Source organism: Erinaceus europaeus, chromosome 11 (genome assembly GCF_950295315.1).
Source record: "Erinaceus europaeus chromosome 11, mEriEur2.1, whole genome shotgun sequence".
Classification (NCBI taxonomy): domain Eukaryota; kingdom Metazoa; phylum Chordata; class Mammalia; order Eulipotyphla; family Erinaceidae; genus Erinaceus; species Erinaceus europaeus.
This window is the reverse complement of record NC_080172.1, coordinates 57237715-57814430: the sequence shown is the minus strand read 5'-3', so window position 1 is coordinate 57814430 and position 576716 is coordinate 57237715. Positions and strand designations below refer to the sequence as shown.

Here is a 576716-nt window from a genome sequence, read left to right as displayed (position 1 = left end):
GCTCTTTATTTATTTTGGTTATTAGCCTCTTGTCTGATGAATGGCATGTAAAGATCTTCTCCCATTCTGTGAGGGGTCTCTTGGTTTGGGTAGTAGTTTCCTTTGCTGTGCAGAAGCTTTTTAGTTTGATGTAGTCCCGTAGGTTTATACTTGCTTTAGTCTTCTTTGTAATTGGATTTGTTTCATTGAAGATGTCTTTAAAATGTATGCAGAAAAGAGTTCTCCAATATTTTCATCTAAGTATGAAAGTTAGTTTGTGATAGTTTGTGGTCTAACACCCAAGTCCTTGATCCACTTGGAATTTACTTTTGTATTTGGTGAAATATAGTGGTTCAGTTTCATTCTTCTGCATGTTTCAACCCATTGTTTCCAATACCATTTGTTGAAGAGACTCTGCTTTCCACATTTAGTAGTCTGGGCACCTTTGTCAAAGATTAGATGTCCATAGGTGTGCAGGCTCACTTCTGGGCTCTCAATTCTATTCTACTTGTCAGTGTGTCTATTCATACTCCAGTACCAAGCAGTTTTGATGGCAGTGGCTCTATACTACAGTTTGAGATCTGAGAGTGTGATGCCTCCAGTTCTGTTCTTTCTTCTCAAGATTGTTTTAGCAATTCTAGGTCTTTTCTGGTTTCAGATAAACATTTGTAGTATGTATTCTATTCTCCTAAAAATGTGGTTTGGGTCTTCATGGGGATAGCATTAAATTTGTATATGGCTCTAGGTAGTATATTCATTTTGATGATCTTAATTCTTCCAACCCATGAACATCGAATATCTTTTCACTTCTTTGTGTCTTTTTCAATTTTCTTGAGTAGTGATTCATAATTTTCAGTATACAAATCTTTCACTTTTTAAGTTAGGCTTATCCCTAGATGTTTTATTATTTTTGTTGCTATAGTAAAAGGAATTGATTTCTGGATTTCAACTTCTTCTACCTTAGTGTTTGCACAGAGGATTGACACTGACTTTTGAATGTTAATTTTGTAGCCTGACACCTTAACTGTATTTCCTGATGATTTCCAAAAGCTTCTTGCTGGATTCCTTAGGTTTTTCTATGTATATACTATCATGTCATCTGCAAATAGGGAGAGTTTGACTTCTTTTCCAATCTGTATGCCTTGAATTCCTTGCTCCTGCCTGATTGCTATGGCAAGAACTTCCAACACTATATTGAATAGTAATGGTGATAGTGGGCAGCCCTGTCTAGTACCTGATCTTAGGGAAAATGCTTTCAGTTTTCACCACTGAGTATGATGTTGGCTGTAGGTTTGCTATATATAGACTCCACTATCTTCAGGAATTTTCCATCTATCCCCATTTTTGTAGCGTTTTGATCATAAAGGGATGTTGTATTTTGTCAAAGGCTTTCTCTGCATATATTGATATGACCATGTGGTTTTTGTTGTTGCTTTTATTGATGTGGTGGATCATGTTGATTGGTTTATGTATATTAAACCAACCTTGCATCCCTGGGATAAAGCCCACTTAGTCATGATGAACACTCTTTTTAATATACTGCTATATCTGGTTGGCTAGAATTTTGATAAAAATTTTTGCATGTATGTTCATCAGACATATTGGTCTGTAGTTTTCTTTTTTGGTTGTGTCCCTGTATGCTTTTGGTATCAGAGTGATGTTGGCTTCATAGAAGCTGGCAGGGAGTATTCCAGTGTCTTCAATCTTCTGGAAGACTTTTAAAGTAGAGGTATTAGTTCTTCTTTGATGGTTTTTTAGAATTCATTTGTAAAACCATCTGGTCCAGGACTTTTATTGTTGGGAAGATTTTTGATAAATGTTTCAATTTCATTAGCTGTGATGGGCCTGTTCATGTTATCTCTTCCTCTTTACTTAGTTTTGGTAGTTTGTAGGTATCTAGGAAATTGTTCATCTTCCAGGTTCTCTAGCTTGGTGGCACATAGTTGTTCATAGAAGCCTCGCATGATATATTGAACTTCTGCAGTGTCTGTTGTGATATCTACTCTTTCATTTGCCATCCAAGTTATTTAGGTCTTCTCTCTTTTTTGTTTTGTGAGTCTGTCTAAAGGTTTGTCAATTTTGTTCACTCTTTTGAAGAACCAACATTTACTTTTCTTGATCTTTTGTATGGTTTTCTTATTTTCAATGTTATTGATTTCTGCCCTAACTTTAGTGATTTCTGTCCTTCTGGTTGCTTTAGGGTTCCTTTGTTCTTCTTCTTCTTCTTCTAGGTCTTTAAGATGTGCAATCAGGCTGTTTATTTGTGCTTTTTCTTGTTTCCTAATGTGTGCTTGTATGGCTATGAACAAGTTCCTTCTCAGTACTGCCTTGGCTATGTCCCAAATATTTTGATAGCTTGTGTCTTCATTTTCATTGAACTCTCAAAACTTTTTGATTTCTTCCTTGATTTCCTCTTTTACCCAGTAGTTTGGGTTGCATTGGATCGACCTTCCTGTGGTGCATCCCGTGAGTACCCATTCATTGGGGAAACTGACGATCCTTCCTAGCCGACTGAATCTACATGGATCCCAGTCATTTTCAAAGCCAGCAACAAGCAGCTCCTGACAGCTTTGCTGTTGACTGGCTATGGAAGAAGGGCAAACGCTAGAAGAAGAACCCAGTAGTTGTTAAGTACTGTACTGTTGGGCTTCCACATTTTGGGACTGTTACTAATCTTTTGTTGGTTGTTAAGTGGCAGTTGAATTCCACTGTGGTCTGAGAAGATGCTTGGGATGATTTCAATGCTCTTGAATTTTCTGATGCTGTCTCTGTGGCCTAACATATGGTCTATCCTTCCTTGAGAATGAATCGTGTGGTCTTGAGTAGAATGTGTATTCCAGTTTCTTGGGATGAACAACTCTGAAAATGTCCAATAGTTCTAGTTTATCTATCTCCTCATTTAGCTCCCTTATGTCTTTATTGATTTTCTGCCTGGATGATCTATCAAGTTGAGAGAGTGAGGTGTTGAAGTCCCCTACTATGGCTGTGTTTCTGTTGCTGTAGCTCTTTCAGTAGATGTTGGATGTACTTAGATGGCTTCTCATTGAGTGCATAGTTGTTAATAGTTGCTATGTCCTCTTGATTGACTGATCCTCTGAGCATTAAGTAGTGTCCATCCCAATCTTTTTTAATTTTATTTATTTTAAATCTGTCATGTCAAATATGAGAATTGCTGTTCTTCTCTTTTTAGTGGGCCATTGTCTTGTATGATAGTTTTCCATCCTTTCACTTTGAGTCTGTGTTTGTCTTGTTGAATTAGGTGGGTTTCCTGTAGACAGCATATTGTTGGGTTGTGTTTTCTGATCCATCTTCCTACTCTGTGCCTTTTAATAGGTGAAATGAGGTATTGACATTTATTGATATCAAAGATTGATGATATTTTAACACTATTTTGTAGATTTTTAGAGTGTTCTGATATAGGGCATATTTGTGGTGGTCTGACTCTTCCTAGGAGACCTGTCAGAACTTTTTTCAGGGCAGGCTTGGTGATAGTTGATTGTTTCAACTGTTGCTTGTATGGAAGTTTTGATGCCTCCCCCTAGTCTGAATGACAGTCTAGCAGGATACAGTAGTCTTGTTTGAAAGCCTTTCTCATTGAGCACTCAATAGATATCTTGCCATTCTCTTCTGGCCTGTAGTGTTTGTGTGGAGAAATCTGCTACTAATCTGCTGCTCTGGGTGTGGGCAATGTGTGAAAATGTGCCCCTCTTATCAATGTCTTTTCAATGTTTCCATTTTATAAATAAATAAACAGATAAATAAATAAATAAAGGGATTGTGGTCCATACACCTAGAGGGGTAGATATTAGGGGAAGATGACCAGAGGGCTCTGAACTCTAATTCCATTATGACCCCAGAGATAGAAGAAGAAAGAAAGAAGGACACTGAAATGGAATTGGCATATTGCACCCAAGTAAAAGACTCTGGGGTGGGTGGGTGGGGAGAATACAGGTCCATGAAGGATGATAAATGACATAGTGGGGGTTGTATTGTTAAATGGGAAACTGGGGAATGTTATGCATGTACAAACTATTGTATTTACTGTTGAATGTAAAACATTAATTCCCCAATAAAGAAATAAATTAAAAAAGAAAGAAGGACACTATTAAGTAGTAATAGATATAGGTGTGACTTAGAAAGAAAGAAATAATGCAGTACCATAGGAAAAAAATGAGCAAATATATATAAATATATACAGATATAGAAATAATAGTCAACCCATCTATATCTGTGATCTTGGGAGAACTACTGTAGTTTCCAATAAAAGGAATGAGGACACAGAACTCTGGTGTTGGGAAAGGTGTGGAATTATACCTCTATTATCTTATAATTTTCCTTTTAAAAATATTTATTTATTTATTCCCTTTTGTTGTCCTTGTTGCTTTATTGTTATTGTTACTGATGTCATTGTTGTTGGCTAGGACACAGAGAAATGGAGAGAGGAGGGAAAGATAGAGAGGGGGAGAGAAAAATAGACACCTGCAGACCTGCTTCCCCACTTGTGAAGTGACTCCCCTACAGGTCGGGAGCCAGAGCCTCGAACCCTTACGCAGGTTTTTGAGCTTTGCACCCCCTTATTACCTTATAATTTTATAAATCAGTATTAAATCACCAGTAAATTTTTTTAAAGAGTGAGCACATAAGAAAAATCTTTCATTAGTCAACTATTTTTAGTTACAACACCAACAGAAAAAAAACATTAGGTTGCCAAAAAAATCATGATGTACTTTTCTATGTTTGCCTATGCAAAAATATATCATGACTTTTCTGAAAGCCAATAGCTGTTTATTGGGTTTCTTTGACATAAAGAATTTCTCTTCAAAAGATACATTGAAGACAATGAAAAGATATATCCTAAGAGGTTGTATAACAGAGTACTTGATTTGGTAGTATAAAGTCCCAGGCGTGAACACTACCAGTACTTATGTTAGAATAATGCAGGAAAATGTCTGCTTTGCCATGGACATCTGGTGACCAAGAAATTTTTCACTCCGATGATTATTCTTGAAACTTTTATTTATTCCATTATTTTATAGGATTTTCCCAGAAATCATTTATAATTGGATGTACTCCTGAATCTATTTTTTATATTAAAAAAAAAACTGCTTGGGGGGCCGGTTGGTGGCACACCTGGTTAAGTGTAAACATTACAGTGCACAAAGGACCTGGGTTCAAGGCCCTGATTTCTACCTGCAGGGGGAAAGCTTCACAAGTGGTGAGGCAGGTCTGTAGATGTCTATCTGTCTTTCTTCCCCTCTCTCCCCCTTTCCTCTCAATTTCTGGCTGTCTCTATCCAATACATAAAGATAATTTAAAAATTAAGAAAGAAATAAAAAGCTTGCTTACACACTTTTTCCCATTACAACTGTTTTGTTTGTTTTGTTGAGGGGTGGAGGGAACAAGTTGAGGAGGGGGAAGGAACTTTTATTTATTGTGTTTCCAAATTCCATCCTTTCAGCATACCCTTTTAAATTTAGTCCTTTCTTCCAGTTATACTATGTACTATATATTTGAAAAAATCTCTCTCTTGTTCATTATAAGTAAATATTTCCAAGTTAATAAGAAGACAAGATACAGAGTGGGGGGAGGTATTTGTAAATATCATATCTGAACTAATGCTTTATCTAGAGCACGCAACAACTAACAAAAAGGAAAAATATTGGCAAAAATTTTGAACAGGCACTTCATCATAGGAAATACACAGGTAGAAGATTTAAAATGTAAAAATGTACTTAAGAGTACCTAGTATTAGAGAAATGCAAATAAAAACAATTAAGTATCATTGTTCTATTAGGATGGTTAATTTTTTTTAATTCAACCAAAAGAAATATTTGTGAAAATGGGAAGGAACTGAAACTCTCATATGCTGGTGACTCAAACGTAAACTGGGACAAGTTTGGTAAACATTTTGACAGTTTCTTAAAGATTTAACTATATGACTATACATCGTCCAGTTATGACACTTCTAGGTATTTCCTTAAGAGTAATGAAAGCATGTGTCCATCAAAGTCTTGTATAAAAATATTGATAATATCACTGTCTGCAGTAAAAAAAAAAAAAAAAAAAACAGAAACTGTGGAAATGTGGTATGCAACTTGGCAGTACAAAAGTACAAACTATTAATGCACAAAACAGTGTGGATGAATCTTAAAATAATCGTGCTGAGTAAGGAACCATGAAACAAAAAGGTATATGGTGTGTGTATGATTTCATTTGATTTTACAAAATGCAAACTATCACATAGCAACAGAGTAGATCAGTGGCTGCCTACTACCAAGCAAGAGGTAGAGAACCACAGAACAGATTATTTACAAAGATTTTTGGGGAGTATTATTTAGCTGTAATCACTAACTTGGTTGCAGGGATATGCCAAAAAGTTTAATAACTTCAGTAGGCACAATCTATTGCTTGTTTGTCATTTACATTTCCATAAAACTGTGAAACAAAACTCAAATGCAGCAAAAGGCTTTAATTTGTTCATTTAAATATCTTATCACCTTTCCTTTAAATTTAATTTCTTTTTTACCAAATCACTTTATTGGGGGAAATAATGATTTATAAGACTATTATTGTCATATGAATACAATTTCTTACCTCCCTATGACAGGTATTTAAATTTAATTGTGAATCATAATTTGGTGATAAAAGTTAATACCTACTGGATGATTTCACTCATATGGAGGGTTTAAGAGGCATAGCAAGGGAAAAAGACAGGATGAAATGTAGCTAAACTCAGGCCCTGGCAGTAGTACACCAGGTTGAGCACACATATTCCTTCTTTCAAGGACACAGGTCAAGCCCCCAGTCTCTAACTATGGGGGAAATGTTCATGAGTGGAGAAGCAGTACTACAGGAATCTCTCTCTCTCTCTCTCTCTCTCTCTCACACACACACACACACACACACACACACACACACACTTTCTTCCTTCTCTCTCAATTTCTCTCTGCCTCAATTAAAAAAAAAAAAAAGGAAAACTGACCAGCAGGAATAGTGGAGTAATCTTGCAGGAACCTGTGAGACAACACAGAGAATTCTCAGATTTCAAAGTTTGAAGAGCCAGTAGTGATTCCCTCCATTTCATATTTGATTCAATAATCCCAGATAACCTAACAGTTCCACAGGGCTTTAGCATTTGTCCTACAATCACTGGGCATACTACCGCATTAGGTTACAGGGCTTCAGATATCTTTGGAGGATGGTCAAGGGTGAAGAAAAGTGCCCCCTGAGGATTGGAATATCCTGGGAAAATGTCTAAAGTCTAATCTTCAGATTTCTACCTCTGTTGCTCTCCCCTCCATCACTAAACCAATGGGTCATTTATTACTCCACATTTGTTGAAGTTCGGGCATTTTATACATATGAACCTCAAAACTGAACTTCACTTTGTTGGATTTACTCATTCTCATGCTCTATTAAACAATAAAATTAGTCTCTCTATGACTACTTTTGGCTACCCTCATTATTTCCTAATTTTTTAATTAAGGTATGTATTGTATAAAGACAGAGAGGAGAGAGGGGAAACAACGAGGAAGAGAGAAAGAGAGGCACCTGCAGCACTGTTTCACCACTTCTGAAGCTTTCCTTCTGAAGATGGAGACTGGAGCTTTGAACGAAGGCCCTTGTGCATAGCATGTGCCCTACTGGATGCACCACTGCCCAGCCCCTTTTCTAGTCCTTTAACCCCACTCTCCCACCTCTCCCTTCTCTCAACCTGAAATAACCTGGCTTTCTCTTTCAGATTATTTTCCTACATTGCTTTTGCCTAGCTAGATCACATCCATCTCCCTTTAGTAACTGCTCTCGGTCATTTGGGGTAAACTCCTTCTGGTTGGTGTATGAACTTGTCTCTAGTTGATAGGTTTTGCTCATTTTCTTGACATTTGTTTGTTCCTGCTTTCAAATCATTAGCAAAGATGTTAAATGAAACCAGACTTGACCTTGTTCTCTGGGGAAGTGTCTTCAGAGTCCCCCACCCACACCACCCTCTCTGGAGCTGTTTCTGGGTATTTATGATTATATTTCATTTATGATCTTGTTGCCAATTGTTGAGTCCAATCTGAACTGGCCTTAGAGTACAAATGGCATGGAAGACTGAGTTAAACCTTTTACCCAAGTTCCAAATCCCTTACTAAAGACCCAGCCTTGTCTTGTTTTTCTCCTCTACTGAGTCTCTTAAATTCACTTCTTTCCATAAATCCTTTGTGACTTTATCTTTTCCAGATGCTGATGGATTTTCACTGTTAACATCTGTTTTATTATGACTATCCAATTTGCTAGCCAGTAATGTCCACAATTAGTTTTCTTTTTTGTACAGTGACACCATATTTATGAACTCCACTCATGCTCTGCTCTTGACTTGCTGGGGTTCAGTTCCTGCATGGTTCCACCATTCCCTGTGTCATTTTACTTTATTTTTTTACTTTTTCTTTCTATTTGATAGAGAATGAGAGATAGAAAAATAGAGTGGGTGATAGAGAAACGAAGAGGAAAAGTGATACCTGCTATACTGCTCCACCACTCATGGAGTTTTTCCCCTGCCAGCAGCACAATTTGTAATAGCCAGTTCCTGGAAGCAACCCAGGTATCCAACAACAGATGAGTGGCTGATCAAGTTGTGGCATATATACACAATAGAATGATGATTTCACCATTTTCAGTCCCTCTTGGAAGGAGCTTGAAGAAATTATGTTAAGTGAGATAAGTCAGAATCATAAGGATGAATATGGGATGATCTCACCCAAAAGCAGAAGTTGAAAAACAATATCAGAAGAGAAAACACAAGTAGAACCCGAACTGAGTTGGTGTACTGTACCGAAGTTAAAGACTCTGGGGAGTTTGGCGGTAGCACAGTGGGTTAAGTGCACGTGGTGAAAAGTGCAAGAACCAGTGTAAGGATCCCAGTTCGAGCCCCTGGCTCCCCACCTGCAGGGGAGTCACTTCACAGGTGGTGAAGCAGGTCTGCAGGTGTCTATCATTCTCTCCTCCTCTCTGTCTTCCCCTTCTCTCCCCATTTCTCTCTGTCCTATCCAACAACAATGACAGCAATAATAACTACAACAATAAAACAACAAGGGTAACAGAAGGGAATAAATAATTAAATAAATATTTTTTAAAAAGACTCTGGTGTGTGTGGGGGGGAAGCATTCAGGTACTGGAACAGGATGACAGAGAACCTAGTGGGGGTTGTATTGTTATGTGGAAATGTTATGCATGTACAAACTATTGTATTTACTATTGACTGTAAAACATTAATTGCCCCAATAAAAATGTTTTAAAAAGAAAAGTTATATTCAATTATATTTATCAAGAAACAATGTCATTAGCTTTACATCAATAGATAATAGATGCTTGCCATTTAATATTCAAAAGGTACATAGTGGGAAGTAGGTTTCCTCATTCCCACATCTGTCATATGATATCAAAGTTACTGTTTCCGTGGATACAACACTGTAAACAATCTCCTTTGGACATTTCTAGAGATGTGCCAAATGCCTTACAAAAGCGTGTTTTATAAATCATTTACTTTAAAAAAAAAAAAAGTCTGGATTTTACTAAGAAAGTTCCAATGATCTGGAAAATTTACTTAGGTGGAATTGCTTATTTCCCAACAGTGCAGGCAGGGTGCAATAAGCATTACTAAGCATAAATTTAATTTTCCCCCATATTTTCCAGTTTCTTGTGATAGAGGAATATTGTAGAATCTAGAGAATCAGAAAGGAGATCAGGTCTTCCCTTTGCAGAGATGAGAAGGTTCTTTTACCCATGATTTTTCTTCTCAACTCTATTCCTTCAGGCTACATGTAATTCTACTGTGTGCAAAGGCAAAACAATTAGGGGGAAAGGCAGGACTTTGGGGACACAGTAAAATACAAAGAATAAGACACAGCTCATTTCCATAAAGGACTTGTAGTTTTAGTTTATATGAAAATATATTTATTAGACTTCAGGAGGTGGGTCTACAGAGCAGCAGCTGTGTTTCTCTTCTCACCTCTCCCATTCAACTAGGAATACCAAAGAGACCACCTGGGACCACAAGACAGGACTAGAACAACTTCAGGAACCCATCAAACCACCAGTGAGTACAAACACATGTGGCTCATGGACAGAGAGGATCCTAGGGAGAGATTAAGTGGCAGTACAACAGTTTACCAGTTGAAACACCACCTCCAGTCTATTTCACCAACAAAAATATGGCTGAAGGGAGGAAAGGACTCCCATAAGACTCACCAAATTCAACTGTGAGTCTCCATTGTTACTGTCCTCAGAATCTGGAGCAGTGGCAGGGAGGCCCTGTGCTGACACCAGGGGACAGAGAACTAACCAGGAAACTCAGGAAATGATCCATACCTTGGTGGCCTACAGTAGGGCTGTGAGAGTCTCTTTGCATAACCACTGGATTATCTCTTCAATACCATGCTTTATGTATTTGTCAGGAGTGAGGGATTAAGCTAATAAGCCTACTTATACTTTAAAAGCCCTCAGTCTCTCATAGCCTACAGGGAAAAAAAAGAACAAAAGAGGATTTTAAGCCACTGTGCTCCAACTCAGGGATTAAAATAATATCAAAACAACTGTCAATTTACACAACTGTGAACCTTTTAATTACCTTACTTAGACACAAGTCAATCCAGGCAAGAGTGATCACTAACAGAAAAAGTACTGAGAGAGGGACCTCATAACATACTATATAAAATCGTTAAACCAACAAGAAGAAATATTAGAGAGATTAATCAGGACAAGACTCCAGCTAAACCCCCCCCAAAGGGTGAAGCACAAAATAATGAGGTCAACATCCAAACACTAGTGAAGGAAATAATCACAGGAATGAGTAAATAGATTGAAAGAATTGTCACTTGAAATGCAGAAACAACAAATGAGACTCTGGAAGAAAACACTAATTACCTCAAGGTTACTAGAGAGCTGAAAGCTTAAATAGCTGAGCTAAGAACACAACTACCTGAACAAGCTAAAACAGTATTAGAACAGGGTAACAAAAAAGATGAACTCCAGAAAACAGTAGAGGGCAGAGAGAATAGAATCAATGAGGCTGAAGACAGAATTAGCAAGATCAAGGATGAATTAGAGACAACTAAAAAAGAAGTAAGAAATCTCAAAAAGAGATTAAGAGCTACAAGAAACAACAACATAGGTATATGGGATGACTTCATAAGAAATAATATATGTCCTATAGTAGGTTTACCAGAGGAAGAAAGAGAGGGAGGGGAATAAAGCATTCTCAAGGACATAATAGCTGAGAACTTCTCTAGTCTAGACAACATAAAAGACATAAAAGTTCAAGAAGCACAGAGGGTCCCAAAGAGAATTAACTCAGACTTAAAGACACAAAAACACATATATTTATAATGAAAAGGAATAAAAATAAAGAAAGGAACCTGAAGGCTGCAAGAGAAAAATAAAGAGTCACCTAGAGAGGAAAACCCATAAGATTAGCATCAGATTCTAAACACAAACACTATAGGCCAGAAGAAAATGGCAAGATATCTATTGAGTACGCAATGAGAAAGCCTTTCAACTAAGACTACTGTATCTTCCTAGACTGTCATTCAGACTAGGGGGAGGCATAAAAACCTCCATATAAGCAACAGTTGAAAGAATAAACTATCACCAAGCCTTCCCTGAAAGAAGTTCTGAAAGGTCTCCTATGAACACTCAGACCACCAAAAATATGCCCTATTTCACAACACTCTAAAAAATCTACAAGAATGGTGTTAAAATATCTTCAATCGTTGACATAAATATTAATGGCCTAAATTCACCTATTAAAAGGCACAGAGTAGGAAGATGGATCAGAAAACACAACCCAACAATATGCTGTCTACAGGAAACCCACCTAACTCAACAAGACAAACACAGACTCAAAGTGAAAGGATGGAAAACTATCATACAAGACAATGACCCACAAAAAAGGGTAGAACAGCTATTGTCATATCTGACATAATAGACTTTAAAATAAATAATATTTTAAAAGATTGGAATGGACACTACTTAATGCTCAGTGGATCAGTCAATCAAGAGGACTTAACAATTATTAACATCTATGCACTCAATGAGAAGCCATCTAAGTACATCCGACATCTACTGAAAGAGCTATAGAAATATATTAACAGAAACACAGCCATAGTAGGGGACTTCAACACACCACACTCTCAACTTGATACATCATCCAGGCAGAAAATCAATAAAGAAATGAAGGAGCTAAATGAGGAGATAGATAAACTAGAACTATTGGGCATTTTCAGAGCCATTCATCCCAAGAAACTGGAATACACATTCTACTCAAGACCACATGATTCATTCTCAAGGAAGGATAGACCATATGTTAGGCCACAGAGACAGCATCAGCAAATTCAAGAGCATTAAAATCATCCCAAACATCTTCTCTGACCACAGTGGAATTCAATTAACACTTAACAATCAACAAAAGATTAGTAACAGTCCCAAACTGTGGAAACTCAACAGTATACTATTTAACAACTACTGGGTCAAAGAGGAAATCAAGGAAGAAATCAAAAAGTTTTGAGACTTCAATGAAAATGAAGACACAAGCTATCAAAATATTTGGGACACAGTTAAGGCAGTACTGAGAGGGAAGTTCATAGCCATACAAGCACACATTAGGAAACAAGAAAAAGCACAAATAAACAGCCTGATTGCATACCTTAAAGACCTAGAAGAAGAACAAAGGAACCCTAAAGCAACCAGAAGGACAGAAATCACTAAAGTTAGGGCAGAAATAAATAAAATTGAATATAAGAAAACCATACAAAAGATCAACAAAAGTAAATGTTGGTTCTTCAAAAGAGTGTCAAAATTGGCAAAACTTTAGCCAGACTCACAATACAAAAAAGTGAGAAGACCCCAAAAAAATGGATAGTAAATGAAAAAGGAAATGTCACAACAGACACTGCTGAAATTCAGCATATCATGTGAGCATTCTAAGAACAACTATATGCCACCAAGCTAGAGAACCTGGAAGAAATGAACAATTTCCTAGATACCTACAAACTTCCAAAACTAAGTAAAGAGGAACTATATAACATGAACAGGCCCAACACAGATAATGAAATTGAAACAGTTATCAAAAACCTCCCCAAAAATAAAAGTCCTGGACCAGATGGTTTTACAAATGAATTCTAAAAAACCATCAAAGAAGAACTAATACCTCTGCTTTAAAAGTCTTCCAGAAGATTGAAGACACTAGAATACTCCCTGCCAGCTTCTATGAAGCCAACATCACTCTGATACCAAAATCAGACAGGGACACAACCAAAAAAGAAAACTACAGACCAATATGTCTGATGAACATACATGCGAAAATACTGAACAAAATTCTAGTCAACCAGATACAGCAGTATATTAAAAAGATTGTTCTTCATGACCAGTGGGGTTTGTCCCAGGTATGCATGGTTGGTTTAATATTCGTAAATCAAACAACTTGATCCACCATATCAATAAAAGCAACAACAAAAACCACATAGTCATATCAGTAGATGCAGAGAAAGCCTTTGACAAAATACAACATCCCTTTATGATCAAAACACTACAAACAATGGGAATAGATGGATAATTCCTGAAGATAGTGGAGTCTATATATAGCAAACCTACAGCCAACATCATACTCAGTGGTGAAAACTGGAAGCATTTCCCCTCACATCAGGTACTAGACAGGGATGCCCACTATCACCATTACTATTCAACATAGTGTTGGAAGTTCTTGCCATAGCAATCAGGCAGGAACAAGGAATTCAAGGCATACAGATTGGAAGAGAAGAAGTCAAACTCTCCCTATTTGCAGATGACATGATAGTAAACATAGGAAAACCTAAGGAAACCAGCAAGAAGCTTTTGGAAATTATCAGGCAAGTAAGGTGTCAGGCTACAAAATTAAAATTATCATGCAGTAAGGTGTCAGGCTACAAAATTAACATTCAAACGTCAGTGTCATTCCTCTATACAAACACTGAGTTAGAAGAAGTAAAAATCCAGAAATCAATTCTTTTTACTATAACAACAAAAACAATAAAATATCTAGGAATAAACCTAAGGAATGAAGTGAAGGACTTGTATACTGAAAATTATGAGTCTCTCCTCAAGGAAAATGAAAAAGACACAAAGAAGTGGAAAGATATTTGGTGTTCATGTGCTGGAAGAATCAACATCATCAAAATGAATATACTACCCAAAGCCATATACAAATTTAATGCTATCCCCATCAGGATCACAACCACATTTTAAAAATTTTTTGTAATATTTATTTATATCCTTTTGTTGCCCTTCTTTTTTTATTGATGTATTTATTGTTGTTGTTGCTATTAATGTTGCTGTTCTTGGGTAGGACAGAGAGAAATAGAGAAAGAAGGGAAGATGAGAGGGGGAGAGAAAGATGGACACCTGAATACCTGCTTCACCGCCTATGAAGTGACTCCTCTGCAGGTGAGGAACCAGGGATTCGAACCAGGATCCTTCTGCCAGTCCTTGTGCTTTGTGCCACTTGCGCTTAACCCGCTGCACTGCCACCCGACTCCCCCAACCACATTTTGTAGGAGAATAGAACATATGCTACAAATGTTTATCTGAAACCAGAAAAGACCTAGAATTGCAAAACAATCTTGAGAAGAAAGAACAGAACAGGAGGCATCACACTCCCAGATCTCAATTCTATTATAGGGCCATTATGAACAAAAATTCTTGGTACTGGAACATGAATAGACACACTGATCAGTGGAATAGAATTAAGAGCCCAAATCTAAGCCCCCACACCTATGGACATCTAATCTTTGAAAAAGGGGCCCAGACTACTAAATGGGGAAATGGGTTGAAACATGTAGAAGAATGAAACTGAACCACTACATTTCACCAAATACAAAAGTATTTGAAGTGAAGTACCACTTCACTCCTGTGAGAATGTCATACATCAGAAAAGGTAACAGCAGCAAATGTGTATATATATATATATATTACTCAGATATAAAAAATGGTGACTTCACTGTTTTCAGCCAATCTTGGATGGACCTTGAAAAAATCATGTTAAGTGAAATAAGTCAGAAACAGAAGGATGAATATGAGATGATCTCACTCTCAGGCAGAAGTTGAAAAATAAGATCAGAAGAGAAAACACAAGTAGAACCTGAACTGGAATTGGCATATTGCACCAAAGTAAAAGACTTCTGGGGTGGGTGTGTGGGGAGAATACAGATTCAAAAAGGATGACAGAGGACCTAGTTGGGGTTTTATTGTTATATGGAAAACTGGGAAAAGTTATGCATCTATAAACTATTGTATTTACTGTTGAATGTAAAACATTAATTCTCCAATAAAGACATTTTTTAAAAAATGTAAATTCCAAGTGGATCAAGGACTTGGATGTTATACCAGAAACAATCAGATACTTAGAGGAAAATATTGGCAGAATTCTTTTCCGCATACATTTGAAAGACATCTTCAATGAAACGAAGACTAAGGCAAGTATAAACCTACGGGACTACATCAAACTAAAAAGCTTCTACACAGCAAAAGAAACTACTACCTAAACCAAGAGACCCCTCACAGAATAGGAGAAGATCTTTGCATGCCATACATCAGACAAGAGGTTAATAAGCAACATATATAAAGAGCTTGCCAAACTCAACAACAAGAAAACAAATAACCCCATCCAAAAATGGGCAGGGGACATGGTCAGAATATTCACCACAGAAGAGTTCCAAAAGGCTGAGAAACATATGAAAAAATGCTCCAAGTCTTTGATTGTCAGAGAAATGCAAATAAAGACAACAATGAGATACCACTTCACTCCTGTGAGAATGTCATACATCAGAAAAGGTAACAGCAGCGAATGTTGACCAGGTTGTGAGGTTAAAGGAACCCTCCTGCACTGCTAGTGGGAATGTAAATTGGTCCAACCCCTATGAAGAACAGTCTGGAGAACTCTCAGAAGGCTAGAAATGGACCTACCCTATGATCCTGCAATTTCTTTCCTGGGGATATATCCTAAGGAACCCAACACACCCATCCAAAAAGATCTGTGTACACATATGTTCTTAGCAGCACAATTTGTACTAGCCAAAACCTGGAAGCAGCCCATCCAACAACAGATGAGTGGCTGATCAAGTTGTGATATATATATATATATATATATATATATATATATATATATATTTATCAGCTATAAAAAATGGTGACTTAACCGTTTTCAGCCAATCTTGGATGGACCTTGAAAAATTCATGTTAAGTGAAATAAATCAGAAACAGAAGGATGAATATGAGATGATCACACTCTCAGGCGGAAACTGAAAAACAAGATCAGAAGAGAAAACACAAGTAGAACCTGAACTAGAATTGGCATATTGCACCAAAGTAAAAGACTCTGGAGTGGTTGGGTGGGTAGGAGAATACAAGTCCAAAAAGGATGACAGAGGACCTAGTGGGGGTTGTATTGTTTTATGGAAAACTGGGAAATGTTATGCATGTACATCTATTGTATTTACTGTCGAATATAAAACATTTATTCCTCTATAAAGAAATAAAAGTAAATAAATAAACAAAACAGTTATTTACTCATTGTGGGGGTGGGGAGCTGCTTGGCTCTGACATATGTCAGCACCAGGGTGTTTTATGCATGCCATTCTATATATCACTACTGTACTCTCTCCTTGGTTCTGCAATTTAATTTTAAGAGGAGGGAAGGCATGTAAACATAGCTAAAATATAAAGTATAATTTTTGACTAAAAGAGTATTTAGAATTCTGTGAGAGGAATGGTAACTTGAAGCAGAAAGGATCCAGGAAAGTTTCATGAAAGAAGGACTACCTGAGGCAATTCTGGGAGCGGAGGGGAAGCAGCACTTCCATAGAACAGACAGCAGACAATGTCACAGGTACAAGGAGGGAAGAGAGAACAAATATACAGCAGCTAAAAAAGTTGTGGGCAAAACTGTTAATGGGAGGATGTTGTGGGGTCTGCGCACTCACTTTCCTGAAGCATCTCAAGCTTGTTCAGAGTCTGGTATCAACTGTATGAGCAATAATCCTAGAGACCCGTGGGTGTCTTTAGGAGGGAACAGTGATTATGTACAATTATGTGGGGGAAAGCCTACCTAGTTATTTGGAGAAGCCAATGTCTTTTCTAACTTGACTCCAACAAATCTGTTCTTTAGGTTTATTTGCCGGCCTAGTATGCCTGGGCCGTGAGTCTAGTTAAGATGCCTTGTTTTCCTGGAACTATTCCTTGTTTTCTGTGGAAGTTCTTGGAGGAATATGCCTAGAATGTTCCCAGAAAGCCAGGTCATCAGCAAACTCTGGTTTGGGTTAGTTCATGGCTGTCTCACTTTCCCAATGCTGAATCCCTGAAGTGTCCAGAGCTGGGGGAAGGGGATAATGCCAGAAAGTGAACTTTCCTGGAAGGGGGTTCACATTTTCTGACATAGTCCCTTCCAAAATTTCCCAGGGGGTAAGAATGGCCTGAGACCATGTGTTTGACATTTCCCTCTGGCAGAGAACCACAAGAGCTTTCATGTACAAGATGGACTGGATTAATGAGGGAGACAGGCAAATTCATTTGTTTTAGACTGGAGGGTTGCTTTCATAGGTATTGGGGTTCATTTTTCATTTTCACTTAGTCTACCACTGCCTAGCCCCAAACAGAGAGGGTATAAGAAAAGCATTAGCCTTAATGAAAACAAAAATAAGGCTTTTTTTTTGCATAGTTTGGCTTATATATTTACTTATTTATTGGTTCAAAAGACATAGATATTGTCCTCCCGAGAATAAATCTGGAATCACCCAGGTGAAATTTCTATTCTATGAAGAATTCCCAATATCCTGAACATGTGACTAGATTTAAGTCCTATGGACAGAGACCAAAACTGACTCATTTATCACTCATTTTAGTGTCAGGTTCAAGGTAGGCTCTGTGAACATGTAATGAATGAAATCTAGTGTTTCATGAAAGTTTCCAGAGACTGAGAGTTTGGTCTCTTCCAAGGTAGTTTACCCTACATCTTTAAATATTCTTTTCCATGAGGAAACTATTTTAAAATGGATAAATCAATGTGTAAATATCTGGATAGACAATTCCATAAAGATGTCATGCAGATGGCCTACAGACTTGTGAAAAAATGTTCCTCACCACTTATCATTAGAGAAATGCAAACTAAAACCACAATTCTCACACCATTGGGAATGGTTTACATCAACAAAACAGGAAGTAACAACTGTTGGTGAGGACATGGAGAAAAAGGAACTCTGGTACACTGTTGGTGGCAATGTAAATCCTCTCCACTTCCTTGAATAATAGTATGGAGAGGGTGTGGTGTAGAGAGCATAATGGTTATGCAGAGACTCTCATGTTTGAGGCTCTAAAGACTCAGGTTCAGTTCCCCATCCCACCCAAAGTCAGGACAGAGAAACAGCTCAGGTAAAAAAACAAAACCAAACAAACAAAACATCAAGAAGCCTTAAAAACAAATAATAATGAAAACACCTTATAGTTATAGCACTACCACTCCTAGGCACATAACCAAAGGACATAAAAGCACTAATTTTTTTTCTTTTTTTTTAATTTCTTTATTGGGGAATTAATGTTTTACATTCAACAATAAATACAATAGTTTGTACATGCATAACATTCCCCAGTTTCCCATATAACAATACAACCCTCACTAGGTCCTCTATCATCCTTCATGGACCTGTATTCTCCCCACCCACCCACCCCAGAGTCTTTTACTTCGGTGCGATATGCCAATTCCATTTCAGGTTCTACTTGCACTATTTTGATAAGCTTTATGCACCTCTATGTTCATAGTTACACTATTCATATAAGCAATATAAGGAAGCAACTTAAATGCTCACTAACAGATGACTAAATAAAGAAGTTGTGGCATATATATTCAGTAGAATACTACTCTGAGACTTATTTATTTTTCAACTCTAATATCCTTTATTAAGAAATTGTTGATTCACAAACTTTTTGGTGTCACAAAGTTACATTTTAGTCTGCAGTTAAAAATTATTAAATTAGGGAGTCTGGAGGTAGCGCAGTGGGTTAAATGCAGGTGGCGTAAAGTGCAAAGATGGGAGTAAGGATCCCGGTTTGAGCCCTTGGCTCCCCACCTGCAGGGGAGTCACTTCACAGGCGGTGAAGCATGTCTGCAGGTGTGTGTCTTTCTCTCCCCCTCTCTGTCTTCCCCTCCTCTCTCCATTTCTCTCTGTCCTATCCAACAATAATAACAACAATAATAACTATAACAATAAAACAACAAGGGCAACAAAAGGGAAAATAAATAAAATTTAAAAAAAACATGAAAAAAATTATTAAATTAAATTTAAAAGATGATATTTATCATTTGGGACAAAATGGTTGGAATTGGAAGTGACTATGTGAGATAAGTAAAGAGATGAAAAATAATGGAGGTTGGGTGATAGCGCAAAGTGCCAGGACAGGTGTAAGGATTCCGGTTCGAGCCCCTGGCTCCTCACCTGCAGGGGGGATGCTTCACAAGCAGTGAATCAGGTCTGCAAGTGTCTATCTTTCTCTCTCCCTCTCTGTCTTCCCCTCCTCTCTCCATTTCTTTCTGTCCTATTCAACAACAATGACATCAACAACAACAATAATAATAACCACAACAAGGGCAACAAAAGGGGGAAAAGTAGCTACCAGGAGCAATGGATTTGTGATGCAGACACCAAGCCCCAGCAATAATCCTGGAGGCAACAACAACAACAACAACAACAAAATAATAAAGAAACTTGCCCCAAATGGTAATGAAATAGTCTCTTACTTAGACTTTGTGAGAACTATGGTGGTTGAGGAAGGGGAAATAGCACTTTAGTGAGTTACACACACATATTGGGTATGAAACTATACCTGTAGCAGCAACAAATTCTGGAAAGGTTGTGGGGAGAAAGGAACACTCCTGCACTGCTGGTAGGAATGTCAGTTGGTCCAATCCTGTAGAGAACAGTCTGGAGAACTTTCAGAAGGCTAGAAATGGACCTACTTAATGACCCTGCAATTCCTCTCCTGGGGATATATCCTAAGGAACCAAACACACTCATCCAAAAAGATTTGTGTATACCTATGTTCATAGCAGCAAAATTTGTAATAGCCAAATCCTTGAAGCAACCCAGGTGTCCAACAACAGATGAGTGGCTGATAAAGTTGTGGTATATATACACAATGGAATACTACTCAGCTATTAAAAATAGTTATTTCACCATTTTCAGCCCATCTTGAATGGAACTTGAAGAAATCATGTTAAGTGAAGTTGTCAGAAACAGAAGAATGAATATGGCATGATTTCACTCATAGGCAGAAGTTGAAAAACAAGGTCAGAAGAGAAAACACGAAGCAGAACTTGGACTGGAGTTGGTGTATTGCACCAAAGTAAAAGACACTTGTGTGGGTATGGGGGAGAGTTCAGGTCCTGGAATAGGATGGCAGAGGACCTAGTGGATGCCCACCAGGATTTGCACTATTGTGTACTGTTTTGTGGAAAGTTGAGAAATGTTATGCATGTACAAACTATTGTACTTATTGTTGACTGTAAAATATTAGTTCCCCAATAAAGAAATTTAAAAAAAGAAACTATACCTGTAAAGTTTTATATTTTGTCAACTACTATTAAGTCTATAATAATAATAATAGTAATAATAATATCATAAGCCTTACAGACTATGCTCTATTTTTCCTTTGTGATGTGGTAACTTTTCATAAGGTATGTACATAATCTTAGTAACTAGTATTGTCCCTCTTTCAAATCTAAACCTAAAAATTAATGTTTTTGTGCCAAATTCAGGTTGCACTGTACAATAATTTCTATGTTAAAAATAACACAATTTGTAATAGCCAAAACCTGGAAATAACCCAGGTGTTCAACAACAGATAAATGGCTGAGACAGTTGTGGTGCATATATACATAACGGAATACTACTCAGCTATTAAGAGTAGTATTCATGGTCAGAGCCAAAATGGTGACTTGGAAACACCTAGCATGAGCTCCAAAAAAAAGCAGCTGCTTACAATCTGGAATTCTCTGGAGAGGGTAAGATATCTGGGGCATCTGTGAAAGGGTGAATAAGGGATGGTCAGGGTAACACTGAAAAAGAGTCCTATAATCCACTCTTGGGCTGGCAAACAGAGGCAAAACAGATAAAGAAAGGAAAATCTTTGGCTTCATATTTCTGAACTCACCTTCCCCTCCCCCCACCTCAGAACCAGTCCCACTGGCTGGCCAGCTGCTCTTAGCAGGCTTCCTGCAGAGTTATTTTCTTTAACAAGATTCCTGGCTCTACAGGGGTGCCATTCCATACATTTTCTTTTACTTTTCCTTCTCTGTCTCTCTCTCTCTCTTTCTCTTTTAGGTGGCTGGAGCTCTATTTGAGTGACAAAATACCTGACCAATCAAAGCCTCAGCCCTGCCTGGGAAAGACTTCCTGGAGCTGGCTTTTTTTTTTTTCTTTCATATTTCTTATAATTGGTTGTCTTTGCTTAGGCTACATGCAGCCAATCTGGAGCAGTTCAAGCTTCTGACTTACTGTTAGGGTTTTTTACTCTATATTATTTTATTATTACTATGATTATGTGTGTATGTCCCTTTTCCCCCCTCTTCAGGTTGACCAAAATTAACTGCTTTTGCTTTTTCCATTGATAGGTGACTGGGTGTCCTATCCATTGTGAGAGGAACTGCTTTCTCTCTTCCTCTTCCCTCCACCCTCCTTTTTCTCTCCTCCTAGCTAATTCAAACAAACAAACAAACCCTAAAACAAAACAAAACAAAAAAAACCTCTTTCCTTTCACTGCTCTCTTTTGTTCTTTCTTCTTCTTTTTTCCCTACTTTTGCTTTCTGAATTCACTGACACTCATTTGTGAATTATTTTGTGGAAGATATCTGACTCAGAGTGAACTCTGTGTTTGTGTCTCTCTTTTCTACCTTTATTTCTTCTACTGCTATCCCTAGAATTTGTAGTGGACAGTAGATTTGCATAAGTTTTTACTCTTGCTTTCCCTTTTTTACTTTATCTTTATTTATTTATTTATTTATTTATTTTGTTTTGTTTGCTATTTTTTCTTGTACAGCAGGTGTTGTTTGACTAACTGGTATTGGTTGAACTGCATCAATCCTTGCTTCATTTGCTATTGCTGTAATTTCTGAGGTTTGTGACTGCATTTTTAAAAAGTCTTTAGTATAGCATGGCTAGTACTCAAAACACAACTGAAGAATGACAGAACAGAAGAATACAAACCACATCAATAAACAAATTGGTTAAATGAAGAGCAAATAAAACTGCTACCACAATGAATCAGGACAGGAACCCAGAAGAAACTCCAAATCAGTCAAAAGTAACCATAGATTTAAAAAAGTATGCAAGAAGGGACACAACCAAAAAAGAAAACTACAGATCAATATCTCTGATGAACATAGATGCTAAAATATTGAACAAAATTCTAGCTAACTGGATACAACAGTATATTAAAAAGATTGTGCATCATGACCAAGTGGGGTTTATCCCAGACATGCAAGGTTGGTTTAATATACGTAAATCAATCAATGTGATCCACCACATCAATAAAAGCAAGACCAAAAACCATATGGTCATATCAATTGATGCAGAGAAAGCCTTTGACAAAATACAACATCCATTTATGATCAAAACACTACAAAGAATGGGAATAGATGGAAAATTCCTAAAGATAGTAGAGTCTATATATAGCAAACCTACAGTCAACATCATACTCAATGGTGAAAAACTGGAAACATTTCCCCTCAGATCAGGTACTAGACAGGGCTACCCACTATCACCATTACTATTCAACATAGTGTTGGAAGTTCTTGCCATAGCAATCATGCAGGAGCAAGGAATTAAAGGCATACAGATTGGAGGAGAAGAAGTCAAACTCTCCCTATTTGCAGATGACATGATAGTATACACAGAAAAACCTAAGGAATCCAGCAAGAAGCTTTTGGAAATCATAAGGAAATACAGTTAAGGTGTCAGGCTACAAAATTAACATTCAAAAGTCAGTGGCATTCCTCTATGCAAACACTAAGCTAGAAGAAATTGAAATCCAGAAATCAATTCCTTTTACTACAGCAACGAAAACAATAAAATACCTAGGAATAAACCTAACCAAAGAAGTGAAATACTTGTACACTGAAAATTATGAGTCATGACTCAAAGAAATTGAAAAAGACACAAAGAAGTGGAAAGATAGTCCATGTTTATGGGTTGGAAGAATTAACATCATCAAAATGAATATACTACCCAGAGCCATCTACAAATTTAATGCTATCCCCATCAAGATCCCAAGCACCTTTTTTAGGAGAATAGAACAAATGCTACAAATGTTTATCTGGATCCAGAAAAGACCTAGAATTGCCAAAACGATCTTGAGAAAAAAGAACAGAACTAGAGGCATCACACTCCCAGATCTCAAATTATATTATAGAGCCATTGTCATCAAAACTGGTTGGTACTGGAACATGAATAGGCACACTGACCAGTGGAATAGAATTGAGAGCCCAGAAGTGAGCCCCTATGGCTCACCTATGGACATCTAATCCTCGACAAAGGTGCCCGGACTACTAAGAAAGCAGAGTCTCTTCAACAAATGGTATTGGAAACAATGGGTTGAAACATGCAGAAGAATGAAAGTGAACCACTGTATTTCACCAAATACAAAAGTAAATTCCAAGTGGATCAAGGACTTGGGTGTTAGACCAGAAATTATCAGGTCCTTAGAGGAAAATATTGGCAGAACTCTTTTCTGCATAAGTTTTAAAGACATCTTCAATGAAATGAATCCAATTACAGAGAAGACTAAGGCAAGTATAAACCTATGGGACTACATCAAATTAAAAAGCTTCTGCACAGCCAAAGAAACCACTACCCAAACCAAGAGACCCTTCACAAAATGGGAGAAGATCTTTACATGCCATACATTGGACAATAGTTTAATAACCAACATATATAAAGAGCTTGCCAAACTCAACAATAAGACAACAAATAACCCCATCCAAAAATTGGGGGAGGACATAGACAGAATATTCACCACAGAAGAGATCCAAAAGGCCTAGAAACACATGAAAAAAATTTCCAAGTCTTTGATTGTCAGAGAAATGCAAAGACAACAATGAGATACCACTTCAGTCCTTTGAGAATGTCATACATCAGAAAAGGTAACAGCAGCAAATGCTGGAGAGGGTGTGGGGTCAAAGGAACCCTCCTACACTTCTGGTGGGAATGTAAATTGGTCCAACCTCTGTGGAGAGCAGTCTGGAGAACTCTCAGAAGGCTAGAAATGGACCTACCCTATGATCCTGCAATTCCTTTCCTGGGGATATATCCTAAGGAACCCAACACACCAAGATCTGTTGTTTTCGACGGGTTATGTTGTTTTCTCTGGGCTGGCTTTATGGGCACGTAACAGACAACCAGGGACTCATGGTTGAGCTGTAGGCAGTATCTCTTTATTCATGCAGGACGCAGCACAATCTAAGACGAGCTAAGTTAAACTCAAAGTACAGTACTGTAAAACTCACAATGCTGTCTTTATATATACTTGCCAAGTAAGGTGGAAAAAGGATGTGACATAGAGAGGGTGGAGAGAAAAGTGACTGGTGAAAATCAGAGTGTGACAAAGAGGGGGCAGATTAGGCGAGAATCCTATCACTGAACCACAAATGCCCTGGAGGGAGGGTGGAACTTGTTAACAGTGGTTATGTAAATAGAATGAAGTGGTTATGTAAATAGAATAGTGTTAAGCAGGGGGGATTTAAACCAAATGAAACAGAAGGGGTCTCCTGCATACCAACAAAGATCTGTGTACATATATGTTCTTGGCAGTACAATTTGTAATAGCCAAAACCTGGAAGCAACCCAGGTGTCCAACAACAGATGAGTTGCTGAGCAATTTGTGGTATATATATATACACAATAGAATACTACCCAGCTATAAAAAATGGTGACTTCACCGTTTTCAGCCGATCTTGGATGGACCTTGAAAAATTCATGTTAAGTGAAATAAGTCAGAAAGAGAAGGATGAATAAGTCAGAAAGAGAAGGATGAATATGGGATGATCTCACTCTCAGGCAGAAGTTGAAAAACAAGATCAGAAGAAAAAAAAAAAAAACACAAGTAGAACCTAAAATGGAATTGTCGTATTGCACCAAAGTAAAAGACTCTGGGGTGGGGGTGGATGGGTGGGGAGAATACAGATCCAAGAAGGATGACAGAGGACCTAGTGGGGATTGTATTGTTATATGGGAAACTGGGGAATGTTACGCACGTACGAACTATTGTATTTATTATTGAATGTAAAACATTAATTCCCCAATAAAGAAATAAAAAAAGAATAAAAGTATGCAAGCAATAGTAAACCTAATAATCACAGAAATGAAGACAACTATGGAGGAAAGGGCTATCAGAATTAAGGAAACAACAGATGAGACCCTCAAGGAAAATGCTAGGTACTTCGAGGTAGAGAAATGAAAACTGAAATAGCTGAGCTAAAAGGCCAATTAGCAGAACAAGCTAGTACTATAACTTAACTGAAGAAACAAGCTGAGGGGAAGGAAAGTAGATTAACAGAAGCAGAAAACAAAATTAGCCAGACAGAGGATGCACTAGAGAAAAATAAGAAAGAGGTAAAAGAGCTCAAAAAGAGATTGAGAGACACTGAAAACAACAACAGAGACATATGGGATGATTTCAAAAGAAGTAACATTTGTATAATTTGCTTACCAGAGGGAGAAAGAGAGAGAGGGGAAGTAAACATCCTAAAGGAAATAATAGAAGAAAACTTCACAGACCTAAAAAAACAGAAAGCACATTAAGATTCAAGAGGCCCAGAGAGTCAAGCTCTCACTATTTGCAGATAATATGATAGTATACATAGAAAAACCTAAATAATCTAGCAGAAAACTACTGGAAGTTATTAGTCAATATAGCAAGGTGTCAGGCTACAAAATCAATGTACAAAAATCAGTGGCATTTCTTTATGCAAACACTAAATCCAAAGAAAAGGATATCCAGAAATCACTCCCACTCACTGTTGCAGCAAAATCAATAAAATACCTAGGAATAAAGCTGTCCAAAGAAGTGAAAGAGTTGTATACTGAAAACTATAAGTCACTACTCAAGGAAATATAAAATACCAAGAAATGGAAAGATACTACATGCTCATGGATTGGAAGAATAAATATCATCAAAATGAATATTCTCCCCAGAGCCATATACAAATTTAATGTGATACCAATCAAAGTTCCATCAAACTTCTTTAAGAGAACATAATAAAAATTACAATTATTTATATGGAACCAGAAAACACCTAGAATCTCCAAATCTATCTTGAGGAAAAGAAACAGAAATGGAGGTATCACACTCCCAGATCTCACACTATATTAGAAGACCATCATGATCAAGACAGCCTGGTACTGGACCAAAAATAGGCACAAAAACCAGTGTAACACAATTGAAAGCCCAGAACTAAACCCTCACACCTATGGACATCTCATCTTTGATAGTGGAGTCCAAAGTATTAAATGCAGGAAGGAGGCCCTCTTCAATAAATGGTGCTGGGAAAACTGGGTTGAAACATGCCGAAGAATGAAACCGAATCACTTTGTATCACAAGAAATAAAAGTCAACTCCAGATGGATCAAGGACCTGAAACTATCAAATTCTTAGAGGAAAACATCAGTGGAACACTTTCCCACCTAAACCTCAAGGACATCTTTGATGACACAAACCCAACTGCAAGGAAGACAAAAACAGAAACATATCAATGGGACTACATCAAATTGGAAAGCTTCTGCACAGCCTAAGAAACCATCATACAAACAAAGAGACTCCTCACAGTATGGGAGAATATCTTCACATGCCATTCATCAGACAAGAGATTAATAACCAAAATATATAAAGAGCTCAGCAAACTTAACACCAATAAAGCAAATGACCCCATCCAAAAATGGGCCGAGTATATGAACAGAACATTCACTACAGAAGAGATCCAAAAGGCTACCAAACACATGAAAAATTGCTCTAGGTCGCTGATTGTCAAAGAAATGCAAATAAAGAAAACATTGAGATACCACCTTACCCCTGTGAAAATGGCATACATCAAAAAGGACAGCAGCAACAAATGCTGGAGAGGCTGCGGGGACAGAGGAACCCTTCTGCACTCCTGATGGGAATGTAAAGTGGTCCAGCCTCTGTGGAGAGCAGTCTGGAGAACTCTCACAAGGCTAGACATGGACCTTCCATATGACCCAGTAATCCCTCTCCTAGGGATATACCCTGAGGACTCCATAATACCAAACCAAACAGAAATGAGTAGGGGGGCCAGGTGGTGGTGCACCTGGTTAAGCACACACATCACAGTGCACAAGGACCCAGGTTCAAGCCCCTGGCCCTCACCTGCAGGGGGAAAGCTTCACAAGTGGTGAAGCAGGCTGAAGGTGTCTCTCTGTCTCTGTCTCTTTCTATCACCCCCTCAATTTTTCTCTGTCTCTATCCAGTAATAAATAAATAAATAAAAAGAAATTTATACACCTATGTTCATAGCAGCACAATTCGTAATAGCTAAAACCTAGAAGCAAACCAGGTGCTCAACAACAGAGTGGCTATGAAAGTTGTAGTCTATATACACAATGGAATACTACGCAGCTATGAAAAACAATGAATCCATCTTCTCTGACCCATCTTGGATGGAGCTAAAAGGAATTATGTTAAGTGAGCTAAGTCAGAAAGGTAAAAGTAAGTATGGGATGATACCACTCATAAATGAAAGTTGAGAAAGAAGAATAGAAAGGGAAACTCAGAACAAGAATTGATTGAATTTGGAGTAGGGCACCAAAGTAAAAACCCTGGGTTGAGGGTGAGAGTGGATATTCAGCTTCACAGGGCAGGGGAGGGGCGGCAGGGATGGGATACAGTCTTTTGGTGGTGGGAACGGTGTTTATGTACACTCCTATCAATTTGTAGTCATATAAATCACTATTTAATTAATATGAGAGGGGAAAATTTGATTGAATGTCTCAAACTTTTTAAATCACAGACTGAGTCTTTTTAATACATAGGCTGAGTCTTTGATATGTTAACTCTCTTAAAAGCTTAGAACAGACAGAACAGAAGCAACCAGTGGCACAGCTATATGCAAATAATGTCAAATGACATAAATTATGATGATGTTTTGTATGTTACAGAAAATCCTAACAAAAGGATTTTTCAAAGTTAACCCAAGTGCCAATTAATTTGATTATAGTAATAACTATCTATTGCCTTCTTAAACCCTAAGGCAGCAGGATCCTCCCGCTTCTTCTTTAGAACCTATATTTCCCCCAGTCCTGGAAACTCTAGGGTGGGGCTCCCTTTTCTGCATGCTTCTCTAAATTCATACCAAATGATACTCCATCTGCCAATCCCAACATAATCAACACAAGGTGTACTATCTCAGCATGCTTCACTTTAGACTGTGTCCAGAGACGTCAGGCAAGGAATGTCAACCCTTCACCCTCATTATTCGAGTGAGACCTTTCCTTTCATAGTATTCTCAAATTTCCATTTCAGGAGGTTCACTTCCTTAACAAAATCCCAAAACCTAAATATAGACCAGGTCCCATGAGAGAGAGCATATGTTCACAAGTATCTATAAATTAGGGCAAAATATATACCTGAAAGCAAAAATACACAATAGTCTGTAGTTAGTCAGTATGAAATTCCTAATGAAATGGTGTCTACTTAGATTTAGATACCCTCCTCACCTACTTCCTATTACAGTTCTCTCACTCACCCCAAAGCTAACCTCATCAAAGCAAGGACTACAAAAGTTGAATAAGGGCAAGAGACTGGCATACTTTAAGAATGACTCTTTATGGCAGGGGTTGATCGCGTAATGGTTATGCAAAGAGACTCTCATGCCTGAGGCTCCAAAGTCCCAGGTTCAATCCCCTGCACCACCATAAGCCAGAGCTGAGCAGTGCTCTGGTAAAAAAAAAAAAAAAAAAAAGAATGACTCTTTAGTCAGTATCAGGCCAGCCCATCAGCTGGGGCCTGATTTGAGGAGTCCTGAGGTTCCCAAACAGACATGATGGCCTTAGACCTTGAAGAAATCCCTCTCTCCATTGTTATTGGTCATTCCTATCAGGAACAATACAATAGACCCCTTTGTGGGCCCGCATAGGACCTTGCCCTCAACTTGGATCAACAATAGTAGAGAATGTTTCATCCTCCAAAGGGAGGCTGGACAATACACTCTATGCTCCACTTGAGGAAGATGAATGTTCCTACTTATGACCACAGAATGTGAGCTCAGATCTACAGGGATGCAGAGGTCACATAGGCTCCTAAGCTAAATGTGGGCCCCAGATCACATCAAATCGATGGGGTTTACAGTCAACAATATTTATACATCTTTTCCATATTTGGGAGCTACTCTCTTCCCTGATGCAGCTTTCTGGTCCTTCTGCCAGGCGTGACATCACCTCCCCAGACAATAATTAGGATGCACTTGCATATCAGATTTCAAGCTCAGGCAAAAAAAACAAAAAACAAAAAACAAACAAACAAAAAAAAAACACTAGTATAGCCACAGGCCCTTTGGAGTACAACTAAAATATGTCTACTAGCCATCTACAAAATGGAGGGCCCCCCAACTCTTCATCTGCACTATTCCAACCTTTAGGTCCATGATTGGTCAACAATTTGTTTGGCTTTGTATGTTAACTCTCTTGTCAACCACCATGTTCCAGATGCTAGCATGATGCTGACCAGACTTCCCTGGACAGACAACCCCACCAATACGTCCTGAAGCCCTGCTTCCACAGAGCCCTTCCCCACTAGGGAAAGAGAAAGACAAGCTGGGAGTATGGCTGGACCTGTCAATGCCCATGTTCAGCAGGGAAGCAATTACAGAAGCCAGACCTTCCACCTTCTGCATCCTATAATGACCTTGGGTCCATACTCCCAGTGAGTTAAAGAATAGGAAAGCTATCAGGGGAGGGGATGGGATATAGAATTCTGGTGGTTGGAACTGTGTGAAGTTGTACCCTTCTTATCCCATGGTTTAGTAATGTTTCCTTTTTATAAATAAAAAGTTAAATAAAAAAAGACAATCAACTTAGCAACTGGAGATTAGCAACTGGAGGATTTAGTACTGGGAAAGAAAAAGAGTACATTTTCCTAGAAATAGGTGGAGGAGATGGAGGTTAAAAGGAGAATCAAGGGAACAATGTCCTTCAAATATAAAGTATGGTGAAGTTGTCAACAATGAAAAGGATCCTGGGCAGTTAGAGGAGGCTGAGAAGAGCTGACAACAGCTGCCATGGTAATTTGAGAGGCACTCAACTGGGGATGGAAAAGTAATTAGTGCCTGGTTCTGTGGGCCATGCAAATACCTACATAACCCACATTTGTGGTCTTTTCAATCAGCATTGTTAAAGAGCAAACCTAACAGATCAACACTTTATTGGTCTCATCATTTCCTAAGAAAATGATCTACAAAACAAGGTTGAAATGCCCAGGGAACCATCTAAGAAATGTTTGTTTCTGGAATTATGAATACTGATACTCTGCATATCTGTGTGTGTACTTAGATGATAAGTAGATACAAAGGCAGAGAGATAAATAGGACTATGAGGAATTGGACATGTCCTCTGCAAGAGAGTCCCAGGAAACACTGTGGTGCAGTGCAATTGATGTCTGATGCCTGAACAGAGGCAGGCAGACCCCAGTAAAAAGCAGATGACATCCCAGCTCAAAGAAAGAGGCAGGGGAAAAAAATGGAAGGATATTCCTCCCTCTACTCATGCCTTTTGCTATTTTCTGGCTGTCAGTGGATTGGATGCCAGTTCCTTACAGAGAACAATCTACTTTTCTGAGTCTGTGGACTCAGACGCTAACTTCTTCTAGAAACACCCACATAGGCACACCCACAAACAAATTTTATTCTGGGTACTGCAGAACCCACTCAAGCTCACACATAAAGATAATTATCCTAAAGCCACCCCTACTCAACATGGGACCCATACACCTCCCTTTAAATATAATATCAAGTCTGCAAATAAAGACAACAGCAAGGTCATCATTTCACCTTATCTGATACAATTATCCTGCATACAATCCAAAATACACTTACTCTCTCTCCAGAAGAGAGAGATAGAGTACTGAGTGAGGGTTACTCTTCTCCTTGATGTATTGTAACTTAATTACCAAGATTTAAAATGAATGTGTAGTATAAGGGAACAAGAAACAGAAAGAAAACAAAGAGTTACATATGCAAGACACACAAACACATATATACTATCTAGTGTTTGTTTCAGACTACCAATAGGGTTGATCTTAGCTAGGCTGGCCCTAGTGGTTATTATGATTTCAGAATACACCTCAGCAAGAAACCATGAAGTAAATATGAAGAACAAGACTAACTAGAGGCCATAGGAAGTAGACATCATGCCCAAGACCACTGAATAAAGTCACAAGTAGAGAGGAATCTCTGACTCAGGGCTCAGTTGTCCATTACTAGGGTTTCAAAGATGGAATGACTAATATTTCACAAGTGTACTCTTTACTGGCTAATTTGAAGCCTAAGAGAAGAAGTTAAAGTACCAGGAAGGGGTAAGCAGGATCATGCATGTGGTCCATTACTTAGGCTGCTCAAGGAAACTTCATGGGTGATTCCTTATGTACTGGGTTGTTGGAAAAGTCATGATGCTTTTTTGCATAAATAAAATTTTTTTAAAAAGAAAAATACATCACCACATTTTGGACAACCCAATAATTGGGTTTGTTTGTTTGTTTGTTTTTTGCCTGCAGGGTTATCACTGGGGCTCTGTGCCAGCACTAAAAATCCACTGCTCTTGGCAGCCATTTTTCATTTCATTTTATTGGGTAGGACAGAGAGAAATTGAGAGAGGAAGGGGAGAGAGAGAGAGATACCTGAATATCTGCTTCACTGCGTGTGAGGCCACTCCCCTTCAGGTGGGGAGCCAGGGGCTTGAAGTGGAATCCTTGCTTGAGTCCTTCCACTTTATATGTTGTGTGCTTAAACCAGAGTGCCACCACCTGACATCCCCACCCCAGTAGTTGCTTAGTAGTTACTGTGTCATACTGCTGACAATTTTTATTCCAAATAGATGCCTTGGGAATCTTAAAGGGATTCCTTAGCAACCAGAAACTTAATGTCAGGCACTTAAATTAAAGTAAAAAAAAAAAAAAGCTTAATGTTGGACATTAACATGTTTGTATGGATACATATATATGTACATATGTATATATAAATACATATATATACACATATATGGCAGCAACATGGGCATCCACTCACCAAGGTCAACCTGGCTATAGCTACCACTGATTAACATGCCAGCAGCAGAAACCAATACTGAGCCCCCAACATCATCCTTAGGGTTACTGACCAGCTATCTAGTGGCACATCTTTAATACATACATAGTCCTGACTGTATCCCTTAAAGATGGAGACATGTTCTGAGAAACATTCAGATGAATTTATTGTTGTGCTGACGAGATAGAGTATCACTACACAAATGTAGATTGTATAGCCAGTTACACACCTAGGCTATATGGTCTTGTCTATTGGGGGCACTATCTATATATGTACTTTGTGGGGAACTGAAATATTAAGTGATGTGTGACCATTTCATGTAACACACACACACACACACACACACACAGGGGGAAAAAATGTCAGTGGTCCAGGAGGTGGCACAGTGGATAAAGCACTGACTCTCAAGCATGAAGCCCTGAGTTCAAACCCTGACAGCACATGTACCAGAGTGATGTCTGGTTCTTTCTCTCTTCCTATCTTTCTCATGAATAAATGAAATACTTTTTTTTTAAAAGTCAGAAATATTTATAATTACAGCCATAATTTTAGCAGCCAGTCATATAGTTATCACTGGTGTTTATTACTATCTTTTTTCACTACCTATTCTATATTTCCTTTGTCTTCAGCAAGTAACTCAATTTTTTCTTTCCTGGTAAAATAACCCAAACCTTCATTCTTGAAGTCTGGATGCTCTACCGGTTGAGTTGTTTTCCCAGCCTAATAAAACACATTTTCTTTATCTATTTATATAGTGGATTTCTGGTGCTTCTATATCAACATTACCAGGATATGAACATGAGAGAGTAGTTATTTATTTAAGGTAGTAATTTCATTCCTAACGAATATACACAAGTGGAGTTAGTGAATCATATGGCAGCTCTGAAACAGTATCTTGACCACTTGTCCCCTTAACCATTAAACTAAGCACAAAAGCTACATCTGGTATTTCCCAAGAGCCATGCACATCATGTGATGAATTTTTGTGCATCCTTATTGGATGTTCCCCCAACAAATTACAGGCCACCTGCATGTCATTAATCCTTTAAGAGTGAGGAGCTAACTCTCTTGGAGAACCAAAAGAGAGGCAGGCAGTGGCACACCTGCTTAAGCACACACATTATAGTGTGCAAGGATCTGGGTATAAGCCCCTGGTCCCCACCTATAGGGAGGAAGCTTCATGAGTAGTGAAGCAGAGCTGCAGGTCTCATTCTCTCTCTCTATCTCACCCTCCTCTCTCAATTTCTCTCTGTCTCTATCCAATAATAAATAAACAAATTTTGAGAGAGAGAGAGAGAGAGAGAACACCACAGGTAGACTTTTCAACCAGTCTATACTGTCTTCTTATAGGCTCACCTTTTCTCCTTTCCAACATAAGCACCAGTAAGGCTCTTTTATGTCCTTCCTCTGCCTCCTTATGAGCATTAGTTCCCCCAAAACCTTGTCAGGGTATAGGCTTACTTCTTGCTAAGTTTTAATCTTTTTTAAAAGTTTTATTTGAGAGAGAGAGAGAGAGAGAGAGAGAGAGAGAGAGAGAGAGAGAGGAGAGAGACCAACTAGATCACTGCTCAGCTCTAGGTTATGGGGTTCTGGGAATTGAACATGGGATCCTAGAGCCTCAGGCATGAAAATTGCTTACATAACCATTATACTATCTTGGCATTCCTTTTTGTTAATTTTTATTACATCAGAGGTAAAGGACCTGATTCAATAACAGTCTTATTTTTCAAATTTTTGAGGGGTTTCCATGTTGATTTCAATAAAGGCTGTACAATTTACATTTTTGTCAACATTGCAGTTTCCCTTTCTCCACATCCTCACTCACATGTGTTATCACTTGACTTTTATTCCAGTAAGTTTGATAATGTAGACAAAATGGATAAATTCCTAGACCTTAAAACTGATGTTAGAAGAGATCACTTTAATAATCAGTCTTATAAAATGGAACCACTATTTAAAACCATTCCCATAAAAATAATGTAAGCTTACAATTTTGTTCTGAGAAAGGAAACTTCAACAGAGCTGTTCTTTGTCCACAAGTAGAGTTCAATATAATAATTCTGTCAAGTATTTTCAAGTTTATTGATTCCAGACAGTTAAAGCCAGTATCACAACTAATTTGGAACTCAGCAAAATTATTCTAAAATATACACACTAAGAGGAAAAAGATATCCCTAGTTTCATCTGCTCTATTTGTATCTTTGGGTTCCTGATTAGTTAACAATTTGTCCTGCTTTATATTTTAACACTTTTCAGCCACTAAGTTATAGATGCTACCATGATGCCAACCTGACTCTCCTAGACATACAACCTTATCAATGTGTCCTGGAACTCTACCTCCCCAGAGCCCCTACCCTACTAGGGAAAGATAGAAACAGGCTGGAGGTATGGATCGACCTGTGTTATCAGAAAATCCATGTCCAGTGGAGAAGCAATTACAGAAACCAGACCTTCCACTTTCTGCACCCTATAAAGAAATTTGGTCCATACACCCAGTAGAATAAGGAATAAGGGAGCTTCCAAAAGAAGAGATGGGATACAGAACTGGTTGTGGGAACTGTATGGAATTGTGCCCCTGTTATCTTAAAATCTTATTAATCACTACTAAATCACCAGTAAGTTTTTAATCACTAAAATAAAAAAAAAAATAGAAAAGGGATAAAGAAAAAGAATACACCTGAGTCATTGACCTATTATAAAGCATAGACATTGTTGATTACTAGATAAAGATAGACATGAACCTGTGCTTATGACAGTGAATATGTAGCAAAAATAGCATCACAAATCACTGTCATGCTGGTAAAATAGTTCACCTTGGAAGGTGCTTGCTTTGCCAAGAACACTATGCAAGTCATTTCATTCAAGAGCACCATTGCATTGTGGTTTCCACTACGGTATTGTAGTATTTTTCCTGTCTCCTTCTCACTCTCTAGCTGAAAAAACAACTCACATTTGTCCTTCTAGTTGTGGCTTATCTTACTTAACATGATTCCTTCAAGCTCCATCCGAGATGAAATGAAGGAGATGATGTCATCATAATTTTAACAGCTAGGTAGTATTCAGTTGTGCACACATAGCACAACTTTCTTAGCCACTTATCTGTCATTGCACATTTGGATTGCACTTGAAGGAAGGAAGGAAAAAAAGAAGAAATGAAGGAAGGAAGGGAGAGAGGAAGAAGGAAAGATAGAAAGAGAGAGAGAGAGAGGAGTAGAACATCGCCTGGTAATAAATCTTTTGGATTTAGCAAAAAATTCTGTAGTAAAATTAGTGGTTTTGATCTTTTATTTTGTGTAACAAAGAAAATAATACTTCAAAACAAGGATTTTAAAAAGTCATCACAGAACAGTGAAGCCCTGGTGACCTTATAGCACCTTATACAAGAGAGAGGGAGGGAGACTATCTTAAGCATGACAAAACAAACAAAAACAAAAAATGATACATAAAAATCAAAATTTTCTCTTAATCAAAAGACAATGAAAAGAAAGTGGAAACACAAATCACACTTTATGGGAGTGAAGAACTTAATTACTTTGAAAAAAATATTTTGACTCTTCTTAATAGTTTAATGTTTATTTATTCTGTGGTCTAGTAATTCCACTCTGCTTTTGTGTACTAGGAGATAAGAACATGCATCACAGCATTGTTTATAAGAGCAAAAGCCTGACAGCCATCCAAGTGTCCTATTCTAGTTATTCTCAGTGGTGGAGCAAACATAGCTTAGAGATAAGTGGTTTAAAATGATGACCACATAATCCTGAAAATTGGACAGAGTTTAGAAGAGACAATACACCTCTCATCATCAAAAGTCAGCTGGGGAAATAGTGGGGATTGTTCCAGTCTCTGAAGGGAGGCTGGGTCATCCTGCCCTGCCACTTGAGAAAGACATCCTGAAATGAGTGCAGCCTGCAATGTGCCCAGCTGTGACCATGAAGTTCAAGCTCAGACCAATAGGGACTCAGAGGTTACACAGGCTCCTGTATATATATGCCCTGAATCAGGTGGATGAAGTAAACAATGAATTTTATTCATAGTTTTTTTTTTCAAGAATGGGCAGAAGACCTCAACCAGTGTGTCTTGGAACCTCAGAGCCCTGCCCCACTAGGGAAAGAGTGGAGCAGGCTAGGGGTATGGATCCACCTGGCAACACCTATGTGCAGTGGAGAAGCAATTACAGAAGCCAGAACACCCATCTTCTGTACCCCAAAAGATAATTTTGGTCCATACTCCCAGTGGGGAAGAAATGATAAGGGGAAGATGGCCAGAGGACTCAGAACTCCAACTCTATCAGGAGTAATCAAGCACATGGCCAGTCCATCCAAGAAGCTTTCAGGAAGACCCTCCCCTCAAGGTATCATCTCCTAAGGGCTCAGACCTGATTTTACCCTGGATCCCTTATACCCTACCGCTTGTATAGCACCTTATACAAGTGACATTACCTTATATAGTAACATTTTTCAAGCCAGGGATGTCCTTTGTAAATTCTCTGCCATCCTCACTGTAGTATGTGAATAAATGTAAACATCCATGGTGTCTGTGGCCTCTGCCTTAGTCCACTCTAAGTTGTTCCAGGTGTATGTATGGGATGTCTCCTTAGGAATTTCAGTATGTTCCTGGCAAGGAAGAAATGTCAGGTAAACACAGTCAGAATGACATGACCTGAGAACATTACTGCATTGTGGCCTCCTTGGGTAAACTTAAGCAGGTTGAGTCAGCAGAGATGAGGCTTCTGGAGTTGAGATAAGAAATATATGTGTGTGTGTGTGTGTGTGTGTGTGTGTGTGTGTGTGTGTGTGTGTGTGTATGAGAGAGAGAGAGAGAAAGGAGAAAAGAGGGGGGAGTAAGAGAGAGAAAGAGAGATTCAAAGTCTACAAATCTCTGTGGATAAGTCTAGGTTAAATGAGGACATAAATGGGACCCAGGGGTACAGGTCTCCCATCTGGCTGGAATGTGGAGTAGACTGTGCAGAGCTTGTGTGCTAGGAATAAATCCCTGGGGGTTTAGCATGGGAGAGGAGGAGGAAGTTAGGGCACCTAGGAAAAATCTGATGAACAAACAAATCTATGATAAAGGATCTAGCTTGATCTGAGTCCTTCCACCAGAGATATTTCACATAGATCACCTTAAGACCCAAGTCAGGAATTCCAGATGCTTGTGGGGCCCAAGGTAGAAAGACAGCATGTTAATATGTGTGCTTAACTGTGTGCACCACCACCCACCCCCCAACCCCATTTGTTCTTTAAGAGAAGATAGGCATGAATTAAAAATGGTAGGACTTGTGTGAAGTACTTGCTGATCGAAAAGTCCGAAGGGTATTATTATTCAATATCAGTTTGAATGGGAGCACAAATACACTCTCTCCCTAGACCCCTGTCTCTTTATGCAGACCCCAAAAGTGAAGTAAGAGTTTGCATATTGAATGGCAGAACAACAAATCTAGAAAGACCTTGACAAGATAAAATGATGACAGATTAAAATTAAAGACCAACCTCAACTTAAGTTGAAAACGTACTTGAAAAAAAAAAACATTATTTTGAGGAACAGATGAACTAACTAATCAAAAGATGTAAAGAGGCAGTCAGAGGAAGAAGAAATGAATATTCCCTCCAAGTTCAACATGAGGAGTTGGCCTCCCAGGGGTACTGAGGGAAATAAAAGACTCATACTTTATTTTGCAAGTGGTTAGAACACATCTAAAGTTGAGGACCAATTATGGGCCCCATTTTAAGAGGGGCATTGATCAACTGAAGAAAAGCCTTGGAAGGCAAGTTGACTGTGTACAAGTCACAGCAGAAACAGTAAGAAGGATTTTAGGAAAGCTTTGTAATGTGTGAAGTTACCTTTCCAATATTTTCCTTGCTATTATATGGAAAAAGCATTAGACTTACTTAAGCTCTAAGACTTTACTTGGTTTGGTACAGAGAGACAGAGAAAAGAGAGAGCAGAGAACTTTCTACAAAACCACATAAACCCTGAATAGCTACTTCTCACAGAAGTGTGTTCCCATAACTGGAAGTGATCAAACAGTTCTGGGTGTTTTAGGGAGAATTCCACCAGTGGGTGGAAGGTTTCACTAGATGATGGTCAAGATCTTTACCAGCTGCTAAGGTTCAGGGATTTATGTCCACTCCTTAATAAATGCTACTGAAATGATATTAGAGAAACACTATGTGGTTATCAGTTGAGCCCAGGAATCCATCTTAAAAGCACAATTGCTTCTAGGGTTAGCAAATTGAAAACAATTATCATATAATCCTAACCTAATTTATCAAACATTGGCAATATAATGAATTCAAAAATCTGGAAGGAAAGAAAAAGAAGTAAAAAATACTTTATTTTTATTAACAAAACATGATCATAATAACTGAAGGAATTTTTATGGCAGGAAGAGAAGTCATCCTTGCCCTATTGTCTTAAAACAAATTCCAGTTGTATAGTTCCCATATTTGTCCCTCTGCATAGTGAGACTTCTTTACTTTCATTATTATTTTTTTCCACAAAGCAGTGGTCAGAAATAATTTGACTAGAGAAGGTTAGGGGATTAACTTTAGCATCAGCAGTCAGGCTCTAGGCATAAGGGGAGTGCTAAATGCATAGAAGTAAAAGAAACGCTGAAGCAGAGAAGAAACGGTTAGCAAAGGCACACAAATGGTGCAAAGCAGGAGGTTTTGGAGTGATGATTCTTTTTTTGCTGGGTCCTGTCTTAGCCAGGCACAAAGGGTGCTACCTAGAGGCCAGAGGTGGAGATGGGTAGGTGGGAGTGACTCATCTGGGAAAGCAGACACATTACCATGTACCAGGACCCAGGGGCTATCCCTGTCCTTTACCTTGCAAAGGGGAAGCTTCATGAGGGATAGAGCAGTGTTGCCGGTTGCTCTCCTCTCTATCTCTCTCTCTCACTCTATTTCTCTCTGTCTTCTAACCTCTATAAAAAAAAAAAAATCACCAACAGGAACAATCATATCTTTGAGGTACTGAGTTCCAACCATAGAATAGGTGGCAGAAGGAAAGAAAAACATAGAGAGAGAAAGAAATAGGAGGAAAGGAAGGAAAGAAGGAAAGAATGAAGGAAGGAAGAAAGAAGGAAGGAATAAAGGAAGGAAGGAAGGAAGGAAGGAAGGAAGGAAGGAAGGAAGGAAGGAAGGAGGAAGGAAGATAGAAAGAAAAAAAAGGAAGGAAGGAAGGAAAGAAGAAAGGGAAGAAAGAAAGAAAGAAAGAAAGAGGGTGCTGGTGGTGGTGCACCTGGTTAGGTGTACATAATACTAAGCTCAAAGACCCATGCAAAGATCCAGGTTCAAGCCCCCAGTAACTGGTGAAGCAAGTCTTCAGGTGTCTATCTTTATCTCTCCCTATCTTCCCCTTCCTCTCTAAATTTCTCTCTGTCCTATCCAGTTTAAAAAAAAAAAAGGAAAAATGTCCACCTGAAGCAGTGGATTCACTGAGCCCCAGCAATAACCCTGGAGGCAGGAAGGAAGGAAGGAAGGGAAGAAGGAAGGAAAGAAGAAAGGAAGGGAGGGAGGAAGGAAATAAATTGCTTCTTCCTCAGACAGAAATCTAAGGAGGAAATACTGTCCACTCTTGCTGCCTCTGTTATCTTTGCACACTCTTTACTGCCCTACCTCCTGGGTCTTTGTTTTTGTTTTTATTTTACAGCTGAGCCAGCCACGCCTCCTCTTATAGCAATGTGATCAGACACATTTCCCGATTCCAGATGTCACTGGCCACAGTGGAGCATGTCTCATGGAAAGCATAAAACTGAGTGTAAACCCCAAATTAAAAGTTTTCCCTTTCTGAGAACTGGGACAGGAGTCTCAATATCTCTCTTGCCAATCTCAATTGAATGCTATGTGGGGTCAAGAAAACGTCTTACACTTCAGTCATCTATTGATCTTGGTTGTGTAAGAATAATGTAGTGTCCACTACATTATTAGGAATGTTATTGGGGGCTCCAAACATAATGTTGGGGGGTTGGGTTCATTCTCATTCATTACAAGGGGCTGGTGATTGAGAGACAATAAACCTTCTAGAAAGGCAACAAGAAGGCACTTTGGAAATTTCTAATTACTTTATAATAGTGAAATTCATCAGTGTGGTAATCAGCCTGTGGGAAGGTCATCTCACACTAGGATTAAGTGAAACCATAGTCCATGTCAGGGGCATTAACAGGAAGAAAGAACAGAGTCATGATGGTCTAAGCCCAGGAATCTGCTCTCCCAGGCAGCATCTGATCTGTCCCTGCAATGCTAGAATTATGGTAGTGTCTAACACCAACCATGTACATATATGTATAATATATATATGTATATGTATATATATATATATAGTGGAGAGACATATATATGTATATACATTATACATATATATGTATACAGTATATACATATATAGTAGTGGAGAGACAGCATAGTGTTTATTCAAAAGAATTTCATGCCTAGGGCATTGAGGTCTCAGGTTCCAATTCCCAGCACCATCTTCTGCTATATCTGAGTACTGCCATGATATCTCTCTCTCTCTAGCTCTCCCTTTATCTATCTATCTATTTATCTATCTATCTATCTCTCATTAACATAGAATAAAACATTTAAAGAAAATAAAGAGCAGTCTTCTCTCCCAGGTCAACTAGAAATACAAAAGGAGACCACCTAGGACTGCAACAAGACAGGACTAGAACGACTTTAGGAAGCCAACAAATCACTGGTGAGTGCAAACACATGAGGCTCATGGACAGAGGAGCCTAGGGAGAGACTAAGAGGCTGGTAACAGTCTGGCAGTTTACCAGTTGAGACACCACCTCCAGTCTGTTTCACCAACAAAAAGAAAGCTGAAGGGAGGAGAGGACTCTGCTAAGACTCACCAAAGAGACCTGTGAGTTTCTATTGCTACTGCCTTTAGAATCTGGAGCAGCAGGAGTGGGGGAGGCCCTGTGCTGACACCAGGGGATGGAGAACTAACCATGAAACTCAGAAGAAGATCTATACCTCGGTGGACTAGCAGTGGGGCTATGAGAATCTCTTTGCAAAACCACTGGATTATCTCTGCCCCACCCTGCTTTATCTCTTGGTCAGGAGTCAGTGATTAAGCTAAGAAGCCTACTTATAGCTTAAAAGCCCTCAGGCTCCCATAGCCTACAGGGAAGAAAAAAAGAGGCTTTTAAGCACTGAGCTCCAAATCAGGGATTAAAATACTATTGAAACAACTGGCAACTTCCACAATTGTGAACCTTTTAATTACCTTACTTAGACACAAGTCAATCCAGGCAAGAGTGATCAGTAATTGGAAAGGTACTGAGAGAGGGAACTCATCACATAATATATAAAATGGTTAAACCAACAACAAGAAATATTGGAGAAATGAACCAGAACAAGGGTCCAGCTAAAAGCCCCCCAAATGGTGAAGCACAAAATAATGAGGTCAACACCCAAACACTAGTTAAGGAAATAATCATAGGAGTGAGTAAAGAGTTAGAAAGAATTGTCATCAGAAGTGTGGAAACAACAAATGAGACTCTGGAAGAAAACATTAATTATCTTAAGGTTATTAGAGAGCTGAAAGCTGAAATAGCTGAGCTAAGAACACAACTACCTGAACAAGCTAAAACAGTATCAGAACAGGGTAACAAAATAGATGAACTCCAGAAAACAGTAGAGGGCAGAGAGAATAGAATCAATGAGGCTGAAGACAGAATTAGCAAGACTGAGGAGGAATTAGAGACAACTAAAAAAGAAGTAAGAGATCTCAAAAAGAGATTAAGAGATGCTGAAAACAACAACAGAGACCTATGGGATGACTTCAAAAGAAATAATATATGCATTATTGGCTTACCAGAGGAAGAAAGACAGGGAGGGAAACAAAGCATTCTCCAGGACATAATAGCTGAGAACTTCTCTAGTCTAGACAACATCAAAGACATAAAGGTTCAAGAAGCCCAGAGGGTCCCAAAAAAATTAACCCAGACTTAAAGATACCAAGACACATCATATTTAGAATGGAAAGTAATAAGGATAAAGAAAAGATTCTGAAGGCTGCAAGAGAAAAACAAAGAGTCACCTAGAGAGGAAAACCCATAAGATTAGCAGCAGACTTCTAAACACAAACACTACAGGCCAGAAGAGAATGGCAAGATATCTATCGAGTGCTCAGTGAGAAAGGCTTTCAACCAAGAACACTGTATCCTGCTAGACTGTCATTCAAAGTAGATCAAGGCATAAAAACCTCCATATAAGCAACAGTTGAAAGAATCAACTATCACCAATGCTGCCCTGAAAGGAGTTCTGAAAGGTCTCCTATAAATAGTCAGAGCACCATAAATACGCCCTATATCACAACACTTTAAAAATCTACAAGAATAGTGTTAAAATATCATTAGTCTTTGAGATCAATAAATGTTAATGCCTCATTTCACCTATTAAGAGGCACAGAGTGGGAAGACGGATCAGAAAACACAACCCAACAATATGCTGTCTACAGGAAACCCACCTAACTCAACAGACAAACACAGACTCAAAGTGAAAGGATGGAAAACTATCATACAAGACAATGCCCCACAAAAAAGGGCAGGAACAGCAATTCTCATATCTGACATGACAGATTTAAAATAAATAAAATTTAAAAAGATTGGGATGGACAGTACTTACTGCGCAGAGGATGAGTCAATCAAGAGGACTTGACAATTATTAACACCTATGCACCCAATGAGAAGCCATCTAAATACATCCAACATCTACTGAAAGAGCTATAGCAATATATTAACAGAAACACAGTCATAGTAGGGAACTTCAACATCTGACTCTCTCAGCTTGACAGGTCATCCAGGCAGAAAATCAATAAAGACATGAAGAAGCTAAATGAGGAGAGAGATAAACTAGAACTATTGGACATTTTCAGAGTCATTCACCCCAAGAAACTAGAATACACATTCTACTTAAGTCCATATGACTCATTCTCAAGGATAGACCATATGTTAGGCCACAAAGACAGCATCAGCAAATTCAAGAGCATTGAAATCATCCCAAGCATCACCTCAGACCACAGTGAAATTCAACTAAAACTTAACAATCAACAGAAGATTAGTAATAGTCTCAAAAAATGGAAGCTCAACAGTACATTACTACATAACTACTGGGTAAAAGAGGAACTAAAGGAAGAAATCAAAAAGTTTTGAGAGTTCAATGAAAATGAAGACACAAGCCATCAAAATATTTGGGACATAGCCAAGGCAGTACTGAGAAGGAACTTGTTCATAGCCATACAAGCACACATTAGGAAACAAGAAAAAGCACAAATAAACAGCCTGATTGTATATCTTAAAGACCTAGAAGAAGAACAAAGGAACCCTAAAGCAACCAGGACAGAAATCACTAAAGTTAGGGCAGAAATCAATAACATTGAAAATAACAAAACCATATAAGAGACCAACAAAATAAATGTTGGTTCTTCAAAAGAGTGAACAGAATTGACAAACCTTAAGCCAGACTCACAAAACAAAAAAGAGAGAAGACCCAAATAAATCGGATAATAAATGAAAGAGGAGATATCACAACAGACACTGCTGAAATTCAACATATCATGTAAGCATTCTATGAACAACTATATGCCACCAAGCTAGAGAACCTGGAAGAAAAGGACAATTTCCTAGATACCTACCAACTTCAAAATTAAGTAAAGAGGAACTAGATAACATAAACAGGCCCAACACAGAAAATGAAATTGAAACAGTTATCAAAAAATTTACCAACAATAAAAGTCCTGGACCAGATGGTTTTACAAATGAATTCTACAAAACCTTCAAAAAAGAACTAATACCTCCACTTTAAAAGTTTTCCAGAAGATTGAAGACACTGGAATACTCTCTTCCAGCTTCTATGAAGCCAGCATCACTCTGATACCAAAATCAGACAGGGACACAACCAAAAAAGAAAACTACTGACCAATATCTCTGATGAACATAGATGCGAAAATATTGAACAAAATTCTAGCCAACCAGATACAGCAGTATATTCAAAAGATTGTTCTTCATGACCAAGTGGGGTTTATCCCAGGTATGCATGGTTGGTTTAATGTACGTAAATCAATCAACATGATCCATCACAATAATAAAAGCAACAACAAAAACCACATGGTCATATCAATATATGCAGAGAAAGCCTTTGACAAAATACAACATCCCTTTATGATCAAAACACTACAAAAAATGGGAATAGATGGAAAATTCCTGAAGATAGTAGAGTCTATATACAGCAAACCTACAACCAACATCATACTCAGTGGTGAAAACTGGAAGCATTTTCCCTCAGATCAGGTACTAGACAGGGCTGCCCACTATCACCATTACTATTCAACATAGTGTTGGAAGTTCTTGCCATAGCAATCAGACAGGAGCAAGGAATTCAAGGCATACAGATTGGAAGAGAAGAAGTCAAACTCTCCCTATTTGCAGATGACATGATAGTATATACATAGAAAAACCTAAGGAATCCAGCAAGAAGCTTTTGGAAATCATCAGGAAATACAGTTAAGGTGTCAGGCTATAAAATTAACATTCAAAAGTCGTTGGCATTCCTCTATGCAAACACAAAGTTAGAAGAAATTGAAATCCAGAAATCAATTCCTTTTACTATAGCAAAAAAAAAAATGAAATAAAATATCTAAAAGTAAACCTAACCAAAGAAGTGAAAGACCTGTATATTGAAAATTATAAAATTTCAATTTAAAGGAAACTGAAAAAGGCACAAAGAAGTGAAAATATATTCCATGTTCATGGGTTGAAAGAATTAACATCATCAAAATGAATATATTACCCAGAGCCATCTACAAATTCAATGCTATCCCCATCAAGACCCCAAGCACATTTTTAGGAGAATAGAACAAATGCTACAAATTTAATGCTATCCCCATCAAGATCCCAAGCACATTTTTTAGGAGAATAGAACAAATGCTACAAATATTTATCTAGAACCAGAAAAGATCTAGAATTGCCAAAGCAATCTTGAGAAGAAAGAACAGAATTGGAGGCATCACATTCCCAGATCTCAAATTGTAGTGTAGGGCCACTGCCATCAAAACTGCTTGGTACTGGAACACGAATAGACACACTTACCAGTGGAATAGAATTGAGAGCCCAGAAGTGAGCCCCACACCTATGGACATCTAATCTTCGACAAAGGTGCATAGACTATTAAATGGGGATAGCAGAGTCTCTTCAACAATGGTGTTGGAAACAATGGGTTGGAACATGCAGAAGAATGAAACTGAACCACTGTATTTCACCAAATACAAAAGTAAATTCCAAGTGGACCAAGGACTTGGATGTTAGACCAGAAACTATCATATACTTAGACGAAAATATGGGCAGAACTCTTTTCTGCATACATTTTAAAGACATCTTCAATGAAACAAATCCAATTACAAAGAATACTAAAGCAAGTATAAACTTATGGGACTACATCAAACTAAAAAGCTTCTGCACCACAAAAGAAACTACTACTCAAGCCAAGAGACCCCTCACAGAATGGGAGAAGATCTTTACATGCCATACATCAGACAAGAAGCTAATAACCAAAATTTTTTTAAAAGCCTGCCAAACTCAACAATAAGACAACAAATAACCCCATCCAAAAATGGGCAGGGGACATGGACAGAATATTTACCACAGAAGAGATCTAAAACGCCTAGAAACACACGAAAAAAAAATGCTCCAAGTCTCTGATTGTCAGAGAAATGCAAATAAAGACAATAATGAAATGCCACTTCACTCCTGTGAGAATGTCATACATCAGAAAAGGTAACAGAAGCAAATGTTGACCAGGTTGTGGGATCAATGGAACCCTCCTGCACTGCTCGTGGGAATGTAAATTGGTCCAACCTCTGTGGAGAGCAGTCTGGAGAACTCTCAGAAGGCTAGAAATGGACCTTCCCTATGATCCTGCAATTCCCCTCCTGGGGATATATCCTAAGGAACCCAACACACCCATCCAAAAAGATCTGTGTACACATATGTTCTTGGCAGCACAATTTGTAATAGCCAAAACCTGGAAGCAACCCAGGTGTCCAACAACAGATCAGTGGCTGAGCAATTTGTAGTATATATATACACAATAGAATACTACCCAGCTATAAAAAATGGTGACTTTACCCTTTTCAGCCGATCTTGGATGGACCTTGAAAAATTCATATTAAGTCAAATAAGCCAAAAACAGAAGGATGAATATGGGATGATCTCACTCTCAGGCCGAAGTTGAAAAACAAGATCAGAAAAGACAACACAAGTAGAACCTGAACTGGAATTGGCACATTGCATCAAAGTAAAACAATTCTGGGGTAGGTCGGTGGGGGGCAGAATACAGGTCCAAAAAGGATGACAGAGGACCTCTTGGGGATTTTATTGTTATATGGAAAACTGGGAAATGTTGCATGTACAAACTATTGTATTTACTGCCAAATGTAAAACATTAATTCCCCAATAAAGAAATTTTAAAAAAAAGAATAGAAAAGAAAGAGCAGGTGCCAGTAGTGCAGCAGGTTAAGTGCAAATAGCGCAAAGCACAAGGACCTGAATAAGGGTCCCAGGTCGAGACCCTGGCATCTGCAGGGGAGTTGCTTCACAAGCAGTGAGGCAGGTCTTCCAGGTGTCTAGCTTGCCCCCTGCAGGTGGGGCCCAAGTGTTTGAGCCCGGGTCCTTATGCAGTGTAATGTGTGCTTAACCAGTCAATTTCTTTCTGTATCTAAAATAAGTCAGATAATTTTAAAAGAAATTAAAAAGATAGTTGACTTGGAGAAGAACAGATAAATATCACCCCCCCTCTTTTCCTCATCCTCTAAATGAACATACTAACATTATCTAATTTAGAGGACCAAAGTGAGAATTAATTGAAATAATCTCTGTGAATTTCTTACGATAATTAATGCATCTATTTCTTACTCTCCCCCCTCCAATTATTGTCACATGGACACAAATCAAAGGATGTAGAGAAAGCCCCACAAAAAGCCCAGACCTCATGCTTTGAACCTACTCCAAGCTTATGTGTGAATTCTGCTATTGGAGATTGCTTTGAAATAATTGTGATATTGTCTGGATACAGAACAAAAGTATACTGTTGCCTGTCATTTGTATCACAAGGAGAATGAACAGGCTCATCTTCCTGCATTTTTCTTCATTTTAACAGAGTACTTTCATGTACATTAACATGTTTGGATTTCACATAGTCCTGGAAGAGTAAAAGTAGGTAAAGATTGTTTTCTTCATTTTACAAAGGGAAAAAATGAATCAGAACATCTAAATCATTCCACAATAGGAGTCTGGACCATATCAAGTGTTTATTATAACAGAAAAGTGTTTCCCCAAGAGTGGTCCTTGGGTGCCCCTTGCTCTAAAATGTGCCAAAAATGCAGATTCCTGGGTCATATCCACCTGAGAGTTGCTGAATTAAAATGGCTAGATGGGGACTTGGGAACCTGTGTTTTTAAGGGAATTAATGTAATTTTGATATCATAGTTTTAAAAAGTATTGCTGGGGGCCAGGTGGTGGTGCACCTGGTTGAGGGCACATGTTACAATGTTCAATGACCTGGGTTTGAATCCCTGGTGCCCACCTGCAGGGGGAAAGCATCACAAGTGGAGAAGCAGTGCTACAGGTGTCTCTCTGTTTCTCTGCCTCTCTATCTCCTCTCTTTAAATTTCTAGCTGTCTCTATCCAATAAATAAATAAAGACAAAAAATGAAAATAAAATAAAGATAATAAAAAATTTAAAAATAAACAAATAGGGAGTCGGGCTGTAGCGCAGCGGGTTAAGCGCAGGTGGCGCAAAGCACAAGGACCGGCATAAGGATCCCGGTTTGAACCCCGGCTCCCCACCTGCAGGGGAGTCGCTTCACAGGCGGTGAAGCAGGTCTGCAGGTGTCTATCTTTCTCTCCTCCTCTCCGTCTTCCCCTCCTCTCTCCATTTCTTTCTGTCCTATCCAACAACGACGACAACAACAATAATAACTGCAACAATAAAACAACAAGGGCAACAAAAGGGAATAAATAAATAAAATAAATATTAAAAAAAATAAAATAAAATAAAAATAAAAATAAACAAATAAATAAAAATTATTGCTGTAGTTTACACCAGTGGTTCTCAACCCTGGATAAATATCTAGATCACCTGTAGGATATAATAAAATGCCCTCAATCATACCAGGGTCCCATACTCCAGAATTCTGAGACAGTAGGCTCAGAATTCTGAGACAGTAGGCTCAGGGTAGATCTCAAGTACACATGGCACAAAGCGCAAAGACCAGCATAAGAATCCCAGTTAGAGCCCCACAGCTCCCCACCTGCAGGTGAGTTGCTTCACAGGCGGTAAAGTAGGTCTGCAGGTGTCTATCTTTCTCTCCACTTCTCTGTCTTCCCCCTCTTCTCTCCATTTCTCTCTGTCCTATCCAACAATGACAACATCAATAACAACAACAAAAAAAAAAAACCAAAAAAAAAAAAATAAAAAAATAAAATAAAATAAAAAAAAAATAACAACAACAAGGGCAACAAAAGGGAATAAATAAATATTTTTTAAATAAATATTTTAAAAAGAAGCTCTGTTACTCTGTTGGTAAAAATGTAAACTGCTGCAGTCCCTTTGGACAATAGTGTGGGGAGTCCTTAAGCACATAAAAATAGAAAAAACTTTATGATCCTATAATACCATTTCTACACATATAACCAAAAGACCTAAACACATTAATTCAAAGAGACATATGCACCCCCTCCCACTCTTTATTCACAATTGCCAAGGAGTGGAAACAAGCTAAATGCCCATAAACAGATAACTGGATAAAGAAGTTATGGGATATATATTTAATGGAATACTACTCTATAATTTAAAAAGATGAAATTGGGACAAAATATATGGAACTGGATGTGATTTAGCTTAATGAAGTAGGAAAGTAAAAGACAACTGCTGGATAATTTCACTCATATGTGGGATATAGAAAATTGAAACATGTGAACTTGAAAAAAAAGAAAGAAAGAAAAAGTAACCAAATGGACTCTAAGTCTTTATAGTAACTATGGAGGTTATTATTGGAGGGAAGGTGGCAGAACTTTGGTGATGGGTGAGGTATGAAACTATACCCCTACTCCTGCAATTTTATGATCTTGTAAACCATTATTAAGTAACTAATAACAAAATAAATGAACAAAATTTAAAGGCTATCATTTTTGGAATGGTGACATTGAACTACATCGATGGTTCTAGGCACCAGGTGGTGGCACACTTAGTTGAGTGCACATATTATCATGCTCAAGGACTTGGGTTCAAGCCCCCAGTCCTCCCGCCTGCTTCATGTGGTGAAACAGTGCTGCAAGTGTCTCTCTTTCTCTTTCTGTCTCCATCTTCCCCTTCCATCTCAGTACCTCTTTCACTTTTAAAATAAATGAATAACTAAACAAATAAAATATTGAATCAATCGTTCTAAAACTTGCACATTAAAATGACTTACAGAGACTACATCTCAGACCAATGAAGTAAACATCACTAGGGATTGAATTCAGCTATTGGTATTTGTAAAAACTTTTCCAGTGTCCCTAATATGCAGTCATGGCTAAGAACCAATAGGTCAACAAACATTTTCTATAAAGGGCCTGTGAGTAAATACATTTGGTCTTGCAGATCATATGGTTTCTGTCCCAACTAATTGTTGCTGTTGTTATATGAAAGTAGTTACAGACTATATGGAAATAATGGGTGTGCCTGTATTTCAGTAAATGTTTATTTACAAAATTAGATGATGAGCTGGAGTTGGTTATTGTTCATAGTTTGTTGACTTTTGATCTAGATCAATGCTGCTCAAATTATTTGTAGTACAGGATAATTATTTCTTCCTTTCTCTCTCTCTCTTTTTTTTCCTTTTTCCAATTTGTAGTATCTGGACTATTTTACAAAATATAGTGAAAGTAAATGTCTACAAAAACCAAATATAACAAAATATAAGCCCACCAATTATATGATTGAATGTTATAAAATGTCAAATGCTATCAAAATTAATAAACACTTATACTCAATGCCTTTACTTATCTTGAATGAATTGGCAACAAACACCTCAGATTAGAGTAAGCTAAAGACCACAATGCTAATGTACTCCCAAGTGAAAGCTTTCTGGGACTTTGAAATTATACAATAATTAAGACCTGGCATTACTGCTTACTAGCTTAATTAAGACAATTGTTGCCTATTCTGAGCCCAGGATTGTTCAGTAGGTTGGTATGAACTATAATTATGTATTTATACACATACTTATTTATAATACAATATTACTGAGTACCTGCTACCCCAGAAATGACAATGATTTATTCAGACCAGCTAGGGATCTGGAGAGAAGATAATTTCTAACCACACAGACTTGGGTTGAAAATCAGACTCTATCACTTGTGTGACATTGGCTCATTTAATATTACTTAACCTCAGTAACTGAATGTAAAACATATAGATGAGCCTTATGTCACATTTAAAGTTAAGATCAATGTATGTATCAAAAATATGCAAAATATTGACAATAAAATAAGTGCTCAAACTGGCTCACTTAATGATGGCCAATACCAGACTACCCTATCACCTGGGATTTTAGTCAGGGAATCTATAGTATCCTATAGATACTATGAGCTTGAACCTCTAACAGATCCCTCTCTCTGCCATCACTAGTCACATCCAACAGGGGCACCATCAAACTTTTTTGTGGGGTTCTCCAGGACCTCACCTTCACTATAATCTAGCCATGGAATGGACTACCTGCTCTCTGAAGAGAGGCTGGGTCATCTTACTCTGCCACTTGAGGAAGACTAGTCCTGAAATGAGTGCAGCCTAAAATGTTCCTAGCTGTGACCATGGACTGTGAACTCAGACTGACAGGGACTCAGAGGTTATACGGGTTTCTGTGCTAAATATGAATAAAATATAGACCTTGAGTCAGATCAATGCGGTAAACAGTTAACTGGATATACATATACATCATATACATATACATATACATATACATATACATATACATATACATATACATATACATATACATATACATATACATATACATATACATTTAAGAGCTACTCTCTGCCTTAATTTGGCTTTCCAGTTCCATTCTCAATTCTGACACCACCTTCTCATGTTAGCTATCAAACTCAAGAAAAAAAAAATTACTGAAGTCCTGGGCCTATAGGAACATTCCTAAAATAGGCATGCTAACTTATTTCCACCATAAAGTCCCTACTCTCATCTACTCTATTCCTACTCTCTTATTCTTGTTTATTTAACATTTTGTCCTGTTTTATGTATTACCAAAATATTACAGATGCTACTATGATTCTATCCTGACTCCCTTGGATGGATGATCTCATTAATGTGTCCAGGAACCTCACTTTATAAGACCACTACCCCACAACGGCAAGATAGGCTGGGAGTATGAATTGACCTGCCAGTGTCCATGTTCAGTGGAGAATCAATTAAAGAAGCCAGAACTCCCAGCTTCTGAAGCCTCAAAAGAATTTTGGTTTACAGTACCAGATGGGAGAAATGATAAGAGAAGATGACCATAGGGCTTTGAACCCCAGTTCCATGGAGATGCCAAATACTTGTCACCAGGAATCTTGTTTTTATATCATCACTGAAAGGGAAGCAAATATGGAAAACACCAGAGGAAGTCAAGCACTGTTTCACTTATCTGAGAGAGAAGAGGAAAAAATGACACTCAGAAGGAATAATAGGCATAGATGTGACTAAGAAAGGAAGTGAAGGTAGGACTATAAAAGTAAATAAAAGTGGGATATATATGATATATATTGATATATAGCCAACCCATATCTGTGATCTGGGGTAAGCTATTATCTGGGGTAAGCTATTTTCATTGAAGGGGTATGGAGACACAGAAAACTGACAGTGGTGGGCTTATCTGACCCATCTTGGTCAGAGCTAAAAGGAATTATGTTAAGTCAGCTAAGCCAGAAAGATAAAGATGAGTATGGGATGTCCCCACTCATCAACAGAAGTTGAGAAAGAAGAACAGAAAGGGAAAGTAAAAGTAAGATCTGATTAAATCGAGAGCAGGGCACCAAAGTAAAAACCCTATGGTGAAGAGGAGGGTGGCCATTGGTCTTCCCAGAGCAGCGGGGGCAGGGGTGGAGGTAGTTGGGATGGGACACAGTCTTTTGGATGTGGGAATGGTGTTTATGTACACTCCTATTAAAGTGTAGACATATAAACCACTATTTAATTAATATGAGGGGAAAAAATGATCATATGTCTAGAAATTCGTAAAACACAGACTGAGTCTTTTTAATACATAGGCTGTCTTTGATATGTTGATTCTCTCAAAAGCCTAGACCAGGGAGAACAGAAGCAACTGGTAGCACAGCTATACACAAGATGCTGGGTATTATACCCCAAACCCTAACAAAGGGACTTTTCAAAGTTAACCCTACCACCAAATAATGTGATGATAACAATAACTATCCATTGTCTTCTTGAACCCTAAGACAGCAGGAACCTCACATTTCCACTATAGAGCCTATATTTCCCCCAGTCCTGGAACCTTATGGTTGGGCCCACTTTCCTGCATGCTTCTCTCAATTCAAATAAAATAATATTGCATCCGCAGATCACAACCCAATCAACGCAACAAGTGCCACCCCAGCATGCTTCACTTCAGACTGTGTCCAGAGACTTCAGGTGTGGAATGACAACCCTTCAGCTTCATCACTCTGGTGAGACCTTTCCTTTCATAGTATTCTCTAATTCCATTCCAGGTGTTCCACTCCCCAATAAAGTCCCCAAACCTAGATATAGACCAGGTCCCCTGAGATAGAGCAAATGTTCACACGTGCCCATAAACTAGGGAAAATATATATATATACCTGAAAACAGAAGTACACAAGAGCCTGCAGGGAATACACCCCAACACTTCATCTGCACTATTCCAACCTTTAGGTCCATGACTGTTCAACAATTTGTTTGGCTTTGTATGTTAACTCTCTTGTCAGCCACCAGGTTCCGGATGCCAGCACGATGCTGACCAGACTTCCCTGGACAGACGACCCCACTAATGTGTCCTGGAGCTCTGCTTCCCCAGAGACCCACCCTACTAGGGAAAGAGAGAGGCAGACTGGGAGTATGGAACGACCAGTCAATGCCCATGTTCAGTGGGGAAGCAATTACAGAAGCCAGACCTTCCACCTTCTGCAACCCACAATGACCCTGGGTCCATACTCCCAGAGGGATAGAGAATGGGAAAGCTATCAGGGGAGGGGATGGGATGGGATATGGAGATCGGGTGGTGGGAATTGTGTGGAACTGTACCCCTCTTATCCTATGGTTCTGTTAATGTCTCCTTTCTTAAATTAAAAAAAAAATTTTTTTTAAAGAAAGAAAATGAGCACAGAAGGAAGCTCCAAAAAAAAAAAAAGAAAAGAAAACTGGTGGTGGGAACAGTATGGAAGTACACCCCAATTAGCTTATACTTTCACAAATTAATATTAAATAGAACATAAAAAATAAAAATAAAGTTTAAAAGTCCCAAAAAGTGGCAGTTGTGATCAGAGAGATAGTTTATCTCGTAGGACTTGTATCTTGCCATGTGTGTTCCAGGTTTGAGCCCCTATACCACATGGGAGATCCCCTGGCATCAGGCAAAGTTCTAGAGCTATGGTGTTGAGTGCTACTATGTCTTTCTTCCTTGTTTCTCTATCTGAATGAAATGGTGGCTGGGGAGCAGTGGAATCATGCATGCAGCTCTACAAAAGCAAACAAAAAACATGATGGTTTTTTTTTCTCACATAAAACTTTTATAGAGTTCCATTTATATGCCATAAAATCCATACTTTAAAAGTGTGCAACTTGGTCATTGTAGCTGATGAACAATGTTGTACAAAGACAGTCATATATAGTTTGAAAATAGCTTTCGTGGGGGGCTAGACAATGGCTGGTTAAGCACTCACATTACAGTGCTCAAGGACCCAGGTTTAAGCCCCCACTCCTCACCTGAAGGGGGAGAGCTTCATTAGTGGTAAAGTAGGGCTGCAGGTGTCTGTCTCTTTTCCTCTCTATATCCCCTTCCATATCAATTTCTCTCTTTCTCAATCTAATAGTAAATAAATAAAAATATTTTTTAAAAATGCTTTGGTATAGATTGAGAGAAACATGAAGGAAAATGAACCACTTCCCAGAGGCTCCAGGACTGGGAGAAATGTGGGTTTTACAGAAGACGGGTAAGGTTTCTGCTGCCTTAGAGTTTAAGAAAGTAATAGATAGTTATTGTTAAAACCAAGTTATTTGGGAATTTGGTTTACTTTGAAAACCCTATGGTTAGAATTTACTATGCCATATAAGACCTTACCATGATTTATGCTAATTTCAACAAAATCAATGCAACCAATACCACTCCAACATGTTTCATTTCGGACTGTATCCAGACACACCAGGCCTGGGATGTCAACCTTCCAGCTCCATTACTCTGGTGAGACCTTTCTTAGCTCATAGGACTCCTTAATTTCATTTTGAATGGCACATTTCCTAACAAAGCCACAGAACCTAGATATAGACCAGGGTCCATGAGATGGAGCCCATGCACACATGTATCCATAAGTTAGGGGAAATATATATACCTTAAAGTTACAGTGCACAATAGTTTGCAGTGACTTAATAAGTGCAGCAAGCATGTAGAAAGACTCAAAGAAGACACTATAAAGTACTTAATCAAATAGTTTCTACTTAGACCTAGATACCCTCCTCACCTACTTCCTGTTTCACTTCCCTCTATCACCCTAAGTCTAAACTTGTCAGATAAAGGAAGGACTACAAAAGCTGGATAGGGCAAGAGACAGGCACACTTTAATGATGATTCTTTTGGTCACTACCGGGCTACCCCATCATCCAGGGCCCTAGTTAGGGAATCTTAGGATTTCTATATATGATGGGTCTTGACCTCTAATAGATCCCTCTCTCCATCATCACTGGTCCATCTCCATCAGGAACAGCATTATGGACCATCTTGTGAGCTTCTACAAGACCTTGCCCTCAAAGGTGAAACAACAATGGTAGGGACTGCCCCACTCTGTGAAAGGAGGTTAGGTCAACATACTCTGCCACTCAGGAAGACTGGTCCTGAATCAGGTGCAGCCTATAATGTTCTTATCTGTAACCACAGAACTCGAGCTCAGACCTAAAGGGATGCAGAGGTTATACAGGCCCCTGTGCTGAAGATAGGTTGTTGGTATTCTTCTTGTTGGTTTGGCCCCCTTACCCCTACCTCTGAGAGAAATAGTTTGGCCCTTGCTAGTTTCATGCCCCGCTTTCTCCCCGCCCCCTATGCTAAGGACGTCCAGAGTCCAAGCAGCAGCGGCAGAGGGAGAATGATAGGGAAGCACATGGTGTGGTGATTTGCCCATTTGTGAATAAAGACTAAACTGCAGCTTCTCAGCCCAGCCGTGTGTCCTCAAGTCTCTCTCTACCGCCGCGACGCTAGCCCAGCCAGCTGGAGCCCCCAAATTTAACAACAATAGGTCTCAGATCAGATCAATGGTGCCTACAGTTAACAGTATTTATATATCTTCCCCCATACTTAGGAGATACTCCCTTCCTTGATTCAGCTTTCTAGTCCTATCTCCAATTTTGACATTATCCCCCCAGGCACTACCTCTAGCCTACCTGCAAGTTAGCTGTCAGGCTCAGGCAAAAAGTAGTAAAGTCATGGGCTCCCTTGGAATATACCTAAATAGATTTCCTAGATCCTTCCAACATGAAGACCCCAAATTCTCATCTATGAATATGAATACCTATAGGTTCCTGAATATTAAACAATTTTTTTGTTTTATATCTTCATACTTTTCAGCCACTAGATGCTACCATGACTCCAACCTGACTTAGTAAGAAAGAAAGAAAGAAAGAAAGAGAGAGAGAGAGAGAGAAAGGAAGGGAAGAAGAAAGAAAGAAAGAAAGGAAGAAAGAAAGAAAGAAAGAAAGAAAGAAAGAAAGAAAGAAAGAAAGAAAGAAAGAAGAAAGGAGGGAAGGAAGAAAGAGCCGACTAAATTTCCCTGATACAACTGGTTGGTGGTAGCAAAGCTTTCCTAGATCTTTAGAAAGGAATTTGCTCATTTGAGCATTTATTTGTTCATCTAGCAGACTTTTCTTAAGACCTTCCTTTGTAAGCATCCCTGTGTTATGTGTCATGTAACAAAAAGACCATCATTTCTGATCATAAAAAAGAACACCATGCTGGAGACAAGAGTAACAGGTTGTGCCAAATCAGTGCTGAAGCAGTGACAGCAACCCTCTGGGGAGGGTTGGGTCTTTGGTGGGATCTAGAGTGCTAAGGGATCTCTGCCTGTGGTTGAGAAAGACAAGCCTTTGGCAGCAGTTGCTCCCTCTCCCAGCAGGACTGGGTGGAGCTCACTGGCATCTTGTGAAAACACAATGAGAAGGAGATGCCAGAAGAGTTCAGCTGGCGGCTCCAAAGCACTAGGGAGTTGGTTCTCATTGATTTCAAGCCGAGATGACACCTCTCTTCTCAAAGATAACTAGAATAACCCCAGAAAACAGCACAGCTTTCCCCTCCTCCTTGCATATACCCCAGGGTGTCCTTTATGACACATTTTTATCTTCCAAGGCTGCCCTTCACAGCTTCTGCATACTTATTTCTTCATAATGTTGGGTCCTAGAAAAGGACTTAACAGAGTGTGAACACACTGAGGATTTGCCCAGAGTGGAGGATCCTGGTACCTGGTTTTACCCTCTTCTGTAGATGTTCTTGGGAGCATCCTGAGAGACAGGCACTCATGTCAGCAGTCAGGCCTGGCTTTCTCCCCTTCTTGCTTCTCAATTCTTCAACTCGGTGACCTCCTAGTCAACAGAGTAGGTAAAAAACACTAGTCAGACCTTCCCAGAGTCACTGTCAGGGAAATCTCTAAAATGTCACCTGAGTGGAGTTCAGCTCACCTTTGTCTAACACTGGGGCATAAATCAGTGTACAGAGGGGGAACGTGGGGAAGTGACTCTCTGACAATGAGCAGGAGTCTTCTGGCATAAGTGATAGATTTTCAGGCCTCTGTTTTCTCTTCCCTCTCTCCTCAGAAAGGAAATACAGAGGAGATACATATTTTCAGTAAGCAAGAAATACATATTTCCAGTAAGCAAGAATCAGTTTGGAAAATATCTGAGACCTTCTACTGGGGCAGCTCAGGACTAGGTTGCTCAGGATTTGGGTCAATACTCACAACCACATGGAGGAACACCTTGGGTTTCTTTCTTATAAAAAATATGAGCAATGGGATGAGAACAGAAGTATGGCTCTTGTGAGTCTATATCCTACATCTCAGAAATTGCAGATCACATGACCTGAATATTTATGCCATAAGAGTAAAGCATCTGGTCAACAATTTGTCTGGCTTTGTATATTAACTCTCTTTTCAACCACCAGGTTCCAGATGCCAGCATGATGCTGACCAGACTTCCCTAGACAGACAACCCCATCAGTACATCCTGGAGCTCCACTTACCCAGAGCCCTTCCCCACTAGGGAAAGAGAGAGGTAGGCTGGGAGTATGGATCAACCTGCCAATGCCCATGTTCAGTGGGGAATCAATTACAGAAGCCAGACCTTCCACCTTCTCCATCCCACAATGTCCTTGGGCCCATACTCCCAAAGGGTTAAAGAATAGGAAAGCTATCAGGGTAGGAGATAGGATACAGAGTTCTGGTGGTGGGAGTTGTGTGGACGTGTACCCCTCTTATCCTATGGTTTAGTCAATGTTTCCTTTTTCTAAATAAAAAATTTAAATTAAAAAAAGCCCCTGCACCACCATAAGCCAGAGCTAAATAGTGCTCTGGTAAAAGAAAAAAAAAAAAAGAGGATGAAAGGACACTCATTAATAGTAATTGGTGTAGGTGTGACTTAGAGAGGAAGTGAAGGGAGGAAAATGGGCAAAATTGTATATATATATATATACCATTGGTATATATATATATATATATAGTATATATATTGGTATATTGGTATATATATATATATAGGTATATATATATTGGTATATATATAGTATATATATTGGTATATTGGTATATATATATATATATATATAGAGAGAGAGAGAGAGAGAGAGAGAGAAAGTCAACTCATATCATGGTCTGGGAGGTGGTACAGTGGATAAAGCATTGGATTCTCAACCATGAGGTCCTGAGTTCAATACACATGTACCAGAGTGATGTCTGATTCTTTCTCTCTCTCCACCTATCTTTCTCATGAATAAATAAATAAATTATTTATTAAAAAAATAAGTAAAGCATCCACATGGACATCCTGCAAGGAATCACTGACCAGATGTCTGTCATCAAGACATCTCAAACTCCATTCTATGTTGTCCAGTTCTAGACAGAGAGTAGGCCCATAATTCTTATTTCCTGCGAAAAAAATATTTCTTCTCCAGTGGCCAGTCCCTCCCCTGTGATTTGCCTTCATAGTGGATATAGGTGATGCTGCTTACAGAGAAAATGATTCCAGTCTCCATGTCACATCACCATGGTGTAGATCCTGGTCCTCAGCTTTGTCCATTTGGAAAATAAATTATATTAGTTTTCAACAGATAAGCAGGCTAGGGTGGGGGTGATTTTCTTCTGTAAGAGCCTACCTGACCAATTAGATTTATTACTGAAGAACATAAGGTAGGATGGTTGAGACCCCCCCCTTTTCTTTTAGTATGCTCCTAAGGATAATCCTACTTCTGGTGGCAAAACATAAAGCATAGAGTTTCCATGTGGATAGAGTTAGAGCAAAGCTTCCAGAGAACCTGAAAGAACTATCCTCCTACCCACTGGAGACATTTCTGGATAAATGGTGCTAGCTCTCTGCTTCAGAGGGCTCCTATGCCAGTGTGGTACTTGAAAAGCACTGCCTATTTTTTGCAGGTTCACAAGATTCACCCCCTCTCAGCACCCCTATGTGGCTGGCATTACATCAGACAACTGAGCAACTCACGACTGTCTTCACAACCTTATGCTTTCAACTGTTTATGTATTACTCTCTCATATGCAATCACCATGTTTATGTACAAACTGGGGTGAACTGACAGAAGGACTCTAGCCAGCCCAAATCCTGCTCTGTCACCCTAGGGTCAGCAGGAACAAAAAGCCCCCACATACCTATGAGTTGATGTTGCCCATCAGTGGACTATAGCACAGCTGCTAGAAAGCTCTGGCATAGACATGACCTTCTTCACTAGATTTGTAAGTCTTCAGTAGAGATGGTAAGTTCTCTAGTTCTGTCAGAAACATACCTTCTCTTCACATTGAGTCTTGGAGTGTTTTGGTTTTGTTGCAGCAGGCAAGGATTTCTGATCCCACCACCCACTCCCATCTGTACTGCCTTCTATAGATAATACCTTCATATTTTTTCCAGATTCTCTCATCATGACTGATGGCTCCCAGCTGTTTCCTGCTAGGCAGTGTCCTTGACAGAGAACTCCCAGACTCCAGATTTAAGGCCCTTCTTGGGGTGGGGGGAAACTCATAGTCAATGGCATGCTAAGGCAGCACTAAAAGGATGGAAATTCACAAGCTCCTACCTTTCAACCCCGGTAGAGAAAATTCTGAAAACTCATGCCAGCTCCAGAGCTCACTGAAGCATTCTCTAAAGTCTTAGTTACAACTCTATTCAGGACCAGTTTCTCTCATCAGCCAGTTTTCATACATGCACTTATGTAAACACATATAGTAAAACCTCTGTATGTGATTCTTGGTCACCAATTCTACTTCCAGGGAAGCCTAATGAAGCCACACTCTTTGAGGTCTCCTTGGCATTTCACATTCCACATATTAAATGCCCCTTACTATATAATATGACTAGATTTATATAAACACAGAGTAAATTGTTAAAGGTTACCTGATAATGTGAAGCTCAAAGAGGAGCCAGGACTTCAAAAGGACAAAAGTTGCAAAGAAAACTTTGAGCTTCTTGTAAGGAAGAGAAAGAACTCAGAGACTAAAAGGCCATCTGGCCTCTACGTTCACCTCTTTCTTGACCTCACATCCTACATCCATTACATGATCAGTTGATCGATCACCTGATTTGTTTGCTTAGACTCTGGCTCTACATTTCTATTCCTCAAAGACACACGTCAAAAGTGCATGCATGCATCAAAGTCTCTGAAAAGACTTGCTAAACATACATTGCTGGGACCCACCTCCAGAATTTCTCTTTCATTAGCTCAAATGTGTGGTTCCTAGAACTTACATTTTTATCAAGCTCCAGAAGACATAGATGCCTATCCTCTCTCTCTTGACTCCATATTTTAACAGCTACAACTCTAATAGTACCTAAGGATTCATTGTTCTCTCAGGTGGAAGAAGGACTATGCCATGAGTTACAATGTAGCATTATGACTGCTAATCTATTTCTGTCTGTTTAGCAAGGAACCCTCTGTTAAGGAAAAATATTCCCTGCCCTGTTGAGGCCTATCTAATAAAGCTAATCTTACGTGGAAAATGAGACCATTTTTCTCCCCCAGAGAGACTATAATTATCATAATCGAAATGAACTTGGATTTATGATGAGCTGTTCAGAATAAGAAAAGTAAGGGAGGGAAGAGATTGTCTTTGGGAATCTTTCTAGAAGACTCTGGCCACCTAAACTTGATCAGGATGCTGATAATGTCAAATCTGTGTCTCACCTCAGTCCCTAGGATCTTAGGGAAATGGCCTTCCAAGGCCTGCTCAGTGCCAATGAAAGTTATCTATGTGGGGCTATACTGCTGGAAGCACTCTCCCTTCTTTGGCCTGGAGCCTCACCACCCAGTGTGTTTTTACTGGACATCTTGGAGGTTTGAGAGCCCAGGCGTCAGGGCACTTCCTTCTTCAGCCTCTGGTGTCTGGGATGCTGAGTCCAATCCTGCCAGTTCCCATGCACGCCTCCAGGCTATGACGTAGCCCTGCTGGCTGGAAGGAGGTAGCCTGACCCTGTTTCACCAAGGATTTGGCCGGACAATGCCCTGGAACTAGCCTCTGGAAGTACTTGGGCACTGTGTGGGATCAAGGAAATCTTCAAATAACTCTCTCCAGTTTTCCCAAAGGCAATTTACCCATCTTTAAGGCATCTGAGAATCTCAGGACTCCAGGAAGACTCCAGAGATCCACCAATCCTGCTCTTTTTCTTTAATGATCATAACATTCTATTCATAAACACAATGATTACAGTTTACAGTTTGTTAAGTTCACAGAGTATTTCCATATATATTGTTCCTTTCCTTTGCCTGCTACATTGACTCTTTCAGAAAGTTCTGCTGTCTACTTGGAGATGCTGTCCTTTATTATTTTTTTTTTCTTTCTTTTTGGCCAGAGCACTTATTGTCCAGCTCTAGCTATTGGTGCTGGAGATGGAATCCATTACCTCTGGGATGGAAATACTATGCATGACCCCTGAGATATCTGCTTGGTCCTACATCCCTAAGATTGACCATCTCTCTCCATCTGTGCTACACCATAGCCAGTATTACCTTTTGGAGGCCCCAACCTCCAAACAGATTGCTTCTTGTATACTCACTCTTTGCTCCTCCACCATCCATTTTTCACATAACAAGTATGATTATTCACTACAAATTTAAACTGGTAGTGACTGCACATTCTGCATGCACTAAATGACACTGAGATGCCTATGCTAGCGTAGTCTACATTATGTGAATTTCAACCTCCATTGAAAATGTGTGCATGTGGTATGTTGATGAATCAGAGTGCGCCATATCCTGGCACAAAACCTCTGGTGGTTTCCTACTGCATTTAGAATCCAATTCAATCTCTTTTCCTTGAGAATACAAGACTTGCAGCCTGGGAAGTGGTACAGTTGAAAATTGTTAGAGCCTCAGGCATGAGATCCTGACCTTGAACTTCACATTACACAGGTACATGCATATGCTGGAGTGATGCTCTGGCTCTCTCTCTCATTAATAGGTAAGCAAATATATATATATATATATATATATATATATATATATATATATTACTAGACCTCCCTGACACAGTCATGCAACTTCACCTCCTTCATCTACCACTTTTTATCTTTTATCTTACCTGCTCTGTTATCAGATATTAACTCTACTCAGGCTCATTGATGTATTACTAACTAAACTTGGCAGTCTCTTGTTTGTAATATGATCCACTCAATCAGAAGGTACTTCTTTTGGCTGTTATAAGTACCCTATTTCATATCTTCTTCATGTCACCACCTGATGGTGTATTATTCACTTACTTATCCTTACTCTTACCCTGTGGGAATATTAGTTTCCTAAGATCTTATCAACCTTGTAACATTGTATTCCCAAAGGTTAGAGCAGTGCCTGACTCATAGGTATATTACATAGGGTTCTGCAGAGAAACAGAACCAACAGAACATGCCAATATACAAAGAAAGAAATTTACTATAAGGAATTGTCTCACATGATTATGGAGATTGGCAAATCCAAGTTCTGCAGTGGATGCTGGGAGGCTGGAGATTCACCTAAACTAATGAGGCTGGTGAAGTCTGAAGTCTGTCAGCTGGAAGAGTCCTTCCTATGCAAGGAGGCTTATCTTTTTGTTCAATCCAGGTTTTGCACTGATTAAAGAAGAACTACCACATTATAGAGGATACTCTTTTTACTCAGAATTCACCAATTAAAATGTTAATCCCATCCAAAAAATTGTCATCTACATTGGTACATAATATTATATCATGGTGGGCATTCTGGTCTGCAGATTGAATTATCTACTTTGATCATGGTAAATATTCTGATATGGGGATCAGTTTAGAGGTTTCACTGGGGAAAAGAAATTCACTGATTTGTTTAAGAACATACAGAAAAAAAGAAAGGAAGGAAGAAAGAGGAGGAAGAAGAGGAGAAGGAAAAGGAGAAGAAGAATAGAAAAAGAACAGAAAATGAAAAGAACATACAGTTAAGTGGTAAAGAAAGACAAGGTCAAATTTACTCTTCCACATCAGAATTTAGATCTTGCTTTATGTGTGTTATGCCAAATCACATTATACCCAGAGAATTAAATAGCTCTAGCTCTTCTCTCTACTAATTCTTCCTTATGTCTACAAAAGTAATTCTTCTAGAACATTGGGCTAGAAGCCAGACTCTTCTGCTAATAGCATAACGGTTATGCAAGACTATCATGCCTAAGGTTCTGAAGTCCCAGGTTCAATCTGATCCCATGTACTACCATAAGCCAGAGCTTGTTGGTATGCATGAGACCCCTTCTGTTTCATTTGGTTTAAATCCCCCCTGCTTAACACTATTCTATTTACATAACCACTTCATTCTATTTACATAACCACTGTTAACAGGTTCCACCCTCCCTCGGCATTTGTGGTTCAGTCATAGGATTCTCGCCTGCTCCACCCCCTCCTTGTCACACCCTGATCCCTTCTTTGTCACACCCTGATTTTCACCAGTCACTTTTCTCTCCACCCTCTCTATATCACATCCTGTTTCCACCCTACTTGGAGAGTATAAAAACAGCTGCTCTTCTGATTAAAGACACTTGGAAATTGCTTTCCGGCTCCGAGAGTTCCAGAGTGTATCTCCTGCGGAAGTTGGTGCAGCACGAGTTCCTGATCCCTCTCCCACACAGCAGCCTAGATCAGCTCCAGTTGAGTTCTCTCCAACCCAGAGAGCACTAGCTCGGGAAGAAGTACCCTCAGGCTATCCCGGCACTAAGTGATACATTTTCATTGTCAAGATGACACTGACCTTAGCATTCTTTTCTCTCTGCCTCTGATTGTTGGTATGCATGAGACCCCTTCTGTTTCATTTGGTTTAAATCCCCCCTGCTTAACACTATTCTATTTACATAACCACTTCATTCTATTTACATAACCACTGTTAACAAGTTCCACCCTCCCTCCAGGGCATTTGTGGTTCAGTGATAGGATTCTCGCCTAATCTGCCCCCTCTTTGTCACACTCTGATTTTCACCAGTCACTTTTCTCTCCACCCTCTCTATGTCACATCCTGTTTCCACCCTACTTGGGAAGTATATATAAAGACAGCATTGTGAGTTTTAGAGTACTGTACTTTGAGTTTAACTTAGCTCGTCTTAGATTGTGTTGCGTCCTGCATGAATAAAGAGATACTGCCTACAGCTCAACCATGAGTCCCTGGTCGTCTGTTACCCGCCTGTGTCCATGAAGCCAGCCCGGCGAAAACAACCTAACCCATCGAAAACGACAAGAGCTGAGCAATGTTCTGGAAAAAAAAAAAAGGAGGAGGAGGAGTTTGGGGAAAAGATTGTAGTGCTTTTCTCTGGGAAATTTCTCAATATAATTTTTCTTTGTATGTCTTTTGTCCCATACTTCATTGTTTCCACATGCACCAATAAATAACAAGGAAAAAATGTACGCTTTCACTCTAACTTACTATTAGCTAAAGTCATTAGCATTTATCAAATGCCTCCTGTACATCAGGCAACCCTAGAGCAAAGCAGGCACACTATCTAGGTAAATTATTTATGCTACCCCCTCCCAGCTTTGCCACTATCTCACTTGTGATGTTGGATGGCTGTTTTCTGTACATCTTAGTTTAATCAACTATAAATTCAAAGGCAATATTAATTCGTAAAGGTCCTTCTTTGTTTACCATTTGATATCTCTGAATTGTCACTTCAGAATGTACATATCTGCAAAGGAACAGAGCAAAGCTAGGCTACAAAGGAAAGGTGTCAGGCTAAGTTCTGGGGAGGCGGAGCAGAAAGCAGACATGAATGAGATATGTTCTCCCCCATTGTGGGAGGAGACTCTCCTATAGGGAAGGTCAAGGATGTAGGCCTTCAAGCCAGGAGAACTGGGGGAAGTTTCATGTATGTCAAAGTTTATGATAAGACTTAAAGGATCTTCAGAGGAACTGTGTCCATTCAGAGACAGAGAATTATGCTCAGTGAAGCCAGTAAGGAGATGAAGGACAACTACAGAATGGTTTTACTCATATGTGGAATATAGATAATTGAATATACAAAAGTAAAAAAAATGTCCATCTATTTTGTAATATACAAATGTAAAAAAAATGTCAAGACTGTGGGAGAATTATAGCGTTTATCTATAGGGGTGGAGATGGGGTCATAGACCTCTGGTGACGGGAATGGTGGGGAAAAAGAGAAAGAGAGAGAGAGAGAGAGAGAGAGAGAGAAGCTCTGGGTGACAGTCCTTGCAAAGTTTTGAAGTTAAAGGTAAACTACAAAACAGTAAAGAGATGTGGCTATAAAAAATAAATAAACAAAAAACCTAATAAACAAACAAAAAACAGACTGGCATCATATTATTGTAATTTTGAGATTTAGAGGGAAAGCTGGCATTCTTTATATAACCTAGCTGGGAAGTTAATATGAGGAAAATTATGGATAAGAAGAAATACACATTGAAGTTTAACTTGAGTTCCATAGTCCTACATTCAACCTGAAATTGTGTAACTTGAGTTCCAGTCTCTAATGGAGTAAGTATGGATGAAATAAAGAGAAATAATCTTTTGGATTAACTTGATCAAAAAGCATCTGGAATTAACAAAAAAGAATAAGCAACCACAAATTATTATTGTATGAAATATATTTCTCTGCCTATAGATACATAACGAACTCTGAAACCCAGTCTTTGCACATCAAGTCCATTCTTCTTCAAGTTTCCACAGAAGAATGCCTTTTTTCCAGTTTCATACTGGCACATGTAGCTATTTGGGTAGTAGTCAAGATAATTCTTGTCTCAGGGAGGGAAAGAGTTAAATGACAGAGCAAAATACTCATCCTAGAGCTGACTATGCATCCCCATTTAATTGCTTGCACATTCTTGGTTGCTTTGTAAAAGCTCAACATCAAAAATGCTAGTGTCTCAAAACCCTTAACACTGGTTCCAGTTGAGAAATTCATGAAGCTGACAGCATGGGGAAGCTGAGAGTCTGCATTCCCATTGGTGTTACCACAAATTCACAGGGATTCCTTAGGGATTAACTTCTCCTTAGGACACATGATTAGTTCTCAAATTATAGGCCTGGAGACTTTAATGCAGATTGTAATTCTGGCCCTGCAACTAGTATCATTCTACACCTTAAATTTTTTCTTTGTGCCTTAATTTCTCCATCAGGAAATAGAGGATAATGAAATCTCTTAGTCTTACAGGATTGCTGGGAGAATCAAACACATTTTCATATTTAAGATGATGCTTGGTATATGGTAAAGGACTATACATAATGGCTATTGATTACCTTACCACACTATTTCAGCCTCTTTCCAAAGTTTCTGATGCTCAGTGAAATAAAATGGAGGAGCATAGTTTTTGTAAACACAAATGATTGTGAAGCAGACTTGAGGATGCTCAGAAATGTGAACTTCTACCTCTCTGCCTCTCAAAGTCATGGGTTTGCACCCTGTGATCAGAAATCCCTGGGAAGAAGAGAGAAGCTCCATCAGAATCTTCTTTTTAAGAGAACTTCAGTCATTGTCCATATGGATCTTTCTTCAGGAAAATTCTTGCCCTGGCCCACCATGTAATCTATGTCCATCTGCTTTCTTCTCATTAGTTTGTTTCTGCTTTTTGCTTTGGTTATTTTTTGTTTGTTTGTTTGCTTTGATTATTTTCTTGACATCAGCTTTCCTTTTCTTTCCTGTATATTTTCCAGCTGTGTATAGTGAGAAATAGGTGGAATATACCAAAGTTTACAGCCTGCAAAATTAGTCATGATATCAGTTTCTCTCACAGAACTTGATTAAAAAGAAAAAAAGAACAGGGCCTCTTGGTTTACCCCTTGGCTAACCGTATAGTGAGATGGACTCAGAAGATACAGAGAACATTTATTTCCTCCTCCTGTGTTATTTCCTCATGGCTGAGTTAAGACAGTTAAAAATCTGACTCAGGAGTATCTTTGGGGATGCCTATATATATATATATATATATATATATATATATATATATATATATTAGAAGTCAGTTGAATTCAATGCACTCCTATAGCTGCTCTTCCTGGAAAATCTCTGCAAGGTCATATCCAACTAGAACCATGAACAAGAAAGGGCATACAATGAGAATTACTATGTTGTTTTCTCTCTGGAATAGACTCAAATACAGAGTTTTAGTTTCCTCATATATCCATGTGCAACTGTCATAATATATATCCCAAATACTTATTTGGAAAAAATATTGTCAAACTATAAATCAAGCATCTAGGGAATCAACTCAGTGGACAAAGTACATTCTTTGCATGACTGAGGCCCCAGGTTCAATTCCCATGAAATGGCAGAGCAGTCTTTTTTCTCTCTCACACATACACAAGCCAACAAATCAATCAATAAATCTTCAAAAGTATCCATAAGTGAAGAAAATACTGCTATTTTTGTCCTTAGGTCACCTAGAACAAAAGGCAGAACTAACACTTCTCTGCTGGAATGTGTTTGTTCTCATTCTCTCACAGAAAAAGTGCGATTCTTGAAATAAGAATCTCATGTGTGGAGATGGCCAAATCTCCTGACCTTAATCATTGAACACAATGTTCTAGTCTACTCCAAGTCACCCCATGACATAGCTGCTTGAGGAATCTTGATGTTTCTGCCACTCCATTTCTCTATCTCCCACTTCCAGGTCAGGGGTCAAGCTTTACTAACACTGTAACAGGATGGAATCGTTGACTGAAACACATAGGACTTGGTGGACTGCTTCTGTTGCACTGTGTTCTTTTTAGGAATTTGCCTTGGCAAGGTCCTTGCATTTATTATAGTAGACTTGGGAAGGCAGAGGCCATCCCTTAAGATATGATTCTGGTAAATCATTACAGTATCCAAAGTCAAGAGCTGTTTTTGATTTATAAAGAATGTGATGATGACACTTTCTCAGTTGGATTTTGGGCTTTAAAATTTACAGTTTACCTTCAGCTATATTTTGAATTGATAATAGAAAGCTAGCTATAAAATGAGAATAGGGTAAATAACAAAAAAAAACCTGAGAAGCTGGAGTGCAAACCCTGATCTTCTCATTTTAGAACCTGTGCACTTTCTGCAACACTCTGCTGAGTTGAGGATTAGTAACAAGTAAGACAAGAAGGAAAATAATATTAAACTCGAAAATATAGCACAATATTAAAATTTTCTTGCTAAATTGGAACACATATGCTATCACTTGCCAAAGACAGCCTTCTAGATGAAAATGAATATCCATTCCCCCTATCTTCTTTACAAATTAAGTCAACATTAAATCTCCTCCCTTATAGTTAGACCCTCAGACAGGGCAGGGCACTGACTGTCCTGTTCTTCTTCTTCCTACCATCCCCAACTCCTGGTCATAATGGATGATCTTGTAAAAAATTTCATGACAACATAACAGTATAAAGTTAATGAAAATATAAAGGTGAATGTGATACAATTACCCCCACCAGCAACAAGTAGACTATTTTAAATATTTATTAAAGAGTACATATTTATAACATCATACTAGATCTAAATATAAAAGGCAGGCCTTCTGACTAATGTGAGGTCCTGAGGTGACACTTAGTTCATAAGTGAAAGCATATATGTGAAATACATGTATTGGGTCCAGCACTGTGGATGCTGTGGTTCTCAAAACAGTTTGCCCTACAATAGTGTAGTGTAGTGTCCATACAGAAACTTGACTTTTATCAAAGACTACCTGGAAGGATTATGAAACTCCTCAGAAATACAAATACAAAGAAATACAAAGAAGATATTTGGTAGCAGGGAGCACTTAAAATTTTATTTGCAGAATTGGCAAATAATGGCAAATCTGAAAAATGCAGAGACTGCCCAAGCATCAAATAGCTAGAGACATGACTGCAGCAACAGAAATATTATTGGGTTAGCGTCGCAGGAGAGAGAGATGACCCAGGAACCAAGATTGAGGTGGCAGGCAATTCAAATCTTTATTCATGCAAATGCTCCAGAGTCTGGCGGGAGCACACCTGGTTAAGCCACTTGGCACCAACTGCATGGCTGGCACCCTCCTCCAGGCCAGGACACAGAAGAGCCAAGACAGAAAAGGAAGTGGCTTGACAATACCATACATGGCTAGGAGAGGGGTGGAGAAAGGTGGGAGGGGCTGGAAATGGTAGGGCCCCCACCCCCAGCAACTGTTGCTAGGGTCCAGAGGGCAGAAAGAAGACAGATCAAAGGAATGGAATGGGTGGGGATCTCCCAGGTGAAACAATGATTATGCAGATAGGCCACAGCATCAGGAATGCAGGGTGGAGCAGGGGGAGCTGGCTTAATATTTTATGAGGTTCCTCACAATTTCCCGACTAAAATATAGCTGTTCATTTCTCTGTGCTTTGAAGCTAGACCCTAGAACAACTGCTCACAGTGACAGATAACTCTTAAAATTATTTGCTGTGTTTTAGGAAGGTCACCATTTTTCTACCTGGCCACTAGATCCCATACTATACTGGATCACAAAGCAGATGGTAAAGACCAGCAGGCTGGGAAAGGAACTTGATTTTTTTAAAAAATCCTATAAATCATGCATTAGTCCCCTGGTGATGAACATTGTGCTGAAACAGGGGTGGGTAAACAAGCACTTGGTATAAAGAATTGACTGGTATAGCCACTATAGCTCCAAACAAAACACAATACTGTTGTTATGACTAAGCATAACAACAGGGTATACAACCTACTGATTTGTAATAAATGGTACCTATTTGGACTCTTCTCCACTGGTTCCAGTCTAACTCCTTTGTCAGAAGGTCACTCCTGGCTTTCCTTCCAATAAGACTTCTTTGGCTCTCAGCGATGCATTTTTCTCCATCTCTCTCTTCCTCTGAGTCTTGACATCCTGGTACTTATTTCTATCAGCTAGCATTTAAAGATAGACTGCAGACTACAAAGGGAAAGTCAAAAATAGGCTTGGGGTATGGCTCGACCTACCAATGCCCATGTCCAGCAGATTAGCAATTACAGAAGCCATAACTCCTGCCTTTTGCACATTTACCAGAGGGGTAAATGTTAGGGGAAGATGACGGGGGGGGGGGCACTCAGAAATAGTAGGTATGACTTAGAATGAAAAACTAGGCAGGATCATAAAAATGAGTGTATATATGTTATCATTTCAGATCCCTGAATCTGGAGTGGTGGAGACAGGCACTGCGAGGTGTCCAGTGCAGTAATGCGACCGATCCTGGAGAAGCTGGCGGGAGCCCCCGGGAGAGTTCTTTTCTTTGTGAAGGGCTGGGGAGATAGCATAGTAGTTATGCAAAAAGACTTTCATGCCTGAGCAACCAAGGTCCCAGGTTCAGTCCCCAGCACCAAAATAAGCCAGAGCAATATACCCCCCAATATTCAGTTGGCTAAGGCACCAAACCTCTTTTTCTTAGCTTCCGAGATCAGACGAGATCGGGCGTGTTCAGGGTGGTATGGCCATAGACCCAAACCTCTTTTTCTACAAAAAATTCAAGTCAGATGCCCTGCTAACCATGGGAAACAGATTGTTTGTGTTTCTTTCACAGGAATACTGGGAAAAACCATCTGGACCCCTGAACACTCTGACATCACCCACTAGACGGCATGTCTACAGTGGCACACCCCCCGAAACCCTAGATGTCACCTGATGTGATCTAAAGAACCTGATTCACAGACTCCAAGGACAGAACTTTCTTACTGCCTGTCTGCCCTTCCTGCTTCTGCTTTGTCTGTCACGTTTTGGCAGTTCCAGCTCACTCTCTACAGAAAAGAATGCCAGCCGCTGACCTTCCTCATGCAGCGTTTCATCCCCTGCCATTTCTCCCCCTAGTTGCCTACTTTGGACTGACACTTCTATTGGACTTGCTGGTTTACCCTTTGGACACTTTACACAAATTTACAGCAGCTTCCTTCCCTTCACACTGCCGGCTTTTCAAAGACTGACCCTGAGTAGTTTCATTTCAAAATAGACTTTGCAGACTGTTGCCTTGAGGACTATACTATGCCAAATAGCCCCTCTGCTTGGTGAGCCATGCCCTCCTGCCTACAGGTCCTGCCCTTTGAGGCAGAAAACGCTCCATCATTATGAACCCTTGCCCTCCCCAGAGACAGGGAATGTTCCTTTGTGCACCAAGCCTTCCCTTGACATCACACTGGCTCTTATTGTTCCCCTACTTGTCCCTTTCTGTCTTGTTATATCATTCAGGTTTATGCCCAAGAGGTTTCTGCTCACCCCTACACTACTATTCCTCTGTCACAGATAGAGTCTTTCACAGACATTGAACCATCTTAATGCGATGACTAGACAGAAAGAGTAAGATGTAGAAATATTGTGAGATTGTTGAGCCTGGCAGAGCTTAACCTATGAGATGAGTCCCTACAGGTAAGTCTCTCTCTCTAAAGAGGGGTTGAGTACAGGAGGGACACATGAATCTCACAAGGTTGGTGGTCATTTAAGCCTTCCCTCCCCCACAAAAATGCCCTACATCCTCTCACCTGAGCATGGCATTCCTTAAAAACATTTAAGCCTGCTCCACTCTATATTTCCTTACTGTGTCCATTAGATATAAAGGAAAAGGAGGAGATGTTGGGGAATTATGCAGATGCAGTCTTTGCCATCAGGTTTTGCCACTTCCCGAGATATTCTCACAGTGCCTTTTTCAACCAATCCTGTCCCGACACGTCACTCCTGGTTGTTGCCCTATAAAGCCCTCCCACTTCCGTGCTCTCGCTCTCTCTTGCTGGGTGTAGTAGGAGGGGGACGGCCATTCTTGGCTGGCTCCACATGGCCCGCATTGTCCCACCCCACCCTAAGGTCCCCGTGCGAATAAAAGATTGTGTTCCCTTTCTGCTCCAAACCTTTTTCTGCGTCCCGCCTCCACCACGTGAAGTGACAAATAATGATCTGTGATCTTAGGAGAACTACTGCAGTTTCAAATGAAGGGAATGGGGACACAGAAAACTGGTAGTGGGAAAGGTGTGGAATTATACCCCTGTTATCTTATAATTTTGTAAATCAATATTCATTCACTAATAAGAAATTTAAAAAAAAGAAAGAATGCAGAAAGCAAGACAAGAAACTGTGATTCTCAGAATCATGTGAAAAACAGTGAAATGTAAAGCAAGTTATACATTCAAGCAGCTCTGATTAAATATAAAGTCTCTATATAGACATATATACACACATGATGATATATATTAATATTTATGTCACCATGCAGTAAGTAGATCAAAGATTCTATATTTCTACATGCTTCCAGGCATTCAAACTTCAGATATAGGGCAGTGACCTCAGGAAGGATTGTGTTGTTGTGCGCAGGCTGCAGAGAAGAGAGAGAGAAGGTCCGGAGCGAAGAGGAAACACAAATCTTTATTTGTGCTGGCACCTCAGAGTTAGGTGCTAGAGAAGCAGGTTGGGCCACGTGGAGGTAGTGAAAATGGCCGCCTCAGGCAGTAACCTTTCCTGCATCTGAACACTGGAGTGAAGCGCTGGCAAGAGAGCGAGGTACAGAAGAAGAAAGGCTTTCATAGAAGCAGCTTTCGCAAGAATGGGAAGGGGGAGGAGTAACCATAGCACTCCAGGATAGGATGATAACTCTCGTGAGAATGGGAGGGGGGAGGAGTAACCAAAGCACTCCAAATATCGTGGGGATATAGACAATTTCCTGAGGGCATAACATGGCAGAACAGGCACTCCCAGAATGTCCCAACTCTCACAGGAACTAGTATCCTGAGGGGAAAACATGGCAGATGTGAATGCATCTGCACAATTTCCCAGCATCTCCCCCTTTCCTTTTATCTAATGCCCAGGGCAACAGTGTGTAAAGTCTATGAACTACTCAGGGTCAGTCTATGAAAAACCAGCAACGTGAAGGGAAGGAAGCTGCTGTAAAATTGTCTAAAGTGTCCAAAGGGTATACCAGCAAGTCCGATAGAAGTCTCAGTCTAAAGTAGGAGACTAGGGGGAGAAATGGCAGGGGATGAAATGCTGCATGAGGAAGGTCAGCCTCTGGAATTCTGCTTTTCTGTAGAGAGTGAGCTGGAACCGCCAAAACGTGACAGGTCAAAGCAGAAGCAGGAAAGGAAGACAGGCAGTAAAAAAGTTCTGTCCTTGGAGTCTGTGAATCAGGTTCTTCAGATCACGTCAGGTGACATCTAGGGTTTCGGGGGGTGTGCCACTGTAGTCGTGCCGTCTAGTGGGTGATGTCAGGGTGTGCAGGGGTCCAGATGGTTTTTTCTGGGATTCCTGTGGAAGAAACACAAACAATCTGCTTCTCGTGGTTAGCAGGGCATCTGACTTGAATTTTTTATAGAAAAAGAGGTTTAGTGCCTTATCCAACTGAGTACTGGGGAATGTATCTTTCTTATTCATTTATTATTATATATTCATGGGGGAAAAGAACTTAATTTTTAACAAAGACTCTAAGGTGTACGGAAGTGGGAACTATCATCCCTTTTTTTGTATCTTGCCTTTTGTTGCCCTAGTTGTTTTATTGTTGTAATTATATTGTTGTTATTACTGATATTGTGGTCGTTGGATAGAACAGAGAGAAATGGAGAGAGGAGGGGAAGACAGAGAGAGAGAAAGACACCTGTAGACCTGCTTCACCACCCGTGAAGTGATTCCCCTGCAGGTGAGGAGCTGGGGGCTCTAACTGGGATCCTCAAGCCAGTTCTTGCACTTAGCGCCACCTGCGCTAAACCCGCTGCACCACCGCCTGATTCCCAGGAACTATCTTTTAACATAAACTCTATGGCCATGCCAATAGCAACCTTGAGGGCACATGTGGCTCCCCACATGTCCCCCTGTCTTATATCATGTTTTGATGTTTGGCAGACTTTGTTTTGTGGCAGGATGGACTGTGCCTGTCTTAGGTTGGGGATCAGCCTTCCGTCTTACCCGTCATTGGAACACCTGGTCATTTTTGCCCAGTAGTACCAGGTGCCCTGTCTTAGGTTGACTGGATAGCATTAGTTTCCTCTTACCCGTCATTGGCTAGCCAGCCCTCTACATGGTGGACGTTCTGATGGAGGGGGGCAAATCCTCCACAGCAACTCAATATTCTGCCATGTCCAGCCTATGATAGTGAGTTTGTATAGGTTGCATCTTCATGGCATCAATCTGTTGCCACAAAAGGCCATGAGCTTGTTAAGAATTATAGGACCGTGGTCTGGGAGGTGTCGCAGTGGATAAGGCGTTAGACTCTCAAGTGTGAGATCCCAAGTTCGATCCCTGGCTGCATGTGTACCAGAAAGATATCTGTTCTTTCTTTCTCCTCCTCTCTTTCTCATTAATAAATTAATTAGAATGTTAAAAAAATTATAGGACCTATTGTGAGCAGAAGAAGTAAAACAAACTAGGGTCCTACAACTAAGGGTAGACAGGTAAGGAAGGGGGAATGTATCTATTATATGAAGAGGTGGGATCATATCTCAAGTCTAAGGGAAGCAGTCAGTGGATGTGTGTCGGGCTGAGCTTCACTGATGGGAGACAGATGACCCGGGACTCATGGCTGGGTTGTACACAGTATCTCTTTATTCATGCAGGAAGCAGCACAATCTAAGCCAAGCTAAGCTAAACTCAAAACTACAAACAATCTTGTCCTTATAAATATACTAGCCCAGTAGGGTGGGAACAGGATGCGACGCAGAGAGGGTGGAGAGAAAAGTGACTGGTGAAAATCAGGGTATGATAAGGAGAGGGGGCAGAGCAGGCGAGAATTTCATCACTGAACCACCAATGCCCTGGAGGGAAGGTGGTGCTTGTTAACAGTGGTTATGTAAATAGAATGAAGTGGTTATGTAAATAGAATAGTGTTAAGCAGGGAGGATTAAACCAAATGAAACAGAAGAGGTTTTTTAAAAGCATACCAACAATTTTCTCTTTCTTTTTAACTAATGGCCCTATATATAGTATCAGGATTGTGGGGTGAACAGAAATCTATATCATACAGGCGTTTTCAAAAGAACTGGCATAAGACATGGAAAACAAAATAGGTGAGCAGCAATAACCAGTGTGATGCCAAGGGGAACGTTTCTTGTCTCAAAGGGCAAGGCCAAGCAGGTGAAAGGACATTTCTTGCCTCTGGGAGCACTTCATGCCTCTGGGGGCATCTCTTGCCTCAAAGGGCATTTTCTGCCTCTGTGGGCATAACCTAATAAGGAGGGGGAGTTTTTGGTCTCTGGGGACAGAGCCTGCAGGTGAGGGGACATAGTATATAAAGTCTCAAGGCAATTGGCTGAAGTTAGTCTTTGAGAAACACAGCAGCGTGTACCAGTAAGTCTGATAGAGGTGTCAGTCTAAAGTAGCTGACCACAGAAGAAAATGCCAAGGGATGAAATGCTGTATGTCTGTCTCAATGGGGAATGTCGGCCACCAGAATTCTGCTTTTCTGTAGAGAGTGATCTTTGGAGTCTGTGAATCTGTTTCTTCAGGTCGTGCCAGGTCACATCATTGGTTTCCGGGGGTGTGTTGTAGTCATTCCATCTTGTGGGCAATGTCAGAGAACAGGGGTCCAAATGGATTTTCAGGAATTCCATTTGAGTAGATGTTTTTTCATGTGAAGACTTGACAGCTGAACTTTACTTACTTGTCAAAAAAAACTTGTAGCAGATTAGAAGTTTACTATAATTGATAAACTCCATTATAATTGGAAGTCCTTTCTAGAATGATTTTAAGATTGTTTAAACAGTTTAAAGTCAATAAAATGTGGAAAGGTTGAGATTCCATAAGCTGCGGTGCTAAGTGGCCCTCCCAGCATCCTCCTCACTGAGCCCTGGTTACACCAGCCTTGCTTCTTCCTGTCTCCTTCCTGAGGGCAGTATCCGCCTCTGCTCTGCAGGTACTGGTGGTGACAGCAACTCACCAGTCAGTGCCCATCCTCATGGCACAGGTCAGACTTAGTCCATCCCTGTCAGATGATCAACTTAGTATCAGATAGAAGGGGAGCACTTCTGCCTGTCACATTCACCTCAGGAGCCTTGCCGACAGAAGAGCCAGACGTGGTTCTGGTGGGTGCTCTCTCAGTGGAGAGACAGTCTGTAGAGACCCAGGGCAGCCCCACCCTTCAAGGCTTAGTCTTCCTTGCCTGGTAACCGCCAGGGCACACTCACTGGCAGGACCGTGTCTGAGATCCAGCCCCCGGTGCCATCCATGCTTCTTGTTTATCCAGTAAATGTAAATTCCAGTCAGTTCCATGACACTTTTGTGCCAGTGCAACCTGCCAGCCCCGCTCAACTGAATAGGTGTTTCTCTCTTGGCCCAGTTGCCAGGCGTGACCCCCCCACCCCATGCCTTTCCCCCGTGACCCCTGGAGTATGACCTGCACCTGACATTGAGGGTTCACTCAAGAGGACCAAGTGAGCAAAACTCACAGGGGTCACGCTAAGAGGAGAGTCTCTTGCAGCCCCCTGCTCTCTCAGAATCAATGACTGGGTGGTCCAGAGACAGCTCATCTGGTGAGGTATTATCGGAAGGGCCCGAGGTTCCCAGGTCGATACCAACAACTGCTTGTCCTGTAATGGGACTCTGCCTGTCTCTCCCTTTTTGTCTCATGTGAAACTTGCTATTTTATGTAATAAATTAAATCTGGAAGAAAAAAAAATGTGGAAAGGTAAACAGAAGAACCACGGTAGAAGCCTCAGGCATGAGAATAATTAACATAATCATTGCACTATCTGCCTCACCCATAACTCATACCGTTTCAGGATTAAACGTTTCAGATTTAAGCCAAGACATAAAAAAGAAATCAAAGGAGGGAAAAAAAACAATTTTTTGGATTGTTTCTGGATGTCTCTAGAAATCATGGCTGTGTCCAGGATTTTTTTTTAAGTTAATGTCATACAAAAATTCAGTCATTCAAATCACTCTCTTATGAAACACAACTTGAACCAGATTATGCAGATCTCACCATGTAGTATCAAGAGTCCCCGGAGGGCGTCCTAGTCCAAAAAGCTCTTCAAAATTCTATTTAGGGTGCTTCTGACTGTTCCTGCTGTATTGCTTTAGGCATCTACTTTTAAAAGCGTCTTCTCATGGAAGAAAGAATCTAATCAGGAGAGTAGAACTAACCACGTGTCTCCATTCTTGGGGACTGCCAGGGTACTGGAGAACGCTCCTCAAATTAGAGTAGTCCTTCTCCATGGGAAACATTCGAGAAGAAGTCCAGAAAGCCCCAGTGAAAATCCCCATGCATATCCCAAGGTCTATGATCACGGTCATAAAGAACCAAACTGTGGCCCAGAGCAAAATGTAGTCCTTTTCCTCAGGAAACATGGGAGAGGAAATCCAGAAAGTCCAAGGAGAAATCTCCATGCATCTCCCAAGCTCTATGATCCCAGTCACAAGAAACCAAAGTTCCCGGTCAGGGAACCGAAGTGTGGCCCAGAGTAAAATGTTCTAGAGACAGAGAAACTGTCTCATAATGAAACAGTAGAGGCTTTGGCAAACTCTTCATAAGTAGAAAGGCAACCCATGGTGGATGGGTAGCCAAGTTTACTTATCTGGGAGATGGGCGGGTTAGGTCCCACGTCCGTGCCGGTCTCTGTTTCAGGGCTTATGTCAGTCCCTTGTTCGGGTACCATATATCGGGCTGAGCTTCATTGATGGGAGACAGACGACCCAGGACTCATGGCTGGGTTGTACACAGTATCTCTTTATTCATGCAGGATGCAGCACAATCTAAGCCGAGCTAAGCTAAACTCAAAACTACAAACAATCTTGTCCTTATAAATATACTAGCCCAGTAGGGTGGGAACAGGATGCGACGCAGAGAGGGTGGAGAGAAAAGTGACTGGTGAAAATCAGGGTATGATAAGGAGAGGGGGCAGAGCAGGCGAGAATTTCATCACTGAATCACCAATGCCCTGGAGGGAAGGTGGTGCTTGTTAACAGTGGTTATGTAAATAGAATGAAGTGGTTATGTAAATAGAATAGTGTTAAGCAGAGAGGATTAAACAAAATGAAACAGAAGAGGTTTTTTTAAAAGCATACCAACAGATGTGATGTCCAGGGGAACAGCCATTTGTCTTTGGGGGTATGTTGTTAAAATTCGGAGGCTCCATCTGGCCGGGCTAGCTTCACAGGTGGGTAACAGAGACGACCAGAGACATACGGCTGGGCAGGGAAGCTGTATTTCTTTATTCAGGAACAACGATTTATAAACTAAGACAAACTAATCACCAAACAGAACTCTGCTGCCTCTTTCCCCTGCGGCGCCAAGCACTCTCGAACTCTGGAACTCTGGAACCCTCTCGGAGTTCCTTAGGGTGGGGCCAAGCAGGCCCGCGAAACTAGCAGGACTGATCCAATTTTCTTGGCAGGGGGAGAGCTAGAACAACCCAATGTAAAGCATACAACAGGGGTAGTTAAGGATGTCCGTGGCATGGGTGATGTTATAAAGGGAAACATCTTTAAATTGTTGGCTGACAAAGGCAGGCCTATGGTTGTAAGACAAGATACACCACTTAAGTGTACAAGAATATGTGAATGTTGTTAATTCACATAGGTTGGATATGGAGGAACTTCTTACAGTTTACTACCTTACCATAAGAACAGATGATTTCTCATATGAAGGCTTGATAGCTGTAATCACTTACTTGTGAAAAAAAACAAAACTTGTAACAAGTTAGAGGTTTACTATAATTGATTTTGGACTATAAACAGACTCAGGTTACTTAGAGAGTTAATGCATGTTAGTGACAATGGTTTTAACATTTAGAGTACTCTGAGCAGATGGGTCATACAAAAATTTTTGGTCATTCAACACACTCACAAAACACAACTGGCCAGTCATAACATAAGACATTCAGGGAAGGGGTAGGAGAGAGGGCTCTGTGAGCCAACTTTTGTAGGTTCTTCCATGTCATATTATGGATCCTGGGATGTATCCTGCGGCTAGTCCTCTTGTATTTCTTGTTCTTCAGGGATAACAGTGCCATCATGAGGGTATTATCGGACATGGCAGGCAGGAACCCAGACAGGTTTAGAGTAATTATGTGGGAAAATGCATGCAAAACCTCTTCCCATGGTCAATAGAGGGTCAGGCCCTTTCCAAATTTTATCGAGTGGGTCTCTCCATTTGACCTTAATAGATGGGAGAGTAGATGGTGTTTGCCAGTGAAGAATAATAGGAGGTAAGTCCGAGTTATTGTAAATATTAAAGAGATTTAACGTAGTTAAGGCTTTTGCTAGCTGGATACTGGGGGGGGGTATATTCCTCCTTTATCTTTATTTAATTGAGCCTTAAGGGTTTGATGGTCCCTCTTGACAATGCCTTGTCCCTGTGGATTATAGGGAATGCCTGTGGTCTGAGTAATGTTCCAGAGGGAACAAAAATCTTTAAATTGTTTGCTGGTAAACTCAGGTCCATTGTCAGTTTTCAGTTGAAGAGGTAAGCCCATCACAGCAAAACAGGAGAGCATATAGCTTATAAGCTTTTTAGAGCTTTCTCCTGTCTGAGCTGTTGCCCACATAAATTTAGAAAAGGTATCAATTGAGACACATATTTTTGTTTGCCAAAGTTTGGTATGTGGGTGACATCAATTTGCCAAATAGCATTAGCTTTTAAGCCTCGGGGGTTAACACCAAGAGTCTGAATAGCAGGTGTTTTTATGAGACTTGCACAGGAAGAGCATGTAGCTAGGATATGTTTTAACTGTGGTAAAGGAACATCAGAAAATCGAGCTCGAAGGCCTTTAAGATTAACATGGGTTAGAGAATGGAAATCAGCAGGATCAGAGACAGAGACGAGGAGAGCTCCTGTGGAAGCAAGGCGGTCAGCTGCAGCATTCCCTTCGGACAGGGAACCAGGAAGAGGGCTGTGGGAATGAAGGTGCTGAATATATAGTGGTTGGGTTCGAGAAGAGAGCATAGAGGCGATTTGAATCAAAAGAGGGGAAAGTGGGTTGTCATCAATTTTCACATAAGAACGAGTAAGCCATGGAAGTAAGTTAACAGTGTACACACTGTCAGAAAAAAGGTTGAAGGAGTCTGGTACAGCTTTTAATGCAAGGAAAACAGCATAAAGTTCTTTGTACTGAGGGGAATTCTCAGGAAGCTCAGTAAAGAGAGGTTTAGGAGATTGTTTGTCTGGGTAACATATAAGGGCAGCAGCTCCCTTTTTTCCACCATCAGTGAAGACTGTAGGAGCAGAAGGAATGGGATCTCGAGAGAAAAGTTTAGGTGCTAGTAGAGGCAGAAGAGGTAAAGAAGCTATCAATTTATTGGAAGGAAAATGGTTATCTATTTGTCCTGGAAACCCCATGAAGCTTATGGCAAAGCGGGAATGATGGCGTATGAGCCACTCTATCTGTGAGAGAAAAGGGCAGAATAATTAAATCTGGTTCTTTCCCTAAGACCTGCACAGACCTATTTCTCCCTTGGCGAACCATGAATGCTAACACGCCTATCTCAGTGAGGAGTCTTGGAGTTCCTCCTACTGGCATGTGAAGCCACTCAAGAACCCCATGGTCTTGCCACAATGCCCCTACTACTGTGGGGGTGGAGTTGAAGATTAGAAGGTTTACCGGAGAGGAGGGAGAGAATCAAACAAGGTGCATGTCCTGGAGGGCCTGGTTAACCCTTTCCAGTGCCAAGGAGGCCTCGGGAGTTAACTTACGTTTTGAGGAGGGCTGTTTGTTTCCTTTTAACAGGTCAAACAATGGTTGGAGTCAGCTTGTAGGCAGATAGAGATACTGCCCATGCCAATTTAAATTTCCTAGAAAACTTTGTAAAGAAGCAAGAGTAAGGTTAGAAGGAAAGGTGACATTAGGTTTTAAGGGATGAATTTGCATTAGAGAAATCTCTGAACCTAAAAAAAGATATTGGAGGAATTAGCTGTTTCTTCCCAGAAGCCACATTAAGACCACTTTTCTTTAATGCAGGAATGAGAAAATCACGTAGGGCACAGAGATCTGTATCTGATTTTTCCCATATTAAATATCATCTGTATAATGAAAAACATGAAGGCCCTTATGAATATATGGGAAAAGGGCAGATTTAACAACCTCCTGACAAATTTTAGGACTATTGGCCATACCCTGGGGCAGCACCACCCATTCAAATCTGTCAGCAGGGCTGGCGTTATTAATAGAAGGAACAGAGAAGGCAAAAACGTTTACAATCTTGCGGATGCAAGGGAATAGAGAAAAAACAATCTTGTATATCAATAGCTATGACTGGAATTCCCGTGGGAATTGCAGAAGCAAGAGGCAAACCCCTTTGGGGGGAGACCCAGACCTGCATGGTTTTATTAACCGCACAGAGATCTTGGAGGAGGCGCCATTTTCCCGAGCACTTTTTAATCACAAAGACAGGAGTATTCCATGGGCTTCGAGAGTGACGAATGTGTCCCAAGGACAACTGCTCTCGGACGAGCTCTTTTAAAATTTCTAGTTTATCTCTAGGTAAAGGCCACTGTTCCACCCAGACAGGCTCATTAGAAATCCAGCTTAAGCAGGGTGTTTGGCTACTAACAGTGGCATTTAGTATTGGGGGTGCTGATTAGACCTGGTTTCGCAGGAATGAGTTTTACACTCTGCAGAGGCATCTGTGGATATCCTAACATCAAGACATTCCAGAATATCCCTGCCCAGTAGGTTGCTGCTAATATCAGCTACCAAAGGGTGGAAGTGTCCGGTAGAACCTTCCGGGTCTTCCCACATGAGCGAGTCTCGTGTGCGAAATGATTGGGTCACCCCTCCTACTCCATGTATGTTGGGTCCAGGGATAAGTTCCCAATCTTGGGGGAACCTCTTCTTGCCTTAAAATTGTCTTTGCTGCTCCCTGTGTCAATCAAAAATTTAAAAGGAATATTGCCAATCTTTACTGTCATAGAAGGGTGACCCCGTTCTAAAACAGGAGTGGTTCACAAAATCTCAGGCCCCGAATTTGTACCATTCAGGGGTGAACCATCTTTATGAAATTGGGACCAACAATCTCTCTTCCAATTAAACCCCTTACGACATCTTGGACAAACAGTACGTGGCCTCTGGCTCCCTGACTGAAAGCAGGGTTGCTCTGACTGGAGGCGTGGTCGCTCTAACTGGAGGCGGGGTTTCCCTGACTGGAGGCGTGGTCGCAGCTTATCAGGACATTGGCGAACGCACTGAAAGCAGGCCCCATTGTGATTACGTGGGGTAACTGCATAAACCTGTGTCGTAGCGGGTGCCCCATAATTACCTGATTTAAGTTACTGTGTCACTAAAATCCAATTATCTGGGTGTAGGTGTTTAAGATTAAGGCATGCCTGACGGAATTGTGGTATCATGCCTTCCCAGACAATAGAGCGCAGGAGTAGTGAGCGCACGTCAGGATTATAAACCTTTCTCTCTAAGCTTGTCTTCACCCTTGAGATGAAGCTTGCTAATGATTCATCAGTGCCTTGGTTTCATAAGTGCAGTGGTTTTGGAACTGACTGCAGATTGCTTAGGGTGTTTAAGTCTTAAGCAAATATCCTTTAACTCCCGTATCTCAGCCTCAAGGTCACTTAACCTTTTGGCAGGAGGCCTTGTGCATATCCTGAAAATAGTAAACATAGCCATGAGAACCCACGGTGTAGCAAAAATTAAAGCGTCTCTGAGATTGAAAGCCTGTCCCAGGAGAGGATAGAATGTCTGGGACACCTCCTCATAAAACGGAAAAAATATGATCCAGTAATTCCTCTCCTGGGGTTATACACCAAGGACTCCATAATACCCAACCAAAAAGAATTGTAGCACAATTCATAATAGCTAAAACCTGGAAGCAACCCAGGTGCCCAACAATAGATGAGTGGCTGAGAAAGCTGTGGTATATATACACAATGGAATACTATGCAGCTATCAAGAACAATGAACCCACCTTCTCTGACCCATCTTAGACAGAGATAGAAGAAATTATGGTAAGTGAACTAAGTCATAAAGATAAAGATGAGTATGGGATGATCCCACTCATCAACAGAAGTTGACTAAGAAGATCTGAAAGGGAAACTAAAAGCAGGACCTGATCAAATTGTAAGTAGGGCACCAAAGTAAAAACCCTTTGGTGAGGGGTAGACATGCAGCTTCCTGGGCCAGTGGGGGGTGGGAGTGGGCGGGAGGAATGGGTCACAGTCTTTTGGTGGTGGGAATGGTGTTTATGTACACTCCTAGCAAAATGTAGACATATAAATCAGTATTTAATATGAGAGGGGAAAATCAATTGTAAGTCTCAAAGTTTCTCAAAACACAAACTGAATCTTTTTAATATATAGGCTGTGTATTTGATATGCGGACTCTCTCAAAAGCCTAGACCAAGTAGATTAGAAGCATACAATAGCACAGCTATATACAAGATACTGGGTACTGTACAGCAAACCATAACAAAAGGACTTTTCAAAGTTAACCCAATTACCAAATAATGTGATGATAACATTAACTATCGATTGTCTTTTGGAACCCTAAGACAGCAGGAACCTCACATCTCCACTATAGAGCCCCTAATTCCCCCAGTCCTGGACCCCTTGGATAGGGCCCACTTTCCCATATGTATCTCCCAATCCAAACCAAATAATATTGCATCCGCCGATCACAACCTAACCAACGCAATGACTGCCACCTCAACATGCTTCACCTCAGACTGTGTCCAGAGACTTCACGTGTGGAATGACAACCCTTCAGCTTCATTACTCGGGTGAGACCTTTCCTTTTATAGTACACTCTAATTTCATCTCAGGTAGTTCAATTTCTAACAAAGTCCCATAACCTAGATATACACCAGTTTCTGTGAGAGAGAGCTTATGTTCACACGTATCCATAAACTACTGCAAAATATATACCTGAAAGCAGAAGTACACTAGAGTTTGCAGTGAGTACCCCCCTAACACTTCCTCTCCACTATTCCAAGCTTGGGATCCATGATTGCTCAACAAATTGTTTGGCTTCATATGTTAACTCTCTTTTCAATCACTAGGTTCCAGATGCCACCAGGATGCTGGCCAGGCTTCCCTGGATTGAAGACCCCACCAATGTGTCCTGGAGCTCAGCTTCCCCAGAGACACACCTTACTAGGGAAAGAGAGAGGCAGACTGGGAGTATGGACCAACCAGTCAACGCCCATGTTCAGCGGGGAAGCAATTACAGAAGCCAGACCTTCTACCTTCTGCAACCCTCAACGACCCTGGGTCCATGCTCCCAGAGGGCTAGAGAATGGGAAAGCTATCATGGGAGGGGGTGGGTTATGGAGATTGGGTGGTGGGAATTGTGTGGACTTGTACCCCTCCTACCTTATGTTTTTGTTCATTAATCCTTTCTTAAATAAAAAATTAAAAAAAAAAAGAATGTCTGGGACACCTCCTCATAAAACAGAAAAAAATCCCACAGTGGAGGGAAATGCAGGGCCACAGAGGTGGGCGGATGCCACTTACCTGTGTCTGGGTGGCTTTTCTGGACCTCAGGCCGGGCATGAGTGTGGGACACGTTGAGTGCCAGATGTTGTTGTGCGCGGGCCGTGGAGAAGAGAGAGAGTAGGTCCGGAGCGAAGAGGAAACACAAATCTTTATTTGTGCTGGCACCTCAGAGTTAGGTGCTAGAGAAGCAGGTTGGGCCACGTGGAGGTAGTGAAAATGGCCGCCTCATGCAGTAACCTTTCCTGCATCTGAACACCGGAGTGAAGCGCTGGCAAGAGAGCGAGGTGCAGAAGAAGAAAGGCTTTTATAGGAGCAGCTTTCGCGAGAATGGGAAGGGGGAGGAGTAACCATAGCACTCCAGGATAGGATGATAACTCTCGTGAGAATGGGAGGCGGGAGGAGTAACCAAAGCACTCCAAATATCGTGGGGATATAGACAATGTCCTGAGGGCATAACATGGCGGAACATGCACTGCCAGAATGTCCCAACTCTCACGAGAACTAGTATCCTGAGGGGAAAACATGGCAGATGTGAATGCATCTGCACAATTTCCCAGCAGGATTGAGCACATAAGGTGTTACATTCAGCTGTTAGCACTTTCTCAGGCTCAGTTTAGGAGAACCTCAAGGGCATTCTCAGTTCCACAGTGATGCAAGTAACTGTGGTCAGAGTTAGATACACTTAAAGTAGACTTTTCCCAGACATTTATTTTCTGTCTTTTTTTTAAAGTTTTTATTTATAAAATGGGAACACTGACAAGACCATAGGATAAAAGGGGTACAATTCCACACAATTTCCATCACTGGAACTCTGTATCCCATCCCCTCCCCAATAGCTTTCCTATTCTTTAATCCTCTGGGAGCATGGACCCAGGATCAATGTGGGGTACAGAAGGTGGAAGTTCTGGCTTCTGTAATTGCTTCCCCACTGAACATGGGTATTGACAGGTTGATCCATACTCCCAGCCTATCTCTCTCTTTCCCTAGTGGGGTAGGGATCTGGGGAGGTGGGGCTCCAGGACACATGGTGGGGTTGTCTTCCCTGGGAAGTCCAGTTGGCATCATGGTAGCATCTGGAACCTGGAGGCTGAAAAAGAGTTAAGATAGCAAATTGTTGTCTAATCATGAACCTAAAGGTCAGAATACTGTAGATGAAGATTTGAGGTCTCTGTTGTGGAAAAAGCTAGTAAGTCTATTTTAGGTACATTCCAAGGGGCCCATGACCTAACTAGTTTTTGCCTGTGCCTGAATTCTAATTTGCAGGTGACTTAAGCTATTGTCTGGGGGGAATAGTGTCATAGTTGGAAAAAGGACCAGAAAGCTGGATCAGGAAAGAGAGTAACTCCCAAAGATGGGAAAAGTATAAAAATATTGTAAAACCCATCAAGTTGATTAGGGGCCAATAGTCAGCACAGGATCCTATGTAACCTCTGCATCCCTGTAGGTCTGAGCTCACATTCTGTGGTCACTGCTAGGAACATTCCAGGCCGCACGAATTCCAGGATCCATCATCCTTGGGTGATAGGCAGAGTATGCTATTCAACTTCCCTTCGGAGAATGGAACATTCCCTACCATTGTTGATCCACACTGAGGGCCAGGTCTGATAGGGGCTCACAGAGGGGTCCATTGGGAGCTGTTTTAAATAGAGAAGTCAAGAATGTATAAAAATCCAAAGTAAATGACACTAAGAAGACTACAAAAAGGAGATGTATTTACAGTATGAAGGTTAAAGCAACAAAGCACAGCATCATCTGGTCTCATCTCAATTATCTTCCTGTCCTGAGAAAGAAAACATGGAGCCTCAAGACTTCCAGAGGCAGGGCTACAAGCAGCAGCAGATCTCTTTCTCACCTCTCCTATCCTCTCCTGGATCATCTAGGAATACCAAAGGAGACCTCCTGGGACCGAAACAAGACAGGACTAGAATGACTACAGGAACCCACCAAATCACCGGTGAGTGAAAACATCTGTGACTTGTGACAGAGGAGAGCCTAGGGAGAGGTTAAGTGACTGGCAACAGTCCTGCAGTTTATCAGTTGAGACACCACCTCCAGTCTGCTCCACCAACAAGGGGACAGCTGAAGGGAGGAGAGGACTCCTCGGAGACTCACCAAGTACAACTCTGAGTCTCCATTGCTACTGCCCTCAGAATCTGGAATAGCAGCAGGGAGGGACACCAGTGGACAGAGATCTAACCAGGAAACTCAGGAGTAGACCTCGCATAGCTGTCTCTTTAAATAAGCACTGGATTATCTCTGCCACACGCTGCTTTATCTCTTGGTCAGGAGTCAGTGATTAAGCTAAGAAGCCTACTTACAGTTTAAAAGCCCTCGGGGTCCCATAGCCTACAGGGAAGAATAAAAAAAAAAGGCTTTTAAACCACTGAGCTCCAAATCAGGGATTAAAATACTATTGAAACAACTGTTAACTTCCACCACTGTGAACCCTTTAATTACCTTACTTAGACACAAGTCAATCCAAGCAATAGTGATCAGTAATTTGAAAAGTACTGAGAGAGAGAACTCATAATATATAAAATGGTTAAACCAACAAGAAGAAATATTAGAGAAATGAACCAGGACAAGAGTCCAGCTAAAAGCCCCCCAAAGAGTAAAGCACAAAATAACAAGTTCAACATCCAAACATTAGTTAAGGAAATAATCACAGAAGTGAGTAAAGAATTTGAAAGAATTGTAATCAGAAATACAGGTACAACAAATGAGACTCTGGAAGAAAACACTAATTGTCTCAAGGTTATTAGAGAGCTGAAAGCTGAAATAGCTGAGCTAAGAACACAACTACCTAAACAAGCTAAAACAGTATCAGAACAAGGTAACAAAAAAGATGAACTCCAGAAAACAGTAGAGGGCAGAGAGAATAGAATCAATGAGGCTGAAGACAGAATTAGCAAGATCGAGGAAGAATTAGAGACAACTAAAAAAGAAGTAAGAGATCTCAAAAAGAGATTAAGAGATGCTGAAAACAACAACAGAGACCTATGGGAAGACTTTAAAAGAAACAAAATACGCATTATTGGCATACCAAAGGAAGAAAGAGAGGGAGAGGAAGAAAGCATTCTTCAGGCCATAATAGCTGAAAACTTCTCTAGTCTAGACAACATCAAAGACATAAAGATTCAAGAAGCCCAGAGGGTCCCAAACAGAATTAACCCAGACTTAAAGACACCAAGACACATCATACTTAGAATGGAATGGAATAAGGATAAAGACAGGCTCCTGAAGGCTGCAGGAGAAAAACAAAGAGTCACCTACAGAGGAAAACCCATAAGATTAGCAGCTAACTTCTGCACACAAACACTACAGCTCAGAAGAGAATGGCAAGATATCTATCGAGGGCTCAATGAGAAAGGCTTTCAACCAAGAATATTATATCCTGCTAGACTGTCATTAACACTAGATGGAGGCATCAAAACCTTCTCAGACAAGCAACAGTTGAAAGAATAAACTACCACCAAGCCTGCCCTGAAAGAAGTTCTGAAAGGTCTCCTATAAACAATCAGACCACCATAAATAGGACATATATCAGAGCACTCTAAAACTCTACAAGAATAGCGTTACAATATCTTCAATCTTTGATATCAATAAATGTCAATGGCCTGAATTCACCTATTAAAAGACACAGAGTAGGAAGATGGATCAGAAAATACAACCCAACAATATGCTGTCTACTGGAAACCCACCTAACTCAACAAGAAAAACACAGACTTAAAGTGAAAGGATGGAAAACTATCATACAAAAAAGGGCAGGAACAGCTATTCTCATATCTGACATGATAGACTTTAAAATAGATAAGATTAAAAAAGATTGGGATGGACAGTACTTAATACACAGAGTATCAGTCAATCAAGAGGACTTAACAATTATTAACATCTACGCACCCAATGAGAAGCCATCTAAATACATCAACATCTACTGAAAGAGCTACAGCAATATATTAACAGCAACACAATCATAGGAGGGGACTTAAACACCCTACTCTCTCAACTTGACAGGTCATCCAGGCAGAAAATCAATAAAGACATAAGGGAGCTAAATGAAGAGATAGATAAACTAGAACTATTGGACATTTTCAGAGTCATTCATCCCAAGAAACTGGAATACACATTTTACTCAAATCCACATGGGTCATTCTCAAGGATAGACCATATGTTAGGCCACAAGACAGCATCAGCAAATTCAAGAGCATTGAATTCATCCCAAGAATCTTCTCAGACCACAGTGGAACTAAATTAACACTTAACAATCAACAAAAGATTAGTAAAAGTCCCAAAATGTGGCAGCTCAACAGTACACTTCTTAACAACTTCTGGGTCAAAGAGGAAATCAAGGAAGAAATCAAAATGTTTCGAGAGTTCAATGAAAATGACGACACAAGCTATGAAAATATTCGGGACACAGCTAAGGCAGTACTGAGAGGGAAGTTCATAGCTATAGAAGCACTCATTAGGAAACAAGAAAAAGCACAAATAAACAGCCTGATTGCACATCTTAAAGACCTAGAAGAAGAAGAACAAAGGAACCCTAAAGCAACCAGAAGGACAGAAATAACTAAAGTTAGGGCAGAAATCAGTAACATTGAAAATAAGAAAACCATACAAAAGACCAACAAAAGTAAATGTTGGCTCTTCAAAAGAGTGAACAGAATCGACAAACCTTTATCCAGACTCACAAAACAAAAAAGACAGAAGACCCAAATAAATGGGATACTAAATGAAAGAGAAGATATCACAACAGACACCGCAGAAATTCAATATATCATGTGAGGCTTCTATGAACAACTATATGCCACCAAGCTAGAGAACCTGGAAGAAATGGACGATTTCCTAGATACCTACCAACTTCCAAAACTAAGTAAAGAGGAAGTGGATAACATGAACAGGCCCATCACAGCTAATGAAATTGAAAAGTTATCAAAAATCTCCCCAAAAGTCAAAGTCCTGGACTAGATGGTTTTACAAATGAATTCTACAAAACCTTCAAAGAAGAATTAATGCCTCTACTTTTAATAGTCTTCCAGAAGATTGAAGACACTGGAATACTCCCTTCCAGCTTCTATGAAGCCAACATCACTCTGATACCAAAAGCAGACAGGGACACAACCAAAAAAGAAAACTACAGACCAATATCTCTGATGAACATGGATGCTAAAATATTGAACAAAATTCTAGCTAACTGGATACAGCAGTCTATTAAAAAGATTGTCCATCATGACCAAGTGGGGTTTATCCCAGGCATGCAAGGTTGGTTTAATATACGTAAATCAATGAATGTGATCCACCACATCAACAAAAGCAACAACAAAAACCTCATGGTCATATCAATAGATGCAGAAAAAGCCTTTGACAAAATACAACATCCATTTATGATCAAAACACTACAAAAAATGGGAATAGATGGAAAATTCCTGAAGATAGTGGAGTCTATATATAGCAGACCTACAGCCAACATCATACTCAATGGTGAAAAACTGGAAGCATTTCCCCTCAGATCAGGTACTAGACAGGGCTGCCCACTATCACCATTACTAGTCAACATAGTGTTGGAAGTTCTTGCCATAGCAATCATGCAGGAGCAAGGAATTCAAGGCATACAGATTAGAAGAGAAGTCGTCAAACTCTCCCTATTTGCAGATGACATGATAGTATACACAGAAAAACCTAAGGAATCCAGCAAGAATCTTTTGGAAATCATCAGGCAATACAGTAAGGTGTCAGGCTACAAAATTAACATTCAAAAGTCAGTGGCACACCCCTATGCAAACACTAAGTTAGAAGAAATTGAAATCCAGAAATCAATTCCTTTTACTATAGCAACAAAAACAATAAAATACCTAGGAGTAAACCTAACCAAAGAAGTAAAATACTTGTATACTGAAAATTATGAGTCACTACTCAAGATAATTGAAAAAGATACAACGAAGTGGAAAGATATTCCATGTTCATGGGTTGGAAGAACTAACATCATCAAAATGAATATACTACCCAGAACCATCAACAAATTTAATGCTATCCCCATCAGAATCCCAACCACATTTTTTAGGAGAATAGAACAAATGCTACAAATGTTTATCTGGAATCAGAAAAGACCTAGAATTGCCAAAACAATCTTAAGAAAAAAGAACAGAACTAGAGGCATCACACTCCCAGATCTCAAATTGTATTATAGGGCCACTGTCATCAAAACTGGTTGGTACTGGAACATGAATAGATACACTGACCAGTGGAATAGAATTGAGAGCCCAGAAGTGAGCCCCACACCTATGGACATCTAATCTTCGACAAAGGTGCATAGACTATTAAATGGGGATAGCAGAGTCTCTTCAACAATGGTGTTGGAAACAATGGGTTGAAACATGCAGAAGAATGAAACTGAACCACTGTATTTCACCAAATACAAAAGTAAATTCCAAGTGGATCAAGGACTTGGATGTTAGACCAGAAACTATCAGATCCTTAGAAGAAAATATTGGCAGAACTCTTTTCTGCATCAATTTTAAAGACATCTTCAATGAAATGAATCCAATTACAAAGAAGACTAAAGCAAGTATAAACCTATGGGACTATATCAAATTAAAAAGCTTCTTCACAGCAAAAGAAACCACTACCCAAACCAAGAGATCCCTCACAGAATGGCAGAAGATCTTTACATGCCATACATCGGACAATAGTTTAATAACCAACATATATAAAGAGCTTGCCAAACTCAACAACAAGAAAACAAATAACCCTATCCAAATATGGGGGGAGGACATGGACAGAATATTCACCACAGAAGAGATCCAAAAGGCTGAGACACATGAAAAAATGCTCCAAGTCTCTGATTGTCAGAGAAGTGCAAATAAAGACAACAATGAGATACCACTTCCCTCCTGTGAGAATGTCATACATCAGAAAAGGTAACAGCAGCAAATGCTGGAGAGGGTGTGGGGTCAAGGGAACCCTCCTACACTGCTGGTGGGAATGTCAATTGGTCCAACCTCTGTGGAGAGCAGTCTGGAGAACTCTCAGAAGGCTAGAAATGGACCTACCCTATGATCCTGCAATTCCTTTCCTGGGGATATATCCTAAGGAACCCAAAACACCTCTCCAAAAAGATCTGTGTACACATATATTCTTCGCAGCACAATTTGTAATAGCCAAAACCTGGAAGCTACCCAGGTGTCCAACAACAGATGAGTGGCTGAGCAAGTTGTGGTTTATATACACAATGGAATACTACTCAGCTGTAAAAAATGGTGACTTCAACCGATCTTGGATGGACCTTGAAAAATTCATGTTAAGTGAAATAAGTCAGAAACAGAAGGATGAATATGGCATGATCTCACTCTCAGTCAGAAGTTGAAAAACAAGATCAGAAAAGAAAACACAAGTAGAACCTGAAATGGAATTGTCGTATTCCACCAAAGTAAAAGACTCTGGGGTGGGTGGGTGGACAGAATACAGGTCCAAGAAGGATGACAGAGGACCTGGTGGGGGTTGTATTGTTATATGGGAAACTGGGGAATGTTATGCATGTACAAACTATTGTACTTACTGTTGAATGTAAAACATTAATTCCCCAATAAAGAAATTTTTTTTAAAAGTAAAAACAAAAAACAAAAAAAACAAAAAACATGGAGCCTCTTTGGTGTGATTAAGAGTCATGTATCCAGCAGATTATTTGTGGTTTCCATTCCATTATTCAATAGTTCCCCTAAGAAGGTAAAGGCTTATTCATGTCTATTTTCATTTTGGTATGGTTACCTAGTTGACAGAAAACATTAGGAAAATATTATGAACTAAATGATCACTGAATTGTAACATGTTATGTGTGACAGGTACTTCTCAAATCTTGAAAAAAGGCAAATATAGAAAAAAATAGATTACTGAATACAGCATCATAAGAAGTTGAGAGACAGAAAAAAAAATAGAAGGTGAGGGAGTTGGGCAGTGGCGCAGTGATTTAAGCGCACGTGGTGCACAGCACAAGGGCTAGCATAAGGATGCTGGTTTGAGCCCCGGCCCCTCACCTGTAGGGAAGTCACTTTACAGGCAGTGAAGCAGGTCTCCAGGTGTCTATCTTTCTCTCTTCCTGTCTGTCTTCCCCTCCTATCTCCATTTCTCTCTGTCCTATCCAACAATGATGATATCAATAACAACAACAATTACTATAGCAATAAAACAATAAAGGCAACAAAAGGGAAAAAATAAATATTAAAAAAAAGAAAAAAGTCTGAAAAAAAAGAAGTTGAGAGACATTCACAGATGGCTATTAAACAGAGACAGGAAGTATAAGACAATTCTCAGGAATGAATATTGACCTTTTGAACTCTCCTAAGGTGATGGGAATCAACACTAACCTTTTGAAATCACTTAAGGTGATGGAAAATGTATGTGATTCCTCTGTTTCCTAACCTGCAAAGGAGACATGACTAAAGAGCCAAGCAGTAACACACCTGGTAGAGTGCAAAACCATGCACAAGGACCCAGGTTTGAGCCCTGGCTACAGGTGTTTCTCTTTCCATCCTCTAGTCTATGTCCCCCTCCCCTCTCAATTTCTCTCTGTCTCTATCCAAATAAATAAATTAATCAATGTGGTCTGGGAGGTGGCACAGTGGATAAAGCATTGGATTCTCAAGCATGAGGTCCTGAGTTTGATCCCCGGCAGCACATGTACCAGAGTGGTGTCTGGTTCTTTCTCTCCTCTTATCTTTCTCATGAATAAATAAATTAATTCTTTTTAAAATAATTAATTAAAAAGAAAGATATGGTTGATGTCTAGTCTTTTTGTTTGTTTGTTTCTGGTGAACTTTACCTGAGAATGGTCCCATGAGTAACTTGAACCACTCTCAGTGTTCACGTTTCCTCTGTTTGTACAGAGGCCCAGCTGTCAGAAGAGTAGGAATGTCTAGCCGCTTAGGTTTCCTGGCTCCTGGGTGACTTACTGTTCACCTCCACAGAAAACCATACAAAACTTCTCACCACTTCAGAGCCTTCTCACAGACTATCATGCCTTGTTGGCTTAATATAAGATGATTAGCATCTAACTTCAAGTCCAGTGTTACATCAATAATGAGATATTTTGAGAACTGAAACCTAATCCTTTTATAGTCACATCTCCTGAAAAAGAAAAGAAATCACCACAAGTTGATGTTCAGAAACAAGATTTAAATTGATATCGTTTGTTCACAACAGACTATTATGCAAAGGAGCTCACTTAACTCATAGGTCTTTCTTATGCATATGACTAAATTGTTCCCAATCCTGATAGATGAAGTAGATCTTTTGCTTTAGATCTTACTTCTTTGATACCATAAGCCTAAAAAAGTTTTATTTTTAAAACAAATATCTAAAATAATTATTTTAATTAGATATCATGATTTAGAGCTTACTATATGTCAGGGATTGTTCAAGAAATATTACTCAGTGAACAAAACAGAAGTCTTTGGCTTCAGTCAACCCTACATATGGTAATAAATAGGGGAGTTAAATTGATATGACATTGGCTCTCCAGTTAGAAGGGATGCTGGCCGTAGTCTTAGAATGAGGTGTTAAAGTGACAAGAGGCCTCAAGCTTTTAGTTCCTGTACTGTAGGGGAGGTTCAGTGAATCTGGGGGGAGGACAGAGAAGAAAAGTGCCCTTTGAGGACTCAGTATAGCAACTAGCTCCCAATTCACCTGAAAATATTTCAGTTTTTTAAGTAATTGATGTGACTGAATGTAAGTCTGGTAATACTGCCATGGAGAAATTAAATTCAGAGGCCAGGTGGTGGCACACCTGGTTAAGTGCATGCATGGATGACCATACATAAGGACCCATGCATGTATAAGGTCCCCCGGATCCCACCTGCAGGGAGAAAGCTTGATGAGTGGTGAATCAGTGCATCTCTCTCTCTCTCTCTCTCTCTCTCTCTCTCTCTCTCTCTCCCTTTCTAGCTTCCCTCTCAATTTCTTTCTGTTGTATCAAATAAATAAAGTTTAAATTAAAAAAGAGAAAAATGAAATTAAAGAGAAGGACATGACCCAAATAAGAATAGGGTAACTTGTCCGAGGAATCATGAAAGAAAATGTTTACATTTTTAGGGTGAGTACACAGAACATTGGTGGTGGAGGTGGTGTGGAACTACTCCCTGTAATCTTACAGTCTTGTAATCCACTATTAAAAACAAATAAAAAAGAAAATACTCAGGTTTTAGAATGGAATTTCTTTTAGAGGGAAAATAGTGAACTAAAATAAGAAGAGAGCAGGAGGAGAGTGTAGTAGCTTAATGCTGCCTAAGTTTCTACAAGCAAAAGATTCTGGCTTAAAAAAAAGGTTCAAGCCCCTGGTCCCCACCTGCAGGGGGAAAGCTTCACAGGTGGTGAAGCAGGGCTGCAGGTGTCTCTCTGCCCTTCTCCCTATCTTCCCCTTCCCTCTCAATTTCTGTCTCTATCCAATAATAAATAAATAAATTAAAAAGATTATGGCTTTACTGAATTTTGTGAAAACCAAGTACTTTTTTTTTTTTTAATTGCTACCAGAGTTATCATTGGAGCTCAGTGCTGACACTATGAATCCACCACTCCCAGTGGCTGTTTTTTCCATTTTTTTCCCCTACTTTTTAAATCTGATAGAACAGAGCTAAACTGACAAGGGTGGTCAGGAAGTGATGCAGTGGATAAAGCATTGGACTCTCAGACATGAGGTCCTGAGCTCGATCCCTGGCAACACATGTACCAGAGCGATGTCTGGTTCTTTCTCTCCCACATACTATCTTTTTCATAAATAAATAAAAAGTTAAAAAAATGAGAAAGTAAGAGGGGGAGAGGAAGACATAGGAGAAAGACAGAGGGACACCTGCAGACCTGCTCCACTGCTTGTAAAACTTCCTCTCCTGCAGGTGGGGAGCAGGGGCTTGAACTGGGGTCCTTGTACTTGGTAATAATGTGTGTGCTTAAGCAAGTGTGCCACTGCCTGGCCCCAAAACCAAATACTCTTAATCTTATCATTTACCTGGAGTCAATCATGATCTCAAAGTTTTGATTCAAGTGAGAAGAAATGTAAACAGATGCTGTGGTCTGGGAAGTGGTGCAGTGGATAAAGAATTGAATTCTCAAGCATGAGGTCCCAAGTTTGATTCCTAGCATCACACGTGCCACAGCGATACTCTGGTTCTACCTCTCCTCCTCCTCTAAACTCTCACTGATAAATAGATGAGTTCTTGGGGAAAAAAATCTGTATAAAAGCAAAGAATAAAAATTATTTGAATTTAATAATGTTTGAATACTAATAACCCCCAATCACTGACTTAACAGAAGGCCAAAGGGTTAGAAAGTAAAGTTATAAGTTAATGACAAGAAACAGAATCAGTAAAACACCTTTCCTAAAGTTAATACTAGACTCAAGAGTTTGTTGGTTTTTGGACAGTAAGAACTGAATATTTCCACCACAGCTGTATTTTTTAAAATGTTGCATGTTAGTCTTAACAGGCTGTGGCTTCTCATTTTTCATGTTGTAGCAGCTTGGGTCCAATAAACTTCATTTTTAAAGTAATAATTTTTGAGAAAATGACTTTTAAGGGAGTCAGAAGTAAGAAAAAGTATTCTGGTGAGTTATGAGTAACTGTAAGGAAGAAAACATCTTAGGCACTGTTTAATGCCCTCACAACATAAATTCAGGGAATAAAGAAGAAAACTATCTCCAAATCCTGTTTCCATGCTTATTAAAGACAATTCTTATCTACATTATTCAGAGCAAGGGAAAAGTACTTTCTTTGAGTGGTATGTCAAATACTTAAAGTTTCTCAGTTTAAGACTTGATTTTTCCAGAGAGATGGTCCAGTATTTTGAATTGCTTCTCAAAGGCATCTCTGCCTTAAGTGTAGATTAAGAACTACTAGCATAAAGTTTTTTAAAAAAATCATTCATCTATTTACTCAATAAGCATTTATTCAGGTCTGGATGATTTTACATAGAATAAGTTCAATGAGATTTTTGCTCTCTTGGGAGTTTATATTCTCTGGGTTGGAAGGGTTTATGGAATTTGAGTATAACTCTTGGGTTTATACTAGTATTATAAGCTTGTGCTGGCTATTTGACTCTTTGCAAGTATATTTCCATCTGAAAAAACAAGAGGATTACAACTAAAACAAATTAAATACTTTGCACAAAGAAGATAAGAATGCAATAGGTATTAAGCTTCCTTCACTAGGAGGAAGTAGGTAAGGGTCAGAGGGCAATCACCATTTTGTTTTTTATTGATTAAAAGACTAAGCTACTGTGGCCTGGAAGGGGGAAAGCTTCATGACTGGTGAAGCAGTGCTGCAGGTGTCTCCCTTTCTTCCCTTTTGATTTCTCTTTATATCCATCCAATAAATAAATAATTAAAAAATATTTAATGTGTAAATTTTGGCCTCTAGACATAAAAACATACTGGAATGCAGACAAATACACACATTTTCATCCATATTATCTATGGCTGCTTTCATGACACAGCAATAGAGTTGAATAATATACCATATGGTTTATTTATTTATAGAGACAGAGTGATAGAGAGAGAGACAGTAGAGCACCACCCTAGTTACAAGTGATGCTGGAGATCAAATCTAAGACCTCATGCAGACAAGGCAGGTACTCAATTGCTAAGACATCTCCCCAGTCAGAGAGTGTGTATTAGTCATGGACCCCTTGGAATATATCAAAAATAGACTCCCTAGCTCCTTCTCACATGAAGACCCCTAGTTTCATCTGCTCTATTCCTACCTTTGGGTTCCTGTTTACTAAATTTGTTCTGCTTTATATCTTAGTGCTCTTCAGCCACCAAGTCGCAGACACTACCATGACACCATCCTGACTTCCCTGGGCAGACAGCCTCACCAATATGTTCCAGGACCTCATCTCTCCAGAACCCACTAGAGAAAGATAGAAATAGGCTGGGGATATGGCTAAAGCTGAAAATATCCATGTCCAATGGAGAAGCAATTACAGAAGTCATACTCCATGCTCTGCATCCCATAAAAAGTTGGTCCTTGGGGCTGGGTGGTGGTGCATCTGGTTGAGTGCACATGTTAAGGTGTGCAAGGATCTGGGTTCAAGCCACTGGTTCCTACCTGCAGAGGGAAAGCTTCATAAGTGGTGAACCAGTGTGGTAGAAGTCTGTCTCCCTCTCTATCTCTCTCTGCCCTCTCTATTTTCTGTCTGTCTCTATCCAATACATAGATAAAAATAATTTTAAAAGGAGGAAGAGGAGAAGAGAAAGAAGAGAAAGAGGAAGAAGAAAAGAATTTTGGTTTATAATCCCAGAGGGAAAAATAGGGAAGATTCCAATGGAAGGGATGGGACTGTGTGGAATTGTACCTCTCTTATCCTACAATCTTGTTAACCATTATTAAATCACTAATAAAAAAAACTTAAAAAGCTTAAAATCGGGACGAGTAGGGCGCATGTGTGAGGACCCAGGTGAGATTTCCCCATTCCCACCTGCAAGGGAGAAGTTTCATGATTGCACTGAAACAGTACTGCAGGTGTCTCTCTTTCTTTCTCTCCCTCCCTCTGTATTTATCTCCATGTTTTATCAAAAGATAAAGTGAAGAAAAATAAAATGGTGGGGCCAAGTGGTTGTGCACCTGGTTAAGCACACACACTAGTGTGCAGGCCCCTAGTGCCCACCTGCAGGGGGAAAGCTTCATGAGTGGTGGAGTAGAGCTGCAGGTATCTCTCCGTCTCTCTCCTTTTCCATTTCTCCCTCCCCTCTCACTTTCTCTGTCTCTATGCAATAGTAAATAAGAAAAAAGGCCACCAAAACAGAAGTGGTGGAATTGTACAGATACTGAATGCCAACAATGACAATGGTGGCAAACAGCAATCAAAAAATTCTAAAATAATTACTATATTGAGTACCCCCCCCAACACTTCATCTCCACTATTCCAACCTTTGGGTCCATGATTCTTCCAACAATTTGTTTGGCTTTGTATGCTAACTCTCTTTTCAGCCACCAGGTTCCAGATGCCATCAGGATGCCGGCCAGGCTTCCCTGGATTGAAGACCCCACCAATGTGTCCTGGAGCTCCGCTTCCCCAGAGACCCATCCTACTAGGGAAAGAGAGAGGCAGACTGGGAGTATGGATTGACCAGTCAACACCCATGTTCAACGGGGAAGCAATTACAGAAGTCAGACCTTCCACCTTCTGCAACCCACAATGACCCTGGGTCCATGCTCCCAGAGGGATAGAGAATGGGAAAGCTATTGGGGATGGGATGGGATATGGAGATTGGGTGGCGGGAATTGTACCCCCCCATCCTATGATTTTGTTAATGTCTCCTTTCTTAAATAAAAAAAGTCTAAAAAATAAAATTACTATGTAACCCTTTATCAAAAATTTTAGCTAATCCCTAATTTAAAATATCATTTTTTATTGAAGGAAAAGATTTATCAAGTATATGATACACCTCTTGAGTTAGTGATGTGACGTAATTTAAAATTATAGTCAAGTATATGTGATAATTCTGCAAGGTGGGATACTTGGATCATAATATGTAAGGCAATACTTAGCACTAGTAAGAACCCACCTGGCTTTACTACCTCAGGGCATTAAGAGAGACAGAGAGGAATTCCTCCATTACCATGAGAATATGAGTGCTCTTCCAGGTGAGCTAAGCTCCTTTCTTTTTATTTCATTTTTATTAGTGATTCAACAGTATTTTAACTTTTTAAACATTTATTTATTTATTTACTTGAGAGAGGGGGGGAGAGAGAGAATACAGAGAGAGAAGCAGAGCACTGCTCAGCTCTGGTTTATGATGGTGCTGGGGATTAAAACTAGAACTTCAGAGCCTCAGGCATGAATGTCTTATGCATAACCATTATGCTGTTTTCCCAGCCCTCAATAGCATTTTTCTTCAGATTATTTCCCCCTATAAAATATCTAACTTGCAAGGCTGCTGTAAAGATGTGAGATAATTTATTTAGAATGCTTATCATCCTGTAAATGGCAGCTTTTCTTATTTCATCATTGCTGTGTAGGAGACATTTTTGCAAGATGCACACATAATGAATCTGTGATGGCAACTCAGGAGTCCGAAGGAGGTGGTAATTGAGGGAAAAAAGGATAAACGTGTTCTCTAGTTCTTAAAAACCCAGCAATCAGAGAAAAGCTCCAATTGCCTATCTGGCAGCATATATTATTCTGGAGAAATTCTGCATTCCTGGGGGGAGGGTTGGGGAGGGGGATGAGCAACCAATGTGTTGGCGACTTATCCTAGGTCAGGTCTTCACAGCTGATTGACTGTCGCTGTTTGTATACAAAGTCTGTGCCTTACAGTGAGTTCAGCACATGGAGAAGATGAAGCAATGGTCATGAAGAAACAGGAGAAGCAGCAGTTGGGAGGTAAGTAGAAGTAGGAAGTTTAATTTGTACTTTAGAATTCCACGTTGAGGAAAGAAACTAGGAAGACCAAGGGCAGGGGGAGTGCTATGTTGCTGCTTGGGTCCCTTAGGTTGGGGATCAGAGGAAATTTCTGCAGGTAGATTAGACATTAGGAAAACATGACAGAGGGTATTTCTCATGGTTGCCAAGCTAGGCTTTCTGCCTCATCAGCGAATAAATACTAATGATCTTCCTAGAGTGAGCTGGGTACTATTATGCCCTGTGATGTGATCACAGCTTCTCAAGAGATCTGCACAACCATTTTGTGAAGTAGATATACTTCATATTTATAGATATTAAAGAGGAGGTTTTGAAAGGGTTAAGCAATGTGGCCTGAGAGGTTGTGCAGTGGACAGAGCTGGATATAAGCTTGAGGTCCTGAGTTTGATGTCAGCATGCTCTGGCATACTCTCTCATTAATAAATTAATAATTTTTTGGAGGGGGGAAGGGAGAAAGTACTAGCTCTAAACACAAAGCAAAATTATTAGTAAACAACAGAGTTGGGTTTTTGTTTGATTGATTAGAGAGGCAAAGGAGGGGGGGAGAGGGAGAGAGAGGAGATACCACAGCACTGAATCTTCCTTTAGTGCAGTGGGGCCTGGGCTTGCATCTGGGTTACACACACACATGACAATCAGGGTACTATCAACGTGAGCTATTTTGCCAGCCCCAGACTCAGGATTTGAATTTAGTCTTTTGATATCTATTTCTTCTCTTTCTTCTTCTTCTTAAAGCTTTATTTATTTACTGGATAGAGACAGAGAGAAATTGAAAGGGGATAGAAGATAGAGATGGAGAGAGACAGAAAGACACCTGTAGCACTGCTTCACTGCTTGTGAAACATCCCCTGCTGCAGGTGTGAACCAGGGGCTTGAACCTGATTCTTTGCACAATGTAACATGTGTGCTCACCAGGTGCACCACCACCTAGTTCCTTGACATCTGTTTCATTGCCCTCACAATTCTTCTTCATCTGCTGCCCATAGCTTCTGGCTAAAATGTGAGGATTTGTTAGTGCAACAGATATTTATTGAGACACTGTTCTGCCAGTGAGGACAACCTTGAGAAGAGTCTCAGGAGAGGAACAAAGGACAGCAAAATCCAGGATTTTTACCACAGTGGGGAAGAGGGAGGAGAGTGAGAATAAGGAATGACTGCTGATGGGTATGAGTTTTCCTTTTAGGGTGTTGAAAATGTTCTAAAAGTAGATAGTGACTGTCTACAGGATGGATGGGTATACTAAAAAGCACTGGCTTGCACTTTAAATGAATACATTTTATAGTTTGTGGATTGCATCTCAGTAAAGCTACCAAGATAGAATATTAAAATGAGTATACCAAGGAATGATATGCTGTTGCAGACTAGGATAGAATTATGAATGTTAGAAGACTGTTAAAATGACTATAATCGAGGATTATAATTTGATACTGGCACATGCAACAATTATTATAAAAATAAAATTGAACAACAAAAATCCTAGATATAGTGATTCACCACTGTACCATACGACGACACTGAACTAAAAACAGGGATGTATTCTTGTATTTTTCTCCATGCTTATGTAGTTCCCAATGGGGGTTATGTGAGGCTAGAAATGACATTTGCTAGGATATCTTTTTCCTTATCAACAAGAAAATGTTAGCACCTTTTAGTTCTGATCCTATACTAAGTGCTGCATGAGGGAAATAGTTATGTAATATGTCATACTTGCACTTGTGAAACTAAATCAAACTTTTTTCCCACCAGGGTTATTGCTGTGGCTTGATGCCTACAGTATGAATCTACTGCTCCCAGTGGCCAGTTTTTCCCCTATTTTTATTTTACAGAGAGAAACTGAGAGGGGAGGGGCATAGAGAGAGGTGGACAAAGATAAACACCTGCAGACCTGCTTCACTGCTCTTGAAGTGTCCTTCCTGCAGGTGGGTAGTGGAGGCTGAGACCTTGGGCCTTGCACATGGTGATATGTGTGGCACTACCCGGTCCCCCCAAATCAGTTTTTCTAGGAAGCAGGGTCTGAATGTATAGGGGGGTCTGAATTTTTACTTAGATGGAGACAAGAAAGAGGGTGATCCTAATTTGAAAAGTTCCCACTGATTTGTAATTGAAAAAAAATGGCGTAATCTAATAATTTAGGATAAATTTTGTGCCTTGATCCTATATGACTCAAATGTGAGTAATGCTGGATTCTCTTTCCCTGAATGAAAGCCACAAGAATTAAAAATAAAGCCTTTCAATTTCTTTTCCAGTTTTCAAGAATTTGATGAGCCTAAAGTAAACTACTCACATTGGTAAACACCCCTTAATTAAACCAGTATTTTTTAAATTGCAAAACAGATTTTTAAAGAAAGAAGCAAAAGTCAAGTAAACTGATACTAGGAACTGACATTTTAAAAGCTATTCTAAAAGTCACAGTTTTTATGCTTAGGGAAATGCAGACTGAGTCTGAAATCTGATAACTTTTTAGACTGACCACATAGGATGAAGAGAAATAGTATGAAAAGGATGAAGTCTAGACACTTAGAAGCTTGGATGGGAGATCTAAGTCATTACAAAACAATAAATAAAAACAAAACTGAAAATGTGTATTTACTACACTTAATAAATGAGGCACAAAGCTAACTTTGTAATGCTAACTTTGCTAATGTACCTTTCAAAAGATGGAAAACAAGGTTATTTTCTGGTTGAAAAAAATTTATTCAGTCAACAAATATCCCCTTTTCTGTCGTATGCTTTTAACAACACTTTTCCTTATTTCTATTAATCTAGAATTGAAACATGTCATGATTAAAGTCTGTTAAAGTCAGTGTCTCTCAGCTTTAGAAAATTTGGTTATGGTTCAAGCCCCTGGTCCCCACCTGCAGGAGGAAACTTCACAAGCGGTGAAGCAGGGCTGCAGGTGTCTCTCTGTCTCTTTCCCTCTATCTTTGTCTCCCTTCCCTCTCAATTTCTCTGTGTCTAGCCAATAATGATTAAATAAAAATATATATAAAAAAGAAAATATGGTTATTTCTGCATGCACTTTTGCGGTTATATCTTGCTAATTCACTGACTGAAATTAAGACTTGCCTAAAGTAGGATTTGTTTGGTTTATTTGTTTATTTTCAGGACTAACAGCATTTGTAGACTTTGGTAAAGTTTTTTTTTTTTTCTATAATTGCTCATTTTTAGGGGGTTTCAGACTAAATAAAACAAATGAATAAAAATCTCTTCTCGCCATTTCAAGGTGCTCAAATTCCTTAGTGTGGCATAATTAAGGATAAGGGTGGGGAAAATGATGAGTTCAAATAGTTACAGTGCCAACATCTGCACCTCTCTTTCCAGTTCTTGTTTTTGTCATCATCAGGTCTTCATTTCTCCAGACCGAATTTTTCACAAATAAAGAAACAGAAACACACACAGAGAAGGACTATTGCACCAAAACTTCCACTGTCATTGGGGCCAGGGGCTGACTTGGGCCACATGCATGGCAAAGCAGAAGTCTTCCCAGCAGAGTGATTTCACCAGCTACTTCCCAGTTCCTTTGAAAAGTAAACATTTAACATGTAAAAATAGTCAATGCTCACTGTCAGGTGTATAAGACTTGTGTTTATGGTCTCTAGAATAATACCCCAATATTCATATACTCATTTTCACAGATGAGAAAATAGAAGGAAGGAGATTAAGCAATGTAGCTAAAGTCATGGTACTGATAAATGACAGGACCCCTTAATAACTTGAACTGTTTCAAGTTTTTCTCTTCTTTTTTTGCCACCAGGCTTATTGCTGGGGCTTGGTGCCTGTGTGAATCCATTGCCCTTATTTTTATTTTTTTAATTAATTTTTATTTACTTATTTTCATTTTTTTGCCTCTAGGGTTATTGCTGGGACTTGGTGCCTGCACGACAAACCCACTGCTCCTGGAGGCTATTTTTTTCCCTTTTGTTGCCCTTGTTGTTTATCACTGTGGTTATTATTGTTGTACAGAACAGAAAGAAATCAAGAGAGATGGGGAAGACAGAGACAGGGAGAGATATACACCTGCATACCTGCTTCATTGCCTGTGAAGCAACCCCCTGCAGGTGGAGAGCCAGGGGCTTGAACCGGGATCTTTATGCTGGTCCTTGTGCTTTGCACCATGTACACTTAACTTGCTGTGCCACCACCCAGCCCTTTTCTTTTTTTTTTTTTCCCTTGCTTTCCTTCCTTTTTAAAAAACTTTTATTTATAAAAAGGCAACACTGACAAAAACCATAGGATAAGAGGGGTACAAGTCCACACAATTCCCACCACCAGAATTCCATGTCCCATTCCCTCCCGATAGCTTTCCTATTCTTTATCCCTCTGGGAGTATGGACCCAAAGTCATTGTGGGATGCAGAAGGTCTGGCTTCTGTAATTGCTTCCCGCTGAACGTGGGCATTGACAGGTCGATCCATACTCCTAGCCTGCCTCTCTCTTTCCCTAGTGGGATGGGGTTCTGGAGATTTGGAGCTCCAAGACACATTGGTGGGGTTTTCTGTCCAGGGAAGTCTGGTTGACTAATAATGAACCTAAAGGCTGGAATAGTGCATATGAAGAGTTGGGGAGGGGGGGTGTCTCTGTTTTGTAGATAGCTAGTAGGCATATTTCAGTTATATCCCAAAGGGCCTGTGGCTATACTAGCTTCCCCCCGCCCTCAAGCCTGGAATCTGATATCCAAGTTATTGTCTGGGGAGATGACATCATGGTTGGAAAAGGACCAGAAAGCTGGATCAGGGAAGAGAGTAGCTCCCCAATATGGGAAAGGTGTATAAATATTGTTGACTGTAAACCCCATCTATTTGATGTGATCTGGGGCCCATATTCACCTTAGGAGACTATGTGAGCTTTCTTTCTTTCTTTCTTTCCTTCTTTCTTTCTTTCTTTCCTTTTTCTTTCTTTCTGACCAGCCCCTTTCTTTCTTCCTTTATTCTTTTCTTTTATTATTATTATTTTATTTATTAATAAGAAAGAAAGGAGAGAAAGAACTAGACATCACTCTGGTACATGCGCTGCCAGGGATTGAGCTCAGAACCTCATGCTTGAGGGTCCAATGCGTTATCCACTGTGTTACCTCCTGGACCACACTTTTATTTTTCCTCCCTAAATTAATAGAACAAAAATAATTGGGGGGGGGAGAAGAGAGAAAGAGAGACACCTGTAGCCCTGCTTCACTGCTTGTGAAGACTCCCTTCTGCAGGCTGTGACATAGTAACATGGGCAATATGTACACACAACTGAGTGTACCACCACTCAGCCCCTTCTTTCAGGTCTTAATGTGGATGATAATCACCTGAGGGGCCTTAATAAAGTATAAATCTTGAGTTCATATTTCTGGGGGTGGGACCCAAGAGTCTGCATTTTTAATAGCTCTATGCTCCTTATCATAGAACATGCTTGTAGTGATAAGACCCAGTAATTGGCACCTGAATGTCCCTCTATTGTTTGTTGTAATATATATACACATTTAGTGACAGAAGTTCTGGATAACAGAAGCTCCATGTGTCCTAAGCAATGCCATGGCATTTTGCTCCAAAGCTGTGTGTGCCAAATATCCATTTTTGACATTTGATCTACCTCTAGTAGGACAATTCTTTTAGTACATAATAGTGCATTTCTATTTGGCTATAACGTAGCTTTCCTAATTTTATTTTATTTTATTTATCAGAGCACTGCTCAGCTGTAGCTTATAGTGGTGCAGGGTACTGAACCTGGGGCTTTGGATCCTCAGGCATAAGATTTTCATAATTTTTTAAGTCCAGTACATAGCAGATTGCTTTCATTGTCACAAAAAGTTGAGCACCAATTCTGAGCCTACCATCAGACTACATTCCCCAACTGCCTAGCCTTGCAAGTCATCAGTGTGGCATATGCCACCTTTATATCTGGTATATAAAACACTTCTGTGCATGTCCTCCATGATCTTTCCTCATCCGTCAGTTTGAAATAGAAGGATGCTTGAAAAGTCACACATTGAGGATGAAAGAACACAAAATGGAAGAGACTTAGGCTTCTGAGTTGAGACTAAGAGGACAGCTCTTAGCTCATCAACATCTGCTGAGGTCTTATTTAAGAAATTACTATTGTTTTTAAAGCCATTATGCATTTTTTTTTTTTTTAGTGTTAGAGCAGGTAGCATCACAGTAAGTGTGTGTAGATGCTTACTGTTTACTGATTGAGTCAAATAAATATTGAGGCCTTGCACACTGACTTAGGAACACATTCTTTTTTGTGCTATAAAACAAAATGCTGGGGAAATTAGTTTACAGATAGGAATTTATTTTGTTTTGCAAAAAAAGCATGGTAATTTAAATATAAACCTTATCTCGGTACACTTTTGGCACTTCACAAAGAAGCACTGCTAAAGACTTCTGCTTTCTAAGTGGGATTAAATTACCATATCTAAATCAGCATTTTCTCAGTGTTTACTTGGTTTCTAAAGTGGTGACTGTACTTTTATCATTGAGCAAACCTTTGCTTACAGGACTGTAAGACTGAGTGATTATTACCTTGTTAAATGGCCCCATGGAGGTGCCAAGACCCGTCTCCCACTGCCCATTTCAGCTTCTCTCCCTCTTTCCTCTTACTTTTGTGATTTTAGCATATATCAAAATCTCAAATTGTGTTTTTGTTTGGTTTTGCAAATGTTTCTTTCTTCAACTTTGTTGCAAAAATGAATTTTTATTTAAGAAATGGGTAGTCAATGCAAGTGAATGGCTTTAAATTAAGATCAAACTCCTGCACGCAAATATTCCTATAGCCCCTGAATGATAACTGACAAAATCTGCTGTTCTCAGCATATTTCTCACAGCATATTAACTCTGCCCTCAGAGTTCCTAAACTCTGACCCTCCCCTGTACATGGCTGGACCAATGTTAACTTAAATAAAAATTAAAGATAAATAACAACTAAAGGTCATTTTTGAAGTGAGCAGGAGGAATGTCAAAGTCAAGCAGCTCTTATGAACACAGTTAAACCAAAGTTCTACTTGTGATGGCAAGGTCATTCCATGGAAACTGCTAAGAGTCCAACTTGCCTAAACTGCTGAGGCTTTCAATTCAATATCTGCACAATGAAAGTGGTTAGTGGTCTTCAAGTGTCTGAAAAACAATTTCCTTTCATAACACTTTTTAATACCTATTTTACTATTGGCAATAAAACTCATAGATAATTTATGTGGACAACTGAGAAATGTTATACTTGTACAAACTACTACTGTATTTTACTATTGAATGTAAACCATTAACCTCTCCCCAATAAAGAAAAAAATTAATAGATAACACCTACCTACAATGAAAAAAAAAGTGCTATAATATATGAGAGTTCTAAACTGGAAGTCAATTTTATCCAAACTAGAAGACATACTGAAGTTGTCAAATGCTCTAGATGCCTATAAATTTGGATTTTAAAATGAAAGTGACAAGAGTCTGGGAGGCTGGGCAATTGTGCACCTGGTTAAGTGCACAGGACCTAGGACCCAGGTTCGAGCCCCTGCTCCCCACTTGCAGGGGGATGCTTCAAAAACAGCAAAGCAGGTCTGCAGGTGTCTGTCTCTCCCTTTCTATCTCCCCTTCCCCTCTCAATTTCTCTCTGTCCTGTCAAATAAAAAAGAGAAAAAATGAGGGTCTGGGTGATGGCACACATGGTTAAGTAAGTATACACATTACAGCACACAAAGACCCAGGTTCAAGTCCCCCAGTTTCCACCCTATTTCTGGCTGTCTCTATCCAATAAATAAATAAAGGTAAGAAAAAATTAAGAAAAAAATGGCTACCAGGAGCAATGGATCCGTAGTACCGGCACCGAACCTCAGTGAAATAACTTGAACTAAGTAGGGCTCACAACACAGACTGCTAAAATAGAAAAAAAAAAAAAAATCATAGAACTGGGCCTCATTTATAAATGTGGAGCCAGAACACCATTCTTGCTGCAACATGGAAGGTGGCAAAGAAGGTTATCTTATACTTAAACAAAAATACATGAATGAAGAGGTATGTATTCATGGAATGTAAAGACTCTAAGAGATGGAGAAAAGGTTTGAACAGGAACAGAATCAATTATTTCTGTAACATGATTATCAACATGCATCTGACATATAGGGTAACATAATGGGAACTTTTAAAACCAGTAGTTAACAAAATTCAGTAACAGTCTCACATCAAATGTATTGTAATTACTTTTACAATTTGTGCAAATTGTAAGCAGGGGAACAACTAAATTTATAGAGGTTATCTCTTTTATTTTACATTGCCAACAGGGTTATTGCTTGGGTTTGGTGCTTGTATGATGAACCCACTGCTCCTGTCCACCATTTATTTCTTTTACTTGCTAAGACAGAGAGAATTTTGAGGGTGTGGTGGGAGATAGGGAGAGAGACAGAAAGACAACTGCAGTATTTGCTCCCCCGCAGGTAGGAAGGAGCATGAACCTAGGTCTTTGCATATAGTAACACGCACCCATAACTGCCTGCCCTCACAGACTATCTCTTTTAGTAAATGAATTTCTCTTACAGCTCTCTTCCATTATTTTCTCCTATCACCCAGTTACAGAAAAAAGAAAAGCAAAGGAAAACAAAATAAAACAAAATTAGCTTATGAGTATAGGCTTGTTCATTTTTTCAGAAAATTAAAAAGACTTCGTAAAAACAATTGTAAAGAACAGAAAAAAAAAAAAGAAAACCAACCAAGAATGGTTCAATAGATGCAGAGAAAGCCTTTGACAAAATGCAACATCCATTCATGCTCAAAACACTGCAAAAAATGGGAACAGACGGGAAATTCCTCAAGACAGTGGAATCCATATACAGCAAACCTACAGCCAACATCATACTCAATGGACAGAAGCTGAAAGCATTCCCCCTCAGATCAGGAACTAGACAGGGCTGTCCACTATCACCATTACTCTTCATCATAGTATTGGAAGTTCTTGCCATCAAAATCAGGCTAGAGAAAGAAATCAAAGGAATACAGATTGGAAGGGAAGAAGTCAAGCTCTCACTATTTGCAGATGACATGATAGTATACATAGAAAAACCTAAAGAAACCAGCAGAAAACTACTGGAAGTTATTAGGCAATAGAGCAAGGTGTCAGGCTACAAAATCAATGTACAAAAATCAGTGGCATTTCTTTATGCAAACACTAAATCTGAAGAAGAAGACATCCAGAAATCACTCCCATTCATGGTTGCAGCAAAATCAATAAAATACCTAGGAAAAAAGCTGACCAAAGAAGTGAAAGACTTGTATGCTGAAAACTATGAGCCACTACTTAAGGAAATAGAAACTGATACCAAGAAATGGAAAGACATCCCATGCTCATGGATTGGAAGAATAGATATTATCAAAATGAATATTCTCCCCAGGTTCATATACAAACTTAATGCAATACCCATCAAAGTTCCACCAAGCTACTTTAAGAGAATAGAACAAAAACTACAATCATTTATCTGGAACCAAAAAACACCTAGAATTGCCAAAACCATCTTGAGAAAAAGAAACAGAAATGGAGGCATCACACTCCCAGATCTCAAACTATATTATAAGGCCATCATCATCAAAACAGGCTGGTACTGGAACAAAAAAAGGCACACAGACCAGTGGAACACAATTGAAAGCCCAGAACTAAACCCCCACACCTATGGAAATCTAATCTTAGATAAGGGGACCCAAAGTATAAATGGAAGAAGGAGGCTCTCTTCAATAAATAGTGCTGGGAAAACAGGGTTGAAACATGCAGAAGAATGAAACTGAACCACCTTATCTCACCAGAAACAAAAATCAACTCCAAATGGATCAAGGATGTTAGACCAGAAACTATCAAATACTTAGAGGAAAACAATGGGTGGAACACTTTCCCACCTAAACCTCAAGGACATCTTTGATGATACTAACCCAATTGCAAGGAAGACTAAAGCAGAAACAAACCAGTGGGACTATATCAAATTGAAAAGCTTCTGCACAGCCAAAGAAATCATCACACAAACAGATCCCTCACAGAATGTGAGAGAATTTTCACATGCCATACATCAGACAAGAGACTAATAAACAAAATATATAAAGAGCTCAGCAAACTTAGCACCAAAAAAGCAAATGATCCCGTCCAAAAATGGGCAGAGGATATGAACAAAACATTCACTTCAGAGGAGATCCAAAAGGCTAATAAACATGAAAAAATTGCTCCAGGTCACTGATTGTCAAAGAAATGCAAATAAAGACAACATTGAGATACTACCTCACTCTTGTGAGAATGGCATACATCAAAAAGGACAGCAGCAACAAATGCTGGAGAGGGGACAGAGGAACTCTTCTGCACTGCTGGTGGGAATGTAAATTGGTCCAACCTCTCTGGAGAGCAGTCTGGAGAACTCTCACAAAGGTAGACATGGATGTTCCATATAACCCAGTATTTCCTCTCCTGGGGATATACCCCAAGGATTCCATAATGCCCAGCCAAAAAAAAAAATGTGTACACTTATGTTCATAGCAGCACAATTCATAATAGCTAAAACCTGGAAGCAAACCAGGTGCCCAACAACAGATGAGTGGCTGAGAAAGCTGTGGTATAGATATACAATGGAATACTAAGCAGCTATTAAAAACAATGAACCCATTCTCTGACCCATCTTGGATGGAGCTAGAAGGAATTATGTTAAGTAAGCTAAGTCAGAAAGATAAAGATGAGTATGGGATGATCCCGCTCATCAACAGCAGCTGAGAAAGAAGAACAGAAAGGGAAACTAAAAGCAGGATCTGACTAAATTTAGAGTAGGGCACCAATGTAAAAACCCTGTGGTGAGGGGGAGGGTGGACAATCAGCTTCCCAGGGTGGTGGGGGGTGGGGTGGGTGGGTGTTATGGGACACAGTCTTTTGGTGGTGGGAATGGTGTTTATGTACATTCCTATTAAATTGTAGTCATATAAATCACTATTTAATTAATATGAGGGGAAAAATTGATTGCATTTCTCAAACGTCACAGACTGAATCTTTTTAATACATAGGCTGAGTTTTTGATATGTTGACTCTCTCAAAAGCCTAGACCAGGGAGAACAGAAGCAACCAGTGGTGCAACTATATACAAGATGTTGGGTATTATACAGCAAATCCTAGCAAAGGGAGTTTTCAAAGTTAACCCAATTACCAAATAATGTGATGATAACAATAACTATCCATTGTCTTCTTGAACCCTAAGACAGCAGGAACCTCACATTTCCACTATAGAGCCTATATTTCCCCCAGTCCTGGAACCTTAGGGTAGGGCCCACTTTCCTGCATGCTTCTCTCAATTCATATCAAATAATATGCATCCACTGATTGCAACCTAATTAACGCAACAAGTGCCACCCCAGCATGCTTCATTTCAGACTGTGTCCAGAGACTTCAGGTGTGGAATGACAACCCTTCAGCTTCATTACTCTGGTGAGACTTTTCCTTTCATAGTATTCTCTAATAACATTCCACATGGTTCACTTCCTAACAAAGTCCCCAAACCTAGATATAGACTAGGTCCCCTGAGATAGAGCATATGTTCACACGTGTCCATAAACCAGGGAAAAATATATACCTGAAAGCAGAAGTACGCAAGAGTCTGCAGTGAGTAGCCCCCAATACTTCATCTGCACTATTCCAGCCTTTAGGTCCACAATTGTTCAACAATTTGTTTGGTTTTGTATATTAACTCTCTTTTCAGCCACGAGGTTCCAGATGCCAGCATGATGCCAACCAGACTTCCTTGGACAGACGACCCCACTAATGTGTCTTGGAGCTCTGCTTCCCCAGAGACCCACCCTACTAGGAAAAGAGAGGCAGACTGGGAATATGGACCTACCAGTCAAAGCCCACATTCAGCAGGGAATCAATTACAGAAGCCAGACCTTCCACCTTCTGCAACCCACAATGACCTTGGGATACTCCCAGAGGGATAAAGAATGGGAAAGCTATCAGTGGTGGGGATGGGATATAGAGATCTGGTGGTGGGAATTGTGTGGAGTTGTACCCCTCCTATCCTACAGTTTTGTTAATGTCTCCTTTTCTGAATAAATAAATAAAAAACAAAATAAAAAAAGATATGGAAAAGTATCATTTTCTACTAGAATGATCATACTCAACCTTCTATAAAAATGGGAGATATTTTAATTCTGCAATTTCAAAAATTTGATCCAAATTCTACAGTAATTTTTCCTATCAATACTTTCTAAAGACTCTCAACTAATTAGTCCCTGATTATTATTCTAAACTATAGTAGATGGATACAGCAAAAGCCAATAATATAAGACAACAAACAGTAAAAAGTTGTAAAATATGAAACATTTGATAACTACACTTAAGAATCTTAGCAAAAATTGAGGTTTTGAGAGTTCATTTTTGTTGTGAAGAAACTTGGACATGGCAGCCTGGGAGGTAACACAGTGTGGATAAAGTGTTGAACTCAGAAGCATGAAGTCCAGGATTCAATCTCAAGTATCACATATGCCAGACTGATGTTCTGGTGTGTGTGTGTGTGTGTGTGTGTGTAAAATAAAATAATTATTAAAAGCAGCTAGGCAGGGTTTCATGCCTTGACACATGAGAGGCCCATATTTGAGTATCAGCACCACATAGTGTGGCATATCAGCGGGAGGTTTTGGTATTGAGGTGTCTCTCTCTCTCTCTCTCTCTCTCTCTTTTCATGTATGAATCAAAAAGTCAGCCCACAGTTTGTGGTAGTGAAGTAGTGAAATCACACATGTGCAAGCCCTTGGCTTAGGGGAAGAAAAAGTTAAAACAAACTTGGATATAGATGAGTCAAGGAGATTCTAAGTATATGCTTTAGCAAGAAATGCACTTGTTGGAAAAATTAGGCCTTGCATAATTAATTAATGAACTGATATTTTCGAAGTTGTTTCTTCCTCAATTCAACAAGCACTAGGCATGACCACAGTTTATAAATTAAGGACTTGGTGGTGCTCTGAATTAACATCAGATGCTAGTGGTCATCTCCATCAAATATCCTCTAAAGTATCCTTGAAAATGATATGTGCTATCCAGGCTACCCAATCTTTGGCAAAGCTAGGATTATAGTAAATGCTGTTTATTCAGTTCTCCTTCTAGGACTTAGTACACTGAAATAACTTCATTCTATCATACTTTAGATAGTCATGAAAACAGAAACTTGGTCCCATACAAAATTTAGTTTGAGAAGAGTGGCCTTTACCTTTAGTCCATCTAATTATGAAGTGTTGTTGATATGTATATAGTTATACTATCTTAATATCCCAGGGCATCAGGTGAGCTAGAATCTTACTTAGCATGTCTAGACTCCAGACTGTACTACTGAACACAGTATCAATACAGCAAAGAGACATCCTTTCAAAAATATTGTCTATAGTGCTCGCTTCGGCAGCACATATACTAAAATTGGAACGATACAGAGAAGATTATCATGGCCCCTGCGCAAGGATGACACGCAAAAATATTGTCTATAAGAAACAGTATACAGGGTGCCAGGTGATGGAGCACCTGGTAGAGCATGTGCAAGGACCAGAGTTCAAGCCCCTGGTCTCTACCTGCGGGGGGTGGGGGGTAGCTTCACAAGTGGTAAAGTAGTGCTGCAGGTGTCTCTCTTCCTCATTCCTTATGTCCCACTTCTTTCTCAATTTCTCTGTCTCTATCCAAAATAAATACATAAATAAATAAGAATAAAGTACACACACACAAAAGGAACTATAGAGATAAGTTGGCTTCTACTCAAAAGGTAAAGTAGACTATTATATATAGAAGAAATAACTCTGGTCAGATACCAATGACATGGCAATATCCATGATGGGCTGGAAGTTTGTTCATTGGAAAACACTTCCACCATATTGATGTAAGCAACTTGAAGGGACACTCTTAGCACACTTCCTTAAAAGGGAGTAGCTGTAAGCACCAAAGTAAATTACGTATGACTCTGGGAAGACAGACATACCAAAGGCTCTCTGGCAGTCTTAAAAACTGCCCATTCACTTAAAAGAATATGCAGTCTTTTGAATTTGGATACCAAAGTCCAGCTTTAACAAAGAAAAGTTGGTAAAATTTTATCATTGCTCCTAGTAAAAAGAGATTGCAAATACAACTTAACCATTGACTGGAAAAGATAAAAGGTTACTTTTTGGGTCTTCTCATTCTCTCTCTCTGGCTTAAAGGGTTGAAGGAATACCATTTCAAAGGAAGTACTATTTGACTGGCTGTCTTGGACCTGGTGACCTGAGGAACATCACAGGATGTGCTTCAACATAAAGCAAATTTGTTCAATATATGCAAAATATAAGTGCACTTACCAAAGAAGTGTAAAGCCATTTCTTCAAATATGGAAAAACAAAGAATAGGGTTTGTACACAACTATCACAAAGAGAAGTTGCTTCTTTAACCTCCACTGAAGAATTAATTTGGGCACAGAAGAATGGGAAGCACAGATGCTGAGCCTACTAGAACAGAAGAGTTCAGCTTTTTCCTTCCCTCAACTGGCAACATCCATGATGGGGTGAGGGAGGTGGGTGTAGGAATCAAAAGAACTATTAAGACACCCAGATGGAAATGATAATGGTTTGACCTTAATTCAAGAAGAAACGTTTCAAATGGCTAACAGATGCCTCTTGCTAAAGTGTAGCACTGGGAGAATGAGCAGGCCAGAAGACATTCTGGACAAAGCAGCAAGGAGGTTCTCGAGGTTGGGATTTTGCACTAATACCTCCTGTCCCAAGAAAAGAAAAATCACTTGAAAGGTGCCAAGGACAGCAGGAGATCCCTGTAGCATCTCAAGGTATTTATTATCATTTAGAAACAAGTTGAAGACACTCTGCTATACAAAGTACCCTCACATTTTTCATCCAAAGACAAAGATCCTTTTTAAATGCTATCCTTATGACACCACTGTGAGGTAGGTAGTGTAATTATAAATTTTCTTCATAGATGAGGTAAGGTACAAAAACAGCCTGTGTGCCAAAGGTGGTCTGGAAGTTTGTTCATTGCAAAAACATTTCCACCATATTGATGTAAGCAACTCGAAGGGACACTCCTGGCATACTTCCTTAAAAGGGAGTAGCTGTAAGCACCAAAGTAAATTACAAATGACTCTGGGAAGACAGACATACCCTATAAAGGCTCTCTGGCAGTCTTAAAAACTGCCCATTCACTTAAAAGAATATGCAGTCTTTTGAATGTGGACACCAAATCACTCATGATTATAGGGAGAAGGCTGAAGATTCATAAGAGTATTGATTCCCCCACTCTTCAGAAATGACCAGAGGCGATCTTTACATATCACATAATTCAAAGATCGTTAGTCCTTAAGTCTTCCATAGCCATGACTCTGGAAGTCATCTAAATTTTAACTAGTGACAATTCCCATTTATCATAACCAAATTACCTGTGGAAAGCATTATGGCAGGATCTGAAGCAAACAATGCACCCAGTCAGTATATATTGGTTCTATATATTTTGAGAAAGTCTTAAGTACACAAAGAAAACGTGCAATGTTCAAGAGGTGATGTGAAGAACAGGAGTGGCTCATCTAACCAAGAACCCAGTGTCCTTTCAGGAAACTGAAGATACTCAAAAACTGCTCCCCAATGTCTATTTATAGCCCTCTTAAAAATGAACATTTCCATTTAATACAAATATACAAATTTAAAATAAGTGTGCAGTTCAGAATGGCCTACCATTTTCAGATTGCGTATATGCCAGAAAATATACAGTCAATAAAAAAATACCAGAGAGGTGGGGACAAAAGGCTCTCTGGATCTGTACAGCAAAAATGAGTATCACTTCAGTAGGTAGCAACTCATGGAGAGTATGGTATCCTTGAGAACCAGTAGCACTTAAAGATGGCAGGTCACAAATCTGGTGAGGGAGGATAAGATGTATAATAAGGCCCATTTTCCTGTGGAAAGAAGACAAGACAAGAATATTAAGTAGTAGCTATCAGGAAAGGGGAGGGGATACGGAGGTCTGGTCGTGGGAACTTTGTGGAGTTGTACCCCTCTTATCCTATGGTTTTGTTAGTGTTTCCTTTTTATAAATAAAAATTTTAAAAAAAGAATATTAAGTGGTAAGACCAATTCAAGGGAGTGCTATTCAAAAGAGGAAGCTTCACCAACAGTGGAGTAATGTCATGGTATCTTTCTCTCAGTCTCTGTCTCTCGCCTTCTATGTGGACAAAAAAACAGAGTCAGAGTCAAGTGAGGCAGGAAGCCCCAGCAAAAACTCTGGAGGTGACGGGGGAAAAAAAAAATTGCCTGGTCCTGAGCAACCCCTCAGCCACCAGAGAAACTCTGCTGGTATCAGAGCTGATGTAAAGTGAGCAGAGGTAATCCACATGGTACTTTAACATCACCACTTAGTATTTTCTATTTCAGACACTTTAGCAACACATTTCTTTCATATTAAGACCTCATGTTGTGCCACAAAGCTGGTAACATTCTCACTACTGATGAGGAAGCTGAGATCCATGGGACGAGTAATTCAATTCACCTTAAGTTACCTAGTTAGCAACAAGAAGAGCCTGAATTTTAATCCATATTTATTCTAACTAATAGCCAGATTCCTTTTTGTCACATTGTGTTGCCTGTGTACAAATTTTAACACAGAACTATGAAACAAGACAAATGATCACTGAAGAATTTAATAACTTTAAATGTGTTTTTGGCAGAAATGACTCTTCTCTATGACATGCCTGAGTGGCAAGGCTTGTAACAATTATAGTTCTTAGGGGGTGTGTGCTCAAAATCAAGATGGAGAATTAAATGCCAGTTTTTAATGTCATGTGTAAAAAGCAACAAATAAGTGTGATGGAAAATATCTGACCTGATTTTGGATAACTTTATCTTAATAAAAACCAAGACAGTTAACCTTGTGATGAAAAGACACTAGATTAGATTTATGAGATTTAAGATTAATTCCCCACATTTTTTATTTTCTTTATTTTTATTTTTTAATTTTCATTTATAAAAAGGAAACACAAAAACCATAGGATAAGAAGGGTACAACTCCACACAATTCCCACCACAACTCTGTAATAGAATGTAACAGATTTCCAACCAAACATTTTCACTGTTTCTGGTAACAGTGATAGAAATTTGAAGAAAAAAAAAAAAAAGAAAAAGAAAGAAATTGAAAATTTGTGTGACCAGGTAAACACATTTTTTTTTATTATGTAAAAATGCCAAAGGTCTTTCTTTCTGAAGTAATGTATCTTTTTTTTTTTTCATTTTTATATAGAGTTAAAAGTGATGTTCAGGGAGTCGGGTGGTAGCGCAGAGGGTTAAGCGCACGTGGCACAAAGCACAAGGACTGGGTAAAGAGCCCGGTTCGAGCCCCTGGCTCTCCACCTGCAGAGGAGTCCCTTCACAGGCGGTGAAGCAGGTCTGCAGGTGTCTATCTTTCTCTCTCCTTCTCTATCTCCCCTATCCAACAACAACATCAATAACAATGAAAATAATAACTACAACAACAATAAAAAGACAACAAGGGCAACAAAAGAGAAAATTTAAAAAAAAGTGATGTTCACAGGTTCCTTTTAGTTCTGTAGAACTTACTTTCTCTATTTAAATCACTTGCATTCCAAAAACAGATGCCCACTGAAACTTGCTACCAACAAACACTCATTCATTCATTCATTCATTCATTCATTCATTCATTCACTGATTCATTCTTTCACCAAATAAGTAGCTTTGCAAGGCACAATTGAATATGACAAAGTTAATCCTATTCATTTCATTTTCTTTAATAAATATTTCTAATTTTTCCTATCAAGAGAAAATGTTTCCTTTTAATGTATATCCAAACTCTTGTACTGCCACCTCAATACCTACGGTGTGCTGCAAACTGAATACAATTCTGTTCCTTCTTTGTAAGCCTCCTCCCCTTCCCTGTTCTTTCTTCAACTTTCCCATTTGAGGTGGTGCTAACACCCTCTACCAAGTCTCTCAAAGTAATAACTTCAACAGTTCATCTTAGAAATTCTTTTCTCCTTCGTGCTAAATGCTCAACAAAGTCTTTGAATCTTTATTTCCTAAAATTTCTATTTCTAAATATCTGAAGAATCTTCAAATCCTAGGCTTAACAACTAACTACTATTAGCTCTAGTTTCTTTTCTTCTCTGGCATTCACTAACAGCCTTTTACTTGTCTGTGTGCCAATAGTCTGATCCTTTTCTCTACCATTTCTTTAACCACCTTTCTAAATAAATACAGTGTTGATTTCCCCCTGGTGGAACATTCCCCATGACCACAAAGCCTATGCAATGTAGCACAGCATGTAAAACTCTGTCCCTAGAGATTCTCGCTTTGCCTGGCCCTTCTACATAACCTGAAACCTTCTTACAATAGTTCTCTATTTTTATTCCTTCCTTTAGTTTTTATATGTAGTTGGGATAATACCTCAATTTTAGAAAGCTCTAGAGGAGAGAAATCACTCAATGAGACAAGAGTTAGATGACAGACTTTATCAATTAATTTTGATTAATACTATTAGTAACAAAGACTACAGTTGATATACAAAATATAGCAAAAATCTAAAAAGAAAAACATAAGAAAACTAAAACCAAAAGCACTAAGCTTGAATGTGGTGGTGATAAATAATGACGGTTTGCTTTATATGTCCTTGAGTATATAGGAAATGTGCCTGTCTTAGTCGTTAGGAAAAAAATAAAAATAAAAGCCTTTTGGGCTTCTAAATAATACAGCCCAAATCATATATTTCTACTTTAGGGAAAAAAAATTATAAACCCAGGCATTAGCTTTGAACTGTCATTCTATGCTGTGTATCAAAATATCTTTTAGTGTCCTTCACATTTCCTGTTACTCATTTTAAGTATTAAGAGTGATGCACAGTTCAAAAGAATAACAAGACCATTTCTGCTCTTGCAATTTTCAGCAAATACAAACTGATGTTCTTTTTTTCCTTCCCATATATTCTTTAATCCTTGTATCTATAACATGCAGCTGTTCTAATTACAATCCTCTCTGAAATAGCCAAATATGAAATTTTATTAGCCATTAGGATACATTAAATACTTCGCTCTTCATATTAAAGGGAACAGAAATGACAGCCTGTTAGAAAAATGTTAGAAAATGTGACATAGGATATTTATTTTTCCGTACACTTGTAATAGGGGAGAACAAATAATTTCAGACTTAAAGAAATATTATGGCCAAATTTTTTTGAATTATTTTTTCTTTTTCTTTTAAAAATATTTTTATTTATTTTTGAGAGAGATGCAGAGAGAGAAAGACACATAAGTACCAGAGCACTGCTCAGCTCTGGCTTATGGTGGTGCATGGGACTGAACCTGGGACTTCAGAGCCTCAGGCATGAGAATCTCTTTGCATAACCATTATGCTATCTACCCCTGCTCTTTTTTGAATTATTAAAGTGACACTGTTAATAAATTGAGCTTTAGTGAATTTCAGGGAATATCTTTTGTTAGTGTTTAAGTGGTACATTCATAACTGCATTTGTAATTATATTAATTCTAAAGAATACACAAACATTTAACAAAATGAAACTTTATAGGGTACTTAGTACTTAAGACTAATATTGAAAATGGACACCAGTAGATTCTCCTGACTCTATTTAAGTAGATGAAAAAAGTCATTCAACCTTAATAACTAACAGACTAGACTACGTGAGAGTAAGGTCTTGGTACTTCTTACCCTGGCATCATATTCAAGGACAAAAGGAGGAAAGTCAATCTGTTCTGGTGATATAGCAGAAAACAGCTGGTGAAGACTATCCACGTGATGGATTTTGTCCTTCAGTCCTGAGACAGAAAAGGTGGTAAAGAACCATGTTGATACCTGAATGAATAGAAGAGAAAAACAATTCAAGTCAGAGTGAGAAATACGAACATGACTTTGAAATTTTACACTCAGTGAAAACTGATTTCAAACAACTGAAAAACTGACAAAGAAATCTTGTGATAAACATTGTTTTTCAACATGCAGGCTACAGTTTATCAGTAAGTTATTCAGTCAGTTCAGTTAGTTATAAAGTACATTAAAAACAAGCAAAGGAGGTGGGAATACAAACTGGTACAGCCCCTTTGGAAGAGTATAGAGTTCTTAAACAAATAAAAATGAAGGTGCCTTACGATCCAGCAATACCACTGTTAGGCATTTATCCAGTGGACACTCAAATACTAATTAGAAGAGACATATGCACCCCTAAATTAATAGCTGCATTAGTCACAATAGCAAAAGAGTGGAAGCAGCCTAGATGCCTATCAACAGATGACTGCTAAAGTTATGGCATATATATTCCATGGAATACTATTCTGCAATAATAATTAAAAAAAGATAATTGTGTCCTTCGGGACAAAATGGTGGAACTGGAGGTGATTGTGCTTAGTAAAATAAGAGCTGAAAGACGACTAGAAGGTTTCACTCAAATGTGGCATCTAGAGATCTGATTTACCTAAAATAAACAAACTAGCAACTCCAAACCAAACTGAAGCAAGCAAACTTGTTTGTAAGACTTGTGAGAACTATGCTGGTTTTCTTTGGGACGTTGAAAGGTGGGGATATGGAACTTTGGTGGTGAGTGTGGTATAGAACTATACATTGTAATCTTATAATCTTGTAACAAACTACTAATAACAAATTAAAAATTATTAAGAAACAAGCAGAAGACATATACTAGAGTAATAATTACTAAGGAGTGTGGTTTACTAGGGAGTGTTGAACGGGTGACTTTTGCTTCATGATGTTTCTGTTTCTATCATATGATCTATGTTTTTTTAATCTATATGTTCTTATAAATGTACTGTTGTGATACAATATATGCTTCTCATTTTGGATCATAGTCAAATCACTGCAATATTTGGTAGGAAAAAACGGTTTCACTGAGACTCTGAAAATGGTTACTATTTCCATATATCAAGCTCTTTTCACTGTTTTAAAATGATGCTGAAGATTTTTTCCTCCTATTATGAAACATTTACTTTTCAGTTGATATGTAACATGTAGTCAGTTTTCTTAAATTAATCTTAGTACAATGAGTCCCCACTGCTCATTTCACTTAGAGGTGGGGAGGGAGTTTCACAAGGAGTAAAGGAGAATCTTTTTCTCCCTATCACCTTTCCCTCTCAATTTCTGTCTTTATTAAACAAACAATAAATAGAAAAAAGCAGCTAGTGGGAACAGTGGATCTGTCATGTAGGCACCAAGCCCCAGCAATAACTCTGGTGGCAATAAAAATAAGTAAAAACTAGTCTACAAATTTTGTTTTTTTAAAAAAAAACAATTCTTGAGGGAAAATAATGTTGATATTAACTAGGTAACTAGAATTTAGAAATGTTCATCTATCTAAATTGTCAATTTTATTTACCCTATGCTTATTTACTAATAGTCTGCAGAGTAATTGTATTAGCTGCCATTCCTACTTTTGAAAGAGGAGGTGTGATATGTGACATCTCAAGAAACTGCCATATTATATTGCCCTGGGTTATACTGGTACAAGGTCTCAAATATTAGTATTATCTTCTGTGCTTTCTCCCTTCCCACCTTACAAATCTTATTTGGAGAAAGGGAGAAGCAGGTAGTGGAGGTACTTGGCATTGAAGGATCAAAGCAAGATTCTGTTTTCATTGTTGGATAGGGCAGAGAGAAATGGAGAGAGGAGGGGAAGATGGGGGGGGGGAGGATAGACACCTGCATGTTAGCGAGCATAAATCAAACCACCATCCACTGTAAGGAAGCAAAGATGTTTATTGACGAATTGCAATCCGGGCCGAGATGGTGACTGGTGTTAGTCTACCAAGCTCGGCCCCGAACAGGGCTCAAACAATACAATTTATAGGAATTCAGACTACACTCAGGGAGGGGGAGCACATCACCTTATCAATCTACATCCAATAACAGGCTATAGCAAACACAAGATCCAATCATTTCAAACTTTGCAAAAGCATGATCCATTCAAAGCAAAGCGCGGGCTAGTTTCAAATATAGTAAGATCACACAACCAATAGAATTCAACCAGGCAGGGTCGCCACATCCCCCTACCATCTGCTATGACCACCCATCCGGTGGGCTGCATACCACAAAGTCAGTTCAAAGGTCCTGATAAGGCTTGTCCCCATGTAGGGTCCTTTGAACAATGGGTGGCCTTAACTGATTAGGTCCTGCTTATTCAAGGGGGAAGGGGCAAGGAATTTTACACCTCATACTACAAGCAACTCATACTAAAAGCACTTAACAAACAACTGCATAAAAAGGGAATTTCAAGGCTACTGCCTTTTACACTGCAGACCTGCTTTACCGCCTGTGAATCGACCCCCCCCCCCCCCGGAGGTGGGGAGCCAGGGGCTCGAACTGGGATCTTTCTGCCAGTCCTTGCGCTTTGCGCCACGTGCGTTTAACCCGCTGCGCTACCGCCTGACTCCCAATTTTTTTTTTCACCAGCTCTGGCATATGGTGGTGCCTGGGTCTTGGAGCTGCAGGCATGAGAGTCTCTTTGCATAACCATTATTCTATCTCCCCAGCCTCAAGGCAAGCTAATTTAAAGTCACTGAATTACATATTAAAAGCAGCTTTTATATCACTTAAAAACAGGTGTCTTTTTTCAAAAAATAGATTTGGTTGATACAAACTTCAGCAAACTAGATTAGGGAAAACTCAAGATTAGGAGCTTGACAACCGTTCACCGAGAGGGCTGATAAAACTATTGATAGTAAAGGATTAGAGAGACCATGGAGATTTTACAGATTCTAGAATTTCAGCAACTAAGATTGTAGTCAGAAGAGAGAAGAACCTCAAGGATGTACTTGGGGATACACATATGCAGGGAGTTGAAAATCTACTAGATAACTACTCTGTGCTAAGCAATGCACAGTAGTTGTAGGTGATATAAGATAACAAAGGTCAATCCTCTATAGGGAACTTAGATTCTAGCAGAGAAACTAGATTTTAAACTTAACTACATAAGGGGAAAAATACTAAATGCAATGAATGGTGCAAAGAAAGCCTATTTATATCTGAGAGTCCCTATTTATATCTGAGAAGCTGTTGTGCTTGGTAAAGGTATAATAATAGTTAGAAAATTGGGAATTTTTGTGCTGCTTCATGCCCCCTGTCCCCTAGCTACCTTAACATGCTGCTGTTTAGTCTTGACATCTTTTTTTTTCTTTCTCAGTTCTTTACTTGCCTAATTGTTTTTTGAGAGCTCAGATTAGAATTCCTCTCAGCAAGGTGAAGTCACTTCTTCAATGACTCTCTACCCACTACTAGAAAAAGAATGTCCTGTTATAAGAATGTCCTCCAACACCACCTGTGTACTCGCATTGTATCATTAACATTCTACACTGTACAGTTTCTCTAAACAGATTGTACACTCCCCCGTGTGGGGATTTCTCTTGTTCAATGTCATATTCATTGGGTCAAATTAAAGCCACCCATCCCCCCCCACACAATGATTTATCTATGCGCTAAAAGCTTTAACAAATGGAAAAATAAGAGGTTCTGGACTTAAATTGCTTTCACAGAGGAGACAGACAGACACCTACAGCACTGCTTCACCACTTGTGAAGCTTTCCCCCTGCAGGTGGGGGCCAGAGGATTAAATCTGGGTCCTTCCGCATCCTTGTGCATGTTATAACATGTGTACTCAACCAGGTGTGCGACCACCAGGTCCCTAAAAAGTTTTTAATTGCCCTTCTTGTTTATACAGTTCTATAAAATGTCTCTGGAGTGTGCTGTACCACCCTGATATTACCATATAGGATAGAGGTAGTAAATTCAAAGAGAAAGTTGGATCAGTAAGAATATTGAACCTAGGTATACATATAGTCTTTTTTTTTCTCAATATTTATTTTATTTATTCCCTTTTGTTGCCCTTGTTTTATTGTTGTAGTTATTACTGATGTCGTTATTGTTGGACAGGACAGACAGAAATGGAGAGAGGAGGGGAAGACAGAGGGGGAGAGAAAGACAGACACCTGCAGACCTGCTTCACCACTTGTGAAGCGACTCCCCTGCAGGTGGGGAGCTGGGGGCTTGAACCAGGATCCTTATGCCAGTCCTTGTGGTTAACCCGCTGCGCTACCGCTGACTCCCCACATATAGTCTTTCAAAGAGAAATGATTTCTCTATTGCATTTTCTCCTCTGACCTTGTTTATATTCTTGAAGAATCCCATGATAACTATCTTCCCCTCATTTTAGTATCACACAGTTCAGCTTTTAGTTTTCAATCATTTATAGTAACATAACATACATTCATTTAGGTAAACTTAAATACTTAGTATCTCCCAATTAAAAAAACATGAAAAGTTTGACAAAGAACTACTGTCTTTTATAAGTGCTAGAGTTCACCCAGGTATTTACAAATGCAGAGTCAAGAATAGAGGATAAGAAAGTAATATAGGGGGTGGGGAAGACAGCATAATGGTTATGCAAACAGACTCTCATGCCTGAGGCTCCTAAGTCCCAGGTTCAACTCCCGCACCACCATAAGCCAGAGCTGAGCAATGTTCTGGCGTTTCTCTGTGTTTCTCTCTGCATCTCTCTCTCAAAAAAAAAAAAAAAAAAAACACCAATACAATAAAATAAAAATATTAAAAAAAAGAAAGTAATATAGTAATATAGGTAGTGGTGCATCTGTTAAGCACACATATTATGGTGTACAAGGACCCAGGTTCAAGCCCCTGAACCCTACCTGCAAGGGGAAAGCTTCATATGTGGTGAAGCAGTGCTGTAGGCGTCTGTCTTTTTCTCTCTACCTCCTCCACCCTTCTCAATTTGTCTTTATTCAATAATAAACAATTAATAAAAAAGAAAGTAATATAAAGTAGGAAAAGATAGTTCAAATGCATGTGCTATCCAATTATTCTGGAGTCAGAATCAACAGTGGGTTTAAATTCTATTGATATGCATTCTATTACTAAACTTAAAAGAAGAAAAAGAGTAGTGATTTATATGAGTAGTCAGTTATCACCACTTTGGGTAACATGGCCTGGAAAAGATCTGGAGTATGAAATCAGAACAGTGTGAAGTGACTATTTCATTATCCCTTGATTTCAATTACAAATACTCTATGTACATTTTTTTTTTACTTAGTACAAAAGAATTATGGTTTCACTACACATGGGTTTCATACTTTCAATCCTCTCTTTATTTCCCTACCCCAGAGATATTGGGATGAAATTACATAATGACTTTTATACATCTGGTTTTTAGCCTCCACCCAACCTGCTAGTCATGCTGATTACTATCTGAAGCAATGTCAGTGGTGTTAAGCTTCAGCTCAAACACTAAAACTTCTGGTAATGTCTACCCATCAATATAACAAGGAAGGATAATAATAATTTTTAAATGTTATTTATTTAGGAGAGAGAGAAACTGAAAGGAGAGAGATACCTGCAGCACTGTTTCACCAAATGTGATGCTTCTACCTTGTGGGTAGGGGCCAAGGACTTGAAGCCAGGCCATTCTGTAACATATCTGCTTAATCAGGTGTGCTATCAGCTGGTCCCAGGATAATTACTTACTGACCCCCTATTACGGGAGGCTGTATAGATAAAGCCAGATTTTGGCTAATGGTGTATTCTCTTCTGGTACATGTGAACTTGTGAAACATGGAAGAAAAAGATATTTTTCCTTATTAAACATTTTTATTGTTGAAAATGTTCATTAAAGTGGAAAGTGGCTACAGACAGACTATGACCCACATAGTCAACGACTGCCACCTCTCCAGATTCAAAGGAGGTCTCGAAACTTTACATCAGGCTCAACCTAACACTGTTGACTGGCTATGGAAGAAGGGCAAACGCAAGAAGAAGAAGAAGGAGAAGGAGAAGGAGAAGGAGAAGGAGAAGGAGAAGGAGAAGGAGAAGGAGAAGGAGAAGGAGAAGGAGAAGAAAGTGGAAAGAATTTTACAAGTTATTCACTAACAATTATTGACATTTCTCATATTTTTTTGTGTATCTATCCATTTATAAATCCATCTCACACATTGCTGCATTTCAAGGTCAATTGTGCCATCAGTAAACTTTTATCAAACATGGCATTAATCTGCTTTATTAGAATCTAATGTTCACGTGATCTGTTATCAAATTTAAATAGCTAAAGAGTGCATCAGGCGCTGGATTTGCAGTCAATAGGTCCCAAATTCAATTCCTGATATTGTGCATGCCACAGTGGTATCTGGATTTCCCCCCCCCCCTAGCTCTCTCCTTAATTTACATTTGATGAGATGCATATTTAGGTTGCTTTCACTGCCTAGATAAATGCACACATATAAGCACAGATCTCCTATAAAATAAACATTTCATAGGTAGTTCTCTCAAAAGGCAAAAATTGGGCTTTATTTATCCATGGGTAATTCTGCCTACCCCAGAATCTCATATAAATGAAGTCACACAGTATGACTCTTATGTAAGGCTTCTTTCGCTCAGTATGTTTTTGAGATTCTTCCATGTTGCTGTGTGCAGCAGAGTGCTCTTTTATTGCCAAATAACATTTCATTACATGAATATTTCAGTGGCCCAGAAGGCAGTGCAGTCGGATTCTCCAGCATCATGTCATGAGTTTGATCCTTGATATATTATGCGTCAGAGTGATACTCTACATCTCTATCACCTCCCTCACTCGTTAATTAATAAACAGATTTTTTTAAAAAAAATTCCAGAGCTGATTCATAATACTATTATTAGACATTTGGGATATTTTACTTGTTGGCTACTATGACTAAATCTGCCGTAAACATTCTTGTAGAATTATTTTTAAGTGCCTATGTTTTCATTTCAAGTGAGTAAACACCTAATGGTGGATGGAACTGCTGGGTCACAGTTAGGTATGTGTTTCTTTGGAAGAGATTGTCATGAAACTTTCAGACTTAAAGTTTTTGTCATTAAGATGGCAGTATACTGGTAGCTCATTGTAGGTTTTAAGAAAGGTTTATTGGTAGATCACTGACATACAGTAAGCTGCGCATATTTAAAATATGCAATTTGTTTTTGATATATATATATGTATATATATATATACATATATATATATATAGCCCCAAACCATCACTACAAACAAGAAAGTGATATACTTCATCAGCTCCAAAGGTTCTCAGTGCTCTTCTAACTCCTTCTTCTCAGTGTCTTTGTCACTCTCCTAGCCCATATACAGCTACTGCTCTGCTTTCTATAATTATGTACTAGTTTTTATCCCCTAGAATTTTACATCAATAGATTCATACAGTATGTACTCTCTTCAGTTTGGCTTCTTTTGCTTCATCTACTTGTTCTGAGATTCCGTTGTGTTGTTAAATATCAATGGCTCATTGCTTTTTATTGCTGAGTAGCATTCTATTGTACGGCTATGCCAGAGTTTGGCTCTCAGTTCTCTTAAGGGACACACACCTTGTTTCCAGGTCTTTACCATCACAAATAGAGGTGCTATGAATATCTGCAAACAGATAGATATAGATATATTTTCATTTGTCTGTGTAAATGCCTAAGAGTAGAATGGCTAAGTCATATTGTCGGTCTGCTTCTAATTCTGCTTCTAAGACCCCTTCTGTTTTGATCATCACGTTAGATTTGCTTGCATTGCTTAACACTGTGGTCTATTTACATAATCATTGTTTTGTCTGAGACCCACATTGGTTTAATCCCCACTGGTTAGAGCTCTTTTTCCACTCTGCCCCCTCTCCTAGTCACATCCTGTTTTCCACCATTTAATCCCCACTGGTTCACACACTTTTTCCTTCTCCCCAGCCCCTATCCTACGTACTTCCTCTTCCGACCTGACATTTCTGCCTCAGGAGATATAAAGGACAGGATTTTCTAATGAAGAGAGATTAGATAGATTGCACTGCATTCTCGCTCATCAATAAAGATTGAACTGCGTTTCCAGCTCAGCCATGAGTCCCTGGTCGTCTGTCTCCCGCCCACGAAGCTAGCCCGGCATCATATAGTAGGTATAAATTTAATTTTCAAATAAACTGTTAAATTATGCTCCAAAGTCTTCCAACATTTTATAACCTGGTCAGCATGGATGGAGAATTCCACTTATTCCACACTCTCATCAACATTTGGTTAATGTCAGTCTTTTAAATTACAGGTATAGGTGTAGTAATATCACATTTGGACTATATCAATACTTTCCTGGTAATTATGTTAGACAACTTTTTATGTGTTATTTGCCATCAATATATCTTCACTGATGAAGTATGTGTAGTGTGAGCACCTAACCCAGAGCGCCACCGCCTGGCCCCAGATGAAGCATTTATAAAAGCTTCTGTCCATTTATAAATGAGGTGGTTACCAAATACTGATTTTTTTTGTATTATTTGATATATACAGAAGATAAGCCCTTTATCTGATAAACGTTTTTATAATATTGTTTCTGACTGCAGCTTGTACCTTTTCTTATCTTAGCCATCTTTACAAAGGAGGAAGGTTTCTTTTTTAAAGAAGTTTTTAGATTTTGATGTTCAATTTCTTTTTTTAATTATTTATTTATTTATTCCCTTTTGTTGCCCTTGTTTTACTGTTGTAGTTATTATCAATGTCATCATTGTTGGATAGGACAAAGAGAAATGGAGAGAGGAGGGGAAGACAGAGAGGAGGAGAGAAAGACAGACACCTACAGACCTGCTTCACTGCTTGTGAAGTGACTCCCCTGAAGGTGGGGAGCCAGGGGCTTGAACTGGGATCTTTACGCTGGTCCTTGCGCTTTGTGCCACCTGTGTTTAACCCACTGCGTTACCATCTGACTCCCAAAGTTCAATTTCTTTTATGGATTGTGCTTTTGCTCATGTATCAATGAAATCTTTGCTTTTCTCAAGGTCACAAAACTTTTTCTTCTAGAAAGTTAACAGTTTTACATGTAACATTTTGATCCATTTTCAGATAATTATTATATATACAGCAAGATATGGGTTGAAGTTCTTTTGTTCCACATGGATTCCAATTATTCTAGTATGATTTGCTAAACATATTCTTTCCTACTGACATGACTGAACTCTCATAAATAATCAGTTATACATAAAATGAATGTCAACAGCATGTACCATGCATATTCATTTAGCTGACTGTTCATACATTAGACCTATTCGTTACTTTTTCCATTCTGGCCAGTAAATATTCGCATAAACTTTAATTAGCACACACTGTGTTCTACCAACAGAGGAACCAAAAGGAAATCTACAAACTTTATAATCATTACTATATATGTTTCTCACATTTTTTAAAATGTTGCTGTTGTTGTACCAAGCACATTCAGCTCTGGCTCATGGTGGTGCTGGAGATTAAACCTGGGACCTCTGGTGCACATCAAGCAGGAGAATTTATTGCATAAACTGGTGTGTTACATGCTCCTCTCCCTCAAACTCTTCTGTAATTTTAAAGAAGGATTTGAATGGAAAACTCATTAATTTGGTAAAAACTGAGAAATCTCAAGGTGGAACACTTTCTTATTTGTGTTATTCATTATTTAATTATGAAAGATAAGAATTTTTCACTAATCTTTATTTCCCCACAGTGCTTTAAAATAATGGCTGTTTCGGGAGTCGGGCTGTAGCACAGCGGGTTAAGCGCAGGTGGCGCAAAGCACAAGGACCGGCATAAGGATCCCGGTTCAAACTCCGGCTCCCCACCTGCAGGGGAGTCGCTTCACAGGCGGTGAAGCAGGTCTGCAGGTGTCTATCTTTCTCTCCTCCTCTCTGTCTTCCCCTCCTCTCTCCATTTCTCTCTGTCCTATCCAACAACGACAACAACAATAATAACTACAACAATAAAACAACAAGGGCAACAAAAGGGAATAAATAAATAAAATAAATATAAAAAAATTGTTTAAAAAAATAATGGCTGTTTCTGTTGTTTTTTATATACTTTTCCTAGCCATGGTCTCCCATAGCAACAAAATGTCTCAGTTAATTTTTAAATAGTTTTTTCTTTCTTAGCTTTTACTGAGGAAATGTTGATTTATAAGACTATTGTTTTTAAACTACTTCTTGATCTCTTTGCCTGGTCCCAGGACCCTGTATTTGGTTGTTCTCTTTGTTCTCCATCTGTAATTCTTCTTATTATGCACTCAGAGTTAGAGCTCTCAAATTTATATTCCAATTCACGATTCTCTTCAACTGATGACAGTTGGGAGTCATGGGTGACAAAGTCATTTCTCTCACCCCAATCATCTAATAAATCACTACATTTTAGGCTTTTATGCCTAAACTAAAAATCCTTTCTATATATTCCACTGATATTCATGTTCATTTGTCATTGACATTCATGCCCCCACCCCCCTTTCTTTTTCTGCCTATACAAAAAGTAGGCCAGATTTTGCAAGGTCTTTATAGTAAATAGTTTAAGCTTCTTAAAGTAACACTGCACAAAGTTTTCATTAGTGATACTTAAAGGTACTTGAAGCAATGTCATATTGGAAGCAAGATATAAATATTAGTTTAGGAGGTTATTTTTTCAAGTAAAAGGTAGTAAATTAACTACAGGACAGTAGGAATAAAGACTAGGGTGTGAATTTGGGTAATAGTAAGTCAACAACATTGATGCTTTATAAGAGCTGAAGTAGAAAAAGTCCTGGCTTGTGATTTAGACATGTGGAAGTGGGAAAGAGGACATGAATAGTTTTGTTATTGAAATATACAACGTTGGGGCCTGTAAGATACTAGTGTAAGAATACCAGCAGTTCAACACAGGTTGAGCACAGGCATGATGATCATAATGGTTAGCACTGAGTATTTTGACAATTAGTGATTCAAGCATTTTACATGTACTGACTAGTGCATCCTTTCAATGGCCCTTCAAAGTCAGTACTATTTCCATATTATAGAAGATAAAATCAAAGCATAAGGAGGTTATATAATTTGCCTTATATAGTAAGGCGATTGGGATTAGAATCTAAATTAACTGAAATCACAAACTCTTTTACATATTAGGCTTTATAGCCTTCCCTTGGCATATATTAGGGAACTGCAGAGATGATGGCAAGCCACTGAGACAGAGAAATAAAGTCAGAGAATTTGAATATACTAACATTTAAAGGCTGAACAGAAGAAGAAGACTGCATGTAGAGAAAGGAGACTCATAATGATTTAGTAGATGGAGGAAAAAAAAAAACAAAAAACAAGCAAGATGTTTCAAAGAAGCCAAGACAAAGTGTTTCAAGGAAGAAGAACTTAATGTGTTCAAGACTGGCCAGAAAGTAAGATAAAGATAAGTGAGTGTTGGCCGGAGTTAGTAACACAAATTACTGGTGACTTTGATGTGAAGAACTTTACTGAGTCATAGTGGGATCTGAATCAGACTGGGGTAATTTAGGGTGTATGAAAGATGGAGATGGTAAACATAGTAGAAAATTTGGTTGTAAAGGGGAGGAGACATAGGTGAAGGCTTTAGCATGTTTGAAGTTGGTGAGTTAGGCCCAGAAAAACATGAGATAAGAAAGAGGGAATAAAATATATTATGTAATTGAGTGCAGGCAATGGAATTAAAATGTTTAGATTCAAATCCAGCTTTTGTTATCTATACTTGCTAACCCTGGGAAACATAATCTCTTAAAGCACCAATTTCATTGCCTGTGAACTGGGAATGACATCGCTATGTAGTTCATAGTGAGAGATTTAAATAAGACAATGAGTGGGATGAACCGACATCTATTAACTGTCTAAAAAACATCATTACTGTGGAATTTAGGGTACATGTAGAGGCACTCATTCATTAAAAAGAATACATGTTTATGACAGAAAAAGAAGACATGATGGGCATAGCTAAGTTTCAGGTAGAAAGATTTTTTTTTTTTTAATTTCAATCTACATTTGAGATGATTTTTTTTTTTAATTTTTAGGAGTGTACATAAACACCATTCCCACCACCAAAAGACTGTGTCCCATCCCATCCCACCCCCCTGCCCCATGAAGCTGAAGATCTACCCTCACTCTCAATCCAGGGTTTTTACTTTGGTGCCCTTCTCCAAATTTAGTCAAATCCTGCTTTTAGTTTTTCTGTTATTCTTTCTCAATTTCTGTTTATGAGTGGGATCATCCCATACTCATTTGAGATGATTTTTTATTTACTTTTGCAACCAGGGTTATCTGTAGGGCTCAGTGCTTGCACGACAACTTACTGACTATATATATATATATATCCTCACCCCTTTCTATCTTTCCTGTTAGAGACAGAGAAAAATGGGGTGGGAGGCAAAGAGACAGAGAGAGAGAGAGAGAGAGAGAGAGAGAGAGATATGCAGCAATGTTTTACCACTTGTGAAGCATCCCTTCCTGAAGGTGGGGACCAGGGGCTTGAACTAGGGTTCTGGCTCAAAGTAATGTGTGTGCTCTACCAAGTATGCCACTGCCAGGCCCTGAGATAGGAAGTTCTTTACTGAGGCTTTCTGTGTTCTAGGTTAAGAATAAGGCAAGGTCTGGGGCTGAGAGAGAGTTTATCACATTGAACATGTGCCTGGTCAAGTGTATGGCTCAGGCTAGAAGCAGGGCACTACACTGGAAGTACCATGGCACTAAGAGAATTTCTGGTGCTATGATCTCTCTCTGAAAGAAAAATCCAGCAGGGGTACAGTGAAATCATGCATGTGTCCCAGCTCTGAAAATGAATGGAAAAAAAAAAGGTGAGGCCATCTGTCGTTGTTGATAAGGATAGGACTTGAGGACACAGAATCATGTTGAGTCACTGTTCAGTAAACTAGAAAGGATTTCAAGGAGTGAAAACCTGGTGAGTATGCTGAAGAGCCCAAATTCACAGGGCTCTGTGATATCTCCATCAGTGCTCAGTAATCTGGATGCCAGAATGAAGAAAACAAAATGATGGATTATCTCCAGGTCAGGTAAACATGATGAAAGGGTTAGAGGTGAGAGGTTATTTCAGATACTGACAAGAGTGGCTACAGTGATGATTCACTGGTTTTAGGCTAGACAAGAAAGCAAACAAAAAAGATGCTATTTTCAGGAAAAGTAAAAGAACTATTTCTAGTTAGCATGCAGGGTTAGATATTGGGGTTATTACTGGGAGCATGACAGCTAAGCTCTAGCCATTATATATCTTGCAGGCTAAGATGTAAGTTGTAAAATTAAGCAATTAAGAGTGATGGAGACTAGTAGCTTATGTAAGGGGCTCCTACAGAGATACTGGAGTTACATGGGACCAAAACACTAGAATTATAAATCAAGATCACATTCAAAGGGCAAACAGAGAAATTAGTCATCACTATGGTGGCCATTATATTAAGATTTTAAATACATCTTACTATGCTAGCATGCAGTGTACTTAAGTTTAAGATTTAGCTAAACGGTGAAATACTGTACCTTTGAACGAAATGTTGGATGAACAAAATAAACAGCCTTTAAATTCCTCTTGTACCTGATACAGAATAAAAAGTATAAGTCACTAAAACTAGTCACTAATATGAACAATGAACTCTTGTGTATATAAGTATATATTGAGAGAAAAAACACTGTTAAACACCTCTAGTTTTCATATTGAATCCTCAGTGAAATGTCAAAAATTTGGAGACTACTTCATTACTTATGGTATTTTTTTTTTCAATTTTGTTTTCTTTATGGGGGGGATACGGTATTTCTTTTACAAGTGATAATTAATATACTTCTTGATTGTTATAGTCACCCATGCATAGAAAAAAGTAAATCCATATTTAGCAAAGACACTGGTGCCATTTTTTATAGGATGCTAGGCTCTCTGGTATATATTGTAAATTAATAAACAGAGGGTGGGGGATAAAGCATAGTGGTTATTCAAAAAGACTCATGTCTGAGTTTCCAAAGTCCCAGGCTCAATCCCCTGCACCACCATAATCCAAAGGTGAACAGTGTTCTGGGAAAATAAAATGGTCATTGTCTCAAATGAAATACTGTTTATGAATTCTGATGAGTATACCAACACATTATATAAACAGAAGATAGTATTATAAATGTTTTATTTGCAAAGATTGGTAATGAAACCAGTCCTTTCTCAAGGTATTAATTTTTATAGAGTTGAGGATCTCATGCATGCTCTCCAGGTCCACTGTTCCCAGGTCACCTTTTTACAATGAATTATTAACAAAACAGAGAGAGGAGAGCAAGAACCAGTACATTAGTCTAGCACATGAGATGTAGGGATTGAACTTGGGGCCTCATGTTTGAGTCTATGGTTTATCTGCTGTTTCACCTCCTGGGCTGTGCCCAGGCCACATTTTATTCAGAAGACCAGAGACAGTGAAGTAAAAAGAAGAGACACCACAGAACTGGAGCTTTCCCAGTGCTAATGTAACCCCCATGTGGTGTCAGGGCTTGAACCTGAGGCTGCAAGCATGCAAGGTACATATTCTAGCCAATCAGCTACATCTCCAGCCCCTTTCCAACATTTTTTTGAAGTAGTAAAGCTCATTATGAATTCAGTTAAATGCAAAAGGCAAGTTTAGGAGGGCCTCCGATTATCAAATTATTTAGCTCTTGTTAATAAGAAATCTGTTCCACAAAATATCCTTTCGCAAAATACATAGTAATTTCTGTCTCTGCTTAATATTAAGAAAGTAAAAGGCTATTTCCCCTCCTCAAAACTGGCAAAAGAAAAACAAAAACACAACTAACTTGATATCAACAACATCGTAGAGTTTCTTTAGAAAGTCGGAGTCCAAGTGATTGTATTCGCTGGTCAGTGTGTGAAAATACACTAATACATATTCCTTCACAGCAATGTGATCCATTACATGGATAAAATATAAGAGAGCCTAAAAGAAAAGTAATAAAGGTACAGATAATTCTGTCAGAAGTCTATTTCCAAGAGAGAGGAAATAGCCAAAAGATTAATCTATGCCTAAAACATGGTATACACACACACACACACACACACACACACACACACACACACACACACACACACACGGCAAAACCTCTATTAGCTTTAAAAAGATCTTTTGGAAACATGCAACTTGGTAGTGATTAATAATTCTAATAAATGCTGTAAGACATTAATCTCCCAATAAATAAAAAAATTCTCATAAATGATACAGTACAGTTTTTTTTTTTGTCTTGTTATAAGTAATGGAGAAGAACATTTGTCTCTACACTCTTCAAGTAATTCTTCTTTATATCTGAGAGTTCTTTGGCCTGCCCAAAGATTAAAATCATTAAAAAAAAACTTTCTTGATGTTTAATTGTGCTGCAAGTCTCTTCCTGAGCTTACTGAAAGTATCTGCAGTTCCTACTGAACTAGACTCATGTATCAAGAGTAGCAATAGAAGAATGTGAGTGGTGTCTCATATGGTTTCATTTTCAGAACCAATTTTTTTTTTTTAAGTATCTTTAACTGTGAACTGAGTAGGGAAATGAATGAGTCTTAAGTTAATAAATAACATGAAAAAAATGAAGGTCAGGGAAGATACAAATTAAAATATTACATTCCCTACTATTTACATAATAACACAAACATTGCTTTATACTACTTGACTTTTTAATCGTAATTTTAAGGATGGCAGGGCATTACATTTGTGGATGCACCATACCTACCTGCTAGGAGTTATGTTAGAATTTTGTGTTAGCACCAATGAGTCAGCAAGCAACATGACAGGCCTAGTACTGTCACAATTATTTTGCATCCAAACATCTGCGACCAGGAATCGAAGGGCTTAGCTGGAAGCATTTGCCTACTTTTGCACAATTGCATTTTATCTTTAAATTATGTGCAATTTTTACACTTGAAGGTATATATATTTTTTAGATTAATTCTTTTTTTCATAATTTAAAAAAATTTATTCCCTTTTTGTTGCCCTTGTTTTATTGTTGTAGCTATTATTGTTGTTATTTATGTCACTATTGTTGTATAGGACAGAGAGAAATGTAGAGAGAAGGGGAAGACAGAGAGGAGGAGAAAAAGACAGACACCTGCAGACCTGCTTCAAGGCTTGTGAAGTGACTCCCCTGTAGGTGGGGAGCTGGGGACTCAAACTGGGATCCTTATACCGGTCCTTGCACTTTGTGCCACCTGCCCTTAACCCGCTGTGCTACAGCCCGACTTCCTAAAGTATATTTTTAAAAACATATTTTACTTTTTTTTCTGTTTCATTTATTTTATTTTATTTTACCAGAGCACTGCTCATTTTTGGCTCATGGTAGTGAGGAGATTGAACCCAGGACTATGGAGCTTTAGGCATCAGTCTGTTTGCATAACTATTATGCTACCCCTCACACCTTTATTTATTTCATTTTAATTTGAATTTTTTTATTTATTCCCTTTTGTTGCCCTTGTTGTTTTATTGTTATTGTTATTGATGTTGCTGTTGGACAGGACAGAGAGAAATGGAGAGAGGAGGGGAAGACAGAGAGGAGGAGAGAAAGACACCCGCAGACCTGCTTTACCACCTGTGAAGCGACTCCCCTGCAGGTAGGGAGCTGGGGGCTTGAACCAGGATCCTTAGGGCGGTCCTTGTGCTACCGCCTGACTCCCTATTTATTTTGTTTTTAATGACAAAGAGATACAAAGGAAAAGAGGGGTGTGTGTGTGTGTGTGTGTGTGTGTGTGTGTGTGTACTGGAGAGGAGGAAAGGAGGGATGAAGAAAAGAAGGGAGAGAAAAAAAAAGAGGGGGGGCAGCAGTACATACTGCTCAGCTCTAGTTTATGGTGGTGCTGGGGATCAAACCTGGGACCTCAGAGCTTCAGGCATGAAAGCCTTTTGTATAAAGCATTATGCTATCTCCCCAGTTCAGTACTTTATAAAAAATTTTTTAAAACTGTGGTGAAGAACTATTTATTATCTATTAGTTGATTTATCCTTTGCAAAATTAAATAGTTTTCCTAGGAAAAATAGATGTCCTTGACAATTTCAGGGACTGACTACAGCTACTTGCATAACCTGAATTCCTTACTTAGTACAAATTTCAGGAATGAAAGTACTAGATCAATGAGTGTGACCACTTCCACAATTTATCACTGATGACTAGATTATTATTTTAAAAGTTCTAATTAATTTTGAAGGTGAAAAGAGCTCATTTTAGTAACTCTTTTCTTAAATTAATATTTAGGTTACAATGTTCCTTAATTTGGATTTATCAATTATAACATTTCTTATGAAATTAAGCCTCGTAATTATTTCTGATTTCTCCTTTCAGGTAGACCCTGAGAAGTTATTTTTTTTCTTTTCTCAAGAAAGGTGGAATATGATTGTTAGCTTAATTATAGAGTGACCCCAACCCCAAAACTTGCCAGTTTCGAGTTCAAAATAAAGCAGCTGCACTTTGGTAGATCGTATTTCGGTATCCCAGCGTTTTTGTTTTGCCTACAGGCCAAAACCAGATCCTTCTCTTACTGAAATGATTCATGTCAATTCACAGACCAGGACTGCTACTCCGTCAAAATACTTACTTCTGTTTCATCTCATGTTCTAAACCCAGATTTCCAGTCCATAGCCTACTCATCTTTAAAATAAACATTATTTGTAGACCAGAGTCACTTAGGGCTTACCTTGTCCATATCTATGAGGGTTACAGGAATGTTTCTTCCAACTACCACCATCACTGTGCGACCACAGTTATCAACACCTACAAAAAGAAAATACAATCAACACCCAGACACTATTCCAAGAGCATGTTTTGTCCCGGGCTTTTATCTTAAAAACACATCCCAGGCAAATGTAATAAAATGTAAAATAAAAGACTGAAAAACAGATTTCTTTTACAATGTAGAAAACAATAGTCTCTTTTACTTTCATGAGATTCTGATGGCAGTCCTTACTTTTGAGATAAGGTATTTTAAGTCAGGGACAGCCAAAACTAAGCTTACAAGTCAAAGATCCTTTCAAAAACAGCTTTTGTTTAAACTTACTCTAACTACTAATAATACTGAGATCCAGGAAAAACTAAATGAAATCCAAATCTGAAAATTAAGAAGTAAAGACCTACAACAGAAAAAGTAGTAATATGAAGAAAAAGTAGTAACATAACAATTTTGACCCCTCATTTTTAATTATTTATATAAGGTTTGAATTTTTATAGCAAGTATAGGGTACTTTTGAAATGAAAAATAAATTAAAATCTAAGAAGGGCAAGAAGAAGAAATGAAGCTGGCAAATGTAGAATAGTAAGTTAAAAATTTTTATAGATTGAAATGTTATTTTAAAGATTTGATGATAATCAATAACTATCCTCATTAATGCAAAGAATATATTCATGGATAAAGTGGACAAAACCAGAGAAAAATAAAGCTTCCAATATTAAGCTAAATAAATATTACAATATCCTTCAGCTCACCTGTTTGGTATAAAGCTTTTAAAGAAGCAATATCAGAAAGATCCTCAGATCTTGCTTGACATAACCAGCGATTGTAACTAGAGAAATAACGGATACAAGTGTTATATCAAACACATGTAACTTAAAATCACAAATGAAAATTGTTGGTATCTATCTCTGTTCCTAAAGAACTGATGTTTTACTAAAATAAAGTATATTAGTAGAGTTCATCATTCTATGTAGAATTTCTATTACATATCATTAACAAATACAAATAATTACTGATCAAGGAAGGTGTCTATAATATATGATATTCACCAATTCAACAAATAATCATTGAGTGTTTCCTGAAAATAGGTTTTAAGAGCACTAAAATGAATGGACATGATCACTGTTCCTCATGAGTTTTTCCTTTCAGAAGAAAAATAAATGTTGACTAGGAGAGACAGCATAATGGTTATACAAACAGATTCTCATGCTTAAGGCTCTAAGGCCCCAAGTTCAATTCCCTGTACCACCATAAACCGGAGTGGTTTGGTAAAAAAATAAAATAAAATAGAGTAAAATAGAATAAAATAAAAACTGTTGTTCTTGTTACATGGGCCCATAAAGAATCTAGGTAATTTTGTTATGGGAGCCAAGCACATTTAATGGCTGGTTCACTGAACTTGACTGTTCTGATACTCATATACCAGATCACTGGTACTGTAGAAGGCTTTGGCTATATTTGTTAAACCTACAAAAAATGCTGATCACCACAAAGAGGGGATATGATCGACAAAAAGCTGAGTTAATCTTAGCATTATCTACCAACTAATGGTAGAGTTGATATTTCCTCAGGTTTCCAGATCTCTGCAATGACTAGTACTTCTCTTCCAGTGCATACAGTTTTCTTAAAATTTGAATTGCTATTTATCTGAGTGGGAAAAAAGCTTTCAAAGCAACAAAATGTATGAAAGCAGCTTTATAACCTAGGAGGTGGCAAAATGGATAAAGCTTTGGACCCTCAATTCTGAGATCCCCAGTTTGATTCTCAGAATTTTTATGTGCCAGAGTGATGCTTACTTCCTCCCTTCCATAACACTTTTCCCAGGTAAGATTCTAAGATTCTTGAGACTCTTTCTTTTCTTCCTCCTCTCCTCCTCCCGACATCCCCCTCCCTCATCCATCTTCTCCTTTTTCTTCTTTCTCTTTCCCTCTCCCTCACTCTTTAGCTCAGCTCTTGCTTATCATGGTTGTGTGGGAATTGAATCAGGGACTTTGGAGTATTTTAAAACATGAGAGTTTTATATAAAAACACGAGAGTATTTTTGCATAAGCTTTCTGCTTTCTTCCCCATCTCCCACCCACCCTTTCCATTGGTAAGTAAATGCATCTTAAAATTGAAAGGTTAAGCAACTTAGAAGCATGCAGGCCATATATAACCACATTCCACACATTAAAAAAAAAAAAAAAAAACCAGGAGAAACTTTGACTCGAATCCTATCACTTTCAGTGTAATCTTGGAAAAGCTGTTTCAACTGTATAGATTTCAGTCAGCAATGGTATTTAAGTCAGACACCTCTTAGCTATAAGGTACAATCATACTACTAGAAACTCTCAACAGGAAGACTGTTACATATGTATTATAATCAGCAAGCACAAGATTGCTCATTTCATAGAAACTGTTATTGGTTGTGAAAAGCATACTTAGTTATTGGGCATCTGCATATTTGGAAACTTGCCCACCTATGCAAAGTCAAAGAGAATCTTTGATGTATAAGTCAAAATAATTGCTTTTAATTTTGGTTTAAGAAATAATTTGAAAGTCAAGAACAGACCTATGTTTTTTGTCATTCTCCCTACTCATATATACTATCCCATTTTCACACGGAGTCATTTACATTTAACCTTCAAATGTACTGTTCTTCTTTGACTTTGTTGTTATTACACTTTAGCTAACTTCATAACAAAGCTGAACAGAATAATCTACCAGGCTTGGAGCTACAGTCACCCCCTCCACCCCGCTGTCCATGGTACATCCATGTGATGCTGAGCATAGAAATCTGAGCTCCACATGCTTTACACACCAAGCCATCTCCCAGGCCCTAGCATAATACTTTTTTTTTAAAAAAAAAATTTATTTATTTATTACCTTTTGTTGCCCTTGTTGTTTTGTTGTTGTAGTTATTATTGTTGTTATTGGTGTCATCGTTGTTGGATAGGACAGAGAGAAATGGAGAGAGGAGGGGAAGGCAGAGAGAGGGAGAGAAAGACAGACAGCTGTAGACCTGCTTCACCGCCTGTGAATTGACACCCCTGCAGGTGGGGGAGCCAGGGGCTCCAACTGAGATCCTTAGGCCGCTCCTTGAGCTTTGTGTCACATGCGCTTAACCTGCTGCGCTACCGCCTGACTCCCAGGATAATACGTTTTAAATATCTAATTAACACTAAACAGCATAGGTTCTCGCACAAAACTGTAGCAGGAATCCAGTAACTACTTGTCAATTTCTATATTCATGAGTTCATTTTTCAAAGATGTAGAAGATAAATGCAGTGGCTACCTCATGAAAGGAACTCAGATCTTTGTTGAATGAGACAATTAACATAAATGTTACACAAGAAATTTTGGTACTTGAGACTAAAACCCCATACTGGACTAGATTAAGACCTATACTGGGTGGGGGTAGATAGCATAATGGCTATGCAAAAAGACTCTCATGCTTGAGGCTCCGAAGCCCCAGGTTCAATTCCCCACACCACCATGAGCCAGAACTGAGCTCACTTTCCTGCATGCGTCTCTCAAGTCATACCAACTGATACTGCATCTGCTGATCCCAACTTAATCAATGCAACCAGTACCACCTCAGCATGCTTCACTTTGGACTGTGTCCAGAGACATCAGGTGTGGAATATTAAACTCTTCAGCTTCATTGCTCTGGTGAGACTGTTCCTAGCTCACAGGGCTCCTTAACTCCATATTGAGTGGTGCACTTCTTAACAAAACCTCAAAACCTAGATATAGACCAGGGCATATGTACATGTATCTGTAAGTTAGAGGAAAATATATACCTTAAAGAAAAGTACACAATAATTTGCAATGACTCAAAAAATGAAGAAAGTAGAAAGAACTAAAAAGATACCTTAAAGTACCTAATGAAATAGTTTCTACTTAAATCCAGATATCCTCCTCACCTACCTCCTATTACATGTCCCTCAGTCACTTCAAAGCTAACCTTGTCAGACAAAGTAAGGACTACAAAAGCTGAATAAGGGTAAGAGACAAGCATACTTTAATGATGACTCTTTAGTCACTACCTGGGGCCCTCGTCAGGGAGTCCTGCACAGACATGAGGGGCCTAGACCTCTAACAGATCCCTTGCCACTGTTACTGGTCATCTCCATCAGGGACAACATAATGGACCCCTCTGTAGGCCCCTATAGGATCTTGTCTTCAATGTGGATCAATAATAGTAGGGAATGTTCCATTCTGGGAAGGGAGGTTGGACAACATACTCTACCACTCGTAGATGGTAGGTAGAAGATGGGTCCTGAAATTAGTGCAGCCTGGAATATTCCTAGCTGTGACCACAGAATGTGAGCCCAGACCTACAGGGATGCAGAGGCTACAGAGGCTCCTGTGCTGAACATGGGCCCTAGATCAAACCTGTGGGTTTACAGTCAATAATATTTATATACATTCCCCATATTTGGGAGCCACTCTCTTCCCTGATACAACTTTCTAGCCCTTTTTCCAAATATGACATCATCTCCTCAGACAATAACCTGGGTCCACCTGCATATTAGATGTCAGGCACAGGTAAAAACAAGTAAAGTCTTGGGTACTCTGGAATATACCTAAAACAGACCTAGGTTTTTCCAAACGGAGACCCCAATCTTCATCTGCCTTAAGGTTCATGATTAGTCAACAATTTGTTCTGCTTTAGATCTTAACTCTTTTTCAGCCACCAGGTTCCAGATGATACCATGATGCCAACTGGACTTCCCTGGGCAGACACCCCACCAATGTGCCCTGAAGCCCTACTTCCCCAGACTACTGCCCTACTAGTAAAAGAGAGAGACAGGCAGGGAGTATGGATCGACTTGCCAATACCCATGTTCAGTGGAGAAGCAGTTACAGAAGCCAGACCTTTCACCTTCACCCCATAATGATCCTGGGTCCATACTCCCACAGGGATGAAGAATAGGAAAGCTATCAAGGGAGGGGATTGGATATGAAACTCTGGGGGTAGGTGACGTATGGAAATGTACCCCTCTTATCCTGTGGTCTTGTCAATGTTTCCATTTTATAAAAAAAAAAAAAAAGATTAAGACCTGTACTATATATGTACTTTACTGCACTTTGTATCTACAATTTAAGCAAACTACTCATGCAATAATTAGTTCAGTATTTCTCTCCTCTGCAGTTAAGCTCCAACCAGGCTGAGACTACATCTGTTCTGCAAGTCACTTTAGTGTCATCTTCTCTCACATGACACTTGGCAGATTAGTCATGACTTCAAACCTATTTGTTGATGAATCAGATAAAAATTTTACTATGAAGAGTTAGAGGTAATTGGAACTTAATTCAACCAAGAACACTAATAAAAAAGAATACAAATAGTTGTAAAATAAGTTTAAGGACTTTAAAAGCTCTAGCTTTGAAAAAGTTTTTCTAATTTGTTCTTTCATTTTTGTAAACTTGAATCTTTTGAAACACATCAGTGTATCAACTGGGTCTGGAAATACTGGCAAGTTAGTGAGTGCTATTATAAAAGGAAAGATCTAATAATCCTACAGCTCATGCATATGATTTATAGATTTTTTTCCCCAAAAAAGAGAAAATTTGAAGACTTATAGGGTAAGTATAACTGAAAAACTACTTCTTCAGAGATTTTTTTTAAAAAAAGATCATTTTCTCACCTTGATTAACCAACATAAGCAACAGAAACCCATACTCTGCATGTGTAAATAGAAGTCTGACTTAAGAAAGACTTAGAAAGAATAAGGGAAATAACTACAATCTGCAATCTTAAACACTTAGGACATATCATATGTCAAATATATATATTACATGTTTTTCAAAAATTAGTCATCTATTCTCTAGTATTTAGGTCCTACAACACTTTTGTGACTTAGTTTTTTTTTTTTCCCCCTCTCCCTTCAACCAGGGTTGTAACTGGTGCTTAGTGTCTGCATGACACTACTGCTTTAGGTATACTTTTTCTTTCCTTTTCCTGTAGACAGAGGGTTAAAGACAGAGAAAGAGAAAGGAACAGACAGACAGAGAAGGAGAGACACTAAAGCACTGGTCATGAAGCTTCCCCCTGGAGATGCTTCCATATGGAAACCCCAGGGTTCAAACGCAGGTCCTTATAGTTGGTAACACGTATGCTCCACTGAGTGAGTCATAAAAATTGATACAGATCCGAGAGACTTTCTACTTATTATGTCATTTATATCTACTAGTATTTACTATTAGATTAGATTAAGATTAGATTATTAATTAACTAGATTAAGAATAGATTTTAAATTATTAATTTAAAAGCAATCAAACATATGAGCTTTGTTTTTATGGAAAAATTGTATTAAGAGAAAAGTATTACATTCTTTCACAATTCTGCAAATTTTTAAAATTTCTGTTCAATTCTCATATCTACTTCTGCATTTTATCTACTGCAATATTACATACAAATTGACTCAGGGACGCTCCACTGAACATTTACAACAAAATGAAAACTAAGTCTTAGTAACATTAAGGGGATCTGAGGCCAAATAGTATGATAATCAATACTCCAGACCAAGAAGCATCCAAATTACATCATGAGTTAATCATGATGTGAGAAAAAAATCAAACAAATATAGGTGTCAAAAGCTTCATCTTATGGAGAAGCTCAGTCACCATATTTGAAGGAAAATGTTTGCCAGGTGATTTAGACATGGTTGAGCTTAGAAACCAATGACTGCCATTTCATCATGACTGCCTTTGAAGAAGTTGTTAATTGGTGCCCCCTAGTGTTTAATAATAAGATTCTGTTTTTAAAATAACTGCAAGCTTAGACTGAGAGGGACACAGAGGTTACAGAGGCTCCTGTGCTAAATATGAATAGATTTAGGCCCTAGGTCAGATCAATGGGGTTAACAGCTAATGGTATTTATATACCTTCTTCATATTCTGGAGTTACTCTCCCCTAATCCGGCTTTCTAGTCCTATTCTCAACTCTGACACCATCTTCCCAGATAATACTTTTAGTTCACCTGCATCTTAGCTGTTAAGCTCAGGCAAAAATTACTAAAATCATAGGTCACATGGAACATACCTAATATAGACTTCCTAGTTTCTTTCCACACAAAGACACCTGGATTCATTTGACCTTTGAATTCCTGTTTATTGAACAACTTTACTGCCTTCCAGCCAGCAAGTTGCAGATGCTACCATGACATTATCCTGACTTCCCTGGGCAGACACCCTCACCAATGTGTCCTTGAACCTCACTTCTCCAGAGCCTTACCCAACTAAAGAAATATAGAAACAGGCCTGGAGGTATGGATCTGCCAACATCTTTCCAGTGTAGAAACAATTTCAGAAGCCAGACTTCCCACCTTCTATACCTCATAAAGAATTTGGTTCATACTCCCAGAAAGGGATAAAGAATAGGGGAACTTGGGGGGGGGGGGATTCGGGCAGTAGTGCAGCAGGTTAAGCGCAGGTGGCACAAAGCACAAGGACCTGCGTAAGGATCCCGGTTCGAGCCCCCAGCTCCCCACCTACAGGGGAGTCGCTTCACAGGTAGTGAAGCAGGTCTGTAGGTGTCTATCTTTCTCTCTCCCTCTTTGTCTCCCCCTCCTCTCTCCATTTCTCTCTGTCCTATCCAACAACGATGAAAACAATAACTACAACAATAAAACAATAAGGACAACAAATAAATAAAGGAATAAATAAATAAATAAATTTAAAAAAAGAATAGGGGCACTTACAACGGGAGGGGAAGGGACATGGAACTCTAGTGATGGGAACTGTGTAGTTATATCCCTGTTATCTTACAATCTTTAATTATTATTAAAGGGCTAATAAAAATTTAAAAAAATGAAATCAAAATAAAGTGGAGAACGCCCCACACCTATGGACATCTAATCTTTGATAAGGGGACCCAAAGGATTAAATGGAAAAAGGAGGCTCTCTTCAATAAATGGTGCTGGGAAAACTGGGTTGTAACATGCAGAAGAATGAAATTGAACCACTTTATCTCACCAGAAACAAAAAACAACTCCAAATGGACCAAAGACCTAGATGTCAGACCAGAAACAATCAAATACTTAGAGGAAAACATTGGTAAAACAGTTTCCCACCTACACCTCAAGGACATCTTTGATGAATCAAACCCAATTACAAGGAAGACTAAAGCAGAAACAAAACAATGGGACTACATCAAATTGAAAAGCTTCTGCACAGCCAAAGAAACTATCACACAAACAAAGAGACCCCTCACAGAATGGCAGAAGATCTTCACATGCCATACATCAGACAAGAAACTAATCACCAAAATATATAAAGAGCTCAGCAAACTTAGCACCAAAAAAGCAAATGACCCCATCCAAAAATGGGCAGAGGATATGAACAAAACAATCACTACAGAGGAGATCCAAAAGGCTAACAAACATATGAAAAACTGCTCTAGGTCACTGATTGTCAGAGAAATGTAAATGAAGACAACACTAAGATACCACCTCACTCCTGTAAGAATGGCATACATCAAAAAGGACAGCAGCAACAAATGCTGGAGAGGTTGTGGGGACAGAGGAGCCCTTCTACACTGCTGGTGGGAATGTAAATTGGTACAGCCTCTGTGGAGAGCAGTCTGGAAAACTGTCACAAGGCTAGACATGGACCTTCCATATGATCCAGTAATACCTCTCCTGGGGTTATACCCCAAGGACTCCATAACCCCCAACCAAAAAGAGGTGTGTACTCCTATGTTCATAGCAGCACAATTCATAATAGCTAAAACCTGGAAGCAACCCAGATGCCCAACAATAGATGAGTGGCTGAGAAAGCTGTGGTATATATACACAATGGAATACTATGCAGCTATCAAGAACAATGAACCCACCTTCTCTGACCCATCTTGGACAGAGCTAGAGGGAATTATGTTAAGTGAGCTAAGTCAGAAAGATAAAGATGAGTATGGGATGATCCCACTCATCAACAGAAGTTGAGGAAGAAGATCTGAAAGGGAAACTAAAAGCAGGACCTGACCAAATTGTAAGTAGGGCACCAAAGTAAAAACCCTGTAGTGAGGGGTAGACATGCAGCTTCCTGGGCCAGTGGGGGGTGGTAGTGGGTGGAGGGATGGGTCACAGTCTTTTGGTGGTGGGAATGGTGTTTATGTACACTCCTAGTAAAATGTAGTCATAGAAATCACTAGTTAATTAATATGAGAGGGGGAAAATTAATTGTATGTCTTGAAGGTTTTCAAAACACAAACTGAATCTTTTTAATATATAGGCTGTGTAATTGATATGCAGACTCTCTCAAAAGCCTATACCAAGTAGATTAGAAGCAACCAATAGCACAGCTATATACAAGATACTGGGTACTGTACAGCAAACCCTAACAAAAGGACTTTTCAAAGTTAACCCAATTACCAATTAATGTGATGATAACATTAACTATCGATTGTCTTTTGGAACCCTAAGACAGCAGGAACCTCACATCTCCACTGTAGAGCCTCTACTTCCCCCAGTCCTGGAACCCTTGGATATGGCCCACTTTCCCGTATACCTCTCCCAATCCATATCAAATAATATTGCATCTGCCGATCACAACCTAACCAATGCAACAATGGCCACCTCAACATGCTTCACTTCAGACTGTGTCCAGAGACTTCACGTGTGGAATGACAACCCTTCAGCTTCATTACTCGGGTGAGACCTTTCCTTTCATAGTATACTCTAATTCCATCTCAGGTGGTTCACTTTCTAACAAAGTCACAAAACCTAGATATACACCAGTTTCTGAGAGAGAACATATGTTCACACGTATCCATAAACTACTGCAAAATATATACCTGAAAGCAGAAGTACACTAGAGTTTGCCGTGAGTACCCCCCTAACACTTCCTCTCCACTATTCCAAGCTTTGGGTCCATGATTGCTCAACAATTTGTTTGGCTTCGTATGTTAACTCTCTTCTCAGTCACCAGGTTCCAGATGTCATCAGGATGCCGGCCAGGCTTCCCTGGACTGAAGACCCCACCAATGTGTCCTGGAGCTCTGCTTCCCCAGAGACCCACCCTACTAGGGAAAGAGAGAGACAGACTGGGAGTATGGACCGACCAGTCAACACCCATGTTCAGCGGGGAAGCAATTACAGAAGCCAGACCTTCTACCTTCTGCAACCCTCAATGACCCTGGGTCCATGCTCCCAGAGGGATAGAGAATGGGAAAGCTATCAGGGGAGGGGGTGGGATATGGAGATGGATGGTGGGAATTGTGTGGAGTTGTACCCCACATACCCTATGGTTTTGTTAATTGATCCTTTCTTAAATAAAAAAAAATAAAATAAAATAAAGTGCAGAACGAGGGAGAAACAAAATCCTAACTCTAGATATCACCTGCTCCCATTTTATAGATGGAGATGACAACAATCAGGAATCATTACAATATAGTGTAATAAATTCTGTGCTGAGCTTTAGGTAGATTCTGGATATGGGAGGGGGAAAAACAATACAAAAAGAACCATCTATTATACAGTGGAGAGATAAATTTTCTGGGGTTGTACTTTCTGAGCTAAAAACTGAAAAATGAGTAGGAAGTGGAGAGTGAGAATATCCACTTAAAAGAAAAGGTAAGTATCAAAGGTAAAAGACAAAACTGTATGGAAGAGAACAGTAGTGGCTAATTAAAAGAATTTCAAGTGCTATGCCTAACAAACTCTTCATAACAATACTATGTAACAGTCCCATGAATTGTTACCTTTCAACCAACCCTGTAAGATAATATATCCCTCCTTTCCCTTAAGCAGCTAGCTTTCCAAGGGCTACCCATACTTGGAAAAGCTTATTCAGGGAGTTCCAGTGGTGTAATTGGTTAGCGCATGGTACTTATATGGAAAAGCTTATTCAGAACTGTTCAAAAAACAGTTGAAAGTAATCCCTGGGCTTATGCGGTCTATGGGATAAATCAGGGAATAATACAACTTAACTTTTATAAAATTCTATAGACTTTATGAGCTTTACCACATACTAGCTGTGATCACTGAAAATTACTTAATTTTGAATTTCTTCATCTATAAAATGGAGGGCAATATCCCATCATCTGGGGCCCTAGTCAGGGAATCCTGGGATTCCCACAGAGATAAGATGGGCCTAGACTTCTTCTTCTTCTTCTTCTTTTTTTTTTTTTAATTTCTTTATTGGGGAATTAATGTTTTACATTCAATAGTAAGTACAATAGTTTGTACATGCATAACATTTCCCAGTTTTCTATTTAACAATACAACACCCCCTTGGTCCTCTGTCATCCTTTTTGGACCTGTATTCTCCCCCCCCCATGCACCCAACCCAGAGTATTTTACTGTGCTGCAGTATGCCAATTCCAGTTCAGGTTCTACTTGTGTTTGCTCTTCTGATCCTGTTTTCAATTTCTGCCTGAGAGTGAGATCTCCCATATTTATCCTTCTGTTTCTGACTTATTTCACTTAACATGAATTCTTCAAGGTCCATCCAAGATTGGCTGAAAACGGTGATGTCACCATTTTTTATAGCTGAGTAGTATTCCATTGTGTATATATACCACAACTTGCTCAGCCACTCATCTGTTGTTGGACACCTGGGTTGCTTCCAGGTTTTGGCTATTACAAATTGTGCTACTAAGAACATATGTGTACATAGATCTTTTTGGATGGGTGTGTTGGGTTCCTTAGGATATATCCCTAGGAGAGGAATTGCAGGGTCATAGGGTAGGTCCATTTCTAGCCTTCTGAGAGTTCTCTAGACTGTTCTCCACAGAGGATGGACCAATTTACATTCCCACAAGCAGTGCAGGTGGGTTCCTTTCTCCCCACACCCTCTCCAGCATTTGCTGCTGTTACCTTTTCTGATGTATGACATTCTCACAGGAGTGAAGTGGCATCTCATTATTGTCTTTATTTGCATTTCTCTGACAATCAGAGACATGGAGAATTTTTTTCATGTGCTTCTCAGCCTTTTGGATCTCTTCTGTGGTGAATATTCTGTCCATATCCTTTCCCCATTTTTGGATGGGGTTATTTGTTTTCTTCTGGTTGAGTCTGGCAAGCTCTTTATATATTCTGGTTATTAACCTCTTGTCTGATGTATGGCATGTAAAGATCTTCTCCCATTCTGTGAAGGGTCTCTTGGTTTAGGTAGTGGTTTCTTTGGCTGTGCAGAAGCTTTTTAATTTGATGTAGTCCCATAGGTTTATGCTTGCCTTAGTCTTTGTAATTGGATTTGTTTCATTGAAAATGCCTGTAAAATGTATGCGGAAAAGAGTTCTGCCAATGTTTTCCTCTAAGGATCTGATAGTTTCTGGTCTAACATCCAAGTCCTTGATCCACTTGGAATTTACTTTTGTATTTGGTGAAATATAGTGGCTCAGTTTCATTCTTCTGCATGTTTCAACCCATTATTTCCAACATCATTTGTTGAAGAGACTCTGCTTTCCCCATTTAATAGTCTGGGTACCTCTGTCAAAGATTAGATGTCCACAGGTGTGGGGGCTTAGTTCTGGGCTCTCAATTCAATTCCACTAGTCAGTGTGTCTATTCATGTTCCAGTACCAAGAAGTTTTGATGACATTGTGATGGGCCTAGACTTCTAACTGATCCCTTTCTCTACCACTGATGGTCATCTCTATCAGGAACAGTATGGACCTACTTGTGGGCCTCTACAGGATATTGCCCTCAGTGTGGAACAACATGGTAGGGACTGCCGCGTTCTTCAAAGGTAGGCCGGGTCAACATACTCTGCCACTTAACTAGTCCTGAAATGAGTGCAGCCAAGAATGTTCCTAGCTATGACCACAGAATGGGAGCTCAGACTGACAGGGATGCAGAGGTTACACAGGTTCCTGTGCTGAATATGGGTCCTAGATCAGATTGATGGGACAGACAACTAATGATATTTATATACTTTTCCCTTATTTGGGAGCTGCTCTCTTCCCTGATTCAGCTTTCTGGTCCTATTTCCAATTTTATCACCTTCTATCCAGACAATACCTCTAACCCACCTGTACGTTAGCTGTCAGGCTCAGGCAAAACCTGGAAAAGTCATGGGCCCCTTGGAATATACCTAAATAGATTCCTAGCTATTTTCAAAATGAAGACCCCAATTCTCATCTGCTATATTCTTACCTTTAGGTTCCTGATTATTAAACAATTTGTTCTGCTTTATATCTTAATGTTTTTCAGTCACCAAGTTGCAGATGCTACCATGACACCAACCTGACTTCCCTGGGCAGACAACCTCATCAATGTGTCCCAGAACCTCATCTTTCCAGAGCCCTGGCCCACTAAGGAAAGACAGCAACTGGCTGGGAGTATGAATTGCAATGCCTGTGTCTAGAGGAGAAACAATTACAGAAGACAGACCTTCCACCTTCTGCACCACATAATGTTCCTGGGTCCCTACTCCTAGAGGGATAAAGAATAGGGAAGCTTCCAATGGAGGGGACAGGATACAGAACTCTGGTAGTGGGAATTATGTGGAATTGTACCCCTCTTATCCAAAGGACTAGTCAATCATAATTAAATCAATTTAAAAAATGATGGACAATGTCATCCTTACTGGACTGTCATGAAAACTAATTAGAACGTATTACAGTTATATCATTTTTTAAAAATATTTATTTTCCCTTTTGTTGCCATTGTTGTTTTATTGTTGTAGTTACTATTGTTGTTATTGATGTTGTCGTTGTTGGATAGGACAGAGAGAAATGGAAAAAGGAGGCGAAGACAGAGAGGAGGAAAGAAAGATAGACACCTGCAGATCTGCTTCACCGCTTGTGAAGTGACTCCCCTGCAGGTGGGGAGTCGGGGGCTTGAACCAGGATCCTTACTCTGGTCCTTGTGCTTCATGTCACGTGTGCTTAACCCACTGTGCTACCGCCTGACTCCCGTTATATCATTTAGCAGATGTAAAACCCCTTTTAGTTGTTTCTGTCCTAATAGTTTAAAGAGAAAGAAGACACTTACTTTCTTTGATGTTGCTTCTGCAGGGCTGCCTCTGACAACTGTCCCTGAAGGATCAGTCTTCTTTGTTTATCAATGTCTCCTTCCATTCTAGCAAAAGCATGAGAACCAATGAAGGAGAGATCAACTCCTAAGCCTTCATCCTCTTCTCCTTCTGAGTTATCTGTAACAACGTTAGCAATAAAGAGTTTTATGACAAAACTTGGCAATTAATGCTGTAAATTATGAAGCTGCTGTAGCATTCCAATTAAACTAGGGATATTTTTTAAGAACAAAATTGTAGATTTAGGCACCCAAAGAACTGATATAATGGATACCTGGATATAATCTTTAAGAAGGTCAAAGCAGAATGTGACTGAAAAAAAAGAAGAGGAAAAAAAACAAACCAGAATCAGCTACATTGTGTGTGTATTTAAAGAATAATTATATTACCAGAACTAATAAAAATGAAATGAACAATTGTTCAACTGAACAAACTGTTCTTAAAAAAATAGGAGCAAATGTTTGAGAGCATCTATCTAGAACTATTTAAGGAGAGAAGAGTTGGTTGCTGACATGCAAACTCTCAATCATCTTGACAGGTAGCACCTGAAGAAAAATGGGTGGACTAGGATTCCCCACTGAATAATCCATATTCAATAAGATACGCTTTGGTTCTAATTTAGCATGCTGGTTTTCTATACTGCTCACACCTATCAATTTCAGCATCATCATTCTGGTTCATAAGAGGTATAGTTCTCACTACAAATAAATAAGCTGATTTCCTGACTTATCCAGATTATTTTAAGGTTTATTTAATATTTTTAAGCTTTTAATAAAGAAAAGCAGGGGGTCGGGCAGTGGCGCAACGGGTTAATCACATACAGTATGAAGTGCAAGGACTGGCACAAAGATCCCGGTTTGAGCCCCCAGCTCCCCACCTGTAAGTTCACTTCACAAGTGGTGGAGCACGCCTATAGGTGTCTATCTTCCTCTCTTCCTCTCTAGCTTCCCCTCCCCCTTCAATTGCTCTCCTATCCAATAAAATGAAAAACCAATCAAACAAAAACCAAGCCTCTTAGCCTACATGGAACTTTGCAAGGCAATGTTACCATTAGAAGATCAACATGGTGAACTACCCAACTGAGATTTCCTCACATCTAATTCACTGTTCAAGTTGTGACAACCCTTCTTCTTCTTCTAGCGTTTGCCCTTCTTCCGTAGCCAGTCAACAGGTCAGGTTGAAAGCTGTCAGGAGCTGCTTGTTGCTGGCTTTGAAAGTGACTGGGATCCATGTGGATTCAGTTTACTTACAAGAAACTGCTTGTGGGCAGAAAAGTCTTTTGCATAGCTACTATGCTCTCTTCCCAGCCTGACAACACTTTTAGAAGCCATTGCTGAAGCTGTTTAAAATGATCAGTGGAGATGTCCTTGACTTGTCTCAATAGTGTTCTGCATGAAACTGTGTCTCCTGAGAGTGAAAATGTTGTTATAGTCAGCTCTGAATCTCTATTGCCTGATAACGTGGTATGGGGATCAAACTCAGGTAGGGCCTCGTGAATGTAATACTGTTGTTGTCACCCCTGGTCCAAGTTTTTATTCTTTTCTTTTTATTTATTTTTTTTTACCAGAGCACTGCTCAGCTCTGGCTTATGGTGGTGTGGGAGAATTGAACCTGGGACTTCAGAGTTTCAGACATGAGAGTCTCTTCGCATAACCATTATGCTACCTACCCCACCCTATTCTTTATTTTTAGAGGAGACAGACACCATAGCAGCACTTCACCCATTTTGTTCTCAAGTGGTACAGAGAATTGAATTCAGAGTCTTATGCATGCCAAATATGAGCTACCTGCTGAGTCACCTCCTGGCTTCAAATATTGAGTTGTCAGAAAAGTCAAAAAGCCGTGGTACACTTTTTGCATAGAAAAACAGAAAAGAAAAAAAACAACATTAAAAATATTTAAGTTAGGGGGTTGAGTGGTAGCTCAGTGGGTTAAGCACACATGGCACAAAGCGCAAGGATAGGAACAGGGATCCTGGTTCGAACTGCTGGTTCCGCACCTGTAGGGAGGTCGCTTCTCAAGTGGTGAAGTGGGTCTGCAGGTGTCTTATCTTTCTCTCCCCCTCTCTAGCTTCCCCTCCTCTCTCAATTTCTCTCTGCCCTATTCAACAACAATGACAGCAATGACAACAACAATAACAATAATAATAAACAACGGCAACAAAAAAAAGGGGGAAAATGGCCTCCAGGAGCAGTGGATTCGTAGTGCAGGTACTGAGCCCCAGCAATGACCTTGGAGGCAAAAAATAAAATAAAATAAAATAAAATAAAATTGGTCTTGGTCTTAGTGACACATGAACAGAGAGCTTCTAAAGGTCAAGTTGAACCTTCCATTATTTTACTTTGTGGTGCTCTATCAGTCCTTTTGCTTCCTGAAGGAGGAAATAAGAGAAGAGCTTACCTTCTGGGGCACCGGGTTTTTCACTTATTCTAATCTGCCGCTCAGGTACCACAGGCTCTCCTTCAGCATTTCCAATATCTGCAGGTAGGTATGGCAATGACCGTCTCTCCTCCCTTAGTGACCTTGGGAAGTACAGAGGTAGCAGCTTTTGGTAAGTAGCCTGCATGAGAAAAGGAAGACCTTCTGTGAAAAATAACAAATGAAGCCAGCATCAGCAGTTCTTCGTGCTGTTCAATACACTGTGAAGACAGCTTCTATCAAGAATGGAGCTTTTACTGCTTCTATTATCAGACTAGAAGTTGTCTGGAATTCTCAATCAGTTCTTGTATTAAAGATCATAGCTGCAGAGAACAATCTGGCTTAGTCTAATGTTTTTACTACTTTACTTCTCATAATTAAGCATTTTTGTTGTTTTTATCAATATAGCATTGTCTTACAACATATAAATGTCAGAAATGCATCACTGTAAAATTAATACTTGCAAATGCACCATCACTAAAATTTTATATTTGCTTGTGTTGAATTATGTCCCTTTCCATTATTAGGCTGTTGTGTTTTGTTTTCTACTTAGGAGTCTCTGTTTATATACAAAGATCCATTCATTCATTCATTCATTCATTCATTGTTGTTGCTGGGGCTTTAAACACTCCAGGTTGACTTTTTCAGATAGAAAAAGACAGAGGGGATGGGGGTATAGCATAATGGTTATGCAAAGAGACTTTCATGCCTGAGGCTCTCAAGTCCCAGGTTCAGCTATGCAAGAAAAGAGACCAAGTAACTGTTGTTAAAAGGTAACCAGACCCTAAGCAATGAGAACAGCTCCCACCCCTTAACCTTGTGACCTCTGCATCTGTGAGAATGCCTTCTGCTCTCAGTCCTGCAGTCTCCTATATAAGCTGTACCTTCTTTTTGTTTGGGGCCCCTTTTTTTTTTAGCTTTGGAATCTCAGTGATTCCTGACTAAGAAAACACTCCAACATAATATATTTCAGTTCTTTCTATGCCTATTCCACCCAAATAAGTTTCTGTTATTGACTATCTCATTTCCTTTCTCGCCATAAGCCAGAGCTGAGCAGTGCTCTGGTAAAAATAGAAAAAGAAAAAGACAGAGGGAAAGATGGGAAGGCACCATAGCATGGAAGCTGTCCCAGGTATGGTAGGAGTGGGCTCCAACCTGGGTTGTGTGCATGAGAAAGTAGGTTCACTAACCATGTTATCTTGCTGGCCCATAAACATTTTTAACTTATTTTTAAAAGGTCAGAATACTGTTAGTTAAGCATGATTCCCATCCAGGGAATTCCAAGTGACTGACATAAAAATGGAACTTCTACCATTTTTGCCCTCATCTTTTTCCTTTGCCTTACTAACAGCATTTGTTTTTCAAGCTTCAGCTCAGAAGCTTGCAATATAAGTCTTGTATGTCTCAGGATCCTTTTGACCTAGCTTTAGCTTTAAAAAACAGTTTTTTTTTTAACAGTTCTAATTATTTGTGAAGGGTTTCTATTTCACAACTTATTCTTAGAGGTTTCTCAAAGATAAATTTCACTTAAAGAAAACAGAAAAACACTCATTCTGTTGTATTTCCAAATTGGTTGGTCCACTGAACTCACTCATAAATCCACAAAATCATTCAAAACAATCTATCAGGTTTCATTTTGGGAATCTTTTCTAAAGTCTGGGGGTACCATCTTCATGCAAAGTATATACTTCAGGGTTTGGTCATATATATTCACACAGTTGTGTGATCATTACCATTATTTAATTCTAGGACATTCTTATTACCCCCCCATAAAAAGAAATGTGTACTCACTAGTGAGGCTATTCCTCATTCTTCCTTTCCTTAGCCCTTAGCAGTCACTAATCTACTCTTTATGAACCTGCCTATTCTGAACATTACACAAAAATGGAATATAGTATGGAGACTTTCACTTAGCATATATATATATATATTTTTTTTTTTGGAATTCAATCAGTTTACTAATTATGAAATCTTTTTAAAAAATTATTTATAAAAAGGAAACACAGAGCAGACTATTTTTAAGGTCCATGCTTGTGTTGTAGTTTTCAGCTCTTCATTTGTTTTATCTAACATAATGAGGAACTGCAGATGGTTTCCATCTTGCATGATTTTTATCCTACAAAATTTACTTGACAGAAAGGTTTATTGTGTTTAAATTCTTACTAAGATATCTAAGAAATCTGTTTCCCCACTCTCTCTTTATTTTTCAATAAATTATTCAGAGATGATTTAAAAAAGTTTTTTGGGTCATGATAAATACTGGTGAGTAATTTTTTGAGGAAAAAATTATGAGACTTGGTCTATGTGGTGGTACACCTGGGAGAGCATACATAGCTCAAACTCCCATCCCCACCTATATGTGTGTGTGTGTGGGGGAGCTTCATGAACAGTAAAGTAGTACTGTAGGTGCCGTTTTCTCACCTTCTCTCCTCTTTCCCTCTCAATTTCTATCTATCTCTATCAGCAAAAGGAAGAAAAAGAAAAGAAAGACTGAAAGAAAGAAAGAGGAAGGGATGGAGAAAAAAAAAAAAGGCCACCAGGAGCAATGAATTCATTATGCAGGCTTAACTAAGTCCCAGCAATAACCATGGTGGCAATAAAAGAAAAATAAAATTGAGACTGTTTTCTCTGCTCTCCAGGTCTGTGTTAGACGCCCTATCTTCTGCCATAACACTGTGGTACTCAGTCCTCCCACAGCATCTGCCAGACTGCAGGACATTCTCTGGTTATCTGACCACCTCACTATCAGCCTGCAAATTCCCTAAGATCAAGAGCCACATTGCTCATGTGTATTATTCTACAACAATAACCAAATTTCTAGCTCAGCTGGCTCCTAAACTTCAGATTGATACTCACAAAAGCTTGATATCTGTCCCTGATGTTCCACTGACTCTCATGACTCAACATATTCAAAAAAAGAACCTGTCTTCACCCCTTTCCTCAAGTTAGAATTCCCCACCCCTTCCCTCATGTTTCTACTTGCTGTCTCATTGATGTATCATTAGTCATCACACCAGAATCCCTGGAGTCATCTTTAATTTTCCCTTTGTTTCCTTATATACTTACAACTGCTGACTCCACTAACTTCATTTAATTTTTTTTCTTTTTAATTTCATCACTATCAGTATCCTTGCACAGGTCTTATTTCTAATTTGGAGTACAGTAACCACTGTTGGTACCAGTCTTTCTCCTTTCAATATCAGCTTCTAAGACTGAAACAGAAATCAGGGTGTGGTGAGAGAATGGCTTACATCAACAAGCCAGGAAATGACAGGCTGTGGAGAAAAAGGAGCTCTGCTACACTGACTGTGGGAATGCAAACTGGTGCACTTTGGAAGACAGTATGGAGAGTCCTTAAATAAAAATGGAATTATTTTATGATCCAGCAATATCATTCTTAGGTATTTTATTCAAATGAGACTCAGACACTAATTCAAAGGGACATATGCAGGCCTATATTCATAGCTGCATTATTCAGAACAGTCAAAGATGGAAGCAGCCTAAATGTCCATCAACAGATGACTGACTAAATAAGTTATGGCATATACATTCGTGGAGTAGTACTCTGCAATCAAAAAAAGATGATATTGTGTCCTTTGGGACAAAATGGATGGAACTGGAGGTGATTAAGCTTAGCAAAATAAGAGATGAAAGACAACTACCAGATGGTTTCACTCAATGTGGAATCCAGAGATCTGCTACACACGGATTTGCAAAAATAAATAATAGAAGCAAGCAAACTGTCTCTAAGACTTTTGTGAGGACTATGATGGCTTTCTTTGGGAGGTTGGTAGCTGGATACAGAATTTTGGTGGTGGTTGTGGTGTGGATCTGTATATTGTAAACGTAACAATTTTGTAATCTACTATTAATCACAAAAAGAAAAATCTAAAAATCAGGGTGTAGAAGATAACATAATGGTCATGCAACAGACTCTCTTCCTCCGTCTAACACTCTCCCAACTGAGCTATTATGGCACACAACAGACCCTCTTCCTTGAGGCTCTGAGGCCCCAGGCTCAACCCCCAGCACCACCATAAACCAGAGATTAGCAATGTTCTGGTGTCTCTGTGTCTTTTTTTTCATAAGTGAGTTAATACAATATTTTTTGAAAATAAAACTATGTTTATCTTATTAAAGTGTTTCTATAATACTTCAAAACATAACCATTAAAGTTTTAGTTCCATAGTACGAGGTAAAAGATCTTGAGTGAATCTGACTCTGCCTAACTTTCAGTTTTGCTAATAGTTTCACTACTCACCACTCCAGGACTCATATTTTATGCAATGGAAACAATTCATTTTTACACTGAGTCTTACTTACAGGTCTTTGCTTATGTCCTCAAGACTTTATCTTGCCTCTTCTTTGCAGAAGTTTTTTTCTCCATTACACTTGCTATGGAAAATATTTCCAGAGCTGGGGAGATAGCATAATTGCTATGCAAACAGACTCTGCAACCCGAGGCACAGAAGGTCCTAGTTTTAATCCCCAGCACCACCATAAACCAGAGGTGAGTAAATACTCTGGTAAAAATAGTAATAATAATAATATAAATAAATTCCTAATGCTACACCAGCCTGAAATTATATGTCCTATCATTTCTACTTCTATTAATGTACTTCTCAGAATTATCAGGTCATACCAATAGACAATGAACTTCTTCAAGGCAATGACTTTAACTTGTTCAGTGATGCATTCTCAGTATCTAGCACAGTAAATCTGATATATGCCAAAAAACAAAGTAAATGTGTCCTATTTTTTTTTACAATTTTCATTGAAAAAAATACTATTTTACAAGACTAAATTTTAGATTCTACTATTTTTTAAAAATATTTATTGATTTATTCCCTTTTGTTGCCTTTGTTGTCTTTTTTTACTGTTTATTATTGTTGTTGTTATTGATTTCATTGTTGTTGGATAGGACAGAGAGAAATGGAGAGAGGAGGGGAAGAGAGTGGGAGAAGAGAAAGACAGACATCTACAGACCTGCTTCACCACTTGTGAAGCAACTCCCCTGCAGGTGGGGAGCCGGGGGCAGATTCTACTATTCCTGAGCTAGTTTTTGTTTCCATTCTATATTGCCAAGATCGGGGGAGAGGGAGAGGGAGAGAGAGAGACACAGAGATAAGTGGATACAGTTTCACCATGCAAGGGGCTTCCCCCAGAGCTACAGTGCTCCCCTGTGGAGCTAGAGCTCAAAAAAATGGCCTCATACATGGTAAGTATCTAGTGAGTTATCTTCTGGCTCAGCAATATACACTTTGCATTGAAGAGATATTTCACATGCTTTAACTCATTTGTACTATTATTACTATTACTTTGTCAAAGTATAGGGAGGAGAAAGTAACTTCTTCAATGACATACAACTAAAAATAGCTTAATATGACTAAAAAAGAACTTAATTTTCTTTTCTTTCTTGAATAGAGCACTGCTTAGCTCTGGTTTATGGTGGTGCTGGAGATTGAAATTGGCATCTGAGAGCCTCAGGCATGAAAGTCAAGTTTGCATAACCATTATGCTATGTCCCAGATCCCAAACCCATACTTTTCCATGATGGTTCTAAATTAAATAAAAATATACTAAGGTCACTGCTGAATACAGACTATAAACCTCACAACTTGCTCCCTGTCAGTCACTATGCTAGCCTGTTGCCCATTTCTAAGTCAGTCAAAGACCAAACTTCACAGGTTTGTCTGCCATGCTGTCCAGGCACCCAGATTCTACATTATAAGGTGGAGCCTTCAGAGGCTGTGAAAACTAAATCCACTTTGCAAGATTCGCTGACAACAGTTTAGCAGTGAAAAATGTAGGCACAATACTCCTTGATTTGCTTTTAGTCTCTAATATAGAGTGTTTTTCAACAAATGATGGTAAGCACTACTGCCAAATATACAAACAGATAATCAGAATTTGCTGGCTGGCAATTGAGTAGAGACAAAGGCAACCACAAGTAAAAATAATATTTAAACAATGCAACTTAATTAGCAAAATACCTCCTCAAGTTCAGAGACAGCAAATACTACTTTTTCAATGTTCTCCCCATGAATCTCTAGGAATCTCCTTACAGTGCCTAAGGAAAGAATAGAAAGATCATTCAATAAATAAGAAATTACGTATGTGGAAAAATTCTTCATGTGTTTGAATAGATCAGTCTCCCTTTCACTCATGTGCTTGCTCAGTGACACCGGACCAGGAAAGCCAAATTACCCTGGACAAAAACACCCCTAATTTTCTTTTTTCTGAGCTACTATTCTAAATAAATTTGTTATTTACTGAATAGTCTCCCTGTTTTTCTTACCCCCATTCACCAGAAGGAAATATCCCTAACAGCCAGACTTCTGTTTCATTTTTGTTCTAGCACTATACTCTAAAACAGAAGATATTGACTGTGACCAATTCTCTTAACCAACATATTCTTTTTGTCCCCCTGGGGCTTCTTTCTTTAACCAGAATGACCTCCTGAATAGCACAAGTTTCTTTCCATAAACTTAAGCTACCATTTCAGATGTCCTACTCAGTCCTTTGCCTTTGTCAAAACCCCACCAGCCAACACTGGATTGTCCCCATAATTTCTGTTGTGCTGATTTTACTCTATCAAATGCTTGATAATTAGATGAAACTGTTTCTCAGTTCTTGACAAACTTTAGCCATGCCTATGTTTAGAAGTGCTCCACTTAAAGATATATTTTATTTTAATGAGGGGGGGGGCTAGGTGGTGGTGCACCTAGTTGAGTGCACGTTATAATGAGCAGAAACAAGGGTTCGATCCCATGCTCCCCACCCATGCGGGAAAGCTTTTCAAGGGGCAAAGCAGTGCTGGAGGTGTCTCTCTATCTTTATCCCTTTTCATCATACCCCTTCCCTCTTGATTTCTGGCTGTCTCTATCCAATAAATAAGTAAAGATAATAAGGGGGGATAGGGAGGGAGGGGAGAGAGAAAGAGAGAGAGAAGAGAGAGAGAGAGAAGAGAGAGAGAGAGAAAAGAGAGAGAGAGAGAGAGAAAAGAGAGAGAGAGATAAAAGAGAGAGAGAGAGAGAGAAAGAGGGAGAGACCAGATCACTGCCCAGCTCTAGTGTGTGGTGACGCAAGGGGTCTAAAGCAATGGCTCTGTGGTCTCAGGCATGAAAGTCCAATATACAAATCACTATATTATCTCCACTGCCTGAGATGCCAGGACTTTTAAAATGCTATCTATCTAGCAGGATTCTTTTCTCTATGTGTAATTTTCTTCCTAGGCATATATACATGTTGGGTTATTAGAAAAGGCATGACATGCTTTTTCTATGTTTTTTTTTTTTCCACACAAAAATGTATCATGATTTTTCTGACAACCCAATAGTTTCTTAGGCACTACCCAAATGCTGAAGACTCTGAAGACTTTTTGTTTTTAATATTTTTATTTATTTATTCACTGGATAGAGACAGAGAAATCAGAGAGAAACCTGGAGCCCTGCATCACCTCTTTTTTTTTATATATATATATATATATAAAAAGGAAACATTGACAAAACCATAGGATAAGAGGGTTAAAACTCCACACAATTCCACCACCAGAACTCCATATCCCTTCTCTTCCCTTGATAAGATTTCCTATTCTTTAACCCTCTGGGAATATGGATATGGACCCAAGGTCATTGTGGGATGCAGAAGGTAGAAGGTCTGGCTTCTTTAATTGCTTCCCCACTGAACATGACGTTGACAGGTCCATCCATACTCCCAGCCTGTCTCTCTCTTTCCCTAGTGGGGTGGGGCTCTGGGGAAGCGGAGCTCCAGGACACATTGGTGGGGTTGTCTGTCCAGGGAAGTCTGGTTGGCATCATGCTAGCATCTGGAACCTGGTGGCTGAAAAGAGAGTTAACATATAAAGCCAAACAAATTGTTGACTAATCATGAACCTAAAGGCTGGAATATTGCAGATGAAGAGTTGGGAGGGTGGGGTCTCTGTTTTGTAGATAGCTAGTAAGCATATTTTAGTTATATTCCAAAGGGCCTGTGGCTATACTAGTTCTTCACCTCTTGTGAAGCTTTCCCTTCTACAGGTGGGGACCGGGGACTTAAACCTAGATCATTGAACACTGTAATGTCAACGCTTAACCAGGTGTACCACTGCCTGGCCCCCTCCCAAGACTTTATTCACTTTTTAGGACAAGACTTGACTTCCCTATTGCTTACTGAGATACCTGCCCAGACAACACAAAGATTGAAAACCCAACCTTCATCTTTTCTCTACAAAACTCACTTCTTTATCTGCACTCCCATTTTAGTTACACAGTAATATCCAATCATCACGTGTGCATGAATTTTTTTCTTTAACTTTCTTCACCTCTCCCCTCATCTTGTATTTCCAGTAAGTTATCATGGTTATTATTATTATTATTTTTACATACTTTTTATTGTTGTAGTTATTATTGTTGTTGTTATTTATGTCGTTGTTGGATAGGACAGAGAGAAATGGAGAGAGATGGGGAGATAAAGAAGGAAAGAGAAAGATAGACACCTGCAGACCTGCTTCACTGCCTGTGAAGCGACTCCCCTACAGGTGGGCTGCTTGCACTTTGTGCGGTTATTATTATTTTTTAAGGATTTATTTATTCATGAGCACAAGGAAAAAAGAAAACAGAGAATCAGATCTATATTCTTACATATGCAAAACCAGACTGAATTTAGGACCTCGTGCTTCCAAGTCTAACATTCTAGCTATTGGGCTACTTCCTGGCTCTATCATGTCCTTTAAATTCTGTTGATTCTATTTCTAACATTCATGTCTTCTCTTATTCTAAGGTTCTTAAAAAAATTTCTTTTTTTATTACCTTTATTTATTGGATAGAGATAGTCAGAAATGGAAAGGGGAGAAAGAGATAGAGAGGCACCTGTAGTCCTGCTTCACCGTTCATGAAGCTTTCCCCCTGCAGGTGGGGACCAGGGGCTTGAACCAGGCATTGTAACATGTGCGCTCAACCAGGTGAACCACCACCCGGTCCCTATTCAAAGGTTCTTAATAAGAGGCTTTGGTAATAAGCTCTTGACTGTACTCTTTGTTTCTCACTTTTCCAAGTCTATGTGTTCACTGTTGTCAACCTGAGTCATAGTCTCAGATTACTGTGCTTGATAAACACTTCTAATGTAACTACACATAAGATTAGAGGGGAAAACACCAAGCAGAACTTGGGCTGGAGTTGGTATATTGTACCAAAGTAAAAGACTGTGGGGTGGAGCTGAGAGGGCTCTGGTCCTGGAACATGATGGCAGAGTAGGCCCTAGTGGGGGTTGTATTGTTATGCGGAAAACTGGGAAATGTTATGCATGTACAAACTATTGTATTTTACTCTCAACTGTACACCATTATCCCCCAATAAAGGAAAAAATTTTTAAAATATTTTATTTATTTATTAATGAGAAAGATAGGAGGAGAAAGAACCAGACATAATTATGGCACATGTGCTACCGAGGATTGAACTCAGGCCTCATGCTTGAGAGTCCAAAGCCTTATCACTGCGCCACCTCCTGGACCACCAATAAAGAAATTTTAAAAGAAAAAGAAAAAAAATGTAATTATACTGCTCATAGGCAGAGGTTCAAAGTCCTTCACACTCTGACCTCAACCAATCACTCCATTCACACCTGCCCCTTGATTCTATTACTAATCATTGCTACCACATACTTTATGCTTTAGCAAAGTTGACTTCTTTGCTTGGAACATACCACTATCCTACCTGTTTACAAGGTAAATTGGACTACACTGTCACTCATCCAGTATGATCTCTACTGTGATCATACTGTCTGCTCATTTTCCAAGACCCGCACAATAAGGATTTCCTTTGTAGAGAACTCCATTCTGCTTGTGCTCCTCCTAAAATCTTTTGAACTGTCCTTTATTTGTAAACTCCTCACAATATTATATGGCTAGTCTGAAAGCTTTTTGAAAGACAAGTATATTTTACATACCACTATACGTTAAGAATAAGGAATTCTTCAAATGTGAATAAGGCACCATTCAAAAATAACTAGCAATTTAATTAGCACTTTATCTGGTTAGTTGTATATTGCCTGTTTAGCAGTACATCTCAAGGACCTAATAAAGTAGAAGGATTTGTTGAAGAACTGAATAAATATTCATAATTCCCCTTTGGGTAGACAACAAATTTATTTTCCATTTCTTTTTCTTTCTGCTTTAATCATTTTTAAATAATGAACTTTCAAAAAGAAATTTTATTCTATCCTATTTACTTTGGCACCAAGTTTTAATTTAATGTTCATAAGTAACATTAAATAATATGTAACTGTGGGATTTCCTCTGGAAGACAAGGAGTCAAGTTGATTTCCCTGAGCAGGGATTATTTAAAAATTAACTTTGGCAGCCAGTAAGGCAGCTTTTGTGCTTGAGGTCCTAGGATCAGTCCACAGCACAACATATATTGGAGTGGTGTTCTGGCTCTTCTTTCACTAAACAAATCAAGGAAATGTGGGGGAAACAAGAAAAGCAATTTTTCAAGTAGGAGGATACAAAGGATGATGCTAGGATCCTAGTACTAACATTCCAGATTGTTACTTTAAAAAAATATGTGCACTATTCTTTGTAACCAACCACGATGACATGTGTTCTAACAGGTTAGAATAACAAGTGAGGCATTGTAATTCCCAACCTCCTGAGCACAGTCAGAACGAATACTATTGTCTTTTTTTCTCACCACTTCTCTTGTAGCACAGAACCTAGCTGACAGAAGTCAAAGTTTTGTTGAACAAATAAATAACCTGACAGATTTAAATCAATGTCAGTGCTACTTTAGGCTTTCTGCACACAAACTAAGAAAACAGTAAATAGCCTTGCTACACCTGTCAAGAACATACTATATACGTTTCAAATGAAAATAAATTTAGGTAAGAGTTTAACTGGAAATATTTTAGTAATAAAAACTTAGAATTAATAATAATAAGCAGAATACAAACCATTTATTTCCCAAATATTAAGGCAAGAGTGTAGAGATTAAAAAGGGTCTTAAAGGGCATTTAGTTTCCTTTACAAATGAGGCATGCTTCCTATCATTTCTACAATTGGTTAAGATTTAGTTTCTGCATGTATGTTCCCAGTGGTAAGAAGCTTACTTCAAATATCTTCCTATTATATAAAGGAACCAAATCTTCTTTGTTACTTGGGATTGCCCCTGACTTCTATAGCTAGGGGCCTTTGCTACAATTGTATAAGCATTTGTGAGCTTCCTAAAATGTAAATTTCATTTGCATGTATATTCTTAGGGGGGGGTGAGAGGGTGTAATGAATGATCCACAGCTTTCGGTTTGTTCAGTAGCTCTAAAAATGCAGCTCAAAATAAATCCAGAGTCTCCGCCAATTATTTGAAAATGGGACTCCATTAAAAAAAAAGGGGGACGTTTGGTGGTAGCACACTGGGTTAAGCACACATGGTGCAAAGCGCAAGGACTGGCGTAAGGGTCCGGGTTTGAGCCTCCGGCTCCCCACCTGCAGGGGTGTCACTTCACAGGCAGTGCAGCAGGTCTGCAGGTGTCTATCTTTCTCTCTCCCTCTTCTCCCTCCATTTCTCTCTGTCCTAACCAACAATGATAACAATAATAACCATAACAATGATAAAAAAAAAAAACAGCAAGGGCAACAAAAGAGAATTAAAAAGAAGTCTACTTTAGGAGAAACATCAGTAATGTTTCAAAGTATGTGCATACAGAATTGCTCATACCCCCAGACAAAAGTATAACTATATATACAAAACTCTAGATACAGTCTGAACCATCACGTAATACAGTAAGGTCATGGACGTACTTGAAATAAATCTATTTTCTATATCACAATATATATTTTGGCTTATGATAATCAATCTCAGTATTTTTTATAAAACTTAAATACAAAGTTTTATTGTCAAGTACTACCCACAGAAGCTGTAGTTAAACTACAAAGTATGGCTGGGGAGATAGTTCAGTGGTCGAGTACATGACTTGCATGCACAAGGCCCCTAGGTATCCATCCCTTGCACTATGAAACAAAAATAAAAACTACAAAGTGTTCTATTAGTCTTGTTATTATGAGAGCTGTTTTGATTTTACTGTTACATCCATTAAGATTTTCTGAAAAATTATTCAAACATCCAATTTCTTGGTCATACTTCTTAACTGAGTTTCATGGTCAAATCTAATAGGTAAGTTAAGTCTTCTAAGTCAAATGGATAAAAATATCAACCCAAGAGAATAAATTGAGAACTCTGCAACTTATCAATAAAAAGTTTCCTCCTTGTGCTACAGTCAGATCATCAACAAATCTTCTTTGGCTATGACAAAAGTTTTCAGAATAGGGGTCATGCAATACCTTTAGCCCACCTACATGTTAGCTATATGGCAAAAAGTAGTAACGTCATGGGCCCCTTGGAATATACCTAAAATAGACTTCTTAGCTTTTTCCAAAATGGAGACTCCAAATCTCATCTGCTCTATTCTTACCTTAAGGGTCCTCATTATTACACAATTTGTTCTGCTTTATATTTTAATGCTTGTCAGCCACCAAATTAAAGATGCTACCATGACGCCAACCTGACTTCCCTGGGCAGACGACCTCTCCAATATGTCCTGGAACCTCACTTCCAGAGTCTTACCCCACTAGGGAAAGACAGACACAGGCTAGGGGTAAGGATCGACCTGCCAAAACCCATGTCCAGTGGAGAAGCAATTACAGAAGCCAGACCTTCCACTTTCTGCACCCTATAATGATCTTGGGTCCATACTCCCAGATGGGTAAAGAACAGGAAAGCCTCCAATAGAGGGGATAGGATACAGAACTCTGGTGGTGGGAATTGTACCCCTCATATCCTACAGTGTTGCTGATCATAATTAAATCAATATAAAATAATAATAATAAATAGGGGTCATGGGCCAACAGGATAGCTAATGCAGATAGTGTTCTTGATTTGTCATACACAAGACTCATATTCCATCCTAGCTTCCACTGCACTGGCGGAAGCTTCAGTGTTGTGGTGTCTTTCTCTACAGCCTTTCTATCTGAAATAGTCAGCCTAGAGCACTGAAGCCCCATTGATGACAAAAAACAAAACGGGTCAGAGAGATGGCCCATTGTGTAGGTCATGTGCCTTGTCATGCTCTTGGTCCTGATCTGAGCCCCCAAACCACATGGCAGCACTAGGGGAAGCTCCATTGCTGTAGTGTTACAGTGTCTCTTTCTACCCGGATGAAAAAGTAGCCTAAGAGTGGTAAAATAACACATGTGTAAGGACCCAACTACAAAATAAAAGAAAAATAAAGAACAAATTTGTACACAGCATTACCAATATTATTTATGAAGCTGTATAGCTATAGCAATTTTTGTATCTCCAACATTACTTACGAAGTGCTATGTGTGTTGCATCCTCTAAAGGATAACCTCGCTTTGCAGAATTGATGACACAGAATCCAACAGAAGATACTGACTGCTCTCTGCAAATGGAAAACACAAGGATTGTACTACCAATATGTGCAATACACATGAGAACATGTGACTAATTAAAAAGTTCAGCTCCATTTCTCCTTTCCTACGCCTTCAACAAATTACTATAGTAGTAAGACAAAACACATTATTTAATAACTGCATCAATATATAATTTAATTGTACTATTTGTGAAAAGTATAACAACAGTGGGAATGATAAAATATAACGACAGTGGGAATGGGCGAAAACTTCAAGTCATCCATATAGCTTCTTTTCGAAAAGTTAATTATCTTCAGGGCTCTTTAGGGCTTAGATTTTTTTTTTAAATCCTTCAAAAATTGATTTATATAGGCAGATTTCATTTTAAAACTGGAATTTTCACCATACACGGCATGCTACATCCAGCATATGAGAAAGACGTACTTTGCCAGCTGAAGTACATTTCTGTAGCAGCTGTACAGGGAACTCTCAGCTGCTGTTCGATACCGGCTCTTGTATTTAGGTCCCACTGTGTGAATGATGAATCGGGCAGCCAGGTTGAATCCTTTTGTTAACTTTGCTTCACCTGTCCGGCAACCTGAGAATAATGGAACACTGGTAAAGTTATGAAGGTATCAGGAAAAATTACAACCAAGTAATACATGCAAAAGTACTAAAAACATTAAAAATATTCCACTAGAAATATGGAGTGAAGACATCCTAATATGTTAGAGTACAGGATACCATACCAAGTAGCCTCAGAGACGCCTAGCACAGGCTAGAAATGAGCAGTTCTCTGGTTCTCTATCTCTCATAAAAAAAAAAAAAATCTTTAAAAAGAGTTACTAGAGACCTTAGGGAAATAGTACAGCAGTAGAGCAAGGGACTTATGTGCAGGAGTTTATGAGATTCAGTGCCCAGCAAAGCATAATGTTAGAGATGAGCAGTAGTCTGATTATCTCTCTCAAGTAAGTAAATAATTTTTTAAGATTAAAAATAAAAATTACCATCTTTGAGGTGGGGGAAGTATAGACTGTAAATTTCTGTTCCCAACTTGACAGTGAAGCAGTATAATAGGTATAGAAGTCCAAGTGCTTGCAAAAAATGGGGAAACAATCTGGTCTGTATTAAAAGGCAATGTTAGAGTTAAGACAGACTGCTTTCACCCAAATCTCAACTCTACTTCTTTCTGGCTATGGCACTTTGGGTAAGTGCCTGGAGACTCCCCAGTTCAGTTTCCTATTTAGTGGGGATATAAAGAGTACTCACTTCACAAAAGTAAAATGACAACAGAGTGCACTCATGCATTTGTAGTCACTACTGCAGAACACCAGAAAGGCTCAACACAGTACTTAGGTTGTAATGAGACTAAAAAGAGGACCTTGAGTTAAAAATTTACATAAAAATAGTCCAATTGTAAATAACCACTCCCCCAACCAGCACTGTCAAATGATGAAGTTAGCACTACCATGGTAGCTGGAAGGAGATTTACTCTCAGGAGATGTCAAACTAGAACAATTCTAGACTAGTTTCTAAACTTCAAATTCCAGGCACTGCTGAAAGGAAGACATTTAGTTACAGTGTTATACAAGACAGTGATAATTTATACCTCCAGAAGATGCCTGTCTAGGAAAATAAGAGGCATTACAGATTCAGATAACTGAGGGAAGGCTCCCAGCAAAATGATGAGGGTCCTGCTCCTACTCCAGTAAGAAATAATTCTCAGGGGCCGGGTGGTGGAGCACCTGGTTCGCACCCCTGGTCCCCACCTGCGGGGGGAAAACTTTATAACTTTACAAGTGGAGAAGCAGGGCTGCAGGTGTCTCTCTGTCTCTCTCCCGTTCTATCAACCCCCTCCCTCTTGATTTCTGGCTGTCTGTAGCCAATAAATAAAGATAATAATAATAAAAAAGAAAGAAATAACTCTTGTTATTTCCTATGTACACAAAGTTTTCCATTAGTTTCTCATTCTCAGTTGCTTCCTCTAATTACAACTGACACTCCAGGACCACTAGAAAAAAGAACAATCAAAACAATTTCTTCTTCTTTTTTTTTTCTTTATTGGGGAATTAATATTTTACAATCAACAGTAAGTACAATAGTTTGTACATGCATAACATTCCCCAGTTTCCCAAGCAATTTCTAATAAAAGGGGGACAAAGGGAATACTCAAAAAAGAAAAGAAAAGAAGAAAACAACAACAGACAATGCAGGAAAAGAAAGTAGAAACCAACAAACAAAACCCCAAACCACCAATACCATAATTATTGTTGTAGCAGATACAGTAAGTTTGAATTTTTTTTTTTTTTAACCAGATCATTGGTCAGCTCAGCTCTGGCTTATGGTGGTGTGGAGGATTTGAACCTGGGACTTTGAAGCCTCAGGCTTGAGAGTCTCTTTGCATAACCATTATGCTATGCTATTTACCCAGATATAGTAACTTTGAAACAAAACCAGAGCATCATAAAACAAAAGGGGAGGGGGCTTGAGAGAAAACAGGAAATAGTACTTACATAATTGCTGTAACTAAAGTTCAAGAGAAGAAAGTTAGTCTTTCAGACAATTACAAAGGGGGGGGGCCAGAAAAGATAACAAATGTGAAAGTTGGAGAATTAACCAGAAATTACAACATCTTACAGCATTTCTTCAAAAGAGAAAACAGCTAGTACAGAGGGAAAATAATTATTAAAATAAAACAAAATTTCCAGAACTGAAAGATACTAAAGTCTCTATTCAATTAATTCACATACCCAAATCATAAGACACATCATTGTGAATGAAATTAAAAGAACACCAGAAATAAAGGTGAAGCCACAAGAGAAACCAGGAATATACAATGAATCAAAAATAAGAACAGAAATAGTTCAACTGACCAAAAAGCATCAGACGTACACACCTTTACAGCATGTACCAGAATGGTACTCTGGCTTCTCTTTCCCTCTGCCTCATGTGAAACTGTCTCTTCTTCCCCACCCCCATATCTGCAATAAACTTTTTAAAAAGTAGCAGTGCTTTAAAAAACCTGAGATACACCTTTCAGCCTAGAATTATATCTCCAACTAAGCTACCAATGAAGTGTGTAGGTAGAAGATCTCAATAATTTTGTCTCATTCTATCCCTTTCAGAAATCTCCTGGTGAATTTATTCACAGAAATAAAGGACTACATCCAAGTAAAGAAAGGCATAAAATCTAGAAAATGGGAGGGTCTGATAAAGTTCATAGGAAAAAAAAAAAGATTTCCTGGGTTGATGGTTGAAAGACCTTAACTTTTAGCATAACTAACAGAAGCACAGTAAGTAGTCAGAGAGGATTGAGAGGGAGGGCAAAGTAGTTAGAGGGATCTTATTAAGAAAAGGCGGGTAGTGAAAGATAAACCTTGTCTGTTAATTTTTTTACTGTGGAATTTAAAAGATTAAACTCTCATCCACACCCCACTAGGGCATATAATAGGACATTCATATATTTTTGTCCCCCCTCACCATTTCAAAATTGGTCTGTCACATTTTTTTGTTAAATCAAAATGCAACATTAACAATGTACTGCTAAAAACAATTGCTTACTGCTAATTAGTAAAAAGAATCATGTTTTTGTATATATTTCCTCTTAGGAACTTAATTGATTTGATTATTTCTTGGTATCTGTCACTGGTTTAATCCCAAACTTAAATGTTACTAAAAACACTGGGCACTTAGCCAAAGTGTCATATAGCCAGAAAGTGGTAGACTTGAGATTTAGGTGAAAGCAGACTGTCTTGAATCCAACATTGCCTTTCAGTACCAGTATCTTATTGTTTACCCCATTTTTTCAAGCACTTCTACACCTATTATACTGCTTCACTGTCATTTTAGGAACAGAAATTTATATAGTCCATGCGGGCTTGCTGTGGGTCCCCCTGCCCCCTGGCCAGCTGAAGAGTCAGAGCGGCCCCCAGGGAGTCCCAGGGTAGCTCCACGAGGACAAAGTGCACAGAGAGTCAGGGTAGTCAGCTCTGGGAAAGCCTCAGTGGGACAATTCATTTACTGAAAGGAAAAGCAGGCAAATATAGGCCATAACTCAGGGGGAAGGTTGGGTATCCATTAACCCAAACATAGAGCAACAGAATGCACAGTTATATTTTGACCAACAGACTGTTTGATCATAAGCTTTACAATGTACATTTTTCCAGAGGTAAATTGCAGGTACTTTAGAATAGCAGGGGAGGGGAGAAGGGGAGCAGCTTAGTAATCAGGATGTTTGCTAGCGGTTATAAGGTTAACCACACACAGTGATCCATGGCTTTTAATTAAAAAAGGAAGTGGGGGATGTGGCATGTTTAGAAAGGCGCCCATGTCTGGGGGTCCAGCCGTCATAAATTCCAGTCATAAATTTCAGAGACCGGGGGAACCTGCCCTTGTCTCCACCTAAAGGGAGAGTTGGGAACCCGCTCAGACCTCATGGAAACAATGGCCTGGACTTTATGGGACAGTGGGCCTCACTCTCCAACAACTGCCCTCCTTGCAAAGATAGTAATTTTTATACTTAATTTAAAAAATCCATTTATATATTTGAGATATTGAGATCAGACTATTGCTCAGCTCTAACATTATGTTTTGCTGGGCATTGAACCTCATAAACTCTTGCCACAAGTCCCTTACTCTACCGCTGTACTATCCTACTATTATTATATTGCTACCTATTTCTCCCTTCACCTCATTTAGTTTTTGTGATAAAAATAAGTATTCCAATGTTGGGTGCATATATATTTGCAACTATAACTGTTGGTGATCTCTACATATTGACTAACCTTATGTCTTGTGACCAATTTTGACTTAAAAGTCGTCTATTTTATCTGACTCAAGTGTAACCATTCCAATTCTTTGGTTTCATTTTCATGGACTTTTTTCTACCTGTCCAACACAGTCTATGTCTGTCCTTAAAGAGAGTCTTTTGCAGAAAGCAAATTGTTGTGGTTCGGGAAGTGGTGCAGTGGATAAAGGGTTGGACCCTCAAGCATGGGGTCCTGAGTTCAACCCCCGGCAGCACATGTACCAGAGTGATGTCTGGTCCTTTCTCTCTCTTCCTATCCCTCTCATTAGTAAATAAGTAAATAAATATTTAAAAAAAAAAAAGCAAATTGTTGATTTTTTTCCCCCCAATACACTCAGTTACTCTGTATCTGTATTGGGTAATTTGGGACTTTGATGCTTAGTATAATTATTGGTTAGTAAAGATTTACTGTTGCTATTTTTTTAATAGTTTTTGATCTCAGGGATTTTTTAAAAAAATTTTTAAATTTATTTATTTTCCCTTTTGTTGCCCTTGCTGTTTTTTCATTGTTGTAAGTTATTATTATTGTTGTTGTTATTGATGTCATCATTAGGACAGAGAGAAATGGAGAGAGAAGGGGAAGACAGAGGGGGAGAGAAAGATAGACACCTGCAGACCTGCTTCACTGCCTGTGAAGTGACCTCCCTGCAGGTGGGGAGCTGGGGGCTGGAACCAGGATCCTTATGCCCATCCTTGCGCTTTGCACCACATGCATTTAACCTGCTGCACTACCACCCAACTCCTGATTTCAGGGAATTTTATTTATTCATTTATCAGTTTTTTAAATCATGTTTTTATTACTCAAGGTACATGGATTCAATGAGACATAGTTTCTGTCCTCAAGGAGGTTAAAGTTTAATGAGGACATATCTTCACATAAACAATTTATGAGATTATAATTGTGATACGGTCATAAGAGAAAACTGCTACAGACTGGGAGCATCAACCACAGTGAAAATTACCCTATTTTAAAATAAAAGAAAGAGTGCTCTGAAGAAGAGATATAAGCTAAAGACTTACAAAATAAAGTCCTGAGTGCAGGAATATATGTGAACATGTATGACTTGGTAATGACAGATCAGTTTGGTTTAATTATGCTGAGGGGTGGTATACCTGGTTGAGTGTACATGTTACCATGCACAAGGATCAGTTTCTGTCCTGTCAAAAGGGTGTGTGTGTGTGTGTGTGTGTGTGTGTGTGTGTGTGTGTGTGTGTGTGTATAAAATGGCCACTAGAAACTATGAATTCATCCTGCAGGACCCAAGCCTCAGTGACAACACTGGAGGCAAATAACAACAATGGTGAGATAAAAAAAAAAAAAGGAGATGAGAAAGGGAGTGTGGGATGAGCTTGGAGACAAGTAAAATCTTGCAAGAACTCAAGATTATTGAGCCCTTTCTTATTATTACACACAATAAAATATAAAGTGAGGTCGAGAGATATAGCATAATGGTTATGTACAGGACTTTTATGCATGAGGCTCTAAAATAATCTCAGGTTCAATCCACCAAATCACCATAAGCCAGAGCTAAGTAGTGCTCTGGGGTGTGGTGGGGTGGGGTGGGGTGTGTGGGGTAGGGTGTGTGTGTGTGTGTGTGTGTTTCATTAAAGTAAACAAAGTCAGAATCGAGCAGTGCACCGGTGTGCCTCTCTCATCAATAAAATATAAAAATAAACAAATAAGTAGAATATTAAGACAAAACTAACAATTTTTTAAAAAGCAAATACTCTGTATGTATGGGGAAAATGGATCTAAGAAAAGAAGAATATTTGTAGGAAAACCAGTTATGAGGGAGACTCTGGCTGAAACTCAGAAATAGGATGATGGCAGCACAGGCTAGGATGGCAGTGAGGTTAATAGTGAGTCACGACATATTTAGGGCTTGACGACATATTTAGGGCTTGACAACAGATTTTTCTGTGGGGAGATAAGAATGAGGGAAATGTTAACCAAAAGGATTTCTCTATATGGAGAATATAGAGGCTGATAATACCACTTTACTGAAATAGCAAATACCTTAGGATAAGGACTGTCAAAATGGGTTTCACACATCCTGAACAGGGTTGTTAATGTTTTAAACTTACTGAAATACTTTTATAATACTCTATAAAGATATATATATATATATATATGTATAAAAATTCACTATTGATTGAGGTTATGCAAAAGGCTTTTCTGCTTAAAGTTGTTAAAGTCCCAGGTTCAGTCTCTAGCAGCATCATTAGCCAGAGCTGAGTACTGCTCTAGTTTAAAAACAAACAAACAAACATAAAAAATTGGGTGTATTGCACTAAGGTAAAAGTCTCTGGGGTGGAGGGGGTCAGGTCCTGGAACATGATGGCAAAGGACCTAGTGGGATTATGTTGTTATGTGGAAAACTGGGAAATGTTATGCATGTACAAACTATTGTATTTACTGTCAGCTGTAAAACATTAATCCTCTAATTTAAAAAAAAACAGTATCAATTCATGATTAAAATATTGTAGTTTAGAGGAAGTAGTTATTTTATAATGCTTAGCTATGTAAGAAAAAAAAATCCAGGAAAAAAAAGTGCTACTTAAGATCCAAGTGGCTTCAAGATTGTCATTTTGAAGTTCAACAACAGGACAAAGGCATTTAATAAAGTATCCATGTTCAGCTTCTAAAATATTGTGAGGTTTCCAGAACCTGTTTTTCCAAGGTGTTTTTTTTTTCTATTGTTGGTATGTTGTTTTTACCAATAACAAAACAGCTACATCTCCATAGCTGTCTCACTTAAGTGCAAAACATGCTCCTTTCAAATAAAAAGCATCAAAATAAATGGTTCCTAAGCATCACACACTTTAAAAAATTTACATACCTTTTAATTTCTGGAGTTCTTCCTTCAAATCAGGCCCTGCAAGCATGAAGATACTTTCTGACACAGGATTCTTATCTGTAAGACTTTCATTGCTGGTATTCACAATGGCTGTACAGTTCAGTAATGCTACATCTCCTTTCCTGAAGAAACAAATTAAAAAAGCAATAGATGATGAATAACACGTGGAGAGGAGGTAGATTAGAAAGTCAGTTTTTAATTCTTTCAAAACATTCTATTCTCACTCTATATAATGTTGGCTTTGCTAGCTTATAACCTAAATACTGGAAAAGCAGTTCCTGGTTCAGCAAGATTAATCTTATGGCCTGGGAGATAGCACAGTGAACAGAGTGCTGGACTCTGATATATAAGTTACCAAGTTTGATCCCAGGCATTAAATGTGTCAAATGATGCTCTGGTTCTCTCTCCCCTTTCATTCATAAATCAATCAATCAATAACAAATCTTTTATTAAGCCTAATATTGCACCTCAGATCTTTAATGAAGTTGCTGCAATCATTACACCATAATGTTTAGTGATACTTATTTCTTTACTTCTTTAATATACCTCTATCATTGCAACAAAATGCTTATACAACTGAAAAAGTGATTGGTTTCTAGAGTTTAGAAGTAGCAATATTATTCAGAACAGTGAAAAAGTGGGCAAAAACACGTGTCCATCAACTAATGAGCTGGCAAACTAAATATGGCATAGGCATATGATGAAATATGATTTGGTCTTTAAAAAAAATGAGTCCTAGGGAATCGGGCAGTAGGGCAGTGAGTTAAGCGCAGGTGGCGTAAAGCGCAAGGACCTGCATAAGGATCCTGGTTCAAGTCCCTGGCTCCCCACCTGCAGGGGTGCTGCTTCACAGGTGGTGAAGCAGGTCTGCAGGTGTCTTTCTTTCTCTCACCCTCTGTCTTCCCCTCCATTTCTCTCTTTCCTATCCAACAATGATGGCATTAATAACAACAACAATAATAACTACAACAATAAAACAAGGGCAACAAAGGGAGATAAATAAATATTTAAAAACAAATGAGTTCTGATTCAGATCACAGCATGAATGACCCTGAACACATGGTGTCAAGTCACAACTTATTTCATTTATACTAGGTGTCTAACACAGGCAAATCTACAGAGACTGAAAGTAGATTAGTAGCTGCTTAGAGCTGAAAAATTGGGGAGGGATGGGAAGTAAGTACTGATGTGTAAGGGACTTATGGTTGTTGACTATGCTCTACAGTTGATTGAGACGACTATTGTGAATGAACTGAGATGAATACTCTGCGTATATTGTAAAAACAACTGACAGATGTGATTTAAATCTCTGATTTGGATAATATAGAAACCATATATCAATAGTGCCTTTATTATTAAAAAGGAAATGTACTACTTGTAATGATATAGAACAATCAAACTGTTATGACAGATGAAAGAAGCCACAGTACATGTAAAAACAGAGTACATAATTCTACTTAAGAAAAATTATAGGAAAGCCAAGTATTTGTTGTTTGGGGAGGTAAGGAGCAGCAGGAAGGATCACAAAAGGACACACACACACATTTTACGGGTGATAAATATATTCACTATTTTGACTATAGATTCATATTGTGTATGTGTGTGTGTGTTAGTTACCAAATTATACAATTCAAACGTGCAATTTATTATACATCAATTATACCTTAGGAAAACTGTGCTTGTATAGGCAAAGCAAAATTTCAACAATGCTAGATTTTACAAAAACAGTTTAGAAAAAATTAAGAATTTATTTAAAAAATACTATCATATGATCTAATCAAAGAGTTACCAAAGGATCACTTTTCCATTAATGTGCTTATTATAAAGAAAAGGTGATCTGATGGAATCTTCCTGAACTATTTCAGCTGCAGTATCAGAAGCATTTAATTCATCTTCACATGAGTCGCTCCAGCTTTGTAATGTATCCACATCCACAAACTGAGAAGGCGCACCCAAGGGATCCATGGAATGGGAACTGCAGCTGGTTTTTCCCCAAATTCTTCAGCAATTCAATATTCACTGGAGACTGCATTTAAGAGAAAAGAAATAATTGTTTGAACAGAGAAACACAGATGACATTTTACTTCAATTGGGTCAAAATTTCACCTGTGACATGCTAGTAGTATACTGCAGGATAATAGTCACTTAGACAGTCCATAAAAATCAATACATAAGAAGCATTTGCTAAGTCTTTCTAAAACATTAAGAAAGGGAAACTATTTAAGAACAAATCATTACAAAGTACTATAGCCAAAAAAGTAATCACATGGCCCACAGTTCTACGTGCCAGAAAGAAATACAACTATCTGTTCAACACTGAGTATCTTTTACTGAGCAGGAGTGTGGCGCGTGTGTGCGTGTGTGCGTGTGTGTGTGTGTGTGTGTGTGTGTGTGTGTGTGTGTGTGTTGCTTCAAAAGATACAAAGACAAAAAATGTTACATGAAAGACTTAGAGTCCAATCAAATGACAATGTGGAATAAGATAATGAGAATCATGGCAGTCACACCAAAGAAATGATAAAAGTAAAAAATGTGTGTGGCAATATAGCAAGAAAGAAAAAACAGGAATTGACAATTTATAGGAATAAAGTATAGGAGACACTGCTGTGGTAGGCTAGTTGTATAGCTATGTAAAAATGAGAAGAGCCAGGCATGGGAAGACATAGTGTTAATTAGGGCAGAAATATGACAGGAAATTTAACATGCCATTAAGTTAGCTGTTTCAGTAAAAGGGTACATTCATATGCCCACTAAGTCTCTGTCAGCATCTATTATATGTCTAATACATAACAGATTTTTTTTTAAAAGGCCTAGAAGAAATTATAAGAAAAATTTTAGAAGAATATCATGATTTGTAGTGCCTAGAGATACAGTGCAAAGGCAGAGCAAGTCCCACTGGCCTTATAGAACTAATGCTGCCCAGGGAGCAGATGAGAAGCAAAAAGCTAGCAAGGAGGTACTAAGAGGATGACCACAAGCCATGCATATAATGAGACAAAGAGAGAAATCTGCATAGAGAGCTAAAAAAGTGAGAGTGAGCCCATGAAGCTTCAACCATAATTGCAATAGCAAGTGGAAAGCCAAAAGGTTGAAGCTAGGTCTTCTAGGAAGTACAAGATCTGTCTGACCACAGTAGGATAAGCTAGTAGGTGGCAAGGACGAAAGAGAGGGGGAAGCTAGATGTTTGCAAGTCATGAAAAGATGCCTAGATCTTATTCTAAGTATTAGGGGAATCTTTCAAATTGCAGTAGTAGTAACACTCAAAGGGCCAGGCAGTGGTTATACACCTGGTTAAGTGCATACACTGCAGTACACAGTGACCTGGGCTCAGGCCTCTGGTCCCCGCCTGCAGGGGAAAAGCTTCACAAGTGATGAAGCAGGGCTGCAGGTATCTTTCTTTCTCTTTCCCTACTTTCCCTTCCCCTCTCAATTTCTGTCTCTATTCAATAATAAATAAAGAGATAAAAGATCTTTTAAAATGTAGGAATGTAGAGGGTTGGGCCACAGCGCAGAGGGTTAAGTGCAAATGGTGTGAAGCGCAATACCAGTGTAAGGATCCTGGTTCAAGCCCCTGGCTCCCCACCTGCAGTGGAGTCAACTCACAAGCGGTGAGAAGGTTTGCAGGTGTCTATCCTTCTCTCCCCCTTGGTCTTCCCCTCCTCTCTTAATTTCTCTCTGTCCTATCCAACAACAATGATATCAATAACAACAACAATAATAACCACAACAATAAAACAAAAGGGAAAATAAATATTTAATGAAGAAAATACTTTAAAAAATTAAAAATGTAGGAATGAAAAGAAGTAACATTCGAAAAGGTTACTCTTAGTAAAACTGAAAACAGGCCAGCAGAAAATAAGTGCAGTGATGTAGGTAGGTGAGATGATAAAGGAAGCAGTGAGAAATGACTAGATTTGGAATTTATTTTGAAGTTTCACTCAAGACTTACTAAATGAATATAAATGAATATAAAGGCTGAGGGAAGAACAGCATCACATAGGTCACATAGGCTCCTAAGCTGAATATGGGCCCCAGATCAAATCAAATCGTTGGGGTTTACAGTCGACAATATTTATACATCTTTCCCACATTTGGGAGCTATTCTCTTCCATGATCCAGCTTTCTGGTCCTTTTTCCAACCACACATCATCTCCCCAGACAATAACTTGGATGCACCTGCATATCAGACTTCAGGCTCAGGGAAACAAAACAAAATAAAACACTAGTATAGCCACAGGCCCTTTGGAATATAACTAAAATATGCCTACTAGCTATCTACAAAACAGAGAACCCCCTCCACCCCCAACTCTTCATCTGCAATATTATAGCCTTTAGGTTCATGACTGGTCAACAATTTGCTTGACTTTGTATGTTAACTCTCTTTTTTTTCCAGCCACCAGGTTCCAGATACTAGCATGATGCCAACCAGACTTCCCTGAACAGACAACCCCACCAATGTGTCCTGGAGTTCCACTTCTCCAGAGCCCCGCCCCACTATGGAAAGAGAGAGGCAGGTGGGAGTATGGATGGACCTCTCAATGCCCATGTTCAGAGGGGAAGCAATTACAGAAGCCAGGCCTTCCACCTTCTGCATCCCACAATGACCTTGGGTCCATATCCATACTCCCAGAGGGTTAAAGAATAGGAAAGCTATCAAGGGAGAGAATGGGATACAGAGTTCTGGTAGTGGGAAATGTGTAGAGTTGTACCCCTCTTATCCTATGGTTTAGTCAGTGTTTCCTTTTTATAAAATAAATAAATAAAAATACAATATCTAGATTTCTTACATGAACAACTGAGCAGGTGATAGTGTTATTTATAGAGATAGGGAGACTAGTGTAGGTTGTGGGGTGAAGAGATAATTAGTCTATTTTCCTTAAATGTTTTTGCATGTGCTAAGTTTGAGACACCCATTGTATGGCCAAGTATTTATGTTAAACATGCTGTTGGCTACATGAATCCAGACAAGTAGTTGACTTACAAATTAAAATGTGGTGTCTTAACTACTTGCATAAAGCTAAGGGAACTGGAGGTTATCTAGAAATTAACTGGTGGGGGTGGGGAGAAAGAAGGGCTGAGGTCTAAGCAAAATTTAGAGACTAGAATGAAGATACAAGGTAGAGAAAGACTAACAGGAAAGGAATTAACAGGAATATATGTTGCCCTAAAAGTCAAGTGAAGACTACATTTCAAGAATGCATGCTTAAGGAGGGTGGAAGAGAGCTCATGCAGTGGAGCACTGGGGTTGAGTTCCACCATCATTCTTCTGTATGGGTGTTTTCTTCTCATCTCCCTAAAAAAATAAGAAACTTGGGCAGTAAAGGTCAATCAGCATTATCACATAGGCTCAAAGTCCCGACTCCATTCCCTGGTGTTGCAGGATAGAGGGGGTGGGTGGGAAGGTGGATGAATATCAATATGATTGACTGAGAAAGATTACGGTGGGTGGGGCGGGGGTGGGTGGTGGGAATGGGACATAGTCTTTTGGTGGTGGGAGTGGTGTTTATGTACAATCCTATTAAAGTGTAAACATTATATAAACCACTATTTAATTAATATGAGAGGCAAAAAACTGATGATATGTCTAGAACTTCATAAAACACAGACTGAGTCTTTTTAATACATAGGCTGTCTTTGATATGTTTTCTCCCAAAAGCCTAGACCAGGGAGAACAGAAGCAACTGGCAGCACAGCTATATACAAGATGCTGGGTACTATACCCCAAACCCTACCAAAGGGACTTTCCAAAGTTAACCCTATAACCAAATAATGTGATGATAACAATAACTATCCATTGTCTTCTTGAACCCTAAGACAACAGGAACCTCACATTTCCACTACAGAGCCTATATTTCCCCCAGTCCTGGAACCTTAGGGTGAGGCCCACTTTTCTGCAAGCTGCTCTCAATTCAAATAAAATAATATTGTATCCGCGGTTCGCAACCTAATCAGCACAACGAGTGCCACCCCAGCACGCTGCACTTCAGACTGTTACCACTTCAGGTGTGGAATGACAACCCTTCAGCTTCATCACTCAGGTGAGACCTTTCCTTTCACAGTATTCTCTAATTCCATTCCAGCTGTTCCACTCCCCAATAAAGTCCCCAAACCTAGATATAGTCCAGGTCCCCTGAGATAGAGCATAGGTTCACCCGTGCCCATAAACTAGGGGAAAAATATATACCTGAAAGCAGAAGTACACAAGAGCATGCAGGGAATACCCCCAACACCTCATCTGCACTATTACAGTTTTTAGGTCCATGATTGTTCAACAATTTATTTGGCTTTGTATGTTAACTCTCTTTTCAGCCACCAGGTTCCGGATGTTGACCAGACTTTCCTGGACAGATGACCCCATTAATGTGTACTGGAGTGCCACTTCCTCACAGCCCCACCCTACTAGGGAAAGAGAGAGACAGACTGGGAGTATGGATCGACCAGTCAATGCCCATGTTCAGCGGGGAAGCAATTACAGAAGCCAGACCTTCCACCCTCTGCAATCCACAAGGACCCTGGATCCATACTCCCAGAGAGATAGAGAATGGGAAGGCTATCAGGGGAGGGGGTAGGATGTGGAGACCGGGTTATGGGAATTATGTGGAATTGTACCCTCATTCTATGGTTTTGTTAATGTCTCCTTTCTTAAATAAATTTAAAAAAAGAAAGATTACATAAAGTCAAACACTACTACTACTACTGAAAGGCTGAGTAACAATTAAGAACTGACTGACAAGTTTGTTATGCAAGGCATTACTAGTGATTGAACATGCATGAGAACAGAAAGATGATGAAAAAAATGAAAGCTAACGTGAACTTTGCGCCTGAGAAGACTTTCTGTATGCATGTAATGTTTGTTATTAGAGTCAAGGAGATCATTCACCTAATTCCTTGGTGTTTCATGTCAAAAGACATGGAATTATCTAGAATGAAACAGACCTGGCAAAATAAGCTAGATTCAATACCACCGTAGTATTCTAGATAAAGTTGTATGAAAGGACTATTCTTATTTGATAATATATGAAATAGAGACTAAGTTTTATCTAGAAGTCAGGTGTTCAATTCTTTCAACTGGCCTTCGAAATCTGTTCACAAGTACTCAGATGTGAACTGCACAAACTAAAGAGGACAAATAAAGACTACATTTATTTTCCATGGTTGAACTGTCATGTGCACTGAAATGATACTTTTCAGAAATCAGAATTTTCTTACTTCTAAAATAGGAGTAATAAATTCCTGGGATTACTGTGATTGAATGATATAACAATAGTATTAAAATTGCATATCAGAAGCCCGGGCACAAAGTGAGACATAGCAAAAGTCACCTGACATAATTTTCTCAGAATCACTGTGAAAGCCACCTGTACCACTGATAAGATAAAACTGTCTTTATGTGTGGCAAAGACCAAAATACTCACTGTCACACAGTGGAACAAGCACCAAACAAACCACACACAAACTTCTGAACTAAGAAACCTAATTTGTCTGAATGTTTTCCCTCATAATGACTTCTTAATTCCCAACATTCATTTCCCCTGATTCTGCTCCTATGCAACTGAGGGCTGCAGGGAAAGGGGGTGGGGGTGAACCATGTAACTGTCCTGTTTGCTGCTCACTCAAATACACCATTTCCTATGTCAGTGGGGCCTTCTTTCAATAGCTTCCAAGATGTCCTTCAATGATACCTGCCTGCTGGAGTCAATACCCACGTGTAGCTCACTCCCACAATGAATTGGGCTCACCTATGTGTAACTAGCAGGACATTCTAAAGATGAGTCATACAAAGATATTGTGGCTTCTGTTGTGTTCTCCCTTGAACTGCATGCTTTAGGAAAGTTAGTTCCCATGACTTGAAGATACTGAAGCAGCCCATGGAAAGGATCCCCCCCTTCAAGACACTGAGAAATACAACCAGCATCAGTGCCTACCACGTGACTGAATCACCCTGGGTGGAGATCCTCCAGCTACAATTGGCATTGTTAGTACAACAAAAAACACACAATTAAAAATGTGTGATCAGTGTGGTATACAGAACACCAAGTGGAGCTAATTTAACTTAGAGAAACAGACACTGTCTCTTTCAGAAAGCTTCAGTTAATCTCAGTTAATTTAACTTAGAGAAACAGACACTGTCTCTTTCAGAAAGCCTCAGTTCAGACAAAAAGTAGAATTCTACTCACAAGAGTTAAGGATAAACCTGAGAACCTTAAGGTGGGAGATACTCAATATTTTAAGACACTGAAGGAATCAAGAGAATTGAAGATGGGCTACAGCAGGTGCAGTGAACTACAGGTTACTAGATATTTTGCAAACATGCCTTTTAATCCCAACAGTAATTCTGTAAGGTAGATATACCTTCTATATGAAAGCATTAAAGCCCAGAGGCTCAATTATCAGTTCAAAGCAACGGAACTACTAAGTGTAGTCTGAGATCCAAATTCAATATTATCTGACACTAAAATTTATCCCATTCCCTCCCTCTCTGTCCCATCACATTGCCTCCTTTCTCTTGTTGCTATGAAGAGAAGTCACAGTTGAAATTATTTTAACCATGTTTTTTTAATATTTATTTATTGCCTTTTGTTGCCTTTGTTGTTTTATTGTTGTAGTTATTATTGCTGTTGTTACTGATGTCACTGTTGTTGGGTAGGACAGAGAGAAATGTAGAGAGATGGGGAAGACAGAGGGGGAGAGAAAGACAGAAGCCTTGCAAACCTGATTCACTGCTTGTGAAGGGACTCCCCTGCAGGTGGCTCGAACCGGGATCCTTATACAGGCCTTTGTGCTTTGCACCACCTGTGCTTAACCCGCTGCGCTACCACCCGACTCCCTAGCTGAAATTATTTCAACTTGCCTCCAGCTCCTAGCTGAAATTATTTCAACTTGCCTCCAGCTCTAAATTATCTATCTTCATTCATCCCCATGTGATTTTACGGTGTGTTCAATTATTTTACATTTTTCACATGGCATTTATATGAATATTTTATTACACCTTATTCACTCTCCTATAAGTCAATCAAATAAGATCAACTATATCTTTAAAACTTAGTTGCTCTTAACCTTAGTCCTAGTCTGAAAATACACTCCCATTTCTTCAAAATACTAAACTCTTCTTTCCAGAAAAGTTAAGCACACTCAATGCTTTATGAGAACTCTTGTTTTTCGGCCTTCCTTTCTTCTATTTATTAAGCCTACTGCAATCATGCATCTATCTCTGTAACACTGCTAAAACTGTTCTTTGCCAGTCAACAAATACCCAAATGTTAAGAGCCAGTCAAATCATAACTGCATTTACTGTTGATTATTCCTTCCCTGAAGCTCTTTTATTTCATTGCCAGCACACACTGGGAGACCTATAAATTCAAGCACATCTTTCCAGTAGAATTGGTTGAACCTACTTCCCAAGTCTTAAAAAAGTCACTTTGAGGCACAAGAAACTGGTTGTTAAATGAGTAATAAATAATAGAGCTCTTACTGCAGGACTAAACTTAGTGCCAGTAAATAGAAAGTAACAGATATTTAACAGAGTGAATTCTTTTGTTTCATCTCTAATAATAAAACAAAGACCCTATCCATACTACACATACAATATATGTATATATGTTCATAAATAAGCAGATTCTCAGATTTAGATTTAAAAAACTTTATAAAAGTACACACATGATAAGGGGGATCATCACTAGGGTTCCACTGCTCCAGGCTAACTTTTCAGATAGAAAGACAGAGATAGAGAGACAGGGTGGGGGTGATAGCATAATGGCTATGCAACAAGACTTTCATGCCTGAGGTTCTAAGGCCCCAGGTTCAATCCACCAGTTAGAGCTGAGCAGTGCTCTGGTCTCTTCTCTCTCTCTTTTATATAAAATAAAATGTATTTTAAAGAGGGGGGTACAGAGACACTTCAGTGTAGTGGGGGCCTCTGACCTAGGTCATGCCTATGACAAAGCAATTGCTGTATCCAAGGGAACTATCTTGCCAGCCCAACAAAAATATTTCTAAGTCATGCCAACAGACCAGGTCACTTAAAATCATCATTCAAAACAAACATCCAAAGCAAATGTTCTAAAGGAAAGCTATACATCTTGCCATTTCTGAAGGTAAACTCACGAATCATTCAAATAAGAGAATAAACTTGTGCTCAAATTCAGACTGGAGAAACAGTCACCAGATAGCATGTCTGCACTGCCATGCTCACAAACCCAGATTGGAACCCTAAGTCCCTAAATCAGACACATCATAGACTGATAATGGTGAACTGAATCTGCATGAGACAACACTTTCACTGAACCTCTAAGAATAGAATCTACTTGTCTATAGACTAAAAACTAGCACAGACCTTCCTGGTCTACAATTTATACCTTCAAATGGCTTTCTCATAATCAGATAATACCACGGGTGTCTGGGAGACAGAATCTAGGATGTGCAATTTTTCACTTAAGCACATACTTTTCCCTATATTGCACATCATCTCTAACTGCTATTGATACACACATCCTTCCCCAAACTTTCTGAAATACTTAGTTGCCACAACTTCCCTATCATTCATTCAGCCTACAGTAACGTTGCTTCAAAATACCTATTCTTAGTGCAACATTGTCTATGGTCTCATCGTACCCATTCTTTACAACTGTGTATATTTATATGGGTGGCCAACTTAACTTCATGTTTTAATAACTCAAACGTTTATTGATATCAGACAATGATGACCATTTAAGTCTAATTTCTAGGCTGGCTGCAGAGATCCTCCCTACTCAACAGACAGGGGCAGAGGCTTAATGCTCAGGTATCGCCACGTGCTCGGTCCCCCCCCCCCCTTTTAATTTTCCACAGTTGTGGACATCCCATCTTCCAACTCATTTGTACAGCTCGTGAATCTGAGCCGACTGAAATACGGAAAGAGCAGACTCCTGCCGGGTGACCGAGCCCCTGTGTCTCCATCACCGGCCTAAGAGTCAGCAGCTCGGAGCACTTCCCCCTCCAGCGGTCAGGGAGCGGAAGCACAAAGCCAGACCAATGTCACTCCAGGGACTGCGGGGATCCAGACAGCTCAGCATCCAGGGCGCAGCGCCCACCCAAGCCCCGACTCCAGCTGCTCTGGAGTCTACACCGGGGGGGTCGGGCTGACAGTGACTAGGCTTCCGGGCTCTGAACAGCCGGGCTCCCCGAGACCCTCGCCGACTTGCACGCCCGGGCGCTCCAGTGCCCCTGGGCTGCCTCATGACTCTCTTCTCCCTGACAAGTCGTCCCTGACAGCGTCTCATGGCTGAGAGCCCCGACTCACAGCTGGGGGGAGAAGCAACAGGCTCGCTCCTTCAGAGAAAAGTCAGACTCGCCCTCTGCCCCCGGCCGAGTCCCGTGCGACTGCGGCTAGCCGCGCCCCCGGCCCACTCCGCCCAGTCTTCCCTGCTGGCCTCAGTCCCGCTTCTCACAGCAGTCCCGAAGTCCCATCCGGGCGGCGGGCGAGGAAGTTTAAGCTCCACGGAGAAAGCAGCCCAGCGGCATCCCGGGACACCCCTTGCCAGCAGCGCAGCGAGCGAAGCTAGCGCAAAACCCCCGAGGCTGAAAAGTCAGCAGCTGCCGAAGGTCTGCGCTGCGAAACCCCGGCTTCCGCTCCCGGCCCGCGTGCACCAATCAGAGGCCGGGGCTTGCGTCATTTCCTCCTCGAAGGCAAAAGGAAGGTCGGGCGGAAGAGAAAGCCCGAGCGGACCCGGAAGGGGAGAGTCTGGTGGGCGGGTCCAAGCGGCCCGGAGCCTCGTGGAAGCTAGGGTGAATACTTTGCTTGCACGGCGTCTAATTCCTTATGCTACGGTAGCATCGCCTGCGTTTGACTAGGCCAGCCGGCAGCCTACGTGGTGTCAGCAGCGCTTGAAGCGGGGTGATTGTGAGTAAATCCCAAGGTTGGAAGGGAACCCGGGCGTCAGTGTTCTCCCGGCCTCGGTGCCCGGAGGCTTCTGGGTGTTCGGTGCGGTGCCCGGGGCTGGCGCGTGCTGGGTGCAGCCTCTGATCTCGCGCGCTCCCTGAAGATGCTCCGGAGCTTTGTTCCCTGTGCGGAGTCTTCCACGTTTTCTCTTGACTGAAGGCTCTAACTAGGGATTTCTGGCAGATCTGTTATCTCAAATTCCAGTGTGCATCATCGAAACAACTTTCCCCCTTCTTTGGGCAGTGGTGGTAGAGGGGGAGGACTATGGTTCAAGAGGCAGGGATGATGGGGGCATGGACTGAGGAATCTCCGGTCATCATCTCCCTCCAAAAGCCGTTCTGTGTACTTGAAACGCTAGAGTCCCGCGCCAAGTTAGATGGTAGACAGTATTGAAGCAGTGGAAAGGCCGACGATAATTGGGTTAACCCGGAAGGCAGTGGAGCTCAGAGGACAGCACTCATTAATTAAAATGGGAAGTTTTTATCAGCAGAGATAAGCAGTAGGAAGAAGACAGGGTCGCAGAACAAGAAAGGAAGCCAGATTAGTCTGAGAGGAGGTTATAGGAAAAAGAGGGACCGTTAGGGTGCATTCCTGGAAACTGCAGTTCAACCCATTTTGGTGTTTTGGGGTAGGAACAGTGCATTTGAAAAGACTACTTGGATAATATCACTTTCAACATATTTTGTTTGACAGGACAGAGAGAAATTGAGAGGGAAGAGAGGCCAGGGAGAAAGAGGGATCTGGAGAGAGAGAGACCTGCAGCACACTGCTTCACCATTCTTGAAACTTATCCCATGCAGGTTGTAACCAGGGCCTTGACCTTGTTCATGCCAAAGTGTGTGCTGAACCTGGTGCACTACCACCCAGCACACAATCTGACTTTTTAAATGAAGCACAAATGTGAGATGGTAGGTAGAAAACTGGTACAGGAACCCAGATATAAAAGACCTGGAACAGATAGCAATGAAGAGGAAAAATACAAAGATTTATTTATATGAGGTTCAGGGGAAGGGGGAGAGAACCAAAGCATCACTCTGACACATGTGATGCCAGGCATCAAACTCGAGACCTCATGTTTGTGAGCCCAATGCTTTATCCACTGTGCCACCTCCCAAATTGCTATACTACTGATTTATTCAGAATAATAAAGATTAAGAAACAAATTATATGTTGTTGATCATATGATTCATGTTTTCTAGCTTGGCAGAGCCCAGATATCCTAAAACTGAGTTTTCTTGGTTTGTATATACAGTTGCCTCACCTATGGTATTGGACAATACAACATGGGGCTCACCAAACAGTACCTTCGCTATGTTGCCAGTGCTGTATTTGGCCTTATCGGAAGCCAAAAGGGTAATATTGTCTTTGTGACACTTCGTGGTGAAAAAGGACGTTATGTGGCAGTGCCAGCCTGTGAACATGTTTTCATCTGGGACTTAAGAAAAGGAGAGAAGGTAAGCCAGAAATTAATTAAATTACTATTGACTTATGGGAAGCAGAAGATGAGTTGTGTACGTATCTTTTAAAGAATTTTATTTTATTATCTTTCTTATTTATTGGCTAGAGACAACCAGAAATCAAGTAGGAAGTGGGTAGTAGAAAGGAAGTGAGAGAGACACTTGAAACTGCTTCACCACTCAGCAAACTTTTTGCCCTTGCAGGTACAGGAACAAACAGCAGTGAAGAGGGAAAATACAAAAATTTATTTATGCGAGGTTCCAGGGAAGGGGGGAAAGCATCACTGACTCATGCAATGCCAGGCATCAAAATCATTGTAACATGTGCTCTCAACCAGCCATGCTACCACCCGGCCCCCTCATGCACGTATTTTTTAAATGGGACCATAGAAATATTGATTTTACCTTGTCTGATTACTCTCAAACTTTTTCCTTGATGACATACTAACTGTTTTCTTTTACTCTATTTTGATAACAGATCCTCATTCTTCAGGGGCTTAAACAAGAAGTCACTTGCTTGTGTCCTTCCCCAGATGGGCTGCACTTAGCTGTTGGTTATGAGGATGGGTCCATCCGCATCTTTAGTCTCTTGAGTGGGGAAGGAAATGTAACCTTCAATGGACACAAGGCAGCTATCACCTCACTTAAGTATGATCAGCTAGGAGGCAGGTTGGCTTCTGGGTCCAAGGTAAGATCTTGTTCTATTATTGGAGTTTATTCTGTTAAAGGAACATGAGGCTTATGCAGAAGCATGTAGTTTTCAAGAACTGTTATGTAAAACAGTGTGCTCTTGGTGTACCAAATTGTGTAAATGACAGAAACAAATGTTGAATTGAAAATTTTTATTATTTCTTTTCTTTCCTGTCTTTTTCTCTGTTGTAAAGGCCAGAAACAAAACGAGGAGATATAATTATATGACACTGTGCAAGTACTACCCGCAATATTACCTAGGGAAAAAAGAAAAAATGCTGGCAATGAGAGCTTTTGTAATTCTTGGCCACTGAATGTGATAAAAACACTGACTCTCCTGTACCTCAGGGTCATCAGTTAAAAACTATGACTTGGGGCCTGGGCGATAGTGCAATGGGTTAAGTGCACATGGCACAAAGCACAAGGACCAGCATAAGGATCCCGGTTCAAGCCCTGAGCTCCCCCAGCTCCTGCAGGGGAGATCACTTCACAAGTGGTAAAGCAGGTCTGCAGGTATCTTATCTTTCCCCCTCTCTGTCCTCCTCTCCTTTCTTGATTTCTCTCTGTCCTAACCAACACCAATGACAGCAGTAACAACAATAAACAGCAAGGATAACAAAAGGGAAAAACTAGCCTCCAGGACCAGCAAATTCGGAGTGCAGGCGCCAAGTCCCAGCAATAGCCCTGGAGGCAAAAAATGAATAAAAACTATAATTTACAAATGACTCATTTTTAATAACACTGTGACATAAAAACACTGATCTTTACTGAAGAATATATAAGGGTTGGATAAACAGGGCTCTACATTATGCTTTTGAACAAGAAGACAAAGTATAGGAAAGATGCTAGTGTTTCCTGATTAATTTATGTAGTTAGAACAATTTAGTACTCCAAATATTTTTAGCTACTTTCTTTTTTAGAACATGACCAGTATCTAAAAGCATGTGTAGAAAAACTAATTACTTAGAAAACCAAAGTTTGGGGGTGGGGAAGACAGAGTTTCAAATACTAACATGCATTGTAAAGCTTTAATTTAAAACATGTCATGTTGGTATTGTAGCATTCAAAAATTGATAGGTTGTTATATTGAAATGGAGATTCCACAAATCTACTTTTGTGTCTATTTGAAAGAAGTATAAAGGAAAAGATTGGTTTAAATAGTTAAATTATGACCTGGGGAGACAGCATAAGTGGGTATGAGGCTGTGAGGTCCTCGGTTCAACACCCATACCACTGTAAACCAAAGCTAAGCAATGCAGCTGATCTGTTTAAAATTACAGTGAAGTAAAAGTAAAACACGGGTAGGTATGAACCTGCAATTCAAAAGAGATGCAAGGACTATGACTTTTGATGTAAAAACAAATTCCATTTCATTCCATTGTTTGTCAAGTTGGGCTTTTTCTGGTTTAAAAAAAAAGTTGTTTTTTTTAATTATTTTTTTTTAAATTTTTTATTTAAGAAAGGATTAATGAACAAAACCATAAGGTAGGAGGGGTACAACTCCACACAATTCCCATCACACAGTCTCTATAACCCACCCCCTCCCATGATAGCTTTCCCATTCTCTAGCCCTCTGGGAGCATGGACCCAGGGTCATTGAGGGTTGCAGAAGGTAGAAGGTCTGGCTTCTGTAATTGCTTCCCCGCTGAACATGGGCGTTGACTGGTTGGTCCATACTCCCAGTCTGCCTCTCTCTTTCCCTAGTAAGGTGTGTCTCTGGGGAAGCTGAGCTCCAGGACACATTGGTGGGGTCTTCAATCCAGGGAAGCCTGGCCAGCATCCTGGTGGCATCTGGAACCTGGTGATTGAAAAGAGAGTTAACATACAAAGCCAAACAAATTGTTGAGCAATCATGGATCCCAAGCTTGGAATAGTGGAGAGGAAGTGTTAGGGAGGTACTCACTGCAAACTCTAGTATACTTCTGCTTTCAGGTATATATTTTGCAGTAGTTTATGGATACGTGTGAACATAAGCTCTCTCTCACAGAAACTGGTGTATATCTAGGTTATGGGACATTGTTAGAAAGTGAACCACCTGAGATGAAATTAGAGTGTACTATAAAAGGAAAGGTCTCACCCGAGTAATAGAGCTGAAGGGTTGTCATTCCACACGTGAGGGGTAGACATGCAGCTTTTTAAAATTTTTTAAAATATTTATTCCCTTTTGTTGCCCTTGTTGTTTTATCGTTGTAGTTGTTGTTGTTGGATAGGACAGAGAGAAATGGAGAGAGGAGGGGAAGACAGAGGGGAGGGAGGGAAAGATAGACACCTGCAGACCAGCTTCACCACTTGAAGCGACTCCCCTGTAGGTAGGGAGTCGGGGGCTCGAACCCGGGTCCTTATGCCAGTTCTTGCACTTTGCGTCACATGCACTTAGCCTGCTGGGCTTCCACCCAACTCCCAAGTTTTCTGTTTTATCTCTCTTTAGGACACTGATGTCATTGTGTGGGATGTGATCAATGAAAGTGGCCTGTATCGTTTAAAGGGGCACAAAGATGCCATTACACAAGCACTGTTTCTACGGGAAAAGAATCTTCTAGTTACTAGGTAAGGAAAGAAGTTTAATTCCCATTCATTTCTAGGGGAATTCTTGGGAGAGGGTTTCTCTAAGGTATATGCTTCATTCTCGACTCATTTCTCTGTACTGTACTCAAGCCTGTGTGCTCACTTCCTCTTCTGTTTGTTCTGTTGTCCTCTTTTCTTTCTCTTCTCAAGTAGTGTCATCAGGGTTATTCAGAGCTCACTCTTTTTTCCAATCTGTGATTATCTTACCGTGATAACTTTTCCTTGTTCCTTGACCTTTTAACCCTTTTGTAAAATAAGTTTGTCTAATCCCTAGAAACTGGAGAAAGTAATCTTTAAAGCAGTGGTCAAATATGAATGCCAAGCATTTGGTGTAGCTGTTTTGTAAGGCTTGGGCATTATCACTCCTAAGGAATGGCAGCCAGGAAACTTTATCATTTGAAGAACATAGTAAGGGAGTCGGGCTGTAGCGCAGTGGGTTAAGCGCAGGTGGCGCTAAGCACAAGGACCCGCATAAGGATCCTGGTTCAAGCCCTGGCTCCCCACCTGCAGGGGTGTGGCTTCACAATCGGTGAAACAGGTCTTGCAGGTGTCTATCTTTCTCTCCCTCTCTCTGTCTTCCCCCTCCCCTCTCCATTTCTCTCTGTACTATCCAACAACAATGATAACAATAATAACTACAACAATAAAACAACAAGGGCAAAAAAAGGGAATAAATAAATAAAAATAAATATTTAAAAAAAGAAGAACATAGTAGTAATGACTCAGAAATCATGAACTTCTAAGTGCTGTACCATTTGTGAGTTTGTTCCTGTGGAGCAGGATGCAGGGTGCTAAGTAGAGCTTGTTAAGTTACTGTCAAAGAATGGTTCTACAGGTATGCTAAAATATGCACATATTACTTGGAGAATAGAAAGAAAAAGAAGTAAAGCCACAGGTGGGGTTATATAGGAAACACTTTAAGTTTTTTAAATTTATTTTTTTATTCCCTTTTGTTGCCCTTGTTTTATTGTTGTAGTTACTGTTGTTGTTATTGATGTCATTGTTGTTGGATGGGACAGAGAGAAATGGAGAGTGGAGGGGAAGACAGAGAGGGGGAGAGAAAGACACCTACAGACTGCTTCACTGACCTGCAGGTGGGGAGCTGGGGGCTTGAACTGGGATCCTTAAGCTGGTCCTTGCGCTTTGGGCCATGTGCGCTTAACCTGCTGTGCTACTGCCCGACTCCCAGGAAACACTCAGGTTTCATTTGTTTTTCTAGTTTTGTCATGAAGGAGGGTTATAGTTGACTTGTATTATTATAGAGACAGGCAAGAGGTATTTCAGGTAGAAAGTATAGAGTCCATTGACAGGGAGGTTATGGGCCAAATCATGGAGAATTTGAAAATATTGCTAGAGAACATGATTTTGAGTCTATAGCGAACCTTCAACTAGTGTAAACTTAAAATACTAAGGTTTTCTGTATATGGATATGGTAAGAGAACAGGAATGGACAAAGAGAGCAAAAGAGAAGCTATTAAAGTGAGGCTTAAATTCAGGTTTCCATACAGAAATGATTTGGTAGGAATCAATTAGATACTTAGTAGGGGAGACTTTTTCAGGACATCGAGACAAAGTGAACATGGGAGGCAAGAGGACAGAAGCCTGAGGTGATAGTGTGAAAGAATTCTGATTGTAGAAATGAAAATGATGTGTAGAAGGCCAGATTCTGCATCCTTTTCATTCTGAAGTCAAAATTATTGCTGTTCTTACAGGTGAAACATTTAATTTTTCACCTAAGAATAACCACATGGAGAGTTAGAATTCTTCACTGATTCACAGAAAGTGCAGGGAGAGAATAGTGATGTTACATGTTGTTATATGCGCTGTGTGTCTGTGTGCGTGCGTGTTGGGTTTTCACCTGCTCAATTTCAAGATTCTTCCTAGTGGAAGGTTTGCTTTGTTTTGTATTCTATTTTTTTTAGTGGGAAAGACACCATGGTGAAATGGTGGGACCTGGACACCCAGCACTGCTTCAAAACAATGGTTGGCCACCGAACTGAGGTACTTATAGTATCATGGACCCAGAGATAATGTGGTCCTTTCCTGGCTCTTTGTTTTTCCTGTTCACAGTAGTAATCTTGTGCTTTTTTATAAAATGAAAGGTCTGGGAGAGGGATATAGCATAATGGTTATGCAAAAAGACTTTCATGCCTGAGGCTCTGAGGTCCTAGGTTCAATCCCCAGCACCATTATAAGCCAGAGCTGAACAGTGCTCTAGTATCTGTTTCAATCTCTCTGTCCCTCTTTCAACAAATAAGGTATGTTAAAACAAAGATGGAAGGTCAGTTTGGTGTAAGAAATGCTGGCCACTAGAGCAGGTACAAATGCCATGACAATGCCAAAAAGATAGCCTTCAATAAGTAAATATAAATGTGAGGCCTATCATTTCTATACAGTGTCCCTGTTGCTGTTTTTGTTGTTGTTTGTTTGTTTGTTTTTGCCTCCAGGGTTATCACTAGGGCTCGGTGCCAGCACTACGAATCCACTGCTATTGGAGGCTATTTTTCCCATTTTGTTGCCCTTGTGGTTATTATTATTATTTTTTTAAATAATTTATTTCTTTATTGGGGAATTAATGCTTTACATTCAACAGTAAATACAATAGTTTGTACATGCATAACATTCCCCAGATTCCCACTTAACAATACAACCCACACTATGTCATTCATCATCTTTCATGGACCTGTATTCTCCCCACCAACCCACCCACCCCAGAGTCTTTTACTTTGGTGTAATACTGCAATTCCATTTCAGGTTCGACTTGTGTTTTCTTTTCTAATCTTGTTTTTCAACTTCGGCCTGAGAGTGAGATCATCCCATACTCATCCTTCTGTTTCTGACTTATTTCACTCAACATGATTTTTTCAAGGTCCATCCAAGATCGGCTGGAAACGGTGAAGTCACCATTTTTTACAGCTGAGTAGTATTTCATTGTGTATATATACCACAACTTGCTCAGCCACTCATCTGTTGTTGGACACCTGGGTTGCTTCCAGGTTTTGGCTATTACAAATTGTGCTGCCAAGAACATATGTGTACACAGATCTTTTTGGATGGATGTGTAGGGTTCCTTAGGATATATCCCCAGGAGGGGAATTGCAGGGTCATAGGGTAGGTCCATTTCTAGCCTTCTGAGAGTTCTCCAGACTGTTCTCCACAGAGGTTGGACCAATTGACATTCCCACCAGCAGTGCAGGAGGGTTCCTTTGACCCCACACCCTTTCCAGCATTTGCTGCTGTTACCTTTTCTAATGTATTACATTCTCACAGGAGTGAAGTGATATCTCATTGTTGTCTTGATTTGCATTTTTCTGACAATCAGAAACTTGGAGCATTTTTTCATGTGTTTCTCGGCCTTTTGGATCTCTTCTGTGGTGAATATTCTGTCCAAGTCCTCCCCCCATTTTTAGATGGGGTTATTTGTTGTCTTGTTGAGTCTGGCAAGCTCTTTATATATGTTGGTTATTAAACTCTTATCTGATGTATGGCATGTAAAGATCTTCTCCCATTCTGTGAGGGGTCTCTTGGTTTGGGTAGTGGTTTCTTTTGCTGTGAAGAAGCTTTTTAATTTGATGTAGTCCCATAGGTTTATACTTGCCTTAGTCTTCCTTGTAATTGGATTCGTTTCATTGAAAATGTCTTTAAAATTTATGTGGAAAAAAGTTCTGCCAATATTTTCCTCTAAGTATCTGATAGTTTCTGGTCTAACATCCAAGTCCTTGATCCACTTGGAATTTACTTTTGTATTTGGTGAAATACAATGATTCAGTTTCATTCTTTGCATGTTTCAACCCATTGTTTCCAACACCATTTGTTGAAGAGACTCTGCTTTCCCCATGTAGTAGTCTGGGCCCCTTTGTCAAAGATTAGATGTTCATACGTGTGGGGCCTCATTTCTGGGCTCTCAATTCTATTCCACTGGTCAGTGTGTCTGTTCATTTTCCAGTACCAAGCAGTTTTGATGACAATGGCCCTATAATACAGTTTGAGATCTGGGAGTGTGATGCCTCCGGTTCTGTTCTTTTTTCTCAAGATTGTTTTGGCAATTCTAGGTCTTTTCTGGTTCCAGATAAACATTTGTAGCATTGTTTCTATTCTCCTAAAAAATGTGCTTGGGATCTTGATGGGGATAGCATTAAATTTGTAGATGGCTCTGGGTAATATATTCATTTTGATGATGTTAATTCTTCCAACCCATGAACATGGAATATCTTTCCACTTCTTTGTGTCTTTTTCAATTTTATTGAGTAGTGACTCATAATTTTCAGTATACAAGTCTTTCACTTCTTTGGTTAGGTTTACTCCTAGATATTTTATTGTTTTTGTTGCTATAGAAAAAGGAACTGATTTCTGGATTTCAATTTCTTCTAACTTAGTGTTTGCATAGAGGAATGCCACTGACTTTTGAATGTTAATTTTATAGCCTGACACCTTAACTGTATTGCCTGATGATTTCCAAAAGCTTCTTGCTGGATTCCTTAGGTTTTTCCATGTACACTATCATGTCATCTGCAAATAAGGAGAGTTTGACTTCTTCTTTCCAATCTGTATGCCTTTAATTCCTTGCTCTTGCCTGATTGCTATGGCAAGAACTTCCAACACTATGTTGAATAGTAATGGTGAATAGTAGTGGGCAGCCCTGTCTAGTACCTGATCTGAGGGGAAATGCTTCCAGTTTTTCACCATTGAGTATGATGTTGGCTGTAGGTTTGCTATATATAGACGCCACTATCTACAGGAATTTTCCATCTATTCCCATTTTTTGTAGTGGTTTGATCATAAATGGATGTTGTATTTTGTCAAAGGCTTTCTCTGCATCTATTGATATGACCATGTGGTTTCTGGTCTTGCTTTTGTTGATGTGGTGGATCACATTGATTGATTTACGTATATTAAACCAACCTTGCATGCCTGGGATAAACCCCACTTGTTCATGATGGACAATCTTTTTGATATACTGCTGTATCCGGTTGGCTAGAATTTTGTTCAATATTTTCACATCTATGTTCATCAGAGATATTGGTCTGTAGTTTTCTTTTTTGGTTGTGTCCCTGTCTGCTTTTGGTATCAGGGTGATGTTGGCTTCATAGAAGCTGGCAGGGAATATTCCAGTGTCTTCAATCTTCTGGAAGACTTTTAAAAGTAGAGGTATTAGTTCTTCTTTAAAGGTTTTGTAGAATTCATTTGTAAAACCATCTGGTCCAGGACTTTTATTTTTGGGAAGATTTTTGATAACTGTTTCAATTTCATTAGCTGTGATGGGCCTGTTCATGTTATCCACTTCCTCTTTACTTAGTTTTGGAAGTTGGTAGGTATCTAGGAAATCATTCATTTCTTCCAGGTTCTCTAGCTTGGTGGCATATAGTTGTTCATAGAATCCTCGCATGATATGTTGAATTTCTGCAGTGTCTGTTGTGATATCTCCTCTTTCATTTACTATCCGATTTATTTGGGTCTTCTCCCTTTTTTATTTTGTGAGTCTGGCTAAAGGCTTGTCGATTTTGTTTACTCTTTCGAAGAATCAACATTTACTTTCATTGATCTTTTGTATGGTTTTCCTCTTCTCAATGTTATTTATTTCTGCCCTAACTTTAGTGATTTCTGTCCTTTTGGTTGCTTTAGGATTCCTTTGTTGTTCTTCTTCTAGGTCTTTAAGATGTGTAGCCAGGCTATTTATTTGTGCCTTTTCTTGTTTCCTAATGTGTTCTTGTATAGCTATGAACTTTCCTCTTAGGACTGCTTTAGCTGTGTCCCAAATATTTTGATAGCTTGTGTCTTCATTTTCATTGAACTCTCGAAACATTTTGATTTCTTCCTTGATTTCCTCTTTGACCCAGAAGTTGTTAAGAAGTGTACTGTTGAGCTTCCACATTTTGGGACTGTTACTAATCTTTTGTTGATTGTTAAGTGTTAGTTTAATTCCACTGTGGTCTGAGAAGATGCTTGGGATGATTTCAGTGTTCTTGAATTGGTTGATGCTGTTTTTGTGGCCTGTGTATTCCAGTTTCTTGTGATGAATGACTCTGAAAATGTCCAATAGTTCTAGTTTATCTATCTCTTCATTTAGCTTCCTTATGTATTTACTGATTTTCTTCCTGGATGTTCTGTCAAGTTGAGATAGTGGGGTATTGAAGTCCCCTACTATGATTGTGTTACTGTTAATATATTGCTGTAGCTCTTTCGGTAGAAGTTTGATGTATTTAGATGGCTTCTCATTGGGTGCATAGATATTAATAATTGTTAAGTTTCTTGATTGACTGATCCTCTGAGCATTAAGTAGTGTCCATTCCTATCTTTTTTAATCTTATCTATTTTAAAGTCTATCATGTCAGATATGAGAATAGCTGTTCCTGCCCTTTTTTGTGGGCCATTGGCTTGTATGATAGTTTTCCATCCTTTCACTTTAAGTCTGTGTTTGTCTTGTTGAGTTAGGTGAGTTTCCTGTAGACAACATATTGTTGGGTTGTGTTTTCTGATCCATCTTCCTACTCTGTGTCTTTTAATAGGTGAATTCAGGCCATTGACATTTATTGATATCAAAGATTGAAGATATTTTAATGCCATTCTTGTAGAGTTTTAGAGTGTTTTGATATATGTCCTATTTGTGGTTGTCTGGTTGTTTATAGGAGACCTTTCAGAACTTCTTTCAGGGCAGGCTTGGTGATGGTTGATTCCTTCAACTGTTGCTTGTCTGAGAAGGTTTTGATGCTTCCATCTAGTCTGAATGACAGTCTAGCAGGGTATAGTATTCTTGGCTGAAAGCCTTTCTCATTGAGCACTCGATAGATATCTTGCCATTCTCTTCTGGCCTTTAGTGTTTGTATGGAGAAGTCTGCTGCTAATCTTATGGGTTTTCCTTTGTAGGTGACTCTTTGTTTTTCTCTTGCAGCCTTGAGGATCCTTTCTTTATCCTTATTCCTTTCCATTCTAAGTATGACATGTCTTGGTGTCTTTAGGTCTGGGTTAATTCTGTTTGGGACCCTCTGGGCTTCTTGAATCTTTATGTCTTTGGTGTTGTCTAGACTCGAGAAATTTTCAGCTATTATGGCCTGGAGAATGCTTTCTTCCTCTCCTTCTCTTTCTTCCTCTGGTAAGCCAATAATGCGTATATTGTTTCTTTTGAAGTCATCCCATAGGACTCTGTTGTTGTTTTCAGCATCTCTTAATCTCTTTTTGAGATCTCTTACTCCTTTTTTAGTTGTTTCTAATTCATCCTCAATCTTGCTAATTCTGTCTTCAGCCTCATAGATTCTATTCTCTCTGCCCTCTACTGGAGTTCATCTATTTTGTTGCCCTGCTCTGATACTGTTTTAGCTTGTTCAGCTAGTTGCCTTCTTAGCTCAGCAATTTCAGCTTTCAGCTCTCTAATAACCATGAGATAATTAGAATTTTCTTCCATATTCTCATTTTGTTCCTGCATTTCTGATTACAATTTTTTCAAATTCTTTACTCACTCCTGTTATTATTTCCTTAGCTAATGTTTGGATGTTGAACTCGTTGTTTTGTGCTTCACCCTCTGGAGGACTTTTAGCTGGACTCTTGTCCTGGTTCGAGTCTCCAATATTTTTTCTTGTTGTTTTAGCCATTTTATATATTATGTTATGAGTTCCCTTTATCAGTACTTTTCAAATTATTGATCACTATTGCCTGGATTGACTTGTGTCTAAGTAAGTTAATTAAAGGGTTTACCGTGGTGGAAGTTAACAGTTTTTTCAATCCCTGAGTTGGAGCTCAGTGGTGTAAAAGCCTCTTTTTTTTTTCTTCCCTGTAGGCTATGTGAGCCTGAGGGCTTTTAAACTATCAATAGGCTTCTTAGCTTAATCACTGACTCCTGACCAAGAGATAAAGCAGGGTTTGGCATAGATAATCCAGTAGTTATGCAAAGAGACTTTCACAGCCCCACCACTATGCCACCGAGGTATAGGTCTTCTCCTGAGTTTCCAGTTTAGATCTCTGTCCCCTGGTGTCCCTCCCTGTTGCTGCTCCAGATTCTGAGGGCAGTAGCAATGGAGACTCAGAGTTGCACTTGGTGAGTCTCTGGGGAGTCCTTTCCTCCCTTCAGCTGTCCCCTTGTGGAGCAGACTGGAGGTGGTGTTTCCACTGATAAACTGTTGAACTGTTAGCAGTCACTTAATCTCTCCTTAGGCCCCTCTCTCCTCTCTGTCACCAGCCACGCGTGTTTGTACTCACGGGTGATTTACTGGGTTCCTGTGGTCATTCTAGTCCTGTCTTGTTTCCGTCCGGGTGGTCTCCTTTGGTATTCCTAGTTGATCCGGGAGAGGAGAGGAGAGGAGAGGAGAGGAGAGGAGAGGAGAGGAGAGGAGAGGAGAGGAGAGGAGAGGAGAGGAGAGGAGAGGAGAGGAGAGGAGAGGAGAGGAGAGGAGAGGAGAGGAGAGGAAGCGATCTGCTGCTCGTAGCTCCGTCTCCGGAAGTCGAATTCCTGGATAAGGTTTCTGATACTTTTCACAGTAAGTGACTATTTTGTTCATGAAGAGACTCCACACTGTAATAAGGACAAGAGGCTCTGTGTCCTGTGAATTTCTGCTCAGATGTGGCCTGAGCTGGGACTCCTCCTTCTGAAAAGCAGCCTGAAGTCTGGATTAAGCAGAGAAGCTTCAATGCCTCTCAGGGCCTCTGTGAGTTCTCTGGTTGTTATTGTTGTTACAGCTGTTGTTGGACAGGACAAAGAGAAATAGAGAGAGGAGAGGAAGAGAAAGATAGACACTTGCAGATCTACCTCACCACCTGCAAAGTGAACCCCCTGCAGGTGGGGAGCTGGGGCTCAAACCGGGATCCTTACGCCGGTCGTTGTGCTGCACTACCGCCCAGCCTCCACAGTGTTCATGTTTATGATTGTGTGTGTGGGGTTATGATAGCCTGCGTGTACATATGTGTACAGTTCCTACTATGTAAAACAGTAAATTGCAGCCACAATAAAAGTTACATGAACATAGCCCCTACTCAGGAGATATCTTTACATTTCTGTACCTTCTATCATGCTTTGTTCATACCTGTTTTTCACAAACAGCTGGAATTAATGAAGACGGAGAGGAAACTCAATTCTTTTGATTTAGTTTTAACAAAACTTGCTATTTTCATTGTTTAGTTCTTGGATATTTGAAGCTCAAAAGTAATCCATGGACATTATTGAAGTACCCTGTTTTTATTTATTTTATTGTCTTTGTTTATTGGATAGAGTCAGCCAGAAATCCAGAGGGAAAGGGGTGATAGAGAGGAAGAGAGACACCTGAACCACTGCTTCACCACTCACAAAGCTTTTCCCTAGTGGTGGGGACAGGGTCTCGAGCCTGGGTCCTTGTACATTATAGCATATGTGCTCAACCAGGTTCGCCACTGCCTTGCCCTGTACCCTGTATTTATTAGTCAGAAAGCAAAGAAGTTTCAGCCATAAAATCATCACTGGGATGGATTCTAATTAGGATTTATGCTGAACAACTATTGTCTCAATTTAAGGATAAGAAGTTAAATCAAGAATGCTAGTTATCACTCACATAACATTTTCAGGGGCTGGGAGACAGCTCACATGGTAGAGCTCAAACCTCAAGGACCTGGTTCAAACCCTTGCTCTCCACCTGTTGGGCAGAAGTGTCACAAGCAGTGAAGCAGTGCTGCAGGTGTCCTCCTCTATTTCCCTCTCCCTTCTCAGTCTCTCACAGTCCTAAATCAAATCAATCCATAAATAGATGAAAAATAAAAATTTACTTCTGAAGGTACAATTTCTGTCAGTGCATATTGAAGGGATTGTCTTAGTGATCTTAGGCTTTGAAAATGCCAAGCTTTCTTAACAGTGTACTTAAGACTTTTGAACTGCCATGTCATATATCCCAGAATCTCTTAGTTATTTTCTTGTTTGAATCCTTCTAGGTATGGGGACTGGTTCTAGTGTCAGAGGAAAAGCGACTCATCACTGGAGCTGCCGATAGTGAACTGAGGGCTTGGGACATCGCATATCTGCAAGAGGTAATTACTTCCTCTTGGCAATTGACATGTCGGAGCTGCTTTATGGGCTCGTGGAATTCAGAATGAGATCTAATTATTGAGTACTTCACAAAGTAACAGGAGGAATTCTAGTGGTTCCAGCTGGTTCACATTGGTAACCTACAGTTGCTAAACACCTTTTTCATTATGTACTCTGATGCCCTCATGTATTTGAACTTCAAAGAGGGACTGCTTCAGCCTTATAGCTTCTACTCATATTTGACTTTGGTAATTTTTTTTTTTAGTTTGTTATTGGTTGGAGAGGGAGAGAGGCCAGGTGGTGGCACACCTGGTTAAGGCGCATTACAGTGCAGAAGAATCTGAGTTCAAACCCCTGGTCCCCACCTGCAGGGGGAAAGATTCACAAGTGGTGAAACAGGGCAACAGGTGTCTATGTCTTTCTCACCCTTCCCTCTCAATTTCTGTCTGTCTATCCAATAAAATAAAGATAATAAAAAATAAATAGAGATTTAAAAAAAAAGAGAGAGAGAAGAGAGACACCTGCAGCACTGCTTCACCACTCGTGAAACTTTCCCCCTGTAGGAGGGGACCAGGAACTTGTATCCTTGTGCACTTATCCAAGTGCACCATGGCCCCCAACTTTGGTAATTCTTAAGGTTAATCTCATATTCCAAGACTTGTCTTGATGGACTTTAGATTATCTTACCCTTTGTTCATAAATAAAAATCTACATCGACTTACATACTTATGTGATTTCTAACTTACTCATTTGCAATGATTTCATGTGGAAAATAATATCATCCCTAGGGTTAGTTGACCTTAGGATTTTGTTGTTATAACCAGTAGTCATTTTGGTGGTTTTATCATTATTATTAATTTAGTTTTTTTATTTGTTGGGTAGTGACAGAGAGAAATCAATAGAGAAGGGGGAGATAGAGACGGAGAGAGAAGAGATACACCTGCTTCACTGCTCTCATCACTCATGAAGCTTTCTCTTGCAAGTGGGAACCAAGGGCTTGAACCCAGGTTCATTGTATTGTATCGTATCAGGTGCATTGTAGTATGTATATTCTACCAAGTGTACCACCACTCAGTCCCCACTTTGTTTTTTGTTTTTTTTTAACATGAGAAACAGTTATTGTTTAAAGAAGAAATATACTTACAGGAGAAAATGCCGCCACTGCTTAAATGCCTTTGCAATTATTTTTGTTTTATATATATGTATATGTTTGTATTTGTGTGTCTATATGTATATCTATTAGAGTTATTTATTTCTGTTTATCGTGGCTCCTGGGCCACTGTTCTTGCACTAACTTACTTAGGTATTTATTTTTTAATTCTTTTTATTTCACAGAGAGAGAGAGAGATCACAGCACTGAAGCTTTCATGTGGAGCAGTGATACCCCTATGTGGTTCTGGGACTAAAACCTGAGTCCTCAGGCTTATAAGTCCTGTGCTCCAGTGCTGAGCAATCAGTATCACTTTGGTTTTTATAATTTTTTGTGAAGCTGGGACTTGCACAGGCATAATATCCTTGTTCCTGGGCAACAACATTTCAGTTAGAGAGGGAGAGACACCAGTGCATCAGGGCTTCCCCCAGCATTATGACACTCCCACGTGGAGGACAGTTATTAGAGGTCTATATAGTGAATTGTGTTTTGTTTGTCTTCAATGTAGTCAATTTTTTAGTATTGTTTGAGAACTTCCTCCCATTGAAGAGGTTTGGTGAGAGAGATCACTAAATGGCCACGAGACAATTTACTAAAAGTTGTTGGGATTATGAGTCACCTCTTGAACCCCATTTCTGCTTTTGTTTTCCTACTGTCATGAAACAGATTGCAGACCTAGAAGAACCAGAGCCTAAGAAGGTCAAAGGGTCTTTCCCTGCAGTACAGGAGACACAGGACGATGGCACCTCTGAAGTGGATGAAGCGCCTGAAGATGTAATTTATTTCTGTTTATGTTCAACTGAATTGAAAGAAGAGTGAAAATTATTATCATTTTTGGAAACATTTTCAGAATCTTGTCTTTATAGAGGTTTCATGTAACTTAAGGTTAACCATCCTTTTCCTCTCCCCTCTTCTATAGCGTATCCTTACATGCAGAAAAGTTGGTTCCCTAATGCGAGAAGGAAGGGACAGAGTTGTAAACCTTGTAGTTGACCGGACAGGCAGGATTCTTGCTTGTCATGTGAGTACTGGACTTAGAAGAGAATAACTGACTAGGCTGTTCCCTCTCAAGAGATTCATTCTTTCGTGAATGTTCAATGTAGAGGTAGAAATTTCTCAGACTATGCTGTAAATTCATTATGTGTGCTGTGTGGCTCTATAATCTCTTACCTCCTTTAGCGTAATATAATCACTATTGCTTTTATTATTAGCAATCTTTCATGAAATGTCTACTTTTCTGAGCAATTTAAAAGCATTAACTTACTGTTTAGTCTTCAGAGAAAGTAGTATGAGTAGGAAGCAGTATGTCTGTTTTATAGATAATGCATCCAATCTTGAGAGATTAACTTGACCATGGTTATACAACCAATAAAAGGAATTTTTTAAAAGTTTGTATTGATATTAAGTGACATTTCAAATTGCCTATCTAGATTAACATTAACCTTTACCTTTCTAGGGAACTGATTCTGTGCTAGAAGTATTTTGTATCCTTTCCAAAGAGGAAGTTCAGAAGAAAATGGATAAGAAGGTGAAAAAGGCTAAAAAGAAAGCAAAGTATGTTTTCATAATATTTATTAATAACTGTCTTGTATAGGTCATAATAAGTATGGCTTTCTTAAGGAACTATTTGTTCTATTACTATTAATAAAGAAGATTTGATGGCATACCAGTAGTCCCAGGTTTTCAGTTTCTGTCCTTGGTTATCTATTGCCTCATAGCTGGCATTTTCCTGAGTCTTGAACTTGGTCGTAGAGAACTAGAAAGATTTTTTTTTTTTTTTTGCCACAAGGGTTATCACTGGGGCTCTTAGCATGCAGGACAAATCCACTACTCCTGGTGGCCATTTTTCTCTTCTGTGTTTTTGTTTCTCTTTTTTTCTATCATTATTATATAGGACAGAGAGAAATTGAGAAAGGAAGTGAAGTGACAGTGAAAAAGAGACACTTGCTGTACTGCTTTACTCGCATGAGGCTTTCACCATGCAGGTGGGGTGTAAAGGCTTGAACCTGGGCCCTTGCACATAGTCACATGTACACTCAACTGGGTGTACTGTTGTCCAGGCCCCAAAAGACTACTGTTTTTTTAAAAATAGCTTTGCAGCCCAGGACTCTGGGTAAAGCATGGGACTGTCAAGCAGCTGGTCCTCATTCAGTCTTGGCATCACATGTGCTAGGGTGATGCTTTGGCTCTCTCTCCTCTCATAAACAAAGAAGTATGTCTTTAAATAATAATAATAAAGTTATTGACCAGGTGGCAACTCGCTCAGTATATGCTATGAGCCAGGTGTGAGCCCCCAGCCCCTATATAGTAGTATCTGCAGTGAGGATGCATCATAAGCAATAGACTTGCTTCAGGCATCTGTCTCTTCTCTGACTCTTCTATCTCTCACCCTCTAAAAAGTAAAGTTGACAATAGTCTTTTTCTATTTATTGTTTAAAAAATAGCTTTGAGCTATGTAGGCAATACTGTACAACTTTAATGTTAACAGTCTAATTAGAGGAAAAGTGCTCTGCATAATGCTAATCTTCGGGATTGTGAGAATGATGGATTATATGGTAGTTTGGGGACAACTTAGTCTTGCAAAAAGTCGTTACAACAAAAAAATCACTTTCTTGGTAGCTGGAATGTATCAAGTCTCTGGTTTATTTGACATAGTTGGGTTGCTACATGCCAGCTAATGAATTTTCTAAAAATTCTCAACATTAGACAAGCTTATCAGAAACATTTTATAGAATAGAATTGGAGTTTAGAAGCTAGATCAGATGGTACATTCAGAATCTATTTTATTGATGGTACCTATTAAATAGAACAGTGCTTTTATATTTATGACACTGTAGTTCACACACACAAAAAAACTTCCACATATACTATGTTATTCAGTTTTTATAGCAATGCTTTGTTGCCTTGTGATTTTCCCAGGATCACATGATTTGTTGAACTTAATGACAGAACTTAAATCCAAGTGCTAGCCAAGTTTCTAGGAATGTGATCGAATGATATTTTTCTCCCACTCCAGATTAAATTCCTCCAGTGGAGAAGAGGAAGGTCTTGAAGTCACTGTGGAAATGACTCTGCAAGATGAGATTCAGCGGGTGACAAATATCAAAACTTCTGCTAAAATCAAGTAAGTGAAATGTCTCTGAAGCTCTTAAGGCATTACAGAAATAGTAAGCTCTAATGTTGTATTGGCTCTTTCATGCTGAGTGTTAAACATTCTTTGTGAATTATATATTTTTATACAGTCAGGATGGGGGTACTCTAGGTTCCTGTTACCCTCATCATGGGCCCTCTGATTCATCATCTGCCATTATTTTATTATATAGATGTATTGGCTATTTACTTTTTTCTTTCCTGTTACCCTCATCATGGGCCCTCTGATTCATCATCTGCCATTATTTTATTATATAGATGTATTGGCTATTTACTTTTTTCTTTCCTGCTGCCTATTAAAATATGCATATGCTCTGTCTTTAGACACTCAAAAAAATAAATAAATAAATGCATGCATAAAACCAATACCCATCTTTTAAATCGGGCTTCTCTGATTTAAAAGATGTTACTAGACTACTTCAGAGCACTCATTCTCTACTTCAAAGCACTCATTAGCACAACTCTTTATAGTTATTCAGATGTCATAGATTGAGGGTACAGCAGAATTCTCTTTTAAAGTCTTGTCACTAGGTGCTAGCTAGCATACTTATTTTTCTTGTGCAGATCCTTTGACTTGATCCATTCACCCCAAGGAGAGTTAAAGGCTGTTTTCCTGCTGCAAAATAACTTGGTGGAGTTATATACAATGAATCCATCCACACCTGCTCCTCAGCCTGTCAGGACCAATAGGATCACTATTGGGGGTCACCGCAGTGACGTTCGGACTTTGTCATTCAGCTCAGACAATATTGCTGTCTTATCAGGAGCTGCTGACTCCATCAAAATATGGAACAGGTTTGTAACATGAGATCTTCTCTAGTTTGATCCTAGTGCATTGCACCATGTGCACTCAACCAGGTGTGCCACCACCCAGCCCTCTAGCTTGATCCTAACACTCTTTGGTGGGAGTTACTAGCTTTTTAAGGCTTTAAATGCAAATCTTTGAAAATGTAAATTCAGTTTATTTTGATATTAGGTTGTGGACTTACTATAGAATACAGGAAAGGTAAATGCCTATTGAACTCATGCCCAAAGGTTGTAGCAATATGTGACTTTATAAAAGCACACAAATATTTTGCCTACTCCTTAAATTCAAGTAGGTTGTTAATGCTGCCCAGTATTTTTACTGTATTTGTTTCCTATTCTTTTTATTTATTTATTTTTTAATAAGGGTCTGGAGACAGCTTAACTGGTATGTCATGTGCTTTTGAAAAAATTACCAATTGGGAGTCGGGCGGTAGCACAGTGGGTTAAGCGCACGTGGTGCAAAGCGCAAGGACCGGCGGAAGGATCCCGGTTCGAGCTCCGGCTCCCCACCTGCAGAGGAGTCGCTTCACAGGCGGTGAAGCAGGTCTGCAGGTGTCTATCTTTCTCTCCCCCTCTCTGTCTTTCCCTCCTCTCTCCATTTCTCTCTGTCCTATCCAACAACGATGACATCAATAACAACAATAATAACTACAACAATAAAACAACAAGGGCAACAACAAAGGGAATAAATAAGTAAATATTAAAAATTTAAAAAAAAAGAAATCCTTTAAAAAAATTACCAATTAATTAATTTTGGATAAAGACAGAAAGAAACTGGGGTTGGGGGACTGATAGGGAAGGAGAGAGAGATACCTGCAGCTGTTTCACTATTTGTGAAGCTTCCTTACTGCAGGTGGAGACCAGGGACTTAAATATGGGTCCTCATGCATGGTAACATGTGAGCTCCCACTTGGCCCCTTATTTCCCATTCTTATCATTCCTAGATCATTACGTCATCAAACCTTTTTTCCTATCCTTATACACCTAATAGATGACTTTGCTTCCTAATTTACTGAAAATACAGGATTATCTAGAAAAAATAACTGCTCCCATTATGTCTATCAACATAGATATGCCTGTATCCAGATAAATGTCTTAACTCCAATTATGTCAGTGCTCCTAGCCAGTGTTAACCACAACTTGTTTATGAGATTCTGTCTCCTAGAAATTTCTATCCCTCTCCAACACAGTTGTTTCCTGTTTATTGGATCATTCTTATCAGGATATAAATTTCATATAATATACCCCATCTTAAGTTATAGCCTTCTCATTCTCATATTTCTTTGCCTTCTGTATTTCCTGACTTTTTCTAATATCTTTGCCTCCCACTAGGTTTTATTCTCAACTGTTGGACCAAAGTGGCTCTTAGCAGCTCAACAGTCACCTTTATGTTCTAAATCCAGTGACCAATAAGCTTTATTTGGTGCTATACCCTTGACTTGATATCTTTCTCTTCTTTGAAACACTATCAGGTGGAGAAACTCTTTTGCCTGAGGCTCTAAAGTTCAGTCCCCTGCACCACCATAAGCCAGAGCTGAGCAGTGCTCTGGCTTAAAAAAAAAAAAAAAGAAAAGAAAAAACACTTAACTTTCATTAATTCTTCCTCTTCTGTGTCAGTCTTTACTGGATTGATCCTACAACTCTCTGACCTCTAACTGGTAGAAATACTTTAGAGTGGAGCTTTGAGTCTTTTGTTGTTTGGGCCATATAAAATCTGAGATGGCACATCTAAGTGGTGACATAAGCAAAGGCTCAACACATGAGTCTTAATTTTCTTAGGATGGCTTAGGCTACAGATATAAACTTAAACATCACCAGCGCAGAAAAAGCCAGATGACCATAACTGGATCTGAGCTAAGGTTCAGAATTTGTATTCTTTTTTTTTTTTTTTTTTAAGATTTTATTTATTTATTAATGAGAATCATAGGAGGAGAGAGAAAGAGCCAGATATCACTCTGGTACATGTGCTGCCGGGGATTGAACTCAGGACCTCATGCTTGAAAGTCTGATGCTTTATCCACTGCGCCATCTCCCGGACCACCAGAATTTGTATTCTATCATCATCACTTTGTGGTTCTGTATATGTTGAAACATACATACTGACCTCTAAAATGAGAGCTCATTGGGGTTAGCTCACCTGTTAGGGCACATGCTTTGCTGTGTGTACAGCTTTGTTCATGCTCTGGCACCACATGGGAGTGGCATAGCACTAGGAAAGCATCTCTTTTCAGACTCTTAATCTGAAATAAGAAGGGGGGTGGGCCTGGGAGTAGTAAAAATCATGCATGCATGAGACCCCAGTGAATACAATCTTAACTGTGAATTCTTTATTCCTTTCTCACAGATCTACACTGCAGTGCATTCGCACAATGACCTGTGAATATGCTCTTTGCTCATTCTTTGTGCCTGGTGACAGACAGGTCATCATAGGAACAAAGGTAAAATGAGACTTTCTTAGATTAAGTTATTTGATAAAACTGGACTCCTTTTCTAGCATATTGGAAATGCACTTGTACTGGGTAGTGAAATGGGAAAGTTCATTGACCCTTTCTGTGAGGTTTTTCATTAAGTTTTGTTTCTTTTTAAAAGATCAGGCTAAAGTCCATGAACTTGCTCATCTGGTGAAGCACCCACCTTACTATGTGGGAAGCTCTAGGTTTGAGCTCTGACACTAGATGGAACACCATAACATCAGAGGAAGCTTCACTGACGGTGGGACAGTGCTATTCTCTCTCTCTGAAATTAAATGGGGGGAAAATATTGGCTTGGCATGTTCTTATTGATCCTGAAAGGTAGTTTCTTGTGGATGTTGGGGAACCAATGAAGTTGACAGTCCCGAATGACAGGTCTTTATTATATTGCACCGTTATATAAACTAGCAACCCTACCAGGAATAGCACAACATTTCAGATGATTATATTACATTTACTCAAATAGGTTTGTAGAATTTGGAAAATGGACCTGTTTCCTAAGCAGTTGGCCACATAGTTGCTATTCCATTATGCTGTCTTTTCTAAAGTATGAAGGCATGAACCATGGAGGTTGAAGGTGTTGGTTTTGCATTTCCCTTAGACAGGAAAGCTGCAGATTTATGACTTGGCCTCAGGAAATCTGCTGGAAACAGTTGATGCACACGATGGAGCCTTGTGGTCCTTGTCTCTCTCTCCAGATCAGGTAATTAAACCAGATTTCAAGATGTGGGTTTCATTTCTCTGATTGCATTTCCCATTTCTTTAATTTTTTTCAATTGAACTATCATTGTACTGGAACATCATCATTTTTTTTTTTTACAGGGTGTTACTGCTGCTTAATAATTATTTATCTTAAGCCCATTTTTGGTCTAATATTTAGACTTCATACATGATGGCATCTCCTATACTCGATAATGTGAATAGCAGTCATGAATTTTTTTTTTTTTTTTTTTTGTCAGCTGTTCTTGGTCATTAGCTACATGATTGAGCTTGCTAGCCCTCATTACTCCCCTCCCCCCAGTGGTTTGTGACACTTCTAAAAGAGGTGTTTTTTTTTTAATTTATTTATTTTCCCTTTTGTTGCCCTTGTTTTTTTTCATTGTTATAGTTATTGTTGTTATTGATATCTTTGTTATTAGATAGGAGGGGGAGAGAAAGACACCTGCAGACCTGTTTCACTACTTGTGAATCGACTCCCCTGCAGGTGGGGAGCCGGGGAGGGGGTGGTTTTCGAATCAGGATCCTAAGGCCTGTCCTTTCGCTTTGCGCCACGTGCGCTTAACCCGCTGCGCTACGCCCAACTCCCCTAAAGAGGTATTTTCTTGGGCAACACAGTGCTAAGGATTAAGTAGAATTTGTTGCTCCACTGTGATTTTATTAGGTTGGATCTTTTTTCTTCTTCATTTTATTTGGGAGTTATTATACCATGGTTGTTGACACATCGACATAGTTTCTCATATTCCTGTGGTAGGTGTCTAAAAATCACCTTTCACCCTCCACTTAGAACCTTTTCTATCATCATACAGCAAGGCCCAAGGGCCCCCTTTCAAATTAGTAAATTATATTTCCCTTTGAGAGTCATCCTAGAGAACTGTATGCTTAGCCTAGAAAGGGTGCTGCTGCTCCATTTCAAGGTATCTTTTTTTTTTTTTTTGAGAATACTCTAAGAGATTGTGAGCCATCTATCAGTGTTTTCCTACGGTAATGCAAACCTTCATTTAATTAAAGCCAGTATTTTTGATGAAATGGTATCTAAAGCTTACAGTATGCTTTTTTGGGTCAAAACAAAACATCTGTGAATTTAAATAGTGATCATATTTTATATTTGTAAAGTGTTTTGTCTATTTTGTTAAGTATTGTCATATCCATTATGTCATTTTCCTCCAGCAGCTTTGTAAATTATATATATATATATATATATATATGTCAAAATTCAGTATCCTTATACAGTCATTACAAATCCCTAAAAAAAATACTGAATAGACACTGTGGATCCATTTTTCTGACTCTGTCCTATATATTTTTAGTGGCACAAAAATCAATATGGCACAATTTTTTTTTAATATGGGAAACTGTTCTGAATGTACCAACAACTGTATTTACTGTAAACCACTAATTTCCCCAATTAAAAAAAATAGAATGATAAAATAACAAAGAGTGATATGAAGGAAAGTAATGTGTCTAACATTGTAACACTGAGAATTATTCCAAATATAAATAAATAGAAAAGCTCCACAATGTTCCTTAAGTCTCACTGGTAATGACTGAAAGTATCGCTAGAGCTTAACCTAATTATCATTTGTCTTTATTACTCTGCTAGAAATTCTCAAGTAAGATTGGGAGCACAAATTTTAAGGAAGTTTGCAGTTCTAAAAGAGCAGTGACATGGCTTAAGGCAAAGTTACATCATTCTTAAGTCTGTTGTGTATTTTGATGTCTTCTTAAAGTTCCTGTATATAAACACTTTTTTTATTTATTGGATAGAAACAGTCAGAAATTGAGAGGGAAGGGGGTGATACAGAGACAGAGAGACAACTGCAGCCCAACTTCACCACTCGCAAAGTTTTTTCCCCGAAGGGGCTCAAACCTAGGTCCTTGCACAGGGTAATATGTGCTCAGCTGAGTGTACCATGACCTGTCCCCTGCAGATATTCTTTAATTAGAATGTTCTATTTCAGCGTGGCTTTGTGTCAGGTGGTGCAGACAAATCTGTCAAATTCTGGGATTTTGAGTTGGTAAAAGATGAAAATAGTACACAGAAGAGGTGAGTAGGCATCTTTCTACTTGTATCCATTTATCGACATGAAGCTGGGGAGTAGCATTAGATGACCTTTTGATGTTCATGTTTCTGTTGAGTTTAAGATTTTGGCTGGGTGGGTAGGAGCAATCTTTTACTACATCTGTGAAGCACTCACTTTTTTTTCTTTACTTTTCTTTTTTTGTAATGCTAGACTTTCTGTGAAGCACACCCGAACCTTGCAACTAGATGAAGATGTTCTGAGTGTCAGTTACTCTCCCAATCAAAAGCTGTTGGCTGTGTCTTTGCTGGACTGTACTGTGAAAATTTTCTATGTTGACACTTTAAAGGTATGGCTGGGTTACATGCTTGGTAATATTCTTCTGACCTGAATAATTTCTATTGAGACTGAAAAAAAAAGGCCTTGTGGTCCAGGAGGTGGTGCAGTGAATAAAGCACTGGACACTTAAGCCTGAGGTCTTGAGTTCAATCCCCAGCAGCACATGTACCAGAGTGATGCTCTGGTTCTCTTTCTCTCCTCCTATCTCTCAAATAAATAAATAAATAAATGTTAAAAATAAAGATGGCTTTGACAATACACAACAGTGATAGGTTCTTTTTTTTCCCTAAATATTGTTTATTTATTTGTTCCCTTTTATTGCCCTTGTTTTATTGTTGTTATTGATGTCATCCTTGTTAGATAGGGCAGAGAGAAATGGAAAGAGGTGAGGAAGACAGAGAGGGGGAGAGAAAGACAGACACCTGCAGACCTGCTTCACCGACTGTGAAGCAACCCCCCTGCAGGTGGGGAGCCAGGGGCTCGAACAGAGATACTTTAGCCGGTCCTTGCACTTTGCACCACATGCGCTTAACTTGCTGCGCTACCACCCGACTCCCTCTTTTTTTTTTTTTTAACTGTGTGTAAAAGCATTGTCAGTTTTCTATAGAGTCAAGAGTTCTAAAAGAAACCTTTGCTTTTATAGGTTTTATTTATGGCAATTTTCATGTGTTCAGAAAATTTGTAGATAGAAAACCCAGTCATAGTCATTGGTTGGTGACCTGAGCAGTGATTCAACATTTGGCTGTACATCATGATCCTGTGGTTTGCTTTTAAATTTTGAGATTACTGGCCCCTGTACCCAGAAAGTCAGTAGGACTGGATTAGGTCAGAGGATATGGCTATGAAACAAGTGCCCCAGGGCCTTTCCAGCTAGGAGGTGTGGAGAACTTATTTGTGCTATCTGCATCCCTGGATCCACTCTGCAGTATTGCTGGCAAGTGCAAGCAGGGTCAAAGTTACTTCAGCAACTAATGCTCCTAATATAGTCATTGGATGAGAGAGATAGCATAGTGGTTATGCAAAGAGACGTTCATGCCTGAAGCTCTAAAGTCCCATGTATAGACCAGAGCTGAGCAGTTCCCTGGTACAAGAAAATAAATAACAACAGTAACATATAGTCATAAAGTAATACAGATCAGTATTTAGCATTAAATTTTAGATCTCGATATAATAAATGACATCTGTATTTTTTTTTAAGCTTAAATTGCTTACATTGATTTCTTTTCATATTCAGTTTTTTCTCTCATTGTATGGACACAAACTACCTGTTATATGCATGGATATCTCTTATGTAAGTAAAGTTTAAATAGTATCTCAGTAACAAGTTGCCTTTTCTCAAGCAGACACTTTTCCTAGTTACTGGCTTAATATCATCAGAGTATTTTTTGTTTGTATTTTATAACTCCAGAAGTCAAAAAACTGTACCATATATAAACATGTTTCATAAATATTGTCTGAACTAATTTTCATAACTAATTCTCTGTTTTGGCTACCTCAAATAGTATTTCCTATCTAAAATACTACGGGGGCCAGAAAGGTAAATAGAGCACATACCATCCATGATGAGGCCTTGGGTTTGATCCCCAACACCACAAGTGAGTACCTAAGGCAGAGACCAAAAAACACACAGAACATCTTCATCTAGTTGCAAGGTTTGGGTCTGCTTCACAGAAAGTCTAGCATTACAAAAAAAAAAAAAAAAAAAAGTGAATGCTTCACAAGTGTAGTCAAAAATTCCTCCTACCCATCCAGCCAAAATCTGGAACTCAACAGAAAACATGAACATCAAAACATCTGACTCCGGATGGTGAAGCAATAATTTTGTGTCTTTCTCTCTCTCATAATTAATAAGTATTCTGATTTTATAGCTCACTTTCAAACATAGGAATCCTTTTTTTTTAAGCACCCCATTCTGAAAGATGATATTGGTAAGAAAGATAGAACCAAGCAATGAGCCCATGATCTCGTTATCTTTGAACTGTGATCACTGCATTAACAAACAGTTCGGTGCATCTGTGCTAAAATATTTCTCATTTTCTGTTATGTTGTCACCCATCTGGACTAGATATTCAAATAGGGCAATTAAAAGAAATAGGGGTAGGGAAGACAGGGTAAAAGACCTAGTCATCAGCATTTCTATAGATTTTTTTTTCCCCCAGCCTCATTTTTCCCTTTTCCTCTCATCTCAATTCCCAGGCCAGAAATTAGAGTTTCTTTTACCTGCCTATTTTGTAAAATGTAGTAACCTACATCAAGGCACAAACACTACCTGCAGAAGTTAAAAAAAAAAATCAAACTGTAGGATTCTTTTTAAATGGACCTGCAGATAAAGAAAAGAAATAGGGCATTATTTTTTGGCATTGATTTTAATTGGGATGGGGGGATATTGTTCAATGTTCTGGTTAGCTTTTCAAAGTCAAATGTGTAGTTTTGCAGATAATCAAGCAATGCAGTGTTTGACTTGTCTTTGTCATAGGATGGAGCACTAATAGTTACAGGCTCTGCTGACAGAAATGTGAAAATCTGGGGTCTGGATTTTGGGGACTGCCACAAGTCTCTCTTTGCACATGATGACAGGTCAGTCATTGTCTTTGAACATGTGTGTCCATTTTTCAATAAATTCTGTCAGTCATAAATTAAAAATTTGGAAACAAAAAGGCATACACTTAGCCACTTAAATGCCCATTTTCATGTCAGACTCACTAATGTAAAGTTTTTGAATATTTTAGTGTGATGTACCTAAAATTTGTACCCAAATCTCACCTCTTCTTCACTGCTGGGAAAGATCGGAAGATTAAGCAATGGGATGCCGACAAATTTGAACACATACAAACTCTGGAGGTAACCTCATAGCCTACTTGCTAGCCACTTATAGAACTACTTATATATGATAGCCAGTCAGTCCCCTACAAGACTACGCAGTTAGTGGCAATATATACAGAAGCTATTCTTAACTCTGGGTTTTATCTTTTCTCCCTCAAGGGACACCATCAGGAAATTTGGTGCTTAGCTGTTAGTCCCAATGGAGACTATGTTGTGTCATCATCCCATGACAAATCTCTGAGACTTTGGGAGAGAACAAGGGAACCTCTGATTCTTGAAGATGAAAGAGAGATGGTAAGGATTCCAGTCTTGGTTACAGAAGAACTGATAAGAATCTGGCAGCTGTCCCAGTTGATGTTTTCTTTCTAGTGCAGTCACTCCTCAGTGCAAACCCAAGGAACTTTAGAAGAAATTTTTGAAACCATTGTTAACAATTATAGCAGTAAAGCAGAGACAGATAGCCAATAGGGAATTACAGTCTAAAAGAGAAAACATCATTTCACTGTCTCACTTCATTTCAAAAATAAACATCTTGTTTTTCTTTTTTCCATATAAATTTGTATCTATCTCTTGGCAGCAAAGGGAAGCAGAATATGAAGAAAGTGTGGCCAAAGAAGACCAACCAGCAGTGAGTAAATCTTTGTGACCCTGACATGGTGCCGTGTAAGCCAAAGTGATTACCAGTTATAAGAACCTAGGGCCCGGTTCAAGTTTCCCCTGCAGGGGGAATGTTTCACAAGCAATGAAGCAAGTGCTGCTGCAAGTGTCCCTCTGTCTTTTCCCCTCTCTATATTCCACTCACCTCTCAAATGCTATCTGTTCAGTCATATAAAAATGGGGGGGGGTGTCCACTGGGATTAGTGGATATGAGTGCAGGCACCAAACCCCTATGGTAACTCTGGTGGCAAGAAGAAGAAAAAGAATCGGGTCTGGGGAGAAAGTATAATAGTTAAGTAGAAAGACTGTAATGCCTGAGATTCTAAAGCGCCATGTTCAATCCACAGCATCACCATAAACCAGAGATGAGCAGTGCTCTGGACAAAAAAGGAGAGAGGGGGAGTTGGGCGGCAGTGCAAGTGGGTTAAGCACAGGTGGTGCAAAGCGCAAGGACCAGCTTAATGATCCCGGTTCGTGACCCCAACTCCCCACCTGCAGGGGAGTCACTTCACAAGCGGTGAAGCAAGTGTGCAGGTGTCTATCTTTCTCTCCCTCTCTCTGTCTTCTCCTCTCTCCATTCTCTCTGTCCTATCCAATGACAACGACGACGACATCAGTAATAACTACAATAAAACAACAAGGGCAACAAAAGGAAATGAATAAATATTTAAATAGAAAAAAGGAGAGAGGGAAAGAAGGAGAGAAAGAAAAGAAAAAAGAAGAATCTGTATAGTCCTTTTTGTTCAATTAAATGTCCTGAACAAGAGTTTGTCAAAATTTAGTACTGAGTGATTTTGTCATTTCTACTTAAAAAAAAAAGGAAAAGAAAATATTATATTTATTTGTTTGTTTATTTGCTTATTATTGCTGAAAGAGAGAAAAAGAACCAGAGAATCACTTTGGTGCATGTAGGGCTAGAAATAAAACTTGGGAACTCATGCTTGAAAATACATTTTTCCACTGTGCCACCTCCCAGCCTTTGGCTTTGTTTAATGCAGGCTTCAGAGGATTTTAATTATATAATAGTAAAAAAATCAGAAAACACTTGAGAAACTGAGCATCTTTATACAATTGTGAAGCATGATATTTTATGATCATGCATATAAAATACTAAACTGACCTGGGCAATAGTACATCTGGTTGAATGCATGTGCTGCAATATGAGAGGACCTGGGTTTTAATACCTTGTTTTCCACCTGCAGGGGGAAAGCTTCACAAGGGGTGAAGCAGTGCTGTAGGTATCTGTCCCCCCCTTCCTCTCCTCCCTTCTCAATTTTTCTCTCTATCCAGCAAATAATTAAATATATTTAAAAACCTTAAAAAGTATTAGAATACTTACAAATTCTGACACTGAGTTGTTAATAGCAGCTGATAACATCATGTTATAAAATAGTAGTGCCTGTTCTTTTATGAAATCTAATGTTAAACATTTGGCTTATGAATGATATTGATTAAGGGTCTTTTTCTTGCAGGTTCCAGGGGAGACTCAAGGTGACAATTATTTTACAGGAAAGAAAACTATTGAAACAGTCAAAGCGGTAAGTTGATATAGAATATATTACCCAACTTTTTAGGAAATGTTCCTGTCTACCAAGTAGCCCATTGATCATAAATGTTTGCTTGAGTACACTGATGGACATCATGGCCTCTGGTTTTGCTCCCTTGTAACCTGGGACAGGTGTTGAAACTGAGTATAGTTGCTACAAAGGTAGATTAAAACTCCCACAAGTAAGTAGTCCCCTTTGGGGATTCTGGGAGCTATCGTACTCAAAGCATGCAAGTATAGTATCAGTAGAAGTCAGAACATTTGGTCTCTTCCCATTAAGCTAAATAAAGAAAAACAAGTGATATCTTCAATAGCTCTGGCCCTCTGTTGACATATCTTTATTTTAATGGGTTCAGCTATTTTGTTTGAGAATTTACAGGTCAGGCCTTCCAGCTGCAGTATTCAGGAATGGTGGGGTGTGATGTGACTGACAACTTCAGTCCTTGTCGTCCTTTGTAGGCTGAGCGGATCATGGAGGCTGTTGAGCTATACCGAGAGGAAACTGCAAAAATGAAAGAACACAAAGCCATTTGTAAAGCTGCAGGGAAAGAAGTAAGATGTCCTGTTAAGTTCCTGGGAAACACAAATAGAGACAATTCCTGAGAAGAAAAATATTCAGAACTTTACCTAGATCAGGAAGTGAGATCAATCTAATTGAGTCTCTTCTAGTTCAAATACTACAAGGAATTAGCAGGAGTGTGTTGGAGGATGCATAGAGTGGTCAAGAGGGTAAATTCTGAAAGCTAACAATGTGGTGACAAATGACAACTAAACTCATTGTGATCAGTTCACAACATGTGAAGAACTGAGTTACTACATGTTATTATAGATCCGAAACCAATGTAACATTCTATTTCAAATGTTACTTGATAAGAAATGAAACACATTAAGAAACAAAAGCCAGGTCTTGATATAAAGGGGAAGATAGGAAATTAAAAGTGTTTGTATAGTTATTGTATTCACTAAAAATGTGTTTAGTTTGGGAGGCAGTTTTCTTTCCTTTTTTTTTTTTAATATTTATTCCCTTTTGTTGCCCTTCTTGTTTTATTGTTGTAGTTGTTATTGTTGTCGTTGGATAGGACAGAGAGACGTGGAGACAGGAGGGGAAGACAGAGAGGGGGAGAGAAAGATAGACACCTACAGACCTGCTCCCCCACTTGTGAAGTGACTCCCCTGCAGGTGGGGAGCTGGGGGCTTGAACTGGGATCCTTATGCCAGTCCTTGCGGTTTGCACCACCTGCACTTAACTCGCTGTGTGACTCCCGGGAAGCAGATTTCTAAGTGAAATGTATTGCTTAAACTTATTTGTCAGCACTGCAGAAACTTAAAAATCTGGTTTTAGCCTTATAAAATAGTGTTATCACCCTGCTTATAACTGTTAAAATCTCATTATTTTAATGATTTGATTTAATCATTTCTTAGGTTCCTCTGCCCATTAACCCTATCCTGATGGCTTATGGCAATATCTCTGTGAGTAGACTACCTATTGGTTTACTATTGATTTTTAAAGGGTCATTTTCTTTTTTTTTTTTTTTTTTCCATGAACTTGAAAAAGAAAACAAACAAAAAGAAACAGAAGCAAGCAAACTTTCTTTTTTTTTAAATTTCTTTATTGGAGAATTGGTGTTTTACATTCAACAGTAGATACAATAGTTTATACATGCATAATATTTCTCAGTTTTCCATAGAATAATACAACCCCCACTAGGTCCTCTGTCATCCTTTTTGGACCTGTATTCTCCCACCCACCCACCCCAGAGTCTTTTATTTTGGTGCATTATGCCAATTCCATTTTAGGTTCTACTTGTGTTGTCTCTTCTGATCTTGTTTTTCAACTTCTGCCTGAGAGTGAGATCATCCCATATTCATCCTTCTGTTTCTGACTTATTTTACTTAACATGATTTTTTCAAGGTCCATCCAAGATTGGCTGAAAACGGTGAAGTCACCATTTTTTATAGCTGAGTAGTATTCCATTGTGTGTGTGTGTGTGTGTGTGTGTGTGTGTGTATACCACAACTTGCTCAGCCACTCATCTGTTGTTGGACACCTGGGTTGCTTCCAGGTTTTGGCTATTACAAATTGTGCTGCTAAGAACATATGTGTATACAAATCTTTTTGGATGGGTGTGTTGGGTTCCTTAAGCTATATCCCCAGGAGAGGAATTGCAGGATCATAGGGTAGGTCCATTTCTAGCCTTCTGAGAGTTCTCCAGACTGCTCTCCACAGAGGTTGGACCAATTGACATTCCCACCAGCAGTGCAGGAGGGTTCCTTTGACCCCACAACCTCTCCAGCATTGTTGTTGTTACCTTTCCTGATGTATGACATTCTCACAGGAGTGAAGTGGCATCTTGTTATTGTCTTTATTTGCATTTCTCTGACAATCAGAGACATGGAACATTTTTTTCATGTGCTTCTCAGCCTTTTGGATCTCTTCTGTGGTGAATATTCTGTCCATGTCCTCTCCCTATTTTTGGATGGGGTTATTTGTTTTCTTGTTGTTGAGTTTGGCAAGTTCTTTATATGTTTTGGTTATTGGCCTCTAGTCTGATGTATGGCATGTAAAGATCTCCCATTCTGTGAGGGATCTCTTGGTTTGGGTAGTGGTTTCTTTGGCTGTGCAGAAACTTTAATTTGATGTAGTCCCATAGGTTTATGCTTGTCTTAGTCTTTGTAATTGGATTTGTTTCACTGAAGATGTCATTAAAATATATGTAGAAAAGAGTTCTGCCAGTATTTTCCTCTAAGTATCTGATAGTTTCTGGTCTAACATCCAAGTCTTAAAGGGTAATTTTCAAGGATAAAGGAAGGGAAAAAGATTTGAGCATGGATATTTTAGGAATTTTTCTTTTACCCTCAGGCCAGTAAAATAGCCCTCCTAGATAGCGAACCTATGGTGCCATGCACATGGCCCAGGTTTAAGCCCAACTGTCAATACATAGAGGAAGCTTCTATGCTGTGGTGTGGTATCTTTTCATCTGTCCCTCTGACTCTCTGAAAAAGTTGACCCATGTTGGTTAAGCCCCTGTGACAACAAAATAAAGAAAAATAATCTCTCTTGAATGGTGATGTCTTCCAAAATATTATGTATTTAAAGAGGGCCTTTTTAGTGTACCTTTTAATTCAGCCTCTTTAGTTGGACTTAATTGGCATCTTTCTATTTTCTAGTAGTTGTTTGGCTTTCGATATCTTAAAGCCCTCTGATTTTTTTTGTTTTTTTCCATACCTCACACCTGTATCATTCCATTCCACTCCATTCCACTGCACTCCATTCCAGGTAGAACTACACAGAAGAATAAGAGAAATACATCATGGCACTGCTCTATTATTCATGGAGTATCCCCTTGGTGCCCTGTATGGTGCTCTTATCTATATGAACTGTGAAGGTTTTGGAGGACAAGCTAATATAAGTCAGTCTGCTGAATGAGGAGAGAGAAGAGTGGAGAACATGATTACTGGTCTCTGATCATCAGCTCTGTACTGGCAGGTCTCATTCATCATAATAATGACATCAGTCAGTGTCTCTTTCTTTTAGAGAAATGAAACACTTGACTTAGAGACAGACTGACATAGTTGGGAAGTGGCAGAGCTGGATTATAAAGCCACACCTGATGTACTGTGCAAAACATGCCACTTTAAAGTTCTGTTCTAAAAGGGGAGAGATGAGAACTAGAGTTTCAGAAGAAGGCAACCAAGAGTATCACTGATACAATTGTCCTTCCTTTTTGTAGCCTTCTGCTTATGTGTTGGAGATTTTTAAAGGGATCAAGTCAAGGTGAGTTCCAGTGCTCAAATTATAATTTTCGGTTAATATTTTATCAAATACCACTTGATCATGAAATAGATGGGAACTATAATGGTTACAGCCTTTATAGATTTAACTATGTCAAAATTTTGATGACAAGTAATTCGTGTAATCACTTTGAGGCAGAGCAAGAAGACTCAAAATTTTGAAGGGTAATGAAATAACCTATACTTCATTTGAAATAATAACATTTTAACATGTTTTAACAGTAATAATTTTCCATTGGTTTGTTTTCTACTTACATACAAAATTGAATTCATACTGTATGCAACCGTATGTTCTACTCTTTCACAGAATATCTTCTTAGTATTATGTATTTTTCAAAAGCACAGGTTAATTTTAAAATTCCATTATATAAATAATTATTAGATGCTGCTTCTTTCCTATTATTTAGTCATTTAAAAGAAAAATTAAGACTTAATGTATTTATGACAGAAAGCAAAGAGAGAAAACCAGACCATTATTCTTGCACATATGATAGTGGGGATCAAACTCAGGACCTTATGCTTAAAAGTTCAGTACTTTTTCCACTGAGACACATTATTTTTCTTAAACTTCCTAACCTAAATCGTTGATCAATGGCTGAGTATTCTCTTCATTTTTTTTTTTCTATTTCAAAATAATTTGGCTGGCATGGTGGCACACGCCTGTAATCTCAGCTACTCGGTAGGCTGAGACTGGAGGATCATTTGGCCCCGGAGTTCTGGGCTGTAGTGTGCTATTCTGATCAGGTGTCTGTACTAAGTTTGACATCAACATGGTGACCTCCCGGGAGTGGGGAATAGGGGGGTCACCAGGTTGCCAAAGGAGGGTTGAACCATCAGAGCAGGTCAGAACTCCCATGCTGATCAAAATAATTTTGGTGTCATGGTTAAATTGAAAGATTAAAGAATTAGAGCAGCTATACTGATAGTTGCCAGGGTTTTAAACATTCTTTCTCAGCTTTAGAAATAAAAAAGGTGTTATTGTTTTCATTCTTATTATTAATGAAAGTAAAATGTTAGTGGTTCAGGAGGTGGCACAGTGGGTAAAGCATTGGACTCTCAAGCATGAGGTCCTGAGTTCAGTCCCTGGCAGTACATGTAGCAGAGTAATGTATGGTTATTTCTCTCCTATCTTTCTCATAAATAAATTTTAAAAATTTATTTATGAGCTAGAGAGACACCTGCAGTCCTGTTTACTGCTTGTGAAGCTTCTTCCCTGCAGGTGAGGACCAGGGGCTCAAACCTGGTCTTCAAGCATGATAATATGTGTGCCCAACTGGGTGCACCACCACCTGCCCCCAGGGTTATATTGTTTTAAAGATTTTTTTATATATATAAACTAGTTTATAGATGGGCTTATGCTTCTAATTGAAATCTTTGAAATTTCTAATTGTAATTGAAAGGATACTAGACAAGTAAAACAAGCTAAAACCGCAGTAATAGAAACTGTTTTTTATAACTTGAAACATTCAATCTATATTGCCCCGAACATATTGACTAAATGGTGATTTATAAGATTACAAGTTAATAGAAGTAAATTTTAATACCGTTCCCACCACCCAAGATCTGTGTCCCCATTCCTACCACCCCCACCCCCATGATGGACCTGAAAACCCACCCTCCCCCCAGAGTTTTTCACTTTGATGCAATACTCCAAACCCACCACCACCACAAGCCAGAGCTAAGCAATCCCCTAGTTAAAAACAAAAAAAGAAAAAAGTTACAGGCAGGACTATTGTCCACATGATTGATCACTAAGTAGATTCAAAAGCCCTGAAACAGCCTTATATGTAGAAACCCAATAAAAGGTAGAAGTCATCTAACAATGGGATATTTTTAAAAGACGTAGGAGAAATTGACTTGGGGTTGGGGGAGGATTAGATTGAACAAAAACATATTGAGTAGGTTTAAATATAAACCCACAAGATATGAGAAGAAAGAACCATCTGTATTCAACTTACTCTGAGTGGATAAAAGCTATTCTAGTATAAAAGAAGTTGGAAAAAATAGTACTGAGAACATTTTAAAAAAATTTTTTTAAAGATTTTATTTATTTATGAGAAAGATAGGAGGAGAGAGAACGAACCAGACATCACTCTGGCACATGTGCTGCCAGAGATTGAACTCGGGATCTCATGCTTGAGAGTCCAAAGCTTTATCATTGCGCCACCTCCTGGACCACCATCTAAAAAAAAATTTTTTTTAGATTTATTTATTTATTCCCTTTTGTTGCCCTTGTTATTTTATTGTTGTAGTTATTGTTGTTATTCCTGATGTCGTCGTTGTTGGATAGGAGAGAGAGAGGTGGAGACAGATGGGGGAGAAAAAAGTAGACACCTGCAGACCTGCTTCACCGCTTGTGAAGCTACTCCCCTACAGGTGGGGAGCCGGAGCTTGAACCAGGATCCTTCCGCTGGTCCTTGTGCTTTGCGCCATGTGCAATTAACCTGCTGCGCTACCGCCTGACTCCCCATTTAAATTTTTTATAACTTTAAAATGATGCTTTTAAAAAAAAGTTAAAATGTACCATTAATTTTTTTTTTCTTTTTCAGTGAGCTGGAAGAATCTCTGCTTGTGCTACCTTTCTCTTATGTCCCAGATATTCTTATGCTTCTTAATGAATTCATTCAGCAAGGCTCAGATATAGAACTTCTGTGCCGATGCCTCTTCTTTCTCCTCAGGTAACATCCTTTTTCAAAAAGCATCAGGTTTTCTCAGCATAACTGCTCTACTGGCAGCTTAATTGACACTGTCAACACTTGGGTAGTAATTAATCTGAGGTTTTAGTTTTAGAAAACTGTTAAAGAGGCTGGGATAGAGAATGGGAAAGCTATCAGGGGAGGGGGTGGGATACGGAGTTCTGGTGGTGGGAATTGTGTGGGGTTTTGGCCACTGTTTCCTTTTTATAAAATTAAAAAAAAAAACTGTTAAAGAATTATAGTATGTTGCCTGGAAAATTATTTCTTAGCCTTTGTTACCAATCTTGTTCTTAAAGCAAAGATAGTGATGTAGGTACCTCTTTAAGTAACATCAGCTAATACATGGCTCAGGTCTTCAAGCTGCCTCATGACTTGGTGGCCCTGGTTCTAGTCTGCCAATTTCCTTCGGTTGTCGTTTCATTTTAATTAGTTAGCTTAAGCCAAATGATTTTGTTTTGTCTTCATAACAACATTTCATGGATGATGGATTATTTTCCAGGTCTCATGTGCACAGCACTGAGAAATCTAGTGTTCATATGATTATAATCTTAAATAGGATGGTTGTGCTTGTTTTTTTATCACCAGGGTTATCTCTGGGGCTCAGTGTCTACCCAGTGAATCCATTGCCCCCAGTGGCCTTCTTTCCCGCTCTCTCATCCCACCTCTACACTTTATTTGATGGGAGAGATAGAGAGAGACACCTGCAGACCTGCTTTACCTCTGGTAAAGCTTCCTACTGCAGTAGGGACTGGGATCTCGAACCCAGGTCCTTGTGCATGGCATTGTGTGCACTTAGCCAGGTACACCACTGCCCGGGGACCCCTAATCTGAAGAATTCTTGTTAATATGTAATTGAGAAGAATATAAAGATCTAAACATAGATTTTTTTGTTCCCTTCCATCTATACCTCAATCTAAAACTGCTGTGGCAAAAAGGAATGAAACTAAATTTTGCATTCCTTAAAATGCTGTTATGGTAAAATAAAAACTCATCCGTCAGTACCAAGTAGTTAAACAGGAATATTTAGTGAATTTGGTGACTTGACTGATCGTCATAATTCTTTACCAGCCCCTCCATTTCTTTTATTCTATCTAGTAGTAGTAACATAAGAACAATGATTTATTTTTGTTGCTATGTTTATAATGTTGGGCACATATATAATTCGGGGACTGGGTGGTAGCACAGTGGGTTAGGTGCACGTGGCACAAAGTGCAAGGACCGGTGTAAGGATCCCGGTTCCAGCCGCCGTCTCCACCTTCAGGGGAGTTCTTTCACGAGCAGTGAAGCAGATCTGCAGTTGTCTGTCTTTCTCTCCCCCTCTCTGTCTTCCCCTCCTCTCTCCATTTCTCTCTGTCCTATCCAACAACAATGATAGCAATAACAACAATAATAATAACAACCACAGAGATAAACAACAAGGGCAACAAAAGGGAAAAAATAGCCTCCAGGAGCAGTGGAGGCACTGAGCCCAGCAATAACCCTTGAGGCAAATATATATATATATATATATTTCAGTCAAGATCAGTATGATTACTCCATGACAGAGTTTGATTCCAGTCAAGTGACTCTACTTTTCTAGAGACTTCATTACAAGTTTTAACAAATCTTTGCTACACTAACATTTCTTAGAAGGCTCATTTACTTTACGAACATTCCATAAATCGCCATTGTTAGAATCTGTGGCCACATGATACAGCAAGCTTTGCAGATAGTTCAGTGTTCTGTGGGGTTTAAGAGGGTATTTTTTAAGTCACCACCAGATAGAATGGAATACTAAGGAAGTTTCTTTACAGTTTGGGGTGTTTTTATTGGTTAGATTTGTTTTTGCTTGTTTGTTTTTTTCTGGAAGCATTTTTACACTCCCATCATATACTGAAATCTTTTGGTTTTCTCTTAGGATTCACTTTGGGCAGATCACTAGCAATCAAATGCTTGTGCCAGTGATTGAGAAATTAAAGGAAACAACTATTTCAAAAGTCAGACAAGTTCGGGTAAGTATGCTTGTTCTTTATGTCTTGTTTTGTTTTTATTTATTTTTTATTTAGTATTGAACAGAGACAGAGAGAAATTGAGAGGGATGGGAGAGATAGGGAGAGAGACAGAAAGACACCTGCAGCCCTGCTTCTCCACTCATGAAGCTTTCCTCCTGTGGGTGGGAACCAGGGGCTTGAATATGTGTGCTTGCCCAGGTGTGCCACCCCCTGGCCCCTTTGGGTAATTATCTTTGTAGGGATACAGTGATGAAGGGGAAACCAGCATCTGTGTGATTTAGAGTAACAGAATATGCTGGGCCTTGTCTTCAGCAGTAGTTACCAGGCATTTATCAGTATTTGCAGTAGGGCTTTTATTGGGGTTGGCAGGGATAGGAAAACAAACCAAAAACTCATCAGACCGGGAAGGATGAACATCTGAAAACATTGATTACCCTGACTTAGATATGCTATTAAGTTCACATATGGAACTGAAGTGAGAAAACTTATAACTAATCCTACTTGTCCCTCCCACCCCCAGGATGTCATTGGCTTCAATATGGCAGGTCTTGATTTCCTCAAAAGGGAGTGTGAAGCAAAAAGTGAAGTTATGTTTTTTGCTGATGCTACCAGCCACTTGGAAGAGAAGAAGAGGAAGAGGAAAAAGAGAGAGAAACTAATTTTAACATTGACTTAGAATTGAAATGTGCCGTTTCCTAGCTCTTGTTAAAAAGGACTTCCTAACTAAGCAGTGGCAGATTTTGTATCTTCCTTTAAATAGCCAAATAATGTAAGCTGTTAGGTTGCAGAAGATCTCAGGATATAGTTTCCCAGCTCTGCCTGAGGGATTTCCAATGCGGGATTATGCATTCCATTTTTTGAATAAAAATGCATAATTAGTTTAAAATTCTTTCTGTGTTCAAAAGATCGAGTGTAAGTTGCTTTGGTCAAGGGTTGAACCCTACAAGATTTGCTCAGATAATTGTAGGGAAGCAAAGAATTGTTTTTTATGTACTTTTTTTTTTCGAAGAATTGTTTTAATGGGTATTTTTTTTCCCAAGTGTTGAAATTAATATTTCAAAAGTTATGGCACAAAATTTGTTGGGCAGTTTGACCTCTTACTGAGAGAATCAGGTGCATAATTGATCACCTTTGCATGCCGAGACTTCAGTTTCATGAACTCAAGAAGGGTTAGGAGACAACATAATGATTATGCAAAAAGACTTTCATGCCTTAGGCTTTGAGGTCCCAGGTTCAATCTCTAGCCATGGCTGAGCAGTGCTCTGGTTTCTGTCTCTGTCTTTATCTCCCTATTTAAATAAATTTTAAAAAAACAAAGTAGCTGTAGGTAGTCAAGGAAATTATTTAGGCAGATTTCTAAAATTTGACCTCTTGCAGGTTGCTCTATCTGTATGTAAAAAGATTTTAATTGCCAGTGGTGTATACTTATAAATAAAAGTTTTTACTTAAAGAACAGTTGACCTGAGATTCCTTAGTGGGCTTCTAGGTGATTAATATTGTGTGTGTGTGTACACACGCACACACGGGGTACACTAGGTATTAGGAGGTGAGAATGATTTCAGAAATAAATGTTCACATATTTGGGGGCTTAGGCTTTTCTTTGTGGGAAATGTTTTAACGATTCATTCAGCTTGCTATTACAGTTCTATTCAGATTTGTCTGTGTCTTATTGAATCAGTTTCAGTGGCCTTTCTATGAACTTATTTATTTTTGTGGACGTCACTGTGTTTGACCATTTCCTCCCCAGTTTAACAGCTGTTGTTTTTGCTTCAGGTCTGCTGTCCTAAGCATAACACAATTAACAGGGATATCTGTTGGGCAGAATGAGAGAACAAAGGTAATTTTGGCACTGAGTTCCTGAGGCTAACTTATAAAAAGGCAAGAGAGTAGTTTTCAGAATTGTCCATCTAGAAGTAAATAAACTTCACCACTTTAGTTTGGGATAACTTCTGATAGCCACAGGCTAGTATCTACAAATAAGCCATGCTTTTTCACTCTGGTTTCCAAAGTACAGTTCAAGACCTTTCAGGAGTTCTTTAAGATAGGTCTTAGATATTGCTAAAACAATATGCAGATGTATACTGAATTGAAGAATCCCTAAAAATGAATGAATGCTTGGAACGAATATAAATTTTATTTGGGAATAGGATTTTATGAATTAAGATGAGGTCAGACTAGATTAGGGTGGGCCTGAAACTCAATGGCTGGTACCCTTATAATTAGGTCATTTGACAATAGAGGCAGAGATAGGGACTGGAGTGACATCCACAAACTAAGGTAAACTAAGAGAACCTGTGAAAAAAAGGCTTCCAAAAAGGACCTTCTAACATTTTGGTTTCAGACCTCTGGGTGCCTGAACTGGAGGAGAATATCTGTTGTTTTAAGCCACACAGTCTGGTCATTTGATGTAGTCCCAGGAAATTGATGATAAACTGGTACTAGGAAGTGGGATACTTCTGTAACAAATATCTAAAAATGGAAGTGACTCTGGATTTTGGTAATGGGTAAAGAGTAGAGGAGTTTTGAGATGTATAAAAGAAAAAGACTAGCTAGAAGAGGCTATACAGAAAAATGGACATTAAAAATTCTAATGAGGGCTTGAAAATAATGATATTGAAGGACTTTTTATCATCTTAGAGAACTTTCTGTGTCTAAAGAAAGTAATCATGGATACAGAATTTACAGGAGACTTGGCTTAATTGTGTTCTGATTATCTGAGGTTCCCAAATAAAAGAGTTTCTTGCTGTCAGAGAGGAAAAATAAATTGGGGAAGGAACTGGTCAGCAAAAAAAGAACTAGAACATTGATGATTTGGAACACTTATAGCTCAACCATAATGAAATAGCTAAGGCATGCTTCAGAGAAATGCAGCATACGGCTGGAAAAACCTGCTAGAAAGATTAGACTTGTAACCATGGCACAGTCAGTCATCCCAACAGAAGTTGGAACAGAGATGAGATTATCCAGAAAGCATCTCTGGAGTGAACAATTTCTTTTTCTTTTTTTTTTTTTTTAAGATTTTATTTATTTATTAATGAGAAAGATATGAGGAGAGAGAAAGAATCAGACATCACTCTGGCACATGTGTTGCTGGGAATCGAACTCAGGACCACATGCTTGAGAGTCCAAAGCTTTATCACTGTGCCACCTCCTGGACCACTGGAGTGGCCACTTTCTAAAGGAATACTACCCACAAGAAACTGGACCTTTTCAAGACAGTTTTCTTGACAGAAACACTGTCCATTTGGCTTGAAGGGGACGGAGACAAGACAAAATGAATAGAGGCTGCCAGACTTCTTGGATTCTATATGCAAGAAATGAAATGGGCTACTAAGAGAGTGAAACTCTTAGCCCAGGCTCAGGACTAAAAGGGTAGAGCCAACAAAACAGTCTAAAACTTATGGTTAGTGAAGCATTAGTGAGGCCAGAGGGCAGAACAAGTTGTAATCTTTTTTTCTCAGGCCAAAGTACCTCATAGAATTTACCCTGCTGGGGTTGCAAGCTTGTTTTGGACTACTTTGTTTCATCCACTATCTCTTTTTGGAGTGGGAATGTCTATTCTTATTTGTTTCACTATTATAATCTGGAGACTGACAAGATGTTGCCTTAGCCTTGCAGATCCACAGGTGGAGAAGAAACAAACCAGAAAAACTTTCTTTCCTGATGTAGAAGGTGTTTTAAATGTTTTGAGCTGGAATGTTTAATTTAGAGCTAAAGATGGAATCTGGAAAGACTTGAGAATGTTGGAATGGACCGAGTGTATTTGCATATAGAAGAAAAGTGAGGTATTTTTTTGTTTGTTTGTTTTTTTAAGGTGGTGGAGGGGGTCCTGAAGGTGACTGTACTGAATTTATCGCCACATAATGTATGTTTACTGACTTGCTATTGGGACCTTACTTGTAAATAGGGTCTTTCCAAATAAAATCAATCAACATGAGTTCATTCAATGTTAGGCTATCATCTACATCCTATCAGTGATGCTCTTATAAGGAAAGAGAAGAATACATAGGAAGAATGTCATTTGAGATAGAGGCACTGGTGCATCTTACAATCTTTTAGCAAACTATTAATAACAAAAAAAAATTGAGAAAACATTTGTGAGGGCTAGGGAATTGCTCACATGGTAGAGCACACACGTTGCTATAATAGTTAGAGACAACTAGAAATGTGATCCTTCATTTACTATTTAGTGATCTAAAATATTTTATGTGTAGGGGTAGTGTTTATAAATGTTTATTTTATAGTTACTTATAATAAAATATCTCTAGATTTTAAAAAAATGTTAAGAAATACAAAGGATTCTCTCAACCACCAGAAGTTATGACAGAGATGTAGAATAGATTCTTCTTCAGAGTCTCCAGAAGGAATGAATCCTACTAACCCCTTGATTTTAGTTTTCTGGCCTGAATTACAAGACACAAATACCGAAGTATTTTTTTAAAAACCTACTAAGTGGTTATTCCCCACCTGCAAAGGAAAACAGATGTTAAGTCTGATTCTCATTCTCTCTGTTTCTGTCTCTCATGAGAGAAAGACAGACAGAAAGATACAGAGAAAGAGACCAGAGCACTGTTAAACTCTGGCTTATGGTGGTGCTGGAGACTGAACCCAGGACTTTAGAGCTCAGGCATGAAAATTTTTTTTTTTTGCATAATCATTATGCTGTCTCCTCTACCTATTAAGTCTACTTTGCTCTTGAATGGCTCAGAACAAATGAATTCATAATCTGTTTACAAAGAGAGAGAACAGCACCACAGCATGACAATTTGCTCCTATGTGGTGGGTGCTGGAACTGAAACCAGATTTGGGCAAGGCAGTCTTTCTTCTGTTCATGTGGTGTTTAAGATCAAACTTGGCCCATGTTTGTAAGAAATATACTGCCTATATGAGTTTTAACTTGGTTAGATAGGAACCATGTAAATAAAAGCCCTTGGAATCCTTAATATTCTTTAGGAATACATTTGAGGACTTTTGAGTCCAAGACATTGGAAAACATTGGTTTTCCTGTAAATTTCCCAAGTCCAAAAGGGCATCTAGGGATATTTTTGGAAAATCAGGTCAGTATTGAAAATAGTATTTAAAAGATTGAACTTCACTATTACCCTGTAATAGATTACATTTTTTAAAATATTTATTTATTCCCTTTTGTTGCCCTTGTTTTATTGTTGTAGTTATTGTTGTTGATGTTGTTGGATAGGACAGAGAGAAATGGGGAAGACAGAGGGGGAGAGAAAGATAGATACCTGCAGACCTGCTTCACCGCCTGTGAAGTGACTCCCGTGCAGGTGGGGAACCGGGATCCTTATACTGGCCCTTGCACTTTGCGCCACATGTGCTTAACCCACTGTGCTCCCGCCCGACTCCCAATAGATTATATTTTTAATTCTTCTACTTGTAAGTCTCTGACTTTATTTTCCTTGCTTATAAAGTGGGAAAAAATAACAGCTATCTTATAAGCTATATGAGCATGATAAATGAAACATTTTAAATATGTCATGCATGTAAATATGTATAGATTGCATAGCTATGTAAGGTTTTTTGTTTTTTTTTTTCATTCCACATGGCTAAGTTTTGGTTTGTTGGTTTTTTTGACTGAGAAAAGGGCATGTGGCGAGGGAGAGACCTAAGAAGGTAAATTTGAATGAAATCAGGCAGTCAAATTCCCACTGGTTACTTACCGGACCTAGTGAGGAGTTTTTTGAGACAGGAAGACTCCAAGTGTAGAGGGAGAAATTGTAGAATTCCTCTGGATCATGGGGTTTTCTCTTACATGTGGAAAATCCTTCAGTCTCTTAGCATAATTGCTTCTTGTTACAACAGGTACAATACTCATTAAGGAAGGAATATGGTGACATGACCAAATGATTCTTAGATAAAAATATAGATATTGTAGAATCAGATCTCTACCAGTAATCACCCAATATTAGGTACTTTTCTGTCTAATACAAATCAAAGATTGTCACCCTTATTTCTACAAGTGCATGTTTCCTAATTTTTTTTTTTCTTGGTGTGAAATAGGATAGATCCTGGGAAATGAGCTAGAAATGATCACTTTTAGCAGTGGAAGTAGATAATCTAATAGGGAGTCGGGCGGTAGCGCAGAGGGTTAAGCACATGTGGCGTAAAGCGAAAGGACTGGTGTAAGGATCCCGGTTTGAGCCCCCGGCTCCCCACCTGCAGGGGAGTCGCTTCACAGGTAGTGAAGCAGGTCTGTAGGTGTCTGTCTTTCTCTCCCCCTCTCTGTCTTCCCCTCCTCTCTCCATTTCTCTCTGTCCTATCCAACAACAATAATAACTACAACAATAAAACAACAAGGGCAACAAAAGGGAATACATAGATATTTTTTTTAAAAATCTAATAAAAGTCTATCCCCCACCATCTTTATGTACCTAACAGGTGATTTCTAATCTAAGCAAGGAGATCACAATAGATTAGCATAATGTAAAATTGCTAATTGCTGTGATTAGCAGAGATTCAAGTTTCCTGCATCAGCATTTAGTAACCTGTAGGATGAAGATATAAGAAGACTTGATTTAATTCATAAACATAGTTTCCATTTACTTCCTTTGCATATTATTTGTCCTCCCACCAGAATGGAGACTACATTGGACTGAGATTTCTGTCTCATGTCAAATGCTCTGGTGTTTCCATAACTTTCTCGCTATATCTCTCTCATATAATAAAAGGTTTACAACATAAAAAACTAATAACATTGAAATTAATTTACAATATCTACATATGCACTATACACAAAGGGGAAGACAGTCTTTGTTCTAAGATTTTTGGCTCTGTGGTTTTAAAAATATAATTAATGAGGATAAAAAATATATATAAATGTCATAAGAAAATAGTATTTTGGGGGGCAGGTGATGGCGCACCTGGCTGAGCATATGTGTTACAGAGTGCAAGGACCCAGGTTTGAACCCCTGGCCCCTACCTGCAGGCAGAAAGCTTTGCAAGTGATGAAGCAGGGCTGCAGGTGTCTCTGTCTCTCTCCCTATCAACCCCTTCCCTTTCAATTTCTGCCTGTCTATCCAACAAATAAAGATAATAAAATTTAAAAAAAGAAAATAGTATTTTGGACGTACACTCATGACTATTCAAATCCATCTTTAAAGGATATTTGCTTCCACAGGCAAGAAAAGGACATCATGTTCAGTCATGATCTCAATATTGTGGGAGATATGCACCGACCCCTTGGCACCATCCTCACCAACAGCCATCGCAAATAATTCCACCTTCAGTTCTGTCTGCAAGCCGGCTGCCACCTATAACACAATCTCGTGTTAGGGGGGAACACACATTTGTATTTCAACTTATCTCTGACTTAGGCAAGCTCTTTGAAGACTCTTAAATTTTTTTTTTCATTTAAATATTTGACACTAATAAATGAACAGTGACCAGCATCTAAAAGATTGAATGCATCCTAGTTAGAACTCTTATTAAGTAAATAGGACTCCCAATAAATCATTGGAGGAGAAAACCAGGTACTATGTAGAGGCAAGTACACAGAAACTAAATGCTATTTTACTGGCACCAAAGGCAAATTTCCATAATACCCTTAACTGTACAATTTCTCAAATGTTAGTAATGACTATTGGCATATTTGTAGATAAAGATGCACGTAACCTAAAGTAAATACAAATATAATTATAAATTCACTCTAAGAGACTGGATGAATCCCACAACTGGCTCCTTGGTTTGTGGTATTCCTAATTTAGGAACTGTGACATGACAAAACCAGTAGAGGGAGACAGAATTAAGCACCAAACTGCTTGGACCCGAAAGCTACATATAAGGAGGAAGTTTGTACTGACAAAGAAGAAATCTGATCGGTAATGGAGAAGAAGCAGAATGATGTGCAATGGGCTTTTTTTTTTTTTTCTTGCTTCTTAAAGAGAGCACCAGCCAGGAAAGCCAAAACTGTTGCTTTGTCCCAGCTGTCATTCTAGGAGGTAGATTACAAAGCAGACAGGAGAATGGCTACCAGAAGAAAACACAGCAGAAACTAGCACATGGAAAGCTCTTAGATACAAATGGATTTTCCCCTTTAGTATCCTTTATAATTGATAGAACTTAAAATAAATTTCTCTCAACATATATATATCTTTCCAGCAGTTGTGCTTGGGAAAGGTCTGCACACTGCAGTGTGGCCAACAACTCTGCTTCTGAGACTCAGCCCTCAGTCCACTCAGCACTGGGGATGACAACACTGGGCACAGGAGAACTGGAATCCTGCCATCCCACAGATTACTTGAGCTCTGAGCGTTCATTTAGTGCTGGCAATTCACCCAGCTGAACAGTGGTTAGATTTACATATGGAGACATCTATTGATACATGTTTTTCTTTTGTCTGAGCCAACACTCCTTGTGAAAAAGAAAGAAAAAACAGCATGGTGTGCCCTTCAAAAAATACATGCTGGGTTTTTAGTACCTAGAAAGGTGGATCCAGCAGTGATTTTAGCTTTGGGTATAATTCCTATTGTAAATGAAAAAAAGATGTACTAACTTCCTCCTTGGACAGTTGGAAGGACTCGCTTTGATTTGGAGAGGGTGTGTGTATTGTATTGTTGCAAAAATTCTGAAATGTCCATATAGTACAATGGTGTACTATTTTAGAAAGGTTCTCATCAATTAGTTGGCCTCATTCCAAAATGTATTTTTTTGGACTTAATGTGCATACTCTTACTTACCAAATCATTAGCTGGACAATAACAAAGAAATGATCAATGATCCCCAAGTCCCGTTTTTTTTTTTTCCCTTTTCCTTTTTTACCAGAGCATTGGTCAGCTTTGACTTATAGTGGTACTGGAGATTGAATCTGGGACATTTGGAAATCTTCCCACCCCCACCCCCCCTCTTTTTTTTTTAAAGGGGAGGAAAAGAAAAAGAAGGTACAGAGGATCAATTACTCAACACCACGGCTGAGCTACTTGGTCCTACAGAGAAGTCATCTGACTTTGTACTATGCCACGTCAGCCCATCTGTGTCAGCTGAGGGAAACCAGCTGTGTTAAGGTCTGAGAACACAGTGAAACTGTGCAGCTTATGCCAAAGGCCTGTGAGTCCATTATGAAGGTGCCTATAGCTGCCAGACCTGCCTCATGGCAGTAACCACTCACCCACTTGTCCCTCCACTTACTAAGTTCCTCTTTCCTCACTCATTTTATTTTTTCTTTTTAATAGATTCTTGTTTAAAAGTTTTTTGGGGAGGGCACAGTCTGAGTGGTGGCACACCTGGTTGAGTGCACATGTTGCAATGCACAAGGACCCAGGTTTGAGCTCCTGCTTCCCACCTGCAGGGAGAAAGCTTTGCGAGTGGTAAAGCAGTATTGCAGGTGTCTCTCCATATCTCTCCCTCTCTATCACCCCCTTCTTTCTGAATTTCTGGCTGTCTCTATCCAATAAATAAAGATAAAAAAGTTTGGGGGTTGGCAAGATAGATCCCCGAGATAGTATGCTTGCTTTTTCATGGGCACAATCTAGGTTTGACAACTGATGTGAACTTCAGTCCCTTGCTTGGGACTTACTTTTTTTTTTTTTTTTTAACAGAGCACTGCTTAGCTCTGTGTTATGGTAAGGACTGAACCTCTGACCTTCTCTACCTTAAGCATGATTGTCTTCTGCATAAGCTTTATGCTATATCTTAACTTATATCTCGATCTAGAAAGGATCCATTCCATGGTCATTAGCTGAAGTGGCATCAATCCACACAGTGTACCATAAATCTTTTGCTTATGATACTAGATAAATGAGGTACAGATATGGCTTAAACTGTATAGATAGACAGGCTTAAAATTTTACCAGACACACCTACATATGGGCATACACAGATTTTCGCAATAGACTTACAGGCCCAGGTTTGTAAGTCACTTTCAGTCCTGTGCTGGATGGAGGCTGCTTTACCTTAAACCTGTCAGAGAGAAAACAAACAAATAAATAAATACATATGACAATTTAAACAGATTGAAATAAGTGTCCACCATACTGAAAGACAATAATCAACTGAGATGTTGCAAAATTAGGGAGGCATTAATACGTGTGCAACAGGGGACCCATCAGATCTTTAGGGGAAAAAATAAACAACAACAACAAACAGCTATTCAACCATGAGGAGAATCCGGGAACCATCCCACATCTGGCTGTTTCTGCAGTTTTCATCAGCGTCATACAGGCTGCAACCTGAGTTTCAACTCTTTGTTGTTGAATACTAAGGGAGCTTTGGGACTGTCTGGCTGGTGCATGCAGTTCACCATGGCCCACAGCATAGCCAAAGGCGTGAACACAACTGCTGGCTGCCAGATCATTAGGCTGAAGAATAAAGGCTCTTTTGGAAAGCAGTGGAGCATAGGAGCTGATATTGCTTTGCCCTGGGACTCGGTGTACATACTTGGGGAGAAGGGAAACGGAAATGTTCAGAAAATGTGGAAAGATTTTAAGAACTCCATGCTCACATGCAGTGCCTATTGATCCCGTTTCCTTCCTGTGATTGGTGAGACCTGGAGTGAATCCAAATGCCAACAAGAACCTACCTCCACATGGACCCACAAGCCCTGTTTCCAGCACCATCAGCTCCTCCACCTGCCAGGGTGGCAAAATTTCACAAGTTGCGTGAGAGCTCTCAAAATCCTACACTGGCCAAGCAGGATCTGCATGAGTGAGTTTCATGAGTTTGGGGTCAACTATTTCTTCCCACCCACTAATGAAGAATGGAGGGAGGAAAAGAGAGTGGAATGGGGTGGGGGTGGGGGTTGAGGAGAAAGAATGTCGGGTCTGGTGGTCTGTGTCCCTCATCAGATTGGGTCTGAGAAAGCAGGTAGGATTCTACAGGTTGAGGGGTTGCCTCCACTAGGATGGGACAGTGCTCCAAATGGGGCAACAATTCCACAGCACTTGCTCCTTCCAGTTTATTTCCAATTCTGAGTCCAGAATCATATTCTTATACTCAATACACTTACACTGACACTAACTCTGCAACTGGGATGAATATTCCATTTTCCACTGGGGAAGGAAAACCATACATAATCGACATGAGGAGATTTTGTGACAGGGTGTTGTCTTGGCAGAGTCCCCCTGACCCAGTGGGAAGCAGTGGCATAGCTGTGGGAATAAAACCAGGTGTGCGCCTGTGTGGTGCTGGCGCGAGGAACCAATACTCGGGCGAGCTGAGGCTTAGCCTTGTTCTGGCCTGCAAACCATACAAGTTACACAGTTTTTCCTTTCTAACAATCTGCCTCCAAAGGTTCTGGAATCCTACTGGTTTTGATGTAGAAATGAAAGACTGATACTCTTGCTGTTGAATGCTAGAGAGCATGTATGTACTTCTGGGAGTATAGAATGTAAGAGAAGGAATGTGTTTCTGATTTCAAGTCAGATCTTCAGAGCCAACATGATCCTAGTAATTCAGGTTAATTTCTTTTTCTTTTTTGCCTCAACTGTACAGGGACAGTGTAATTCAAAATCATTTTTATCCCAAAGAGTGCAGCCTGAATGTTAGCTGGTGTTAAAATGGGTGGTAATCTTATCATTTTAATTTAAATAACCTGACAATTCTGTAAATCACTATCAATTACTAATAAAAAAACAAAAATAAAACTGAAATTGGTGGTAGATTGGTGAGGTTTTCAAGTTTTGTGTTTTAGTTTTGGTAAGACAAGCACAATTTCCCCTTCATATTTTGCTAGTGCAGGTCAGGTCTTGAGTTGTCTCCACCAATATATCAATAATGACTAATAGGAGTGCAGAAACTCATTACATAGTTGAGATTTTCTTGGCCAACAGTATCTTGTGGTTAAATGAATAGATGGAGAGGACTGAGTGGTGTGAAGATTGGAGATTCAAAGTGTAATCATAGTTCACATAAAACATCCAGTGCTGTACCCGGTCAAAGACAAGTCATACAAAAGAAGAAAACATGAGCAGACATTTGGTGCCTTCACCTCACCTGCAGAAGTCCACCCCAACATTCTTGAGCTTTACAGTGGTCATGTAGGTGTGCCCTTCTTCAAGCAATCCAAACTTGACCGATGGTGGGAGAAGATGGAATCCAAAAAGGGACTGACTGGTATTGTTAATAGTGGCAGCTGCAATAGAAGAAGTCCTCACTTTTCCTCCAATGGAATCTTGCACCTTTGTATTAAGGAGAAAACAGTGTTAAACTGAATGGTTCCTTTTTGCAGTCCCTGAACAAGAAAAAGTTCTGTAATCAGGAGGAACTAACTCCTTAACTGGGGGGATCAAATTAACCTTTATGGGAGTCGGGCAGTAGCGCAGTGGGTCAAGCGCAGGCGGCGTGAAGTGCAAGGACCAGTGTTAGGGATCCCAGTTCAAGGCCCCGGCTCTCCACCTGCAGGAGGGTCACTTCACAGGTGGTAAAGCAGGTCTGCAGGTGTCCATCTTTCTCTTCTTCTCTCTGTCTTCCCCTCCTCTCTCCATTTCTCTCTGTGCTATCCAACAATGATGACATCAATAACAATAACTACAACAACAATAAAACAAGGGCAACAAAAAGGGAATAAATAAATATTTAAAAAGAATAATATATATTTTTTAAATAACCTTTATGGGTCTCATGCAATTCTTACAACAGTGTTGTAAGGAAGTATTTTAGGTTTTGTTTTAAGAATGGTGAAGCTCAAGTTCAAAGAACTGAAAAATCAAGTGGTAAAAAGTAAGTAGATTTAAACTCAAATCTACCTAATGTTAAAGTGTGTGCTCTTTTCTCTGTTCTGCATCACAATTTAGTTTCCACTATAGTCACCTGAAGGATTTGTTAAGCCACAAATATCTGACTCCATCCCCAGACTTTCTCAACTAGCATATCTAAAATAAGGTTCATGAACCTGTGAAGGATGATAAATGACATAGTGGGGGTTGTATTGTTAAATGGGAAACTGGGGAATGTTATGCATGTACAAACTATTGTATTTACTGTTGAATGTAAAACATTAATTCCCCAATAAAGAAATAATTTTTTTAAAAAAAGGTTCATGAACCTGTATTTATACTAAGTGCTCAGCTGTTGCCAAAGCTTCTCAGTGACCACACTAACCTACTCCCTGTTAGTCTAAGGTGAGAGAGACAGCACCCTGACCTCACCCGGGGCCTTGTTAGAACAGCATATCTCAGACCTCACACCAGACCCAGTGAGTCACAATGTATAATGTTAGATTACCAAGGAAATTCATGGGCACATTAAAGTTTCAGAAACATTATTCTCATAATTCAGTACTGCAGTGAATTCTATGAAAGCAATGAACACACAGTAGCTTGGAAGGCTTTAAGGAGAAGTATCCAAAGGTGATCTACTGACTCAAGGAAGGCTTCAAAACAGAACTGAAGTGGAATGCTAGTCTTAGGAGCTCTGAGAAAGGTAGAGCCCGAGTGCTTTTAAAGAACTAAGACAACGCCACAAAGGCTGAGGTGTGTTATGAGTATGGAACAAGATGAAGGTAGGAAGCAAAGGGGGACATGCTAAGCGATTTGTATTTTATCTGGAGTCATGAGAATGGTGGCCAGTGATTCATTCATTTTTCTTAGCCAGTAGAATGCTGCTTCATGGGGGTCCCCAAAAAGAACTTAGAGGAGTAGCATTTGCTGATACAACTATCAGCAAAATGAGTTGTGGCTCCCAGCACAACTCATTTCAAGATACTAATGGTTTCAGAGCTCTCAGCAGTCTGTGTGAGCACTGCCTTAATTGTCCTGTGAGAACTGAAGGCCTTCATGGTAGGTGACCAGTAGTACATAATGATTGGAGTCCACTTAACCTTGGCAAGAGGTTGAGACTTGGGCTTGGAACTCATCAGGTAGTGAGGCAACCGCACTTTCTCCTTTCTCACGCCTCCTGTAGCATCCTGGAGCAATGACTGGGTCAAAATTTTCACAGGCTCACTACCAGGTTCTGGTTCTGTTAGAAAATTTAAATGATGTCATATGATCATTTTATTCAAGACATTTGAGGGAACACCAGAGCAAGTAAGTTCATAAACTGGGGAAACATCTTTCTTCTTCCTTTACTAAATGGTTTATTTAAAGGAGCAAGATTTTTAAAAAGTCTTTAGATTCAATATTTAAAAGATTTATTTATTACATGAGAGAGAAAAAACAAAGCTGCACCTTGTAAGACAATAAGGAACAAACTAAAGATAATTATGCAAAACTAAATAAAGCAGTAAATAGAACAAATTACCATATGGTTTCACTCATGAAATATGAATAACCAAAGCAAATGTGTTGATAAAATACAACAAAAATGGACTGTGTAGAAAACATGATGGTTACTAGAGAGAATGGGGAAAATGGATGGGGTGGGGGGTCATTTTGAAAGTTAAGGCACTAGAGCTTTCAGGCAGCTTCACTGAGTTATATACAACACATTAAGGTGTGAACCTCCTAAAATCTTATAGAATTGTAAAACAATGAGAAATCAGTATTTTTTAAAAAAATATCCTCCCCATACCCCAATGATTACTGTCTTTAGTGATATAAAGGAAAAGATAGATGTGGAGTGGCATTCCTGTGAGGGACTAGACAGTAGCTATCTTCAGGATTCTTTCTGTTAAATCTAGACGCAATGCAATATGGACTTTGACAGACATCTTAAAATAGGGACAAAAATCTTTGCAAGTTCTTTGGCTTAACTGTTACATTTATGCTTCTAAAAAAAAAGTAGTAGAATACCTATCTTCAGGGTTCTTTCTGTTAAATCTAGATGCAATACAATACAGACTTTGACAGACATCTTAAAATAGGGACAAAAATCTTTGCAAGTTCTTTGGCTCAACTGTTAAACTTATGCTTCTAAAAAAAGGAGTAGAATAATTATAGATAAAGTAATCCAGGGAGTTAAACCCTCATATCAGATGGTATAAACCTGAGCAAAGTTAATGAAATTTTTTTATATATTTATTTTCCCTTTTGTTGCCCTTGTTGTTTAACATTGTTGTGGTTATTATTGTTGTTGTTGTTATTGATGTCATCATTGTTGGATAGGACAGAGAGAAATGGAGAGAGAAGGGGAAGACAAAGAGGGGGAGAGAAAGATAGACACCTGCAGACCTGCTTCACCGCTTGTGAAGCAACTCCCCTGAAGGTGGGGAGCTGAGGGCTTGAACCTTATCCTTATGCCGGTCTTTGCACCACGCACACTTAACCCGCTGCGCCACTGCCCGACTCCTGTTAATGAAAATTTTAAAGATTGAGTCATTTAGTAATGATATGTGGGCTGTTCCAGCAAATGATAAATCCCTGTAAGGGCTCATGAGAGTCCTGATATCTAGCTAGTTGGTCAGCAGCACAGCTCATAGCCTAGGTTTATGATTGGCATCTGAGATGGGAATAGTCTAAGACTAGGTCCTTTTTAGTAGAATCTGCATTAACACTGATGCCAGGACTGAACTCAATTATAAGAAACCCAGGTATCTGACCAGGTAGAATTTCTTGGTATGGGAAGAACCTACATGTATCTGGTCACAGAAATGTTCTGGGTGACTTGTGAGTGTTTCCTAGACAACTACCCATTGTTTCTCAAACCCATCTGTGCATAACATATTGGGTAACTTGTGGGAAAAAAATAGAGATCTTTACTACATGCCAGACAAATCCTGTTTTAGACCTAAACAGGATCAGAATTTCTGAAGACAAGGCTCAGTGTATTTTAATGTAATTATTCTCTTTGGCCATCATCCCCTACATAAGCAATTATCCCAATCACTTGTATCTGTTTGTAATCTTACCTTCTCTGTGTGATGTTTAATATTGCATTTTGTCAGTCTAATGGACACTAATTATTAATTCATACTACTATTACTAATAGCACATACTGACATGGAGTTTATCACATACTAGGAATTCTCTGAGAATTTTAAACATACTTTTCTATCTTTCTTTCTTTTTCTTTTTTTTTTTTTGCTAAGCTACTTCTAAACTCTGATTTATGGTGGTGCTGGAGTAAGAACCTAGGAATGTTGGTGCCTTGGGCATGAAAGACACTTTATGTAACCATTACATGATCTCCTCACAGTCCCAGTGCTGTGGTTTATATCTGAACTCTTTTATATTTTACTTATTTATGTGGTAAAGATAGACATTGAGAGGGAAGAGGGAGATAGAGAGCAAGAGATATAGAGAAATATGCTTGCAACACTGCTTCACCAGTTGTGAAGCTTCACTCAGGACCTTGAGCACTGTATTGTGTGTGCTCAGCCAGGAGTGTCACCACCTGGCCGCTGGATGTACTATTTTTTTTAATTTATGAAAAGGAAACACTGGGGAGTTGGGCAGTAGTGCAGTGGGTTAAGCGCATGTGGTGCAAAGCTCAAGGACTGGGCTTAAGTATCCTGGTTCGAGCCCCTGGCTCCCCACCTTCAGGGGAGTTGCTTCATAGGCAGTGAAGCAGGTCTGCAGGTGTCTGTCTTTCTCTCCCCTTCTCTGTATTCCCCTCCTCTCTCCATTTCTCTCTGTCCTAACAACAACATCAATAACAACAACAATAATAACTACAACAACAATAAAAGACAATAAAAAGGGAAAATAAATAAATAAAAATTTTTAAAAAATTTTAAAAAGGAAATATTGACAAAACCATAGGATAAGAGGATGTACTAATTTTATTGAGCAATCTTGTGATATGTATGCATCCTATTATTCTCCCCCCTTAAATTTTATTTATTTACAGAATAAGAGGAGAGAAGTGAGTGGAGAGATGAGGGAGGGAGGCCGGGAAGGAGGGAGGGAGAGGGAGAGGGAGAGGGGGAGAGAGAGAGAGAACCAGCCAGAGCACAGCTTAGCTTTCATATGTGTCAGCTGAGCTCTGGCATATTGAACCTGCACCTTCTAGAAGCTCATACATGCTAGTTGGTGCTCTTAACATATTCTATTTGCTGCATCTCTCAGCTTTGTGTGTGGCACTTGACCCAATTGGAGAATCCGTAATAGTTCCTTATTTCTGTGCTGAAGTGAACTATATTATTTGTTCATAACTATTATTATTTATAATTTTCTCTCTGAACTTAGCTTCCCTGACAGCTTCCCATTTCTCTGTCTCTTTTCCTTTGAACTCAGCCACAGAACTTGCTTTGCTCAGTAAGTACCACATGTACACACCAAAGAGTGCCAATTCTGAGCAGAGACTGTGAGCAGTAATATTCTTTCTGCTCAGGTCTCTAGAGCTTTTTAAGAACATTTTAATTTATTTATTGAATAGAGAAAGAGAGAAACTGAGAGAGAAAGGGGGAAATAGAGCATGAGAAAGGAAGTACTGCTTTGCTACTCAAGAAGCTTCTCCCTTTGTAGGTGGGGGCCTTAGGGATTGAACCCCAGGCTTTTGAGTACTGTAATGTGTGCACTCAACCAGGTACATCACCATCCAGCCCCTCTCTAGAGCACTGACCCTCTGCCATGAGAACAGCTCCAGGCCATCAAGTCTCCTTTGGGATGGGGCTCTTAAAATATTCCTGGTGGTATTCTGGTGACAGTTTAACTGCCTCTCTGGAAAACATGGTTCTGGTTTAAATAATTCACACTTTTGTAACATTTGCCAGTTTCTTAGACTGACTCAAGCCATCAGCATGACATTGATGAATAGGGTGTTGGGAAGAGTGGAAATCACCAGACCTTAGGCACTGCTATCAACAAATAATACCACTCCAGTGTCTTCCAGTTAGTTTGTTTTCTGTTCCTTCTTTCCTTCAAACTTTTATCACAGTCCTCCTCCTCTTCCTCCTTTTCCTCCCTCTCCCCTTTCTTTTCTTCTCCTCTCCCTTCCTCCTCTTCTCCTCTCTCTCCCTCCTTCTCCTCCACTCTCTCCTCCTCTCCCTTCTTTTTCTTTTCTTTTTTCTTTTGTTCTCTCCCCCCTTTTTTCTAGTATAAAACAATCTCTTCTCTCCTGGCATAGGAAAGTGGTATAATATATTTAGGTGACAAAATAACTCATTAAAAAATTGCCACCAGGATTATTGCTGGAATTCAGTGCCTGTATGATAAATCCACTTCTCCTGCTGGCCAGTCTTTTTTTATTCTTTTAAAACACTTTTTTATTTTAATGCGATAGGACAGAGAGAAATTGAGAGGGGAAGAAGCAATAGGGAGGTAGAAACAGAGAGACCTTAAGTCCTGCTTCACTGTACCTGAAGCTTCCCTCAGCAAGTGGGAGGCAGGGGTTTGAACCCCAGGAACATGGTAATGTGTGTTCAGCTAGTCCCGTAAAACTCATTTTCTAACCCTGATTCAGTCACAGACTTGCTGTATGATTTTAGATGTAACTTAATTTTCTCAAGATATCGATTTTCTCAACATATGGGAATGTTTAGTTTTGTTATAGAGACACACATATGAGTCTGCACTTTTCAAACTATCTTTCTGCTCCCAAATAAACTTATTTTGTCTGTGAAATAATGACTTATGTTTTGTTTCAGGTCAACGAAATATAAAAGTAAGATAATAAAATAAAATAACAAATCTGAAATAAACATATTTGCAATTTCTTTCCTTTATTCTGAGACATGCAGTCATTCTCATTGAGCAACTTTAATGTTCTAAGAAGTCTTACAAAGCTCCATAGCCCCAGGATCTGTGATCCTCTTGAGCATTTTCTGTAACAACCAAGCATACTCTCACTGTACAGGACCAACTACTAGAATTCAAAAAGATAAAACGTTCAGTTCTGAGAAATGATGAGATAACGTTAATGACTGCCCTACCTTCAGTAATTGTCACTGAAGTTTCAGATGGGTTCTGTTTAATGGTCTCTGCAGTATCCAAAAAACTTACTGATTTTGGAAGAGTAAGTACATCCATAAACTCCTTTTCAGAGACAGTTTTTGGCTTGGAGTCTAGAAAATCCAAAACATGTTATAAGGAGGTATTTTGAACAGCAGAGTAATGATTGCTAGTGTTTGTGATCTTTTTCTTTTTAAAGACATTCTTTCAGGGGAAGGGAGATGAGCAGTGGTACACTCAGTTGAGGGCCTAAGTTGAAGGCCCTGGACTCCACCTGTAGTGAAACAGTACTGCAGGTGTCTCTCTTCCTCTCTCACTCCCTCTCCCTCTCCCCTCTCAATTTCGTTCTGTCCTATCTAATGAAAGAAGTGTGTGTGAGGTTAGGGGAAAGAAGAAAAAAAGGCCACCTGGAGCAGTGGATTAGTTGTGCTGGCACCAAGCCTCAGCAATAAACCTGGTGGAAATAAAATAAAATAACTTTATTTCTGTCTTTTGCAGGAGAGAGGAGAAAGAGAAGTCAAGGCATCATTCTGTCACTTTTATGTGGTGGCAGAGGTGACACCCAGGGCCTCATGTAGGTAAGGCAAGCACATCATTGCTGAGTTCATCTCCTCTTCCCTAGATGCTTCTTTTTTATAATGAACAAGATACCCCCCACCCCTAGTCTTCTCATGCTTTTAAAAGAGCTCAAACATTTCCAAAAAATATATTGAGGACTAGGGATGCAAGTGCATTTCAACTTCTACGTGTGCCAGTCCCTGTTGAAAGGTCTTGACTGCCTGACTACTAAAAATCAAACAAGCAAACACCCTTCAGCATCACTACCTTATGTGAAGGGGGAAGAGGGCTGCCATTTTCACTGTCCACCCAGAGTGCAGAAGCCATAAGTAGCTATGGAAGCACCAGTAACTTTTGCTCCTGATTTTCTTCCCCATCACACCATCACACATATAAGTCATTGCTCTCACCTTTCATCTTTCCTCTGCAATTCTGTGATACTTAGATTTTGCTTTGTCCTCTTGTTTGTTTTTGCTCTCTCGGGGTAACTAAATTTCTGCTACAGTACTGTCCAGAAAAAAATTGCTCTATCTGGGCATTTTAACTATACAGTTTGTTTTAAAGGAGCACTAAGTCTCATCTCAACCCCACATTCTTTGACATGCATCTGTGTCTCTTTATTGCCACCAGGGTAATCAATGAGGCTTGGTGCTAGCATTACATATCCACGACTCCTGGTAGCCATTGTTTCTACCTTATTTTTCTTTTCCCTTTCTATTTTATTTGATAGAACAGAGAAAAACTGAAAGGAGAAAAGGATATAGAGTGGAAGAGAGAAATACAAACATCACTAGACCTGCTTCACCACTTGTGAAGCTTCCCTCCTGCAGGTGAGGAGCCCAGGTTCTTGAACATGGTAATTTGTGTGCTCAACCAGATGTGCTGCCTGGCATGCATCTCCTAAAATGATTCTCTCATGTTTCCATACACAATCATTCCACTAAAGAGAATGAACAGTAATACCACCATGCCCTCTAGTATGTAACTCCCTATTCAAACATTCATAATTACTTCAGAATGTCTTCTAGAGGTATTTATTTCAATGCATCACTTGAAGTTTATGTAATATGCATAATTGTAATATATATATATATATATATATGGGAGGGTGGTGGTACACCTGGTAGAGCACATACTTTACTATACATAAAGACCTGAGATGAAGTGTCTGGTCCCTACAGGAGGAAAGCTTCACAAATGTTGAGGTAGTGCTGTAACTATCTCTCTTCTTCTTTTCCTATCTTTCCTTTTCTCTCTCAATTTCTTTCTGTCTTCATCAAAACTAAAATAAAATAGAGTAGAATAAGTTTCCATTTTATTAAAAATATGTTTACTTATGATGGGGAGAAATAGATTGAATGTCACTCTGGCAAATACGATGTTAGGGATCAAACTCAGAAACTCATGCTTCATAGTATAATGCTTCATCCATTGCATCACTTCCTGGGCCACTATATATGGTTTTTAATGCCTTTTAATCTAGAAATACATATATATTCTTGTTGTGTGTGTGTGTGTGTGTGTGTATGTCTATAACCAGGTCACATACATGGCAAAGCAGAGCACTATTAACTACCACATATTTACCATTAAATAGTGATAATTAAAATTTCATCAGTCAAATTTGTAATACACAGATTATCCTAGGTTAGGTTACTATTCCTGATGCAAAAGGAGGTGGTGGGCTAGTTATTTTCTGAGACCACTTTTCAGTATTCTTCAGTTAAGCACTTATTTATTTATTTTTAATATTTTACTTATTTTAATGAGATACAGAAAGACTAGACCACTGCTCAGCTCTGGCTTATGGTTGTGCTGAGGATTAAATTTAGCACCTAGGTCTGATGAAAGTCTTAAGTGAGAAAAAGAGGCATAGATGGCATAACTCATGCATAATTTATTAATTTTTTAATAAATAAATTTTATTATACATTAAATTATGTTAATGAGGAAGATCAGAGAGAAATACAAAAGCAATGCTCAGCTCTGGCTTATGATGGTGGTACACCTGGTAGAGTGCACATGTTACCATTATTGATTACCTGGATTCAATAGGGGAGAAGCTTTATGAGCTGTGGCGCAGTGCTGTGTCTTTCTCTATCCTCTTCCCCTTTATTAATTTCTTTTTTTACATTTATTTATTTATTTATTCCCTTTTGTTGCCCCTGTTTTATTGTTGTAGTTATTCTTATTGTCATCATTGTTGGATAGGACAGAGAGGAATGGAGAGAGGAGGGGAAGACAGAGAGAGGGAAAGAGAGACAGACACCTGCAGACCTGCTTCACTGCTCATGAAGCGACTCCCCTGTAGGTGGGGATCCGGGGGCTTGAACTGGGATCCTTACGGCAGTCCTTGCGCTTTGCGCCACGTGCGCTTAACCTGTTGCGCTACCACCCGACTCCCTATTAATTTCTTTATTGGGGAATTAATGTCTTACAGTCAACAGTACAATAAAATACATGTGTAACAATTGTACATGTCTGTACATGTGTAATATTTCTCAGTTTTCCACATAATAATTCAAATTCCACTAGGTTCTCCTCTGTCTTCCAGGACTTGAACCCTCCCCTTCACCCCAGAGTCTTTTACTTTAGTGCAGTACACCAACTACAGTCCAATTTCAAGAATTTATTAATGTACAGAAATAAGAGATGCCTGAGCACATTACCTGAGTGAAGAAAAGATACATTTTGAACAGCTGTTCTATTTGCATCTTCATCTTTCCTTGTAAAAGGAGGCAGATTTTTTGAAAGAGACTTCAGATGATTAAACTTAAAGAAAAATAAAGACTTATTTTAGACATACAGTGACTGGAAGGGTATTGCCACAAGCATGTGAAGGTGAAAAACAATTGGTAAGCATAATTTTAATGCCCTGAAAACTCAGTTTACACATCTGAAGTGTTTTTTTTTTTTGTTGGTTTGTTTTTGTTTCAAAAACTGATTAACTTCAATTCTATCTTTATTGACTAGTCACAATTGATTTCTTAGGACCCTCTGGTTAATCTGAAGTTTCCATAGAAATATAGCAAGGTCTAAAAATATGAAAATATTCCCTTTGCTTCAGGGTTTCAATGAAGAGCAGATGTTCTCTCAGCTTCCATGGACTTCTAAGAACTCACAAGATGGCTTAGACCTTCTGTTACTACTGTTTTGGCAGCTGATGGGAGAGAGCAATTTAATGGCATAATAGCTTCAAAAAGTTTTTATGAGGTAATTTTCAATATGGAGACTTTCACCCTGAAAAAAGGCTTAAGATAGATGGGAGAGGGGACCAGACAGTGGAACACCCAGATGAGTAGTGGACAAATTACCATGTTCAAGGTACCAGTGGGTTTTGGTGCACCTTTTCCAGTGGCTGTGTTTTCCTTTTCCTTTGATTGAGAGTGAGAAACAGAGAGAGAGGGAGAGATACACCGAAACAGAGAAAAGGAGAGACACCTGCATCCCTGTTGCATTGTTCATAAAGCTTTCTCCCCTACAGGTGGGGTGGTGACCAGGGGCTTGAACCAAGGTTTTACACATGGTAAAATGTGCATTCTATAGGGTACACCATCACTCAGCCCCTATTTTTATTTTTATTTTATTTTATTTTATTTTATTTTATTTTATTTTATTTTATTTTACCAGAGCTCTGCTTGACTCTACCTTCTGGTAGGACTGAGGTTTGAACCTGAACTCTTTGGTGACACAGACATGAAGACCTTTCTATACACCATTATGCCATCTCCCCATCTCTCATATGCTTTTAAGAACAAGGGCTTAAAAGGTATGTTAGTCGATGAGGTTTAGTAGGAAAGAATCAAGCATCAGGAATGCTCAATTAATTAATAATAGATGCATTTTTCAGCATTTAAAGGACTGTTGTTGTTAGTTACATTCAGTTACCTGTGTCTGGTATGACTTGCTCAATTCAGATTTGAAGTAGGGCGATGTTGTTTTGTTCTTAATTTCTAACATAAAATTTTGTATTTCTTCAATGTCCTTCCTGATTGATATATCCATAATGATGAAAAAAAGACATAGACTATTTACAATGCTATTTATTTTTGTTTTATCTTTAAACCCACAGAAAATCATTAACAGTAAAACAGATAAGAATTAAGTTTTGTAGAAATTTTTTAAAAATTAATTTTATACTTTTTCTAAAATCAGTCACATTTCCTACTTCAGAAATCATACCCTAACATAAGAGAAAATGCTGGTAGCAGGTGTCAGTTTGATTTTACAGTTGAATTCAAAGGGTAAAAATCACATGGCTAACATTTATTTAATGTGCTTTATTTTCTGGTGTTTAAATAACAACTAGATTATTCTAATTTACATAATTTAAATAGCAGTGATAACAACAACAAAACCCTAAAATCTGAAATGTGGTTTATGAATAATGTTCTCATATAGTTAAATGAGACAAATCATGATAATCCTGATATTTGTCTTTCAGATACAAGCACCCACTAATGGAGATATGATATGCCAGCAAAAAAAATGTATACAACTTAGTTTCTCAGAGAACTGGACTAGTCAAGTAGATGCAACTGAAGTTACTGGGTTGGAGTCCTGGAAAAACTATAAAGAGGAATATTCCAGCTGGGAAGCTTTCCTTTTGTTTTGGTCTTATCTCTTTGCTTACTTCCAGAAATGTCATTGAAGTCTTAAAAGGAAGGAATGTAAGTTCCCAATGCTATCGTGACATTGTTCTCAAGGACTGCCTACCTCTGGCTGCTCTTAGGAAAAATAAACTTCTTTTATTTAAGTACTCTGATCTGCGAGCTGTCTGTTAACTGTGTCCAAACCCAAAGGTTTTGAAAGGTTAGAAAGGTTTTAAATTTTAAGAAAGGTAGCTAGAAAGGTTTTAAAGTTTTGAAAGGTTAGAAAGGTTTTAAATTTTAAGAAAGGTAGCTAGAAAGGTTTTAAAGTTTTGAAAGGTTAGAAAGGTTTTAAATTTTAAGAAAGTAGCTAGAAAGGTTTTAAAGTTTTCCCTCTGCTGGTGGGGGCCAGGGGCTCAAACACGGGTGTGCTCAGCCAAGTGTGCCACCACCTAGCCCCTTCCCAGTCCATTTTCCAGGTTACTTATACTGCATATGTACGACACACTTCTAATTGAGCATTTCACTTTCTTCTTTAAAACTCTACCTTGCTTTGTCATCAGTTGTTTACACGGAGGTTAAAATTCATCAATGTTTCAAAAAGGTTTTTAATATGAGTGGATGATATAGGTGCATGTACCTAATTCACAGAGTGGTAAAGAGCACATTGGAAAGCCAAAGTCTCCATCCCACATTCCACTACTCTTTTGGGCCTTTCCCCACAGGCAAACAATGTCACCAGTCTCTTGGAAAGCCTTTCAGGGATATTACATAAGGCATTCGATATATTCCAGGCTGACCTTCTACCTAGAGGTCACCTATGAGATTTCAGATCTTATCTCACCACTTTCCCAACACATTCCACAATGTAGCCCAGATATTCTTATTAGAAAGCATATTCATCCTGGGAATCATTCTGGAGTAGAGTCATGCAAATATCTGCGATATTTCCATATACACTGTGACATACTTAATAAATATATCTGGTTTCTTTCTGTAAAGCAAAAGAGCTGGGCTTGGAATCCTTGGATAAGAATGTAAGAAAACCAAAATACATTCCTCATGAGAATTATACAGAATTCTTGATTAAGGTCTAGAATATTTATCAGCATATTAAATTACTAAGTCTAGGGGGGGACCTGAGAGTCTTTTTGCTTAGATATGAGAGAAGATCTACCTATTGATCAAATGGGCTTTCTCAAGAGATGGTGACATTATTGCACAAATGCTGGATGAACTGTAGAAGAGATTCAAATACTAGATGGCAGGACTTCTAACACAACACCAATAAAATTACCTCTGTTGATCTATCTTTTCTTTCCACTTCTTTTTAGTTGCTACTTGCCTATAGGAAAAGAAAGGAAAGTAGGATGTAAAGGGGCCATACTCTCAACTTATAGACATTGAAAGAAAAATCACTAGTGTGTGATGAATTGTTAGCAATATGGGAGAGAAAAGGTGTGAACTCATTGATGCAGTCGCCTATAGTTATGACAACAGTATCTCTCCATTTTCTCAATCATTGCATTCTAAGCACTAATTGGAACACATTTTTGGAACAGCTTACCTTAATTTCCTTTCCAAGTAATTTTTATCAAATGGGTCTGGTGGGTACTCTGGAGCAGCCGCCAAAGATTGTTTGAATAAATCAGATAGGTGGGCTGCAACTATAAGTACATATGTTTAACTTTGATCCTTATTCTTACACAATACACAATCAGTACCCAGTTACTTACCTGAGATATTTTCTTTTCTTTCTTTTTCTTTCTTATTTTTAGATTTTATTTATTTATGAGACAGGAGGAGAGAGAAAGAACCAGACATCACTCTGGCACATGTGCTGCCAGGGATTAAATTTGGGACCTCATGCTTGAGAGTTCAAAGCCTTATCACTGTGCCACCTCCCAGACCACCCTGAGATTTTTTCTCACAGCCTATTTTTAATTTATCAAATGTCTACTAGGAATTCTAAGACCAAGTTGTAGTACAATAGTAACAGACAACTGTTATAAAGTATTCTACTAATGGACACACACCTTAGTCAAAATGTAACAAAACAAATGATACCTCATGTATTTCACATTATTAGGAGAGTCAGTGTCTATGTATCTGAAACTCTTCATAAGGATATAAATGCAATACAATAGTTGATTATTTGGACAGTAATTCAGCAAGAGTGTTGGTTTATTATGTCCTTCCTATGTCTTAGCTATGTTCTAAAGACAAGATGAGGTTGACATAAAAGTAAAAAATCAACCATCACTTTTTTCTCCCAAAAGACAGAAGCTAAAGATCAAGATTTTAAAGAATCTCACAATTTAGACAGAAAAAATTATATTAATAAATATTACAATACAACAGAGAAATGTAGCACCTTGCTATTAAATGTAAGAATGACTGAGAAGTGCATATAAAATTGGTCTTTTCGCACCACAGGAAGAATTTTGGTCCATACCCCCAAAGGGATAAACAACAGAAGTTTCCAATGGAGGAGATGGGACATAGGAACTCTGGTGGTGGGAACTGTATGGAATTACACCCCTATTACAATTATAACCCTCACAATCTTTTAAATCAATATTAAATCACTAATAAAAATAAAACATTAAAATTGTTCTTCTGAAATCTGTAAATATTTTTCAGAAAAAATATTAAATATCATTACCTTCAGTAACATGACTTTTTGTAGTTTCCTCCACCTTGGGGAAAGACTGAAATAAAGACAATTCTTTAATGAGGATGATTGTGTTTCATAGGGCATCCATTTAAATTAGAAGGATCTCCTATGTGCTCAAGTTGACTTTCATGGAAATGATTATGAAATGAATTTGCCATACAAAATGGCAATACAAAATTTGATTTTTAAACATCCCTTTCACTTTAAAAATTTTAAAAATGGAGATCATTATGAGTTGTAGAAATTCTTTTTTTCTAAGATGATATTTGATCATTTGGGACAAAATAGATGGAACTGGAAGTAATTATATGAAACAAGACGCAAGACTTAACTGCTGGATGGTTTCACTCATTTATAGAGTATATGTAACTAATTAGAATGAACTTACAAAAGGAAGTAGCTATCTCTTAGACTTTGTGGAAACTATAATAGCTATCAGAGAGAAGGGGGAAGGTGACATAGGGACTTTGGTGGTGGGTGCAGTGAGTTGTACACAAACATATATGGGTGTGAAATTATATTCTTGCAGTCTTATAATTCTGTAAACCAATGTTAAATGACTAATAATAATTATAATAAAAAGAAATCCCTTTTTTGTTCTCTTTCCTAGATCATTCATAATTTGTTCAACATTACAATAATGTCTGTTTAAGGCAATAAACACTTGTTTATTGTAATGTTACTTAAGGGTTTTTGATATTCTTTTTTATGGATAATCAGTGCATAATTTACTTTATTAACACATACAATAATAACTATTTATTGAATAGTTCCTAAGAGCTTGGGGAAGTGAGCTGAGATATTGAATGGGGAAAGGCATAGTTATTGAAACTTGAAGACGAGCTTACTAAATATATCAGCCTGAGTTACATAGGTTGGGTTGTTGATAAAATCATGACATTTTAAAGTCAAATAGTATGGTGGGTGTGGCAACACATCTCCTCTAAGCTCTACTAATAAAAAATAAAAACCTTTAATTGGGTGTTAATGAATTACAGCACATTTGTCTATACATGTGTGTGGTTTCCAAGTTCTGCATAATAGGTGCCTGCTACATACTTTGTGAGTTAGAAAGAGAGAATGTGGTTTTTGAGTTTCTTTACAATCCAAGGAAGAGTGTAAAGGCATTTGGGAAGTTTAATATATACGGAATCAATTTTTCACAGAGAAAGAAACAATAAAGATGAAGCAAGTGCTTCAGAAAGTGGCAGCAACTGCTATTCCTTGTGAATTTTTCTTGAGAAATCTGATACTGAAATAGTAGTAAGGATAGTGATATAAAGAACATTTTTCTCTCACCATAACTAGCTTGAGAAGATCTGCAGCATTGCCTCTTTCTTCCTCAGTTCTGGAATCTTTAACTGTCATTTTATGTAACTCATCTTCTTTCTTCAGAATATGATTTATATAGTCCTAGGTTATTAAGATAAAATAAATCAATAAAAATGAGAAATAAGGGGTAGGGGAGATAGCATAATGTTATGCAAAGAGACATTCATGCCTGAGGCCCAGATTCAGTTCACATACCACCATAAGCCAAAGCTGAGTAGTGTTCTGGAAAACAAAAACAAACAAACAAACAAACAAACAAAATATAAATGAACACCAACTTCTTCAAGTATTACAAAAGACCAAGAATATATTACCCGTTCTCAACATCCACTGTCAAGCAATCTGGAACACTTTTTCTTTAATAAGTATTTAAGCAAAGAACTGGAAAGTTCAGTAGAAAAGCTTTATGGGTGACAGTATATTAGCATTGTAAGAAGATCTCAGAGAGGCCAAGTTTAGTGCTCCAGAGTCCTCATCAATAAAATGGACAGACTTCTGTTACATGATTTCATGTCCTTTCCAGGGGTGGTCTTTATAATTCTGTCTATAAAAGTTGCTAGGGTCACGCTTTTGTTTCCAAGAGAAATACATTTTACTTTTACTAAAAATATTTGATATGTTTCTATAAACAAGGCACCCCCATTCTTTGCCAGGTGTTGGGCATTCAATCATAAACAAAACACATATGATACTTGTTCAGAGAGAGTTAACCAGAAGGGCTTTCACATTGGGTTCAAATACCTAGTGAGGGGCTCAGCCCAGGGAGATGTTATGATTACATTATTAATTTTACATTTACACATTCTCAGATGATTTACAGAGGTCAACAATCCTTTACTTCCATGGATAAGCATCAGATTGATTTGCAGCTTCACCCTTTCCTAGGGGCCCATAGCTTTTGATACAGTAAGAAAGGAGGAAGACTCTAAACAGCACTCACATATAGAGAAGTTACCAGTCCTCTCAGTGTCTTTGGAGCCTCAGTACTTCCTTTAACTTATGGGAACTATCAAGTGTTTTTGACCTTCCAAGTTTCTACACTTTTGTAGACAGACATTCATACATTGCATTAGATAAATATTGGTAGAGTTACATAATTGCATGTTCCTTGGGAAGCCAAGAGGAGTGATTGCTCTGTTTCAGATTCTTTGGGGTCAGATTGGATTACAATACCTTAAGGGAAACCTGTAGCTTGAGTTTCACTTCATTCTTTATGACCTCATGCTGGATGAACTGGCGGATCTGTAGAACACTGGGGCTCTTGAGTATTGGGCCTGGGGCACTCACTAGCTGTTTGGATCCAATGTTGAGGCCTTTCCATAGTTGAGTGGCAAATGGAGGACCTGGAGTCTTTTTCTGTTGGCAAACAGGTGGAGGGGGGAGGAGGAGGAACAGAATAATTCAGTGTTTGGATTTCCAACAAATTAGTATGTGTTTTACAGAAACCAGTTCACTGGAAACTATGTGTCAGAGAAGACAATGGTAAGGAAAAAATGATTCCAGTTCTTGGAAAGTTTCACAAATACAAGGAAACTGGAAAATGAAGAGCAAGATTTCCGCTTTACATGTTACCCTAAATCTTGGTATTCTAAGATCCTACCTCAGATGTGACACTGCTGAGTATAGGGGCATGCTAAGCAAGGCTGTACCCTCATGCTAGAACGTATTATAAGAAGGTCTTCATGAGTGCAATACAGGATAGAAAATAAAACTGAGTCTAGGCATATTTCTCTAAAGTCTACAAATGCTAAAGCCTTCAAGAATATAACTTCTTAAACCTGTTAACAATTTATATGAGGATGAGAACATGAATACATGGGAGAGACCTAAGATTGGTCCACTGATGGATACCTATGTAGATACAGTGAACTTTTAACAGAAAGTTCTGTACCTCAGCTGAAGGAAATGTGTCCCATGTTCTTGACTGGAGATTAGGAGGAGTAATGGTATCTAATTCTTTCTTCATTAGCCATGGTGATGCTTCACGAAAGGGCCGAAGGACTGTGATGCTCAGAGTGCCTGATTAAAAGAGAATTATCAGAATCATTTCCACCAAAAAAAAAAAAAAAAAAATTCTGAGAAAGTTAAAAGGTATTCAGTAAATTCAACAAACACTTTTTGAGAACTGAGACTCTGATTATTATTATTTTTTTTAAATTTATTTTTATTTTTTAAAATTTTTTATTTAAGAAAGGATTAGTGAACAAAAGCATAAGGTAGGAGGGGTACAACTCCACACAATTCCCAACACCCAATCCCCATAACCCACCCCCTCCCCTGATAGCTTTCCCATTCTCTATCCCTCTGGGAGCATGGACCCAGGGTCGTTGAGGGATGCAGAAGGTAGAAGGTCTGGCTTCTGTAATTGCTTCCCCGCTGAACATGGGCGTTGACTGGTCGGTCCATACACCCAGTCTGCCTCTCTCTTTCCCTAGTAGGGGAGACTCTGATTATTTATTTATTTTTTTTCTTTTTATTTTATTTTATTTTATTTATTTTATTTTTATTTAAGAAAGGATTAATTAACAAAACCATAGGGTAGGAGGGGTACAACTCCACACAATTCCCACCGCCCAATCTCCATATCCCACCCCCTCCCCCGATAGCTTTCCCATTCTCTATCCCTCTGGGAGCATGGACCCAGGGTCATTGAGGGTTGCAGAAGGTAGAAGGTCTGGCTTCTGTAATTGCTTCCTCGCTGAACATGGGCGTTGACTGGTCGGTCCATACTCCCAGTCTGCCTCTCTCTTTCCCTAGTAGGGGAGACTCTGATTATTTTTAAGGACCTTATAACCTAATAAGAAAGGCAAAGTTTTCAGTCACCATAATACCTAGAGATTGTTACTTGGAAGTATTAAATGACACTTCACAATGTTTAAAAAATAGGCCCATTCTGTCAGCTCTACCACTAAATACTTCTTAAGTTCAGTTACTTCTTCCCTGTCCACTGATTCTACCTTAGGTCATCTGCCTTGGAAAGATTCTTATTTTAGTGGAATACCCAGTTAAATACACATATGTCCAAGTGCAAGTACCTGGGTTTGAGCCCCAGCTCCCCACCTTCGGGACAACACTTCAAGAGTGGTGAGGCAGGTCTTCAGGTGTCTATCTTTCTCTCTTCCTCCTCCTCTCTCAATTTCTCTTTGTCCTATCTCATAAAAATAAGGGAAAGGGAGAAAATGGCTACCAGGAGTAGTGGATTTGTATTATCAGTACTGAGCTGCAGTGATAACCCCAGTGGCAAAATAAATAAACAAATCCTTCTTTTGGACTATAACAACAACTAGCTTTTCTGCACATTGCTACTCTGTAAATAAATATTCCCAGTCCCACCAGCAGTCAGGTCATTTTATGTTAGTCAATGATCAAACCCTTTTTTGACTACACATTGCTCTCAGACTAAGACAGAGTCCTTAACATTTTCTCATCCCTGTCTCTACCTGTATCATTCTTCTGCTTCATCTACCTTGACTGTAGACTCTCTTTTCTCTGGTGCTATGACCTTTGTATTCTCTCTCCCAAAGAAAAGCTCTTCCTCCTATCTTAATGAACTTGTAGTTATCCACAGCTCTTGGGTCCAGTGTCTCTAGAGAAACTTGTAGACTATCAGGTTCTTCTGTAAAATGCCTTCATATTCCTTTCTTTCACAGGCCAAATTTATAGTCATGTAATTATTTGTGTGACTTAATTAATACCTATTTCTCTGCTAAAACTACAAGCTAACTCTTAGAGGACAGTGGTTGGCACATAGTGGGTTATCAAGTAGTACTAATTAAATGAGAGACTAGCAAAGGAGTTGGAAATGAATTCTTGTCACATAGTTCTACACATGCATTTCACAATCAGTCAGAGAATGTAACCTTCCATATTCACAAACAGTTATTTTATCACTGAAACATCAAAAGTTACAAACACATAGACTTGAAGACATATTCATAAACCAGACAAAATGCACTGCAATAAACATAGAAAAAAACATATACACAAACCTGCACACAGGTTTGGAACACGAATAATATGCAAGTTTATATCTTTGTTTAACTAAATATATTAGGTGAGTCTTACTTAACATGTATCTATATATTCTAATCACATGATGATTTACTTGAAATTATTAAAAATAATATACATGACCAGTGGATATAACATATCTTATACCTCAGATGACATTCTAATTAACTTGCAGAATGTATTTTTCTTTTCTTATATGAATTCATTAAACTCACCTTCAAATGACAAAAAAAGAAATTATATGAGAAATCTCACTTGACTTGGTTTTTTTCACCAAGATGAATAGAAAACATAAGTAGGAACCCAGGTAGATGCCCAAACAGAGATAAAAATCTATACAAAGTTAGGAGAGGGATTTATACATATAAAGGATTTAAATAGATCAGTGCTCAGAAACAATTTGGTGTGCACATAAATTTTGATAATTGTACAAATAGATTGATAGGGCCAGGCGGAGAATAGATACGTAAAGTGAGTAAGGGTGAAAATGAAGAGAAGATGAAAGAGTGAATTGGAAAAAGAAGGCGAGAGATGATGAGTGGACATAGCAATTCTAGGCACTGTGGATGCTTTACCTGGCTGTTCCTCTACTGGCTCTTGGAGAACTACAGAAGTTGATTCTCCATATGCCAATGAAAGGAATTCTTCTATGTCACTGTCTCGAAGAAATTCCACTCCCGATCCATCGGCACAGATAACAAAAAATCTGAAGAAATAAAAATCTAATCACCTGGAGTGTTCAGTAAAAATGCTTTTCAAACTTGGAATTAAAGTTGAAGTTACCATATCAAGTCATCAACAAAAACATCACCACTATCAACATATTACCTTGGGACATGTTCACCATAGATTTGCAGATGATTTTTCTGAAGGTGAACAGTTGATAAATTGTCATACCCCTTAGTGTTTGCACTTACATCATCTTCAAAATTATTTTCAGGTAACATAGTTGATATGCTACCATCAGCCATAACCTAAGAGATAAAGTGTATAAGTAACTGAAAGGAGAATATCGCAAAGCTTACATTTCTATTCCTTGAAATGTTTGAGACCTATGTGTTGCATCTAAGTCTATAATTATGACCCCATTTGAGAAAGTAGGTAGTATTTTTTAAATGTTTTTTATTACCTTTATTTTTATTGGATAGAGACAGCCAGAAATTGAAAGGAAAGGGGAGATAGAGAGGGAGAGAGACAGAGAGATACCTGCAGCCCTTCTTCACCATTTGTGAAGCTTTCCCTCTGCAGGTGGGGACTGGGGGCTCAAACCCAGTCTTTGTTCACTGTAACATGTGTACTCAACCAGGTGTGCCACCACCTGGGCCCAGTAGGTAATCTTTTGGGTCAGGGTTATTTATTTGCATGTGTGCTCAATCAGGTGCACCAACACCAGACCCTTGGATACTTTAAAAAAAATTTTTTTTTTAATATTTAATTTATTTATTCCCTTTTGTTGCCCTTGTTGTTTTATTGTTGTAGTTATTATTGTTGTTGTCGTTGTTGGATAGGACAGAGAGAAATGGAGAGAGGAGGGGAAAACAGAGAGGAGGAGAGAAAGATAGACACTGCAGACCTGCTTCACCGCCTGTGAAGCGACTCCCCTGCAGGTGGGGAGCCGGGGTTCGAACCGGGATCCTTATGCCGGTCCTTGTGCTTTGCACCACCTGCGCTTAACCCACTGCGCTACAGCCCGACTCCCTGGATACTTATTTTTAAGGTGTAATTCATTACATATGGACTGTATTAACAAAAGTGAAAACCTGGTAGCACATTTCCACTTGTAAACTACATAGAATGTGGACACATTCTGAAAGATAAACTGGAATGTATTCAGAGCAAGGTAACTAGGATAGGAGGGACTGAAAACCTTATACTATAAGGATTAGTTTGAGAAATGTAATTAAAAAACTTGCAAGAGGGTTGAGGAGATAATATAATGGTTACATAAAGACTTTCATGCCTGAGGCATCAAGGTCCCAGGTTCTTCCTATACCACCATAAGCCAAAGTTGAGCAGTCCTCTGGTAATACAACAAACAAACAAACAATAAAAACACAAACAGCAGGTCTGGCAGTAGCACAGAGGGTTAAGCGCATATGGCGCTGAATGCAGGGACTCTTAAGGATCCCAGGTCTACCCCCTGGCTCCCCACCTGCATGAGGGTTGCTTCACAAGCGAAGAAGCTGGCCTGCAGGTGTTTATCTTTCTCTGCCCCTCTCTATCTTCCTCTCTATCCAACAACAAGGACAATAAGGGCAACAAAAATGGGAAAAATGGTCTCTAGGAGCAGTGGATTAGTAGTGCAGGCACCGAGCCCCAGCGATAACTCTGGGGTCCATAAACATACAAACAAACAAATAAACATTTAAAAAATAAAAACACAAATTTGTGAGAAAGAAGCACTCATGCAATTGTTATCTTGGAATACCAAAAGAGGTAATATGAAAAGGGATTATATAGTGGGGCTCCAAACATACAAACATAGAATAAGAACTCATGGACAGATTATAGAGAAAAACTTATTTTGTATCAAAATGAAAAGAAATGTTCTAGGAAATATTACTATCTAGATATGGAATGGATTTCCCTGGAAAGGAGTGTGTTTCTATCTGAAAGATTACTAAAGGGGATGCCTTGGAAGAGCATCAATACCTAGAAGAATGCATGGCCTGGACGATCTATGGTGTTTCAACTGAGAAGGTGTTGGGCTGTAAATTTTGACTGAAATTCAATTACAATCTGAAACTTGCTGCCTGAACACATTCAGTGATAAGTCTTGTTTACTTAGCACACACAAATTGTGTTTGACCAGGACTTTATGGCATGGGTTGTAATAAAAAAAATAATTTCACTAATAACTAGTCAATACGTAAAATTCCACTGTTGGCTAAGGAAAGACAAAAGTAAGTGTGTAAAGCAGAGACTATCATTTTTGGCAAGGGTCACATCATCAATATACTAGAATTTCAAGCTTACAGATATTTGTTACAACCACTCTACTCTGTTATCACATGCAAAAACAGCACTGATATTATGAAAACAAATGAACATAGTTGTGTTCTAAAATAGCTTTGCATAATGACAGTGAAATATGAGTTATCTATCATTTTTATGTGTCATGAAGTATTCTTCACCTCTGAGTTCTTCCAACCATTAAAACATTCGAAAAACTTTTCTCCCATGCACCGATAAAATAAATGATAGTGGCTTGCCAATGCCTCACCTAGAGGCAAAAGGATAGCTGTGGGATTGAAGGAAGGGAAACCGAAGAAAGAAGAATTCTACCTTTCAATGGCTGAGTACTTCTCTAGGCTTTTTTTTTTTTTTTTTTTTTACAAAGGCACTGTTCAACTATGGTTTAGGGTAGTGTTAATGGAAGATTAGGACTAGAGGACCCTAAATCCCAGTTCCACTGGAACCTGGAACTTGTATATCCAGCCACTAAGAAGGAAGAGAATTTGGAAGACAGCCAAGGAAGTCAGGCCCTTTGTTTCCTTACCGAGGGGGAGGAAGAAGGAAGGTATAGATATAGGCATGGTTTAGAAAGTAACAGAAGGTGAGGCCTTAAAAAGTGCATAAAAGAGTCCAGCTTCCTCTTCAACTAATTATTTTGACCAAATGAGCCATGCATCTCTGTGTATGTGTGCTTTTCATTTTCCTAAATAAAAATTTATAATGCCTGAGGCCACAGTCCTCCAAAATTCTTTGGGGGACAAAACCATGGTGAACTAGACACCATGAGGGAGAAAACCTTGTGTCTCCTTTCTCGGCAACAGTGGTGCATAGGTTGAACCTGTGACCTTGGAGCCTCGGGCATGACAGTCTCCTTAGTCTCTTTGGATAGCCATTAAGTTACCCCAGTCTCTGGATTTCCTACTTTCTGTCTTCAGCTCTACTAAAACTCTATGAATGCTTTGCCTACTCACATGCTTACTGCCTATGGATTGCTCTCACTTCTTTACTTAAACACACCATCCTTTTATTGCTCCTTTTTGTTGGCATTATTTTTGTTTAATGACATTTCTTCATTGTATTCTAATTATGTGTTTGACTTCTATCATCCAACCACTGATCTTGCAAATAGTTTGAAAGTACACTTGAGAATCAAAGATACTGACATCTACTACTGTTTGCCTGAAGTACAGGCATTAAGTGAATAACTAATCTGAGGCAATGAAAGCTGAAAAAATAACTACACAGAAATGCTCTGCTGAAATACCTTAAAGCCACAGTCTCTTTCTTGAAATGAATGGTGCACTTTACCTGAAAGGTGTTTCCCTCAGGATCCAGGACCTCACAGACCACGTCTGATGTATGTTTCATGATATACTTGCTAGCTCTTAGTTGCTCCTGTTTTTGGAAAGGATGATACATGTCACTGTTCACTTCATGGTAATAGACAGCTGAGCAATACCTATCAATATGTAGGCATCCCGTGTTTGGAGGTAACACCTGAAAAAGTAACAGAAACAAAGAAATACTTTACTTTTTGTTTAACTTGAGGAACTTGGAAAATAAGTTTAGGAAAAAAAAATTCCATCCACAAACTGTGGAAAGTATTAAATAGGAGCAGGCTTGAGTTTTGGGAAGGTTGTATTTATGATACCCTGAATTCAGTCCCCAGCACCAAAAAAAGTGAATATTTGTTTTCCTTGTCCTCATATTTCATCTACTCTTTTTAGTATATGTCCCAAGTAATTGTATCCTGTTATTGTGAGTATTTAGCTGAGGTAAACATACTTTACCTTCTTAAAAATGCTTGGAGGGACTCAGGTCCAAGCAGGGGATTTCTGTGTAGATTCCCCCCCCCCCCACCCAGGGAGGAAAGTTCATGATTGGTGGTGTAGTGCAGCAGGGATCTTTCACTGTCTTTCCTCCTGTCACTCACCTTCAATTAAAAAAAAAAAAAAAAAGAAAGGCCACTGGGAGAGATAAAGTTGTGCAGGTACCGTTCCCTCAGTGATAATTCTGATGGCAAAGAAAAAAAAGGGGGGGGGGCTTGGGATCTTTTTATGTTCTTGGACAAAAAGTATCTCTGAGAGAGTGGAAAGCTATGAGACAAATACTTGTGGGTTTTCTTTGTCCTAATTCCTCTGATGGTTGACACCATCCTTAAAAAAATCACTTTTGTGTAATTACTTCTGGCTGAGATGTTTTTTGAGATATAGTCATGAGCCATACATTAATTCTTAAAACAGTATACATTTATTCACTGCATTTTACTATACTCAGGAACACATGTAACTATCATTGTTAATTCCCCTTTGCCAAAAGAAAGTCTAATGCTATTAGCAGTCACTCTGCATTACCTGACCCCTAGTCTCAAGCAGCCACTGACTTGCTATCTCTGTGGATTCAGCTATTTGGAACATTTAATATACTGGAGAAGACAGGGAGAAGCAATAAAGGGAAATTGTGTCTGTGGAAACCCATACTTTGCATTTTGTAGACAAAGGGTGTAAGTCAACTAATCTAAGGATAATTCACGAGAGAATGATTTCCAAAGCCCTCAGTGGAATTCTCTTGTTGATACTCTTGTGAGTTACTGCCACTTTAGGCTAATGGAGTGTTAAATAGTTACTTCTGTTTGTGGAAAATGTTGTTTACAAGGAGTGAGCTCAGAGTCAGATTTATATAGGCAGTTATTGTGAGTGGGTGTCTCCTGGGACTAGTCGAGTCAAATAACAGCAATATTAGGAAGGGAGTACCTGTGGGGGTCCTCTAAATCTGTCCTCTTTTAGTGGCTGTTGGTCGTCACTGCTATCATTATATGAGGGTTTTGATTTTCAGGGTTACAACAGGGCATTGGGAAGGATGAGACTACAGCCAGTTAAATTATCATGGGAATGAGGAGTAGAGAGGGTTATGACTTGCAAAAAGATGTTCATGCCTTTGACTCCAAAGCCCAGAATCCAGCTCACAAATACCCTGCCCCCCACTAACATACACACAAAAGCCAGAACTGTGCTCTGGTTAAAAAAAGAGAAAAGAAAAGGAAGGGAAAAGGAAATTACCATTAGCCTTGCTGTTCTTCCTGAGAGTCAGATTTTGTCTCTGTGTTCTCTCTCTCTCTCTCTCTCTCTCTCTTTCTCTCTCCCTACCCCCCCTCCTCTATTTCTTTACATTAAGTGAATGTTTTAACATTTTGGTTGAGTTCTAGAGTTCAGAAAAGACTGATGTTAATCATTTTCCAGTTCTCTAGTTTTTTTCAGGGAGAAGTGAGTTTTCAGAGATCCTTACTTTTCTTCTCTGAAAGTGCTTCCAGGTAGAGTCCTTGCTTCACTAGCCTCAAGAACAGCACAGGAACCCTGGCTAGTTCTGAGGCCTTGCTATGATTTTTAGGCATATTTTAAAGTTAATATTGGTGGTTGCCTAAGTTTCAGCTTTCTCAGTTTCAACAGGTCCTGATTGAAGATGGATGGCCTCTAAAACTTACTAAAAGTTATTCTGAACAGAAAAAAGATAGTGTGTAACTTTGAGAATTAAGATACAGATTAAGATTAACTGAAAAAGTCACGTAGAAATGCCCAAATGGGGAGTTGGGCAGTAGTGTAGTGGGTAAAGCGCACGTGGGGAAAAGTGCAAGAACCAGCAGAAGGATCCTGGCTCGAGCCCTGGCTCCCCACCTGCAGGGGAGTCGCTTCACAAGCGGTGAACCAGGTCAGCAGGTGTCTATCTTTCTCTCCCCATCTTCCCCTCATCTCTCCATTTCTCTCTGTCCTATGTAACAATGATGACATCAATAACAACAACAATAATAACAACAAGGACAACAAGAGAGAAAATAAATAAATATTTTAAAAAATTAAAAAAAAAGAAATGCCCAAATGTTAACAGGAGTTTCCTTTCTTTCTAGAAAGCTAAACTGTACCAAAGTGAGTGGCATTCCTTTATGCAAACACTAAGAAGAAGAAGAAGAAGAAAAAAAATCCAGAAATAAATTCCTTTTACTATAACAACAGAAACAATAAAATATTTAGGAATAAACCTAGCAAAAGATGTAAAAGACTTGTATACTGAAAATTATGACTCACTATTCAAGGAAATAGAAAAAGAAACAAAGAAATGGAAAAATATTCCATGTTCATGGGTTGGGAGAATTAAAATCATTAAAATAGGGGCCGGGCAGTAACACAGCAGGTTAAGCACACGTGGTGCAAAGCGCAAGGATAGGCATAAGGACCCTGGTTCAAGGCCCCGGCTCCCCACCTGCAGAGAGGTCATTTCACAGGTGGTGATGCAGATCTGCAGGTGTCTATCTTTGTCTCCCCCTCTCTGTCTTCCCCTCCTCTCTCCATTTCTCTCTGTCCTATCCAACAACTACACCAATGACAACAATGGTAATGACCACAACAACAATAAAACAACAAGGGCAACAAAGAGGAAAAGGATGGTCTCCAGGAGCAGTGGATTCATGGTGCAGGCACCAAGTCCCATTGATAACCCTGGAGGCAAAAAAAAAAATCATTAAAATGAATATACTACCCAGAGCCATATACAAATTAAATGCAATCCCCATCAAGATCCCAACCAAATATTTTAGGAGAATAGAACAAAAGCTACAAATGTTTATCTGGAACCAGAAAAAAACTTAGACTTGTCAAAAAAATCTTGAGAAGCAACAACAGAACTGGAGGCATAACACTTCCAGATTTCAAACTGTATTATAGGGCCATTGTCATAAAAAATGCTTGGTACTAGAACATGAATAGAAATACTGACTAGTGGAATAGAATTGAGAGCCCAGAAGTAATCCCCCACACCTATGGACATTAGAGAGTTGACAAAGGTGCCTAGACTATTAAATGTGGAAAGGAGAGTCTCTTCAAAAAACGGTGTTGGAAAAATTGGGTTGAGATGTGCAGAAAAATGAAACTGAACCACTACATTTCACCAAAAACAAAAGTAAATTCCAAGTGGATCAAGGACTTGGATGTTAGATGAGAAACTATCAAATACTTAGAGGAAAATATTGGCTGGACTGTTTTCCGCATAAATTTTAAAGATATCTTCAATGAAATGAATCCAATTACAATGAAGACTAAATAAATGTTCCCAGAGGGATAGAGAATGAGAAAGCTATCAGGGGAGGGGGTGGGATATGGAGATTGGATGGTGGGAATTGTGTGGAGTTGTACCCTTGCACACAATTTGTTAATTTATCCTTTCTTAAATAAAAAATAAATTTAAAAATAATAAATAAATAAATAAATAAATAAATGGACCTACAGCAAATTTAAAAGCTTCTGCACGGCAAAAGAAAGCACTATCCAAACAAGAGACCCCTCACAGAATGGGAGAAGATGCCAAACATCAGACAAGAGGCTAATAGCCAAATTATATGAAGAACTCACCAAACTCAACAAGAAAACAAATGACCCCATCTAAAAACGAGGAGAGGACAGGAACAGAATATTCACCACAGAAGAGATCTGAAAGACCAACAAACATATGAAACAATGCTCCAAGTCATTGATTACCAGAGAAATGCAAATAAAGACAACAATGAGATACCGGGAGTTGGGTGGTAGCACAATGGGTTAAGTGCACATGGTGCAAAGTGCAAGGACCGGCATAAAGATCCTGGTTTGAGCCTCTGGATCCCCACCTGCATGGGAATTGCTTCACAGGTGGTGAAGCAGGTCTGCAGTGTCTATCTTTCTCTCCCCCCTCTGTCTTCCCCTCCTCTGTCTATTCCTCTCTGTCCTATCCAACAACGATGACATCAATAACAACAATAATAACTATAACAGCAATAAAAAACAACAACAACAATGAGATACCACTTCGCTCTTGTGAGAATGTCATACATCAGAGAAGATAACAGCAACAAATGCTGGAGAGGTTGTGGGTACAAAGAAACCCTCCTGTGTTGGTATGCATGAGACCCCTTCTGTTTCATTTGGTTTAAATCCCCCCTGCTTAACACTATTTTATTTACATAACCACTGTTAACAAGTTCCACCCTCCCTCCAGGGCATTTGTGGTTCAGTGATAGGATTCTTGCCTAATCTGCCCCCTCTTTGTCACACTCTGATTTTCACCAGTCACTTTTCTCTCCACCCTCTCTATGTCACATCCTGTTTCCACCCTACTTGGGAAGTATATATAAAGACAGCATTGTGAGTTTTAGAGTACTTTACCTTGAGTTTAGCTTAGCTCGTCTTAGATTGTGCTGCGTCCTGCATGAATAAAGAGATACTGCCTACAGCTCAACTATGAGTCCCTGGTCGTCTGTTACCTGCCCGTGAAGCCAGCCCGGTGAAAACAACCTAACCCGTCAAAAACACTCCTGCACTGCTGGTGGGAATGTAAATTGGTCCAACCTCTGTGGAGAGCTGTCTGGGAACTCTCAGAAAGCTAGAAATGGACCTACCTTATGACCCTGCAATCCTCTCCTGGGGATATATCCTAAGGAACCAAACACACCCATCCAAAAATATTTGTGTATACCTATGTTCTTCACAGCACAATTTGTGCTTGAGAGTCCAAATGCTTCATCCACTGTGCCACCTCCCAGACCACCGACAAAGCACGATTTGTAATAGACAATTCCTGGAAGCAACCCAGGTGTCTAACAGCAGCTGAGTGGCTAAGCAAGTTGTTGTATAAATACAAAATAGAGTACTACTCAGCAATTAAGAATGGTTATTTCACTGTTTTTAGCCCATCTTGAATGGAGCGTGAAGAAATCGTGTTAAGTGAAATAACTCAGAATCAGAAGGACGAATATGGGATGATCTCACTCACAGGCAGAATTGTAAAACAAGATCAGAAGAGAAAACACTAAGCAGAATTTGGACTGGAGTTGGTGTATTGCACCCAAGTAAAAGACTCTGGGGGTAGTGAGAGGGAAGGGTTAAGGTCCTGGAACATGATGGCTGAGAACCTAGTGGGGTTTATATTGTTATGTGGAAAATTGGGAAATGTTATGCATGTAAAAACTATTGTATTTACTGTATTCTATAAAATATTAATCCTCTAATAAAGAAAACAATAAAAAGAACCCTGGAGGGAAGAAAAATCACTTAAATTGTTGGCTATATCAGTAGGTATATAGAATCATTATATCCGTCTTATATCTAAAAAAGAAAGAGAGAAAGAAAGAAAGGAAGAAAGAGAGAGAGAAAGAAATAAAAAAAGAAAGAAAGAAAGAGAAAAGGTAGCAGCATCAAGTGTTGGACAGATTGTGAGGATAAAAGAACCCTCCTTCACAGCTGGTGGGAATGTAAATTGGTCCAACCTCTGTGGAGAGCAGTCTAGAGAACTCTCAGAAGGCTAGAAATGGACCTACCTTATGATCCTACAATTCCTCTCTTGGTGAATATATCCTAAGGAACTGAACATACTTATCCACAAATATTTGTGTATACCTATGTTCATAGCAGCATGATTTGTAATAGCCAAAACCTGGATGCAACCCAGGTGTCCAACAGCAGGTGAGTGGTTGAGCAAGCTGTAGTATATATACACAATGGAAGACTACTCAGCTATCAAAAATGGTTATTTCACTGTTTTCAGCCCATCTTGGATGGAGCTTGAAGGAATCATGAAAGCTAACCTGGATTGATGCTTAGAAACTCAGTTTGGCCAACAAATCAACATGCATTTAACTAGAGGTTGCTTTTAAACCTAAAGCCAGTTAGCAAACAGAATTCCCACATAATAATCCTACTTAGAGTTTACCATAAAGTTTGTCTCTTCCAACTGATTTCACACACTGAACGGAGGATGAACCACTCTTCATTAAAAAGTGTTTATGATAATGCTAATAAAGACAAGGACTCTTGCAGTCCTTTTCAGTAGTTTTTTTAAGGCTTATTTAGAGAGAGAGATTTAGTTTATGGTACTATCAGGGATTGAACTTCAGGCATAAAAAATTTTGTGTGCTCTGCACTATATGATGTTGGTCAAATCAGTAGTGTTCTTATAAATGATTAATACATTTCTGTATCTTTTCCCATAAGAATCATTTAGGTTGAATCAAATGAGTTTGGAAGAGCACTCAGAAGCTTGTTCTAGTACACACACACACACACACACACACACACACACACACACACACTTTTCCCAAAGAAGACAATGGGTTTTCTAGGGTAAGGAAACTGGCTTCCATTCTTGAGTCAGGGATAGAGGACAGTTTTGTTTTGTTTTGTTTTGTTTGTTTTTTAGATAGTGACAGGGAGGGAGAGTATGAAAGAGACTACAGTCCTGAAGCTTCCTTCAGTGAGCTGGGGGCCAGGCTTGAATCTGGATAGTGCACATGACAAAGCGTGCACTATCCAAGTAAGCTATTTTGCTAGCCCAAATCTTCTGTGTCTCTTTCTTTCTTTCTTTCTTTCTTTCTTTCTTTCTTTCTTTCTTTCTTCCTTCCTTCCTTCCTTCCTTCCTTCCTTCCTTCCTTTCTTTTTTAAAACTCTTTTTTTATTATCTTTATTTATTGAATAGAAACAGAAATTGAGAGGGAAGGGGGAGGCAGAGAGGAACCTCATGTATCCCAGGGAAGACAGCATAATGGCTGTGCAAACAATTTTCATGCATGAGGCTCCTGTGGTTCTAGGTTCAATCCCCAGAACCGACTCAGTTAAGCCAGAGCTGAACAGTGCTCTGGTCACATTCTCTCTCTCTCTCTCCCTCCCTCTCTCTCTCTCTCTCTCTCTCTCTCTCTCTCTCTATATATATATATATATATATATATATATATATATTTCTCTGTATCTCTCTCATTAAAAGTAAATAAAATATATTTTAAAAGGATATAACAGTCTATACTAGATAAAGAAAGAGTAGATTAACACTATCAGGAGGGATGAGAGGGAACAACCTGCTCCAGCAACTTTCACAGCTATAAATACTTATCATTGAGTACTTTTTCCATCTTCTGGCTCTGAGCTCTTGATATTCTGTGACATTTTTAGGTAGATATAGTCTGTGTTTCTTTTGTCTAGCAAGTGAAAAGACAAAGGCTCAACCTTCCAAGACTAAAGAGACTTCAAGTTGACAATGATAGGGAATGATAATGGTAAGACATTAGGTAGAGTGGGAATGAATGGAGGTTAGAAGGGTGGGAGAGTGAGAACTAGCTTAGAGATGGTAGAATATAAAGCTGATCTGGAAGCTGATTTGGTGGACCAGATACCCATAATGCTTTAACTACCCACAGTGCTGACCACTGAAAGGATACTGACACATAGATTTTGAATCAGAATTTGATTCATGTCTGATTCAAAAATATTAAAGTATTGTAAAGAGGACAGATTTTTTTACCTGTAAAAAGAAGATGAAGAAATCAATAGAGTTTAAGAAATATGTTCTAAGATCAAATGAGACAAGAGAGCACCAACCACCCACATAATAGGAGTACTCCCTGGCCCCAGAGGGTGGGCTTTCTTACCCAAATGGACTTTATCCTTAGTTGTCTTCATTTCATCTTATACCTACCTGGTATGTTCCCTGTGGCTTTGCAATAATAGCGGTCCCATCCCCAAAGGTAGCACAGCAGCTACTGTCCTCACAGTTGGTAATGACTGTGGCATAGTGTGGGTTTTCTATCCGCATGCACTTCACCTGCTTGGTGACAGTCTGAGGATCTTCACCTGCAAGCAAACACAGTGTAGGAAGATCTGACAGGACACTCAGCTTGGGACACACACCTCAGCCTGCAGATTTTTCTGCTGTCTCCTGAGTGTCTGGGTGAGAAGTTTGGACCAACTATGAGAAATACCCAGGGCTAAAGTGTGGACTACCCTTCTTGCCAAGTCAGAATTATCCTTCTAGAATAGCACGTTCTATTTGATGCAGTGTGTGTGTCTAGGGTTCTCACTGCCCTTCTTTTAAAATTTCTTTTTTTTTTTAAGTTTTTTTCTTTTAAAAAAATTTTATAATCTTTATTTATTTATTTATTGGATAGCGACAGCCAGAAATTGTCCCCACTCACAAAGCTTTCCCCCTGCAGGTGGGAACTGGAGGCTCTAACCTGGGTCCTTGTGCATTATAATCATTATCCCTTTTTATTTGTAGGAATTGAGAACCTCTGGGAAAATGCAAGATAGAATTTAAATACTCATATGATCAACACAATCCATACTTAATAATCTCTTATTGTATTGCTTCAAAAATTTTAACAATTATGTAAGAAAAAACTCGAGACAAAGTGAAGTTCATTTTTCATTCTATCTGTGGGTTTATTCCCTGCTCTCACAACCCATTTTTATATTTTAATATGTATCAAGATCAATACACAATTCTTTTTATGCTTTAAATTTACATAGACTACATGTCCCTCTACTTCCTTTGAAACATCTAGTCATCCAGGTTTGTGTATGTGAGCAATTATATGTATATTTTATTATTTCTAACTCCTATATTCCTTCATAAGAATGTGTCACATTTTATTGCTGTTTTGAAGCAGATGGACATTTATTTTCCCAATATTTCAATATTATACTCTGTGTTGTAAGTAGTACCCTCTCATCTGTTTCCTTGTGCAGATGTGTAAGACTGTTTCTCTCTATACCCAAAAGCAAATTAGTGTAGCATATGATATGCACATTTTCAATTAACTACACATTTGAAAATTGCCCTCCCACTGGTTCTTCCAATTCCCACTCTAATTAATGAAAAAATGAAGGCTTCACTTTCCCCTGCTCACTTGTCAATTCTGTTGTGCTTAATTTGCCAATGAAGCATTTAAGGCATTAAACAAATGAACCCTGACAGGAAAGAAAAGAGTCTGGGAATAATCCAAAAATGGGCAAGGGATATGAACAGAATATTCACTACAAAAGAGATCCAAAAGGCTAATAAACACATGAAAAACTGCTACAGGTCACTGATTGCCAGAAAAATGGAAATAAAGACAACATTGAGATACTATCTCACCCCTGTGAGATTGGCATACATCAAAAAGGACAGAAGCAACAAATCCTGGAGAGGCTGTGGGGACAGAGGAGCCCTTCTGCACTGCTGGTGGGAATGTAAACTGGTCCAGCCTCTGTGGAGAGCAGTCTGGAGAACTCTCACAAGGCTAGACATGGGCCTTCCATATGACCCAGTAATCCCTCTCCTAGGGATATACCCCAAGGACTCCATAATACCCAACAAAAAAGAAATGTGTACACCTATGTCCATAGCAGCACAATTTGTAATATCTAAAACCTGGAAGCAACCCAGGTGCCCAACAACAGATGAGTGTCTGAGAAAGTTGTGGTGTATATATATACAATGGAATTCTATGCGGCTATTAAGAACAATGAACCCACCTTCTCTGACCTATCTTGGACGGAGCTAGAAGGAATTATGTTAAGTGAGCTAAATCAGAAAGATAAAGATGAGTATGGGATGATCCCACTCATCAACAGAAGTTGAGAAAGAAGAACAGAAAGGGAAACTAAAAGCAGGATTTGACTGAATTTGTAGTAGGGCACCAAAGTAAAAACCCTGGGTGGAGAGTAAGGGTGGATGTTCAGCTTCACGGGGGGTGGGGCGGGGGTGGGGGAGAGGAGAGGGGGTTAGGGGTGGGACACAGTCTTTTGGTGGCGGAATGGTGTTTATGTACACTCCTATCAATTTGTAGTCATATAAATCACTATTTAATTAATATGAGGGGAAAAATTGATTGTATGTCTCAAACTTTAAAGCACAGACTGAGTCTTTTTAATACATAGGCTGAGTCTTTGATATGTTGACTTTCTTAAAATCTTAGACGAGGGAGAACAGAAGCAACCGGTGGCACAGCTATATGCAAATAATGTCAAAGGACATAACTTATGGTGATGTTTTGTATGATGCAGCAAATTCTAACAAAGGGATATTTCAAAGTTAACCCAATTGCCAAATAATGTGATTATAGTAATAACTATCTATTGCCTTCTTAAACCCTAAGACAGCAGGATCCTCCTGCTTCCTCTTTAGAGCCTATATTTCTCCCAGTCCTGGAACCACTAGGATGAGGTTCAATTTCCTGCATGCTTCTCTCAATTCATACCAAATGATATTGCATCCACTGACCCCAACCTAATCAACGCAAGGAGTACCACCTCAGCATGCTTCACTTCAGACTGTGTCCAAAGATGTCAGGCATGGAATGTCAACTCTTTACCCTCATTACTTGGGTGAGACCTTTCCTTTCATAGTATTCTCAAATTTCATTCCAGGAAGTTCATTTCCTAACAAAATCCCAAAACCTATATATAGACCATGTCCCATGAGAGAGAGCATATGTTCACATGTATCCATAAGTTAGGGCAAAATATATACCTGAAAGCAAAAATACACAATAGTCTGTAGTGAGTCAGTAAAAAAGTTCATAATGAAATAGTGTCTACTTAGACTTAGATACCCTCCTCTCCTACTTCCTATTACAATTCTCTCACTCACTCCAAAGCTAACCTCATCAAAGCAAGGACTGAAAAAGCTGAATAAGGGCAAGAGACTGGCATACTTTAATGATGACTCTTTAGTCATTATCAGGCCACCCCATCAGCTGGGGCCCTATTCGGGGAGTCCTGAGATTCCCAAACAAACATGATGGGCCTAGACCTCAAATAAATCCCTCTCTCCATTGTTATCAGTCATTCCTATCAGGAACAACACAATAGACCCCTTTGTGGACCCCCATAGGACCTTGTCCTCAACTTGGATCAACAATGGTAGAGAATGTTCCATCCTCCAAAGGGAGGCTGGACAATATACTCTATGCTACACCTGAGGAAGATGGGTCGATATTGGGGCATCTTGGAACATTCCTATTTATGACCACAGAATGTGAGCTCAGATCTGAAGAGATGCAGAGGTCACATAGGCTGAATATGGACCCCAGATCACATCAAATTGATGGGGTTTACAGTCAATAATATTTATACCCCTTTCCCATATTTGGGAGCTACTCTCTTCCCTGATCCAGCTTTCTTGTCCTTCTGCCAGCCATGACATCACCTCCCCAGACAATAATTAGGATGCACCTGCATATCAGATTTCAGGCTCAGGCAAAAACCAAACCAAACCAAACCAAAACCAAAACAAACCAAACCAAACCAAAACAAAACAAACCAAAACAAACCAAAACAAAACAAAAAACCATTAGTATAGCCACAAGCCCTTTGGAATATAACTAGAATATGCCTACTAGCTATCTACAAGATGGAGAAACCCCCTCCCCCCAATCTTCATCTGCACTATTCCAGCTTTTATGTCTATGATTGGTCAACAATTTATTTGTCTTTGTATGTTAACTCTCTTATCAACTACCAGGTTCCAGATGCTAGCATGATGCCGATCAGACTTCCCTGGACAGACAACCCCACCAATGTGTCCTGGAGCTCTGCTTCCCCAGAGCCCTTCCCCACTAGGGAAAGAGAAAGACAGGTTGGGATTATGGATCAACCTGTCAATGCCCATGATCAGTCGAGAAGCAATTACAGAAGCCAAACCTTCCACCTTTTGCATCCCACAATGACCTTGGGTCCATACTCCCAGAGGGTTAAAGAATAGAAAAGCTATCAGGGAAGGGGATGGGATACAGAGTTCTGGTGGAGGGAACTGTGTGAAGTTGTACCCCTCTTATCCTATGGTTTAGTCAATGTTTCCTTTCTATAAATAAAAAATCAAATAAAAAAAGAGTCTGGGAATACTTTTTTCAAAAATCTTATTAGATTTAGGTTAGGGAATATGATCAGTGGTTAGATTCTTTGAAGAGCTTCCAGGTAGCCAGAAGCTGCAGCTTGCTTTTTCTCTTACCTCACCTTTTAGGCAACAATAGGTGTATGTTCAGAATTACAGGAGGACCTACCTGAGACTGTTTTATACAAATTAAATTCTTTAAGGATCAGAGGAAACCAGTCTGGTAGTTAATGTCCAAGATGATTGAGAGATGATAATGTTTAACTGCCTCCAATCTATTCTACTATTTTTAGTGGCATAAAAAAAGAAAGAAAGAAAGAAAGAAAGAAAAAAAACAAAAAAAATCAACTGAAAATTACCTATTAGTATGCATCATCAGTCAACTGTTATCACTGTTGTATGGGGCCATGTGGACATGATTAGCAGATGTTATAGCATACAGCATACAGCATACAATGCAACCTCTAAGGGACTTTAGAGAACTTAAGAGATTTAAATAAAGGTCTGGGGAAGCGTTCCTTTTGGTCTCTTGGTCTCCTGCTATCCTGGCTTACTGCTGTCCCCTGCTTCTCCCTTACTTCTCTCAGAATCCACATTTCTTGGAAAATGATGGCTGGAGAATGGACTTGTGGCAGGAAGTTACCCATGCTGTGTGTTATCCCCTTAGGCTTTTAAGTCTCTTCCTCCTTTACCTATTCCATTACTGTGGTTTTTAAGAACCTAATAAATCTGCTGATTTTAAAACCCCCACCAAAAGTGCTATTTATTTATTTATTTTTACTACATCACTCTCTAGTCACTTGAGGGTAAAATTCATAATAAAAGGTTTCACAGACCTACATTGAACTGCACTATTATTTTTTTAAATATTTTATTCATTTATTCATGAGAAAGATAGGAGGAGAAAGAACCAGCTATTACTCTGGTCCATGTGCTGCTGGGGATTGAACTCAGGACCTCATGCTTGAGAGTCCAATGCTTTATCCACTGTGCCACCTCCCAGACCACTGAACTACATTATTATAATTCAGTTATTGTTCTTTTTAATTTATGTGTGTATTTTTATTTTTTATTTGATAGGTCAGAGAAAAATTGAGAGGGGAAGATAGGCAGACACCTGCAACTCTGTTCCACTGATTGTGACACTTCCCTTCTGTAGATGGAGAGCATGGCCTTGAACCCAGGACCTTGTGCATGGCAACATGCGTGTTCAATGAGGTTTTCTACCACCCATGACACTGAGTTTTTAACTTTAAAAAATTTCTCTTGGGAGTCGGGCGGTAGCGTAGTGGTTAAGTGCAGGTGGCACAAAGCACAAGGACCGGCGAGAGGATCCCGGTTCAAGCCCCTGGCTCCCCACCTGCAGGGGAGTCGCTTCACAAGCAGTGAAGCAGGTCTGCAGGTGTCTATCTTTCTCTCCCCCTCTCTGTCTCCCCCTCCTCTCTCCATTTCTCTCTGTCTTATCCAACAATGAAGACATCAACAACAACAACAATAATAACTACAATAATAAAACAACAAGGGCAAAAACAAAGGGAAAAATGAATAAATAAATATTAAAAATTTTTTTTCTCTTAATTAAAAAATTTTCAAAGTATTTGACATACTGTCATATATTTAAAAAAATAAAGCTTACTTGTTTCATTATCATCTGTAGGACTAATAAGAACTTCATAAACTTGATAAAAGGTTGTGATTCTGGTCCCATCAGCATGGTCCACTATTCTGGTGCCATCACTTTTTTCGACAATAATCACTTTGTCTTCTCGAGTTGTCATAACCTAAATATATGAAGGCAAAGCATAATTAATTGGCCTGGTGCAGTAGTTTGCATGCCCATGATACCTTCATAATCTGGTTATTTATTTGAAAAATAAATTTTGTCTCACATATCTATCTTTTTAAAATATTTATTTATTTATTTATTCCCTTTCGTTGCCCTTGTTTTATTGTTGTAGTTATTATCATTGTTGATATTGATGTCGATGTTGTTGGATAGGACAGAGAGAAATGGAGAGAGGAGGAGAAGACAGAGAAGGGAAGAGAAAGATAGACACCTGCAAACCTGCTTCACCGCCTGTGAAGCGACTCCCCTGCAGGTGGGGACCCGGGGGCTTGAACCGGGATCCTTATGCCGGTCCTTGCGTTTTGTGCCAGTTGCCCTTAAACCGCTGCGTTACCGCCCGACTCCCTCACATATCTATCTAACCTTATAACAATCCCAGGAGATAGTCAATGATGTCCCCATTTTGTATTTTGTAACTTTAAAAGTTATAGACAAAGAAATTTCCCCAAGGTTATACAGCAAATGTCAGTGCTGGTGTTGAATAAGGCTGTCTGACTTCAAAACTGATACTCCTTCCATTTTTGCATGTCAGTATGTAAGAATTTAATGTCAGGACTGGTCTGACCCAGGTCTTTCTGGTAAAATGACCTCAGGTCCTGCTGCCTCAGAAGGTATTGATTTTAAGATAAGTATGGCAAGCTGGGGCTGCCCTTCATGCTTTGAGTGTCAACTTTCAGGTCTTGGTCTTATCAGGACATAATTGGGGCTGGGGTGGGTAGAAGGACAGAGATGGTAGTCTAGTCACCTCAACTATAAAATGAAAACAATAGCTTGATGTGTGAAGTAAATGAGTTAGTATTGGGAAAGCACCAAGAATAGGACCTAATACACAATGAGTATTAGTATCATCATCTTCACTATTATTCAGTTAAGATCTAGTATTTAGTCCCTGTTTATACCCAAGTTCTTCGATATTGACACATGCTTCTATAATGGTGATAGATATCAATAAAGGAAGCAACACTACTAATAGGGAAGTATTACACAAGTTTTCACAGTCAGCCAAACAACTGACATCTCATTTGGGTATGTGAGACCCAGGTTTGAGCCTGGCCCCTGCTGCACTAGAAGGAGCTTCAGTGCTTTAGTTTCTCCCTCTCCCTCACCCTCTCCTTTTCTCGCCTCCAGGGTTATTGCTGTGGCTCGGTGCCAGCATTGGTCCTGGCAGCCATTTTTTTCTATTGGATTGGATAGAGAGAAATTGAGAGAGGAAGGGAAGATAGAGAGGGAGAGAGAGAGACACCTGCAGACCTGCTTCACTGTGTGTGAAGTGATCCCTCACCCCTGTAGGTGGGAAGCCAGGGGCTCTGATCAGGATCCTTGTGTGTGTCCCTGAACTTAGTACTATGTGTGCTTAACCCAGTGAACTACCACCCTGCAACCCTCCTTTCTCTTTTTCCATTTCTTTTCAATTTCTCTTTTCCTCTATCCAATAAATTATTTAAATAATAAGTAGAAGTCAGTTTGCCTCTCTGTCTCTCTGGCTGTAGCTAAAACATTCAACAACTTAACAACTGGGAGAAAGTCTAACCTCATCAGATAAAGAACGGACTACAAAATCTGGATAAGGGCAAGAGATTGTTTCATTTAATAATGGCCATTTTGATCACTACCAGACCATTCCATCATCTGGGGCCCTAGACACGATGGGCCAAGACCTCCAATAGATCCCTCTCTCTACCATCACTGGTCACTACCACCAGGAATGTCACCATAAGCCCTCTAGTGGGCCTCTCCAGGACCTTTCCCTCTCTATAAAGCAGTAATGGTAGGTACTGTACCATTCTCCAAAGGGAGTCTGGATCATTCTATTCTGTTGCTCAAGGAAGACTGGTCCTGAAATGAGTGCAGCCTAGAATGTTCCCCGCTGTGACCATGGACTGAACACAGACTGACAGGGACTAGGAGGTTATACAGACTCCTGTGTTAAATATGAATAGACAAGGCCCCAGGTCAGATCGATAAGAAAAGCAGTTAATGGTATTTATATACTTTCTTCAAGTTTAGGAGCTACTCTCCGCCCTAATCCAGTTTTCTATCCCTATTCTTAACTCTGACATCATCTTCTTAGATAATGTTTGTATGTTTCTTTCTTTTTGCCACCAGGGTTATTGCTGGGGGCTCAGTTCTATATGACAAATCCATCACTAGCGTTGGCCATTTTTTACATTTTTTTCTATTTTATTTGTGTATTTATTTTTTGACAGGACAGAGATAAATTGAGGAGGAGGGGAAGATAGGGAGAAAGATGAGACACCTGCAGATCTGCTCTACTGCTTGTGAAGTGCACCTCTGGTAGGTAGGGAGCAGGGGCTCAAAGGAGGATCTTTGAACATGGTGATATGTGTGCTTAACTAGTTGCACCTCTGCCCAACCCCACTAGACAACATTTTTAGTTAACTTCCATGTTAGTTATCAAGCTCTAGCAGAAATTATTAAAGTCATGGACTCCTAGAACATATTTAAAATGGACTTCCTAGCTTCTTTCCAACCTAAGATCCCAGTTCTCATATGCTCTATTCCTACTTTTTGGTTCCAGTTTATTAAACATTTTGTCCTGCTTTATACATTACCACTTTTCAGCCATCAAGTTACAGATGCTATTATGATTCCATCTTGACTTACCTGTGCTGAAGACCTCATCAATGTGTCCTGGAACCTCACCTCCTCAGAGTCCTACCCCACTAGGGAAAGATAGAAACAGGCTGGGGGTATGGATTGACCTGCCAACATCCATGTGGAGTAGAGAATCAATTACAAAATCCAGAACTCTCACCTTCTGCACCCCAGAAAACATTTTGGTCCATAACCCCAGTGGGGGAGAAATGTTAGGGGAAGATGACCAGAGAGCTCTGAACACTAATTCCATCAGGACCCAGAGAGAGAAGAGAAAAAAGGAAGGACATTTAGAAGTAGCAGTAGATGTAGATGTGTCTTAGAAAGGAAGAGAGGGGGAATTGGGTGGTAGTGCAGCGGGTTAAGTGCACGTGGCGCAAAGTGCAAGGACTGGCATAAAGAACCCAGTTCAAGCCCCCAACTCCCCACCTGCAGGGGAGTCGCTTCACAGGCGGTGAAGCAGGTCTGCAGGTGTCTATCTTTCTCTCCCCCTCTCTGTCTTTCCCTCCTCTCTCCATTTCTCTCTGTCCTATCCAACAACAATGACATCAACAATAATAATAACTACAACAATAAAACAAGGGCAACAAAAGGGAATAAGTAAATAATTAAAACATTAATTAAAAACCATAATGTCATACCACTTCACATCTACTAGGATGCTGAGACTATAAATTTCATTTAAAAAAAAAGAAAGGAAGAGAGGGCAGGACCATAGGAAGAAAAGGGCAAATACATATAAATATAGTTACAGAAATAATAGTCAATCCATATCTTTGACATTGGGAGAACTACTGCAGTTCCCAATGGAGGGAATAGGACACAGACTCTGGTGGTGGGAAAGGTGTGGAATTACACACCTGCTATCGTGTAATTTTTTAAATCACTATTAAAAAAAAGTGGATTATCTGAAGTGAGCAGAAAGTTTTTCTGAGATAATATGTATTTTGGTTCTCACAAAACAAACAACTAGTATGGTAAAAGATTACAAAATCATTTCATAAGCAGACTGAAGAAAGGAAAACAGGTATGATTAGATAATGTGATTCATCTCAATAGCAAGCAAACTTTTGTGCTTTTGTCCAGTAGTACAACATGTTTGCTGACAAATGTGGAAGGTTTGTAAACCAGAGCTAAGACATCTAAGGCGTCTTCATCTGCTTTAATTTTAGAGGGTGCTGCAAAGTTCCACCTCCATTACTGAGAATGGAAAGAGCCATGTTTTTTGGTCACCTAAAATTGGTTTCAATTCTTACCCTAGCAGTTTCTGGGTGAGTACCTTTGGTTGCATTTTTGGCTTGTTGAGGCTCTTCTTCCTCATCTGCATGATAACATTCAGTTATGTGAGAACTGAATGAGACTGTGTATTCAGAAAACCCCAAATAGGAAGTCTGGCACATAGAAGGGGAGTCAGGCGGTAGCGCAGTGGGTTAAGTGCACATGGCGTGAAGCACAAGGACTGGTGTAAGGATCCTGGTTGGAGCCCCCCGCTTCTCACCTGCAAGGGAGTCACTTCACAGGCAATGAAGCAGGTCTGCAGGTGTCTATCTTTCTCTCCCCCTCTCTGTCTTCCCCTCCTCTCTCCATTTCTCTCTGTCCTATCTAGCAATGACAACATCAATAATAATAACTATAACAACAACAACAACAACAACAAAAAACCAAGGGAAATAAAAGGGGGGGGGGAAGGTGTTACTGTTCATCCTGTGAGTTTCAATCTCACACCATAAACAATTACTTTTCTTCACACTCATTTGTCACTTATTCTTATGCTATATGTAAGCCTTTTGTCCAAGTTTGTCTGCAGTGTTGAGTTTTTGAGTTGCTAAGTGTGATGATGACCCAATATAAATCAATTTAGGTACAGATACAGAAGTAAGAATAGTCTCTCACTTCTAGAAGTTAAGATATGCACAAACATTTTCAATATAAATATAAGTATGGCACATACTCAATGATATGCATAGAAAATGCATGTGTAGGGACTGGGCAGTGATGTACATGCTTGAACATAACGGCAGGGTGGAAGCTTCACAGGCAGTGGGTGCAGTGCTGTAGATGTCTCTCTATTTTCCCTTCCTCAATTTTTCTTGAACTTACCAAATAAAAATATAAATAAAGATTTTAAAATACTTAAAAAAATTTTTAATTAATTTTTTATTTTTGAGAGAGATGCAGAGAGAGAAAGACACACACAGAGAGAAACATCAGAGCACTTCTCAGCTTTGGCTTATGGTGGTGCTGGGGATTGAACCTGGGACTTAGAGCCTTCTTTTTAAAAGAAAATGCGTTTCTATAACTCCAAATATTTAGCATTTCATAATACCTATGCTGGTCAAATAAATGACACAATGTTTATAGATTTGAAAAGACAGATTCATCTATTCTTCCTCCCATCTCACTCTTTCTATCCACTGCAACTGACCAGTTATAGAACATTTTATAATTTCTGCCAGGCATTCTTCTAAACATTGTTTCAGAACTCTAACAATTTAGAATTTTTTTGCAATGCATACTAGTGTGTCATACCGTTCCATTGACAGGATCTGTGGCCTGGAAGGATAAAAACGGGGCCAAATCTGTTATTCTTTCTAACCCTTTGGTGCCAATCCGATTTCCTTCAGGTGTGGTTGTAAACCAGGTGCCCAAGTGAGTCTCCACATGTGGTACTATTTGAACAGTTTCTGCTGGAGGTTCCTGAATTTCACTCTTTTGTGGCAATAGTGGTTTTTGTTCTGGAGCTTTATGACTTTTTCCTGAGAATGTTCAAGCAAAATCAAGCAAAGAAGCATAACTATAGTATCAATGATATAAACTATTCATTAAGTTTTGCTAAGTTGTGAGATTCACTAGGATTGTGGCACAGAAATTCTAAGTGTTAAGTAAATTTAATTACATTATTTCTCATGAAGGAAAAATGTGGGGCTATATGGGGGCTGGTTGGTGGCGCACCTGGTTGATCAATCATGTTACAGTTCACAGGGGGCTGGGTTCAAGCACCCAGTCCCTACCTGCCGAGGGTGGGGGGTTGGGGGTTGAAAGCTTCACAATGATGGAGCAGTGCTGCAGGTGTCTCTCTCTCCCTATCTCCCCCTACCCTCTTGATTTCTGGCTGTCTCTAGCCAATAAAAATATAATACATTTAAAAAAATATGGGGCTATAAATATCTTATTCTTGGTATTTAAGTCCCAGACAGATTCCTGACATCTTCCTATGAACATGCACATGAAAACACAACTCACTTTTTTTTAATGTTACAATACCTATTGTGGTTGATTTCTGTATACTTTTAAACTTTCCTTTTATTTTCCTGGATTCTAGATTTTGAATTCTATACCACAGTTTTTTTTAACATTTAAAAAATATTTATTTATTCCCTTTTGTTGCCCTTGTTTTATTGTTGTAATTATTATTGTTGTTGTTATTGATATCATTGTTGTTGGCTAGGACAGAGAGAAATGGAGAGAGGAGGGGAAGACGGAGAGGGGAGAGAAAGATAGACACCTGCAGACCTGCTTCACCACTTGTGAAGCAACTCCCCTGCAGGTAGGGAGCTGGGGGCTCAAACCAGGATCCTTACCCAGGTCCTTGTGCTTTGTGCCACGTGCACTTAACCTGCTGTGCTACCGCTCGACTCCCTACACCATAGTTTTTAAAGCCTAAAGTTTCTCTGTATATCAAAATTCCAAACTCCTTTTGATTTATTGTATGTGCTATAGAATTTTATTAGATTTTAAATTTTAATTTTGTTGTCACTGCGACTTCACTACTCTGGATTGACCTTTTCAGGGGTAGACAGAAATAGAGAGATATAAGGAGAGAAGAAAAGATACCATCACATCAATGCTTTCCTCAGTGCAGTAGAAGCTAGGCTTGAACCTGAATAGTGTATATGGGTAATTAGTTACCCTCTAAGGTGGGCTATTTTGATGGTCTTATATTTTAAACATTTAATTCCTCTGATTTTGTAATTATCTCAGTCATAGACTGGAAACACACATCTTCAGTTTGGGGTCTGAATACCTTACTAACCAGGCATATTTTTGGCCTTACATAAGGGGAGAGGACCTATACAACTTAATCACCACATTAATAATCATTCGTGGATACTCCTTTTCATCATCATTCATTTACAAAAGGACAACAAAACTGAAGATAATTTTATTGAACTCTGTAACAAATACTATCTCACTCCTATCAGGATAGGTGTACTTCATTTGTATGCACAATATATATATATATGATTTACCAGAGTTATTATCAAGTCTCAAAGCTAAAATAAAATCAGCTGCTAGTAAAAATAGCACACAGCTGTTAACTCCAGAAAGATAATTCAGATTTAGACTTTTAGGCCATGTTATCTTGACTGAGATACAGACTCAACTGGGGGAACAACAACAAAAAGATATGTCAACCTATGTCTTTCAGTTGCCTAAGATTTCATTTGGACTTATTCAAATTTTAAGAGCATTAAGAGAGAACTAAAAGGCAGATATGTAGATACTATTAATAATGAATTTTAGAGCATCAACATTATAGAAATAATGAGAGCAGATTTGTTCCTCTCCTCTCCTCTCCTCTCCTGGATCAACTAGGAATACCAAAGGAGACCACCTGGGACCGGAACAAGACAGGACTAGAATGACTACAGGAACCCACCAAATCACCAGTGAGTGCAAACACATGTGGCTGGTGACAGAGAGCATCCAAGGGAGAAATTAAGTGGCTGGTAACAGTCTGGCAGTTTATCAGTTGAGACACCACTTCCATTCTGTTCCACCAACAAGGGGAGAGCTGAAGGGAGAAGAGGACTCCTCAGAGACTCACTATATAAGCACACATTAAGAAACAAGAAAAAGCACAAATAAACAGCCTGATTGCACATCTTAAAGACCTAGAAGAAGAAGAACAAAGGAAACCTAAAGCAACCAGAAGGACAGAAATCACTAAAGTTAGGGCAGAAATCAATAACATTGAGAATAAGAAAACCATACAAAAGATCAATAAAAGTAAATGTTTTCTTTGAAAGAGTGAACAAAATTGACAAACTTTTAGCCAGACTCACAAGACAAAAAAAAGGAAGAAGACCCAAATAAATCAGATCATAAATTAAAGAGAAGATATCACAACAGACACCACAGAAATTCAGCATATCATGCGAGGCTTCTATGAACAACTATATACCACCAAGCTAGAGAACCTGGAAAAATGGATGATTTCCTAGATATCTACCAACTTCCAAAACTAAGTAAAGAAGAAGTGGATAACATGAACAGGCTCATCACAGCTAATGAAATTGAAACAATTATAAAAATCTCCCCCAAAATAAAAGTCTGGACCAGGTGGTTTTACAAATGAATTCTTTTTTTTTATTTTTTATTTATTTATTCCCTTTTGTTGCCCTTGTTGTTTTATTGTTGTAGTTATTATTGTTGTTGTCGTTGTTGTTGGACAGGACAGAGAGAAATGGAGAGAGGAGGAGAGAAAGATAGACACCTGCAGACCTGCTTCACTGCCTGTGAAGCAACTCCCCTGCAGGTGGGGAGCCGGGGTCCGAACCGGGATCCGAACCGGAATCCTTATGCTGGTCCTTGAGCTTTGCGCCACCTGCGCTTAACCTGCTGTGCTACAGCTTGACTCCCTTACAAATGAATTCTACAAAACCTTCAAAGAACTAATACCTCTACCTTTAAAAGTCTTCCAGAAGATTGAAGACACTGGAATACTCCCTTCCAGCTTCTATGAAGCCAACATCACTCTGATACCAAAAGCAGACAGGGACACAACCAAAAAAGAAAACTACAGACCAATATCTCTGATGAACATACATGCAAAAATATTGAACAAAATTCTAGCCATCTGGATACAGCAGTATATTAAAAAGATTGTTCATCATGACCAAGTGGAGTTTATCCCAGGCATGCAAGGTTGGTTTAATATACGTAAATCAATCAATGTGATCCACCACATCAACAAAAGCAAGACCAAAAACCACATGATCATATCAATAGATGCAGAGAAAGCCTTTGACAAAATACAACATCCCTTTATGATCAAACCACTACAAAAAATGGGAATAGATGGAAAATTCCTGTAGATAGTGGAGTCTATATATAGCAAACCTACAGCCAACATCATACTCAATGGTGAAAAACTGGAAGCATTTCCCCTCAGATCAGGTACTAGACAGGGCTGCCCACTATCACCATTACTATTCAACATAGTGTTGGATGTTATTGCCATAGCAATCAGGCAAAAGCAAGGAATTCAAGCCATACAGATTGGAAGAGTGTTGGTATGCTTTTGGATTCTGCTTGTGAAGCCTTCTTTTTTTTTTTTTTATCATCACAATGGGTTCACTTTGTGTTGCTTGCAATGTGTTTTGTTTGCATGTCCACTGTTGGCTGGGCACCCCCTTGCCTCCGGGATATTGGTTTGGCCCTTGCTCCCCTGCCTCTGGGACATTTGGTTTAGTCCTCACTGGTTTGCACTTTTTCCTTCTCCCCGCCCCCTATCATATATATTTCCTTTGTTCCTGACTCTTCTACCTCAGGAGGGAGGTAGGAGAGACACAGGACAGAACTGTGTTGTGATTAGGTTGTTGGACTGCATCACCGCTCATGAATAAAGATTGAACTGTGTTCTCAGCTCAGCCATGAGTCTCTGGTCATCTCTGTCTCCCGCTTGTGAAGCTAATCCAGCAAAATGGCACCCGAACAGGGACTAACTCCAATGTGGGACCTAACCCACCCATCCACCAGATAAGTAAAGCCATTTGGCTACCTATCCACTATGGGCTGCAGTTGGTGAGGCAGGTGCAGCACACGGTCCTGCAGCTCTCTCACTCTCCGCATCTTTCTGTGTCACTGCTGGAGCCACCGCCTGACCCATGGGCCGCCATGGGCTGCAGAGTCCATGAGAATGCGGGTACCGCTGCCACCTCCGCGGAGTCACTCTGGGCCACACTTTGGTTCCCTGATGAGGAAACTTTGGCTCCCTGTGGCCGTGATCATGGAGCTTGGGGGATGCGCAGAGACTTCCCCTGGGACTTTCTGGATTACCTCTCACATGTTTCCTGTGAAGAGAGACTACTCTGACTTGGGGAGCATTCTCCATTGCCCTGGTGGTACCCAAAAGTGGAGACACATGGTTGGTTCTGCCCTCCTAATTTGGTTCTTTCTTCTATGGGAAAACGTTTTTAAAAATGGGTGCCTGCAGCAATCCAGCAAAAACCACCAGAAGTACCCTAAATGGAATTTCAAAGAGCTTTTTGGACTTCGACGCCCTCCGGGGACTCATGATGCTACATGGTGAGATCTCGATAATCTGGTTCAAGAAATCCATTTGGACCCCTGTTCTCTGACATTGCCCACAAGATGGCATGACTACAACGCACCCCCGAAACCAATGATGTGACCTGGCACGACCTGAAGAAATAGATTCACAGACTCCAAAGCTCACTCTCTACAGAAAAGCAGAATTCCAGTGGCTGATTTTCTCCATCGAGGCAGATGTACAGCGTTTCATCCCTTGGCATTTATTTCATCCATGGTCATCTACTTTGGACTGAGACTTCTATCGGACTTACTGGTACACCTCTTGGACACACTACACAACTCTACAGCAGCTTCCCTTTATGGTGCTGGGTTTCTCAAAGACTGAGCAGCCAGTTGCCTTGGGACTCTATTGGCCACACACCCCCTCCTTGCTAGGTAATGCCCACAGAGGCAGGAAATGCCCGTTGAGGCATGAAGCACCCCCAGAAGCAAGAGATTCCCACAGAGGCAAGAAATGTCCTTTATCCTGATAGGCCTTTCCCACAGAGGCAAAAAACGCCCCCCTCAGGCCTTCCCTTGGCATCACACTGGTTCTTACTGCTCTCTTACTTGTTGCTCCATGTCTTGTGCCAGTTTTTTGAAAATGCCTGTACGATATAGGTTTCTGTTCACCCCACACTCCTGATACTATGACCATTAGTTAAAAAGAAAGGGGAAATTGTTGGTATGCTTCTGGATTCTGCTTGTGAAGCCTTCTGTTTTTATCATCACATTGGGTTTGCTTTGTGTTGCTTGCAGTGTGTTCTGTTTGCATGTCCACTGTTGGCTGGGCACCCCCCTGCCTCTGGGATATTGGTTTGGCTCTCTCTCCCCCTGCCTCTGGGACATTTGGTTTAGTCCTCTCTGGTTTGCGCTTTTTCCTTCTCCCCATCCCCTATCATATGTATTTCCTTTGTTCCTGACTCTTCTGCCACAGGAGGGAGGTAGGAGAGATACAGGACAGAATTGTGTTGTGATTAGGTTGTTGGATTGCATCACCGCTCATGAATAAAGATTGAACTGCATTCTCATCTCAGCCATGAGTCTCTGGTCGTCTCTGTCTCCCACCCGCGAAGCTAATCCGGCAAAAGAGAAGAATTCAAACTCTCCCTATTTGCAGAAGACATGATAGTATACATAGAAAAACCTAGGAATCCAGCAAGAAGCTTTTGGAAATCATCAGGCAATACAGTTAAGGTGTCAGGCTACAAAATTAACATTCAAAAGTCAGTGGCATTCCTCTATGCAAACACAAAGTTAGAAGAAATTGAAATCCAGAAATCAATTCCTTTTACTATAGCAACTAAAACAATAAAATACCTAGGAGTAAACCTAACCAAAGAAGTGAAAGACTTGTACACTGAAAAATATGAGTCACTACTCAAGAAAATTGAAAAAGACACAAAGAAGTGGAAAGATATTCCATGTTCATGCTTTGGAAGAATTAACGTCATCAAAATGAATATACTACCCAGAGCCATCTATAAATTTAATGCTATCCCCATCAAGATCCCAAGCACATTTTTAGGAGAATAGAACAAATGCTACAAATGTTTATCTGGAACCAAAAAAGACCTAGAATTGCCAAAACAATCTTGAGAAAAAAGAACAGAAACGGAGGCATCAAACTCCCAGATCTCAAACTGTATTATAGGGCCATTGTCATCAAAACTGCTTGGTACTGGAACATGAATAGACACACTGACCAGTGGAATAGAACTGAGAGCCCAGAAATGAGGCCCCACCCTATGGACATCTAATCTTTGTCAAAGGGGCCCAGACTATTAAATGGGGAAAGCAGTGTCTCTTCAATAAATGGTGTTGGAAACAATGGGTTGAAACATGCAGAAGAATGAAACTGAACCACTGTATTTCACCAAATACAAAAGTAAATTCCAAGTGGATCAAGGACTTGGATGTTAGGTCAGAAACTATCAGATACTTAGAGGAAAATATTGGCAGAACTCTTTTCCACATAAATTTTAAAGATATCTTCAATGAAACGAATCCAATTACTAAGAAGACTAAGACAAGTATAAGCCTATGGGACTACATCAAATTAGAAAGCTTCTTCATAGCAAAAGGAACCACTGCCCAAACCAAGAGACCCCTCAAAAAGAAGGGGAGATTTTTACATGCCATATACCAGAGAAGAGTTTAATAACCAGAATATATAAAGAGCTTGCCAAACTCACAACAAGACAACAAATAACCCCATCCAAAAATGGGGAGAGGACATGGACAGAATATTCACCACAGAAGAGATCCAAAAGGCTGATAAACACATGAAAAAAATGCTCCAAGTCTTTGATTATCAGAGAAATGCAAATCAAGACAACAATGAAATGAGATACCACTTCACTCCTGTGAGAATATCATACATTAGAAAAGGTAACAGCAGCAAATGCTGGAGAGGCTGTGGGGTCAAAGGAACCCTCCTCTACTGCTGGTGGGAATGTAAATTGGTCTAACCTGCAATTCCTCTCCTGGGCATATATCCTAAGGAACCCAACATATCCATCCAAAAATATCTGTGTACACATATGTTCTTGGCAGCACAATTTGTAATAGCCAAAACCTGGAAGCAACCCAGGTGTCCAACAACAGATGAGTGGCTGAGCAAGTTGTGGTATATATACACAATGGAATACTACTCAGCTGTAAAAAATGGTGACTTCACTGTTTTCAGCTGATCTTGGATGGACCTCGAAAAATTCATGTTAAGTGTAATAAGTCAGAAACAGAAGGATGAATATGGGATGATCTCACTTTCAGGCAGAAGTTGAAAAACAGATCAGGAAAAAAAAAAACACCAGTAGAAGTTGAAATGGAATTGGCGTATTGCACCAATGTAAAAGACTCTGGGGTGGGTGTGTGGAGAGAATACAGGTCCAAGAAGGATGACAGAGGACCTAGTGGGGGTTGTATTGTTATATGGGAAACTGGGGAATGTTATGCATGTAGAAACTATTGTATTTACTGTTGAATGTAAAACATTTTTCCCCAATAAAGAAATAAATAAAAAGGAAATATTGAAAAAGTGAAAAAAAGGTGTTTACTATATGTTTAGTCAGAATTTGAGAAAGAAGAATAGATAGAAGTGGGTCAGAAATATTATTTGAAGTAATGTAAATTAATAACTTTCTAGAATAAAAAAAGATACAACCCATGGATTCAAAAGCTCAGTGCCTTTTCAGTTACATAAATAAAAAGTAATCCATAGGTCATTAGATATTTTCAAAGCAAAGCAAATTATATTGATGGGGAAATTTTTTTTTGAGGAAGGGGAATAGTCACAAGGTTTACTTAAAATATCAACTGAGACTCAGACAAAGAAATTGTTTTAAAACATCACTCTTACCTTAGAAACAATTACCATATTTTAGACTTAAGCTACAAAGCTCCTATTCTAATTCTGTCCCCTTTCAACAGAAATACAGAAAGCAAGGGGAGTAAGAATTATTGCCAATAAAATATATATTTATCAGTCTTACATCCAGTGAAACTGTCTTTCAGAAATGAAGATAGCATAAAGACATTTTTCAAGAATACCTGTTATACAATTGACAGAAATCTCCAATTAAAAGACAAAAATGCCTTAATTATATTAAAAAATAAACCTATTCTATATATTGTCATTACCTTTCTTTGTGGCGACAATCTCAAAAGGCGTAGTTTCTGACTTTTGCTGAGACACTGGCTCCATTAAGTCAGCGCTATGAGGGCTCCTTAGTGTCACAAGATGAGGACAAACAGAACCTGAGTCAGGACTACTGCTCACAGCACCGTTTGCAAAGAGGATCTGAAGGAAATGCAAAAGCTCAGAATGCTCAGAAATCAGGACAACATAGTTTAGTGACAAACACTGGACCACACTGAAACAGCTTAAAACCAATCCAACGAAATACTGTTTGCAGGATTCAGCAATGAAAGGTAATTTAGAGAAGTGTGGATTAGGAGCTAAGAGGAAACAGCTTAATGATCAGCACAGTAATATTATTTTATGTTTTCCACTTTGCTTCTTTTTCTTTTCTAATTTTTATAGGACCAATTCAAGTTTTATGTTCTCCCCATTTTCACTATTCCCTTATGCAGTTGGAAAATTATCCAATGTATTTCATTTATTCTAATGAAGACTTCAAAGTTTATCACATGCTTGGATGTTTACTTTCAACCAATGTCTCTATTAGGAACAGGATACTAGAAATACATCTATCCATCATCAATATCTATTGTATTCCAATGAACAGAGCACTACTATTAGTGTTGCTAATAATCATTATTTTTCCTCTGGATCTAGTTCTGTAATATACTGTTCGTTATTTTAAAGTCATTCCATTTGCAGACGAGTTTACCTGTGTGGATCCATCCAACATGTATTTGACTACAGTGCCTTGACTGGTGATAACTCTTGATGCCTCTTGCTCTGTTAATGGCAGCATAGACTTGTAGAATTCATAGTGCTTCACCTTCTGGGGGTAGCTCTGTCGAACCATAATGTCCCAAGTGGGATCCTCATTATTAACATGATGATCTTAAAAAAAAAAAAGAAAAGAGGATTTGACTTCCAGAGGCGGAGCTACGAGCAACAGATCGCTTTCTCTCCTCTCCTCTCCTCTCCTCTCCTCTCCTCTCCTCTCCTCTCCTCTCCTCTCCTCTCCTCTCCTCTCCTCTCCCGGATCAACTAGGAATACCAAAGGAGACCACCCGGGACTGAAACAAGACAGGATTAGAATGACCACAGGAACCCAGTAAATCACCAGTAAGTACAAACACGTGTGGCTGGTGACAGAGAGGAGAGAGGGGCCTAAGGAGAGATTAAGTGGCTGCTAACAGTTCAGCAGTTTATCAGTTGAGACACCACCTCCAGTCTGCTCCACCAACAAGGGGACAGCTTAAGGGAGGAGAGGACTCCCCAGAGACTCACCAAGTGCAACTCTGAGTCTCCATTGCTACTACCCTCAGAATATGGAGCAGTGGCAGGGAGGGACACCAGGGGACAGAGATCTAACCGGGAAACTCAGGAGAAGACCTATACCTTGGTGGCATAGCTGAGGGGCTGTGAAAGTCTCTTTGCATAACCACTGGATTATCTCTGCCACACCCTGCTTTATCTCTTGGTCAGGAGTCAGTGATTAAGCTAAGAAGCCTATTGATAGTTTAAAAGCCCTCAGGCTCACATAGCCTACAGGGAAGAAAAAAAAAAGAGGCTTTTAAACCACTGAGCTCCAACTCAGGGATTGAAAAACTGTTAACTTCCACCATGGTAAACCCTTTAATTAACTTACTTAGACACAAGTCAATCCAGGCAATAGTGATCAATAATTTGAAAAGTACTGATAAAGGGAACTCATAACATAATATATAAAATGGTTAAAACAATAAGAAAAAATATTGGAGACTTGAACCAGGACAAGAGTCCAGCTAAAAGTCCTCCAGAGGGTGAAGCACAAAACAATGAGTTCAACATCCAAACATTAGCTAAGGAAATAATAACAGGAGTGAGTAAAGAATTTGAAAAAATTGTAATCAGAAATGCAGGAACAACAAATGAGAATATGGAAGAAAATTCTAATTATCTCATGGTTATTAGAGAGCTGAAAGCTGAAATTGCTGAGCTAAGAAGGCAACTAGCTGAACAAGCTAAAACAGTATCAGAGCAGGGCAACAAAACAGATGAACTCCAGAAAGTAGTAGAGGGCAGAGAGAATAGAATCTATGAGGCTGAAGACAGAATTAGCAAGATTGAGGATGAATTAGAGACAACTAAAAAAGGAGTAAGAGATCTCAAAAAGAGATTAAGAGATGCTGAAAACAACAACAGAGTCCTATGGGATGACTTCAAAAGAAACAATATACACATTATTGGCTTACCAGAGGAAGAAAGAGAAGGAGAGGAAGAAAGCATTCTCCAGGCCATAATAGCTGAAAACTTCCCTAGTCTAGACAACATCAAAGACATAAAGATTCAAGAAGCCCAGAGGGTCCCAAACAGAATTAACCCAGACCTAAAGACACCAAGACATGTCATACTTAGAATGGAAAGGAATAAGGATAAAGAAAGGATCCTCAAGGCTGCAAGAGAAAAACAAAGAGTCACCTACAAAGGAAAGCCCATAAGATTAGCAGCAGACTTCTCCATACAAACACTACAGGCCAGAAGAGAATGGCAAGATATCTATCGAGTGCTCAATGAGAAAGGCTTTCAGCCAAGAATACTATATCCTGCTAGACTGTCATTCAGACTAGATGGAAGCATCAAAACCTTCTCAGACAAGCAACAGTTGAAGGAAGCAACCATCACCAAGCATGCCCTGAAAGAAGTTCTGAAAGGTCTCCTATAAACAACCAGACCACAAATAGGACATATATCAAAACACTCTAAAACTCTACAAGAATGGTGTTAAAATATCTTCAATCTTTGATATCAATAAATGTCAATGGCCTGAATTCACCTATTAAAAGACACAGAGTAGGAAGATGGATCAGAAAACACAACCCAACAATATGTTGTCTATAGGAAACTCACCTAACTCAACAAGACAAACACAGACTTAAAGTGAAAGGATGGAAAACTATCCTACAAGCCAATGGCCCACAAAAAAGGGCAGGAACAGCTATTCTCATATCTGACATGATAGACTTTAAAATAGATAAGATTAAAAAAGATAGGAATGGACACTACTTAATGCTCAGAGGATCAGTCAATCAAGAGGACTTAACAATTATTAACATCTATGCACTCAATGAGAAGCTATCTAAATACATCAAAATTCTACTGAAAGAGCTACAGCAATATATTAACAGTAACACAATCATAGTAGGGGACTTCAACACCCCACTCTCTCAACTTGATAGATCATCCAGGAAGAAAATCAGTAAATACATAATGGAGCTGAATGAAGAGATAGATAAACTAGAACTATTGGACATTTTCAGAGTCATTCATCCCAAGAAACTGGAATACACATTTTACTCAAATCCACATGGGTCATTCTCAAGGATAGACCATATGTTAGACCACAAAGACAGCATCAGCCAATTCAAGAGCATTGAAATCCCAAGCATCTTCTCAGACCACAGTGGAATTAAACTAACACTTAACAATCAACAAAAGATTAGTAACAGTGCCAAAATGTGGCAGCTCAACAGTACACTTCTTAACAACTTCTGGGTCAAAGAGGAAATCAAGGAAGAAATCAAAATGTTTCGAGAGTTCAATGAAAATGAAGACACAAGCTATCAAAATATTTGGGACACAGCTAAAGCAGTCCTAAGAGGGAAGTTCATAGCTATACAAGCACACATTAGGAAAGAAGAAAAAGCACAAATAAACAGCCTGATTACACATCTTAAAGGCCTAGAAGAAGAACAACAAAGGAATCCTAAAGCAACCAGAAGGACAGAAATCACTAAAGTTAGGGCAGAAATAAATAACATTGAGAATAGGAAAACCATGCAAAAGATCAATGAAAGTAAATGTTGGTTCTTCAAAAGAGTAAATGAAGTCGACAAACTTTAGCCAGATTCACAAAACAAAAAAGAGAGAAGACCCAAATAAATCAGATAGTAAATGAAAGAGGAGATATCACAACAAACACCGCAGAAATTAAACATATCATTCGAGGCTTCTATGAACAACTATATGCCACCAAGCTAGAGAACCTGGAAGAAATGGATGATTTCCTAGATACCTACCAACTTCCAAAACTAAGTAAAGAGGAAGTGGATAACATGAACAGGCCCATCACAGCTAATGAAATTGAAACAGTTATCAAAAATCTCCCCCAAAATAAAAGTCCTGGACCAGATAGTTTTACAAATGAATTCTACAAAACCTTTAAAGGAGAACTAATACCTCTACTTTTAAAAGTCTTCCAGAAGATTGAAGACACTGAAATACTCCCTGCCAGCTTCTATGAAGCCAACATCACCCTGATACCAAAAGCAGACAGGGACACAACCAAAAAAGAAAACTAGAGACCAATATCTCTGATGAACATAGATGCGAAAATATTGAACAAAATTCTAGCCAACCGGATACAGCAGTATATAAAAAAGATTGTTCATCATGACCAAGTAGGGTTTATCCCAGGCATGCAAGGTTGGTTTAATATATGTAAATCAATCAATGTGATCCACCACATCAACAAAAGCAAGACCAAAAACCACATGGTCATATCAATAGATGCAGAGAAAGCCTTTGACAAAATACAACATCCCTTTATGATCAAACCACTACAAAAAAATGGGAATAGATGGAAAATTCCTGTAGATAGTAGAGTCTATATATAGCAAACCTACAGCCAACATCATACTCAATGGTGAAAAACTGGAAGCATTTCCCCTCAGATCAGGTATTAGACAGGGCTGCCCACTATCACCATTACTATTCAACATAGTGTTGGAAGTTCTTGCCAAAGCAATTAGGCAGGAGCAAGGAATTCAAGGCATACATATTGGAAGAGAAGAAGTCAAACACTCCTTATTTGCAGATGACATGATAGTATACATGGAAAAACCTAAGGAATCTAGCAAGAAGCTTTTGGAAATCATCAGGCAATACAGTAAGGTGTCAGGCTATAAAATTAACATTCAAAAGTCAGTGGCATTCCTCTATGCAAACACAAAGTTAGAAGAAATTGAAATCCAGAAATCAGTTCCTTTTACTATAGCAACAAAAACAATAAAATATCTAGGAGTAAACCTAGCCAAAGAAGTGAAAGACTTGTATACTGAAAATTATGAGTCACTACTCAAAGAAATTGAAAAAGACACAAAGAAGTGGAAAGATATTCCATGTTCATGGGTTGGAAGAATTAACATCATCAAAATGAATATATTACCCAGAGCCATCTACAAATTTAATGCTATCCCCATCAAGATCCCAAGCACATTTTTTAGGAGAATAGAACAAATGCTACAAATGTTTATCTGGAACCAGAAAAGACCTAGAATTGCCAAAACAATCTTGAGAAAAAAGAACAGAAACGGAGGCATCACACTCCCAGATCTCAAACTGTATTATAGGGTCATTGTCATCAAAACTGCTTGGTACTGGAACATGAATAGACACACTGACCAGTGGAATAGAACTGAGAGCCCAGAAATGAGGCCCCACACCTATGGACATCTAATCTTTGTCAAAGGGGCCCAGACTATTATATGGGGAAAGCAGAGTCTCTTCAACAAATGGTGTTGGAAACAATGGGTTGAAACATGCAGAAGAATGAAACTGAATCACTGTATTTCACCAAATACAAAAGTAAATTCCAAGTGGATCAAGGACTTGGATGTTAGACCACAAACTATCAAATACTTAGAGGAAAATATTGGCAGAACTTTTTTCCGCATAAATTTAAAAGACATTTTCAATGAAACGAATCCAATTACAAAGAAGACTAAGGCAAGTATAAACCTATGGGACTACATCAAATTAAAAAGCTTCTTCACAGCAAAAGAAACTACTACCCAAACCAAGAGACCCCTCACAGAATGGGAGAAGATCTTTACATGCCATACATCAGATAAGAGTTTAATTCTTCTCCTTCTTCTCCTTCTTCTCCTTCTTCTCCTTCTTCTCCTTCTTCTCCTTCTCCTTCTTCTTCTCCTTCTCCTTCTTCTTATCCTTCTACTTCTTCTTCTTCTTCTCCTTCTTCTTCTTCTTCTTCTTCTTCTTCTTCTTCTTCTTCTTCTTCTTCTTCTTCTTCTTCTTCTTCTTCTTCTTCTTCTAGTGTTTGCCATAAGAGTTTAATAACCAACATATATAAAGAGCTTGCCAGACTCAACAACAAGACAACAAATAACCCCATCCAAAAATGGGGGGAGGACTTGGACAGAATATTCACCACAGAAGAGATCCAAAAGGCTGAGAAACACATGAAAAAATGCTCCACGTCTCTGATTGTCAGAGAAATGCAAATAAAGACAACAAGGAGATATCACTTCACTCCTGTGAGAATGTCATATATCAGAAAAGGTAACAGCAGCAAATGCTGGATAGGGTGTGGGGTCAAAGGAACCCTCCTGCACTGCTGGTGGGAATGTCAATTGGTCCAAACTCTGTGGAGAACAGTCTGGAGAACTCACAGAAGGCTAGAAATGGACCTACCCTATGACCCTGCAATTCCTCTCCTGGGCATATATCCTAAGGAACCCAACACATCCATCCAAAAAGATCTGTGTACACATATGTTCTTGGCAGCACAATTTGTAATAGCCAAAACCTGGAAGCAACCCAGGTGTCCAACAACAGATGAGTGGCTGAGCAAGTTGTGGTATATATACACAATGAAATACTACTCAGCTGTAAAAAATGGTGAGTTTTCAGCTGATCTTGTATGGACCTTGAAAAAATCATGTTGAGTGAAATAAGTCAGAAACAGAAGGATGAATATGGGATGATCTCACTCTCAGGCCGAAGTTGAAAAACAAGATTAGAAAAGAAAACACAAGTAGAACCTGAAATGGAATTGGTGTATTGCACCAAAGTAAGACTCTGGGGTGGGTGGGTGGGGAGAATACAGGTCCATGAAAGATGATGAATGACATAGTGGGGGTTGTATTATTAAATGGGAATCTGGGGAATGTTATGCATGTACAAACTATTGTATTTACTGTTGAATGTAAAACATTAATTCCCCAATAAAGAAATAAATTATTTAAAAAAAGAAAAGAAAACAGAAGTAGAACCTGAAATAGAATTGGCATATCTCATCAAAGTAAAAGACTCTGGGTGGGTGGGTGGGGAGAATACAGGTCCAAGAGGATTCAGAGGACCTAGTGGGGGTTGTATTGTTATATGGGAAACTGGGGGATGTTATGCATGTACAAACTATTGTACTTACTATTGAATGTAAAACATTAATTCTCCAATAAAAAAATAGTACAAAAAAAAAAGAAAAGAAAAGTAGGCCATGTTTTGTGGCTGGGATTTTATCTCCTCACTTAATTTTCATTCTTTTATTTTTGTTTTTATTCTGCATAACAGGGAGTTTTCCAAATCATGACAGAGCTTTGAATGTTGGGTTTTTGTTTGTTTGTTTCTGTTTTTGTTTTTACAGTTAAATGTAGCAAATAAGATCATTTATGAGTACATAATAGACTCTTTTTCCATGTGTGAGACAGTCTCTTTAGTGAAGTCTAGGACACTGCAGAACAGTAGAAGGAAGAAAAGATCTGCTTAGCTGTCTCTGATGTTTCCCTCTGTCCTTGTTGGTGCATTTGTCTCCGGTTTGGGTAAGCTCTTGTCCCTAGATATGCAGACCTTCACTTATGTCCTCTGGATTCTCAGAGCCTCACTGGAATTCATTCACTCATATCTTGATCTCCCTAAACTATTCATCATCTTTTAGAAGTCAGAGAACCCTCCCCTTTATCTCAAATGAAATCCAGATTTGTCTCAAGGTTCTACTCTTACCTGACAACTGAGGAGAAATGCACCTTACTAGTTCCCTCCAGATAAAGTACACTGTTGAGAATTTCTGAGACACAGTAGCTACCCAGTTTAAATTACCTGAATGATCAACTCTTCCCAATTTATAATTCAGTTTCTCAGCATTGGTAATATCAGGCTGATAGGAACATATTTTAGAATGGAGGCACTTTATGGTTCCTCTCAAGTCAGAAGAGTAATAATAGTAGCAAAATAAACATTTACTGAGCTACTTATATGGAAAGTGTGTGTGTGTGTGTGTGTGTGTGTGTGTGTGTGTGTTGTATCCAGTCTTCCTCAATAATCCAGAGTTTTCAGATTAGAAAAGGTCATTATCATTATTAGTGTACTGTTTATTATCAATGAGTATATTTAACTGGTATTAAAAGACAATTTTATGGTAATTTAACTATTTTCTTGTATCACTTTATTGGGGGGGTTAATGTTTGTACTACAGTTGTTGATATATGGGAAAATTTTCTCATCTCCCTGTGATAGGTGTCTGTAAAACACTCTCACCATTGTGCACCAAAGTCATCCATCAGCTCTCTCCCTGTCCCCTTCAAGTACATGAAACCCTGACCTCTCCTGGGGATATATCCAAAGGAAACCAAGAAATCTAGGTACACCTATGTTCATGGCAGCACAATGTTTTCCTATAATTTTTTTTTCTACAAGACTTTTTTTTTTTTTTTGTACGACTTCTGCCCTGCTTGACTCTAACTAGCACTCACCTGAAAACTCTTGCCCAATGAAGGTCACCAGGAGTCCACTGGGGCAAGAAACATTTAGCTTTTGGAAAGTGGGACTATGAAGAGGCTCTTGCATGACAGGTTCCAATTCCACTTCTTCCTGTAAGTAGATCAATAGGGAAATAATTGTGGGCCATTTTCTAAATGAGTTAATGAGGTATTTTGAATTATTGAGGAGTTATTGAGAGCTTAGAAAGTAACTTTCCTGAATAAGTGGAACCCACAAAGGAACCTGAAACATGAAACCTCTATAGGCCAGTATTTGGCTGCCTGAAATTCTAGTAAAAGTCAGGAAAGGGACACAGTGGTTTTAGAAAATATTTTTTAAGGGGTAGTAGCTCCTATAAATTCCAAGGAATATTAATGTATTTACACACACACACATGCACACACATACTATATATATGCCCTATAACACACTATTGACATAACTTGTGATTTTTAAACAGTTCACATTGAAAGAGAAGTGGAGTTTGGCAATTCATGTTAAGGTCCATGGTCCATTACCTTTTTTTCTTCTTCTTTTGGTATCTCCTCTTCTCTTATAGATTCTTTAACCTTTTCTTTGCCTTTTGGTTTCACTTTGCTTTTGCCTTGAGGAACCGTCACTACAACAGGAATTACTGTTGGAAGAAGTGCTGATGGAATATCTAACATTGCTTCCAAATTATGGTCTTTCTCTTCTATTAACAGAGAAAGAAGAAACCAAGTCAATAGAGCATTCATATTTAATGTTTGTTAAACAACATTTACATTTCAAATATTTATATAACATGGAAATACTACCTTGCTAAGTGTGATTTATTAGCTGGATAGATATGAGGGATAATATAGCTGATTTGTAAAAAAAAAAAATCAGGGTTACAGAAAATTTGAAGCACTTAGTACATTCATATATACTTTTGAGTCAATATTTCATACATCCATCCCCGCAGATGTATTAAAAACTTTAAAATTCTATGTCATACACATATATGCATGTACTCTCATACATATGAGATGTACATAACATATATTCCCACACTCAGCAAATTAGGGGCATTAACTCAGAACATGTTTATTAAAACGTAAGCATCCTAGGACCAGAGTAAGAATCCTGGTTCAAGCCCCTGGCTCTGCACCTGCAGGGAAGTTGCTTCAAAGAAATGAAGCAGGTCTGCAGGTGACTATCTCTCTCTCCCCCTCTCTGTCTTCCCCTCCTCTCTCCAATTCTCTCTGTCCTATCCAACAATGATGACACCATCAACAACAACAATAATAAGTATAACAAAAAAACAATAAGGGCAACAAAAGGGAAAATAAGTAAAAATTAAAAAAACTTCAATAATTTTTTTTTTAAGTGAGCATCCTGAAAATTGGCAGGTTTTGTTTCTTTCACCTGGGGCCATTCCACTTGATCCATAGTAACTTATTGAGAGGCAGATTCCATTTTCCAAGGTGGCAGAAAAAGATCCAAATTGGCTTATAACTTTATTCTTTGCTCCCAATTGTTCTAAAGACAAAATCAAACCAAAGATATTTCTACATTATTAAAAGGAAATGCTAGCAAAATTCAGTGCAAAGGCTATGCATAGTTGATTTAGCTTCTACTATGTACTTGGGTCTGTTAAAATTAGGGTGTATATACAAAGAAGGGAACATGAGACTCATGTTATAAAGGACTCTAGGTTGAGGTGAAAAGAGGAAATCAACATAGAAAAACCTAAGGAATCCAGCAAGAAGCTCTTGGAAATCATCAGGCAATACAGATAAGGTATCAGGCTACAAAATTAACATTCAAAAGTCAGTGGCATTCCTTTATGCAAACACTAAATTAGAAGAAGTTGAAATCCAGATATCAATTCCTTTTATTATAGCAACAAAAACAATAAAATACCTAGGAGTAAACCTAACTAAGGAATTGAAAGACTGAAAATTATGAGTCACTACTCAAGAAAATTGAAAATGACACAAAGAAGTGGAAAGATAGTCCATGTTCGTAGGTTGGAAGAATTAACATCATCAAAATGAATATACTACCCAGAGCCATATACAAATTTAATGCTATCCCCATCAAGATCCCCACCACACTTTTAGGAGAATAAAACAAATATTACAAATGATTATCTGGAACCAGAAAAGACCTAGAATTGCCAAAACAATCTTGAGAAAAAAGAACAGAACTGGAGACATCACACTCCCAGATCTCAAATTCTATTATAAGGCCATTGTCATCAAAACTGCTTGGTACTGGAACAGACACACTGACCAGTGGAATAAAATTGAAAGCTCAGAAGTAAGCCTCCACACCTATGGACATGTAATCTTTGACAAAGGGGCCCAGACTATTAAATGGGGAAAGCAGAGTCTCTTCAACAAATGGTGTTGGAAACAATGGGTTGAAACATGCAGAAGAATGAAACTGAACCACTATATTTTACCAAACACAAAAGTAAATTCCAAGGACTTTGGAAAAGTAGATCAAGGACTTGGATGTTAGACCAGAAACTATCAGGTACTTAGAGGAAAATATTGACAGACTCTTTTCTTCATAAATTTTAAAGACATCTTCAATGAAACAAATCGAATTACAAAGAAGACCAAGGCAAGCATAAACCTATGGGACTACATCAAACTAAAAAGCTTTTGCACAGCAAAAGAAACCACTACCCAAACCAAGAGACCTCTCACAGAATGGGAGAAGATCTTAACATGTCACACAGCAGACAAGAGGCTAATAACCAGAATATATAAAGAACTTGCAAAACTCAACAACAAGAAAGCAAATAACCCCATCCAAAAATGGGGAGAGGACATGGACACCACAGAAGAGACCCAAAAGGCTGAGAAACACATGAGAAAATGCTCCAAGTCTCTGATTGTCAGAGAAATGCAAATCAAGACAACAATGAGATACCACTTCACTCCTGTGAGAATGTCATACATCAGAAAAGGTAACAGCAGCAAATGTTGGAGAGGGTGTGGGGTCAAAGGAACCCTCCTGCACTGCTGGTGGGAATGTCAATTGGTCCAACCTCTGTGGAGAGCAGTCTGGAGAACTCTCAGAAGGCTAGAAATGGACCTACCCTATGACCCTGCAATTCCTCTCCTGGGTATATAGCCTAAGGAACCCAACACATCCATCCAAAAAGATTTGTATACACATATGTTCTTGGCAGCACAATTTGTAATAGCCAAAACCTGGAAGCAACCCAGGTGTCCAACAACAGATGAGTGGCTGAGCAAGTTGTGGTATATATACACAATGGAATACTACTCAGCTATAAAAAATGGTGTCTTTAGCATTTTCAGCCGATTTTGGATGGACCTTGAAAAATTTATGTTAAGTGAAATAAGTCAGAAACAGAAAGATGAGTATGGGATGATCTCACTCTCAGGCAGAAGTTGAAAAACAAGATCAGAAGAGACAACACAAGTAGAACCTAAAATGGAATTGGCGTATTGCACCAATGTAAAATACTCTGGGGTTGGGGGTGGTGAATACAGGTCCAAAAACGATGATAAAGAACCTAGTAAGGGTTGTATTGTTATATGGAAAACTGGGAAATGTTATGCATGTACAAACTATTGTATTTACTGTTGAATGTAAAACATTAATTCCTCAATAAAGAAATTTAAAAAAAGAGGAAATCAAATGGCTGATGAGATAGTCAAACATAATTATTCATCTGTTAAAATGTCTACAAAGTTATAAATTACAATCATGAATTACGTTTCAATTTCTCCGTATTTTAAAAACATATTCTTAATCCTACTCCCACATTAAAACTCCTTACATTTTAAATTTCTTCCAGTGAAATATAACTTCAAAGCATAGTACATTAAGCATACATGTAAAGAATCAGAAAAATTTTTTTTTATTTCAACTCACCTTTGCTCTACTACAATACAATTAAAATGCAGTGATACTGATTTAAAATGTTCTTACCCATGAAGAGATGATTTCTATATAAAAAAATTCAAATGATTATGGGACAAAAAAATACTTATTGCTGATCACAGTGCAGGGAAATAGTTATCTCTCCATTACTAATAGCTCTATGTAGAAGTAGAAACAATGGGGCAGGGCAGTGGTGTACCTGCTTAAGTGCAATTATCACCATGTGCAAGGACCCAGGTTCTAGTTCCCACTCCCCACCTGCTTTAAGAGTGGCAAACCAGGTCTCCAGGTGTCCATCTTTCTTTCTCCCTTTCTATTTCCCTTTCCAACTTAATTTCTCTATGGTCTGTCAAATAAAATAGAAAGAAAAATGGCTGCCAGGAGAAGCGAATTGGTAGAACCATCGCTGACCCCCAGCTATAACCCTGGTGGGGGGGGGGGAAGAAAGGAAACAATTTGGAGCAACCCATCAAAGATTCCAGTAATCAAAGGAGGAATATTAGTCTAAAAACTTACCAGAAGTGGGTGTGGTATGGAACTATACACTACTCCCACACAATCTTGTATTAATCACAAATAAAAAAATGGAAAAAAATTACCAGAAGGACTGGAAAAATATAGTAGCTCACTTGGATAGTGCACTAGTTTCTCATGTGTGGGTCTCAGCTTGAGCCTGATTCCTAAAACACTGGGAGAAATTTTGGCATTGTGGTCTCGTTTGCTTCCTTTCTGCTTCTTTGTTTCTATTTTAATAAAAATGGCCAGAATATATGCTCAGAAAAATATTTTAAAATGTGTTATGGAATGGATACTGGTTGGTTTTATTTGGTTGTTATTTTTAGAGCACACAAGATATTTTTAAAAAAGCATTTTCTTCAGGAACTTAAAAATATGCTTCCACAATCAAACTAATTTTTATTTAACAACTGTATTTGAAGAGAAAATGGGGACTTTTAAGATTCATATACTTTTTCCAGAAAAAAAAAATGAAAAACTGTTTCAAAATCCAAAGCAAATATTTAAACAGATGGAACTTACAGAGAAGATATGAGACTCAGAATATAAATTTATACAAATTATAGATATTATAGAAGGGGAAAAAACCAGAGGAGAGCAAAATTAAATTAATAAATGAAGTGAAGAAAGAATTGTGTTTCAGATAAGAACTCTTTAACTTCTAGTCTAGGAGTTACCACTGGCAATTGTGATTTATAAAATAAAAAGGAAGATAATCCTTAGTCAAGATTAATCCTTAATCAAGATTAATCCTTAATCAAGATTAATTAATCCTTAATCAAGAATTAAGATTAATCCTTAATCAAGTCTATGAGCCTTAGGCTCATAGACTTGAACCACTAAGAGGGCACATCATCATGTGTCTCATTTGAAAAAACATGATAAAATGAAGTAGGTACTAAATACCCCAAGTTGAGACCTTTATAGAACGGGGAAGAAGAAAGCAAAGGTAAACAATAACCTATATTCCACTTATAAGTAAAGTCATCCTGTAGTTCACTTCCTTACTTACCTTACTAGTTATAATCACTATGCATTTATGCTTGTCAATTACTGTTTTCCAATTTAAAAAATAATGTGATATTGGAAATAACTAAATTTGTCATTCATTAGCAAGATTTAATGAATGTTTTATTGGAACTCTGCTCAGTTCTATCTTATGGTGGTGTTGGGGACAGAGCCTCAGGCATAAAAATTTTTCATATCCATTATGCTATCTCCTTTGCCCTATTACAGATATTATTACTAATTTTCATCTAAAGCATATCATCAACTAATTCACCCCCTTTTGCAAGTATAATCCAAATCATATTGGGCAAGTAGTAGTTAATTTCCTTAGGTGGTATATCCTGGGTGGAGTTGATAGGAAGTGTCATTGTTCATAGTACAGTCAATGAAAATTCCCAGGGCTAAAAACTGGTACTTAGAGATGGCAGGTGACAAATTAGATTGGTGGCTGAGACACATCATTTCCAAATCCAAATTTTAGCAACAAAAAGACTATTAAAAACAACAACAACCCACTTAAAACTCACCAATTTACAACTGTGACTTCTTGAGTCTCCAAGCTGTTGCCCCACAGAGGCTGGAACACAGCAGGTCACAGAACCAGCCTGTGTCTCAGGAAAAAACTTCCCTCCTCCTCTAAGATATATAAACAAGGAAATAGAATACTTTAGCCACAGCACCTCCTGCTGGCATGACAACAAAATTCACACTAAATGATGAAAGAAAAATTATACAGACAGCAATGAGAGAAACCCCAAATGACCAGACAGGCACAGATCTAGAAAAATGATGGAGACAAAATTCAGAAAACTCACAGGAACAACAAAATAGACCCCTTTGTGGGCCCCCATAGTAACCTGCCCTCAACCTGGATCAACAATGATAGAGAATGTTCCATCCTCCGAAAGGAGGATGGACAACATACTCTATGCTTCACCTGAGGAAGATGGGTCGATACTGGGGCAGCTTGGAATGTTCCTACTCATGACCACAGAATGTGAGCTCAGACCTAGAGGGATGTAGAGGTCACACAGGCTCCTAAGTTAATTATGGGCCCCAGATCACATCAAATTGATGGGGTTTACAGTAATATTTACATGCTTTTCCCATATTAGGGAGCTACTCTCTTCCCTGATTCAGCTTTCTGGTCCTCTTCCCAGCCATGACATCATCTCCCCAGACAATAATTAGGATCCACCTGCATATCAGATTTCAGGCTCAGGTAAAAACAACAACAACAATAACAATAATGACAACAAACTCCCCCACTAGTATAGCTACAGGCCCTTTGAAATATAACTAAAATATGCCCACTATCTATCTACAAAATGGAGGACCCCCCAACACTTCATTTGCACTATTCCAGCCTTTAGGACCATGATTGTTCAACAATTTGCTTGGCTTTGTATATTAACTCTCTTTTCAGCCACCAGGTTCCAGATGCTAGCAGGATGTAACCAGACTTCCCTGGACAGACAACCCCACCAATGTGCCTTGGAGCTCCACTTCTCCACAGCCCTTCCCCACTATGGAAAGAGAGAGAGAGGCTGGGAGTATGGATCAACCTGTCAATGCCCATGTTCAGCAGGGAAGCCGTTACAGAAGCCAGACCTTCAACCTTCTGCATCCCACAATGATCCTGGGTCCATACTCCCAGAGGGTTAAAGAATAGGAAAGCTATCAGTGGAGGGATGGTATATGGAGGTATGGTGGTGGGAATTGTGCTAAGCTGTACCCCTCTTATCCTATGGTTTAGTCAATGTTTCCTTTTTATAAATAAAATAATTAAAAAAAAGAATTCAGAAAATTCATTATGAAAAATTCAAGAACTAAGCAGTCATTTTACCAAAGAATTATAAAGTAAAGAAAAAAAAACAAAAAACTCCAAACAGAACTGCAGAACCTAAAGGACACTTTGAATGTGGTTCAGGTTGAAGTAAGAGGCCTCAGACTTAACCAAGTAGAAGAGAGAACACCAACACTAGAAGATATGATCACTACACTCTAAATTCAAAACTCTTGGAGAGGAAAGGTTTAGGAAAAATGAAGTGCTTCTCAACAAAACAGCAGACTCCATCAGAGTTATTGGGATTCTTGAAGAAGAAGAAAGAGAAGTACAGAATAAATTCAAAGAATTTTTAACAGAGAATTTTCCATACCTGATCAATGTTCAAAATATAGAAATCCAAGAATGTGAATGCACACCTAAATTTTTGAATTCAATATGACACACACCAAGACACATTATTGTAAGATTATCCAAAACCAGGGACAAGGAAAAAATACTGCAGACTGTGAAGGACAGGAAGAACATCATATATAAAGGCAAAACCATCAGATTTTTAAATCAGATTTCAAATCACAAACCCTACAGGTCAGGAGGAAGTAAGAGGGGATATTCAAAGTATTAAAAGATAAGAATGGCCAGCCACAAATTCTGTATTATCCTAAGTTAGCCTTCAAATATGAGGGAGAAATAAAGGTTTTTTTTTTTTTTCAAATATTCAGAAACTGAAGGAATTTGCCACTACCAACCCTGTCTTGCAAGAATTTCTGAGAGGAGTCTAACATGAAAAGAAGAGGCAAAGGAATCCCAAGTTTTCATGTGATGATCAGTATTAGAATAGAAATAGGATAACAACAACAGGGAAGACCAGACATAGGAAATGGAAAAGCAAAATAGAGTGACATGGTCCAATGTTGGTAAACCAAGGCCAACTTGAAAAAGACTTGTAGATAGATCTGCAAAAGAAGCAAAAATAACCCAATAAAAAAGTGAGCCAAAGAACTAAGCAGTTTTCTAAAGAGGTACACATAGCCCACAGACACATGAAGAAATGTTCCACTTCACTTATCATTAGATAAATGCAAATTTAAACTACACTGAGATACCATCTCACACCTGAGAGAATAGCTTACATCAACAAGCCAAGAAAGAATAGGTGTTGGAGAGGTTGTGGAGAAAAGGCAACTCTGGTGGTCTAGGAGGTAGTGCAATGGAAAAAACACTGAATTCTTGAGGATGAGGTCCCAAGTTAAATTCAGGTATGTATCAGGTGATGTATGGTTCTTTTTCTCTCTTTTTCTCTCATCCTATCTTCCTACCAAACAAAATCTCTGTCTCTCTCTCCATATATATATGAAAAGGCAACTCTGTTTAACTACCGGTGGGAATGCAAATGGTACAGCCCCTTTGGAAGACTGTATGGAGAGTCCTTAAACAAATAAAAATGGAATTACCTTATGACCCATTTTTAGGCATCTATCCAGTGGAAATTCAAGCACTAATTCTAAGGGACATATGCACTTTTATGTTCATAGCTGCTTTATTCACAATAGGCAAAGAGTGGAAGCAGCCTAAATGCTCATCATCAGATAACTGGCTAAAGAAGTTATGAGACATATATTCCATGGAATACTACTCTGCAATCATGAGAGATGATAGTTTCTTTTGGGACAAAATGGATGGAAGTGGAGGTGATTATGTTTAACAAAATAAGTAAAGAGATGAAAGGCAACTACCAAATGGTTTCACTCATATGTGGAATCTAGAGATCTGATTTACATATACTTGCAAAAAAAATCCAAATGAAGCAGAAGCAAGCAAACTAATACTTGCACTATGGTGGTTATCTTTGTGAGCTGAGAGGGTGGGGTTACAGAACTTTTGTGGTGGGTGTGGTGTAGTGTGGAACTATACATGTAATCTTACAATATTTTAACAAATTATTAATAAATTTTTTTAAAAAATGGGTCAGAATGGACAATAAAGGCTCAGTGTTGTCACATAAAGGCAGTCAGCCTAAGTAGATTCTCCATGACTATTTGACTATTGCAATCAAAAGTTGGCTGCTGAAAGGGCACACAACCACATAAGCAGGCTACTGTGGTTCAATGATGTTTATACCATAGGAGAAATGTCTTTATGCAGAAGTACAGGACATTTAGTTAGCTTCTGGAAAATTCTACATGCTAAGTGCAAGGGGTATATATGCATTTCTGTCAGATGGTTGGGTCTAACACACTATTTTTGAATCAATTCCCACTTGTCACAGGATGCAGCTGCTTACCTATTTTGGGATGTTGTTCCTCAGCTTCTTCTTCATCCTCTTCTTCTGAAGAATATATATATCTGTTTTGATCCTCTTTAATAATTTTCTTAGGGTTTTTTAAATGAACTATAAAACTGTGCTTGTCCTTGTTCACTTTCACTTTGATAAAAGTTGGGCCTGGGAAAACCAGGGGGTAGAAGATGGATTGATGATACCCTAAGTGCCTTGACAAGATATCTAAGTAATATAGCACAGAATTTAAACTCATAATGGGAATACCTAGGGATGTCACTATTTTTATAATAGGATTCCTAAAGAAGACATGGTGAAATCCTAGGGATAAAGAGCCTCAGTGATGCCTTCAGACTTTCTAGTCATATTTCAAATCAAATTACTGAAGAAGCTAGTATATATCTACATTTAACTTTATGATTAGTCACATGGGATGACTTATGTGAGAGGATCTGGAAAATCATAAAGAAAGGTTGTATTTGTATTTAATAAAAAGATAATGTAATTTTGCTTTTTCCTTGCTTTCCCCACCATTTTAATGCTTTATTATTATTTTAAAATTTAAAGATGAGGTAATATTGGTTTCTATCATGATACAGATTTCATATATGGAATTTTATAAATCAACATGTGCTTATATATAAACAACAAACTTAAATTGTTTGCCACCAGTTTCTTCTTCTTTTTTTAAATTTCAGGTTTTTTTTCTTCAGACTGAAACACTGTATTCATTCTGAAATATCTGAAATATATATATATTGAAGGCATATACAAATGCTTATAGGAAGAATAATTAATGAAGTTGGAACATAATATAAAACCTGAGTTCATCCTAAGCAGCATTCAGGTTTTGGAATGCAGAGGCCAATTAGAAAATAAAAAATACTGAAGTGATGGGATCCTTGGAATTGATCTAAAATAGACTTCCTAGCTTCTTCCCTCATAAAGATCCTTGGTTCCATCTGCTCGAGTATTACCTTTAGGTTCTTGGTTATTAAACAATTTGTTCTACTTTATATCTCACTACTTTTCAGCCACCAAGTTGCTGGTGCTACCATGACACCACTCTGACTTACCTGGGCAGAGGACCTCAACAATGTATCCTTTCCTAAAATCTTACCTCCTCAGAGACCTATCCTATTAGAGAAAGATAGAAATAGGCTAGGAGTATGGATCAAGCTGCCAACAACTGTGCTCAGTAAAGAAGCAATTACAGAAGTCAGACCTTCCCCCTCCTGCACACCATAAGGAATTTTGCTCCATATCCTGAGATGGATAAAGAATAGCGAAACTTCCAGTGGAGGGGATGAGATACAGAACTCTGGTGGTGGGAATTATATGGAATTGTACCACTCTTACCCTACAATCTTGTTGATTATTAAATAACCAATAAAAATAAAGAAAAAAAAACAAAATAAAACCTGAGTTTAATACTCATCAAAGTTTTGTAATTTTGAGCTGCACTTATTATTGATTATACATTTAATTTAGAGATGATTCTTAGATTAAACATTAAAAGATATGCTAATGTAAACCAATACACACACCTATACAGCAATAGATTGTCTTATTTTTTTTTAAACAAACCTTATATATCAGCATTCCATTCTATGTGAAGTTATACCACAAGCCACCCATCATTTTTTGTTGTTGTAACTGAGGCTTCAGTGGTCCTGGCTGACTTTTTTTTTCACATAGAAAGACAGAGGCAAAGAGACTGGGAGACAGAGATACCACAGCACCAAAGTTTCCTCCAGTGTGGATTGGGCCAGGCTCAAACCTGGGTCACAGGCATGACAAAGTAGGCATACTACTCTGATAAGCCTGCCAGCCTGCAATCCATTCTTTACATAGTTTAAATAACTTGCAGATCTTTAAAAAAAATCATAAGTGTGACCTTTTGTTTGTCAGGATGCTACTATCTCCCTTGTGCAACAATTTAACACAGGGGACAACATCTACTTATTATAACAACTTCCTTATTAAACTGACTGTTATTAGATGATAAACGAAGAAAGGAGAAATGGAGATAGATTGGTAAGCAAGACAGGGAAGAAGGATAGAAAGAAAGGGTGAGCTGCTGTAATAGCCAGGGAGAGTGTGAGGGTGGAAGGAGCCCATGTGGTTCCTTACTGGGATGCATAATCTGGCAGGCATCAAACATGATCCCCATCACTGCTCACCAATTCCCTACACCTCTTCTAGAGACTACTTCTCTCAACAGTTGGGCAGGCTGTCAAATAGTCAAGGCCCTTGAATCCATGCCAGGGAGCTTTAAAGCACAGAGAAACTACCTGCAGGAGAGAAGCTTCATGAGAGGTAAAGCAGGCTGCAGGTGAGTCTCTCTCCCTCTCCCTCTCCCTCTCCCTCTCCCTCTCCCTCTCCCTCTCCCTCTCACCCCCCCCCTCTCCTCTAGTACTGCTCAGCCCTGGCTTATGTTGGGGCAGGGTATTGAACCAGAGACTTCAGAGCCTCAGACATGAGAGTCTCTTTGTTTAACCATTATGCTACCTGCCCTGAGTTTTTTTCTCTATCCCTTTCTCTTGCCCTATTATTCTCTGTCTCTGTCATACTAAAAAATAAAAAAGAAAAGAAAAATAAACAAAAGGAAAAAATGCTCTACAGGAGTGATGAATTTGTTAAGCAGGTAACCAACCTCAGCAATAACTCTGGTGGAAAATAAATTAATAAATAAGTTTATAAAATAAAAAAAAACACAGAAAAATCCTGCAAGATATCCCTGACAGGTTCCACAGAGCCTAGATCTTCTTTTCTCTGAGGAAGAATTAAGCGTTTACACTAGATATCTTCCATACTCTGTCCTCCTTACTTCATATACTAGACTCCCCGTCTCATTTAAAGGCTTCTGAATCCAGAGGCCATTTCTCTGTAGCTAAAATAACTGGATTTCAGCAGCAGGTACCCAAGCTCTCTGTTCTAAAGCCAATATCAGAAATTTGTCCTAATTCAACAGTATAAGTGTGATTTCTGAGATGTTAATATATGTGAGAGTCCTTTCAATTGATTTAGCTGTTTATTTATTGCATTATTATTTATACTGTCTCTCAATGTTTTTACCAGGTGGAGTGTTAGTATTCATGTCTCCCAGCTAGCCTATGCTACACAGAATTATAAAAAGGTATATGAAGTTTGAAATATTGAATGAATGAATGAACTATAGTGGGCATATTAACTCTTCTCTATCATCAAATGCACAATGCCTTAAGATGATCTGAAATGAGTTAATATACTTCAAGTCACTAACCAGCTGCTTTCAATATTCTTTATTTTGGATAGAAACAGAGAGAAATTGAGAGGGAAAGTATAACTAGCTAGCTAGGTAGCTAGATCTAGATAGATAGATAGACAAACAGACAGATAGATAATAGACTAACCTGCAACCCTGTTTCACCACTTGTGAAGCTTCCTCAGTGCAGGTGGAGGAGGCTGGGGGCTTGAACCTGGATTCATGTGCACTGTAATGTGTGTGCTCAACCATGTGCACCCCAACCCAGCCTCCTCAGCTGCTTTCAGAATGGATATTTGTTGAAAAAGTTTTCTGATCCCAGACTTGCTGATACTTGTTATTAGAAATCCTACTGATAGTTACATTTATATCTATGTTTGCAAAATATATGTTGTCTGCCAAGCATAGTCCTTTGACTAATACTACCATGAGGTCTGTTTTTCAGACTGTGTCCATTACTACAAGAATCTTGCTCTAGGGAGAAGTCTGGATATGTCAGAGATTTTTCTTGCCCACAGGCTAGACTGGTGGTATTACCACATACCCATAACTCTGATGTCTGGCTGCTACCCTGAGGGTCTGGAGATTGTTCATGGTATAACTGAAATAAACTTATTATCTTATGGCATCAAAATAATGTACTTTTAGACAATGACAGTTTTAAGCATATTTACTCTGATGTTTCACGCCTTGAAATGCATTCTGATCTTTATCTATGTAATGTGTAACCAACCACCTGTTATTTGTACCTGGACATTTACTCTTGATATATGTTTCATTAAAAAATACCTTTAATCATCCTGATTCCTTTTTGATGTGATGTATAACTTTACAAATAAACACTCAAGGAAGATCAGGATAGTATCACACACTAGACACTACCTCAGCATAGGATTTCCTGTGTGTGTCCCTCCAGACTTCTTCAGATGAAACTTAAGGGTGACTAAAGTTATTTTCTCTCAACCCTGAGATGTGTTGGTTCTCAGTATCCTGACAACTGGCTGAGGTTCTCTACCCACATATCAGCTGTAGACCTTATTTTCCTTTCCTCTCCTCACCTCTCCTCTCCTTTCCCCTCCTATCCTCTCTTCTCTTCTCCTTTCTTCTCCCCTCTCTACTTCCCTCTCCTCTCCTCTCCTCTCCTCTCCTCTCCTCTCCTCTCCTCTCCTCTCCTCTCCTCTCCTCTCCTCTCCTCTCCTCTCCTCTCCTCTCCCCTCCCCTCCCCTCCCCTCCCCTCCCCTCTCCTCTCCTCTCCTCTCCTCCCTCTACTTCCCTCTCCTTTCCCCTCCCCTCCCCTTCCCTCTCCTCTCCCTTCCCCTCCCCCCTCTCCCCTCCCCTTCCCCTGTCCCCTCCCCTCCTCTTCCCTGACCTCCTCTCCTGTTCTTTCTTCTCCTTCCCATTCATTTCTCTTTTCTTTTCTCTTCATTTCTTTTCTCCCCTCCTCCTTATTGCCACCAGAGTTATCATTGGGGCTCAGTGTCTCCACGATAAACCCACAGCTCTTGGCAGCCATTTCTGTTCCTCCTTCTCCTCCCCTCCTCCTCCCCCTCCCCTTTCCTCCTCCTTCTTTATTTCACAGGATAGGAGAAATTGAGGGTGTATACAGAGGAGAGAAACTGCTTTACTACTTGTGAGGCTTCCTCCCTACAGATGGGGACCAGAGCTTGAACCTGGGTCCTTACACACAGTGACATGTGCACTCTACCAGATGCATCACTCCCCCTCCCCCAAAGAATGTACCTTTTTCAAAGCTTGTCTTTTCTACTTCAATTCGTCCTCCATCTGAAGGATACAGATAATAATTGGACCCTGAAATCTGGATAGGTATATCTCCCATATTGTAACCATGAAACTGGAAGAGAAAACATCATGCTTAGATCTAGAACAGCAATTGAAAAAAGACTTGATTATCAGTGTGAGGTAATTAAGCACTATATAACTTCATTTCTGCTCAGTCATTTGTCATTCACTTTGCAGATTCAGAAGCCAGCAACCACATTACCTTTAGCATCTCCCCTGATGTTCCCATGACAGGCAGACTAAAGGTGATTTATGATGTTAAATTCTGTTCAGTGGATCATCTTCCACATCAACTTTTTCTTTCATTCTCTACTAATCTTTATTTGTTTGTTTAGGAATCAGGGCACCAAGTGGTGGTACACCCAACTGAGTGCTCATGTTGCCATGTACAAGAATTTGGGTTCAAACTCCCAGCCCCCACCTGTAAAGGGGAATCTTTGTGAGCAGTGAAGCAATGCTGCAGGTGTCTCTCTTTCTCTCTTCTGCCCAATTTCACCCTTTCCTCTTGATTTCTCTCTGTGTCTACCCAATAAAACAGATAAATAAATGAATAAATAAGATGAAATGATATCTTAAAACATATTACATACTATATATATACATATATACATATGTGTGTGAATTTATTTTTATTTTTTTAATAGATATTAATGGTGGAGTGCCATTGTGTTCTAACCCTTGAGAACAAATAATTTAGAGTAGTAGTGAGAAAGGACCATTCTCTTCCCATTAGTTTTCTTCACAAAACTATTCAAGGGTAAGATTAGCTAAGAAAACATTTTAGGAAAGTATATGAGAAAGGTAAACGAATGTGCTTCAAAAATCCTATCATGGACCAAGTTGTGTCCACTTTTGACTACTCACATATATAGAAGTGAGTACTACTGTGTCAAATTTCCATCTTCACTTGAGTATTAGGCTTAAAGATACTCAAGAAGAACTGGCCTGGTGGTGTAACCTTGGTGATTTAACTGCTGAGAAATTCCTAGATATCAGAGGGTAGGACACAGGTGTGAGATGGTGCTTACTAAAAGAAAGTAAAGACTTTCTGGGGTGGGGTAAAGCCTGAGTACCTTCCCACAGGACCTGTGTTTCCCAAAGCAATTAGGAATGGACCAGATAAATTTGCCAGGAAATCGATTTTACCGGGTAAGCTTTCTCAGGTTCTGGTTCCTGCAGAATTTCATCTATTAAAGCTCCCGAGAGCTTCATTTGATCTTCTTTAATTTTGTCCTTCACAAGAGACCTTTTCTTGGTCAGCTTGATCTCTTCTTTCTCTACCTTCTCCTTGCCCTTCCTTTTACCGGCTCCACCTTCTTTCTTCTTTTCTGCTTTCTTTTCTTCCTTCAAACGTTCCTCTTCTGCCAAGCGATCTTGTTCTTCTTTCCATGCCTATAGACAGGATAACAGGATTGTGAAAAAAGTTCAAGTTAATGTTCAGATTTTGGAGAATGTTTAATATGATTTTTATAAATATCTCTGACAAATGAACACACAGAACTGAAAATTTGGGGGTCATCTTTGTTTCTTTCACCCAACCTCTGTGTATTAAACTCTGCCAATTCTACTTAGAGATCTCTCTTCATTTCAATTTCTCTTCTCACACTTTGTTAGTTTTCTTTAGTTCAGGTTTTGCTTATCTCTAGCTTAAAACCATTGTATCAACCATTATCCCTTTGCATTGGAGTTAAACCCCTAGTTTAGATAATCAACAAGATTTCTCAGACATATGGTAGACTAGATGGCCAAGGGAACATGAATAGTTTATTTTAAAATTACAGCTATCATGTAAAACCTTCACAGTAATATCTACCAAGACTGGCAGTAAAAGATTTGAGTAAGCAGCAATGCATGAGGGAGGTGAGCACTGAAGGAAGTAGTTTTCTGAGGCTATCTGTCTATACCTAGTAGTTTCAACTTGGAATAGTAGGATTATGGTGACTAGAGACATAATCTGTGAGACTAGTGCAGAGAGAAGCTATTAAAAAATTTAATATTCACTGTGTGAACTAGAAAAAGATCTTCCCCTCAAAAGGGAAATATAAATTCTAGCCTGATTCCTTGACTATGAACTAAAAAGCATGAGGGGAATGTCTATCTATAAGCCTATCCTACATAGATTTTTCTGACTAAAATGTATATTACTTTAAAACTTTGTTCTAAATTAAGTTTTTGGGTTACATTTATGAATGAAAATAAAAAAACAGGAGAAAAATAGGTCAATAGCAAGAACCTGAAGAAATAAACTGAAATTTTCTATGTAAAGACCAAAGATATTGGAATTATCAAACAAAAAATACAAAGTATTTTGATAAGCTTAGATAAATAAAAAGTTTAAGTAAAAAAAATCTATAACCAGTTCCCTGTTACTTTAATATCCCTGTCTTTTCTTTAAAAAATGTTTCTATTGCGGAAATATTATCTTACAAGTCTGTTGCTGTATCTGGAATGTGGTTTCAGACCTCCTCAAAATAGTGCTAGTATACCTCTCTTACCAGCTAAGTACTATCTCCCTTCATAGGACACTGGTCCTCCAGTCCATTCTCAGCTCTTCTCTATCCCCGCCCCTCCTTAGCAACCTTTACGAGGGACACCCACTATGATTCCAACTACATGTGTGGCAGCTGTTTTGCTTGATTCGAACAGCTGGCACCTGTTACAGTTCAGAGCAACTGCTTTATTATCACCATCCAGTTATTTTTTTCTTTTAAACAATTTTAAATTATCTTTACTTATTGGATAGAGACAGAAATTGAGAGGGTAGGGAGAGAGACAGAGAGATAGGGAGAGAGACAGAGAGATATCTGCAATACTGCTTCACCACTTGCAAAGTTTTCCCCCTGCAGGTGGGGACCAGGGCTTGAACCTGGGTCCTTAAACACTGTAATTAGTGCATTATCCAGGTACACCACTACCCCAACCCACCATCCAGTTCTAATTAGGACCCTGCCACCCAGTGCCTCAATGTCCACTACAAACTGAGACCTATACAAACTGTTGGCCCTGACATTCACCAAGAATCAAACATAAAGGGAAGACAAAGTAATTTGCCTATAATGTTGTACCAAGGACAGCAGCTTGAAAAAAAAAACACCCTAGATTCAATAGCACTATATAAACCTCTTGAAGACTTCAAATCTATGGACCTAAAGATATTCACTGAACTTAGGAGGACAATAACACATTCAGAGAAATAATGAGGAAATTCATATTCTCAACAACAGAAATGTTCCATAATAGTAGTCAAAAGAATGAACAATATATTGGCTAAGGCAGAGGGAACACTTGCAGAAAGACAAAAATAAATAAATGAATGAATAAGTAAATAAGAAGACATAAAAGGTCGAAGCAGAGAGTAAGAAGATAAAGTAGAAGTCACTCTTCCAAAACAGCACAAAAGGAAAAAAAAAGTCCACCAAAAGAAAGGAAGATAATATGAGAGAAATTTGAGAACATAAAAAAAAAGGGGGTCAGCAGGTAGTGTAGCGGGTTAAGCGCACATGGCACAAAGTGCAAAGACCGGTGTAAAGATCCAGGTTCGAGCCCCCGGCTCCCCATCTGCAGGGGAGTTGCTTCACAATCAGTGAAGCAGGTCTCCAGGTGTCTATCTTTCTCCCCCTCTCTGTTTTCCCCTCCTCTCTCAATTTCTCTCTGTCCTATCTAACAACAAACGACATCAACAGCAATAATAATAACCACAACAAGATTACAACAACAAGGGCAACAAAAAGGGAACAATAAAATGGCCTCCAGGACCAGTGGATTCATGGTGCAGTCACTGAGCCCCAGCAATAACCCTGGAGGCAAAAAAAAAAAAAAAAAAGAAGCATTCATGTCATAGGGAAAGAAGAAGGTGAAGGAGGAGAGAGAAAGGGATAGAATTCATATTTGAAGAAATTTTAGCTGAGAATTTCTTCCAGGTTAAAAAAGGAGGTAGATATAACTAAGTCTTGATATAACTCCAAGGAAAACGAATTCAAACTTAAGTTCATCAAGACACACAGTGGTTAACACGGCAAAGATCAAGACAAAGTTACACTGTAGAGAAAAGTAGAGTCATCTCTAAGGGAAATCCCATAAGACTATCAGCTGACTTCTTAACAGGATCTCTAAGGGCTACAAAGGCCTGACAAAGTAGATTTAAAATTCTGAATGAAAAATACCCAAGAATAATTTATTTTACCAGATTAACAATTAGGATTTAGTGGAGCATGAACAATTTTTCAGACAAACTCTAGCTGAAAGGATTGATCACCACTAAATTAGAGCTAAAATAAATACTAGAAGATAGGAACAGAGAAAAAGGCAGAAGGAAATAAAAACGAAAGGGACTCATATAAATTAAAATGTAGAATGACCTCACCCAAAGAGGAAGTCGAACAAAGCTAGGAAAATAAGCAAAGTTCAGTTAATACTATGGATTCAGCAGAACTGAGGTTAATGAAGGGTAATTAATCGGAAGGGAGTTGTGGGGGAGATGATGGACCAATTGACTTTCGTGAAGGAATCTCGGTGCTTTGGAAGCAGTACTGGTAGGATTATGCATTTTGAGGAAGTGAGAAATTTTACTACAAAACACCTTTATAGTCTTGTAAACCAAAGTTACCTAAGAAACAAATAAAACTGATATAAGTTTAGCAAATCCCAATTAAAACTATGCAATAAAAATCTAACACCAGAGGAATAAACAGAGTACACCACAGAGATATGTCACTAGATATGACTAGATTTTAGTCATATAAAATTGAATAAGATACAATTTCCCTTAAAGACTTATTTGCAGGAGTCGGGCGATAGCGCAGCAGGTTAAGCGCACATGGCGTAAAGCGCAAGGACCGGGGTAAGGGTCAGGGTTTAAGCCCCGACTCCACACCTGCAGGGGAGTCGCTTCACAGGTGGTGAAGCAGGTCTGTAGGTGTCTTTCTCTCCCATTCTTTGTCTTCCCCTCCTCTCTGCAGTTTTCTCTGTCCTATCCAACAACGACGACATCAATAACAATAACAGCAACAACAATAAAACAACAAGGGCATCAAAAGGGAATAAATATTTAAAAAAGACTTAGAGAGACTGTCCATTAATTATAGATTTAATTATTTTTTAGAGTTTATTTAAAAGACTTCTTCCAGTTATACCACACATTCTCTCCATCTCAAAATAATATTCAATGTGTGAGGACTTGGTGTTATTTGTCTTTCATCAGATTACCTTGAGAGAACCTTCTAAAATGAAAGGGATCTTTTCCTTCTCTTTCTCTTTTTCTGGATCTGCTGTTAGCTCCGTTTTGCTGAAAACCTTGTTACCTATAACCAGAGAAAATTAAGTTTCTTTATATAACATTTATTTATTTATTATTACTAGAGCACTGCTAACTCTAGTTTATGGTGAAGTGGGGGATTGAACCTGGGACTCTGGAGCCTCAGGAATGAGAGTCTCTTTACATAACCATTATACTATCTACCCCCACCTGAAAATTAAGCTTCTCAGTCATTCCCAGAAGTGATTTCCTCACAGGACAAAATGTTTGGGTTCTTGGGGATTTTAAAAGCTATCAAGTTCAAGTTCATTCATTTATCTCTGAATTCTTTTATTTACATATATCTTCAGGGATGAGTAATTGGCTATTTGTGGAGACAAGATAGTATATTCCGTTCTGAGTGTGCAGAGACTTTGAAGCTTCTACTGAAAGCACTTTATTTCCCACCCCCCTCCAGGGTTATCACTTGGGTTCCATGCTAGCACTATGAATCCACTATTCCTAGTGGCCAAGTTTTTCCCCCCATTTTTTTCTATTAGCCAGGACAGAGAGAAATTGAGAGGGGAGTGGGAGATAGAGTAGGAGAGAGAAAGACACCTGCAGATCTGCTTCCTCACTTGTGAATCAAACCCTTGCAAATGGGGAACCACGGCTGGAACGTGGATCCTTGTGATTCATACTGTGTGCTAACTTAGCCTACTGTGTCACCGCCTGCCCCCCCATGAAAGCACTTTTCATCATTGCTTTAGCTCAATCCTACTTTAACGTCTTAAGATTATACAAATCAAATCTATTTTTTATCCATAATGAAGTCATCCTTTGATTATTGCAGCTATTCTATTTTGAAGATTTGCATTTTCCTTCACTTGAGAGGATTCAAGTTAAATTTTATGCAAACCAAGAATATTTTAATACCAAACCCATTATTTTGTGGATTTCTATTGGTAATTAGTTATTAATCTTTGGTGCTGCTTAGAAGCAGATAAAGAAAAGACAGTCACCAGGTTCCAGATGCCATCAGGATGCCAGCCAGTCTTCCCTGGACTGAAGACCCCACCAATGTGTCCTGGAGCTCTGCTTCCCCAGAGACCCACCCTAATAGGGAAAGAGAGAGGCAGACTGGGAGTATGGACCGACCAGTCAATGCCTGCCCATGTTCAGCGGGGAAGCAATTATAGAAGCCAGACCTTCCACCTTCTGCAACCCACAATGACCCTGGGTCCATGCTCCCAGAGGGATAGAGAATGGGAAAGCTATCAGGGGAGGTGGTGGGATATGGAGATTGGGTGGTGGGAATTGTGTGGAGTTGTACCCCTCCTACCCTATGGTTTTATTAATTTATCCTTTCTTAAATAAAAAAAAGAAAAGAGAGTCGTTGTGAAATTTTTCTTGCTATACATGTTTGGTGCTAGATATACTTGTGAGCAAGCAGCCCTGAATCTCCCTCTCTCTTTCATTTTTATTGTTCCATCTATTGTTCTTGATGCACCCTTCTGAGGAGGAAGGCCAAACTGATGATGAGTAGATTATATACAATCATTTTGGTGTATGATGAATAGTTCTTCGTTGACATACTTCATTTTGTTTTAAAATTAAGTTAAGCACAAATTCCTGTGATAATTTATAGATCGTGCAAAACTCTTGTAAATCCTATACCTTTCTTTCTCTTTCTTGTTTCTTTCTCTCTCTTTTTTCAGTGTTGAAACCTCATGCATCCATGATCTACCTTTCATAAACTAACTTTTTTCATTCAGAGACATAGAGAGAAGGAGAGACATGACAGCCACTGAGCTTCCCCTAAAAACCTATCACTTCCATGTGGAGCTAGGACTTGACCTTGGCCATGCGCATGGCAAGGCACTTACCCAACTTAGTGAGTTCTCTTTCCAGTCCTATACCTTTGCACATTTATGAGAAGTCACCCTCAATTTATTTATAAGAAATGTTATAAACCTTAAGTTTATACCCTTTGTGCATATACACAAACCACCAAATATCCTTATTTTCCAGATGAATTATATCATTGCTTCACTTTATCAAATAAGCTTCCTTTATCACTGTTTTCTCCCTTCCCCAGATAATATCAAAACTACAGAAATTAACACAACACAAAACATACATGTAGACCCAACACCCGGTGAAGTCTTTGCCACAGGCATCCAAGAATTCCTTTGTTTCCCATTTATTTTTAGATTCCTACCACCAGTTCATCTCTGGACTTTTCTGTTTACTCTACTACAGAAGGTCTTGCTTTAGCTTCACTTCTGGAATCTATAATTATTCCAAATGCAGACAGTCTCTGATTTTACCACACTTATTGTCAACATATATTAAATATCTGAGCTTATCAATCTCAGAAAATAAAGGCATCTGGCATTTCTATAATATCATATTGGATCCTTAATAGAGAAAATCTTCCAGATCTGTTAGGAACAGGGGTTAATATTTTGATAAATATTTATTATTCTACTCAGGTAATGTACAAATTTACCCTAAATGGAACATAACTATTCTATAGTTTTAGAGAAAGTATAGAATCAAAGCACTTTAAGAACAGTTCATTCTAGTCTTGAAATAGTCAACAGTCTTTGGTAAAATCAAGAAATCAGACGGGTTGGATGGTGGCACACCTGGTTGAGTGCACATGTCACGATGTGCATGGACCTGGGTTCAAGCCCCCTGCTCCCACCTGCAGGGGAAAAGCTTTGTGAGTGGTGAAGCAGGGCTGCAGGTGTCTCTCTGTCTCTCTCCCTCTCTACTTTCCCCTATTCTCTCAATTTCTGGCTGTCTCTATCCAATAAATAAAGATAATAATAAAAAAGCTTTACAAATTAAGAAATCAGATCACATATTTGGATTTCATGTTACTTACTTTTAGATTTTTTAACAGAAAAAATTTTGCTAGTAGAAATTTTGGCATTTGTAGACAATTTCAAATCAAGCTCAGTCTTGGTCTTTCTGAGCTCCTCAGTCATTTTTATTTCCTGATACATAGCTTCTTCTTTTGTGATCCAGTCTTGAATGGTGTTTGCAATAAGTTCTAAATAATTCCTAAAAAAATAAAAAGAGGCAAAGAAGAAAGATGGTAGTTGGGAGCTACTACTTAAAGTCAGTAAAATTCAATTAAATGTACTGGATATGCAAATGAACTTAAAATGAACTAATATTAAATTTTCTATGTAACACATAAACTCAGATATGCATTAGATGTACTTTATACAGCATAGTCAAATGCAAATATCTAGTGAACAATATGAAAATCAAAAGCTCAATTTCATGCACAATGAAAGAAATATAAATTTTAACATGTCACATTATCACCCAGGTCAAGGATTTAAAAGTTAGTACCAAGAGTTGGTGATTGTTTGAAGAAATAGTCACTCTCTGTCTGCTGGAGAGTAATTTCACAGGATAGTAGAAATGATCTCCATTGTCCCCTATCTTACTGATTCACTGGCTCAACTGATACATTCAGTCTTGCTGTAAAATATAAAGACTATCTGTGAATACCAACATTCTAAGTACTCTAACTATAACTGCTGTGCATTCATGCTTCTATTAGCAAGTGGTCGTTGACCAGGAGTCAATTCTATTGTTTTCAAGTCTAGTCATTCTATTTATTATTATTGTTGTTGTTGCTATTGTTCTATTACTATTATTTTTAATTAAATGGTATGTACACTCAACATACAATTGTCCTAAGAAAGCTGTTTCTGAGGAAGTAAGATTGATATTACATTTTAGAGTAAGCTTAGTTATTGTCAGACTAAATTAGAAGCTTTATGTTTTGAAATAAAATATAGCTAAATGGAGTCCACACTCAAGTTGCTTCATAATTTTCTTTAGTACTGGACCCCTTTTAAAGAAAGAAATGGAAAAATATAGAATATGAAGCTTGTATACTCACTATCTTTGTTTAGAAATTTAAAAGACATATCTTACTCTATGTATCCACAAATAAACTCCTGAATTTCCTATCCAAACCCCCTGCCCCTCAAACCCTTATGGAATCCTATCCAGTGATTATTCTAGACTTCATTTGTCTATACTTGCAGTGGTCTATACCTTCAAATACACTGAAGTTATCCTTGATTGTACTTATTTACTTATACTTCTGAATTGTCAGGATATTGAAATGATTTTTAAAAATTTCTTTATTGTGGGATACATTTTTTACAGCTAACAGTAAAATACAATAGTTTGTACATACATAATATTTCCCAGTTTTCCACATAACAATACAATCCCCACTAGGTCCTCCTCTGCCGTCATGTTTCAGGACTTGAACCCTACCCCCCTACCCCAGAGTCTTTTCCTTTGGTGCAGTACACCAACTCCAGTCCAAGTTCTGCTTAGAGTTTTACTTCTGATCTTGTGTTTCAACGTCTATGTGTGAGATCATCCCATATTCATCCTTTGGTTTCTGACTTACCTCACTTAACATGATATCTTTGAGCTCCATCCAAGATGGATTAAAGAAGGTGAATTCACCATGAACCTGAGACTTTGGAGCTTCAGTAGTAAGAGTCTATTTGCATAACCATTATGCCATCTACCCCTGTCCACATTTCTCAGTTTTCCATATAACAATTCAATGCCCCTCTAGGTCATCCTTTGCCATCATGTTCCAGGACCTGAACCCTCTCCCCTTTACCCCAGAGTCTCTTACTTTGATTCAATACAGCAGACTCAGTCCAAGTTCTGCTTTGTATTTATTGTTCAACTTAAAAAAATTTTTTTAAATTTATTTTCCCTTTTGTTGCCCTTGTTTTTTAAAAATTGTTGTAGTTATTGATGTTGTCATTGTTAGAAGGACAGAGAGAAATGGAGAGAGGAAAGGAAGACAAAGAGGGGGAGAGAAAGACACCTACATACCTGCTTCACTGCCTGTGAAGTGACTTCCCTGCAGGTGGGGAGCTGGAGGCTTGAACCGGGATCCTTAAACCAGCCTTGCGCTTTGCGCCATGTGCACTTAAACCGCTGAGCTACTGCCCGACTCCCAACTTTTTTTTTTTATTTGGATTTGTTTCATTGAGGGTGTCTTTAAAAATTTAGATGGAAAAAGAGTTCTGCTATTTTCCTCTACTTATTTCCTCTACTTATTTGATAGTTTCTGGTCTAATATCTAAGGGATGCTGAAATCCCCTACTGTTACCGTACTGCTGTTAATATATTGCTGTAGCCCTTTCAGTAGATGTTTGATGTATTTAGATGGCTTCTCATTGGATGCATAGATAATAATAATAGTTAAGTCCTCTTGATTGACTGATCCTCTGAGCATTAAGTAATGTCCATCCCTATCTTTTAAAATTTTATTTATTTTAAGGTCTATCATGTCAGGTTGAGAATAGCTGTTCCTGCCCCTTTTTGTGGTCCATTGGCTTGTATGATAGTTTTCCATTCTTTCACGTTGAGTCTGTGTTTGTCTTGTTGAGTTAGGTGGGGTTCCTGCAGGTAACATATGCTTGGGTTGTCTTTTCTGATCCAACTTCCTGCTCTGTGCCTTTTAATAGGTGAATTAGGCCACTTACATTTATTAATATTATAGAATGAAGATATTTTCATTTCATTATTTTAAAATTTTAGAGTATTCTGATATATGGCATGTTTATGGTGATGTGGTTTTTTATGGGAGACCTTTCAGAACTTCTTGCAGGGCAGGCTTGGTGATAGTTGATTCCTTCAACTGTTGCTTGTCTGAAAAGGTTTTTATGCCTCCATCTAGTTTGAATGACAGTCTAGTAGGACACAGTAGTCTTGGTTGAAAACCTTTCTCATTGACCACTATATATATCTTGTCATTCTATTCTGGCCTGCAGTGTTTGTGTGGAGAAATCTGCTGCTAATATATAGGTTTTCCTTTGTAGGTGACTGTTTTTCTCTTGCAGCCTTCAGGATCCTTTCTTTATACTTATTCCTTTTCATTCTAAATATTATGTATTTTGGTATCTCTAAATTGGGATTAACTCTGTTTGGGGCCTTCTGAGCCTCAAATCTTTATGTCTTTTATGTTGTCTAGTGTAGGGAAATTGTCAGCTATTATGTCCTGTAGAATGCTTTCTTTTTCTTTTCTTTTTTTTTTCTTGCCTCCAGGGTTATTGCTGGGGCTTGGTGCCTACACTACAAATTCACTGCTCCTGGGAACTTATTTTTCCCTTTTGTTGCCCTTGTTGTTTATTGTTGTTGTCATTGTTTTCCAATAGAACAGAGAGAATTCGAGAGTGGAAGGGAAGACAGAGATGGGGAGAGAAAGATAGACACCTGTAGACCTGCTTTACCGCCTGTGAAATGACCCCCCCCCTGCAGGTGGGGAGCCAGTGGCTTGAACTGGTATCCTTATGCCGGTCCTTGTGCTTTGCACCAAGTGCATTTAACCTGCTGTGCTACTGCCCAGCTTCCTTGTAAAATGATTTCTCCCCCTCCTTCTCTTTCTTCCTCTGGCAAGCCCATAATGCATATGTTCCTTATTTTGAAGTCATTCCACATGTCTCTGCTATTGTTTTCAGTATCTCTTAATCTCTTTTTGAGATCTGTTACTTCTTTCTTAGTTTTCTCTAATTCACCCTCAATCTTGCTAATTCTGTTTTCTGCTTCACTTATTCTATTCTCTTTTCCCTCTGTTGTTTTCTGTAGCTCAGCTATTTTGCTATCCTTTTTCACTATTGTATTAGCTTGTTTAGCTAGTTGTGTTCTTAGCTCCATCTATTTCAGCTTTCAGCTCTCCAATTACCACCAGATAGTGTTTTCTTTTGGCATCTCATTTGCTGTTTTCCCCATTTCTTCTTCTTTTTTTATTAATATATTTCTTTATTGGGAGATTAATGGTACAGTAAACAGTAAAATACAATAGTTTGTACATGCAAATCATTTCCACATAACAATATAACCCCCACTAGGTCCTCATCTGCCATCATGTTCCAGGATCTGAACCCTCCCCCACAGTTTTCCCATTTATGATGTTACTATTTTAAAACTCTTTCCTCACTCCTATGACTAACACCCCAATTAATGTTTGGATCTTGTCCTGAAAATCCTTTGTGGGGGTTATCTGGACTTGTGTCCTGGTTTATTTCCCCAATGTTTCTTCTTGGTTTAACCATTGTATATGGTATGTTATGAGGTCCCTGTGTCAGTACTATTCATCTACTAATCACACCTGCCTAGATTGACTTGTGTCTGATGGCCAGCAGGTGGTGCTATTGTGATCTCTAGGTTTCTCTTGTTTGTATGATCTGCAGGTGGTATGGGGTAGGTGGGAGGTGGTTGCTTTGGGCTGTCTTGTGGTAACAAATGCTCTGTTTTATGTTGTGTCCTTACATTAATTTCAGAAGGCTAAATACCCCCTTGAGATTGAGAGGTTGTAAACCCCTTTCTCTTTTCTTCCAGCACAAGAAAGAACAAACTTTCTTGTGTTTAAACCAAAATGCTGCAGCTCTGCGGGTGCCACCCAGAGGTATGATTTAACTTTGCTGTTCCTTAGCCCACGGCCCCTTTTTCTCCAACCGCATTTGAGCTCTCAACTGAGGCTACAGAACTTTCAGCTGTGAATTATGACTTCAGTTGGGTTTCCTGTTGTATTTATTTGATGTTTTCAGAGGAGAGATGATTCCATCCCTGTTATTCTATGGCCATGCCTCCATGAAGTCTTAAAATGATTTTTAAAAACAATTAAACCCCATGTCCAGTGGAGAAGCAATTACAGAAGCCAGGCCTTCCACCTTGTGCACCCCATAAAGATCTTCTGTTCATGCTCCCAGGGGGTTAAACAATAGGGAACCTTCCAGTGGAGGGGATGAGATATGCAAGTCTGGTGGTGGGAATTGTATGAAATTATACCCCTCTTATCCCACAATCTTGTCAATCATTATTAAATCACTAATAAAAATAATTTAAAAATTTTAGGTGGGTGGGGAGAATACAGGTCCATGAAGGATGATAAATGACATAGTGGGGGTTGTATTGTTAAATGGGAAACTGGGGAATGTTATGCATGTACAAACTACTGTATTTACTGTTGAATGTAAAACATTAATTCCCCAATAAAGAAATAAATTTAAAAAAAGTTTAACATTTCTTTCTTTATTGCTATCAATCAAAAGGTGGTATTATTCTCCCCTCCCTTCTCCTTCCTCTTCACCTTCCATTCCTTTCCCCTTCCCTCTCCTTCCTGTCCCTTTCTCTTCCCTACCTTACCCTTCCCATCCCCCTGTCCTTCCCTTCCTTTCCCTTTCCCCCTTTCCCCTCCCCATCCCCTTCTTCTTCCACTTTCCTCTTCCCTTCCCTTTCTTCCTCTTTTCTTCCTTTGTTTTTTTCACCAGAGTTATTGCTGGGGCTCAGTGCCTGCACTTCAAATCTACTGCTCCTGGGAATCATTTCTTCCCTTTTTTGTTGGTTTATTTGATAGGATAGAGAGAAATTGAGAGGGGCAGTGGAGATAGTGAAGGTGAGTGACAGACAGATACCTGCAGACCGGCTTCACTGATCATGAAGCATCCCCCCTTCAGGTGGGGAGAAAGGGATTTTTTTTATTTTTTATTTATTACCACCAGGGTTATTGCTTGGACTCAGTGTCTGAATAATGACTCCAACACCCCCCATTAAAAAAATAGATACAGAGAGAAATGGATAGGGGGGATACCTGCAGCACTACTTCAATGCTAGTGAAGCTTCCCCCCTTCAGGTAAAGACTGTATATGGCCTGAGAATTTTTTTGGGTAAATCTTTGTTAAAAATATTATCTAACAGTTAAAGTGCACAAAAATGCAGTTAAAATATAATCTCTTGGTAATTTCATGTTTACTCATACTTTCTTCTGAAGATTGCTTTGAATTTTTCTGTGGGTAGTGATTTAAGTATCTACAAAGAGATTTTTTCCCTCTTTCTTTTCAATGCTTAGTGCTTCAAGGTGCTTTTTTTATTTTATTCTCCTGATTTATATCTCTATTAAATGGTGCTTAGAACTGGTAGTAGTGGTCACCTCTGTCTTGTATCTTAGTTTGCAGAACACACATTTTCCATTATGAATGCTACCCTTTCTCCTTTAGAGCTTTTTTTTTTTTTGTACCTGTGTGATTCTATAACATCAAGTTTTCTTTTCGTTTTAGTGTCAGATAGAAACAGAGAGGGTGGGAAAGAGTGAGATAACACACTACTGCTCCCCAGTTTGTGAAGTTTCCCTTGTACATGCTGTCACCATGTGGTTTGGGGGCTGAGACTTGGGTCCTTGCAGGTGGTAAAGTGTGCACATTACAGGCTGAATTATTTCCTAAGCCAACAAATGTATTTCCTGACAGTGTTAAAAGCATCCAGAAGACAATAGGATAAGTTTCTTCCTAATGGTGAGAAGATTTAGCTGTCAATAAGAGCTATATCCTGAGCAAAATTATCTTTCATGAACAAGGTTAAAATGCAACTATGTTTAACAAAGACCCCCACTCTAAAAACTTTTAAAGCCTTTACTTTAGGATGAAGGTAATAGAACAGGAGGCAAAAGCTAATTTACACCAACACGGGGTGTGAAAACAAATAGTAACAGGGGTGGGTAGTAGCACACCTGGTTGAGAGTACACATTACAGTGTGCAAGAACCTGGGGTTCAAGCTCCTGGTTCCCAGCTTCAGGGAAGAAGTTTCACAAGTGGTGAGGCAGTGCTGAAGCTGTCTCTTTTCCTCTCTTCCTCTTTATTTTCCTTTCCCCTTTGATTTCTCTCTGCCTCTATCCAATAAATAAATAAAAATTTAAAAAGGAAAATAAAACAATCATTAAAAAAGAAAACAAATAATAGTAAAACCACATAATCTGTGTAAGTAAAAACATCAAGATATTGAATATTAGATACGAATTAATCAATAAAATTTTAAGATGGCAACAAAATGAGTAAGGGGCTGGGAAGAGAAAATGTCACTGAATCATTAAGATTTTTGCAGTGTCATGGCACTGAGTTCCCCACTTTGAGTCTTCCCACTGCAAGTGGTAGGATCCCAAACCAGCAGGGAGAATGTGATGCTCTTGAATTGCTACTGGGAGTGTTTCAGAGGCAATTTTACTACAGTCTAAATCAATCAAGTGAAATTTAATAGCATCATTGCAAGAAGCAACATTTTCAGGATTATGCCTTCTTCAGTGGGATAGTTTCAATGTTTCTCCCAGAGCTTGGTGAATAGCAGACTTGAGTAGAATTGCAGGTTGGATAGAACCTATGTACTGCACAAAGGATTTCAATGAAGTCAACTACTTAGCTTAAGGTAAGAAACAAAAACCCAGGTAATGAGCTAAGTGACCTAAGAAAACTATCTAAGATGGTTACCTGAATCCAACATTGGAGTGAAGAGCAACATTCCAGTATTCGCAGTGCTGGCGTTGCATATTCATTGGATTATGAAAGACCAATAGTAAAGAATTGTCTTGAGTATGGTAATAAGAATCAACACACCGATATTGCTGATTGGCTTCTTGAAGAACCTGAAAAATCAAAGCACCCTTGCACCTCTTCTTACCAAGGGAAAATGCTTCTGCTATTACACTTCTCTCTTCTGCCCCTCATCTGCATGCTGTCACTCCAGATAAAAGCATAAATAGCAAGCATTTTGTGGAGCATTTCCACAAATGCAAGGCTCCAGGCTTAGAGACATTTTATTCAGTTTTTTTTTCAGTCAAGCCCAGGTGATAATCATGAAGTCAAGTAGTTTTTACATTTCCTATGTCTTCATATAGATCATCTTAATTCATTCTCATTTAAAACCCCAGATAGATAGGTATGATTAATTTTGTATTTCAATATATTAAAATCCTCATTTTGGGGGGGGGCCTCAAGGAGAGTAGACCTCTCTATTCAAAGGCACAGGGCTTGCAAGTTCTGGTACCAGGACTCATACCTGTCTTTCTGCTCTAAATTTCAATATGTTATAATACAGAGAGCTCTCCATCACATCATGCTGCATTACAGAGAAATCAGGTTGTGTTTCGGATTCTTGTTATTTCTACTTGGCTTCAAAAGCTGGCCTTTCTAAAACCTTTTACCCTCAACATGCATTGTAGTCACAGTCACCAGTAGAGGTCACCGGTAGAGGGATACATTGTCCTATTTCCTTGTCATTGTTAATCAGCACTAGAAAATATGTCTTTAGGAAAACAAATTAGATAGCTGTGGGGTTTTATTTTGTTTCCACTTTCAGTATCAAGCTGCTCTAAGTAGTTTTTAGTTCTCTGCTGACTGAATTATCTACAGACACAGAATTATATGTTATGTTAGGAAAGGCTCTCTTTTCTCTCTCTAATTTACTTTTGCTTTTCAATTTTACACTGGTAGCATAACCTTAACATTATGAATAAATAATGCACTTACATCTTCAATCTAGTGCCATATATGAGTGCCTTTATGGAGTGGCATTAAAATTTTTACACCTGACTGGGAGTATGGACCGACCAGTCAACGCCCATGTTCAGCGAGGAAGCAATTACAGAAGCCAGACCTTCTACCTTCTGCAACCCTCAATGACCCTGGGTCCATGCTCCCAGAGAGATAAGAGAATGGGAAAGCTATCAGGGGTGGGGGTGGGTTATGGAGATTGGGTGGCGGGAATTGTGTGGAGTTGTACCCCTCCTACCCTATGGTTTTGTTAATTAATCCTTTCTTTAATAAAAAAAAAATAAAATAAATATTTTTAATATTTATTTATTTATTCCCTTTTTGTTGTCCTTGTTGTTTTATTGTTTTAAAAAAATTTTACACCTGTCTCCTACGAGCCAATAAAAGAAATATATATGTAGTGAATTGCTTTTGCATTTAAAATTTGATATATGGCAAACTATTATTCTGGAGAGAGAGAGATCCAAAGGATTTGCATATGCATTGCTGGTGATAAATCTGGGGCCTCACTTGGGGAAATCATGTTTTCTACCCCACTGAGCCACCCCCTTCCCTGAAAAACTTGTTTATTTCTGATGAATATATACTCTTCCTTCTATGCAAGCTCTGCAGTCTTTGTGTTTTGTATCTACTTTGGCTTCCAGCACATACAGCATACAGTTTCTCAAACTTCTCAGTAGATGGTGAATGCATTTTCATTTATCTTCTTCTCTTTTGTATGAATTAGCCTTTACATTTTACTAATATTGTTGAGTTCACTAATGAATTATTCATTATTTATTTCTTTAAAGTGAATGCCTATTATGTTCCAGACACTGTGTGTGTCCTTGAGAGAATCTAGAGGAACAAAATCAGTGATTTTTTTTCTCTAGTACCTCCATTTTCTCATAGTTATGTAAGAGTAAAGAAAGACATGTATAAGGACATGAAATTAATGGAACATCTGGTGTGTAGATAATTGATTAGAGTGAATGCAGGCTGATGTTAGGAGGATATTGCCATGGAATGTGAGGCAGTTGGATTACAATAGCAGCACTATGGGGCAGGACTGTGATGTCTCTCTTCTCTCTTACCAGATAGAAAAATAAGAGTCTGTTGGGAGTAGTGGAGATGTGGTGGCACAAAGCCCCAGGGAAAAATCCTGGTATAAAAAGTTAGCAACAGTTAAGATGGTGAAGAATTTGAAGATCCATTTTGCAGTTGTAGTTTTAAAGACTTGGAAATGTGTTAAGCAGTGAGAGAAAAGAAAAGACTGAAAGAAGGGGATGACTTTCAGTCTTTTGGTATGAATGACATTTTCTAGATGGATGAAGGGAGAAATATAATATCTTCACAGAAATGAGAGAAGATATTCACTAGGGAATGAATGTAAAGAGGATGATATCAAAAGGTAATGTGAAATTATATTGTCACTTCAGGAAATTAAAATGATAGAAGATATAAAAACTTCAATAGAACTGGTTGAAAGCTGAGCCACATTTTTTTAAAGGACAAAAGGAAAAAAAATTAGAAAGTAGGTCTAAAAGGTATGTCTGAAATTCAGCCCCAGGTATCTAATACCAGAATAACAGGAGTTCCAGAAGGAACGACTAGACAAAATAGAGAAGAGATTATCAAACACATGGTGTTGAAAAACTTTCCAGAATATACAAGCAAGTTTTGGGGTTATAGTAGACTCAGCACAGAAGCTCATCAAGGTGCATCAATAGGAATAGGAGAGCAGTGGAACTTAGGGAGGATAGTGCATGTTTCCTGAGAGAAGAAAAATACAGAGTGCAACAGCTTTTCAGAAATCAGATTTTTTTTTCAATAGTAATAAAGAAAGCGGTAAGACTTTTGAGGTGCCTTTAAACATTTTGAGGGCGAGCACCAGGCAGTGGTGCACCTGGCTGAGCACACACATTACCATGCACAAGGGTCCGGGTTTGAGCCCCCACTTCTTATGTCTAAGGGGAACACTTCATGAGTAGTGAAGACCTTCTGAAGGTGTCTCTATCTCCCTTTATATTTTTCTCTTCTCTCTCTAAATTTTTTGCTGTGCTATCAAATAAAATAGAAAGAAAGAAAGAAAAAACATTGGGGGTAGTGGATTGATAGTGGCAGCACTGAGCCCCAGTGACAATCCTGGTGGTAATTAAAAAAAATTGGAGGGAAAATTATTTTTATCTTAAAATTTTATGTGAAATTAGATTGAGGGAGTCCGAGGTGGTGCACCTGGTTCAGCGCACATAGTGCCAAGCGCAAGGGCCAGCGCAAGAATCTGGGTTTCAGCTCCCAACTCCCCTCCTGCAGGGGAGACCCTTCACAAAGCAGCAAGGCAACTCTGCAGGTATCTTTTTCTCCCTCTCTCTCTGTGCCCTCCTCTTTCAATTTCTCTCTTTCCTATCCAATAAAATGGAAAAAAAATGGCCACCAGGAGCAGTGGATTCATAGTGCAGGCAATGAGCCCCAGCAATAACCCTGGAGGCAAAAAATAAAAATTAAAAAAATCAGTAAAATAAAATCAAATCAGACTAATGTCAAACATAAAGATAAAATAACATTATTCATGACAAACAATAATCAAAAACAAATGCCCACTGGCAGGTGATTAAACCAAGACGATGTGACTTAAGTATATATGGAATACTATTAAGCTATAAATTAGATGAAATCCTGCCATTCACAACAACGTGGATGGATTTGGAGGGGGTATTGTGCTAAAAGAATGTTGCCAGAAGTAAGGAAAACATCATATGAGTTCATACATATTTTGAGGACCAAGAAGTAAAATGAACAAATGAAACAAAACAAAAATATAAGTACTGTAAGGACAGAATAATAGTTCTGGAAGGAAGAAGGTAGAAGGGATGTGGAGTAGGTAGGGCAAAAGAGGTGAGTCGGTGAAAATGGGAAACCAGACTTTTGGTGTGAACATCATGGAGTATATTCAGATGCTGATTTATAAAGCCGCCCATCTAAGGCCTATACAAGGTTATAAACGCATGGTACTTCCAAGGAAGATTTATTTATTTATATTTATTGTTATAATTTTTAGCAGAGCACTGCTCAGCTCTCACTTTAGTGTGGAGAATTAAATTTGAGACTTCAAGTCTTGGACATGAAAGCCTTTTTGAATAATCATTATTCTATCTCCCTTATCCTCAAAGAAGTTTTTTTAATGTAAATTAAAAATGAAGATGTTTTCAAACAAAGAATACCTTAACCATTTTATTGATCATATATTTTTGTTCAGCAAGCTACTGAAAGAGATGATCCCCTACAAAAAGAGAATAATCTATCTAGGAGGGAAGATTTAGGAAACTAAATCTAACTAGAAGAGAAGTAGAGATGTGATCAGGCTGACAGGGGAGATCCCAGGACTGCAGCTGTACAGCAGACCTCAAGGGCAAGCAGGAGTTCAGCGCATATGGGAGCAATATTGTTTAGATAATAAAAGTGATAGAGTACCTGTGAGGTTTGAATGTACTGAGAGGAGATCTACTCTGGTATTTAGGGATGTTCAATGATAAATGCACAGAAAACTCAGTGACTGAATTTTAAAAAAAGGAAAATTAACTTCATAGGAAAGAATAAACAAATAAAATGTTCAGCTGTAAATAAATTTTTTAAAAATATTTATTTATTCCCTTTTGTTGCCCTTGTTTTTTTATTGTTGTAGTTATTATTGTTGTTGTTATTGATGTAGTCGTTGTTGGATAGGACAGAGAGAAATGGAGAGAGACAGTGAGAGGGAGAGAAAGACAGACACCTGCAGACCTGCTTCACCGCCTGTGAAGCGACTCCCCTGCAGGTGGGGAGCCGGTCCTTGGGCTTTGTGCCACCTGCGCTTAACTAGCTGTGCTACCACCCGACTCCCATAAATTAACTTTTTATAGTTGAATATTGATTTATCCAAACATTATAATATAGCTACAAATGTCAAGGAATGGTGGAGAGCAATGCTGGTGGGAGTGTGAGAGTGCATATGACTGAGTTTGACCTGCTCATGCAACTGTATGTGTTTTGCTTTGGGGAGGACAAAACTGTTTGTTTAAGCAGGAGTGGATCATTGACGATGCCCCAAGCTACAATGAACTAAAGTAAGGCCTGCAAAATGACTCTTTTGTACAATGCGTCTGCTGTGTCATGCCTGCAACCCAGGCTCAAGCCTGGCTCCTACTGCACTGGAAGAAGTTTTGGTGCGGGGGTCTCTTTCTCTTTTGTTTATTGATCTCTCTGTTTCTCTGAAAAAATTCATCCCAGAGAGGTGAAGCCCCAGCAATGACAAAAATCAATCAATCAATCATAACTAAATTAAACTAAACTAAATATACATGTTATTTAGAAATAACTTAGTTAACAATAATAAATAAGCCAGGAAAGGTCCTGGAGGATTTTAGCTCTGGAAATCTAGGCTTGCAGTGGGAGGCAGCTATTTTTTTTAATTAATTTTTTTAAAGATAGATTCAGAGAGAGAGAAAGAGAGAGGAAGAGAGAGAGAGAGAGAGAACTAAAATTTCCTTCAATGTGTTAGAGGCTGCGCTCAAACTTGGGTTGTATACATGCCAAAACAGCATACTATCCAAGTGAGCTATTTCACCAGCCCCATAAAAGTAATTTAAAAAAATATCTATTTCATCTATTTATTATACACACACACACACACACACACACACACACACACACACACACACACACACACCATAGCTCTGCTTACAGTGATGCAAAGGATTGATCCTTTGACCTCCAGGCTTCGGGTGTGAAATTATGGTGCACACCCACACCTGGCCCTCATAAAATGCTTCATAGAGATTTTTCTTTTAATTTAAAAAAAAGTATGGATGTAAAGCTTCGATAATTTAAGATTCAAAATTAAAAAGACAGTATAGATTCTTTGAAACAAATTTAAAAAGAAGAAAAGGGGCTAAATTATTGATTACTCATCATTTTGAATAGTGGTAAAGAGCACAAGCTCTGGGTTAGGATTCTTGGGCTCAAATCCTGTTTGCTCACCCATGTCACCTTGCTCAGCATATCGCACAGTTCTCGGTGAATGTTAAAAGATTACAACTTCCACTGACCTGTCCGTTGTATCAGAAATCACTTTGAGAAGTAGAGAAAATTGAGTAACATTGACAGGCAAAATGGAGTGTGTGTGTGTGTGTGTGTGTGTGTGTGTGTGTGTGTGTGTATAGGGGGATGAGGTAAATTTCTAAGTTTCTAAGCTGCACATTTTGCCCCCAAAAATTATGTGCAGCAACCATGTACCTTCCTTTTTTTCTTACAAGACTTTTATAAAAGCATCCTTTTGGAAAGCAGATCTTAAACTCTTTTAGAGATTCCCTAGGCATGCCTAGCTCAGTCTGGAGAGAGAGAGAAAAAAAAGTCATGTTATTGCCAAAACAAATGGGAGTATTGATCTAAACTAGATCCGAAAGTGTGACCTACAAGTGAACTGTGGTGAATCATACCATCACTCTGTCTATCTATCTGACTGTCTCCTAGGAACTCACAGTTCATTTATACCTGAAGCAGAATTTTTGGTTTAAAATGTTCTGTGAAACTCCAGTCTGTCAGATTGCGTTGCTGTGTTCTCTTTATGTCCTCTAACTCTGCTTCCACACTCATCTTCCTGGGTTTCTAAAAAAAAAAAATTTTTTTTTTTTTTTAGGAATACAATCTTAGCTGTAAAGGGAGCCCTTTAGACTCTACCAGCTAACCAGCAAGCACTCCATCTAATTGGGGGGATCTGCATATGTATAAATCCATATGGCAACATTTTAGGAGAATTCCTGCCAGAAAGAGTATGCCTTTGACTTTTTTTTTATGGGCAACATAATCTAAATATTTTTATTGTTAGGTTATACTCTTCTGAGTCCTGTTTGCAATTAGAGGCAGGTTTTCTGAACTCACTTCAAGACAGCATTAGTTCTACAGGGCTGTATGGTCAGCAGGTGTTTGTGAGGTTGCCAAGCCACACTGTCTAGAGAGGAGCATGGAGCCTGGAAGTTTCACTTAAACTGGAGAGTGAAATTAACTCCTTTCTCTCCAGTTGCAGCTGGTCTGGGACTGTCAGAATAATCCCTCTTCTCTGCTATCAGCGCTCGCCTGCTAGCATTCCCTCCTGCCCCTCACCCCTTCTTAGAGTGTTTCTCATTCTGAGTCACGGTTTTCTCAGATCATCTTACTTGTATCTACACTTTTAGGACAATAATTCCTTACCTTTTCAAGATGATCAGCCTTTGTGACCGCTTCATCTTTGATCTCATTGCTCAGGGTCTGCTCTGTAAATCAAAGACACCAACATCCAGTTGTGTTCACTCTTTGTTCTTGCCTGGGCCAGTGCCGGGCCTTTTTATTGCCCACATGATCTATGTTTCTGTGCTGAAAAGGTAATTCCCAAAAGGCATGTTTCATGCCTCCAAAAAGGCATTTGTGTCAATAATTCTGAATCAGGGCCTACCTAGCAAAGTTATACTAAACCCTTTGAAAAGAACCCAGCTTCCTATATGATACACTCCTAAATCACATCAGATTCTCTGCCTTAAGTCTATACCACTCACTTCTAACCAAGTATCTTTACCTTTACAAGCTGCCAGAACTGACTGCTTGAACTATGTCAACTTGTTGGTATATGCCATTTGTCTTGTCATACCAGGACTGTGGCAAGACCTTTTCAAACTTCTGTGGGTGTTATCTTGTGGGTGATAGCTTAGCATCAACCTACTTTCATTTATTAAGGTAAAGTTAATAGGAACATGCAAATTTATAGAGTTTAAGAAAAGTGGCTTAAACAAACAAGGTAATGTGTAGCTGAATTCCACAGCACCATTGAATGGTGACATGGACCAGTATGAGTCATGCATACAAGCTCGCCTTGGATTGAAAATTATACTTGTGGTATTCTTGGTTATGAAACAAGCGGATGTATGAGAAGACAGGGAGCAGATTCATGCTGTTGATTTCTATGTCCATCACCAAGCTCCAGTACTTCCTAAAGTTTATAAGTTCAATAGAAAAAAAAAAGATTTTTGTTAAAAACAAAATAAATTTGAAGTGAATAAATAGACATCTTTCATGGCTCATGTTTTCAGGATTTGTAATCTATTTGTTTAATTCCTGCTTTCTAACAGGGAGAAGCATATGATACAGGTTTTCCTGCTGGCTGAAAGCATGGATTCCCTATGAAAGTCTTCACAAGTCATGGTGACTTGTGAAGGAAGAAGCAATTACCATTAATTTACATGGAAAACTTTACTGTTCCCAGATCCCCCAAATCACCCACCAAATCATACTGACTGACACACAGAAAAAGCAGGTATGATGTGATATACAGCTTCTACACAGTAGCTCTGGGGAAGGCACTTGATGGCATCACCATCCTCAGCATGTGCTCTGCAACCATTACTACAAAACCAACACTGGCTGTAATGTTCACTACTCACCTTTCCTGGTTAAAGTAAAAAAAAAATACCTTCAGTTTTCTTTATGTCAGCTTAGTAAAAACATAAATTGATTTTTTTGTATCTTAAAATCTTTTGAAAGAGTGAATTGGAGTTATAATGAATTTTAGAATAACAGAGGAGTGGTCCAAGAGATTTAATTCAAGTACTGTGTGCCAGAGTGATACTCTGGTTCTTTCTCACAAGTAAAATATCTTTTTAAAAAGAGAAAAACCAGCATTTACTTGTTTAGGTTTATCTTAAATGTAAATCCCCATTTTATTTTATTTTATTTTATTTTATTTTATTTTACTTTCCCCAAATATACCTTGATCATTCAACACATACATAGTAGGAATTCAGTATGTATGCACTGACTTATTGAGTAAGGGAAATTTACATCATATAATGAAATTGGAAATAAATACAGAGAAAGAGAGAGGGAGAGAGAGAGAAAAAGAAAGAAACCCTCCAACAAAGCCTTTTGGGATAAATATTAAATTTAAGTTATTGTGTGACAAAGAGAACTAAGTCTGAGTTTTTAGAGGTAGTCATTAATATTATGTCTTCTAGGGACAGATCAATATTTTCCCTTCTTTCTGGAACATAGCTACTTACATTGCCTAGGGCTAGTGACACTGTGAATGCTCCATTTTGATTCAGGAGGAAACTATAAAGTCAATTATTCTCAGTATTTATATAAATGTACCCACTCAAGAAAGAACTCAGGCCAACTATAACTCTAAATAGACCATGGTGTCCCATGTGTCCATGAAGCAATTGATATGAAATCTGTGGAATAAAAATGGTTCTATTTTGTGGTCTGCCAGATTTCCAGGAGATTTGATATTCCCTCCTCTGTCTAAGGATCCATAAGAATATGTCTCCAGTTCAGCAACTGTGTTTTTTAAAAAGCTGAACATCAGTTATTTTTGTCAAAAGAAAGAACATTCTAAAATGAGTCTGAGATCTTTATAGACTAGTAGAGTAAAAATCATTTTCTCCCTTCTTTCCTTCCTTCCTTCCTTCTATCTTCCTTCCTTCCTTCTTTCCTTCCTTCCTTCCTTCCTTCCTTCCTTTCTTTCTTTCTTTCTTTCTCCCTCTCTCTCTCTCTCTCTTTCTTTCTTTCTTTCTTTCTGATTTTTGCTTTCAACCACATAATCCTTTAATGCTATGATTCAGTAGGTTTTTTTTTTTTTTGACACATCTGGAAATGGATACATTCGCATCCCTTTGAAAAACAGCTTTCCTAATCTGTTTTACTTTAGAGATAACAAGATCCCTCTGCAAAACAGTTACTTTATTAAAAAAACACCCAACAAGCATAAAGGGAACATCTAAACCTATAACCTCGTGATTACTAACTCTCAGGTTTTTCATAAATATCCAATGGGCCCTGTCAAGTTTGAAAATAGTCTCAGATGAAAATCCAGTGTTTGGTTAAGAAATGTACAAATATTCAGCCCTTCATGTTCAGAACCAGAATTTTACATATATTTGATGCAAAGATGGCTATGCAGGAAATACATGAGCATTTTTTATTCTTTACTTTGTTTAAGGAGATTTAAAGTGACTGCTTTGGAAGCATGATTCAGAGGGACATGGAAAATCAAGAACATAAATTTCCTTACATTCAGCAGCCAAAGGGAGGCGCCAAGGCTCAGCTACCCTCCTCTACTCAAATGGGATAGCTCCTTGGGTTACTTGCTGTGGATCAATACACACCACACATCCTGCAGAATCCCTCTGGGCCACAGGCTCAACTCTCAAGGTTGCTCAGCCTTTAGGATGCACATATCAGTATAACATCTCAGCTCTGATGATTCAGAAATTGCTATAATCATCTATTTTACACCAAGAATATAGACACAAGTTTATGTGGTTTGACCACCAGGTGGCAAAAGCTGCTCAAGAAAAACCATGTACCCCTCCTACCCTATGGCTTTGTTAATTTATCCTTTCTTAAATAAAAAAAAATAGTAATAAAAAGAAAACCATATACCAGCCAAGTGAAAGAAGAAAACAGTTGAAAACAACAACAACAAACTCAGATCTTATATCTATCCTGCCTTATTCTACCTCATATGAATGAAAAGTGACTTCTTTGTCATTCATTTCCATTTCTATAGAATGCACTAGTGCCATAAAACCCCAGAGTATATGTGTAGATGCATGTGAATGTGTATGTTAATTTTACTGTTTTTGGTGTGAGTTTGGCTGATAGGAACAAGTATCTATGACAGAGAACCAAGGAATCTACCCTACAGGGGAGGAGTGAAAAGAAGACTCAGATAAGAAAATGAGGATAAGTTATCAACATGAAGAAGAAACCATGTATTTTGGTTTGGAGTTAGTCCTCCACTGGATTCCTGACTTCCAGGCAGTTCAACAAATTGCGTTACCCTCTGACACTTTGTCCTCTTGACTTAGAATTAAGATTGAAGTATCTTCCTCATGGATTTGGTGTTATATAAAGTGTATGTACAATATCAAGGCACATCAGTATGGCCCAACAATATTGAGCAAATGCTATCTCCTTTCCTTTGTCCCTTTTGTCCTTACCCATGTGTTCTACAAACAAGCAAGAATAGTTTTGCTAATCCTACTTCTTTGATGACTTTCTTTTCTACCCCCATCTAGATAAGTTAAATGGTAGGATTTTCACCCTTCAGTCAATATCTATTTAACATCTGATCTCTTGTGCCAGCATGTCAAACATCTTAATGTGAATATTTTCATAACAATTGTTTCCTTATTCAACATTCATGTTGGTCCTGATATAGTTTTTGAGGAGTTATTTTGGGTTTTCTGTCTCTCACTATGTATTTATTTATTTTATTATACAAAGTTACATGTCAATAGGGATTTAAATCCACACCATTCCCACCACCAGAGTTCTGAATCTTCAGTCCACCACAGTTCCCCTAAGGCTGTAGACATGGGCCAACCATCATCTCTACAACTATCTGTCTACATTTGTATATAATCACCCTCTTTTTCTTCCCGATCCAACCCTCTCATCCCCTCCAAGCCACTTATGACAATATTACTATCTCCATGTACCCCTCTCCTTTTCCTCCTCTCTCTCTCTGGGTGCTGATGGAGCTGGAGTTCAGAGCCCTCTTATCCTCTTCCTCTTATCCCTTTTCCCCTACTGGGAGTATGGAGCAAGGTTGTTTTTGGGGTGCAGAAGGTAGGAATTCTGGTTTCTGTAACTGTTTCTCTGCTGAACATGTGCATTGACAAAAAGCCCAAACAAAACAAAAAACACCTCCCAGAGCAGTAGAGTCACGCAGGAACTAAACTCCACTAACCCTGGTGGCTATTTACATATATATTTACATATATATACACACATATACATATATATGAATATATATGTGAAAAATGAAGGTTTTAATTATGTTCACCCTGCTATGTAAATTAGAGTAAGAGTGAATTAAGTAGGGGCTGTGCACTGGCACATCTGGTAGAGTGTACTCATTGTAGCGCACAAAGACCTAGGCAAAACTCCCAGTCTCCACCTGTAGGAGAAAATATCACAAGTGGTGAAGGTTCTGCAGGTGCCTCTCTCTCTGTGTCTCTCCCTGTTCCCCTCTCTCTCTTTTCCCCTATTTCCCTATTTTCTCTCAATTTCTTTCTGTCTCTGTCCAAAATAAAGTAAAAGAGTGGCCTAAGTGGTATTAAGAATATTTTTTAAAACAAGGGTTGACATAATGAAAATCTGCTAAATAACACCTCTCAGTGACAAAGCTTAAACACATAACTTTGACTTTAAACAATTTTTCATTAAACCACAAGGTATTAAAATTTATTATTATTATTATTATTTTTGCAGAACTAGAGTCTCACACATGTGTGATTCCACTACTCTGGGCAGGCCACTTTTTCATTCAGTTAGGGAGACAGAGGGAGAGTGAGGCAGACACCATAGCACTGGAGGTTCCTCAGGTGATATAGTATGCCTTATGTGGTATGAAGACATGGCAAGGCATGCACCCTACTTGGTGATATATATCTCTCTCTGGCCCAAAGTATTAAAACCTAAACAATTCACCTTGAATACTATTTTGGTTGATACATTCAATGATATTGTACACACACACACACACACACACACACACACACACACACACACTTACCCAAAGACTCCATTTGACACTGAGCTCTCAAGCTGACATCTTCATCTGAATACCCGCTACTCTCACTGGGTTTCTTATTATCCAGGCTAGAATGCATTCTATGAACAGCATCAGTTGTATGAAATTCTGAAGGGCCTGTATAGACATCTTGCTGGAGCATTGTCAAGTTCTGGTCCATAAATAATGTTCTGTCTTTTCTTTTAGAAGCTAGTCAGTGGAAAGAGGACTTGTAAGAAAGAATACTAGAAAGACTGACAATCCTCAAATGTAAGAATGCACCCCCTCCTTTTTTTCTTTTTCTTTTGCTCTGCCTGTTCAGGATCCTTACCTCTTTTATCCCTGTCCCTTTCAGCATTCTTCTTAATGATGTGTTTTTGCCTGATGTGCTTAGCAAATCGGGTGGGGTTGTCCCATGGTATGTTGAAGGTCTCAGAATCTGTGTCGTACATCATCTTGGATGGCTTTAGTTTCCCTTCTTTGTCAACCTCAGAGAGTTGCAGGCTCTCAAAGATAAAAATTTTGAAGGCTCGTTCAACTTCATTCCAGCTCAAGGATTCTGTAAGAAAGCAGAACCTGTACTGCTAGGTATGTTGTCACTTCATGAAACTGTACTGACGGATGGGTGACTGGGAACTGCTCACTGGAATGACAAAGGAGTCATCTATAAAAGGTGTTGAGCTAACTTCAAACACAGGCCCCACTATTTTGCAAATAACATTCAAGATGTAACTTATTAAGAATATGATTTGCTGGGGCTCAGTGCCTGCACTACGAATCCACTGCTCCTGGAGGCCATTTTTCCCATTTTTGTTGCCCTTGTTTTTGTTGTTGTCGCGATTATTATTGTTGCCATTGTTGTTATTGGATAGGACAGGGAGAAATCAAGAGAGGAGGGGAAGACAGAGAGAGAGAAAGGCAGACATCTGCAGACCTGCTTCACCGTGAAGTGACCCCCTTGCAGGTGGGTAGACGGGCTTGAACCTGGATCCTGTCCTTGCACTTCGGGCCATGTGCGCTTAACCTGCTGCACTACCGCACAACCCCAAACACATAATTTCTTCAAAAGGTTTCTGTGATTTCAAGGCTGAAAAATTCCACAACGCTCAGTGCCTGTATAACACCAAGACCCCATTCTGCATTATAGTGTTGACTCTTGTTTTTTGTTGTTGTTGTTGTTTTTATATGTATGTGGCTATGTTTTGTTTTGTTTTGAACTGGATCCAGTTTGAGTTTAATAATTGTTGTTAAATAAATACGTAAATAATGAAAAAAAAGAATATGATTTGAAATAGCTTCATAACTTACTCAGTGGCTTATGCCAGATAAATTCACATAGATAACCCAGGGTGCTGTGGATTGGTTAGATATGATTCAAACATTTCTTTTTTGTTTTTCAATGTAAAAATCACCTTTGAAGATGGTTATAACTTGAAAACAGAAACACTACTTACTACTCAGTATCTAATGGACTGTTATCTTCAGAAGGTTTTCTGGTTCTTTAAGGCTCAGGAAAGGTGCTTTTCATCCACTAAGAACTGGTGTTGATGGAGACGATACTTTCCATAACTGCACTTCAAAAGTTATGTTTTTAATGGACTCTATTCATATGTGTATTTATCCTTTTAACTATTTTGAGGATTTATTTGTTAATTAAAGAGGAAGAGAGAGAGAGAGAAAGACAGCACAAACCAGAGCAGCATAGGATTCCTGGGAGTTGAACTTGGAAGCTCATGCTTGAGAGATCAAGGCCCTGCCCATGTGCCACGTCCCAGAAGTATGTATTTATTCATCTCACTGAATCATTCATTTCTGCTTTTTTATTTAGTAGGCTTTCTTATAGGTACCTGAGATTCAAGGGAAGATATGGTACTCTCATTTTAGAAGTTCAAGGTAAAAAAGTTGGAGGTAGACATTAATAAGCATGGTATTAAAGAAGGAAAATGAAATGATTGGGTCAGATCAATTATTTAGTGGCCACTCATACTTTCTCTGTAACACAGCAGAGGACAGCAAAAGGGTACTTGTCTGAAAACAAAACAACATAAAATAAAAAAAGACCAGGGATATTCAGAGGGGAGATATGGAAGATATAAAAGTTGCATAGTTAAGTGGAATTTATTAATTCATTCCACAAGTATTTTAAGAAATGTTTTATTTTAATGAAAGAGATGCAGAAAGACCAGAGCACTGTTCAGCTCTGGCTTATGATGGTGCTGGGGATTGAACCTGGGACCTCAGAGACTCAGGCATAAAAGTCTTTTGCTTAACAAGTATGCTGTCTCCCCAGCCCCACAAATATTTTGAGCATGGGCCAGTTGTAAATGACTATAATTAAGGCTAGGACCACAACAGTGAACAAATCAGTGACTCCTTGATCTTATAGCATATTCATTCTAGTGGTTGGAAGTAAATAGAAGTATAATTTACTATCAGTGACAAGATGAATAAGTTAAAGTGAAGGATTGAAAAGTGACAATTGTTGGGAGGAATATATATATGTATATATGTATATATATATATATATATATATATATATATATATATATATATAACATGATTAGAGAAAAACTCTCTGAACAATCAAGAAAAAGTGTGAAATAAAGTCAGTTTTAGGAAATGATTGTCTATATTATAAAATTACAGTAAATTCTGCAATGAGAATCTGAGTATGCTTAATAATTCTTCTCTTTCCACTATCCTTAAGGAGCATAAAATGACACATGTGGGAGAGTAATTCAAATCAATCAACTTTTAACAACAAGCCACCAGGGGGCTCTCTAACCTTTCCTCTTTGGTAGTATAGGGGTTACTAAGTCGTCCTCAGTGACATCAGCAAGAGGATGTGGGGCTGAGAGGAGGGATATTGAAGAAAGGAGAAAGTAATTTTTGTTGTGGAAACAGTGAAAATAAAGCAGCCAGTGAATCAAATTGAATATTATGTATCATAGAAGCCTACTATCACTAGTATTATTCAAAATACTCAAATTATAGTCAATCAAAATACCTGCCTTAACCTCTAAAAGGGATTTGCATAATCAAAATAATTTTGCAAGGAGGGTTGTAATCTTAATATATGGCCATATCTTCGCATATGACAATAAAGGAATGTACTTACCATTTGTACAAAAGTGCATGAGCTCATGAATTGTAGCTAGACGTTTTGTGCTGTTCCGTGGTGGAGGCAGTGGAAATTCAAGTAATTCCCATAGTGGCAACTTGGACAGCATCTCCTCCTCAATTTGAACTGGGTCAAAATTCTTTTGGTCCTGATGAATAACAACAACATGACATAAGGCATGAAAGCAAGTTGTCAAGTGCCTTATGCATATGGATGAGGCAAAACATGATACCCTAGCTTTCATTATTTGGAAACAGGAGAAATCATAGTAATCAGGGGAGACAAACTGTTAGCATTTTGCTGGAGGTCAAAAAAGCTATGTCTCACTTTGCCAGAGTTTCCTGGTGCACAAAAATGAGCAATTCATGAATAGTGAAAACCTGCCCACATCTCATTTCCTCTCTCATGGAAATCTTGCCTAACTAGGCCTTTCATATTAGCAAGTATTTAAAGCAAGTAATTACAAGGACTTATTGCAAATTCAGTGTAATGATAAACAATTCAATGGTTAATTGCATCTCTACAATTAGGTAAATTTTTGTTGCAAGGGGAATGTCCCCTTACCCATTTCCACTTTTGAAAATCTTTGCAAGGAGGTATCTGTTTTGAACATTACTTTTACGTACCTGAAGTAAAGCTACCCAATTCATATTTCTTCAAATGAATAATTACAAATGCACTTTCCTGCACCAGAAAAACTCAGGTGATTATTACCTTCAGTGCATACTTCTTATGGGCATGAACATCATGATAGTTCAATAGGAGAGGCCCTTTGGGTTGTGAGGCCTTGACGTTATTTTCTTCTTCAGGTAAGAATACTTTATGGAGACTCTAGTCAAATTGGAATAACAATTATTTAAAATGAGGAAACCAATGGTTTTTAAAAAATTATCTTTATTTATTTATTGGATAGAGACAGCCAGAAATCAAGAGGGTATGGGGTAACAGAGAGGGAGAGAGACAGAGAGACACCTGCAAGCAATGCTTCACTATTCGCAAAGATTTCCCCCTGCAGGTGGGGACCGGGGCTTGAACCTGGGTCCTGTGTATTGTAGCATATACACTCAACCAGGTGCACCACCACCCATCCCCTTCCAATGTTTTTAAAGCATGCAAGCTTTTTGTATACATCATGTCATCTGACCTTTTTCTCTTCTTCTGTGAGGCACAGAGAGGGAAGGATGGACACAATGTGAGCTGCAATTCTGTGGTCCAGCCCATTTGCTCTGGGAGGTAGATCCACCAGGCTGGGTGGGACAAGTTCTTCTTCAGTTGCTACAACCTATTGAAATAAATTTTTGGGAGGTACTGATTCAATGATCAGTTCTGTACTAAAATTGCTATTTCCACTGCTTTTAGTAAAAACCTAAGTGGTTTCTCTACATGGAGCACAGTGGTTATGTAAATGTTGTCACCACTGACTACTCACATTCCACCAAAGGAAAATGTTGTATGTGCTGAAGTAGATATGACTTTAATATGTACACTAGAACAGACAATACAAAAATAGTTTAGAACACAGTATGGTAGGAGTTAAAACATTAAGAATATCTTCTTCCTTCTTTCCTTCTTTCCTTCCTCTCTCCCTCCCTCCCTTCCATCCTTCCTTCCTTTCTTTCGCACTCTCTCTTTTTTTTATATTACCACTAGGGGTATTGCTGGGGTTCAGAGATAACACTACAAATCCACTTCCCAAGGGCTATTTTCTCTCTCTCTCTCTCTATCATACTTGATAGGATAGAGAGAAATTGAGAGGGGAGAGGAGAAAGAAAGTGAGAAGTGTAGACATCTGCAGATCTGCTTCACTTCTCATGAAGGGCTTCCCCTGCAAGTGGGGAGCAAGGCCTCAAACCTGGGTCCTTGTGCATGATAATATGTACACTTAGCTAGGTGCACAACTTCCTAGTGCCCAAGAGAATATTTTCTTAAATGATTTTATCTTAAAGCACTCCACATTGTGCTCACACACTTTTGGGCTCAATAAATATTTGTTGAGTGTAAATCATCTCTGTTACCTCTCATACATATTTATGTTTCTTGTTTGCTGCCAGGATTATTGCTGGGACTCAGTAGTTGTACAAGGACTCTACCATTCTCCGCAGCCATTTTTTTTTTCCATTTCATTTTCTTTTTTGACCTGTGATTTATACTCACCAGTGCTCTCAGCTGCCTTTAAAAAAATTTTTATTTTGACAGAGAGTGAAACAGAGAAAGAGAGACACAGAGAAGGAGAAACACCTATCACACTTCTCTGCTTGTGAAGTTTTTCCCCTACAGGTGGGGATTAGGGACTTGACCTGGGTTCTTGCACATGAAAAGTGCACCACTACATGGTCCTACAAATATATGTATTTTAAAAGGGATGTGATAAAAGTGTTGTGTTGTCATGGGACTTAAGTTCAGTTTGCTAGAGAAAAGTCTATGAGGGGCTGTGTGGTGGTGCACTAGGTTGAGCATACATGCTACAGTGCACAAGGGCCCTGGTTCAAGTCCATCGTCCCTACCTACGGGGGGGGGGGAGCTTCAGAAGTGGTGAAACAGGCCTGCAGTATCTTTCTCCTTCCTTCTCTATATCCCCCTTCCACTTCAGTTTCTCTCTGTCCCTATCCAATAAATGAATAAATAAAAAATAAAATAATTTAAAAAAGAGAGTGAGAGAAAGTCTATTTAAAGAATGCCACTTTCTTAGACCAGAGTCATTATTTGGAACTGAATGACAAGTGACATCCTTCATGAAGATGCAGAAGTAAAAGAAATTTGGAGTTAAAAAAATATTATGTTATGCTGGCATGAAGCTCACTTGGATGGTGAGTCTGCTTTGTCATATGCATGATTTTGTTTCAGTCTGACCTCTGCTACACTGAAGGAAGCTTCAGTACAGTTGCCTCACCCTCTGTCTCCTTTTTTCCCCTTCCTCCCTCTACTTCCTATCTAAAAAAACTGCCTCAGAGAGGTGGAGCCCTAGTGATAACACCAACATCAAATCTGAAGAAAAACTCTAAAAAATATTTAGAACTGAATACACTGATAGTATCAGGATAAAGCCAAATAAATATTCAAAGGGAAGTGGTCAGCTTTATGTAAAGAAAATAAATAAATAAATAAACAAACCCCTCCCCAATGAAAATGAATGATCTTTTCAGTTAAAATGAAATAAATAATTACAAAAAAGATGAAAGAATAATATAATGAAGCTAAATGAAGAAATTAAGTAAAGGGGACTTGATCAGTTAAAAAAATGCTGGCCTCTCTAAAAAGATCAACAAAAGGGGACTTGCAGAGTTGGGGCTACAGAGTAGCAGCAGCTGTGCCTCTCTCCTCTCCCCAGTCAACTAGGAATAGCAAAGAAGATCATCTGAGAACACAACAAGAAGATCACATGATTATTCTGGGAACCAGCCAAGTCATGGGAGTGAGTAATTAAGCTAAAAAAAAAATACTTATAGTTGAAAATCCTGCAGGTACCCATATTATACAGGAAAGATAAAAAACATGACTGTTTAACAGCCACCATGCTTCATCTCAAGGATTGAGACAATATTGAAACAACTGTTAATTTCCGCCAATGTGAACGCTTTATGTACCTTACTTAGACATAAGTCAATCCAGGTAAGTGTGATTAGTGAATTGAATAGCACTGAGAGAGGGACCTCATAACACACTATATACAATGGTTAAACCAGGAAGAAACAGAGAAATTCATGACAAAAGCTCAGATAAAATCCCCCAAAAGGTATAAACATATAAGAATGAAGAAAATATCCAAACACTAACTGAGGTATTAGTCATAGGAGAAAGGAAAAATTTTGAGTAATATAATCAGAAATGGGGAAACAACAAATGAGACTGTGAAAGAAAACATTATTTCACGGTAATTAGAGAGCTGAAAGCTGAAATAGCTGAGCTAAGAGCACAACTAGCTAAGCAAGCTAATACAGTATCAGAACAGCATAGCAAAACACCTGAACTACAGAAAACAACACAGGGGAGAGGGAATAGAATAAGTGAGACAGGGGATCGGGCAGTGGCACAGTGGGTTAAATGCATGTGGCACAAAGCACAAGGACCGGCGTGTAAGGATCCCAGTTTCAGCCCCTGTTTCCCCACCTGCAGGGGAGTCGCTTCACAGGCAGTGAAGCAGGTCTGCAGGTGTTTATCTTTCTCTCCCCCTCTCTGTCTTCCCCTCCTCTCTCCATTTCTCTTTGTCCTATCCAACAACTAACAACATCAACAATGGCAATAATAACAAACGCAACGAGGCTACAACAACTAGGGCAACAAAAGGGGGAAAAATGTCCTCCAAGGAGCAGTGGATTCATGGTGCAGGCACCGAGCCCAGCAATAACCCTGGAGGAAAAAAAAAAAAGAATAAGTGAGACAGAAAACAGAATTAGTAAGATTGAGAATGAAGTACAGAAAACTAAGAAAGAAGTAAGAGATCACAAAAAGAGATTAAGAGATACTGAAAAGAACAACAGAGGCATATGGGATGATTTCAAAAGAAGTAATATATGCATTATTGGCTTGCCAGAGGAAGAGGGGGAGGGAAGAAAGCATTATAGAGGACATAATAGCTGAGAACTTCCCTACTCTAGACAACATAAAAGACATAAAGGTTCATGAAGCTCAGAGGGCCCCAAAGAGAATTAACTCAGACTTAAAGACACAAAGACACATCATATTTAGAATAAAAAGGAATAAGGATAAAGAAAGGATCCTTACTATGCAGCTATTAAGAACAATGAACCCACCTTCTCTGACACATCTTGGATGGAGCTGGAAAGAATTACGTTAAGTGAATGAGGTCAGAAAGACAAAGATGAGTATGGGAGGATCCCACTCATAAACAGAAGTTGAGAAAGAATAACAGAAAGGGAAACTCAAAGCAAGATCTGACTAAATTTGTAGTGGGGCACCAAAGTAAAAACCCTGGGTGGAGCGTGAGGGTGGATGTTCAGCTTCACTAGGGGGTGAAGGGGGGGGAGGATGGGAAGGGACACAGTCTTTTGGTGGTGGGAATGGTGTTTATATACACTCCTATTAATTTGTAGTTATATAAATAACTATTTAATTAATATGAGAGGGGAAAATTGATTGAATGCCTCAAACTTTTTTAATGCACAGACCATAGGCTGAGTCTTTGATATGTTGACTCTCTTAAAAAATTAGACCAAGGAGAACAGAATCAGCTGGTGGCATAGCTATATACAAATAATGTCAAAGGACATAAATTATGGTGAAGTTGTGTATGATACAGAAAACCCTAACAAAGGGATTTTTCAAAGTTAATCCAATTGCAAGATAATTTGATTACACAAATAACTATCTATTGCCTTCTTAAATCCTAAAATTTATCTTAAAAGATAGCAGGAACCCCCGTTTCCTGTATAGAGCTTTTTTTAATCCAGTCCTGGAACCTGTAGGGTGGGGCTCACTTTCCTGCATGCTTCTCTCAATTCATACCAAATGATATTGCATCTGCTGATCCCAACCTAATCAATGCAACCAGTACCACCTCAGTATTCTTCATTTCAGACTGTGTCCAGAGACGTCAGGCATGGAATGTCAACTCTTCAGCCTTATTTCTCAGGTGAGATCTTTCCTTTCATAGGATTATCTAATTCCATTCCAGGTAGTTCACTTCCTAACAAAGTCCCAAAACCTAGATATAGACCAGGTCCCATGAGATAGGGCATATGTTAATATGCATCCATAAGTTAGGTCAAAATATATAAGCAAAAGTGCACAATGGTCTGCAGCAAGCAAGTATAAAGACCTAAAAAGACATCATAAAGTTTATAATGAAATAGTTTCTACTTAGACATAGATACATTCCTCACCTACTTCCTATTATACTTCCCTTAATCACTCCAAAGCTAATCTTATCAAAGCAAGGACTACAAAAGCTGAATAAGGACATGAGACTGGCATACTTTAATGATGACTCTTTAGTCACTATTAGGGCACCACATCAACTGGGGCCCTATTTGGGGAGTCCTGAGATTCCCAAACAGACAAGTTGGGCATAGACCTTGAAAAAAACCCCTTTCTCCATTGTTATCAGTCATCTCTATCAGGAACAACACAATAGACCCCTTGTGGGCCCCCATAGGACCTTGTCCTCAACATGGGTCAACAATGGTAGAGAATGTTCCATCCTCCGAAGGGTGGCTGGACAACATACTTTATGCTCCACCTGAGGAATATGGGTCTTGATATTGGGACAGCTTGGAATGTCCCTACTCATGACCAGAGAATCTGAGCTTGGCCCTATAGGGATGCAGAGGTCACATAGGCTACTAAGCTGAATATGGGCCCCATATCAGATCAAATCGATGGGGTTTACAGTCAACAATATTTATACACCGTTCCCATATTTGGGAGCTACTCTCTTCCCTGATCCAGCTTTCTGGTCCTTCTTCCAGCCATGACATCATCTCCCCAGACAATAACTTGGATCCACTTACATATCAGGTTTCAGGCTCAGGGAAAAAAAAAAAAACTAGTATAGTCATGGGCCCTTTGGAATATAACTAAAATATGCCTACTAGCTATCTACAAAACAGAGACCCTCCACTCTTCACCTGCACTATTCCAGCCTTTAGGGTCATGATTAGCCAACAACTTGTTTGGCTTTATATGTTAACTCTCTTTTCAGCCACCAAGTTCCAGATGCTAGCATGATGCCAACCAAACTTCCCTGGACAGACAACCCCACCAATGTGTTCTGAAGCCCTGCTTCCCCAGAGCCCCACCATACTAGGGAAAGAGAAAGGTAGGCTGGGAGTATGGAACGACCTGTCAAAGCCCTTGTTCAGTGGGGAAGCAATTACAGAAGCCAGACCTTCCACCTTCTGCACCCCATAATGACCTTGGGTCCATACTTCCAGAGGGATAAAGAATAGGGAAGCTATCTGGGGAGGGGATGGGATATGGAGTTCTGGTGGTGGGAATTGTGTAGAATTGTACCCCTATTATCCTGTGGTTTTTTCAGTGTTTCCTTTTTATAAATAAAAAAGAAAGAAAGAAAGAAAGAAAGAAAGAAAGGATCCTATAATACCAGTCTCTGAAGGGAGGCTGAGGGTATCCTACCCTGCCACTTGAAAAAAAACTGGTCCTGAAATGAGTGCAGCCTGCAATGTTCCTCAGATGTGACTATGAGCTATAAGCTCAGACCAATAGGGACTTAGAGATTACATAGGCTCTGGCACTAAATATCAATATGCATTTACATATGGGTCCTGGAGCAGGTGGATAGAGGTAAGTAGTTAATTTTAGCCATAATTTTTTTTATGAGAATAGAGTTACTCCCTTCCCTAATCCAACTTTCTAGCCCTTTTCCCCACTCTGACACCATTCTTTCAGACAATATTCTCATCCAACCTCAGGCTAGCTACCAAACTCAGGCAAAACTACTATAGTGGTATGCCCCTAGGAACATGCCTAAAATGGTTCTCCTAGTTTTCTTCTACCCTAAAATCCATAGTCTCATCTGCTGTGATCCTACTCTCTGGTTCCTGTTCATTAACCATCTTGTCTCAACTTAGGTCATGCCACTTTCCAGACACCAGGCTACAGATGCTACCATGACTCCACCTTGACCTTTCTGGGCAGATGACCTCACCAATGTGTCCAGGACCCTCGTATCTCCAGAGATCTGGTCCACTAGGGAAAGATAGAAACAGGCTGGGGGTATGGATCGACCTGTCAATGCCTATGCTCAGCAGAGAAGTAGCTACAGAAGCCAGAACTCCTATCTTTTGCTCCCCATAAACAACCTTGATCCATACTCCCAGCAGGGGAGAAGTGATAAGATGAAGATAAGAGGACTCTGCACTCCAGCTCCATCAGAATCCAGAGAGAGAAGGAAAAGGAGAGGGACATATGGTGGTAGTTATGATGTCATGAGTGGCTTAGAGGTAAAGAGAGGATTGTATCAGAAAAAGAAGGGGTAAGTATGTATAAATGTGGACAGAGAGTTGTAGAGAAGATGGTTGGCCCATGTCTAAAACTTTAGGGGGTGGTGGATTACAGTGGGTGGAGTGAAGATTCAGAACTCTAGTGGTGGGAATGGTGTGGATTCAAACCCCTGTCTACATGTAATTCTGTAACATAAAAATAAAAAATTTAAAAAGAAAGAATCCTGAAGGCTGCAAGAGAAAAAAAATATCCTGAAGGCTTCAAGAAAAAAAGCCACCTACAGTGGAAAACCCATAAGATTAGCAGCAGATTTCTCCACACAAACACTGAAGGCCAGAAGAGAATAGCTAGATACACACACACACACACACACACACACACACACACACACACACACACACACACGGCGCTCAATAAGAAAGGTTTTCAACCAAGACTACTGTGTCCTACTAGACTGTCATTCAAACTAGATGGAGGCATAAAAACCTTCTCAAAGTAAGGATCCCGGTTCGAGTCCCTGTCTCCTCACCTGCAGGGGAGTTGCTCTACAGGTGGTGAAGCAGGTCTGCAGGTGTCTATCTTTCTCTCCCCCTCTGTGTCTTCCCCTCCTCTCTCCATTTCTTTCTGTCCTATCTACCAACAATGACATCCAAAACAACAACAATAATAACTACAACAACAATAAAAAACAAGGGCAATAAAAAGGAAAATAAATTAATAAATTAATTAATCAATTTAAAAACCTTCTCAGACAAGCAACAGTTGAAGGAATCAACTATCACCAAGCCTGCTCTGCAAGACGTTCTGAAAGGTCTCCCATAAAAAGCCACATCACCATAAACATGCCATATATCAGAACACTTTAAAATTTTAAAATGATGAAATGAAAATATCTTCATTCTACAATATCAATAAATGTCAGTGGCCTGATTTCACCTATTAAAAGGCACAAAGCAGGAAGTTGGATGAGAAAACACAACCCAAGCATATGTTACCTGCAGGAATCCCACCTAACTCAACAAGACAAACACAGACTCAATATGAAAGGACGGAAAACTATCATACAAGCCAATGGACCACAAAAAGGGGCAGGAACAGTTATTCTCAGCCTGACACGATAGACCTTAAAATAAATAAAATTTTAAAAGATAGGGATGGACATTACTTAATGCTCACAGGATCAGTCAATCAAGAGGACTTAACTATTATTATTATCTATGCATCCAATGAGAAGCCATCTAAATACATCAAACATCTACTGAAAGGGCTACAGCAATATATTAACAGCAATACAGTCATAGTAGGGGATTTCAGCACTCCTTGGATGTTATACCAGAAACTATCAAGTACTTAAGAGGAAAATATTGGAAGAACTCTTTTCCATCTAAATTTTAAAGGCATCCTCAATTAAACAAATCAAATTACAAAGAAGACTAAGTAAAAAAATAAACCAATGGGACTACATCAAACTGAAAATCTTCTGCACAGCAAAAGAAGCCACCACCTAAACAAAGAGACCTCCCACAGAATGGGAGAAGAGATTTACATGCCATACATCAGACAAGAGGCTAATAACCAAACTATATAAAGAGCTCACCAAACTCGACAACAAGAAAACAAATGATCCCATCCAAAAAATGAAGAGAGGATATGAATAGAATATTAACCAGAGAAGAGATCTAAAAGGCCAACAAACATATGAAACAATGCTCCAAGTCACTGATTGTCAGAGAAATGCAAATAAAGACAATGAGATACCGTTTCAGTCCTGTAGAATGTCATACATCAGAAAAGATAGCAACAACAAATTCTGGAGAGGTTGTGGGGACAAATGAACCCTTCTGCACTGCTTGGGGGAAAGTAAATAGGTCCAACCTGTGTAAAGAGCAGTCTGGAAAGCTCTCAGAAGGCTAGAAATGGACCTACCCTATGACCCTGCAGTTCCTCTCCTGGGGATATAGCCTAAGGAACCAAACAAACCCATCAAAAAAGATTTGTGTATATCTATGTTCATCACAGCACAATTTATAATAGCCAAAACCTGGAAGCAACCCAGGTGTCCAATAACAGATGAGTTGAGCAAGTTGTGGTATATATGCACAATGGAACACTATTTGACTATTAAAAATGGTGAATTCACCTTCTTCACCCTATCTTGGATGGAGCTTGAAGAAATCATGTTAAGTGAGGTAAGTCAGAAACAGAAGGATGAATATGGGATGATCTCATTCATAGACAGAACTTGAAATATAAGATCAGAAGGGAAAACACTAAGCAAAACTTGGAATGGAGTTGGTGCATTGAACCAAAGTAAAAGACTCTGGGGTGGGGGTGAGAGTTCAGGTCCTGGAAGATGGGCAGAGGAGGACCCAGTGGGGGTTGTATTGTTATGTAAAAAATTGGAAAATGTTATACATGTATGAACTAATGTATTTTACTGTTGACTATAAACCATTAATTCTCTAATAAAGAAATAAAAAAATCAACAAAATAAATATTCAATTGGTTGAGCTGTAATCAAGAGAATAAAGGGCACAAACTAACAGCATGTTATAAAAAAGCAACGTTATCAGAGAGAAAGGAAATAATTTTATATATATATACACACACACACACACATACATGAATAGTACAAGAAACTTCGCATCATTCTGAAAACACATAGTGGGCATTTCTTTAAAAATACTGATGACTAGGGCTGAATTGTGGCACACCTAGTTGAGTGCACATGTTCCAATCAATGCACAAGGAGTTGGGTTCAAGCATCCAGTCCCCATTTGTTGAGGGAGAGTTTTGTAAGCAGTGAAGTATTGTTGCAAGTCTGTCATCTGTCTATCTTTCCCTTCTCTCTTGATTTCTGTGTCTATTAAATAAATAAGTATTAAATTATAGTAACAATTAAATTGGCCTTGGAAATAGAGAAATCTACTTATTATCTATAAGTACAAAAGAAATTTGAAAATTAGAGGTCATTAACTCCCTCACCCACCTATCCAACTCTTCTCTCTTTTCCATTAAAACAATAGCTGATGGAGATAGCTTCAAGAATTTATCTACTAAAATTTCAGGGACTGTCATATCACATATCTCAGAACACAGAATAAACAAAAGGGAATGAGGTTGTTAGTGTTAACTTTAGCATTATCTGAAATATTCTAATCTTTGTAAAGGAGAATACCTTCTGATGTTACATGTGCAATATCAAAATGGTTTTAAAAAATGGAAGCAAGGAAAGCATTGGTTCCAGGTTATCCACCCAGGGAAAGAAAAAGCCTCAGAGTATATCCACCTACTTGTTCTAGTATACAGTGCAGTATCAAGGGCACAGAAATGAATTCCTCTGGGATGGGATTCAACAGGTCATTGTAATATCTCATGTCCACTTCAATGCTGGTGATGAGAGCAACTGCAAAATATCAAAATGTCATTTTTCAGTTAAAGATATATTCACAATTTCTTCTGTTAAAATCTCATCCACAAATTCAAACCACAAGCATGCATTAATTAAGGAAGCATATGTAGGTACAGGGTGAAGGGAGAATAGCACAGACAGTCCTTATTCTTTAGAATTCCAACTCAAGCCATAGAGACTCAGGTGAGGGTTCCTATACATGCCTGATGGTGGGGCTTGTGGCTCTTCAGATTGGGGTTTCTTCTTGCCAGAGACTGTAGCAGCAATTTGTGGAGTCTGAAAGAAGATTAAGACATGGTTAAATTCTCCACTTGAAAGATGTGTCCCTTAAGTGCTGTTGGGTAGGACCTCAAAAATCACTGCTTATATTAGGAGGAAATGAAAGGGCTTTAGTTTATGACTAGGCCATACAACCCTGAACACGCCCGATCTCCTCTGAAAGGGCTTGATCTGAGGAAAAAAAAAGATGGAATGGTTACAAACACATTTTTTTAAAATTTATTCATTTATTTATTTGCCACTGGGGTTATGGCTGGGGATTAGTGCCTGCTCAACTCCACCACTCCCAGCAGCCATTTTTTCTTTTCTTTAGATCAAGGTAAGAAATATATACACTGTGAGAGAAACAGAGAGCACAGAGACACCATAGAACTCCTCCACCATTTGTAAAGTTCCCCATTCTTCTCTGCCCATATAGGTATTGGAGGCTTGAACATGGGTCCTCATATTTGGTAATGTGTACACTCTATTGTGTGAGTCACCTCCTGCCCCTTTGCCCCTGGGCCCTGCTTCAGGTTTTGTTAATAGAGGCCACTCAGAAGCTGTCAGGAAAAGGCTGGGGAGATGGAACAGTGAGTCAAACATGTTTGGTTTTTCCTGGGTGATTGATTTAGGATTATGCCACCCCCTTCTTAGAATCCTTTATCACTCAGAGCATATATTCACATGTATCCATAAATTAGGGCAAAATATATTCCTGAAAGCAAAAGTACACAATAGTATGCAGTGAGTCAGTATAAAGCTCCTAATGATCTAATTAGACTTAGACACCCTCCTTACTTCCTTACCTTACTTCCTATTACAATTCTCTCACTCACTCCAAAGCTAACCTTATCAAAGCAAGGACTGCAAAAGCTGAATAAGGGCAAGGGATTGGCATACTTTAATGATGACTCTTTAGTCACTATCAGGCCACCCCATCAGCTGAGGCCCTATTTGGGGAGTCCTGAGATTCCCAAACAGACATGATGGGCCAAGATGTCAAATAAATCCCTCTCTCTATTATTACTGGTCATTTCTATCAGGAACAACAAAATGGACCCCTTTGTGGGCCCCCCATAGGACCTTGCCCTCAACTTGGATCAACAATGGTAGAGAATGTTCCATCCTCTGAGGGGAGGATGGACAACATACTCTATGCTACACCTGAAGAAGATGGGTCAATATTCGGGTAGCTTGGTATGTTCCTACTCATGACCACAGAATGTGAGCTCAGATCTATAAGGATGCAGAGGCCACACAGGCTCCTAAGCTGAATGTGGGCCCCAGACCATATCAAATTGATGGGGTTTACAGTCAACAATATTTATACACTTTTCCCATATTAGGGAGCTACTCTCTTTCCTGATCCAGCTTTCTGTTCCTTTTCCAGCCATGACATCATCTCCCCAGACAATAACTTGGAACCACTTGCATATCAGTACCCCCCAACTCTTCATCTGCCTTTAGGTTCATGATTGTTCAACAATTTGTTTGGCTTTGTATGTTAACTCTCTTCAACCACCAGGTTTCAGATGCTACCATGGTGCCAACCAGACTTCCCTGGACAGACACCACCACCAATGTGTCTTAGAGCTCCACTTCCTCACAGTCCCACCTTACTAGGGAAAGAGAGTGGCAGGCTGGGAGTATGGATCAATCTGTCAATGCCCATGTTCAGCGGGGAAGCAATTACAGAAGCCAGACCTCTTATTCTTTTATCCTATGGTTTTTATCCCCTCTTATCCTATGGTTTTGTCAATGTTTCCTTTTTATAAATAAATAAATAAATAAATAAATAAATCCTTCATCACTTTCCAGATAAAGACCAAACTCTCTAAAATACAGCAACAAAGGACATTTTGCCTCTCACCTTTCTGACTATCTCCCCCCAATAAAGTTGCAGCTACTTTTTCATTTAGAGAATCAGAGAGACCACAGCATTAGAGCTTCCTCTGGCATCATAGGTCCTCCCATATGGTACTGAGGGCTTGACCCTGGGCTGTATGCATGGCCATGTACATATTTTTTCTTTCTCCAGCTCATCCAGCTTTAGTTCAGATTATTGGTTTCCACTTTGAGTGGGAGCACGGAGCTTCTCACCTGTCCTATGATCCAAACCTGTGTTACATATTTTTCTCTGTTCTCCATATCTCTGTACATCTTTGCCTCCTGCTTGAAAATACCATTCTATTCCTTTCCTCTGGAAGTGTGTCCTTCAGATGATTCATATTCAGCCTTTTCACATCTCTGACTCTGCTTGGGAAGGTTTTATCCTGGTTTCTTTGTCCATCTTCACCTATCCATATCAGATTAGGTACCATGTTTTACTGCTTCTACTACAGTGTGATCTGGTTGTGCTCCAGCACTGGTCATGCTGTGCTGATACCAGTTTCATTTGACTGCTAAAAGCTAACCTCAGGGCCAAGCGGTAGTACTTCTGGTAGAACACACAGGTTACCATGCTTGAGGCCCTGGGTTCAAGCCTGTGGTCCCCACCTGCAGGGGAGAAGCCCCATAAGAGGTGGAGTAGTGTTGTAGGTGTCTCTTCTCTGCCTCCCCATTCTCTATCCAAACAGAAAGGAAGAGAAATGGAAGAAAGAAAGAAAGAAAGAAAGAAAGAAAGAAAGAAAGAAAGAAAGAAAGAAAAGAAAGAAATATGTAAAAGCTTAGCTTGGTGAGGCGAAAGGGGAGGAGTCCTGTCCATTGTTGAAAGTTGTTGAGCTGGCACATGTTGGGTGTTAAACACCTTAATTAACGTATCAATATCCTTCTATATTTCAGATGCTATTTACTGAAACATGTGCTGAGGGTTCGCCATCACCTCTGAATGTGGCAGATACTTAGGGAACTTCATAGAGTCCCACTGGGTTGGTGCCTTTAATGTCATAATTCTTAGGAGTCTTACCTTGTTCCCATCCTCACCTACTGAATTCTAGCAGGCCGTGTCACTTTTACACAAGCATTTATGCCATTTCTTCTTCATATGGTTGGTAAACATGAGAGCTTATTGTTCAGTTCCTCATCTGGCCCAGTGTAGACACCTGAGCCCATTCCTACCTCAGCAACCTGCGTGGCTTCTGCAACAGGCTTCTCACTAGATGCATGTGGGACAGTGATAAGCTGCAGGCTTTCCAAGTAGTGCTGGTGCTGCCTTTTCCAATCCAAGCAGTCGTACATTAGACAGGCAATGCCTTCAAAAATGTCAGTGCCCAGCTGCAGCTATATAGGAGAGGACACATGACAAGTAGAATTGGTTTCATAGGGTTTAGGTTTCCAATACTAACTAAATCTATCACAGTTTGCAGTGGGACACATCCATAACCCACTGGGTCCTGGCTATGGGGACCCACTTATTACTGAGTGACACCTTTTTACCTTTCATGTCCATTATGATACAAGCCTACCCCTTTGCAGGCCCTACAGCTGCCTAGTATTTTAAGAGTCTAATGAGTTCTTCTACTGAGTGAAAGACAGGGATTTAGTTGTCTTAGAAATGTGGCCTATGTTCTTGGTATCTTAGTGCTTAAAACAACCTGTTTGGACAGGATGGTATCTTCTGCCCAACACAGGCAACTGATAATTTCTTCTTGACTGTGCAAGAAAAGAACAGTGGAAATTACAGGCTCAGTATTGTGAATCATCCCCTCCCCAATACACATTATATATACACAACCACTTTCTTAAAAAATAAAACATTTATTTAATCTAGGTTTGAGTAATAAATGTCTTTCAGACATCTACTATGGGGAGATGAGAAGTTGCACCTATGTGTCAACAGTTATACTGTAAGACATTAACTCCCATACAGTGGGAGAAAATATTTATTGATGAGTTAGATAGTGGCACATCTAGTAGAGCACACAAGTTGTCATGTGTGAGGACCTGGGTTCAAGTCCCAGTGGTCCTCTCTTACAGGGGAAAGCTTCACAACCAGTAGAGAAGTTTGGCAGGACTCTCTCTTTCATTTTCTTTTCCTCTCTGTCTCGGTCAGGAAAAAAAAAATGACTACCAGGAGCAGTGGGGTTGTTATGCAGGCACTGAGCCCCAGTGATAATCCTGGTGGCAAAAACTAATTATTTACTTAATGAAAGAGAGCCAGAAGGACCAGAGCTCCTTTTTAGGCATCTAGGATTCTGGGGCATTGAAAGTGGGACCTCATACATGCAAGTCCTATGCTCTAACACACTGAACAGTCTCCCTGAATGCTGCAATAAACATTTCTTTATTTTATTTTATTTTTTTCCTTTCCTCTCTTCTTCCCTTTCATCTGTGCTACTGTTGAGGGGAAAAGCCCTCAAGGAATACTGCTTCTAGAATACCCACATCTTTTGTCATCTGGCAAACAAGTTATAGACCAAATGCTTCTATTACCTGGGCTTTCATTTTTCAGAAGTTAAAAAAACACCATTACTAGTATGTCTGTCTGCTTGAAAACAAACTGAAAGCAAATGGTTAATAGACTCAGAGTATGTCTGAGTTAGAGAGGTCAGGCAGAGTGAGGGAGCTTCTTGTAGGGTTGGTGAGTCATAGGCTGGCAGGAGTCCTAGGAAGTGTCTAGCCTGGTCCATCTTCACAGCACACCTAACAGTTGGGGCTCCCTCTTCAGACTCTGAGACCCAGCATTCTCCACTTACACTGTGATTTGGTGGCCCTTTCCCAAAGTCTGGCACAGAAATACACTCCTGCTTTTATTTATAAAAATACAGTAAAACTTTTGCCTGATGATCCCTTAGCTTAACGAGTTAATTCAGTTCTTAAACCAAACAGCAAATCACATGTGAGGAGCCAGAAAGTTATTTCAGCAACCAAGTTCTTGAGATGTTGCAGATGTCTTACAGGAGCCGTTAGCACTTCTTGATGGGCATTTATTTGATGTAAAGCTTTCATTACCTTACTTCAGCAGAAATACAGCCTGCTTATTTGCAGCCAGCAGTACTAATGCTTTCCTTCTTCCAGAGAAGAGGAAGGGCTGGATTGCTCCTGCTTTGGAAAGTCCACTATCAATTTACAGAGATAGATGAACATGCAGCATTGGGTCTCTACACCTTGTGATTACTAGAAGTAGATTCATTACATTTGCATTTCTTTTTTTTAAATTGAGAGTGAGACAGTAAGAAACCAGAGTACCACTTCACCATTTTATGTAGTCCTGGACATCAAACCCATGCTTCGAGGATAGAAGACAAATATTTTATGATTGAGGGACCTCCCTGGTTCCATTCCCATATTTATTAAGTGTTCATAAGTTTAAAATGAAGTGTGATCATGGGTGGGGAAATGGCTCAAATGGTAGCACCTCTCTGACTTTCATGCCTGAGGTTTCTGGTTCAATCCCTGGCACATTTACTACAGTGGTACTCTGGTTTCTCTCTCTCTCTCCTTTCTTCCTCAAGTGAAGCTGTTTCTCTCATATGTACTAAATAAAAACATAACTCATAAAGAAAGTCTTAAAATGAACTTTGATCTTCCAGATGGACATTGGTGGCCTTTTTTTGGGTAACACAGCTCTCTTATTAAACCATCTTTAAAGCTGTCTTTTCTGATTACTGTGAATAGTGAGGCATGCAAACACAAACCATACTTTATGGTCTAGGAATGTCTAGGCTCTGGAAGATGGCAGCAGTTGGACCACATAATAGCCTGGCACAAAGAAGATGTTTATTGAAACTAATATTTCAATGGGACCCGGCAGAAGCACACCTGGCTAAGCACATATGCTACAGTGTGCAAGGACCTGGGTTCAAAACCTTGGTCCCCACCCATAGAGGGGACAGCTTTACAAGTGGTCAAGTAGAGCTGCAAGTCTCTCTCTCTCTCTCTCTTTCTCTCCTTCCCCCACCTCTTTCAGTTTCTCTTTGTCTCTATATAGTAATAAGTAAAATAAAATAGAAAGACATTTAACAAGTAGTTAGTAGATGACTATAAGTGTGACTAGCTGGCCAGCATAATACTAAATGGCTCCTTGGAAAGCAGAATGTTTTCAGCCTTCACCACTCCCACCATGGCCTGATTAGTCATCCTAGATGTTCTGACATCAAGAATGTTCTTTCATAACTAATATTTCAACTGGGCTAAAGTTTTTTTTTTTTAAAAAACACAAAATAATGTTTCTGAACTTTAGAATTTAAATTCTTCCACTCTATATTTTTAAAAAGAGGTAAAAATAGCCACAGCCACTCTTTTAAGAACTGGAGTAATACATCAAACTCCATCCAAGTCTTACTTTGTGGCTGCCCTTTCTGTCCTTGTTTCTTAAGTTTTGCCCTTAAGAAAGATCATCTGGTATTATTAATCTTACTCTTTTTGGCTTATCTCATTTAACATTATTTCTTCAAGCTCCTGGGGGAAGAGGAGAGGAAAGGGATAAGGGCAATGGGGTCCGGGTGCATGATGGTGGAAAAATAATGTTTTGCAAGCACCTTTCATGGAGATATTAGAAATTACATACACACACACACACACACACACACACACACACACACACACATATATATATATATATATATGTATATTTCAAAAAATGTAACCAGCTCGCAATAAAATGATTAAAAATAAAAACAGAAAACAGTAGATGCTGGAGTAGGAAGCAAGATTTTGGGAATAGTACTGGGACTTTTGATGCTAAGGCCTTGAGCCCTGGTATTCATGTCTAGGTAGTGTTAATAGCATGGAATTTATTTTACCTTGCACTCAGTATACTTAAACTTGTACTTGGGGAATAAATGACACATGGAGAAAGAAGCCTTAGAAAAAAGCTGTAAAATGTACTTAATTGGGAGATGGGGTGCCTTAGAGCATTGCTGCAATTGTCTCCTCTCAATTTTGGTTCAGAAATTCCTGTTAAGACTGGGGTCACCTGGGTCCATGCTCCCAGAGGGATAGAGAATGGGAAAGCTATCAGGGGAGGGGGTGGGAAATGGAGATTGGGGTGGTGGGAATTGTGTGGAATTGTATCCCTCCTACCCTATGGTTTTGTTAATTAATCCTTTCTTAAATAAAAAAAAAGACTGGGGTCACTTATGCCATGTAGGGCTAGAAATGTACATAAGGTCTTGATAAAACATGAAGCCTAAACTTGCCCCAAATATACATTTGTAGGTGTGAAATTTAATTAGGCATATATTTTATATTCTTAGAGAAAAACTAGTCCATTGAAGAGAGAGAGCAGAAAAGTGACTTTGACGTAGGATTTCAGGACTCCAGCCTCTTCTCTAAACATAGTTCACATTCATTGGGCATAACTTAGAACTGCAACAGAATGGTATGTAATATTCATAGTACTGCACTACTTGTGCTGCTGGTAACAGCTGATATCTGGAAACACCTTAGTCTAGTGTAATATTCTCCATATAGGATAAGGTACATATTTATTCTTATGAGTGGCAAGGAATCAAGGCTGGGTGGTGGCACACCCAGTAGAACACACCCATTACTATGCGTGAGGACTGAGTTCAAGCCCCCAATTTCCACCTGCCTGGGGAAAAACTTCATGAATGGTGAAGTAATGCTGCAGGTATTTCACTTTCTCCCTCTATAAGCCCTGTGACTTCTGTCTTTATCATAAAAAATGGTATCAGACATAATAGTCCTATTTCTATGCATTGATATTTGATGTCTTATGCTATTAAGTCTTTATAACCCACACTGATCTATTCATTGCTATTTGCTCAACATCTGTCCTTGCTTCAAAGCTTGAATCTGGGCTTCTTTCCTCTGCATTCTCATTTCAGCAAGTGCACAACCATACTGCAGTAACAGTGACTTTTTTTTCCCCCAGCAAGGAGAAACTTTATTAATGTTAATGGGCCACAAAAAGAGTTCCTGCTCTTAAAGAATTCTGGGTCCCAAACAAAGGGAAGATAGCTTATATAGGGGGCGACAGAGCTGAGAGCAGAAAGTGATGCCACAGAGGCAGAGGCTGCAAGGTAATAGGGGGTAGGACTTGTACCCATTGCGCCTTAGTTATTGTTATGGTTACTGTTATATTTTCCTGCATTAACTGTGTCTGGGGAAAACAGTGACCCTGAGAGTGAGAAATGTCTGTGTTTTGACCAGGGCCCTGAACAGCATGTCCCTGGCATAGAAAACTGCTCCCAGATTGGTTCTCACTCTCTTTTCTGAAAGTCACTATTCTCAGTTCCCTATCCACCTCTTCCACCCTGCTAAGTAAGTTCTGTTCCCTTCAGAGCACTCTGGTGTGGTTTCTCCCTGGGACTATACTTTCAATTCAGTTCACAGGATGCTAAAATATATCATTCATAGCCGACTCAGAACTTCCAGGTCCCTGTTCATTGGAATCTAGGGTCAACCAGAAAGACCTGAGATGTTATTTGTAGCCTCTTCCCCAACACTTGTGACAAGCAGCCATTCAGTATTCATTTTTTTAAAAAAGCTTGCATTTAAAATTTTTATTAGTGAACTAATATTGATTTACAAAATTATAACAGTGTTATAATTCTCTACTGTTGCCGCCACCAGAGTTTAATGGCCCCATTCTCTCCACTGGAAACTACAGTAGTTCTCCCAAGGTTGCAGATATGGATTGACTATTTTTTCTATAACTATCTCTCAGTATTCATTTTTAACCATACTTACCTACTCAGAGTTCACCACTTGAAGTGCCTTATCTCCTTTAAATGAACAGATATAGGAGACAATGCTTTTCACATACAAAGTATATCACATAGAACATTACTTCTCTGCTTTGTGATTTTGGTCTTGCCTCCTGTAAGTTTTTCATTAATAAGGATGAATAAATGTTTTCAGAGAATGCTGTGTTTGGCTGGGGTCAAGTCATCCTATTAAGGTATATTCTAGTTCACCAAGATAACTTCATTCATAAGTGAATCTTAAGAAGAAATGGACAGAGAAGGAAAACAAAGTAATATTTACACTGGGTTTGGTGTATTGCACCAAAGCAAAGGGCTCTGGGGAAGGAGAAAAAGGAAGACAGCTGAGGGAGATGACTTTGGGATCTTGGTGCATGGTGGGGGAAAATATTCCAAATTAGGGCTGACAGTGTTGTACAGACAACTATTACAGGGAAATGAGAAGTTGTCTCCATGCCAACAACTGTAAAGTTCATGAACTTTCTAATAAAGTTTTTTTTTAAGACAATTTTGGAAATACAACCAAGAGTCTAGAAAACTAATGTTTTGAGAAGATACTAAAGAAAAAGACAATGTGGCTGATAACTGCGAAGTTCACTATTTTCACAATTAATATATGGTATATTTTATGTTTTTTCTTCTTTTTTACCAGAGCACTGCTCAGCTCTGGTTTATAGTGGTGTGGGGGACTGAACTTGGGACTTTGGGGCCTTAGGCATGAGAGTTTCTTTGCATAATAATTATGCTATTTATCCCTGCCCAATATACTATATATTAAGACCCAGAAGCAGACCAGAATATTGTTGAAGTATGAAACAGTTATATGTTGCCAAATAAAATAATATAGTTTTTAATTTTTTAAATTATTATTTATTTTTCCTTTTGTTACCCTTATTGTTTTTGTTATTGTAGTTATTGTTGTGGTTGATGTCGTCATTGTTGGATAGGACAGAGAGAAATGGAGAGAGAAGGGGAAGACAGAGAGGGGGAGAGGAAGATAGACACCTGCAGACCTGCTTTACCGCTTGTGAAGCAACTCCCCTGCAGGAGGGAAGCCGGGGGCTCCAACCGGGATTCTTACGGTCCTTACACTTTGTGCCATGTGCACTTAACCTGCTGCGCTACCGCCCGTCTCCCAATAACCAGTATTTTTACACGCCTTTATGTCTCATTTTTTTTTGTCATTAGTTCATGTACTAAAGGTTAAAGAATCATTAATCATCACTGCGCATAAAGTGTTATCACGGTCTGGTAGATAAAGGAGCCTAGCACAAAGGTTTGTTCATAGTTGGTGTCCAATATATATCTGTTCAGTGAATTACTGGAGCAAACTGAACTACTGAGTTATAGTTTCAAGCCACCCACACTACTTACTCCTGCTACTAAATGTACTAACCATCATCTCGCTGTCTGACCAGTCAGAAGGGAAGACATTTTCCTTGACAGTATATTCAAGCCGAGCAACATCAAAGAGATTTGTTTCAGGTTTCTCATTATTCAGAATTGGTTCCAAGTACTTCCAGAAAATTTCAAGTTTTTTAGTGGCATTCTCTTTCTTCAGTTTTTCAGCTTCTATATCTAATAATAAGAACAACTATAAAATGAGAGTGTTGAACTTCTTCCTACCTTAAGTGATACTGTGAGTCTTTTGAATTGCCGTAGATTCATAGCATCAGAAAAATGTAAATAAAGAAATAAAACATTGAGAAGTTTCTGGACCGTGGTCTGGGAGGTGGCACAGTGGATAAAGCATTGGGTTCTCAAGCATGAGGTCCCGAGTTCAATCCCTGGCAGCACATGTACCAGAGTGATGTCTGGTTCTTTCTCTCCTCCTATCTTTCTCATTGATAAATAAATAAAACCTTAAAAAAAGTATATGTTTCTGGACCTGGATTATACAACTATGAAATTAGAGAATTTAACATCTGAAATGGATATTAAATATGAGGTTATACTACTCCCTCATTGTTCAGTTGAGTTCCAGGTCACACTTTATGGAATCAGTGTTCCAAGTTTTTCTTACTTTTAGAATGCATCTCATCTCCACATGCTCATTTTTTTTGTTTGTTTTGTTTTGATGGCATTTTTCCCTCAACACAATACTTCTAAGGTCTAGTTTATGGTGGTGCTAAGGATTGAGCCTGGGACCTTTGGTTCTATCCAGATCACATTTTTTTTTTTTAAATCATTTTAATGTTTTTTTTTTTAAATGGAAAATGGGTTAGTTGATCCATTTTCCCCTGCCCCCCATTTTAGGTGGCTATAAACAGTGGCTTAGTATTCAGTTAACTTTTAGTGACATTAAAAATATATAACCTTCTCTGGGCATTTGTGTTCTGATTGTAAAGTAATGACAGTTTTCCATAAAATTACACTCAAAATTTTACCTGAAATATGTATGCCTTTTTCATCTATAATTAAATGAGTTCTACTACTTATATCTCATTACTACATAAAAACAATTTTTCCATGATTTTGTTTTTTTAAGTATTAAATTCTGTCTGTACTGAGAATAAGCGTGAAGTTTACATACTATTATGGCTTTTGATACTATATTACTTTAGGTTGTTAACAATTCTGAGACAGTCAGAAGTAATGGGTAGAAATCTCAACTCTTACTTAAGAGCTACTTCTCATTGAGAATTCTTTTTGGTAAGATAAAAACAGTAAAACATACTTTGTGAGGTTGCTCTACAGACTACATAAATCAACATCATACAAAAATTAGCATGGAATTTTATTCTAAGGCATGTGTCCAATAAATGGTTGCTATTATTCTACCAGTGGGAGAAATTTCTACTGAAAAAAATTGTTAAAATATAGCATGATAAGAATTGGGGGTGTAGCTGCGCATTTTACAAAGCACTCTGCAAATGTTATCATTAGTAAGTAATAAAAAAAAAAACCACAGTATATATGGAGTTGGACTTCTAAGTCATATGGGCTTATGCCACATCTTAGTTATACCAAATAAAGTATATAATTGTTTTTTTAAAGATGTTTATTTATTGTTGCCACTACACCACTCAGAGTTAATTTTTTTAGATAGAAACAGAGACAGTTGGGGGCTGGGTGGTGGCGCACCTGGTTGAGCGCACATGCTACAATGTGCAAGGACCTGGGTTCAAGGCTCTGGTTCCCACCTGCAGGGGGAAAGCTTTGCAAGTGGTGAAGCAGGGCTGCAGGTGTCTCTCTGTCTCTCTATCACCCCCACTCCTCTCGATTTCTATCTCTATCCAATAAAAAAATAAAGATAACAAAAAAGAAATGAAGAAAAAAAAAGAAACAGACAGTTTGAAGGGATAAATACTACAGCAGTGAGTGTTCTCCTGTGCAGTAGAGGCTGGGCTTGAACCTGGATTGTACACATGGTCAAGTAAGTTACTTGCTGGTCATGATTTATTTATTATTATTTATTAATTATTATTATTCATAAGAACACTGCTCAGCCCTGGCCTATGGTGGTGAGTCCCACAAGATAAGGCTTTCTTCTGACTGGGTCCAGGAGATGGCACAGTGGATAAAACATCGGACTCTCAAGCATGAGGTTCTGTGTTCAGTTCCTGGCATTACATGTGCCAGGGTGATGCTCTGGTTCTCTTTCCTTCTCTCTCACAAATAAATAAATTCATTTTTTTTTTCAGAGCAAGTATCTAAGGCTATGTATGGCCTCCCTTGACTCATCTAGAGACTGTGGCATCTGGAAGCACAGATTATTTACAGTTGCTCCACCCAACCCATGGTTTAGGTGGAAATTACAGATTAGACATTTCTGAGAAATGTAGTTAGATAACTACCTTTTTTTTTTCTAGCCCACTGTCTATTGTCTCTGTAGCTACACAGGAGAGCACTTTATTTTCCCAAATGCACAACATCTGGCCAATGCAAGCAGTGTAGACTGCAAATCTAAACCTCGAAAGGATCTAATCATGTACATATTGTATGACTATGTTCTGGTCAGAAACCTGTATTTGCACTTTAAGGATAGTGCAAGAATAAGGAATCAGTACACTAGGTTATGGACTTCATACCTTCTGGTGGAAGAAGAACTTCCTGCTGCTGGCTAATTGTTGCCAGGTGGCTCTGCAGAGGCTCATAATTCTCCGAAGAGATTTTGATTACACTGGTTATGGGGATGCCAAGTTCAGTCATTATTGGTAAGAGCTGAGGGTTGTTGAAGCCCACCACTAGAATGTAATGCTGGGCACCATCATCTGGCTCATCGTCTGGTCAAAATACAATAGAGAAGAGCAGCTGTCATTTTAAAAGAGTCCCCCCCACAACTTACCCACTCCAGTTTGAGGGCTTCTTGCATTCATTATGCATACTTTTAGAGTGCCCCTGGCTCACCAGAAGCTGTCCTGTTGGCTAGAAGGCAGTCAGGTTGACTGGTTTGCATTATTGCTCCATTCCAGCAAGAAGGCTGGGGCCATTTTTACAAAATATTTAATAATTTTTTGCAAATGAGACCTAGGTGTCATAGGAGGATAAACATACATGAGGTCCAAGGTCATGTGTGTTTGGGATTTTTCTGAGAAAATACAAAAGTTAAGGCTGTAAATATGTATATATTTTTGTTCTAATCTCTTTTGAGAAACATCTGGCTTTACTCCTGAATTACGAGTAGCTGCAGCTTTGTGGTATTTTTATAAGTAGAGGTGTTTACAGGAAAGGGAAATATAGGATGGGGACTTGCTCCCCACCAAGGTATTCTATATGCTTATGTCAATCAATGTGAATACTGTCAAGGTTACGTAGTAATTATATCTTTAGGTCATTAAATAAAAAATACATATATGTCATGCAAATTCCTAAATATATTCTCTTCTATTGCTGCCTGGCTACACTGCTTGATTAATGTCAACACACATTTATCTTAGTAAGATTCTGCGGGGTGGGAAAATTAGCTTACTTCACCACTGAAAATATATGGTACACAACAACATTACACTTCCCAGTAAATCTTTAGGATTAGTTTATAAATAGTGCAACAAATGCAACAACTTTTAATCTTTAAGGGATGACTTTTCTTTCTTTTTACCTTATAATTACTACATTATCACAGAGGATACAACTCAGAAGCAGCTAGATGAATGGGGTATATAAGGTAGTATACTGAGGTGGGGAGGAGGGGGCAGGGATTCCATGACTTTTCTGGACACACTCCTCTCAATACATCACAATGTTCATCAGTTGAGAAGCTCCCCAAGAATTTTAGCCAGGACTTCATTACACTTCATTACACTGGCTTAACTGCTTATATCACTGGGCACTGGGGATTCCAGACCCATTCCTCTTCCTAGAGACTAGGGGAGGGGGGCTGAAAGTTCCAGTCTTCTGAAGGGAAGGGAAGGAGCTGGGGAGGGTGACTTGGGGGTACTAGAGCATGACGGTGGAAAAAGGCCCAAGTTGGGGGTGAGAGTATTTGGCATATATTTATCATAGGGAGATGAGTGATTGTACCCTCATCAGTAACTGTAATGTAATTCATCAACCCTCCTTGAAAGAGAAAATAATAAAGAAAGAAAGAATGAATGAAAGAATGAATGAAAGAAAGGAAAAAGGGAAAAAGAAGATCCAGCCTTCTGACCGTGATGTACCTGAGTTTCCACGTAAGTTCAGCTACTTTTTTGAAACTATCTGGGAACTAAGTGATGATTTTCTTTCTCTTGTCACTAAGTTAGTCAGTGGTGATATCATATACACATTACATATCTCTTCTGTAAAATCTAGTGAATTTTGAGCAGAGATCTGTGAGGGACATTAAATTGGCAAACTTAATTGATGAGTTACCATTGCTCTTAGATGCCTATAAAGCCAAAAACAACAGGTAGATTCTTCTGGTTTCAAGGGAAAGTGGTGATTAATTATGCATGACCATACAAGTCAAAATATTTTGGTGTCATTGCTGGACATCTTCATCAGAAACAGCATCGCTGACCTGCTTGTGGGCCTTTCTGGGACAACAAAGGTGTGGTCTGCCCCACTCTCAGAAGGGAGACTGCCAAGTCAACATACTCTGCCACTCAAAGAGGACTAGTCTTGAAATGAGTACAGCCTAGAATGTTCCTAGCTATGACCACAGGATGCAAGCTCAGACTTACAGGGATGCAGAGGTTACACAGGCTCCTGTGCTTAATATAGGCTCCAGATCAGATCGATGGGGGTTATAGTTAATAATATTTATATACTTTCCCCATATTTTGGAGCTACTCTCTGCCCTGACCCAGCTTTCTATTCTTATTTCCAACTCTGACACCATCTCCCCAGATAATACCTTTAGCCCACCTACGTGTTAGCTGTGAAGCTCAGACAAATATTAGTAAAGTCACAGGCCTCTTAGAATATATCTAAAGTAGATTTCCTGGATCCTTCCAACATGAAGACCCTAAATCTCATCTGCTCTATCCTTACCTTTAGGTTCCTGATTATTAAACAATTTTGTTGTGCTTTATATCTTAATCCTTTTCAGCCACTGAGTTGTAGATGCTACCATGACACCAATCTGACTTTCCTGGGCAGACAACCTCACCAGTATGTCCTGGAACCCTGCTTCTCCAGAGCCCTGCTCCACTAGAGAAAGGCAGAAACAGGCTGGGAGTATGGATCAACCTGCCAATGCCCATGTCTCGCACGGAGAAGCAATTACAGAGGCCAGACCTTACACTTTCTGCTCCCCATAACAATCCTAGGTCCATACTCCCAGAAGAATAAAGAATAGGAAAGCTTCCAGTAGAGAGGATGGGATGTGGAACTGTGGTGGTGGTAACTGTGTGGAATTGTACCCTTGTTGATAATAATTAATAGCCTAAAACGGAAGACAGGCCTAGTTTCTTTCTTAGGACAAACTGAGAGTGAGAGAAATTAAGGTCAGGAAGATGTATACTTTGTGTAAATCACAAACAAAAAAAGTCTGATTTGAACACCACTGAATCTTGTTCTTAATAATTATTTCTTTGCCTTATCACTACATGTGCTTTATTTAAATTTTCCCAAACAAGATGGAAAGCTTCTTGGTGGCACAATCAATAAGCTATTTTATTCTTGATTTGCAATATGTGAATGTGTTAATGGAAATGTACACAAGAAGCAAATACTTGTTATATGCATAAATGAGTGACAAATAGAACTGTTTTTCTGTGTGGGTGCCATGATAGTTAGTGTGTGATCTGTGGTTTTGTAAAGTTTGAGAGGTATGAGTTGGGGGATGAAGCAAGCTATGGGAATGACCTTTCAATTGGCTTCACAGGTGTGAAGAAGTGAAAGCACCAGACTCACCAATGTAATACTTGAGGTCATCTTCCTCTCCTCTCCGTTTCAACTGGGTGTTCTTTTTCACTGTGGCGTTTGCCTCAGGCTGGTCCTTTCCCTTTCCTTTGGCAGCCTTGGCACTTGGGGTCTTCTTCTCTTTGGGAGATTTTGCTTTCCCTTTATCTTTTTCTATCTTGAATCTGTCTTCTAGCACCTGAAAAGAGAGGAAATTATTTCTCCAAATGATGAAAGTAGCAATAAATAGCTCTGTATTTCATTCAGTGGTTTACTTGTTTACTTAAAAATTATTCACTCATGATGTTTTAGGAGTAGTAATCTTGGAATAAGCTGAAGCTGTGAAGAGGTGCATATCGACATTGGAACTGGAAAGGTGGGTGCATGGATGCAAGAAAAGTGTTTACACAAAAAATTCCTCAAAGAAAATTCATCCCACTGGGGCAGGTGTGGCAAAACACAAACAAAGAAACAAACAAACATTTAACTGCTGGAAGCTGGGAAGTGGGGTGGGGGGATTGTGATGGCAGAACCTTAAGATTTGTTTTATAGCTTAATTTAGGAAGTCTCTTTTTGACTTTTGACCGAGGTGAGGTTATCCATGGGAAACAAACTAACACAAAACCAAAACCCACTAAATTAAAAGGCAAGAAAGAACCATTCTCTATAAAATCTCTTTGATAAAGTTCTCATGGTACTAGTAGTGTACTGAACGTTTTTTTAAGTTAGTGGATTATTTTGGGAAAGACATTAGCACTAACAGATTATTTTTATTAGAATACTATTTAGAAAAGTTGATGTAATGAATGATCACTATTTGAAACATTCAAAGATGGGATCAACATCAAACATCAGTTGGTGCTGGGATATTGTACAGATGCAGTCACATCTGCCATGTTGTCCCCTCAGGCTACTGCTAGTGCCCGCGAGAGAGTTGGGACATTCTCGGAGTGCCTGTTTCGCCATGTTGTGCCCTCAGGGCATTGTCTATTTCCCCGCGATATTTGGAGTGCTTTGGTCACTCCTCCCCCTTCCCATTCTCACGAGAGTTATTATCCTATCCTGGAGTGCTATGGTTACTCCTCCCCCTTCCCATTCTCGTGAAAGCTGCTCCTATAAAAGCCCTTCTTCCGCACCTCGCTCTCTTGCCAGCACTTCACTTTGGTGCTCATACGCAGGAAAGGTTACTGCGTGAGGCAGCCATTTTCGCTACCTCCACGTGGCCCAACCTGTTTCTCTAGCACCCAACTCTGAGGTGCCAGCGCAAATAAAGATTTGTGTTCCCTCTTTGCTCTGGACCTCCTCTCTCTCTTCTCCGCGGCCCGCACAACAACAAGTTGGCAATGAAAAGCCTTCACACACTGACCTGGGCATGCTAAGGTGTCTTGTATCATGCAAAGACCAAATATTCTCATCATTACTTTATTTTCAACCAGCTGCTGAAATGTTGATTCCAAGAGTCAAAGGCAAAAACTTTGACAGCCAGGAAACACAGGTGAGGCAGGGAATGCTTCTCCCCACTGCAGGTGGCTTCAGAATGTTGAGAGCTGGAGGAAGTGTAGAGATGCTGATGGATTCTCAGTGTCCACCTAGCAGCTGTGCCTCCTCCAGTGGGGAAAGTCTGTTACCCAGCACCTGACTCTCCACAGCAGAGGGGGCCATCAGTGGAAGTTGTAGGTCTCACCCAAAGCATTGGGTAAAGAGAAGTGCAGACTATAAAAAGGCCCCATCATTTCTAGAAAATAAAGAGAAACCTAATGTTTCTCTACAGAGCCTGTACAAGTAGCAAAATTAACACTTTAAGAAACCTGGAGGAAACAGTTTAGTGAATTCATTCCTGAGATGAAAGTGAGGTTGAGGAAGAAAATTTCATGCTGGAAGGGGGAAGAAGGGGAGCACTGGCCTAAGAACATGCCAACCTGTCTTTAAGAGTTTGTAAGGATTATGGTGGTTATTGGTTGGGGCAGTGGGGGGAACAGAACTTTGGTGATGGGTAGAGTGTGGAACTATACCTCTGTTATCTTGTACCCTTGTAAACCATTATTAATTCACTAAGAAAAGGGGGATAGGTGAAAGGGAACAAGAGTACTATCAAAGTTGAGCTAACCAGACTTCACAATGACACAAATGCAATCATTTCACTAACAAAACATCAGAAGAAAAAGAAACTCTGAAAATGTATGAGATGTCATTCATAATCTATTAATTCATTAACTAATTCTGAGTAGTTCTCTGAGCATGAATTTCTGTGCAGTGGAAAGAAACTTAAAGAGTGGCTACAGATGTCACTAATAGCACCCACTATATGGGTGACAGCAGCAAGCATACACAAGGTGAGGTGGAGAGGTATGGACAGTTCCAGCATTTCTTTCTGCAGTAGATTCAAAGATGTGCATAAAACTAGAGCTGACTGGCCTCTTGAGTTATAACTTAATGGATATTAGAGATGAAAAGTATATCAAATAGATACTACTAAAGTTGTAAAGTTACAAATTTTCATAAGTGTTATGAAGAATGAAAACCAATGTATGAATAGACATATAACTGAGGACACCTCTTTATAAGTTGGTGACAGAAAGCTTCTCTCATGGCAAGTGGCATTTAAATGAAGGCAGGCAAGTGATCCATATGATCAAAGATGAAGTTGTATGTATGAAGGCCCTCTAAGTATAGTAGAGATGGGTGTGCTCAAGGATGTGAAGGGAACTGGAGATAGCAGTAGGAAAGTGGGCAAGGGCAAAAGTGGTCCCTGACCAGCTTGGGGAGGGAGAGTCATAACATTTAGAGCTTTGGGTGGTGGGGGGTCAACAAATTCATACTTTATTTAAAATGCAGTAAGAAAATAAAAAATATTTTTTGTTATTGTTCTTAGAGACAGAGAAGTAGAAAGGAAGAGAGAGTGAAGAAGAGAGATGAGAGATGAGAGATGAGAGAGAGAGAGAGAGAGAACCACAGACTCAGAGTTTTCTCCAATGAGGTATGAGCCAGGCACCAATCTTAGTCGTGTATGTGGCAAAGAAGTGCACTATTTAGTAAGCTATTTTGCTGGCCCTGTACTTTATTTCTAATGTCAAATGTATTTTATTTTTAACCATTATGCAATCATGTCGAGCTACCAAGGATCCCTGTTTCTAATATCAGACTTCAAGTGCCTTGACAGATATTCAGTTCTATTATTTGTTAGAATCAAAGCAAAGTAAATGGTAAAAGTCAGTGAAACTGATGGAAAATAGCTATATTTCATTTGATTCTTATAGTTAATAAAGTATCTACATATTTGCATAAGTATATGTGCAAATACATAACTTTGTGTTTTGTATATGATCTATCAAAAAAAGAATGCCTGAAAGACTAAGTGACTAACTCCATTTTTTAAATATAGTTTGTGATAAACTAGATCTTCTGCTACCCTAGCTTTTGTTCAAGGTATTACCTTATGTCATAACAATCTATTTTACTGGTCCCTGGTGCTGAGAAACCAACAGGTGGATTAAAAAAATGTAGCTATCAGATAAGTTTGATAGTACATTCAACATAATTTTAAAATGTTATTTTCACAGAGTTCCTGTATCTTTAACAAGCTAATGCACTGTTAAATTTATTTTTTAAATTTTTATTTATTTATTATTGGACAAAGACAGAGAGAAATTGAGATGTGAGGGGGAGACAGAAAGGAAGAGATACAGAGAGACACCTGCAGACTTTCTCCACCACTTGCAAAGCTTCCCTCTGCAGGTGGGGACCAGAGGCGTGAACCTGGGCTCTTGTGCACTGTAATGTGTGCACTTAACCAGATGCACCACCACCTGGCCCCCTACACTGTCAAATTTCTAAAAGCTATATATTATACACAAAGATTTCCAAGTTTTGTGACCAAAGGTTCCCCCCCCTTTTTTTTAAATGGAGAGCCAGGTCTAAATTGTCTGAGAGCCTACACTGGAAACACAAAGTTATGGGAACACTTTGGGACACATTAACATATTTCTATAAACCTATACTACTGAAAATATTCAAAATATAGGGAATTGTACACTATAAAGTCACTAATTCTGATACCATCTCCTGTCGGTATGCTTCTAAACTCTGCTTCTAAGATCCCTTCTGTTTCATTGGTTTAACCCCCCCTGCTTAACACTGTATTCTATTTACATAACCACTGTTAACTAAGTACCGTGCTGCCTCCAGGGCATTGGTTTAATCCTCACTGTTTTGCACGCTTTTTCCTTCTCCCCACCCCCTATCCTATGTACATCATCCTCTTCGGTCCTGACTCTTCCGCCTCAGGATATATATAAGGACAAGATTGTGATTAGAGATAGCTTAGACTGTGCTGCGTTCCACATGAAAAAAGACTGAACTGCATACCACTCAGCCATGAGTCCCTGGTCGTCTCTCTCTCTCTCCCACCCGCGAAGCTAGCCCAACAATCTCCCCAGAAAATATTACCTGCATGCTAGCTATCAAGCTCAAGCAAAAATTATTGAAGTCATGAGCCCCAAGGAACATACCTAAAAAGACTTCAAGGCTTCTTTCCATCCTAAAATCTCTATTCTCATTTTATCTATTCCTACTTTTTGGTTCCAGTTTATTAAACATTTTGTTCTACTTTATATTTTACTGCCTCTTAGTCACCAAGTTGAAGATGCTACTATGATTCCATCCTGTCTTACCTGGGCAGAAGACCATATAAGTATGCCCTGGGACCTCACCTCTACCCCACACTTATTGTTAGCTGCTATAACTGTAGCTACTTTAAAAATATATTTATTTATTTTGTTTTTATTTTATTGCATAGAGGTTGAGAGAAATTGAGAGAGAAAGGGGAGATAGAAGAGAGAAAGAGAGACATCAGCAGTTCTACTTCACTGCTTGTGAAGCTTTCTCCCCAAAGATGGGAACCAGGGGCTTGAACCCAGGTTTTTATTCATGGTTATGTTTGTGCTCACTCAGTTGGGCTACCACCTGCCCTCTTGTAGCTACTTTTATTGAAAGTTACTGCTCTACTTTAAATGTGCGATTTTTCTGGAAAACGTTTTCATTAATTAAAAAAATAATGATTAAGAAAGTAATTTTCTGTTTTATATATAAGGTAGCCAAGGAATAATGCATTATTTACCCTGAGCTGTTGGACCTTGTTGCTCTTTGTCTCCAATGGCCTTGTTGATAGTATTCTCATTTTGGTAATCCAGCCTCAAAGAATTCCATCCAGTTAGTGAGGCAAGTTATTTCTTCCCTGAAACCACACGGGTCCCACTAGCTTAGTTCCTACGCTTCCTCTGTTTGATTTCTTAAAACAGTTTCTGAATATTTTAACCACAACTGAATCAAAACTAACCAGCCTGTAATTTCCTGGTATGTCCCTATGGCCTTTCATTTAAAACAAAACACACGCCAGGAAAAAAAAAAAAGCAAAAAAAAAAAAGCATTGTATTGGCTGGTTTCCAGTGCTTCAGGGTTTTGTCTGGAGGAAGCTTGAAAATGTTTGTAAAAGTTACCTGTGCTTTCTCTTTGTCTTTCCTGGTGTGCAGGCTCTGGGTTGTTTGTGATTTGGTCATGATACCTTCCTAAGCTGTTTTTTTTTTTTTTAGTATTTATTTATTTTCCCTTTTGTTGCCCTTGTGTTTTTACTATTGTAGTTATTACTGTTGTTGTTATTGATGTCATCATTGTTGGATAGGACAAAGAGAAATGGAGGGAGAAAGGGAAGACAGAGAGGGGGAGAGAAAGACAAACTCCTGCAGACCTGCCTCACCGCCTGTGAAGTGACTCCCCTGCAGGTAAGGAGCCCGGGTCTTGAACCAGGATCCTTATGCTGGTCCTTGTGCTTTGCGCCATGTGTACTTACCCCACTTTGCTACCACCCAACTCTCTCCTGAGCTATTTTAAGGAAAGTTTGCCAGTATTGTCTTCCCATAGTTCTTCTGATTGCTCTCATTAACTTTAGTATATCAAATGTAAAGACAACATATACTAAGTATATAAAGTTACAAATTGAAAGAATTTTGATAGTTATACTTAAAAAAAAAAAACTCCAGTATCAATTTATTGGGGGAATTACAGGATTTTTGTTGTCACAAGGTACATTCCACATCTCCACAAATTCCCCACAATTTCTATTTTATATAAAAAATAACATTAAAATATATCATAGAAAATATGCACTGGCTAATTGAAATCAGAAATTAAAAGCATAATCAGAATATATTTGGAGCCGTTCCTGTGTCAATGTTCTGAACTCAGCTCAGAAGCAAAGCACTGTGCCATAGGCTGAGATTGACTGATCATTTAAATTTTATTTGTATTCTGACATTTCATTTTGTTTTTTTCCACCAGGATTCTCTCTGGGGCTTAGTGCCAGCACGATGAATCCACCTCTCCTGGGGTCCACATTTCTTCATTTCTTTCCCTTTCTTTCTTTCTTTCTTTCTTTCTTTCTTTCTTTCTTTCTTTCTTTCTTTCTTTCTTTCTCTCCTTCCTTCCTTCCTTCCTTCCTTCCTTCCTTCCTTCCTTCCTTCCTTCCTTCCTTTCTATTTTATTTGACTGGACAGAGAGAAATTGAGAAGGAGGGGAGATATGAAGGGAGAAAGAAAGATAGACACCTGCAGACTTGTTTCACCACTTGTGACGTGTCCACCCCTGCAGGTGGGGAGCTGGGGCTTGAACCCAGGTCCATGCACTTAACTGGATGTGCCTCTGCCTGGCCTATTTTTATTTTATTACAAGAGCACTGCTCAGCTCTGGCTAATGGTGGTGTGGGGGACTGAATCTGGGACTTCGAAGCCTCAGGCATGAGAGTCTCTTTGCATAACCATTATGCTATCTCCCTTGCCACTTTATAGCCATTTAGACTGTATGTCTTGATCAAGTCCTGATTATACTTGTTAAGTATTTTGACTCACAGTCGAGAGTTCTTGCTTTCTTTATATTTTAAAGTTTTATTTATTCATTAACCAGAAAGAGAGAGAAGGAAAGGAGAGAGAACCAGTGAATCACTCTGGTATAGGCCAGGGATCAAACTCAGAACCTTTTACATGTAAATTCTTCTCTTTACCACTACACCACTGCTTCAGCTGCAGTGTTTCAGCTTTAAATAAGTATTTGTAGTTAATATATAATATAAAAGTTGTAGTTTAAAAGAAGTACAAATGTGACTATACTATAATATTTAGATAATGGTTAGGTGATAACTGGAATCAGACAGAAACCATGCAAGTTATTCTAACACTACAACAAATATAACAAAAATAAATGTCCAGCATATTATTTTCTCTGTTTGTTAGTTAAGAATAGACAGATACTTCAGTTCTGTGGAAAGATGACCTCACCAGTGTGTCCTGGAACCTTGCCCTTCTATAGCTCTAGCCCACTAGGGAAAGACAGATAGAAATAGGCTGGGGTATGGATCAACCTGCCAACACCCGCGTCCAGCAGAGAAGCAATTATAGAAGCCAGACTCCTACTTTCTGCATCCCAAAAACAATCTTGACCCATACTCTCAGTGGGGGAGAGTGATAGGAGGAAGAGGATAAGAGGGCTCTGAACTCCAGCTCCATTAGCACCCAGAGAAAGGAGGAAAAGGAGAGGGACATTTGGTTGTAGTAATGATGTCATGAGTGAATTGGAGGGGAAGAGAGGACTGGACCTGGAAGAAAAAGAGGGCATTTATGTACAAATGTAGACAGATAGCTGTAAAGATCATGGTTGGCCCATGTCTGCAACCTTAGGAGAACTACAGTGGCTTGTAGTGGGAGAGATTGGGGACTCAGAAGCCTGGTGGTAGGAACATTATGGGAGTGTACATACCCCTGTTGACTTGTAATTTTGTAAATCAATATTAAATCACTAAAAAAAAAGAATAAATGGATAAAGATGGAGTTAAAATACAGGATAGATATTGAGCTGTTAAATAAAAAGGGAATACTCTCAAATTTATGATTAATTTTATGACTTAGACTCAAAATTTCTGAAATGCTAAAATATCTATATGAATACAGGATGTTTTCTTCACAATTTACTTATTTGGAAGCAGTCAAGAAGGTGTTTTCAAATTAGATTTCAACTAGGTACAAGTGTTTTATTTATAAGAGACAGACATTTAGAGATTCACAGTTCTCAAAAATATGCTTGTCCAAGAAATATCTTTCCTTATGTCTTTATTATTATTATTTAAAAAAAAACAATATTAATTAGCCACAAACATTTCTTCAGGGACAGAGCAGAACAGATTAAGTGGCATAAATTGTTACAATTATTGGGCTCTAAAGTGGTGGCATTTTGCCTTACTTGGCAATTGAAACAATTGTATTGACATTTATTTTTAAGGAATAAAATCTGATATGTTAAATATGATAAACTATATAGTGATGCATTACCCTTGTCCCACTGGGGAAAAAGAACAGGGACCTAATTACATGAGTTATTGTTATTTTTTTTGCCTCCAGGGTTATTTCTGGGGCTCTTGCTTACACAAATCCTCTGCCCCTGGAGGACACTTATTTTCCATTTTGTTGCCCTTGTTGTTACCCTTGTTGTTGTTGTTATTAATACTGTTGTCATTGCTGTTGTTGTTATTGGATAGGCTAGAGAGAAATTGAGAGAGGAGGGGAAGACAAAGATGGGGAGAGAAAAACACTTGCAGATCTGCTTTATCACCCGGGAAGCGATCCCCCTGCAGATGGGGAGCCAGGGGATTGAACCGGGATCCTTGCACTTTGCACCATGTGCACTTAACCCACTGCACTACTGCCTGACCTCTCATGAGTTATTTTTGTTCTCCTGAGTATTATTTTTTTCCTGAGCATTTTCTATAAACTGCTGTGGATATTTTTTAGCACTAGTTTTTAAAAATACAATTCTAACAGTTTTCTTTGAATTGTACAGATATAAGCAATGTACTTTACATTTGAAAGGAAACCAGCACATCAATTTCAAGTTGATGATAAAAAGATGAAGAGACAGAATCTCTCCTGCTGGAATCTTAGAACTGAACTCTGGGTTTAGAAAGAGGAAGAATTTGGTAAACCTCCCTTTCGTTGCTTTCATTTTTCTAACCCATAGCATGGTGTCAATTTCACATACTTAATACTTATATTGCTTTCTGCCAGACTCCCTGACTGAGAAGCATTAACCTCAGTTGTTCCAACACCTTGCTGGACAAAAAGGAACATAGATTATACTATTCTCAGTCCCCATAATTCTGCCTTTACCTAGAGTATTTTCTGGACAGTGTCCTATTCCAATCAATTTTTTAAAAATTTATTTATTGGGAAATTAATGTTTTACATTCGACAGTAAATACAATAGTTTGTACATGCATAACATTTCCTAGTTTTCCATATTACAATACTGGTAACAGTCCGGCAGTTTACCGGTTGAGGCACCACCTCCAGTCTGTTTTACCAGCAAAAAGACTGCTGAAGGGAGGAGAAGACTTCCGTAAGACTCACCAAATGCAACTGTGAGTCTCCATTACTGCTGCCCTCAGAGGCTGGAGCAGCAGGGAGAGGCTTTCTGCTGAAACCTGGGGACAGAGAACTAACCAGGAAACTCAGGAGAACTACACCTTGGTGGCCTAGCGGTGGGGCTGTGTGGTGGGAGCCTTTCCATGTTGTTCTCCTGGTGACAACATAGTGAACCTTCAGACTATAAACGGGACTTGTTTAGAAACTCACAGGGCCCAGCAATGCTGCCTGGCTTGGCAGAGAAACTGAATTGGGGATAGAACTTTGGATCCTTGGGGTGTGAGAGTCTCTTTGCATAACCACTGTATTATCTCTCCCCCACCTTGTTTTATCTCTTGGTGAGGAGTGAGGGATTAAACTAAGAAGCCTACTTATAGTTTAAAAGCCCTACAGGGAAGAAAAAGAACAAGAGGATTTTTAAACCACTGTGCTCAAACTCAGGGATTAAAATAATATTGAAACAACTGTCAATTTCCACAACTGTGAACCCTTTAAGTACTTTACTTAGACACAGGTCAATCCAGGCAAGAGTGATCAGTAATTTGAATAGTACTGAGAGAGGTACCTCATAACATACTATATAGAATGGTTAAACCAACAAGAAGAAATATTGGAGAAATGAACCAGGACAAGAGTCCAGCTAAAAGCCCCCCAAAGGTTGAAGCACAAAACAATGAGGCCAACATCCAAACACTAGTGAAGGAAATAATCACAGGAGTGAGTAAAGAGTTTGAAAGAATTGTCATCAGAAATGCAGAAACAACAAATGAGACTCTGGAAGAAAACATTAATTATCTCAAGGTTGTTAGAGAGCTGAAAGCTGAAGTAGCTGAGCTAAGAACATAACTAACTGAACAAGCTAAAACAATGTCAGAACAGGGTAACATAATATATGAACTCCATTCAATTTTTACCAATCTATTTAGCACTACTCAAAATGTTGCATCTCAGAGACTGGGGGCTGGTGTTTTAGTAACTGGAGCTAATGAAGACATTAAATCCAATTATATAATTGTTGGCTCTTAAATGTTTAAAGAGTTCACTTATACATCTATGGCTTTTCTTTATACATCTCTTAAATTCAAGCCCCAGTTGCTTAGGGCTCTTAAAAATTTTCAAATTTATGCTGAGCAAAAGAGGGTAGATACTAGGGGAAAGAGAGAAATAGACTGGGGGTATGGATAAACCAGCCAATGTCCATGTCCAGTGGAGAAGCAATTACAGAAGCCAGACCCCATATAGAATTTTGGTCTATACTTCCAGAGGGATAAAGAATAGGGAAATATCCAGTGGAGGAGATGGGACATGGAACTCTGGTGGTGAGAACTATATGAAGTTATACACCTTTTATCTCTCAATCTTGTTAATCATTATTAAATCACTAATAATTTTTTAAAAACTAGAAAGAATAGCTTATATATGTATATATAAAATAAAACACAAAATATAAAAAGAAACATTTTTATATTATTGCTAGATTTAAAAGCTAACCCTGGCCAGCATGTTCCATTTATTTGATTTTTTTATATATTTATTTATTTTCCCATTTGTTGCCCTTTTTTAAATTGTTGTAGTTATTTTTGTTGCTGTTATTGATGTCGTCATTGTTAGATGGGACAGAAAGAAATGGAGAGAGGAGGGGAAGACAGAGAGGGAGAGAGAAAGCCACCTGCAGACCAGCTTCACCGCCTGTGAAGCGACTCCCCTGCAGGTGGGGAGCCGGGGGCTCGAACCGTGATCCTCACGCTGGTCCTTGCGCTTTGCGCCACATGTGCTTAACCCTCTGCGCTACCGCCCGACTCCCAGCATGTTCCATTTATTGCTACTTAAAATTTGTTTCTCTCCCCATCTCTGTCTTCCCCTCTTTTCTCCATTTCTTTCTGTCCTGTCAACAACAACATCAATAATAACAACAATGATAAAAACAAGGGCAACAAAAGAGGAAAATAAATTAAAAAAATTTATTAACTGAAATTTAAAACTTACAGCTACTACTAACCAATACTGACTTAACATCGGTGGCAAAAAAGTAAATGGAGAGCTTTGAGTACAGTACAGTATATTTGTACTTGCTCTGGGAAACCACATAACATTTAGAAGGTGCAGAAGAGGGGGGATAGCTCAGTGGTAGAGCATTTGACTGCAGTAGAAAGTGCAGGAATTTTCACAGAACTCTATTTTTTGTCATTTAAAGTTCCATATGACATTGGAATTTCAACAGGAAAGAGAATATATTTCTGTGCTAGTTTCCAATTTTCCATCTGACAAATCTCAACTTCTTCGAATATTTCCTAAGGTATAAATCTCCTGTACTTGATCGAAAGAGCTTCAGCAGAAGGGAACTCTAGTGCTCGTATGAGTAGATTTTTTTCTGGGGACGTTCTTTGTCATCCTAATGAGTGCTATATGGGTAGTAGCTTTGAAAAATGTAAAGCCCTCCATTGCAAATATAAGGTGACATCATTATTCTTATTTTCTATAATAGTCCAGTTCAAATAAGAATTCAAAATTTGGAAATATTGGCAAAAAAGCAGAAGTAATTAGTAGTGTCTATTCACTTCCCCTTTCTAATTTACCTCTTATACTTTGGGCATAGAGAAACAAACAAAAAAATTCATTTCTTACACACACTGATGCACATAAAATGCATTACATTTGCATACACAGATTATTTGGTATTCCAAATTATATTTCCAATATTTTGGCATGATTTGGACAGTAAGGAAAATACATTTATTTTGAGCAAAGATGACAGTAAATGGATTTGAACCTGACACCACTTTGTTAAAAGTGTTTTGAAATTCAGATGAAAATCTTTGAAAAATGCACAGATTGAGCCCCATAGTCAAATCAAATGAAAAATCTGCATGTGATGTACAGCATGGGAGTAGAAGTAATGGATCCCCATGGCAATATCTGTATTATTATGGAAGTGCAGGTGTAGCCTGTTATCTTTATAAGCATGCCTATCAAATATCACATAAAATATTTAAGATAGATCATGATTTAGAAGTATTTTAAAAATATTTCCTTCTCCAAATATCCTCTCTACAATTACTGTATTTTACACATATACATCTTTTTAAAATATTTAATTCTCCTGACTCCTTATCTCTTCTCTGGTTTCCTTCTTTGTTACTTGTATACAGACTACCAAAACACACCCTCAGCCACATGCCATATTCCTGCATGAAGGGTATTTATTTTTAATGGGCTTGTCTTTAAGAAAATCTAATTCCTCCATCAGACCTTTTCCCTAAGAAGTCAAGGAGACAACTAAATGTGCTAAGCTATCACTTAATGGCAGGCTCAGGGAGAGAAGTGCCCCTGGAGAAACCTGGAGTCATTTCACTGGCTGTTTGCTCTCTTGAGAAAGCCCATCACCATGTAGTACAATACCTTCTTTTCGTTTTCCCGTCGCTGTTGGTCCTTTGTTTTAATCTGGAGAAGCTGAAATTTCAAGAGTTTCCCTATCAGTGGTAAGGTTAATTGCTCTCCACTGTCCATGATTGCTTTTGCTGCCATTAACACCTGTAAAGAAGCACAGTGGTCAGGAAGGGTGGCATTTTATAACCTTTGACACATCCTGACAATGACGAAGAGATGAAATGTTTTAATGAAAAGGTGACTCATTGCTGGCCCAAATTAGGTAAAGATGCTATAGAGAGGGTCATTCAGCCTCTACTTTAAAGAAATTAGGTTGTCTGAAAATAAATTTCATTTTTCCAGTACTGAAGATGGCTTTCTATGCTTTCCATGAAAGTGCTGAACTCCCAATGGACCAAAAGGGGTCCAAGAGGAACGATGGGCAAGGCTCTGTTTTAGGATGACTGATAAGTCAGTTTTATTCTACACAATTATTAGTTCGGCATAGCCAACAGTTCAAACTGTCAGACTTTGACTTATTAGGATGTTATAAATTAAATGGGCTTTATAATAATGGAAATGACTGTGTTAGTGGTCTTTTTATTTCTCAGCAACCCAACTCAGATGAAAGATAAAAAGCTGCTTGACATGGAGGTGGCATATGAATGTCACTCCTCACCCCTTACAATTGAATGTTGATCCTGTTGGTATGCAGCCTAATTGGGGTGAAATAAGGTTATTGAGTTTTTTTCGGGTGACGACAGCCACTGGGAACATACAGCTGTATTGTCCAGATGTGTGGCACTGACAGCCTGTTTTACGACTGTGCGTTTTACAGCTTGTTTCCCCTAAATTTCACACAACTCTGTAACATCTGGGTCCTTTTCCTTAGAGCCCTATAACCACTTTATTTACTGCAAAAATAAAATAAAATAAAAATAAAACCACGTAAAATCACCCATAAAAAGTTGTTACGTGTTTCTCTTTATTCATGTTGTCTCCCTAATAAAGTTCACCTCTGCCGGAAGTGTTGTCATAGAGGTAATCTAGTCGAAAGTAATTTTTTTTGACTTTTCATTTTTTAAGCATGCCTCAGATTTATTTATAACCTTGGGATGAATTAGGTGTTATGAAAATGTTCTGACATGTTGCTTTTCTCCCCCCTTGGAGCAATTACTCCACTGGGCACATATGGTGTCAATTTCAAACCCTCTGGCTCAGACAATGACGGCGTGTACTGTATCTCATTGAGCTGCCATCTTGTCTGAGGTTCATACCGGCACTTGGTCAGGACTTTCCTGAACCATCTGGTTCCTTATGGCTTCCTACTTTGCCAAGGGAAATAGCTGAAATAAAAGGGGATGGTTGTTTTGTTTCCAATGGCAGAAGGCCCCATGGATTATCAAGTGCCAAAATGTAACTGGACACCCTTAAAGAGCCTGATGGAGCCTCCTAAATTGCAATGCAGAAGGGGAAAGCCAGGGGAAAGATGCCTTCAAATTGCTAATGGCAACACCAAAGTAGCAAACCAAGTGTGGGAAAGCTATCTTGTGTGTAAGGGAATACATTTGTGAAACACAACGTTGTGCTTTTTGAGCTATTCTGGACAGTTTATACACAGTGTAGGGAGAAGGATGAGATGACTATGTTTCTGGGTCAGGAAAACATAAAGGGACACCTACAAAACCTCACTCTCTGGTGATGACCAGGTTTAGGATGGAAGGAACCCTATGGGGATGGGAAGTCATGCCTTTAAGTATAAAAATGCACACTGCCCAATGGCATCTGATCCCCAGGGTAGATGTGTTTGACTTGAAATTGCTTCTCCTCATACCCCCAGTGCCATTTAAACAGTGTGCTGACAGTCAGGCTGTTTCTGTGACATCTGATTCAAAATACGCAAATGTGAACTTTTAAAACTCACTGCAGCTGAGTGTGGGACGTTTTTCTGCGACATAAATATAACAAGAGTGTTGAAGGGGAGTCAGCTCAGAAGAGCAGCAAGGAGTCTCTTTTCCTGATGACCTGTGAAAACAGGATATTTACCTATGTCTGGTGTGGTTTGGAGGAAGCCTGCCTGGCGTCATGGTGATGGATGGGAAATCTCTGGAGCAGTTTTCTGTTCTGTGTCTTTGTGTATCTATGAATGTTACCTCACTGTGTATACATGCTCTCAAAGCACAACATGTCCCAAGAGAAAGGTATTTTTCAGGCCAAACAAACTATTTCTGGCCAAGCTAAATCTGTCTGTGGAAAACAGCCTTTCAAAAGGAAATCTTTCCTCGTGTGAAAGTGGCAAGGGGAGGGTTCCCGGAAGATGGCGGACTGAGAAGCTGCTAGTGGCTTGAGCTCTGACCACATCTTCTGGAAATGGTAGGATTTTCTGCCTTTAGTAGGCCAGTCAATAAATGGTCCTAGTGGTGACACCAAGGAGGTGACTATAAATTAATTTGGGTTGATAATTAGAGTAGAAAAAAAGGGAAAAAAAATTTCTTTCTTTTAAATTATTAAGGACACATCTCCCCCACCCCCATAACCAGTCCCTGGGGACCAGCTCCTAGCAGGCTCCCCTGCTGAGCCTCTTTCTTTCTTTACCAAGAGTCCTGTCCCACCAGGGAGTATCATTCATTCTAAGTCTATACCCTTCTGAAACCTCTGGCCTTTATTCTTTCTAAGTAGCCAACCCCCCCACCTCATATCACATATCTAATTAAATAATTAAAAATAAATAAATAAATAAATTCTTTCCTTTCAATGCTTTTTTATGACTGTTCTTTTTTTTATTATTTAAGAAAGGATTAATTAACAAAACCATAGGGTTGGAGGGGTACAATTCCACACAATTCCCACCACCCAATCTCCATATCCCACCCCCTCCCCTGATAAGCTTTCCCATTCTCTATCCCTCGGGGAGCAAGGACCCAGGGTCATTGTGGGTTGCAGAAGGTAGAAGGCCTGGTTTCTGTAATTGCTTCCCCGCTGAAAATGGGTGTTGACTGGTCGGTCCATACTCCCAGTCTGCCTCTCTCTTTCCCCAGTAGGATGTGTCTCTGGGGAAGTGGAGCTCCAGGGCACATTGGTGGGGTCTTCAGTCCAGGAGAGCCTGGCCGGCATCCTGATGACATCTGGAACCTGGTGATTGAAAACAGAGTTAACATACGAAGCCAAACAAATTGTTGAGCAATCATGGACCCAAAGCTTGGAATAGTGGAGAGGAAGTGTTAGGGGGGTACTCATGGCAAACTCTAGTGTACTTCTGCTTTCAGGTATATATTTTGCAGTAGTTTATGGATATGTGTGAACATATGCTCTCTCTCACAGAAACTGGTGTATATCTAGGATTTGGGACTTTGTTAGAAAGTGAACCACCTGAGATGGAATTAGAGTATACTATGAAAGGAAAGGTCTCACCCGAGTAATGAAGTTGAAGGGTTGTCACTCCACACGTGAAGTCTCTGGAAACAGTCTGAAGTGAAGCATGTTGAGGTGGCAATCGTTGTGTTGGTTAGATTGTGATCGGCAGATGCAACGTTATTTGACATGGATTGGGAGAGGCATATGGGAAAGTGGGCCCTATCTAAGGGTTCCAGGACTGGGGGAAGTAGAGGCTCTATAGTGGAGATGTGAGGTTCCTGCTGTCTTAGGGTTCCAAAAGACAATCGATAGTTAATGTTATCATCACATTAATTGGTAATTGAGTTAACCTTGAAAAGTCCCTTTGTTAGGGTTCGCCATACAATACCCAGTATCTTGTATATAGCTGTGCTATTGGTTGCTTCTGATCTACTTGGTCAGATCTACTTAGGCTTTTGAGAGAGTCTGCATATCAATTACACAGCCTATATATTAAAAAGATTCTGTTTGTGTTTTGAAAACCTTCGAAACATACAATTAATTTCCCCCCTCTCATATTAATTAACTAGTGATTTCTATGACTACATTTTACTAGGAGTGTACATAAACACCATTCCCACCACCAAAAGACTGTGACCCATCCCTCCCATCCACTCCCACCCCCACCCCCCCACTGCCCCAGGAAGCTGCATGTCTACCCCTCACCACAGGGTTTTTACTTTGGTGCCCTGCTTACAATTTGGTCAGGGCCTGCTTTTAGTTTCCCTTTCAGATCTTCTTACTCAACTTCTGTTGATGAGTGGGATCATCCCATACTCATCTTTATCTTTCTGACTTAGCTCACTTAACATAATTCCTTCTAGCTCTGTCCAAGATGGGTCAGAGAAGGTGGGTTCATTGTTCTTGATATCTGCATAGTATTCCATTGTGTATATATACCACAGCTTTCTCAGCCACTCATCTGTTGCTGGGCACCTGGATTGCTTCCAGGTTTTAGCTATTATGAATTGTGCTGCTATGAACATAGGAGTACACACCTCTTTTTGGTTGGGTGTTATGGAGTCCTTGGGGTAAAACCCCAGGAGAGGAATATGGAAGGTCCATGTCTAGCCTTCTGGGAGTTTTCCAGACTGCTCTCCACAGAGGCTGGACCAATTTACATTCCCACCAGCAATGTAAAAGGGTTCCTCTGTCCCCACAACATCTCCAGCCTTTGTTGCTGCTGTCCTTTTTGATGTATGCCATTCTTACATGAGTGAGGTCGTATCTCAGTGTTGTCTTAATTTGCATTTCTCTGACAATCAGTGACCTAGAGCAGTTTTTCATATGTTTGTTAGCCTTTTGGATCTCCTCTGAGGTGAATGTTTTGTTCATATCCTCTGCCCATTTTTGGATGGGGTCATTTGCTTTTTTGGTGCTAAGTTTGCTGAGCTCTTTATATATTTTGGTGATTAGTTTCTTGTTTGATGTATGGCATGTGAAGATCTTCTCCCATTCTGTGAGGGGTCTCTTTGTCTGTTTATAGTTTCTTTGGCTGTGCAGAAGCTTTTCAATTTGATGTAGTCCCACTGGTTTGTTTCTGCTTTAGTCTTCCTTGTAATTGGGTTTGATTCATCAAAGATGTCCTTGAGGTGTAGGTGGGAAAGTGTTGTTTTCGCCGGGTTATGTTGTTTTCCCCGGGCTGGCTTCAAGGGCGGGTAACAGACGACGAGGGACTCATGGCAGAGCTGTAGGCAGTATCTCTTTATTCATGCAGGACGCAGCACAATCTAAGCTGAGCTAAGCTAAACTCAAGTACCCTAAAACTCACAATGCTGTCTTTATATATACTTGTCAAGTAGGGTGGAAACAGGATGTGACATAGAGAGGGTGGAGAGAAAAGTGACTGGTGAAAATCAGAGTGTGACAAGGAGAGGATCAGAGTGTGACAAGGAGAGGGGGTGGAGCTGGCGAGAATTCTATCACTGAACCACTAATGCCCTGGAGGGAGGGTGGTGCTTGTTAACAGTGGTTATGTAAATAGAATGAAGTGGTTATGTAAATAGAATCGTGTTAAGCAGGGGGGATTTAAACCAAATGAAACAGAAGGGGTTTCATGAATACCAACAGGAAAGTGTTTTACCAATGTTTTCCTCTAAGTATTTGACTGTTTCTGGTCTGACATCTAGGTCTTTGATCCATTTGGAGTTGATTTTTGTTTCTGGTGAGATAAAGTGGTTCAATTTCATTCTTCTGCATGTTACAACCCAGTTTTCCCAGCACCATTTATTGAAGAGAGCCTCCTTTTTCCATTTAATACTTTGGGCCCCCTTATCAAAGATTAGATGTCCATAGGTGTGGGGATTTATTTCTGGGCTTTCAATTCTGTTCCACTGGTCTGTGTGCCTATTTTTGTTCCAGTACCATGCTGTTTTGATGATGATGGCTTTATAATATAGTTTAAGGTCTGGGAGTGTGATGCCTCCATTTCTGTTTCTTTTCCTTAAGATGGTTTTGGCAATTCTAGGTATTTTCAGGTTCCAGATAAATGACTGTAGTGTTTGTTCTATTCTCTTAAAGAAGCTTGGTGGAACTTTGATGGGTATTGCATTAAATTTGTATATGGCTCTGGGGAGAATATTCATGATGATATTTATTTGATGATATATTTGATGATATATATATATTTGATATATATTAGAATATTTGATGATATTTATTCTTCCAATCCATGAGCATGGGATATCTTTCCATTTCTTGGTATCAGTTTCTATTTCCTTGAGTAGCGACTCATAGTTTTCAGTATACAAGTCTTTCACTTCTTTGGTCAACTTTATTCCTAGGTATTTGATTGATTTTGCTGAAACAGTAAACGGGAGTGATTCTGGATGTCTTCTTCTTCAGATTTAGTGTTTGCATAAAGAAATGCCACTGATTTTTGTACATTGATTTTGTAGCCTGATACTTGCTATATTGCCTGATAACTTCCAGTAGTTTTCTGCTGGATTCTTTAGGTTTTTCTGTGTATACTATCATATCATCTGCAAATAGTGAGAGCTTGGCTTCTTCCCTTCCAATCTGTATTCCTTTGATTCCTTTCTCTTGCCTGATTCCTATGGCAAGAACTTCCAATACTATGTTGAAAAAAAACGGTGACAGTGGACAGCCCTGTCTAGTCCCTGATCTGAGGGGGAATGCTTTCCGCTTCTGTCCATTGAGTATGATGTTGGCTGTTGGTTTGCTATATATGGATTCCACTATCTTGAGGAATTTCCCATCTATTCCCATTTTTTGTAGAGTTTTGAGCATGAATAGGTGTTGGATTTTGTCAAAGGCTTTCTCTGCATCGATTGAGATAATCATGTGGTTTTTGGCTTTGCTTTTATTGATGTGGTGAATGACATTGATTGACTTACGGATGTTGAACCAGCCTTACATTCCTGGGATGAATCCCACTTGGTGGTGATGAACAATCTTTTTGATATGTTGCTGTATCCGGTTGGCCGATATCTTGTTTGATATTTTGGCATCTATGTTCATCAGATATATTGGTCTGTAGTTTTTCTTTTTTGTTCTGTCCCTATCAGCTTTTGGTATCAGGGTGATGTTGGCTTCATAGAAGGTGGATGGGAGTATTCCTGTTTCTTCAATCTTATGGAAAAGCTTAAGAAGTATGGGTACTAGCTGTTTCCTGAAAGTTTTGTAGAATTCATTTGTGAAGCCATCTGGTCCAGGACTTTTGTTGTTGGGGAGGTTCTTAATAACGGTTTCAATTTCATTGTCTGTGACTGGTGCTTTTAGATTTTGTAGTTCTTCTTGGTTCAGTTTTGGACAGGTATATGCTTCTAGGAATTGTTCCATTTCTTCCAGATTCTCTAGCTTGGTGGCGTATAGTTCTTTCTAGAAGTTTCGCAGGATTCTCTGGATTTCTGTGGTGTCAGTTGTGATATCTCCTCCATCGTTTACAATTCTATTAATTTGAGTCTTCTCTCTCTTTTTTTTTTTTTTTTGGTGAGTCTGTATAGGGGTTTGTCAATTTTGTTTAATCTTTCAAAGAACCAACATTTGGCTTCATTGATCTTTTGTATAGTTCTTTGATTTTCGATGTTGTTTATTTCTGCTCTAACTTTAGTGATTTCTGTCCTTCTGGGTGCTTTAGGGTTCCTTTGTTCCTCTTCCTCTAAGTCTTTGAGGTGTGCAGTAAGGTTGTTCATTTGAGCTTCTCGTTGGTGTTTAATATGTGATTGTATGGCTATAAGTTTCCCTCTCAGTACTGCTCTAGCTGTGTCCCAAATATTTTGATAGGTTGTGTCTTCATATTCATTTGTTTCCAGGAACATTTGAATTTCCTGCTTGAGTGAATCTCTGACACAGTGGTTCTCAAGGAGTGTGTTGTTTAGTTTCCAAATTCTGTGACTTTTAATAATTTTCTGTTTGTTGTTAAATGTTAGTCTTACTCCACTGTGGTCTGAGAAGATACTTGGGATGATTTCAATGTTCTTGAATTTATTGATGCTCTCTTTGTAGCCTAACATGTGGTCTATCGTTGAGTATGTGTTATGTGGATTTGAAAAGAAGGTGTATTCCAGTTTTTGGGGGTGAAGGTCAGCAGCAACAAATGCTAGAGAGGTTGTGGGGACAGAGGAACCCTTTTACATTGCTGGTGGGAATGTAAATTGGTACAGCCTCTGTGGAGAGCAGTCTGGAAAACTCCCAGAAGGCTAGACATGGACCTTCCATATGATCCAGTAATTCCTCTCCTGGGGTTTTACCCCAAGGACTCCATAACACCCAACCAAAAAGAGGTGTGTACTCCTATGTTCATAGCAGCACAATTCATAATAGCTAAAACCTGGAAGCAATCCAGGTGCCCAGCAACAGATGAGTGGCTGAGAAAGCTGTGGTATATATACACAATGGAATACTATGCAGCTATCAAGAACAATGAACCCACCTTCTCTGACCCATCTTGGACAGAGCTAGAAGGAATTATGTTAAGTGAGCTAAGTCAGAAAGATAAAGATGAGTATGGGATGATCCCACTCATCAACAGAAGTTGAGTAAGAAGATCTGAAAGGGAAACTAAAGCAGGCCCTGACCAAATTGTAAGCAGGGCACCAAAGTAAAAATCCTGTGGTGAGGGGTAGACATGCAGCTTCCTGAGGCAGTGGGGGGGTGGGGGTGGGAGTGGATGGGAGGGATGGGTCACAGTCTTTTGGTGGTGGGAATGGTGTTTATGTACACTCCTAGTAAAATGTAGTCATAGAAATCACTAGTTAATTAATATGAGAGGGGGGAAATTAATTGTATGTTTCGAAGGTTTTCAAAACACAAACAGAATCTTTTTAATATATAGGCTGTGTAATTGATATGCAGACTCTCTCAAAAGCCTAGACCAAGTAGATCAGAAGCAACCAATAGCACAGCTATATACAAGATACTGGGTATTGTATGGCGAACCCTAACAAAGGGACTTTTCAAGGTTAACCCAATTACCAATTAATGTGATGATAACATTAACTATCGATTGTCTTTTGGAACCCTAAGACAGCAGGAACCTCACATCTCCACTATAGAGCCTCTACTTCCCCCAGTCCTGGAACCCTTGGATAGGGCCCACTTTCCCATATGCCTCTCCCAATCCATGTCAAATAACGTTGCATCTGCCGATCACAATCTAACCAACACAACGATTGCCACCTCAACATGCTTCACTTCAGACTGTTTCCAGAGACTTCACGTGTGGAGTGACAACCCTTCAACTTCATTACTCGGGTGAGACCTTTCCTTTTTAGTATACTCTAATTCCATCTCAGGTGGTTCACTTTGTAACAAAGTCCCAAAACCTAGATATACACCAGTTTCTGTGAGAGAGAGCATATGTTCACACGTATCCATAAACTACTGCAAAATATGTACCTGAAAGCAGTAGTACACTAGAGTTTGCAGTGAGTGCCCCCCTAACATTTCCTCTCTACTATTCCAAGCTTTGGGTCCATGATTGCTCAACAATTTGTTTGGCTTCGTGTGTTAACTCTCTTTTCAGTCACCAGGTTCCAGATGTCATCAGGATGCTGGCCAGGCTTCCCTGGACTGAAGACCCCACCAATGTGTCCTGGAGCTCCGCTTCCCCAGAGACACATCCTACTGGGGAAAGAGAGATGCAGACTGGGAGTATGGACAGACCAGTCAATGCCCATGTTCAGCAGTGAAGTAATTACAGAAGCCAGACCTTCTACCTTCTGCAACCCACAATGACCCTGGGTCCATGCTCCCAGAGGGATAGAGAATGGGAAAGCTATCAGGGGAGGGGGTGGGATATGGAGATTGGGTGGTTGGTATTATGTGGAGTTTTACCCCTCCTACCTTATGGTTTTAATTAATGGTTAATTAATCCTTAATTAAACCTTAATTATGGTTAATTAATCCTTTCTTAAATAAAAAAAATTTAAAAAAAAGTGGCAAGCGGAGTCCCTGATGACATAGGGAGTATCACTGGAATTCCTGGACACTGTGTCACATGACACATGACACAGCAGGAGTAGTGGCAGAGAAGGCAAGATTGCACTGAGTCGGACAAGTGTATATTTTCTTCTCTTTGACATCCATGGGGTTATCATACAGAGGTAGGTTCAACCTCCTGGAGGTAGATGATCATACATGCAATGACATTATCAATGGCTGAGGAGGCTGAACTCACACATGCCACTTTCTGTATGTCTTCATTTCCACCCAACCCCCTTTTTTGAGGTAGAGGGAGAAAGTGAAAGAGACAATAGCACTGAAGCATCCTTCAATGGGGTGGGAGCCAGGCTTGAACTTGGGTTGTGCACATGGCAAAGCAGTGTACTATCAAGTGAGCTATTTCTGTTTCCTTTGATAGTATGAATTTCTGGTATGAGTAATAATAGTGGAAGTTTTTGATGAATCCAAAATTTGAGACTGAAATGTGTACGGTATGCAGGAGCCATCCTCAGGAAAGGCAGAAAAGGTAAGACTTCTGCAAATTAACTTCCACTGAATTTTTTTTTTCCTTCATGCCATAATTCACAGTTCCACCCAGTCAGAAGCCAGTCATTTGATCTCAGATGAAAAACCAATCTTAGCACCACCTAGATAGCTCACAAACAGAATATACTTGCTTTGTCATGGGTATGACTCAGGTTCAAGGCTGGCCCCAGGTACTGAAGGAAGCTTCAACATTGTAATGTGTTTCTCTCTAGTCTCTTTCTGTCTGAAAAAGGCCTGGAAAAGTGAAGCCTCAGTGGCAGCTGAAAAAAACAAACAGACACACCAAGAACAAAACAAATCTTTAAAGGGTCTTTCTTGGAACAACATGCTTTTGAAAGCCTCCCCCCAAATGATTTAAATAAGCAATTGAGAGGAAATGTGACTTTTTAGATTATATTTCAGATAGGTTTCCTTTCTCTTATTTATTTACTAATCATATCTTCAATCTGAACAGCAGATACTCCATGTTAAATTTTAACATAGCCACCAAACCATTGCCTTTATTTTGGGCCAAGCTTTCTCTACCTTTCCATAGCAATCTTCTTCATAGTATTCACTGAAATCTTTCCTATATTGTTTTGACTTCATCTTAGCTATTAGGAAATAAATGTTTTCACTAACTAGATATGCATGTCTGTTAAACTAAGGATCAATTAGATAGAGAAATGAGAGTGGGTAAGAAATGTCCTTGGAGGAAGGCTCTGCATCCAGCACAAAACCCTTTCAGATGTAATGTTACCTTGATTTTGTTTACAACACCTTGGCAGGCTGAACTGAACACACTGATCACTGGTGCCACAGAGATGACCTTCACCCTTCATCCTCACCAAGAAACTACCTCCTTTTCTATCCCTATACAATTCTTAAACCTCAGCCTGAGAGCAAGTTGGTTGTTGGAAATACTAATCTTCTCAGATCAGTTAACATCTGAATATACCTGTATTCCTCCCACCAATACCTTCCTCTAGAGCAGTGACTTTCAAGTGGCAAGCACTAAACCTGGGCATTTAGTAACAGTATTTTAAGGGTTATGTGTTTCATATCTAGTCAAAATGTCTGTATATATCTATGTTTTTGTATGTACCTGTGTTTAAGTCTATTTCTCTCTTCTCTCTCTCTCTCTCTCTCTCTCTCTCTCAGAAAGCAAGCTGACAAGAGCTATAAAATTGTGGAGAATGAAGGATATAGGAGAAAATGGGAGTGGTGAGTTGATTGGTCCTGAGGAATAATTTAAATTTCAGAACCAGGCAGACAAACATTCCAGAGTAGGTTAAAACCTGGATATGCATCAAGCCAAAATACCAAATAAATGAGACTAGCATGAGTCAGAAACTTAAGAAACAAGTCATATGGACAAATGAGACTTGTTAAAATTGAGAAAAACCATTATCAGGTAAGGGTTGTATGTGTTTGGAAGACTCAGACCTGGTGGTCGGGCCTGCCAGGGAAGGGTGTGCTTAGGGTGGGAGGGCCAGGCCACATTACTGGAGGTGGTCTGTTCTGGAAAAAAAATTCCCCCTCCAGTAATTTAGCTTCTAAGAGTGCAGGAACCCTCATAGTAAAGATATTATTTTGAGGTTAGATGCTCCCCCTCTTAGGTGGTTTATGATTCTAAGCACGCTAAGAAATATTTTCAACTTTCCTCTTTTGGCTCAAAGTCTTAAGTCATCTTTTTTACTTAATGATGTGATCCAACAAAAATATATCAAACAAGTTAAATCTTTTCCTTGCCTGAAGCCCAACCACAGATAGTAGAGCCTTTCCTTTCCTTCATTCACCCTTCTCTCATTGAGGCCTTCCTACACTAGTAGTCAGTACAGCCTCTGCCTGGACACTTAGAATGATTCCACAGATCCCCCATGAAAACCCTCCCCTCCCATCCCCTCTCAGTTTCTTTATGTCCTATCAGGTAATAATAGAAAGGAAAAGAGAAAAAGGAAAAAGAAAAAAATTGCCACCAGAAGTGGTGAATTCATCGTGCCGGCACCAAGCCTCAGCAATAACCTTGGTGGCAATTTAAAAAAAGCTTAAACAATACCAGGAAGATGCACAAGGAAAAGAAAATGCTTCTGCAACATCCTGCACATACCTATTTCTGAAAGTAATCTCTTTTAACTTATTCTTATGTACTGTTTATAAAATTTCCTATACAAAGGAATGTATGCACACATCCTCCCATCTACCCCCTGACACACACAGACACACACACGTCTTTTATGCTTTAATACATGCAAGATAATGCTCTCATATTGTGAAGTAGCTTGCAATTTGTGTTTTACACGTCTAAGATAGTTCTCTATGCTGACATGTATTACTTAGATATTTATTTTTAATTATCTTCATAGCTCTCTGTTGTCTGTTTGCTCATTTCCACTCATGTCTTATCTGAAGGACTTTTTAGTCAAGTTCAGCTTTTATTCTTTCTATGAAATGCAAGAGTATTTTAAATATTCACAGCTACTTTCAAATTGACATCTGAAAGTTAGCATTTTTTAAAAGACTTATTTATGTGTGTGTATGGTGGTGGTGGTGGTGGTGTGTATGTGTGTGGGGATTAGAACATCACTCTGACACATGCAAGGCTGAGAATTAAACCCAGAACCTCATACTTAAGATTCCAACACTTTTGCTGAGGTACTTCCCTGATCACAAGTTAACATTTTTGTTTCCACCTTTATTCTGTGAAGGGTCTGCTCCTTCATTCCTCTCTGGAAGGAAAGCATATTCTATTTGGCACTATCCTCAGAAAATTGTATTAATGTAGAAAATGACTGCATATATTTATTAAATAATAATGAAGTGCTCAGATACAAAGTGTGCTCAAAGTGAAAAATAATGGGAATTTTATGGCTTCCAGGCTAAGATTTCTTATTTATTTCTGGCCACTCAAGAAATTTGTTCTTACACAGGTGAAGATAAAGGTCTATAGGAAAAATTACAAAAATAGTATTTGCTTCTGGCTTCTCTTTGCTACCATTTTCTTTCTTTCTTTCTTTTTTAATATTTATTTTATTTATTTATTCCCTTTGTTGCCCTTGTTGTTTTTTATTGTTGTAGTTATTATTGTTGTTGTTATTGATGTCGTCCTAGAGAGAGGAGAGGAAGACAGAGAGGAGGAGAGAAAGATAGACACCTGAAGACCTGCTTCACCACCTGTGAAGCGACTCCCCTGCAGTTGGGGAGCCGGGGCTCGAACCGGGATCCTTATGCCGGTCCTTGTGCTTTGCGCCACCTGCGCTTAACCTGCTGTGCTACAGCCCAAATCCCCCCCTTTTTTTTCTAAATCAACCCTATTTAAAAGGGGAGGATGTGAACAGTGTTTGTTTATTTATTTATTTATTTATTTTATTTTATTTTATTTGTAAAAAGGAAACACTGATTAAACCATAGGATAAGAGGGGTAAACTCCACACAATTCCCACCACCAGAACTCTGTATTCCATCCCCTCCCCTGATAGCTTTTCTGTTCTTTAATCCTCTCAGAGTATGGATTCAAGGTCATTGTGGGAGGCAGAATGTTGAAGGTCTGGCTTCTGTAATTGCTTCCCCGCTGAACATTCCATACTCCAAGCCTGCCTCTCTCTTTCCCTAGTAGGTGGGGCTCTGGTGTGTGCCTGAGCCTGAAATCTGATATGCAGGTGGATCCTAATTATTGTCTGGAGAGATGATGTAATGGCTGGCAGAAGGGCCAGAAAGCTGGATCAGGGAAGAGAGTAACTCTAAAATATGGGAAAGGTGTATAAATATTGTTGACTGTAAACCCCATCAATTTGATGTGATCTGGGGCCCATATTCAGCTTAGTAGCCTATGTGACCTTTGCACGACTGTAGATCTGAGCTCACATTCTGTGGTCATAAGTAGGAACATTCCAAGCTGCCCCAATATCAACCCATCTTCCTCAGATATTGCATAGAGTATACTGTCCATCCTCTGAAGGGAGGATGGAACACTGTCTACCATTTTTTATCCAAGTTGAGGGCAAGGTCCTATGGGGGGGGGTCACAAAGGGGTCTATTTTGTTGTTCCTGATAGAGATGACTGATAACAATGGAGAGAGGGATTTACTGGAGGTCTAGGTGGATTATGTCTGTTTGGGAATCTCAGGACTCTGAGCTAATGGGTGGCCTAATAGTGACTAAAGAGTCATCATTAAAATATGCCAGTCTCTTGCCCTTATTCAGCTTTTGCAGTTCTTGCTTTGATGAGGTTAGTTTTGGAATGAGTGAGAGAACTATAATAGGAAGTAGGTGAGGAGGGTATCTAAGTCTAAGTAGACACTATTTCATTATGAACTTTATACTGACTTGTGAACAATGTTTTATTAAAGAAGAGATTCAGATGGCCAACAGACATATGGAAAGATGCTAAATTCACTGACTATAAGAGAAATACAATTAAAACAACAATGAGATATCCCATCACACCTGTAAGAATGTCATACATTTGAAGGGACAGAAAGAGGGACCAGGTGTTGGCACAAACTGTAAAGCACAAAAGTCATCATGTGCATCGAACCATGATTGAGCTCTTAGGCTCCACCTGCAGGAGGGAAGTCTCACAAGTGGTAAAGTAGACTGCAATTGTATCTCTCTTTAAATTTTTTTTAGAGTTATCTTTATTTATTTATTGGGTAGAAATAGCCAGAAATCAAGAGGGGAGGGATGATAGAGAGGGAGAGAGACAGAAAGACACCTGCAACACTTTCACCACTGGCAAATCTTTCTCCCTGTAGGTGGGGATCAGAGGTTCAAACCTGGGTTCTTACACGTTGTATCATATATGCCCAACCAGGTGCACCACTACTCGACACCCTACAATTATATATATATATATATACATGTATATATATCTCCGCATGTCTCTCCCTGCTTCTCTCTATCATTTTAAAATTATATATATATATATATATATATATATATATATACACATATATAACAAAAAGAAGGGACTGTGTTCACACTCTCCCCTATAAAAAAACAAAAAGAAACAAACAAAAACCAAAAAGGGACATATGGACATCTAATCTTTGATAAGGGGGCCAAAGTATTAAATGGAAAAAGGAGGCTCTCTTCAATAAATGGTGCTGGGAAAACTGGGTTGTAACATACAGAAGAATGAAATTGAACCACTTTATCTCACCAGAAACAAAAATCAACTCCAAATGGATCAAAGACCTAGATGTCAGACCAGAAACAATCAAATACTTAGAGGAAAACATTGGTAAAACACTTTTCCACCTACACCTCAAGGACATCTTTGATGAATCAAACCCAATTACAAGGAAGACTAAAGCAGAAACAAATAAATGGACTACATCAAATTGAAAAGCTTCTGCACAGCCAAAGAAACTATTAAACAGACAAAGAGACCCCTCACAGAATGGGAGAAGATCTTCACATGCCATACATCAGACAAGAAACTAATCACCAAAATATATAAAGAGCTCAACAAACTTAGCACCAAAAAAGCAAATGACCCCATCCAAAAATGGGCAGAGGATATGAACAAAACATTCACCTCAGAGGAGATCCAAAAGACTAACAAACATATGAAAAACTGCTCTAGGTCACTGATTGTCAGAGAAATGCAAATTAAGACAACACTAAGATACCACCTCACTCCTGTAAGAATGGCATACATCAAAAAGGACAGCAGCAACAAAGGCTGGAGAGGTTGTGGGGACAGAGGAACCCTTTTACATTGCTGGTGGGAATGTAAATTGGTCCAGCCTCTGTGGAGAGCAGTCTGGAAAACTCCCAGAAGGCTAGACATGGACCTTCCATATGATCCAGTAATTCCTCTCCTGGGGTTACTCCATAACACCCAACCAAAAAGAGGTGTGTACTCCTATGTTCATAGCAGCACAATTCATAATAGCTAAAACCTGGAAGCAACCCAGGTGCCCAACAACAGATGAGTGGCTGAGAAAGCTGTGGTATATATACACAATGGAATACTATGCAGCTATCAAGAACAATGAACCCACCTTCTCTGACCCATCTTGGACAGAGCTAGAAGGAATTATGTTAAGTGAGCTAAGTCAGAAAGATAAAGATGAGTATAGGATGATCCCACTCATCAACAGAAGTTGAGTAAGAAGATCTGAAAGGGAAACTAAAAGCAGGACCTGACCAAATTATAAGCAGAGCACCAAAGTAAAAACCCTGTGGTGAGGGGTAGACATGCAGCTTCCTGGGCTAGTGAGGGGGTGGGGGTGGGAGTGGATGGGAGGGATGGGTCACAGTCTTTTGGTGGTGGGAATGGTGTTTATGTACACTCCTAGTAAAATGTAGTCATAGAAATCACTAGTTAATTAATATGAGAGGGAGGAAATTAATTGTATGTCTCGAAGGTTTTCAAAAGACAAACTGAATCTTTTTAATATATAGGCTGTGGGAGTCGGGCTGTAGCGCAGCGGGTTAAGTGCAGGTGGCGCAAAGCGCAAGGACCGGCATAAGGATCCCGGTTCGAGCCCCGGCTCCCCACCTGCAGGGGAGTTGCTTCACAGGGGGTGAAGCAGGTCTGCAGGTATCTATCTTTCTCTCCTCCTCTCTGTCTTCCCCTCCTCTCTCCATTTCTCTCTGTCCTATCCAACAACAACAACAATAAAACAACAAGGGCAACAAAAGGGACTAAATAAATAAAATAAATATTAAAAAAAATAAAAAAATATATAGGCTGTGTAATTGATATGCAGACTCTCTCAAAAGCCTAAGTAGATCTGACCAAGTAGATCAGAAGCAACCAATAGCACAGCTATATACAAGATACTGGGTACTGTACAGCAAACCCTAACAAAAGGACTTTTCAAAGTTAACCCAATTACCAATTAATGTGATGATAACATTAACTATCGATTGTCTTTTGGAACCCTAAGACAGCATGAACCTCACATCTCCACTATAGAGCCTCTACTTCCCCCAGTCCTGGAACCCTTGGATAGGGCCCACTTTCCCATATGCCTCTCCCAATCCATATCAAATAATATTGCATCTGCCGATCACAACCTAACCAACACAATGATTGCCACCTCAACATGCTTCACTTCAGACTGTGTCCAGAGACTTCATGTGTGGAATGACAACCCTTCAGCTTCATTACTCGAGTGAGACCTTTCCTTTCATAGTATACTCTAATTCCATCTCAGGTGGTTCACTTTCTAACAAAGTCCCAAAACCTAGATATACACCAGTTTCTGTGAGAGAGAGTATATGTTCACACATATCCATAAACTACTGCAAAATATGTACCTGAAAGCAGTAGTACACTAGAGTTTGCAGTGAGTATCCCCCTAACACTTCCTCTCCACTATTCCAAGATTTGGGTCCATGATTGCTCAACAATTTGTTTGGCTTCGTGTGTTAACTCTCTTTTCAGTCACCAGATTCCAGATGTCATCAGGATGCTGGCCAGGCTTCCCTGGACTGAAGACCCCACCAATGTGTCCTGGAGCTCCACTTCCCCAGAGACCCATCCTACTGGGGAAAGAGAGAGGCAGACTGGGAGTATGGACCAACCAGTCAATGCCCATGTTCAGCGGGGAAGCAATTACAGAAGCCAGACCTTCTACCTTCTGCAACCCACAATGACCCTGGGTCCATGCTCCCAGAGGGATAGAGAATGGGAAAGCTATCAGGGGAGGGGGTGGGATATGGAGATTGGGTGGTGGGAATTGTGTGGAATTGTACCCCTCCTACCCTATGGTTTTGTTAATTAATCCTTTCTTAAATAAAAAAAAAAAGGATAGAAAAAATAAATTCTGGTGAAAATGCTGGAAGAGAAGAACCCTTCTACACTGCTGGCAGGAATGTAAATAGATTTGGTTACTTTTTCTCTTCTGTTGTATCCCCCTCTGCTGGGAAATTGTGCCAATGCAGTCACATCTGCCATGTTGTCCCCTCAGGCTACTGCTAGTTCCCTGGAGAGTTGGGACATTCTCGGAGTGCCTGTTCAGCCAAGTTGTGCCCTCAGGACATTGTCTATATCCCTGGATATCTGGAGTGCTCTGGTTACTCCCTCCCCCTCCCATTCTCACGAGAGTTATCATCCTATCCTGGAGTGCTATGGTTACTCCTCCCCCTTCCCATTCTCGCGAAAGCTACTCCTATAAAAACCCTTTGTTTTCCGCACCTTGTTCTCTTGCCGGCGCTCCACTCTGGTGTTCAGACGCAGGAAAGGTTACTGCGTGAGGAGGCCATTTTCTCTACCTCCACGTGGCCCAACCTGCTTCTCTAACACCCAACTCTGAGGTGCCAGTGCGAATAAAGATTTGTGTTTCCTCTTCGCTCCGGACCCTCTCTCTCTCTTCTCTGCGGCCCGCGCACTACAACATCTGGCTCTACAACACCCCTCCTCCTTTTAGGTCCGCAGTGCCTTTTTTCTAAATCTCTCCTGCCACAAAATCAGAAAGGATTTACAGTAACTTGGTATCTCACTTTGAATGAAGTTTATTTATACCAGTAGGTTAGCTGTAGTTCAAAATTTTATCCTGGGACAAGGAAATGGTGCACCTGAGCAAGGGCAAGCCTATGGTCCCCACCTACAGGAGTGGGGGAGGGAGGCTTCATAAGCAGTGAAACAGTGCTGTGGTCTCTCTCTCTCTCACTAGCTCCCCCTTCCTTTTAAATTTTTCTCTGTCTCTATTCAATCAATAAATCATATATATACCAACAAAAAATTATCCTGTAATTCGAGTAAGAAAGGTACCAAAGTCTGGTGACATAATTTTTAGACTAAGTAATAGGTGAGGTGTTTTAGCATTTAGGGTGGACAGAATTATACCTTCTAACTTGTGGACTTGTGATATCTTCAGCTAATGATGAAGGGAAATATAATAATTTTGGTCTTTGTGTAGATGTAACATAAGACTTCAGGCCTGGAGTGATAGCAGTCTAGTTTAACTGGTTGCTCCTCAATTTTAACCTTGGGTTAGATCATTCAGGGGAAGGGGAAGTGGAAGCACCCTTTAGATCAGAGGCAAAAGAGGAAAAGACAGGAGAGAATGGGGTCGGGCTGTTGGAGGGCAGGAAAAGGTGAGATAGCCACTCTGTATTGGAATGGTCAAACAAAGGCAAAGGGATCCTACTCTGAGGAGTAAGACCTGTGTGTGTGCATATGTCCAAGTGTGTGTGGGTGTAGGCAGATGGTTTGTGAAAATACATGCACATGCATGTCCATACAACCATGTATCTGTGTGCATGTGAGCATGTGAGCCCAAGAGTTTATGCTGTTGCCTTGAGGGACAATTAAGATGATCATAATAGTAGCTTGGGATGTGGTCCAGTGGGTATAGTTCAATATTTGTGTACATGAGACCCCAGGTTTGATTGGTGCTCTGGTCTCAGTATTTTTCTCTCACTAACACATACATAATTTTTTGAAAGATTATTAGAAGACTTTCAATACCTACAAATACTACTGAGACTGAGCTTGTGGACACTGAATAAGAATCAGTAAAAAAGAGAGTGTTATCATTTTATTGATTTCTAAAAAGTAATATTGCTGGCTACTTACTATTTCTAATTATCCCAAAGAACACAAGGTATTAAGTTTATTATGAATAATGTCAGGTTAGGGAGTCAGGCGGTATCGCAGTGGATTAAGCACAGGTGGTGATAAGCGCAAGGACTGGTATAAGGATCCCAGTTCAAGCCCCTGGCTCCCCACCTTCAGGGGAGTTGCTTCACAAGCGGTGAAGCAGATCTGCAGGTGTCTTATCTTTCTCTCCCCACTCTCTGTCTTTCCTTCCTCTATCCACTTCTCTCTGTCCTATCCAACAACAACAACAACAACATCAATAATAACTACAACAATAAAACAACAAGGGCAACAAAAGGAAATAAATAAAGGAAAAAGAAAAAAAATCCCTCAAAAAATGTTGATTAAAGACCTCTAACTACAAGTATACAAAGCACCATTGTAGTCTAGCCTTCCCAAATACCAGTGGGTAGTTTTGAGAAAGCTGTGTGACATTTTTAAACTGGAGCATTTTCATCAACAACAGGATTTCTCAGTAGTGATACTGTTGACATGTGAAGTAGTTAATTAATTAACTAATTATTATTATTTTTTTACCAGAGCACTGTTCAGCTCTGGCTTATGGTGGTGCAGGGGATTGAACCTGGGACTTTGGAGCCTCAGGCATGAGAGTCTGTTTACATAACCATTATACTATCTACCCTCTGCCCTGAAGTAGTTAATTTTAAAAAATATATATTTTTCTTTCTTTTGACAGGACAGAGAAAAATTGAGAGGGGGTGAGAGAAAGGGAGAGTAATAGAGCAACACCTGTAACCCCACTTCACCCCTCAGGAAGCTTCTCTCCTCAAGCCAGGGTCCTTGCATGTGGTATGTTCAACTGGGTACAACCAACAGCCTGCCTCTGGCAACTTTTTTTTAAAAAAAATATTTATTTAAAACCCTGTAAAAATATTTATTTATTTAAAACCCTGTAAAAACCCTGTGGTGAGGGGTAGATATGCAGCTTCCTGGGCCAGTGGGGGGGTGGGGGTGGGAGTGGGTGGGAGGGATGGGTCACAGTCTTTTGGTGGTGGGAATGGTGTTTATGTACACTCCTAGTAAAATGTAGTCATAGAAATCACTAGTTAATTAATATGAGAGGGGGAAAATTAATTGTATGTCTCGAAGTTTTTCAAAACACAAACTGAATCTTTTTAATATATAGGCTGTGTAATTGATATGCAGACTCTCTCAAAAGCTTAGACCAAGTAGATCAGAAGCAACCAATAGCACAGCTATATACAAGATACTGGGTACTGTACAGAAAACCCTAACAAAAGGACTTTTCAAGGTTAACCCAATTACCAAATAATGTGATGATAACATTAACTATCCATTGTCTTTTGGAACCCTAAGACAGCAGGAACCTCACATCTCCACTATAGAGCCTCTACTTCCCCCAGTCCTGGAACCCTTGGATAGGGCCCACTTTCCCGTATGCCTCTCCCAATCCATATCAAATAATATTGCATCTGCCGATCACAACCTAACCAACACAATGATTGCCACCTCAACATGCTTCACTTCAGACTGTGTCCAGAGACTTCACGTGTGGAGTGACAACCCTTCAACTTCATTACTCGGGTGAGACCTTTCCTTTCATAGTATACTCTAATTCCATCTCAGGTGGTTCACTTTCTAACAAGGTCCCAAAACCTAGATATACACCAGTTTCTGTGAGAGAGAGCATATATTCACACGTATCCATAAACTACTGCAAAATATGTACCTGAAAGCAGTAGTACACTAGAGTTTGCAGTGAGTACCCCCCTAACACTTCCTCTCCACTATTCCAAGCTTTGGGTCCATGATTGCTCAACAATTTGTTTGGCTTCATGTGTTAACTCTCTTTTCAGTCACCAGGTTCCAGATGTCATCAGGATGCCGGCCAGGCTTCCCTGGACTGAAGACCCCACCAATGTGTCCTGGAGCTCCACTTCCCCAGAGACCCACCCTACTGGGGAAAGAGAGAGGCAGACTGGGAGTGTGGACCGACCAGTCAATACCCATATTCAGCGGGGAAGCAATTACAGAAGCCAGACCTTCTACCTTCTGCAACCCACAATGACCCTGGGTCCATGCTCCCAGAGGGATAGAGAATGGGAAAGCTATCAGGGGAGGGGGTGGGATATGGAGATTGGGTGGTGGGAATTGTGTGGAATTGTACCCCTCCTACCCTATGGTTTTGTTAATTAATCCTTTCTTAAATAAAAAATAAAAAATAATGAATTAAAAAATTATTTATTTATTCCCTTTTGTTGCCCTTGTTATTTTATTGTTGTTGTAGTTATTACTGTTCTTGTTATTGATGACATTGTTGTAGTATAGGACATAGAGAAATGGAGAGAGGGGGGGAAGACAGTGAGTTTCTTATACAGTAGAGGATATTTATTGCTTCCCTGACTTCTAACAAGTTACAATAAACAAAGTATCATGTCCCTGTTCAAGAATTACTGATCTACCAGAAGAGAAAACACAAGTAAAACCTGAACTGGAGGTGGTGTATTGCACCAAAGTAAAAGACTCTGGTGTGTGTGTGTGTGGGGGGGGGGGGAGTACAGGTCCTGGAAAAGGATGACAGAAGTTGTATTGTTATGTAGAAAACTGAGAAATGTTATGCATGTACAAACTATTGTATTTACTATCAGCTGCAAAAACATTAATCTCCTAATAAAGAAATTTTGAAAGAGAATTACTGATCCACAAAAAGAAAATCTGAAGAGCGCTGATTTTATAGGACTACAATAAGAAACAGTAGAAATACTGCATGAAGAAGGGTGATGGATATATGCATGGTAAATTATCCCTAATATTAGCTGCAACTGATGCTAACAAGGACAGGACAGGAATTCCTGCAGACTGTACAGCTCAGGTTAGAGGAAAGAGAAAAAGGAAAGGGGTGGGAAAACACTTGGGGAGGCAAGACTGGGGGCTTTTAATTTATTATCAGCTGGTGTTAAGCGTGGCTTCTCATTTCAGTTAATGGTTTTCTGTAATTTGACAAGGATAAATCAAGTTTTATTTAGTTAAAGATGAGAAATGAAAGAACAAGTGAAATGATATATTTTATTATGGCACAGTGCATAATAAGAGGTGGTATAGGAGGGGAGAGTTTGCTACTCTTAATTTCTTTTAAAATGTGAGGTGCAGGGAAAAATATGAGGTGTTCTGGAGCTCCCCATCCTCCTTTCCCTTTTCTTCATTCCTTCTGCCTTTATTGTAAATCAAGTACATTGCAGTGATTATATTACTTGATCCTTTACATGGCAAATCTATCCAACTCACATTCTTTAAGTAATGAATAATTTCCAATGAGGCATAATTGGAAAAACAGCTGGAAATATAAGGCAAGCATGAGAAAAAGCAATGAAGAGAGAGGCAGAAGAGGAAAGGAAAAGAATGGGAATGACTGAAACATATTTCCTCACTTTGGACAGAGGAAAAGAAAATAATCAAGCATTATTAAGTTGTCTATATATAAATTCAAATTTGACAGAAGATATAGACTCCATATAGATCATACTGTCTACCTAATGCAAATGGAACGCTATGAAAGTGCTCAAACCACAGCTTGGTGAGAAGTCTAATGATGATAAATAACTAGAGCAGGTGACTCCTAGATCATTTTCAGCTGTCCATAATTAAACTGGTATCCATCTCTCCACAGTGTCAGGGCTGTAAAATAATTCCACTCATTGGGCCCCTTACATCTGTGCTGAAATGAAATAATATTTGGCAGTAACAAGGAGTCACTGAAACTAAATAAACAAGCCCTTTCAAGACTACATAAAAGCTGGTAACATAATAACATTTGACAGGGATTAAGACCTCTTTGGGGCTGTAAGGAAGTTTCAGAAGCAGCAATAACAAATATATGGAAGGCAGAACAGATCTATGATTTAACAGACTTGTATAATTTGAAATGTGATGAATTTCCCAAAGGAGATGTGCATTTTGAACATCTAATCTGCACATGTCAAAAAAAGCCTAGGAATCTGTTTTAGAAACCTTCCTTGCAATTACTCTTCCAGAGAAGGAAAAGGCAAAGATTTACTAAGGACTGCTTTGGTTTTTATATTTAAACCTGCAAAAGACATAAAGGCATACAGAAAAGGATGTGGTAGTATCTGGAAGATGATATAAAAATTAAGATATGTATTAGCTTCAGGTGTGTATCAGCAACACATGATCCTTTTATTATCACATTAATTTTTGCATGCAAATGGAAGATTATCATTATATTTCCCTTTAATCTCTAGGTGTTCTTACCCTTCTGAAGTCATTCTTGTTTCCTTAAGCTTGTAGTGAGCAATCTTACACTTTTAAGGTATATCTCCTAGAAGATTCAGTTCTCTCATACTACATTTAAAAACTAGTACTTCATATAGGCATAATTATGTCTGCTTTAGGAGGCTGAAAGTCTTTCATTATGTAGTCACTCATTCAATAAATAGGAAATGTATCTTTGGAGTTGTCTATGGTTTGCCCTGAAACTACTTTAAAATGTTTATGTCTGTCTGTCTGTCTGTCTGTCTATCTATCTATCTATTCTTGCCTCCAGTGTTATCGTTGGGGCTCGGTGCCTGCACTACGAATCCACTGCTCCTGTGGCCATTTCTTTTCTTTCTTTCTTTCTTTCTTTCTTTCTTTCTTTCTTTCTTTCTTTCTTTCTTTCTTTTTTTTTTTTTTGATATAGGACAGAGAGTAATTGAGAGGGGAAGGCAAGATAGAGAAGGGGAGAGAAAGATACACACCTGCAGACTTGCTTCACTGCTTGTGAAGCGACCCCCCTGCAGGTGGGGAGCTGGGACCTCCAACTGGGATCAGGATTCTTGCGCGGTTTCTTATGTGCTTAACCCAGTGCACCACCACCCAGCCTTCTAAAATGTTTATTGGTACAATTCCAAAGCCCTAGGATTACACTGCAAGTAAAAGTGGGTTCTCAAAGAAACACACAGATGCTTGTAACTACATGCACTATGGACCAGGTAAGGAATGTAAGCATGTGGCATAGTCTAGTTTATTTAATTTACATCTCTTCCAGGTAGGTATCTTATCACCCCATCTTATGAGTCAGAAGACTGAGGTTTGGTGATCACACAACAAGGAAGGAATAAAGATGATGTTTGAACTGACAGGTTCCAGATGATGGTTCTTACAGCCATATTCTGTGGTTCATAATAGGCTATTTCACTCCTTTGTTGGAGCTTCTAGGCTCAGGCCCTCACCACTCTCCATATTCAGTCCTCCTATTGTTTGGAAAAATATAGAGTTTCTCAGTCCAAAATTTTCAAGTGTAAGTACTTGTGGCACTCTGAATACTTTTGTCCTTACTTGGTGCCTCAACTCTACACTTAAGCAGAGCAAACTCCCTCCCCTGCTCCCAGACCTCACAGGGACCTAGATCCAGAATTCTTAGCTTGATAGCTCTGCACCCCAAAATCAGTCATTTTTATAAGAGGATATATTTTGAGCTAAATATACTTTATAAAACAGGATCATAGGTCTGATCCTCTCATGTCTTCACGGAAACAGGAAATAGAAAAACTCCATGTGCAAGATACCTTCTCTGTACATGAAAAAAAAATTGAAACCATCATTACTGTGGCTGAGAAGCTGACATAGAGACCTCTATGGAAACAGACCTTGTTAAGATCATTCACTTCTTCCTTTAGCTTTCTCATATAGTTAAATTACTTTTCCATATCTGTCCTCTTTGTACAACTTAATATAAAGGCTTGCAGGTCTTCCCACTTCCTTAGGAGACCCTCAATGCTCTATGAGGGTGCCTGTATCACATAAAACTCAAGCTTGTCTATATGGTTTTCTCCTGATGCCCTGCCATTGTTAATTTAATTATCAGGCTCAGCCCAAAAGAACTCAAAGGGGACAGCATAACAATTTATCTCCGCCTCACTCCAAACTTAACCTTAGCAAAGCAAGGACTGCAAAAGATGAATAAGGGCAAGAGACTGGTATACTTTAATGATGCCTCTTTAGTCACTATCAGCCCACCCCATCAGCTGGGGCCCTATTTGGGGAGTCCTGAGAGTCCCAAACAGACATGATGGGCCTAGACCTCAAATGAATCCCTCTCTCCATTGTTACTAGTCATCTCTATCAAGAACAACAAGATGACCCCTTTATGGGCCCCCCATAGGACGTTGCCCTCAACTTGGATCAATGAAAGTAAAGAATGTTCCATCCTCCAAAGGGAGGATGGACAACTTACTCTATGCTATACCTGAGGAAGATGGGTCAATATTGGGGCAGCTTGGAATGTTCCTTCTTATGACCACAGAATGTGAGCTTAGATCTATAGGGATGCAGAGGTCACATAGGCTCCTAAGCTGAATATGGGGCCCAGACCAAATCAAATAGATGGGGTTTACAGTCAACAGTATTCATACACCTTTCCCATATTAGGGAGCTACTCTCTTTCCTGATCCAGCTTTCTGGCCCTTCTGCCAGCCATGACATCATCTCCCCAGACAATAACTTGGATCCACTTGCATATCAGATTTCAGGCTCAGGGAAAAAAAAAACTAGTATAGCCACAGGCCCTTTGGAACATAAATAAAATATGCCTACTAGCTATCTACAAAATGGAGTACCCGCCAACTCTTCATCTGCACTATTCCAGCCTTTAAGTTCATGACTGGTCAACAATTTGTTTGGCTTTGTATGTTAACTCTCTTTTTCAGCCACCAAGTTCCAGATGCTAGCATGATGCCAAACAGACTTCCCTGACAGACAACCCCACCAATGTGTCCTGGAGCTCTGCTTCCCCAGAACCCCACCCCACTAGGGAAAGAGAGAGGCAGAGTGGGAGTATGGATTGACCTGTCAACGCCCATGTTCAGAGGGGAAGCAATTACAGAAGCCAGACCTTCAACCTTCTGTATCCCATAATGACCTTGGGTCCATACTCCCAGAGGAATAAAGAATAGGGAAGGGGATGGGATATGGAATTCTGATGGTGGGAATTGTGTGGAGTTGTACCCCTCTTATCCTATGGTTTTGTCAATGTTTTTTTTTTTTTATAAATAAAAAAAAAGAAATGAAAAATTCGTCCTCATTTCTAAAATAACTAATCAAGGGAAAGATGTTCATTCATTTTTTTTATTGCAGAATAGTATTCCATGGAATATATATCCCACATCTTCTTTAGCCAATTATATGATGATGAGCACTTAGGCTGCTTCCACTCTTTGGTTATTGTGAAGAATGTAATTATGATCATAGGGATGCATCTGTCCCTTCTAATTAGTGCTTGAATGTCCACTGGATAAATGCCCAAGAATGGTATTGCTGGGTCAGAAAGTAGTTCCATTTTTATTTAAGAACTCTCTATGTAGTCTAGGGCATATAGTCCTGCCCTGGAAATATTTTTAATGAGTGCCCTGGTGACTTTGAGGTATACCACTCTGAATAAAACTGACACAAGGGGACAAGAAGAGGACAGAAAGCAAAAGGCTTCCACCCAAAGAGCTTTCTGCATTGACCCTTGGTAGATTTCCTTATCTGAGATTGATCTCCCTGGGTCTTCATTACTTGTTTCCTGACCCTTCTTCATATGTCTGGTGAGCCCATTACTGTAGGTAACTGCTTCAACCAGCAGTCACTCATTTGTATCTCTCTCTTGCAGGACTCTGTTCAGGACCATTAAGATGGTATATTCTATTTTGGCAACCCTTGTAGGAACTCAAATTTGTTGTGCAGTCCTTTAAAGCAAACATTTTCCATTCTGAATTCAGATAATAGAGGGTCTTTTCCCATTATCACATCGAATCTGAAGCTGAAATAACAGTCATTTTACTTTAATGAATTCCATACTCACAGGCAAGCCATAGCCAATAAAATAGGATAGAATGTTCAACCTTAACAGTACTTGCTTATCAAATTGACCAAGATAAAAAAAAAAAAACAAGGCTGAGGAGGGTGTGGTTAAATTGGAACAGTTAACAGGAATGTAAATTGGTGCAAATTATTTTGGGCGCATTCTGACAATATGTGTCAAAAGTTTTAAAAAAGATTTATATACTTTGACTCAGTAATTTAATTTCTTGAGCATTTTCATAAGGAAACAATTAGGGTCATAACTATTGGTAAACACTCTAAACTTAGGAAAAGGGGGTGACTAAATGAATTATTGATTAGAGATATGCTTTATATTATAGAAAAGTTGGATTTGGATTTAGAAAAGAATAACATAGATATGAAAACAATATGATAGAAAATACATATAATCCATTTTTTAAAAAATGCATTTCTGAAAGAAGCAATGTTCTATAGATATTTTTCTTTTTAATTATTTTATTTATTGGACAGGGAAAGAGAGAAATCCAGAGGGAAGGGGAGATAGAGAGGGAGGGAGAAAGAGTGAGACACCTGCAGTCCTGCTTCACTACCTGTGAAGCTTTCCCCCTGCAGGTGAGGGCCAGGGAGTTGAACCTTTATCCTTAGATATTTCTTTTTTACTAGTTTTTAGACTTTGTTCTTTCTCTACTTTCCAAATTTTACACAATGGGCATGTATTGTTTTTGTAAATAAAGTAGCTAACACATTATTTACAATGTAAATACTATACATTAACAGATCATTATTATTTTTTAATGGTTCTTCAATAACACTCTTCCACAGAGCTCTTCCTCTAATGCTGGTTCTAATATCTTCACCTTTCATATTGATGCCTAGCTAGAAACTTCTCAGCAGCACCCATGTCTAAAGGGTAAACTGCATACACCTTAGGAGGGCATGTCTAGTTCTTTGTGATCTGGCCTTCATGCCCCTGTCTAGTTTTGCTTTAGCTGCTCTTTAAACTTGCCCTCCAACTCGCCTACATTTTAGGAATATTCATCATTTGGGGCTCTTCAGTAATGTCTTGCTTTATATCTGTCTGATTTTTCATGAGCTGATTCCTTTATCTAGAATTAACCCCTATACTTCATTGTTCATAAGTTCCCCCACTCACCTGTTAGTAATTTCCCCAAAACTCTTCCCTTAGAAACTTTAGAAAGACTGCACCATGAACTCATTGAATATTTTAAAACTTCTTTGTTATTATAAGGAAATAGATTTTCTCACTACATTGGGATTAACTTTGTGACTGGTACATGGTAAAGGACCACTCAAATCATGCTGAAAGAAGCAATCAGTACATGATTCATCCAAGCCTTCACAAGCACTGTGTAGGTGTCCCTTGTAAAAGGGCATGTCTGTTCAATTTGAAGCCTTAATTTCTTCAGTTGAAATTTCAAAAAAAATATTTCATTATTTTTCTCAAAATAATTAATTATTACCACTAGTGTTATTGTTGGGTATTTGTCACCTGTATGACAAATCCACCACTCCTGAGGTCATTTTTTTCCTCCCCCACCCTTTATTTTTAGGACAGGAAGATACTGAGAGGGGAGAGGGAGATAGAGAGGAAGAGATAAAGAGAGACACCTGCAGCATTTCTTCACTGCTCATGAAGTTTCCCTCCTGCAGGTAGGAAGCCTGGGCTTGAACCTAGGTCACTGCACTCAACTGGGTATGCCACTGTCTGGCCCCCATCAAAAGTCATTATCATTAGTGACTTGATAGTGGTTTATAAAATTATAACTTTTCAGAGTGACAGTTTCATTTCCATATATGTGTGGAACTCACTAACCCCACTACCACAATTCTGTCCCACCCCCTACCCCATAACCACCATAGTAATCACAAAGTCTGAGATATAGTTTGGTTATTATTTTTTCAAGTTCATTTAGTTTAATTATCTACATTGCATGTATGGTGAAGCTATCTGGTAGTTGTCTTTCACCTCTTTACTTCGTTTTTAAAATTAATTATTTTATTTATTTTAATCAGAGCAATGATCAGCTCTGCCTTATGGTGGTATAGGGGATTGAACCCAAGATGTCAGAGCTTTGGGTATGACAGTCTCTTTGCATAATCTCTACCTCCACTATTTATTTCAGTTAACATAATCACCTCCAATTGCATTCATTTATTTTTCCTGAATGATACAATATATTCTCTTTAAGCTACAGAGTAGTATTTAATGAATGTATATCCCATAATTTCTTGATCGCATCATTTTCTAATGGGCATTATGGTTCTTTCTACACTTTGGTTATTTCATAATAGGGGCTCACATATCAAAAAGGGCATGTTGTGATGGGTAGTCTGGGCAGACAGCAAATGAGTCTTCTTGTCAACTCAGTGTTCTCAAAGATGGACAAAGCACTAGTTCACTAATTTAGAAAATGAATGTTTATGGGAAGTGTCTAATATGTCAAAGAGACTTTGTATTTAGAAGAGGATTCAGGAAGGCAAGGAAGACATCACAGTGACTATGTAGACTTTCATGCCTAGGGCTCTGAAGTCTCAGGCTCAATCCCCCACACCCCATGAGCCAGAGAAGACTAGTGCTCTGGTAAACAAAATATCATTTGAGTATTTATCCTTTTTACAGACACTAGTTGTGCTCCACTAATGGGCTAAAACCAATGACCTCACTGTCCTAGTTCACCCTTGAGGATGCATAAGACTAGACACCAAGAGGGGGAAGAATATTAGAACTCACTACTACAATTACCTTATTGTCATCATTTTTTATCCTTATTTTGGAGGATGATTTATGACATTTATAATATGTTTGTATTCTTAAGTATATTTATCTCTCTGCATGCACATACAGTGTAATGTAATTAATGCTCAATCTACCTTATGAAATATGTGATCAAAATGATTTGGGATGTTGGCCTAGGGCCCTGGCAATTTAGTGACAGGTGACAAATAGCCTCTAATGCTAATGTCATCCACTATGAAGTAGCAGGGAGCAGACATAAATAACCATAACCACAGTATAGCACAAGAAGGACTTTGCCCAGGCAAAACTCAAATTCTCCTCAAGCAGATGATACTTGAACTTGGCTGTTTGGCTGAGAATGTGGTATCATAAGCTTAAATTTTACACAATTCTATTTAACTCAATGCATTTTCCACTTACCAAGGGAAGGATATAAAGTGTATAAAAATACTACAATGGCTTCAGATAGATGCACTGGAGTTATAGCCACAATAAAAATCCATTAACTACAGGAAGGGGTGTGTGTGCTTAGTTGTGGAGCAAGGTGGGTGTGCTTTGTTATAGAAAGCCAAGATTCCACAATCACTTTGTTATGTCTGATCTACCCTTACTTTTAATCTACTCTTGAAATATACCTATATTTCAAGGAGCTCCCAATGGTAAGTTCTAACTTAATTACTGCCAAATAATTATCTTTGTTTTTCATACCTATTTGGTTTATTGTTGTAATTTACAACTATTTTCAAATTGATCAATATTATAAGGGAATAACTAATGTAATGACTGATCTTCAAGACTAGAATGTACCCATAGAAGCCTGTGTTTGGCAGTTTATTAAACTGTGACAAGGAAAACACTTCCTTAGTAATATCGAAAGGGAGAAAGACAATATATATGTGGAGAGAGAGAAAGAGAGAGACAGAGAGGAGAGAAAGAATATATATATATGGAGAGAGAGAGAGAGAGAGAGAGGCAATGGAGTTTGCTTTTTTGTTTGGATGAATTGTTCAAGACTAGAATGTACCCATAGAAGCCTGTGTTTGGCAGTTTATTAAACTGTGACAAGGAAAACACTTCCTTAGTAATATCAAAAGGGAGAAAGACAATATATATGTGGAGAGAGAGAAAGAGAGAGACAGAGAGGAGAGAAAGAATATATATATATGGAGAGAGAGAGAGAGAGAGAGGCAATGGAGTTTGCTTTTTTGTTTGGATGAATTGTTAACAGGTTAAATTTTATAGCTTGTTAATGGGTGCAACCATGTCTTGGAGAGCTTAAAATAACTGGATTGGGAAGGCAGACAGCACAGTGGTTACTCAAAAGACTTTCATGTCTAAGGTTCTGAGGTCTGAAGTTCAATTCCCCAGCACTCAGTACCCAGCACCACTATAAGACAGAGATGAACAGTATTCTGGTAAAAACAAAAACAAGTAAGCAAAAATCATCAGAGAAACCTTTAATTTGGGCCCAGAATTCCTGAATTCCAACTTGGATCTCTACCATCATACCTGCAGGCAGTGGGCAGGTCACTTCACCTCAGGCCCCTCATTTTCTTCATAATAATGGTAAGTGTTTGGCTTTATATGTTAACTCTCTTTTCAACCACCAGGTTCCCCATGATGCTACCATGATGCATGCTAACCAGACTTGCCTGGACAGATAACCCCACCAATGTCATGGAGCTCTGATTCCCCAGAACCTCACCCCACAAGGGAAAGAGAGAGGCAGGCTGGGAGTATAGATCGACCTGTCAATGCCCATGTTCAGATGGGAAGCAATTACAGAAGCCAGACCTTCCGCCTTTTGCATCCCACAATGACCTTGGGTCCATACTCCCAGAGGGTTAAAGACTAGAAAAGCTATCAAGGGAGGGAATGGGTTACGGGTTCTGGTGGTGGGAATTGTGTGGAGTTGTACCCTTCTTATCCTATGGTTTTGTCAATGTTTCCTTTTTATAAACAAAACAAAACAAAAAAAAATGGTAAGTGTTAAATGTTTTACAAGGTTGGGGGATCAGACTGAACATTGAGTGTCAAAGGACTTTATGCTCTAAAAAGGAATTTTTCTTTTTAATTGTTCATTCATCTTTTTGGCTTATCTCAGCATGACTCCTTCAAGCTCTCTCCAAGATGGAGATTTGTGGGGTTTTAAAAAAATATTTTTATATATTTCTTACTGAACACATAGACACAGAGAGAAATTGAGGGGGAGGGGAGATAGAAAGGAAAAGAGACAAGAGAGACACCTGTAGCCCTGATTCACCACTCATAAAGCTTTCCCCCTGTAGGTGGGGATCAGGGGGTTTGAATCCGTCTTTGTGCACTGTAATACGTGCTCTTAACCAGGTGTGCCACTACCTGGCCCCCAAAATGGAGACCTGGACTGGGTTTGGTGCACTGCACCAAAGCAAATGACTCTGGGGAAGAAGGACAGGGAGGGTCCTAGAGGGGGAGTCTTTGGGGTCTTGGTTGGGGGTGAGAGTGTTTTTCAGACACCTATCAAGAGGAGATGGCAAACTGTATACATGTATCAAGAAATGTACTGTAAACCATTAGTCTTCCAATTAAATGATAAAAAAAGAGGGGCCAGGTGGTGGCACACCTGGTTGAGCATACATGTTATGCTCAAGGACTCAGATTCAATCCCTCAGACTCCATCTGCAGAGAGGAGCTTCAAGAAAGGTGAAAAAGTGCTGTAAGTGTCTCTCCTGCTCTCTCCTACATCTTCTCCCATCTCTATAAAAAAGAAACAAAGAATAAAAAAATTTAAAAAAGGGTCTTAAATAATGTGAATTATTATAGCCGTTATTATTTGTGTTCTTTTTTAATAGGATCCAGAGTATACCATTACCTGTTTATAGAAAAAATCATCTTCCATTAAACACTGATTCCAAAAGAAATGACTGAATGGATATAGAAGAGCCATGCTGAAATTGCTTCCAGTGACTTGCATCATCATCATCACCAGGAGTTTCAAACCTTGCTAAGCCCCCTCCCCTTCTCCCTTTAAAAAAATGTACATTGCCCCAGGGCCTCACTTTGATCTCGGATAAATAAATGCACACTGTAGAATAATGGATGCAATGGGTTAACATTCTGAAAATGCAGTTTCATTTTATTTAAAACAGGGTTTTATGGACCCTGTGCCTCAACCCAGCAGGCGAGTGTGGGGGCTATTTTTGGACAGGCAGGGTTTCCAGCACCTCTTAAATCACATAACAGGGCAGTTGCCTGCCCCACCTACACACAGGGTGGGACCTGCATGCATAAAACAGGACTCTGGTCCAGGTTAGACCAAAAACTCCTTTCCCCATCTGATGACTAATGCTTGTCTATGCTCTTATACTTGTCTTTGCCATATACAAGTCTTGCCAACCTAATCCATTTTCCTTTTGCTTGCTCCCAAAGAGGAGAGGATGAGGAAGTATGTGTGTGTGTGTGTGTGTGTGTGTGTGTGTGTGTGTGTGTGTGTGTGTGTGTGTGTGTGTGTGTGTGAGTGTGCACATATGCACTCTTCAATTGATAGAAGAATTTCAAAATGAACCACTATAGGAAGCCCCTGACAATGTTCTGTGGATGGTTTTGCACAGGGAATTGAAACAAGTTGGCAGGAAGAAGAATTCTTTCTGCATAATTCAAAGCAGACATTTTACTGGGGGAAAAGCAAATCAGAAATTTGCTGTCAGTCCCTGGAATTTTATTAGTTACAAAAAGTAATATATTATCCCTTTGCATTAAATCCAGATAGGATCTAGCCATTTTTTTTTCTTTACTCAATGATATTTCTAAAATACATCTTTGAGAATGCAATATACAACTGGCTCATCATAAAAGACACAAGACTCAGCAGTGATGGCTTATGTCACACATTAGTAGAATCTGCTCTTCTCTGCAGCTACAGAGACAAATAAAAGGATAATGTTATAAGATTTCAGAATAATGAAAGTAATTAGATGAATCTTCTTTACTTAAAGAAGACCCATCTAATTAAAGATTCCCTGCAGAATGAGTGAGTTTGGGTTGAGTTCATCTTTTTCATATGAATTTTTGTAAAGGAATTAAGATAACAGTAAGCTTACTAAGTTGGGAGTGTTTGGTGAAGTACAGGGCATCTTCTTGGCTGTGCTTGCCATCAGAGTTCTACAGACCTCAAAAATTATGAACATTGCAATCCAAATGACTAAGCAGTTGAATATACATTTAGAAAGCTAAGGATTTACTGAAAAATTTCACCTTATTTAGTTGGACAGTTTTCTTGAGGCACTGGCTTCCTATGTCTCAAAGTACTAAACTTGTAATTATATACAGTCCTATGTCATTTACTAGTAAGAGTGTGTTCTGAGAAATATATCATTGGACAATTTGTCACTGTGTCAATGTCATGGAGTCTCATTATACAAACTCAGATTTTATAGTCTTCTACACACTGAGACTATATAAGAAAGCTTTTTGAGACCACTTACATGCACGTGATCTGTTGTTGACCAAACCATTGTTGAGTGATGCATGGCTGTACACACTAAATGATACAACATAAAATAGTATATAACAGGATACATAACATAACATAACATAACATAACATAACATAACATAACATAACATAACATAACATAACACAATATAACATCACATACCAAACAGTACTTCTTGAAGTCAGGTGCAGAACATCAAATTTTAGTTAACTCATATTATCATGTTACTTAATAGGACTTGAGTTTTTATGAAACAGAAGAATAGCTGCATCTTAATATAAAAATACTGGGGGATCGAACAGTGGTTTATCTGGTTAAGCACACATATCAACATGTGCAAGCCCCTGTTCCCCACCTGCAGAGGAGACACCACTGGTGAGGACGGTCTACAGGTCTCTTTTTCTCTCCCCCTCTATCTCCCCCTCTCCTCTCATTTTCTCTCTGTCCTATCAAAGAAAATAGAAAGGAAAAAATGATCACTGGGAGTAGTGGATTTGTAGTGCTGGCACTGAGCCCCAGAGATAATCCTGGTGGTAAATAATAAAATAAAATAAGTAAAAAAATTAAAAATATCTATCAGATTATCCTATGATTTTGTCAATGTTTCCTTTTTATAAAAAACATATATCAGAAACTCTTATTTAAATTGATGTTTATTGAGTGTTTAATTTACAGAGTAGCTTTTCAACACATTTAAATGAACTCTTGTAGCCAACTTTTCCACAATTAATTTTATGTTACTTTTTTCTTTCTTCCCTTTCAACCAAAGATGAAGAGTGGGAATTTCATAAATAGAGGTCACATTAAAAACATGTGGAAGCATGATAATTGCTACTACACTTCTATTCAAGTTATACTTCCTCTCCTCTAAGGAAACAAGACCTTCTCTATCTCTGTTACACCATAGACTCTTGCTAAGTCTTCTGCCCCTCCCATCTTCCTCTTGCCAAATAGCCTGCCTGGGGACCATTATCCTTTTGGCTGGAATTTGTGAACAATGAATGAGATCAGTTACAGGGCTCAATGAAGAACAGATTCGATTATAACTAGAGATTAAATACACAACTTCTATATCAGACTTGCTAGAAGGGATTAAAAAGTGGTGAAATAGCAGGAAACAAACATATTGCTAACAAAATTACAAACTATGAGCTCCTAATAGCAGAGGACACACCTAATTCAATCTTTTCCCCATTGGACACTCCATAGTAAAAGCAAGTAACTGCTATGTGGACTATTCTAGCCCAGAGTTAGGTGAGAGACTCAAAAAAGCTGAAAATGCAAAAGGGAGATAGGATGAAATATGTTTATTCTACAGCATGGTTTTCTCAGACTTTTAAAATTTTTCTTTATAGCAAAAAATAATTTACACTGTGAACCATATATACAAACATAGTTGCAATTAACTAAACTTCATAAAGCACTGGACTACCATAGTTCTCCAAGTGTGAAAATCACCGTATAAGATATGGAATAAATGAAGGGAAAATGGAAGGGACTAAATTTGCAAGGACCCAGAGAGTATTATGAAGCTCTTATTTTTGAAACTGTACATTATTTTCTGCTTGTAATTTTACCACTAGCTCTTCTTAGTCATTCTTAATAAATTGATTCTTTTAGACAAAACCTTTTTATACTTCCAGGAGGTAAGTGTGTACATTGGGATACTAGGTAAGAGGCCACTGGAGTGTCTGTGGAGATTACAGAGAGCTTCAAGTCCCATTCTGTGGGAAAACCCAGCAGAATGATACAGAAGTGAGGGGAGAGGGAGAGGTTTCCAGGAGTGATTTCAAAGTTCTGTGTAAATATCGCACGCTAACTGATTGCGCCACTGGAACTCCTATTCCAAAGTTCTGACTGGAGACCGTGAGAGAGTATTTACTTCTGTGAAACACTAGTAGGCTATAGGAGTTATACAAATAAAAAAGATTATCAACACAACGATTGCCACCTCAACATGCTTCAGCTCAGACTGTGTCCAGAGATTTCACGTGTGGAATGACAACCCTTCAGCTCATTACTCGGGTGAGACCTTTCCTTTCATAGTATTCTCTAATTCCATCCCAGTTGGTTCACTTTCTAACAAAGTCCCAAAACCTAGATATAGACCAGGTTCTGTGAGAGAGAGCATATGTTCATACTTACCCATAAACTAGTGCAAAATATATACCTGAAAGCAGAAGTACACTAGAGTTTGCAGTGAGTAACCCCCTAAAACTTCCTCTCCACTATTCCAACCTTTGGGTCCATGATTGCTCAACAATTTGTTTGGCTTTGTATGTTAACTCTCTTTTCAGCCACCAGGTTCCAGATGCCATCAGGATGCCGGCCAGGATTCCCTGGACTGAAGACCCCACCAATGTGCCCTGGAGCTCCGCTTCCCTAGAGACCCACCCCACTAGGGAAAGAGAGAGGCAGACTGGGAGTATGGATCGACCAGTCAACATCCATGTTCAGTGGGGAAGCAATTACAGAAGCCAGACCTTAAACCTTCTGCAACCCACAATGAGCCTGGGTCCATGCTCCCAGAGGGATAAGAGAATGGGAAAGCTATTAGGGGAGGAGATGGGATATGGAGATTGGGTGGTGGGAATTGTGTGGAGTTGTACCCTATGGTTTTGTTAATTTATCCTTTCTTAAATAAAAAATAAATAAATAAACAAATAAAAAAGATTATTCAATGGAGTGCTACTCTGCAATCAAAAGAGGTCCTATCACTCAAAAAAAATGGATGGAACTGGAGTGGATTACTCTAAATAAGTCAGAGAGTGGGGAGTCGGGCAGTAAGGACCTGCATAAAGATCCTGGTTCAAGTCCCCAGCTCCCCACCTGCAGGGGAGTCACTTCACAAGCAGTGAAGCAGGTCTGCAAGTGTCTATCTTTCTCTTCCCCTCCTCTCTGCATTTCCCTCTGTCCCTGTCCTATCCAACAATGACAACAACAATAATAACTGTAACAATAAAGCAACAAAAGAGAATAAATAAATATTTAAAAATATATAAGTCAGAGAGTGAAGGTCAACTACTGGATGGTTTCACTCATGTGGAATACAGATGAATAATACAAATGGACTTGCAAAAAAAAAGTGTCAGCTAAACTGTCTTCAGGACTTTTTATAACTATGGTGGTTATGGGGCTGGGGGGCATAGAACTTTGCTGGAGTGTGTGGTTATTTGCACATACCATGTGTGGGTGTCAAACTGTATCCCTATAATCTTAAAATTTTGTAAGATACTATCAGATCACAAATAATAATTGGAAACAATCAGAATCTCTTTTCCTTCCTTCCTTTATCCTTCTTTCCTTTTCTCTCTCCCTCATTCCCTCCTTCCTTCCTGCTTTCATTCCTCTTTTTTCCTCTCTTTTTTAACCAGAGAACGGCTCAGCTCTGGCTTAAAATGGTGCTGGGAATGTTTGACCTTGTAGCCTCAGGCATGAAAGTCTTTGCATAGCCATTATGTTTTAACCCTAGATCCAGAGTTTTTCTTTCTTCTCATAGCCTCTTATCTGTCTTAGAGACACAGCAAATGCAACCTAAATTAAACTGTCCCCACATTGCTCTCCCACAGTGACCTCTGTTTGTCCTCCACTCTCTTCCTTTACCTTCCTCACTCTCTCTGTATATCCTAGGCACACTGGCCTTTTCCATGTCCCCAATAGATCACAATTTTGTCTTTCGGTCTCAGAAAGAATTTTTTGTCCACAATGTTTTCTCTGCTTGCATCTTTCTCCACTGTATTTTTGTATGTTTTTCAGTTTATTTCTGTATAGTCAGTTCAAAGTGTTTCCCCCGTTTTCTTTTGACTTAAAGAAATTATCCCAATTCCTAACTGCCATCTGTATTTGTTTGCTTGTTTAACATTTTGTTTAATGTCTTCCTTCCTCAATCATATGTAAATTCTGTGAGGACAAGGTCTTACATCCGTCTTATTTACCAAGATAAACCCAACCACAGGTTTGGTACATAATAGACACTCAGATGTTCATAAATGCATTGAAACAAAGCATTTCCTAAAATGTAATAATTGAATATCATTTGATCACACGAAGTTGTATACCAACCACAAGTAAGCAAAAGACCCGAATAAGGATCCTGGTTCAAGCCCTGGCTCCCCACCTGCAGGGTTTCGCTTCACAAGCAGTGAAACAGGTCTGCAGGTGTCTGTCTTTCTCTCCCTCTCTCTGTCTTCCCCCTCCCCTCTCCATTTCTCTCTGTCCTATCCAACAACAATGACAACAATAATAACTACAACAATAAAACAACAAGGGCAACAAAAGGGAATAAATAAATAAAAATAAATATTTAAAAAAAAAAAACCTGCGCACACCTAGGGTGTGTCTCCATCTTGAATGGGTGTAACAAAAGGTTAAAAAGATGTTGTTGATATGTAAAAGTCTCAAATTCCTTCTCAATTAGAAACGTTAGATTACGCTATGGTTATTCTAATAATTCTCATGCCTGAGGCCTTTTTCTTTCTATGGTTCATGTTTGCCTTTCCACATTCTATTGTTTGAACTTTAAACAGCCTTAGAATTGTGCTGGAAGTGACTTCAAATTGTGATAGAGTTATCAATTGTGGTAAACTTCTAACCTGCTACAAGTTTTGTTTCACAAGTTGTTGGTACGCTTTTAAAAAACCTCTTCTGTTTCATTTGGTTTAATCCTCCCTGCTTAACACTATTCTATTTACATAACCACTTCATTCTATTTACATAACCGCTGTTAACAAGCACCACCTTCCCTCCAGGGCATTGGTGGTTCAGTGATGGAATTCTCGCCTGCTCCACCCCCTCTCCTTATTATACCCTGATTTTCACCAGTCACTTTTCTCTCCACCCTCTCTGCATCGCATCCTGTTCCTACCCTACTGGGCTAGTATATTTATAGGGACAAGATTGTTTGTAATTTTGAGTTTAGTCTAGCTTGGTATAGATTGTGCTGCATCCTGCATGAATAAAGAGATACTGCGTACAACCCAGCCATGAGTCCCTGGTTGTCTGTCTCCTGTCAATGAAGCTCAGCCTGACAATAAGTAAGTGAATTGCAGCTGTCAAGTTCTCTACAGAAAAGCAGAATTCCGATGGCTGACATTCCCCATCGAGACAGATGTACAACAATTCACCCCCTGGCAATTCTTCGGTGGACATCTGCTTTGGACTTCTATTGGAATCACTGGTACACCTCGGACACTTTGCACAAAACTAGCAGCTTCCCTTATGCTGCTGGGTTTCTCAAAGACTGACAGCAGCCATGCCTTGGGACTCTAGGCCTCACCCTCTCCCCATGCTAGAAAATGCCCATCGAGGCAAGTATGCCCCCTAGAGGCAGGAAATGTTTTTTTTTAAGTTGATAAAATTTTGCCCAGAGGCAAAAAATGGCCCCCTCAGGCCTTCCCTTGGCAGCACACTGGTTCTTGTTACTCGTTTACATGTTTCTCCATGTTTGTGCCAGTTTATTTTTTGAAAATGCCTGTACGATATAGGTTTCTGTTCATCCCACACCCCTGATACTGTGGTCATTTAGTTAAAAACAGAAGGGGGAATTCTTGCTATGTTTCATATTGGTTTGTTCCCCTTCCCCCCAACTCTGAGAGAATTGGTTTGGCCCTTACTAGTTTCGCGCCCCTTTTTCTCCCCACCCCCCTATGCTAAGGACGTCCAGAGTCCCAGGAACACCCGCTGAAGGAGAATGATAGGGAAGCACATGGTGTGGTGATTTGCCTGTTCGTGAATAAAGATTAAACTGCAGCTTCTCAGCCCAGCCGTGTGTCCTCGAGTCTGTCTCTGTCTACTGCCGTGAAGCTAGCCCAGCCTGCTGGCGCCCCCGAACTTTAACAACACTCTTTCTTTCCACATCTTTATACCTGATAAATAGATACTGACTTCCCTCACGTTTCCACCCCTCTATCTCCCCTTTACCACCTCCAAGAAAAGACTGTCATCTCAATTCTATAAATCTATAAATTCTATGAATCTAGTTCTACAAATCTCAACACACACAGTGTGAATTTGACCTTCTAAACTATTTGTAATAGTACATCTTGGTAATGCTAAATCTATCACCTCTGTTGTACAACCAACTTTACTATTGACCCAAACACTGGGGCAGAAAACACTCATCACAGTGGTTCTAAAATGTGATGAAAATTATTTGGTGTTCCATCATCAGTAGGTATACTATCATTGTTTTCATACAAATAGTAGGAAAACTAATAAACATTCTACAAAACTACTGAATGGTTTAAAGTTTCAGTATAATTACTAACAATATTTATATTTAAGAAATGTTAAACCACAACTATTGCCTGAAAAATCTAAACTCTTTTATCATTGCTTATCCAAGTAGAAGGAGGAGAGTCTTTTTAGTCAATAAGTTTCTTAACTTGTCTGACCTCCACTTTCACCCGGAGTGTCCCCTGACAGGTCATTGAGAGGATTAAGTCATTTAAAGTGTCTGAAGAAAACAATACTTGGAATAAATTACTGTGTGTGTTGAATAGTTGCCTGGTACCAAACTTCCTGATATTTGTTAGAAATTCTGATTTTTTTTCTTTGTCTATGACTCCATGCTTTCAAAAACTCGTCTGTTGTTTGTTACCAGGTACATTCCTTTGCTTAAAGGCATGCCTGGTAAGAAAAGCTTCAGGCTCCCCTTTGTTATAACTCCTATTCCAGGGCGGAGGTCTGGAATTTGTTAACTTTTAACTAGCTCACAGACCTAGGACAATACAACATACACATGAACTCTGATATCTGGTACCAACCCTGAGAGTCTGGAGATTGTGCATAGTGGCTGAAGTGTAAGCCCAATATCTCTTAGGGCATCAAAGAAGTTTACCTGACATAACAACATTTAGACAATGGCTCCTGTAGTTAAGTTTTAAACAGCCTTACCTATACTCTAATGTTTTTCCCCCCTGAGAACTGTATCCTGATCTTTATCCATGTGATATATAACTACTTGTTATTTGTGCCTTAACATTTGCTCCTGATGTATATTTTACTCAAAAAACAATGCCCATGTTCAGTGGGGAAGCAATTACAGAAGCCAGACCTTCCACCTTCTGCACCCCAAAAAGATCCTTGTTCCATACTCCATAAAGAAGAGGTTTGCAGTAGGGGGTGGGGGTGTGGAGGGGACAGGGATAGATGGGATAGGGAGTTCTGGTGGTGGGAATTGTGTGGAACTATACCCTTCTTATCCTATGGTCTTGTCTATAGTTCCATTTTATAAATTAAAAAAAAAACATATTCAATCTTCTTGGTTCCTTTTTAATGTGATGCATGGTTTTACTAATAAATACTCTATTGGAGGACTTCCAGGAGGCAAGGTTTATGGAATAGCTGCAATCAGACCTTTGCTCTGCCTGATACAACAAGAGACTGAATTGGATACATAATCCATAGCTAAAAAACATCTACAGTCTCAGGTGGGTGCCAGTGCGCGTGGTTGGGGAAACAGGAGTGAGTTGGAAGACACAGGGACAGTTGAAACGAGCACTTTGGGCAGATGGTACCTATCTTAGACAGTAATACAGTTAGCAGATTCCCCAGAAGAAAAGAAATTGGAGCTTAAAACCTCTCAATCTTTGACTCAGGGTTCTTATTTTTATTATTGTTTGTGAGTATTTGCTTTTGTTTTTTCTCAGTCTGAGTTTAAGACAAAGACAAAACTCTGCCCACAAGATAGCCTAAAACACCCCTCTTTCCTACCACCACAGATGCAATTAAGTGGAAAACAAAGACCACAGCAGCACCACCTGCTGGCTGACAATAACCAACACCACACATGCAAAAGCAATGAGGTAGACAGTTAAACAGCATGCCACATCACACAGAGAGAAGTAAATCAGATGAAATCCAAGAAATTCCAGATGCGGAGAGTCTATCAGAGACAAACTATAGAAAGCTAATGAGAACTCTACAAGAATATAAGCAAGAGTTGAAAGAGCATTTTACTTTGGAATTTCATAAGAAGCTACAAAGTGTGAAAGAAGAACTCAAAGCAGAGTTCACTAAGCACTTAAGCAGCATGGAGGAAAATTTTCAAACAGAACTGCAAGGACTGAAAGACACCTTTAGTGCAGTTCAGTCTCAGGTAGAAAGCTTAGGAAATAGACTCACACATGCAGAAGAAAGAATTTCCAATCTAGAAGACACAATTAGCCCACTCTTTTAATTCAAAGATGAGGGAGATTAGCTTCATTTAGAGAGAATGAGGCTAATCTCTGTGAAATTTCAGACTCCATAAAAAGGTCGAATATATGAGTTATAGGGATTCCTGAGGAAGTCGACCAGGTGAAAGGTCCAGAGGTAATTTTCAGAGAAATTTTAGATGAAAATTTCCCTCACCTAGGCAGTCCTCAGATTATACCTATTTTGGAGGCAGATCAATCACCGAGGCTCACAAATCCAAAATGACCAACACCAGGCACATTACTGTAAAATTACCAATCAATGACAAGGAGAAAAATTTGCAGGCTGCTAGGGGAAGGAAAGAAGTTATATACAAAGGAAGAAAGATCAGACTTTGATCATATTTTCCTTCACAAACCCTAGAGGCAAAGAGAGTGAAATTACATATTTAAGGCACTAAAGGAGAGGGAATTTTAGCCACAAATTTTGTATCCTGCAAAATTATCCATCAAGTATGAGGGAGAAATAAAGGTATTCTCAAACATTCAAAAACTAAAGGAATCACAATCAACCCCACCTTACAAGAAATACTGAATGAAGTCTTACAGGAAAGGAGGAAGCAAAGGAACACACATTCTCAGCGAAGTGAACAGCAGTAGATTAGAAACAAAAATGCAATAAAATAGGAAAGAACAACAAGCAAATAGGAGAGGAAATTAAAAGACAAAGAATCCCTACCAAGTGTTTGTTAATCAAGATCAACTTAAAATGACTTTTCTAGACACACAATGCTAGTTATTACACACATGGTAACCACAAAACAAAACAGGGAACAGAGATTTACAGAAAACACAAGAAAAATCAGTGCGGAATTCACTACAGAAACTCACCCGCACAATAAGTTAGATAGAAACAGATGGGCAAAGACTCAACAATTTAAAATATACTCAAAATAAAAATCAGAATGGACATAAGTAAACCACATATATCAATAATCACCTTAAATGTGAATGGAATAAATTCACCTGTCAAAAGACTCAGAGTAGCTAAATGGATTAAAGAACAGATCTATCCATTATATGTCTTCAGGAAACACACCACCAAAGTAAAGACAAACGGAAACTGAATATAAGAGGTTGGAGCAAGATATTCCAAGCTAATAACACAAAAAAGGGCAGGTACAATTATCCTATTCTCTGATAAAATAGGCTTTCAGGCAAAGAAAGTAATCAGAGATAGAGAAGGACATTACATAATGGTTAAAGGATCAATCCAACAAGAAGATATAACCATCATCAATATATATGCCCCCAACTTAGGAGAACCCAAATATATTAAACAAATACTTACTGAATTCAAGGGAGACATTGATAGCAACACAATAATAGCAGGAGATTTCAACACACCACTCACAGCAAGAGACAGAAGATCTGGACAAAAAAATCAATAGAGAAATAGCGAACTTAGAGGTCCAGGAAGCGGCACAGCGGTAAAGTTTTGGGCTCTCAAGCATGAGGTCCTGAGTTCAATCCCCGGTAGCACATGTGCCAGAGTGATGCCTGGTTCTTTCTCTCTCCTTCTATCTTTATCATAAATAAATAAAATCTTTAAAAAGAATATAGAACTTAAATGAAATGGACCTAATAGATATATACAGAACTTTCCACCCCCAAAGTAACACATTCTTCTCAAGTACACGTGGAATATTTACAAAGATTGACTATATGCTGGACCACAAAGACAGTATAAATAGATATGTACATATTAAAATTATAAAATGCATACTCTCAGACCATGAAGACATGAAACTAGAAATCAACCAAAAGAGGTGAAATAAATTTCACCAAAGCCTGGAGACTAAACAATATGCTGCTGAACAATAAATGTGTCATTGAAGAGATCAAAAAAGAAATTAAGAATTAACTCGATACTAATGTAAATGAAGAAACCAGTTACCAGACCCTATGGGATGCAGCAAAAGCAGTGCTGAGAGGAAAGTTCATAGCAACACTGGCCCACATTAATAAACAGGAGAAATCACTAGTAAACTATCTAACAACTAGAAGTGGAGTAACAAAAAGAACCAATAGTCAGCAGGAGATAGGAAATAGTCAAAATCAGAGCAGAAATCAGTGAAATAGAAAACAAGAAGACCATTAGGAAGATTAATAAAACCAAGAGCTGATTCTTTGAAAGGATAAATAAAATAAATAAGCCACTAGCTACATTCACAGAGAGAAAAAGAGAATGCTATGGTAAAGTCACTCAAAAATGAAGGAGGAGATATTACAACAGATGAGGTAGAGATTCAAAAGATTATGCAAAACATTATAGACACCTGCATGGAACCAAATTTGACAACTTAGAAGAAATGGACACATTCTTAGGGTCATACCCATACTAACCTAGACACAAGAGGAAGTAGAGAAGACTTAACTAGTAAACAATCACTAGTAAAGAAATTGAAACAGTAATAAAAAACCTACCCAAGAACAAAAGCCTGGGTCCTGATGGCTATACTAAAGAATTTTACAAGACATTCAGAGAAGAACTAACATCCATCCTCCTCAAACTCTTCCAGAAAATAGAATAAGAGGGAACACTCCCAAATACATTTTATGAGGCTAAGATCACCCTGATCCCCAAAGTAGGAAAGGGCTCAATCAAAAAAGAAAATTACAGACCTATATCCCTGATGAATATCAATGCAAAGATCCTCAATAAAAGTTTGGCTAGTCAAATACAACAACATATACGGAGAATAATCCACCAAGATCAAATAGGATTCATTTCTGGGAAACAGGGATGGTTCAACATCCATAAATCAATAAATGTAATCCACTATATCAGCAAAAGGAAAGATAAAAATCACATGATTCTATCACTTGATACAGAAAAAGCATTCACCATTTATGATAAAGGCCCTCAAGAAATTGGGAGTAGAAGGAAAGTTTCTTAACATAATAAAGGCTCTATATGATAAGTCCATGGCTAACGTCATAGTCAATGGGGAAAAATTGAAAGCTTTTCCCCTAAAATCAGGAACTAGACAAGGGTGCCCACCCTCATCATTTTTATTCACCATAGTCCTAGAAGTCTTTGCCATAGCAATCAGACAAGAAAGGAATCCAAACTGGAAAGTAATCCAAATTGGAAAGGAACCCAAATTGGAAAGGATGAAGTTAAACTCTCATTATTTGCAGACTATATGTTGATATACCTAGAAGACCCCAGAAACTCTGCCAAGAAACTACTGGAAATCATCAATAAATTCAGTAAAGTAGCAGGCTACAAAATCAATACCCATAAATCTGTGGCATTTCTTTATGCAAAAGATAGGTCAGAAGAAATGAAATTAAGGAAGCAATACCATTCACAATTGTACCCAAGAAGAAATATCTAGGAATAAATATAACAAAGGATGTAAAGGACTTTTTCAAGGAAAACTATAAGACACTGTTAAAAGAAATAGAAGATGACACAAAGAAATGGAAGAACATTCACTGTTCATGAATTGGGAGAATAAATATCATTAAAATGGCAATTTTGCCAAAAGCAATCTATAGATTCAATGCAATCCCTATCAAAATCTCAATGATATATTTCAAGGAAATTTAATAGATTATTCAAAAATTTGTGTGGAACTCTAAAAGACCACAAACAGCAAAAAACACTCCTAAGGAAAAAGAAGAAAAATAGAGGTATCACAATGCCTGACTTCAGATTATACTACAAAGCAGTAGTAATCAAAACAGTGTGGTACTGGAACAAAAATGGTCATATGGACCAATGGAATAGGATAGAGAGCCCAGAACTCAATCCATACATGTACAGACAACTCATATATAACAAAGGGGCCAAATCTGCCCACTGGGGAAAAGACAGTCTCTTTAACAAATGGTGTTGGCAGAATTGGACAGCCACATGTAGAAAAATGAAACTAGACCACAAATTAACACCATACACAAAATTAACTCAAAATGGATGAAAGATCTGGATATAAGACCTGAAAGTATAAAATACATAGAAGAACATATTGGTGAACATTTCTCGTTACATTAACACTACAGACATATTTGGAGACTTCACCCCATGGGCAAGGGAAACAGAACCAAGATTGAACAAGTGGGAGTATATCAAATTAAAAAGCTTCCATACATAAAAAAACTCCATAAAAATAAACAGGAAATCCAGCAAATGGGAGAACATATTTGCACATTATACTTCAAACAAGCACTTGATATCAAACATCTATAAAGAACTCATTCAGCTCAACAAAAAGAAAAAGAATAACCCAATTAAAAAATGGGCAGAGGACACGCAGAGACAGTTCTCCAAAGAAGAGATACGCATGGCCCTCAGACATATGCAGAAATGCTCTAACTCACTCATCACCAGAGAAATGAAAATAGAACCACATTACAATACCACCTCACACCTGTAAGAATGGTCTTCATCACAAAACAGGATAAGATAAATGTTGGAAAGGATGTGGAGAGAAAGGAACTCTAATACACTGCTGGTGGGAATGCCAAATGGTATAGCCATTATGGAGAACAGTATAGAGAATCCTTAAGCAAATACAAAAAGATGGAAATACCTTATGACCCAGAAATCTCACTCCTGGGCATTTATCCAAAAGAGACAATATCACTCATTTAAAGGGATATATACATCCCCATGTTCATAGCTGCATTATGTACAATAGCAAAAATTTGGAAGCAACCAAAATGTCCCTCCACAGATGACTGGTTAAAAAAGTTATGGGACATATACTCAATGGAATAGTACTCAGCAATAATAAAGATGACTTTATATCCTTTGGGATAAAATGGATGAAACTTGAGAACATTATGCTTAGTGAAATCAGCAAGGAGGTAAAGGAAAACTACAGGATGGTCTCACTCATATGTGGAGTTTAGAGAACTGAACACACATACATAACATAAACAAACAAACACAACACAACCCATATTTAAATCATGAAAACTAGTGGTTAACTAGGGAGGAGAGGGGAGGGCACAGACTTTTGGTGGTGGGGAAGATGTGAAACTCTAGTCCTATCACTATTTAGTCCTATCAATAGTAATATGACGGGGGGGGGTGAATAGATTTAATATCTCAAGTTCCCCAACTGCCTAGACTGTAGGCTTAAGCACAAATACTAGCTTTTCTTAATATTTATCTTAGATTTACAAAATAATCAAACTCTGATAAGGGGATTAATTGTTTATGGATCTCTAAAAATGTATCTGAAAATATAGCCCTGCAAACATCAAAAGCAACTATAGCTTTAGGCCAGACAGGCCAAGACCTTTTGACCTTGTAAGTATCTAAAATACCAAGAGGTTCAGATAGCACTAAAAGTGTTCAAATCATAGTGAAGTCAAGTATACTAATATAGATTGTGGGGGCCGGTTCTCCTCTGCGCATCGGTCGGCGACCATAGAGGAGGTGGGGAGATGGGCCACCTCGGGGGACTTGGGGACCCTGCTGATGAGGGTGAGTACCTGGAGGGAAATCACGATCTCTAGGAGAAGCTTCAGAGAGACAACTCATTTATTCAGGGGTACAAGCAGGTAGATATACTCAAGGGTTAGAAAAATGTTAAGGTAATCATTAAGCCACACACATAATACAGGGTTAAGTCTTGACCTATCAGGTGCTTGTTCACTACTGGGAAGTTACCATATAAGGTCTGGTCATGAGCTCACCATGCATAGGCAGGCTCTTCTCTAAGGGTGAGTCAAGAGTACCTCAGGGCAGGGGGGAAGGGGGCAGTTAAGCAAAACCAGGATATTTGTGGTGGGTTTTAGTTGGCCATATATGGTAACTTATGGCTTTTATTCAAAGGGAATGAGGAAGCATATGCAAGGAAGTATCCTGGCCTGAAAAACTCTATCCATCATAAGGTCATAGGGACCTGATTACTGCCCCTCCTATGAGGAGAGGGCTTGGGGTCAACCCTCTCAGACTCTCATGGAGATGATGGCCTGGATTTCCCAGACAGTGGGCCCTTCCCCACATGTCCCCCTATTTTCTGTAATATAAAATATAGAGGTGGGAGTGACATAAGAAAATAACCTCAGGCTAGCTACGAAACTCAAGCAAAACTATTATAGTTGTATGCCCCCAGAAACATGCCTAAAATGGTTCTCTTAGCTTTTTTCTACCCTAAAATTCATAGTCTTATTTGCTCTGACCCTACTCTCTGGTTCCTGTTCATTAACCATCATGTCTCAACTTAGGTCATGCTGCCTTCCAGACACCAGGCTACAGATGCTACCACCCCAACTTTTCTGGATAGATGACCTCACCAATGTGTCCTGGACCCTTGTATCTCCAGAGCTCTGGTCCACTAAGGAAAGACAGAAACAGGCTGGGGGTATGGATGAACCTGTCAACACCCATGCTCAGTGGAAAAGCAGCTACAGAAGTCAGAACTCCTACCTTCTGCTCCCCATAAACAACCTTGATCCATACTCCTAGTGGGGGAGAAGTGATAGGATGAAGATAAGAGGACTCTGCACTCCAGCTCCATCAGTACCCAGAGAGAAAGAAGGAAAAGGAGAGGGACATATGGAGGTAGTTATGATGTCATGAGTGGCTTAGAGGGAAAGAGAGGATTGAATCAGAAAAATAAGGGGCAACTATGTATAAATATGGACAGATAGTTGTAGAGAAGATGGTTGCCCATTTTCTAAAACTTTAGGGGAACTGTGGATTGCAATGGGGAGAGTGAAGATTCAGAACTATGGTGGTGGGAATGGTGTGGATTCAAACCCCTGTTGACATGTAATTCTGTAATATAAAAATATAAAAAAAAATTTAAAAAGAAATAAAGAGGCTTGTCTCAAGTTCATCCTCATTATACAAATAGAAATTTGACAAGTAGACAACACTAGCATAAGGTCAAAGAAATAAAAAACATCCAACTCTTCAGAAATGAAAAAAAAATTCATTTTAGGAATAAATCAAAAGAAAAAAATAGGCCATCCAATGGAAAATCAAAAACCAAAATAATTGAAATCTACAGGGTGAATGGGGGAGACAGCAAAATGGTTATGCAAACAGACTCTCATGCCTGAGGCTCCATGGTCTCAGGTTCCATATTTCACACCATCATAAAACAGAGCTGAGCAGTGTTATGGCCTCTCACTTCTCCCCACCCCCCAAAGAAAACACTATATTGGAGTTCTGATTAGGGATGCCCACTTGACACTGTCCTATCTTGGATGTCTTATGTATATCCCTCCCTCCAGGTCTCTTCAGATCAACTGTATGATGACTGAAGTTATTCTGTCTCAGCCCTGAGATGTGTCAGATTTCAGGGTTCTGGCATCTGGCTAAGGTTCTATACCAGAGTATTAGCCATACATGTGCACTAAATGGTCACTGGCATTAGTATCATTCATAAGTATGGAATCTTCACAGTCCTAGACATAGGCAGAGAATGTTAGTCTTCCTGGCTCTTTCCCTATTATTCTCCCAGTTATAGTGGACATGTATTGGATAGTGTCAGAAAGCTTCAAAGATGTAACCCAGTCAAGGGTTGGAAGAAGCAATGATGGCTGTTCTTTATTAGATCTACTTCCCTGTATATCACCCCCCACTGCTTACTTCCCTCCTCTCTCTTTTATTTTATTGAGGGTTCATTAGTTACAGTATGGTTTTTGACACATGGGTACAGTTTCTCATCTCTGAGTGAAAGGTGTCTGCAAAACATCCTTACCCTAAACTTAGGTCCCTTTCAACCATCATGCAACCAGAATCCCAAAGTACTCTCCACAGTCCCCTCTTTTCCCTTCCTTCCCCAGATTTACTAGAATTATAAAATTGGTTTACCTTAGTACCAAATAATCTCTCTTCTGGGAATATATTCAAAGAAAGCCAATGCACAATCCGAAGAGATCTTTGCGTATCTATGTTTATAGCACAATTTGTATTAGCCTAAAGTTGGAAGCAATCCAGGTGCCCAATGACAGAAAAGTGGCTAAGAAAGTTGTGGTAGATAGGGGGTTGGGCAGTAGTAGCACATCATACTAAGCACACATAGTGTATACAAGGATCCTGGTTCAAGCCACTGGCTCCCCACTTGCAGTGGGGGTCACTTCACAATGAAGCAGGTCTGAAGGTGTCTAGCTTATCTTTCTCTCACCCTTTCTTAAAACTTTTTTTTTATTGTTGTCGTTGTTGGATAGGACAGAGAGAAATGGAGAGAGGAGGGGAAGACAGAGGGGGGAGAGAAAGACAGACACCTGCAGACCTGCTTCACCGCCTGTGAAGAGACTCCCCTGCAGGTGGGGAGCCGGGGGCTCCAACCGGGTTCTTTACGCTGGTCCTTGCGCTTTGCGCCACGTGCGCTTAACCCGCTGCGCTACCGCCCGACTCCCTCTCTCACCCTTTCTATCTTACCGTCTTCTCTCATTTTCTCTCTGTCTTATCCTATTTAAAAAAAAAAATCCTCCAAGAACAGTGGATAACCTTGGAGGGGGGGAAAAAAAAAGAAAGTTGTGGTCAATGTACACAGTGGAATGCAACTTAGCTTGAAAATGATGAAACCAGGAAGTCATTCCCTTCATATCATCTTGGATTGAACTTTAAAGAATCATGTTAAACCAGATAAGTCACATGAGAAGGATGAATATTGGATGACCTCACTATAGTTGGAACTTTCCCTCCACTGGCATCAGTGTTCAGATTCCTGCCTTGCTCAGTAGTTCTCCTATTGACCAGATACCAGAAACCCAGTTCTTGACCTGAATTTTCTGACACTTCCACATAATCCTCCCTAGGCATTCCTTCCCACTTCCACTACGACTATTTGCCATGTGTGCCCAGAGGCAAAGAAGAGCTGGTACAGGATTGGGATGTTGATAGATGCCTTTGCTGGAGGTATGTTATTCACTTCAAAAGAGCTCTCTGACAGGCCAATCTGCCCACACCCTAGGGGCCTACAGCAATTAATTCTAAAACAATAGAGAAGTGACTTTCTGCCCCTTACTGTCTCAGCTGCACTTGACTGTCTCTACTGGTCTTCTCCAGAGTCACAGAGACTCAGGGTTGTTAACACATGCACTTGTTAATTATCCCATCCTGACAAAAATCAGGCATCTGCAACTTGTCAGGATACTATAAATGCTTCCAGCACTGCCATTTCTCTTTACTGTCCCTTCTATAGGTGAGAAGTACATCTAAAGTCCAGACTATGGTGCAAACATGCCTTGGTTGTTATTTTTTTTAATATTTATTTATTCCCTTTTGTTGCCCTTGTTTTATTATTGTAGTTATTATTGTCATCGGTGTTGGACAGGACAGAGAGAAATGGAGCGAGGAGGGGAAGACAGAGAGGGGGAGAGAAAGACACCTGCAGACCTGTTTCACTGCTTCTGAAGTGACTCCCCTGCAGGTGGGAAGCTGGGGGCTTGAACTGGGTTCCTTATGTTGGTCTTTGCACTTTGTGCCACATATGCTTAATCCACTGTGCTACCACCCGACTCCTGCCTTGGTTGTTTTTATTTTTTTTTTTAAATGTCATATATATATATATATATATATATATATATATATATATATATATATATATTACTTTGGATAGAGACAGAGAAAAGTTAAGGAGGGTAGAGAAGGAGAGAGAGATACCTGCAGCACCTCTTCACCACTCATGAAGTTTTCCTCCTGGCGATGAGCATCAGTGACTTCCTCCTGGGTCCTGCACACTGTAACACTCAAGCTCTGCTGGGTGCACTACCACCTAGTCCTCTGATGGTTTTTAAAGTCCTAATGCAGCATTTATTTGTGACAGCTCAATATTCCCAACTTTTTGTTCCAAGTCACTATTCTACATATGTAAACCTTGGGTTGAATTAATTGGTTCCAGCTTTAACAATGTTCCATCAGAGGATTTATTATTATGTTTTTTTCTGCTGTTTTGATGGTGGCTTCCAAACCCAGAACTCCAAGACTCCAACTAGGGCTGTGTTGTACTTGCTTCCTTGAAGGATAAAGGTAGAATGGGAAAGAAAGACAGCTCAAGCTGCCCTCTTTGGAGGCTGGATGAGCCATAATTGCTTCAAAGAATTTCAACAAGTTCCTAAGACCTGACCTTCCCTTTCCGAAAACCACACTGGCCAGGGATGCCTTCATCAAGCTGTGCTATTCTAAGTATCTTTTCCCTTGATCTCCTGCAGCAGGTTTTAATACTCTCCCTACAAGTGAAGTCAAACTAACTGGCCTGTAATTTCCTGGTGTGTCCCTAAGCTCTATGAAATAATGGCATTAGCTTGGCTACCTTCCAGTTCTTCCTGGATTTTTGTGTGTTTTGTTTCAGAAGGCAGGGCTGCAAAGACCAGAGAATGCTTCCTGTCTTCCCTTCCCTCCATCCTTCCATGACACGCTATGCTTTCTGCTCCCAATAGACCTACTATTTTCATAACTTCAGACTTCTTAAATACGTTCATGTATTGATTGTTCCTGGAGCATGCATTTTCTCTTTTTCATTTTGATAAGGGCCAGGCCTAAAATAAAAGTTTTTAATTATATCAAAAAAGATTTTGAGGCACTGATTAAGAAATGAGTTTTATCAATGAATGACACTGCAATAGAATTATCCCGTTTAAATGCAAGATTTTGTGACACTCCTGAATTTGAAAGCATGGAGTATCAATGTCTGTTATGTCCTGCTGGTAGGAAACTGTTGCTTTCCTGGCAAAGATTAATTGGCATAGTCTATTAAGACATTCTGCAAACACTTACCCTTCGAAAACAAAACAAAAAAAAAAAAAGAAAGAAAAGGAAGAAGGGAAAAGTCTCCTCATTGTGAAAATGTAGGAAATGAGTCACAAGGTAAAACAGATAAATAGATAGAAGTCTCTTATGGTACTTTATATAAAAATTTTATGAAGACTTTCAAAATATTAAAAAGAAATTAGTTTCAAATTATGAATCTGGAAAAGTAGTGAGTTATAATGCTCTTGTTAGTGAATTATTATGATTACATGTTGAGGAAACATCCAGTAGGAACACCACCACCAACAAAATAGGATCAGCACATTTGCTGATATGGAATGCAAAAGTAAAGTGTTATGACTACTTGGTGAAACAAATTAGATCTGTAGATTAAAATTTTGCATCCTGTTCTTCTGAAGTGCATATAACTCACTACTATCAAATCTCATATCAGAAATGAACTTTTACACATTTAATAATATTCCACAATTGGGGGTGGGGTGGGTGATGGTGACTCACCCAGTAGAGAGCACACATTCTCATGCATGAGGACCTGAGTCCAAACCTCTAGTCCCTACCTCTATGGAGGAGACCTCATAAGCATTTGAGTAGTGCTGCAGGTGTTTATATTTCTTTTTTTCTTTCTCTTTCTCTCTATTTCTCTTTGTTTCTCAATATCTATCAGAAGGAAAGAAAGAAAGAAGAGGAGGAAAGGTGGGCAAAAGAGAAGCTTTAGTGAAATTGTACAGATACCTAGTCTGACTAATAACATTGGTGATAAATAAATATTACACAGTGAACTCCCAGAAGAGGTATCCATAGAAAAAGCATTATTTAAGGTGTATCGAAATATCTCTTAGACTTTGTAAGAACTATGGTTCAAAGGGAAAGAGGGGCACAGGACTTTGGTGTTAGGTATGGTGAGCTGTGCACACACACCATTAAAGTCTTGCAATTCTGTAAGCCAGTGTTAATTCACTAATAAAAAAAGTACTAAAAAATAAAATATATACTAAATTGAAGTCTTATTTTTCTACTGATAGGAATATTATATCCATTTATAAAATTTCACTGTATCACATAATCTTAAGGACATCCAGGCTCTTTATTGTGCAGAATCTATATATATGTGAGCTACCAACTGAGGCAAAAACCCTTTCATTCTTGGGGGCCAAGAGATGACTCACCCAGTAAAACACACACATTGCCATGCATGAGGACCTAGGATCAAGTAGCCACTTCTCACCTCCTGAGGGGAGGCTTCATGAGTGGTGGAAGCAGTACTGCTGGTATTTTTCTATCTCTTTCTCTCTCTTGTCTCTCACCTTTAGCAAAACAAATTTATTTGAGCCTGTTTCCCACTCCCTGTCCTGAGGAAAGCTGCTGTTGTGGTGTTTCTCCCTCTCATCTTCTGTCTCTTTGTTTCTTTCTGTATGAAAAAAGTCATATTCCCAGAGCAGTGAAGCTGGGAATACACACACACACACACACACACACACACACACACACACACACACACACACACACACACCATTTTATCTTTATTATTTTCATTTCAGCAGATTTCCTGTCTGTCCTCTGCCCCCACCCCAGTGGCTTTTTCTGAGTAATTCACAGATATAGCCCCTGTGTAGACAGACTCATTCTCAGGCTAGGAAGGCCCAAGAAGCACCACATTGATACCAAGGGAGCCATGGAATGGAAACTAAAATATTTAAGACAGTTGATTCTGATGTCAAACAAGTTAAACAATATCATTTTTTCCCTTTTTTAATTTTGCCTCCAAGGCTATTGTTAGGGCTTGATACCTGCACTATGAATCCATCCTGGTGACCTTTTTTTTTTTTTAATTGAATAAGACAGAGAGAAGTTGAGAGCGGACAGAGGAGAGGAGGGAGAGAGAAAGACAGACATCTGCAAGCCTGCTTCACCACTTGTGAAGTGTTCCTGCTGCAGGTAAGGAGAGGGAGCTTGAACCTGGGTCCTTGCGTGGTCCTTCAGCATAGTACTATATGCACTTAACTGGGTACACCCCACCACCCCCCAATGTCACTTCTTTCCTTCTTCCTTTCTTTTATCAGAATGAGTCCCAATGGCCAAGTGTGGAATTTGTATACCTCTCATTATGAGGGCTTGATGTATATCAGATTTAGTCACATATGGGAGGTTCTTTGCCTATATGATACACATACACCTCTCTCAAAAGGGACATTTTAGCTGACCTCTAAAATTTTGGTCAAGGCTCTGTATACCTGAAAGTGAGCAAGTCAAATTATTTTGTCTCCCAATTTTTTTTGTTCTTTTTAAAAATTAATTAATTTATTCCCTTTTGTTGCCCTTGTTGTTTTATTGTTGTAATTATTGTTGTCATTGTTGGATAGGACAGAGAGAAATGGAGAGAGGAGGGGAAGACAGAGAGGGGGAGAGAAAGATAGACACCTGAAGACCTGCTTCACCGCTTGTGAAGCGACACCCCTGCAGGTGAGGAGTCGGGGACTTGAACCAGGGTCCTTACTCCTGTCTTTGCGCTTTGCGCCACCTGCACTTAACCTGCTGTGCTACCACCCGACTTTCTGTCACCCAATTTTATTAAGAGATAATTGCATGACTAAATTTAAGGTATACAACATGATATATTGTGAAATAGTTACCACAGGTGGCTCAAATAACATTCAATGGCTTACACAGATGCAATAAAAAGGGAAAACAAATCTTGACACGAGATGTATAGAGTTCACTTAAAAACAAACAAACAAACAACCTCTTTCCCATTCACCAAGCAGTGCTGACTATGGAGATTATGTTGAATATTCATCCCTAGTCCTTATGTATTTTATAACTGAAAGTTTTTACATACCTATTCAATGTTTTAAATATATATTTATGTATTAGACAGACACAGTGAGAAATCTGGGGGTGAGATAAGAGATGGGGGGGTCTGCAACACTGCTTCACTGTTCATGCTTAACCCTGTAGGAGGGGACTTGGGGCTTAAAGTTGGATTCTTGCACATTGTCATATGTCTCCTCCAGTGTGTCACTACCTGGCTGCAAGTTTTAAGTTTTTTATTTATTTATTTATAAAAAGGAAACACTGACAAAACCATAGGATAAGAGGGGTACAACTCCACACAATTCCCACCACCAGAATTCCGTATCTCATCCCCTCCCTCCAAAGCTTTCCTATTCTTTAACCCTCTGGTAGTATAGATCCAAGGTCATTGTGGGATGCAGAAGGTGGAAGGTCTGGTTTCTGTAATTGCTTCCCCTCTGAACATGGGCATTGACAGGTCGATCCATACTCCCAGTCTGCCTCTCTCTTTCCCTATTGGGGCTGGGTTCTGGGGAACTGGAGCTCCAGGAGCTAGTATAACCACAGGCCCTTTGGAATACAGCTAATATATGCCTACTAGCTATCTACAAAATGGAGACCACCCCCCAACTCTTCATCTGCACTATTCCAGCCTTTAGGTTCATGATTAGTCAACAATTTGTTTGGCTTTATATGTTAACTCTCTTTTCAGCCACCAGATTCCAGATGCTAGCATGATGTCTAGCAGACTTCCCTGGACAGATAAGTTTTAACTTCTTAAGATCTCTTTCCTACTTCCCAACTCTTTTTTTTTTTTAAATTTATTTTCCCCTTTTTGTTGTCCTTATTGTTTTCTGTTGTTGTAGGTGTCATCGTTGTTAGATAGGACAGAGAGAAATGGAGAGAGGAGGGGAACACAGAGAGGGGGAGAGAAAGATAGACACCTGCATCCCTGCTTTACCACCTGTGAAGCAACTCCCCTGCAGGTGGGGAGCCGGAGGCTCGAACCAAGATCTTACCCCAGTACTTGTGCTTTGTGCCACACGTGCTTAACCTGTTGTGCTACCACAGACTCCCACTTCCCAACTCTTGACCCTGGTAACCACAGAACTGATCTAAGCGGTGTCGTGTATAGTGTGTGCTTAAAGATTCTGCATATAAGTGAGATCATGCAGTGTCTTTTTTAATGTTAGTTTTTTAAATGATCTTTATTTATTTATTTGGTAGAGACAGCCAGAAATCAAGAGAGAAGTGGGTGATAGGGATAGAGACAAAGAGACACCTGCAACACTGCTTCACCACTCTCAAAACTTTTCCCCTGCAGGTGGGGACCGGGGGCTTGAACCCAGGTCCTTGTGCATTTTAACATGTGAACTCAACCTGGTGCTCTACCACCTGGCCCCCATGCAGTATCTTTATTTGACTTATTATTAGCATAATAAACTGCTAAGGGCTATAAAGAGCAAACACAGAGATAAATATGTATCAAATAAATTTAAGTTTAGGCACCCACCTTAAAGCAAAGTTCTTTCCCATGCTTATTTTTTTTCTCACAGATTAGTATCTATAGGATTTCAAAGATATAAATAAAGTATTAAAAGATTCACCTTTCCTATTTAATATACACTGTAAGATGCCATTATAAATTTAGTCTGGATTCATTTAGGGTTCTTCAACTCAGGTCTGCTTGGGTCCTTTCCTTTTCTTAGAATACTCCTTTCCATATTCAGATGCCAAGATTTATCTAATCAAGAGGGGAAGCCCTGAGTCCAGCCAAATAGTACTGAGATTGCATAAAGTAGAAAAACCTGAGAGGATGGCTAAACTCAAGTTCTCCGGTTTTCTAATCAGTAGGTTTTCTACCCTCTCTGTTACATGTAAAACACATTTCTATTTCCTCTTAGGACTGAAGAGATGACTCAGCACCAGAACACAGAAGTTGCATATATGAGGCATCAGGTTCAATCCCAGACAATAACGGTGCTCTTATGTTTTATGAAACAAAACAAAAATCAAAGACTCACCCCCAAATTAATAAATAGATCTCCTTTTAGAATTGTTCTGTGCTTCAATTGGGATAAGATCTATAAAAGATCAGAATGATCAGCCCACTTTTCTTCCACTCCCTACCCTCCTCTGCAGAGCTTCCCTAGCTCTCTAGCTCTCACCTCTTCCTTTCCCCACCCTCATCCTAAGGAATGACAATGTCATCTTCCTCTGAATGTCTGCCCATAACACTTTATCTGTTCCTCATGGAATAGGCTTTTCCGCACTGTGCAATTCACCCATTTCACAAAGATTTGCTACGCACCTACTATGTATCAGGCTTATATACATTTTTTTTCTTTTTATTAACTAGGTTCTTTCTTCCTTTTTTTTTTTTTTCTGGGGCACTACTCAGCTCTGGCTTTTGGGGACTGAACCTGGGACTTCAGAGTTTCAGGCATTAAAATCTTTTTGCACAGCCATCATGCTATCTCCCCAACCCACTTAACTAGTTATTAAACATCTTGAGCTTAGAGTATTTATAATATTCATCCTCCCTAAGCCCTTAGTCTAGATAATGTTTGACAGTGGCACCTGGACAAGAGTATATTTGTGGTTTTATAAAACTGCTCACCAAATAATGGAAGCACTATTTGTATAGTTATTTTTATATCAACAAGTAAGATTATATGCTGCAAATTGTGCATATGAGTAATGCCAGGGGGTGAGAGCATCACTTTTGTCACTCAGATTGCAAACTAGCCATTATAGTCATCATCATAAATATAATAAAGTAATAGCTAACATTCCAGAGTTTATACATAAAGGAGAATATTTCTCCTCCTGTTCCCACAGGAGTCCTTGGGTTGGTTCCCACTAGAGCAAAACATGGTTTTCAAAAAGAGAATGTGAAGAGGCCAGGCTACTGCATATCCGGTTGAGTGCACATATTATCAAGTACAGGGACTGGGGTTACAGCCCATGATCCCCACCCCACCCCTGCAGGGGGAAGCTTCATGAGTGGTGAAGCAGGTCTTTAAGTGTCTATCTTTCTCTTTACTTCCCTCCTCCCACTCCTTTCTCTATTTCTCTTTGTTTTATTAAAAATAAAAAAAAAGAAAAAAAATGCCATGGGGAGCAGTGGACTTGTAGTACCAGCACCTAGCCCCAGCAATAACCCTGGTGGCAATAAAAAATAAATATGAGAAGGTGAATGAGTAAACGAGTTCTCTCTCTTTCTCTGTGGGATTTATATCGACACAGATCTGAGTAGTTTTTCAAAGAGCTGTGATGTATAAATAGAGGCTCTTTCATATATACAATACCATGGCTAGATGAAATTCTGTTTCAGGAGGAAATTACACAGTTTCAAAATGAGACTGTGTGTACACAGTATCACACCATTCAAATGAGAGCCTGAACAAATCATTTAGGAATGCAGTTTTTCTAGCCCAAACACTTCAAGGCCTGACTGGAAATACATAATGCCATTCTACTACAATTTTGACTGCTCATCAATGAACTGCACTATAGTGGCATTTTGGTTTGACTTGCTACTCTTAACCTACAGCAGGCTGGAGAACTGGAGAACCCAATAGGTTAGATCTATATTTAATGTAAAAAAAATGACTAAGTAATGATTTAAGGTGAATGAGAAGCTGGAGAGATAGCATAATGTTTACGTAAAAGTACTTTCATGCCTGCTATACCAAAGGTCCCAGGGTCAATCCCCAGCATCATCATAAGTCAGAGCTGAAAGGTGCTCTGGTAGGGGGAAAAAAACCCTAGAAAATCTAAGTTGATTAAGACTAACCAACAAATACAAGTAAACATGGCTGCTTGGCAATATTTATTTTGAGCTCTCCCTCTAAAATGGAGGTCCAAGAGGAAATGGAACTCCATGAGTTCTGCATGTAACATATGCAATTGCATTAAATTTTCTTTTTTAATTTTTTTATTATATTTATTTATTTTCCCTTTTATTGCCCTTCTTGTTTTTATTGTTGCTGTTGTTATTGATGTTGTTGTTAGATAGGACAGAGAGAAATGGAGAGAGGAGGGGAAGACAGAGAGGGGGAGAGAAAGATAGACACCTGCAGACCTGCTTCACCATCTGTGAAATGACTCCCCTGCAGGTGGGTAGCCAGGGGCTTGAACCAGGGTTCTGACACCGGCCCTTGCACTTTGCGCCAAGTGCACTTAACTGCTGCACTACCGCCGGACTCCCTGCATTAAAATTTCTTCCCTGTTGTAGTTCCCTATAAGTGAGCTCCTGAGGTGTTCACTCATAGCACATATCCTAGTTGCCACAAGACTTTGAGCAGAACTTGACTTCATGAGCTGGCTATTCTCATACTGTAAAAGTCCATCACTCCAAAATTTGGTCTCTTTCACGACCACCATTGACAACTATCTTGGGCCTCTCAATACTCATTACCCAGAGTTTTCCAATTCACTTAGGGTGAGATCCCAGGTACCATCCTTCTGAGCAGGTCAGAGAATGGAGGGATGGGGATTAGAGATGTGCCCTTCTTCTCTAAATGTGCATCTGTCTTTGGCTGACACTGACCAGGTGCTGCATTTGTTGTACGTTTTTCCATACGTTTTTTGCTCCAGTGATTGATAGTAATGCATGTCTGGTGTACTCTCAGGTCCACTTCTTTGTGATACTCATTCTTCCTTCCCTTTTCTTCTGGAACCATTCAGAAAAGGGCATGTGAGTGGGTGTGGGAGGCTCATTGCCCAAATGCTCCACTGGAAGAATGCAGCAGAACCAGATGTGAAATGGACCTCCCCAGAGTGGAGGGTAAGCAAAAGAAAGTCACAGCACATGCTGGAGAGGACTGGCTTTCTATAATAACTGAACTTTGAATTTGGAACATTGTGCTAGTCCACATCCAAGTCCAAAAGCTAGTCCAGATTAGATGTCAGACTGGCCTGTTATGGTCTCTGATTTTTATTGAGAATCTTTGAAGAAGAAAGAGTCCTTTGGGGGCTAATTTATCCCAGGCATGAGATTTGAGCACGAGTTTTGAGGGCTACTTGAGAAGAAAACTTGCAATATTTTAAATCCAGGTATCACATAATGTTTCAACTGGAATACACACATTTAGAATCTCATAATAAAAGGGAGGACATACGCTATTTGACTTCTGCCACATAAGCTTTCCATGACACTGAGAATACTGTAGTAAGTGTTAATGCTATAAAATCCACAGCACTGTTGATTGTATAAAGCCAATGAAATGTACTCAGATAGTACTCAGGCAGTGCTAAAAAGCCTCTTACAAAATCATCCAACATTAGAAACATACAAAAACTTTATATTAGTCATCACCAAAATAAACAACAAAAAGCTCATCTTAGAAAGAGCCCCCCCCCCAAAAAAAAAACTTAGGCTTGAGTCTGCAGAGCCATAAAACAGTGCCTGATAAATCTGAAGTGATATTCTAATTAAGTACTATATTTTTTACTTTCTTGTAGATTGTAAGTTAGACATTAGCAAGAAAGGGTGAGAAGAAATCCCTTCATGCTAGTCTGTGCCCTAAGTCCTTCACACAAACCATTCATCAGCCAAGCAAGATTAGTGTCAAGTACATACTAGAAGTGGAATAAACATTAATGTGAAGATTATCATTATTCTCACGTTGATGAAAGTAAAAAGTAAAATGTGCACAGAATTCACAAACTGATGCGAAGCTGTTTCAGCTGTGACTCAGTTGTATACAGGGAACATTTTGTGGGGAGCATTATTACATCATTTCTAGAGTGAAAGTAACATTAATGCATTACTAGGATGATGCCCTTTCATACCATCCTACCCTCAATGATTACCACGAAAAACTATGGCCAAACACATGTGCATATAAAAGCTTCTGATGTATATTCTCTAAACCAGAGACAATTTAGAACAATTCTTTCCTAGGGGAGAATTTGGTTTAAAGGGAGACAGGTTTTCTTTTCATTTTTTAAGATAGACACAGAGAGAAGAGAGGGAGAGAGGAAGGGAGAAAAAAGAAAAAGAAAGGGAGAGGGAAAGGGAGAGGAAGATGAGAGGGGAGAGAGAGAGAGAGAGAGAGAGAGGGAGAGAGAGAGACTCCAAAGCTTCCTTCAGTGCAGTGGGGGGGGGTCAGGGTTGAACCCCAGTCATGAGAGAGAGAGAGAGAGAGAGAGAGAGAGAGAGAGAGAGGGAGAGAGGAAACACAGCTTCAAAGCTTCCTTCAGTGCAGTGGGGATCAGGGTTGAACCCCAGTTATTGCACAGATGGCAAAGTGGCCCACTAGCCCAGTGAGCTATTTCTCCAACTCAAGGGGCAGCTTTTCTAGTGCTCACCATTAGGAACATACAGCTTTAACAAAGAACAGGAACTGTTTTAGAAATAATTTTTTTTTAAAAAAGGCAAGCAGATTAACTTCAATTCTGATTTTCTAGAAGTTAATCAATAAATATGTTCACCTACCTCATAATACAAAGGAGCACTACCACCTACGGGTTTCTTTGACTTCTTAGATGCAGCTCCAAAGGTTGCATTTGCTTCATTGATCTGTTAGAAAATAAAGTTCATGTATAATTAAAAGGAAAGGTTTACTTTTTCTATGTAGCTTTCCAAGATCTAGGGGATTCTGAGGGGCTAAGGAGCTTAGCAAGGCAAGGAGAGGTGGGTAGTGATTAGGTGAGATATTTATAATCATTTTGGTAAATTGTCAGTAATTGCGCAATTATGTACCATCTGACAGACCTTTTCTGTTGTCACTCTGCTCTAATTTCAGACAACTGTGATCTTCTATAGCTGTTATTTGTTTCTGTTTTAGTTAAAGACATGAAATAACTTTGTTCTTTATTTAAAAGTCAGTACTTTATTTTAATTAGATAATTCCTCACTGATCCTAGCATGGAGCCTGGTATGAGCACTGAAATATGTACTAATTGAATGAATACTGAATGGGCAGCATTCAAAGATTAAAAAAACAAACCAAAACTCTCAGGTTAAATGATATGATTATTTCCATTCTTAAAAGTTTTTGTTTTAATTCACTGAAGTCATTCAAACATTCCAATAATATTCCCTCTCCCTCCACCCTCTCTCTTTCTCCCTCTCTGTCTACAAGAGCATCACTCCAGTCTAGTTTATGGTGGTGCCAGGGATTGAACCTGGGACCTACAAGACTCAGGCCTGAAAACTTGTTGTGTGTGCCAGTCCTATTTTTATTATTCTTTTCTGGTAGTCTAAGAGAAAAGTGCTCAAGCTACTTAGAGGTAGGAAAGACCAAGTACCTGCTGGAGAATGTCTTGCCATGATACCTTACTGAAGAGTTTACGCTGAGGAACTTCAACAGCCGTGGTGAGGGCGCCAATGAGAAGATCATCCTCAATCTGGTTTCCAACTACAAAAGCAATGGATCCGTTCCAATCGGCCTGTTAAAAAACCAGGAGGGATTAGATTCTAAACACTCATGGCCAGACAGTTTTGTACCAAAGATATCCATAGAAAAAATAGGCTGGTTTCCCCTTAATTTCTTATCTTAAAAACAGAGCTAGTCTAATATTGTATGTTAGCACCTGATTTAGGTAGCCTCAAGGCAGCTATATTTTGACAAATTAATGCAATTTAGCTAAGAAAACAAATTTTCTTGATAAATTTGGCCTTTTATGCTAAGGATGACCTTGTTAAATGATACATTTTCACTAGAATGCTATTCAAGAATAAGTTGATGATGAGAAACAATTGTTTATATATATATTACCTCAAAAGAACAGATCTTTGTCTTATTCTTTCATATAACCCAAGACTCCAAATCACTCTAGCAGTATATTAGTAACTCATTTAATACTTGAGGAATGCTGGATACTATTGAATGAGTTAACAAGTGGGCTCTTATGTGAGGTACAGTTCAATCCCTGAAGTTACATGCCTTTTCTTCTTTATAAAATACAAGAATATTTATCCTATTGTTTTGTCAATGTTTCCTTTTTATAAATAAAAATTTTAAAAACTACAAGAATATCATCCTGATTTTAAAGAAACAGGTTAGGCACGATATGTTGTTTCAGTTAATTTAAAAATATTAAATATCAAAAGCTGCCTTCAGCAAACTCTTGTTGTTCATTATAATTATAATATCTATTAAGAAGAAACGTTTATTTAGAGAAGGTTAAGAATCTAATGTCCTGAATTATCCACTGTATGGTGCTTAGGAAAAACCACTCATATAAGTTAAAATGAGCTTTTGAACATGGAAGATATTTTTTAAAAATATTTTTATTTGTGATTACTAGTGGGCTACAATACTGTATGATTATAGCTACAGCTCCACACCACACCCACCATCAAAGTTCTGTATCCCCACCCTCCCATCTCCCAAAGATAACCACCCAAATTCTCACAAAGTCTTACAAAATCACTCCACCCTCCATGCTTCTTTTTTCCTCTTCTTTTTCCCAAACCACTTTGTTGGGGGAGGGTAATGGTTTACAGAGAAGTCTTTGACTCATGAGTATAGTTTCTTATCTTCCTGTGATAGTTGGGGTGGCTGCACACCACTTCTACCACCAACCCCAGTCTCTCTTCATCATTGTGTCCTGTGAATCCAATGTTCTCTCTCCTTACTGTCCCTTCCCCTTAATTCAGAGTCTTTTGCTTTTTCTGCAATACCATCCCCCTGCTCAAGTTTCATTCTGTATGCTCTACTCCTCTTGCTTTTAAGCACCTCCTATAAGTGAGATCATCACGTATGACACACAAACTAATGGAATAGAACTGAAAGCCCAGAAATATAGACATATAGACAAGTAATATAGACAAGTCATTTTTGACAAGAGGGTACCAAACCTCAGATGGAGGGAGGAGAATCTATTCAACAAACAGTGCTGGGAAAACTGGATTAGAATGTGCCCAGTGATGAAACAGTTCAGGCCCTTAACATGAAAGATGTATTTGGAGACTCAACCCCATGGATAATGGGAAAAAATCAATAATTAACAAATAGGACTATATCAAATTGAAAAGTTTCTACACATCAAAAGAAAACTTCATAAGGATAAACAGAAAATCCAGTAAATAGGAAAAGATATTTGCACACTATACTTCAGAAAAGTGGTTGATGTCAAACATCAATGAAAAAAAAAACGTATATAGCTCAACAAAAAGAAAAAGAACAACTCAATTTAAAAATGGGCAGAAATACTCTGAAGGGAGACTGGATAACATCTATCTGTCACCTGAGGAAGATGGGTTGTGAAACTAGGGCAGCTTGGAATGATCCTACTAATGACCACAGGATATGAGTTTAGACCTACAGGGATGCAGAGGTCACATGGTCTCCTAAGCTTAATATGGGCTCTAGATCATATCGATGGGGTCTACAGTCAACAGTATTTATATACCTTCCCCATATTTGGGAACTACTCTCTCCCCTGATCCAGCTTTCTAGCCCTTTTTTCTGCCATGACATCATCTCCACAGACAATAACTTGGGTCCACCTGCATATCAGAGGTCAGGCTCAGGAAAAACTAGTATAGTCATGGGTCCTTCAGAATATAACTAAAATAAGCCTACAAGTTATCTTCAAAATGGAGACCCCAAATCTTCATCTGCAATATACCAGCCTTTAGGTTCATGATTAGTCAACAATTTGTTTGGCTTTATATGTTGTCTTCTTTCAGTGACTAGGTTCCAGATGCTACCATGATGCCAACTGGACCTCCCTGGGCAGACAACCCTACCAATTCTCCAGAATTGGAGGCCCAATTCCCCAGAGCCCTGCCCCACTAGGGAAAGAGAGAGACAGGCTGGTTGTATGGATCGAACTGCCAGTGCCCATGTTCAGCGGGGAAGCAATTACAGAAGCCAGACCTTCCACATTTTGCACCCATAATGACCTTTGGTCCATACTCCCAGAGGGTTAAAGAATAAGGAAGCTACCAGGGATGGGATCCGGAATTCTGGTGGTGGGAATTGTGTGGAGTTGTACCCCTCTTATCCTATAGTTTTGTCAATGTTTCTTTTTTATAAATAAAAATTAAAAAAACACAAAAAATGTTAAAAAGTGGGCAGAAGATATGAATAGATAGTTCTCTAAAGAAGAGATATATATAGCCCACAGACATATGACAAAAGGCTTTAATTCACTCACCATCAGAGAAATGCAAGTCAAAACCACACTGAGAATCCATTTCATATCTGTAAGAATGGGCTCCATCAATAAAACAAGATAAGTGTTGGAGAGGATGTGAAGAGAGAGGAACTCTACTACACTGCTGATGAGAGTGCAAACTAGTACAATCACTGTGGAGAACAGTATGGAGAATCCTTAAACAAATACAAATGATCCAGCAATTCTACTCCTAAACATTTACCCAAAATATATAATAACATGGATTCAAAGAGATATATGTACCTCCATGTTCATAGCGACTTTATTCACAATAGAAAAAAAACTTGAAAACAATCAAAATGCCCTTTGACAGATGACTAGATAAAAAGTTATGGGACATATACTCAATGGAATATTCATAAGCAATAAAAAAGATGATATTGTGCCCTCTGGAATAAAGTGGATGGAATTGGAGAAGATATGCTAAGTGAAGCAAGTGAGGAGGTAAAGGACTACAGAATGGTCTCACTCATATGTGAAATATAGACAACTGAGTATATGAATGTTAAAAAAAATGTTGACCTATATCTAAGATTGTGGGAGAACTATAGTGTTTATCTATGGTAGTGGGGATGGGGACACAGACCACTGGTGACAGGTGTGGTGAGAAAGAATATTCTTCAGTATTAATTGTATTTTAGTAGTGATTTTTGAAACATAAAACTAAAAGTAAAAAATACACTGGAAATAATGTGAAAAGATGTCTATGGCTATACCACCATGAACATGCCTGATCTTGTCTAAATAATGCAATTTTTTTTGCTTGTATAAAAGGCTTTTTGTTGATAAAAATATTATGTACATGTAAAAAAGAAACTATCATTAAAATGAAAATAAAAGATATCCTACTTAATGGAAAAAAAAGATAAAGTCTTCTTACTTTCTATGCTAGTAGTTGTATATTGGTTCATTTGTATAACTCCTTATAAAAACAATTTTAAAATTTGGGTTAGCGGGAGTCAGGTGGTAGCGCAGCAGGTTAAGTGCATGTAGCACAAAGTGCAAGGACTGGTATAAGGATCCTGGTTCGAGTCCCTGGATCCCCACCTGCAGGGGAGTTGCTTCACAAGTGGTGAAGCAGGTCTGCAGGTATCTCTCTTTCTCTCCCCCTCTCTGTCTTCCCCTCTTCTCTCCATTTCTCTCTGTCGTATCCAACAACAATGACATCAATAACAACAACAATAAGAACAACAATAAAAAACAAGGGCAACAAAAGGGAAAATAAATAAATATAAAAATTTAAAAAATGGCTTAGCATGTGTAGAAGAGTGGAACTGAACCACCACATATTTCAATGAACAAAAATCAACTCCAAATGGATCAAAGATGTGGACATTAGTCCAGAAACCATAAAACACATAGAAGAAAACACTGACAAAACACTCCATGATGTTTCCTTTGAAATTCTTTTGAAGAATCAAATTCAACAGTGAGAGGGGAAAAAAGACTGCAAAAAAACCAGTGAGACTACATCAGACTAAAAAGCTTCTGCACAGTCCTAGGAACCATCACCCAAACTGAAATCTACCCCACTGAATGGGAGAAGATCTTTACCTGCCATATGTTGGACAAATGGATAGTAACCAAAACACAAAGTGCTCACTTAACCCAGCAGAAAACAAAACAAAACAACAATCTTATTAAATACTGGGGAGAGACCATGAACAGAATTTTTGCCTTTCTTTTCTTTTATCTGTTTCCTTGATCAAAGTTACAACATTAGACCTCTACTAGTCATTAAAAGAGAAAGACTCTCTTAGTTTTAGGTAAAGTGCACATGGTTCCTAAACAGGCATCAGTTACCCCTTGCAACAATAAAGATTTTAATGACCACCTCAATCACCTCTACCCTCTTAGCCCATGCCTGACTGCAAATTTGTGCCAATGCTTGAAATTTAATGATGACAAGAAAGGGTAAACTCTTGCTTTTTTTTTTTTTTGTGGGAGAAGGAATTCAGAAAAAGGGCATTGCCACCTACCATTTACTCATTAGTACTGGAGGCAGATGTTGGTCATCAGATCAGAAAAAAAGAGGGAAAGGGACTAATAAATCTTGAGAATCTGTCCTCTGTCATGTACTTTTATCTAATTTAATTGCTATAACTCTATAATATTTTTGTTATTATTTGCTTTTTTTTTCTTTTCTTTTTTGCCTCCAGGGTTATCATTGGGGTTCGGTGCCTATACTATGAATCCACTGCTCCTGGAGGCCATTTTTTCTCATTTTGTTGCCCTTGTTGTCATTGTTGTTGTTGTTATTGTTGTGGATAAGACAGAAAGAAATTGAGAGAGGAGGGGAAGACAGAGAAGGGTAGAAAAAGACAGAGACACTTGCAGACCTGCTTCACGGCCTGTGAAGTGATCCCCCTTGCAGATGGGGAGCTGGGGCGTGGAGCCAGGATCCTTATGCTGGTCCTTGTGCTTCACGAGATGTGCACTTAATCCATGGCAAAACCTATTATTTACTTTTATTGGTGATTTAATAATAGTTTGTGAGATCATAAGACTACAGGGGTATAGCCATAACATACCCACCACTACACTTCTGTAATCCCCAGGACCCTCTGCCTCCCTTGGGATAACCAGCTTTGTCTTCTTAGTGACACTTTAGCTACTTTCCTCCCTATCTCTCTCTTTCTTTTTTTCTAAACATTTATATTTATTTATTTATTATTGGATAGAGACAGTGATAAATTGAGAGAAGAAAAGGAGACAGAGAGGGAAAGAGACAGAGAGACACCTGTAGTCTTGCTTCCTCACTCCTGAAGCCTTTTCCCTACAGATGGGGATCAGGGACTTGAACTTGGGGATTTGCACACTGTAATGTGTGCATTTAACCAGGTGCACCACTACCTGTCCTCTCCCCAATTTCTTTCCTTCTTTCTTCCTTCCTACCCTCCCTCTCTCTCTTTCCTACTTCCTTCCTTCCTTCCTACCTTCATTCCTCTTTTCTTTCTCATATCCATGTGACTCAATTCTTTATGTTGCACATGTGCGCAAAACTATTCCATAGCTGTCTTTCAGAAAAATACAGGCCATTTGGTAATAGATATAAATTATATCAATAAGAGTCCTTGAACATAAAAACTGTATGGTGTATTATATACCACAGTAAAAGACTCTGAAATGTGGGGTGGCAGGGAGGGTTCAAGTCCTGGAACATGATGGCAGAGGAAGACTAGAGGGGGTTGAATTGTTATGTGGAAAACTGAAAATGTTACACATGTACAAACTACTGTGTTTTACTTTGGACTGCAATCCATTAATCCCCAATAAAGAAAAAAAAAACAGGAAAAAAAAAGAATAAAAACTCTTTGACCTTTCCTCTTCTCCCCTCCCCCACATTTTAAAAATACATTATAGATAGAAACAGAAGCCTAGAGAAGTTAAAACGACAGCCTCTCTTTGGAAAAACCTCATGGAGACAACATGTATGCTTCAAGTTAAGTGATCATTTTGGAACAGTTCCGAGAGCTAGTCTGTGGGGTCAGAATGCCCTTATATAACCTTTCGGTTGTACCCAGTAGCTACTTCAGCCAAAGTAAATACAACAGAGGAAGATTTACATCACAAGTTAAGGTGTATTCAGTCTTACAAGGAAGTCACGTGTTAAATCCTTGAAACATAGAAAGGTCACTTTTTTATAAATGATAGTTTTACATTTCCCCAGGCTCTTCTACTCTAAGCCCAGTGCTTTTTCTTACTTTGTTCTAAGGTGTCTATTAACTGTAGGTCTGAATTCCTCCAGTTCAATGACACTGGAGTGAAACTTCTGGATTTCCTGTGTTGGCTTTGAGACAGCTTGTCTGGGCTGGAGTAGGCCCAGCTCTCCCAGGTTCAGAGCTTGTCATGAGGCTGTCTTATTTATTTATTTATTTATTTATTTATTTATTTATTTATTTATGGAGTAGGTATAGTGGGCGGGATGCTGGGTCTCTAGCTACTGGGCTCCCATTTCAGTCCTTTAGTTCACTAAGTTCCTACTCCAGAGACCAAATCTATTCAGTAAAATAAGATCATAGAGGGTTTTGTCTGAGTCAAGGATTAGCGTCTAATCACTGCACAGAACCCAAGAGGCAGGAAGTGGAGCAATCAGACAGTAATGCAAACCAAGCAGACTTCAGAGAAGGGTGCACTTTCTTATTTGCTGCACTAGGGGGCAGCGAGATGCCAGGAAATGTTTAACATTCATCTAGGCAAATTCTTTCGAATTAGGAAGACTGTGAACACATGGTCCCCCTTCAAATATTTCTCTTTGTAGTTCAGAATAACTATAGGTTCTGAATTTCTACTATCTCCCTGGCAGCAGTTTTAGAACAGAAAATTATTTTGGGAAAAAAAAAAAAACAATCTTTCTCAGCCATTCATCTGTTGTTGGGCATCTGGTTTGCTTCTAGGTTTTAGCTATTATGAATTGTGCTGCTATGAACATAAGAGTACACTTATCTTTTTGGTTGGGTATTAGGAAATCCTTGGGATACACCCCTAGGAGAAAAATTACTGGGTCATATGGGAGGTCTATTTCTAGCCTTGTGAGAATTCTCCAGACTGCTCTCCACAGAGGTTGGACCAATTTACATTCCCATCAGCAGTGTAGGAGCATTCCTCTGTCCCCACAAACTCTCCAGCATTTGCTGCTCTTGTCATTTTTGACGTATGACATTCTCACAGGGGTGAGGTATATCTCATTGTTGTCTTAATTTGCATTTTTCTGACAATCGGTGACCTGGAATATTTTTTCATGTTTGTTAGCCTTTTGGATCTCTTCTATAGTGAATGTTCTGTTCATATCCTCTGCCCATTTTTGGATGGGATCATTTGCTTTTCTGTTGCTAAGTTTGGTGATCATGTATTTTGGTTATTAGTCTCTTGTCTGATGTATGGCATGGGAAAGATCTTCTCCCATTCTGTGAGGGGTCTCTTTTTTTGGATGATGGGTTTTTTTTTTTTTGCTATGCAGAAGCTCTTCAATTTAATGTAGTTCCATTGATTTATTTTTATTTTAGTCTTCCTTGTAATTGGGTTTGTATCATCAAAGATGTCCTTGAGGTTTAGGTGGGAAAGTGTTCCACCAATGTTTTCCTCTAAGTATTTGATAGTTTCTGGTTGAACATCCATGTCCTTGATCCATTTGGAGTTGACTTTTGTTTCTGGTGAGATAAAGTGGTTGAGGTTCATTCTTCTGAATGTTTAACCCAGTTTTCCCAGCACTATTTATTGAAGAGAGCCTCCTTCCTCCACTTAATAATTTGGGCCCCTTTATAAAAGATTAGATGTCCATAGTTGTGGGGGTTTAGTTCTGAATATACCTAAAATAGACCTACTAGCTTTTTCCAAAACAGACACCCCAACATTCACCTACAATATCCATGCAATTATTTTGGTTCACAATTATTTAACAATTTGTTCTACTTTATATCTTAACTCCTTTTCAGCCACTAGGTTCCAGATGATGCCATGATGCTAACCAGACTTCCCTGGGCAGATGACCCCACCAATGTGTCCTGGAGCCTCACTTCCCCAGATCCCTGCCCCATTAGGGAGAGAGACAGGCTGGGAGTATGGGTTGACCTGTCAATACCCATGTTCAGCGGAGAAGCAGTTACAGAAGCCAGACCTTCCACTTTTCTGTACCCCACAATGATCCTGGGTCCATATCCTCAGAGGGATAAAGAATAGGGAAGTTGTCAGGGAAGGGGGTTAGATAGGGAGCTCTTGGGGTGAGCAATGTGTAGAATTGTACCTCTCTTATCCTATGGTCTTGTCAATATTTTCGTTTTATAAATAAAAATATTTAATTAAAAAAAGAACCCTGTGAATTAGATTTGGCAAATTGTATTGAAATTCCCTCTCCATCCATACCCCACTGGATAATACAGTTAAATGAAATCCTTGTATCTAAGTTCACAGGACAGTGAGGGAAACTCAGCACAGAGAATATGAATATTGAACTTTGAGGAGGAACGAAAGCCTAAAGCAGGATGTGAACAGCCTGGCCCCCGTGGGCGAGTTCACTTCCTAGTATGTAAGAAATCTCTTTCTGGGCAGACTGGGAGTATGGACCGACCAGTCAACATCCATGTTCAGCAGGGAAGCAATTACAGAAGCCAGACCTTCTACCTTCTGCAACCCACGGAGACTCTGGGTCCATGCTCCCAGAGGGATAGAGAATGGGAAAGCTATCAGGGGAGGGGATGGGATATGGAGATTGGGTGGTGGGAATTGTGTGGAGTTGTACCCCTTCTACCCTATGTATTGGTTAATTTATCCTTTCTTAAATAAAAAATAAATTAAAAAAATTAAAAAAAAAGAAATCTCTTTCTGGGGCAGCATGGAATGTTCCTACCCATGACCACAGAATGTGAGCTCAGATCTACAGGGATGCAGAGGTCACATAGGCTCCTAAGCTGAATATGGGCCCCAGATCAGATCAAATGAATGGGGTTTACAGTCAACAATATTTATACCCCTTTCCCATATTAGGGAGTTCCTCTCTTCACTGATCTAGCTTTCTGGTCCTTTTTCCAGCCATGACATCATCTCCCCAGACAATAAATTGGATCCACTGGCATATCAGATTTCAGGCTCAGGGGCAAAAAGAAGAAGGGGGAAAAAAAAAACTAGTATAGCCACAGGCCCTTTGGAATTTAACTAAAATATGCCTACTAGCTATCTACAAAATGGAGACCACCCCCCAACTCTTCATTTGCATTATTCCAGCCCTTAGGTCCATGATTGGTCAACAATTTTTTTGGCTTTGTATGTTAACTCTCTTTTCAGCCACCAGGTTACAGATACTAGCATGATATTGACCAGTCTTCCCTGGACAGACAACTCCACCTATGTGTCCTGGAGCTCTGCTTCCCCAGAGCCCTTCCCCACTAGGGAAAGAGAGAGGCAAGCTGGGAGTATGGATCGACCAGTCAATGCCCATAATCAGATGGGGAAGCAATTACAGAAGCCAGACCTTCCACCTTCTGCATCCCACAATGACCCTGGGTCCATAGAGCCAGAGGGCAAAAGAATAGGAAAGCTATCAGGGGAGGGGATGGGATACAGAGGTCTGGTGGTGGGAATTATGCGAAGCTGAACCACTCTTATCCTATGGTTTTGTCAATGTTTCCTTTTTGTAAATTAAAAAAAGAAATAAAAGAAATCTCTTCCTTCCTTCTTTTCTTCCTTCTTTCCTTCCTTTCTTTAATTCTTTCTTTCTTTCTTTCTTTCTTTCTTTCTTTCTTTCTTCCTTTCTTTCTTTCTTTCATTCTTCCTTCCTTTCTGAAAGGGAAAGAGAGCCAGAGAATCACTTCAGTAATGCGCTACTGGGGACTAAAATCAGGGCTTTACACTTGAAAGCCCTTTCTTTCTTTCTTTCTTTCTTTCTTTCTTTCTTTCTTTCTTCCTTCCTTCCTTCCTTCCTTCCTTCCTTCCTTTCTTTCTTTCTTTCTTTCTCTTTCTTTCTTTCTCCTTTTGTTGCCATTTTTTTTATTGCTGTTGTAGTTATTATTGTTGTTGTTACTAATGTTGTCCTTGTTATATAGGACAGAGAGAAATGGAGAGAGGAGAGGAAGACAGAGAGGGGGAGAGAAAGACAGACACCTGCAGACCTGCTTCACCGCCTGTGAAGTGACGCCTCTGCAGGTGGGGAGCCTGGGGCTCGAACTGGGATCCTTATTGCGGTTCTTGCGCTTCATGCCTCCTGCGCTTAACCACTGCGCTATAGCCCGACTCCCCAAAGTTCATACTTTATCCACTTCACCACCTCCCAGACTACAGAAATGATTTATTTTTCAGTTCTATTTATAGATAAGAAACCCAAAGTCTCATTGGTGAATTTATGCTTGTAGTCTCATAGTGGGTTTCACAGTTACTTTTGTTAGAGCCAATCTTGTTTCCTATTATATCTTTCTTTAGTCTTTAAGCAGCAGCCATTTTCTTTATCTATAAAGGATTCAATTGTCCCCATCTGTATTAGGAACAATTTGGGGTTGAATGCAGTGATATTAAATAGAGACACAAACAAGCAGACCATGTAAGGAGTTTGGATATGATTTGTAGTACAAATCTAGAGAAAGAAAACATTTTGTTATTTTAGAAAAACTGCACTAAATTTATCCAGTGAAGAGAGAGGGTTTTGGTGGAGGGAACCCTTCAAACACCTCAGGAAATAAAGGCTGTTGTATTGTTGGGAGAGGTTTGCTGTACTTTGTTATAGCTGAATCTTGCCTTTCTAGTAGTAACTGATAAAGCCACTCAAAGGCTAGAATGAAGTCATGTATGGACATGACCCATTACCTTTTATTTACTTTCCTAGCCTCACCTAATTTGAAGCCTGGCAGGAGGGAGCCTTAACTCAAACACTTACCTTCTAGTCTCGTAAGGCAAGAAAGTATGCTGGTAGATCCAGAGAACCCAGCTGTGTCACACCAGACACTGGGGTTGATTTATAACCACTTTTTCTTCATCTCTCACAAATTTTTCACTTTTTTTCTTTATTGGGGGGATTAATGGTTTACAGTTGACAGTAAAAAACAGTAGTTGGTAACATTTGTCAGTTTTCCACGTAACACTCTACCCCCCCACCTAGGTCTTTCTCTGCCATATGTTAATTTTCCAGATTTTAGGTTGACATCCCAGTATTCTACTGGAGTCACAAAGGCTCTTAAGAGAACAAGTGAAAAGTAGCTATTAGTTGATGTGATTGAGATTATTTCTTTCCCTTAGCACAAATAGTCAGCTAGGGCAGGTGAAGGCAGGACCCATCTGCTCTTGAGAGAGTACATGTTGATGCTCTGCAGCCCTGAAGACCTGAGATGAGCCTGCCACAGCCCTCATCCTGCATCTGATCAGAGCCTGACAAGCTCTGTGAACCAACTGTGGGCAGCATCTTTATTTGGAAAAGTACACAGCCCTGCATAGAATCAACAAAGCATAGAAAAAGTCTGATTTTATTAAGAACTGTATTGCGCCAAAGCAAAGGACTCCAGTGAAGGAGAGTAAGGAATGGGATAGAGGGGTCCTGGGGTCCTGGGGAATAATGGTGGCAAAAGGCCTAGGTTGGGAGATATCTAGTGTCCTTCAGGCACCTATTATGGGAAGATGAGAGGTTGTACCTATGTGTCAACAACTATACTGTAAAGCATTAACCAACCAAACTAAAGTGGAAAAAATACTTAAAGGTATCAAGAAACAAACAAAAAATAATAAGAGAATTACTGAATAGTGTCTAGGTATGCAAACATGTATTTCATGCCAGTACTCTGCTGAAAGAAAGGGCAGGCTTTTTGTTAAGTAGATTTACTGCCAAGCAGACAGGGATTTGTGAATGTCTTTCTCATAAGGGGTTTTCCTTCAAAAAGAGTCTTGGATCTCCATTAGCAAAGGAGTGTTAGTATGGGCTGCAGGCCAGCAGAAGAAATATTTTTATTACATGGAACTGGATGCTATAATTGTATCTGATACATGGGATTCTAACTGTAAAATAAATTTAAGATACAAGTTAAAAAACAAGTAAACAAAACACTAAACATCCAGTATATGCAATTACTTCCTTTTTAACATCTGACCAAAGAAGCTTTTATTATAGACATTTCTAGAGTTATAGGTTCTACACAATTTACTATGAATTATTAAGTTTGACATATTATCATCATGTTGTAAGAACTTCTTTTAGAAATCATTTCTGGGGAGTGGGAAGGAAAGAAAGAAAAGAAATACATGCTGGTGCATTGTACCAAAGCAAAGGGCTCTGGAGAAGGAGAGGAAAGGGGGGGGGAGCATGATCGTGGCAAAAGGACTAAGTTGAAGGTGAGAGTATTTTGCAAACACCTATCATAAGGTGATGAGAAATTATAGCCATGTATCAACAGCAGCACTGGAAACCATGGGCCCCTTCCGCACAAAGTGATTTAAAAAGAAGAAACAAAAGAAATCCATTCATGTGGTTATCATGTTTTCTCAATTAAAATACCAGCTCTTGAGGTCAGAAGCCAAGTTTCACACATTTATACACCTCCTGCTTCCTAGAAGTCAATGGGATACAGAGCAAGGCTTGATGTGCAAATATCTATTGGTCAGTATCTTAAAAACAACAGCAGATATATTTGGACACTGAAGATTTTGATCCCAGGAGTCATAAAGTCCCAGAATATATCATGACAGGAAACTCTGCAGGGTCTACAGCCTCTAGCTGTTAAGATCTTTAGGAGGAAAATGAAATATATCTTCTCTAACACAGTTCATGTCAAGATCAGAAACAAAGGACTGATGTAGTGTGGGGGGGTGGCTCAGTGGAAAAGTACATGTTCTGCATGGACGCAGCCCTAGGTGTGCTCCCTGGCACCACACATATCATAATGGGACCCTGGTATCTCTCTCTCCATGTATCGCTCACAAAAAAATCTTTTAAAAAATTTATTTGATATAACAGAGAAAAATCGAGAGTGTCGGGAGATAGAAAAGGGAAGGGAGAGACAGACATCTGCAGACCTGACGCCTCTTGTGAAGCTTCCCCTCTGTTGTTGGGGAGTGGGGAAACAAATCCAGGACCCTGCACTCAACCGGTTGCTCACTCAACCTAGCCCCAAAACAATTATTTTCTAAAAAGAGAAAATAAACAAAGTTTTGGGGTAGTGTTAAGCTTCATAGTTAATATTTCTCTGCTAAGGCAATTTTTCTGAGTGACTCAGACAAACAACATGAATAAGAAGAAATGAACAGCTCTTATGGATAGTAGGGGAATAAAACCAAAGACCTACATTTTTACATGTATTGACTACAAACACAATCCCTCTATCCCTTTCTTGCTTCTTACTTCCTGTTCTCCGTTATTAAAATGAACCTTTATGGTTGAGTTCCTCTTCCCTTCTATCTATTGCCCATATGCTGCAATTTCTATGATTCCTTACTTTTTTTTTTGCCACTAGAGTGATCACTGGGGCTTAGTATCTGAACATCATTCCATAGCTCCCAGTGAATCTTTTTTTTTCCTTTTCTGTGACAGAGAGAGAGATATAAGAGAGGGAGAAAGAGAGAGGGAGACACACACACACACACACACAGAGAGACAAAGAGAGAGAGAAAGAGGAGAGACACCTGTATCACTGTTCTACTGCTCATGAAGCTCCCCTCTTCTCTTTTCCACCCCCACCCTTATGCTGCAGGTGGAGACCAGGGTCTCAAGCTCTTTTCACATTAGGTAATGTTTGTGCTGTAATCAATGCAACAACTCCTGGACTCTATGATTCCTTACTCTTCTAAGGTGTTTCTGAAGTCTTATGAGCATCAATTTAAGGTGGAAGGATATCCCAGTGGACGGGGAGAGAAATGAGACAGTGTAGAAGGCAAACATAAAATGAGTGGGCAGGGTCCAGAATTTAAGAAAAATTCAGAATCTGAATCCGATGTCTGCCTCCTACAGAAACACCACTAGCCAGGTGACACTAATCTGGCATCCATCCTCAAGTGTATTGGATGTCATTGTCCACAGCACTGCCTGACTCTGCTTGGTGAGGTCATGCTGATGATGTGAGAATGGCCAAGGTAGAAGTACGGAAATTATGGCCACAGCAGATGTCATAATCATTACTTTCTTCTTGGAGACTTGATTATCAGATACTCACCAACACATTGCAGCCCCCAGCCCAGGAAGGCCTGTATATCTAAGACTAGTTTAGAAATGATTTTGATTGAAAAGGCCAGGGTTGAGCCAGACAATGGTGTATCTGATAAAGCAGACACACATACCACTATGAGCAAGGACTCAGTTTCAAACTAAACTCCTAGTCCCTACCTGCAGAGGGAGGAAACTTCTTAAGTGGTGAAACAGTGCTGCAGGTCTCTCTGTCTCTCTCTTTCTCTCCCCCTCATTCTGTCTCAAATCCTCTCTGTCTCTTTCTAAAATAAATACAAAAAAGAGAATATCTGAGTTTTTTTTTTCTTCCCTCCCAGCTCAGCGCTGGCTCACGCTGGTCCTGGAAATTAAACCTGGGACCTCAGGACATCAGACATGAAAGGCTTTTACATACCCAGTATGCTATCTACCCAGCACCAAAAGTTTAAGATTAAAAAGCCAAAGTTGTCTGAGAAAATGCTGAGGACTAACGGAGCAGATTCTTTCCACTGACTGCACCTCTGTCTACTATATGTGCTGCAACAGTATGCTGTGTTAACTGACAATATTATGTGTCTGCTGATATTGTGTCCAGCTTAGAACATCTGTTCAAGAAAAAAAAATGGCAAAGGATAGACAGACAGTTGTAGAAATAATAGCCCATATTTGCAACCTTGGGAGAACTACCATAGTTTACAATGGAGAGACTGGGGATCCAGAACTTTAGTGATGGAAATGGTGCAGAGTTGTACCCCTGTTATCTTGTCATTTTGTAAGTCACTAATAAAAAAAAGCAAAGAAAATGTCCTAGATATAAAAAAAGAAATTGCACCTATGTGTCAACAACTGTATTGAAGACACATGGAGAGAGAGAGAGAGAGAGAGAGAGAGAGAGAGATTAGTGGGGGAGGAGCAAGCCCAATCTACTTCTAGGTCCTTCTTTCAATTTGTCCACTCTGGGTGGTTTATGTCTTCACATAGGCACTAAGCAATGGAGTCACTATTGTGACAGGTGTTCCAGCAAAGTTCTCACACTGTGGTGGCTCCTTAGAGAAGCACAAGGTCATATGGTGACAAGAACCTGGGCTCAGTGCAGGCAAGAATCACTCAAGTCATGTGCCCCTAGGAACATAACTAAAATAGGCTTTCTAGCTTCTTTCCATCTTAAAAATCCCTCTTCTCACCTGTTCTACTCCTATTTTCTGGTTCCTATTTAGTAAACATTTTTTTTCTGTCTCATAACTTACTGCCTTTAAGACATCACTGACACATTTGCAGATGCTATTATGATTCCATCATGTACCTCATGGGCAGACAACCTCTCCAGAGCCTTATCCCACTAGGAAAAGACAGTAACAGGCTGGGTGTATGGATTGACCTGTCAACACCCATATCCAGTGAAGAAGCAATTACAGAAGGCAGAACTCCCACCTTCTGCACCCCAAAAAGAATTTTGGTCCATACTGACAGAGGGGGAGAAATGATAGTGGAAAATGACTAGAAGGTTCTGGACCTCAATTCTATCTGGACCCAGAGAGAAGAGGGAAAAAGGAAAGTCATCCAAAAGTAGTAATAGATGTAGGTGTGACTTAAAATGGAAGAAAAAGACAGGACCATGGAGAAAATGGGCATATTTATATGATAGACAAATTTTTATAGATAATAGTTAACCCATATCTCTGACCTTGTGAGAACCACTGCATTTCTAAGGGAGGGAATGGGGACACAGAACTCTGGTGGTGGGAATGGTGTGGAGTTGTACCTCTGTTATTTTGTAATTTTGTAAATAACTAACAAAAATAGTTTGAAGACTTCAGTTCCCAGTTGCAGGTAAAAATTATTATTATTTATATTTATCTTTATTTATGGGATAGAGACAGACAGAAAATGAGAGGGTGGGGAGATAGAGAGGGAGCGAGACAGAAAGACACAGAAACACTTGCAGCACTGCTTCACCATGTGCAAATCTGATGAATGGTAAAACAGCACTGCAGGTGTCTCTCACCATCTCCCACTTCCCTCTCAGTTTCTCTGTGTTCATACTGGAAAAAAATAAAAAGAAAAAGGAGGGGAAAAAGAAAAAAGGGAGAATGGAAAGAAAAAAAGAAATATTCACCAGGAGCAGTGGATTTGTCACATAGGCACCAAGCTCCAGTGATAACACTGGTGACAGTGAAAGAGGGGAGGGGAGGGGGCAGAGCATAGCAGCACGCTAGAGATGTTCCTCTATACAAGTAAGCAGAATTCTTTTCAGTCACCAGGTTCCAGATGTCATCAGGATGCCGGCCAGGCTTCCCTGGACTGAAGACCCCACCAATGTGTCCTGGAGCTCTGCTTCCCCAGAGACCCACCCTACTAGGGAAAGAGAGAGGCAGACTGGGAGTATGGACCGACCAGTCAACGCCCATGTTCAGCCGGGAAGCAATTACAGAAGCCAGACCTTCTACCTTCTGCTACCCTCAATGACCCTGGGTCCATGCTCCCAGAGGGATGGAGAATGGGAAAACTATCAGGGGAGGGGGTGGGTTATGGAGATTGGGTGGTGGGAATTGTGTGGAGTTGTACCCCTCCTACCCTATGGTTTTGTTAATTAATCCTTTCTTAAATAAAAAAAAACAATTAAGCAGAATTATGGTTGAATCAAGAAGAAAAATCCAACAATATTAACATTTATATCATGAGAAAGTCAAAGTCAACCTGAATGAAGTAATAAAAGAAGTTTGATAACCATGAGCTGGTAAACCACAAATTTTGGAACTGATGGAGTTCCACAGTATTTCAGGTTCTAGAAGAGGAAGCAAATGCCATGAATAAACTGTGTTTAATTTACAAATGTTTTGGTTCCATTTCTTTGCTTTTTTATTATGATTATTTATGTATTTATAAAATGTAAATATTGACAAGACCATAGGATAAGAGGAGTACAATTCCATTCAATTCCCATCACAGAACTCCGTATCTAATCTCCTCTTTTGACAGCTTTCCTATTCTTTATCCCTCTGGGAATATAGACCCAGGATCATTATGGGGTGCAGAAGGTGGGAGGTCTGGCTCTGTAATTGCTTCTCCGCTGAATATGTACTCAATTTTTTAAAAACTTTCTTTTATTTGATAAAACTGAGAGAAGTTGAGGGGGGGAGGTGGAGAAGAAGAGAGAGTCAGAGAGACAGCTGCAACACTGATCCACTGCTGGTGCAGCTTCCCCTGCAGGGGGGATCCAGGGGATTAAACCTGCATTTTTGTGCTTAGTAAGTAATATGTGCACTTAACTAGGTGTGTTATCACCTGACCCCCTACATTTACTGTTGTAGAAAAATTATTTATTAATTCTTTATTAGGAAAATCATGATTTACAAGATAGTTGTGGATGGTTACATTTTCTTTAAAGTATTCAGTTTACTGAGTGGAGGTGAATGGGAAAATATGGCAGGAGGAGACTTCAAGTCATTCTGCATTTGGGGCAAGTCTGTCAGAGATATCCACCAATGACTAACCAGGAAAAGACATCCAGTACAGTCAAATGGAAAGTACACAGACTGGGGGGCTACATCAGGTTAAGCAATATAGTACTGGGTAGCACATCAGGTTAAGCAATATAGTACTAAGTACAAGGAACTGCAAGAATCTGGGTTCCAGCCTCCAGCTCCCCACCCCCACCTGCCGGAGGGCACTTCACAAGCCGCGAAGCAGGTCTGCAGGTGTGTCTTTCTCTCTCCCAATCTTCCACTCTTCCCCTCTTCCCTCTCAATTTCTCTCTGTCCTATCCAATAAAATGAAAAATAAAGAAATAAAAAAAGGCTGCCAGGAGCAGTGTTTTTGTAGTTCCAGCACTAAGTCACAATGGAGACAAAAAAAAAAAAAAAAAAGGAAGTACATTGACTGCAGTTGGTGAGCTGAGGAAGCCATACTGAGGAGGAGGAGAGCAGCACCAGACTCGATTTTTTGCTCTTGCCTTTTGATTTTAATAATTTGCATTAGTAGTGATTTAACTGTGGTTTCCAGAGTTACTAGGATTTTAGGGGAATAATTTCACACTATATGCAACACATCACATCCACCACCAATGTTACTGTGCCTCCCCATAACACACACACACACACACACACACACACACACACACACACACACACTGATAACCACTGTAATTTTCACAAAATTAAGAAACCATTTGGTCACATTTTTTTTTTCTAGCTGGCAACCACTATAATTTTCACAAAGTTAAGAAACCACTTGGTCACATTTTTTTTCCTAGCTTATTTGCTTTGGTTGTATATATTACACATGAGTGAAACAATCCAATAGTTGACCATGCTAAATTTCATCAGAGAGCAAGGGTAGATAACATAATGGTTATGCAAAGAAGTCCCAGGTTCAATCCCCTGCACCACCATAAACCAGAGTTGAACCACTGCTTTGGGGAAAAAAAAAAAAAAAACAACTTGTTCTACCTAAATCTCATCAGAGATGGGGACTGCTTACTTATTTTCAAAATAAGAGTGATGTGTGAAGATATGGATTCAAGCCCACTTGTCCTCACCTGGAGGGGCTGGGGGAAGCTTCATGAATAATGGAACAGTGCTCCGGGTTTCTCTGTTCTATTCCCCTCTCCCTCTCTAGTTCCATTTTTTATCCTCTATCAAAAAATAAAGAGTAAAGGAAAAATGACTGCCAGGAACAGTAGAGTTATATAGGATCCAAATTCCAGCAATAGCCCAGATGGCAAAGAAATAAATGAAAAAAATTATATAAATAAGAGCATGGAGAAGATGTTTGGTATTTTGATTGCAGCTATTAATCTGGTTCATTTATGGGTCCAAAATGAAACACGGATGTCAGGGAGAGTTAATTCTTAACAACAAAATCAAAATGATTGAAGTTTCTTTCTGATGGAAAGCCTCAGTGAAGCCTCTCTCCAGATATCAAGCTTCCTCACTGCTGCTTTATTCTGGCTCCCTAGGCTACCTTATAGGACTTTCCTGAATCCACCATTGTCTTCTAGGTAAAACAAATTTTACCTTCCCCAGTTCCTAATCAATTCGGAGTCTTAATATAGGTGACTTAGAATAATGTGCCTTTGTTTGCCTATCTTTCTTTATAACATTGATACCACAAAAAAACATTCCCCCATGGTGAATGAAATGTTTTTTTGAGGCCCTGATTTCGTTATATGTCAATATAGATTGTTCAAGCTAAAGTCATGGTTTCCAAGATCCTATCCACATAGTGAAATGAATATACCTCAAGGAACAAAAGACTAGGAAAAATTTTAAGCACATTTTTTTTCTCCAAGATATTTTCAAACCAGAGTTTCCTGAAGCATCTCGAAGGAATGCCCTGCTAATTGATGGGCATATTTTAGGCAGTAGGTTGGGTCTGTGGCAAAGGCTCCCCTAGAATCTACCACCTAGACAACTTCCTCTTTTGCCTGTGTGTTTGGAATATAGTATTATTCAGCAGATGTTTCTTGAACTTAGCAGCCAAAACCACAACACTGGAGAGAGTTTTTACACATGCTTAGTTATGATAACACCAGCTAAGTATGTAGCATTTTTATCAGCTACACTCAGCTTTTGGAAGGAACCAAGTTTCAAAAGCACTAGTCATTTAAATTTTAAAAAGAACTTCAGTTTATTTTTATTTTTAAGAAAAAATTTATTTTTCATTATTTTCTATTTTGGTGAAGAGGAAAGACAGACACAGAAACGAGAAAGATAGCTTAGCACCATTCCATGTGGTGCTGGGGTTTGAACCCAGAGTCTTGGGAATGTTAAGACAGATGCTCTACTGAGTGAGTCATCTCTCAGACCCAGTTCTATAGCTTCTTGGCCAACCTATAGTTTTATTTTCATAACTCACCTTTTTCACCTATTGAAAACTGATTTAATAGGACCATGTCATGGCATATATGTTAGAACATACATGTTATCATACATGTGGACCTGAGTTCAAGGCCCTGGTCCCTCTATAGGTCTCTCTCTTTCTCTCTCTCTCTTCCTCCTTCTCTCTCTGTCTTTTGCCCATTATCTTTCTGTCTCTCACTCTCTATAAAAGAAAGAAAGAGAGAAAGAAAGGAAGAGAGAAAGAAGGAAAGAAGTGACCATAAGGAAATGATGGTGGAGGTATGCAGGTATCAAGCCCTAGCAATACTGCTGGAGGAGGTAAAAAAATTTAAAAACAAACCTCCCAAAAATCATTATATGGCTATAATGAATAAATGTATCCAAGGTCATTCTATAAATTACAAAGCACAATATTATGGTAAAATACCAATACAAGCAAAGGAAATATTCCAATTTTCCTTAAAAAGTGGATATTTCTTTAATTGTAAATTTATATCTATCCAAAGTGTCTTCTTTGGACAACTTAGCCTCTGAGCTTAGACAGTTATTTTGTTTTTCTTTTGTTTTCAGTGTCCTTGGCCCATCCCACCAATCTAGTACATGAGGCTAATTTAGTTTTATTCCATGCATCAGAGTTTTAAGACAGCTATTAAAACACCACATGGAAAAGTTTTGAAGGAAATTCTACTCCACAGAGAAACCACAGAAACCACTACACACCTTAACTCTTTCCCCACCCCCAAAATGTTGGCTAAAGTTATGGCTTCATTCTGTTAGTACAATCCAACTAGTTTTATTGCTTGGAGCAAAATCTGAGGTCCAGAGTGAATTTCAGAACATAAAAAAGCAAGACGAACCTCAAAAGGAAACAAGTTTCTTTTGGGTTTTCAAACAAATATTACATATCAGAGGCATTCTTCCAACAGAGGAGACCAAGTGAAACCAAGAGGAGTCCTGTTAATTGCCCCACAAATGTAAAATTGGAGTCAGGGACTCACCCCAGAGAAAGAAGATCTCTTTTCATCATCATGATCTTAAAGTCTACAGCCTTTCATCAACTCCATCCTTAGACTTGAGACTCTCTGATGCCTTCCTCGAGTCCCCTCAGTGAAGAGTTACTAACTTCCACATTCAAAATAATGACATATTTTCCAGACTTAATATTTGCATGCTTGCTACCTTATAGTAGCCCTTTTATTTTCCCAACCTTCCTTTCTTTAATTTAATTGTCATTAATCCACGAAGGATGGTGGAATTCTCCATGAATTTCCATAGCTTAGACACAAGGTGCTCAGAGAAAACAAAAACAAAATGAAACAAAACAACAACAAAAAAACCAACTAAGACGCTTTCTAAAAATCCATACACATACAACTCTTTTTTTTTTTTCTTTTTGCAAGTCAAGTGCCACAAAGAAACTGATAGTTTAATTCTACATTTACTTTGAGCACACACAGAATATGCAATGGTGCTTCTGACAGTGACAGGGATTCACAGACTGCCCTGATTATAAACCCTCTCTTCTGGGGCCAGAATTATAGTTTACCAGGTAGGTGATACTATGGCCTATCTACATAATCATTGTTTTGCCTGAAAGATCCCCACCCATTCCATTCCTTTGATCTATCTTCTTTCTACCCTCAAGACCTTCCCTGCCTCCAGGGTATTAATGAATCCTACCAGTTAAAACCCTTACAACAGTTGCTAAGGAAGTTCCTACCTAAGGAAGTTCCAGCTCCATTTTGCTTTTCTCTGCCCCTTTCCTAGCCATTTCCATTTCTGACTTGCCACTTCTAGGTCGGACCTTTAAAAGCTTTGGCTCTCTCATCAATAAAGGAATTGCATTGCCTCACCACAATTTTGGTCCATGAGTCATCTCCCTCACATCACCGAGTGAGTAGCAGCCCAGGCTGGCTCCAGTCAAGTTCTCTCCAACCCAGAGAGTATGTGCCCAGGAAGAGGCACCCCCACGCTAGCCCAGCAAATATAAAAAATAAAAAACGAAAAAAAAGAAAAGAAAAAAACAAAGATTTGCTTATGAGAGAGGAGATAGATGATAGATAGATAGATAGATAGATAGATAGATAGATAGATAGATGATAGATAGATAGATAACCAGAGCATCTTTCTGGCACATGGGATGCTGGGACTTAAACTTGGGACCATATGCTTCAGAGCCCCAGGCTTTATTTACTGTGCCATCTCCCAGGCCCTCAAATAAGCTCTTAAAAGATATTTTTTCTTATTCAGGCTACTATTCTTTTCCAGAGTTGGAGTTCTGTAGTAATCCTCATTTTCCAATCTTCCCAGGATTCCAATTGTTCAGGAGAGGCAAAAGACCATGAGACATGCCTCTGCATGAGGAATATCCCTCCCCCAATTGACAAGTGAAGGGTGAACATGAATCTTCGTAGGAAGGCAGAGTGGAGTATGGGTGGGAGATGTCTGGTACAGCTTCTGAAACTGTTTCATCTCTTAGAATGTCTGAAAATTTGTTCAGCTCTCCATTCAGCCATCACAGTTTAAAGAAAGACTTTTTAGGAATGAGTTATGAAGATGAGATGCAGCAGAATTGAGAGAGAAGGTTTCACTGAAGCTGGCAGACATGAAGTCTGTTGTCAAGGCAAGTAGAAGGTGACCAGTATTAACCTTTGCAAAAAATAGGGACTATTTGAGTGAGACTGTTTCCAGCTCATTCCTTCACTTCTGAAATCCTAGATGCCCTCCTAAATCACTTTTCTCCTTTATAATATGAACCTCATGCAAGCACCATGTGAAAAAATATCCCTAGTTAATGATTATGACAAATTCCAAGTCCTATATTTGAGTATGGTTATTAATTTTATCAAATCACACAGATTCATGGGACCAACTTATAGGTTATATTAGGGTAGTAATCCACTATTATTCCTTTCCTATTGATCACTTACTATAATTCTTAGAATAATTCTTTCAATGGTAAAAGGAAAAAATTCCTGAACTTAGAATAAGATATCTAAATTATTAGTACTCACTTCAATCATATGAACTTGAAAAAAAATAATGAAGTACTCAGAAACTGTACTTTATGTATGCCACAAAATGATACAGTGAATAAAGCATTAGACCCTCAAGTATGAAGTCCTGAGTTTCATCCTTGGCATATTATACATATGTGCCAGAATGATGATCTGGTATGTTCTCTCCTCTCTCTCTTCCTCTCTTACACACACACACACACACACACACACACACACACACACACACACACACACACACACAGATTTAACAAATAAATCTGAAATAAAAAATAAACTGGACTTATGTACAACCCAGGTTCAAGCCTACCTCCTTCCATTGCATTAAAGGAAATTTCCAAGTTCTGTTTCCTCTATCTCTCTCCTCCCTCTCTTTTTCCCTCTCCTTTTACCTCTCCCTCTCTACATCTGTACTTTCTGTTTCTATCTATCTAAATAAATAAAGAAAGAAGAAAGAAACTAGCCCTTAGTGAAATGATGCTACAGCACAGAGTCAGTTCTTCATTTAACTAATGTTTACCTGGGAGTTACTATGTTCCAAACATTAAAATGGACAGCAGGAATCGAATACATAGACAAAACATATGATAATTACTTTTAAACAGCATCCTATCATGGTGAGATGAGAAATTGTATCCATGTGTCAGCAACTGTGCTGTAAAACATTAACTTCCTAATAATAAAAAAATAAAGAGGGGACGGTGAAATTATTCGGCAGGAGTTTTCTTTTTTGAAAGAGCTAATTATTTATTTATGAGAGAAAAGAGAGAGGGGAAAAGAGATATAAGAGAGTGAAAACCTGAACATCACCCTGGCACATGTGATGCCAGGGATCAAACTTGAGACTGCAAGCTTAATGGTACAACATTAATCCATTGCAATATCTCCTAGATCATCTTCACCTCAAAGTTTCTTTCAAACCAATGCAAAATGCAATATTTTATATTTTTCAGAAGCTGGGTACTATTCCACTGAGTATATATAACACAGATTCTTTATCCAGATATGCCAAGCTAGCATGGGGGTGCCTCTTCCCGGGTGCGTACTCTCTGGGTTGGAGAGAACTCGACCAGAGCCAGCCTGGGCTGCTACTCACTCAGCAAACAGACTTTGTGGTGGTGGCAAGGCAATGCAATTCCTTTATGGATCAAAGAGCCAAGGCTTTTAAAGGGCAGACCCAGAAGTGGAAAGCCAGAGATGGAAATGGCTAGGAAAGGGGTGGAGAAAGGCAAAAGGGGCTGGAAAGGTAGGAACTTCCTTAGCAACTTTTATGAGAGTTTTAACTGGTAGGATTAATAATACCCTGCAGGCAGGGAGGGTATTGAAGGTAGAAAGAAGATAGATCAAAGGAATGGAATGGGTGGGGATCTTTCAGGCAAAACAATGATTATGTAGATAGGTCATAGTATCAGGAATGCAGGGTGAAGGAGCAGGGGGAGCTGGCTTAATGTTTTAAGGAATGCCAGGCTCCTAGAGGCAGAAAAATACAGGGTGCTTTGTGAGGCTCCTCACAATTTTCCGACATATCCCCCTTTCTTTTTATCTATGGCCATAGTATCAGGAATGCAGGGTGCTTTGTGAGGCAGGGAGTCTGATAAGACTGGGCACACCTTTGAGGTTACTCCTGTCCCTCCTTTCTCAACCTCTCAGTAGAGAGAGATACTGACAGGATAGAAGCACTCCTCAGGTCAAGCCCTGCCAAGCTCTACCTCATCCTCACAATTTCCTGACACAGATAAATGATATTTTAGGCAGAGATATATCACTGCAATATAAATTTATGGGCTTGGTAGACAAAGCACTGAAAGCATATAAATCATAACAGATTACCATCACTATTTTGATTAATTTACTTCTTTATAAGAGAGGGTGAAGAGAGAGAGACAGAAAGAGAAGGAGAAATTCTGACATATGCCTTGCCAGGGACGAAACTTGGGAACTCATACTTGAGACCTAGTGCTTCAGTCACTGTGACATCTTAGGTTGTTCAGTCACATCTGGTGAAGCTTAAAATCTCTCAGAGACTGGAGGGGATGGCTCACTGTATAGGATATATGCATATCTGTGGCTCAAGATGTAGCACCACATGGGAGATGTTCTGGCTTTGCTCTCTCTCCCTCTCTCAGTCTCTACATCTGAATGAGAGAAAAATCAGCCCAGAACTATAAATAACATCTGTGTGAGGCCCCAGCTTTTAATTAAAAGTTTTAAATGTTACACAGGAGGCAAAGTACAAGATACTGATACATGCTAAATGCTTTTGTACATCTGATTGAGACTGATAGAACAGCATATATAATAACTCGTTATTTCAGTGGACAGTAAGAAAAATGGTTACCAAGAAACAGTACCAGAGTGGTGGGAGGAAGTCGATTTTTTTTTTTTAATTTTTAGTGACTTAATATTGATTTACAAAATTATAAGATAATAGGGGTATAATTTTGCACCATTCCCAACACCAGAGTTCTTTATCTTATCCCTTCTATTGGAAGCTACAGTAGTTATCCCAATATTGGGGTATGGGTTCACTATTATTTCCATAGCTGTCTATATTTGAATATAGTTGCCCATTTTTTCCCTTTGGTCCTGCCTTCTCTTCCTTTTTAAGTCATAGCTATATCTATTACTACTTTTTTCTTCCTCTTCTCTCTCCAGGTCTTGATGGAGTTGGAGTTCAGAACCCTCTGGTAATCTCCCCCTATTATTTCTCCCCCTCTGAGAGTATGGACCAAAGTTCTTTATGGGGTGCAGAAGGTAGGAGTTGTGGATTTTGTAATTGCTTCCCCACTGGACTTGAACATTGGAAGACAATCCAAACCCCCATCTTGTTTTTATCTTTCCCTAGTGGGGTAGGGCTCTGGAGAGGCGAGGTTCTGGAACACATTAGTGAGGTCATTGACCAGGGAAGTCAGGATGGAACCATGATAGCATCTGCAACTTGGTGGCTGAAAAGGTGGTGAGATATAAAGCAGAAGAAAGTGACTAACGAACAGGAACCAAAAAGTAGAAATAGAAAAGATGAAAATAGGGCTCCTAAGGTGAAAAGAAGTAAGGAGTCTATTTTAGGTATGTTCCTAGGGGCCCATGGCTTTTGTAGTTTTTGCTTGAGTTTGGCAGCTAACATGGAGGTAGACAAAGAATATCTGGGAAAATGGTATCGTTGAGAATAGGGATAGAAAACTGGATTAGGGAAGATAGTAGCTACCAAAATTGAAGAAAATATATGAATAAAATTAACTGCTTACCCCATCAACCTGACTCAGGGCCTATATTTTTTCACATTTAGCACAGGAGACTATGTAACCTTTTTTTTTTTTTTTTTTTTTGCCTCCAGTGTTGTCATTGCCTGCACTATGAATCCACTGCTCTTGGAATTTTTCCCATTTTTGTTGCCCTTGTTGTTGGATAGAACAGAGAGAAGCTGAGAGAAGAGGGGAAGACATAGTAAGGGAGTGCAATATAGACACCTGCAGACACTCTTCAAAGCTTGTGAAGTGACCTTTCTGCAGTTGGGGAGCCAGGGGCTCTAACCAGGATCCTTACACAGTCCTTGCACCATGCACCATGCACCATGCGCACTTAACCTGCTGTGCTACTGCATCCTCCCCACCCCCGCCATGACCTTTGAGTCCCTGTCAATCTGAGCTCACACTGGGAACATTCTAGGCCGCACTCATTTCGGGACCAGTGTTCCTTGAGTGGCAGAATAAGATGACTCAGCCTCGCTTAAGAGAGTGGGGCAGTCTCTATCATTACTGTCATAGTGAGAAATGATCCTGAAGGAACCTACAAAAGGGTTTATGGTGACCTTGCCAATAAGTGAGACCAGTGATGGTGAAGATAGTGATCTATTAGAGGTCTAGGCTCATTATGTCTGTGTGGAAATCTAAGGATCCCCTATCTAGGGCTCTAGATGATGGGGTGGTCTGGTATTGACCAAAAAGGCCATCAAGTGAGCCAGTCTCTTGCCCTTACCCAGAATTTGTAGTCCTTTTTTCCCCCCCTTTTATCTGATGAGCTTAGACTTTCTCTCAGTTGTTAAAGCATTGAGTGTCATTTATTGTATCCAAATTTTATTAGGTTTACAGGGACTGTCTTTTTTCAGTCTTTTTACTAAAGTACCAAGCTTATTAGGTCTAAGCCTAATTTGTTAGAGTATTTATGATGCCTTCTTTAGGCCCTTCTGAAGTCTAGAATTTTTAGACCACAATTTTAAAAAAGAAAATAAAAAGCTTCAGGGGTTTTGTTTCAGTCTTAAATCACTAAATTCAATATATCCATATGACACTGTGAAATATGTATAAATAAATCAATGTGATCTTCCTTGATCAATTTTCCAATTGCCATTGCATTAAATAAACACCAGAGATAATGAAACAATGCACCAGAAAGCTGTTGGGATTGAACATTAAAAATTATTAGGACACTGGTGGGAAATGTAGACTACTAGAACAGAAAGCAGAGTGGAGTCATGCCAAGTCTTGTGTGTTCCTTTTGTCTGTAAATTATCAAGTGGCAGAAGTTAAGCACTTGGAAAATAAAATTAATGTTTAGGTATTTGGCTTTAATGAGATAGTCTAAAGAAATGTCAATACTTTCTTCAGTTTTTATATAAAATAAGTGGAAATATGTGGTCCATAAATAAAATCAATAAAGCAAACTATAAAAGAGAAATTGGAGACTCAGGGAAACAGAAGAAAGAAATTACATGAATAGAAAAAATAAAGTGTCAATTATATGAGAGAAACTACTAGGTTGTCTAGTAAGTTGTACAGAAAAGGGCTTATTATTTTATGGCAAAATAAAAAGTATGATGACTTATTAGCCTCTCTCAAAGTATTCAATCTTAAACTTCAGTCACACGAGGTTTGTGGACAATGTGGCTTTAGGGTGGTAAAAATGATAAAATATAGAAATCAAGAAGATGTAGTAAATCCTACACTCCAGAAGTGGTTCTGTGATTAAACTGATAATACAGAAATTGGATGTGTAAAACTTTCTTTTACACATTAATAATATTATGAAGGGCAGACATTTTCTCCGGTATTAAGTTTTAAAAGTTGAAAAACTGAAGGAACTTTTAGTATGATGAAAAATATGCTGACATCAGGAAAAGAATGTCTATGTCCAGAAATTACATAATGATTATCAACTTAAAACTGTAACTAGGAAGAGTCTATACACATTCCCCATGACATAGACAAGAACAACATTAATGGAACTGAAAGTTATTTTAACCAAAAATTGGTACTAGCATTACTAAAAAGTCAATAAATGACTTTGAAATTATTTAAAAATTTGCTGAATGATATGTAGTAAAATTTATATTACCTGGCAAGCATATTTACAAGGTACACATTGGTTAGTTTATTTTCAGGAGAGAATAAAATATGACTCAAAATTTTCATTTATATGTAACTGTGATATATATTCACATATTTTAAAGTTTCATCACTGGTGAAGGCAGGAAGGAAGAAAAATTAGGGAAGGCTACTGTAATGGAGTTAGCTAGAAATTATGGAGGGTGTATAAGATGTCAAAGTAAGGGGTCAGGCAGTTGTTGTTGTGGTGGTCTGGTGTCGGGCTGCACCGCGGAGAAGAGAGCGGACGTCCAGGACAAAGGGGTACACAAATCTTTATTATAGGATGGGGGGGGGTTTGGTTCAGACCACGTGGAGCCAGCCGGCAATGGCCGACCACGGGGGGAGAGCAGGGAGGGAGAGCAGGGAGCGAGACCTCAGAGAGGGAGAGCTGAGAGCCCAGAGAGAGGGGGGGGAGTGAGGGGGCTTTTTATTGGGCGACAACCAGAGGTGCCGTGTAGGGCCAGGACTGGTTGAAGGGGGCAATGCTAGGGTTTCTCGCAGCGTAGTAAAACCTGGGGGCGGAGACTGCATCAGAATAACTCCTCAGCAACAGGCAGTAATGCAGCGGGTTAAGTACATATGGCGCAAAGCACAAGGAAAGCTTGGCTCCCCACCTGCAGGGGGTTGCTTCACTAGCAGTGAAGTAGGTCTGCAGCTGTCTATTTTTTTCTCCCCCTCTCTGTCTTCCCCTCCTATCTCCACTTCTCTCTGTCCTGTCCAGCAACAATAACATCAATAACAACAATAATAATAACCACAGCAATGATAAAACAACAAGGGCAACAAAGGGGAAAAAATAGCCTCCAGGAGCAGTGGTGCAGGTACCAAGCCACAACAATAACCCTGGAGGCAAAAGAAAGGGAGGGGTTAGAATCACATACACTGAGATTTTTAGGTTTTTGGCCTTAACATCTTGTGTAACATAAAAAGTATATTCAGGGAGTCCAGCAGTAGCGCAATGGGTTAAGCACACATGGCACAAAGTGCAAGGCCCCGGGCAAGGATCCCAGTTTGAGGCCCCAGCTCCCCACCTGCAGGGGAGTTGCTTCATAAGCAGTGAAGCATGTCTGCAGGTGTCTATCTTTATCTCCCCCCTCTGTCTTCCCCTCCTCTCTCCATTTCTCTCTGTCCTATCCAACAACAAAGGCAGACAATAATAGCTACAACAATAAAACAAGGGCAACAAAAGGGAATAAGTGAATAAATATATTTTTTAAAAAGATATATTCATTCATCCATTCACTTGAGAGAGAACCAGTGCATCACTCTGGCATATGCAAACTCAGGATCAAATTTAGGACTACAAACTTGTAATCTCAGTTTTTTTGCTAGTGTCACCTCCCAGATGACTACTATATCTTAGGTATTCACAAAGACATTCTGGGTGGTATATAGAGACAAGACTTTAGGGCACCATGGATGAAACAAGAAGAAAAGAGACAGAGCCAAGATGGCGACTGAGAAGTAGCAACTGGTCTGAGTGCCAACAACAACTGCAGGAAATGGTAGGATTTTTTGCCTTCAGCAGGACAGTGAATTTGGGGTCCTAGCTGTGACACCAAGGGGGTAAATATAGCCCAGTTTGGGCTAGAATATAGAGGAAAAAAGAAAGGAAAAATTTTTTTTATTATTCCTGAAGCGCACCCCTGCCACCCCCCCACCCCCATAACCAGACCCTGGGTGCCAGAGAGCTGCTCCTAGCACACTCCCCTGCTGAGCTTCTTTCTTTACCAATATTCCTGGCCCAACAGGTGTTCCATTTCAATCCTATTCCTTTCTGAAACCCTTAGCCCTTTTTCTTTCTAAGTGGCCAACTGGATCTACAAAAGGGAAACACTGCCCTGAGGTGTTTTTTTTCTTGTGCGTTTTGTTGTTGTTGTTATTGATGTTTGTTTTACTTTCCTAACAATCAGCTGCATCTGCTCAGGTGGCTTGAGGCAATTTGGGACAGGTTTTATACCCTGATCTATTTTATTATTAATATTATATAAAGGTGTATCACTTTCCCCCCTCCTTTAAGTTGACCAGAATTAACTCTTAGTGTACTTTCCATTGCTAGGGGACTAGGCATCTTATCCAATGTGAGGAACTTGTTTCACTATTCCAACCTCCCCTACCCACTCTCCCCATCTCCCTCCTCCTAGCTAATTAAAAATAAAATAAAATAAAAAATAAATTAATTAAAAAACTTTCCTTTCACTGATCTTTTATTACAGTTCTTTTTCTTATCTTTTTTCTTTTCTCTCTCTTATTTTTTTTCTACTTTTTTTCTTATCTTCCTTTCTTCCTTCCTCCTTCTTCGGTTTTCTGAATTCACTGATATTCATTTGTGAATTATTTTGGGGAAGAAATGTGACTCAGAATGGACTCTCTATGTGTGTATCTCTGCTCCACTTCCCTCTCTCCTCTTGCTACCCATAGAATATACAGTAGATAGTAGATTTGCATAATTGTCTATTCTTGCTATCCCTTTTTTCCTTTCTCTTTCTTCTTCACTTGGACTTGGTTGCTATTTTTTCATGGACTGGAGACATTGTTCGGCTAACTGGTACTGGTTAAACTGTTTTAATCCTTGCTTCAGTTGCTATTGTAATTTCTGAGGTTGGTGACTGCATTTGTCATAAAGGTATTTAATATAGTGTTACTTGTACTCAAAACACAACAACTGAAGAACAACAGAACATAACAATGAAAAACACATTAATTAAAAAAAGGGTAGATCAAGAGCAAATAAAACTGTTACTACAATGAATGAAGACAAGAGCCCAGAAGAAACTACAAATCAGCCAGAAGTAACCATAGATAAGAAAAGTATACAAGCAATAATAAACTTACTAATCACAGAAATGAAAACAACTTTAGAGGAAAGGAAAGGAAGTATTAGAGAGACAACAGTTGAGACCCTCAAGGAAAATACTGATTGTCTTGAGGCAATTAGATAACTGAAAGCTGAAATATCTGAACTGAAGAAAGAAGCTGAGGCAAGGGAAAGCAGACTAACAGAAGCAGAAAACAGAATTAGTCAGAGGATGAGTTAGAGAAAACTATGAAAGAGGTGAAAGAGCTCAAAAAAGAGATTGAGAGACACTGAAAACAACAACAGAGACATATGGAATGATCTCAAAAGTAGTAACATTCGCATAATTGGCCTGCCAGAGGAAGAAAGAGAGGAAGGGGAAGGAAACATTCTAGAGGAAATTATAGAAGAAAACTTCCCAGACCTGAATAACAGAAAGGAGATTAAGATTCAAGAGGCCCAGGAGTTCCAAACAAAATCAACCCAGACCTGAAGACACCAAGACACATCATAGTCACAATGAGAAGAAGTAAGGATAAAGAAAGGATCCTAAAGGCTGAAAGAGAGAAACAAAAAGTCACATACAGGGGAAAACCCATAAGACTATCAGCAGAATTCTCCACTCAAACTCTAAAGGCCAGAAGAGAATGGCAAGATATCTATGGAGCCCTGAATGAAAAAGGGTTTCAACCAAGGATAATATATCCTGCTAGAATTTTATTCAAACTAGAAGGAGGGATCAAAACCTTCTTAGACAAACAATAGTTAAAGGAAGCAACCATCATCAAACCGGCCCTGAAAGAGGTTCTAAAAGACCTCTTAGAAACAAGAACTTCACTATAGTACTTGCCATATATCAGAGCAAATAAAAATTCGTTGAACAATGGCACTACAATACATTAAATCCATAATATCAATAAATGTCAATGGCTTAAACTCACCCATCAAAAGGTGCAGAGTGGGAGGATGGATCAGAAAACATAACACAACCATATGCTGCCTGCAAGAATCCCATCTGACACAACAAGATAAACACAGACTTAAAGTGAAAGGATGGAAAACTATCATACAGGCTAATGGACCACACACACACACAAAAGGTGGAACAGCCATTCTCATCTCTGACACAATGGATTTTAAATTAAATAAAGTAATAAAAGATAGGCAAGGATATTACATAATGATTAGAAGATCAATCAGCCAAGAAGAATTAACAATCATTAACATCTATTCACCCAATGAAGGACCATCTAAATACATCAAAAACCTACTGAAAGAACTTCAAAAATACATCAATAGTAATACAATAATAGTGGGAGACTTTAATACCCCACTCTCACACATAGACAGATCAACAAAGCAGAGAATCAACAAAGAAACAAAAGGATTAAATGAAGAGATGGTCAGACTAGACCTCCAGGACATCTTCACAGCCCTTCACCCCAAAATCATGGAATACACATTCTTCTCAAATACACACAACACATATTCAAGGATAGACCGCATGTTAGGTTACAAATAAAGCATCAATAAATTCAAGAGCATTGAAATCATCCTAAGTATATTCTCAGACTACAGTGGAGTAAAACTAACATTTAACAACAAACAGAAAATTATTAAAAGACACAGAATTTGGAAACTAAACAACATACTGCTTAAGAACCACTGGATCAGAGAGTCACTCAAGCAAGAAATTCAAATGTTCCAGGAAACAAATGAAAATGAAGATGCAACCTATCAAAATATTAGGGACACAGCTAAAGCAGTATTGAGAGGGAAACTCATAGCCATACAATCACATATTAAACAACAAGAAAAAGCTCAAATAAATGACCATACTGCACACCTCAAGGACTTAGAGGAAGAGGAACAAAGGAACCCTAAAGCAACCAGAAGGACAGAAATCACTAAAATTAGAGCAGAAATAAACAACATCAAAAATAAGAGAACCATACAGATAATGAAGCCAAATGTTGGTTCTTTGAAAGATTAAACAAAATTGACAAAACCCTAGCCAGACTCACTAAACAAAAAGGGGAGAAGATTCAAATTAACATAATTGTAAATGATGGAGGAGATATCACAACTGACACCACAGAAAATCATTTGAAACTTCTATGAAGAACTATATGCCACCAAGCTTGAGAATCTGGAAGAAATGGAACAATTCCTAGAAACATATGCCCTTCCAAAACTGAACCAATTAGAACTACAAAACCTAAATGCACCATCACAGACAAATAAATCAAAACAGTTAAGAATCTCCCCAACAACCTGAGCAAGATGGCTTCACAAATGAATTCTACACAACTTTTTGGAAACAGTACCCATACTTCTAAAGCTTTTCCATAAGATCGAAGAAACAGGAACACTCCCTTACACCTTCTATGAAGCCAACATCAACCATATACCAAAAGCAGATAGGGACACAGCAAAAAAGGAAAACTACAGACCAATATATCTGATGAACATTGATGCCAAAATATTAAACAAGATCTTGGCCAATCGGATACAACAGCATATCAAAAAGATTGTTCATCATGAACAAATGGGATTTATCCCAGTGATGCAAGGTTGGTCAACATACATAAGTAAATCACTGTCATTCACCACTTCAATAAAAGCAAAGCCAAAAACCACATGATTATCTCAACAGATGCAGAGAGAGCATTTGACAAAATACAACACCCATTCATGCACAAAACCCTACAAAAATGGGAATTGGTGGGAAATTCCTCAAGATAGTGGAATCCATATATAGCAAACCTACAGCCAACATCATACTCAATGGACAGAAGCTGAAAGCATTCCCCCTCAGATGGGGGATTAGACAGGGCTGTCCACTGTCACCATTACTCTTCAATATAGTATTGAAAGTTCTTGCCATAGCAATCAGGCAAGAGAAAGAAATCAAAGGAATACAGATTGGAAGGGAAGAAGTCAAACTCTATTTTCAGATGATATGATAGTATACATAGAAAACCCTGAAGAATCCAGCAGAAAACTACTGGAATTTATTAGGCAATATAGCAAGGTATCAGGCTACAAAATTAATGTACAAAAATCAGTGCCATTTCTTTATGCAAACACTAAATCTGAAGAAGACATCCAGAAATCACTCCCCTTCACAGTTGCAGCAAAATCAATCAAATACCTAGGACTAAAGTTGACCAAAGAAGTGAAAGACTTGTATACTGAAAACTATGAGTCGCTACTCAAGGAGATAGAAACTGATACCGAGAAATGGAAAGATATCCCATGCTCATGGATTGGAAGAATAAATATCATCGAAATGAATATTCTCCCGAGAGCCATATACAAATTTAATGCAATACCCATCAAAGTTCCACCAACCTTCTTTAAGAGAATAGAACAAACACTACAATCATTTATCTGGAACCTGAAAACACCTAGAATTGCCAAAACCATCTTAAGGAAAAGAAACAGAAATGGAGGCATCACACTCCCAGACCTTAAACTATATTATAAAGCCATCATCTTCAAAACAGCATGGTACTGGAACAAAAATAGGCACACAGAGCAGTGGAACAGAATTGAAAGCCCAGAAATAAATCCCCATACCTACGGACATCTAATCTTTGATAAGGGGGCCCAAAGGATTAAATAGAAGAAGGAGGCTCTCTTCAATAAATGGTGCTGGGAAAACTGGATTGTAACATGCAGAAGAATGAAATTGAACCACTTATCTCACCAGAAACAGAGGAGCCCTTTTACATTGCTTGTGGGAATGTAAATTGGTCCATCCTCTGTGGAGAGCAGTCTGGAAAACTCCCAGAAGGCTAGACATGGACCTTCCATATGATCCAGTAATTCCTCTCCTGGGGTTATACCCCAAGGACTCCATAACACCCAACCAAAATGAGGTGTGTACTCCTATGTTCATAGCAGCACAATTCATAATAGCTAAAACCTGGAAGCAACCCAGGTGCCCAACAACAGATGAGTGGCTGAGAAAGCTGTGGTATGTATACACAATGGAATACTATGCAGCTATCAAGAACAATGAACCCACCTTCTCTGACCCATCTTAGACAGAGCTAGAAGGTATTATGTTAAGTGAGCTAAGTCAGAAAGATAAAGATGAGTATGGGATGATCCCACTCATCAACAGAAGTTGAGGAAGAAGATCTGAAAGGGAATCTAAAAATAGGACCTGACCAAATTGTAAGTAGGGCACCAAAGTAATAACCCTGAGGTGAGGGGTAGACATGCAGCTTCCTGGGACAGTGGGGGGTGGGAGTGGGTGGGAGGGATGGGTCACAGTCTGTTGGTGGTGGGAATGGTGTTTATGTATACTCCTAGTAAAATGTAGACATATACATCACTAGTTAATTAATACGAGGGGGAAAATTAATTGTATGTCTTGAAGTTTTTCAAAACACAAAATGAATCTTTTCTCAAATATGCAGTGTAATTGATATGCAGACTCTCTCAAAAGCCTAGACCAAGTAGATCAGAAGCAACCAATAGCACAGCTATATACAAGAGAGCAAACCCTAACAAAAGGACTTTTCAAAGTTAACCCAATTACCAAATAATGTGATGATAACATTAACTATCCATTGTCTTTTTCAACCCTAAGACAGCAGGAACCTCACATCTCCACTATAGAGCCTCTACTTCCCCCATTCCTGGAACCATTGGATAGGGCCCACTTTCCCGTATGCCTCTCCCAATCCATATCAAATAATATTGCATCTGCCGATCACAACCTAACCAACACAACGACTGCCACCTCAACATGCTTCACTTCAGACTGTGTCCAGAGACTACACATGTGGAATGACAACCCTTCAGCTTCATTACTCGGGTGAGACCTTTCCTTTCATAGTATACTCTAATCCATCTCAGGTGGTTCACTTTCTAACAAAGTCCCAAAACCTAGATATACACCAGTTTCTGTGAGAGAGAGCATATGTTCACACGTATCCGTAAACTACTGCAAAATATATACCTGAAAGCAGAAGTACACTAGAGTTTGCAGTTAGTATCCCCCTAACACTTCCTCTCCACTATTCCAAGCTTTGGGTCCATGATTGCTCAACAATTTGTTTGGCTTCGTATGTTAACTCTCTTTTCAGTCACCAGGTTCCAGATGTCATCAGGATGCTGGCCAGGCTTCCCTGGACTGAAGACCCCACCAATGTGTCCTGGAGCTCTGCTTCCCCAGAGACCCACCCTACTAGGGAAAGAGAGAGGCAGACTGGGAGTATGGACCAACCAGTCAACACCCATGTTTAGCAGGGAAGAAATTACAGAAACCAGACCTTCTACCTTCTGCAACCCACAATGACCTTGGGTCTATGCTCCCCGAGGGACAGAGAATGGGAAAGCTATCAGGGGAGGGGGTGGGATATGGAGAATGGGTGGTGGGAATTGTGTGGAATTGTACCCCTCCTACCCTATAGTTTTGTTAATTAATACTTTATTTAAATAAAAATAAATAAATAAATAAAAAACCTAAAGAATCCAACAGAAAACTATTGGAAATTCTTAGGCAATATAGCAAGGTGTCAGGCTACAAAATCAATGTACAAAAATCAGTGGCATTTCTTTATGCAAACACTAAATCTTAAGAAGAAGACATCCAGAAATCACTCCCCTTCACAGTTGCAGCAAAATCAATAAAATACCTAGGAGTAAAGCTGACCAAAGAAGTGAAACACTTATAAACTGAAAACTATGAGTCACTATTCAAGGAAATAGAAACTGATACCAAGAAACGGAAAGACATCCCATGCTCATGGATGGGAAGAATAAATATGATCAAAATGAATATTTTCCCAGAGCAATATACATATTTAATGCAATACCCATCAAAGTTCCACCAACCTTCTTTAAGAGAATAGAACAAACACTACAATCATTTATCTGGAACCTGAAAACACCTAGAGTTGCCAAAACCATCTTAAGGAAAAGAAACAGAAATGGAGGCATCACACTCCAAGACCTCAAACTATATTATAAGGCCATCATCATCTAAACAGTCTGGTACTGGAACAAAAATAGGCACACAGAGCAGTGGAACAGAAAGGCAAGAAATAAATCCCCACACCTATGGACATCTAATCTTTGATAAGGGGGCCCAACCTATTAAATGGAAGAAGGAGGCTCTCTTCAATAAATGGTGCTGGGAAAACTGAGTTGAAACATGCAGAAGAAAGAAACTGAATCACTTTTTCTCACCAGAAACAAAAATCAACTCCAAATGGATTAAAGACCTGGATATTAGACCAGAAAAATCAAATACTTAGAGGAAAACATTGGTAAAACACTTTTCCACCGAAACCTCAAGGACATCTTTGATGAAGCAAACCCAATAGCAAGGAAGACTAAAGCAGAAACAAACAAATGGGACTATATCAAATTGAAAATCCTCTGCACAGCCAAAGATACTATCAGACAAAAAAAGAGAGCCCTCAAAGAATGGGAGAAGATCTTCACATGCCATACATCACACAAGAGCCTAATCATCAAAATATACAAAGACCTCATCAAACTTGGCACCAAAAAAGCAAATGACCTCATCCATAAATTGGCAAAGGATATGAACAGAACACTCACTCCAGAGGAGATCCAAAAGGCTAACAAACATATGAAAAACTGCTCCAGGTCACTGATTGTCAGAGAAATGCAAATTAAGACAACAATGAGATACCACCTCACTCCTGTAAGAATGGCATACATCAAAAAGGACAGCAGCAACAAATGCTGGAGAGGCTGTGGGGACAGAGGAAGACTTTTGCACTGCTGGTCGGAATGTAAATTGGTCCAGCCTCTTTGGAGAGCAGTTTGGAGAACTCTCACAAGGCTAGACATTGACCTTCCATATGACCCAGTAATTCCTCTCCTGGGGATATACCCCAAGGAATCCATAACACCCAACCAAAAAGATGTGTGTACTCCTATGTTCATAGCAGCACAATTCATAATAGCTAAAACCTGGAAGCAACCCAGGTGCCCAGCAACAGGTAAGTGGCTGAGAAAGCTGTGGTATATATACACAATGGAATACTATGCAGCTTCTAAGAACAATGAACTCCACTTCTCTGACCCATCTTGGACAGAGCTAGAAGGAATTCTGTTAAGTGAGCTAAGTCCTAAAGATAAAGATGAGTATGGGATGATCCCACTCATCAACAGAAGTTGAGAAAGAAGATCAGAAAGGGAAACTAAAAGCAGGATCTGACTAAACTGAAAGTAGAGCACCAAAGTAAAAACCCTGTGGTGAGGGGGAGGGTGGACATGCAGCTTCCTGTGCTGGGGTGGGTGGAGGCTGGGGGGTGGGTGGGATGGGACACAGTCTTTTGTTGATGGGAATGGTGTTTATTTACACCCCTACTAAATTGTAGTCATATAAATCACTATTTAATTAATATGAGGGGGGAATATTGATTGTATGTCTAACAAAGGGACTTTTCAAAGTTAAACCAATTACCAAATAATGTGATGATATCAATAACTATCCATTGTCTTCTTGAACCCTAAGACAGGAACCTCACATTTCTACTATAGAGCCTAAACTTCCCCCAGTCCTGGGACCCTAGGGTAGGGCCCACTTTCCTGTATGCTTCTCCTAATTCTTATCAAATAATATTGCATCCACGGATCGCAACCTAATCAATGCAACGAGTGCCACCCCAGCATGCTTCACTTCAGACTGTGTCCAGAGACTTCAGGTGTGAAACGACAACCCTTCAGCTTCATCACTCGGGTGAGACCTTTCCTTTCATAGTATTCTCTAATTCCTTCCCAGGTGGTTCACTTCCTAACAAAGTCCCAAAACCTAGATATAGACCAGGTTCCAGGACATAGTGCATATGTTCACACATATCTATAAACTAGGGCAAATATATACCTGAAAGCAGTAGTACACTAGAGTTTGCAGTGAGTACCCCCCAACACTTCATCTCCACTATTCCAACATTTGGGTCCATGATTGCTCAACAATTTTTTTTGGCTTTATATGTTAACTCTCTTTTCAGCCACCAGGTTCCAGATGCCATCAGGACGCTGGCCAGGCTTCCCTGGACTGAAGACCCCACCAATATGTCATGGAGGTCCACTTCCCCAAAGACTCACCCTACTAGGGAAAGAGAGAGGCAGACTGGGAGTATGGATCGAGCAGTGAGGAAGCAATTACAGAAGCCAGACTTCCCACCTTCTGCAATCCACAACGACCCTGGGTCCATGCTCCCAGAGGGTTAGAGAAAGGGAAAGCTATTGGGGAGGGGATGGGATATGGAGATTGGGTGGCGGGAATTGTGTGGAGTTTTAACCCCCATCCTATGATTTTGTTAAAGTCTCCTTTCTTAAATAAAAAAAAAAAAAGAAAGAAAGAAAGAAGAAAAAAAATAATAAAATAAGGTCTGAGAAGCTCTTAAGCTTTTTGTAGCTCTGGGTAAGATGATGGTGGCCTGACTTTATGGTGTAGAAGTAGGGGCAGGAAAGGAGGAGGTAGATTTAAGAGAAATTTATAGTTTATTTATTTATTTTCCCTTTTGTTGTCCTTGCTTTTTGTGTTGTTGTAGTTATTGTTGTTGTTATTGATGTCATCATTGTTAGATAGGACAGAGAGAAATGAAGAGAGGAAGGGAAGACAGAGAGGGGGAGAGAAAGATAGACACCTGCAGACCTGATTCACTGCCTTTGAAGTGACTCCCCTGAATGTGGGGAGCTGGGCTTGAACTGGGATCTTTAAGCCAGCCCTTGAGCTTTGTACCACATGTGCTTAACCCACTGCTCTACAGCCAGACTTCCTTATGAGATATTTTAAAGGGTTAGTTCATAGAGTTTACCACAATTTATTATGGGATGCAGAAGAGGAGGAGAAACAATGATTGTAACCCTCATAGCTTGCTGGGTAGATGCTAACAGCATTCAGTGAGATGGTGAGGACTGGGCCAAGGTTTGAAGAGGGAGATAAGATGTGGATTATGGGTTTGAATATGTAATGCTTGATATCCCCTGTGCTAAAATGCCTTTAAATTTTTTCAGTGATCTTTCTAATACTGCAAGAGGAGTCTGATCATCATTCCCATTTTATGAATGGAAAAAGTAGAAATCAGGACTTTGAGATTTACTATGAACCAATGGGTTTGGATTATTTCTAGGACTCAAAAGAGAAAATAGGCCAAAAGTATGAAGCAGTAAAATACAGTCAGTGAATTTAAGTTAGTAGTTATTTGTTGAGTATTTCAATATACTAACTTAGTATACAGATGCAATACGTGACCTTTTTTTACTCACCAGGAGTTTTAATGCTATGATGGAACACATATAACCGACAACATTAAAATGAGTAGACTGGGCACTTCTGGAGGTGGGACTATGGAGCAGCAGCAGCAGCTGTGTTTCTCTCCTCTCCTCTCCTCTCCTCTCCTCTCCTCTCCTCTCCTCTCCTCTCCTCTCCTCTCCTGTCCTGGGTCAACTAGGAATATCAGAATATCAAAGGAGACCACCTGGGACCACAACAAGACAGGACTAGAACAACTTCAGGAAGCCACCAAATCACCAGTGAGTGAAAACATTTGTGGCTTTTGGACAGAGAGGAGCCTAGGGAGAGATTAAGTGGCTGGTAATAGTCCGGCAGTTTACCAGTTGAGACACCACCTCCAGTCTGTTTCACCAGACTGAAGGGAGGAGAGAACACCCTAAGACTCACCAAATGCAACTGTGAGTCACCACTGCTGCTGCCCTCAGAATCTGGAGCTGTGTGTGTGTGTGGGGTGTGGGGCTGTGCTGGCACCAGAGGACAGAGAACTAAGGAGGAAACTCAGGAGAAGATCTGTACGTTGCTGGCTTATCAGTGGGGCTGTGAGAATCTCTTTGCATAATCACTGGATTATCTCTGCCACACCCTGCTTTATCTCTTGGTCAGGAGTCAGTGATTAAGCTAAGAAGCCTACTTATAGTTTAAAAGCCCTAAGGATACTATAGCCTACAGGAAAGAAAAAGAACAAAAGAGGGTTTAAGCCTCTTAAACCTTTTAAGCTCCAGCTCAGAGACTAAAATACTATTGAAATAACTGTCAATTTCCACCACTGTGAACCCTTGAATTACTTTACTTAGACACAAGTCAACCCAGGCAAGAGTGATCAGTAACTGGAAAAGTACTGAGAGAGGGACCTCATAACATAATATATAAAATGGTTACACCAACAAGAAGAGATATTGAAGAAATGAACCAGGACAAGAGTCCAGCTAAGAGCCCCCCAAAGGGTGAGGCACAAAATAATGAGGTCAACATGCAAACACTAGTTAAGGAAATAGTCACAGGAGTGAGTAAAGAGTTTGAAAGAACTGTCATCAAAAATGCAGAAACAACAAATGAGACTCTGGAAGAAAACACTAATTATCTCAAGGTTATTAGACAGCTTAAAGCTTAAAGGCTGAGCAAAGAACACAACTAGCTGAACAAGCTAAAACAGTAACAGAACATGGCAACAAAATAGATGAACTCCAGAAAACAGTAGAGGGGTGTTGGGCTACCCTAGTGAGAGGGAGAGATGACCCAGGAACTAAGCTCATGGCAGCAAAGCAATACAAACCTTTATTTATTCAAACGCCCCAGAGTCAGGCACTAGCACACCTGGTTAAGCCATGTGGCGCAAAACCACAATGGCCAGTGTCCTTTTCTCAGTCTGCATGCCTACCCTCCTCCAGGTTAGGACACGGAAGAGACAAAACAGAAATGGAAGTGGCTTGACAGTACCATACAAGGTTAGGAAAGGGGTGGAGAAAGGGGCCAGGAATGGTATGGACCTCCCCAGCAACTGTTGCTAAGGGTTCAACTGGCAGGATTAGCAATACCCTGCGGGGATTTAGAAGGAGACCTTTAGTCATTTGTAAGACTAAGCAGAAGATTGATATGTAGATAATAAAGAGATGGGCCAAAGTAGCAGGGAAGGTAGGGTGGAACAGGCTTAACAAGACTGTCGGGCTCCGGCATGATGTATTTGTGGGGGAGGGAAGACTTACATGGCCACCAACCTTTGGAGGTATATGTGTCCCCCTTTTTGCTCCATCGTGAGAGAGAGACTTACCAGGTGAACTCACCTCTCAGGTCAAGCCCTTCCAGGCTCCACCACATCCCCACAACCTCCCTGCAGAGGGGAGAGAGAATAGAATCAATGAGACTGAAACAGAATTAGCAAGATTGAGGACAATTAGAGACAACTGAAAAAGAAGCAAAAGATCTCAAAAAGAGATTAAGAGAAACTATAGACAACAATAGAGACATATGGGGTGACTTCAGAAGAAATAATATATGCATTATTGGCTTACCAGAGGAAGAAAGAGATAGAGGGGGAAGAAAGCATTCTTCAGGACATAATAGCTGAGAACTTCTGTAGTCTAGACAACATCAAAAAGATAAAGGTTCAAGAAGTCCAGAGGGTCCCAAACAGAATTAACCAAAACTTAAAAACACTAAGACACATCATATTTATAATGGAAAGGAATAAGGATCGGGAAAGGATCCTGAAGGCTGCAAGAGGAAAACAGAGTCACCTACAGAGGAAAACCCATAAGATTAGCAGCAGACTTCTCCACACAAACACTACAGGCCAGAAGAGAATGACAAGATATCTATTGAGTCCTCAATGAGAAAGGCTTTAAACCAAGACTACTGAATCCTGCTAAACTGTCATTCATATTAGATGGAGGCATAAAAACTTTCTCGAACAAGCAACAGTTGAAGGAATCAACTATCACCAAACCTGCCCTGAAAGAAGTTCTGAAAGCTCTCCTGCAAACAATTAGACCACCATAAATAGGCCATATACCAGAACACTTTAAAACTCTACAAGAATGGCGTTAAAATATCTTCAATCTTTGATATCAGTAAATGTCAATGGCCTGAATCACCTATTAAAAGGCACAGTAGGAAGATGAATCAGAAAATACAACCCAGCAATATGCTGTCTACAGGAAACCCACGTAACTCAAACACAGACTCAAAATGAAAGGATGGAAAACTATCATACAAGCCAATGGCACACAAAAAGGGCTGGAACAGCTATTCTTATATCTGACATAAGACTTTAAAATAAATAAAATTTAAAAAGATAGGGATGGACATTACTTAATGCTCAGAGGATAAGTCAATCAAGAGGACTTAAGAATTATTAATATCTATGCACCCAATGAGAAGCCATCTAAATACATCAAACATCTACTAAAAGAGCTACGGCAATATATTAAAAACAAGACAGTCATAGTAGGGGACTTCAAATTCCTCTCTCTCAACTTGACAGATGATCTAGGCAGAAAATCAATAAAAACAAGAGGGAGCTAATTGAGGAGACAGATAAACTAGAACTATTGGACATGTTCAGAGTCATTCATCCAAAGAAACTGGAATATACATTTTCCTCAAGTCCACATGGGTCATTCTCAAGGATAGACCATATATTAGGCCACAAAGACAGCATCAGCAAATTCAAGAGCATTGAAATCATCCCAAGCATCTTCTCAGATCACAGTGGAATTAAACTAAAATTTAACAATCAACAAAAGATTAGTAATAGTCCCAAAATGTGGAAGCTCAACAGTACACTACTGAACAATTACTGAGTCAAAAGGAAGAAATCAAAATGTTTCGAAAGTTCAATGAAAACGTAGACACAAACTATGAAAATTTTTGGGACACAGCTAAGGCAGTACTGAGAGGGAAGTTCATAGCCATACAAGCACACACTAAGAAACAAGAAAAAGCACAAATAAACAGCATGATTGCACACCTTAAAGACCTAGAAGAAGAACAAAGGAACCCTAAAGCAACCAGAAGGACAGAAATTACTAAAGTTAAGGCAGAAATAAATAACACTGAAAATAGGAAATCCATACAAAATATTAACAAAAGTAAAAGTTGTTTCTTCAAAAGAGTGAACAAAATTGCAAAACCTTTAGCCAGACTCACAAAACAAAGGGAGAAGACCCAAATATATCAGATCATAAATGAAAAAGGAAATATCACAACAGACACCACAGAAATTCCACATATCATGCGAAACTTCTATGAACAACTATATGCCACCAAGCTAGAAAACCTAGAAGAAATGGACAATTTCCTAGATACATAGGAACTTCCAAAAATTAAGTAAAGAGGAAGTAGATAACAGGAACAGGCCCATTACAGCTAATGAAATTGAAACACTTATCAAAAATCTTCCCATACCTAAAAGTCCTGGACCAGATGGCTTTACAAATGAATTCTACAGAACCTTCAAAGAATAACTAATAACTCTACTTTAAAAAGTCTTCTAGAAGATTGAAGACACTGGAATACTTCCAGCTTCTATGAAGTCAACATCACTTTGATACCAAAAGAAGACAGGGACACAACCAAAAAAGAAAACTACAGACCAATATCTCTGATGAACATAGATGCTAAAATATTTAACAAAATTCTAGCCAACCGGATACAGCAGTATATTAAAAAGATTGTTAATCATGACCAAGTGTAGTTTATCCCGGGGATGCAAGGTTGGTTTAATATATTTAAATCAATCAACATGTTCCACCACATCAATAAAAGCAAGACCAAAAACCACGTGGTCATATCAATAGATGCAGAGAAAGCCTTCAACAAAATACTACATCCCTTTATGATCAAAACATTACAAACAATGGGAATAGATGGAAAATTCCTGAAGATAGTGGAGTCTATAAATAGCAAATCTACAGCGAACATCATATTCAGCGGTGAAAAACTGAAAGCATTTCCCCTCAGATCAGGTACTAGACAGGGCTGCGTTACTATTCAACATAGTGTTGGAAGTTCTTGCCATAGCAATCAGGCAGGAGCAAGGAATTAAAGACATACAGATTGGAAGAGAAGAGTCAAACTCTCCCTATTTGCAGATGATATGATAGTATACACAGAAAAACCTAAGGAATCCAGCAAGAAGCTTTTGGAAATCATCAGGCAATTCAGTAAGGTGTCAGTCTAGAAAATTAACATTCAAAAGTCAGTGGTATTCCTCTATACAAACACTAAGTTAGAAGAAGTTGAAATCCAGAAATCAATTCCTTTTACTACAGCAACAAAACCAATAAGATATCTAGGAGTAAACCTAACCAAAGAAGTGAAAGACTTGTATACTGAAAATTATAAGTCACTACTTAAGAATAGAAAAAGACACAAAGAAGTGGAAGGATATTCCATGTTCATAGGTTGGAAAAATTAACATTATCAAAATTAATATACTACCTAGAACCATATACATACTTAATGCTGTCCCCATCAAGATGCCAAATACATTTTTAGGAGAATTGAATAAATGCTAAAATTGTTTATCTCGGACCAGAAAAGACCTAGAATTGCTAAAACATTCTTGAGAAGAATGAACAGAACTGGAGCCATCACACTCCCAGATCTCAAATTGTATTATAGGGCCACTGATATAAAAAATGCTTGGTACTGGAACATGAATAGACACACTGACCAGTGGAATTGAATTGAGAGCTCAGAAGTAAGTCCCCATACCTATGGACATGTAATCTTTGACAAAGGTGCCCAGACTATTAAATGGGGGAAGCAGAGTCTCTTCAACAAATGGTGTTGGAAACAATGGGTTGAAACATGCAGAAGAATGAACCTGAACCACTATATTTTACCAAATACAAATGTAAATTCCAAGTGGATCAAGGACTTAGATGTTAGACCACAAACTATCTGATACTTAGAGGAAAATATTGGCAGAACTCTTTTCTGTATAAATTTTAAAGACATCTTCAATGAAATGAATCCAATTACAAAGAAGACTAAGGCAAATATAAACCTATGGGACTACATTAAATTAGAAAGCTTCTGCACAGCAAAAGAAACCACTACCCAAACCAAGTGACCCCTCACAGAATGGGAGAAGATCTTTACATGCCATACATCAGACAAGAGGCTAATAACCAGAATATATAGAGCTTGCCAAACTCAACTACAAGAAAACAAATAACCCCATCCAAAATGGGGAGAGGACATGGACAGAATATTCACTACAGAAGAGATCCACAAGGCAGAGAAACACATGAAAAAGTTCTCCAAGTCTCTGATTGTCAGAGAAATGCAAATAAAGATAACAATGAGATACCACTTCACTCCTGTGAGAATGTCATACATCAGAAAAGGTAACAGCAATAAATGCTGGAGAGGTTTGGGGTCAAAGGAACCCTCTTGCATTGCTAGTGGGAATGTAAATTGGTCCAACCACTGTGGAGAACAGTCTGGAGAATTCTCAAAAGGCTAGAAATGGGCCTACCCTATAATCCTGCAATTCTTCTACTGGGGATAGATCCTAAGGAACCCGACACATCCATCCAAGAAGATCTGTGTACACATATGTTTTTAGCAGCACAATTTGTAATAGCCAAACCTGGAAGCAACCCAGGTGTCCAATGACTGATGAGTGGCTGAGCAAGTTGTGGTCTATATACACAATGGAATACTACTCAGCTATAAAAAATGGTGACTTCACAGTTTTCAGCAGATCTTGGATGAACCTTGAGAAATTCATATTAATGAAATAAGTCATAAACAGAAGGATGAATATGTGATGATCTCACTCTCAGGCAGAAGTTGAAAAGAAAGATTAGAAGAAAAAACACAAGTAGATCCTGAACTGGAACTGGCATATTGTACTAAAGTAAAAGTTTCTGGGGTGGCTGGGGTGGAGAATACAGGTCCAAAAAGGATGACAGAGCACCTAGTGGGGGTTGTATTGTTATATGGAAAACTAGGAAATGTTATGCATGTACAAACTATTTTATTTACTGTTGAATGTAAAACATTAATTCCCCAATAAAGAAATTAAAAAATAATTTAAAAAATTTAAAAAATGGTTAGACCACTGCTAAATTATAATAGAGTTGGAGATAACAATCACTAAAGTAGAGTAGACGGGAAGAGAAAAGTCAATGAGGCCAAGATCACGTGACTTAAGCTTCTTAGACAATATAGCTCTTTCAAGCCCCCAGTCCCCACTTATAGGGGAGAGTCTTCATGAGCAGTGAAGTTGTGCTGTGGGTGTTTCTTTCCTTATTTCTCTACGTCTCTATTAGAAAGAAAGGGAAAAGGGGGAAGTGACCACTAGAAACAGATAATCCTGGTGAAAAAAAAATGTAGCAGAATACTTTAATGAAAAAGAGGAGGTTGGAAGCAGGGAGAACTTTAGGACATAATACTGAATAGTATGGTCAGTCAGGATACACCAGAGGTCATAAAGAGCAGTGGAGGGACTTAAAGATGGATGGGCAGAGAAAGGACAAATGAGGCAGGGCCAAGAGAGTCAAGCCGATGATCCTGGATTGTATCCTGTGGGCAACTGGGAGTCAGTGATGGTTTCTATGGCCAGAGTTAAAATATAGTCGACATTCACAATTTCTTAAGTAACATTTTCCTAGCAGGTTGCCAAACTCATATTGGCAGCACTTAAATTTTACTTATATTTAAAATTTTTCGTTTGCACAGAAAGATCACATATAACATTGAGGTGGATATTTTGACATACTAATTCCCTTTGGTCCCAAACTCATTCAAATAATACACTTTTGTCCAAAAAGAGAAATCATTATGTGAGGTTATGAAAAGTCCATTTCCCTCTTAACATTTTTCCTAGCAACTCAGTTGTTTTTGTTGGCTTTTATTAAAACAATCTTTGTGTGAACTGGCAATTTGTTTTGTAAATATCAATGAAAGCATATTTCAGAAAAATATAGTAATAAAAACCAACCCAATTTCAGAAATATGCCTGTTGCCAGACATCAGTCTTCAGTTCATATTATGAGTATTTCCAGTAAGTCTTAAAAACACATTAACATGAGAAATAGCTTACTGTTTAAGATAAAAAAAACTGAAAAATCCTTTACTACCTCTCAAAAATAATTTAAGGGCTCTGTCCCATTAAATGTTATTTCCCCTCTTGATAAATTATATTTATAATGGCTTTGAGCACTTTAATTCAATTGAACATTCACAAAAAGAAGAAAAAAAAAAACCTATGGAAAGTCAGTTTATTATCAGCCTGGTATCTCCAGAATTTATACCTTTCTTATTTAAAGGATTTGAGATATTAACATTGCAGCAATGACTATCTCCAATGCTTAGCCATTTTTGCATACCTTTCCAAGAATTATAAACTTTGTTCAAGACTTCAAGGACTATGTTACTATTTTTTCAAGGGTGCACAACTCAGTTACTGTCACTAAGCTACTTTTACTAAAAGGAAAAGATTACCCCTCAAATGAAGCATAAGGAGAGACTGCTAACTAGGTATTCTAAAGAACTTTTGACATGAATGCCTCTTAGTTGGTTTGTGAAACATCTCTGGTGAGTGAAATGGAAGCCTTGCAGAGTTCCTTTCAGGCCACTATCACAGTTAAACTACTTGTTGTGATGCTTTCTTTCAAGTTTTATTAATTTATGGGTTGAGTGGTGGTTCACTTGATAGAATGAGCACATTACCACATTAGAGGACCTGAGGTTCAAGTTCCTGGTACCCACCTGCATAGGGGAAGCTTTACCATTGGAGTAGGTGCAGGCATTTCTCCTCTCTCTGTTTCTCTCCCTCTACCCATAGTGGTAGAGTCATCATGCAGGCACTAAGTCCCATTGATAATCGTGGTGGCTAAATAAATAAATAAATATTGCTAAAATTTATTTAGCCTACAGGCTATAGATTAGTTTTGCTCATTTACTTAGTCTGTGGGTTTATAAATATTCATATGAATCTTATTTACCCACCAGTCTAAATAAACCTTATTATTTACTATATTTATCCTTGCTTCACTGCTGTGAAGTAATTTTTTCCAGAGACAGATGAAAGGAGAGAAGGAAAAATAGCACAGAACTGAAGCTTCCTCCATTGCAGTTGGAGGTGGGTCTGAAGCCTGGGTCATGAACACAGCAAAGTAGGTGTACTATGCAGGTTAGCTATATTGTGACATGCTTATATGAATGCTTTCTGTCCCATCTTTACTCTTTTTAAATTATTATTAATTAATTTTAATTTTTACCAGAGCACTGTTCATCTCTGGCTTATGGTAGTGCAGGGCATTGAACCTGGAACTTTGGAGTCTCAGGCATGAGAGTCTCTTTACATAACCATTATGCTATCTACCCTTCACCCTCCCATCTTTTCTCTCAGAAAACATCTCTTCAGTATACTAATTACTCTGGACTCTAAAACAGGAATTTCTTCACATAAAGAGGTAAACCAGTAAATACATTCCATGTGTGTTTTGATTATAAGACTGAGTGACTAGAACCATGTAGGTCATTATGGGGTAGATAGAAGGAATAGCAGGTGTTTGTTTTTTTTTCTGTGAAGTAGCTTACATTATACTTGTGATTTACAAAACATGAACATACAACTATACTAAATTAGAAGACAGAGCTCAGAGCCAAGGTAAGTTAGGATAAATGTAGGTTTCTGTGGTCAGGCAAGCTGTTGGCAGCTTTATGAAGGCTTCAAAGAAAGGGTGTGATGAGGAGAGAGAAAGTGAAGCTCATTTCAAGCAAGAAAATGAATATGAATGAAAATACATGATGGAGGAAGTAAACTCCTAACTGAAGGATAATAATATGCCAGGTACTGTAGAAATGTTTGTGAAATGAGCTAAATTTCATGCAAGCTTCACTCAAAACTCTGAGGTGGCTATTATAATGTAGATGACAGTAGGAGACAGGAGTCTCAGACAGGAGATAAAGTTGTCCTAGGCTATGCATTGCACATTTTAAAAATAATTGTGGTCATATAAATCACTTTAATCATTTAACTAATATGAGAGGGGGAAAATTGATTGTATGTCTAACAAAGGGACTTTTCAAAGTTAATCCAATTACCAAATAATGTGATGATAACAATAACTATCCATTGTCTTCTTGAACTCTAAGACAGCAGGAATCTCACATTTCCACTATAGAGCCTAAACTTCCCCCAGTCCTGGGACCCTAGGGTAGGGCCCACTTTCCTGTATGCTTCTCCCAACTCTTATCAAATAATATTGCTTCCGCAGATCACAACCTAATCAATGCAACGAGTGCCACTCCAGCATGCTTCACTTCAGACTGTGTCCAGAGACTTCAGGTGTGGAACGACAACCCTTCAGCTTCATCACTCAGGTGAGACCTTTCCTTTCACAGTATTCTCTAATTCCATCCCAGGTGGTTCACTTCCTAACAAAGTCCCAAAACCTAGATATATACCAGGTTCCAGGACATAGTGCATATGTTCACACATATCCATAAACTAGGGCAAATATATACCTGAAAGCAGTAGTACACTAGAATTTGCAGTGAGTATCCCCCAACACTTCATCTCCACTATTCCAACATTTGGGTCCATGATTCTTCAACAATTTGTTTGGCTTTGTATGTTAACTCTCTTTTCAGCCACCAGGTTCCAGATGACATCAGGATGCTGGCCAGGCTTCCCTGGACTGAAGACCCCACCAATGTGTCTTGGAGGTCCGCTTCCCCAGAGACTCACCCTTCTAGGGAAAGAGAGAGGCAGACTGGGAGTATGGATCGACCAGTCAACGTCCATGTTCAGCGGGGAAGCAATTACAGAAGCCAGACCTTCCACCTTCTGCAGCTCACAATGACCCTGGGTCCATGCTCCCAGAGGGATAGAGAATGGGAAAGCTATTGGGGAGGGGATGGGATATGGAGATTGGGTGGCAGGAATTGTGTGGAATTGTACCCCCCCTCATCCTATGATTTTGTTAATGTCTCCTTTCTTAAACAAATTAAAAAAAACATATCTAGATTTAATGCTTAGGTCTACACAGTCTCAGACCTGGCCCTTTTCTAATAGCTCAGTCTGGGAAAATGGCCTCCCATTATGGTCTGTGCTGACGTGAGAAGACTTTTTTCTTTGCTTATTTTATTTACTTATTTTCTGAAGCAACTTAGTTTTCTGGTTGGGTTAAAAGAGGACTGAAGAAATCAGGGTGGTTAACTGTTAAGATCACAATTATACCTGGTCAATGTTTGAGCTGATAATGAACACGGTGTGAGCAATGTTTAAGAAAGGCAAGGATGCATTGGATCGACCTTCTCGTGGTGCATCCTGTGAGTACCCATTCATTGGGGAAACTGACAATCCTTCCTAGCCAACTGAATCCACATGGATCCCAGTCACTTTCAAAGCCAGCAACAAGCAGCTCCTGACAGTTTTCAACCTGACGCTGTTGACTGGCTATGGAAGAAGGGCAGACGCTAGAAGAAGAAGAAGGAAAGGCAAGATGGTGATTGGTTTGACCAATAGGAATAGATGACCCTACAAAGAGAAAAGGGAAGGGACTCATAAATATTAAGCAATCAGAAAACACAACCCTTGGCTGGAATGGAAATATGGGGGGCAATGAAGAGAAGGAAGGGTGAAATTAAAAGGATTTAGAGGCAATACGGAATAACACTTTTATTTTCAGACTACAGGCTCTGAAAATAAAAGTGCCATCAGTAGGAACTAGAATGTTGAAAGACAGAATGAGCTTTTGGCAGGTGCAACCAAGGCATATGGCATACTTCCAAGTAGAAGGAATCTGGTTTGTGATTTTCCCCCCTTCATTGGTAAATACTCCCCTCCCCCCTGAAGTAAGACACTTCATTTCTTCTTTTTTTTTTCTTTCTTAATGATTTACAAAATCACAGGAGTACAATTCCACACCATTCCCAACACCAGAGTTCTGTGTTTTCATTCCCTCTAATGGAAACTACAGAAGTCCTTTGATTTTCATTTATATCACTTGAGTGATTTCAGGAAGAAGCCAAAGAACTGAATACAAACAAACAAAATAAAACAAACAAACAAACCCAGAAAGAAAAGTACTATGGCTTTCTCTCTTCTAAATGTTATTTATGAAGGGCTAGGGAGTCAGCATAGTGGTTGTGCAAAGAGACATTTGTGAGGCTCTAAAATCCCATGTTCACTTATCTACACCACCATAAACCAGAGTTAAGCAGTGCTTCAGTAAAAAAAAAAAGTTATTTATGAGTCAGAAGATGAGTAATAAAAGAATAAAATCTAGTTTCAGATAAATATACTCATTTCATATTTATTTGTTGCTTTTATAGAACACTCTGACTTCATATTTAAGTACCTGTTGAATAACATACCAGTATTTCTTAAATTACCTATCCTAGTCTAGGAATACTTATCTGCAAATATATTGAAATATGTAGATATTTGTACTAAAGATAAATATGTGTTAATCAAGAAGTAAAAACTATAGTATTCTGCTACCAGGGTTATTGCTGGGGCTTTGGAGCCTGCACAGCAACTCCACTGCTTTGAATGTCTTCCTTCCTTCTTTCCTTCCTTCCTCCCTCCCTCCCTCCCTTCCTTCCTTCCTTCTTTTTCTTCTTTCCATCCTTTCTTCTTTCTAGTAGAGACATAAAGAGGTGAAGAGGGAATGCGAAGGAGGGAGAAAAAGAAACATCTCTAGTAATACTCCACTACTTGTGAAACTACTTGTCCACCCCCCCACAGCCCCACCCCCCTGCAAGTGGGGACTGGGGATTTGAACCTGGTTCACTGTGCATGGTAATGTTTGTGCTCTCCTGAGTATGCCATTGCCTATTCCCAAGAATTAAATTCTTGATGGCTGGAAAAATAGCTCTGTTATTTAGAGTACAGAACTTGCATTCCTGAAGCTCCTAGATCCATCTCTGGTGTTGCATGTACCAGAATGGTGCTTTGACTTCTTTCTTCTCTCTTTCTATCTCTTTAACTTCTCCTCCCCTCTCTCCCCTCCCCCTCACTCTCCTTCTTCCCTTTCCTATATAAAATCAATATTTAAAAAAAAATTTACTTTTAAATATACTTGACTTCATGCAGAAGAAAAACCTTAGTGATGAATAAGGCAAACAACAATCAGAACACTAAATCCTTAAGTTGAGTATTAGAGATCTGAAAATATTACAAAATGAAAATAGCAGTACTGTAGTAATAAGGCTTGGTTGAAAGGTAGGCGATTTAACATAAACTTTTCTCTGTGTTTTTAATTTTGTCTGCAGTTGGTCACAGAAAGCAAATGAAACAATGGCTATGCCAATAATTAGTCTCACAAATTATGCTTTCACACTATACAAAAAAACAAGAACATATCCTAGGGACAAGTAAAAAGAAATGGCCACCCTCACATAATCTGAGAATACAAAAGTATTTGAAATAAATAAATAAATAAATAAATAAATAAATAAATAAATAAATAAACTCAAAGTCATACTTTATCTGGGAGATAGCTAAAGCAATTCAAACTTTTTGGAAACTATGGAATTCTGAAGAATATTATTTTCGTCTCTCTCTCCTGCGAAGCTAGCCCAGCGAAGCTGTGTTTTTAAAACTGTTGTACACTTGAAGGTCCAAAGCTTTATTTGTCCACTGCATTACCTCTACTGAAACCGTACTTTCTCCCCTCTATTTTTCCTATTTTTAATTTAATGACTTAATAATGGTTTTCAATATTATAAGATTATAGGAGTGTAGTTGCACATAATAGCCATCACGAAAACCCTTAAGCTATTTATTTTATTTTTAATTTTGTTACTTTTATTTAAAGAAAGGCAGACTGCCACATGCAGCACCTCATTTGGATGTGTCTGGAGTCTTGGAAGCTTGACTACCTTAAGTTTTCCTACAAATGGACCTTGAGAGCTTGTTTGGAGGTTCTAGTAGGAGAGCACCACTACTTTTAATACCCTGATGTGCCCTCAACCAAAGACCGGTCCATCTCTATTCTGGGAAGGTCTTCCTTTTCCACCGAGTGCCCAGCTTTGGGAGGGACTACCTCTATCCATTGAGTCATCTGTACACTACACAGTCTATTTTTATTATCTTATTTGCAATGTACTTAAAAAATCTTATCTATTTTGAGGTGTGATATCTCACATATATTAAAAATATACTAGTGTGGTAAATGTTTATAAGTTAGTAAATGAGAGCATTTTATTGACAGATCAAGGAGCAATGTACAGTCAGAAGTGATCTAACAATTTAATTGTTCCACATTTATTAAAGGCACACACTGGTCTCCATGCCTAAAGTAACTTCTCCTTTACTTCTTCAAATTACATCTATTCTTTTGGGCCTAAACGAAAGTATTTCTGTACTCTTCAATCCCACAATTACTTTCCTAATCTCTAGTCTGTAGCTAGTCATTTAATGCTTAGCAATAGAATTCCTTGCATTAATAACTTACTAAAAATTTTACCTAAAAGGATAGACCAAAAAGACAAGGCAAATTTTCTAAAACCAGATTTTGATCATATTTATTCCCTTTAAAGTCTACTGCAGCCCAAAAATGAAGATGAGTTCAAACCCATTATTGATTTGATGATTAACTAGGTTAATGCAAGAGTGGTTTTTGTAAGATTCCTAAGAGGAAATTCTCCCCTTTATTCAGCCCTCAAAACACATACACACACACACACACACACACACACACACACACACACACACACAAACATATCACTGTATCACATATACTAGAGTGCAATTGTAGGGAAAAGAACCTCTCTAGGAATTAAAGCAGTGACCTTTTTTGAGCACTGACTATGTACAAAGAATTTTGCTAGACCTGTAAGTAAGGAATTCACACATCTACAGTCCTCTTTAAAACAAGTTTAAAATGTATTCTATTCATAGTTCAGTCATGCCTCTGGGATTTGACCTGCTGGGTAAACCTGGGAATTGTCTGTCCTCTTACATTAAACATGAAATCAACCACAGGAGGGAAAAAAGAGAGGAAGAAGAAGACAATTGTCTTCCTTGCAATAAAACAAACAAACAAACAAACAAACATGTATTCCAGCAAACTGAAGGAGTTCCCTTTTTGTCATTAAAACTCCATATTACTTTATATCCAAATTCTTTATATTAAAATTAAAATTTATTGACATTATATTGTCTGATCAGACCAAGAAAGCTGAATATTATTTCAGGTTTCAAGACATAAGGAAAAATAGTTGCATTAGGCTTTTCATTTAACTAACAAAATTACAGCTTCATATGTGCAACACTGAAGCTCACACAGTGTCAGTACCTCCATCAAACTTCGTTGAGCAGTTTATAACTCAAACAGAAATGTTCACTTCAGGTCCAGACTTGGTCTATACAATCTCAAAAGAAATGGAGAAAAAAAATTTTTTTTTGCCTGGTACTGACTTATAAAAGCAAAAGAAGTGGTGCTTTTCCAGTGTATTTCGAAAACATCTTTGGGCATTTGAAAACCTAACTGGGAATTCCCGAGTTGGGTCCATTAGTTACTAAAGCTAGAAAAGTAACCAAGTATTCCTAGATATTACATCAACAATAGCAATATCTTATTTTCAATAACAACTTCCATTAAAATTTTCATTAGGTGTAATTTTTCTATCAGACAGAATATTCACAGAGAAAAAGACACAATTATAATGTAAAATGGGGCAAATGGAACTTATGAACATAAGATTTTATACACATATAAATATTTTATTTATTTATTTTTGCCTCCTGGGTTATCAGTGGGGCTCAGTGCTGGCACTATGAATCCACTACTCCTGGCAGCCATTTTACCCCCATTTTATTGAATAGGATAGAGAGAAATTGAGAGGGCAGGGGAAATAGATAGGGAGAGAGACAGCTTGTGAAGCTTTCTCCCTGCAGGTGGAGGGTGGGGATTCGAACCCGGCTCTTGGGTCCTTGCACTGCATACGATGTGTGTTTAATTGGGCGTGCCACCACCTGGCCCTCTAGATATAGTTTTCTTTTAAGTGTTAAGTGTCCAGTGCACTGTGCACTATGTAAAATGAAAAAAGATGTATTTTTTCCCTTAGTATTTTGGAAATACCACACTGGAATTCCCATAACCAGCTTTTTTCCCTTCCAAATGTTTCTAAAACAACTGGATTGAAATGGGTTTCCAGTGGAAGATAACAAGTCCTATAGGACTCCTCTACTCCTTGGAGGCAGGTGGGAATGAGAGCAGTGGGGAGTTAGTCCTGGAATGCACAGCAACTCACCTGTGGCAGGTGATTTGGAGATTGGATAAAGCCTTGAGGGCATTCTCTGCTACTCATTGCCTGATAACCCTGGTCATACTGCACCTTCAAAATATACAATTATAAGAAAACTACTCTTCCCTGTCTGCAGAAATCTCACTTGTGCTAAACAAATTATTATCTTGGGCACTCCAGAACTGTTTTCACTTCGTCAGTTAGGGAAATAATTACCATGGGCCAAACTACAAATAATTGGACAAGATTTCCATTGTTCAGAAGAGGCCAGAAGGACAGGAACAGCTAATAAAGACAACTCCAGTACAACTGTGCACTTCCATGCTGACAAACTCACTGACAAGGGCCTTGTGGTAGAGGAGGGTCAGCTCCCCACCCTGCACCTCTGCCCAGCCTTCCAAACCACAGGGACTGAGTCACTGGTCAGCCAGCCCCTTCCTTCCTTCTCTGAAAATAAGCCCTTATTGAGCAGTAACAAGTAGTTTTGGCTGGAGGGCAGAGGGGCCTCTACAGCCTGGTCTGGAGAGGCTTTGGCTTTGCAGGAGGCAGGCGGGGGCTTACAAAGCTCTGGGCTGACCTGGTTGAAGTGTGTGGCGATAAGCGCGGGCTCCCATAGCTTAGAGTTGGTGTTGGTAGTCCCGCCTTTCTCTTTCTTGGGTGCCATGCAGAGGACAAATTCTCAAACCCAGCGCAGCAGGCCGGGCCCAGCGTCCCTGCTGCCATAGAAACCGAAGCCACGCCCAGTTCCTGCTTCGCTCCCACTCCCCTCCCCCAAACCTGTACTGAGTCTTTGGGTCAACAGCTTTTGTTGCTCTAGCAACGGAGTTTCTCTGCTGGCAGCAGCTCCCAGGATGGGGGGGGGGGGTCCAGACTCTGTCTCTCTCTCTGTCTCTCTCTCTGTCTCTCTCTCTGTCTCTCTCTCTCTCTCTCACAAACACACACACATACACACAGTGTGTGGGAGAGGGAGGGTGAAGAGAGAGGGGAGAGGGGGAGGGAAAGGAAGAGGGAGAGGGAGAGGAAAAGGGAGGGAAAAGGGAGGGAGGGAGAGAGAGAGAGAGAGAAGAGAAGAGAAGAGAAGACAAGAGAAGACAAGAGAAGACAAGAGAAGACAAGAGAAGACAAGAGAAGAGAAGAGAAGAGAGATCTGCCAGACAGCTGTGCAATTAGTGGAGGACTGTTACAGGCTATCCCCAGCTAGTTTATCTACTTCAATTCAATATTCACTTCCATCCTCTGCTTTCTCTTTAATCTCCTCTGGTCCATATTACTATCCAGAGTCTCAAAAGCCAGGAGACCCTGTCTATAACCTCTCCACCAGGATCTCCTCCAAGGAGACTGGCCTAGAATGGAGAGCTTATCCCCACTGACACATAGCAGATATAGTACATGCCTTCTACCCCCCCCCCCCCAAATTGCCCCACTTCCTCATGTGAAGACAATTTTATCTCTCTGACCTCCATGCTCAGCTTTGCCTCCAGGTTCTTTTTAAACAAGAAGGGTCATTCCTCCAGGAGGTCCTTTAATGACTTGTATGTGGGATTAGTGTCTTTCTAAATTGTTTTCCCTGTTTAATCAGGTTCAATCCTTTCAAACTCTCACTGGTAATAAAAGCCCTCTTTTCTCCACCACCATTTGATAGTTATCAACATATCATTTCATCTTGTTCAGAGAGTGTTGGATAGTATGCCAGCTCCCCCTGGCTTCTGCTTAACCATATGCCTATATAGGGATAGATTTAATCCCATTCAAAGCTTTGGTCTATTTACATAAATCACTTTTACATTTACATAAAGCACTCCCTCCAGGGCATTGGTGGTTCAGTGATAGGATTCTTACCTGCTCCACCCCCTCCTTGTCACACTCTGATTTTCACCAGTCACTTTTCTCTCCACCCTCTCTATGTCACATCCTGTTTCCACCCTACTTGGCAAGTATATATAAAGACAGCATTGTGAGTTTTACAGTACCTTTAGTTTAGCTTAGCTTGGTATAGATTGTGCTGCGTCCTGCATGAATAAAGAGATACTGCGTACAACCCAGCCATGAGTCCCTGATCGTCTGTTACCCACCCGTAAAGCCAGCCCGGTGAAAACAACATAGCCCGTGCAAAACAACAAGAGAGAGAGTCCCCCTTAAGAAAGATAGTAATAATAGTGGCAATAGCAACTCTTGTTTCTTGAGAACTGGTTACATAAATGGTGAAAGATTTATGTGATCTGAAGAGAAAGTAGAGTATGAGCTCCGGTTATGTACTATATATAGTTATATCATTTTGTAATTCTTTTTAAGAATTTTTATTTATTTACAGAGAAAGAGGGAGAATCAGAGCATCATTCTGGCACATGGAATGCCAGGAATTGAAATCAGAATGTATGAATTTAATGCTTTCTCCACTGCACCACCTTTCAAGCTGAATCATTTAATTTTTGGGGGTGGGTGGGACAGGAGGCTAGGGGTTTATTTTGACCCTCTTTTTTTTTTTATTGCCCAGGTTAGTAGTTTACAGGGCATTCATTAACATATGAGTGTACTTTCATGATACACCAAATTCTCTCCCACTCCTCCCTTCCATTCCTTCCCCAGAGTCTTTTGCTTTGATGCAATACACCATGTTCAGTCCGTTTCACTTTGTGTGCTCCCTCCTTGTTCTTATATATTAGATCCCACTTATAAGTGAGATTATTCGGTATTCATCCTTCTTCTTTTGATTTATCTTGCTTTACATGATATCTTCAAGTTCCATCGAAGATGATGCAAAGGAGATGACTTAATCATAGTTTAGTAGCTGAGTAGTATTCCACCATGCTGCAGGTGTATGTGTCTGTTTGTTTTTGTTTTTAGCCACTCTTCTGATGTTGCACATCTGGGTTGCTTCCAGGTTATGGAATGAATCACATAATTTTTAGAGCAACCATATTTCAAATTCCACAGAATTAGAGCCCAAGTCTACCTGAGTTCCAAATCCATTGTATTTATAATGCAGACTAAGATCTATCATGCTTTGCCAGGCCAATGTGAAAGATACTCTCCTTTGGGGACTAGTACTTTTTTTTTTCCAATGAGACACATTTGAAGATGCTATTTTATGTGACAGAATTCAACCTATAAACAGAATTTTGTTCTTTAGTGCCTATAAAATACAGAGCAAACTAGAATTCAGCTACTTGGCTACTTGTAGCATGTCTAGAGGTGAGATTGCTCCGTTTTCCTCTGACTAAGGTGATGACTATAAATTGAAAATTTCATTCAGCACTACTTGGAAGCTTCTCATCCTTTCTATTGCTTTCTTTGGGGTAAAAAAAATGTGTGTGTGTGAGGGGGATAGTGCTATCTTGTCACTACTATCTTTGCTGGGGATGTAGATTTAAAAATGATGCTTCTTAATTTCCTGAGGCTGTTGCTGATGGGGCTTTAGTGCTCTGGATCAGCTTTTTCAGAGAGACAGAAATAGAGAGGCAGTGAAAGACAACACAGTGCTGAAATATCCCCCTGTGTGGTGGGGCCAGGCTACAATGTGGGTCAGGAGCATGGTGAAGTAAGCACCCTCCCAGAGGAGCTATCTCTCCAGCCCTTCCTTTCAACATTCATAATTTAGACCAATGAAAGCAATGACTGTCCACTGCAGATCTTTAATGCAGACATTAAAGAGAACAAATTATATCTAGAAAGAATCTTCTTTTTAAATGAATAAGTAAAAAAAAATAACATTTATTTATTTTTTTACCACTCCTATCACCAAAGGTCTGTATCCCCATCCCCACCCCCATTGATAACCACTGTAGTTCTCCCACAGTTTTGGAAATAGGTTGATTTTTTTTCACATTAGTATACTCAATTTTCTATATTCTGCATATGAATGAAACCATTCTGTAGTTGTCCTTCAACTCTTTACTTGCTTCACTAAGCATAATTTTCTCCAATTTTATACTTTAACCAAAAGGGCACAATATTATTTTTTTTAATGCTGAAGAATATTCTGTTGAGTATATGAGTCCCATAACTTTTTTATCCCGTCATTTGTTGAAGGGCATTTTGGTTGTTTCTAGATTTTTGCTATTGTGAATAAAGCTGCTATAAACATGGTATGCATATTCTCCCTAAAATCAGTGGTTATTATATCTTTTGGATATATGTCTAGTAGTGGAATTGATGAATAATATGGCATTTCCATTTGTATTTAAGGATGCTCTACACTGTTCTCCATAGTGCTTGCACCAGTTTACATTCCCACTAGCAATGGAGTTCCTCTTTCTCCACATCATCTCTATCACTTCTCTTGTTTCATTGATGGAGCCCATTCTCACAGATGTGAGGTGGAATCTAAATATGGTTTTAATTTGCAATTTTCTAATGATGCCTAGAGTATTTCTGCATATATATGTCTGTGGGCCATGTGTACCTCTTCTTTAGAGAACTGTGTATTCTATCTTCTGCCCACTTTTTATTGGATTGTTCTCTTTCTTTTTAATGAGCTGTATTAGTTATTTATAGATGTTTTATAACAACCATTTGTCCTGAAACATAGTGTGCAAACATTTTTTGTGTCCCCATTCCTTTCACTGGAAACTGCAGTGGTTCTCCTAAAATCACAAATATGGTTTGGCTATTATTTCTATAAATACTTATCTATATAAGTTTTTGCCCATTTTTTCCATGTTCCTGCCTTATCTTTCTATTGACCACTTTATCATATATAATGTACCTATTATATACATGAGTGGATTCAGTTCTAGAACTGGTATGTTTATAGAGACCCATGACTTTAGTGCTTTTTGACTGAGTTTGATAGTTAACATCAAGGTGGTCTAAAAATTGTATGGGGAGATGTAGTTAGAGTTGAGAATAGAACTAGAAAGCTGGATCAGTACTGAGAGTAGCTCCCTAACTTGAAGAAAATATATAAATACAATTAATTGTTTAGCACATCAAACTGACTCAGGGTCCATGTATATTCATATTTAGCATAGGAACCTATATAATCTATGAGTCCCCGTCAGTCTGAGCTCATAGTCCGTAGTCACAGCTGGGAACATTCTAGGCTGCCTTCAGGATCAATGTAAATAAAAACATTTCTTACGTACACTTTATAAAATTTATAACTATATAAAGTTATTTTTAAAATTAATTCATTTATTATTGGATAGAGACAGAAATTGAGAGGAGAGAGAGATACCTGCAGCCCTCTTCCACCACTTGTGAAGCTTTTCCCCTACAGATGGTGATCAGGGGCTCAAACCCAGGTCGTTACACACTGTAGTGTGTGCGTGTAACCAGGTGTGCCACCACTTGGCTGCTACTATATAAAGATATTATAAACACAAAATATCTATGCTTCATAAAAATGTAGCTGGATATTTATGTATGTCATACTATACTATTAGCTTCTGAATATGAATGCATATTTCAAAAATGCAATCAGCATTAATAGCATATAATTAATAAGGACAGGCTGCAAATAAGACAGTAACAAAAAAGAAAAGTAGAATTGAAAGAAATAATAGAAAGCATTATTTAAGAATTGTAAAATAATGTCTTACAAGTAATAACTGTCCAACCCCAATTATGGCAACAATAAAACGTGGCATTTATTGTGGTAAAAACTGGCTCATTGTTCATCAAGCAATTCTCCTTCCTCCTCCTCTTGCTCCTCCTCCTCTTTCTTTTTTCTCCTCCTTCTCCTTTACTATCACCTCCTTATCCTTCAAATATAACACTTTTTAGCAACACTTTTCAGCATTCCTTGTGGTTAGCTGTGATTATGTATCTGAGTTCTAACCAATGGAACATGAGAAAAACGACTTACATTACAAGCAAGCCTGGGTTTTCAAATCATGCTCTTCCTTTATTTACCCCAGATATTCAGGTGACTGTGACAGCCTTAAATCTCTGAATGAGTCATACAGAGCTCTCCCTTCCCCTGAGGTGCTTCCTGTTTTCTCTACCCAAGACATTTTCTTGGAGATTAAGTGAATGACACATGGACTTTTATCTTTTAAATATTTATTTATTGGATGAAGACAAAGAGAAATTGAGAGGGGAGGGGGAAATAGAAAGGGAAATAGAAATAGAAACATCTACAACACAGCGCTGCTTCACTGCTTGGGAACCTTCCCCCCTGCAGGTGGGGAGTATGTATGAACCTGGGTTCTTGTGCAAGGTAATGTGTGTGCTTGACTGGGTGCACCACTACCCAACTCCAAACTTTTGCTTTCTTATGTTGCTGAACTATCAGGGTTTTCTCTAGTAGCCATAAATACTCCCACATCTTAAGTATTTTTCATGTAAGAATTAGATTTTAAAACATCTCACTGTAGGCAGGTTTCTGACAATGGGCTGAGAAAAAGACCTCACGACTTTCTAAGTGTGCAAGATGTAACTGACTATTATTATAAGAGGCACAAAAATCCCTACTCTGCAGGAGACTATGTCTGCTATTACCTATCAGATCACACTCTTTATCTTGCCTTGCACCTGCTGTCTCAGGACATAGTCCACTTCTTTATCAAGTAAAATACATTTCTTACTTCAAGGAAGTGGTTTGCATATTAAAATAAGTGAGCTAGAAAGCATATTACACACACTTGTGGAAAATTTTTAAATTTTTGCCCATTTCTCAAAACACAAATCTAGACACATGAATTGTAATCTAGCAAGTGATTTAAAGAAACTGATATTTTAAAAGTCAAAAATAAAGATTTCAAGATGGGAGAATGCACTGTAGTGTAGTCATTTGTAGTGTGTGTGTGTGTGTGTGTGTGTGTGTGTGTGTGTGTGTGTGAAATACTTTTAGAATATAGTATGTTTTTCTAATTGATTTTTGAGAATTGAAAGTAAAAGTTTTTTTATACAGACTGCCCCCTTTGCCTTTTATGTTATTTCAGGCAAAGTGGTTCCCTATATAATTTATAGTGCATAATGGAAAGGCATTATTCAGTTACCAAGTTTATACAGTTTCATCATAGATTGGTCTGTTTAACCTCAGAAAATAGGTGTGAATAACAATGTTCAAAATTTTTAGAAGAGAAAGCTATTCAGCTAAAAAAGGGACCTGTCCAAGAATGGGGCAGGGGGCATACCATCTGTCATACATTTATGCCTTTTTGTATAATAAATTGTTTCCCTCACTAAATATAAGTTGAAACTTTATAAGCATACACTTAACTACATAAATTTTCCCATATGTCAGTGGCTAAAACAAAACTACTATGTGGAGAATTTTCTTTGCATGGACAAGGCTGATTCTTATTTGTCTGATTTAGTCTTGCCAATAAGTTTTTACATTTGGGGCTGGGGAAACAGTTCACTTGGATAGTGCGCTGCTTTGCCATGTGCTTGACCAAAGTTCAAGCTGGGCCCCCGCCTCACTGAAGAAAGCATTGGTACTGTGGTCTCGTTAACTCTGTCTCTTTGGCTTCTCTGCCTCCATCTATTTAAAAAATAAAAAGATCTTAGCGGGGCCAGGTGGCTGCGCACTGGTTAAGTGCACATATTACCATGCGCAAGGACCTGGGCTGGAGGAGCCGTCGCTTTCCACCTGCAGGGGAATTTTTCATTAGTGGTAAAGCGGATCTGCAGGTGTCTACCTTTCTCCCTCTGTCTCCCCTCCCCTCTCAATTTCACTGTGTCCTGTCGAATAAAATAGAATAAATAAATGGCTACTGGGAGCAGTGGATTCCTAGCGTTGGCACTAAGCCCCAGCGATAATCCAAGTAGCAATAAAAAATTATATTTGATATTGTGTGCCTCATCAAGGATTATCTATTTTAAGAAATGCACCACTTCTTAAATAATTATAGAGTGCTATAATTATTGAATATTTTTTTAAAGTGTTATAGTTTAAGCCTTATGGTGACCATGACTTGCTATTTAGTTGTGAAGTCTGAGGCATTATATCTCACATCTGAAAAGGTCAAGTCTATTACTGATGCATGCAATATTTCTACTGTTTGTAGCTAAGACCACAAAATGTAGACCTAGTCACTGGTAGACTAAGATTTCGGGTTCCTGAAGTACACTGAGCTGCTTAGCTAAGTCCACTGTGTCATTGGCTAGCAAGGTTTCACAAATGTCCACTGATATCTCAGACTGGCATTTTCCTTCTAAGAAAACTTTTGCTAACTGAATGCTTGTGTGACTTACCACCACTGTCTTGTTCCTAAATTTCAAAGCAAAATGCTACAATGCATTGTCCTTGAGTTTTCATTGTGCGCAGAGGGCTTGATGTCTTTCAACAACAATATCCTGGGAAACATATGGAGAATATTACACCTGCAGCCTATGGTCAACATTAGTTTCCTATTTAGTTATGAGTGCAATTTAAAGTGTTGAGTTTAATCTTTAAAGCCCCTCATTGTTTAGGAGCCATTTATTCCAGATATCACATCTCTCCCTATGCATCATCGTAGCAATTAAAATCAGCTGCAGGACTCGCTGTTCACAATCCCAAGTGAATTGCGGGGAGTCTGAGAGGAGATCATTTTCTAAAGAAGAAATTTCCTAAGAACCTTCTATTTCTGTCACTGATAAAGCAATATTTGGAGTGTACAGTTTGACCTTAAATGTCTTGACATATATCTGTAGTTCTCTAGAAACAGAATTAAGTCCTGTTGATTTGATTTTTATGTTACCTCCTGTTGTTTGTGGCCAAGAGTTTAGAATACTAAATCTACTTTTTAACAAATCAGAAAAATATCATTTGTATATGTTAAAAATAGAAAAAACACGCATCTGTTTCATATTTGTTAGTGTGGGAGTTTTTCCCCTAGTAGTCTCTCACTTGAGTTTTTCTTTGAATCTAATTTTAAATGTCTTCAGTGAAGGGATTTGCTGAAAATCCTTTGGGGACTATTTCAAAATCCTTCACTCATGCTAAGTCACTTCTTTAAATGCTTAGCTAAATGTTTGATTTCTTAATGTTTTATCCGATGCCTGTAACTTATAAATTTGCATGATGTTAAAATATAATTTTCTTTTTCCTGTGTATGAACTCAAAAAGCTGCAGTTGAGGTGAACCTATACCAAGTTACACTGTGCAAACCATGGAATTATGTTTTCGGGGAGAAAAGATGATTGGAGGTGGGGCTTTAAAGGACTGGGAGAATTGCATATGGTAGTTCAGGCAAAGAATGATAGCTATAACTTTTCCTTCAAACTTTTCTTTCTTTGCATCTTGGTCCTCTGTGATCCTCAACTTGCCTTGAAAAAAGCAGGGAGCCACTAGAAATGGGTCTAAATGCCTTCTAGGCAAGTTTGTCTCTGACTGTGAGTTCATAAGTATTAAACATAAGTCTAGTTCCTTTATAGTGTCTGAAATCATAATTCTTTTTTCTCTATCTACTATGTGTTCTGATCCATATATTCATAAGTTGATTCTCCTTTTGCAGAATCCCAATTTCTGTCTAACATTTTTGGTGTTGAATAAGCCTAAATCAGGACTGTCTGAACTCATGCTGCCTTGCTGCCCTGCTTACCAAGGAGTGGCATCATTTAGTAGGACTAAATTATGATTCTTTTCCTCTTGTGTTTTCAAATTTATACATTATTTATTTATCCATTAATTATTGTTGTGGTGGTGGCACTGGAGCATTGCACATTTACAATTCCACCACTCTGGATAGGATTTTTTTTTATGTCTTTTCATTGCAGAGAGGAGGGGAGGGAGATGAAGAAAGAGGGAGAGACACCACTTGACACTCCATTCTCTAGAGCTTCCCTTATATGCCAGTGTCCCCATGTGGTATTGGGGCATGAACCCAGGTTCTTGCACATGGTAGGCATGCACTCTACTGGGTGAGCCATCTTACAATTCAATCTAATGCCTTTTTTAAACACTGCTCAACTCTGGATTATGATGGTGTGTGGGACTGAACCTGGGACCTCAGAACCTCAGGCATGAAAATTTGTTTGCATAACCATGTCCTGCTATTCCCTCAGTCCTTTCAATAACTTCTGAATCCGTATTTGTAAATTTTTGCTCTTCAGAGTTAATATTTTACACCGTATCAATTTCTCTGAAAGAAAGTGAACGTCAAAAGTTTCCCTCAATATTTAAAAAAGAAAAAAAATTATTTTTTTATGAAAGAAGTGTGGGCAGGGGAGAGAAAGAAAGAGGAGAGCATGATCAGCTCTGGCTTACGGCAGAACTGATGGTTGAACCTGGAGCCTCTGGGACCTCAGGCATGCAAGTCTTATGCTGTAATGATAAGTTACCTCTCTGGCCCTGAAAATTACTTTATTTGATTAAATACCTTTTTGTTTCACTGGCCCACTGATGTTATTTACAGAAATAATCCATACTTGAAGAAAGATCTGAGGATGGGCAGGGGAGGAAACAATGACTTTGATTTTTAATACATTGCTTGTGTTCCCTTAAGACATTCAATATGTGATGCAGGCAATTGGAATTGTGGCTAGGTGCTCAGAGCAGATGTAGACTGGAGTGAGCCACCTGCATATGTGTAGTGATCTAACTTTAGAATGAAACTGGCTGGAGAGACCACCCAGTGAGCAGGGGAGCAAGAGTGCAGAACTCAGATTTTGGAGTCCAACCCTCCAATGGCTGTGAGGAGGAGAATGAGCCTGTGAGCAATGTGTGGGTAGAGGGAGGAAGAAACACAAGCAGTGTGGAAGTCACTGTAGCCAAGGGCTGAGGTTGAGAATGAAGGAGTGGCCAGCAGCCTTGAAAGCTATTGAGACTAAGAAAGACTAGAAAATGTTTGTTGGATATGAGGAATGAGATTAATGGCAAGTAGTTGTTTGACATTTAAGTTTTTGGAAAGTAGCAGGTATATTCCTTTGAATGCATTCCTAAACAGACATTTTTCTAACTGTTCCTGGGCCTTGTTAACTGTTATGTTGCTATTCAGCCTCAGGCATGAAAGACTTGTATTACTCTGCTATCACTGTGGCCCCAAGTCATGCTAATTGTATTGATTATTCATTATTTTTTTCTGTATACCCCCCCAACTTATCCTGAAGCAGTGAAGCCCTGGCAACAATTACAAGAAAAATAAAATAAAGACAAGACTAAGGAAGATGAGAGCCACACTGGACAATTGAATGTGGTGAAGTGGCTGTTCATAGCTTTGAAAGAAATAGTGTTGGTAGAGTGGTAGGGACAGAAACCTGTCTGACTGAGGTCCCCATGAGAGAATAGAAACTATATGGAGAATAAGTACAGACCAATCATATGATATTTATAATGGAAAAGCAAGTGGAGAGAAGAGGCAGTGACTGGGAAGCAGTGTGGAGGATTTCTTCCTGGTTGACTGTTTTAAACTGTCTCCTTGACTAGGTTAACAGAATAATAATATTGCTAGGTGTATCTATGAGGTTCTGTCTAGAAGAAACTGGCATTTGAATCAGGAAACCGAATAAAGATCCCCTTCCCTCTCTGGGCATCCTTCAAGTCACTGCAGACCTGAATAGAGTAGAGCAAAGGACAAATTTGTAAAACTGAGGCCCCAGAGATCCTAATTCCAATCTCTGGGACCATCATATACCAGAGATAGGGAGGATGGACAACATACTCTGTGTTACACCTGAGGAAGTTGGATCAATATTGGGGCATCTTGCAATGTTCCTACTCATGATCACAGAATGTGAGATCAGATCTACAGGAATTCAGAGGTCACATAGGCTCCTAAGCTGAATATAGGCCTCAGACATAATCAAATTGATGGGGTTTATAGTCAACAATATTTATACCACTTTCCCATATTAGGGAGCTACTCTCTTCCCTGATCCAGCTTTCTATTCCATTTCCAGCCATGACATCATCTCCCCAGACAATAACTTGGATCCACCTTCATATAAGATTTCAGGTTCAGGGGAAAAAAAAAGAAAAAGAAACTAGCATAGCCACAGGCCCTTTGGAATATAACTAAAATATGCCTACTAGCTATCTACAAAATGGAGGACCCCCAACTCTTCATCTGCACTATTCCAGCCTTTAGGTTCATGACTGTTCAACAATTTGTTTGGCTTTGTATGTTAACTTTCTTTTCAGCTACCACGTTCCAGATGCTAGCATGATGTTGACCAGACTTCCCTGGACAGACAGCTCCACCAATGTGTCCTTGAGCACCGCTTCCCCACAGTCCCACCTTACTAGGGAAAGAGAGAGGCAGGCTGGGAGTATGGATCCACCTGTCAACACCCATGTTCAGTGGGGAAGCGATTATAGAAGCCAGACCTTCCACCTTCTGCATCCCACAATGACCTCGGGTTCATACTCCCAGAGGGATAAAGAATAGGAAATCTTGGGAGTGGGTAAAGAATGGGATAGAGAGCTCTGGTAGTGGGAAGTGTGTGGAATTGTACACCTCTTATCTCATGGTCTTGTCAATATCTCCATTTTATAAATAAAAAAAGAACACTGCAACAAAAGAAAGCCATAAGAATTCTTTCATTATTATTATTATTATTATTTATAAAAAGCAAACATTGACAAAACTATAGGATAAGAGGGGTACAACTACACATAACTCCTACCACCAGAATTCTGTATACCATTCCCTCCCCTGATAGCTTTCCTATTCTTTAACCCTCATTATGGGGTGCAGAAGGTGGAAGGTCTGGCTTCTATAATTGCTTCCCTTCTGAACATGGGCATTGACAGGTCGATCCATACTCCCAGCCTGTCTCTCTCTTCCCCTAGTGGGGCAGGGCTCTGTGGAGACAGGGTTCCAGAACACATTGGTAGGGTTGTCTGCCCAGGGAAGTCAGGTTGGCATCATGGTAGCATCTGGAACCTGATGGCAGAAAAAGAGTTAAGATAGAAAGCAGAACAAATTGTTGACTAATCAGTAACCTAAAGGCAAGAATATTGCAGATGAAGATTTGGGGTATCCATTTTGGAAAAAGATAGTAGGTCTATTTTAGGTATATTCCAAGGGGCCTCTGGCTTTATCTGACTTTATTTTATGAGAATGAATTAAAAAAATTTTTTAAAACTAAGCATATTTTTAAAAGAATTAGGCATCTAGAAATAAATTTACCAAAGGAGGTAAAAGACTTATAGCCTGAAAAGTATAAGCTGCTGCCAAAGGAAACAGAAGAGATTCATGGAAATGGAAAGATTGTCTATGTCCTTGTGTTGAAGGGGTCAGGTAGCTAGCTGAGGGCATTCCCTAGTTGCCTTTCATGGAGTTCTAACTTGACATTTGTAAGGACGGGTCACAAAGATAGCCAGTAACATTTCTGGGAGAGTATGAGCATTTATTAGGAGAAAGTAAGGACAGAAACTGAAAAGAAAGTACAAACCATGTACACATGTAAACGGGAGAGAGAGAGAGAGAGAGAGAGAGAGAGAGAGAGAGAGAGAGAGAGAGAGAGAGAGAGGAGAGAGATGGAAGCCAAAGCTTACTGGTCTTTTATGTTTTATAGTCCCTTCTGAGGAAGGAATGAAGCCTCAGGGGATATGCTTCAACATTTGCTCTTAGAGTGCTCACACCTGCCTCCCTCTGCATTTTATGGCTTTTAGCAGCCAGGTAGGGAAGGAGGGCTGGTGCAGGATATGTGCACACAGACACACTGGCTTCTGGCTCTTGCCTCTGGCCTCTTCTCTTAGCTTCCTGCAGGGTGCATGGAGAAGTTGTGCTTTCCCTAAACTGCCCTCCAATACTTAGATTGGAAAAGCTAACCTTGTAAAACAAAAACAAAAACAAAAACAAAAACAAAAACAAAAACAAAAACACGACCATTTCACCCAAAGCGATATAATCTCCATGAAGATTCCAATAACTTTCCTTTCGGAAATAAGTCAAATGCTCCAGAAATTGATCTGGAGCCACAAAAAAACCCCAGAATTGTCAAAGAAAGTCCGAGACAAAAGAACAAGGATGAAGGCATTATGCTTTCTGACTTCAAATTATATCACAGTGCTACTTAATCAAAACTGTGTGGTATGAAAATGAAAAGAGACACACAGAATAATGGAGAAGAAATGAGCCCAGAAACCTCATCTATATGGACAGCTAATTTATGACAAAGGAACTGGAGAAAGGAAAGGGTTTTTAATAATGTTAGATTATTTTTTTTAGATCTTCATACATTTACTCTTAATCCTAACTTTATTTTTTTTAATTTTGTTTTTTGTTATTGGATAGAGACAGAGAGAAATTGAGAGAGAAGGGGGAGATAGAGAGGAAGAGAGACAGAGAGACACCTGCAGACCTGCTTCACCATCTGTGAAGCAACTCCCCTACACGTGGGGAGCCATGGGCTTGAACAAGGATCCTAACCAGTCCTTGCACTTTGCACCACATGCACTTAATCTGCTGTGCTACTGCCCAGCTCCCTGATTATTATTTTTTTTAAGTTGGATGGTTACACACAGAAGAATGAAATTGGGTGAATATATTTCACTATGTACAAAAGTCAGCTTAAAATGGATTAAAGACTTGGATGATAAGACTAGAAGCCATAAACTAGAATAAATCACCAGCAAAATACTGCATGATGGTGACTTTAGAAATATCTTCAGAGACTCAAGCCCAATGGCAAGAGAAACAAAAGGAAAGTATCTGAAGTATTACACTGGGGACCAGGGCAGTGGCGCACCAGGTTAAGCACACAGAGTACTGCCCGTTCAGTGATCCTGGTTTCAGCCCCCTAGCTCCTCACCTGCAAGGGGGTGGTGTCACTTTACAAGCAGTGAAATGGGTCTGCAGGTATTTATCTTTCTCTCTCCCTCTCGATTTTCCTCTCCCCTCTCAATTTCTCTCTGTCCTATCCAAAAAAATCAAAGAAGAAGAAGGGCCATAGGAGCAGTAAAGGCACTGAACCCCAGCAATAACCCTAGAAGCAAAAAAAAAAAAAAAGACTTAAACTGAAAAGTTTTGCACAGCAAAAGTAATTACTGCAGAGTTAGCTCACTAGGTGAGCTCAGTGGGGTGTCTGCATTGTCATGTACCAAACCCAGATTTGAGCCCTTGTACCATGTATAAAGGTGCTATGGTACTGTGGTATCTCTGTCTCTGTCTTTCTCTCTCTCTCTGAATGAAGAAAATGACTCAGATTGTGAAATTGCATGAATTAGGCCCCAGTCCTACAATTTTTTTAATTTAATTTTTTTCCCTCATTGCCATAGTTTGGGTATCATCCTACCAAAAAAAACATTTTACCTGTTCCTCCCACCTCTTTCCTAGCCCTTCTAATAATCACCACAGTTTGCCCCTGATTCTAAGATTAGTTTTGTAGTAGGAAATGTATGATTTATGAAAGCCCTTTATCATATTTTATTCATATACATCATCTCCCAAGTAGATTGGAAAAGTAAAGATGATTACAACATTTAGTGTGTGGGGCTAACAAAGCAAAATCCTTTCCATTTCCAATCTTCTAAGAACGTGGTCGGTTTGAAAGGTTCTACAAGTTTCAGATCAGTCTAAGAACCAGAATTGTATTCCTTAGTAAAGGTGAATAGTGTAGCACTATATATTTAATAGAAATAGGCTAACACTATCATTGCTGGAGTGGGGCATCTCTTGTACTTGTGTTGCTTTTCTTTTTTTTAATTGATATCAAATTTATTGTTTATTATTATTATATTTATTTTATTATTTAATTTAATTTTTCTTTGTGATTAATTGTAGGCTACAAGACTGTAAGATTATAGTGTGCAGTTCCAAACCATACCCACCACCAAAGCCAAAAAAATAAGACTTTTAAAGAACAATAAAAATCATTACCAAAATGAAAAAGACGCACCATAGTCACATAGTCACACACCATACTTAGTGAAAAGGCTAATAACCAAGATTAAAAAAACAAAACATCAAAAATAGAGATAAAATCTGAATAAACTATGAAGGATATATAGATTGCCCATATGAAATTTATGGTTTGAGAAATGAAAATTAACACAAAGAGCTACCACTTCATACCTGTGAGAAAGTCGCACCATAGTCACATAGTCACACACCATACTTAGTGAAAAGGCTAATAACCAAAATTAAAAAAGCAAAACATCAAAAATAGAGATAAAATCTGAATAAACTATGAAGGATATATAGATGGCCCATATGAAATTTATGGTTTGAGAAATGAAAATTAACACAAAGAGCTACCACTTCATACCTGTGAGAAAGTCATACGTCAAAAATTATAGAGTGGCCTCTAGGAGACCATGGTAGATAAAGTGTGGGACACTCAAATGTGTGGTCCTGATTCTGATCTCCAACATCACATGTGTAAAAGTGATATTCTAGTTCTCTCCATTTCTCTCATTATTAAATAAATAAAATTACAAAAAAATGCTAAACAAATTCTGGTGACTATACAGAGAAAAAGGAACTCTCCAACATTGTCGGTGGGAATATAAATGGTTTCAGGTCCTATGAAAATTAACCTAGTAATTCTTCAAGATACTAATATATATATATATTACTGTTTCAACCCAACAATTTCTTTTTGAGGTATTTACTGAAGAACACAAAAACATTTATCCTAAAAGATGCACACATCTGTTCCTTATGTGCAATAGACATGAACTAGAAGCAGCCAAGCATCTAATGAATGATGTGGGGATAAGGAAGTTGTGGCATATAGATCTTATCTTGCTAGAGCATAGATGAACTTATTGGGGCTCATTCTAAGTGAAATAAGCCAGCAGGAGAACATCAAAGACTGTATGATCTTACTCATCAGTGAAATTTAAAAAACAAAGCAGAGAAAAACATAGAGCAAAATATTAATAAATCCATGGTCCATTTCAGCAGATCTGAGGATACTAAAAGGGGAAGCAGGAATGCCTGAAGGCATTCCCCCAAGGCAGAGGCAGATGGCACCTTTGGTATGCTGAGGAGAAGTGAAATCATGCCCCTATAATAACAACACCCTGGTAAGATAACATTTCCCTCAATAAAAACAAATTAATAATTAAAAAAATTCATCTCCTGGTACTAGGCTGGTGGCTTGACAGAGCACCAAACTTGGTTGCAGGAGGTCCAAGTTCAATACCCTATACTGGCATATTCCAGAGCTGTGATATGATTTCTCTCTCTCTCTTTCATTAATATATTATTCTTTTAAAATGTAAATTACATTCATTAAAGTTTGAATGCAGTGAATTCTTTTTTTTTTTTTTCCCTCCAGGGTTATTGCTGGGCTCAGTGCCTGCACCATGAATCCACCGCTCCTGGAGGTCATTTTTCCCCCTTTTTTTGTTGCCCTAGTTGTAGCAGCCTCTCGTTGTGGTTATTATTATTATTGCCATTGTTGACGTTGCTTTGTTGTTGGATAGGACAGAGAGAAATGGAGAGAGGAGGGGAAGACAGAGAGAGGGGGAGAGAAAGATAGACACCTGCAGATCTGCTTCACCGCCTGTGAAGCGACTCCCCTGCAGGTGGGGAGCCGGGGCTCGAACCGGGATCCTTACGCCAGTCCCTGCGCTTTGCACCACGTGCGCTTAACCCACTGCGCCACTGCCCAACCCCCGAATGCAGTGAATTCTTTGAAAAGCATTTATTACAGTTCGTATAAGATGCATCTTATCTGGTATCTTTCTTAGATACCAGTAAGCATTGACTGCTATGTGAAGTATAAAAAACATATTCACATCATATAAAGCATATCTTTTTAAATATATATTTTATTTATTTATTTTCCCTTTTGTTGCCCTTGTTGTTTTTATTGTTGTTGTAGTTATTATTGTTGTTGTCATTATTGTTGGATAGGACAGAAAGAAATGGAGAGAGGAGGGGAAGACAGAGAGGGGGAGAGAAAGATAGACACCTGCAGAGCTGCTTCATCACCTGTGAAGCGACGCCCCCGTAGGTGGGGAGCCGGGGGCTTGAACTGGAATCCTTATGCCCGTTCTTTGCACCACCTGCACTTACCCCATTGCAATACCACCCGACTCCCATAAAGGCATATCTTATATTCTGCCGGGCTAGTGTGGGGGTGCCTCTTCCCGGTCACGTACTCTCTGGGTTGGAGAGAACTCGACCAGAGCCAGCCTGGGCTGCTACTCACTCAGCTACGTGAGATAGATGACTCAGGAACAGACTTGTGGTGGCAAGGGATTTCAATTCTTTATTGTTCAGAGAGCCAAGGCTTTTAAAAGGAAGTGGCAAGTTGGAAACAGAAAATGGCTAGGAAAGGGGCGGAGAAAGGCAAAAGGGGCTGGAAAGGTAGGAATTTCCTTTAGCAACTGTTGCGAGGGTTTTAACTGGTAGGATTAATAATACTCTGCAGGCAGGGAGGGTCTTGAGAGAAGAAAGAAGATAGATCAAAGGAATGGAATGGGTGGGGATCTTTCAGGCAAAACAATGATTATGCAGATAATAAGTGAACAGGTCATTAGGAATGCAGGGTGCTTTGTGAGGCAGGGAATGTGATAAGACGAGAGAATGGATGTCCCCTCAAGTCAAGCCCTGCTAAGCTTAACCACATCCTCACAATTTCCTGAGAATATTCCTTTAAGAAATTTAAGAAGATGGTACTGGAAAGGTGCTCAAGAGATAGAATATGTGCCTTCTGTGTCTGAGGCCCTGGGCTCAATCCGCAGTAACATACGAGAACACCAAAGACAAAAATAGGTGGAACTCCATGGATGATGGAGCAGAGTTTTATCTCTACTTTTCTCTCAGAAAACAGATTGGGATCTGGAGATGGTTAGGCTGTATCACACATCTGCAAATCTATGCATTCTATCCCTAGCACCACATTAAAAAAAAAAAAAAAGCAGTTTAACGGGATTTTATTGAAATATAAAGCATCTTACTGGTAAGAATAAAAGAAGGGAAACTCTTACTGAAATCTGTATTTTGTGAAGAATGTCAACCTGAAATAATAATACTATAGTATTAAGGAGAGGTCCTACACTTCGTTTCTGCCCCTCTTGCAAATATTCTCAGAAAACATGCTAATGAAAGCTTCACCTTCTGGCTGCATAGGCATAAAGAACAAATGAGGGGGGAAAATACAGTAAAAAATTAGAAAGAAAAGGAAGATCATAAGAAAAGACCATTCAAAAATAAAATAATTTCAGGTAATGCATGAGCTAATCAGCAGAATAAATATTGTTTCTAAAGACGCTGTGAGGGACTGCTTTCTCTGTCTCACTCCATTTCTGAATGAATCTATTCATGTCTCCCACCATTTCCTTTATGAGAGTCAACCATTTCTACTTCACCTACCAAAATAATGGCTTCATTGACTCTTCTATTTCCACTCTATTATATTAAACAAAAACACAACCTCATTTTTTGTCTTTGATTGTTATGCTTTCTCTTTTTTTTTGTTCTTAGCAGTGCCTTTTTTATGTTCCCATAGATTTTTCCCCCTTAGACTCTGTAATATCAAGGTTTCTATTTCTGTTCATAATCAAGTAACACAATGAGTCAATCAACCACATGCTATAAAACTTTTATGATTATTTTTCATAATGGTATGCACTCCACCTGAGGCAGCTGTCTTAATCCTTAAGAGTGTGGCCATTTTTCCCAATGATACTTTTGGGTAATAACCATTGCCAATTTATTTCACTAAGTAAATTCCTCATTTTATTGAAATTGTTATTATAAAGCTTAAGTTACTCGCACTTATACCCATAATCTCTTCTCGCTCCCTTCCACTCTGGGTAGGAGTTTAAAACCTATTAATTTATTTGTTATCACAGTTTCCCAAACTCTTAAATATTAGCTTTTTAAAATTGCTATATACTCCTTCCTTAACACGAGAGGCTTATTTAAAAATCATAGAGTCGAATTGCAGGGCTGAGAGGTACTTATAGAAACCACTGTAATAAAAGCATAAAATTCTTTATTCTGGGTTCAATCCCTGCTTTGCCTTGTGCTGGCTGTGTGACAACCCTGAGTAAACCACTTAACCCCTTTTTGCTTCAGTTTATGTAACGAGTCCAGTAATTTTTGCATTATAGGGTTGTTGTGAAGTTGCCCTAGCAGTTACAACTGCTTACAACACCTCATGGCACAGGATATACCCCTGATAACAGTTATCCAGTATTTTAAAATAAACTGTTTGGTTTAGAGGAGCTTTAGAGTCACATAAACATTGGAAAGATGACACACACAGTCCCCATAGACCTCACACCCAGTTCCCCTATTGCCAGCATATTCAAATTACTAAGGTAAAATTGTTCCAACTAATGAACTTATATTGTTATACTACTGTTAACTAATAGTTCGTTCTTATCATACTCTTTCTATTCTAGAATCCCATCCAGGATGTTGCGTTACATGTAGTTGTTATGTCTCCTTCTGCTCCTTTGAACTGCAATAATTTTTCTAAGTTTCCTTGTTTTTGATGTTGCTGACAGTTTGAAGTAGTAGAATCTTGTAAAATGCTCCTCAATTTGATTTAACTTAATTAATTAATTAATTAATTTTTACCAAAGCGGTGCTCTGCTCTGGCTTATGGTGGTGTGGAGAGATTAAATCTGGGACTTTGGAGTCTCAGGGATGAAAGTCTCTTTACATAACCATTATGCTATCTCTCTTACCCTGTCCCTCAGTTTTAGTCTTATATTTTCTTAAGCTAAAACTGTTGTTATAGGGTTGGGAAGACAGACCAATGACATAAATACTGATCATGGGAACTTTAACACATCACAACAGTGGTACATGCTAGTACCATGTGGTATATGCCAGCAGTATGACATGATATGTCATTAAGTATGTGGACCTTAATCACGTAACTAAAGTAGTGTTTGAGTAGGGTTCCCCTATAGTCCTCACCCCAACTTTCCATATCATATTTCTGGGAAAGAAGTCGCTATGTGTAGTACACACTTAAGACTTGAGGAATAATATACTTCCTTGTGGGGAAGGAACTATCTACAGAAATGCTTGGAATTCTTCTGTCTCAAATTTTTACTCTCATGTATTTATTCAGTTAGTCATTTCTATCAGAAAGTTCTCATGGTGCTTTATTATAAGCCCAACACTATTTTGTTGCTTGAAAGAGTTGTCCCAACTTTGGCCATTGCTAGCTTTTTCAGTTGGTCCTAGCTTACTCAGGTGCACACCCTCATTGTTTGACTTTTAATGAGTAATTCTCTGCTCTCTGGTCCTATGAGGGACTCCAGCCTAATGATGGATATTTCCTGCTCCAATCCTAGCATCAGCCATTTCTCCAGTGAACTCTGGTTCTTTTTGGAAAATTGTATAAAAGACCTAGGTCTGGGTGCTGGGCATACTCATTTGTACTACAGTGTCTTTTGTTTCTAGGCCTTCTCAATAGATGAGATTGATTAAAAAATTATTTCTTTTTAAAATTTCATTTATGTATTAATGAGAAAGACAGGAAGAGAGAAAAAGAACCAGACATCACTCTGGTACATGTACACTACCAGGGATTGAGCTCAGAATCTCAAGTTTGAGAGTCCAATGCTTTACCGACAGCACCATTTCCAGGACTGAAAAGCTTTCTTCCTTCCTTCCTTCTTTCCTCCCTTCCTTCCTTCCTTCCTTCCTTCCTTCCTTCCTTCCTCTCTCTCTCTCTCTCTCCCTCCCTCTCTTTCTTTCTCTTTCTTTCTTCCTTCCTTTATTTCTCTCCTTCTTTTAAGATTTTGGGAGTCGGGCTGTAGTGCAGCGGGTTAAGCGCAGGTGGCGCAAAGCACGAGGACCGGCATAAGGATCCCGGTTCGAACCCCGGCTCCCCACCTGCAGGGGAGTTGCTTCACAGGCGGTGAAGCAGGTCTGCAGGTGTCTATCTTTCTCTCCCCCTCTCTGTCTTCCCCTCCTCTCTCCACTTCTCTCTGTCCTATCCAACAACGACAACAACAATAATAATAACTACAACAATAAAACAACAAGGGCAACAAAAGGGAATAAATAAATAAAATAAATATTAAAAAAAGATTTTATTTATTTATTAATGAGAGGAAGAGAGAGTGAAAGAACAAGACATAACTATGCTGCCCTGGATTGAACTCAGGACCTTATGCTTGAGAGTCCAATGTTTTATCCACTGTGCCACCTCCCAGACCTAAAACTTATTTCTGTATTACACATTTGTGTCTATATTAAACTAAACTTAATACTTATATATATTTACCGCTCTTACCCAACACCACACAGTGCATTCTGGCCTGCTAATATTTTATTATTCATTTATTCATTCACTCACCAATACATTTGTACTTGGCCTGGGTTTGAGCCCCAGCATCACATGGAAGTGGCACAACATCAAGAGAAACTGGTTGCTGTGTTCTCTCTCTCTCTAGATGAAAATTTTTTTTCCCTTCTTCTTCTTTTATTTATAAAAAGGAAGCATTGACTGACAAAACTATAAGATAAGAGGGGTACAACTCCACACAATTCCCACCGTAAGAACTCTGCATCTCATCCCCTCCCTTGATAGCTTTCCTATTCATTATCCCTCTGGGAGTATGGACCCAGGGTCATTATGGGGTGCAGAAGGTGGAAGGTCTGGCTTCTGTAACTGCTTCCCCACTGAACATTGGTATTGACAGGTTGGTCCATACTCCCAGTTTGTCTCTCTCTTTCCCTAGTGGAACAGGGATGGGGGGGCAGGGATCTGGGGAGTCAGGGTTCCAGAACACATTGGTGGGGTCGTCTGCCCAGGGAAGTCAGGTTGGTATCATGGTATCATCTAGAACCTGGTGGCTGAAAAGAGAGTTAACATACAAAGCCAAACAAATTGTTGAACAATCATGAACCTAAAGAAAGGCTAAATAGTGCAGATGAAGAGTTGAGGGGTCTCCATTTTGTAGGTAGTTAGTAGGCCTATTTTAGTTATATTCTAAAGGGCCCATGACTATACTAGGTTTTTTTTTTTTTTTCCACTGAGCCTGACATTTGATATTCAGGTGGGTCCAAGTTATTGTCTGGGGAGATGATGTCATGGCTGGAAAAAGGACAAGAAAGCTGGATCAGAGAAGAGAGTAGCTCCCTAATATGGGAAAGGTGTATAAATATTGCTGACTATAAACCCCATCAATTTAATCTGATTAGGGACCCATGTTCATTTTAGGAGTCTATGTGATGTCTGCATCCCTGTAGTTCTGATCTCACATTCTGTGGTCACGAGTAGTAATGCTCCAAGTTGCCCCAATTTCAGGACCCATCTTCCTCAGGTGTAGCATAGAGTATGTTGTCCATCCTTTCTTCAGAGATGGAACATTCTCTACTGTTGTTGATCCATGTTGAGGGCAAGGTCCTATGGGGGCTCACAAAGGGATCTATTGTGTTGTTCCTGATAGAGATGACCAGTACAATGGACAGAGGGATTTATTCAAGGTCTAGGCCTATAATGTCTGTTTGGGAATCTCAGGACTCCCTGATTAGTGTCCCAGCTGATGGGGTGGCCTGATATTGACTAAAGAGTCATTGTTAAAGTATGCCAATCTTGCCCTTATTCAGCTTTTGCAGTCCTTGTTTGATAAGATTAGCTTTGGAGTGAGTGAGGGAAGTCTATTTTTTTCATATGTAGAATATAAAGAACTGAAGCATATCAATTTTCAATTTTAAAAAAAGTAGTCACATTGTCTCTTCTAAAACTTGGTGAGGACTATAGTAGATACAATTGTGTGAGAGAAGGTGACACAGAGCTTTGAGGGTGGGTTCAGTGTGGAACTATAACTTTGCTGTTTTATAATCCTGTGACCCCTTATGAAATCACTAATAAATTTTTTTACCTTGTCCATGAATCACTGAAATTGTTCATATGCAAGGAAGGCCCTGAGGGTAACCAAATAAACAAATTCTGGGAAATTTTCTCAGTGTAATTCTTCACTAACAACCCCCTCCCTACTTTTGTCTCTCCCTCCCTATCTCTTTCTTTCTCCTTTTTCTTATAAGAAGATTATTCTTAGCATTCATTTAGTGTACCATAACATTAGAAATGTAAGTACTGAAATCTTACATGTCTACCCTAAAGAATGGGTCTTTCTTTTAAACATATATTTTATATATTATTTACTGGATAGAGACAAAGAAAAACCAAGAGGGGGGCATATAGGGATATACATAGAATAAGAGAGAAACCTGCAACATTGCTTGACTACTTGTAAAGCTTCCCCCTGAAGATGGGGGCAGTGGGGCTTGAACCTGGGTCCTTGCACATGCTAATATGAACATTCAAGTAGGTATATTACCACCTGATTTAAGAAGGCATCTTTCTTTCTTTCTTCCTTCCTTCCTTCCTTTCTTCTTTCCTTTCTTCCTTTTTTCCTTTTTTATTTTTTTATTTGCTAGAACTGAGAATAAGAGAGAGAAGGAGAGAGAGAAAGAGAGAGAGAGAGAGAGAGAGAGAGGGAGAGAGAAGGACCTGCAACACTGCTTTACCACTTGTGAAGCTTTCCCCCTTGCAGATAGGGACCAGTGCTTTGAACCTAGTTCCTTGTGCGTGGTAATATGTGCACTTAATCAAGTGCTCCACTACCCAGACTCAGAAGTCACCTTTCAAAATGAAGCAAAGGGAGTTGGGCTGTAGCGCAGAGGGTTAAGCACAGGAGGTGCAAAGCTCAAGGACCGGCATAAGGATCCCTGTTAGAGCCCCTGCCTCCCCACCTGCAGGGGAGTTGTTTCACAAAAGGTGAAGCAGGTTCGCAGGTGTCTATCTTTCTCTCCTCTTCTCTGTCTTCCCCTCCTCTCTCCATTTTTCTCTGTCTTATATAATAATGATGGCATCAATAACAACAACAACAACAAAAACAAGGGCAACAAAAGGGAAAATAAATAAATAAAAATTAAAAACACATCAAAATGAAGCAAGAAGATAATGGTTTGGCAAGTAATCCCTTCACTCTAAAATTAATTATCCTGGATTGGGCAGTGGCACGCTTGGTAGAATTATCATGTGCAAGGATGTAAATTCAAGCCCCTAGTCCCCACCTCCAGAAGGGAAGCTTATGAACAGTGAAGTGGTACTGTGGGTGTCTTTCTTTTTCTTTCCCTCTCTATCTCTACTTTCCCTGTCAATTTCTAGCTCTATCAAAAAAGAATGAAAGCAGAAAGGAAAGGAAAGGAAAGGAAAGGAAAGGAAAGGAAAGGAAAGAAAAAGGCTAGGTAAGAAAAAAAAATCGCCTAGAGGGTGGATTAATTTTTCAGGCCCTGAGTTCCAACAACAACCCTGGTGGCAATTAAATAAATAACAAGTATTCCCACACTTGAGAAATCCTGTTAGGCCAGACAGACATCTGGTAATTTTTCTTCAATATGTGTAACCTTATGTGTGTATAAGAAAGGATTTTTTATGTGAATACTTTTTATAAGTTTGTTTTTATTAAATTGTTGCTTACTCTTTGCTTGCATATGCAAAAAGTGAAATAAGCATAACCATGATAGATGCACTTAAATATAAGGGAGAGAATCTATGTGCTAAAATTTCTTAGAAAAGATAGAACCATAGAGTATTTTCAGGAACAGCTAAAATTGATGTTCTTTATCCTAATCCCTCCACCAAGACTTTGCAAGCTACTATAAACTAAAAAATACAACAGAAGGCTCTTATGAGAGTGAGACTGAATAAATCTTCCAATCATGGAATGAATGTCATAGCCTTCAAAGACATTATCCAACATATGAGAGGGATCCTGAGCCCATATGTGGAGCATAGGAAATCCTCCAGGCAAAGGTCACACAATAATAGGCACCAAACTGTATAAAGTCACTTACTAGAAGGACAGCATGGATATAAAATGTGGACAGATATAAAATGGAACCACACCCTGGACGATTCTTTCTCCCAGCTTCTGAGGGCCCATGTTGCCCCTCAGAAATGAACAATGCACTAAGAAGCATTGAGGAGGGGCTTGGTGGATGGAAACAGATGGAATGGACTGCTGGCAGTATAATAACTCCATGAATGGCATTTCTCAAGTATTTTGAAGTGGGAGAGAGCAGAAGAGGAGCATATGAAGAACAAGAGGAGGAAGGTACTGCATCTTAGATTTTCAGAAGAGAAAGACTGGTTGTGGCAACCAGATGGAGCAATGTTGGGGGAGCAAGAGAGGAAACTAATTTTGACTTGATTCAGAACCCCCTTTATAGTTGTAATCCCCTGCCCATCCCCCAATTCCCACATTTAACCCTGTGACAATAGGGAATAATGGAAGATTTCTCTGTTCAAATTCTAGTAAAACTTCCTTCAATAACAAAGTCTTACTTTTTTCAATGAGAAGAATTTCTACTGCCCACTGAAATATAGATTTAAAAGGCTTTGTTCTGAAAAACAATCTACTTGAAAATCTCTCTTTTTCCCTAGTAGGGTGGGACTCTGGGGAAGCAGAGCTCCAGGACACATTCGTCGGATTGTCTATCCAGGGAAGACTGGTTGGCATCATGCTAACATCTGGAACCTGGTGGCTGAAAAGAGAGTTACCTACAAAGCCAAACAAATTTTGACCAATCATGACCTTAAAGGCTAGAATATTAACTATCGATTGTCTTTTTGAACCCTAAAACAGCAGGAACCTCACATCTCCACTATAGGGCCCCTACTTCCCCCAATCCTGGAACTCTTGGATAGGGCCCACTTTCCCATATGCGTCTCCCAATCCATACCAAATAATATTGCATCCGCCGATCACAACCTAACCAATGCAACGATTGCCACCTCAACATGCTTCACCTCAGACTGTGTCCAGAGACTTCACATGTGGAATGACAACCCTTCAGCTTCATTACTCGGGTGAGACCTTTCCTTTTATAGTACACTCTAATTTCATCTCAGGTAGTTCACTTTCTAACAAAGTCCCATAACCTAGATATACACCAGTTTCTGTGAGAGAGAGCTTATGTTCACACGTATCCATAAACTACTGCAAAATATATACCTGAAAGCAGAAGTACACTAGAGTTTGCAGTGAGTACCCCCCCAACACTTCCTCTCCACTATTCCAAGCTTTGGGTCCATGATTGCTCAACAATTTGTTTGGCTTCATATGTTAACTCTCTTTTCAATCACCAGGTTCCAGATGCCACCAGGATGCTGGCCAGGCTTCCCTGGATTGAAGACCCCACCAATGTGTCCTGGAGCTCAGCTTCCCCAGAGACCCACCCTACTAGGGAGAGAGACAGGCAGACTGGGAGTATGGACTGACCAGTCAATGCCCATGTTCAGCGGGGAAGCAATTATAGAAGCCAGACCTTCTACCTTCTGCAACCCTCAATGACCCTGGGTCCATGCTCCCAGAGGGATAGAGAATGGGAAAGCTATCAGGGGAGGGGGTGGGTTATGGAGATTGTGTGGTGGGAATTGTGTGGAGTTGTACCCCTCCTACCTTATGGTTTTGTTAATTAATCCTTTCTTAAATAAAAATAAATAAATAAAGGCTGGAATAGTACAGATGAAGAGTTGGGGGGTCCTCCATTTTGTAGACAGCTAAGAGGCATATTTTAGTTATATTCCAAAGGATCCATGACTATATTAGGGTTTTTTCTATTATTTTTTTCCCCTGATCCTGAAATCTGATATGCAGTTGGATCCAAGCTATTGTCTGGGAAGATGATGTCATGGCTCAAAAAGGAGCAGAAAGCTGGATCAGGGAAGAGAGCAGATTGCCTAATATGGGAAAGGTGTATAAATATTGTTGACTATAAACCCCATCAATTTGATATGGTCTGGGGCCCATATTCAGCTTAGGAGCCTATGTGACCTCTGAATTCCTGTAGATCTGATCTCACATTCTGTGGTCATGAGTAGGAACATTCCAAGCTGCCCCAATATCAATCCATCTTCCTCAGGTGTAGCATAGAGTATGTTGTCCAGCCTCCATTCGGAGGACCATTCATTGTTGAACCAAAGTGGAGGGTAAGGTCCTATAGGGGGCCAACAAAGGGATCTATTGTATTGTTCCTGATAGAGATGACCAGTAACAATGGAGAGAGGGATTTATTTGAGGTCTAGGCCCATCATGTCTGTTTGGTAATCCCAGGACTCCCGGAATAGTGCCCCAGCTGATCTTTTGGTATGAATTGAGGGAAGCATGCAGGAAAGTAAGCCTCACCCTAGAGGTTCCAGCACTGGGGGAAATATAGGCTCTGTAGAGGAAGTACTAGGTTCCTGCTGTCTTAGGGTTAAGAAGACAATAGATAGTTATTGCTATAATCACATTATTTGGTAGTTGGGTTAACTTTGAAAAATCCCTTTGTTAGGATTTTCTGTATCATACACACCATCACCATAATTTATGTCCTTTGAGTATATAGCTGTGCCACTGGTTGCTTCTGTTCTCCCTGGTCTAGGCTTTTAAGAGAGTCAACATATCAGTGGTCCAGGAGGTGGCGCAGTGGCTAAGGCACTTGACTGTCAAGCATGAGGTCCTGAGTTCAATCCCTGGCTGCACATGTACTAGAGTGATGGCTGGTTCTTTCCTCCTATCTTTCTCATGAATAAATAAATAAATTAAAAAAAAGAGAGTCAACATATCAAAGACTCAGCTCACTCACAAACAGAAGTTGAGAAAGAATAACAGAAAAGGAAACTAAAAGCAGGATTTGACTGAATCTGGAGTAGGGCACCAAAGTGAAAACCCTGGGGTGAGGGTGAGGGTGGATGTTCAGCTTCCCGGGGTGGTGGTGGTGGGGGAGGATGGAATGGGACACAGTCTTTTGGTGGTGGGAATGATGTTTATGTATACTCCCATTAGTTTGTAATCATATAAATCACTATTTAACTAATATGAGAGAGGAACATTGATTGTATGTCTCAAAGTTTTTAAAGTTGTTCTATTTTCTATCCTGAGACTCAGTCTTGAACCAGAGCAAGTGGCAGAGAGTCTGGAACTATACTGATTTTGTACTCTAATATCAACATCTAACTTTAGCTGTGTGTACTCTACCAAGTATACCACAGCCTTATCCTTCTTCAAGATTTAGATGAACTAACACTCGATTCTATTAAAAAAAACTTTAAAAAAAGAAATCAAAAGAAGTGCATTTTATATGACCAGTATCATTCTGATCCCCAAATCAGGAAAGGGTTCGACAAAGTAAGAAAACTGGGGGCTGGGTGGTGGCGTACCTGGTTGAGTGCACATGTTACAGTGCAAAAAGACTCAGGTCCACAAGCTCCTGGTCCACACCTGGAGGGGGAAGGAAAGCTTTGCAAGTGGTGAAGCAGTGCTGCAGGTGTCTCTCTGTTTCTCTCCCTCTCTAACTCTCCTTTCCCACTCAATTTCTGGTTGTCTCTATCCAGTAAATAAATAAAGATAATTAGAAAAAATTTAAAAAAGAAAACCATAGACCAATATTCATCATGAACATTGATGCAAAAATCCTCAAAAAAATCTTGGTAAATCAAATCAACAACACAGCAAGAAAATTATCCATTAAGAATAAATAGTATATAATCAGGGAGTGCAGGGAAGGTTCAATATAGGTAAGTCAGTTAATTTAATACATCATATAAATAAAAAGTAAGAAAATATCCTGAGCATATCAATAGTTGCTAAAATAGCTATCAAAATTTAATACCTATTTATGATAAGACTCATAAATTGGAAATGAAGGAATGCACCTCTATGTAATAAAGGCCATATATGACAAGCCCATGGATAATATCATATTCAATGTAGAGAAACACAAAGTCTTTCCTTTAAGACATGGAACAAAATAAGCACTATAAAAAAGAATTGCTAGTGAGGATGTAGAGGAAAAAGAACTCTGGACACCCTACTGGTTAGAATGCACACTGGTGTGCAACCTATAAAAATGGAAATACCTTCTCATCCACCAATAAAACTACTAGTATTTTTTTGTCTAAAGGACAACAAATCACTAATTCAAAAATGATATATGCATTACTATGTTCATACCTGCACTATTTACTATTGCAAAATTATGCAATTAACCTGAAAGCTCGTCAACAGTTAACTGAATAAAGAAGTTATGGGATATAACTCAACAGAATACTACTCAGTCCTTAAAAAAGCTGACAGTGTGTTAATCAGAACAAAAAAGGTGGAACTGGAGTTGATTATGCTAAGTGAAATAAGTAAAGAAATAAAAGATAGTTCAATCTCTGAACCTCTCAGTCTTTATCCACTTAGAAAAGGCAAATCATATTGACCTCACAAAATTTTCAAGATACAGATTGCCATAGACTCACCAGTACAAACTCTTTCTCCCCTTTCCTGTCTGTTTGCCTGCCTGCCTGCCTTCCTGCCTGCCTTTCTCTATCCCATTCTCTCTCTCCAACAGCACTGCTAAATTCTGGCTTATAATAAATTTTTTTTTCCCTCCAGGGTTATTTCTAGAGCTTGGTACCTACATCATGAATCCACTGCTCCTGGAGGGCATTTTTTCCCTTTTGTTGCCCTGGTTGTTTTATTGTTGTATGGTTATTATTATCGTTGTTATTGATGTTGTTGTTGTTGGATAGGACAGAGAGAAATGGAGAGAGGAGGGGAAGACAGAGAGGGGGAGAGAAAGATAAACATCTGCAGACCTGTTTTACCTTTTGTGAAGCGACTCCCCTACAGGTGGGGAGCTGGGGGCCAGAACCGGGATCCTTTTGCTTTGCACCACTTGCGCTTAACTCACTGCGCTACCGCCCGACCCCCTAATGATAATGTTTGATGCTACAGCTTGAACCTGAGACCTTGGAGACTCAGGCATAAAAGTCTTTTGCATGAGGACCAGGCGGTGCCGCACCCGGTTAAGCATGCCAGGTTAAGTGCACATCGTACAAAGCGTAAAGGCCTGATCAAGGATCCCCTGGTTTGAGCCCCTGGCTTCCAGCCTGCAGGGTGATTGCTTCACAAGTGGTGAAGCAGGTCTGCAGGTCTGTAGGACTCTCTCTTTCTTTCTTTTTCTATTCTCAATTTCTCTCTGTCCTATTTAAACAAACAGACAAATGAGGGGACCGGGCACATCAGGCTAAGCACAAGGACTAGTGCAGTGATTCTGGTTTGAGCCCCCGGCTACCCACCTGCAAGGGGTTTGCTTCGCAAGCAATGAAGCAGGTCTGCAGGTGTCTTATCTTTCTCTCCCCCTCTCAATTTCTGTCTGTCCTACCCAACAGTGACAACGAGGGAAAAAAGCCACTAGGAGCATTGGATTTTTGGTGCAGGCACAGAGCCCCAGGGATATCCCTGGAGGCAAAAAAAAAAAAAGTCTTTTGTATAACACTATGCTATCTCCCTGCCTCATACAAATTATTTTCTCTCTCTCTCTCTGCTTATGCTTTTTTTTTTTTGACTGTAGGCTTTTGTAAATTAATTCTTTGCTTCATAAGGCACCAGATCCTGAAATATTATACTCTGCAGGGTAAGTCCCTAGAACCTTGAGTGGTAAACCAGCATAGTGGGAGAAGCATCTAGAGGTCTATGCATGCCTAGGGAGAAGGGAAGGAGAGGGTTGGCAGGTCTGTAGAGAGAGAGAGAGAGAGAGAGAGAGAGAGAGATAGAATACAGAACACTACTGGAGTATAGACTCCCCAGGAAGCCTGTTGAACCGTTGCTTGAAGGCCTACACAGGTGTAGAGCAAATCCAAGGCTTAAATCAAAGAAAAGTATTACCACATGTTCCAGCACAGAGACTAACATTGAGAAGGCCACTTCTAGCAAGGAGGGGAGGAGGGTCGAGGTAGAAGTGAGGAACCAGGGGAGGAAGGGAGAAAAACAGAAGGGCTGCCAATATAAAGAATTCATTAGAGGAGAGTTGTGTTGTGACCTCCAAGATGAAGATGAGTGAACATTCCTGTATGATTTAATATTCTGTGGAAATATTCCAAACCACATGCTCTGTGCACAGGCTGTGGTCTCTTACCTTAATTCCAGGGAAGTCCTACACTCCGGTACTCTGCATGTTACTTATTTCATCTGAGTTTCTTTGTAACACACTGGCAAGGTTATAATACTGAGACTTGACTCAAGGTCTGCTGCTATTATAGAAGCCTAAGCTGCATATAAGAATGGAAGTCAAGAAAGGAAAGATACTAGCAGAGTCCACTGGATCCATAAGGGAGCCAAGTGAGTCCAGTGAATTTTAAAGCTAAAGAGAAAATATTTTCCCTTTAAATATACTTTCTTAAAAACAAACAAACAAACAAACAAAAAAACAAGCATGATACCCCCTCGAAAAAGAATTAAAGAAATCTACTCAAAATCTAACCTTTTAAAACTTTTTTTGTTTGTCTGTTTTTGTTTTTACCAGGGTACTGCTCTACTCTGGTTTATGGTAGTGTTAGGGACTGAACCTGGGGCTTTGTAGCTTCAGGCATGAAACTTTCTTTGCATAACCATTATACTATCTCCGCAGCCCCAAAACCTTTTCTAGAAAACATTTTATTGGGACTGGGAGGGGGGTTAAGTGTATACCGTAAAGTTGACATGGGCATAATTCCTCATCTCCCCATGAGATGTGTCAACAAAACACTTTCACCCCAACTTGGATCTTTTACTACTTCATGAACCTGGGCCCCCTAACCTCTCCCATTATCCCCCAGAGTCATTTGCTTTGGTGGACTATACCAAATACAGACTATAGAAATGTAGAAATATAAAAGTATATAGTCTTTTGGGTAGTGGTGGTAGGGAGTTGGAATTAAACTGGAATCTTGGGACTTTGCACTGTTGCTTCTCTCTCCTTAGGTAAATTTTTTGACAAAGAAAGTGTGAAAACCATAGTTTTTGTCCAACTCCTTTAATTTGTACAAGCAGAAATAAAGACCCAAGAGATTAAATGATTTGTCCAAATACCATAACTAATTAGGAAGTGAAATTAGGACTGAAATCACAGTCTTCTTGTCTGGTTCTATACAGTTGTGTTTTCTGACCTTGAAATCTTAGCTCTTTTCTCTCAGAATAAAAGCAGTGATAAGATACTTCTGATTGGCTAGGAAATGTGAGAAGTGATAGAAAAGTCAGAGGAACCCTTCCTTCTGTCAGAAGTTGTACTAGAATACTTCTACACCTGGTCTTCACTGTGTGCAAAATACACGTCTATTGAATTGAAATGAAATACTGTGGTTTGAGGCAAGAATCCCTGGGAACCCATGATTCCTCCCCCCCAGTCTTAGTCATTCATTCTTTCAAAGAGATTAGGATTCAGAGGAGCCACCTTCTCACAGGAAGGTGCTTTGCTCTTGAAATGGGCTGTAGGTCTTAGGTCGTGGAAGAAAAAAACCTCAAATTGCTAGATTATGGTTTAGACAAGCAACTTCATGAAAAATTTCAGCATCTTTCAAGTGTGGCAAAGAAGACCTGTGCAAAGCCATTCTGGTATTTTTGTTGAGTTATAAGTATCCTTCATAATCAAAGAAAAATGATTAGGGGAGTCAGGCTGTAGCGCAGCGGGTTAAGCGCAGGTGGCGCAAAGCACAAGGACCGGAATAAGGGTCCCTGTTCGAACCCCGGCTCCCCACCTGCAGGGGAGTCGCTTCACAAGCGGTGAAGCAGGTCTACAGGTGTCTGTCTTTCTCTCCCCCACTCTGTCTTCCCCTCCTCTCTCCATTTCTCTCTGTCCTATCCAACAACGACAACAACAATAATAACTACAACAATAAAACAACAAGGGCAACAAAAGGGAATGAATAAATAAAATAAAATAAAAATTAAAAAAAAGAATCCACTGCTTCTGGAGACTATTTAAAAAAAAAAGAAAAATGATTAGGCAGGAGCAAGGAATTAAAGGGATACAGATTGGAAGAGAAGAAGTCAAAATCTCTTTATTTGCAGATGACATGATAGTATACATGGAAAAACCTAAGGAATCCAGCAAAAAGCTTTTGGAAATCATCAGGCAATACAATAAGGTGTCAGGCTTTAAAAATAACATTCAAAAGTCAGTGGCATTCCTCTATGCAAACACTAAGCTAGAAGAAATTGAAATCCAGAAATCAATTCCTTTTACTATAGCAACAAAAACAATAAAATATCTAGGAGTAAATCTAACCAAAGAAGTGAAAGACTTGTATACTGAAAATTATGAATCACTACTCAAAGAAACTGAAAAAGACACAAAGAAGTGGAAAGATATTCCATATTCATGGGTTGGAAGAATTGACATCATCAAAATGAATATACTACCCAGAGCCATCTACAAATTTAATGCTATCCCCATCAAGATCCCAACCATATTTTTTAGGAGAATAGAAAAAATGCTACAAATGTTTATCTGGAACCAGAAAAGACCTAGAATTGCCAAAACAATCTTGAGAAGAACAGAACCAGAGGCATCACACTCCCAGATCTCAAATTGTATTATAGGGCCATTGTTATCAAAACTGGTTGGTACTGGAACATGAATAGACACACTGACCAGTGGAATAGAATTGAGAGCTCAGAAGTGAGCCCCCACACCTATGGACATCTAATCTTTGACAAAGGTGCCCATACTATTAAATGGGGGAAGCAGAGTCTCTTCAACAAATGGTGTTGGAAACAATGGGTTGAAACATGCAGAAGAATGAAACTGAAACACTGTATTTCACTAAATACAAAAGTAAATTCCAAGTGGATCAAGGACTTAGATGTTAGACCACAAACTATCAGTTACTTAGAAGAAAATATTGGCAGAACTGTTTTCCACATAAATTTTAAAGACAGTTTCAATGAAACGAATCCAATTACAAAGAAGACTAAGGCAAGTATAAACCTATGGGACTACATCAAATTAAAAAGCTTCTTCACAGCAAAAGAAACTACTACCCAAACCAAGAGACCCCTCACAGAATGGGAGAAGATCTTTACATGCCATACATCAGACAAGAGGTTAATAACCAACATATATAAAGAGCTTGCCAAACTCAACAACAAGACAACAAATAACCCCATCCAAAAATGGGGGGAGGACATGGACAGAATATTCACCACAGAAGAGATCCAAAAGGCCGAGAAACACATAAAAAAATGCTCCAAGTTTCTGATTGTGAGAGAAATGCAAATCAAGACAACAATGAGATACCACTTCACTCCTGTGAGAATGTCATAAATCAGAGAAGGTAACAGCAGCAAATGCTGGAGAGGTTGTGGGGTCAAAGGAACCCTCCTACACTGCTGGTGGGAATGCAAATTGGTCCAACCTCTGTGGAGAACAATCTGGAGAACTCTCAGAAGGCTAGAAATGGACCTACCCTATGATCCTGCAATTCCTCTCCTGGGGATAGATCCTAAGGAATCCAACATATCCATCCAAAAAGATCTGTGTACACATATGTTCTTGGCAGCACAATTTGTAATAGACAAACCTGGAAGCAACCCAGGTGTCCAACAACAGATGAGTGGCTGAGCAAGTTGTGGTATATATATACACACAGTGGATTACTACTCAGCTGTAAAAAATGGTGACTTCACCGTTTTCAGCTGATCTTGGATGGACCTTGAAAAAATCATGTTGAGTGAAATAAGTCAGAAACAGAAGGATGAATATGGGATGATCTCACTCTCAGGCAGAAGTTGAAAAACAAGATCAGAAAAGAAAACACAAGTAGAACCTGAAATGGAATTGGCATATTGCACCAAAGTAAAAGACTCTGGGGTGGGTGGGTGGGGAAAATACAGGTCCAAGAAGGATTCAGAGGACCTAGTGGGTGTTGCATTGTTATATGGGAAAATGGGGAATGTTATGCATGTACAAATCATTGTACTTACTGTTGAATGTAAAACATTAATCCCCCACCCAAAAAAAGTAAAAAAAAAAAAAAAAAGCAAGAAAGAAAAAAAAAAGTCAGCATCTTTCAAGTGTGGCAAAGAAGACCTGAGCAAAGCCATTCTGGTATTTTTGTTGAGTTATAAGTCTCCTTCATTATCAAAGAAAAATGATCGGCATGCCACATTAATATGAAACATAAGCACTTAAAAATTGTCATTTAAACATTCTTGATGAGCTTTTGATTTCCCCAGGGCCTTCAGGTAAAGGTCTGTTATTTCTCCCTAATCCTGAGGATTCCCTGAATTAACCATCAGAAAGCATTGCTGGGGCTGGAGGGTGGAACACCCAGTTGAGTCCACATATCACCTTGCATAAGGACCTTGGTTCAAGCCCCTGTCCCTACCCATAGGGAGAAAGCTTCATGAATGGTGCTGGTATCTCTTGGTCTCTGTACCTTTTGATCTCCCCCTTCCCTCACAATTTACCTCTTTCTTGTCCAATGAAAAAAGAAAGAAAGAAAAGGGAAGCAAAAATGACAGTTGGGGCAGTGAATTAGTGGATTAATCACGAAAGCACCAAGCCCCAGCAATAACCCTGGTGGCAATAAAATTACATAAAAAAGAAAGTACTGATGCCTTCTGAAATCATCACAATGTGAAGGAACCATGGTACTCATCAAACAGTTTATTTGCTTCCTCATATTTGTCAAATTCATGCTCTTAGGTAGGAACAGGAGACTGGTTATGACAAATGAAATGGGAGCTCATATAATAGAAAGAATTCCTTACAAGTCTTCATGCTCCTCTTCACAGCCACCAGTGTTTCCCAGATGCTGACTCTACCCTTGGTCTGAGATCTGCTAACTTTTGATAACTATGCGGAATGCCTTCCCATGCTGGGCATATGTCATAAATGACAAAAAAAGTCCTTTGTTGTTTTAAACCCTGGAGATTTCAGAAATAATTAATTCTGTAGCATAACCTACCTATTCATGGCCAATACAAAGGAATTTAGGTTAGAACAAGGAAAATCTGAAAAATCTCCTCTGGTAGGAACCACTCTGTAGGATTGCCTTTGGAGGAGGCAGACACAGACATAGGCTGTAGGCAGCCCACAAAAGGAATTATGATGGTATTCCTGATGGAAGTAACCAGTGATGGTAAAGAAAGTAGAGGTCTAGGTCCATAGTATCTATAAGAGAATACAAGGATTCCATGACTAGGACCCCAGGTGGCCTGCTATTGGCCAAAATGGCCATCATTAAGTAAGTCAGTCTCTTTCTCCTTTCCAGTTTTTGTTGCTTTTTTCTTTGTGAAGGAGAGCATGGGCTCTCCCAGTCTTGCAGTTTTGGGACCCACATCACTGCTCCTTCTTGAGGAGATGGAGAAGTTAGATAGATTGAAATTTATCTTCTCCTAGAAGTAACACAAGGGAAAATCAGTGCCTCTTTTGGATGCCCCCTGTCTGAATGTTCACACCTGAGAGAAAATTGCCTTCCCCAGGAAGTGAGTAATAAATATCACCAGTGAATGTTGATCCTAAAATAACCATCAGCTGAAGAAGAGGAGCTCCAAACAAAACAAAACAAAACAATACAAAACAACATAATAAAAACATTCTGTCCCTCCATGAAACCTTTTTTTCTAAACAGGTATCCCTATCTAACAGAAGAGAGCAGGTATCTTAAACTTTGCCCAAACTTGTCCAGAAACATAATTGGCTGTGACCAAATGACCACGGCAAGCTGCCTAGAGTGTGAAAGCATTTAGTCAGGGTCATTGCTGGAGGGTCTCTGATGTGTAAGGTGGGTCAAAGGAGAGAACGAGACCAAGTATACACAAATGTAGCTGATGTTTGATATGAAGAAGACAGGCTCTGTGGAAGGGAGAGGGAGAAAGGGGATGACAGCTGGACATTTGCCCTTGCTATCTCTTACATCTTTATTTTGCAGGTATGTCTCTATGAGTTGGTACATGTTTGTTTACTCTGACAACAGCACATCAATCTAGAGACTAGAGAGATAGCTCAGCCTGTTAGATTCAATTCCAGTACCTCCTTATGTCAGAGCAAAGTAACAATGTTCAATGTCAACAGTGTTCAGAGCAAAGTTAACATAGTAATCACTTTATCCTTTCTCTATATCTCCTTGCTCTTAATAAACAGATGAATAAGTAATTAAAGAAAAGTATTCAAGTACATTTAAAAATATAATTGGCTTTATTAAAATACTCATGGATCTGAGAACATCCTGTCTAGTAAGTAGAAAGATAATGCAGGAGTTTTCACAAAGGTGTGGTGGGGGTTATAGTTAGAAAGTGTCATTAGCAAAAGGAATGAAATGATATGTCAAGAAGAGCCACCTTCCCTTTTGCCGGGAAATTGTGAGGATGTGGTTGAGCTTGGCAGGGCTTGACTTGAGGGGACATCCATCCTGTCAGTCTCTCTCTCTCTAGTGAGAGGTTGAGCAAGGAGGGACAAAACCTTCCAAGGTTTGCCTCGTTTTATCAGACTCCCTGCCTCACAAAGCACCCTGCATTCCTGTTACTATGGCCTGCTCCCTTATCATCTGCATAATCAATGTTTTGCCTGAAAGATACCCACCCATTCCATTCCTTTGATCTATCTTCTTTCTACCCTCAAAACCCTCCCTGCCTGCAGGGTATTATTAATCCTACCATTTAAAACCATCACAACATTTGCTAAGGGAGTTACCTTTCCCAGCCCCTTTTGCCTTTCTCCGCCCCTTTCCAAACCATGTCAAGCCATTTCTGTTTCTGACTTGCCACTTCTGGGTCTGACCTTTAAAATCCTGGGCTCTCTGATCAATAAAGAATCGAATTGCCTTGCCGCCACAAGCTCTGTTCATGAGTCATCTCCCTCATGTCACTGAGTGAGTATCAGCCCAGGCTGGCTCTGGTGGTCGTGGTCTCACCAACCCAGAGAGTATGTGCCCAGGAAGAGGCACCCCATGCTAGCCTGGCAGCTGGCACCCAACGTGAGGGCTATCCCCCTCAGCTTCACACAAGCAGCAGATGTACGAAGGTGCCCCAGCCCCAGGTAAGTACACAGCCGCTTGGCTCTTCTCAGGCTCCCGTTTATGCAATAATAATTTTTGAAATCTTTGAAAAATCTTTTTTTATACTTCATTTTATTTTTACTTAGAGAAAGACTGATACAGAGGGAGATACAGAAAGAAAAATCTGGCTTATAGTGGTGCTGGTGATTGAACCTGAGACCACGAAGCCTTGGGCATCAAAGGCTTTTGCATATTCATTATGCTATCTCCCCAGACCATAATTAAAAAAAATAAATTGTCTAAAGTAATCTTTATACTAAAAAAGGCATTTTGGAAAGTATAAAATTTTGTTCCCTTTCAAACCCAGAGTACTTTATATAAAGGTGTGGCAAAGTACTTATTTTTCAGCTGTACCTATATCTGATTTACAGATGTGTTGAAAAAGAAAATCCATCAGAAAAATATTTAGAAATCTCACTGACTTCTAAACAATTCATCAGTCAGCAGCATCTCTAGTGAGTAAAAGATTTTCACAGAGGGGTGCGCAAAGTGGAAGGTTTTTATAGTTAGAGAGAGGTGGGTGACCAGGCAATGGGCACTGGGTTAAATGCACATAGCACTGTGCAAGGATCCCAGTTTGAGCCCCCTGCTCCCCACCTGCAATGGGAACGCTTCAGAAGTGGTGAATCAGGTCTGCAGGTTTCTATCTTTCTCTCCCCCTCTCTGCATTTCCCTCCTCTCTCAATTTCTCTCTGTTCTACACTAAAATGGAAATAATGACTTCCAGGAACAGTGGATTCATAGTGCTGGCACTGAGCCCAACGATATCCTTGGAGGGAGGAATAGAGGGAGGGAGGGCGGGAGGGAGAGAGAGAGAGAGAGGAGAAGAAGGAGAAGAAGAAGAAAGAGGAGGAGGAGAGAGGGGAGGAGAGGAGAGGAAAGGAGAGGAAAAGAGAGGAGAGGAGAGGAGAGGAGAGGAGAGGAGAGGAGAGGAGAGGAGAGGAGAGGAGAGGAGAGGAGAGGAGAGGAGAGGAAAAGTTGGCACCAGGTCGTCATATGCACTATTCCAGCCCTTAGATCCATGATTGGTCAACAATTTGTTTGGCTTTGTATGTTAACTCTCTTTTCAGCCACCAGGTTCCAGATGCTAACATGATGCCAAACAGATTTCCCTGGACAGACAACCACACCAATGTGTCCTGGAGCTCTGCTTCCCCAGACCCCTTCCCCACTAGGGAAAGAGAAAGACAGGCTGGGAGTATGGATCGACCTATCAACACCCATGTTCAGCCAGGAAGCAATTATAGAAGCCAGACCTTCCACCTTCTGCAACCCACAATGACCTTGGGTCCATACTCTCAGAGGGTTAAAGAATATGAAAGCTATCAAGGTAGGGGTTGGGATATGGAGTTCTGGTTGTGGGAATTGTGTGAAGTTGTACCCCTCTTATCCTATGGTTTAGTCAATGTTTCCTTTTTATAAATAAAAATTAAATTAAAAAATCAAAATAAAGGGAAGATTTTTTTATTTTCTTCCTCCCCCCCCCACCCCCCCAGGCAGAGTACTTTCCCTTAAGGTGAAGGAGTGGGAAGGGTATCTTGAATTGCCCATCACCTCACTAGTTTTGCCCAGGAAACTACAGGTTGATTCAATTAATTTTCTTTTTTTCTTTTTTTTGCCATGCATTTGTTGTTGGGATGTCTTCAAGTTTGGCTATTACTAACTGTGCTGCTATGAACATTGGTGTACAGAGGCCTTTTCAGATAGGTGTTTTGATTTCCCTGGATATATCTCTAGAAAAGGAATTGCTGGGTCATAATGTAGGTTCAATTCTAGAGTTTTTTTTTTACCTTAAAGTTTTTATTAAGTGCATTATAATTGATAACAAAGTGAGCACAAAAAAGGAAAAAAAATTTCAACTTTTCTAAACATATATTCATTGCATTTCTTTTTAAAAAAATTTTAATTTTTTTTTAAGTTTTTTATTTAAGAAAGGATTAGTGAACAAAAACATAAGGTAGAAGGGGTACAACTCCACACAATTCCCACCACCCAATCCCCATAATCCCCCACCTCCCATGGTAGCTTTCCCATTCTCTAGCCCTCTGGGAGCATGGGCCCAGGGTCATTGAGGGTTGCAGAAGGTAGAAGGTCTGGCTTCTGTAATTGCTTCCCCACTGAACATGGGCATTGACTGGTCGGTCCATACTCCCAGTCTGCCTCTCTTTCCCTAGTAAGGTATGTCTCTGGGGAAGCTGAGCTCCAGGACACATTGGTGGGGTCTTCAATCCAGGGAAGCCTAGCCAGCATCCAGGTGGCATCTGGAACCTGGTGATTGAAAAGAGAGTTAACATATGAAGCCAAACAAATTGTTGAGCAATCATGGACCCAAAGCTTGGAATAGTGGAGAGGAAGTGTTAGGGAGGTAGTCACTGCAAACTCTAGTGTACTTCTGCTTTCAGGTATATATTTTGCAGTAGTTTATGGATACGTGTGCACATAAGCTCTCTCTCACAGAAACTGGTGTATATTCTAGAGTTCTGATGAATCCCCAGACTGTTTTACACAGGGGTTAAAACAATTTACATTCCCACTAGCAATGTAGGAGAGTCCATTCCTCCCACAACATTTCCAACAGCTTTGATCTTTCTTTCTTTCTTTCTTTCTTTCTTTCTTTCTTTCTTTCTTTCTTTCTTTCTTTCTTTCTTTCTTTCTTTTTCATTTCTTCCTTCCTTCTTTCTTTCCTTCCTCTCTCTTTCTTTTTCTTTATTTCTTTCTTCTTCCAGTTGGTGTTTCTGTATTTTCTAATGTATGACATTCTAAAAGGTGTAAAGTTGTATCTCATTGTTTTTATTTACATTTCCTTGATCATCAGCGTTTCTGAGCATTTTTCATGTCTGTTGTCCCTTTGCAACTTCTTGGAAGAAGATTCTGCCCACACTTTTCTCCTATTTGGAAAGGACTCTGGGGAAGGCACTAAATGGATATAATTAAGGGACATTGAGGTCCTGTTTGTCTCCTAATTAAGGGGAGATGAGAGGCTGTGTCTTTGTGTTAAAGACTATCCTGCAAAATATTAACCCCCCCAATAAAATATATTTTTTAAAATTCTACTTTTGAGGATCAACTACAACTACAATTAGGTTAAATATTCAGTCAGTGAGGTATATTGATTTCAAATGCACATCTAGTTATTTTTACCAGCAAAATGGGTGTATTATTTATTTTTTAAATGGATGAAATAATTTCATTTTTTATTGAAGCAGCACAGAACACAAGTTAGGAGAGAATCAGGAGTTCTGAGCTTGATTCATTGCACTTCCATTTACTAGATATGTAACCTCACAAGGCTTCAGTTTCCTCAACTAAGGCCAGAAATTATACTGGCAAGAACAGCATGAGGTTTGATGAAGTATTTGTAAAGTGTACAGTATGGACCTGACACATACTGAATGCTCAACATATATACACAGTTAAAATTACATGCCATGGGAATAATTTTAGATTCAGAAATTATTAAAAACACTAAATAAATTAACATAGACACAGTGGGGTTGGTGATGTTAACAAAATTAGTAAAAGGTGAAACATTTTTTAAATGACTACTTTGTATTGTGCCAATAGACATTTCTCCTCCCCTTAGTCTCCCTGCTCTAACCCCACTCCCAGCTGCTGCTGCTGGCTTTACAGTGAACACTTTTTTTGAAGAGGATTCTTATCTTATTCAATGTTCAGAGTTTCAGCCATCTACCACCTTTAAAATCATCAGAAGAAAAAGTCATTCTACCTTGAATACTATAACTATAAAGATTTCAGAAAAAATAATCTGTAGATATGATTAACAATAACAGGAATGAATGAAAAGAATTCATTATAAGAACACATTTAGGCAAATTCTAGAATCATCACTTGGTTCATTGAGGTAGTTACATTTAATTTTGTTGAATATCCCAGCTATTTTAATGTTCTGTATAGTATAGTTTATTTTACACATATGCATTTCCCTAGAGGAGAAATATCTACAAAAGTTAAGCTAAAAATATAAATAAATAGAAACATCTGGTGGAGGAGCTGAACAGATGTGCATCAAAGCACATCAAAGGCTACCCGGGAGATGGAATATGGCTCTACAGGTAAAGGGCATGTCTCACCATGTGTGAGACCCTGGGTTTGATTCCCATGCCACATGGGAGCACCATGGACAGCACCAAGGAAACTCCATAGATGGTGAAGGGGTATTGGTTGTCCCACCCTTTCTTCTTTCTATCTTTCCTTCTTTCCTTCCTCCCTCCCTCTCTTTCTTCCTTCCTTCCTTCCTTCCTTCCTTCCTTTCTTTCTTTCTTTCTTTCTTTCTTTCTTTCTTTCTTTCTTTATTTTTTTCCTGAAAAAATTGCAGTAAATAGAAATTCTTTATGGGTTAAAAAATGTAGAATTCTTATGGGTTAAATAATGTGGGGTTCTGTAATTTCTTCTTCACTGGGCATGGCGATGGCTGGTCAATCCATATCCTCAGCCTGTTTCTATCTTTCCCTAGTGGGGTAATGCTCTGTAGAGGTGAGGTTCTAGAATACATTGGTGAGGTTGTCTGCCCAGATAGGTCAAGAAAGATTTATAAGAGAGGGAGAAATATTAGGGGACGATGACAAGAAGGCTCAGAACTCCAGTTCTATCAGGACCCAGAGAAAGAAGAGGTAAAAAGGGGGACATTTGGAAGCAGGAATAGGTGTGACTTAGAAAAGAATAGAAAGTAGGACCACAGAAAAAATGAGAATATGTATATATAAAGTTTATAGAAATAATAATCAACCCATATTTGTGACTTTGGAAGAACTACTGTAGTTTTCAATGGCAGAAATTGGGACACAAAACACTGGTGGTGGGATTGATTTCAAATTATATCCTGCTATCACATAATTTAAAAAAATTATCTTTATTTATTTATTGGATAGAGACTGAAATTGAGAAGGGAGGGGGTGGTAGAGAGGAAGAAAGACAGAGAGACATCTGCAGTTGGGGGCTAGGGGCTTGAACCTGAGTCCTTGCACACTGTACCGTGTGCACTCAACCAGGTGAACTATCACCCTTCCCCTGTTATCGCATAATTTTGTAAATTAATATTAAATAATTAATAAAAATTGGAGTGAAATGTGGAGTGTATTTGAGAGGCCTTGAATTCATTGCTCAGAGCCACACTAAAACAAACAAATAAATAAACAAAAAATAATGCTGGCTAGAGCTACATAATACTAACAACTTCTATAAATGGGAGTTAAAGAACTAAGGAGATAGCACAGTGGTTATGTAAAAATATTTCCATGCCTGGCCCCTGGTAACACCATAAGCATGAATTGAGCAGTGCTGCAATCACTATTTAATCAATATGAGAGGGGAAAAATAGATTGAATGTCTTGAGATTTTTTGTTTCTCTTTCTTTTATTTTTTATTGATTTAATAATGAGAATGATGGTATTATAATCATATGTAGTTGCTAGGTTATTTTCAAGAGAACAAGCTCTTCCTTTTTAAATTACTTTATTTTTTCTGTCATGATAAAGGTAATTCCTAAACCAGGAATGGATTTAGGAGAAAATGGAAGCACTGGGTTACCTGACTTGCCTGGAGAAAAGGAGGAACAAGTATTTCCAGGAATACAAGGTCTAACAGGTCCTGCTGGACCTCCGGGTAAATAAAATTATTCTTATGACATTGTGCTTATAGTATCTTCACTAATCTCTGCATTGTGTGTCTTGAGATTTTTAATGCATAGATTTCACTTCTGAGTATATAGTCCTTCAATCTAAGCACTTGAGGTTTCAAATTAGTAAACTGATTGAATTTCAACACAGGGCTCAAATTTTTAATGTATTTTAATAATAACTTTAAAAAATATTAAATCACCTATAATCTTAAACCAGGGAGACTAGAAGCAACTGATAGTGTCAGCATATAATATATGGTTATTTGTAAGTAGTATCAAATGATACAAATCATGGCAAAGTCTTGTATGGAACCTCTGGTGCTTTGCTTGTTTTCCCTTATGCTTCTTTTGATCCATACCATTGATACTACAACTGCTGAATTCAGGAAATTTTGGCTAGACTAATAACAGGCATTTGGATTTATTGGTAATAATTCTAAATATATATAGTCTATTTTGCGTACTGCAAGACAGGAGGGGGTAGCGCACCTGTTCCTGCAGGTAACTGTTGATCACTACTACAGATTGTTTTCCTGAAATCTTTACAGGTATGTTACATAAGTAAGCGGGGGTTATAATTCTTTGCTCTGATGACTTTACGGGTGACAAATGGCTGAAACTCTGAACTTTGGATAGGACAAGATTTGTCTTCAAATGCAGTGTTTAGTATTGGAAGTGGCAGCAGGTAGGAGTAGGAAGAGGGGAGGAAAAAGAGTAGAATGGAAAGAAGGTAAACTAGGTGAGGAAGAAGAAAGAGAAGAACAATAGTGACCAGTCCTTCCACGTGAATCCTTGAACTATGTTCTGGGGCTAACAAAGAGTCTGGAACACCTCCTTAAGATGTCACAATCTGATTGGAAAGGCTAAGTGAATATTAGGACATTATAAATATTATAGCTGAAAAATAAGTAAACTTGGGTGCCTGGAGGCATAGTACAGTGCTTCAAACTCTACAAACATGGCTCCATATACATTAATTACATCTTATATAGAATTATTATTTACAATAATATGTATCATTATACATAAATACTACATAAAATTTTGACATAAGACAAAACTTTTATTGAAGGTTTCTTGAACATGTAGCCAAAGAGAGGCTTTTTTTTTTTTTTTTCAGTTTTTAAGTTAATTGCAGCTGGGCAGTGTTGCACTTGATTGAGTGCACAAGGACTTAGCTTCAAACCCTCATCCTCAATTGTGGTAGAGGAGGAACTTCATAAGTGGTGAAGCAATGCTACAGGTTTCTCTGTCCCTTTCTATCCACTCTATTCTTGATTTCTTTCTGTCTTATCAAATAAAATGAGGAGGGAGGAGGAAAAAATCACTGTGGGAATAATACTCTCCACTGTCACTGGTCATCTCCATCTAACAACATACAGGCCTCTGTGGGCCTCCATTGGACCTTGACCTCAGTGTAGATCAACAATGGTAGGGATTGTTCCATTCTCTGAAGGGAGGTTGGCCAACATACTCTACCACTCTAGGAAGATAGATACTGAAATTAGAGCAGCCTAGAATATTCCTAGCTGTTACTACAGAATGTGAGCTCAGACCTACAGGGATGCAGAGGTTACAAAGACTCCTGTGATGAATATGGGCCCCAGATCAAATCGATGGGGTTTACAGTTAACAATGTTTATATACTTTCCCCATATTTAGGAACTACTCTCTTCCCTGATCCAGCTGGGTCCATTCTACCAAAATAGGAAAGCTTTCAAGGGAGGAGATGGGATATGGAGCTCTGGTGGTAGTAATTGTGTGGAATTGTACCCTTCTTATCCTATGGTCTTATCAATCTTTCCATTTTATAAATTACACACCACACACACACACACACACACACACATGCACTTGTACACACACACACATATATATATTTAAAAAAGCATGATAGGGAGCAATGAATTTCTTTTGGAGCCACTGAGTCCCAGCAATATTCCTGGTGACAAAAATATATTAATTTTATTTACTATGAAAAACAGAGAGATTGACTGATTCACATGAGATAGTGAAAGAGAGAGAAGTCAGATCACTACTATGGTATATGATGTTCTGGGGATTACGTCAGGAATCTCAGACATGTAATCCCAGTGTTCCACCAGTTGAACCATCTCTTCAGCTGCAGGTGAGATTTTTCTTAAGATACTTTCTTAAAATATTCAGAAAGACCCCTCAAAATATCTCATCACCAAACTTGAGTCCAGTTGGATCTCTCATTTAATTCATCCCAACTCTCTCTTTCTTGCCCCCTTTCCTTATATTCTGGATCTTTTATTTTCAGGGTAAATTTCAGTATACATTTCAGAAGCTTAAGTTTTATACCTCAGCTTTTTTCTTTCTTTCTTCCTTTTTTTTTTTTTTTTTTTTTACTAGATTCAGTACAATTAGCCTTAATAGTCCGACACATGCAACAAAGCATCTTTTTCAGAAGGCAAGTAATATATATATATATATTGTGACCCCAACAAGTGTTTGGGACTATTAGCATATGAATGACAGCCTGAGAAGGTGCTACAGACAAGGGAATGTATAAAAGCATGGACTTGGAGCAGGTCACTCTCTTTGGCTGCTGCTTCTTCTTGATGGAGGTGCTCCAGGTAGGTATCTGCCATGGCTACTTCTCCTGGGAACTGAACATATGTGACTCTGCTAACCAGTGAACTCTTTATGACTCCTCCAGCTATAAGTAACCTATACCTTAGCTGATAATTGTTTATTCTTATGGGACTGAACTTTTGATAACTATACTCAGACTTTATTGACCTAGTGTACTCTTAACCCCTGATGATAATTGCTTATTTTGCCCTTTACCGGTTTCATCCTAATAAAACCTTGTATTGTTTAAACCCATTCCCAGCACCCTGCTGTGAATCCTTTTATGCACCTCAGCTTCCCAAACCCTTTTTAAGTTAAATCACAATATATATATACACGTGTGTGTGTGTGTGTGTGTGTGTGTGTGTGTGTGTGCGTGCAATTTTCAGGGTTTTTGTGCTCACCAAAAAATTTAAATGCCCTTTATCAAAACGATAAAAGAAGGTCAGTGAAGCTTACTTGGATAGTGTACTGCTTTGTCATGTGCAAACTAGGTTAGAGCCTGCCCCTTGCCCTCTCTGCCCTTCCTCTATATTGAAGGGCTCTGGTTTTGTGCCCCCCCCCACCTCTCTTTCCCTCCTTCTGCCTTCTCTGTCTCTATAAAAAAATAGAAGAAATGTCACAAAGTTATATACAATAATTGGAAAATGGATGGCTTAGGCAGGCAGTAAGGGACATAGTTCTCCACTTTCCATGTTATCCCCAATGAATAGTTAATGGGAAAGGTAAATTAAGAAGGTAGTGGATGCACTGTGGAAGAAAAGAAAAAAAGACCTAAAGGATTCTGTTGGAAATAAAATATTTTAAGAATGTATCCAAAATGCTGCACTACAAATATAAGCTCCTTGAAAGCACAGGAGTTTGTATAATTGGCACACACAGTAATAGTGGAATGCATATTTTTGGCACTTGTGGAATAAATCATGTTTGCAGAACACATAATCTGGGCATAATCTTAAGAAGATCTTAGTAAACATTCTGAGATGGTCTCCAAAGTGCTGTTTTCCACCTATTTCCACAGTAAGACAGCAATTGTTTCTTAGAGAAGTAGCGTGAAAGTAACCACAACACTTAACCTTCCTTCAATGCAGTAGGGGCTGAGATTGAACTTGGGTTATGCACATGACAAACAAAACATTATGCAAGTGAGATAGTTAGCCAGCCCAAGAAATGCATTTTTCATTTGTACATGTAGTCTATGTGTGCACAGCACACTTATGCTCGCACATATGTATGCATACAAAGTGAACATGTCATTGAATGGACTTAACTTTATATTTGTGATTTACTGATAATTTGTATTCTGTTCTAGACTGTGAGCAAAAAATGCTGATCCTAGACCCATGGGATAGATTTCACAGCCTAGAATACATGGAGATTGGCTCTGGTACAGAGAGCAAAACAAAAACAAAATAGGCAAATATAAAAACATATAGAAACAAAACAGTTGTTATCAGTGTGTGCATTTGCCTAAATCTGACAATAGTTATCATGTGTATAAATTTATATACGGTACAAAAGGAGACTTTAAGAGTTTTAAATTAGGAACATAAAAATCAGGAATAACAACAATGACCACAGAAAGACAACTGTATAGTAAATAAGACTTGTGTAAACATAATTAGTCTAAGCTTAATCTAATGCATGGTCAGCTGGTCTCTTAATTGATCCAGAGAGGGTAGAATGCAGCTCAAGATATGTTAAATAAGTTGCAATTATCTAAGATGTAAGGTTTAATTTCACTGTAAAGTCAGAGTGTCCTCATCTACTTTCAGTTTCTTCTCTTTCCAAGCATGGGAATACAACATTTACTTTCTCAATGATCAAAGAAATCTAAACTATTCATAAAATGGAAATTGTTACATTAAGTTCAAAATTGTATGTGCAGGTCTTTTTATCTAATTATAATCTACTTACTGACAACTTTTCTATAGAATGGTGTCTGTGTGTGTGTGTGTGTGTGTGTGTTTGTGTGTGTGTTGGTTGTTGTTATTGTGTATATAGCCCAGGCTTAAAGGTATTTGAAATTTCAAAATTGAAGTTTTACCTTTTACTATGAAAACATATTCTCTATTTATAATGTTCAGTTAGAACTACTACATGGGATCTTAAATTTTGTTTTCTTGTCCCACTTATCCACCCAGAGACTGGTTTTTATTTTACACAGAAATAAATTTTAAGTTAAAATAATTTCCACACCTACTTTGTTTAGTTAAAGAAGAGCTATGAAACATTAAATTTAATTTATGAAGCCCTCTATTTGTGTTCCAGTCCTCTGCACATACACAGTGTGGTAATGCTGTGTCTGAATATGCCAATGACATTAGAGTTTTTGGCAGAACTCAATATGTAATCAATTATCACCTGTCATGAATGACTTTTAAGATCCTGCCAGATATTTTAGAAAGACTGTTTAAGTCCACCGAGAAGGGAAATCTCCCTCTGTAAGTGGTATAGCCCTCATCCTTAAATTTCTTTTTTTTTTTCTCCAAAAGAGTTGGACAACGTTCAGCATAGTCAATAAGAAATAGAGTCCAACAATTTACATCTTAAAAATAAATAGAACTTTAGCTATTTCAAAATGGCTTTAAGGATATGCTTCTTAGAAAAGAAAGATAACAATTTTTTTACTTATTTTTTTCTCTGTAGGGGAGCAAGAATTTTACATGCAACAGTTAGAGGTCAATACCTCTCTCTTTTTCCTTGCCTCACTTTAATGCTTGTTTTGATTTCAAACTCAACATTTGAGCACTGGAATTTGCTTCTTAGAATTTCAACCTGGTTACACTTTCTCTTCCTTTTTCTTAATTTTCTTAGCAAAAATAAAAATCACTCATCCCACCAGAGAAAATCACTCCCAACATAATGGCTTTCCTAGACTCAGACACATACTTTTCTTTGCTAAAATGTTATCAGATGGTTTTGTGATCTGCTTTTCCTCACTAATAATAGAGTGTGATAATCTCTGTAGGCCACATTTGATTAGTGTCTTTATCAACTGTATCAACAAAAGAAAACTGTAATAAGGAGTTTCCACATCTCATCAATTGCAGATTTTCAAACAAAGTGAGATACCCCAGACTAGCCCACTATCAGTATTTACTCTCTTAGTTTCATCCACCTGTACATAGTCTGCAGGGCCAACCAGAATCAGAAACCTTTTGATTACACTGTATGGAGTCTGTGGAACCAGTGATAATGAAACCAAACTCATTATGGAGAGACACAAAGTATATTACTTGGTGACAGCATCATTTGTCTGCTAGTAGACCAAAGAACTAATGCTTATAAATATTATGGATGTTATAATGCCATAAAGTTGAAAATGACTGTATAATTTCCAGAATTAAGGAATAATATTAGGTTTAACAGGTTAGTTATTGTGGTCAGAAACAAGCAACTAATAAATGACACTAACCTTCTGTCTTAGCTGCCTTAGATGTTTATGAAGTGCTATCAAGCAATGAGTGATGTTCCTAGATATGAATAAATAACTCAAAGCCACATTTTCTCTACTTCAAAAGCTGAAGCAGTCAATTGACCAACGAGGAATTTACGATGGTTTCCACACTATTATACCTATAGTGGAATCTCTAAATATAATTGCATCTGTGCAAGTTGATTTCCTTAGTTCAGGACTTACTGTCCTCCTTGGGGGCAAGGAGGGTGTCTGGTCAAGTGATCCCTTCTAGTTTCAGAGACTGAAATGCCTCTTGACAGACCTTTAAGGAAACAGACTGTCATAAACCTCCAGAGGGCAGCTCTGTACCAGCTGTTAAAAAGGATAGAGTTTGACTGTTGGGAGTGAGGTGGAACTTCTGTCCCTTGCTCAGACAGCACATCAGTTAAAACCACTGACACAGACACTGGCTGGTAGTTACTGATCTCCTTCTAGGGAGAGGTGTTTGGGTGGGCTTGAGTGTGGAGCATAAATGAGCCATGTCTATTGATGGCTAAACAAAGTTCATAACTCTGTTACAACTTTGACACTCTGGGATGCTTTCAGTGATTTCTAGCGAAGTAAAGGAGTTTGTATCCATCTACAAAGTGACTATGAATAAATAATAGTTCATACTAATCTGTTGCCTAGCACTCAAAGTCACAAAATACAGACATATCTATTGTGAATTTGTATGTAGGAGTATGATATTGCTTTCTTAATGCATACCTAGAACAGTTAACAAACATCTGCTTCTGACTACATACCTGCAGTTTTCTTGACTGTCAGTGGTGCATTTAAGGCTACATACACCCTATAATCCTCCTCACTATCAAATGCCTCCAAGGACCCCCACACCAAGGGGAAAATACAATTATTTAGATCCATTTTTTCTGGTATTCTTTGATGCTTATTAACCATAGTTACTTGGTAGTAGATTATACAATATGGCGGACTCAGGGTGTTGTGAGGTATTAGCCTTTGGTTCAGTCAGGTTTTAGCTTTAGAGATCTGCACTCTTTATTTCAGCAGATACGATTCTGGAAAGATGCTCTATTGATAGACCAAGTATAAAGTGGGCTTAATTATAGACATGTTCATTAAAGGGGCCAGGTGGTGGTGCACCTGGTTGAATGCACATGTTACAATGCGCAAGGACCCATGTTCGAGTCCCTGGTCCCCACCTGCAGGGGGAAAGCTTCATGAGTGGTGAAGCAGTGCTACAGGTATCTCTCTGTCTCTCTCCCTCTATATCCCACCCTTCCCCCTTGATTTCTGGCTATCTCTATCCAATAAATAAAAATAAAGATAATAAAAAAATACAGGTTCATTAAGAATTTCCTGTGGGGTTGGTGTATTGTACTAAAGTAAAAGACTCTGGGGTGGGTGGTGTGGGAGAGTTTAGGTCCTGGAAGTTTAGGATGGCAGAGGACCTAGTGGGAGTTGTATTGTAATGTGGAAAACTGAGAAACGTTATGTATTACTGTCAAATGGACAACATTAATTCCCCAATTAAAAAAAATCTCAGCCAAAAAAAAAAAGAATTTCCTATGGGGGCCTCACAAACTCTAATGTTTCTCTTGATTGCAGTGAGTTTATATTTTTAACAAAATATCAAACAATATAAAATAAACATGCAAGTAACTGCATTTAGGGCTGGCTAAATAGCTCACCTGGACAGTGTTTCTGCTTTGTCATGCTGATGACCCAAGTTTGAGCCTGGGTTCTACTACATAAGAGGAAATTTCAGTACTGTGGTACTTTCCCCTTTTCTCTCTTTCTAACTCTGCTCTCTCTCTCTCTCTCTCTCTCTCTCTCTCTCTCTCTCTCTCACACACACACACACACACATACACACACACACACACACCTTCATTTATTTCTCTTGGTGGCAATGAATGTTGAATGTGGGGAAAGAGTTTCAGTATGTACCTATATGAGGACAGCCTGTTCCAGAGCTGTGTAAGGTTGGAGTACAAACAAAACCTTCCCTCTCTCCTGGTGCTTGTAGTCTCCAGTTCCCAGTTAAAGGAGAAAACAAACAAAGCAGAAAATAAAAAAAGAAAAGAAGAGAAAGAAAAAAAAAGGTGAATGGTGAGCACCCTCAAACAATTTTCGTATGGAAGGAGCACTGTACTTTACTGCAAGTTTAAGATGAGACAAATGTGAAATAATCAGTGTTTTTCACGTTGATTCCCATGACAGATGCTTCCTAGAGGTAGGTATGTTCTCATTATGAGGTCTGATTACTGCTGATGAAGTGACTCACTGCACTGAAGGAAGTTTTGATGCTGTGGTCTCTTTCACCTCTCTCTCTCTGTCTCTCTCTCTGTGTGTATGTGTGTGTGTGTGTATGTGTGTGTGTGTCTGTCTCTGTCTTTTCTTTCTCTGTCTCTATCCAAATTTTAAAAAAAGGTAAGTGGTATCTGAATAATAGTTGTATGTTTCACAAGGACAGGCATAAACAGACATACAAAACAAAATGGTAATGTGGTCCCTCTCAAGGAACTCAAATTTGGTAAAGCATCTGGCTAATGCCATCTTTTAGAGGGGAAGGCTAGAGAAACAAGAAGTCATGATGTAAGACAGTTTGGCTGGGGCCTGAGGAAAAGTCTTCTATTGGACTTTGCTGTACAGTGGCAGCTTAAATTCAGATTTTAATTAATTGCTATACACCTAACACCTGCTTCATGACATTCCTTTTTAAGATGGAAGCTAATCTTGAGGATGATCTTGGGGGTGTCCCAAGCTGAGAAGCCTAGTGAGTGACTGTATAGCTCTGGATTCCCAGACTGTGGGAAATGAATTTGAAAGTCAAATTTCTAAGTTATAAGCTCATCCATATATGATACTAATTCATTACATTTAAGACTACTACTAAACTCAACAATTTGACACTCCTCACATATGCCCTATATGATACTTACTAACTTCCTTTTACCAGAAGAATACATCATCATTCACCATTTTTAAATAGCTTGCTCTATGCCTAAATAGAACAAGACAAATGTCTGACTGAACTCAGGTACTATTCAGTATGGATCTCATGTTCTGTAGCTTGTATCATCTTAAATGCCCATAGGCTTGTCTTGAATATGATTTCTTGGTTGCTTACCACAGTGTTTACATGAACATCAAAGAATGGCACTAAGATATTATAATTCAAACAAGACACACTAAGAACTGCTTTACCACTATATACTTATATCCATAAACACACACACACACACACACACACACGCACAGAGAGAGAGAGAGAGAGAGAGACAAAGTGACATACAGAGAGATACATACACAGACATACAGACACACAGACATACAGACACACAGACACAGTTGTTAGGAGCTGTTTTCTATACTTAAACAATTATAGCTCACTGTTAATGGGTTGGATGCAGAATTGAATGCAATTTCTTTAATCTCTCCTCCTCCTTCACCGATGGAGCCTGAATGGCAGGATTTTCTTTGTACCTTCAGTATGTCATACATAGCACCTAACTCTACCATCCTTACCCTTTTACCAGGTTGATGGTGCTATCAGGAAACAGTCGAGTGGCAACTGCCATGTTGCCCTCACCCTGCAGAGCAGGGTCTCTCTGCCCGTTCACATGAATGGTTCTCACTTTCCACCCCTAAACATGTCCATGCCTCTACCTCTGTGTGAGAAACTGTCAGAGTTCATCTGGCATCCTGTTACATTCATATATAAGTTTCCCAGACTCTCTTCCTTGACTTTTGCATTTGTACAGCTCTTCTCAACCTTAGACATATTCTATGCCATCTCTAGAACTCACTTTCCTCAATCAAAACACTCCAATCCTTGGGTCCTTTACTCTGCTAACCCAAGCCTGGCTCTTCTTTGAGGATCCTTTCCCTATGGCTCCTCATAGGAAGGGTCTGCTTTCTATCCTACACCAGAGTACCTGAGGTGTCCTCTATACTCTTCATAAGGTCTTCTGAGCTATTTATTTTTAATTTTTAATAGAGACAGAGAGAACTTGAGAGAGGAGGGGGGAATAGATGGAGAGACAACTGCAGCATTGCTTAACAACTCACGAAGTTTCCCCCCTGCAGGTGGGGACCAGGAGCTTGAAACTGGGTCCTTAGGTGTGGTAACATGTGCACTCTACTTGGTGCATCACATCCCAGCCCTTTCTGAACGGCTCGTCTTTCACCCTTCCCCTCCCTCTTCCTAGCTTAGTTAATTGTAAATTCACTATCTCCAGCACTAATGGCTCCCTAGAATCTTGCTGATACCCCATTATTTCTTTAAATATGTATTTTATTATATATGAAAGTAAGTTTTACATAATAGAGAGAAAGATGGATGTAGTGAGAGAGAGAGGGAATTCAGAGCTCTATTGAAGTACATGTGATGCTGGGGATTGAACCTGGACCCTTGGTATGTAAGTTCAGTGCTCTACCAGTTGATCTATTTCCCCAGCTGAGCTATCCCACTCTGTAAAACTAATAACGTAATAATACTTTATGATGTTTTTAAGATGTTGGGGAGGGGCAATTAATGCTCTAAAGGATCATTTATTTAAAAAAAAACTCACTTTACTTTAGTAAATAACTGATATTTGTATTTTTGCTTCACTGTAGTCATTATTAAGAACTGCAAGGACTCCAGGTCTGATATCAAGTATTCCTCTTCATGAGCATAGTTTCTTATCATTTTAATGCATCCTATCTGGTTTCCTATTACCCAACTCCAGAGGAAGCTAAAACCTATTGATCCCATGTCAGTTTCTTTTTTTCTCCATTCCATTTCGATGTTAGTCATTCTCCTTCATGTCTTCCTTTTTCTTACTGCCTTCAGTTTTTTTGGTTCATCATTATATGTGGTCTTGTAAATATGCTCAACTGTTTTGTCCTTCTCTCCTTCCCACATGTCCATCTAACAAAATCACCACTCTTAGTAAGTAAACATCTCTGACCCCTCTCCCATATCATTCCAAAATAAATTATTATTATCTGGAAGGAAAACCCATATAACCATATGAATTAATTTCACATTAAAGCTATGATCATTCACTTTAGATGGAACTTCAGTCTGTCCAGCAAGTCTGCTCTACTTCCCTTTCCTGGTTGCTACAGCATTCCCAATGATGACTGTCATCACTTTCCTTATCTTCTTAAACTGTCAACTTCCCCTTTGATTTCCTTCTTGCCCAATCATCAGGCTTGCTTCATGAATAAAACACCATTCCAGGAAACTATGTATATCATCTGCTTCCAAATATTAATCTTCTCGTTCTCTTATGGATGTAATAAAACCTGCAACATATGCACTGGGTCTCTTCCTTTCTCTCCTACCCAAAACCCTCTATAATAGGTTGCAATGTGCCCTTCTAAAGGCAATATATTGGAGTCCTAATTCACAGTATTTCAGAATGTGACTTTAGTTGGAGATTAAATCTCTAAGGAAGCAATTAAGATTAAATGAGGTTATATGGATGGACCATGATCCAATATTATTACTGCTCCCATAAGAGGAGATTAGAACAATAACATTTATATACCTTTCCCATATTTGGGAGCTACTTTCTTCCTTGATCCAGCTTTCTGGTCCTTTTTCCAGCCATGACATCATCTCTCCAGACAACAACTTGGATCCACCTGCATATCAGATGTCAGGCTCAGGAAAAAAACAAACAAACAAAAAAACCACTAGTATAGTCATGGGGCCTTTGCTTTGGAATCTAATTAACATAGGCCTACTCTCTACAAAATGAAGATCCCCAAATCTTCATCTGCAATATTTTAGCATTTAGGTTCATGATTAGTCAACAATTTGTTTGGATTTATATATTAACTCTTCTTTCATCCACCAGGTTTCAGATGCTACCATGATGTCAACCAGACTTCCCTTGGCAGACAACCCCACTAATGTGTCCTGGAACCCTGCTTCCCCCAAGCCCCACACCAGCAGGGAAAGAGAGAGACTGGGAGTGTGGATCAACCTGCCAATGCCCATGTTCAGCGGGGAAGCAATTACAGAAGCCAGACTTTCCACATTCTGCACCCCATAATTACCCTGGGTCCATGCTCCCAGAGGGATAAAGAATAGGAAAGCTATCAGAGGAGGGGGTAGGATACAGAGTTCTGGTGGAGGGAATTGTATAGAGTTGTACCCCTCTTATCCTATTTTTTTTGTCAGTGTTTTCCTTTTATAAATAACAATAAAAAATAATTCGGACAGGTATAGAGAAAAGACTTACATGAAGATAAGGGAAAGTTATAAATCAAGAAAAAAAAGTTCTTTGGAGAAACTTAATACGGCCAATTTCTTGATATTGAACTTTTGACTTTCAGTACTATGCGGAAATAAATTGTTTTTAGCAACTTTTGTTTTGGTAGCCCTATAAAAGCAATATGGGAAACTCGCCTGATTTTTTAAAATTCCAGTGAAGATAACCATTGTGCCACCTCTCAGGCAACTAGATTTCCAGCTTCAAAAAACCAAAAAACAAAGTAGAAATTGGTAGGCGTAGAAAGTGTTATGCAGGTGAATGAAAGGTGGAAACAAAATAAGTAGCACAAACATATATATATATATATTTTTGCCTCCAGAGTTATCAATGGGGTTCGGTGCCAGCCCTATGAATCCACTGCTCCTGGAGGCTATTTTTCCTGTTTTGTTGCCCTTGCTGTCATTGTTATTGTTATTGTTGTTATAGCCACTGTTGCTGTTGGATAGGGCAGAGAGAAATCAAGAAAGGAGGGGGAAGACAGAGAGGGGGAGAGAAAGATAGACACTGCAGACCTGCTTCACTGCTTGTGAAGCGACCCTTCTGCAGGTGGGGAGCTGGGGGATTGATCCGGGATCCTTACAACGGTCCATGCACTTTGCACCATGTGCATTAACCCACTGCATTACTGCCCAGGCCCCCCATTCTTTTTTAAAACTGCTTTCTTTTATTGATTTATTATTGGATAGGGACAGAGAGAAATTGAGAGGAGAAAAGGAGATAGAGAGGGAGACAGAGAGACACCTGCAGCCCTGCTTTACCATTTGTGAAAGAAACTTCCCTCCTGCAGGTGGGGACCAGGAGCTTGAACCTGGGTCTTTTTACACTGCAGTGTTAGCAGTTAACCAGGTGTACCACTACCTGGCCCCTGAAAATATCATTATTTATTTTAATTATTTTAATGGGGAAATTAATGGTTTATGGTCAACAGAAAATACAATTATTGGTACATATGTAAATTTTCTGGTTTTTTTTTTTTGCAAAAATCCCCCACTTAACCCCCACCCCAGGTCCTCTTTTTACTATCATGCACCAAGAGTTGAACCACCACCCTATCCCACCTGCCAAGTACACTACTTTGGTGCAGTATACCAAACCCAGTCCAATTTCTGCTTTGTGTTTCCCTTCCTGTTCTTATTTCTCAACTTATGTCTATGAGTGAGATCATACCATATTCATCTTCCTCCTTCTGGCATATCTCACTTCACATGACTTCTTCAAGCTCCATCTAAGACGAGGTGAATAAAGTGAATTAACTATTTTTAACAGTTGAGTAGTAAGTATTCCATTGCGTATATATATACTACAACTTGCTCAGCCACTCATCTGTTGTTGGACACTTGGGTTGCTTCCAGCTTTGGGCTATTACAGATTATGCAACTATGAACATAGGTATATACAGATCTTTTTGGATGGGTATATTTGGTTTCTTAGGATACATCCCCAGGAGAAGAGTTGCTAGGTCATAGGGTAGGTCCATTTCTTGAGTTCTGAGAGTTACCCATACTGCTTTCCACAGGGGTTGGACCAATTGACATTCTCACCAGCAGTGCAGGAGAGTTCCTTTGTCCTCACAACCTCTCAAGCACTTGTTCTTGATGTATGATATTCTCACAGAGGTGAAGTAATATCTCATTACTGTCTTTTTTGCAGTTTTTGACAATCAATGACTTGGACCATTTTTTCAACTGTCTGTTGGCCTTTTGGATCTCCTCTTTGGTGAATATTCTGTTCATATCCTCCCCCACTTTTGGATGGGTTTATTTGGCAAACATCATTCTTCTAGGCTTATGAAAACTCAAGCATTCTTGCAGGAACATTAAAAAGTTAGGGAGCTCATAACACTATGAAGAAATTACTATGTATGAAAGCAAAATACTTATTGAAGAAATTAGGCATCACTTTTGAAGAGGCGCTACTTAAAAGCTAGTACTAACGGGAACAAAATCAGTATAGATTTGTTGATTTTATCTTTAGAAAAGAAATGTGCATTTTGTATTTCATAAATATTAGCAATGAAAAAGCTCAGATTTAGCTCATGCCTAATCACCATCAGTCATTGTTACTGTTTTTTTTTTTTACTGAAAAACCAAATGAAAATCTAGCAAGCATTTATTTTTCAAAATTGTATGCATGTGTGGAATCTCATGAAATTGCATACTTTGTTTACAGTTTTGTACATAAATTGTACCTAAGTTAAATTGCATTTTAAAAGTCATTAGAGTTAAATGTGTAATTAGAAAATTAACAGTAAAGAATTTACTAACTTCCATTTGAGACTTAATAAAGTAGTTCAAATCTCTGGCTTGAAAAGCAAAAAAAAAAAATAAGTGTGTGTGTGAGAGAGAGAGATGGAGAGATGGAGAGATAGAGAAAAAAAAAAACAAAGCACCACTGGTTATTTGCTAGGTTTGTTGTTTTTCTTGCTGCTTTTCTTGCCCCCATCAAAGAAATTTGTGATGAGTTTGACTATTTTTATTACTAAAAGATTTACATTACTAAAAATATTAAGGATTTTTGTTATTTCCTTAGTTAGAGTTTTTACAATAAGGCACAAATAAGGCTTTTGTCACAATTCAAGAATATTTTGGGAGCCAAGAGATGGCACAGCTAGTTGAGTGCACACCTTACTATGCACAAGGATCTGGGTTCAAGCCTCCACTCCCCACCTGCAGTTGTGGGAGCCTTCATGAATGGTGATGTAGTTGCTGGTGTCTCTTTCCACCACACTATTTCCAGCTCCTCTCTTAATTTCTATCTCTTTCTATCCAAGTAAATAAATATACAAACACATGTTGGAGAAAGACTTAGAGAGATGGTGGGAGTGGTGTTCAGAAACCTACTAAGGTGGATAAGAAAGCATACTCAGAGTTTCATCTCTCTAGAGCTCTACCTGACTCGGAAAAGACAGAAACAGGGGGAATGCCCAAGGACTCCATAACACCCAACAAAAATGATATGTGTACACCTATGTCCATAGCAGCACAATTTGTAATAGCTAAAACCTGGAAGCAACTCAGGTGCCCAACAAAAGGTGAGTGGCTGAGAAAGCTGTGGTATATATACACAATGGAATATTACATAGCTATTAAGAACAATGAATCCACCTTCTCTGACCCATCTTAGACGGAGATAGAAGGAATTATGTTAAATGAGCTAAGTCAGAAAGATAAAGATGACTATGAGATGATCCCACTCATAAACAGAAGTTGAGAAAGAAGAAAAGAAAGGGAAACTCAAAGCAGGATTTGACTGAGTTTGAAGTAGAGCACCAAAATAAAAATCCCTGGGTTTAGGATGAGGGTGGATGTTCAGCTTCACTGGGGGGGGGGGGGACATTCTTTTGGTGGTCAGAATGCTGTTTATGTACACCCTTACTAACTTGTAGTCATATAAATCACTATTTAATTAATATTAGAGGATAAAACTTATTGAATGTATCAAACTTTTTAATGCACAGACCATAGCCTGATTCTTTGAAATGGTGACTCTCTTAAAAGTTTAGACCAGGGATAACAAAAGCAATTTGCGGCATTACTCTATAAGACACAGCTAAATACAAATAATGTCAAAGGACATAAATTATGGTGATGTTGTGTATGATACAGCAAATTCTAACTAAGGGATTTTCAAAGTCAACCCTATTGTCAAATAATTTGATTATAGCAATAACTATTTATTGCCTTCTTAAACCCTAAGACAGCAGTGGAACCTCCCACTTCTTCTATAGAGCTTGTATTTCCCCAGTCCTGGAACCTCTAGGGTGGGGCTCACTTTCCTGCAAGCTTCTCTCAACTCATACCAACTGATACTACATATGCTGATCCCAACCTAATCAATGCAACAAGTACCACCTCAGCATGCTTCACTTCAGACTATGTCCAGATACATCAGTCGTGAAATGTCAACACTCAGCCTCATTACTCAGGTGAGACTTTTCCTTTCATAGGATTCTCTAATTTATTCAGGTGGTACACATCCTAACAAAGTCCCAAAACCTAGATATAGACCAGGTCCCATGAGATAGGGCATAAGTTCATATGTATTCATAAATTAGGGCAAAATATATACCTGAAAGCAAAAATGCACAATAGTCTGCAGTGAGTCAATATATGCAACAAGCAAGTAGAAAGAGCTAAAAAGACACCATAAAGTTCCTAACGAAACAGTATCTACTTAGACTTAGATACCCTCCTCGCCTACTTCCTATTACACTTCCCTCAGTCACTTCAAAGCTAACCTTATCAAATTAAGGACCGCAAAAGCTGAATAAGGACAAGAGAATGGCATTCCTTAACAATGACTCATTAGTCACTATCAGGCCACCCCATCAACTGAGGTACTAGTTTGGGAGTCCAGAGATTCCCAAACAGACATGATGGGCTTAGACTTCGAATAAACCCCTCTCTCCATTGTTACTGGTCATCTCTATCAGGAACAACAGAATAGACCCCTTTGTGGGCCCCCGTAGGACCTTGCCCTCGACATGGATCAACAACAGTAGAGAATGTTCCATCCTCTGAAGAAAGGATGGACAACATACTCTATGTTCTACCTGAGGAAGATAGGTTCTGAAATTGGGCAGCCTGGGACATTCCTACTCATGACCACAGAATGTGAGTTCAGATCTATAGGAATGCAGATGTCACATAGGCTCCTAAGCTGAATATGGGCCCCAGATCTGAACAAATTGATGGGGTTTACAGTCACCAATATTTATATACCTTTCCCATATTTGGGAGCTACTTTCTTCCCTGATTCAGGTTTCTCATTCTTTTTCCAGCCATGACATCATCTCCCCAAACAATAACTTGGATCTACCTGCATATCAGATGTCAGGCTCAGGGAAAAAAAAGCTAGTATAATCACAGGCCCTTTGGAATATAACTAAAATAGGCTTACTATCTACAAAACCAAGATCCCCAAATCTTCATCTGCAATATTCTATCCTTTAGGTTCGTGATTAGTCAACAATTTGTTTGGATTTATATGTTAACTCTTCTTTCAGCCATCAGGTTCCAGATGCTACCATGATGCCCACTGGATTTCCCTGGGTAGACAACCCCACCAATATGTCCTGGAACCCCGCTACCCCAGAGTCCCACACCAGCAGGAAAAAAGACAGATTGGCAGTATGGATTGTCCTGTCAACACCCATGTTCAGTGGGGGAAGCAATTACAGAAGCCAGACCTTCCACCTTCTGCACCCCATAATGACCTTGGGTCCATACTCCTAGAGGGATAAAGAATAGGAAAGCTATCAGGGGAGAGGATGGGATATGGAATTTTGGTGGTGGGAATTGTGTGGAATTATACCCCTCTTATCCTATTTTTTGTCAATATTTCCTTTTTATAAATAAAAATTAAAAAATGACCATAAAAAAGAAATGATGTATGGATCCACCTGTCAATGTCAATGTCCAGTGAAGAAATAATCACAGAGTAGGCCTTCCAACTCTGCACCAGATAATAAGTTTTGGCTCATATTCCCAGAGGGATAAATAATAGGGAAGTGTCCATTGGAGGGGATGGGACATGGAACTATGGTATTGGGAACTGTATGATATTGTACCACTTATATCTTACAGTCTTGTTAATCATTATTAAATCACTAATAACATTTTAGAAGTATACTCATATGTCAATAACTTTCCTGTGAACATTTATTTACCCAATTAAATTATTTTTTAAAAAAAGAATATTAGAGACACAGATTACTACATATTTTGGTAGCTTCCTTTAAGAACCATACATTTCCAGAAAAGTCTGCATCATAATAAGCAATAACAATAACAAAAGTACCTGTAATGATAAAATAATATTAAATAGCTTTCACTCATCCATTGCTTTTTTTTTTTTTTAAAGATTTCATTTATTCATTAATGAGAAAGATAGGAGAAAGAGAGAAAGAACCAGACATCACTCTGGTACATATGCTACCGGGGATTGAACTCAGGACCTCATGTTTGACAGTCCAGTGCCTTAGCCACTGAGCCACTTCCCAGACCACTCATTCATTGCCTTTTCATTGACAAACTGCATAATTAACTTTCTGTCACTTGACTCTCACTCATAAAGGTTATATTATGTATGGCTTGGACTAATGTTTTATAGATGCCATTTAAATCCAGCTTAATCGATATAGTAGAGGCACACAACTAGTCAGAAATTAGTCAAACATATCCAGAGAGGTTGTATCCCTATCACTTCCCCCTACCCCCTCCAACGAAGTACTTTGAGAAGATACAGAGCCTGCTGTATTGTCACCAATGTGTTCAAGGTTGTCAAAATGTGAAAGGGATAAAGACTATACTCCTCAGAGAGTAGCTCTAACACGAACGGCAAATATTTGTGATAGCCACAGCACAAAAAGAGCAGAGGCCTGAGCTAGGAAGGAAGATATTTATAGACTGGTATTTGCTTCTTGAGATGTCTAATTTTTAGATTTGACCTTAGCAGCAGCAGAATAGCATTACTTTGAGCCCATCTTTTCAACTTTTAGAGATCAACCATTGCACTACTTTGCTTTTTCTCTTTCTTGTTTTGGGGTCTACATAAATATCCCTGGAGGGTTGCTTCCTTTCTTTGACAAAGTTTCACCCATGAAGTATAAAACTGAGACACTGGCCATTTGTCCTATTAATGGCCCCATGGTACCTTTTACAAGAATTGGGCAATTAATGTTCACAATTCTTGCCTATTTCCAACAGAGAGTAAGGCATTTGCTTCTGCGTTGCCTGCTTGCTCCTGCAGTGTCCATGGGTGGACTGCAAGGAGACACAGTACAGAGACTGAGACCTGGGATTCTGGGCAGGGCAGAGCCAGGAAAAACCCATTCTCACTACGTTCTAATTTAGGACATCTGAGGAGCACCTGGAGGCTGGCTAGCAAATTTACTGCCCCCTTCAAAGGAAGAGAGAATCAAAACTGCAGGTGTAATTTATTTCAATCAATTTCAACTTCACTTCCTTGGGCTTTTGTGTGGAACCAGGACTTCTGTCTCCTTCCCTGAGAAAAGTACCAGCCCTAGGCTATGAGCAGATGAGCAATTACATTTTTAAAATACCTGGTTGATAATTAACTCTAACAGAGACTTTACTCTAGGCTCTAAATGGTGGTTTTTAAAATTAAAATGTTATACCTATATTTTGGAGTTAGTGCAAAACAAATAGTTTCGTGTCTCAGAATCATTGCTAGAAGTGTGAAACCAGGGAAGAAGAGGAGCAGGAGTGAAATGAGTTTGGAACCCATTTAAATGTCATGTGTTTTGAATTTCAGACCTCCTGGCCTTATGGATAGCATATCCCCCCAAAAAAAAAGTAATAATAAAATAAAAAGGAATCACTTTTATCAAGGCATAAAATGCCTTGGTAGACAACAATATCATACTGATTGAGGCAGGAGTTGAGTATAAAAGAGTTCCTTAAAATCTCAGATAAGCCAAGGTTTGAAAATGAAGGTAATATAGTATCTTGAATATGGTCAAAAGCTTAAACATTTTCCAACACATTCCTCAGAAAATAAAGCCATCATTTCACTGGAATGAAAAAAATATTAGTAAAACGTGTACACACAACCTTAAAGTTTGGACTTTGGTTGAAAGAGAAGGATGAATATGGGATGATCTCACTCATAGACAGAAGTTGAAAAATACTACCATGATACCAACCTGTCTTCCCTGGCAGATAACCTCACCAATGTGTCCTGGAACTCCACCTCCCCAGAACTCTATCCCCAGTAGGGAAATATAGGAACAGGCTGGGGGTATGAATTGACCTGTCAACATCCACATCTAGCAGAGAGGCAATTACAGAAGCCAGACCTTCAACTTTCTGTGCCCTATAGAAATCTTTGGTCCATATTCCCAGAGGGATAAAGAATAAGGACTCTTCCAGTGGAATAGATGGGATATGGCACACTGGTGGTGGGTACTGTGTGAATTGTGCCACTTTTATACCATGATCTTGTTGATTATTAAATCACTAATTATAATAATAATCAACGAGGAACTGAAAAATAAGAAAACATAAAGCAGAACTTTGTCTGGGTTTGGTGTGTTGCAACAAAGTAAAAGACTGGGTTGGGGGCTGGGGGTGTTCAGGTTCTGGAACATGATGGCAGAGGAGGACCTAAAGAGAATTGAACTGTTATGTGGAAAACTGAAAAATGTTACACATATACAAACTACTGTATTTTACTGTTGACTGTAAACCATTAATCCCTCCCAAAAAAGAAATATTTAAAAAAGTTTAGAGTTTTGAAAATAAGTGATCTCTAGTAGAGATTTTAGTCATGGGGTTAGCTCTCTGTTTTTTTTTTTTTTTTGGTTCATCACTGATATTTCTGATATGCATACAAAATACACAGTTCTTCTCTAGTGAAAAGGGTGTACTCAGGTCTGCATTGTTTAAAATCTTGAGGCATGTTTGTGTCTAGGCTACAGATTGAAAATTGCAGAGACAAATGTTAGGAAACTTAAGTGAAATGAAAGGAGAGAACAGGTTTGAGGATTAGGCCACTGCTACTCATCCTTCTTTGACCTATTTATTTTAAGATAAGGGCTTGCTATTCTTGGTTCTGTGAAGGGATTCTGTTTCCTTTCATTTTCCAATTGCTGGCACTGCTTAACACCACTTAAGCCAATAACTCTCTAGATCTTAGCTCACAGGCCGACTTCTGGCAAAGTCCATTCTTCTACTAGGCTTTGGGTCATGTTAGCTCTTTCAAAGACCAGAAAAGATTGCAAATGTGTGGGAAGCCATTAATTATTTAGGAACAGGTTGTCATTATAGAAGCAATGAAACAGAACTGGGAACAGTCGACTGGGTCATTGTATATAAATGGGAAAATTTGAGTAGGTTGGAGAAAATGAAAATCTTTTTCACAGTATTTTTTTTTCCTTTCTTCTATATTCTAGGTCAAGGTCAAAGGAAATCTAGGTAAGGTCAAGGGATATCTTAGCTCAACAATGAAAGGGGCAGAGAACTATCATTTCCAATTAAAGATCTTCTTTTGGTGGTTTAAGTAAGAAAATTTTCAAGCAAGTATTTATTGAGCAAGTATCATTTCTCAGGTGCTGGGAATATAATAAAAAGTAAGGCAGGACACTGAATACTCAAAAAATAACCCTTTGGGATAGTCAAAGGCACCAGGGAGCTCAGAAATGATCTCTAACAAGGTCAGCAGAAAGTTGAAAGTAAGCAAACAAAATTTTAACCTCTGCTTCCTTGCAGAAACAGCTGTGGTCTCTTGCAAAGCAATTAAGCCTGTAGCTAGGATTCCAGGCTCATCTCATCTCAGCAGCCTTGGAAAGTTCTTGAAGGGAGACTATAATTGATGCATTTCTTTGTTTCTGCCTTGGCATCTCAGATGGTGGCATTCCCAAGACTGATTAAGTCCAAGTTCCTTCCCTGTGAAGCCAAAGTCACCGTGTAATTTCCATTAGACCTGAAAATGATCCTGATTTAAAGCATAGATGGAGCCCCATAAGCCATCGTCTAATCATATTTAAGAATTAACTAGCCTGGACTGTGTGTTCTTCATTTCTTTAGTAGTGAAATCAGTCTTGAAAATATGTGTCACTCTGTGGGTAGAATGAAATAAATGATATGACAGCCGGGTACAGAACTGAGAACTCTGAAGGCAAATTGCTGTGTGACTTCGGGCAAGCCACTTTAAAAACTTTCCTCCTCTTAGGGCTTTTTTTTTTTTTTTTCTGTTCTTTCAGTATCTTTGATATGTCAGCCTTTAAAACTACTCTTGGGGTGGGATGGAGGTTAGGTGGATAGAGAAGAGAAGGATCTAAAAAGATAAAGAAAACTTGCCCTCTTTATTGGAAAAAAATACACCATATACTGGAGAAATGGGGATTTAAAGTAAATAATTAGACCCTACAGGGCAGAAATATCATTGAGGGTTCTGCTTCTGGGAGACAACACAGGGGCATCAGACAAAGCTCTCTACCACAAGGACTGACCAATGCACTGGTCACTGGCTTTTGAGGGATGCTTCAAGAAGCCCTTGAATGGAGTAAAGAGAAAGTTATTCTTGTTATGCTGTTCATGAAATGCAAAAGTCATCTTTGTTTCTGCTTATCTCTCAGAAAGAGATTGAAAATAGATACATAAATCACAGAAAACGTGCAGCCTTGGAAGTGGTACAATGGATAAAGCACTGGACTCTTAAATATACTGTCCTGAATTCAATCCCTAAATTGACTTGTGCTAGAGTGATGTTTTGGTGTTCTCTCTCTCTCTCTCTCTCTCTCTCTCTCTCTTTAATCTCATTAAGTAGTAAATAAATCCTACACACACACACACACACACACACACACACACACACACAATTTCAGAGTCCAATCTGTTCCCAAGCACCATGAGAAAGTTAACATATCTGACAACCATTGAGGAGAGATGTAAAAATGTAGTCCTGTTACAACAACCCTGTGAATCAACATTTTCTCAATCAAGTTACTTTAAAGAGAAAAAATATTGCAGCATTAGTCTTAGAAATTCTGAGGGCTTTTCTACCCCGAGCCAGGAGTACTTGTTAATCATTTTTTCCTCTTGACACGGGAGAAGACCCATGCACAGCCAACTTTTATATCATCTCCTGCATCCTATTGATTCTGGTTAGTGATAATAGCTTGTGATAATAAGTTTCAGAGGTAATGTGGAAAAGACCCAGCAAAGGACAAAATGGGTCAGTTTCACCTCAAGAAGGGAGGCTGGAATGTCCATTTCCCAACATGCCTATCTTCAGTTTTCTGGGAAAGAGAGCTTAGGCAGTAAGCTAGCTCTAACCACTCTTCCCTAGAAGAGGCTCAGGATAATACTCATGAGCATGTGGTCTCTAGATGGCAAAATCTGCCCTGAGAACTCAGGACACATAAATACAATGACAAGAGAATTTGCAGACATTTTGCTTGGGACTATAGGGATCTGGTGGGCAGTCATTCATGTCAACCCTCCAGCTCTGATACTTTGGTGAGAACTTTCCTAACTCATGGGACTCTCTAGTTCTATTTCAAATGGCACACTTCCCAACAAAGTTATAGAACCTAGATATAGACCAGGGCATAAGGGGTAGGACACATGTGCACATATATGGATACAGGTTAGGGGAAAATATATACCTTGAAGTAAAATTGTGCAATAGTCTGCAGTGAGTAGACTTAGACTCAATTAAGTGCAGCAAGCAAGTGGAAAGACCCAAAAAAGATACCATAAAGTACTTAATCAAATATTTTCTATTCAGGCCTAGATACCCTCCTCTCCAACCTTCTACTTCACTTGCCTCAACCACTTTAAGGCTAACTTTGTCAAATAAAGTAAGGACTACAAAAGCTGGATAAAAGCAAGAGACTGGCACACTTTAAACGTTGGCCTTTTTGGTCACTACCAAGCCAACTATGATCGACCTAGACCTCTAATGAATCCCTATCTCCACCATTACTGGTCATCTTCATCAGCAATATCAGCATAAGCCATCTTGTGGGCCTCTCCAGGAATTTGTCTTCAATGTAGAACAGCAATGGTAGGAATTGCCCTACTCTCTGAAGGGAGACTGGGACAATCTACACTGCCACTTGAGGAAGACTGGTCCTGAAATGAGTGTATCACCAGCTGTGACTATGGACTGTGACCTCAGACTGACAGGGACTCAGAGTTTACACAGGCTACTGTGCTAAATACGAATAGATATAAGCCCTAGGTCAGATCGATGGGGTCTAGAGTTAATGATATTTATATATTCTCCTCATATTTGGGAGCTACTCTCTGCCCTAATCCAGCTTTCTAGTCTTATTCTCAGTTCTGAACACCATCTTTCCAGACAATAGTCTTAGCCCACCTACATATTAGCTATTGGGCTCAGGCAAAAATGAATTAAAATACTGACCCCTTGTAATATATCTAAAATGGAGTGCCTAGGTTCTTCCCACTCCAAGACCCTTAGTTTCATCTGTCTTATTCTTACCTTTAGGTTCTTGATTATTCAAAAATTTGTTCTGCTTTATACCTCACCACCCTTCAGCCACCAAGTTGTAGATGCTACCATCAAATCATCCTGACATCCCTGGGCAGACAACCTCACCAATGTGTCCTGGAATCTCACCTCCCCAAAACCTTATCCAACTAGGGAAAAATAGAGACAGGCTGGGGTAAGGATAAAACTGCCAATTTCCAAGTCCAGTGGAGAAGCAATTACAGAAGCCAAAATTTTCACCTTTTGCATCCCATAAAGAATTTTTGGCCCATACTCCCAGAGGGATAAAGAATAGGGAAACTTTTAATGGAGGGATGGGATATAGAATGGGTAGGAATAATATGGAATTGTATCCCTCTTATTCTACACTCTTGTTGATCACTGAATTACTAATACAAAATAAAATAAAAAGAATAAAATGCTAGCTATAGCAAACCCCATGTCAGGCAAGCCTCCCAAAACTTTGATATAATGAGGAGGGGGAGGATATAGATAGTGGTTCTGTAGGGCTAGAGAGCCTGTGGTTCTCTAGCTTCACAATGGATCTAAGACTCTTGGTGCAGAAAAACAACTCACTTGCAGAGTGTGCTGCTTTGGCATGCACATGACCCTGGTTCAAGCCTGGCCCCCACAGTACTGAAGGAAGTTTTGGTTCTGTGGTTTATTTTCCTCTTTCTTGGCTTCCCTATCTCTACTATCATATGAAGTGGAAATTTTAAAGGTTTTTTACGGAGTGTGGTTTCTTAAAAAACTTTATACAAGAGCAAGGTATTACATTTAACAAGCTATATTTGTAGGTAGTCTTGTCATAGACTATCAATATTTGCACATTTATTGTATAAAAATGGGGAAAATTATAGATAAAGTATAGTATGTATTCCTCAAAATAGAATGCTAATATCTTTCTTCTTGCGAGATGCAGAATCTACTGCAGCTTCGAGAATAAGCATCAAAGAAAACTAGGAAGATTTGGCCAGTAGATATTGTTTATTGGTTTAGGAATCAGGAAGGTCAGGCTTTAGTCTCTTTCTTCCACTTTCTGATTTTTTTATTACAGTATGTTGTTATTACTTTAAGAACTTTAATTTTTATGCATCTAAATTTGGGATTGATCACATGTTGATGTCATGATAATTTAGGGATACTGACAGGTGTGCATTAAAATTCTTCCTGATATAAAATGTGCAAAGGGGATGTATGGCCAGCTGGCAGCTGAGCAGGGGTGCAGCTGGTTAAGCACACATAGTACTATATTTGAGGACCCATGCAAGGATCCAAGTTCGAGTCCCTATCTCCCCACCTGCAGGAGGGATGCTTCACAATTGACAGAGCATTTCTGCAGGTGTCTATCTTTCTCTTTTACTCTCTGTCTCCCTCTGTCGTCTCAATTCCTCTCCAATAAAAAGGGAAAAATGGCCTTCAGGAATGGTGGATTCATAGCACAAGCCCCAGTGATAACCCAGGAAATAAATAAATAAATAAATAAATAGATGGGTAGATAGATAGATAATAAAAGTTGAAAAGAGTATCCCTCTCCTTCTGCCTGGAGGTTGTGGGTTATATACGTTTGACTGTGCAGACAAGTTTCTTTACTGAGATGGGTATATGTTGGCACACTAAAGAATCATTATACCTGTAATATCCCCTGCCTTTCACTGATGTGCTTAGTTCCAGTGGGGGACAATCTCATTCTGAATAAAGATCACAGAACACAGGGACTGAACTCAGCTTGACTTAGTATTAACCAGGGAAGGTCTTTCCATCCCTCTTTTCCCTTATCTCCCTCTAATTCAGCTATTCATTCATCCAGCAAATATTCATTAAGCTCCTCCAACAGGCCAGGTCTTTATCTGAGGAGGCAGTCCCTGCCTCTATGGAACAAATCATAGCAAGAAGACAAGAAATACAGTGGATGACTTCATGTCAGAGAAAAAATAAAATCAATGGACCAATGAGAGAGAATGTGGTGGGGAAGATGTCCACTCCACTGACAGTGATTGAGACTGTGAAGGTATGAGGCAGGTCTAGGAATCTGCACAACTAACCAGAGGTCAGCAGGCTCCATTGCAGCTGGTTCCTGTGTGACCCTTTTTGGATGGCAGCTCTCAGGAATGTTCTGTCAATGATCCTCAGGGGCCTGGTTTTCTTTGGGAGTGGTGGGGCTGGGGTGCAGTGTGTTGCAGGGTGAAGGTTAATTGCTGGGTGCAGATTCCCACCTGAAGCTCCTTCTTCCTGGCACCCTTTCTCACTTTCAGCAGCTGCCTTCTATGTCAGTAGAGGCCCTGCCACCTGTTGGTTATCGCTTTGTATGTAGAGGATTAATATATGCTGATCTGAACTGACAGAAGGAGTAGGAAGGAGCAGGTGAGGAAAATGAAATTGTTAAGATGTTTTTCCGTATCACTCCTCTCTCAGATCCTTTCCTGATTCTTTGACTCCTTTTCTAACCCCTCTGTCCACACTCCCCTCCCCAAACTCTGTCACCCCCAAAATCTGTTGTGAGCAGCTGCGGATGGACTTCCTTGCCAGCTGACTGACGTCACACATCAATCTTCCATCTTTACTGCAAATCTCTACTGATCAAATTTCACATTTCGAGGACTTGGGCAGTAAAGCCCCTTTCTCTGGTATAATTAGTAATTAGAGAAAAAAATGTTAGCTTCCAGACACTCAATCCCCATTTGTCAAGTGAAGAAATTCCCATTCCAATGAGGCCTTGACCACTCTATCAAGAAACTGAGAAGGAAGGGGAATATAGAGGGAGAGATACCTGCAGCACTGCTTCACTACTCTTTCCTCCTGCAGGTAGAGACTGGAGACTTGAACCTAGGTCCTTGTGCTTGGTAACATGTACATTTAACATGGTTCACCACCACGCAGCCCTTTATTGATAGAGGTGAGAGACAGAAATTGTAATGGAAAGACTGCTTCATTGCTCATGAAACTTCCCCCTATAGGTAAGGACTAGGGATTTGAATATGGTCCTTGTGCATTGTAATGTGTGCACTTTACTGGGTGAGCCACCACCAACCTCTGAACGGGGTGCTTCTAGTGGGACAAAGGGACTGTGTACTGAAGCATCCATTTGATTTTATACAAATCTCTCTGTATCTGCATGATTTATTTATTTATTTGGATAGAGACAGCCAGAAATTGAGAGGGAAGAGGGTGGTAGGGAGAGAGACAGAGAGATACCTGCAGCCCTGCTTCACTACTTCTGAAGCTTTCCTCCTGCAGGTGGGAGGCAGGGGCTCGAATTCAGGTCCTTGCACACTGTAACATGTGCACTCAACCAGGTAAGCCACCAGCTGGCCCCATGATTTATTTCCTAACTTAAATAACTTCTGTTCTGACAGGATAGTTCACTTGAATAGTGTGCTTGCTTTGACATGTGCATGATCCAGGTTTGAGACCGAATCCCACCCCACTGAAGGAAGCTTGGGTGTTATTGTATCTTTCTCTCTGTCTCTTTCTATCTAAGAAAGTCTGTTTGGAGTGGTGACACTTTGGAATATTAAA

At 39.1% G+C, this 576716-nt stretch overlaps 3 protein-coding genes and 1 non-coding gene across 8 annotated transcripts; 2 read left to right on the top strand and 2 right to left on the bottom strand.

Annotated features, from left to right (window-relative positions):
• The first annotated feature begins 113381 nt into the window (after positions 1 to 113381).
• LOC132541558 (U6 spliceosomal RNA) lies at positions 113382 to 113489 on the top strand. Its single transcript, XR_009552704.1, has one exon. It is a non-coding gene; the product is annotated as a U6 spliceosomal RNA (small nuclear RNA).
• Positions 113490 to 115451: 1962 nt separating this feature from the next.
• GDAP2 (ganglioside induced differentiation associated protein 2) lies at positions 115452 to 186548 on the bottom strand. 3 transcript variants are annotated; one of them, XM_007534772.3, is made up of 14 exons: positions 186374 to 186548; positions 176737 to 176973; positions 174930 to 175069; positions 167727 to 167880; positions 167223 to 167311; positions 159856 to 159932; positions 153845 to 154004; positions 151405 to 151564; positions 138235 to 138311; positions 137450 to 137526; positions 134581 to 134720; positions 133297 to 133351; positions 119687 to 119830; positions 115452 to 115914 (listed from the first exon to the last, which is right to left on the bottom strand). In XM_007534772.3, the coding sequence occupies exons 2-14, from the start codon at positions 176910 to 176912 to the stop codon at positions 115867 to 115869; spliced, it is 1497 nt and encodes a 498-aa protein (XP_007534834.1). In that variant the 5' UTR covers positions 176913 to 176973; positions 186374 to 186548; the 3' UTR covers positions 115452 to 115866. The 3 variants fall into 3 exon arrangements, with proteins under 3 accessions (XP_007534834.1, XP_060057792.1, XP_060057791.1); XM_060201809.1 differs by having other exon boundaries at positions 176900 to 176973; XM_060201808.1 differs by lacking the exon at positions 186374 to 186548 and having other exon boundaries at positions 176737 to 176975.
• A 137-nt stretch (positions 186549 to 186685) lies between these two features.
• Positions 186686 to 229652, top strand: WDR3 (WD repeat domain 3). 2 transcript variants are annotated; one of them, XM_007534771.3, is made up of 27 exons: positions 186687 to 186825; positions 188117 to 188318; positions 188800 to 189009; positions 191440 to 191558; positions 193499 to 193577; positions 201462 to 201557; positions 203372 to 203479; positions 203625 to 203726; positions 204162 to 204259; positions 205722 to 205829; positions 206420 to 206650; positions 209007 to 209100; positions 209735 to 209836; positions 211812 to 211897; positions 212085 to 212220; positions 213445 to 213501; positions 214687 to 214787; positions 214940 to 215051; positions 215193 to 215327; positions 215611 to 215661; positions 217163 to 217228; positions 217696 to 217788; positions 218659 to 218706; positions 220968 to 221011; positions 223578 to 223706; positions 225622 to 225715; positions 226236 to 229652. In XM_007534771.3, the coding sequence occupies exons 2-27, from the start codon at positions 188148 to 188150 to the stop codon at positions 226389 to 226391; spliced, it is 2826 nt and encodes a 941-aa protein (XP_007534833.1). In that variant the 5' UTR covers positions 186687 to 186825; positions 188117 to 188147; the 3' UTR covers positions 226392 to 229652. The 2 variants fall into 2 exon arrangements, with proteins under 2 accessions (XP_060057790.1, XP_007534833.1); XM_060201807.1 differs by lacking the exon at positions 206420 to 206650 and having other exon boundaries at positions 186686 to 186825.
• SPAG17 (sperm associated antigen 17) lies at positions 217548 to 505379 on the bottom strand. Of its 2 annotated transcripts, XM_060201805.1 has the most exons (49): positions 505254 to 505379; positions 448154 to 448294; positions 447339 to 447422; positions 384335 to 384466; positions 371487 to 371673; positions 368240 to 368434; positions 365605 to 365786; positions 358657 to 358818; positions 355542 to 355614; positions 355220 to 355332; positions 345151 to 345288; positions 344721 to 344837; positions 344004 to 344154; positions 341217 to 341444; positions 340889 to 341095; positions 335527 to 335588; positions 334831 to 334944; positions 328261 to 328415; positions 320828 to 321006; positions 317907 to 318001; positions 313848 to 314093; positions 312642 to 312753; positions 307661 to 307819; positions 299565 to 299678; positions 298694 to 298869; positions 298169 to 298286; positions 290356 to 290534; positions 289643 to 289802; positions 281213 to 281439; positions 275858 to 276002; positions 270043 to 270197; positions 261865 to 262053; positions 258430 to 258575; positions 258177 to 258307; positions 255482 to 255609; positions 254764 to 254946; positions 253558 to 253671; positions 252247 to 252292; positions 251149 to 251248; positions 250879 to 250926; positions 248881 to 248980; positions 247662 to 247764; positions 244416 to 244547; positions 239484 to 239623; positions 237659 to 237843; positions 235567 to 235627; positions 232839 to 232983; positions 231394 to 231535; positions 217548 to 217738 (listed from the first exon to the last, which is right to left on the bottom strand). In XM_060201805.1, the coding sequence occupies exons 1-48, from the start codon at positions 505338 to 505340 to the stop codon at positions 231399 to 231401; spliced, it is 6681 nt and encodes a 2226-aa protein (XP_060057788.1). In that variant the 5' UTR covers positions 505341 to 505379; the 3' UTR covers positions 217548 to 217738; positions 231394 to 231398. The 2 variants fall into 2 exon arrangements, with proteins under 2 accessions (XP_060057788.1, XP_060057789.1); XM_060201806.1 differs by lacking the exon at positions 253558 to 253671 and having other exon boundaries at positions 505254 to 505378.
• Positions 505380 to 576716: the final 71337 nt, after the last annotated feature.

Excerpts from the sequence above, each read along its gene's own strand:
- GDAP2 (XM_007534772.3), bottom strand. The coding sequence starts at position 176,912 with ATGGATCCCTTGGGTGCGCCTTCTCAGTTTGTGGATGTGGATACATTA. Across the intron at positions 154,005-159,855 it reads CTGTCTCTGAACTTGAGGAG|GCTACTTACCAAAAGCTGCT; the intron begins GTATTTTGCTAA and ends TTTCTCATGCAG. Across the intron at positions 119,831-133,296 it reads ATCCAACATTTCGTTCAAAG|GTATCAACATGGTTCTTTAC; the intron begins GTACAGTATTTC and ends CTATTCATTCAG.
- SPAG17 (XM_060201805.1), bottom strand. The coding sequence starts at position 505,340 with ATGGCACCCAAGAAAGAGAAAGGCGGGACTACCAACACCAACTCTAAG. Across the intron at positions 314,094-317,906 it reads TTTTAGAAGGTTCTCTCAAG|GCATGGAAAGAAGAACAAGA; the intron begins GTAATCTGATGA and ends TCCTGTCTATAG. Across the intron at positions 270,198-275,857 it reads TACAGATGATAATGAAACAA|GTGAAGATCCTCAGACTGTC; the intron begins GTAAGCTTTATT and ends GTTTGCTTGCAG.
- WDR3 (XM_007534771.3), top strand. The coding sequence starts at position 188,148 with ATGGGGCTCACCAAACAGTACCTTCGCTATGTTGCCAGTGCTGTATTT. Across the intron at positions 188,319-188,799 it reads ACTTAAGAAAAGGAGAGAAG|ATCCTCATTCTTCAGGGGCT; the intron begins GTAAGCCAGAAA and ends TTTTGATAACAG. Across the intron at positions 203,480-203,624 it reads TGGATGAAGCGCCTGAAGAT|CGTATCCTTACATGCAGAAA; the intron begins GTAATTTATTTC and ends CCTCTTCTATAG.